The sequence below is a fragment of the Ranitomeya variabilis genome, chromosome 1, assembly GCF_051348905.1.
Source record: "Ranitomeya variabilis isolate aRanVar5 chromosome 1, aRanVar5.hap1, whole genome shotgun sequence".
Classification (NCBI taxonomy): domain Eukaryota; kingdom Metazoa; phylum Chordata; class Amphibia; order Anura; family Dendrobatidae; genus Ranitomeya; species Ranitomeya variabilis.
Window position 1 is genome coordinate 754,235,194 of NC_135232.1, and position 576,716 is coordinate 754,811,909.

At 44.3% G+C, this 576,716-nt stretch overlaps 1 protein-coding gene across 1 annotated transcript; it reads left to right on the forward strand.

Annotated features, from left to right (window-relative positions):
- The first annotated feature begins 86,831 nt into the window (after positions 1–86,831).
- On the forward strand, positions 86,832–445,681 carry EFNA2 (ephrin A2). Its single transcript, XM_077270964.1, has 4 exons — positions 86,832–87,551; positions 317,250–317,542; positions 424,875–424,940; positions 443,759–445,681. Exons 1-4 carry the CDS (start codon positions 87,433–87,435, stop codon positions 443,875–443,877), a joined length of 597 nt encoding a protein of 198 aa, XP_077127079.1. The 5' UTR covers positions 86,832–87,432; the 3' UTR covers positions 443,878–445,681.
- The last annotated feature ends 131,035 nt before the right edge of the window (positions 445,682–576,716 follow it).

Sequence of the window (576,716 nt, forward strand, 5' to 3'; positions counted from 1 at the left end):
TTAGGGTTGGGGCTAGGGTTAGGGCTACAGTTAGGGTTGGGGCTAAAGTTAGGGTTATGGTTGGGGCTAAAGTTAGGGTTGGGGCTGAAGTTAGGGTTAGGGTTTGGATTACATTTACGGTTGGGAATAGGGTTGGGATTAGGGTTAGGGGGGTGTCAGGGTTAGGGGTGTGGTTAGGGTTACCGTTGAGATTAGGGTTAGGGGTGTGTTTGGATTAGGGTTTCAATTATAATTGGGGGGTTTCCACTGTTTAGGCACATCAGGGGCTCTCCAAACGTGACATGATGTCCGATTTCAATTCCAGCCAATTCTGCGTTGAAAAAGTGAAACAGTGCTCCTTCCCTTCCGAGCTCTCCCGTGCGCCCACACAGGGGTTTACCCCAACATAAGGGGTATCAGCGTACTCAGGACACATTGGACAAAAACTTTTGGGGTCCAATTTCTCCTGTTACCCATGGGAAAAAGCAAAACTGGGGGCTAAAAAATTATTTTTGTGGAAAAAAAAAGGATTTTTTATTTTCACGGCTCTGCATTATAAACTGTAGTGAAACACTTCGGGGTTCAAAGTTCTCACAACACATCTAGATAAGTTCCTTGGGGGGTCTAGTTTCCAATATGGGGTCACTTATGGGGGGTTTCTACTGTTTAGTTACATCAGGGGCTCTGCAAATGCAACGTGACGCCTGCAGACCAATCCATCCAAGTCTGCATTCCAAATGGAGCTCCTTCCCTTCCGAGCTCTGCCATGCGCCCAAACGGTGGTTCCCCCCCACATATGGGGTATCAGCGTACTCAGGATAAATTGAAAACAACTTTTGGGGTCCAATTTCTCTTGTTACCCTTGGGAAAATACAAAACTGGGGGCTAAAAAATAATTTTTGTGGGAAAATTTTTATTTTTTATTTTTACGGTTCTGCGTTATAAACTGTAGTGAAACACTCAGGGGTTCAAAGCTCTCACAACACATCTAGATGAGTTCCTTAGGGGGTCTACTTTCCAAAATGGCACCACTTGTGGGGGGTTTCAATGTTTAGGCACATCAGGGGCTCTCCAAGCGCAACATGGCATCCCATCTCAATTCCAGTCAATTTTGCAATGAAAAGTCAAATGGCGCTCCTTCGCTTCCGAGCTCTGTCATGCGCCCAAACAGTGGTTTACCCCCACATATGGGGTATCGGCGTACTCAGGACAAATTGTACAACAACTTTTGGGGTCCATTTTATCCTGTTACCCTTGGTAAAATAAAACAAATTGGAGCTGAAGTAAAATTTTTTGTGTAAAAAAGTTAAATGTTCATTTTTATTTAAACATTCCAAAAATTCCTGTGAAACACCTGAAGGGTTAATAAACTTCTTTAATGTGGTTTTGTGCACCTTGAGGGGTGCAGGTTTTAGAATGGTGTCACACTTGGGTATTTTCTATCATATAGACCCCTCAAAATGACTTCAAATGAGATGTGGTCCCTAAAAAAAAATGGTGTTGTAAAAATGAGAAATTGGTGGTCAACTTTTAACCCTTATAACTCCCTAACAAAAAAAAAATTTGGTTCCAAAATTGTGCTGATGTAAAGTAGACATGTGGGAAATGTTACTTATTAAGTATTTTGTGTGACATATCTCTGTGATTTAATTGTATAAAAATTCAAAGTTGGAAAATTGCGAAATTTGCAAAATTTTCGCCAAATTTCCGTTTTTTTTTTTTAACAAATAAACGCAAGTAATATCAATGAAATTTTACCACAATCATGAAGTACAATATGTCACGAGAAAACAATGTCACAATCACCAGGATCCATTGAAGCGTTCCAGAGTTATAACCTCTTAAAGGGACAGTGGTCAGAATTGTAAAAATTGGCCCGGTCATTAACGTGCAAACCACCCTTGGGGGTAAAGGGGTTGAAAATATAAAAAAAATAAAAAATATATAAAAGTTCAAATCACCCCCCTTTCGCCCCAATCAAAATAAAACAATAAAAAAAAAATCAAACCTACACATATTTGGTTTGCCGCGTTCAGAATCGCCCGGTCTATCAATGAAAACAAAGGATTAACCTGATCGCTAAATGGCGTAGCGAGAAAAAAAATCAAAACGATAAAATTATGTTTTTTTGGTCGCCGCGACATTGCATTAAAATGCAATAACGGGCAATCAAAAGAACGTATCTGCACCAAAATGGTATAATTAAAAACGCCAACTCGGCACGCAGAAAATAAGCCCTCACCTGACCCCAGATCATGAAAAATGGAGACGCTACGGGTATCGGAAAATGGCGCAATTTTTTTTTTTTTTAAAGCAAACTTTGGAATTTTTTTTACCACACAGATAAAAGAGACCCTAGACATGTTTGGTGTCTATGAACTCGTAATGACCTGGAGAATCATAATGGCAGGTCAGTTTGAGCATTTGGTGAACCTAGCAAAAAAGCCAAACAAAAAACAAGTGTGAGATTGCACTTTTTTGGCAATTTCATCGCACTTGGAATTTTTTTCCTGGAGGGAAAGGAGGGGAGCGAAAAACGAAAACAAAAAAAGCTCCGGGAGTGAAGGGGTTAAGGTCTAAAAACGTATGAAAATGATGGAAACACTGCTCAAATCACACAGGGACCTCATGCGGATCTCCCCTGGAAGCATTCCTGACTCCTAGTTCACAGCCTTAATCATTTTTTTCCGAGATTCATGCCATTTTTGCCAATACTACAAAAAACACATGAAAACGAAACCAAACGGGTTTTGCTTGGAAATATGTCAAGGTACATCCTTTGCAGGTTAATGACTTGCCTGTAAGGCCAAATATTTAACCCCAGACCGAACATTTCCTCTCCCACTTAGGCTTAGTTCAGACACTGCGTTTTTGAAGCGTTTTTCAACTTTAACATTGCTTTCAACCACTACAAATGTATTCACTGGGAAATGTCATTGTAACATTTAACACCCCTAGCTGGCCATGTGGTGTGTGACACATAAGCAGACCCATTTGTTTCATTTATGAAGGAGGGACTCTTAAAGTCACAGAGCCTAATTTTACTGATGCATCAGGCGGCATTAATCTTCTTAAAGGGCCATTATGAAACAGTGGGTCTCCTAAGCTGTTGTAGCCTATACTGTGTGTGGATGGGCTGCCAAGAATTACGACGTACCACAGAATTACTTGTCATAAGATGTCCAGGGGGGACTCCTGAAAAACTGTTGCATTGAATTTAAAGCCTGCCCTGCCACCAATTCATATGCACCCCAATAAGCCTTTGAACCCACATACTGGATGTGCCCATGAAAATCCACTTCACAATATGCATTTTGTGCTCCATACTCCTTTTTTTTATACATTGGCAGGAAGGCCAGCCCTGCTGCATAGTCATATGCACCCCATTAGGCCTTGGAACCCACATACTGGATGTGCCCAGGAAAATCCACTTCACAATATGCATTTTGTACTCCACACTCCTTGGTTTTACACATTGGTGCAAGGCCAGCCCTGCTGTATAGTCAGTCATAGGCACCCCATTAGGCCTTGGAACCCACATACTGGATGGGCTCATGAAAATCCACTTCGCAATATACATTTTGTGCTCCATACTCCTTTGTTTTATACATTGGCAGGAAGGTGAGCCCTGCTGCATAGTCATATGCACCCCATTAGGCCTTGGAACCCACATTCTGGATATGCCCATGAAAATACACTTCACAATATGCATTTTGTACTCTCGTACTCCTTGGTTTTATACATTGGCGGCAAGGCCAGCCCTGCTGCATTGTCAGTCATTTGCATCTCAAAAACATTTCTAGAATTCGCCCTTTTCTTACTTTCGACTCTGCAAAAACTCTTACTGTTTCTCTTATTCATTCCCGTCTGGACTATTGTAACTCTCTACTAATCGGCCTCCCTCTTACCAAACTCTCCCCGCTCCAATCTGTCCTGAATGCTGCTGCCAGGATCATATTCCTCACCAACCGTTACACCGATGCCTCTACCTTGTGCCAGTCATTACACTGGCTACCCATCCACTCCAGAATCCAGTACAAAACTACTACCCTCATCCACAAAGCACTCCATGGCTCAGCACCACCCTACATCTCCTCTCTGGTCTCAGTCTACCACCCTACCCGTGCCCTCCGCTCCGCTAATGACCTCAGGTTAGCATCCTCAATAATCAGAACCTCCCACTCCCGTCTCCAAGACTTTACACGCGCTGCACCGATTCTTTGGAATGCACTACCTAGGTTAATACGATTAATCCCCAATCCCCACAGTTTTAAGCGTGCCCTAAAAACGCATTTGTTCAGACTGGCCTACCGCCTCAACGCATTAACCTAACTATCCCTGTGTGGCCTATTAAAAATAGAAAAAAAAACAAAACACATAATCAGGTTCCTTGCATCGTGTTCTCATACACTTTATGCAGTAAATAGCACTCTGTGTCTGTACTGCTACATACTTAGGCAGTTAACTGGTTCATGCAGCTTTACATGAACACCCGAGGCTTACACTATGGCTGGTCCAAATAACTAAAGCAATTGTTAGCATCCACCTCTCGTGTCTCCCCTTTTCCTCATAGTTTGTAAGCTTGCGAGCAGGGCCCTCATTCCTCCTGGTATCTATTTTGAACTGTGATTTCTGTTATGCTGTAATGTCTATTGTCTGTACAAGTCCCCTCTATAAGTTGTAAAGCGCTGCGGAATATGTTGGCGCTATATAAATAAAAATTATTATTATTATTATATATTATTATATGCACCCCATTAGGCCTTGGAACCCACATACTGGATGTGCCCAGGAAAATCCACTTCACAATATGCATTTTGTAATCCCGTAATCCTTGGTTTTACACATTGGCGGTAAGGCCAACCCTGCTGCATAGTCATATGAACCCCATTAGGCCTTGGAACCCACATACTGGATATGCCCAGGAAAATCCACTTCACAATATGCATTTTGTACTCCCGTACTCCTTGGTTTTACACATTGGCGGCAAGGCCAGCCCTGCTGCATAGTCAGTCATATGCACCCCATTAGGCCTTGGAACCCACATACTGGATGGGCCCATGAAAATCCTCTTCGCAATATACATTTTGTGCTCCATACTCCTTTGTTTTATACATTGGCAGGAAGGTGAGCCCTGCTGCATAGTCATATGCACCCCATTAGGCCTTGGAACCTACACACTGGATGTGCCCATGAAAATACACTTCACGATATGCATTTTGTGTTCTATACTCTTTGGTTTTACACATTGGCGGCAAGGCCAGCCCTGCTGCATTGTCAGTCATATGCACCCCATTAGGCCTTGGAACCCACATACTGGATGTGCCCAGGAAAATCCACTTCACAATATGCATTTTGTACTCCATACTCCTTTGTTTTATACATTGGTGGCAAGGCCAGCCCTGCTGCATAGTCAGTTATATGCACCTCATTAGGCCTTGGAACCCACATACTGGATGTGCCCAGGAAAATCCACTTCACAATATGCATTTTGTACTCCATACTCCTTTGTTTTATACATTGGTGGCAAGGCCAGCCCTGCTGCATAGTCAGTCATATGCACCTCATTAGGCCTTGGAACCCACATACTGGATGTGCCCAGGAAAATCCACTTCACAATATGCATTTTGTACTCCCGTACTCCTTTGTTTTATACATTGGCGGCAAGGCCAGCCCTGCTGCATAGTCATATGCACCCCATTAGGCCTTGGAACCCACATACTGGATATGCCCAGGAAAATCCACTTCATAATATGCATTTTGCACTCCCGTACTCCTTGGTTTTACACATTGGCGGCAAGACCAGCCCTGCTGCATAGTCAGTCATATGCACCCCATTAGGCCTTGGAACCCACATACTGGATGGGCCCATGAAAATCCTCTTCGCAATATACATTTTGTGCTCCATACTCCTTTGTTTTATACATTGGCAGGAAGGTGAGCCCTGCTGCATAGTCATATGCACCCCATTAGGCCTTGGAACCTACATACTGGATGTGCCCATGAAAATACACTTCACAATATGCATTTTGTACTCTCGTACTCCTTGGTTTTACACATTGGCGGCAAGGCCAGCCCTGCTGCATTGTCAGTCATATGCACCCCATTAGGCCTTGGAACCCACATACTGGCTGGGCCCATGAAAATCCACTTCACAATATGCATTTTGTGCTCCATACTCCTTTGTTTTACACATTGGCGGCAAGGCCAGCCCTGCTGCATAGTCAGTCATATGCACCCCATTACGCCTTGGAACCCACATACTGGATGGGCCCAGGAAAATTCACTTGTATTTTTTAATGGTATGATGGTTCCCTCTTTGCACAATTATTTACAGGAGAATTTAGCAATTTTATTTGACATGTTTTTAACACAAAGGTTCAGACACGGCTTTAAAAAAGGCAAGTACTTGCAATACAAGGCAATTTTATTGCAAACTACAAAATTCATGGAATAAGAAAACCACTAGATGGCAGCAGAATCACTGTCATCCAAAAAGAAGCTAACCAAAAAATTAAATAGATATAAAATCAATTTATTGAAAATAACATAACGAACAAAAAAATATTAAATAAATACATAAAAAAGCTACAACATATCCTCAGGATAGTACCTCATGGGGGGCAGTGGGAAGCACAATACAAACCGTGTCCAAAAAGACAAATGGATATATATATATATATATATATATATATATATATATATATATATATATATATATATATATATATATAAAGAGCACCTACCCACCTATGGTCTCAAATGGGCCTATAGACCCTTAGGTGCAGATAGCATCCATAATAGGAAAAATATTAACAGGTCCCAGATACATAGGCAGACTGAAGTCTCCGTTCCTACCCACTCCCCATATGCCTATAATAACACCAAGTAACACATGGCATGAGGAGAGGAAAAGAAAGGTATACAGAAGTGCTCACCGAATGAAGAGGTGGATGAAGTGCGTCCTCCCACGTCTCCTACCCAGCGCCCCGACGCGCGTTTCGCCCTGGCTTCTAGGTGGGTAGGTGCTCTTTATATATATATATATATATATATATATATATATATATATATCCATTTGTCTTTTTGGACACGGTTTGTATTGTGCTTCCCACTGCCCCCATGAGGTACTATCCTGAGGATATGTTGTAGCTTTTTTATGTATTTATTTAATATTTTTTTGTTCGTTATGTTATTTTCAATAAATTGATTTTATATCTATTTAATTTTTTGGTTAGCTTCTTTTTGGATGACAGTGATTCTGCTGCCATCTAGTGGTTTTCTTATGTATTTCGGAAGTGCCATATGGTTTCTATGGTTGGACTTGTTGGTAATAAAATTCATGGAATAGTATGATTGAATAGTGTGAGTGCGTACATTTTTGTATGTGGTAACATACACAGGTTAAAGATATACACATATAAGGATTAAATAAATATAGTGATTACGTACAGTATATATGAAGATTAACTACATACAGTATAGTTAGATCATCACCAAGAGGCTTTTAAACATCATCCGTCTGGAATATCAGAGAAGCAATACCAAGACAGAGAACCCCTGGGAGATTACCTACGCTGCATGGGTGTCCCCAATTATGGAGGTATCAGCACACTGTACATGTACAGGTACCCCAGTTTTGGCATCTGTCTTAATCATGTTTCTCTGGTCTTATATAGTGAATAACACTATGTAGTAACTCAAGTTTCACCCACACCTTCAAGTGGCCACTTTTCAAGGTTGGATGAAACTGAGATATCATGGAGTCATCAGACGAGGGGCCATAAAACCCTAGAAAATAAAAGCCACAAGGATTTAGATCAAACCACCACCGGCATAGTTTCAGTAAACCTTAATGTTTTACAATGACAAACAGCAAACATATAGAGGCTTAGAACTGTTTGTTAAGTGAATAAACAAACAATTATCAAGATTGTGTCACTATGAGCATTGTCTGTCACATCTCTAAATGTTTTACAAGAAATGCAGCTATGTGATTGTCTGAATGCATTCAGGATACAGTATTTCAATCTTGTTTACAAATCACCATTTGTATATTCTCCATTTGTACATTTGAGGCAGACAAAGTTAAGGCTCGCAAGGAGAGAAACCGATATAGTGGACAAAGCTATATTTTTAATGAACTACTGAGGCAAAGTAACAGCATTGCTTTATCAAATTTATATGAAGTATATTGTGTCCAATGTTAGCAATCAGGCAACACAAAAAGGAGCTTTTCAAGTGAGTTCTTTAAGGTACAGAAATGTTATGAAGTGTTTTCCAACAAGGATGTGGTTTCACCAATGGGGGGTACTAGTGCCATCGCAGCCCCCCTTGACCAAACTTCACTGGCCTATAACAGTACATAGCACGTTCCCCCTGGTGATCTAGTGGCAATTAAACAAAAGACATTGCAGGAGACAGAGTTAAGAAGTAGGCCCAATGGAATGCCATGCCAATTCCCCAATGTGTGGTCCTTTTTGGACTGATTAAAATAGTGCCATCACAGCCCCCTAGACCTAAATGCCCGGTACAGACCACGTTCACCCTGGTCATCTAGTGGCAGTTAAAGGACACATTGCAGTGAGACAGACTTAAGAAGTAGGCCCAATGTAATGTAATGCCCAATTCCCCAATGTGGGGTCCGGGTTTTTACAAAATGCAATAGTGCCTTCACAGCCCCGTGTCCAAAAATCACTGGCCTGTGACAGTACTGAGCACGTGCACCCAGGTCATCTAGTGGCAGTTAAAGGACACATTGCAGGAGACAGACTTAAGAAGTAGGCCCAAGGTAATGTAATGCCCAATTCCCCAATGTGGGGTCCTGTTTTTACAAAATGAAATAGTGCCTTCTTAGCCCCCGTGCCCAAAAATCACTGACCTATAACAGTACTGAGCACGTGCACCCTGGTCATATCGTCGGAAATAAGGAAGAGACAATGCAGGAGACAGAGTTAAGAATTAGGGCCAATGTAGTGGTGTGGGTCTCTGAGACTTTTAATGCAGTGCATGATCTGCCAAACAATTCCCCAATGGGGGTACCTTTTTTAAAAATACACTAGTGCCATCGCATGCCCCTAGCCCAAACGTCACCGGCCTATAACAGTACTGAGCTCGTTCACCCTGGTGATCTAGTGGCAGGTACAGGACAGATTGCAGGAGACAGAGTTAAGAAGTCGGCCCAATATAATGTCATGCCCAATTCCCCAATGTAAAATCCTTTTTTTTTTAAAGAAAAGAGTGCCATCACAAGCCCCTTGGCCAACATGCACCGTACAGAGTACGTTCTCCCTGGTGATCTACTGACAGGTACAGGACAGATTGCAGGTGACTGAGTTAAGAAGTAGGACCAAATAAATGTCATGCCCAATTCCCCAATGTGTTGTCCTTTTTTAAAAAAATAAAAGAGTGCCATCACAGCACCCTTGGCCAAAATGCACCACAGAGACCACGTTCACCCTGGTGATATAGTGGTTCTGGATGAGGAGGATGAGGATGAGGAGGATAAAAACAAACAGACCAAATCTGGAAGTGTATACCCATGTGTGGTTGTGAAGAGGTGCATGAGAATACACCTCCCCAAAAGAGAGAATGAATTTTTTTTTTTTAAATTCGTTTATTTTCAAACATAAATAAAGTATAGCATACATATTTGTCCTTGTCATTAGTCTGCATGGTTACATTTACAAAGGATAATAAGGACAGCACATACATATGCCAATTATTACACAGAGGAAAAACTTATGTGTACAATTATAAAACAATCAAACACATAGTTATAAACATAAAACTCTTAAACTATAACCAAACCAAGCCTCTGAAACTATTAAGCCACCATTTAACGATAGTAAATAATATTTCCCTCCCTCCGCTGCGCAGTGCTTGTAGAATAAGAGTCAAACAAACCATGTCCTTGTCTATTAGTCATGTCATAAGGTGAGATGAGAGGCGTTCCATCTATCCCAGATTTTATTGAACTTACCCGGGCAACCCCTGTTTTGATAAAGAGTGCGCTCATATGTGACAACTGTATTCACCAACTCGATCCAGGATCTAATGGAGGGGGGTGAACTCCCCATCCACCGCAGAGCCAACAATTTCCGTGCCAAAAACAAAGTTTCACGTAGAAAGATCCCCGCATAATGGTCCCAAGCCTCCTCGTCCCATACTCCAAACAGGCAGACCAAAGGCTCCATAGGAACCGGGATTGACAGTACAGAGGTTAATAGTGACGTCACCTCCCCCCAATATCGAAGAACAATGGGACACTGCCAAATCAGATGTATAAAGTCAGCGCCTGGTGAGTGGCAACGCAAACAGTCTGATGTCAAGTATCGACCCATCCGAAAGAGTCTCAGTGGGGTCAGATACGACTGATGGATTATATACAGCTGGGTCATCCTGTTATTAACTGACGGAGAGACTTTGAGGGGGGAGTCTAAAATATCCTCCCATTCCTCGTTCTGCATATTAGTGATGAGCCCTCCCCATTTGCTCCTCACCGAGTCCATAACAGAATTCGCTCCCACCGATAGCAAATATGTGTACAAAGAGGAAACAAGGCCCTGAGGTCCCTGTGACTTAAGAATACCTATCAGGGGCAAAGATGAAATGTTACGGTTTGTTCCCACATTCCTGACAAATGACTGGATGGCGGATCTGAGTTGTAGGTATCGGAAAAATTGAGATCTTGGAAGATCATATTTAACCTGTAGCTGTTCAAAGGATCTAAAGACCCCCTGATCATATAAATCACCTATCGACAGGACCCCGTGGGAAACCCAAAAGCCCGCAGACGGGTGACCCACCAACACAGGGAAATAATCATTATCCCATAGAGGCATCTCAGCCACAATGTCCCCAAATCCAATGACCTTTTTAATTTTCTTCCAAGTGGATCGCGCCAATCGTATCATGGGCAACAATCGGGGGGCATTTACTTTTCCTGATTCTAGAAGGCCCAGTGGACATTTAGTGCCAGCAGAACTAACCAGGTGACTTTCAGAATTAGGGAGATAATTATGAGGCATCCATTTACAAAGTGCTTTGGTCTGCCCCGCCAAGTAGTACAAAAAAAAATCTGGTAATGCCGCTCCTCCCCCTTGCTTAGGTCTTTGCAAAGTCGTCAATTTAAGTTTGGGCCTACTTTTCCCCCACACGAATGAAGTAACATAAGAATTTAAGTTAGTGAAAAAGAATTTTGGCACGGTTACTGCGCTATGCTGAAGACAATAGTTGAATTTAGGGAGCAAGATCATTTTTATGAGATTGATACGGCCTGTTACAGACAGTGGAAGTTTACCCCAGGACATGAATTTCGATTTGGCATATTCTAGCAGGGGGAGGACATTGAGTTGCAGATCTAATTCACTACACCGGGACATATAAATACCCAAATATTTAAATTCAGACACTACAGGTAACGGAGAAAGAGCATCAAGATTAGGTATTGGGGATTGGGACAGAGGCAGTAGAGTAGACTTATCCCAATTAATATATAGGCCTGAGAACCCACTAAATTTGTCTATGGTATCTATTACCTTTGGCAACGTTTTTTCTACCTCATCCATGAATACTATCATGTCATCAGCATATAGACCGATGATATCGGTACGGTCCGCTATTTTAATACCATCAATATCGGGGGCAGAACGTAGACGAATAGCTAATGCCTCTATCGCTAGAGCAAACAAGGCTGGGGATAGGGGACACCCCTGACGGGTTCCCCTATGCAGTGAAATTGACTCAGACATGGAGCCACTTACAATTATGCGGGCCTTAGGCTTCACGTATAATACACTAACCCAATGTAGAAATTTTTCCCCAAAGCCATACCTCTGCAGACAAGCAGACAAGAAGGGCCACTCGAGAGAGTCGAACGCCTTAGCCGCGTCCAGCGACGCCAGCGCCCAACTGTTATCTGGTAATAAAGAGCTATACTGGATCACTGATTGAACCCGTCTAATGTTTATAGATGTACTCTTACCAGGCATGAAGCCTGTTTGGTCTGGATGTATAATGTCTAATATGATGGAGTTCAGCCTGGTCGCCAGTATCTTAGTAAAGATCTTATAATCCACATTTACCAGCGATATGGGACGATAGGAACCGCACTCCAAAGGATCTTTCCCCTCCTTCTTGAGTACAATGATATGTGCCTCATAAAAAGTATCAGGTAGACATCCACCCTCCCATATCTCTTTAAATACCTTCAGTAAAAGCGGAGCCAGTATTTCCCGGTATCTCCTATATAGCTCTACCGGGAAGCCATCCGGTCCAGGGGCCTTCCCAGAAGCCATATCCGTTATAGCTTGCTCTACTTCCTCCAGAGTAAACTCAGCGTCCATAAAGGCCTGCTGGGTGGGGCTCAACGTGGGGAATGCTATATCAGATAAATAACTTAGACAATCAGAGACGTTAAAACTACTCTTAGACTCATACAATCCTTTATAGTAATTATAGAAACATTGAAGAATTCCCTCAGTAGTGGAATTTAATGAATCATCTGGTGAGCGAATTTGTATTATCATATTGGATGTGTTGTGTTGACGCACCAAATAGGCCAAAAATTTTCCCGCCTGATTCCCCATTTCAAAATACGATTGTCGCGTGAAAAAGAGTTTACGCTTAGATTTAGTGTCTAAGTGTTGGGTATATAGTCTTTGTAGAGTCAGCCACTCAATCCTATTATTATTAGTCTGATCGGCCGTATATGCGGCCTCAGCCGTTCTCAGTTGTTGTTCAACCTCATCGTCCTCCTTTGACGTTTTCTTTTTGATATAAGAAATTGTAGACGATAGACAGCCTCTTAAATATGCCTTAAGTGCATCCCAAAATAAATTAATATTTTGAAGGTCTGAATGGGATTGGATCTAACAGTTCAACTGATCAACCGTCCTATCATCTGAATCTAATAGTTTGAGCCAGAAGGGATTTAACTTCCATATTCTACCATTATTCATCTTTCCAAACACAAGTTTAAGTATAATTGGGCTGTGGTCCGAGATTCCCCTATTACCATGTTCCACATTATCCACCCACTGCACTAAGTTGCTGGATCCAAAGATATAGTCTATACGTGAGAGAGAGCGTTTAGTGGATGAGTGACAGGTATATCCCCTCTCCTCCTGATGACTTAACCTCCACAGGTCCACCCAGCCACTATTTTCTATGAACAGTGCCAGCTGAGTCGGGATTGAAGAAGGGGGGAAGGGCAAGGGACCCCCAGGAGATCCATCTCCCAATCTCACTCTATCGAGATCACTGTCCATAATTAGATTGAAGTCACCCATACAAATAACATGTGCGTCTGGGTAATTTAACACAAAGCTCATTGCCATCTTAAGTATAGAGGTACTGGCCGGAGGAGGGTTGTAAATACACAATATGACATATTCGCGGGAATCAATTAATGCATGGACAAAAACAAAACGTCCCTCCAGGTCTCGTCGAGTCGTCCAAGCCTCCCATCTGACATCTCTATGTACTAACAATGACACCCCTCTCGAATAGCTAGTGTGAAATGCGTGAGCATGCCATTGTACCCAGGGCTTCTGTACATATCTGGCCGTGTCTCTGGTCAAATGCGTCTCCACCAGGCCTACAATATGGGGATGGTACCGCCTTATCTGAGAAAACACCTTAATTTTCTTTCGGGGCGATTTAATACCCCGTATGTTCCATGTCATACATATTAGTTCAGACCCCATATTCACTCATTAAAGACATGATATGCATCGACAATAATAATAAGAGTCCACATACTGCGCATAGAAGGTTATAACAGTATCGAAGGCGGCTGTTACCTAGATCCCTACTGAGGCTAGTTAAATTTAACAAAAAAAAGAAGAAAAAAAAACAACTTAACAAAAACTGGATAATCCAGGAGCTTAATTCAACGCTCCCATCCTTAAGTAAACCTGGGGATACCCCCGCTGATTCCAGCGTCCGGTATTATTGGTGTACTAAACGCTCATTGGGAGAGCTCCAATTCAACAGTTGAAGAGTTGTAAATCAGCTTAGAATCTATCAGGGATCTGCTCCATTAGATTTCCCACGAGAACGCAGCCAGTCCGCCGCCTCTGACGGGTCAGTGAAGAATAGGGAGGAGCCATTGCTGACAACCCGCAAACGCGCCGGGTATATCATGGAATAAATAATGTTCTTATCCCTAAGTTGCCTCTTGACATCTACGAATCTTGCCCGCTGCTTCTGAAGCTCAGCAGAGAAGTCTGGAAATATTGAGATTGTAGCACCGTCGAGCTTGATGGGACTCTTTTGTCGTGCCAACCGCAGGATAGTATCTCTGTCTTTGCAATTGAGGATACGTGCCAGAAAAGGCCTGGGTGGAGCTCCAGGAGGATGAGGTTTGGTGGGAACTCTATGAGCTCTTTCCACTGAGAACATTGGGGAGAACATGTCTCCCAACGAGGACTTGAGCCAGTCCTCCAAGAATTTTTCAGGTTGCTGGCCTTCCACGTGTTCCGGCAGACCTATGATGCGGATGTTATTGCGGCGCATTCTGTTTTCTAAATCATCAGCCTTTTGCTTCCAGGCATTCGTGGAACCAGCAACTTTCGCCAATTTTGCCTCCATAGGTTTAATGGTGTCTTCTACCTGAGACACCCTTGTCTCCACTTCCGTCATACGTCCCTTCATAGCTTGCATGTCTTGTCTTAGACGTCCCACCTCAGTGTGCACATCCTCTATCTGCTCAGAAAGGGACGTTCTAGTCAGGGATATAGCCTGCATTAATTGTGCAGATGCCTGCGCAAGAGTCAGTTCATCTTGTTCAACCTCATCAGTACTATCAGAAGGACGGTTTTTCCCCCGCTGGGCTTGTGATGAGCTATTTCTAAGAGATCTTGTATTATCTTGGGCATCACTCCTAGCAAACTCTTTAAGTTTGTCAGCTGCAGATGTACTCTTTATGCGCTGCATGATTGACCAGTGAGTGACGCAGCAGGGCAGTCCAAATCAGAATCACAACAATGTCCAGAAGCCACACCAGAGTTATTGTATATAGTATGCAATGCTGCTGTGAGCCTCTATGACCAGGAGGCACGCTGATGTATTATCAGGGGATGTATGCTGGAAATGAGCGGCAGTCCCTGTAATAGGGAAAGTTCCAAGTAATGGCAAAGAACGGTTTAGGGGGGGCTGGGGGTCTCCAATTAAAAGTACAGCCGGCTGGATTATTATTTATGGGGAGAACGTGGGGCTCAATCTTTCAGAGCTCACACCACGCTGTCCCTGAGTCCATGTGAACTATATATGAGCTGCTCAGCCGCGCTGCTGTAATGGGAAGCTGCGCTGCCCCCTCTGCTGCAGAAGCACGTGCCTCAGTAATGGCCGCCGCACACAGCCTCCCCCGTCACCTGTACAGCTTCCTCTTCTCTCTCGTCGGATCGGGGTCCTGCAGCTCTCACCTGCAGGCGTCCGCTGCTCTCTGGAAGCCGAGGAGGATCTCCAGCTGCCGCTCTCTGCAGCGCCGTGCCCTGTGTCACAGGATCTCCCGCCGGGAAGATGGCCGCCACCACATGCAGGGCTCACCACGCCGCCGGTCTCTCCTCCTCACCAGCGCTCTCCAGCCGTCACTTCAGCCCTCATCAGGGGCCAGCAGCCTCCGTGCTTCTAGGGGTCTCAGAAACGGTGAGGTATATTTCAATTTATGGGGTCCAACGGACTAAATGGTAGCAGGATACTGAGGAGCTCTCCCAGAACACGTCTTCCTTCACTTACTCCATAACCACGCCCCCCGAGAGAATGTATTTGAGGTTATGTTTCGCTGTTTTCACTTGGTGGTGTACAGAAGTCTTTACCAATCCAGGCCTTGTTCATTTTGATAAGAGTCAGCCTGTCAGCATTTTCAGTTGACAGGCGGATGCGCTTATCTGTTATAATTCCACCAGCGGCACTAAAACCCTCTCTGACAGAACGCTAGCAGCAGGGCAGGCCAGGACCTCCAAGGTGTAGAGAGCCAGTTCATGCCACGTGTCCAGCTTGGATACCCAATAATTAAAATGCACAGAGGAATCAGAGAGCAAGTTTGTACGATATGCAAGGTACTCCCTCACCGTCTTCCCAAACATTGCACTTCTTGTGACAGCACCCCTTGCCTCTGTGCCGCCACGATGGGAGGGTCTGAGAAAACTGTCCCAGAACTTGGCCATTGTTCCCCTGCCTGAGCTGGATTGTACTTCTGTCTCTCTCACTTGGACTCCTTGGTTGTACAGCAAACTTTGACGTCTGCTGCCAGCATTCTCAAATGGGAATTTTCTAAGTAATTCCGCTGCAAGGGCCCTGTGGTACTGCAACATTTTAGTACACCTCTCTGCCTCATGCAGAAGAGATTGAAAGTTCTCCTTGTAGCGTGGGTCTAGAAGTGTCACCAACCAGTAATGAGTGTCACCCAAAATTTTGATAATCCGAGGATCACGTGAAATGCAGCGCAACATAAAGTTAGCCATGCATGCCAGACTGCTAACAGGTAAGACTTCCGTGTCCTCACCAACAGGATGACTGACCATGCTGTCCTCCTCATCCTCATCCTCCTCCTCCTCCTCCCTGTCCTCAGGCCATCCCCGCTGAACAGAAGCTAATACAGATGTGTTTGTAATACTGTCTATAGCGCATGAAAGTAGCTCCTGTTCTTCCTCCTCCTCCTTATTGCCTACCAATCCACGTTGATAAGACATGAGGCTGGGCTGAGCGCAATCCCCATGTATGTTTCCTTGCTCCATGTCCTCGTGCTCCGCCTGCAATGCTTCCTCTTTGATTGTGAGCAGAGAGTTTTTCACAATGCTGAGAAGCGGGATGGTGATGCTAATTATGACGTCATCGCCGCTCACCATCTTGGTGCAGTCCTCAAGGTTTTGGAGGATGTTACATATGTCTGACATCCATGTCCACTCATGAGGTCTTATGTGTGGAGTCTGACCTGAAATTCGATGGTCTTGTTGATGTTGGCAGTCAACAACGGCCCTCTTCTGCTCACACATCCTTTCCAACATATGCAGCGTAGAGTTCCAGCACGTGGGGACATCACACAACAGTTGGTGACCTGGAAGCTGAAAACGCTGCTGAAGCACGGCAAGGTTGGATGAAGCTGTAGCTGACTTTCTAAAGACAGACTGTGTACTTTCACTAGCAGATCTGGCAGCTCCGGGTAGCTTTTCAGAAAACGTTAAACCATGAGGATAAGCACATGGGCCAAGCAACGTACATGTGTGAGCTCACCTTGCCTCAGAGCCGCCACCAGGTTACGGCCATTGTCACACACGACCATGCCTGGCTGTAGGTTCAGCGGTGTCATCCAAACATCTGACTGCTCTTTCAGCGCTGTCCACAACTCTTCTGCATTGTGCGGTTTGTTACCTATGCAGATTAGCTTCAGCACAGCCTGTTGCCGCTTTGCCGAGGCAGTGCTGCAGTGCTTCCAGCTTCGACTGATGTGTTGACTTCAGACATGAGGATGAAGAGGAGGAGGAGGAGGTGCAGGAGCTGTAGACTGTGGGGGCAACCCTGATTAACGTAGGGCCAGCAGTCCTCGGCATGGGGAGGATGTGTTCCATCCCAAGGTCCGACTGAGTCCCTGCCTCCACTATGTTAACCCAGTGTGCCGTCATTGAGACGTACCATCCCTGCCCACAAGCACTTGTCCACGTGTCCGTGGTTAGGTGGACTTTCCCGGTAACAGCATTGTTGAGGGCACGGCTAATGTTGTGGGACACATGCTGGTGTAATGCTGGTACGGCACACCGAGAGAAATAGTGGCGACTGGGCACTGAGTACCTTGGGACGGCCACCGCCATCAGGTTGCGAAAGGCTTCCGTCTGAACCACCCTAAAAGGCAGCATTTCTAGCGCAAGCAGAAGAGAAATATGAGAATTGAGGACCGTGGCCTGTGGGGCGTTGGCTGGGGATTTCTCCTTGCGTTCCAAAGACTGGGTTATAGACAACTGAACGCCGTGCTGGGACAAGGACATGGACGCGCTTGTTGATGGTGCTGCTTGACTGTGGGCCACAACAGGTGCAGGGCTAGAGGCATCTTCACATGCACGGTGTACTGGGGATTGGCTTCTACGCAAAACAGTGGAAGAAGCAGTGGTGTGACCAGCAGGCAGTGGTCCTGGAGCCAGGGGTTTGGCCCACAAAGTCGGGTGCTTTGCTTGCATGTGCCTGATCATGCTGGTGGTGGTCAGGCTGGTTGTTTTGCTACCCCTGCTGATGCGGGCATGGCAGGTGCTGCAAATGGCCTGTTTGGGGTTATCGGCAGAGTCTTTAAAAAATAGCCAGACTCGGGAAGATCTGACAGGTGGAATGGCAACTTCACTCATGTTGATGTTATGGGGAACGGATGCACGCCTTTTGTCTGTGGCCACCACACTGCTTTTTCCTGCCTGTTGGGGGGATATGCCTCCTTCCCCATTTGTGCTGCTGTCCTCGCTATGCATGTCCTCCTGCCAGGTTGGGTCAGTCACTATGTCATCCACCACTTCGTCTTCCACATCCGCACCCTGCTCCTCCTGACTTTCTGGCAATTGTGTCTCATCATCGTCCACCTCTTGTGACACTTTCTTACCATCACCTTCGTGTGACCAGGGCTGGTCAAAACTTTGGGCAGCTCTACATGCGATCTCATCTATCCCCACTTCAAGTTGACCGGCAGAGATTTCTGAATTTTGAAATAGAAAACTGAACAGCTCTTCAGAGTGTCCAAGTGTGAGATCAGTTGTCTCCGGGCACTCGGCATGGTGGGAGGAAGGAGGATCAGGGTGAGGAATATCCTGGCCACTCTTATGGCTACTCAGACTTGACCGTGTGGAAGACAAGGTGGTGGCGGTGGCTAAGTGACTGGAAGCATTATCCGCTATCCAACCAACAAACGTTTCACGCTGCTCTGGCTTCAATAGTGGTGTGCTGCGGTCCCCTAGAAACTGGGACAGGAAGGTCGAGCGAGAAGATGTGGGTCTTTGTTGTTGCCCACTTTCACCTTGCCCACGGCCTCGTCCTCTGGATGCACCATCAGCATCACGTCCACTTCCCTGTCCCTTGCCCCTTGCCTTGCCCATTTTAAATGGACTACTGCACTATTTCAAATGCTCAACACAAATGTCTTTATTAGTAGTGAAATAATATGTGATCAGTATGCCTGCAAATCTATGATTTTTCAAACCCAAACACCAGGCAGGCCTCAGCCTGACCTAACAGACTATATTTAATTTTTTTTTTAAGTTAATTTATGTGAAAAAGCCCTGTATAGGATTTGAGTATCTCACAGCCAAAAAATAAGTATACCGGCCTCCAATGCCAAAACTTGGAGCAGAGATATATGACGACTGTAACAGAAATACCACACTGGCAAATCTGTGGCCTTTCAATTTTTTTTTAGGCTAAATAGTGCTGTATAGAATGTGAGTATCACACAGCCCAAAAATAAGTACACCGGCCTCCAACGACCTAATTTGGAGCACAGAGATATATGATGGCTGTAACGGAAATACCACACTGGCAAATCTATGGCCTTTGCATTTTTTGGGAGGCTAAATAGCGCTGTATTGAATTTGAGTATCACACAGCCACAAAATAAGTACAACGGCCTCCAATGCCAAAACTTGGAGCAGAGATATTTGACGGCTGTAATGGAAATACCACACTGGCAAATCTGTGACCTTTGAATTTTTGGGGAGGCTAAATAGCGCTGTATAGAATTTGAGTATCACACAGCCACAAAATAAGTACACCGGCCTCCAATGACCTGACTTTGACCACAGAGATATATGACGGCTGTAATGGAAATACCACACTGGCAAATATGTGGCCTTTCAAATTTTTTTTAGGCGAAATAGCGCTGTATAGAATGTGAGTATCACACAGCCAAAAAATAAATACGGTACACCGGCCTCCAATGCCAAAACTTGGAGCAGAGATATATGACAGCTGTAACAGAAATACCACACTGGCAAATCTGTGGCCTTTCAATTTTTTTTTTGGCGCAATAGTGCTGTATAGAATTTGACTATCAGACAGCCAGAAAAAAAAAAACGGCCTCCAATGCCCAAACTTGGAGCACGCAGATATATGAGGACTTTTTCGGTGAATTTAAAACAAACCCCCCAAAAAAAGGGGGCACAAGGGTAGCACACACAACTATGCTACGTATGCCTGACAAACTATAATTTTTACACAGGCCTCTGTCTGACAGAACTGACTGTATATCTTTTTTTTTGGGGGGGGGAATTTTTTGGGAAAAAAAAGGTATATAGACAGTAAATAAGCTGCAGCAGCAGGCAGTTATGGAGCTTTGGGAAGGATGCAGTGGGACCAATGGATGCACATACAGTGCCTGCAGGCCTTGCACTAATGTGGATATGCTGTGCCCTGCCTGCCTAGCGCTGCAATATCGGGACCCACGAATTAGCCCTAAAAAGGACTGTTGGTTTCTCAGGAGTTGTGGATGTAAGAGTTGCAAACCTACACTACCTCTAAAAACCACTATTCTGACCCTATTTCGGCACCAGCTCTTCCTGAAACAGGAACAGATTGTGGCGAGCAGGGAGGCGCCAGGTCTCTTATACTCGGGATGATGCTGTGCGGCTCAGCCAATCACTGCACGACCACAACAAAGATGGCTGCGGCGTTTCATGGCCTGGCAGACAATCCCTGCACTGTAACGAGTAGTGGCGAGCACGTTCGCTCATCACTAATACTAACCCTTTGCTCAGACACTCATATTTACGTCACATGTTGTCCATTTCCTTGTGATCCTCCTTGAGATGGTTCTACTCATTCATTAGAGTCCAACTGTTTTAAATTAAACTGATAGGACTTGATTTGTAAAGGCACACACCTGTCTATATAAGACCTCACAGCTCACAGTGCATGTCAGACCAAAATATAAATATAAATGTAGACATAGCTTGGGGATGCATTCATGCAGGGGTGCATTCGTGCACTATTATTCGTGTACTTTTATTCAAAGTACTTTTTTCTAAGTATTCGGCAGTTATAACATGGCAGTTAGACAGGGCAGGAGACAGGTAAGCAAAACTAAACCTATTCCCTATTCATTTGGAACAGAACAAATACTCACCATATGTATTTGTATAATCTATATCCTGGCTGCTGCATTCACTCACAGTCACCGCCCTTGCATAAACTCTTTACACTCCATCCATATCGGACCCTCTGTCCTTGCCTCTCCTATGTATAGCACTCATGCTCTGTTCACATTGCTTAACAGCGCAGATCCATTCAGTCCCACCATCCAACACAAGAGACGCTCTCACAAATCACTTAACCATCTGCTCACTCTTTCTATCCTCCTTCTCCTAGTCGCTGGAGACATCTCTCCAAACCCCGGCCCCCCATGTTATAGCCAGTCAAACCTCCCAATTGCTACACCCAGAATCCCCTCTAACCTTATTAATATTCCATGCATGCCTTCCGTCTCTTTCAATTGTGCCCTTTGGAATTCTCGCTCTGTGTGTAATAAACTCTCCTTCATTCATGACTTTTTCCTTTCTAACTCTCTTAATCTCCTGGCTCTTACTGAAACCTGGATCCAGCAGTCAGACACCACCGCTGCTGCTACTCTCTCATATGGTGGAGTACACTTTTCTCATACCCCAAGATCAGACAACAGAGCAGGTGGAGGCGTTGGTCTGCTCCTTTCACCCAAATGTACCTTCCAAGTTATCCCCCAAGTACCCTCACTTGTATTCCCTTCGTTTGGGGTCCATGCTGTCAGACTCTACGTCCCCTTCTCCATGCGAGTGGCGGTGGTGTATCATCCTCCTGGCCCCCCACATCAGTTCCTGGATCATTTTGCCACCTGGCTTCCACACTTTCTCTCCTGTGACACCCCCACCCTTATCATGGGTGATTTCAACATCCCCATTGCTTCTCCCCTCTCCCCATCTGCTTCTCACCTTTTATCTCTAACCTCCTCTTTCAGCCTCTCGCAGCATACTAACTCTCCAAAGCATGAAGATGGAAACTCCCTTGACTTGGTCTTCTCCCGGCTTTGCTCACTGGATGATTTCACAAACTCCCCTCTCCCGCTCTCTGACCACAACCTTCTTTCATTCTCTATCAAGAACTGCCATCCCGCTCAGGTCACCCCCACTTTCCACACTTATAGAAACATACAGGCCATTAACACCCAGAAACTTATGAAGAACTTGCAGTCCTCATTGGCCCCAATCTTCTCCATCTCATGTCCTGATTCTGCTCTGAAGCATTACAATGAAACCCTGCAAAGTGCCCTGGATGAAGCTGCACCTCCTATACATAGAACAACTCGACACAGATGGCGACAACCGTGGCACACGCTGCAAACACGTTTCCTGCAGCGGTGCTACAGGTGCGCCGAACGTCTGTGGGGAAAATCTAATCTACCCGAAGATTTCATCCATTATAAGTTCATGCTAAAAACATACAACTCTGCCCTTCACCTCTCCAAACAAACCTATTTCAACACCCTCATCACCTCGCTGTCCAATAACCCTAAACGTCTCTTCGACACTTTCCAGTCCCTACTCAACCCAAGAGAGCAGGCCCCAACCACAGATCTCTGCGCTGACAATCTGGCCAATTACTTCAAAGAAAAAATTGACCACATTCGACAGGAAATCATCTCCCAATCTCTTCATACCATGCACTGTCCTCCCTCCCCCACTGCATCTAGTTCACTCTCTGACTTTGAACCAGTTACAGAAGAAGTAAGCAGGCTCCTTGTATCTTCTCGCCCGACCACTTGCACCAGTGACCCCATTCCGTCACATCTCCTCCAGTCCCTTTCCCCGGCTGTCACCTCTCACCTAACAAAAATATTCAACCTTTCCCTAACTTCCGGTATTTTTCCCTCCTCATTTAAGCATGCCATCATACATCCATTACTTACAAAACCCTCCCTCGACCAAAATTGTGCCGCTAATTATAGACCTGTCTCTAATCTTCCCTTCATCGCTAAACTCCTCGAACGCCTGGTCCACTCCCGTCTTACCCGCTATCTCTCAGATAACTCTCTTCTCGACCCTCTTCAATCTGGCTTCCGCTCTTTACACTCTACTGAAACTGCCCTCACTAAAGTCTCTAATGACCTACTAACAGCTAAATCTAATGGTCACTACTCCATGCTAATTCTCTTGGATCTCTCTGCAGCATTGGATACTGTTGATCATCAGCTCCTCCTCACTATGCTCCGCTCCATCGGCATCAAGGACACCGTTCTCTCCTGGTTCTCCTCCTATCTCTCTGACCGATCCTTCACTGTATGTTTTGCTGGTTCCTCCTCCTCTCACCTTCCCCTTACTGTTGGGGTTCCTCGAGGATCAGTCCTAGGCCCCCTCCTCTTCTCTTTGTATACTGCCCCTATTGGACAAACAATCAGTAGATTTGGTTTCCAGTACCATCTCTATGCTGACGACACCCAATTATACACCTCTTCTCCTGCTTTCATGCCAACCTTCTTAGAAAACACCAGTGATTGTCTTACTGCTGTCTCTAACATCATGTCCTCCCTCTATCTGAAACTGAACCTGTCAAAAACTGAACTCCTCATGTTCTCTCCCTCTACTAACCTACCTTTGCCTGACATTGCCATCTCCGTGTGCGGTTCCATCATTACTCCAAAGCAACATGCCCGCTGCCTTGGGGTCATCCTTGATTCCGAGCTTTCATTCACCCCCCACATCCGATCATTGGCTCGCTCTTCTTATCTGCATCTCAAAAACATTTCTAGAATTTGCCCTTTTCTTACTTTCGACTCTGCAAAAACTCTTACTGTCTCACTTATTCATTCTCTTCTGGACTATTGTAACTCTCTACTAATCGGCCTCCCTCTTACCAAACTCTCCCCGCTCCAATCTGTCCTGAATGCTGCTGCCAGGATCATATTCCTCACCAACCGTTACACCGATGCCTCTACCTTGTGCCAGTGGCACACTGGCTACCCATCCACTCCAGAACCCAGTACAAAACTACTACCTTCATCCACAAAGCACTCCATGGCTCAGCACCACCCTACATTTCCTCTCTGGTCTCAGTCTACTACCCTACCCGTGCCCTCCGCTCCGCTAATGACCTCAGGTTAGCATCCTCAATAATCAGAACCTCCCATTCCCGTCTCCAAGACTTTACACGTGCTGCGCCAATTCTTTGGAATGCACTACCCAGGTTAATACGATTAATCCCCAATCCCCACAGTTTTAAGCGTGCCCTAAAAACGCATTTGTTCAGACTGGCCTACGGCCTCAACGCATTAACCTAACTATCCCTGTGTGGCCTATTAAAAAAAAAATAAAAAAAACATAATCTGGTTCCTCGCATCATGTTCTCATACACTTTATGCAGTTAATAGCACTCTGTGTCTGTACTGCTACATACTTAGGCTGTTAACTGGTTCATGCAGCTTTACATGAACACCCGAGCCTTATACTATGGCTGGTCCAAATAACTAAAGCAATTGTTTACCATCCACCTCTCGTGTCTCCCCTTTTCCTCATAGGTTGTAAGCTTGCGAGCAGGGCCCTCATTCCTACTGGTATCTGTTTTGAACTGTGATTTCTGTTATGCTGTAATGTGTATTGTCTGTACAAGTCCCCTCTATAAGTTGTAAAGCGCTGCGGAATATGTTGGCGCTATATAAATAAGAATTATTATTATTATTATAATAAATGAGAATCATGAGGTCAAAGGACCCGGAGCTCAGAGACAGAATTGTGGCAAGGCACACATCTGGCCTAGGTTACAAAAGAATTACTGCAGTACTCAAGGTTCTTAAGTGCACAGTGGCCTCCATAATCCTTAAATGGAAGAAGTTTGGGACCACCAGAAGTCTTCCTAGAAAACACAGGAGAACCAAAAGAGTACAAAAAGTCCTGAATAAAAACCAAATAATTAATTTAACAATACAGGTAAATCACATAAGGAAGCCAGCAAAGACAATTAAATATCGACAAAGTGGAATAGCTGATTTCACAGGTATAATACCCAGGAACAGCATAAATATATGGATGGGAGGACAAAAAAACAGCAAACCTTCAATTAATGAGTGTCACTGTCACATTTCATGGCACAGCCACTAATAGAAAAACGTAAAAATACTAGATACAATAAATAAATACAATCTTTAAAGTGCTCAATTGCTCTGGAGCCTGTGTTTCAGAAGTCTTCCTAGACCTGGTCGTCCAGCCAAACTGAGCAATCGTGGGAGAAGAGCCTTGGTGAGAGGTAAGGAAGAACCCCAAGATCACTGTGAATGAGCTCCACAGAAGCAGTAGGGAGATGGGAGAAAGTTCCACAAAGTCAACTATCACTGCAGCCCTCCACCAGTTGGGCCTTTATGGCAGAGTGGCACAACAGAAGCCTCTCCTCAGTGCAAGACATATGAAAGCCGCATAGAGTTTGCTAAAAAGCACATGAAAGACTCCCAGACTATAAAAAATAAGATTCTCTGGTCTGATGAGACAAAGATAGACCTTTTTGGTGATAATTCTAAGTGGTATGTGTGTAGAAAACCAGGCACTGCTCTTCACCTGCCCAATACAATCCCAACAGTGAAACGTGGTGGTGGCAGCAACATGCTATGGGGGCGTTTTTCAGCTCCAGGGACAGGACGACTGGTTGTCATTGAAATGTGGCCAAGTACAGAGATATACTGGATGAAAACCTCTTCCAGAGTGCTCTGGACCTTAGACTTGGCTGAAGGTTCACCTTACAACAAGACAATGATCCTAAGCACACAGCTAAAATAAAAAAGGAGTGGCTTCAGAACAATTCTGTGACCATTCTTGACTGGCCCAGCCAGAGACCTGACCTAAGCCCAATTGAGTATACCTGGAGAGACCTGAAAATGGCTGTCCACCAACGTTCACCAACGTTCACCAATCAACCTGACAGAACAGGAGAGGATCTGCAAGGAAGAATGGCAAAGAATCCCCAAATCCAGTTATAAAAAACTTGTTGCATCATTCCCAAGAAGACTCATGGCTGTACTAGCTCAAAAGGGTGCTTCTACTCAATACTGAGCAAAGAGTCTGAATGCTTATGACCATGTGATATTTCAGTCTTTCTTTTTTTTAAATTCACAAAAATTTCTACATTTCTGTTTTTATTCAGTCAAGATGGGGTGCAGAGTGTACATTAATGAGAAAAAAAATGAACTTTTTTGAATTTACTAAATGGCTGCAATGAAACAAAGAGTGAAAAATTTAAAGGGGTCTGAATTCTTTCTGTACCCACTGTATATTCAGTTAGAATAAATCCCCAGATCTACGTCCTTCTAAAGAAACTAATAACTGTAAGATACAATATTGTTACGCTCCAGGAAGACATCCAGGCCTCTATTGAACCCCTCGACTGAGTTTGCCATCTCCACCTGCTCAGGCAAGGAATTCCATATTCTCACTTCCCTAACAATAAAGAATCCTCCTCTATGTTGGTGGAAAAACCTTCTCTCCTCCAGACGCAGAGAATGTCTCCTTGTGATCGTCACATTCCTTGGTGTAAACAGATCCTCGAAGAGAGATTTGTATTGTCCCCTTATATATACTTATACATGGTTATTAGATCACCCCTCAGTCGTCTTTTTTCTAGACTAAATAATCCTAATTTTGCTAATCTCTTTGGGTATTGTAGTTCCCCCATCCCCATTATTAATTTTGTTGCCCTCCTTTGTACTCGCTCTAGTTCCATTATATCCTTCCTGAGCACCGGTGCCCCAAACTGTACACAGTACTCCATGTGCGATCTAACCAGTGATTTGTACAGAGGCAGTATAATGCTCTCATCATGTGTATCCAGACCTCTTTTAATGCAATCCATGATCCTGTTTGCCTGTTTGTCACGGACCGCTACCGGCACTTTAATCCCCGGAACGCTGCGATCAAACAAGATTGAGAAGCCTCCTACACTGCCTGTCAGATCGCTGATCAGACACAGTGTTGTGCAAAGTGTCAGATCAGCGATCTGACTATATACAGTGATGACCCATCCTGGGACAAAGTAAAAAAGTAAAAAAAAAAAAACATGAAAAAATTAACATGTGTAAAAATATTTTTAAAAAATCCTAAATAAAGAAAAAAAATAAATATTTTTCCAATAAATACATTTCTTTTTGTAAATAAAAAAGCAATAAAAGTACACATATTTAGTATCGCATCCTTAATTACCTGACCTATAAAAGTGTCTCACTAGTTAACTCCTTCAGTGAACACCATAAAAAAAAGCAAAAAAAGAGGCAAAAAACAATGCTTTATCATACCGCTGAACAAAAAGTGGAATAACACACAATCAAAACGACAGATATAAACAGAGGCGTAGCTAGGAGTTCAGCTCAGGGGGGGCGAGCCATCTGAGTGGGCCCCTAACCCTTGATTACAACTATGGTGGCACACTTTAAAGGGAACCTGTCACCTGAATTTGGCGGGACCAGTTTTAGGTCATATGGGCGGGGTTATTGGGTGTTTGATTCACTCTTTCCTTACCCGCTGGCTGCATGCTGGCCGCAATATTGGATTGAAGTTCATTCTCTGTCCTGAGGAGTACACGCCACCGCAAGCTTCAATCCAATATTGCGGCCAGCATGCAGCCAGCGGGTAAGGAAAGGGTGAATCAAACACCCGAAAACTCCGCCCATATGACCCAAAACTGGTCCCGCCAAATTCAGGTGACAGGTTTTCTTTAATCATGGGTATAGGGGAACCTCAGCAGATGATCCTGCTGTAATCAAAAATGTATAGCGGCCCCCACGTTGTATAATGGGCCCCAAATTAGCTCCCAAGTTGTGTAATGGTGCCCACTTTATCTCCCTTGGATTCTGGTCTCTGTCTGTCCCTTTCTGTGGGCTGCAAATTGCAGAAAATGAAAACAACCAGTAAGTGCATATAGAGTCCATCATATGGGTATAGGTCCCTGAATGTATCCAGGTTATCCCTAAGGCCGGCGTCACACTCAGCGTATGAAAATACGGTCCGTTTTTTATGGTTGTAATACGCAGTAATTGTCCCAAAACACTGTTCCGTATTCAATGCGAGGATGCGATTTTTACGCACAAATTTATCCATGTGTCATCCGTATGGCATCCGTATGGCTTCCGTACGGCGATTTTTTTGCGCAGGCTTGCAAAATGGACATATCATGGATCCATCGGCTCAAATATTCTTAAAAACATATATACAGTATATATATATATATATATATATATATATATATATATATCAGTATTTCATATAGCGCTAGATAGCATAAAAGCCGGTAATTCAATTGCCGGCTTTTACTATCTCCTTCACAAACCCGACAGGATATGAGACATGGTTTACATACAGTAAACCATGTCATAGCCCTTCTTTTATTACATATTCCTCTTTACTAATGTAACAAGTGTCTCTGTGTAAAATTTGGGGTCTCTACCTATTAAATGAAAGGGTTAAATCCCGGAAAAAATTGGCGTGCGCTCCCGCGCAATTTTCTCCGCCAGAGTGGGAAAGCCAGTGACTGAGGGCAGATATTAATAGCCTAGAGAGGGACCATGGTTATTGCCCCCCCCCCCCCCCCCGGCTAAAAACATCTGCCCCCAGCCACCCCAGAAAAGGCACATCTGTAAGATGCGCCTATTCTGGCACTTAGCCTCTCTCTTCCCACTCCCGTGTAGCAGTGGGATATGGGGTAATGAAGGGTTAATGTCACCTTGCTATTGTAAGGTGACATTAAGCCTGGTTAATAATGGAGAGGCGTCAATTATGACACCTATCCATTATTAATCCAATAGAATTAAATGGTTAATAAAACACACACACATTATTAAAAAGTATTTTAATGAAATAAAGACACATGTTGTTTTAATATTTTATTATACTCTTAATCCACCTGAAGACCCTTGTCACCTGAAATAAAGTTAAACAAAACAAACAACAATATTCCATACCTTCCGTCGTTCAGTCTTGTCCCACGCTGTAAATCCATCTGAAGGGGTTAAATCATTTTACACCCAGGAGCTCTCCTAATGTTGCTGTGTTCCTGTCTGTAAAACTTTGTGAATTAATGGAATGCAGGGGAATGTCCTGTAGTTACCTCGAGTCGCGGTGATGCGCCCTCTGCTGAATGAACTCATATGAACTCGAGCCTGGGAACTTTTCAGAATATTTTCCCAGGCTCCCAGGCCACCGCAACTCAAGGGCCACTGCCTTGTGATTGCCCCCCAGGCTGAAAAATGCCAGCCAGCCCCTGCTAATTACCCTTGAGACTCCGCCCAGTGTTATGATCCCAATGGCAGGGGATCTCTGATATTCCGGCAAGATAGCAAAAATAGAAATACTGCTCTAGGGAGGTGGACACTGGGCTAACCGCATACCTGATCCTGACACAAACAACTAAAAGTAGCCGGTGAACGTGCCTACGTTGGTTCTAGACGTCTCGAGCCAGCCGGAGAACTGACTACCCCTAAAGGGAAAAAATAAGACCTCGCTTGCCTCCAGAGAAATTGAACCCCAAAGATATAGAAAGCCCCCAACAAATAATAACGGTGAGGCAAGAGGAAAACACAAACGTAGAGATGAACTAGATTCAGCAAAGTGAGGCCCAATAGTCTAGATAACAGAAAATAGATAGTGGACTATCACCACCAGGGGAGCCCAAAAAGCGGATACACAACAGTACCCTCCCCTTAAGGAGGGGGCACCGAACCCTCACAAGAACCGCCAGGGCGATCTGGATGAGCCCTATGAAAGGCACGAACCAAATCCGAGGCATGAACATCAGAGGCAGTTACCCAAGAATTATCTTCCTGACCATAGCCTTTCCATTTAACCAGATATTGAAGTCTCCGTCTGGAAATACGGGAGTCCAAGATCTTCTCCACGACGTACTCCAATTCACCCTCCACCAGCACAGGAGCAGGAGGTTCAGTAGAAGGAACCACCGGTACCTCATATCTCCGCAACAACGACCGATGGAACACATCATGGATAGCGAAAGATGCCGGGAGGTCCAAACGAAAGGAAACAGGGTTAAGAATCTCCAAAATCCTATAAGGACCGATGAACCGAGGCTTAAATTTGGGAGAAGAAACTCTCATAGGGACAAAACGGGAAGACAACCACACCAAGTCCCCAACGCGAAGGTGGGGACCAACACGACGACGACGGTTAGCAAACTGCTGAGTCCTCTCCTGGGACAATTCCAAATTATCCACCACTTGTCCCCAAATCCGATGCAACCGATCCACCACCGCATCCACTCCAGGACAATCCGAAGATTCAACCTGACCAGATGAAAAACGCGGATGAAACCCTGAATTGCAAAAGAAAGGAGAAACCAAAGTGGCAGAACTAGCCCGATTATTAAGAGCAAACTCCGCCAACGGCAGAAAGGCAACCCAATCATCCTGATCCGCAGACACAAAACACCTCAAATAAGTCTCCAAAGTTTGATTAGTTCGCTCCGTCTGGCCATTGGTCTGAGGATGGAATGCAGACGAAAAGGACAAATCAATGCCCAACCTGGCACAGACTGCCCGCCAAAATCTAGACACGAACTGGGTACCCCTGTCAGAAACGATGTTTTCCAGAATACCATGCAAGCGAACCACATTTTGAAAAAACAGAGGGACCAACTCAGATGAGGAAGGCAACTTAGGCAATGGCACCAAATGAACCATTTTAGAAAAACGGTCACACACCACCCAGATGACAGACATCTTCTGAGAAACAGGGAGATCCGAGATAAAGTCCATAGAGATGTGCGTCCAAGGCCTCTTCGGAATAGGCAAGGGCAACAACAACCCACTAGCCCTAGAACAACTTAGCTTGGCCCGAGCACACACATCGCAAGACTGCACAAAAACACGCACATCTCGAGACAGGGAAGGCCACCAGAAGGATCTAGCCACCAAATCTCTGGTGCCAAAAATTCCCGGATGACCTGCCAGAGTAGAAGAATGAACTTCCGAGATGACTCTAGTGGTCCACTCGTCAGGAACAAACAGTCTACCAGACGGACAACGATCAGGTCTATCCGCCTGAAATTCTTGCAAAGCACGTCGCAAATCTGGAGAGACAGCAGACAAAACCACTCCATCCTTAAGGACACCAGCAGGTTCAGAATTCCCAGGAGAGTCAGGCTCAAAACTCCTAGAAAGAGCATCTGCTTTCACATTCCTAGAACCCGGTAAGTACGAGACCACAAAATTAAACCGGGAAAAGAACAACGACCAACGTGCCTGTCTAGGATTCAGGCGCCTGGCAGACTCCAAATAAATTAAATTCTTGTGATCAGTCAAAACTACCACCTGATGTCTGGCACCCTCAAGCCAATGACGCCACTCCTCAAATGCCCACTTCATGGCCAAAAGCTCCCGATTACCAACATCATAGTTTCGCTCAGCGGCCGAAAATTTTCGCGAAAAGAACGCACAAGGTCTCATCACTGAGCAGTCGGAACTTTTCTGCGACAAAACCGCCCCCGCTCCGATCTCGGAAGCATCGACCTCAACCTGAAAGGGAAGAGAAACATCAGGCTGGCGCAACACAGGGGCAGACAAAAAGCGGCGCTTAAGCTCCCGAAAGGCCTCCACGGCAGCAGGGGACCAATTGGCAACATCAGCACCCTTTTTAGTCAAATCCGTCAGAGGTTTAGCAACGCCAGAAAAACCAGCTATAAATCGACGATAAAAATTAGCAAAGCCCAAGAATTTCTGGAGACTCTTCAGAGAAGTAGGCTGCATCCAGTCGTAAATAGCCCGAACCTTGACAGGGTCCATCTCAATAGAAGAAGGGGAAAAAATATACCCCAAAAATGAAATTTTTTGAACCCCAAAAACACACTTTGAACCCTTTACACACAAAGAATTCTCCCGCAAAACCTGAAAAACCCTCCTGACCTGCTGAACATGAGACTCCCAGTCATCAGAAAAAATCAAAATATCATCCAAGTACACAATCATAAATTTATCCAAATATTCCCGGAAAATATCATGCATTAAGGACTGAAAGACAGAAGGTGCATTAGAAAGGCCGAAAGGCATTACCAAATACTCAAAATGGCCCTCAGGCGTATTAAATGCGGTCTTCCACTCATCCCCCTGCTTAATTCGCACCAAATTATACGCCCCACGAAGATCAATCTTAGAGAACCACTTAGCCCCCCTTATGCGAGCGAACAAATCAGTCAGCAAAGGAAACGGATACTGATATTTGACTGTAATTTTATTCAGGAGACGATAATCAATACAAGGCCTCAGAGAGCCATCCTTTTTAGAGACATAGAAAAAACCGGCTCCTAAAGGTGATGAAGAAGGATGAATATGTCCCTTTTCCAGGAACTCCTTAATATACTCGCGCATAGCAGCATGTTCAGGTACAGATAGGTTAAACAAACGACCCTTTGGAAATTTACTGCCAGGAATCAGATCTATGGCGCAATCACAATCCCTGTGAGGAGGGAGTGAACCAATCTTAGGCTCTTCAAAAATATCACGATAATCAGACAAAAATGCCGGAATCTCAGATGGAATAGATGACGAAATGGACACCATAGGAGTGTCCCCATGAGCCCCCCGACATCCCCAGCTTAACACAGACATAGCCTTCCAGTCAAGGACTGGGTTATGAGACTGTAACCATGGTAATCCAAGCACCAAAACATCATGTAAATTGTACAACACAAGGAAGCGAATCACCTCCTGATGGTCTGGAGTCATACGCATAGTCACTTGCGTCCAGAACTGTGGTTTATTACAAGCCAAAGGTGTAGAATCAATACCCTTCAGAGGTATAGGGACTTCCAGAGGCTCTAAATCAAACCCACAGCGCCTGGCAAAGGACCAGTCCATAAGACTCAGAGCGGCGCCCGAGTCCACATAGGCATCCACGGTAATAACTGATAATGAACAAATCAAGGTTACAGACAAAATAAATTTGGACTGTAAAGTGCCAATTGAAATGGACTTGTCAACCTTCCTAGTACGCTTAGAGCATGCCGATATAACATGAGCAGAATCACCACAATAGAAGCATAACCCATTTTTACGCCTATAATTCTGCCGCTCGCTTCTGGACATAACTCTGTCACATTGCATTTTCTCTGGCGTCTCTTCAGAAGATACCGCCAAATGGTGCACGGGTTTGCGCTCCCGCAAACGCCGATCAATCTGAATTGCCATTGTCATGGACTCATTCAGACCTGTAGGCGCAGGGAACCCGACCATAACATCTTTAACGGCATCAGAAAGGCCCTCTCTGAAATTTGCCGCTAAGGCGCACTCATTCCACTGAGTAAGCACAGACCACCTACGAAATTTTTGGCAGTATATCTCCGCTTCATCTTGCCCTTGAGATAGGGCTATCAAAGCTTTTTCAGCTTGAATCTCCAAATTAGGTTCCTCATAAAGCAACCCTAAAGCCAGGAAAAACGCATCCACATTGAGCAACGCAGGATCCCCTGGTGCCAATGAAAATGCCCAATTTTGAGGGTCACCTCGCAGCAAAGAGATTACAATCTTAACCTGCTGGACAGGATCTCCTGAGGAGTGAGGTCTGAGAGAAAGGAATAATTTACAATTATATTTGAAATTCAAAAACCGAGATCTATCTCCGGAAAACACCTCTGGTGTAGGGATTTTAGGTTCAGAAATAGGAGCATGTATAACAAAATCTTGTAAATTTTGAACCTTCATAGCAAGATTATTTAAACCTGCAGCCAAACTCTGGACATCCATGTTAAACAGCTAAGGTCAGAGCCATTCAAGGGTTAAGAGGAGGTAAGAAGCAGCTAGACAGCAATTAAGGGCTAGGCAGCAAAACTCTGAGGGAAAGAAAAAAAAAAAAAATTTCCCTTCAACACTTCTTTTTCTCCTGCTTCAGCCCAAACAATTAACACTTTGCGGGCCGGTCATACTGTCATGGTTCCCAATGGCAAGGGAACGTAAAAAACACATAAGTAACGAACGAGCTCTCGGGTGATGGAAACTCGAGTTGACCGTGAGCTAAATCTACCACACAACTAACAGTAGCCAGGGAGCATACCTACGGCTTCCTATATGCCACGCGCCAGCCGGAGGACTAACTACGCCTGGTAGAGGAAGAAACAGACCTGGCTTACCTCTAGGGAAATACCCCAAAAGATGATAGCAGCCCCCCACATGTAATAACGGTGAATTAAGAGGAAAAGACATACACAGTATGAAAGTAGATTTAGCAAAGAGAGGTCCACTTACTAGATAGCAGAAGGATACAAAAGAGGACTTCACGGTCAACTGAAAAACATTTCAAAAACCATCCTGAAATTACTTTAAGACTCCTGTGTCAACTCATGACACAGGAGTGGCAATTTCAGCCCGCAAGAGCTTCCAGCTACAGAGAATTACAAAAACTGCAAACTGGACAAAAGGTACAAAACAAAAGGACAAAGTCCACTTAGCTGATCAGCAGACTAGTAGCAGGAACATGCAACCGAAGGCTCTGGTTACAATGATGACCGGCAAGGAAATGACTGGAGAGCAAAGCTAAATAGGAAACTCCCAAACACTGATGTAAGCAGGTGAACAGAAGAAGCAAAGTGCAAACAAGTCACCAGTACCACCAGCAACCACCAGGGGAGCCCAAAAAGCGGATACACAACAGTAAAGCAAGCTGGACAAAAACACTGAATAATGCAAACGATCCAAATTGTACAAAACAGACTTAGCTTTTCTTGCATGAGGCAGACTGAAAGGAATCCGGAGGAGACCAAATAGGTCTGGATACAACGATGCCAGGCAAGAGACTGAGTCCAGAGGAGACTCAAATAGGAAACACCCGCTGCTTAACGACACAGCTGGAGCTCAGGCCTGCAACAAGACATACCTAACACAATACCGTTAGTGACCACCAGAGGGAGCCCAGAAACACAGTTCACAACAGTACCCCCCCTTGAGGAGGGGTCACCGAACCCTCACCAAGACCCCCAGGGCGATCAGGATGAGCAGCGTGAAAGGCATGAACCAAATCAGCCGCATGAACATCAGAGGCGACAACCCAGGAATTATCCTCCTGACCATAGCCTTTCCACTTAACTAAATACTGGAGTTTCCGTCTAGAGATACGAGAATCCAGAATCTTCTCCACCACGTACTCCAACTCGCCCTCAACCAAAACCGGGGCAGGAGGCTCAACAGCAGGAACCATAGGCACCACGTACCGCCGCAACAAGGACCTATGGAACACATTATGAATAGCAAAAGACGCTGGAAGGTCCAAGCGAAAAGACACCGGGTTAAGGATTTCCAAAATCTTATAAGGACCGATAAAGCAAGGCTTGAACTTAGGAGAGGAGACTTTCAAAGGAACATGCCGAGAAGACAACCAAACCAAATCCCCAACACGAAGTCGGGGACCCACACCGCGGCGGCGGTTGGCAAACCGCTGGGCCTTGTCTTGTGACAATTTCAAATTGTCCACCACATGGTTCCAAATCCGCTGCAACCTATCCACCACAGAATCAACCCCAGGACAGTCAGAAGGTTCAACCTGACCCGAGGAGAAACGAGGATGAAAACCAGAGTTGCAGAAAAAGGGTGAAACCAAGGTGGCAGAACTAGCCCGATTATTAAGGGCAAACTCGGCCAGTGGCAAAAAGGTAACCCAGTCGTCCTGATCAGCATAAACAAAACATCTCAAATAAGTCTCTAACGTCTGATTAGTTCGCTCGGTCTGGCCATTAGTCTGAGGATGAAAAGCCGACGAAAAAGACAAATCAATACCCATCTTAGCACAAAAGGATCACCAGAATCTGGACACAAACTGGGATCCTCTGTCAGATACAATATTCTCAGGGATGCCATGCAAACGAACCACATTCTGAAAGAACAAAGGAACCAAATCAGAGGAGGAAGGCAACTTAGGCAAGGGCACCAAATGGACCATTTTAGAAAAAGGATCGCACACCACCCAGATGACAGACATCTTCCGAGACACCGGAAGATCCGAAATGAAATCCATGGAAATGTGCGTCCAAGGCCTCTTCGGGATAGGCAAGGGCAAAAGCAACCCGCTGGCACGAGAACAGCAAGGCTTAGCCCGAGCACAAATCCCACAGGACTGCACAAAAGAACGCACATCCCGCGACAAGGAAGGCCACCAAAAGGACCTGGCCACCAAATCTCTGGTACCGAAAATCCCAGGATGTCCCGCCAACACCGAAGAATGAACCTTAGAAATAACTCTGTTGGTCCATCCATCAGGGACAAACAATCTCTCTGGTGGACAACGATCAGGCCTATCAGCCTGAAATTTTTGCAGCCCTCGTCGCAAATCTGGGGAAATGGCAGACAAAATTACTCCCTCTCTGAGAATACCAGCCGGCTCAGAGACTCCCGGAGAATCAGGCACAAAACTCCTAGAAAGAGCATCAGCCTTCACGTTCTTCGAACCAGGCAGGTACGAGACCACAAAGTCAAAACGGGAGAAAAACAACGACCAACGGGCCTGTCTAGGATTCAGGCGCTTGGCAGACTCGAGGTAAATCAGATTTTTATGATCAGTCAAGACCACCACACGATGTCTAGCTCCCTCGAGCCAATGTCGCCACTCCTCAAATGCCCACTTCATGGCCAACAACTCCCGATTACCAACATCGTAGTTCCGCTCAGCAGGCGAAAATTTCCTTGAAAAGAAGGCGCATGGCTTCATCACGGAGCCATCAGAACTTTTTTGCGACAAAACAGCCCCTGCACCAATTTCAGAAGCATCAACTTCAACCTGGAAGGGAAGAGAGACATCCGGCTGGCATAAGACTGGCGCTGAAGTAAACCGACGCTTCAGCTCCCGAAAGGCCTCCACGGCCGTAGGAGACCAATTTGCAACATCAGAACCCTTCTTGGTCATATCCGTCAAAGGTTTAACCACGCTGGAGAAATTAGCGATAAAACGACGGTAAAAATTAGCAAAGCCCAAGAACTTCTGCAGGCTCTTAACAGACGTGGGCTGAGTCCAGACATGAATGGCACAGACCTTAACTGGGTCCATCTCCACAGTAGAAGGGGAAAAAATAAAACCCAAAAAAGAAACCTTCTGTACCCCAAAGATACATTTTGAGCCCTTCACAAATAGAGCATTCTCCCGCAAAACCTGAAACACCATCCTGACCTGGTTCACATGGGACTCCCAATCATCAGAAAAAACCAAAATATCATCCAGATAAATAATCATAAATTTATCCAGATATTTCCGGAAGATGTCATGCATGAAGGACTGAAACACAGAAGGAGCATTAGATAATCCGAAAGGCATCACCAGGTACTCAAAATGACCCTCGGGCGTATTAAATGCCGTTTTCCATTCATCTCCCTGCTTTATGCGCACAAGGTTATACGCACCACGAAGATCTATCTTGGTGAACCAACTGGATCCCTTAAACCGAGCAAACAAATCAGACAACAATGGCAAAGGATACTGAAATTTAACAGTGATCTTATTCAGAAGACGATAATCAATACAAGGTCTCAGAGACCCGTCTTTCTTGCCCACAAAAAAGAATCCTACACCAAGAGGGGACGAGGATGGGCGAATATTTCCCTTCTCCAAAGACTCCTTTATATAACTCCGCATCGCGGCATGCTCTGGCACAGATAAATTAAAGAGTCGTCCCTTAGGAAACTTACTACCAGGAATCAAATCTATAGCACAATCACAGTCCCTATGAGGAGGAAGGGCACTGGACCTGGCCTCATTAAATACACTCACCGGCCACTTTATTAGGTACACCATGCTAGTAACGGGTTGGACCCCCTTTTGCCTTCAGAACTGCCTCAATTCTTCGTGGCATAGATTCAACAAGGTGCTGGAAGCATTCCTCAGAGATTTTGGTCCATATTGACATGATGGCATCACACAGTTGCCGCAGATTTGTCGGCTGCACATCCCAAAGATGCTCCATACAAGGCAGGATGGATCCATGCTTTCATGTTGTTTACGCCAAATTCTGACCCTACCATCCGAATGTCGCAGCAGAAATCGAGACTCATCAGACCAAGCAACGTTTTTCCAATCTTCTACTGTCCAATTTCGATGAGCTTGTACAAATTGTAGCCTCAGTTTCCTGTTCTTAGCTGAAAGGAGTGGTACCCGGTGTGGTCTTCTGCTTCTGTAGCCCATCTGCCTCAAAGTTCGACGCACTGTGCGTTCAGAGATGCTCTTAGGCCTACCTTGGTTGTAACGGGTGGCGATTTGAGTCACTGTTGCCTTTCTATCAGCTCGAACCAGTCTGCCCATTCTCCTCTGACCTCTGGCATCAACAAGTCATTTCCGCCCACAGAACTGCCGACTCACTGGATTTTTTTTCTTTTTCGGACCATTCTCTGTAAACCCTAGAGATGGTTGTGCGTGAAAATCCCAGCAGATCAGCAGTTTCTGAAATACTCAGACCAGCCCTTCTGGCACCAACAACCATGCCACGTTCAAAGGCACTCAAATCACCTTTCTTCCCCATACTGATGCTCGGTTTGAACTGCAGGAGATTGTCTTGACCATGTCTACATGCCTAAATGCACTGAGTTGCCGCCATGTGATTGGCTGATTAGAAATTAAGTGTTAACAAGAAGTTGGACAGGTGTACCTAATAAAGTGGCCGGTGAGTGTACATCCTGAAAGTCTGACAAAAACTCAGGGATCTCAGAAGGAGTAGAAGAAGCAATAGACACCAATGGAGAATCGCCATGAATCCCCTGACACCCCCAACTAGACACAGTCATAGCTTTCCAATCTAAAACTGGATTATGGGCCTGTAACCATGGCAGACCCAAAACGACAACATCATGCATTTTATGCAGTACCAAAAAACGAATCACCTCCTGATGTACAGGAGTCATGCACATGGTCACCTGCGTCCAATACTGAGGTTTATTCTCTGCCAATGGCGTAGAATCAATTCCTCTAAGAGGAATAGGATTTTCCAAAGGCTCCAGGACAAAACCGCAGCGCCTGGCAAACGACAAATCCATCAGACTTAAAGCAGCACCAGAATCCACAAAAGCCATAACTGAGTAAGAAGATAATGAACAAATTAAAGTCACAGACAAAATAAACTTAGGCTGAAAAGTACCAATGGCGACAGGATTTACTTTTTTCTTTAAACGTTTAGAGCATGCTGAGATAACATGTGTCGAATCACCACAGTAGAAACACAACCCATTTTGACGTCTATGATTTTGTCGCTCGGCTCTGGTCAGAATTCTGTCACATTGCATAGAATCAGGTGACCGTTCAGACAGCACCGCCAAAGGATTATCAGATTTGCGCTCCCGCAAATGTCGATCAATTTGAATGGCTAGAGCCATTGAATCATTTAGACCTGTAGGGATAGGAAACCCCACCATCACATCTTTAATGGTGTAACAACTCTGCTGGCATCATGGCATGGCCTCACATCTCTCACACTATCTTACCCACTGCTCCAGGTCATGTTGTGGTTTCTGTTTCTTGCCAGCACCATGTTCTATGTCTCTGCTCTCCTGCATGCTTCATGGCTGTGTGTGTTTAGGGGGCCGGCGCCTGAACTCTCTGGTTCTTATAGGAATCAGGTGCATCTGTCCAATCTGTTCCTGACCAATTGCCAGGAGACCTCCAGTATTTAGTTCAGCTCCACCCAGTGTTCTGGGCCTGTGCAATGTGTTAGCTCAGTTAGTGTCTTGCTTCTGAGTTTGCCTGGCCTTTCTCTTAGTTACTCCCTCTCTGGAGGATTCTCTGTGTTATTTCCTTGGTCTTGTTGTCCGCCCACCAGGAGGCAGTATATCCTGGTCCCTGTGTCTTTGTCCTTGTGTCTTGTTCCATTGCCTTGTCTGCACTTAGTCTTACCTCGGTCTCCTAGTCTTTGGCTTCCTTCCCTGTTGTCTTTCCTTGTATTCTCAGTCTGCTTACACTCCGCACTCTTGCAGCTCTGCCTGCTCTGAACCTTTGTGACTTTTCCTCTGCTCCTCACTTCTGCGTTTCTGCTCCTTTCTTCTCAGCTTATCTTCTGCTGTTGCAGTTATCCCTTGCTGCAGCTTCTCTCCACATTCTTTGTGGCTCTGCTCAGCTTTGCTGCAGAGACCCCTCCCGCAGCACCTCTCCGCTCCTTGCGGTTCTACCTGGCTCCGCTCCTTGCGGTTCTATCTGGCTCCGCTCCTTGCGGTTCTACCTGGCTCCGCTCCTTGCGGTTCTACCTGGCTCCGCTCCTTGCGGTTCTACCTGGCTCCGCTCCTTGCGGTTCTACCTGGCTCCGCTCCTTGCGGTTCTACCTGGCTCCGCTCCTTGCGGTTCTACTTCTCCTGCACTTGGTTCTGCCTCCAGCTCTTGGCTCCGCCTCCTGTCTGTCTGCACTTGGCTCCGCCTCCTGCTCTTGGCTCCGCCTCCTGCTCTTGGCTCCGCCTCCTGCATTTCTGTTCTTGGCTCTAGCTCCTGTGCTTTCGCTCTGCATCCGCTCTTGCGGTCTTTATCTACTTATTCCTAAGTCCTCGTGTCTGAACAGGTTCTTACCTGTTCTACATACCTGCCTGCAGACCGGTCCCTACCGGTTCTTCCTGTGTACCAGTCTTGTCCACCAGTCCGGCCAGTGAGCCAGCCGTGCCCGCCTGCCTACGAGAGAGCCAGCCGTGCCCGCCTGCCTGACAGTGTTCCTGTTGTACCCGTCTGCCTGCTTATGTGCCAGCCGTGCCTGCTTGCTTGTCTATGTTCCGTTCCCCGTTGGGATCAGCAGCCACAACCAGACTCCACCCTGGAGTGGTACCTGGTAGCTTCCTATTGCACAAGTCTGACCTCACCATCAGAGGCTCCAGCGAACACCTAGGAAGCTACTTAGTTACGCCCCTTCCAGGGAGGTCTGTGGTCCAGTGGGGCCACTCCCCCGCACGCCCGCGCCAACCAGTCTGGGCGCGAGCATGACAGTTTGCACAGGCCATGGTCCCCGCTGAGTCCCATGTGCCTTTGCTCTCGGAGCAAGATGAACTCTCTTCTTGCCAGTATTGGCCTCCGAGGAAAATATTTACCCAGTCTGAAAGCCAGTCCTTCACTGCTCCATCTCCAATTGTCATCTCCAATGAGCTGTTGGATCAACTTTAAGCCTGCGCTCCTAATGACGAATCCATGCCAGCAGATCCTCCATGCTACTATGGGGACCCAAAGCAATGTCGTGTGTTCTTGGAGCGGTGCTTGCGTTATTTCAAGGGGCATGCTCCCCAATTCCCCACTGACTGGTTGAAAGTAGGTTTCTTAATGGCCTACCTAAGAGGAGATGCTTTGATGTGGTGCGACCCCCTTTGGGAAGCAGGGGACCCCATTATCTTGAATCTGCCGGCCTTCCTGGTGGCCTTCTGTAAAGCCTTCGATGAGCCAAGTACTGCATCTCCTGAAAAGTCTTCCCCTCCAAGCTCACAGAGATGGTCCAGACGAAAGAAACCTGTAGGTACTCCGTCGCTTCCGTCCATGACCGTCCAAGACTCACCTGTTCCACAACCTGCCAAAGCGGCCACCCGAGCAAGATCCAAGAGGTCTAATAAGAGGGGGCTGGCAAATCTGCAGCCTGAATCTGGTGCTGAGATTGAAATATGGTATCCCTGTGGTTGTAAAGAACATTCAGGTGGTCTTTGCCCTGTGAAGCCTGTACTCCAAAACCCTGGGCCAGTAGGAGAGGCTGCCCCTGGCGAGAGTACTCCCTCTCCATCTAAGTTAATGACTGTTTCTCTGCCTTCTGGGAGCTTTGGTGTGTTTAAGCCGCCTATCATACGGAGTCGGTGTATGGTCTCCGTTCTTCAGCTCCAGAACCCGGTGTGGGCATTGCCTGATAATGGCCGAACCCTGCTAAAGAACAGTCTAGTCCTGCAAGGACAACTACAGCTCCAAGTTGGAGCCTTATACACGAAGAAGTTCGTCTTCCACATGCAGTCTGTTATGCCCATGGGTCATTCTGAGCCAAGGACTCTACCACCCGCTCTGGTCAAGGGTTCCAGTAAAGTGCTTCGTTTGAACTTACCCAGTCTTAAGAACTGTCTGGTTCCCATGCGTCAAAGACACTCAGCAGTGTCCTCTTCTTCAGCTGGTCTGCTAGTCGACGAGTCAAGGTGTGCTGACATCACCGAAGATGGGGAAACGGTGACGATGTCTCCACACATCTCCAGCGACTATACCAGTAAACACTTAGTCGTCGAGTCAAGGTGTGCTAATGTCACCGAAGATGGGGAAGCGGTGACTATCTCTCCCCACATCTCCAACGTCTATACCTGTAATCCGTTCCTAGGAACATCCCCGCCGCTTGGACGATTTCTTCTGGATAACGGGCAGAGGATGGTTCCTATGTTTATACCTTCTGCGTCCTTGTGGCCGGCTGGTGAAGACTTCGAAACAGAAGTTTGTTCACCTCAATTTTTCTCTGACCCGGTGGAGCTGTTGTTCTCCACACTCATCTCTAGTGACTTTTCCTGTGTTCAGTATCCAGGAACTTCTCTGCTACCTGTTGGGCAAAACTTGAATCCTATTAGGTTTCCAGTTTCCATGTGTCTGGCTGGTGAAGATATTAAGACGGCAGCATTCAAGTCCCTGTTACCTATGTACCTGGAGGAGGTGGTCCTGCTCTTTGTGGAAGCTAACCCTGTTGAGCACCAAGAGACTTTGTTTTCTGAGATACCTGGTGACCCTCCTGCCGCCTTCTACCCAGAAGATGTCATGTTGGCCTGGACTATGTGTGCTCCTATCCTTCTTCTACAAGTTATTCTGGCAGGCTTGAAGAGGAGAGGCCGTAAAGGGGGGGGTACTGTAACAACTCTGCTGGCATCACGGCATGGCCTCACATCTCTCACACTATCTTACCCACTGCTCCAGGTCATGTTGTGGTTTCTGTTTCTTGCCAGCACCATGTTCTATGTCTCTGCTCTCCTGCATGCTTCATGGCTGTGTGTGTTTAGGGGGCCGGCGCCTGAACTCTCTGGTTCTTATAGGAATCAGGTGCATCTGTCCAATCTGTTCCTGACCAATTGCCAGGAGACCTCCAGTATTTAGTTCAGCTCCACCCAGTGTTCTGGGCCTGTGCAATGTGTTAGCTCAGTTAGTGTCTTGCTTCTGAGTTTGCCTGGCCTTTCTCTTAGTTACTCCCTCTCTGGAGGATTCTCTGTGTTATTTCCTTGGTCTTGTTGTCCGCCCACCAGGAGGCAGTATATCCTGGTCCCTGTGTCTTTGTCCTTGTGTCTTGTTCCATTGCCTTGTCTGCACTTAGTCTTACCTCGGTCTCCTAGTCTTTGGCTTCCTTCCCTGTTGTCTTTCCTTGTATTCTCAGTCTGCTTACACTCCGCACTCTTGCAGCTCTGCCTGCTCTGAACCTTTGTGACTTTACCTCTGCTCCTCACTTCTGCGTTTCTGCTCCTTTCTTCTCAGCTTATCTTCTGCTGTTGCAGTTATCCCTTGCTGCAGCTTCTCTCCACATTCTTTGTGGCTCTGCTCAGCTTTGCTGCAGAGACCCCTCCCGCAGCACCTCTCCGCTCCTTGCGGTTCTACCTGGCTCCGCTCCTTGCGGTTCTACCTGGCTCCGCTCCTTGCGGTTCTACCTGGCTCCGCTCCTTGCGGTTCTACCTGGCTCCGCTCCTTGCGGTTCTACCTGGCTCCGCTCCTTGCGGTTCTACCTGGCTCCGCTCCTTGCGGTTCTACCTGGCTCCGCTCCTTGCGGTTCTACCTGGCTCCGCTCCTTGCGGTTCTACCTGGCTCCGCTCCTTGCGGTTCTACCTGGCTCCGCTCCTTGCGGTTCTACTTCTCCTGCACTTGGTTCTGCCTCCAGCTCTTGGCTCCGCCTCCTGTCTGTCTGCACTTGGCTCCGCCTCCAGCTCTTGGCTCCGCCTCCAGCTCTTGGCTCCGCCTCCAGCTCTTGGTTCCGCCTCCTGCATTTCTGTTCTTGGCTCTAGCTCCTGTGCTTTCGCTCTGCATCCGCTCTTGCGGTCTTTATCTACTTATTCCTAAGTCCTCGTGTCTGAACAGGTTCTTACCTGTTCTACATACCTGCCTGCAGACCGGTCCCTACCGGTTCTTCCTGTGTACCAGTCTTGTCCACCAGTCCGGCCAGTGAGCCAGCCGTGCCCGCCTGCCTACGAGAGAGCCAGCCGTGCCCGCCTGCCTGACAGTGTTCCTGTTGTACCCGTCTGCCTGCTTATGTGCCAGCCGTGCCCGCTTGCTTGTCTATGTTCCGTTCCCCGGTGGGATCAGCAGCCACAACCAGACTCCACCCTGGAGTGGTACCTGGTAGCTTCCTATTGCACAAGTCTGACCTCACCATCAGAGGCTCCAGCGAACACCTAGGAAGCTACTTAGTTACGCCCCTTCCAGGGAAGTTTGGTCTGTGGTCCAGTGGGGCCACTCCCCCGCACGCCCGCGCCAACCAGTCTGGGCGCGAGCATGACAAATGGCTTCAGAAAGACCATTTCTGAAATTTGCGGCCAGTGCACACTCATTCCATTGAGTAAGCACGGACCATTTCCGAAATTTTTGGCAATATACCTCAGCTTCGTCCTGACCCTGAGAGATAACCAGCAACATTTTTTTCAGCCTGATTTTCAAGATTAGGCTCCTCATAAAGCAAAGCAAGTGCCAGAAAAAACGCATCAACATTCACCAATGCAGGATCTCTTGGCGCCAGAGAGAAGGCCCAATCCTGAGGGTCGCCGCGCAAGAAGGAAATAACAATCTTAACTTGCTGAGCGGAATCACCAGAGGAACGAGGTTTCAAAGACAGAAACAATTTACAATTATTCCTAAAATTCAGGAATTTAGATCTATCTCCAAAAAACGGCTCAGGAATAGGTATTTTTGGTTCAGACATAGGGCTATGGATAACAAAATCCTGAATACTTTGCACCCTAGCAGCAAGCTGATCCACACTAGAAGTCAGAGTCTGGACATTCATATCTGCAGCAGAGTTTCAGCCACTCAGAGAAAAAGGGGATGGAAGAAGCTAGGCAAACTGCAGCAAAAAAAACCAAACTCAGAACTTCTTTTTAATCCCGCTTCTGCGATGCATTAAACATTTTCTTTTGGCCTGGCATTCTGTTATGATCCCAATGGCAGAGGATCTCTGATATTCCGGCAAGATAGCAAAAATAGAAATACTGCTCTAGGGAGGTGGAAACTGGGCTAACCGCATACCTGATCCTGACACAAACAACTAAAAGTAGCCGGTGAACGTGCCTACGTTGGTTCTAGACGTCTCGAGCCAGCCGGAGAACTGACTACCCCTAAAGGGAAAAAATAAGACCTCGCATGCCTCCAGAGAAATTGAACCCCAAAGATATAGAAAGCCCCCAACAAATAATAACGGTGAGGCAAGAGGAAAACACAAACGTAGAGATGAACTAGATTCAGCAAAGTGAGGCCCAATAGTCTAGATAGCAGAAAATAGATAGTGGACTATGCGGTTAGCAGAAAACCCTACAAAACATCCACGCTGAACATTCAAGAACCCCCACATCGACTGATGGTGTGGAGGGAGAATATCAGCCCCCTAGAGCTTCCAGCGAGTCAAAAATCAAATGTAAAGCAAGCTGGACAAAAACACTGAATAATGCAAACGATCCAAATTGTACAAAACAGACTTAGCTTTTCTTGCATGAGGCAGACTGAAAGGAATCCGGAGGAGACCAAATAGGTCTGGATACAACGATGCCAGGCAAGAGACTGAGTCCAGAGGAGACTCAAATAGGAAACACCCGCTGCTTAACGACACAGCTGGAGCTCAGGCCTGCAACAAGACATACCTAACACAATACCGTTAGTGACCACCAGAGGGAGCCCAGAAACACAGTTCACAACAGCCCAGGCTCTACACCAGCTCCACCTCCACCTCCACTGTCACACTGCTCATTCTTGGAAAAACTCAACTTCTCCACCACATCCTCATCGATCAAATATTAACAGTTCCCATCAAACACCAGATCACATTCATAACCAGCAGCTTTTGTTCTGGCCAAAATAATTTTTAAGTTGACACCACAACACGGTAGACTGTTTTGGCTGGGCCCTAATCTACTCTAAACTATTAAAAATAAAAATATATTTTTATGGATTTTTCTTTAAGGGAATGAGTGACATACATTTAAATTTTTTTAAACAACCATGAATACCACATACAGTACAAGGAACAAATATCATCACACCATGACGAGACCACATATTACCACCACATAGTGGCTGAGTAATACCACTTACAAGGAACAAATATAGTGATGAGCGAGTATACTCGTTACTCGAGATTTCCTGAGCACGCTCGGGTGTCCTCCGAGTATTTGTAAGTACTCGGAGATTTAGTTTTCAGTGCCGCAGTTGAATGATTTACAGCTGTTAGCCAGCATAAGTACATGTGGGGGTTGCCTGGTTGCTAGGGAACCCCCACATGTAATCAAGCTGGCTAACAGATGTAAATCATTCAGCTGCGGCGATGAAAACTAAATCTCTGAGCACTAAACAATACTCAGAGGACACCCGAGTGTGCTTGAGAAATCTCGAGTAACGAATATATTCACTCATCACTAAACAAATACCAACGCACCATGTCCAGACCACATACTACCACATGATGACCAATAATACCACATACAAGGAACAAATACCGCCACACCATGACCAGACCACATATTACCACCACATAGTGACTGATTGCTACAATACTGATCATTAATTTAAAAAAACCTACAATACTAAGCGCTATACAGGAACTCTGTATTTACTGTCAGTTTACAGGTAATACAGTGATCACTGGTGACATTATACACAGGAGCTCTGTATATAGTGTCAGTGTACAGGTAATACAGGGATCACCAGTGACATTATACACAGGAGCTCTGTATATAGTGTCAGTGTACAGGTAATACAGGGATCACCAGTGACATTATACACAGGAGCTCTGTATATAGTGTCAATGTACAGGTAATACAGGGATCACCAGTGACATTATACACAGGAGCTCTGTAAAAAGTGCCAGTGTACAGGTAATACAGTGATCATCACTGCCAGTGACATTATACACAGGAGCTCTGTATATAGTGTCAAATGTACAGGTAATACAGGGATCACCAGTGACATTATACACAGGAGCTCTGTAAAAAGTGCCAGTGTACAGGTAATACAGTGATCATCACTGCCAGTGACATTATACACAGGAGCTCTGTATATAGTATACAGTGTATAGTGTCAGTGTACAGGTAATACACTGACTCACCAGTGACGTCTCTAGCTGAAGTCCTTCATCTTTGCTTTTCTTATTCATGCAGCACAGACCACTGTCACTTCTTCCAGCCAGGACTCGTCTCTGCATAAAATAACACAGTTACCTAGAGCACCCCTTCCAGAGCACATTCCCCACTTTTTCCCTTTATTCTACACTACACATCTGAATACAGAGGTCCACCCACAATTAATATATAATTGGTTATTATGAAACCTCATAGATTGTAAGCTTACAAGTCCCCCATCATGTGCAGTCCCCCTTACCTCCCACTTCATGTGCAGTCCCCCTTACCCCCACTTCATTATGTGCAGCCCAACTCCCCCACTTCATCATGTGCAGCCCCACTCCTCCTTCATCATGTGCAGTCCTCCTTAACCCCCACTTCATGTGCAGCCTCACCTCCCCTTCATCGTGTGCAATCCTCTTACCCCCCACATCATCATGTGCGGCCCCACTCCATCAGGTACAGCCCCACTCCCCCCACTTCATCATGCGCAGTCTCCTTTAGCCCCCAAACTCCATCATGCGCAGCCACATTCCCCCTTCATCATGTGCAGCCCCACTCCATCATGTGCAGCCCCACTCTATCATGTGCAGTCTCCTTAACCCCCAAATTCCATCATGTGCAGCCCCACTCCCCTTTTATCATGTGCAGCCTCCTTTAACCCCCAATTTCCATCATATGCGGCCCCACTCCCCTTCATCATGTGCAGCCTCCTTTAACCCCCAAATTCTATCATTTAACCCCCAATTTCCATCATGTGCGGCCCCACTCTCCCTTTATCATATGCAGCCTCCTTTAACCCCAAATTCCATCATGTGCGGCCCCACTCCCCTCATCATGTGCAGTCTCCTTAACCCCCAAATTCCATCATGTGCGGCCCCACTCTCCTCATCATGTACAGTCTCCTTAACCCCCAAATTCCATCATGTTCAGCCTCCTTTAACCCCCAAAGTCCATCATGTGCGGCACCACTCTCCTTCATCATGTGCAGCCTCAACCCCCAAATTCCATCATGTGCGGCCCCACTTCCCTTCATCATGTGCAGCCTCCTTTAACCCTCCAAATTTCATCATGTGCAGCCTCCTTTAACCCCCCAAATTTTATCATGTGCAGCCCCACTCCCCTCATCATGTGCAGCCTCCTTTAACCCCCAAATTCCATCATGTGCAGCCCCACTCCATCATGTGCAGTCTCCTTAACCCCCAAATTCCATCACGTGCGGCCCCACTCCTCTCATCATGTGCAGTCTCCTTAACCCCCAAATTCCATCATGTGTGGCCCCACTCCCCTCATCATGTGCAGTCTCCTTAACTCCCAAATTCCATCATGTGCGGCCCCACTCCCCTCATCATGTGCAGTCTCCTTTAACCCCAAAATACCATCATGTGCGGCCCCACTCCCCCTTAATCATGTGCAGTCTCCTTTAACCCCCAAATTCCAGCATGTGTGGCCCCACTCCCCTCATCATGTGCAGTCTCCTTAACCCCCAAATTTCATCATGTGCAGCCCCACTCCCGTTAATCATGTGCAGTCTCCTTAACCCCCAAATTCCATCATGTACAGCCCCACTCCTGCTTCATCATGTGCAGCCTCCTTTAACCCCCAAATTCTATCATTTAACCCCCAAATTCCATCATGTGCGGCCCCACTCCCCTCATCATGTGCAGTCTCCTTAACCCCCAAATTCCATCACGTGCGGCCCCACTCCCCTCATCATGTACAGTCTCCTTAACCCCCAAATTCCATCATGTGCGGCCCCACTCCCCTCATCATGTGCAGTCTCCTTAACCCCCAAATTCCATCATGTGGGCCCCACTCCCCTCATCATGTGCAGTCTCCTTTAACTCCAAAATTCCATCATGTGCGGCCCCACTTCCCCTTCATCATGTGCAGTCTCCTTAACCCCCAAATTTCATCATGTGCAGCCCCACTCCCGTTAATCATGTGCAGTCTCCTTAACCCCCAAATTCCATCATGTACAGCCCCACTCCTCCTTCATCATGTGCAGCCTCCTTTAACTCCCAAATTCCATCATATGCGGTCCCACTCCCCTTCATCATGTGCAGTCTCCTTAACCCCCAAATTCCATCATGTGCGGCCTCACTCCCGTTATTCATGTGCAGTCTCCTTAACCCCCAAATTCCATCATGTGCAGCCTCCTTTAACCCCAAATTCCATCATATGCGGCCCCACTTCCCTTCATCATGTGCATTGTCCTTAATCCCCAAATGCCATCATGTTCGGCCCCAATTCCCTTAATCATGTGCAGTCTCCTTAACCCCCAAATTCCATCATGTGCAGCCCACTCCCCTCATCAAGTGCAGCCTCCTTTAACCCCCAAATTCCATCATGTGCGGCCCCACTCCCCTTCATCATGTGCAGTCTCCTTAAAGGGAACCTGTCACCCCGTTTTTTCAAGATGAGATAAAAATAGCGTTAAATAGGGGCAGAGCAGTGCTTTACATTAGTGTATTTTTTGTGCCTTTATTCCCCACCTCTGCTGCCGAAATACCTTTGTAAAGTCGCCGTTTTGGGCTGTCACTCACGCTGGTCTGGTCATATGGGCGTGGTGACATCGCTGTTTCTCCCCCAGATCTTGCTCATCTTTCCGTTGGTGGCGTAGTGGTGTGCGCATGCCCAACAGGCGAATCCACTGTGCAGCTGAAGGAAAAGAGCGCGATCTGCGCTATTCAGCGGTTTATCGGTGGGCGCGGCCATCTTCCTGAGGCCGCGCGTGCGCAGATGGTAGTGCTCAGCTTCCCGGGGCTTCAGGAAAATGGCAGCGGGATGCCGCGCGTGCGCAGATGGAGATCGCGGCGGCCATTTTCTTGAAGCAGAGATGCGAACTCGGCTTCAGGAAAATGGCCGCCGCGATCTCCATCTGCGCACGCGTGGCATCCCGCGGCCATTTTCCTGAAGCCCCGGGAAGCCGAGCACTACTATCTGCGCACGCGCGGCCTCAGGAAGATGGCCGCGCCCACCGATAAACCGCTGAATAGCGCAGATCGCGCTCTTTTCCTTCAGCTGCGCAGTGGATTCGCCTGTTGGGCATGCACACACCACTACGCCACCAACGGAAAGATGAGCAAGATCTGGGGGAGAAACAGCGATGTCACCACGCCCATATGACCAGACCAGCGTGAGTGACAGCCCAAAACGGCGACTTTACAAAGGTATTTCGGCAGCATAGGTGGGGAATAAAGGCACAAAAAATACACTAATGTAAAGCACAGCTCCGCCCCTATTTAACGCTATTTTTATCTCATCTTGAAAAAACGGGGTGACAGGTTCCCTTTAACCCTCAAATTCCATCATGTGTGGCCCCACTTGCCTCATCATGTGCAGTCTCCTCAACCCCCCAAATTTCATCATGTGCAGCATCCTTTAACCCCCCAAATTTCATCATGTGCAGCTTCCTTTAACCCCCAAATTCCATCATGTGCGGCCCCACTCCCCTTCATCATGTGCAGCCTCATTTAACCCCCCAAATTTCATCATGTGCAGCCTCCTTTAACCCCCAAATTCCATCATATGCGGCCCCTCTCCCCTTCATCATGTGCAGCCTCCATAACCCCCAAATTCCATCATGTGCGGCCCCACTCCCCTTCATCATGTGCAGCCTCCTTTAAGCCCCCAAATTCCATCATGTGCGGCCTTCTTCAACCCCCCAAATTTCATCATGTGCAGCATCCTTTAACCCCCCAAATTTCATCATGTGCAGCTTCCTTTAACCCCCAAATTCCATCATGTGCGGCCCCACTCCCCTTCATCATGTGCAGCCTCATTTAACCCCCCAAATTTCATCATGTGCAGCCTCCTTTAACCCCCAAATTCCATCATATGCGGCCCCTCTCCCCTTCATCATGTGCAGCCTCCATAACCCCCAAATTCCATCATGTGCGGCCCCACTCCCCTTCATCATGTGCAGCCTCCTTTAACCCCCAAATTCCATCATGTGCGGCCTCCTTTAACCCCCAAATTCTATCATGTGCAGCCTCCTTTAACCCCCCAAATTCCATCATGTGCAGCCTCCTTTAACCCCCCAAATTCCATCATGTTCAGCCTCCTTTAACCCCCAAAGTCCATCATGTGCGGCACCACTCTCCTTCATCATGTGCAGCCTCAACCCCCAAATTCCATCATGTGTGGCCCCACTTCCCTTCATCATGTGCAGCCTCCTTTAACCCCCCAAATTTCATCATGTGCAGCCTCCTTTAACCCCCCAAATTTTATCATGTGCGGCCCCACTCCCCTTCATCTTGTGCAGTCTCCTTAACCCCCAAATTCCTTCATGTGCGGCCCCACTCCCCCTTCATCATGTGCAGTCTCCTTTAGCCCTCAAATTCCATCATGTGTGGCCCCACTTGCCTCATCATGTGCAGTCTCCTCAACCCCCCAAATTTCATCATGTGCACCATCCTTTAACCCCCCAAATTTCATCATGTGCAGCTTCCTTTAACCCCCAAATTCCATCATGTGCGGCCCCACTCCCCTTCATCATGTGCAGCCTCATTTAACCCCCCAAATTTCATCATGTGCAGCCTCCTTTAACCCCCAAATTCCATCATATGCGGCCCCTCTCCCCTTCATCATGTGCAGCCTCCATGACCCCCAAATTCCATCAAGTGCGGCCCCACTCCCCTTCATCATGTGCAGCCTCCTTTAAGCCCCCAAATTCTATCATGTGCAGCCTCCTTTAACCCCCCAAATTCCATCATGTTCAGCCTCCTTTAACCCCTAAAGTCCATCATGTGCGGCCCCACTCTCCTTCATCATGTGCAGCCTCCTTTAACCCCCCAAATTTCATCATGTGCAGCCTCCTTTAACCCCCCAAATTTCATCATGTGCAGCCTCCTTTAACCCCCAAATTCCATCATGTGCAGCCTCCGTTAATAGACCAAATTCCATCATGTGCAGCTTCTTTTAACCCCCAAATTCCATCATGTGCGGCCCCACTCCCCTTCATCATGTGCAGCCTCATTTAACCCCCCAAATTCCATCATGTGCAGTCCTCCTTTCACCCCCCCAAATTCCATCATGTGCAGTCCTCCTTTCACCACCCCAAATTCCATCATGTGCAGTCCTCCTTTCACCACCCCAAATTCCATCATGTGCAGTCCTCCTTTCACCACCCCAAATTCCATCATGTGCAGTCCTCCTTTCACCCCTTCCCCTTCTTCATTTGCAGTTACCCACCATTTAATTCATTTTATTAAAAAAAAAAAAAGTTTTTTTTATACTTACATCACCACTCGCTCCCCTGCAGCACCTCTGTGCTTCTAGCGTCCTGGTCGGGACATGTCGGCGCGTGCGATGACGTCATCGCGCACGCCTGACACCTGACCCGGAAGCAATAAGCATAGAGAGATCATGGAGGGAGTGGGAGCTGCGCAGCAGTCAAGGTGACAGCCGCGCACAGCTCCCGGACCCGGCATGGACGTGTGCGCTGACTGTGACTGCTGCTGGACGCTTCACAGTACAGCGCACACGGCCTAGCACAATTTGATGCGCGTCTGTACAGCCACCCCATGCGGCCGGCCCTGAGCAGCTGCTGGGGGAGCGGCCCGGGGGGCATTTGCATCTTGGCCACCCGGCCCAGCCCGCACCTAGTAATTAGCCAGTGGTATATCCAACCAATATAGTATAATAGCGTTATGGATAAAATGTAACTTTTAATATTAATCTTAAAAAGCAATACTCGAGACAGCAGACAAAAAAGAAAAAATATGAAAGTGAAAAAAAACCCTCACTTTCTCAAAGTGCAAGGTGCATAGTTCAAACAATACTCAGAAATCGTGGCATGCATATGCAAAGTTATAGACATACCGTGTTATGGAAATTTGGTTTGGATAAATCTATCCCTGTGTGTGCTGCGGCCATTCCCAATAAGACTGAGTATTTTGAGCGCTCAAGAATGAGACTGCACAATATTGTGACAATAGCATTCCACCAATACTGATGATTTATTGTACATACATGGATTTATAATTGCATATAGAAAGGAGGTGGTTAGGGGTAGTTAGTTAATTACCATATTGTCTAGCTCCTCTGTTATTGGTTATCTAAATATACAGTATATGGAATATTGTGATTAATGCACATATAAATGCTGATTAAGCAACTAAAATGTAGCTGTCACATTTATCCTGCTATTCAGCAGCATACTTAGACATTAGTTCAAGACATCTGGCCTAAGTTCCGGTTTTTGGGTGTCTGGAAAGTACTGAGGAACCATCTGGCCTAGCTCATGTGGTCAAGTTGAGCAATTGATTATAAACTAGCTGAGTATATAGATATATTTGCGTTTATATGAGTATATATGATTAGAAAGGAGTATACATGCAAGTGAGATCTACATGATATATATATTTCCAGCACAACGGCTCCTATTTAGATATGTTAATCTGTCCTTGGTAATTATCAATGCATTACCGACATATTTAAAAAAGTGATATACAGAACTATGCTTGATTCAATAAAGCAATCGTCATAATGCCGTCTTGCCTATTTTATGCACTCTCCACATCGTACATATAGTCACAGATATACGTTAAAGCCACTTTTCTCATACGTGTATATATCATGCTGCTGGAAAAATTGTGTCCATACTACTAATTGTGACTATTGTTTTTTGCGGGACCTTGAAATACTATTCGGTCTGTCAACTTGCCACCCCATACAGTATGATAGGTCCCCCATATACTATGAAGATCCCTCATAGCCCCAATACTGTATGACAGTCCCTCCACAGCCTTGGATATAGTATGATGGTCCACATCACAGCCCCTATATAGTATCATGGTCCACCTCAGAACCCCCATATAGCATGATGGTCCCTTCAACAGCTCCCTATATAGTATGATGTTCCCCCCCAACACCCTCATATAGTATTATGGTCGACCCCACAGCTCCTTATGTTACGTTGGTACACCTCACAGCCCCTATATAGTATGATGGTACCCCCAACAGTCCCCCATATAGTATGATAGTTTACCTCATTGCCCCTTATACAGTATGACTGTCCTCCTCACAGTCCACCATATCGTATGATGATCTGTTGTGATTCGGTTCGTGGGCTCCCCCGGTGGTCTCTTGTGGTACTGGTGTCCTGCAAGCTTTGCCTTCTCAGTTCACCTGTTCCTATCAGGATGTGGGAGTATCCTATTTAACCTTGCTCCTCAGTCATTCTAATGCTGGCCATCAATGTATCCAGAGTGATTCTGTTGCATGTTCCTGCTCCCAGTTTTCTGCTCAGCTAAGTTGGACACTTTAGTCCTTAAGTCTATTTTTGTATGTTTTGTCCAGTTTGCACTTATGTGAATCTCTGCAGCTGGAAGCTCTTGTTGGGCTGAAATTACCACTCCAGTGGCATGAGTTGTCACATGAGTTAAGGTAATTTCAGGATGGTGTTTTGAAGGGTTTTGCAGCTGACCGCGAAGTCCTCTGTTGTTTCTTTCTGCTATTTAGTTAGCGGGCCTCTCTGTGCTAAATCTGCTTTCATACTACGTGTGTCTTTTCATCTGCTCTCACCGTTATTATATGTGGGGGGCTGCTATCTCCTGTGGGGACATTCTCTGGAGGCAAGCCAGGACTGTGTTTTCTTCTACCAGGGGTAGTTAGTTCTCCGGCTGGCGCGCGGCATCTAGAGACAACGCAGGAATGCCCCCTGGCTACTTCTAGTGTGGTGTGTAGGTTTAGCATCGCGGTCAGCTCTAGTTTCCATCACCCGAGAGCTTGTCCGTTTATTCTATGCTTCTGATGTTTCCTTGCCATTGGAAACCATAACAGTATGGCCAGCCAAAATGTTTAATCTATAGGCTGAAGCAGGAGAGAAAAGGAACTGTGTGAAACCTTTTTTTTTTTTTTTTTTTCCTTCCTCTGAAGTTGCACTCCAGCTCTAATTGCAGTCTCCTGTTTTCCTCTCCTCTTAACCCCTGAATGGCTCAGACTTTATCTGTTGAAATATGGATCCCCAGAGTCTGGCTACCAATTTGAATAATCTTGCCTCTAAAGTTCAGAATATACAAGATTTTTTGTTACATGCTCCTCGGTCTGAACCTAAAATTCCTATACCGGAGTTTTTTTCTGGAGATCGATCTTGTTTTCTAAATTTTAAATACAATTGTAAATTGTTTCTTTCGCTGAGATCTCATTCTGCTGGAGATCCTGCCCAGCAAGTAAAAATTGTTATTTCTTTACTGCGGGGTGACCCCCAAAATTGGGCATTTTCATTGGCACCAGGGGATCCTGCGTTGCTCAATGTGGATGCGTTTTTTCTGGCTTTGGGGTTGCTTTATGAGGAACCAAATTTGGAGATTCAGGCTGAGAAAGCCCTAATAGCCCTCTCTCAGGGGCAAGATGAAGCCGAAATATATTGCCAAAAATTTCGAAAATGGTCTGTGCTTACTCAGTGGAATGAGTGCGCTCTGGCGGCAATTTTCAGAGAAGGTCTCTCTGATGCTGTAAAAGACGTCATGGTGGGGTTTCCTGCGCCTACTGGTCTGAATGAGTCCATGACAATGGCAATTCAGATTGATCGGCGTTTACGGGAACGCAAACCTGTGCACCAGTTGGCGGTGTCTTCTGAAGAGGCACCACAGAGTATGCAATGTGATAGCTTTCTGTCCAGAAGCGAACGACAGATTTATAGGCGCAAAAATCATTTGTGCTTCTATTGTGGAAATTCTACTCATGTTATATCAGCATGCTCTAAACGAACAAAGAAAGTTGATAAATCCTCTGCTATTGGCACTTTGCAGTCCAAGTTTATTTTGTCTGTAACTCTAATTTGTTCGTTATCTTCTATTGTTGCGGATGCGTATGTGGATTCTGGCGCCGCTTTGAGTCTTATGGATTGGTCCTTTGCCAGGCGCTGTGGGTTTGATCTAGAGCCTCTGGAAGTTCCTATACCTTTAAAGGGTATTGATTCTACACCATTGGCTAGTAATAAACCACAATACTGGACACAAGTGACTATGCGTATGACTCCAGACCATCAAGAGGTGATTCGCTTCCTTGTACTGTATAATCTACATGATGTGTTGGTGCTGGGATTGCCATGGTTGCAAACTCATAACCCAGTCCTTGACTGGAAAACAATGTCTGTACTAAGCTGGGGATGTCAGGGAAATCATGGGGACACATCTTTGGTCTCCATTGCTTCATCTATTCCCTCTGAAATTCCTGAGTTTTTGTCTGATTATCGTGAGGTTTTTGAGGAATCTACTCTTAATTCTCTTCCTCCTCACAGAGATTGCGATTGCGCCATAGATTTGATCCCTGGCAGTAAATTTCCTAAGGGTCGTCTATTCAATCTGTCTGTACCTGAACATGCTGCCATGCGAGAGTATATTAGGGAGTCCTTGGAAAAGGGACATATTCGTCCTTCTTCGTCTCCTCTTGGAGCGGGGTTCTTTTTCGTAGCTAAAAGCGATGGTTCTTTGAGACCTTGTATTGATTATAGACTCTTGAATAAGATCACAGTCAAGTATCAGTATCCTTTGCCATTGCTGACAGATTTATTTGCTCGCATTGAGGGGGCGAAGTGGTTCTCTAAGATTGATCTTCGCGGTGCGTATAATTTGGTGCGAATTAAGCAGGGGGATGAGTGGAAAACCGCATTTAATACGCCCGAGGGCCATTTTGAGTATTTGGTGATGCCTTTTGGTCTGTCAAATGCCCCTTCGGTCTTTCAGTCTTTTATGCACAATATTTTCCGTGAATATCTGGATAAATTTATGATTGTGTATTTGGACGATATCTTGATTTTTTCGGATGACTGGGAATCTCATGTTCAACAAGTTAGGAGGGTTTTTCAGGTTTTGCGGACCAATTCTCTGTTTGTTAAAGGTTCAAAGTGTGTTTTTGGGGTTCAGAAGATTTCTTTTTTGGGGTACATTTTTTCCCCCTCTTCTATTGAGATGGATCCTGTGAAGGTTCGGGCTATTTGTGACTGGACGCAACCGACTTCTCTTAAGGGCCTTCAGAAATTTTTGGGCTTTGCTAACTTTTATCGTCGATTCATAACTGGTTTTTCTAGCGTTGTCAGGCCTTTGACTGATTTGACTAAAAAGGGTGCTGATGTTGCAGATTGGTCTCCTGCTGCTGTGGAGGCCTTTCGGGAGCTTAAGCGCCGTTTTTCTTCTGCTCCGGTGTTGTGCCAGCCTGATGTTTCTCTTCCTTTTCAGGTGGAAGTTGATGCTTCCGAGATCGGAGCGGGGGTGGTTTTGTCGCAGAAAAGTTCAGATTGTTCAGTGATGAGACCTTGTGCGTTCTTTTCTCGAAAATTTTCGCCCGCCGAGCGAAATTATGACGTCGGTAATCGGGAGCTTTTGGCGATGAAGTGGGCATTCGAGGAGTGGCGTCATTGGCTTGAGGGTGCTAAACATCAGGTGGTGGTCTTGACTGATCACAAAAATTTGATTTATCTTGAGTCGGCCAGACGTCTGAATCCTAGACAGGCGCGCTGGTCGTTGTTTTTCTCCCGGTTTAATTTTGTGGTTTCGTATCTGCCAGGTACTAAGAATGTGAAGGCGGATGCCCTTTCTAGGAGTTTTGAACCTGATTCCCCTGGTGATTCTAAACCTACGGGTATACTTAAGGATGGGGTGATATTGTCTGCTGTCTTCCCAGACCTGCGACGTGCTTTACAAGAGTTTCAGGCGGATCGGCCTGATCGTTGTCCGCCTGGTAGATTGTTTGTGCCGGATGAGTGGACCAATAGAGTCATCTCGGAGGTTCATTCTTCTGCGTTGGCAGGTCATCCGGGAATTTTTGGTACCAGAGATTTGGTGGCTAGGTCCTTCTGGTGGCCTTCCCTGTCTCGGGACGTGCGTACTTTTGTGCAGTCTTGCGATGTTTGTGCTCGGGCCAAGCCTTGTTGTTCTCGGGCTAGTGGGTTGTTGTTGCCCTTGCCTGTTCCTAAGAGGCCTTGGACACACATCTCTATGGATTTTATTTCTGATCTCCCTGTTTCTCAGAAGATGTCCGTCATTTGGGTGGTGTGTGACCGCTTTTCTAAGATGGTTCATTTGGTGCCCTTGCCCAAGCTGCCTTCCTCATCTGAGTTGGTGCCCCTGTTTTTTCAGAATGTGGTTCGGCTGCATGGTATTCCGGAGAATATCGTTTCCGACAGGGGATCCCAGTTTGTGTCCAGATTTTGGCGGGCGTTTTGTGCCAGGATAGGCATTGATTTGTCTTTTTCGTCTGCATTTCATCCCCAGACAAATGGCCAGACGGAACGTACTAATCAGACCTTGGAGACTTATTTGAGGTGTTTCGTGTCTGCTGATCAGGATGACTGGGTCTCCTTTTTGCCGTTGGCTGAGTTTGCCCTTAATAATCGGGCCAGTTCTGCCACTTTGGTCTCCCCTTTCTTTTGCAATTCAGGGTTCCATCCTCGTTTTTCATCTGGTCAGGTGGAGTCTTCGGATTGTCCTGGAGTGGATACCATGGTGGATAGGTTGCATCGTATTTGGGGGCAGGTGGTGGACAATTTGGAGTTGTCCCAGGAGAGGACTCAACGTTTTGCTAATCGCCATCGTCGTGTTGGTCCTCGTCTTCGTGTTGGGGACTTGGTATGGTTGTCCTCCCGTTTTGTCCCTATGAGGGTCTCTTCTCCTAAGTTTAAGCCTCGGTTCATCGGTCCTTATAAGATTTTGGAAATTCTTAACCCTGTGTCTTTTCGTTTGGACCTCCCAGCATCCTTTGCTATCCATAATGTCTTCCATCGGTCATTATTGCGGAGGTATGAGGTACCACTTGTGCCTTCTGTTGAGCCTCCTGCTCCTGTGCTGGTTGAGGGTGAATTGGAGTACGTGGTGGAGAAAATCTTGGACTCCCGTGTTTCCAGACGGAGACTTCAATATCTGGTGAAATGGAAGGGCTACGGTCAAGAGGATAATTCTTGGGTTACAGCTTCTGATGTTCATGCTTCTGATTTGGTCCGTGCCTTTCATAGGGCTCATCCAGATCGCCCTGGTGGTTCTTGTGAGGGTTCGGTGCCCCCTCCTTAAGGGGGGGTACTGTTGTGATTCGGTTCGTGGGCTCCCCCGGTGGTCTCTTGTGGTACTGGTGTCCTGCAAGCTTTGCCTTCTCAGTTCACCTGTTCCTATCAGGATGTGGGAGTATCCTATTTAACCTTGCTCCTCAGTCATTCTAATGCTGGCCATCAATGTATCCAGAGTGATTCTGTTGCATGTTCCTGCTCCCAGTTTTCTGCTCAGCTAAGTTGGACACTTTAGTCCTTAAGTCTATTTTTGTATGTTTTGTCCAGTTTGCACTTATGTGAATCTCTGCAGCTGGAAGCTCTTGTTGGGCTGAAATTACCACTCCAGTGGCATGAGTTGTCACATGAGTTAAGGTAATTTCAGGATGGTGTTTTGAAGGGTTTTGCAGCTGACCGCGAAGTCCTCTGTTGTATCTTTCTGCTATTTAGTTAGCGGGCCTCTCTGTGCTAAATCTGCTTTCATACTACGTGTGTCTTTTCATCTGCTCTCACCGTTATTATATGTGGGGGGCTGCTATCTCCTGTGGGGACATTCTCTGGAGGCAAGCCAGGACTGTGTTTTCTTCTACCAGGGGTAGTTAGTTCTCCGGCTGGCGCGCGGCATCTAGAGACAACGCAGGAATGCCCCCTGGCTACTTCTAGTGTGGTGTGTAGGTTTAGCATCGCGGTCAGCTCTAGTTTCCATCACCCGAGAGCTTGTCCGTTTATTCTATGCTTCTGATGTTTCCTTGCCATTGGAAACCATAACAATGATCCCCCCAACAGCCCCCTATGTAGTATGGTGGTCCCCCAACAGTACACTATATAGTACTAGATTGTGGCCCGATTCTAACGCATCGGGTATTCTAGAATATGCATGTCCCCGTAGTATATGGACAATGATGATTCCAGAATTCGCGACAGACTGTGCCCATCGCTGATTGGTCGAGGCAACCTTTATGACATCATCGTCGCCATGGCAACCATTATGACATCTACGTCGATACTGTGCCCGTCGCTGATTGGTCGAGGCGAATTCGCGGCAGACTGTGCCCGTCGCTGATTGGTCGATGCAAACTTTATGACTTAATCATCACCATGCTGTGCCCTCCGCTGATTGGTCGAGGCCTGGCGGCCTCAACCAATCAGAGACGCGGGATTTCCAGGACAGACAGAAAAACCCTTAGACAATTATATATATAAATGGTGGTCAACCACACAGCCCCTTATATACTACTAGACTGTGGCCCTATTCTAATGCATCGGGTATTCTAGAATATGCAAGTCCCCGTAGTATATGGACAATGATGATTCCAGAATTCGCGGCAGACTGTGCCCGTCGCTGATTGGTCGAGGCAACCTTTATGACATCATCGTCGCCATGGCAACCATTATGACATCTACGTCGATACTGTGCCCATCGCTGATTGGTCGAGGCGAATTCGCGGCAGACTGTGCCCGTCGCTAATTGGTCGAGGCAACCTTTATGACATCATCGTCGCCATGCTGTGCCCGTCGCTGATTGGTCGAGGCCTAGCGGCCTCGACCAATCAGAGACGCGGGATTTCCAGGACAGACAGACAGACAGACAGAAAAACCCTTAGACAATTATATATATAGACTAGACTGTGGCCCGATTCTAACGCATCGGGTATTCTAGAATATGCATGTCCCCGTAGTATATGGACAATGATGATTCCAGAATTCGCGGCAGACTGTGCCCGTCGCTGATTGGTCGAGGCAACCTTTATGACATCATCGTCGCCATGGCAACCATTATGACATCTACGTCGATACTGTGCCCGTCGCTGATTGGTCGAGGCCGCGCGGCCTCGACCAATCAGAGATGCGGGATTTCCATTATGACATCATCGTCGCCATGCTGTGCCCGTCGCTGATTGGTCGAGGCCTGGCGGCCTCGACCAATCAGAGACGCGGGATTTCCAGGACAGACAGACAGACAGACAGACAGACAGAAAAACCCTTAGACAATTATATATATAGATGATAATACAACTCACAACATCCTAAATAGTGTGATGGTACCCCACTTCCCCCCCAAAATAAAAACATTCCTATATTCACCTGATCCAGACTCCTCATCGTCAGCAGTGCCTGTCTCCGCTTTTATCCATTCTTGCAGTGGATGTTGGCGGCATGATGCAGTGACGTCATTGCACCGCTGAGATTCCCTGCTTGGTGCTGGCCTCCAGCAGGCCGCAGACAGAAAGGACGCCCATTGCCTGCTGGGGTAAGTGACGGAGCCAGTGACTTTGTGTTCCGTCACAACTGTTAACAGTATTGGCATCTTGAGGACACTGATTTTGTTAACAACGTAGCAGACAAGGTGGCCCACAACCAGATAGGCCCTTCTGGCATTTGCCAGAATTGCTAGATGGCCGGTCCAACCCTGACACAGAGGTAGTCACGGAAACACTGCAGCTTTAAGGGTGCGCTTGGTTTATTTGTTACAGTATAGACCAAGTTTTGAAACACAAAATAAACAGGGCCCTCTGGGCAAAACAGCAAAACAAAACAGTAGCACTATGTGCTGTCCTTGCACTAGTGGGACTCAAACCACTCAGGGTTAGCAATGTCCTTTAACCAACAGCATGTGCACAAAACACTTTCCGGGAGTCCTTCCTCTCCAGTCACTCTACACACGCTGCATCTGGAGCCCAGATACTTAAGCCCAGACCAGGTGACTCTTCACCCATGTGTCTGATCACATGATTGTGACATCACACAGGTCCTGTCAGCCCACGGCTGTGCCAGCTCTGCAGATGGAGATAAGGTGGACATACTCCCACTCATTCAATGAATGTTCACAGAAAACCAGCCCATTCATGCAAATTTTAGCTTAAGCCTCTCAACAGTTTAGCGTGCTGGAGGAAAATACTTTATATTACTGACGCCATTAAGCATAGTGACACATTTCCCCTCCAGTACTTTACCAGTGACTTCGTCACAGAAGGTAAAATGTAGAATTACCATAAATTAATGTCTTTTTCATGTTCTATTGATGTGTGACAATGTAAAGTATGGCCAAATTACTGCAGTACACTAGCGATCTTCTACATTATTGATTTCACTTTAAAAAACACAAGGGAATCTGTCAATATTTAGGCAGATTATTTTGTAATGACTTTATCTGATTCATAAAATAACTTTAGGTAATTATTGGTACATTATATACACACTTAAATAATTAGAACCCTCAAAAAAGGGGTATTCCATATTTACAAGATATGCCCCAGCATAAGTACATGTGGGGATTCCCTAGCAACCAGGCAACCCCACATGTACTTATGCTGGCTAACAGATGTAAATTATTCAGCTGCGGCAATGAAAACTAAATTTCCGAGCACTAAAAAATACTCGGAGGACACCCGAGCGTGCTCGGGAAATCTCGAGTAACGGGTATATTCGCTCATCACTACCTATGAACTCAGTTGAACTTTTGCCATTTTTCATAAAGCTGGACAACAACCTGAAGACTTTTTGTTTTGAGAACATGTAAAGAATCCTATAAAATAAGTGCTAATCGGCTTCATAACATTCCCAGAGAAAATATGCATTGTACTAATGTACAGGGTGGGCCATTTATATGGATACACCTAAATAAAATGGGAATGCTTGGTGATATCAAGTTCCTGTTTGTGGCACATTAGTATATGGGAGAGGGAAAACTTTTCTAGATGGGCGGTGACCATGGCGGCCATTTTGAAGTTTGCCATTTTGGATCCAACTTTATTTTTTCCAATGGGAAGAGGATCATGTGACACATCAAACTTATTGCATTGTGTTATGTATTATTGTGCTCTGTGTGCAATGTGTTAGAGGCAGGGCCAGCACAGGTTAACTGGGTGGGCTGAACTTGCAGCCTCTTGGGAGCAGGAAGCTCCTGCTTCCGGCTCAGAGCCTGGGCACATTTTCCCAGGGCAGAAGCTCAGCTGCAGCTGGGAGTCTTGCCAGACCCCAAGATGAGAAACGGTGCTGCCCCTGACCTTTGGGCAGTGAAATGGGCACCAGGACTACGAAGGTGCTCCGCCAAAGGGAATTTAAGCATCCTGATTCCGGCATAAGGACTACCTTCTCTTTTAGCCGTCGTGGCTATTGTGGGTACAGCCGTGGACGTCGTTAGAGAGAGAGCAGGGAGGTTGATTGATTTGCTGCAATTACATTTTTCTTCCTTTTTCTACTTATTGCCACCTCTTCTACCCATTCAATAAAAAGTTATCCCTATTGGATTTTAACCCCTTCACCCCAGAGCTTTTTTCAGTTTTGAGTTTATTTTTCTCTCCCCTCCTTCCCAGAGCCATAACTTTTTTATTTTTCCATCAATATGGCCATATGAGGGCTTATTTTTTGTGGGTTGAGTTGTACTTTTGAAATACACCATTGGTTTTACCATGTCATGTACTAGAAAGCAGGAAAAAAATCCAAGTGCGGTGAAATTGCAAGAAAGTGCAATCCCACATAGGTTTTTTGTTTGGCTTTTTTGTTAGGTTCACTAAGTGCTAAAACTGACCTGCCATTATGATTCTCCAGGTCATTATGAGTTCATAGACACCAAACATGTCTAGGTTCTTTTTTATCTACGTGGTGAAAAAAATTCTAAACTTTTCTAAAAAAACCAATTTGCTCCCGTTTTCCGATACCCGTAGCGTCTCCATTTTTCGTGATCTCGGGTTGGGTGAGAGCTTATTTTTTGCATGCCAAGCTGACATTTTTAATGATACCATTTCGGTGCAGATATGTTCTTTTGATCGCCCGTTATTGCATTTTAATGGAATGTCACGGCAACCAAAAAAAACGTAATTCTGGCGTTTTGACTTTTTTATCGCTATTTTTATTGAGAGATCGGGTGATTATGAACGTGGCGATACCAAATATGTGTAGGTTTGATTTTTTTTTTTATTGTTTTGTTTTGAATTGGACAAAAGGGAGATGATTTGAACTTTTATATTTTTATTTTTTTTTATATGTTTACAAACATTTTTCTTTAACTTTTGGCATCCTTCAATTGTCTCCATAGGAGACTAGCAGCTGCTATAGCCCGATTGGCTCAGCTATATAGAGGCGATGATCAGTTCGCCTCTATGTAGCTGAATTACTGACTTGCTATGAGCACCAACCACTGGGTGGTGCTCACAGCAATATGACACTGACAAGTACCATAGAGGTCTTCAAGACCTCTATGGTTGTCACCGATGTGCATATTTTCGGCATAATTGTCGGAAGCGCTATGTAAATGCCGCTGTCAGAAATTGACAGCGGTATTTAACTAGTTAATAGCCACGGGTGGATCGCGATTCCACCCGCAGCTATTGCAGGCACATGTTAGCTGTTCAAACAGCTGACATGTCCCCGGAAAGATGTGGGCTCACCGCAGGAGTCCACACAAAAGGGAGGAATGCCAACATCGGCGTACTATTACGCCAGATGTCTTTAAGGGATTAACTGAGTCCCTGGATCCTGTTTGCCTGTGCTGTAACGACTGCAGAAAAGAGATAATTCATCTGGATTATATCTGTCCTATTTCATGTGCAAAGGGCTGGGTAGCTTGCTGACTGTATGCTCAGTGGACCCTGTTTGTGGACTGTAGCTTTAAGTGACTCGGCTAGGACTACCACACCGTGCCACCTTGGTACATTTGGCGTTGTTGGCAGGATGGACCTCCGCAGCCTCGCCATTGCAGGACCACAGACAAGGACTTTTGGAACTTATGGATCAGTGACTATGGAAAAGGGAACAAAGATGGCACTGACCGCTGCTGAAAAGATGGCGGGCGTTGGCTCGAAAATCAAGGATGGGGCTCCCTGTAGTGGGCGTCAAAGAAGCATCTTGGCGTCAAAAACAAGAAAGCCACGTCCCTTTGTGAAGAATTCCCCCCCTAAATGGGTGCCGGTGAAGCAGGAGCTATTGCCATCTCAGTCTGACGAGGAGAAATGGGAGGGGCAGAAGGAACTGACTCCACCCACAAATGGGTTGAACCCAGAAACAGAATCTCTATTACCTGGTACCATGCAAAGAAGGAGTATGTCTTTCTGCGGCGGCGGCCAGGACTGGTAGCGATCCGCGGCCTGGGCGGAGACGGGCCCATGCTTTGTAGCCTGGTGGCTTGTGGAGCTGGAGGAGCAACCTTTGTTCCGCCGGTTGAACAAACAACCCGTGGAGACCCAGGAGCATGATGAATTGGTGATGCCCCGATGGCAACCCGAAGGAGTCCAGAAGAACCTGGAGGTGGCTTTGTGGGGGATCATGGTGGTTGTGGTCACCAGCATTGGCGGAAGCACTCGAGGACTATCACCGGGTGCGGCGGTGCGTAAAGAATCCCCGCCTGATCATCCTGTTACCTCATCCGCTGCCCCCTGCTACCTGTGGCGCCATCACCGGAGGCGTCTCGTCTTCCCACTCCGCCGTGGTCCCCGGCAGAGAGAGTACCTGCATTCTCACAGGCCACACCCAATCCGGCTGACCTCCGTGGCACGCATGCGGAGGAGCCCCACGGCTGCAGAGGCCCGATGGATCCAAGGAGTCATACGGGAGAAGAAGCGACAGGAGCACCGCATCATCGAGGCGTTACAGCGCCCCCAAAGGGAAGATACGGCAGGCCGGATGACCCGTGTAGTGGTCCGGTACCTTAGCAGAGACAGGGGCTACAGCTCCTTCAAGAGCTGAAGACCAGGGCGATAGTTTGTTAACGCTGGGTCCTTTACGTTCCGTGGTCCCCTACAGGAGGGGGACCAAGTGGTTTTCGTCAAGGTACAGGGGCACCGAGGGCCATATGTGGTGGCCGAAAGAATGGCCTCTGATTGGGAGGCCAGCTCACCGCAGGAAGCTCAGTGTATTGAATGGCTGGTTGCTATGGCTGCAGTTTCTGAAGATGTGCAGGAGAGAGTGGCGCCTAGACACAGTAAGGCGGCGGTAAATGTGACAGCAAAGCTGGAAGCTCTAGAAGCTGTGGGACCCCGCCAGAGGGGATGTGGAGCTGGAGTAGCAGTGGGGACTCCTCATCTAGCGGGTCCTCATCCCACACTTATATAGTGGTGCAGGGTCCGCATGCAAGTAGGCTATTTTGAGTTATGTTTGGTGCCGCTTGCACCCAGAAAAAATACCGGGAACTGTTCTGTGTCCCTGCGGCATCCGGCGTGGCAACAGAATAAGGACCATGTCTGTTCGTTTTCCCCTCCCAGTTTGTTTGCACCTGTTGGTGCACTCTTTGCTGGATCATGGGACTGAAACCCCACGGGGGTTAATTATGGTGGACTACTACAGAACTGAACTGTGTCGCCCCTGGACTTGCCCCTTTTTCTCCTTGAACTAGCCCCATGTTAAAAGCAGCCTACCACCATCTACAAGCCCGTGGTCCCCTAAAAAAATGGAGGAGAAGATTGCGATCTAGAGGACCAGAGGATCGAGCCTGGTCAAAAACTGCATAATAAGTTGGCCATCGGGCCTGGATATGGATTGCAATGGTCTCAGGAACAATAGGACTATGGTCATGTGGACCTGTACCGGGACTCTTACGCTGGTGTTATTTAAAAATTGCTGCACTGAAGTTTTTTATGCATGGGTTTGCTGCTAATTTTGCAGGGGTCGTCATGGCAGAGGGCAGCCATGTTTAGGGGGGGTGTAAGGAGGTGGCGGAGCACCTCGTTTCTTCTCTATCTCTCTTTCCTGTGTGATGACTGTCATCTAAATATGATTACGCGTATTTTCGATGAGGCTCTAACACTATGTCCATCAGCCTCTGGAATGTGGCCGGAGTCCCATGTAATCCAAAAGGCAAGACGACATAGTGATAGAGACCCTCTAGCATTATAAAAGCGGTCTTTTCTTTTGCTGATTCTGTCAATGGGACCTGCCTGTAAGCTTTGGTGAGATCGAAAGTGGTGAAGTACTGGGCCTCCCCCAGTCTCTCAATTAGATCTTCCACCTGAGGCATTGGATAGAGGTCAAATTTTGACACCTCATTTAATTTTCTGAAGTCATCACAGAATCGTAATGACCCATCTGGCTTTGGAATTAGCACAGTGGGGCTAGCCCACTCACTCCGGGACTCCTCGATGACTACCAACTGAAGTATTTGCTTCAATTCGGCCTCAATGGCTTGCCTCCATGCTTCTGGCACTTGGTACCTTTCATTCGGGCTTGGTGACAATGTCATGCTGGATCATCGAGGTCCACCCCGGCAGATCTGAGAATACATCTGTATTCTGTTCAACCAGAAGCCGAACCTCCAGTTACATTTATTTTAACCTGACCCCTGGCTGCATCTTTTGCTTGTGCCAGAGGGTTCCCTTTGGTATGACCGAAGTCGCCTCCATGAGCAAACATTCCCGGTCCTTTCAGGTTTTTTGCAGGTTTATATGGTACAGTTGCTCAGGTGTCCTCTTTCTGGGCTGGTACACTCTATAATTTACTTCTCCCACCTTCCCCCGTATCTCAAATGGCCCTTGCCACTTGGCCATAAGTTTGCTCTCCGTGGTGGGCACTAGTACTAACACCCGCTCCCCTTCTTTAAAATACCTGACCGTGGCTCTTTTATTGTACGTATGGCTCTGCCCGGCCTGGGCATCCGTCAGATGCTCTTTTACTATGGGCCTGATTGCCACAATCCGGTCCTGCATGCTTGCCACCTGCTCGATCACACACTCATTAGCTACATCGAGCAGTACCCTCGGATGCCTGTGATGAAATAGCTCAAACAGTGAGAAACCTGTGGATACAAGTGGCAATAACATGTGCCAGTCTCTCCCATCATTGGAGACTACCTTTTTAAGCATGGATTTAAGGGTCATATTAAATCTCTCTACTTACTCGTCGGTTTGTGGGTGGTACAGCGATGTGTGTAGCTGTTTGATTCAAAGCAGCTTAGGCTACGTTCACATTAGCATTCTGCGCCGCAGCATCGGGCGCTGCAGCGTCGCCGCATGCGTCATGCGCCCTTATATTTAACATGGGTGGCGCATGGACATGCGTTGCACTTGCGTTTTGTGACGCATGCGTCACTGTGGTGCATGCGTCAGGGCGCAGAGGACGCAGCAAGTTGCAGTTTTTTCTGCGCCCAAAACCATGCAAAAATGGACGCATGCGTCACAAAACGCTGCGTTGTGCATGCGTTTACATTTGCGTTGTGCGTTGCGTCGCCGACGCTGCGGCGCACAACGCAAATGTGAACTTAGCCTTACATGGCTCCTTGGTCACCTTGGACATAAAAGGAGCCCCCTGATCTGTGAGGATCTCCATTTGTAGCCCAAGGCGACACAACATGGCAAACAGCTTGCGGGCTCTTAGTTTTGCCGAGGGGTGGAGGAAAGATATCGCCTCTGGGTACCGCATGGCATAGTTCACTATGACCAAAATATGTTGATGGCCATGGGCAGATTTCACTATAGGCCCCACTAGATCTATTGCTATCTGCTCAAATGGTATCTCTATGATGGACAGGGGTGCAAAGTGACCCTAGTAGTTTGCGGTGGGTGAGGTTAGTTGGCACTCCAGACACATGTCACAGTACCTCTGGACCTCCGCATAGACCCTAGGCCAAAAAAACGCTGCAGTATGAGCTCCTGCATCTTTTTGTCCCCCAAGTGCCCTCCCAGCATGTGGATGTGAGCCATTTTGAGCACTGCCTGACGGTAGGATTGGGGCACTATCAGTTGTTCCACAAACTCATCCTGGATTTTATCCACCCTGTATAATAAAACCTGGTGGATAGCCATGCAGGGAAAAACTGCCTCGGCACCCGATTGCTGAACCACTCCATTTATCTCTATCACCATTTCTCGTGCCCGGGCCAGAGTGGGATCCTGGAGCTGTGCTGTCCCAAACTTAACAAGGGGCACTTCCAGGTCAGGGATCGGTGGGGACTCCTCTCCTGCCAATACCTCTAGGGGAAACCTATTGGGGTTACATTCTGTTTCTAGGTTGGCGACCCCTAACGCAGGATTCCCTGAATCAGGATCTTCGGGTTCCGTGCTAGGAATTATATTTGCCTTGGCAGGGTTAAACCTAGTCTACCATAGAATAGGGGCAAGTCTCTTCCCATCACAGTCCCATATGGATGGGTCTTCACTACTCCCACCATGTCTTATTTCTCCACACGGTGTGGAAAAAGTAACCTCCACAGTCGGGTACTCTCGGAGTTCCCCATGTATACACACCCATTTTACGTCCATTGGGGTTATCCCCGGCAACAAGTGACCCATGGACCAGGGTCACTAAGCTCCCCGAGTCCAAGAGAACCTCTGTTTGGTACCTGTTGATGAGTACCTGACACGGTTGGTGTTCGCAGCCAACAGTGCCCATAGTTGCGGTGCAGACTGGCTGGGTGTACATAGAGACTCTGTGCATAAAACCGCAGTCCATAGGTTCAGCTGTCAGGGGGAAGTTGGCAGCCACATTTCCGGGCCCTTGGCACTGCCAACACCTAATAACGGTGGCTAGTGTTGAGCATTCTGATACCGCAAGTATCGGGTATCGGCCGATACTTGCGGGTATCGGAATTCCGATACCGAGATCCGATACTTTTGTGGTATCGGGTATCAGTATCGAAACAACATTAATGTGTAAAATTAAGAATTAAAATAAAAAATATTGATATACTCACCTCTCCGACGCAGCCTGGACCTCACCGAGGGAACCGGCAGCGTTCTTTGCTTAAAATGCGCGCTTTTACTTCCTTCCGTGACGTCACGGCTTGTGATTGGTCGCGTGCCGCCCATGTGGCCGCGACGCGACCAATCACAGCAAGCCGTGACGTAATTTTCAGGTCCTCAATGCCTAATTCTAGGCATTCAGGAATTTAAAATTACGTTCCGGCTTGTGATTGGTCGCGTCGCGGTCACATGGGCGACGCGACCAATCACAAGCCGTGACGTCATGGGAGGCAGGAGACGCGCGCATTTTTAAAATTACGTCACGGCTTGTGATTGGTTGCGTGCCGCCCATGTGACCGCGACGCGACCAATCACAGCAAGCCGTGATGTAATTTCAGGTCCTCAATGCAGAAATAGGCATCAGGACCTGAAATTACGTCACGGCTTGCTGTGATTGGTCGCGTCGCGGTCACATGGGCGGCACGCAACCAATCACAAGCCGTGACGTAATTTTAAAAATGCGCGCGTCTCCTGCCTCCCGTGACGTCACGGCTTGTGATTGGTCGCGTCGCCCATGTGACCGCGACGCGACCAATCACAAGCCGGAACGTAATTTTAAATTCCTGAATGCCTAGAATTAGGCATTGAGGACCTGAAAATTACGTCACGGCTTGCTGTGATTGGTCGCGTCGTGGCCACATGGGCGGCACGTGACCAATCACAAGCCGTGACGTCACGGAAGGAAGTAAAAGCGCGCATTTTAAGCAAAGAACGCTGCCGGTTCCCTCGGTGAGGTCCAGGCTGCGTCGGAGAGGTGAGTATAGCAATATTTTTTATTTTAATTCTTTATTTTACACATTAATATGGATCCCAGGGCCTGAAGGAGAGTTTCCTCTCCTTCAGACCCTGGGAACCATCAGGAATACCGTCCAATACTTGAGTCCCATTGACTTGTATTGGTATCGGGTATCGGTATCGGATTAGATCCGATACTTTGCCGGTATCGGCCGATACTTTCCGATACCGATACTTTCAAGTATCGGACGGTATCGCTCAACACTAACGGTGGCACATCTGGAACTTGGGACCAGTTTAGGGGAAATGGGACTTTTGCCGTCCTCACTTCGGGGTACTCTTTTCATTATGGGTTTGGTCCTGGTTGGCCCCAGCAGAGGGTCAGGGACCTTTCTCAGGTTCCTGTGCTGGCGGTGACCAATGTGACAGCCGAAGTGGAGCAGTGTCCCGTATAAAGTCCTGAGTGGCCGTGTACCACTCAATCAGTCCAACCACATGGTCCAGAGTGCCCGGGTCCCCTTGCCCCATCAACGCAGTATGACTGCTGGCAGAGCCCTCACCAGCAGGTCGACTACCACCCTTTCTACCATCTGGAGAGGGGTTAAGGTCTCAGGCTGGAGCCATTATTTTACCAGCTGCAGTCATATGCCTGAGACCTGATGGGATGAGATTCCGCAAAGGACCACTGGAACACCCGTTGGGCCCGCACATATGTAGTAACCCCCAGTCGGGCAAGGATCTCACCTCTTAGTTTCTCATACTCCTGGTCATCTCGCCTGAGGTCCAAGTAGGCCTTCTGGGCTTCTCCTGTCAGGAAGGGGGCCACCACTTCAACCCACTGGGCCAAAGGCAAGCTCTCACGCTCTGCTGTGTGTTCAAACATGCTAAGTAGAGCCTCCAAATCGTCCTCAGGACTCATTTTCCTCAACGTTGACCAGACATTGTACTGGGCCTCTGATCTGAATGTGTTTGCTGCTGGAGCCACATCTTACATAGCCGCGATCTGCAGCATCAACAGGTTATTTGCCTGCTGCTGTTGCTGATTATATAGCTCCTGCTGCCATTGCTGCTGCTCCTGCTACTGCCGCTGATAATGCAGCTGCTGCTGGTGCTGCTGAGTGAGGGCCAACTGCTTCTAAAGCTCCTCCATCTTGTCGGCAGACTTGAGCTGCAGTGTTGCAGGCCTAATCACTGACATGCAGCACACTTTAGGGTATGCCTCCGTTCATAGTGCCCGCATTCTCCAACCATATGTAGTGCAGCGGGGTTGGTACAGTGTGACAGATAGGCAAGGGCCACAGGAAAGTTCACAGCAAATGTTTTTAATGTCCAAACAACTCACAAAATGAACGGCACACAGTATCCTCCGGATCGCAGCCGGGGTATCTCAACAGTCCATATACTAGACTAGTTGTCGAGGGCGACTGCACCCCTGTATCACACTGCGAGGTGCCAGGCCTTTTGGCTCTGCTTGGTTCCATGTTACTTCATAAAAGCTGAAGCTTTGCAGAGCCACAAGCTCTGCAGTTTGCAAACCAAGACTGACACACCTAACCCTCTGCTGCAGGATTTTTAAAATGGAATCTGTGGCCATGGGCCACTTGAAAGACCCAGCCTGGAGGGAGCGACCTGCTCCACTACCATCCTGTAGATCGCTCCAAAAATAAAAGCCCATGCCGGATTTTCTTAAATCTGCCTTGGGCAAATAGCTTGCCCAAGACCAAACTTACTTTTATTTTGCCCTGCTATCACAGCTGTATCTGTGACTGCAATGCACTACAGTGGTCTTAATACGCTTCTATGTGCATCCTGGGAGACACATAGCGACACTCCCATATAACACTTGTCACTGCATCACAGTATCAACATTTTTAGTTTTGTGATAATAATTATTAATTCATAATTTTTTTATGTGTCAGAGAATGATATTTACAACACTTACCACAAATACTAAATCCCCAGGCTATAAGAGATTCAGGCATCTATCTCTACCTCTATACTGATGACTACCTGTCATGTCGGACGCTATTCACACTAGGGCGTCCGACAGACAGCGGTAATTCCACATTCGTCCACTGTACGCTCAGTGGCGCCGGCTAGACTTTATCCAGGTTGTCCGGGGTTAATCTAGCTGGTAATCGGGTTGGAGGCTGGGTCACGCCCGTGGCCTTTAAATAGTCATTCTGGACTTTGGGCGTCGCCGATTATAGCTTGTGTCTTGTGCCTGGTGATCTCGGTCTGGAGTGGTGGTCTAGGAGAAGAAATATCGTATCTGGTGGTGTATTATCCTTTGTCATATTTCTCCTTCCTATATTTGTATTTGTTTTGCCCTGTGCACATTATAGTGTTTTCCTGTGTGTCTGCGGCGTGGTGCGTTTTTAGTTTTCCCTGTCTGTGCTTTCTGTAGGGGTTGGTGTGTGGTTTTATCACTGGGTGGCGGGTGGAGGTTTCAGCATAGGACTGAAACAGGAGTCAGGGTCAGGCCTGGCGGCCCAGACAAGCACACCATCAGTGTAAATTCTGGGAGAGGGACAGACAGGGTTTTCCCTAGTCTGAGGGATATCGCAGGGGCGATCAGCTGTAGTCTACCCAGTACCCGCATGACATTATAATTGGCCTAAATATATTTTGGATGCCATGGATCCCATGACTTCCATAACCCGCCAGTTGGAGGCGCTGTCCTTACAGGTCACTGAGTTGAAGGGGGCAGTTCAGCAACAGGGTCTTGTAGTATCTAATGTGCAAGCTGAGACTGCAGGTAGAGTTGCAGAGCCAAACATTCCTTTACCTGAGAGGTTTGCTGGGGAGCGCAGTAAATTTGTTGTTTTTCGTGAAGCTTGCAAATTATATTTTCGTATGCGCCCGGTTTCCTCAGGTGATGAGGCTCAGCGTGTGGGCCTGGTGTTGTCATTACTGAACGGAGATCCCCAAGCATGGGCATTTTCATTACCATCTGATTCAGCTGCATTTAACTCAGTGGAGATTTTTTTTTCTGCTCTTGGGCTCATATATGATGATCCTGACAGATTGGCTCTAGCAGAATCTAAAATACGCGCTCTCCACCAGGGGGAGCGAATGGCTGAGGATTACTGTTCTGAATTTCACCGCTGGGCGGTGGACACACAATGGAATGACCCGGCACTGCGGAGTCAGTTTGTGCATGGGGTTTCGAGAAGGGTTAAACAAGCCCTCCTGATGTATGAGACTCCTGCTTCTCTAGAGTCTGCCATGAGTCTTGTTGTCCGCATTGATCGCCATTTGCGTCAGGGGGTACAAGAGACGCCGCTTATGGGGGAGGGCGTAGGTGCACGTGAGGTTGCTGCAGGTGAGCCCACAGAGCCTATTTAAATCGCTGGGGTGTCACATCATCGAGCCCCTTCACTCAGGAAGCAGGGAGCCTGTTTTTGCTGTGGTAAAAAAGGGCATTATGTTAATGCTTGTCCTCTGTTTTCTAAGAAAAGCGCAACGGCGGAAAACTAAGCTCAGAGGGTGTGGAGGAGGCCAATCTGAGCTTATGCATATCCTCCATGTTGGTCTCTCAATGTATGCTTCCTGCCAGAGTTATGGTCGCTGGCAGAGAGCTGCCAATCACTGTTTTTGTGGATAGTGGGTCGGCCACTAATCTCATTGAAGAGGAGTTTGCATGCACGGCCGGGTTCACGGTCGAAAAACTGCCTCATCCTATCCGGGTGGTCACCATCAATGCTACTCCACTCCGACAGGGGGAGATTACTGAGTTTGTGGCTAAGTTTAAACTTCACATTGGGGTCCTACATTCTGAGCAAGTTACATGTAGGGTGCTCAGTAATCTTCCTGCACAAATGGTTCTGGGTTTTCCATGGTTGTCTATGCACAACCCGGTGATTGACTGGAAAACTCAGGACATAATTCAGTGGAGCGGATTCTGCCAGGAGAATTGCCTGGCCACATGTGTGTCCGGAATTGCCACCACATCGACCCTATGACTGTACTATTTGGTTTAAACCAGGGGCCAAATTGCCGAAAGCTAGGATGTTTAACATCTCTGGTCCTGAGAGGCAAGCTTTAAAAGACTACATTGCTGAGAGTTTGAGCAAAGGGCACATCAGGCCTTCATCCTCGCCGGTGACAGCGGGGTTCTTCTTCGTTAAGAAGAAAGATGGCGGACTACGCCCGTGTCTGGATTTCAGGGAGGTAAACCAGATTACGGTTCGTGATCCATACCCTATGCCACTGATACCTGATTTGTTCAACCAGGTGGCTGGTGCTAAGTGGTTTTCCAAGCTTGACCTCAGGGGGTCGTACAACCTCATAAGAGTCCGTCAAGGTGATGAGTGGAAGGCGGCTTTTAATACTCCTGAGGGTCATTTTGAAAATTTGGTGATGCCATTTGGGTTGACAAACGCGCCTGCTGTATTTCAACATTTCATAAATGATTACATAGACAAAAACACGGAGAAAAAAAGTCCACTTCAACATATTTAGAAAACAATATACAAAAGGTTTATTAAGTAATCAATCATATACGAATACAAATATATAAAATACAGAACATGGATGTATTGTCAATACCGCCATATAGCAGAAGACACATATAGGAGGAAATGTGGCAATGACCAAGTCAGGGGGGGAGTTCACATATTACACCTTTTGGGTGGCAGCGTCAGCTCAAAAAGTAAAGAAAACGTACGACCAAATATAATCACTATGTCTAACTCACATGGCAAAATAGCCCACAGTATAAGATCATATCATCATAAGTACATATAGTTGCTGCTTACCCATTATGGATCAGGTGTGTTCTCCCCACCTCACTCGGTCCCCCCGGACGCGCGTTTCGCGTGGCTTTTTCAACAGGCACCCTGTTGAAAAAGCCACGCGAAACGCGCGTCCGGGGGGACCGAGTGAGGTGGGGAGAACACACCTGATCCATAATGGGTAAGCAGCAACTATATGTACTTATGATGATATGATCTTATACTGTGGGCTATTTTGCCATGTGAGTTAGACATAGTGATTATATTTGGTCGTACGTTTTCTTTACTTTTTGAGCTGACGCTGCCACCCAAAAGGTGTAATATGTGAACTCCCCCCCTGACTTGGTCATTGCCACATTTCCTCCTATATGTGTCTTCTGCTATATGGCGGTATTGACAATACATCCATGTTCTGTATTTTATATATTTGTATTCGTATATGATTGATTACTTAATAAACCTTTTGTATATTGTTTTCTAAATATGTTGAAGTGGACTTTTTTTCTCCGTGTTTTTGTCTATGTATTGGTTTGGAGTAGTCCCAGAAGGGCACCTGAGGAGTGCCTAGAGAGAGTTGGTATTTACCACTCATCTATACAAAGTATATTGGTGCTTCATGACTGTAATATTAAATTTCATAAATGATGTATTCTTGCATGTACTGGGGAAATTCGTTATTGTGTACCTAGATGACATTCTCATTTATTCATGCGACCGTGATACTCATTTAGAGCATGTGAGGCAGGTGTTACAGCTACTCAGAGAAAATAAGCTCTATGCAGAACTGGAGAAATGTGTTTTTTCGGCTCAGGAGTTGCCTTTCTTGGGTTATATTGTGTCTGCTTCAGGGTTTAAAATGGACGCCGCTAAGGTGCAAGCGGTGCTGCATTGGGAACGGCCTGATAACCTAAAAGCACTCCAGCGGTTCCTTGGATTTTCTAATTATTATAGAAAATTTATCAAAGATTTTTCTACCATTGCTAAACCGCTTACTGACATGATGAAAAAGGGTACCAATTTCTCCGCCTGGCCTGAGGCCGCTGTGCGCGCATTCGAATTTCTTAAGAACAGTTTTGCTTCGGCCCCCATTCTGGTGCAACCGGACGTATCAAAACCGTTTACCGTGGAAGTCGATGCATCTGAGGTTGGAGTGGGGGCGGTGCTGTCACAAGGCTCATCCTTGGGCGAGTTGCGTCCATGCGCCTACTTTTCCAAGAAGCTGTCGCCCGCCGAACGTAACTACGATATCGGCAACAGGGAGTTGTTGGCTATCAAGTTGGCTTTTGAGAAATGGAAACACTTCTTGGAGGGGTCGGTCCACCAGGTTACAGTTATCACCGACCATAAAAATCTGCTTTATTTAGAGTCAGCCAAGCGTCTGTCCCCCAGGCAGGCTCGCTGGGCATTGTTTTTCACGCGATTCAACTTTTTTGTTACGTACTGACCGGGGTCTAAGATCACTAAGGCAGATGCTTTATCCAGGTGTTTTCCAGGGGGAGAACCTCGGGAAGATCCGGTACCCATCCTCCAAAAGGGTGTAGTGGTCTCGGCTCTCACGACAGAGGTTGAGGCTGAGATTGCCGAGGCTCAGGAGGAAGTACCACCAGAGCTTCCCATTAACAAATCATTTGTACCGCTCCATCTTCGCCTAAAGGTGTTGGGTGAACATCATGATGCTGTTCTGGCTGGCCATCCAGGGGTTAGGGGTACCTTGGACTTGGTGTCGTGTTGGTTTTGGTGGCCCAAAATCCAACAGGACGTGGTCTCGTACGTATCAGCATGTACCACGTGTGCTAGGGGCTAAGACGCCTCGCTCCCGTCCTGCTGGCTCATTACATCCTCTAGGGGTACCTAGTAGGCCATGGACGGAGATCTCCATGGATTTTATTACAGACCTACCCTCCTCAGCTGGGAACATGGTCATCTTGGTGGTTGTTGATCGGTTCTCAAAGATGTCGCACTTTGTGTCCTTGCCTTCATTGCCTAACGCGAAGACTCTGGCTCAGGTTTTTGTGCAGGAGGTGGTCAGACTTCACGGGGTCCCATCTGACATAGTGTCGGATAGGGGTACTCAGTTTGTGGCAAAGTTTTGGAAAGCATTTTGCTCACGGCTGGGGATCAAGTTGTCGCATTCTTCGGCATTTCATCCTCAGTCAAATGGTCAGACCGAGCGTATGAACCAGAATTTGGAGCAGTACTTACGCTGCTTTGTTTCTGACAACCAGGAGGAGTGGTCGACGTTCCTTCCTTTGGCTGAGTTTGCCATTAATAATCACCGCCAGGAATCGTCTGGGGAGTCCCCGTTCTTTTGTGTTTACGGGTACCATCCTCAATTTTGTACTCTGCGTCAGGGTGGCTCTGCTGGCGTTCCAGAGGAGGACCAGCTAGGAGCACAACTGTCATCCGTTTGGAGGAGAGTGAAACAGCGCTTGCTGAGCGTGGGTGCAAGGTACAATCGAGTGGCTGACAGTAGACGTGTGCCAGGTCCGGACCTGAATGTGGGTGATTGGGTGTGGTTGTCCACAAAAAAACATAAAACTCAAAGTACCATCCCTGAAATTGGGTCCAAGGTTTATTGGTCCATTTAGGGTCACCGCCATCATTAACCCGGTAGCCTACCGATTGGAGCTTCCTATGGTATATAAGATACACAACGTGTTTCACAGATCTCTTTTAAAAAAGGTGGTGGGTTCCGTGGACGCGGCGCCGTTGCCACCTCCAGTCTTGGTGGATGGCAATTTGGAGTTTGAAGTCTCCAAGGTGGTTGACTCTCGTATAGTGCGCCGCACATTACAGTACCTGGTACACTGGCATGGTTATGGGCCTGAGGAGAGGTCTTGGGTACCAGCCTCGGACATTCATGCGGATCGGCTGGTCAGTATGTTTCACCGCCGCCATCCGGACAAGCCGGGTCCTATAAGTCGTGAGGGCCCTGGGGTCCCTCGTAGAAGGCGGGGTACTGTCATGTCGGACGCTATTCACACTAGAGCGTCCGACAGACAGCGGTAATTCCACATTCGTCCACTGTACGCTCAGTGGCGCCGGCTAGACTTTATCCAGGTTGTCCGGGGTTAATCTAGCTGGTAATCGGGTTGGAGGCTGGGTCACGCCCGTGGCCTTTAAATAGTCATTCTGGACTTTGGGCATTGCCGATTATAGCTTGTGTCTTGTGCCTGGTGATCTCGGTCTGGAGTGGTGGTCTAGGAGAAGAAATATCGTATCTGGTGGTGTATTATCCTTTGTCATATTTCTCCTTCCTATATTTGTATTTGTTTTGCCCTGTGCACATTATAGTATTTTCCTGTGTGTCTGCGGCGTGGTGCGTTTTTAGTTTTCCCTGTCTGTGCTTTCTGTAGGGGTTGGTGTGTGGTCTTATCACTGGGTGGCGTGTGGAGGTTTCAGCATAGGACTGAAACAGGAGTCAGGGTCAGGCCTGGCGGCCCAGACAAGCACACCATTAGTGTAAATTCTGGGAGAGGGACAGACAGGGTTTTCCTTAGTCTCAGGGATATCGCAGGGGCCCAGGTAATCAGCTGTAGTCTACCCAGTACCCGCATGACACCCGTAATGGGTCTTTATCAAACCACATTTTCAAGAAGGTAGGTGTAGGAAAAGGGGAGCCGCAGTGGAATATAGGGACTCACATGTAGAACTATATGGCAGTATATATATATATACTATATGGCAATATACAGTATACTAGGTCCTAGTGGGAACTGCGGATCCCGTATGGCGGGTGTCTGTGGTGATGTGCACATCACCACAGACACCCGCCATACGGGATCCGCAGTTCCCACTAGGACCTATGTTCCCTTCCATGCCTTTCCGGATCTACCCAAATATTGCCATATAGTTCTACATGTGAGTCCCTATATTCCACTGTGACTCCCCTTTTCCTACCCCTATCTTCTTGAAAGTGTGGTTTGATAAAGACCCATTACGGGGTCGAAACGTTACCTTGGCACTTTTTTCTACCTCTGTGGTGACTTAAATTAATACCTGACCTTTGTTACGCATTTGAAAATCAATACTCTGAGTGCTGTTGTTTTCTCTACTCTACGACACCAAACTATGTAAGGTATTAAAAACTGATTTTACAGTACAATATTATAAAATGATCTTCTAGACACCAGGGCCCAGGTGCTCCTAAAATTCCTGCACTCACTGTAATTAGGCTGCAACTTGCATTGGATGCTATATGTTCTCAAATTATGACCATGTGCAACTGTTTTGGAGGAAAAAAAAAAACAGGAATTCATAACAGGAATTCAAAACAGGTTTCGTAGTATGAAAAGAACAGTTATCACTAAGTCCAGAGCAGACATTTCCTGTTGTTTTGTCCAGAATAGAAATTTCTTGCTGTTTTGCTCGTAGGCCTTCCTTGCTGTTTTGCCCAGAATAGACATTGCATGCTGTTTTGCATAGAGTGGACTTCTCTTGCTTTTTTTGTCCAGAGTAGATTTCTCTTGCTATTTTGCCTAGAGTAGACATTTCTTGCATTTTTTACTGTTTCTTGTCTCTTGCTGTTTTGTCCAGAATAGACGTTCCTTGCTGTTTTCTACAGGGTTGACTTCTCTTGCTGTTTTCTCCTGAGTAGACATTTCTTTCTGTTGAGTCCACAGTAAACATTTTTTGATGTTTTGTCCAGAGCAGACATTTTTGGTTGCTTTGCATTGATCTAATCAGAATTTTTTTAAACTATTTTACCTTCTGTATTATGCACAGATACTGAGCTACAGTTTTTATTAAAGTCCAGTTCTGTATGCACATTTTTGCAGTTTGCTAGAGAAACTGATATTAAGTGACACATTCCTAGCAGTTTAGCTATCTCCTTTGCCATGCCAGGGCAGGAAGATGTCCAGCGTGCAATGAAAAGGGAGGTGGGTGAGGGAGCTGGTAAAGGGGATCCCTAATGGTAGCGAGAGGGGGAAAATGGTGACCCCTCAACACTCACCTTATGCTGACACCTGTGCTCCCTTTCCCCATGCGCTGGGCCAAGATAGTGAGCTGGGCAGCAAGGGACTGGTCTTTCTTCTAAAATAAGACAACACAGGGAAAGATACAGAAAGGAGAAACTCACAAACAAATGGAAATCCACAGGAATCAAAAGGAATGAAACGACAAGTCAACAATCAACAATTCTTGCTGCTTTATATTCTCAATTACCGTCCACCATTACTGAAGGTGGTGACAAAAGGTAACGGATCAGATAACGCAACAAAATTTTTAAGCAATGATCTGTGAAAAACATTGTGAATCTTAAGTGCTTGTGGTAATTCAAGGCGAAAAGCCACAGGATTAATGACAGCAACCACCTTATATGGCTAAATGAACCTGGGGCCCAGTTTCCAGGAAGGAACTTGATGTTTTTGGTTGGCAACCACACATAGCCATTCACACAAAGGTCCGGACCTGACACACGCTTTTTGTCATCCATACGTTTATGTCATCTCTCATCACCTTCAAGTTGTTCTGTACACCTTGACATACAGAAGAGAGATGAAGAAAAATGTTCCTCCCCAGGAACCCCAGAAGATTCATCCCTACTGAAAGCCCAGAAATGAGAGTGAAAACCATATTCACCAAAGAATGATAACTTACCCGTAGACTCATGGCGACGATTATTTAGGGCAAATTCTGCCAAAGCTAAGTAACATGACCAATCTTCCTGGTTTTCAAAAACAAAACACATAATGTATGTCTCTATTCTTTGATTTATATGTTTGGTCTGCCCATTAGATTGCAGATGGAAAGCCGGGGAAAAAGATAACTGCACCCCTAGGTGAGAACAAAAAGCCCTCCAAAATTTAGACACAAACTGGGTCCCACGATCTGAGGCCACATTGGAGGGAACCACATGAAGCTTCACAATCTCACTGATAAATTCCTGAGCCAAGGTTGGGGCATTTAGGACAGTCAGTAGGGCAATGAAGTGTCCTATATTGCTAAACCTATCCACCACCACCAAAATCACTGTCTTTCCAGTGGATGAAGGAAGGTAGGTAATAAAATTTATAAATAAATGTGTCCATGGTGTATTCAGGAGTAGCCAATGGTAGGAGAGACCCAGATGGATGAGTATGCGGGGTCTTAGAACGCGCACAAATATTGCAGGTAGACACAAAATCAACACGTCCTGATGCAACCTATGCCACCAAAAAAGATGAGAGAGGAGGTCCAAAGTTGCTTTGCTACCAGGGTGACCTGCAAGAACCGAGTGATGGTGTTTTCCTAAGATTTTAGATGCAAATTGTAGTGGTACAATTAATTTCCCTGAAGGATAGGAAGCAGGAACATCCCCCTGAGCCTTCAATAGCTCACCTTCAAGATCTGAAGATATGTGTCACTGAGTGACTCACCCAGTGTGACACGACCCAAAGGTTGGTCGGTCACCAAACAGCACAACAACACAACGCTGATGGAATAGGGGAGAGGAAGGCCCTGAGAATAGGGAATAAGGGACGGTCACCACCTGAGCTCTGACCTGAGCCTGTCCCTGATCTCACCTAACACCCAATGCAGGTCCTTCCCTCTGCGGACCTCAGGATACCTCATCCCTAAATGTCACCTATAACTGCCCTAGCTAGTGCACTGGCGGATGACAGGCACTAGCTGCACCACTGCAGATAAGAAACACAGGGAAGGGACAGACACCGAAGGGACAAGGTAACAATAATACAACACTTAGCTTTTTGCTGCAAAGCACCACACAGCAGGATAAACACCAGATCAAGTATTCAGCTAAAGCACCACTGCACCCAGAGAGCTCCTTACTCCAGCTTGGTCAAATCGCTCTAACACCGACAGTCAGCTGATGCATCTGGTGACCTTTTAAAGGATGGTGGGAGTGGTCACCGCCCACATCAGCTGACCCAGCAGCAATGCAATTACACCAGCATGTCAGCTGGGAAAAACTGACATTAACCCCCAATAGGCCAAAAGGAAAATAGGTTTAACTCCATGCAACCAGATCTGCTACAAATCCAAAAAATGGATCGTGACAGTACCCCCCTTTCAATGAGGGGCCTCTGGACTCGCAACACCTGACCTCCCCAGAAAACAACATACGGTACATACGGTGAGGACTCCTCGATCCACCAGAGTTCACCTCGCCAGTCACCTGACCCTCAGGTTTATTCCAAATGCAGCCTGATGGAAGTGACAACAACGTAGGCTCTGGAGGCACCACAAATCTGCAGAGCGCTGACTTGGGGAATGTGTTGTGTATGTGCATTACTGGAGGTAACTCCAGCTGGAAAGTCCCCAGGCCGAGAATGGCACACACCCGATACGGCCCGATCACCCTAGAACTCCAGGTCCCAGTAGCACCTTTCCACCTGATGTTTTTGGTGGACACCATCACGTACTTGTTCACACACATGTCCAGACCTGAAAATTTATTTCCATGCATATGTTTGCCAGAAGATGGTGAACTCTTTACAGAACCAACAACAAAGGCATCCCCCTGTGTCACCACACTCACACCCCCACCATGCACAGAGGGAACCATCACCCTCCCCTGACCCCTCCTCCTAAGAGGACTCTGACACTCAGGGTTAACTAGTGATGAGGGTTGAGTCTTGCCCCTACTCCCTGGAAGCACCTCTGCTGCCCCCACCGGAGGAGAAAGAGTAGGTTGTAGAAAGGCGGCAGAGACAGTAGCTTCCGGGCAGCGGCCCTCGCATGACTGATCCCAGCTGACTGCTTCCCTGGACCACCAATCAATGACCGGGTTGTGTTTTTTCAACCAAGGGAGGCCTAAAACGATGGGAGTTGGCATACCCACCAAGACATAGCATGACAGGGACTCTTCATGACGAGTCCCTATATGCAGGTGTATATCTTCTACGATTTGGGTCAGCCCCTGGCTGAGTGGGACAGAGTCAATGGCCTGGACGCTTAGGGGTCTTGCTAGCTTCCTACTCCTAAGGCCATGGGTCTGGGCAAAGTGAGCATCCACCAGATTGAGTCCCACTCCAATGTCCACAAGCACCGGTATATTCGCAGTCACCCCACCAATCACCACTTCTGCTTGTAAGGTACACTGAGAAGACAGTATGGAGGAAATATACACACCCTGGTCACCTCCCTCCATGTGACCAGGGGGATTCGGCTTTTTAGATGGTGTAGCTACTTTGGCATGAGCTGGGCAGACCCCGATAAAATGTCCAGTCTTCCCACAGAAAAAACATGCCCCCACATCACGGTGAACCGCAGGCAACATAGTTTGGGAACCATTTCCTCCCACCTGCATGGTTTGCTCTGCCTGCTGAAGTGTGTCCAGGTCCCCCCTCAGGTCCAACTAAAGGTACCGTCACACTAAACGATATCGCTAGCGATCCGTCACGTTGCAGCGTCCTGGATAGCGATATCGTTGTGTTTGACACGCAGCAGCGATCAGGATCCTGCTGTGATATCGCTGGTCGTTCAACAAAGTTCAGAACTTTATTTGGTCGTCAGACCGGCGTGTATCGTCGTGTTTGACACCAAAAGCAACGATACCAGCGATGTTTTACACTGGTAACCAGGGTAAACATCGGGTTACTAAGCGCAGGGCCGCGCTTAGTAACCCGATGTTTACCCTGGTTACCAGTGTAAAATGTAAAAAAACCAAACTACATACTCACCTTCGCGTCCCCCGGCGTCCGCTTCCCACACTGACTGAGCGCCGTAAAGTGAAAGTGAAAGTACAGCACAGTGGTGACGTCACCGCTCTGCTGTTAGGGCCGGCGCTCAGTCAGTGCAGGAAGCGGACGCCGGGGGATGCGAATGTAAGTATGTACTGTTTGTTTTTTTTACATTTTACGCTGGTAACCAGGGTAAACATCGGGTTACTAAGCGCGGCCCTGCGCTTAGTAACCCGATGTTTACCCTGGTTACCCGGGGACCTCGGCATCGTTGGTCGCTGGAGAGCGGTCTGTGTGACAGCTCTCCAGCGACCAAACAGCGACGCTGCAGCGATCGGCATCGTTGTCTGTATCGCTGCAGCGTCGCTTAGTGTGACGGTACCTTTAGAGAACCATTTTACACAAACAATCTGATTAAAGAAATCAGTAATGAGCAGAAGGGGATAAGGGTCTCGGATGCTAATCTGATTTAACTTACAAAAGTCTAAACAAGGATGCAGACCCTCATCTTTTTTCTTGACAAAAAGCCCTGCTGCAACAGGAGAAGAGGAGAGTCCGATATGTTCCTTAGCACGACTTGCAGAAATATAATCTTTTATAGCTTGCCAGTATAACCTGGTTTTAGGTAGTTTTGCTCCAGGGAGCAAGTTAACAGGGCAATCAAAGGTACAATGCAGAGGCAGATACTGACACCCCTTTTCTGAAAATACATCCTCAAAACCGGACAGAAAAAGAGGTGGGGTTTCTGTGGAGACAGTAGAGAGATGGGTATTCATGTATTTGTTAAAAGAGAAATCACTCCACCTAACTATAAGATGCCCAAGTGAGGTAATCGTGGGAGAGCTTCTGTTCCCACTTGCTTTGGAATCCTACAGACAACATGTGTTCCAGTACTGCTGTGTGTGGGGTGCATCACACTTACTTTAGGGCCGCAGGCCTCTTCTGATTCCAAGAACCCCTCTTCTGGAACCAGGCAATCCAGGAGACACGAGGTTCATTAAAACAGCCACATTTTTATTTAATCATTGGCAGTATTTGCAGTATTTACAGGCAGGTGTAGACAATAAGGCCCAACAGGTGGTCATCTTTCCCTCAGATACTGGACACAACTTCGGCCCTAGTTTTCAGTACAGGTAGAACATCCCTTTTACTATCTTCTTTAGTCTTAGTCGATCCTCACCTTTTCTTCAGCAGTATATCTGGATTCCATCTCTCTCTGCCTCTTAGAGTTTGAGTCCAATTTCTCCTGCAGCTTCGCAGAAGGAGTGTGCCCCGGGATCCGATGTCTATCTAGAGGTTCCCAGGCCGGCAAGGGCACTCGTGCGGAGGGGTTCTCTGGCAATCCACTACCCTGAAGTGCTGAGGTCACGCTGTACCTAGCAGCCCCACTTGTCACTGCTCATCACTCACTGGCCCTATCACTTCCTGTCCTTGACACTAACTCTCACTTCCCCCTCCCAAAAAGGGACAACCGACTGGGAGTCGACTGTAAGGGAAAAGGCCCAGGATTGAGGATCCCCTTTAAGTAGGAAAATAACAATTCCTACCCGTTGTGTCTCACTCCCAGAGGAACTAGGGTGCAGCCTGAAATAAAGTTTGCGGGCTTCCCTGAACACCACAAACTTGCCTCATCCCCCAGGAAATCAGTCTGGGAGGGCCACACTTTTGGGTTCAGTCTGGCTGACAGCTGAGACCACCAGACCTTAGGTCTGTTGTTGCTGTTTCACCACCGCAGATCTGTCCCTTCTAGAGACAGAGTTTGCATTTGTTTTGCTAGAGCCAAAACCACATCCATATTGCAAAAAAAATGGGGGACAGCAAAAATGCCACGCCAGGGCAGGGAGATGCTCGGCATGCGATGCAAAAAGAGGGGGTGAGGGAGCTGATGGTAGGGAGAAGGGGAAGATGGTGACCCCTCAACACTCACCTTATGTTGACACCTGTATTGCACTAGACGGGTCCTTCCCCCGTGCGCCATCGTGTGCCTAAGACCTGGCTGCCCCTGGGTCTTAGCCCTTGATAGTGAGCTGGACAGCAAGACACTAGTCTTACTCCTATAATAAGACAACACAGGGAAAGGGACAGACAGGGTAACACATAGCAAAGGATATCCACAAGAAAAGGAACACAAACGACTTCTCCAAGAACTCTTCAACTTCTCCAGGTACACAGCAGCTACTCCAGGTAAGCAAGGCTCTGGATAGATAAACCTATGGCTGGCATGGGAGCAAGCCAGAATTGAGTTTAAATAGTGAAGGAGGAGTGTACAAATAAGCAGCAGCTGATGCCAAAAACTAGATGGACTCTCAGCAGACTTAAACCAAGGACTCTTAACCCCTTCCGTACCAATAGAAAGAATAAACCTGCACAAACATGTGAATGGTCGCGTAGGTTCTAAAGAGGACCTGTGATCAACTAATCTCTGTGATCCACAAGTCCCAGCAGGGTTCGGCACACTCGGCCTTGTAGTACAGTTGGCTAGTTAAGGGTTTCCTTCCTCAGATTACTGTTCAGCGCTTTGTGTAAAGACTACACTACCAAGGCCAGACACAGAGTTAGCAATTAGTGAGGAGAAAGTTCAGCTTTCAACCCTGCAGAGCAAAGAATGCAGAATTGACTATAATACTGGCTGCAACTTAAAGCAATATATAACTTTCATGTTCAGCAATTCTATATCTAAACTGTAGAATGGTGTCCAAAGGAAGACACACAGGCATAAATGAGTGTGACGGAGTGAAAATGAAATTATAACTTGTAAAGAAAAAGCAAGGCCATTTTTTGACATTACACAGATTGAGCAGAGCTCTACCTGTGAGTACATTTAGTAAAAGTGCCAGCAGAGGGCGCTCTTAGGACCTATCTCCCAGAATGGCTCTTGTTCTGCTTTTTACTCACACCCTGTGATGCAGCTTAAGGGAGGAGAGCAGAGGGCTGGCTGGGAGTAGGCACAGGGAGGGAGGAAGGGGAGATGTGTGCTGGATGGAGTGAGGAGACAGGGATTTGGCACTTGCAGTAGTGGGGCTTGGGATCTGCAGAGTCCTCTGTATAGCAGTGTGTGCTAGTTTGGGCTCAGCATTGTTCTTCATACCTGTTGTGTGGACTGTGCCTCAGGATCTGTTTCTTCTTTCCCCTCAGCCTGCAGGATGTCCTGACTGGTCCCTGATCCCGAGCTCAGGAGTTGTCATCTCCTGTGCTCTAGACCATGAAAGCGGAGAGTGACCCTGAGCTGAGCTGGAGCCTGCTCCTTGCCCCTGGCCTGAGTGAAAGCCACCGTCTCCCTGCGAGGAAGAGAGCCAGATCCACAATTGGGGTACCAGGCAGATCCCCCATGGCATGGAGCTGAGAGCTGGCAGAAAGTGACAAAGTGACGAGCTTCTTAGAACCGTGGTACTGAGCTCTATCCATATTCTAGAACCCTTCTCCTGGATAGTGTCCGGACATGGCAGCGCGGAGTCCGCTGTGAGTGCAGCAAGAAACTTGGACCCCGAGTATGGGGCCCCTGGTCCCACTGCTGCTGGGGGCCCTGATTTGGGTCTGTGTCTGGACAGATGACCCCAGCAAAGTGATATCAGACCGGTATGCAGTCTACTGGAACAAGAGTAACCCCAGGTAAGATGCAGCTGCCATTGTGGTGGGCTATGATAGCATGAGGTGAGGTGTAGAAACTTTCTCTCATGATATATTGTAGCAGGGCGGCCAATATGCAGAGATACATGGTGTCGTCGTAGATTGCGGTAATGCAGCTGGAGTTTTCTGGTAAGTACCTCACTATGAATGGAGTCTAGCTAGAGACTTCTGTGTGAGAAGCTATGGGGCGAGCACCTCATAGGCAACACCACAGAATGTCCCGTACAGGTCCTTATTACATCCCACCGTGAGGGAATAGCGCTACATTCGCTCTAGCCAGATCTAATCATGACTTCATTAAAACGGTTTACTTCATTTTATAGCTTGGCCCCAACTGGAGCGAAATCCAGCCAATCATACAAATCCCTGCCAATAATTGCCAGGACGTTATGATACATTTGTATTAATATTCCGACTTTCAGGCCACGCCCCCTTTCCGGAAACAAAGGAGACTATTGGAGCTGTGGGCGCTGGAGAAAACATTGCAAATGAGCCACAATTTTAGATTTGAGCCATCTTCTGCCATAGGCGCAGTGATACGTAAACTCTACGGCCGTGTGTGAATAATGGCATGTAGCGTTTAACAACAGGACCATGAACGTTGCATGAAAAGTGTAAGAGAAATCTGAAGAAGAAAGCGTCCCATCTCCCATGTGTGGACAGATGTTTCCCATCTTCTGGGACACTGGGAAACTTTCTGTTAGCCGCTCCATGTCACCCACAGCAAGGCTTAATAGGCAGAATCCTTCCCTCAGCACACACATAGCAACAGCAGGGCAGCCATGTAGGGTTTCCTTTGTGATGGGGTCTCCCTAATAACGTAACCTTCCTCTGGCTAGCTCGCGGTTACTATCGTCGCTCATAGGGGCACATGTTGCTAGGACGCAGTTCACACTATGGACCTTTGCTAAGCTTTCTGTTTTTATTTTAGTGCTGTCTATATCAATCTATGTACCCCAGTGTCTCAGCTACAAGCCGGCCCTGTGCATGTTCAGTATGTGCAGTACTTGGGCTTCTCCAGAAGGAAACTCCAGGGACCTGGCATCTTTCCCTAATGCCCAGAGTCATTATCTGCATCTCAGAATCACAAATGGGCTCCCAAGAAAGTATCCGCCACCAGACGTGGTTCTGTGTGTGGGAAGCTGGTATGCCAGTGCACAGTTTTTTGTTACTGGTTAGCATGCATAGTGCGTACTACGTTGTATTGGTTGGCAAGCACAATGCGTATTATGTTCAATTGGTTGGCATGCTGAGTACATATTATGTAGTATTGCTTGGCATGCCACATGCTTATTTTGTAGTATAGGCTGGCATACATATTGTATTCTATGTGTAATTGGATGGCATGATGGATACATATTATGGAGAACGGGCTGGCAAGTATAAAGTGTATTGTATTGCATGTGCCCAAATAGCAGGTACCAACTTGTGCAAGTTGCCAACAAGTCTATTTGGGCATGTATAATGGCATTAGCAACACGTGGCTTTAGTGTAACACAAACTTCCACATTAATGGGCTAATGGGTTACTGGAACATGAAAGATAAATTATACGCTACTAGAGAGTGTATTTTGTATTCATGGTCAGTATATATGTGTATCTATCCTAATGAAGCTAGCCATTGTGTGTTTGCGATAGGTCTTAGTGTGTGAATTGGGGCATGTTGTGAGTCTGTGTGTGTCTGTGTGTGTCCATTTGTGAGTGTCTGTGTGTGAGTTTGTGTGTGCGCGAGTTTGTGTGTGTTTGTGCGTGTCTGTGTGTGTGTGCATGTCTGTGTGTGTGTCTGTGTGCATCTGTGTGTGCGTGTATGTGTGTGTGCGTGTCTCTGTGTGTGTGTCTGTGCATGCGTGTCAGTGTGTGTGTGTCTGTGTGTTTTGTGTCTGCGAGTGTGTGTCTGTGTGTGTCCATGTGTGTGTCTTTGTGTGTATGTCTGTATGTGTGCATGTGTGCGTGTCTGTGTGTCTTTGTGTGTCTGCCTGTGTGTGCATGTGTGCATCTGTGTGTGCGTGTCAGTGTGTGCGTGTCTGTGTGCATGTTGCGTCTGTGTGTGTATGTTGTGTCTGTGTGTGCATCTGTGTGTGTGCATGTCTGTGTGTATGTTGTGTCTGTGTGTGTGTGTCAGTGTGTGCGTGTCTGTGTGTATGTTGTGTCTGTGTGTGTCTGTGTGTGTGTGGTAGCCTCTGAGTCACACTCATACTTTTTGTTACATACTTTTTACAAAGTTTAGTTTGTTTGCTATCATTTAAGGTGACTTACTTTCCATAGGTAAGTAAAATGTCTCAGTTATCACACTTTAAATATATATTTTATATCTGTACTTCGCATGTAACAAGGTTACCGGTTACCTCTATGATCAGCATGCATTGGATTTATTGTACTGGACTAATCTCCATTAGTTTGCACTTCAGCATAGTATATAGCATAACATTGCATGTTTGGTGTAATCCCAGTCTCGCTGTTCTGTATGTATTATTGATGTACCTCATATAACAGTGCCTCTGACATAGTAGTGCCTTGCTCTGATCATATACTATAGTAAGCTGCTATATGATCAGTGCAGAATTCCTGGCACCACCAGTAATATGGGTTGGCATGATCATTGTATGTACTATAGTGTGGATTGTGTATGTACAATATATACATGTATGGGTGTGTTCCTGGTTCTATGGCATGTTTGCGTGACACTTAATATGCACAGTTCAATGATTAGTGCCCTCATATGAATATTGACTCTCGGTGGCCTTATTAATAACATTTCCTCCAAATGTCCTCTTTTTGGGTCTTGAAGGAATCCATTCATTCTACATTGGAATGTAAGAATGCATTTGTTGTGTTCAGCATGAGCGAGCATGACAGTGATGTAAAATAATCCTAATCCTCAATGTTGGTCACTGATTATGTGTATTCACGTGGGCGCCTATTTGGGCTCATCGTCCACTTTCCTTTCTTATTACTGTAGAAACACAGTGGACACACCAGTAACATGTGTTTTTGCTGTTGGCATGGACACCAGAGATCCGGTCAATGAGTCAATAGTTGAGCACATTACAATCGGAGGCATGTGTATAGATCACAGTGGGCATGGTGCCTGTATGTCACATAGTAGCACGGTAAACCTTGGCCTATGATTAATTGTCACCCATCATAAGTAACCAGTGCCACGATTGTATAGATTTGGCACATTCTTGTTTGTATTTCCCACGTGGTAAGTTATGGTAATATTTCGTAATGCAACCTGTTACTCTCTTTTGATGCAAGCTATGATTAATATATGTAAAAAATCCATATATTTTCATTTCATATATTTGCATACACTCTGTTGGTGTCTAGGCCTATAGATTGATTTTCCAGCGTGTATTGTGTGTAGTAAGTTGGCATGTGCCCTGTATCCTCACCTAGGTGGAGCGTATGTTGCCTTTTGTACTTTAATCTGGGTTGATATCACATTTTGTGATCTTACTACTTCAAAATGATTCCATAATCTACCGTTATTTAATATTACATCTCGTATTATTAATAATGTTAGGAGTTAAATAACATATCCTTACACTGACTCATCAAACAGGAGCTGCCAGTTGTTTAGTAGGGTTCCTAAAAATGATGTCAAATGTCAATTTCAGAAACATGGAGTACTTCTAGGAATATGCCGTCTGCAGCATTCCCCCACTAAGTCTTTTGGGCAATATTTGCAGAGGTGTTATCGCTCTGTGCCCAGACCTGACATCAGTTAAATGTTGTGGCACCTAATCTAAAATAAATTTTTTCGGGAGGAAGAAGCAGTCCTGTCATCTATCCCACCACTGCCTTAAAAGCATAGGAATAGAGAGAGGAGCTCAATGCACACACAGAGACCACAAACCTAGTCTAAAATCTTTCCGAAAAATATGTGACAGACTCATCCGGTTGTGAAATTTCTTGTTTTGGACATGAAAAAGTCCGTTGAGGCTAGGCATCAGATCCTTGTGCTGGTCGGACGTAGCAGCCTTCTTATGTTTGGGGAATGTCTTCGTGCACTTCGATACGAAGACGAAAGAGTTAATGTCAAATGGTCATTGGCCATTTTTTTTTTTCAATTTTCACATTTTCATAATAGATGAGTTATAATAAAAAATAAGTAGGCTTCTAAAATATTATGTTGATTTTGTGCTATTTTTTTTGACACTCAGAATCTAAGAAGGAAATCTAGGTTCTAAAGCTCCTCATGACGGCAGAACTCCAGTTGTGAGATGAACTTTGTAAAACTTATTGCTGATGTGCGATTGTCTAGGCATGTTCTGGAAAGCCTGGTATACCATGGAAAGGCTAGACCAGATAGGTGGGCTCAGGTTGGGACACCTCGACGTTCCGGCTGACAGCCTGTGGGCTATGCTTCTTTGTCCTTGGCAGTTCCCTTGCTCCGCTGCTTTCTAACATATGGATTTTATTAGATGCATTACTCCAGATCTTAGTCCCATTTCCCCCGTTTGGGTTTTCTGTACGCTTGGCCTAAGATATTTTCTTTTGTTCAGTTAAATGCTCAACATATGTTAAAATTCTTAAAGGATCCCAAGTCTGGCGCGAATAAACATTTTTTTTTTTTTTTGTAGCTCAGCATTTCCAGACCTGGCCGGCTTCTCTCCAAGTGCTTGAGTTATTAAATGAAAAAGAACAGTCTGAGAGGATTAAGCACCTCACATAATTTAACACACTGATAGCGATCTGTAAAAATAGCACTGCTTACTTACTCAGAGTGTTCCGGACAAGTTTTCAGGAAAAAAATCCAATAAATCAAACAAAAAAGTGAACATTTCATCCTAAACTATGTTTTTTTTTTCTGTAGCCTTTCAGTACAATGATGATATTCACTGGAGAATATAGAAAATTGTTTAATAAACTACTATGAGATATAACGTAATATGATACAGTAGATTTTTGTAAAAATCTGATGTTTAAAAAAAAAAAAAAAAAGAAAAAGTTAATTCAGTAATTAGATCAGTATTCTGCGTCCATAGATCTCTTAATATTTTATTAAGAGATTATTTAGAAAATTTTACATAAATTAGATAACATCACACAGAGGCTGCCATATGCCCACACACACACGCACATACACACACACACACACACACATATATATATATATATATATATATATATATATATATATATATATATATATATATGTGTGTGTGTTTATGCATATATATATATATATATATATATATATATTACATATATATACAAATCTATACATATATTGATTTATACAACATTTCACTCTGTTTTTTTGCACATTTATTTGTACTTGCACTCTCCTTGTGCCCTTGTATCACGTATATGCACAATTTACCACAATTATACAGTATTTTGTCCTCTTGGTGATAACATTTAACTCCGTTTTCTTGATCATTAAATATTTTTTTTAAATTGTGCAATCTTAGAAAATATCCTTTTGAAAACAAGCTATATATTCTGCACTCCCTCTATATTATTTCCTGTATTCTCTTTTTTTGGCACTCTTAAATACATATAAGTTGATTAATCACCATCCAATCATTACAAAAATAATCCTAAAAATAATAAAAAAGAAATAAATTAAGACAGACGCTATAAATTGTATATGTCTACATATGTAAAAACTAAAGACAGATAAAAAATAAGAAAAGCACCTATATATTATTTTGTGTTTTTTATACTGTGCTTGTAGAACTAATAGGAAAGTGGTACATTACTATGAATGTGATTTACCATTATCATGTAACATGCAAGAGACAACCAACAGCTTTTAATAATTTCACATATTCATATTTAGGTTTTTTTTTGTAGTGACCTCATTATCCCGGGTACTTTTCATAAGAATTACCCTATAGGGTAGTCAAGCAATGTTATCAATGCTTAAAAAAAAGTATGGAGAAATTTGATTCTTGATGGGAGGTGACATTGTTTGACAGAGCCTTCCTGCAAACTTCGGATGTTTGGGGACAATCATTCCACCAGAATGGATTTTTGTTTGCTTTCGTAGACTTCTCCAAAGATCTTTTGCCCACGTGCTAACACATGTCTGTGGCTAGCTTGAAACAACCTTCATCTCACATGGAGCTCATTGATTACAGTTTATAAGGTGCTTATGCAGATCTCCACTTATATGTATCACAGAGAGAGAGTACCTTAGCTGGCTGGTCTCAGGTACAGTTATCCGGTGGCCTGTAAACGTTGCATCGTATGTGACTTGTGGAAATGACTTTATTCTTGGTTCATCAACACCATTACAGATATACTTTTATACGGCCTGCCCATAAATGCTGCTGTAGTTCATCATGAGATATTTTATCAGTGTTACCGTACATCTTGTTATATTACGCCCACAAAAAACACTTTTATCCATCATAGATTCAGATTGCTATCAGTTCTCGCCTAAATACTCCATCCATACATCTAAATGTAAAATTCACACCTCTGGAACATTCTTAGATGTTCGGTGTTTTGCCCAAGTTCATCAGGTTGTCTTGGGCCATGTTCTGTGTTTGTTCTCATCTGAACATCTTTGTAAATTGTGGTCATTGAAAATATCCGTAGACATTTTGGAAGCTGCACAGTTGTAGGTCTAAAAGCTTCATTCACTAGGTGTAGACTCTGTGGAGAGGTTTGCTATTTTCAGCCTGATTGGAGAACCTATTCAAATGACCTAATATCTTACAAAAAATGCCAGGGTCCTGATGCACATACATAGCTGGGACATTTGAAGAACACTTGCTGGGCCCTGCGAAGTCCTCTGCAGTGGAAGGCAGGCGTTGATAGGAAACGTTAGGATAGTGGTAGATAATGATAGTTTGGTTAATTTTACGTGGGGGTTTCTTCCTCTTCGCATGTGGAGCCATGTCTATGGTCAAAGTGATTTAACTCATTAGATCTTGTAGAAAACAGGGTGGGATGTGCATCCATGATCTGTTACATATATGGTTCTTCTACTATTAAGCCCTTCAGGCGTGACCATGTGTGGATATATGGTTATGATTAGTATATTTTGCAGCTTTAGTCCAGTTTTATAATTGTGAAAACCGCAAGTAATAAAATGATGTATAACTCAGCACTCAGAAGGACTTTGTAGAAAAGAAGAATTTTATTCACCATCCAGTAATTCAGAATAATTGCTACTAGCAATTTCTTATCGCCATTATTTACAGAATCCGCTACTTTCTGATGAAAGTCCGGGTGTTTGACCGAAATGTTAAAAAAATATAATTCTTCTTTTCTGCAAAGTCCTTATGAGAGCCGAGTTTTACATGATTTTATTAGAACCCTACTCGGACACCTCCTCGGATCTTTGGAGGGCCATACATTACTATTTACTAGTGTTAAAATCACTTTTTAGCTCTGTCACATGCAAAGCACAAATTACTTTCCTAGTAGGATCTGTCGTACTTGGTCCAATGGTATTTTGATGGCCTTCAACCATAGTCTGTTGTAGGTACAAATATCTCCATGCTTTCCCTGACACTACCTGAAGGATTTCACCTTTGAAATGATCCTGTATATAAAGCTGGTGTAATAATTTGCCTTGTACATGACATATAACCCAAGAAACGTCTGTTGCCTTTTATCTTATTTATCATTTATTGTAGAACTTAGAGAAGACATGGCTATCAAGGTTTTTTGGACTTATAAGTCATGGATATATTGTTAACATTTTTCTTGAGGCCCCACCGTTTCTATGCATTCTCCCTATATATTTAGATTTACCATTTTATTATTTCGCACCAGTATTGTATTTACTGCATGCAACGTATGTATATAATAGTATATAATGCAAAGCAAAAGTGGATAGTGGTTTGGAAGATAGGAATGATGATTGTTGTCTTCGTATATATCTGTAAATGTTGTCTGTTGAAAGGGTTTTTCTGAGAGCTTGTAAATTTGGCCTAAGGGAGGAAGTGGTCTTGGATGTGGACAAACGGGATGAGCGATGTGGAGCACTGGAGCAGTGGCGCTGGTGTGGCGGATTACTTATCGAGTGAGTATAGGTTATTTGGTCATTTTATTCCATTCTTTCCCTGTGGCTACATTTTACAGGCTCTCATAAAGCCCTTTACGCTGCTAAAGGTGCACAGCGACTTTTCTATCCTCAGTGTTGGGCAAGGCTTCGGGTAAGTTTACCATTAGGTTGAAAGTGGACGTTACTCAGAATTTTTTGTATAATAAAACTTTTCAGTTCCTTTTTATTCTTAATCCATGACTTATAGACCACTGACTCAGGGGTAAGCTATATTATCAGCAGATAGCAGTAATTATAGTATGTACATTCTGCTCCTAAACATGTGCATTGGGCACCAGGTGAGTGGTCTTACCCACAGTGCAATCCAGTGTAATGTGCTTGCTTCATGTTTATTTTAGCACAATAATAATTGAAATTTTGCTCATCAACAACGATACTTTCATTTCCATTGACCATGCTATCATGGTCTCCGACATTATCTGATTTCTAGATAGTTTAATCTGATATGTATTCTTGAATTTCTCGTTACTGAACATTTTTGATCATTGGATTCATCTTATTGTCAACCATTTTGCATTCATTTTTGTGCTCACAGTCACATTGATTTCTCTTCTAATATTTGGGCTGTACTTGGGCTTTTTGATCTAGTAATAGGACTCACTAGTGATTCCTTTTTTCAAATGCTAGTAGTTAGTTTCTCGTTCTACAAAATGATACGAAAATCGCTTGGAAATCTTTTGTTAGTCGCTTAAAAATCGCTTGTTTCTGTTACTCTGTGTAAAAATGACTTTCCACATATGTAGGCCCCATCCCCACATGTATTGTGAAGAACAAGGCTAGAGTTTATTGCACAGCTTTAACACTACTAATATTGGAATACACACCTAATACAGGCAACAACTAAAACGCAAACATTCATGTTGTGGCACTATATTCAGAAAATGATATATCGGGTTAAAGAGAGATACATTGCAAACATTGTATGACTTATTAAGATATTTGGGAAATAAATACTTTGAAGGCGAATTATCATGAAAATATGTTATTTTCTTCATCCATATGGCAAAGTAGATCATCATCATTATCATTAACATATTCCTTAACAGTGTGCTACCCCATGCCTATGGTAAATCATAATCGACTTTGCCTATCTTAGTCCATGAGCCGGGCCAGATATCGGTACCACCCGGAGTGACTAATTTTCTTTGGTATTTTTAGGTAGATGCATGTCTGTAGTTTATTTTTTGATATGATAGCCCTTACATATACGTAGCTTATTAACCCCTTCAGCCCTAGGCCTATTTGTACCCAAGTGCCTAAGCCAATCTGACCTGTGCCACTTCATGGGCTAATAACTTTGGAACGCTTTCACCTATCCAAGCCATTCTGAGATTGTTTTCTCGTGACATATTGTACTTCACGTCAGTGCTAAATGGGAGTCAATATATTTTACCTTTCTATATAAAAAAATGCTAAATATTCGGAAATTTTGGAAAAATCGGCAATTTTTTAACTTTGAAATTCTCTGCTTTTTACAAAAATACTGATACCCCCCATAATAGTTATTAATTTACACTCCCCACATGTTTACTTCATATTGGCATCATTTTGAAAATGAAACCTTATTGTTTTACGACGTAATAGGGCTTATAGTTTTATGCGCAATTTTTCACATTTACAGCAAAACCCACTTTTCAAAGGACCAAGTCACTTCTGAAGTCACTTTAAGGGGCTTACATAACAGAAACCACCCATAAATTACCCCATTTTGCAAACTACACCCCTCAAGCTGTTCAAAACTCATTTTTAAAAACTGTTAACCCTTTAGGTGTTCCACAGGAATTTTAGCAGAATGAAGGCGAAATTTCAAAATTTCATTTTTTTTCCAGATATTACATTGTAATCCAATTTTACCTGCAACCTAGCAAGGGTTAACGGCAAACCCAAACTTGGTTACCCTAATTCTGCAGTTTATAGAAACACCCCACATGTACTCGTAAACTAAAGTATGGGCACACAGCACAGCTCAACACGGAAGGAGCGCTATGTGGTTTTTGGGTGGCGGATTCACTGGAAGAAATCTAGGGGGCCATGTCACATTTGAAGGCTGCCTGAGGTACCCCCACAGTGGAAACCCCAAAAAGTGACCCTATTTTGGAAACTACACCCCCAAGGAATCTTTTAGGGGGTATAGTGACCACTTTGACCCAACCAGTGTTTCACAGTAGTTGGAAACACTTGGTTGAGAAAATGGAAAAAGTGCATTTTTTACATGAAGGTGTCATTTTAGGCTCATTTTTTTATTTTTAAGAGGTGTACCAGCAAAAAATGCACCCCACTATTTGTTCACCAATCTCTCCCGAACACAACAACACCCGATATGTTGTCGTACACTGCAGTATTGGGGAACGGCAGGCCTCGGAAGGGAAGGAGCGCCAAATGACTTTTGGAGTGCAAATTTTACTGGAAGAAATCTAGGGGGCTATGTCACATTTGAAGACACCCTGAGGTGCCCCAACACACGCACACACACTGACACATACACGTTCTGTGCTGAACAGGACTCTCCGGTCTTCTCTGCAGAGCTCCTATCTCCCTCTGTAGAGGCTGACACCTATTTCAGGATGCAGGCCTTAGAGATCTGTGTGTTGAATCCGGTGTAATCGCTGAAGGATCAGTGTCTGGAGTGATGGACGGCCGGAGGTACAACAGAGCAGTGAGACTACACAAGCTGGTCTATGAAGCACTTATGAGGCTTGCATGGAAAAACTTCCTTCCATGGCTAGAAGAAAACCATGCAAGGGACCTTCACCATCTGGATGAAACACTGAAGAACATCACAAACTTTCGCATCAGTGTGTCGCAGGGATCCTTCGAAAAGCTCTTGGATAATGAATCTTGCACACTTACCCTGAAGCTCTTTCAAGTTTATCTTGAGACCCTCAGAAATGAACAACTCTCAGCATTCTGGATGTCATACTTGGACATGGTCGAGACCATGCTGGCCCTGGTTCGAGCTTCAAGAGAAGGCAACTGGATGCTTCACCTAGGAGCAATCCGACAGATGATACCATGGTGTTTTGCCTATGACAAGGTCAACTATGCCCGATACCTAACCTATTACTATGCCACAATGTCTCGGCTGCCCATAGAACACCCAGAGGTCCATGAATACTTCATGCAAGGTGGCTTTTCGGTCCAGATCGGTAGCAAGAATCCTTTTGGACGAATTCCTGTGGACCAGACCATTGAAGAGACAATCAACAAAGACACCCAGACACCAGGGGGCACAAAAGGCTTCAGCCTCAAAGTTGGAGCTGTTTCCAGGTTCTACCTGACATCAGAGTACCGCAGTATGTACTTGAGGCAGCTGAGGGCCCTGGTAGGCCAACAATATACTGACTTCAGCCATTCAGACCTACAGGTGTCTAGGATTAGAAGAGATGAAGCCGATGTCCAATCTTTCGTTCAACTGCTGGAGACAGGTTGGGTGAACCCCTTCAACAAAGAGCATAATGGTGAACTTATCAGTTTGTCAACAGCGACTGTAGCACCACCAGATGTAGCCAAAGACCTTCAAGGGGCATACAGTATAGGAGAGGATGCATATCAAACATTCAAGGATGAGCGTTTGGGTACCGATAAGCCAACTACATTGTTTCATGACAAGATGACGAAGAACAAACTTAAAACGTTCTCTAACATCCAAATGAAGACACGCAGACAAGGTCTTGGCAAGGAGGTAATTTTGAAGGCTGACAGAAACCTATTTGGCCAGATGATACTTGTAGCTGAGAACAGAAAGCTACAAATGAGTGATGTCTTGACTCATCCCCTGGGTCCATTGCCATGGGCACTTGCCAATGGTGATGGGTCTATCCGCAAGACCAACAAGGCTGCCCTCGCAAGGGAGTTGGAGAGGAATGCTCGTCCTGCAGAAGTGATCCCCGAGCCCTCTGCAACCATCATTGATGGGATGAGCCTGGTTCAGAAACTGAAGGGAAACAATGCAACATTTGGCCAGCTAGCAGGCACAGCAATGAGTCGCGCTATCCATGAGGGTGCTAAGAGCAAGCGCATTGATATTGTCTTTGACGTCTACAAGGAGACATCCATCAAAGATACAGAAAGAGTCAACAGATATGAAGGCACAGGGATCCATTTCAAGAACATTCAACATGGGCACAACATCCAGCAGTGGAAAAAGCTTCTAAGTAGTTCCTCCAACAAGGCAAGTCTCATAAAGTTTCTGGTAGAAGAATGGAAGGCGAAACACCACAGGGAGAAGCTTGAGGAGAAGGAGCTGTATGTCACATGTGAGCAGCTCTGCTTTAAGATCACCAAAGAACAGTGGGAAGAGGCTGCTGACCTTAAGTCAAATCAAGAAGAAGCAGACACACGCCTCCTTCTCCATGCTCTTCATGCAGCAGAATCTGGTTACAAGTCGGTCATCATCACTTCGGAGGATACTGATGTCATGGTCCTGTGTCTGGGCATGTGCCACAAAATCCCATCCCACCTGTTCCAGAAATGCGGTACACAGAACCGGACAAGATTCCTGGATATCACCACTCTGAGCCGAACATTGGGAGGCAGCGTATGTGATTCATTGATTGGTATGCATGCATTTACAGGCTGTGACACCGTCAGTGCATTCGCTGGCCGTGGGAAGATGACGACACTCAAGCAGTTGAAGATGAACAAGACATACCAGGATGCCTTTCAGGAAGTTGGTCGTTCATGGGAAGTGTCTACCGAACTTTTTGAGAAGTTACAGGAAATCACCTGCCACATGTACCTGCCAACTACCCAAACAACTGAGGTAAACAGGCTCCGTTATCAGCTGTTCTGTGCCAGACGTGGAGTGGTAGAGTCAAGTCAACTCCCTCCTTGCCAGGACTGCCTTTTCATGCATGCACTGCGTGCAAACTACCAGGCTGCGATCTGGAGGAGAAGTCTGCAGAGCCAGCCATGGGTTGCAAACCCAACAGACTGCGGTTGGATGATAGATAACGACGGAAAGCTTGTTGTCAAGTGGATGCAAGGGGCACCAGCACCAGAAGCTATTATACAGCTACTGTCCTGCAAGTGTGTGCGGTCATGTGAACTTCCTCAGTGTACTTGCCTCAGCAATGGCCTGAAGTGCACAGACATGTGCAGATTACAGACATGCCAGAACAAGGGTACTGAAGACGAGCCAGTAGAACAACAGTCAGATTCAGAGTCCGATGTTGAAGATATTATGGAGTAACATATATATATATATATATATATATATATATATATATATATATATATTATATATATATATATATATATATATATATATATATATATATATATATATATATATATGCACATGACATGTTCAGTGTGTATTTACATAACTTGGATTAAATTTTGTTACAAATACTACATCTAGTCACTCCGGGTGGTACCGATATCGTCATATTTGGTTCTTGGCTCATGCTAAAATTCCTGTGGAACACCTAAAGGGTTAACAGTTTTTAAAAATGAGTTTTGAACAGCTTGAGGGGTGTAGTTTGCAAAATGGGGTAATTTATGGGTGGTTTCTGTTATGTAAGCCCCTTAAAGTGACTTCAGAAGTGACTTGGTCCTTTGAAAAGTGGGTTTTGCTGTAAATGTGAAAAATTGCGCATAAAACTATAAGCCCTATTACGTCGTAAAACAATAAGGTTTCATTTTCAAAATGATGCCAATATGAAGTAAACATGTGGGGAGTGTAAATTAATAACTATTATGGGGGGTATCAGTATTTTTGTAAAAAGCAGAGAATTTCAAAGTTAAAAAATTGCCGATTTTTCCAAAATTTCCGAATATTTAGCATTTTTTTATATAGAAAGGTAAAATATATTGACTCCCATTTAGCACTGACGTGAAGTACAATATGTCACGAGAAAACAATCTCAGAATGGCTTGGATAGGTGAAAGCGTTCCAAAGTTATTAGCCCATGAAGTGGCACAGGTCAGATTGGCTTAGGCACTTGGGTACAAATAGGCCTAGGGCTGAAGGGGTTAATAAGCTACGTATATGTAAGGGCTATCATATCAAAAAATAAACTACAGACATGCATCTACCTAAAAATACCAAAGAGAATTAGTCACTCCGCTTGGTACCGATATCGTCAAATTTGGTTCTTGGCTCATGGACTAATCTTAAGCACTAAGGAGCACTGTTCTCTCTGTGACTAGAAACTTGGGTTTATGCTTTTATTTCAGGTACATGCATTATTTTTTAAAGAAAATACTACATACAGTATATGCTATAAATGTGTAGCATTAAATCACCAAGGATGTTCCACAGATATTATGAAGCGATTTTCGCTAAATTCTACTGGCCAACCATAGGACAGATATATAGCTAGATGTTTGATAGTGCTCTAAGGGCTGGGGGTCAATGATTGTTTGCTCTGCACTAAAGGGAAGTTCTCATTGGTTAAGTCTATATGCAGCGGGGACATAACTACAGTATATATACACCTATGACTGGTATGCACACCGACAAACCTACATGATAACTCAGGGCTGAGAGCCAAAGTTATCATGGATGATTGATATTCAGATAGACAGGGATAGATATAGATATGAGATAGATAGGTAGATAGATAGATAGAATAGATAGAAAGATATGGGCAGCACGGTGGCGCAGTGGATAGCACTGCAGCCCTGCAGCGCTGGAGTCCTGGGTTCTAATCCCACCCAGGACAACATCTGCAAAGAGTTTGTATGTTCTCTCCGTGTTTGCGTGGGTTTCCTCTGGGTACTTTGGTTTCCTCCCACATTCCAAAGACATACTGATAGGGAATTTAGATTGTGAGCCCCATCGGGGATAATATGTGCAAACTGTAAAGCGCTGCGGAATATGTTAGCGCTATATAAAAATAAAGATTATTATTATTAAAAGATAGAAAATGTATAGTTGGATAGATAAATAGATGATAGAAAGATAGATAGATAATAGATATATAGATGGTAGATAAATAATCGATAGATAATAGATAGATGATCAATGGATAATAGACAGAAAAATAATAGATATATAGATGATAAATAATAGATAGAAAGATAGATAGAAAAAATAGAAAAAAACAACACATTTAAGAGGTAGGGTGCAGACGCCTCACAGGTACATACCAGTCCTAGTAAATACTTATCCAAAAAAGTTGAGACAGCACACCAAATCTAAAGTTCTAAAACTTTTTGGAAAAGTAGATAATAGATAAAAAAATGGAACAGCACGTACAATTAAATGGGTACACAGGCCTCCAAGCAACTAATCCATATACTTGCCAAATATACAGGGACCCAAAAAAATGGAAGGCAGCACTCCAGGTTTTAGCAAAAAATATAAGTGGGTGTGTGGCCATTCCATTTTTTTGGTCCCTAGATAGATAGATAGACAGACAGAGAGACAGACAGACAGACAGACAGATAGATAGATAGATAGATAGATAGATAGATAGATAGATAGATAGATAGATAAATAGATAGATATGGAGATAGATAGATGATAGATAGATAGATACGGTAATTCATAGATAAATAGATGGATAATAGATAGATGATAGATAATAGATACATAATAGATAGATAGATAATTGATATATAGATACTAAATAGATGGATAATAGAGAGATGGTAGATAATAGATAAATAATAGATAGATAAATAATTGATATATAGATACTAAATAGATAGATAATAGACAGATAATAGATAGATATATAGATTGATAGATGATAGATAAATAGATAGATAGATAATATATATAGATAATAGATATATAGATGCTAGATAGATAATAGATATATAGATACTAGATAGATAGAGAGATAGAGATAGATAGATAGATAGATAGATAGATAGATAGATAGATAGATAGATAGATAGATGGATAGATAGATCATACAGATAGAGAAATCTTACAATACAATATTAAACATTGTTTTTGTGTTGATAGTATTACCGATCTGGTAAAATGGCTATGATTTCATTTCCTGCAGAAGGTTCAGCTTGTTTCTATGACAAAGCTGTGTAGTAAGCATGTTTCAGCTAGGTACAGTATGTGAATATGAGCACTGAAAAGCATAAACAATAGTGCCATTTTATTCTTGAGATGCATTTTAGGGGTTTCTTTCTATGTTTTATGACATTTCAGCTTATCTTGTAATGCATCAGTCGTATTAGATAGCACACTCACCAGACAATTAGTTGCTAGATTGCCCTGTAACCTCACAATAGTCACACTCTCTAATTTGCTCTTTCGTTTCCTCTGTAGATCTGTTGTCTTTGTAGCCGCACACACTTTCCTTTGATCCGCTGCCAGCGTTATTTGCTCTCAGCTTCAGTATAGGAAGTTGTCAATCATGTCTCTCCAGCAGGAAGATTCATTCCCATCACACCTGGGGACATTTCCACATTAGGAAAATGGAAAAAATAATAATAATAAAAGTGCAAGAATTGAGAATCTGCTAGATGTTCTTATGCAGTGCGCATCGCTTACGCCCCCTGCTGATACCGGCTGAAGTGTAAGGTAATCTGGGGAAGGGAAATTTGCAGTCTACAGAAAGATTTTTTTACTAAAATGTGCATATTGTTTTCAAACTTCATGTCCGCTTCTAGATGAATATGTTCTCAAAACGGTAAAATTGCGCAAAACCGTATGCAATAATATTCTCTTGATCCAAGAGGTCAAGTTGAAATTAAAACTCCAAATGTTATGTTGAGGCTTGTTGTCTTAGGAACCTTTCTTCTGAATCACTAATTATAGCAGTTAGATTTCCAGCCTTCCCAATTCTTATATTAAGCCCGCGTAGAGTATCTTTGTGAGTAAAAGCCCTTGTAGGCACCTGGGCAGTGGAACAACTACACAACACCCCTGGAAATCAATTTTAGGCTAAAATGGTCTTAGAAATAGCATTTGGCTTGGATAATGTTATTGGTCACAACAGTGATAACATTTTAATCAGGCCAACATAACACGCAATTGTGGACATTCCGAAATAATCAATTTACCATTAGGCTTGTTATACGTAGCTGTACTTGAAAATGTTACCTGTAAAAAGTCAATTTGTCTTTTGTATTCCTGCCTAAAGGATTAAATAAAATATAGCTCCAGCAAAATGAGCAAAGTGCTGCGCTATAAAATCATTATTCTTATTTTTAGTAAATCACACTGTCCCCCTGATGCCTAATATACTGACAGTTTGGCCAGTTCTGTACACTATAGAATCGCCAGTTTGCCCCTTCTCTTCTCTACACTAAAGTCACTCCAAATTTAGAGCTTTTTTTTTTCACATTTCATTTTTGTGAGAAATAGAGTTTTTTTGTGCTTGGTGTGTGTGATGAAAGTTTAATAAAATGTTCAGACAGCTCTTAGGGGTTCCGAGTTGCCTTTATCCAGTAGGCTTTCAAACATATCAGTTTCCATGTATTTGTAGTATTACATGAATTCATAAAATATACCTAGCACTTTTCTCCATTTTGCCAATCACCTCGGATGTTTGCCTACAGAGGGCTGACTGGCAGGTAAGAACAGTCTGCTACTGACGAAAACCGATGATTTGTTTGGAGGAGGAAGATATTCCATGGAAGCTAGCTACAATCCTGAGGACACCGCACCTCCAGTGAAACATGTTGGGGGTACTTGTTCTTTCAAACAATTTGTCTTGGCCTGCCATTAGAGTTGACACCTTGAGGAGTCACCAAAAGTTAATTATGGCTATGCCATGTACAGAATGATGATCATGTAGGCAGTGTGGTGACAAAATGGATCATTTCTAATTCACCCCTTTATTTTAAATGTAATTAATTAAAAGCTACACTTTAGGGTTAGTGAGGGTTTTTTTTTGTTTCCTCAATTTATTTGAATATTTTATATATCCCTCCCAAATCATTAATGTGGTGCCGTTGTATGTCATTTCAATGGTGTCACAGTATTCAGAAATGGGAAATATGCATTTCTTTCTATTAATATCCTATATTCTTTGTATAGACATTTTTTATTCTTCATGGTTTTACAGTCTGAAATCTTTTTTAAAAACATAGCCATTGATTTATTAATGTGGTTTAAGTCGGTTATGGCGATACAATTTATTGTGCAGGTTTCCCTCGGCATATTAAATTATTATAATTTTATTATAAATATATATCTTTATGTATACCGCCTGTTTTTGGCTTTTCATTCTCATAATGCTATTGATCAAACACTTAATTGAATACAGCATAAACTCTAACTGAGGAGCCATATACTGTGACACAGTACAAGAAAAAGGAGCGCCAGCCGACTGAACGAATAGCGAGTTTAAAGCATAGCACATAATACTATAACATTTACATATGGCACGGGGAACGGATCCTCAGTCCCCCCTTATGCAGGTGTGCCTTCTCTTTACAAATTATCGAGCCTCTTTGGTGGGAAATTTCAAAAGCCTGGGACTAGTGTTATTCTCACCAAAACAGGTTTTATTCAAAAGCATACAAAAGGTTTAACAAGGGAACGATCCACACATTTTGGCTTTCCCCTTCATTAGGATATGACAAATACATGTTTCAAAAACCATGGAGCATGTGTTTGCTATTTCCTGATGAACTGTAAACCTGAAACGCCTGGATTATTTCCCCTACAGTAAGTATTATACTATTCTATGCTTTGTTTTTATCACTATTCATTTAGTTGGCCGGCGCTTTCTGTTTCTACTGTGATGTCTCATAGTGTTATGCCATCAAGTCCTGCTTATGGTGTCTAGCAGTGGAAGCTTCTGGCCAACGCAAGAGCGTGGAGCTTTGTGCCTTGCCTGAGTGACCGTCCCATCACAGAGTGTAAGTTCACTTGTTCATTTTCCTCTTGTTTTTTTGTTCTGGTCCTTTTCTGTCATCAGAAGCACCCAATTAGAGCCATTTTTTTAAACATGGGGAGCTACGTAGGGATGAGAGGAAAGAACAGGAATCATGCATTTCGATGGAGCTTGAGTGACACTGTGACAACATAATTACCCCAAAGTGGTTCCAATTAGCAAGTATAAGCTAGCTCTTTCCTTTCACTTCTATCGCACTTCTTAAGATGAAGTTGACCAGAACTGATTGACATAGGATGAGTTCACACCACAGCAAAAGTTTTCATGTTTCAGCAGATATGTGCTTTTAGTTAAAAGGGTTGTCTGTGCAAAAGGTGCTTAATACTTGGTGGTTGAATCATGTAAAAATAACAAAATAAGTCATACTCACCTGCTGTCACCCACTTGGATCCATCACAGGCCGCTTTGTGGTCTTCGTCAGCCCTGGAATTACTGTACTGTTCATCCGATGACAGGACAGCTGCAGCTCGTGATAGGCTGCAATGGTTAGGAGACTTGGACAGCACATCATCAGGAAAACATTCATTAAGGCACGGTTCAAGTCACCTGACTGCTGCAACCTATCCCAACCTGTTACTGTCCTGTGGCTGGTTGAATGGTGACTTGTTTGCAGCGGTGTTGAAGCAGACAGGGAAGGCCGGCACTGGATCTAGGAGGATGCCAGCTGAAAAGTTAGGCCGGGGTCACACTTGCGAGTGCAATTCGAGAAACTCGCACGAGTCTCTCACATCAATACCCGGCACTGCCGCCGGCACTCGGGATCGGAGTGGCTGCATGTATTTCTATGCATCTGAACGCTCCGTTCCCAAGAGCCGGCGGTATTGATGCAAGAGACTCGTGTGAGATCCTCGCATTGCACTCGCAAGTTTGACCACGGCCTTAGATTTATTTTCGTATTTTTACATAACACAAACACTTTTTGCCAAGTCAACCTCTTGAACTTACCATCAAAGGAGTTTGGCCTCTTAGGTGAATAATGAGTTGTAGGGGAAGGGCTTATACTTATTGTTCATCTGTACGTAAAGAAATCTAACTTTACAAATATGTATATTAGAATGAATCATCCTTAGTCATATTCATGACAGTCTGAAAATAGGTCACTGTGCCAAATATTGTGTTTATAATCTTTTAAAAATGGAATGGAGGGTAGAAAAGGAAGGTTCTTGTCATTTGCAATACAGTGTTCCAGGTAGTAAAGTTACTGCCTCAGTCAAGCAGATGTTCACTTTCATCAGTGACTTTCACCAAGATGATTAAAGTTCATTCCTGACAGAAGGATACGAGGGAGAGCACAGGGCGCTGCTGGAAATGTCTACAACATGAATCTGGTAGTTTTGTTAATCTGTACTAATAAAACGTTCCTAAATATCATCCTTTGTGCCACCATACTGATGCCACGCTTAGAACAAACAGTATGTGACAATTGTCATGTAATCATCTTCGCAGTACTATGGGCGGCACACATGGCAGTGACTGTAATAAAGCGTTCTTTCTGGATAATGAATATTAGTTGAGACAAAGTGGCACTGTTACTAATTGCCCTGACTGACTTTTCATTGGTCCTCCTACAGTAACCAATTATATACCCATATTCTTTCGGTACCTAGGTTGCACTTTGTTTTGAGGGAATAAAGACAAATAGCATACATAGATGGCTGCAGAGCATTAATGTCTTGTTCTCCAGCAGACCTTTCTCAGGCCTCTTGAGTTTCTCGTTGAATAAAAAGTTTCCAACGTCCATACAAATCCACATTCCCTGTCTGTGAAGTATTTTATTTGATAACATTTGAGAGACATTGAAGTTCTCCCCTTCCAGTGTCTGGTCGTGGAAGGAATACTGAAGGAAACAATGGCGAGCCTTCTAAATGCGTCTTTTACTTGTTTTCGGCCTGACCTGCATCATTCCGTATAAAAAGCCTGTCGTCCCTTGTGCTTTCAATGGTCATTATTTATCGTTAAGTGTTGGGAATGTCCATTTACGCTGCGCTGTGGAAAGCCTGTTCATAATTGCTAATTATCTGTTAATGAGGTTTCCCACTAAGCTGAAGCTGAAGTGATATACATAACTGGGTCCTGCCGTAAGATGCAGTGCCCTGCCCGGACAGCTCAATCACTTGGAAGCAGAATGAATGGACACTACCTTTTTGTCAGACCACAGCACTTCTACAAACAATAGGCCACAAGATGTTTGTACAGAATATACACAGATAACTACTCATAGTATCATTAGGAAAGTGTAGAAGAAACAGTCACCAATTTTGCAAGGGAATTTGGATTATTTCATTATTCCTATATAATAGCATATGTGGGTGTACCAACATGATCAATAGTGATATACAGAGAGCATATTCATCTATAGAACTCCCAGATGGAGCTAACACTCTTATTTCCTGGGAACCAGACATGGGAACATTTTACAAGAAACCAGTCAACCCATGAGGGTATGTTTAGACTGACAAATTGGTAGTGATGCTGAATAAATCAACGCAGCAGGAAAAAAGCATGACAGCGCAGCATGTGTAAAACCGCAGTATGTACTGTCCCATATCTTAAAGCTTTTAAAAAATGCAGACTACTATAAAAATGTATATTTGTGGTCTGCATTGATAAAATATGATTTTTAAAAAAAAATTCTATTCAGTACAATAAACTATTACTACATTGACCACAGCTCCAAAATATGGATATATTAAAAACATTAAACACATACAAACTTTATAAAAGAGGTTCCATGTGTGTATTAAACCTTTAGTTCACGTGTTGTAATGCTGCGCACTATCCCAGTCCTGTGTGTTTCCCATGTTAATGTATACTAGAAAGGAACCATAAGTTAACACTCTAACTTGCTATCGTCCGATGGATTAATAGATATTTCCATTTGAAATGTATGTGTAAAGGATTGCACACTGATATATATTACATCCAGCCTTATCTGTCACATCAATAAGAAATTGCATCCTGATATGGCAACATAATTTAGTGCAACAAAGGTCTAAATCTTAACTTTTAGACCGAAATGGTCCCCAGCTTAACTAGCAGTAATTTCTTACCATATCTCCTTCCTGAGGAAGGAATATGACAGTCTGGTACTGACATTATTATACTGACATTATTACTGCCTGTCCCATTCCTCAGTCACCTGACCGCTGAGGCCAGTGATTGGCTACAGTGGTCTGGTAACTGGAACAAGATATTAACCCCTTAGTGACGGAGCCAAATTTTTAAAATCTGACCAGTATCCCTTTATGTGGTAATAACTCTTGAACGCTTCAACAAATCCCAGTGATTTTGAGAATGTTTTTTTGTGGCACATTATGCTTTATGATAATGGTAAATTTAGGTTGATATGTTTTTTGTTTATTTATAAAAAATATCAGAAATTTGAGAAAAATGTTAAAAAATTAGCAATTTTTAAAGTTTGAATGATTATCCCTTTAATCCAGATAGTCATACCAAAGCAAAACATTAATAAATAACATTTCCCACATGTCTGCTTTAGATCAGCACCATTTGTAACATTTTATTTTATTTTGTTAGCATTTTAGGAGGTTTAAAAACATAGCAGTAATTTTTCATTTTTTTCAAGGAAATTTACAAAACTTATTTTTTTAGGGATTTATCCATGTTTGAAGTGACTTTAGGGGTCCCATATATTGGGAAACCCCCAAAAGTGATACCATTTTAAAAACGGCACCCCCTAACATATTGAAAACTGCTGTCAGGTAGTTTATTAACCCTTCAGGTGCTTTTCAGGAATTAATGCAAAGTGGTATGACAGAAATGAAAATGTGTATTTTTACCACCTAAATGTCTCTAACTTCTGAACAGGTTACAATAGCCATCAGACTCTTAAGGCCGCTATTTGGTCATGAATTGCCATGACAAACATTTGGACCACAAAATTATTATCTGAGGGCACCAATTGGGATAAAGAGGTAGCCCCTACACGCTGTTAACCATTTATATTGATGTAGTCACTATTGACAGCAGCATCTAAAGGGTTAAAAAGATATGGAAGGTGCAAACACTGATCGTGGCTGATGCAGCAAGTTGTCAGCTATAGTGTACAGCCGACAGCTGCTGGATTGTCACCTGTATGGGGATGCTATGCTCTTATATCTCAGGTCAGTTAAAAGACGTATTGGCTGTCATTAAGGGGTTAATGAAGGGATGTGCATCTGATGATGGGTTGTTCCACTACCCTGATTGCTCTACCCAATCTTGGGCCTGACCAGCCAGGTGATCAAAGAACATCACGGCTCCCTGTCTCACCACAGACTATCAGAGCAGCCTGTGCTGGTGTTATTAAGGGATAAAGAATGTGAGTATACATTGGTTTAAAAACTTTTTTACCCATTTCTGGTTTAAGTAATCATTTTTTTAAGTCGGACAACTCCTTTAAGTCTTCTTCCCAGCACTATAATTGGTTTAGTAGTGAGAACGTCAGACTCCCATTGAGAGGTACATAGTGAGGGGTGCATGGAGGGACTAATTATTACTAACAGGGTGCTAAAATTGCTATTTCAAATAGTGTTGTGAGATGACGCATAGTTGCAGAGCACTTGTTTTGCAGCATGTAACAAATGACAGCATGGTTTGATTTTTTTGGAATGTGACATATGCGCACCACATACTACATTCGTAAAGCAGGAGCTGTGACTATAACTGACCTGCTAGCAGGATTGGCACCTTTTATTCCGTACCAGGGGCTGTTGTGTTCCCGTGTTTGTTGTTGTTATTGAATATTTTTTAACGGTATGCCAAGCACACAATGTCCTGGATGGATTCCATCCTTTTCTACATTTTCAGTGACATCTGTAAATTGTTCTCTACTATTTTCCGCTCATTGTAATTAATGTTTTATCACTTGCCAGATTTCTTTTATTTCTTTATTTGTGGGGGATTTTGGAGCCTGCTCTTAACCAGTTCCTAGTTCTGCTTTATTATCATGAAAACTAGGATTTGTTCACACATAGATTGCAATGCTTCACAAACGTGGATACTAAAGATCAGGTAGCAGCCATGCATATGTGTTTCCAATGGCATTTGCAGAATCTCAGCCCAGGATGTGGAGGTTGCCTAAGTGGAATGAGCTCTAACAGGAAGCGGTGGATCTTGCTGATTCAGCAGGTTAAGTATCACAGATTAAACTCCCGATCCACCCGGATAAAGCGCTTTTGTTAGCCATCCATCCCTGGTTAGTACCTCCATATTGAAGAAACAAATTTTCATCTTTCCTAAATGGATGAGTTTTCTGAAGATAAGAAGAATTCTTTTGACATCAAGGAAGTGAAGATTATGCTCCTCATCATTCTTTGGATTAGAACATAAGACCGGTAGGAGGAGATCATGATTGATATTGAAGGAAGAGACTACTTTAAGTACAAGGCCTGGCATGAGCCTTAAAGGGAGTCTGTCACCCCAAAGATCGTATATGAGATAAGGCCACTGGCATCAGGAGCTTATCTACAGCATTCTGTAATGCTGTAGATAAGCCCCCAATGTATCCTTAAAAGGTAAGAAAAACAGGTTATATTATACTCACCCAGGGGCATCCCGCTGCGGTCCGGTCCGATGGGCATCGCGGTGCGGGTCCGGCGCCTCCTATCTTCATACAATCACGTCCTCTTCTTGTCTCTCTGCCGCGGCTCCGGCGCAGGCATACTTTGTCTGCCCTGTTAAGGGCAGAGCAAAGTACTGCAGTGCGCAGGCATCGGGAAAGGTCAGAGAGGCCAGGCACCTGCGCACTGCAGTACTTTGCTCTGCCCTCAACAAGGCAGACAAAGTACGCCTGCGCCGGAGCCGCGGCAGGAAGACTAGAAGAGGACGTGATCGTATGAAGATAGGCGCCGAACCCGCACCGCGACGCCCATCGGACCGGACCGCAGCGGGACCGCCCCTGGGTGAGTATAATATAACCTGTTTTTCTTACCTTTCAGGATATCGGGGGCTTATCTACAGTATTACAGAATACTCTAGATAAGCCCCTGATGCTGGTGGGTTTATCTCATATACGATTTTTGGGGTGACAGACTCCCTTTCAGGCCACGTGATCTGGAAATATACATAGGCATGGTTCCCTGGATGACATTGCTTGAAATTTTCCCACCCGTTTGGCTTCTGTGATTGCCATTAGAAACAGGGCCTTCAAACACAGATATTTAAGGGATGCCTCATCTGCTGGCTAAAAGGGAGTGCCTTGTAGAGCTTTAAGAGCTAAAGTTAAATCCCAAGAGGGCACTGGAGCTACAAAGGCAGGTCTCAGGTTTTATAAAACTTCTTTATAAGATGGTGGCTTGAGAAAGAACAATCCAGGTGAGCATTGATGGCAGAAAAAATAGTTTTGAGAGTGTTGAGCATCAACCCCTTCTCAAACCCCGCTTGAAGGAACTGCATTACTGAGGCAATGGATTTTATATTCTGTTCGCCCAACATCAGACCTTATAGATTCTCCATATTCTAGCACAGATTTGGAGTGTCATTGGTTTTCTAGCTGCGGACAAAGTTAAAATGACCTGTTCTGTTATACCGGGAGCAGATAAGTTCTCCCGGACAATCTCCATGCCGTCAGGTGTAGCCTGGCTGGGTCTGGATGGAAGTTTGTTTCTTTGACTCATGAGATTCTGCAACAGAAGTAGCTTCCAATATCTGCTTTTTGATAGATTCCACGTGAAAGGAAACCAACTTTTTCGAGGCCAGAAGGGAATTATCTCTATTACTTCTGCCTCCTCATACTTGATGTTGATCAAAACCCTCAGAATCAATGGCAGCGGTGTGAATACATACCCAGCATACTTGCCTAGGGAAGAGAAAGACCGTCCAGAGCCCACGGATGGTCGCACGCTCAGAGAGAGCAAACACTGAGGATCTTTGTGTTCTGACGCGTAGCCATGGCATCCACATCGGTAGGCACCCATCTTGCTTACGATTTGAAAACATATTTTGTCATTGAGGCTTCATTTCCCTGGAAGAATTACTGTATGTAGCAGCTCAGCCAATACTATCTGAAATTGCAGATCCCCAGAATATGGACTCCTGTGATGCTGTGGAGATTTGCTTCTGCCTAGATGAACATTCTGACTTGCCTTCCCCTAGACGGGTTGGCGGCAACCACTAATGGTTATAAAGCTACATCACGGAGGAAACTTTCATTAACCAGTCATCGAGATAAGCCCCCCACGGGCCACCTCGAAGCACGAGAATTTCATTAACTCAAAACTGAAAGTAAAGATTAAACAACAACCACAAGATGGATTTCATCAACCAAGGTATCACTTTAATCAGTATAAAAGCGCCGACCTGACATTGTAGGTTACGGTGTACAATTCTGCTGACAGGTTCCCTTTAAGTATATCCTTTAATTGGGAACAAACCAAACTAGATGGCTGAAAGGGTAAAGTACAAATATTCTTTGAAGGGACATTCCCTTTACCATTGCTTGATCCACAGTGTCCTTCTTGCCAACTTGGCGGTGGCTAAAGACTTGGGGAGCATTTTAGGACATCAAACAAAGCATCACATAAGTAGTCTGCAGCTGTTTTCAGAAGCGGAAACTTATCCAAATTTTCCTCTCGAGAAAACTCGGTTCAAAGACGTTAGACAACTGATTCAGCCATATTCTTACTGTTTTAACAACTGGCACTGATGCCAAAGCGATCTTAGAGGTGGCAGCAGTGGCTACATAATTCTTCTTTAACAGAGAATCCACTATCCTTTCCATGGGATCTTTAAGGATGGAAGATTCCTCTGTAGGAAAAATAGACCTTCATGCTAATCTGGCTATTGTGAGATCCACTTTAGAAGGATTTTGCCAGATCAGAGATTGTGTTGGATCTACTCTGTAGATGATTTGGAACCCAGCCTCAAGGTCTAAACTCTTCTCAGGCTTTGCCCACTTTGGAGTCATTTGTTTAAAACTGGATATACTGTTAAAAATCTCTCTTTCAGTGAAGGAAAATAGAAAGTCTCAGTTTTTTTGTTTTATCGTCTGTGACTTTGTCTGCCTCAACAGCTTTTTTAATAGCCTTTATAAGAGAGGGGTTGACGTACTATTAGATAAATATAGGAGGAAAATCATCCATAGGAAAATCATATGCAGTGTCTGGAGAGCTTCCATTTTCAGACTGTGAAGATGGCAAAGAACACAATACTTGGGGAGTGCGCTCCCCGTGATGTTTCTTTGACCCTTTGAACTCCTGAAAGGTCTTTGACAGTTGACCTTTAAACCAGCTGAGGAATCAAGCTGCTTCTGACCTAAGGGAGGCCAAACAGGAGGAACATAAATCCTGAGTACAGTCCTCAGGTAAAGGTTGGTGGCAGATAAAGAAAAGTCTTGTTTACCTTTTCCTTTTTTGTGGAGCTGACATCTGAAAAGGAAAATGAATAAGAATACACACAGAATGGCTGCCTGGCAGGAGTGCTACTAAGAAAAAGTCAGCGTCAGCTTAAAGAGCGAGGGCAAGTGACGTCACCTGTAGTGACGCTGCACCAAAAAAACACTTCCTGTGTTTGAGGGAAGTGCGCGCATGCCAGGTGACGCGATGCGCGTGCTGAGATAGTGTGCACCGAAGTACCTGCCCTCCTGTGTGATGTTAGTAATCAGCCTCGCCTGGACTGCAGACATCCTGATCTGGTAAACGTGATCGCAAGGGATACATGCAAAAAAAGGAGAGCGAGCTTTCACTGTTTGTATGCAGCCATAGCTCGCTAGGCACCAAGAATATAGGCTTATATTGTATAGCAGGCAGCTATCTCTTGGGTTTATACAGCTCACAATGACTGAGGAACAAATTTTTATGCAGTTGTCCAGGACTTCAACCCTGAGGGAAAAGAGAACACTTCTTATATACAGGGAGGCACAAACAGCAGGAGCTGTGGGACAAAAAGATGTATACAGGAACTGCACCTAAAAAGGTTGCATCGTCCGCTCCTGGAAGAAGAAAGGAAAATACATGGTATAGGGTCTCCTTACTCTCTTTATGGGAGGGGTCGTGGGAGTGTCTACTTAATTAATATGTTTCTTGCTCATTTACCTATCTGCTGTTCCAGCTAGGGATAGAGTATAAACCCATTGTGTGCTGCTGTAGAATGACAAGGAAACAGTCTTTTATATTAACAGCAAAAACAATCAGATGTCTATATCTTATTCATCCATTTGATTTCATTACATTTTTTTGATCTGTGGTGCATTTAAGAAAATAAAAAACACCATGTCAATTTTTTTGCATTTTAAAACAGTTTTTTCCATGGAGATCAAAATGGCTTAGCACCAAAAAATGTCTTAAAGACTGTATTAAAAACTACACAAAAATGTGTGTAATTTCTGCTGCTTTTTCTGCTGTAGCCTGTGGTTTTAATGCAGAAAAAAAGAAGGAAAATGAACAGAACTACAGCAAGCTGTAACTTTCAGGACTTACAAATGACCGAAACCCAAACTCTGATTTTTATTAGATGAAGGTTACTCCCCCTTGGTGAGCTCATGTGGGGGATGGTCATGGAATGTGCTGTGGGCAGCATGGTGGCTCAGTGGGTAGCACTGTGGCTCAGTGGTTAGCACTGCAGCCTTGCAATGCTGGAGTCCTGGGTTCAAATCCCACCAAGGACAACATCTGCAAGGAGTTTGTATGTTCTCCCCATGTTTGCGTGGGTTTCCTCCCACATTCCAAAGACATAATGATAGGGAATTTAGATTGTGAGCCCCATTGGGAACAGCGATGATAATGTGTCTAAAGTGCTGCGGAATATGTTAGTGTTATATAAAAATAAAGATTATTATTATTAAATTTTCACAATTTTATTAGATCCCCAACTTTCAGGATATCTTCGCCCCTGGAGGTCCCAGGTGGCAGACATCGTTGTCATGTTTCCTATCACCATTTTACCTTTCTATAGTGATGAAACTTGGCATGGATAGCATCTTCCATCTGGATGTGTTCGGCCTGCTTTACGGTGATATGAGTGAATGCATTATGTTTGTCCCTTTGCTACGACGCAGAAAATATATCTCCATTAGTATCAGATGATGCAAACCCCAATAATCATCACTGACCATTGGCTCCAGAGAATCTGAGAAAAGCCCTTTGAACAGAGGAAGCTCTTGCCTCTGTAGTGTACTTCTCTGCCTCTGAGTATATGAATCCTGGGCTTGTTGGCTGGTTCTCAGTGATCCCTTATTGTAATTTTCTGTGCATGGCATGAGGTCCAACGTCAATAGAGGTTGAAGTATCAGCCCTTTCTTACTTCCCCATTTTATAAATAATCCCATATGTTCAAGGTGATATGTCCCCTCTCTGGAGAAGTCTTTACGGATTTTACAATTTTTCTTTACGACAGTCAGAGACTTGAGTGTATGCAGCAGTGATAAGTTCAGTGGGTGCTGTATGGAGTGACATGAGGCATTTAGTCAACATTTTATTGAAAATTCTTTTTATTCTGGATATCCAAGAATACTCCTCAAAAGGATCCATCTTCCAACCAACAAAATACATTTCGATAATTTATTGAAGATTGTTTATTTCACATATATATGTCACACCTTTTTGAATAAATTATTGAAGGTACTTCATGAACATCAAAGGGGTGACTTGGTGATATTTGGCAACTTTAATATTGTGTCCAGTGGTATATTTGATTCTTCGACTAAATCAAGACAACTTCACCAGACTCTTGATCCAAGGCTAGCTAAGGAAGACATTTTCGATGTATTCAGGTGTTTGAACTCATCCTCAGTGGAATACAAACATTTTTCTGATAGACATAAATCCTTTGCCCAAATTGACTTAGTATTGACAAATTTACTCACTCTGCTTAAATTTAGTTTTGTCAATATTGAGCCAAGATCTTGATCGGACCACTCCCCAGTCACCTTTGGTATCAGATGAGGTCCTCCTTTTAAAATCGAGAAACCCTGAAGGTGTAACACATATACCATGCACCACCCTAAATATAAAAAGGAGATAGTAAATACCTTATTGAACTAATATAAGGAAAATGATACAGAAGAGATTTCCATAAATATGTTATAATTAGCTCATAAAGAGGTTATGAGGGGATTATTTATTCAGTTAAACAGCAGACATAAAAAATGTAATAGGAAAAAATAGATTCTATTTCGAACAAAATGAAAGAATTGGAAACTGCTCTAATTGACAATTCTCTTTCTAATTTGCATGAAGAAATTCTTACACTTGGAATTTAACTTAAAACCATTTTATCGGAAGAATATGATAAAATTGTTTAGTCAGCTAAAACATATTTCTATCACTCAAATAACAAACCTTCTAAATTATTTATGACTAGAATACGACAGTTGAGAAATAAAACTAGAATTAACACAATTAGGAACGTCAAGGGTCAATTATGTAAACATCCAAGGGACATTTCAGAAGCCTTTGCTTTATTTTATAAAAACCTTTATAATCTGAAAGCTGATACAGATACTCAACAACCTTCCAAAACATTATTTAACAACTTTTTGGCCAATATCCAATTACCATAATTAAAACAAGATAAATTACTTAATTTAAATGCCCCTCATTGAGAATTAGAGATTTTACATACAATTAATTTTCTTAAAAAAAGGGAAATCTACTGTACATGATAGACTTCATAATGAGTATTATAGACTACATGCACAATGATTGGTCCCCTATTTGACAAAGGTAGTTAATCAAATATCTAAGGATGGGGTTCTTCCAAAAGAAATGTTAGAAGCTATCATTACTATGATACCGAAGGGCAAAGGTGATCCTCAAGATGTAGCAAACTATCGTCCAATTTCACTACTAAATTCAGACACAAAAATCTTGGTGAAAACAATAGCTACTAGAATTCAAAGGATAAATGAAAAAATAAAGGTGTGTGTTTAAACTCAAAATTCTTTTTGCCGATGACATCTTACTCTCTTTAACAGACCCTCTTAACTCTGTTAGTTATCTATTAGAAACTTTGGATTCCTTTTCAAAGATCTCCCACTATAAGATTAACGAAACTAAGTCTCAAATACTTACAGTCAAAATAGATGAAGACTTTCAAAATATCATGAAGAAAAGTGTTTCCTTTAATTGGGAACAAGGAAAAATTTCTTATCTTGGAATCCAACTGACTTCCCCTTTTCAAATTTGAGTTGAACTTTCCTGGATAGGTAAAATAATGTCCTACAAAACAATAGTACTACCTAAACTATTGTATATACTGAGAGCAATTCCAATATTTATTCCTAAAATTTGGTTTCAGAGATTGCAAACTGAATTAGAAAGATTCACCTGGAACAATAACAAACCTAGAGTAGCTAGGTCTATATTGGTTAAGGGGATAAAGAGGTGGTTTTACGCGACTATTACTTAGCAAGTGTTGTTAAACTGAGTCAAAAATGGACAGATGAGAATGAAAAGTCTGCTTGGGTCTCAATTGAAAAGTACCTTAATGAACAGAAACCTCTTAAAGCATTAATTATAGCCCAATTGATTGATCCATCTCCCCCTTCCTATAGACCCACTTCTGAAATGAACCATAATAGAGTGGAAACAACTTCAAGAAATGTCCAAAAAAGAACACGTTTTCCCAATTACATACCATACCTTTAGAGGTATTAGAAATATTGATCTCTAAATTAAATCTTTCATCATGGAAAAAACAAGTTATCGATAATTTAAAGGACATTGTCATGGGTGACTCACTAATTTATTTCCAAAATTTACAACAGGAATTTGAGATCTCGGATAAGGAACTTGGAAACTGGCAAGTCATTAACTCCTTTCTTAAAAAAAGAAAGGTATCTCATTTAAATGCCCTCTAATAATAATTAATAATCTACTAAATAATCTTTTAACTGAACTTTTCTGGGAAACAAACAAAATGTAACAATTCAATGACTGCCTTTGACACAGTGGACCATTCCCTATTATTACAGACCCTCTCATCCCTTGGCATCACAGACTTGGCCCTATCCTGGATCTCATCATACCTAACAGACCGGACATTCAGCGTCTCCCACTCACACACCACCTCCTCACCTCGCCCCCTATCTGTCGGAGTCCCACAAGGTTCAGTCCTTGGGCCCCTGCTCTTCTCCATTTACACCTTTGGCCTGGGACAGCTCATAGAATCTCACGGCTTTCAGTATCACCTCTATGCTGATGACACACAGATCTACATGTCTGGACCAGATATCACCTCCCTACTAACCAGAATCCCTCAATGTCTGTCCACTATTTCATCCTTCTTCTCCGCTAGATTTCTGAAACTTAACATGGACAAAACAGAATTCATCATCTTTCCCCCATCTCACGTGACCCCCCCAACGAACCTATCCATTACAGTAAATGGCTGCCCACTCTCCCCAGTCCCACAAGCTCGCTGCCTCGGGGTTATCCTTGACGCTGATCTCTCCTTCAAACCACATATCCAAGCCCTTTCCACTTCCTGCCGACTTCAACTCAAAAATATTGCACGAATCCGTTCATTCCTCAACCAAGAATCTGCAAAAACCCTAGTCCATGCCCTCATCATCTCTCGCCTTGACTACTGCAACCTCCTGCTCTGTGGCCTCCCCTCAAACACTCTCGCACCCCTCCAATCTATTCTAAACTCTGCTGCCCGACTAATCCACCTGTCCCCCCGCTATTCTCCGGCCTCTCCCCTCTGTCAATCCCTTCACTGGCTCCCCATTGCCCAGAGACTCCAGTACAAAACCTTAACCATGACGTACAAAGCCATCCACAACCTGTCTCCTCCTTACATCTGTGACCTCATCTCCCGGTACTTTCCTACACGCAACCTCCGATCCTCACAAGATCTCCTTCTCTACTCCCCTCTTATCTCCTCTTCCCACAATCGTATACAAGATTTCTCTCGCGTATCACCCCTACTCTGGAACCCTCTACCACAACATATCAGACTCTCGCCCACCATCGAAACCTTCAAAAAGAATCTGAAGACCCACCTCTTCCGACAAGCCTACAACCTGCAGTAACCACCGATCGACCAAACCGCTGCATGACCAGCTCTACCCTCACCTACTGTATTCTCACCCATCCCTTGTAGATTGTGAGCCTTCGCGGGCAGGGTCCTCTCTCCTACTGTACCAGTTATGACTTGTATTGTTCAAGATTATTGTACTTGTTTTTATTATGTATACCCCTCCTCACTTGTAAAGCGCCATGGAATAAATGGCGCTATAACAATAAATAATAATAATAATAATAATAATAATGAAGATTCCTCTTTAGCTAAAGGCTCAAACCTACTAGCTTGGGAGAAGGAGTTAGACTTTAAGTTTGATAATGACCATCTGTTGAAAGCTCTTGATATCACATATGCCAACACATCTTGTACAACATTACAAGAAACGCATTATAAAGTATTTTCAAGGTGGTATTATACTCTGTAAAAACTCAGTTTAATATATCCTGCTCATTTTCCCCTCTGCTGGAGGAACTGTGGAGAGATTGGAAACATATCACATATTTTTTGGAATTGTTCTGGGCATGGCGTGTGCGCAGTACTGCCTACTTTCATACTTCTGTTTTATACGCTTCATGGAAAGGGCTCTGCCATGTGTATGAGCGATTTAGTAATTGTCTCTGCAGGGTCAGGGTAGTGCAAAATATCTACAAAACATATCAGCTTTCCAGGCATATGGTAAAAGTACATGTCATTTCATAATATACATTGACAGGGCAATATTAGTAGCTCTTCGTTAAATATTTTCATGGTTAGTGCTGTGTAATCTAGTGTTGACAAAATCAACAACACTGATTTATTGGGCTATCCACCTTTTGTAGAATCTATCAATAAGCTAGTAATAAGCTAGTACTAAGCTAGTAATAAGCTAGTAATTAAAATGACGCGCAAATACATATTGACCTATATGCACATAGTTTCTGTAGTTCCTTGCCATGGATAAGCCAAACTGCAACCGATATCGATCCTTAGTAATGTTTTATTCCATAAGTCATTTATACCTAAAGGGTGACACTGCTCAAGTCAGAATAATCATCCGCTCACTGTTTTATTAATTTTAATTAAATTATTTACAATTAACTTATAATTTAATATGCATATTGCCTCTTTAGAGAAAAAGAGGACTTGAACTCTATAGCGCCACCTATTGCACCACCTATTCATCTATAATGCCAAGTCCTCTTTTTCTCTAAAGAGGCAATTTGCATATTACATTTCCCAGAGGAGCATTGCACGGCGAATAAGCCTCCTTACCTTGACAAGCCAGAGTTGGTATGTCTGTCTCCACAAGGAGAAACCTTACCTCTTAGACCTTATACAGGTCCTTCTCAAAAAATTAGCATATAGTGTTAAATTTCATTATTTACCATAATGTAATGATTACAATTAAACTTTCATATATTATAGATTCATTATCCACCAACTGAAATTTGTCAGGTCTTTTATTGTTTTAATACTGATGATTTTGGCATACAACTCCTGATAACCCAAAAAACCTGTCTCAATAAATTAGCATATTTCACCCGTCCAATCAAATAAAAGTGTTTTTTAATAACAAACAAAAAAAACATCAAATAATAATGTTCAGTTATGCACTCAATACTTGGTCGGGAATCCTTTGGCAGAAATGACTGCTTCAATGCGGCGTGGCATGGAGGCAATCAGCCTGTGACACTGCTGAGATGTTATGGAGGCCCAGGATGCTTCAATAGCGGCCTTAAGCTCATCCAGAGTGTTGGGTCTTGCGTCTCTCAACTTTCTCTTCACAATATCCCACAGATTCTCTATGGGGTTCAGGTCAGGAGAGTTGGCAGGCCAATTGAGCACAGTAATACCATGGTCAGTAAACCATTTACCAGTGGTTTTGGCACTGTGAGCAGGTGCCAGGTCGTGCTGAAAAATTAAATCTTCATCTCCATAAAGCATTTCAGCCGATGGAAGCATGAAGTGCTCCAAAATCTCCTGATAGCTAGCTGCATTGACCCTGCCCTTGATGAAACACAGTGGACCAACACCAGCAGCTGACATGGCACCCCACACCATCACTGACTGTGGGTACTTGACACTGGACTTCAGGCATTTTGGCATTTCCTTCTCCCCAGTCTTCCTCCAGACTCTGGCACCTTGATTTCCGAATGACATGCAAAATTTGCTTTCATCAGAAAAAAGTACTTGGGACCACTTAGCAACAGTCCAGTGCTGCTTCTCTGTAGCCCAGGTCAGGCGCTTCTGCCGCTGTTTATGGTTCAAAAGTGGCTTTACCTGGGGAATGCGGCACCTGTAGCCCATTTCCTGCACACGCCTGTGCACAGTGGCTCTGGATGTTTCCACACCAGACTCAGTCCACTGCTTCCTCAGGTTCCCCAAGGTCTGGAATCGGTCCTTCTCCACAATCTTCCTCAGGGTCCGGTCACCTCTTCTCGTTGTACAGCGTTTTCTGCCACATTGTTTCCTTCCAACAGACTTACCATTGAGGTGCCTTGATACAGCACTCTGAGAACAGCCTATTTGTTGAGAAATTTCTTTCTGGGTCTTACCCTCTTGCTTGAGGGTGTCAATGATGGCCTTCTTGACATCTGTCAGGTCGCTAGTCTTACCCATGATGGGGGTTTTGAGTAATGAACCAGGCAGGGAGTTTTTAAAAGCCTCAGGTATCTTTTGCATGTGTTTAGAGTTAATTAGTTGATTCAGAAGATTAGGGTAATAGGTCGTTTAGATAACCTTTTCTTGATATGCTAATTTATTGAGACAGGTTTTTTGGGTTATCAGGAGTTGTATGCCAAAATCATCAGTATTAAAACAATAAAAGACCTGACAAATTTCAGTTGGTGGATAATGAATCTATAATATATGAACGTTTAATTGTAATCATTACATTATGGTAAATAATGAAATTTAACACTATATGCTAATTTTTTGAGAAGGACCTGTAATTTAATGTAACTCATGTAATATTTTCTTACACTGTCATGTCCTGTGATTTGGCAATCATACAGACTGTATTGCATTATCAGTGTGTTATTATATATTGCTGTTTTGTTGCTATGCAATAAGGTTTGCCCTCTTTAAAAGTTTGTCCTTCCTCTCTCCCTGTCTCTGTTGGCGCTCTGATGTCAGTAACTCCTCCCTTCTTCTGCATTCTTCTTCCTCATTTAACATCAATCAGCCATCTTAGAAGCTCATGTGTATGCAGTCCTGTTTCTGAAAATCTATTTTACCTGCTGTATGTGTGCATATCTTCAAGAATTTCATTGAAAATAAACTTTCTTCTGGAATCTTCATATGTGGCTACTACAGTCGAGTTAAAACTATCTGAGGACATCACTATGTGTGAGTACGGTTTAAAAGAGATAGCCTAGAAATGGTGACTCACAGCACCCTACACTTGCAGCTAGTGTTGAGCATTCCGATACCGCAAGTATCAGGTATCGGCCGATATTTGCGGTATCGGAATTCCGATACCGAGTTCCGATATTTTTGTGATATCGGAAATCGGAATCGGAAGTTCCCAGTGTATGGTTCCCAGGGTCTGGAGGAGAGGAGACTCTCCTTCAGGCCCTGGGATCCATATTCATGTAAAAAATAAAGAATAAAAATAAAAAATATGGATATACTCACCCCTCCGGCGGAGCCTGGACCTTAGCGGTGTAACCGGCAGCCTCCGTTCCTAAGAATGCAGTGAGTTTAGGACCTGCAATGACGTCGCGGCTTGTGATTGGTCACGTGAGCGGTCACATGAGCGGTCACGCGACCAATCACAAGCCGCGACGTCATTGAAGGTCCTTTACTCAGCATTCTTAGGAACGGAGGCAGACGCTTGGACCGGTGAGAGCCAGGGGCCGTCCGAGGGGTGAGTATATCAATATTTTTTATTTTTATTCTTTATTTTATACATGAATATGGATCCCAGGGCCTGAAGGAGAGTTTCCTCTCCTTCAGACCCTGGGAACCATTCCGATATTTTGTGTCCCATTGATATGCATTGGTATCGGGTATCAGTATCGGCGATATCCGATACTTTTTGGGTATCGGCCGATCCAATCCGATACCGATACCTTTGCATATTGGAAGGTATCGCTCAACACTACTTGCAGCTTATTCTTGGAGTCAGAATATACACTATTCCAATTTATGCAGACTTTCTTTTTTACATATTATTAGAAACCCAAGCTATTTTCAAAAATGGTCCACATTGGAAAATTATATATAATTTTGGAAATGTTTTACAAAAAGCATCTTTCCACTGTTAGAATCAAACTGTATTTCTTGTATTCATTTATTCATTGCATGTGACTAGATTTTGTTTTGGACTTTAATTTGGAATAGACTTATACATCTTAGAGGATGCACCTTTCATGCAGATTTTCTTCCATTACTATTACTACCATTTCTTCTTGCTATTATTTTGGCCTGCCTATGACATCTCTCAGTGCTTCAATGTCCTCTTGTTAATTAGTCCCCAAATCCATACTCCATATTAAAGTTGAAGTCCTGACAGAGGTAGAGAAAATTATACTTTCCTCTTGTAAATGTATCATTTTTAGTACTGGAAACCATTTTGCTGGCTTTGGCTGATTGAGATTTTGTGCTGTTGCAAACTCTATTATCCACAATTACTTCCAAATCCTATTCCATCAACAATTCACTTAATATAGTCTAATTTAATGTGGATGATACATGAATATTCTTCACTTCCCAAATGCATTACCCTGCATTTATCCAAACTGAATCTCATCTCCACTTATCCACTCAGTCCTCAATTCATCCACATCCCTTTCCTGCAGAAAGAAAAATAATTTTTGAGTATGCACCCTTCATATTTTTTCATTCTGTCATATTCCTTGCCCGACGTAACAAATGGCAATATAAAATGCAGCACAGTAAGTCTACATAAGGTCTGGCTTACTAATAGTAATAACATTGGCAGAAGACTATCTTTGCTATAGGTGTAAATAATTTATGAATCTATAGTGTCAAGGGCAACGTTGATCAACAGCTTAATCTTTCCACCTTAACATCATAGCTTTGATTGTAGGACATGATCTGGGTCATGTATCAGTGAAGTTACCTTATTTAGTTGATGTAATAACTGTCAAAAAAATAATACATTCAGAACTTTTGTGTTATAGACACAGACGAGTGTTTTGTGTGAAAACAGGGAGTGGTGTCCTAGGTGTAATTGTATCATAGGGTTGCCACAGGTATTTGATGTTAAAGTATCAGAAGTAGTTTGAAAAGCTCCTGATGTCTAAGCTAAGTGTAATTATAGGGCTCCAGTTATCGAACAGAGGCAGAAAGAATATCCTTTTGGCCTCAGTAGTACCTGTATACATCAGTATACTTTTTTCAGTCCGGAATAACATTTTAGAATACACTGTTCCTTCTGACCTATTCCTTGGGGGAGTTTTCTCAATTTAAATCACTGAGGTAGGCTTCCAGCATGATAGGAACTTATCGGAATGTATTATACCTTTTATATTCATGCATTGGCTTAGCTATATCATGGTCATGGAGAACTAGCTAGCCTGGCAGACAAGGGGCAGTAGGTAACTTGACATCTAATAGGGTCTGATAGCAACTCTTTTATGCATTAGTCCCCACTCCACCAACATACTGTTTTATATTTTATTTTTAGACTACAATGATGTTACTAGTCCCAAACATGAGCCTTTTAGTGTCTGATGGTGTAGAACTCCTGTCGTAAGCGGATACAGTCACACATTACTACGGATGAGCGGACCCGTGGAAGTTTGTATCCTGGTTCCCGACTTGAACTTTATTTCAATGTTTGGTTTGGGTACCGGAACTCTACCCAAACTTAAACCAAAACCCGAACCCCATTCAAAACAATGGGGACCCGAACTTTGTTGCTGGAAAAATCACTCTCTGCAGCGGACTTCCCCCAAAACTCCGAACATTGCAGAGGACTGCCGCGAGAAGTCCGTGTTTGGTGTGTAGCACCGGACACTAATTGTCAGGTACGAACCTCAAACTTTGAAGTTCGGGTTCACTCATTTCTACTCATTATACTTCATAGATATCAGAAGCTCTATAGACAAACATATCAGTAAGGGTTTGAGTCTAGAGCAAATTGTAGAAATTCATTTCAAGAAATCAGATACAATTTGTGTCCTGTAAAATATGTCTGTTAGTTGTTTTGCTGAATTCTCTGTTAATTAGTATCAGAATACAGCAACCTGCACAGAAAAAGTCGACTCAATTAAGCATTATTACAAGTGAATGAAAATGAACTGGTCGTGAATTACAACCTTATTATTACACATCACAAGGCACATGATTTCACGCTGGCAGTGGGAGCAGCTGAATAGCACACGTTTCACACTGTAGTCTCGGATTGACAGGTCACATTATGCTCTGCAGTGACAGCGTAATATTGTTACAAAGGACTAGCTGACATTAGACAGGTATCTGACATTGCACGAGCCCTGCACTTTGTTTAGCAGTCATTAGAGAGAGCACCGAAGACGTAGGAAACATTGCCATGGATTCGTCATTTCTATTTTTCCAGTTGATATTTTTTCGGTATAAATGATACACTCCTGATCAGTTCTTATTACTTTATCATTGTTACAAGCAGTCAGAATGATCAGCAGCATCATAGATGGAGATAACTCTACTACCTGGAAAGCATAGATTAGGGTTGCTGTTCCTTTATGTAACCACAAAGCAGTTCTAGAATATCTCTGATGCTGATTTTGAGGATTTGTTACAGGATCAGTCACAGTAAAGTACGTACTTTAAGGTGAGATAACCCCTACCGATGATTAGGCCCCTTTTTTCGTGACACGGGCTGAACGTGAAGTGCTAAACGTTAGGACGTCATATGAAATTAGTGCACATGTATGACAGGAAAGAGTTCATCAAAAAGCTTGTGCATGTTACCATAATCTGTGGTATTAAGACGAGTCCTCAGTATGAGAAACAAAGATGCCATAGACTTCGCAGATTCTGGCTTTAAAATATGTATTTATACTCTACAACTTTTTACAACATTTTGTCACATGTATCAGCTAATTACACCCAATAATATTTAGCGTACTACTACATATAGCACATTGTCTTAATTTTTTTCCCCATTGGTTCTGTGGCAGCATGTTTTTTAAGACTTCATATAACTAGTTCTCAATTAAAAACAGGTCTTATACAGTACAGACCAATAGTTTGGACACACCTTCTCATTTAAAGATTTTTTTGCATTTTCATAACTATGAAATTTGTACATTCACACTGAAGGCATCAAAACTATGAATTAACACATGTGGAATTATATACTTAACAAAAAAAGTGTGAAACAACTGAAATTATGTCTTATATTCTAGGTTCTTCAAAGTAGCCACCTTTTGCTTTGATGACTGCTTTGCACACTCTTGGCATTCTCTTGATGAGCTTCAAGAGGTAGTCACCGGGAATGGTCTTCCAACAATCTTGAAGGAGTTCCCAGAGATGCTTAGCACTTGTTGGCCCTTTTGCCTTCACTCTGTGGTCCAGCTCACCCCAAACCATCTTGATTGGGTTCAGGTCTGGTGACTGTGGAGGCCAGGTCATCTGGCGTAGCACCTTATCACTCTCCTTCTTGGTCAAATAGCCCTTACACAGCCTGGAGGTGTGTTTGGGGTCATTGTCCTGTTGAAAAATAACTGATGGTCCAACTAAACGTAAACCGGATGGAATAGCATGCCGCTGCAAGATGCTGTGGTAGCCATGCTGGTTCAGTATGCCTTCAATTTTGAATAAATCCCCAACAGTGTCACCAGCAAAGCACCCCCACACCATCACACCTTCTCCTTCATGCTTCACGGTGGAAACCAGGCATGTAGAGTCCATCCGTTCACCTTTTCTGCTTCGCACAAAGACACGGTGGTTGGAACCAAAGATCTCAAATTTGGACTCATCAGACCAAAGCACAGATTTCCACTGGTCTAATGTCCATTCCTTGTGTTCTTTAACCCAAGCAAGTCTCTTCTGCTTGTTGCCTGTCCTTAGCAGTGGTTTCCTAGCAGCTATTTTACCATGAAGGCCTGCTGCACAAAGTCTCCTCTTAACAGTTGTTGTAGAGATGTGTCTGCTGCTAGAACTCTGTGTGGCATTGACCTGGTCTCTAATCTGAGCTGCTGTTAACCTGCGATTTCTGAGGCTGGTGACTCAGATAAACTTATCCTCAGAAGCAGAGGTGACTGTTGGTCTTCCTTTCCTGTGGCGTCCTCATATGTGAGCCAGTTTCTTTGTAGCGCTTGATGGTTTTTGCCACTGCACTTGGGGACACTTTCAAAGTTTTCCCAATTTTTCGGACTGACTGGCCTTCATTTCTTAAAGTAATGAGGGCCATTCGTTTTTCTTTACTTAGCTGCTTTTTTTCTTGCCATAATATAAATTCTAACAGTCTATTCAGTAGGACTATGAGCTGTGTATCCACCAGACTACTGCACAACACAACTGATGGTCCCAACCCCATTTATAAGGCAAGAAATCCCACTTATTAAACCTGACAGGGCACACCTGTGAAGTGAAAACCATTCCCGGTGACTACCTCTTGAAGCTCATCAAGAGAATGCCAAGAGTGTGCAAAGCAGTCATCAAAGCAAAAGGTGGCTACTTTGAAGAACCTAGAATATAAGACATAATTTCAGTTGTTTCACACTTTTTTGTTAAGTATATAATTCCACATGTGTTAATTCATAGTTTTGATGCCTTCAGTGTGAATGTACAATTTTCATAGTCGTGAAAATACAGAAAAATCTTTAAATGAGAAGGTGTGTCCAAACTTTTGGTCTGAACTTTATAATTTGGGTAAATGTTTCAACAAGACATTACTAGTTACATTCAGCCTTGCTACTTCCTAAATGTGTTTGCTATATTACGGGAGATAGCCAAAGGACCGCAGCATCTGTGTAAAAATGTTCCTTTTCCTATTCGCCCATGTGCAGTGATTTTGGCCGAGTACCAGCCTTTCTCTGATAAATGACATGCATGAGAAAGGTTGTTACTCAGCTTTTCTTATGACAATTTTAATAATAAAGGACTGTGTCTTCCTAAGATAGTTTGGATAATGGGGATCTTGGTGCAATACATCTAGAGACAGTTATGTGTTCTATACAGGTTAACTGTGGAGAGATGGATGCAATTGGATGCAGTGGTACATCATAGTATAAGGGTGATTCACTCGCTAGTTTACCCAGAAAACTTGCTGTAACTTCTAAAAGAGACTGTCAATCATTTTAAAATTTGGGCTGTCCAACCTTCCGTTCATGAGAAACTGATGTTTTAAAGCAAGTGTTTAAAATGTCCCCATTTGCATCCGAGAACACCTGCATGCACAATTGCATATTGTTAAATGTATTCCACGACGAGACATCTGGGGTCATAGCCTAAATTTATCTCCTGTTTTCTTGGAGTGGTGTAATGTTCGTGGCTTTTACTGTACCCCTAACCTTTCAAATGGCCCTAATGAAAAATATCTGTTGGTGTTAATTCAGGCGATTTTGGTGGCCACAGTCCCCTGGAGATTACTCTGTAATCAAAGAAAGCTTCAACACACAGTTTAGATGCGGATGTCAGCTTCCAAACTTCTTTAGAAACTCACTTTGGCTCTTCTCTAACTTCTTCATGACATGGTGTTTTCTTGCTTTTTGTCTTTCAAGAACCATAACTATTTTGTATTTTCGTCAATATGGCCATATGAGGGCTTGTTTTTTTGCGGGACGAGTTGTACTTTTGAATGGCACTATTCCCTTTACAATATAGTGTACTGGGAAGCAGGAAAAAATTCCAAGTGCGGTGAAATTGCAAAAAATTGCAATTCCATAATAGTTTTTGGGGTTTTTATTCACCATGTTGACAATATGATAAATCTGACCTGGCAATATGATTTCCCAGGTCAGTATGAGTACGCAGACAACAAACATATTAGTTTTTTTTTAATTTTATATAATAGTCTCCTCAGGAGACTTTAAGCTGTGATCGTCCACTCACCTGTGCTATACATACCAATGCTTCACCTCCAGCCGGTGTTCACAGGAGTATCAAATGACAGGCATTAGGATCTGCTGCAGATCCACAGCTGTCATGACAACCCATTGGTGCCCCGCACACACTTGATAGGGGCACAGAAGGATGGCCAAAATGATTCACTTCTAGAGTTTGACAGTGGGATTTAACTGGATCACAGCCACGGGTGGAGCTCCTATCCACCCGTGGCTGTTAAAGCCACATGATGACTGATTAAATCTGCTGTAATGTTTGGGGAAAGATGAGGGCTCAGCGTCGGTGCCCACATCAAAATCAGGGACATATGATATGAAATATACGCCATATGTTGTGAAGGGGTTGAGGACTCAGTTTTCCAATAAGTTTTCACAATGAAAACACGCTCCTCCAAATTGTATCTGCACATTGCTAACAAATGAAGAAGAAATTCTGCAGGAGTGAAATGCACACAAACTATGAATCACCCTGTATAATATAACAAAATAAAATATGTATTACATGCCATCACATTATAGGTGTATTACACATCAGCTCAATAATCTTGATTTACTGACTTAGGCATTTTGCTGCAAATTGAGAGTGCAATAGCCAGCAGGGCTTTAATTTTTCAGTATCATCAGAAACAATGATGTGTGCTGTATCAAAGGTTAAATTAGTGTATTTTTCAGCTCTGGCCACTAAGTAATCATTATCTATTACTAACCTGATATTAATAGTTGATGCAGCTGTGGGTATTGTCAGCATAGCATTAATATTACATGTAACACTATGTACTGTCAGCACAACATTAATATTAGATTAAACATGGAGTTCTGTCAGTGACATTAATATTACATGTATCATTGTGTACTTGCCTGTGTGACATTAATATTGCATCTAAGTTGTGTAATATCAGCGGAAAATTATCACACTTGTAATTTAGTCAGATGCATTGAAGCGAAAAAACGGTGTTCTACAAAGAAACAGATGTTGGAATATAGCAAATATGTCATCTAGTCTGGAATATATAAGACTTCAACATACATGTGTCATTAATATTCATTGTAGTTCACGTAATGACGGTAATAATGCACGTTACGTCTTACGAGGCAGCAGATTCAATTCATTTTAAGAGTTTTGTCAACCTATTGAATGATGATTACGACAATTGTAGGGATCTGTGTTCTGATTTCCAAGACAAGGGGATGCTACTGTCAATAACGTGTCTTATGACTGCCGGTATCTCTGACCCAGTGTGTCCTTGGAATTGCAATTTATTTCGTGTGCTCCTGTTATGGTGTCCATCATTTTAACAGGTAAAAATAACCTATGGTATTTCCCTAGTTGTTCCAGCCTTTCCTTTATGAAGAGCTCCTGATGGAGCCTCCAGTGCTTATGTGGGATTTGTGTATCCTGCAGAATTGAATTATATAGTATAACATATCCTATAAATAATTGGAAACTTTTAATTAATCATTCAGATTTCTACAAGACGATATTGGGCACATGGTGCGATTATACATTTAGTTCATAATATATTCCTAAATATGACGGTACAAAGTTACTATAATCATTTTTAGGGGGTTGCCAACTCCTGGACACCCCCCGTTTAATCAATTCAGGATCCTAATTAAAATAAAAATGGTGGATACTACCCTCCAGCAGCAGCGTTCCAGCGACGTCAACACCACTGCTCCCCGAGAGTGGCGTCACTTGTGACACATGCAGACTGCAGCCATCGAGTGGCGCTCTTTGGCGTCAGCTGATCAGTACTACATCAGGGCTGACGTCTGCGCTGATGAAATAGTAAAGGCTGCAGCTGGTGAGCGGCTGCTCATTGACTACTACCTACATGTGACACAAGTCACGTCACTGAGCGGGAATAGCGGTGCACACTTGCTTCATTGCAGAAAGTGAGTATATATAGTTTTATTTTAATTAGCATCCTGAATTGATTAAGCTGATATCTTGTAATGAACAACCCCTTTAATATCTGTTGTATAAATATAGAACACATCACAGGTTTATCATGTACTGAATGCATATCAGATAGACTCTTTAATACTAGGGCATCTATACCCACTCTAGCTATGCTTAGCTGCATAATCACCGAGATTCTTCCCTGCAATGCCACAACATGTGCCAAATTAGCACTAAATCTTCCCTTTGTGTTGTTTGGTGGTTTGCACATGGATGCTGCCATTATTTATTATCTGACATCAGGACGGATTCCACCCTAAGGGCTCATACCCATTTGCGAGAAAAAAAACGGTCCGTAATCTGGACTGAAAAAATTGGATGCAAACTATGCGCTTGTCATGCGAGTTCAATGCGCACCATCCATTTTACATCCGTATGACATCCGTATGCAGTGCGTTTTTTCCTCAGCAACTATTTTTATACAATAATTTACAGGACCTTTTACAGTGTTCTATGCCACAGAATGGTAAGGTATCTGTAATAAACGGACGGAAAACAGATGGTCCGTATTCCGTGTGTTTTTTTTCTCGCACCCATTGACTTGCATTGGCGAGTCTCGTCCGAGAATCGCAGCAATACGCAGCTTGCTGCGATTTGTTTCTCTGTCCGATTTCGGCTGAGAAAAAAATCGCAAATGAGATGTCACCTATTGAATAACATTGGTCCAAGTGCAATCCGATTTTTTATTGGATTGCACTAGTCCGTTTTGCTCGCAAGTGAGTATGAGCCCTAAGGGTTGACTTCACACCAAAAAATGCATCAAAAATGGTATCAAAGTGCATAAAAAATGCACCAAAAAATGTGTAATTTGTGATTTTTTTTTCATGTTTCATGTAGAAAAAAGTGCATAAAAAAAACAATGTGTAAGCATGCACTAAAGCATAAACATAACCTTAAAGGTAAAACACTATTTATGTGTGGCTCAATGTTGTACGGCTTTTGCTGGCGCCCCTGCATGTCGTGGGAGTCCGTGATGAAGTGTCAACCTCCAACTTCTCAGAAAGACCTCGCGGGCTTGAAGAAGTGCTGGGTAAGGAAGGGGGTACTGCAGAGCTTTGCTGGTGCCCCTGCATGCTCCCTTCTTCCTTCATGCAGGGGCGCCGGCTTACACCCTGCCCTGGTGAGGTCTCCAGCTCCTGTTTCCTGGACTGCGTGCGCGCTGTAGTTCTAGTGTGCGCACGCATACACTCCCATGGTCTGAAAGGGGCAGAGGGCACATATAGTAAATGCCCTCAGCTTGTTGCTGAGAGGCATTTAGTATAATGTGAGCACCTGCAAGATGGCTGCAGCCAAGTACTGGGAGTCATTCTGAATAAAAAAACTCCCTCTCCTGCCAAGCAACAAGCTGAATCATTAGTGAGTAAAGTGTTCTACTAGTGAGCTGCCAGGTTCCCGGGTCCCGGTACGGCCAATGCCCTGAACCTGAAGCCCTGGTCCTGATGCAGCCAGGGTCCTGAACCCAAATTCATGGTCCCGATCCATCCAGTGTCCTGAAGCCAAATCCCTGGTTTCCTAAACCTCATCCCCATGGTCCATGAGTGCCCAGTGACTTAATATTGTCCCACGGTCCGTGTCCATGTTCCAGTATACTAGACTGTTGTGTATGAACATTGCCCTAGCCCTAATCAGTGTGAGTGTACCTGACCCCTGGGGTCAGCAGCTGGGGTACCGGGATCTGTCTAGGAGTGGTACCTGCCGGCGCCCTGAGGCCCAGTCAGTCTGTACCATCAGGAGCTCTAGTGAACACCTGGTAGCCGCTTAGCTACGGCCATTCATAGGCAGGCCTGGTCCTGTGGCACACTGGGCCTACAAACCCACGTGTGCCACCGTTGGGCGTAACAAATGTGTTGCAAAATGGAAACTTTGAAAGAGACAAACACTGGACAGAAGAGGAGTTATATTTTAAAATATCTGAGACATAGTAACCATATTTCTTTCCACCTACTGTTTATAACGTAAACCTTAGCCAAAGCCATTTGATTATTGTCAACTGAAAAAACTGGCTTTAGTGGGACTAGTCGACCATTTAAAGCAAATGTGTCAGCAGGTTTTTTGCTATGTAATCTGAGGACAGCATGAGGTAGGGGTTAAAACACAGATTTCAATGATGTGTTACTTGTCAGGCTGTGTGCTGTTGCTTACTTTAAACTAAAGGTTTTACTACCTGGTGATTATCATTGCCGGACTACATCAGCTACAGTAGTGCATGCATGGTAGTCCGACTCCACCTCCTGTGATAAGCAGCTCAAGAAAAAGAAGGGTTGGGTACGTTGGATTTCATTATGAGCCATTTATTTGTTCTTAAGAAGATAGCTTCCCTGTTAACAGCTCTTTAAAGAGTATGTCCAGCCCATGTACATTATATGGACCCCTTGCTGTAAAATAGCTCATCATAGAGCACCCGCTTATGATACTCTAATACATTTTACAGAGTATGAGTTATAAAGTTGTAATATCAGACCCTTAAGTGTCATCTAATATGCTGCATCCTGCTTTTGATGTGACAGCGGGCCCTCTTAGCTATTGTGCCCCTGTGTAGCTTCACTAAAGATACGTCCCCCCTGGGCCAGCCTATGTCTGCTCCATTACAGTAAGACCAATGGGATTATTTTATTATAGGACAGACTTGTGTACACTAACATACAATTCAGCCTGATATAAGAAAACTACCTTTTCTCAATAGCAGTCAGTCAGCGTTCATGTCAGAGTGCTGTACTCAGCTGTCTGTGACGGTGTTATAGACTTTATAGACACGAGGGACCACTGATCCATCCAACCCTCTCCTCGGGAGCCTATGAGTGGGTCCCCCACAAGTCCGACCCTTACTACCTATTCCTTCAATAATTGTAAAATTGTCAATATTATGTCAATTATAATAGGAAACATAGATACGTTTTCATCAAGAAAGTTTTGTTACATTAAGTAGAAGTTTCCTGTAAACAAAGCTATTTTCCTTTGTTTCCCTATTCAAATATTTTGATTTTGTATTAAATAGATTTTATTCAAACAACATTGTCAAATTATAGACTCTGGACCCATTATTGTTCAGACCATGAATATACTGTATATCTGCAGTACATCACGAGGCAGAATATGCCCATGGTCCTTCCTACAAGCAACAGAAACTGCAACTAAAGATATATTACATTTCCACTGGGAAGTGAAAAACAAAAGAATGTATTTATGATTTATCCTATTTTCTGAAAAGCTGTTTCACATCCAAAATACATGTACAAAACCCCAAAACCATGGCGGAAGCAGAATTGCAGTATTTTCACCACTTCATCGCTTTTTGATTTTTTTCCTGTTTTTCAGTACACTGTATGGGAAAATTGATGATGTCATACAAAACTACAACTCGCCCCACAAAAATCAATCCCTCATACAGCTATGTCAACGGATAAATAAAAAGGTTATGGCTTCTGAAAAAAAATTGTGGTAAATGCAAACATAAAAGCGAGAATTGACTGCGGAAGCTAGGGGTTAATATGTAATAAAATGGATTTCTAAGAAAAAATTTTAATTATTTCAACTTTTTTTTAAGTTTTTACTTCAGTACTTCATAATCGTTTTTCATTTCTATGGAATATTATGAGTATATATATATATATATATATATATATATATATATATATATATATATATATATATTATATACTAGATGGCGGCCCGATTCTAACGTATCGGGTATTTTAGAATATGCATGTCCACATAATATATTGCACAGCCCACGTAGTATATTGCCCAGCCAACGTAGTATATTGCCCAGCCCACGTAGTATATTGCCCAGCCCACGTAGTATATTGCCCAGTGACGTAGTATATTGCCCAGTGACATAGTATATTGCCCAGCCACATAGTATATTGCCCAGTAACGTACTATATTGCCCAGTGACGTAGTATACAGCACAGAGCCATGTAGTATATTGCCCAGCCACTTAGCATATTGGCCAGTCACGTAGTATATTGCCCAGTTACGTAGTATATTGCCCAGCCACGTAGTATATTGCCCAACCACGTATTATATTGCACAGCAACGTAGTATACAGCACAGAGCCACGTAGTATAGTGCCCAGTTACGTAGTGTATTGCCCAGTGACGTAGTATATTGCACAGCCACGTAGAATATTGCCCAGTTACATAGTATATTGCCCAGTGACATAGTATACAGCACAGAGCCACGTAGTATATTGCCCAGCCACGTAGCATATTGGCCAGTCACGTAGTATATTGCCCAGCTACGTAGTATATTGCCCAGCCACGTAGTATATTGCCCAACCACGTAGTATATTGCACAGCGACATAGTATACAGCACAGAGCCACGTAGTATATTGTCCAGTTACGTAGTATATTGCACAGCGACGTAGTATACAGCACTGAGACACGTAGTATATTGGCCAGTCACGTAGTATATTGCCCAGCCACGTAGTATATTGCCCAGCCACGTATGTCACAGGTTAAAAAATAAAAAATAAACATGTACTCACCTTCCAGGGCCCCTTGTAGTCCTGTCGCCTCCTTCTCGCGCAGGACCTGTGATGACGTCGCGGTCACATGACCGTGACGTCACGTCAGGTCCTTCTTGCAGACCATCCTTGCCACCGGAACCTGCCGCTTGCATGGAGCGGTCACCGGAGCGTCGCGAGGAGCGGGAAAGGTGAGTATATAATGATTTTTTATTTTTTTTATTATTTTTAAACATTAGATGTTTTTACTATTGACGCTGCATTGGCGGCATCAATAGTAAAAACTTGGTCACACAGGGTTAATAGCGGCGGTAACGGAGTGAGTTACCCGCGGCATAACGCGGTCCGTTACCGCCGGCATTAACCCTGTGTGAGCGGTGACTGGAGGGGAGTATGGAGCGGGCGCTGACTGCAGGGGAGTAGGGAGAGACTATTCGGACTGTGGCCATGACAGGCAGCTGGCGAGACCAATCAGCGACTTGGATTCCATGACAGACAGAGGCCGCAACCAATGAATATGCGTGACAGAAAGAAAGACAGAAGGACAGAAAGACGGAAGTGACCCTTAGACAATTATATAGTAGATATATATATAAATAAATAATAATCTTTATATAGCGCTAACATATTCCGCAGTGCTTTACAGTTTGCACACATTATAATCGCTGTCCCTGATGGGGCTCACAATCTAAATTCCCTATCAGTATGTCTTTGGAATGTGGGAGGAAACCAGAGTACCCGGAGGAAACCCACACAAACACAGAGAGAACATACAAACTCTTTGCAGATGCTGTCCTTGGTGGGGTTTGAACCCAGGACTCCAGCGCTGCAAGGCTGCAGTGCTAACCACTGCGCCACCGTGAAATATATATATATATATATATATATATATATATATATATATATATATATATTAAAGATGCACTGGTATAGTGCCGTCAAAAAGTATTCATACCCTCTGAAGTTTTCTACATTTTTTTTCATGTTGCACGCACAAATTAAAATTTTCACACTCAAGCCTCTTTTCACCATCATGAACAGGCCATATTTTACAATTTTGAACAGTGTCAGCATAGTTTTTGAAACATAATATTTTTTGTTAGAAAGTTTAAAGGGTTAAAAGTTTATCAGCAATTTTTCATTTTTCCAACAAAATTTGCAAAACCAATTTTGTCTAGGCACCGCATCACATTTTAAATAACTGAGGGACCTCTCTTAAAAACCACACCTGTCAAAGTTCTCAAAACCACATTTAAGAAGTGTAGTAACTAATGATGAGCGAGTGTGCTCCTTACTCGAGTTTTCCGAGCATGCTCGAGTGTTCGCTGAGTATCTTGGACGTGCTCGAAGATTATGTTTGTGTCCCCGCAGCTGCATGATTTGCGGCTGTTAGACAACCTGAACACATGCAAGGATTGCCTGTTTATTAGGGAATCCCCACATGTATTCAGGCTGTCTAGCAGCCGCAAATCATGCATCTGCAGGGGCACAAACATAATCTCTGAGCACGTCCAAGATACTCAGCGAACACTCGAGCATGCTCGGAAAACTCGAGTAATAACACTCGCTCATCACTAGTAGTAACGCTTTTTCATTTTCAATTTCTCAAGTTCTTACATCAAATGTGGTACAAAGCTACTGTTTGGGCTCAGAAAGGAAAGAGCACCATTTGATTTTTGGAGTGCAAAATTGACTGGAATAGATAGAGGATGCCGTGTCGCATTTGGAGAGCCCCTGATGTGCCTAAACAGTGGAAATCGCCCACAAATGATCCCATTTTGGAAACTACGCCCCCCAAGGAACTTATGTACTGGTGTGGTGAGCACCTTAAACCCACAGGTACTTCACAGAAATTTATAATGTTGAGCCCCTTGTTGCTTGAGCCCCAAATTTTTCATTTTCATAAGATTAACAGAAGAAAATGGTCTACGCAATTTGGTGGGCAATTTCTCCTGAGTACATCGATAGCCCATATGAGGAAGAAAACTACTGTTTGGGTGAACAGCTGGGCTTGGAAGGGAAGGAGCATCAATGGAAGTTTGGATCTCAAATTTTGGTTGGAATAGATTGCGGACACAAAATCATATTTGAAGAGCCCCTGACATGCCAAAACAGAAGAAACCCCCACAAGTGACCCCATTTTGGAAACTACATCTCTTGAGGAATTCATCTAGGGGCGAAGGAAGCATTTTCAACCCCAATGCGATTCAAAAATGTGTATAACATTGGGCTGAGTAAATGGAAAATTACAATTTTTTCACTAGAATGTTACTTTGGCCACAAGATTTTCATTTTCAAAAGGGATAATAGGAGAAAATAAAAAGTACAATTTGTTACACCATTTCTACTGAGTACGCCAATACCCCATATGTGGTCAAATACTACTTTTGAGGCACAGTGCAAACTCAGAAGGGAAGAAGCGCTCTATTAGAGCTCAGTTTTTGCTGGAATGTATGAAGGCGCCATGTCACGTTGGCAGAGCCCCTGAGGTGCCAAAACAGCAGAACCTTTAAAGTGACTCCACTTTACAAACTCCACACCTATTTAATTAATCTAAGGAGTGCATTGAGCATGTTGACACCACAGATATTTACAGTGCCTTGTGAAAGTATTCTGCTTCCTGGAATTTTTTTTTAACCTTTTCCCACATATCATGCTTCAAACATAGAGAAACCAAATGTAAATTTTTGGTGAAGAATCAACAACAAGTGGAACACAATTGTGAAGTTGAACGAAATGTATTGCTTATTTTAAATTTTTGTGGAAATTCAAAAACTGAAGAGTGGGGCGTGCAATATTATTCGGCCCCTTTACTTTCAGTGCAGCAAACTCACTCCAGAAGTTCATTGTGGATCTCTGAATGATCCAATGTTGTCCTAAATGCCTAATGATGATAAATATAATCCACCTGTGTGTAATCAAGTCTCCATATAAATGCACCTGCTCTGTGATAGTCTCAGGGTTCTGTTTGAAGCACAGAGAGCATCATGAAGACCAAGAAACACAATAGGCAGGTCCGTGATACTGTTGCAGAGAAGTTTAAAGCCAGATTTGGATACAAAATGATTTCCAAAACAAACATCCCAAGGAGCACTGTGCAAGCGATCATATTGAAATGGAAGGAGTATCATACCACTGCAAATCTACCAAGACCCGACCGTCCCTCTAAACTTTCATCTCAAACAAGGAGAAGACTGATCAGAGATGCAACCAAAAGGCCCATGATCACTCTAGATGAACTGCAGAGATCTACAGCTGAGGTGGGACAGTCTTTCCATAGGACAACAATCAGTCGTACACTGCACAAATCTGGCCTTTATGGAAGAGTGGCAAGAAGAAAGCCATTTCTCATAGATATCCATAAAAATTATTGTTTAAAGTTTGCAAAAAGCCACCTGGGAGACACACCAAACATGTGGAAGAAGGTGCTCTGGTCAAATGAAACCAAATGCAACAATGCCAAACGATATGTTTGGCGTAAAGGCAACACAGCTCATCACCCTGAACACACCATCCCCACTGTCAAACATGGTGGTGGCAGCATCATGATGGGAAGATGGATGGAGCCAAATACAGGACGATTTTTGAAGAAAACCTGTTTGAGTCTGCAAAAGACCTGAGACTGGGACGGAGATTTGTCTTCCAATGAGACAATGATCCCAAACATAAAGTATAATCTACAATGGAATGGTTCACAAATAAATGTATCAAGGTGTTAGAATGGCCAAGTCAAAGTCCAGACCTCAATTCAATCGAGAATCTGTGGAAAGAGCTGAAAACTGCTGTTCACAAACGATCTCCATCAAACCTCACTGAGCTCGAGCTGTTTGCCAAGGAAGAATGGGCAAGAATTTCAGTCTCTCGATGTACAAAACTGATAGAGACAAACCCCAAGTGACTTGCAGCTGTAATTGCAGCAAAAGGTGGCGCAACAAAGTATTAAATTAAAGGGGCAGAATAATATTGCACGCCCCACTCTTCAATTTTTGAATTTCCACAAAAATTTAAAATAAGCAATAAATTTCGTTCAACTTCACAATTGTGTTCTACTTGTTGTTGATTCTTCACCCAAAATTTACATTTGGTATCTTTATGTTTCAGGCATGATATGTGGGAAAAGGTTGAAAAATTCCAGGGTGTCGAATACTTTCACAAGACACTGTATACCATTGGGCAGTGAAGAAAGAATAATTACTTTTTTACCATTAAAATGTTGTTTTATCTCTGAGTTTTTAATTTTTATAAGGGCTATTAGGAAAAAATGGACCTCACAGTTTGTTGTCAAATTTCTCCTTATTGCACTAACACTCTACATGTAATTGGGAAAGGAAAGAGCCCATATCACAGTTCAGAGTTTTCTGTTATGATTTGTAGGTGTCATGACGCACTGGAAGAGCCCCTAAAGTGACAGAACAGCAGAACCCCCTCATAAGTGACCTCATTTTACAAAATACACTCTTCAATTAATTTATCTAAGGGTGCAGTGATCATATTGACACCATGGGTGTTTCACAGAATTTTATACCTTTGGGCTGTGAAGAAAAAATAATTATAATTGCATTTTTGCTACAAAAATTTAGTTTTAGCCTCAGATTTTACATTTTCACTTGAGGAAATGGGTAAAAATGGCACTTTTGCTGAACGTCGCAATACCCACCCCGTTGCTGTACAGTACAGGGACTCGGCAGGGAAGGAGTGTTATTTGAATCTTTGAGAACAAATTTTCATAGAATAGTTTGTGATACAGACCCTCTAAGAGCAGAATCCCCAAGTGACCCCATTTTGGAAATTACAATTTATATATATAGGTGTAGTGATGATTTTGACTCCATTTGTGTTTTCTAAATGCAAGCAGCAGCGGATGTTAAAGGGAACCTATCACCCCGTTTTTTTCGGTATGAGATAAAAATACTGTTAAATATGGCCTGAGCTGTGCATTACAATAGTGTAGTTTGTGGACCCCGATTCCCCACCTATGCTGCCGAAATACGTTACCAAAGTAGTCATTTTCGCCTGTCAATCAGGCTGGTCAGGTCGGATGGGCGTGGCTTCTTCCCCCAGATATTGCGTAGTTTTCCGTTGGTGGCGTAGTGGTGTGCGCATGTCCAAGGTCCCCAATCCTGCACGGGGGGGTGAAAATAGCAGCGATGTCCGTTATTCCATTGGTGGTCGGTGGGCGCGGCCATCTTCCTTTGGCCGCGCGTGCGCAGAAGCGGCGCTCTGCTGGCCGCGGCTTCAGGAAAATGGCCGCCGCGATCTCCATCTGCGCACGCGCGGCATCCCGCGGCCATTTTCCTGAAGCCGCGGCCAGCAGAGCGCCGCTTCTGCGCACGCGCGGCCAAAGGAAGATGGCCGCGCCCACCGACCACCAATGGAATAACGGACATCGCTGCTATTTTCACCCCCCCGTGCAGGATTGGGGACCTTGGACATGCGCACACCACTACGCCACCAACGGAAAACTACGCAATATCTGGGGGAAGAAGCCACGCCCATCCGACCTGACCAGCCTGATTGACAGGCGAAAATGACTACTTTGGTAACGTATTTCGGCAGCATAGGTGGGGAATCGGGGTCCACAAACTACACTATTGTAATGCACAGCTCAGGCCCTATTTAACAGTATTTTTATCTCATACCGAAAAAAACGGGGTGATAGGTTCCCTTTAATGAATGAATATTTCAAACTGCCATTTAAAGCCCAGTACACTGTAGTGGTGAGAACATTGTAGTTCCCATACACTATGACCAGCACTTGCTTCTGGAGACACGCAGCCGAAAATTAAATAGGCTCTCATCACTACAGAAATGCCAAACATGTAGGCTCTAAATGTGATTTAGACACACTGGGGCTCAGAAGAGAGACGGGTATTTGTATTTGGGAGCATAGAATTAGCTTAATTTCTTTTAGAGATTGAGGAGCCATTTCGCTTTTCCAGAGCCTTTGTGCTACCAGTAATGTGGAAGCCCCCTACATTTCCATTCACAGATGACGAACCTGAGTGGGGACTGCTTTTTTTGTGGATTGAGTTGAAGCTTTTACTAGGAACATTTTACAGAACATTTTGGATCACATTTATCCTGCTCTCCACGCTGAGCACTTTACATCAGAATTTCTATCAAAATCTCAGAATGACATGATTCTGATGGCACCCCCAATGGATACATTGACTGTAAGTCAGATAGAGTTACTCTGGACTCCGTCTGTTCTCTGTTCAGCAGTATCTTTCTTTTCAGAGGTGTACAAAAGTGACGGACAACATTGGATCACAGGCCAGACGGTGTCCACAGAGTCTCCATATGCCTCACTATAGGGAATAGTCCTCCAGAGGTTCCGTCTGAATCACGTATTTCAGAGATTTACACCTATTCCCTGGTGTATGTGCTCAAAGAGCACAGGATACATGTGAGCGTAACATTACTGTGATCTTTAGGAGGCAGGTCAAGAATTGGTTTTATTTATTTTTTTATGCTATTTTTGTGCTGTAAAAGTGATATGATGGCTTTATTCTTCGAGTCAGCTCAATGAAAGTGATACCAGATTTTTTAATTTTTGGCTACTATTACACACTAAGAAATGTTTGTTTCTTTTTAAAAAAAAAAACTTTTGTATCACCATACTATAAAAGCTATAATTTTTCTATATTTCTACCGACAGTCATGTGACTTGTGGCTTGTTTGCAGGACGTTTTTATTTGTACCATTTTTGTCAGGTAACATTTTTTGATTGCTTTCTATTCCGATTTTTGAGATGCAGAATGAACATAATTTTTTTTTTTTAATGACGTTCACCTTAAGATCAAAGTGGTAAGACAGCGCTATTCTTTGGGTCAGTATGATTACACCAATACCACATTTACATCTTTTTTTTAATGTTTTGCCGCTTTGCCCAATAAAACCTATATTATAGAAAAAAAAAATTGTTTTTGCATCTCTGTATTCTGACAGCTATATCTTTTTTATTCCTCCGCTGATTCAGCTATATTGCAACTTGTTCTTTTGCGGGACAAGATTATATTTTCAGCGATAGCGTTTTTACTTACATAAGACATTTTGATCTCGTTTTAGTCCACTTTTTTGGCGGTATCATGAAAAAGCATACTTTTTTATGATGTTCACCAAAGGGGTTACATATTGTGAGATTTTTATAGATTGGGTCGTTCCAGATGCAGCGATACTAAATATGTATACTTGTTTTGTTTATTTAGATATTTTTTTTATATAAATATACCTATTTATTGGTTTACATTTTTTTCTTTATTTTTATTTATATCTTTTTTACATTGGCCTAAATGTTTGGTGTTTGTGCTCTTGATGCTTATTAGTTGGGCCATGATTCTAAATACATGTCAAGGCCCCTACCCTGTAATAATGTCCCCCATTGTGTAATAATGTCCATAATCCTATAACAATGTCCATCATCCTGACCTCCAGCCTTTAATAATGGCCCATCTTGTAATAATGTCCCCCATCCTAGCCGTTTACTGTAATAATGTACAATCTGCAATAATCTCCGCCATCTTGTAATAATGGCCCTCGTCATAGCACTTTAATTTAATAATGTCCCCTATTCTGACCCCTTGCTGTAATAATGTCTTCCCCAGTATTAATGTCTTCCATCCTGGGCCCCATCCTGCAATAACATCCTCCATTCTGACCCCATCTTGTAAGAACACCCCCATCCTGTCCCCATCTGTTAATAATGGCCCCCATCCTGTAATAATGACAACCATCTTGGGCCCTGTTGTGAATTCTGCTCTTGGGCTCCCTCCGGTGGTTGTTGGTGGTAGTGCAGTTGTCTTGGGGTTGTAATCCAGGGCAGGTGTTTCTGCTGATTGCAGCTTTACTAGGTATTTAGGTTTGCAGGATCCATGAGTCCTTGCCAGTTGTCCATTGTTTTTGGAGGGATTGCATCTCTCTCTGGTTCCTCATGCCCTGCTGCCAATTCAGCTAAAGATAAGTGTCTGGTTTTTTGTCTCTGTGCACACTTGCAGTGTGCTTTGCAATTCAGTGCAATTCATTGTGTTTTTGTCCAGCTTAGACTTTGTTTGGATTTTTCAGTCATGCTGGATTCTCAGGAGATGCAGATATACTTTCTATGTCTTTAGTTAGATGTAGAATATTTGTATTATCTGCTGTGGATATTTTTAGGATTTTAATACTGACCGCTTAGTATTCCGTCCTATCCTTTTCTATTTAGCTAGAAGTGCCTCTTTTGCTAAATCCTGTTTTTCTGCCTGCGTGTGTCTTTCCTCTTATACTCACAGTCAATATTTGTGGGGGGCTGCCTATCCTTCGGGGTTCTGCTCTGAGGCAAGATAGAATTCCCATTTCCATCTATAGGGGTATTTAGTCCTCCGGCTGTGTCGAGGTGTCTAGGACGTGTTAGGTACATCCCACGGCTACTTCTAGTTGCGGTGTTAGTTTAGGGTTTGCGGTCAGTACAGGTACCACCTACTCCTGAGAAAGTCTCTCATGCGGCTCCAAGGTCACCGGATCATAACAGGGCCCTTTTTGTAATAATGCTCAAGCTCCTGATGCTTGTCTCAAGCACATTTAAAGGGAATTTATCACCCCCCAGGGCGTTTTTAAGTAAAAGAGCCACCTGCCAGTGAACTGCATGTGGGGAGCTCAGCTCATCAGACGCTGCCGAGGGAGGAAAGAGAAAGAGGAGGACGAAGATGGGGGTAGGCACCGGGCATGTAACAGCAACACAGGAGGCGGCGCACAGAGACTGGGATGATGGACGGCTAGGAGGCAGCTGAAGCAGGGGGAGACACCATACCTCTGGGACTCAATACAGGTATGGGGCACAATTTCTAAAAGTCAATATTTCAGTGTTACTAGGGATCAGAAACATAAGAGCTACCTTCACAGAATGCAGCCTTAGTGCTGCTGAAGGTGGCTCTTTTACTTAAAAATGCCCTGGGGGGTGACAAGTTCCCTTTAAGAATATAAAAGAAAAAATTCTTCTTACCTTTCCTCTCTCCTTCGGCGAGTACTGCCCCTTTCCTCCTTCATAGCGAATGGCGCATAGAAGTGGCTCATGCGACCACTATAGCTATTGCGGTGCAGGGAGCTGTTGGATCTATGTGCTGCAATACATTTCAAAGAGGCACATTCAGCTGAAAACAGGATTGGCATCAGTGGACCCCCTTCCTGCACTGGCCCTTATGCCCCTGGCTCAAAATCCATTTTGTACAATAAATAATGGACTGCCAGTAGAATGAAGTGTTACATTACACTGATTGAAATCTGTGGAGAGAGGAGCTGTTGAGGACTAGAGAGGAGTAGAGAAAGGAAGAGAAGCAGATTCTGTTGATTTTATATAGCTTATCCCAGAACTAGAGTCACAGCTACACTGCTCAGTACTGTTGTATATTGTTCTTCATGTCTCTGCCAATTCGATGTTATGTGCTACTAAAGGAACAAAAGAACAGGAATCCCTCTTCAATGTTTTTAGTGCATGGAAGACATCATAGCAACTAGATCAGAATACATCACAATTTATAGACAGAGCCTGAAGGGTTTGGTGAAAATGCAGTTTACAAGACATTTTATAGCCAGAACTAGTGTACACTCAGTCATCAGCTTAATCAGAAACCTTACTTGAAATTATAGTTCCCCTTTAAGTAGAACTATTCGTGGGTTCATCCTGCTGGGTCATAAATTAGATCCTAAGTTGTTCCTTACATGTCCATCTATAAGATTACGTGGCACAGTCTCGACAATTAGAAAAAACCCTGATTTTGAATTTATATATGTGTGCTTTTGTATAATTCTTGGATATGATGCTGAATCTACAAGTATTACAAGTGTATGCCCATAATATCCTATAATAAATATGCTGACGATGACATCCCTTAGACGCCACCTTATCTGCCCTAGTTGACGACAGAGCTACTGCCTCTGGGTACCGGGTAGCGTAGTCTACCACAGTAAGAATATATTGCTTTCCAGAGCTGCTGGGGACGGCGAGCGGGCCCACAATGTCCACCGCAATCCTCTGGAAAGGCTCCTCTATCACTGGCAAAGGGATCAGGGGAGCCTTAAGAGCAGGCCCCGCCTTCCCCACTCTTTGACAGGTGACACAGGAGCGGCAGTAGTTTGACACATCTGTCCCCATCTTAGGCCAATAGAAGTGTTGAGACAGCCGGGCCTTAGTTTTGCTGATACCCAAGTGTCCAGCTAGCGGGATCTCATGGGCAATCCGCAACAACTCACCCCGGAATTGCTGAGGGCTTAGAGCATACATGAGAAAGGTGCCGTTCCATCCACTGTGATGACAAATAACTGTTCTCAACGCTGCAGTTACATAGACATACTTCCAGTCTTTGTTCCCTGTGTACTCTGCACTCTTCAGACCTAAATGACATATTTTTTTTCATATGGCCCCCTTTTTGTGTATCCATCTGTTCTGTTTGGAGCCTGTCTGTCTACTCTTTTGTATTGTCTGTCTAACCAATTTTCTGTCTTTTCCCAGTATATGTATGTCTCACTTCTCTTTTTGCTATGCTGTCAAAAGAAGCAGGCATGGGATTCAGTCAGGTCAATATTAGCATAGAAAGCTTAGATTTCAGAATGTTAGACTAATATTGGAAATTTGCTAACATTTGTATGACTGCTCAAATGAAAGAATGCGTGTAGAAGAAGCTAAGCTAGCAAATACATAGGGGAAAAGTTTTCTTGGTCTCTTACAGATAGATAATACTCAGCAAATTCTATTTACTTTTTATTATGATATAGTAACTACAGCGACTGACAGGGAAAAACTCTAATTAACCAAATAGAAATATAGACATTTGTCCCTTAAAGAGGACCTTTCACCAAATTGTTCCTGTGGAACTGGATACACAATGTAATAACGGCCACAGAGTGGAATATAACTTTTTTTGTCATTTTTTTTTATGTGTTCCTCTCTGTTGCGAAGAAATTAGCAATCAAAGTATTTGGCACCTAATGAGTTAACTCTTGTTAAGTACAAGTGGGTGATCACAATTAGTTTTTGCTGAGGGATTGTACTTCTCCCTGTGTGATGCTGACCAATCACAACTAGGCAGCAACACTCAGGAGAAAGATGAATACGCCACTATCAGAACTTAGAGCGAGCTTCTCAGTGCGTGAGATGTAGTAACAGAAAGCCCTGACCTCCTGGTCTAACCTCCTGCATGATTAGAAAGTGCTGTATGTAGAACATATGACTAACACCTTTCACATAAGGTCATTACATTAGCAGAGTAGGCTGTCATTACATGTCCCACATAGGCATAGCCTGCTCTGCCCTCACTGCGGAGCACTTAGAAGTTGCTGTGAGCACAACAGACATAAATATGATTATTGACACCTTTGTCTCCTCTCATGGTAGTCCGTGTAGGGGTAGAGCACAGGGAATAGTATGAGAGTATGAAAGCTGATAGAAGGGTTTGTAATATGACACAACTAAATTCAGATGTGCTGCCACTTACCTTTTTGGAAAGGTGTTAGTCATCGGTGCTCTATTCCCAGCACTTTCTAATCATGCAGGAGGTCAGACCAGGATATCAGGGCTGTCTATCATTACATCTCACATACTCAGAAACCCACTCTAAGCTACGGTGGGGTCATGTTCTTTTTTTCTCATATATGTTGGTACCTGCTTATGATTGGATGATTGGAAGAAGTACATGCCCCCCCAGTGAAAGCTTTTTCATAACAACCACTTAATGTCTAAAAACAATGACCTGATGTACGTTAACTCATTAGGTGCCAGATACTTTCCATTACTAATAACTCCTCAATTAAGAGGCAAAAATAATAAATAAGCTCCATTTTATTCCACTCTGCAACCATTATTACACGTGTGTCCAATTCAACGTGCGCTGTGCCCTGTATTGTCAGTAATGGACTTTGGAACCATGGACTTACCTAGGGAAAGTATCATGAGGACATATGCCCTGGCTATATTGAATATGCACTTGTAATCGGATCATAAACTCTGCTGTTTTTATTGTGCATACAATAAATATTTTCAGAAAGGTTAGAAGCTTATTAATAAAACAAAGCCAAAAAAATGATTCCTAGCAACACAAGTGCCATTGTAAATGTTGAACCTCTTTTGTACCTAGGTCTTGTTACTGTGTTAGCCCCTTTATAGAAGCCTGCTACTCTCTATACAGTGTCAGACCCCTAGTACAAGAGATTGTATACAAAGTGGTTTATTTGGAAAACTCCTTATCCCCACCTGGTGGTAGTAACAGGTTCTGCTGCATTTTTATTTTACTGTCTGCATCTTTTAAACATATTTATATTGAACCCTGTAATTCTCTTTTAAAATGTATACGTTTGTGGCTCGTTTGTTCTGTCTGATATCTTTAGTCTTGTTCCTAAAAGTAAGCACCCATATTTGTAGACCTGCATAATTGTATAAAAATGATATGTTAAAAAAGTTCAGAACTTACCTCTCTTAAAAGCAATGTTGCTTTGTTTGAGCAATTTAACGATATACTGTATACAGGTGCTTCTCACAAAATTAGAATATCATCAAAACGTTAATTTATTTCAGTTCTTCAATACAAAAAGTGAAACTCATATTATACAGAGTCATTACAAACAGAGTGATCTACTTCAAGTGTTTATTTCTGTTAATGTTGATAATTATGGCTTACAGCCAATGAAAACCCAAAAGTCATTATCTCAGTAAATGAGAATAATTAACAAAAACACCTGCAAAGGCTTCCTAAGCGTTTACAAAGGTCCCTTAGTCTGTTTCAGTAGGCTCCACAGTCATGGGGAAGACTGCTGACTTGACAGATGTCCAGAAGGTAGTTATTGACATACTCCACAAGGAGAGTAAGCCGCAAAAGGCCATCATTTTGATGATATTCTAATTTTGCGAGAAGCACCTGTATATAGCCTTGGTCACACTTGCGAGTGTGATGTGAGAAACTCGCACAAGTCTTGTGCAGTCACACGCTCCGGACCCGAGTGCCGTCGGCAGTGCCAGGTATTGATGCGAGAGACTCGTGCGAGTTTCTCGCATCACACTCGCAAGTGTGACCCCGGCCTATAGCTGGCATCTGCTTCTAAACGCAGCAATCGGCATGCCTGCCTGTCGCTGCTGTTATCCTCCTAAATACTGCTGTCAATCAGTTGATTGGTTGCTATGACAGGGGAGGGAGTTCAGCTGCAAGCCTCCTGAGCATCATACAGAGTGTGACTTTCACTGTAATGAAAAAAAATAAATAAAACAACACAATGGACTTTGCAATTATTCTAGAAAATGCAATAAGAAATAAAAAAAGGCATAATATTAAATGCAATTAAAAATAATAATAAATAGTATAAATGGCGGAATTGCATTTTTTTCTCTATTTCACTGCACTTGGAGTTTCTTTTGCCATTTTTCCCCTTATTCTATATAGTAAAATGAATGGTGTCATTCAAATCTACAACCCGTCCCGCAGTTCAAAAATAGAAATGTTATGCCCATGTCAGACTACCCTTGTTTGGTGCATGCTCCGGCTCTGAGTCCGCACCTTTCCAGGCACATGTCAGCTGATCTATACAGCTGACATGTGCCTGCAACAGCTGCGGCTGATAACTAGAGAAATGCCGTTGTCAGTTTCTGACATCGGCATTTAACTCGCACTTACTGGAAGCGCGTCCTTTATCCCACCCATCGGTGACCCTGATGGGTCAACAAGACAACCAGAGGTCTCCAGCTAACCTCTATGGTTGTCATTGCCGGATTGCTATGAGTGCCGCCTGGTGGTCGGCTGCTCATAGCAGATGGTTATCCAAGAAGTATTGTTTCTCCTTGCGGAGATTGACATGCTAAGCATGCCGAAATGAGGAGACTTAAAGCCGCAATGCTCCTCGGGGTAATATGCTAATTATGCAAATTGTCTCTTCAGAAAGGAAGAGAGCTAGAACTCTAGTGCCACCTTGCTACCTTCCAATAGGAGGCACTAGAGTTCTAGCTCTCTTCCTCTCTGAAGAGACAATTTGCATAATTAACATATTACCCAGAGGAGCATTGCAGCTTTAAATATCCTCATCTCGGCATGCTTAGCATGTCAATCTCCGCAAGGAGAAGCGATACTTCTTGGATAACGGTCTGACACCTCTCACACAGCCAAACCAGATCTCCACTTTGCACTGATGAGGGGCAGTACCCTGAAACAGTCTGCAAATTGAGATTCTGGTTTGTTTATTATCCTAAGTCATGTGATAAGGCTCGTTGAAGGGTCAACATTGACTTGTAGGATTGCTACCTTCCAATAGGTGTCACTAGAGTTCTAGCTCTCTTCCTCTCTGAAGCATCATAGCAGATGAGCATTTCTGCTACACACAGGCGATCTGATCATCACCTATGTCTCCCATGGAGACTATTGAAGTATGCAAAAAGTAAAACAAAAAATGTTTTTAAAAATATTTAAAAAATATAAAAGTTCAAATCACCCCCCTTTCGCCCCATTCAAAATATTAAAAAAAAAAAAATCAAATATACACATATTTTGTATGGCCGCATTCAGAATCACCCGATCTATCAATATAAAAAAGAATTAACCGGATTGCTAAACGGCGTAACGAGAATAAAAGTCTTCTTTTTTAACAAACTATTTTTTTAGATAAAAAAGAACCTAGACATGTTTAGTGTCTATGAACTCGTAATGACCTGGAGAATCATAATGACAGGTCAGTTTTAGCATTTAGTGAACATGGTAAAAAAAAAAATAACTGTGGAATTGCACTTTTTTTTGCAATTTCACCACACTTGAAATTTTTTCCTGTTTTCCAGTACTTAATATGTAAAAACCAATGGTGTCGTTCAAAGTTCCAACTGGTCCTCTGGGAAGAAGGGGAGCAAATAACAAAAACGCAAAAACTGGAATACCCCTGGTCGTTAAGAGGTTAAGAAGAAAGGTAAAAATGAAAACGCAAAAACAAACATTGTCTGCTGAGGGAAGGGGTTATCAAAGGAAACTGGTTTTGGTCCTGTAAATTTTATTCACTGCTGATGTATAAAAACAGGTGCCACATGGGTGGCATACAGGTGACAAATGCAGATGACTTTTACACGCTGTGAACTTGGCCTAAATGATGTCTTTTATCAGATTACTAGCCCTTAATCTGGCCTTGTATGTCACAGTTATCAGATAGGTAGATCAAGTTTGCCCAAAGATCCTCCTGGAAAACTATTTCTTTTTAAGAGATATTAAAATTATTGTATTATTTAGTTAATAGCATTTTTTTAGTTCACTCTGAAAAGTAAACTGACAACATATAGAGGCATTTCTGTCTTTGGCATTGGATACATTTCTAATGTATAAGTTGCTAGTCCATCAATTTACAGTTTAATAACATATACATGTCAGGATTAAATGATATCCTACCAAACATGATATCAATGGGTTTGACTTGAAATGTGAAGTCTGACGTCTTCTTTATAGTGGACAGCGTGATATTACATGCCATGTTGTATGCTGTCACCGTTCCAATAATACAACGCTCCCTGCTACATGTAATTACTGTCATTGTGACAACACTTACATTTAACACTGTGATGTCTATGGAACCATAAAGCACATTGAGCTGTCAAAAAACCTACTTCCACAGACTGCTTAGATGACAATATAATACCGTCCTCTGTTATAGCAGGCTTGAGAATTCCATTCACCTCCTTATGACTCGCTAATTCATGATACCCCTGTAAGAAAAAAATAGGTATGTGTCAATTCTGCATGACCATAAGGGTAAATTCACACAATGCTTTTTTGCTATTTTTTTTTTCCTTACGAAAAACGCAAAGTGTTGGCGGGATCAGCAGCGGATACATTACAATGCTTTTTTTTTTTTTAAATGCAATCAATTTAATGGGTAAAAAATACAGCGAAAACACTGAAATAATTGACATTCTGCAGTTTAAAAAAACACATGCAGCCAAAAAAAAAAGCGCAGGAAAAATACACAATATTTAAACACCAGAATTGCTATTTTTTGGCCACCATACTTCCCAAGAAAATGCAATAAAAAACAATCAAAATGTCAAATATAAACCAAAATGATATCAATAGAAACATTAATTCAGGGTGCAGAAAACAAGACTTTATTGATGGGGAAAAAAAGTTATAGGTTTCAGAAGATGGCAAACAAACATTTTTATTTTTTTTTTTACAAATTTCAAATTTTTTTTACCCTCAAAATAATAAAAACCATGACAAGTTTATTATCACCGTAATTGTCTTGACCTGGAGAATCGTTGGCAGATCATTTTTCCCACAAAAATGAAAATTAAACGCAAAAACCAATGGTGGAATGCCAGTTTTTTTTTTTGCAATTTCACCTCACCATCTTTTATTTTACCTATGTATGGTGTCATTTAAAACTACAACTCGTCCTCCCCAAAAACAGGCTGTCATACAGCTAAAAAGATAATAAATATATAGCTCTTAGATGAAGGAGAGGAAAACAATAGGGACAAAAGTGAACCCTTTCCTCGATGCTAAATGGTTTGCCCAATGGAGGCCAGAAAATGAAAAAAATATATTTTTTTTCATATATATATATATATATATATATATATATATATATATATATATACATACCTCCCAACCGTCCCGATTTCAGCGTGACAGTCCCGCTTTGGCACCGGGGTCCCGCTGTCCCGCTTCGGGCAACCCCTTCACCCCCGGAGCTTTTTCCGTTTTTCCGTTTTCGTTTTTCGCTCCCCTCCTTCCCAGAGCCATAACTTTTTTATTTTTCTGTCAATTTGGCCATGTGAGGGCTTATTTTTTGCGGGACGAGTTGTACTTTTGAACGACATCATTGGTTTTACCATGTCGTGTACTAGAAAACGGGAAAAAAATTCCAAGTGCAGTGAAATTGCAAAAAAAGTGCAATCCCACACTTGTTTTTTGCTTGCCTATTTTGCTAGGTTCACTAAATGCTAAAACTGACCTGCCATTATGATTCTCCAGGTCAGTACGAGTTCATAGACACCTAACATGACTAGGTTCTTTTTTACCTAAGTGGTGAAAAAAAATTCCAAACTTTGCAAAAAAATAAATAAATAAAATTGCGCCATTTTCCGATACCCGTAGCGTCTCCATTTTTCGTGATCTGGGGTCGGGTGAGGGCTTATTTTTTGCGTGCCGAGCTGGCATTTTTAATGATAGCATTTCGGTGCAGATACGTTCTTTTGATCGCCCGTTATTGCATTTTAATGCAATGTCGTGGCGACCAAAAAAACGTAAATCTGGCGTTTCGATTTTTTTTTTCATTACGCCGTTTAGCGATCAGGTTAATGCTTTTTTTTTATTGATAGATCGGGCGATTCTGAACACGGCGATACCAAATATGTGTAGGTTGGGCTTTTTTTTTATTGATTTATTTTGATTGGGGCGAAAGGGGGGTGATTTAAACTTTTATATTTTTTTTATTTTTTTCACATTTTTTTTTACTTTTTTTTTTTACTTTTACCATGCTTCTATAGCCTCCATGGGAGGCTAGAAGCAGGCACAGCCCGATCGGCTCTGCTACATAACAGCGATCATCAGATCGCTGTTATGTAGCTAAAATGCAGGTGTGCTGTGAGCGCCGACCACAGGGGGGCGCTCACAGCCACCGGCGATCAGTAACCATAGAGGTCTCCAGGACCTCTATGGTTACAATGGAGGAGCATCGCCGACCCCCGATCATGTGACAGGGGTCGGCGATGCGCTCATATCCGGCCGCACGGCCGGATGCGGTAGTTAAATGCCGCTGTCTGAGTTTGACAGCGGCATTTAACTAGTTAATAGCGGCGGGTGATCGCGATTTCACCCGCCGCTATTGCGCGCACATGTCAGCTGTAAAAAACAGCTGACATGTCGCGACTTTGATGTGCGCTCACCGCCGGAGCGCACATCAAAGCGGGGGTCCCGACATGTGACGTACTATTACGTCACATGTCGGGAAGGGGTTAAAATCCCGAATTTGCGGCCGCCGGTGAAGCCCCGCCCACTTCCGGGACGTAGAGAGAGCCCGATTAGGTTTGTGGCTGTTTTTTTTTTCTTATACATGCTGGGTCTCCTCCCGACCGATCCCTCCCCCGCCCCCGCCCCCGCCCCCTGTGTGTGCGGCGCTGCCACGCTGAGGAAGAGAGCCAGCAGCGATCAAGATGAGAGGTCAGCGACTCACTACCTGAGGTGTGTGCACAGAGCTCTGGCGTCTCCTGCTCTTAGCTGCTATCCCGGCAGAGAAGGAGAGACGGGGGAGGTGCCGGGACAGTGCAGAGCTGTGAGCAGCCGGAGAAACTGAGGAGCTGCACATGGACAGATCAGCCGCCCCTGCACCACAGAGGAGATTGTGTGTGTGTGTGATGTGTGTGTGTGTGTGAGATGTGTGATGCTGCATTTGTGTGTGTGTCATGTGTGTATGAGGTATCTGGTGTGTGTGATGGCTGGGTGTGTGTGATGGCTGGGTGTGTGTGTGTGATGGCTGGGTGTGTGTGTGTGATGGCTGGGTGTGTGTGTGTGATGGCTGAGTGTGTGTGTGTGATGGCTGGGTGTGTGTGTGTGTGTGTGTGTGATGGCTGGGTGTGTGTGTGTGTGATGGCTGGGTGTGTGTGATGGCTGGGTGTGTGTGATGGCTGCATGTGTGTGATGGCTGCGTGTGTGTGTGTGTGATGGCTGCGTGTGTGTGTGATGGCTGCGTGTGTGTGTGATGGCTGCGTGTGTGTGTGATGGCTGCATGTGTGTGATGGCTGCGTGTGTGTGTGTGTGATGGCTGCGTGTGTGTGTGTGTGTGATGGCTGCGTGTGTGTGTGATGGCTGCGTGTGTGTGTGTGTGTGATGGCTGCATGTGTGTGTGATGGCTGCGTGTGTGTGTGATGGCTGCGTGTGTGTGTGTGATGGCTGCGTGTGTGTGATGACTGCGTGTGTGTGTGATGACTGCGTGTGTGTGATGACTGCGTGTGTGTGTGATGGCTGTGTGTGTGTGTGTGATGGCTGCGTGTGTGTGTGTGATGACTGCGTGTGTGTGTGATGGCTGTGTGTGTGTGTGATGGCTGCATGTGTGATGCATTTGTGTCAAAGCTGCATGTATTTGTGAGCTGCGTTTGTGATGCTGCGTGTGTATGTGTGATACTGTGTGTGTGATGCTGCATGTGTGTGAGCTGCGTGCCTGTATGTCATTATACAGTATGGAGAACTGTGGCCATAATACAGTATGGAGCATCATGTGGGGTCATTATACAGTATGGAGCATCATGTGCAGTCATTATACAGTATGGAGCATCATGTGCGGTCATTATACAATATGGAGCATCATGTGCAGCCAGTATACAGTATGGAGCATCATGTGTGGTCATTATACAATATGGAGCATCATGTGCAGTCATTATACAGTATGGAGCATCATGTGCGGTCATTATACAATATGGAGCATCATGTGCGGTCATTATACAGTATGGAGCATCATGTGCGGTCATTATACAATATGGAGCATCATGTGCGGTCATTATACAGTATGGAGCATCATGTGCGGTCATTATACAGTATGGAGCATCATGTGCGGTCATTATACAGTATGGAGCATCATGTGCGGTCATTATACAATATGGAGCATCATGTGTGGCCATTATACAGTATGGAGCATCATGTGTGTTCATTATACAGTATGGAGCATCATGTGCAGCCAGTATACAGTATGGAGCATCATGTGCGGTCATTATACAATATGGAGCATCATGTGCGGTCATTATACAGTATGGAGCATCATGTGCAGCCAGTATACAGTATGGAGCATCATGTGCGGTCATTATACAATATGGAGCATCATGTGCGGTCATTATACAGTATGGAGCATCATGTGCGTTCATTATACAGTATGGAGCATCATGTGCGGCCATTATACAGTATGCATGCGGTCATTATACAGTATGGAGCATCATGTGCGGTCATTATACAGTATGGAGCATCATGTGCGGCCATTATACAGTATGGAGCATCATGTGCGGTCATTATACAGTATGGAGCATCATGTGCGGTCATTATACAGTATGGAGCATCATGTGCGGCCATTATACAGTATGCATGCGGTCATTATACAGTATGGAGCGTCATGTGTGTTCATTATACAGTATGGAGCATCATGTGCGGCCATTATACAGTATGCATGCGGTCATTATACAGTATGGAGCATCATGTGCGGTCATTATACAGTATGGAGCATCATGTGCGGCCATTATACAGTATGGAGCATCATGTGCGGTCATTATACAGTATGGAGCATCATGTGCGGTCATTATACAGTATGGAGCATCATGTGCGGCCATTATACAGTATGCATGCGGTCATTATACAGTATGGAGCGTCATGTGTGTTCATTATACAGTATGGAGCCTCATGTGTGGCCATTATACAGTATGGAGCACTGTGTGGCCATATTTTTTTGTTTATAACTATTGTATATGAAACAGTGTGATCAGCAGTGCTAAATGGGTGTGCTTGGGACGTGGATATGGGTGTGACTAATTATGAATGGGTGTGGTCAGAGGCGTGGCCTAAAATTTGCGCGCCGCAAACTTTGTCCCTCTTTCCCATCTTCAAAAGTTGGGAGGTATGCAATTACCTCTATCCCCCAACCTAATATCCCTCTCCTGTCCCCATGAACTCAGATGAATGGTTTGTCCTCAACTATATCAAAAATACCATAAAAGCTAATGAACTGTGATGGCTATTTATACAAAGTATATTGAAGTTGAACCACTGTCACGTACTATTATGTTCCACAGAAACTCTCCTGAAACCAAAAGAAGTTCAAGTTTGGTCTTAAGTCTGTTGTATGCCGTGTCGGCACCTAGATGTGGATTAGGATTCTTAATTCTGGAACAAACATGAAACATGGCAGCAAATCTGGAAGTTCTGAACTCTAATTTTGGCAATAAATGTGAACAGAAACAGTCAATATGCCTATCTAACTATAGGCTCTACAATTGGTGCTGTTGGATTCCCCTCCAGCACATCCTCTCCCTGTTGTGAATAACTTCAGACTGCCCTTAAGATGGCCGCACTTCATCTTCCTGTAGTTCACATCATTCAGATTGGGGCTCCACCTCTGATATTTTACAACCATATCACAGTCTTTCAGCAATACTTAGGCGACAGCGACATCTTGTGACCAAATAACAACATTACTGCAAATAATCTAATCCATTTCCAACAGGTACGGTATTATACTGATGCGGTCACAGGTATACACATTTATACCACATTGGTGAGCCGGCACACATCTCACACGGTCATGGTCTGGCAGTATTTATCACTTGTTCCTGCTATTGTTCGTATATTGGTCTTGATATAGTGGGTTTTGTTTATTAAAAGGATTATGGTTATAATCAGACACTATGTGGTGACAGTATATGGTGTATCCGTAATCATCCCCTTTATGTGGTTTATTATTGGTATATTAGTTTAGGTCTATTAAGTATAGAGTGTTATTTAGAAAATAATCTTGCTTTTTTTGTTTTCTATGAGTTTAATATATTATATCTGTATAGTACCTGTGGATTCACTATTTTTCCCATCTTCTCCCCTCTGCCCTCAAAAATATCAATATGTATTCCAAAAATGGTGTTAAACTATTACATCAAGGCGATTGTGCAGACACCACCACTATGGTCACAGAATCCACAGTAGGAGAGGTTGGTTGTAATAAATCGCTGCAGCTGTCCAGATCAGGGAAAATTCTGATCCTTCAGACCCTCTTGTGATCACCAGCCTTACTAATGTCATGGGTACTGGTGGCACTATGCGGAGAGCATAAGACCAAATAAAGGGCTCTATTATGTCCCCTAAAAAATGTTCTAAGGGCATACCAGTAGTATGGTATAGCAGGTGCTTCTGCATGCTAATGCAAACGGGCACAGTATACTGACATACATAGAGAAGTTTCTTTATAGAATAACAAAACAAAAAAAAGTTAAAGGGAATCTGTTAGGTGACTCATGCTGCCTGGCTTAGAAAACAAGTATCTGACAATGGTAAAAGTTGTATGATTGCTTGTTGAAGTTAAATTCACTGTATGGTAGAATTACCCACGAACTTATATTTTAGCATACTTCTTTAATGTTATCTTTTCCTATTAGGAGGTTAAGTAATTTTTGGATTAATGATTATTATCCAGCTTCCCTAAATAAAGTCAAACTCCTCCCGGCCTTGCTGCTTCCTGATGGCTTGGAGGGGCAAGTGATTGAGAGGATAGGACAGCAGCAGTGCCACCCTGCTAGCACAACCTGTCCGCTCTGGATGCCGCTATATGATTCAGCTTTGCCTCTACAGCATCAGAAGTACAGCAGGACTGAAGGTGGCTGAGATTGCGAGATAACATAATGCAATAGTCTTGCAACGTTCATCTTTGAAAGTGTGATGGATTCCAATCTCTTGGCTTTTTTAATAGAAATTTCGGTGGAATTTATAATGTAAAAGGGAAAAAAATTGTTCAACGGCAATTTGCACTAAAATTTGCAGAATTTCAATATGGCGGCAAAACTGATAAATAAGGGCCATAAATGTATTCTGAAACAGGCTCCGTGGCTAGGAGAGGTTTTAACATTTGGTATTCAGCATTTTACCGTTTTACGTCCATCATGATAAGTGCCATAATTTCAAAATTAAATGATCCAAGAAGTATCGTTTCTCTTTGCGGAGAGTGAGTCTCCTCATCTCATCATGCTTAATATGTCACTCTACGCAAGGAGAAACGATACTTCTTGGATCCCGGTCAGATGCCTCTCAATCAGCCAAACCAGATCTCCACTTTGCACTGACGAGGGGCAGTACCCCGAAACACAGTGTCTGCAAATTGAGATTCTGGTTTGGCTCTTATCCTAAGTCATGTGACAAGGCTCGTTAAAGGGTTGACATTGACTGTTAAGATTGCTACTTCCAATAGGTGGCACTAGAGTTCTAGTCCTCTTCCTCTCTGAAGAGACAATATGAAAATTAAATGATAAAACTAAAACAAACCCACAGCAGAAATAAACTACAATGTGTACATTTCACACCTATCGTCACATATCATGGAAATTCCTTACTCATTCTTAGAATTACAGTAGAATTCTTTTAATCTAACATACAGCTAATCAGAAACTCTCATCTGGCATCTTGTTTATTTGCAAGATAATGTAAAGTTTCAAAAAACAAGGAAACTGAACTGAGATAACAACACTTACTGTATATACCTTGGCTTATCATATATTTATTTCTCATACATATATATTTATTTTGTCCGGTATTTCTGAAAGTTAGTTTTATATACTTTTTATTGTGAACAATTAAGCTAATTGAAGAAATAATGCATTACATTAAATAATACATCCAAATATACAATTGTGTGAAAAAGTGTCTGCCCCTTCCTGATTTCTTATTCTTTTGCATGTTTGACACACTTAAATGTTTCAGATCACAAAACAAATTTAAATATTAGATAACACAAATAAACACAAAATGCAGTTTTTAAATGAAGTTCTTTATTAATAAGGCAAAGGAAATCCAAACCTACAGGACCCTGTGTAAAAAGGTGATTGCCCCCTAAACCAAATAACAATAACTACAGTAAAGTGTTTGCAATAACTGGCAATTAGTCTTTTACGACGCTCTGGAGGAATTTTGACCCACTCATCTTTGCATAATTACATAATTCAGCCACATTGAAGGGTTTCCGAATGTGAACCGCCTTTTTAAGGTCATGCCACAGCATCTCAATCGAATTAAGGTCAGGACTAGGCCACTGCAAAGTCTTAATTTTGTTTTTCTTAAGCCAGTCAGAGGTGGACTTGCTGCTGTTTTTTGGATCACTGTCATGCTGCATAACGTAAGTGCTCTTCAACTTGAGATCACGAACAAATGGTTGGACATTCTCCTTCAGGATTTTTTGGTAGACAGCAAAATTCAGAAGTTCCATTTACCACAGCAAGTCTTCTAGGTCCTGAAGCAGTAAAACAGCCTGAGACCATCACACTACCACCACCATATTTTCCTGTTTGTATGATCTTCTTTTCTGAACTTCTGTGTTACTTCTACACCAGATGTAATGTGACATGCACCTACCAAAAAGTTAAACTTTTTTCTCGTCAGTCCGCAGAGTATGCTCCCAAAAGTCTTGGGGATCATCAAGATATTTTCTGGCAAAACTGAAACAAACTTTTATGTTCTTATAGCTGAGCAGTGGTTTTATTCTTGGAACTCTGCCATGCAGGCCATTTTTGCCCAGTCTCTATCTCATAGTGGAGTCATGAACAGTGACCTTGACTGAGGCAAGTGAGGCCTGCAGTTCTTTGGATGTTGTTGTGGAGTCTTTTGTGATGTCTTGGATGAGTGGTCGCTGCGCTCTTGGGGTAATTTTGGTTGGCTGGCCACACCTAGGAAGGATCACCACTGTTCCATGTTTTCGCCATTTGTGGAAAATGGCTCTCATTGTGGTTCGCTTGTGTTCAAATTCTTTAGAAATGGCTTTATAACCTTTTTCCAAACTGATACGTCTCAATTAGTTTGTTTCTCATTTGTTCTGGAAGTTCTTTGGATTGTGGCATGATGTCTAGCTTTTGAGGGCCTTTTGTTCTACTTCACTTTGTCAGACAGGTCCTTTTTAATTGATTTCTTGATTGAGAACAGGTGTGGCAGTAATCAGGCCTGGGTATGGCTATGGAATTTGAACGCCTAAGGGTACTGTCACACAGTACCATTTTAATCGCTACGACGGCACGATCCGTGACGTCGCAGCGATCGTATGATTATCGCTCCAGCGTCGTAGACTGCGGTCACACGTTGCAATCACGGCGCTGGAGCGATGCCGAAGTCCCCGGTAACCAGGGTAAACATCGGGTAACTAAGCGCAGGGCCGCGCTTAGTAACCCGATGTTTACTCTGGTTACCAGCGTAAACGTAAAAAAAACAAACACTACATACTCACATTCCGGTGTCTGTCCCCGGCGTTCTGCTTCTCTCCACTGTGTAAGCGCCATAGCCGGAAAGCACAGCGGTGACGTCAGACGTCACCGCTGTGCTTGCTTTCCGGCTGGCAGACGCTCACACAGTGGAGAGAAGCTGAGACGCCGGGGACAGACACCGGAATGTGAGTATGTACTGTTTGTTTTTTTTACGTTTACGCTGGTAACCAGGGTAAACATCGGGTTACTAAGCGCGGCCCTGCGCTTAGTTACCCGATGTTTACCCTGGTTACAAGCGAACACATCGCTGGATCGCTGTCACACACAACGATCCAGCGATGTCAGCGGGTGATCAAGCGACGAAAGAAAGTTCCATACGATCTGCTACGACGTACGATTCTCAGCAGGATCCCTGATCGCTGCTGCGTGTCAGACACGGCAATATCGTAACGATATCGCTAGAACGTCACGAATCGTACCGTCGTAGCGATCAAAATGGTACTGTGTGACAGTACCCTAATTCCCACTTCCCAAAGATGTTATCAACCAGTTAATGTTTTAATGGGGCAATAACTTTTTCACACAGGGCTCTGTAGGTTTAGATTTATTTTTCCCTTAATAATAAAGACCTTGATTTAAAAAATACATTTTGTGTTTACTTGTGTTTTCTTTGTCTAATAATTACATTTGTTTAGTGATCTGAAACATTCAAGTGTAACAAACACTTTTTCACACAACTGTTTAAAGTTCTGACACAGATGATATTTTTAAAGCTGATGTGTATTGATATACATGTTGAATCCATGCCGGTTCCCACTACCTGAAAGAACACAGCATGTTAATGTGTTATTGAAGTCTCAGTTTGATAAAAACCATTTCTGTGTGTGTAATTAATGGCTCCCGTCTCTGCAGACCCCTATGTGCCGTTCTACATGATCAAGCTTATTGATTATTTTACCAATTTAAAGTAGAGTTATTGACATCCTGAAGAGTTTAGCACGATCACTGGTGTGAGACGACCAAAAGCGCTGGGTTTCCTGGAATCATGTGCAGCACCCCAGAGTCCTGGTTGTTGCAGTACTGTGGCTCCGCCACTATGGGGAGCTATGGTACGTCTGATTGCACTAAGGAGTTTCTCTGACCAGGTACATTCTCACCACACTTCACACTCCGGCCACCAGGGGGGGTGGTCCTATCTAGTAGGCCACTCCTCACAACTCTGGTAAAACTGGGGGTTGGACAGGAAGACAGAGAGAAGTAGCTGGGAAGAGCGAGTGAGAGGACCTGTCAGGGATGGGGATCCTGGCAGACTCCTCAGAGCAGAACTAACCAGCAAACAACGGGAATACAGAAAAGGAGGATACCAGCAGGGGTTTTGTTGAAAGAGGCAGCACCTTGCTGAGGCGCAAACAATCGGTGGCCGGAACGCCGAGCAAGTAAGAGACTTTAAGTACATTGCAAACCACGGCAGGACAGCTAATTACAGGTTGGCTGTCTCACTTAACACCTAAGCAGACAACGGAGGCAGCTGTGGGAGAGGGGCGACTCTAGAGTCCCGGAAGAACTCCAGGCCTACCCCGTCATACGGGTGCGTCCTACCATATCACCTGGAGGACGGAGAACGAACAGTAGAGACAGAAAGAAACAGTTGTGAGGACTATCCCGGGAGCTCAGCAGGGAAGAACTACAACACACAGCGCTAGAAGGTAGATACTGATTCCCACCTGTGAGGAGAACTCCTGATGTGTCGTTGGACTGGCCGGTCTCTGAAAACCCAGTTAACAGCGCTCTGGACTGAGGTCTCCAACATCTTCAGTAAAGAGGTAAAGAGACTGCAAACTGGTGTCCTCGTTATTTACCGCGACCTGCACCGTTACCACACCACTTATTGCACCGGACGTCCCCCATTGACAGACAGGGCCACGGACCGGGTCTAGCCACCGTGACAACCCCAGGACTGAGACCTAGAGGCCCGGCTCCGGGTACCCCTCGGCCCTGCGGCGGTGTGGGGGCGCTCCAATTTGGCGTCACGAACAGGATTTACTTAAGCCTGAAGAATCAGGTCATGTGTGCCTTGGAACTGTGAGTTATTGTGCTTGGACCGTACTTTATTGAAAAGACTGTGCTGTGCCATTTGCCGCCAAAATTCGCCATTGCCGCGCGCGGAGGGAGGAGCCTTAGCTACGTGGGCGGGATCAGCCAAAAGAAGCGCGGAACGGAAAGCGCGGTGAGGCGCCAATCCCGGAAGAGGAACTCCAACCTCCAGCAGGTTAGTGGGAGGAAGGGACGGCCATGTCCGAGTCGGGAGGAGAGGAGGTGGCGGTCGCAGCCGCGGACGCAGGGGCAGCTCCGGTCCCCGCAGCGGGCGAAGCCGCGGCCCTAATACCACCACTGACTGCCGCAGAACCCGCTGCCCCCATCAGCCAGTCGGACACTGCCGCTAATGCAAAAGCCATAATGCCCTTCTCCATGCCCTACCTGCCCGGAGCGGCCTGGCTCCCACGATACTCTGGGGAGGCGCATACGTTCACTGACTTTAAAGAAGGGCTCTGCAGCCTGCTCGAGTTCTATCCCCTAACCGAGCCCCAGAAGGTCCATATGATAACCGGCCAACTCTTTGGGGTGGCTCTGAGAGAATTGAAATCCTGGCCCGCTGAGGATAAAGGAACTGCACAACAGATTTTTGCCAAGCTTAAAGCCACCTTTGATACTCGCACTGCTACAGAGATTAAACTGACTTTTTATGGATGCAAACAAAAGTCACAGGATAGCTTGCGGGACTATGCCCTTAATCTCCAGGAAGCGATGCGGGCCATTAAGCAGAGTGACCCCGGCAGCATGCAGGATGAAGATAAAATCCTGAAGGAGCGGTTCATTGAGGGGCTCCTGTGCAGTCACCAGCGGGGCCAATTGCACTTTCTGGCCATGCAAAATCCAGACTTGACTTTTGCGCAGTTTAAAGATAAAGCTATCCAGGCATTGCAGGAGCGACAGCCCAGCCGCGCAGTACCACCCAGGCGCCCCGCTCTCACATACCACCAGGAGGTGGCATCGGATACCCCAGTTGCCGCGGAGGCCGACGCCCAGAGCTTCGAGGACGACTCCCCTGCAGGACTTCGTCTCCAGATGCAAGAGCTAACCAAGAGCGTTGCTGCCCTGGCCCGGACGGTGCAGTCCCTACAGGAGGCCCCCAAAGAGAAGATCCAGTTGGCTTCCAGCCCGGAGGATGTCCCTTGGATGCGACAGAGGAGGACTCCGCCGACCAGGAGCCGGCCCGACGATCGCTTCCACCAGGATGGACGACCCATCTGCCGCCGCTGTCACCAGGTGGGCCATCTTGCAAGGTACTGTCCTTTAAACGAGCAACCCCTGGGGCAAAGGGCCAACCCCCAGGAGTAGGACGGTCAGGCCCGCAGCATTGGAGAACCAAGTATATCGGAGGACGACCAGTTCTCCCTGTAGTGATTGATGGAATCCAATTGAATGCTTTGCTGGACACCGGTTCTCAGGTGACGACTATACCTTACGTGCTCTACAAACGGTATTGGGAGGACGCTGATATTACTCGTGGCCCTGATGATGATTTCACCATAATCGCCAGTAATGGTCAGCCATTGCCACAAGTGGGGTATAAGGAGGTCACCATCAAAGTGGGGCGGGTGGAATTGAAAGCCCAAGGGATTGTGATTGTAGATATTGATCGTCGAGAATGTAATCCCATGATGACTCTTGGTACTAATGTTATAGAAAATTGTCTTGCAGAAGTGATTGTTTTGTTGCAACAGGTGGCAGAAAACGCTGGCCACAGTGAGCAACGTGCCCTGCAGAAGGAAATCAGAGCTCTGATGCAGAGACAGCAGGTAGAGCTGACTGGTGGTGAGATTGGTCGTGTCACTGTAAGTGATTCAAACCCCATCGCGATACCTCCCAAGAGTGAAATGTTAATATGGTGTCGAGCAGCCATAGGCCTCAGGGGTAAGGACTACCAGGCCTTGGTAGAACCTGTATATTCAGACAATAGGCCTACTGTTCTGACAGCCCGGGGGGTGGTAGACGTCCGACAGGGGAGAGTGCCTGTACGTGTCCTCAATTGTGGGGAGGAAGAGGTCCACCTAACCAAGTATACTACGCTCGCCAAACTGTTCACTGTCAATAATAGTGTAATACAGACACCTGAACCCTTGGGCCCGTCAAACGTGGCGGAGAACAAAGGTTCTGCAGAGCACTCGAAAGATTGGTGTCGGGAATTGCATGTGGGCACTGACTCTACCCTGTTGTGAATTTGGATTCTGGGCTCCCCCGGTGGCTACTGGTGGAATTGAACTGGTGTTTTCATCTTCTCTGTTCACCTGTTCCCATCAAGATGTGGGAGTCGCTATATAACCTTGCTGCTCTGTTAGTTGCTTGCCGGTCAACAATGTTATCAGAAGCCTCTCTGTGCTTGTTCCTGCTCCTAGACAACTACTAGATAAGTTGGACTCTTGTCCATGTTTGTTTTTGCATTTTTGTTCCAGTTCACAGCTGTAGTTTCGTTACTGTGTCTGGAAAGCTCTTGTGAACAGGAATTGCCACTCTGGTGTTATGAGTTAATGCCAGAGTTTTAAAGTAATTTCTGGATGGTGTTTTGATAGGGTTTTCAGCTGACCATGAAAGTGTCCTTTCTGTCTTCTGCTATGTATTAAGTGGACCTCAAATTTGCTAAACCTATTTTCATACTACGTTTGTTATTTCATCTTAATTCACCGCCAATACATGTGGGGGGCCTCTGTCTCCTTTCGGGGTATTTCTCTAGAGGTGAGCTAGGACTGATATTTTCCTCTGCTAGCATTATTTAGTCCTCCGGCTGGTGCTGGGCATCTAGAATCAACGTAGGCATGCTACCCGGCCACTGCTAGTTGTGCGTTAGGTTTAGTTCATGGTCAGCTCAGTTCCCATCTTCCAAGAGCTAGTTCCTATATATGCTTATGCTATGTTCTCTTGCCATTGAGATCATGACACTACCCCATCTCATCAAATACAGGGGGCTTACAGGGTGGTACACGAGTACGAACAGGTATTCAGCAAACACCCCTCAGATTTTGGGCAGGTGAAAGGGATCCAACATCACATCCCCACGGGAGATCATCGACCCATAAAAGAGAGATATCGCCCTGTACCCCCAGCTCATTACCAGTGTGCCAAGGACATGTTGCGGGAAATGAAGGAGGCTGGGGTGGTGAGAGACAGCTGTAGCCCCTGGGCGGCTCCGTTAGTCCTTGTTAAAAAGAAAGATGGTACAATGAGGATGTGTGTTGATTACAGACAGTTGAATCGCATTACACATAAGGACGCATACCCACTGCCCAGGATAGAGGAGTCTCTGGCTGCTTTAAAATCTGCTAACTATTTCTCTACCTTAGATCTCACCAGTGGGTACTGGCAGGTTCCTGTGGCGGAGGCGGACAAGGAAAAGACGGCCTTCACGACGCCAATGGGCCTCTGTGAGTTCAACTACATGCCCTTCGGATTGTGCAATGCTCCCGGAACGTTCCAGAGGATGATGGAGAGCTGCCTGGGACACCTGAACTTTGAAACCGTGCTGCTATATCTGGATGACGTCATAGTCTTCTCTAAAACCTACGAAGACCATCTGAAGCTCCTGGCCGAGGTGTTTGAAGCCTTGTCCAAATTCGGCCTAAAAGTGAAACCGTCCAAGTGTCATCTGCTGAAACCAAAAGTGCAGTACCTGGGCCATGTGGTGAGCGCTGAAGGAGTGGCCCCAGACCCCGACAAGGTCACAGTGATCCAGGACTGGCCAAAGCCTAGTGACCTCCACGAAGTCTGGCAGTTCCTCGGGTTGGTAGGTTACTACCGGAGATTCATTAAGGATTTCACCAAGAAGGCCGCACCCTTGCAAAATCTGCTGGTGGGCCAACCAAAGAAGACCAAGGGGAGGAAAACCCCCTTTGATTGGAACGAAGAGCTGGAGGAATCCTTCACCTGCTTGAAGTCGGCGCTGACGGGGGAAGAGGTACTGGCTTACCCCGAATACGACCAACCGTTTGTGCTGTACACAGATGCCAGTAATGTGGGACTAGGAGCCGTGCTGTCTCAGGTCCAGAACGGCAAGGAAAGAGTGATCGCTTACGCCAGCAGGAAACTCCGTCCCACGGAAAGGAACCCTGACAACTACAGTTCCTTCAAACTGGAATTCCTTGCCCTTGTCTGGGCAGTGACGGAGAGGTTTAAGCACTACCTGGCTTCCGCGAAATTCACCGTCTTCACGGACAACAATCCGCTAACGCATCTGGATACCGCCAAACTCGGGGCCTTGGAACAGCGGTGGATGGCCCGGCTGTCCAACTATGATTTCACCATCAAATATCGGGCAGGGCACCAGAATGCCAATGCCGATGCTTTGTCCCGAATGCCCAATTTACCAGAAGTGGGAGAAGACCCGGAGGCACTTGAAGAGGTGGAGCTGCCTGCCTTCCATCGCCCCAAAGCCACTCAGAGCTCTCACCACGTGAAGAACAGGCACAAGAACCAACCGGATGCCACGCTGAATCCCCTGCCCCACCACGGATGGGCAGAAACCCAGGATAGTGACCCCGCGGTCCGTCAGGTGAAGGAGCTCTTGACGCAGGCTGGGTTGCACCCTGGCCCAGATGATCCACAAGAAACCCAACAGCTGTGGAAGGGAAGAAGCAAGCTGTTTATCCATGATGGCAAGCTGTGCAGGAGGAGCATCGACCCACGTACTCATGAATTGGTGTGGCAGATAGTGGTGCCAAGGCGAGATGCGCCCATGGTTCTGGGAGCCTACCATGATGGAGCCGGACACTTCGGATGGAAGAAGCTGGAGAAGCTACTCCGAGGGAGGTTCTATTGGATTGGCATGAAGAGAACCATTGAGAAGTGGTGTCGGGAGTGTGGTCCATGTAGTCTGCGCAGAAAGGACCGTGACAGCCAACGGGCCCCCCTGCGGCCTATCATCACCAAACGGCCGCTTGAACTGGTCGCGCTGGATCATGTGAAGCTGACACCTAGCCGGTCGGGCTATATCTACGCCCTTACCATCGTGGACCACTACTCCAGGTTTCTGGTGGTTGTGCCTGTTAAAGATCTAACGGCCAGGACTGCCGCCAGGGCCTTCCAGCAGCACTTTTGTAGGCCCCATGGCTACCCAGAGAAGGTACTGACCGACCAGGGACCTGCCTTTGAAGCAGAAGTATTCCAAGAATTCTGCCAGTTGTACGGGTGTAAGAAGATCAGAACTACACCGTACCACCCTCAAACCAACGGGATGTGCGAGAAGATGAACCAGGTAGTAATCGATTTATTGAAGACCTTGCCTGTGGAGGAACGGAATCTGTGGCCGACAAAGTTGCCTGACTTGGTGGATATGTACAACCACATCCCAGTAAGTTCCACCAACTGTACTCCAGCGTACCTGATGCGAGGAAGGTCTAGTCGGTTACCCGTTGATCTGGACATGGGGGTCCTAGTACCCGAAGATACCTCGCCGGATGCGGATTGGGATGCAGAAAGGCAGCGAAGGTACTGCGAAGTGCAAGAGTGTGTGGAGAGAAGTCTCGCCCAGGCTAGGCAGAGGCAAGAAAGGGACTACAACCAACACGCTCCTGCGATTCCCCTGTCACCTGGTGAGCAAGTGCTTAAACGAAAGAGGAGGTTACACAAGCTCGATGACCAATGGGAAGCGGAACCGTATACCATCTTGCCATCCGACTTCGACAACACTAAGGTCTGTCTCATTAGCAAGGACAAAGGGGAGACCTCGACAGCGGTATCCAGGGATCACCTTAAGGTCTGCCCCGATAAATTGAAAGAGAGGGGCACGGCCCCAGAAATCTCCCCGCCGGTGGAAAAGGAGAAAATGTTCCATACTGTCCTTGGTGACTTTCCCCAGTCCTGGACTCTGATAAACCAAGCCGTTGCGGTACCTGTTGTAATGTTTGAACAGCCGGACCCGCCAGAAACAATGGTGGAACCAGATCATCTGGCCCCGCAACCTCAACAAGCCTTGCCTGAAGAAGCCATGCCAACCGTTGAACCGGCAAATCCTCCCTCTGCTATCAGTGAGCCTGCCGTACCCACTGTTGATAGCAGCAGCTCTGAGAGCCCCAACCTGCCAGTGCTACCCAGACTCACTAGAAGTGTAGTTAGAAGACAGCGCACTACACCAGCGGTAGCAAGCATAGCGGGCCCTGTTAGGCCAATAGCAACCCCTGCGCTGCGAAGGTCCACACGCAGCACACAGAACCAAACTCCCCTCCGCTACAAAATGTGGAGGTATTGATAAGGGCTGCTATTTCATTAAAAATGTTTGTATGCATATCTTTTTGTTACAGGTTGTTAAAATGGACAATAGAGTAATGGACAGTGAATTGCTCAAAAACTTTCATAAGGGGGACCCCTTTGTTTACCCAGGGTCCCCGCTGTTTCAACCACTGAACTGAGAGTCATAAACTGTGCATGACCTAACTTTTGCAACGTTCAAGAATCCTCACCTCCCGTAAAGGGAAGCATTGTTATGTTCAATTGTTATGCTATTTCAAAAGTTTGTGTGTTTCCTGTTAACATGTATTATTGTTCTTGTTTTCCCAGTCCCGGAGTACTGGATTTAACCGGGGGGGAGTGCAGCACCCCAGAGTCCTGGTTGTTGCAGTACTGTGGCTCCGCCACTATGGGGAGCTATGGTACGTCTGATTGCACTAAGGAGTTTCTCTGACCAGGTACATTCTCACCACACTTCACACTCCGGCCACCAGGGGGGGTGGTCCTATCTAGTAGGCCACTCCTCACAACTCTGGTAAAACTGGGGGTTGGACAGGAAGACAGAGAGAAGTAGCTGGGAAGAGCGAGTGAGAGGACCTGTCAGGGATGGGGATCCTGGCAGACTCCTCAGAGCAGAACTAACCAGCAAACAACGGGAATACAGAAAAGGAGGATACCAGCAGGGGTTTTGTTGAAAGAGGCAGCACCTTGCTGAGGCGCAAACAATCGGTGGCCGGAACGCCGAGCAAGTAAGAGACTTTAAGTACATTGCAAACCACGGCAGGACAGCTAATTACAGGTTGGCTGTCTCACTTAACACCTAAGCAGACAACGGAGGCAGCTGTGGGAGAGGGGCGACTCTAGAGTCCCGGAAGAACTCCAGGCCTACCCCGTCATACGGGTGCGTCCTACCATATCACCTGGAGGACGGAGAACGAACAGTAGAGACAGAAAGAAACAGTTGTGAGGACTATCCCGGGAGCTCAGCAGGGAAGAACTACAACACACAGCGCTAGAAGGTAGATACTGATTCCCACCTGTGAGGAGAACTCCTGATGTGTCGTTGGACCGGCCGGTCTCTGAAAACCCAGTTAACAGCGCTCTGGACTGAGGTCTCCAACATCTTCAGTAAAGAGGTAAAGAGACTGCAAACTGGTGTCCTCGTTATTTACCGCGACCTGCACCGTTACCACACCACTTATTGCACCGGACGTCCCCCATTGACAGACAGGGCCACGGACCGGGTCTAGCCACCGTGACAACCCCAGGACTGAGACCTAGAGGCCCGGCTCCGGGTACCCCTCGGCCCTGCGGCGGTGTGGGGGCGCTCCACATGCATAGTTCAATGCATTTGTTATGTATCACAAGCAGGTCTGAGGTTCAGGTTTGATCTTGACTGTATTTGTGATATAAGAAGCAGATCCATTACTTCACCTTCCATATTTTTTATATTTTTTCCAGAAGATTATAATTCAAAATATTTTAAATTTTTTTTAATGAATTCAGAAAATACATGCCCAGCCAGTGAATACCTTCCACTTAGAAGAGTACTGCATCTGAAGTGTATAGTTTATACAAGAGAATCTTTTGATCAGCCCCAAAGTACGTTTCCCTATTTGACCTCCCCTCTGCCACTTATGAAAACAATTATTACAAATTTAATCATCATATATCACTGATGCCAAGAATAAATATTACCTACGTACTAAAACACAATTTACAAAGATCAGTTATTTATTATAAGTTTACAGAAGAAAACACACTATACAAAGACCAATATTACCAATAAAACCACTGTACACATACCACTACATAATGACTGAATTACACCACCAAAGTATTAAAAAACAAAAATAGAAACCAAAACACTCACATTACTAAAAAGACTGATTGTGCTTCCATACAGTGATCATATAGTGATAGTTAGTAGCCCTGCCATCTGTCACGTAGTGACTAGGGCCTGTGGGCACCTACACAATCCCTCAAACTAGTCAATCCCTGTCCCCTGGATTACCCCTGAAAGAGGAGATGTAGGGTTCTCATACCTATTAATTCTCTTAACTGAACCCTCCAGGCTGTGTAAGGGCTATTTGACCAAGAAGAAGAGTGATGGGGTGGTACGCCAGATGACCTGGCCTCCACAGTCACCAGACCTGAACCCAATGGAGATGGTTTGGGGTGAGCTGGACCGCAGAGTGAAGGCAAAAGGGCCAACAAGTGCTAAGCATCTCTGGGAACTCCTTCAAGATTGTTGGAAGACCATTCCCAGTGACTACCTCTTGAAGCTCATCAAGAGAATGCCAAGAGTGTGCAAAGCAGTCATCAAAGCAAAAGGTGGCTACTTTGAAGAACCTAGAATATAAGACATATTTTCAGTTGTTTCACAATTTTTTGTTAAGTATATAATTCCACATGTGTTAATTCATAGTTTTGATGCCTTCAGTGTGAATTTACAATTTTCATAGTCATGAAAATATAGAAGAATCTATAAATGAGAAGGTGTGTCCAAACTTTTGGTCTGTACCGTACATATTTTTATTGGCATCACATAGAAAGCTAGAGAAAAAAATCATCAAAACCACGCAGTTCAGCAGTGGGCAGAATTTCTATGAAATTACATCCTATTTGCATTTTTCATGCCATTTGTCGAACACCGTAAATAATCTGATCACTATGTTATGCAAGTTGTTAGGATTATAGGGATACCAAGCATTTCTATGCTATTTGCTGATTTGTAATTTTTAGTTAAAAAAAGTAAAAATGACAATTTTGTAATTGTTTTTCATGATTTTTTTCATGATTTTTTTTACAGTTTCATAGGAAGAATAAAAATCTATTCTTTTCTCCCTAGAATACAGATATATAGAATTACATTCCAGATGTTGTGACTTTACAGCCTACAATGCACATTCAACTGAAAATCCTCTCATAGCTGTCAGTGTAGGCTGAGGCTCGTAGTTGTAGCTGCTGCCTGTAATGACACAGGTTGTGGGTTTGATTCCTATGGAGGCCAGATCTCAAGAAAAAAAACCCATAATGTAATTTTTTTCCTGTAGGAAGAAAAAAATATGACTTCTATTTTCCCTTGAGACATAGTCATAGAAAAGCTCTGCTAACACAGATGTATCTCTATGTATCAGTATAATCTGCCCGAGGTTTCGGAGCCTGCAATGCAGCTTCAAGTCAAGAAAATCACCCATTTTTGCTAGTATAGGCAATAGCACATCGCGTTATCTGCTGCAATAATACAAGTTTTGGGTTAGATAACCAGGGAGACCAGATAAAAAGAAGAGAATTGTTCATTTAATTAATTTAAGTGCAAGTAAAGATATGCTAGCCCCACCCCTGAGGAAGAGAAGCTAAGGATCAATGAAGACATCACAGTGAGAGAGTGAATGTAAGTTGGGAAAAAGCGTTTGGAACCTATGTGACTGACATGACGACTTCTTCCAGCTACGATTCCTCTGCAGCGTTTATAAGAAACACACATTTGACTTCTGACATTTCCATCACCATCCCTACCTATTTGTTTACATACTCAGTACATGTCTCAAAGATACAGAAAATCACTGTTTTGTGTTGACACAAGATCTTTTTCCGGGGCATGATCTTGTAGGCCATTGGGTTAATCTTCTGGATACAATGCATACTAGTAGATAAGGGACAAAAAAAAAAAAGGTTCGTAGAGATAAGTAATTACACATTACAGTGACACTAGAAGAATGCCTTTTAAAATATGCTGTTTCATCTATATAGCTAAAACCCACAACAAGGCTGATGATACTAGCATGGACAATTAGAGATGTCAGAAGAAATAAAAGTAGCTTTGCGGTGACTTGTAATTCATGCAGATGGGTACAGATGTCATATTTCGACGCCATATTGCTTGCGTGACTTATTGCAGTCCTATCAATGGCACTAATTCTGAATGGATCATGGCGACTTCAAGTCCACAGAAATCAACATCCAAATACTACTTTCAAATAACTAGTGATTATGAAAAAATGTCCCTTACATGGTATTTGCCCCAGAGAGGGCAACCTTATAGAACTAGGCCCCCAAAAAATTTGTAGTGTACCTTCAACATCTCCCAAATGGTTTTCAACTGGTAAATTCACAAGTATCATCAGAAAAATTCCCCAACTTAAAAGACTCAGGCAACAATACAATATACAGTGTAGTGCAAATGAAAAACTACGAATATCGACACCTGCTCTTGTCATGTCTTGACACCAATACCTTTCTTTTTTCATTCTGTACTTGGGTACATAAAGCAGTATTTAGTATGACCCTTGAGCTCTTCAGCGCTACTATAATGTTACTTTTATTTTTCTGCTTGCACCCCAGTCTACTGCGAGTATCACCTGGAACTTTTAGTAATTATTAGTTTTATCAGTGTCTTGTGGGTTTTTAAATGTCTAAAGCCCTGTTCACATTGGGTTATGCAGTGCTTCCTGGAGATTCTGTTGAATCTCTGAAAAATGGTATTGAGAAGGGACTGCTAACAGAGCCATATACTGCAATGACACAAACACAATTCAAATGGACTCCTTTTGTGCTTTCTTTTTGTTTACTTTATTGTTCCTATCTGAAAATGGACAGTATTGGAAGAGAGCACAAAGGGAGTCCATTTACTTTCTGTGCCATAATCACAGTTGAAGTGACGCATGAAGTTATCGTCAATAACTTTACATTGGGCCCAATTCATAAAGGTTTTTTCTGGCATTAAACATTTTTAAATGCCACAACATCTTTTGCGCAGCTCAAAGTTGCACTAAATGTTGGCATCTTTTGCTATTTTTCCTACAGTCTTGGCCAGCTCCGCTAAATTTTTGGAACTAGGACGAAGTCTGCCCAGCATGTTCATCTACATTTTTCGCTACTTTGACGGTGTAAATTGTCCCAGAAATATACTGCAGTCCCTGACTTGAGTAACTCTGCAGGTGGTCGTACACTGCTGTTTCTTAATTCATTAAGAGATGTGCGCCTCCTAATGAATTAGGTGCATCTGTATCTTACCCCACTGATGTCTTCATTAAGACTGTTGTGCACAATGCCTGTCTTACTGATTCAGGCCCATCATCTTTAAATATACCATGTGGGCATATAAAAAACCCCATAAAGAACGATTTTATTTTCATTTGTCATCCATTTTAATGCCTACTCCAGTTTGCTATATTGAAGAATTACAATGTATACTGTACATAAAAATCGGATGGTATATGATGGCTTCGTATTGCATCCAATCTTTTTCCATACCTATTGGCTTAAACAGGCCAGTCTCAGCCGACATACAGTGGGTATGGAAAATATTCAGACCCTGTTAGGGCTAGCGGAACGCACCGAGTAAATATAGAGGTTTTATTATAATTGATGCGTTTGCAGCCCGGGGTCCACTGTGCAGGAGAACCTGCTGCTAGCAAACGGCGGAACTATATGGCGGTATGAGCTAACCCTGTTACTTCACAGAGTAGCCGAAACTCAAAGCACTGCGCCCTGTTTGACTTCACAGTGGCACAGGCTAACTACCCAACTGAGAGCAGTCAGTGGTCATGCATGCACACAAACTCCTCGCCGGAGGTGCCAGCATTCTAGGGGCTTATTTCAGCCAGGTCCCTGAATACATTCACACAAAATCTCCTCGACGGAGGTGCCAGCATTCTAGGGGCTTATGTCAGCCGGGTCCCTGAACACAAACTCACATGACCACACTGGCGCAAAGCACATAACATAGAACAATACTAGCGCATGGTCATGCGGCCATGCGAGCCTTAAATAGTTGCAGCACCTACAGGACCTTCCTGAAGGACCAATGGCCTTAGCTGCAGTATCTGATCATGTGACCCTCGATCTCCACTGAGAGATCTTACTCTGGGCATGCTCAGAATGAGAAAAGCAGGACTTAGTCCCAGAAGCGTCTGCTCACCGCTGCCCAGCACTGACTTCAATGGCAGAAGCAGGAAAAGCAGCAGTAGCTCTTTGTACAGAGTCAGACTAAGCGAGACGCTGGGACCGATGTCTCCGCTGAGCAGGCTCCACTGCGGCAGGAGAAGAATGGGAGACCGCAGCGGAGATGGCCCGAGATTCCTTCCTTTTGATTCTCCTTGAGATGGTTCTACGCCTTCATTGGAATCCAGCTGTGTTTAATTAAACTGATAGGGCTTGATTTGGAAAGGCACACACCTGTCTATGTAAGACCTCACAGCTCACAGTGCATGTCAGACCAGATGAGAATCATGAGGTCAAAGGAACTGGCCAAGGAGCTCAGAGACAGAATTGTGGCAAGGCACAGATCTGGCCAAGGTTACAACATAATTTCTGCAGCACAAAAGGTTCCTAAGAGCACAGTGGCCTCCATAATCCTTAAATGGAAGTTTGGGACCACCAGAAGTCTTCCTAGACCTGGCCATCCAGCCAAACTGAGCAATCGTGGGAGAAGAGCCTTGGTGAGAAAGGTAAAGAAGAACCTCAAGCTCACTGTTGCTGAGCTCCAGTAATGCAGTAGGGAGATGGGGGAAAGTTCCACAAAGTCTACTATCACTGCAGCCCTCCACCAGTTGGGTCTTTATGGCAGAGTGGCCCGACGGAAGCTTCTCCTCAGTGCAAGACATGTGAAATCCCGCATAGAGTTTGCTAAAAAAAAACACATGAAGAACTCCCAGACTATGAGAAATAAGTTCGCTGGTCTGATGAGATGAAGATAGACCTTTTTGGTGATAATTCTAAGCAGTATGTGTGTAGAAAACCAGGCACTGCTCATCACCTGCCCAATACAATCCCAACAGTAAAACATGGTACTGGCAGCATCGTGCTATGGCAGTGTTTTTCAGCTGCAGGGACAGGACGACTGGTTGTCATTGAAGGAACCATGAAAGCGGTAAAGTACAGAGATATCCTGGATGAAAGCCTCTTTCAGAGTGCTCTGGACCTCAGACTTGGCTGAAAGTTCACCTTCCAACAAGACAATAACCCTAAGCACATAGCTAAAATAACAAAGGAGTGGCTTCAGAACAACTCTGTGACCATTCTTGACTAGCCCAGCCAGAGCCCTGACCTAAACTCAATTGAGCATCTCTGGAGAGACCTGAAAATGGATGTCCACCAACATTCACCATCCAACCTGACGGAACTGAAGAGGATCTACAAGGAAGAATGGCAGAGGATCCCCAAATCCAGGTGCGAAAACCTTGTTACATCATTCCCAAGAAGACTTATGGCTGTACTAGCTCCAAAGGGTGCTTCTACTCAATACTGAGCAAAGGATTTGAATACTTATGACCATGTGATATTTCAGTTTTTTTTTTTTTTATAAATTTACAAAAATTTCTACATTTGTGGGTTTTTTTAAGTTAAGATGGGGTGCAGAGTTTACATTAATGAGAAAAAAATGAACTTTTTTAATTTACCAAATGGCTAAATGGAAAATGGCGCAAAGAGTGAAAAATTTAAAGTATAAATACTTTCTGTACCCACTGTATGGAAGAAATTAGTGCATGATGAAATTTTTTTCAGGTGCTGATTTGGTCAGTGAACAAATCGCGGACAGCACTCAGACCAAAAATATGGTCGTGTGAACTTGGCCTTACATAAAGACAATCCTAGACCGTCACAATAGTCACCACATGTAGAATTTTTTTTTTCTTTTCCATGCTTATCATATGGCTTCTATGATTTTATATGTCGATAGATTGAACTTTTTTAAAAACTTTCTGTAATTTCTTTATTCCTAATGGAGGGAAAATGGGCGTGATTAGAATTTTTAGATTTTTTTTCTTTTAGAACATTTTTTAATTTTAACTTTATTTTTTACTCCCTTTATTGAAACTGCAGTTCTCAACTGGAGCTTAGCCTATGCCTAATCTTCACAGGAAGACCCCTATTTGTACATTCGCAGCGTCCGACCCGCAGTGGCCAGATGTTACAGCATAGTGGATGGGATTTCAAGAAAACTCATTTCCACTATTCATGTACCGGTGCCCGTGGCATGCGATTAGGGATCAGCTGACGCCGCACAGTCTGAAGAAGGCGGAGGGAGATGAGTGAGAGGCTTAGATATGCACTGTGCATGCCCAGGAATCCCAGCCCCGCAGTGAGAATAAATCAGAAGACACTGAGGGGCGGGATCTCGGGCAGGGCAGCCGCACAGACGCAGTCAGCTAGACTGCAAATGAGGACAGAGGACGGGCAGCGCTCACTGCGCATGCCCAAGGCATGAGAAAAGAGCACAGGCGCCGGCTTATTTGAAAACAGAGCTGAGGAGGCGGCGCCAAGAGGACATGAATGACGGTGGTGCTGCGTTTGCAGCAGGGGGGAAAAGACCTGCCTCCAGGACTAATTCAAGTTATTTGGGACAAATTATAAAATGGATTATTTCTGAAGTTACAGCACCAATAACTAAAAGAGCCACCTTGTCAGAATGCAGCATTAGTGCTGCGCAAGGGAGCTCTTTTAGTTACAAACGCCTGGGGGGGTGACAGGTTCCCTTTAATGACCGGGCCAATTTTTACAGTTCTGACCACTGTCCATTTATGAGGTTATAACTCTGGAGCGCTTCAATAGATCCTGATCATTCTGACACTGTTTTCTCGTGATATATTGTACTTCATGTTGTTGGTAAAATTTATTTGATATTGCCTGCATTTATTTGTGAAAAAAACTGAAATTTGGCGAAAATTTTGAAAATTTCACAATTTTCCAACTTTGAATTTTTATGCCCTTAAATTACAGAGATGTCACACAAAATACTTAATAAGTAACATTTCCCACATGTTTACTTTACGTCAGCACAATTTTGGAACCAAAATTTTTTTTTGTTAGGGAGTTATAAGGGTTAAAAGTTGACCAGCAATTTCTCATTTTTACAACACCATTTTTTTAGGGACCACGTCACATTTGAAGTCATTTTGAGGGTCCATATGATAGAAAATAACCAAGTGTGACACCATTCTAAAAACTGCACCTGTCAAGGTGCTCAAAACCACATTCAAGAAGTTTATTAACCCTTCAGGTGTTTCACAGGAATTTTTGGAATGTTTAAAAGAATGGACATTTAACTTTTTTTCACAAAAAATTTACTTCAGCTCCAATTTGTTTTATTTTACCAAGGGTAACTGGAGAAAATGGATCCCAGAAGTTGTTGCACAATTTGTCCTGAGTACGCCGATACCCCATATGTGGGTGTAAACCACTGTTTGGGTGCATGGCAGAGCTCGGAAGGGAAGGAGCGCCGTTTGACTTTTCAGTGCAGAATTGACTGGAATTGAGATGGGACGCCATGTTGCGTTTGGAGAGCCCCTGATGTACCTAAACATTGAAACCCCCCACAAGTGACACCATTTTGGAAAGTAGACCCCCTAAGGAACTTATCTAGATGTGTGGTGAGCACTTTGACCCACCAAGTGCTTCACAGAAGTTTATAATGCAGAGCCGTAAATATAAAAAATAATATTTTTTCACAAAAATGATCTTTTCGCCCCCTTTTTTTTATTTTCCAAAGGGTTAGAGAAGAAATTAGACCCCAAAAGTTGTTGTGCAATTTGTCCTGAGTATGCCGATACCCCATATGTGGGGGTTAACCACTGTTTGGGCGCATGGCAGAGGTCGGAAGGGAAGGAGCGCTGTTTAACTTTTCAATGCAAAATTGACTGGAATTGAGATGGGACGCCATGTTGCGTTTGGAGAGCCCCTGATGTGCCTAAACATTGAAACCTCCTACAAGTGACACCATTTTGGAAAGTAGACCCCTAAGGAACTTATCTAGATGTGTGGTGAGCACCAAGTGCTTCACAGAAGTTTATAATGCAGAGCCGTAAAAATAAAAAAATCATATTTTTTCACAAAAATGATGTTTTCACCCCCAATTTGTTATTTTCCCAAGGGTAACAGAAGAAATTGGACCCCAATGCAAAATTGACTGGAATTGCTATGGAACGCCATCTTGGAAAGTAGACCCCCTAAGGAACTTATCTAGATGTGATGTGAGAGCTTTGAACCCCCAAGTGTTTCACTACAGTTTATAACACAGAGGTGTGAAAATAAAAATTCTTTTTTTTTTCGACAAAAATTATTTTTTAGCCCCCAGTTTGGTATTTTCCCAAGGGTAACAGGAGAAATTGAACCCCAAAAGCTGTTGTCCAATTTGTCCTGAGTACGCTGATGCCCCATATGTGGGGGGGAACAACCGTTTGGGCGCATGGCAGAGCTCGGAAGGGAAGGAGTGTCGTTTCGAATGCAGACTTAGATGGATTGGTCTGCAGGCATCACATTGCATTTGCAGAGCCCCTGACCTAAACAGTAGAAACCCCCCACAAGTAACCCCATATTAGAAACTAGACCCCCCAAGGAACTTATCTAGATGTGTTGTGAGAACTTTGAACCCCCAAGTGTTTCACTACAGTTTATAACGCAGAGCCATGAAAATAAAAAAATCATTTTTTCCCACAAAAAGGGTTTTTTAGCCCCCCAAATTTTTATTTTCCCAAGGGTAACAAGAGAAATTCGACACCAAAAGTTGTTGTCCAATTTGTCCTGAGTACGCTGATACCCCATATGTTGGGGTAAACCCTTGTTTGGGTGCACAGGAGAGCTCGTAAGGGAAGGAGCACTGTTTTACTTTTTCAACCCAGAATTGGCTTGAATTGAGATCGGACGCCATGTCACGTTTGGAGAGCCCTTGATGTGCCTAAACAGTGGAAACCCTGTATTCTAACTGAAACCCTAACCCAAACACACCCCTAACACCAACACACCCCTATCCCTAATCCCAGCCCTAACCACACCCCTAAATCCAACACACCCCTAACACTAATCTCAACCATAACCCTAACCACACCCCTAACCCTGACACACCCCTAACCCTAATCCCAACCATAAATGTAATCCAAACCCTAACTTTAGCCCCAACCCTAACCCTAACTTTAGCCCCAAACCTAACTGTAGCCCTATTCCCAACCCTAGCCCCAACCCTAGCCCTAACCCTAGCCCCAACCCTAACCCTAGCCCCAACCCTAGCTCCAATCCTAACCCTAGCCCCAACCCTAACCCCAGCCCTAACCCTAGCCCCCACCTTAACCCTAACCCTAGCCCCAACCCTAGCACTAACCCTAGCCCTATCCCTAATGGGAAAATGGAAATAAATACATTTTTGTATTTTATTATTTTTCCCTAACTAAGGGGGTGATGAAGGGGAGTTTGATTCACTTTTATAGCGGGTTTTTTAGCGGATTTTTGTGATTGGCAGCTGTCACACACTAGAAGACGCTTTTGATTGGAAAAAATAGTTTTTGCGTCTCCACATTTTGAGAGCTATAATTTTTCCATATTTTGGTCCACAGAGTCATGTGAGGTATTGTTTTTTGCGGGACGAATTGACATTTTTATTGGTACCACTTTCGAGCACGTGAAATTTTTTGATCGCTTTTTATTCCGATTTTTGTGAGGCACAATTACCAAAAACCAGCTATTCATGAATTTCTTTTTGGTGGGGCGTTTATACCGTTCGACGTTTGGTAAAATTGATAAAGCAGTTTTATTCTTCGGGTCAGTACGATTACAGCAATTCCACATTTATATAATTTTTTTATGTTTTGGTGCTTTTTAACGATAAAACTATTTTATAGAAAAAATAATTATTTTTGCATCGCTTTATTCTGAGGACTATAACTTTTTAATTTTTTTGCTGATGAGGCTGTATGGCAGGTTGTTTTTTGTGGGACAAGATGACGTTTTCAGCGGTACCATGGTTTTTTACATCCGTATTTTTGATCGCGTGTTATTCCACTTTTTGTTCGGCGGTATGATAATAAAGCGTTGTTTTTTGCCTCGTTTTTTTTTTTACGGTGTTCACTGAAGGGGTTAAATAGTGGGACAGTTTTATAGGTCGGGTCGTTATGGACGCGGCAATAATAAATATGTGTACTTTTATTGTTTTTTTTTATTTAGATAAAGAAATGTATTTATGGGAACAATATTTTTTTTTTCTTTATTTAGGTTTTTTTCTTCTTTTTTTACACATGTGAATATTTTTTTTTACTTTATAACATTGCCCTATTGCAGAGCACTGTGTCAAATCAGTGAACTGACAGGCAGGGCTGCAGGCTTACCAGCGCTTGCTCTGAGCAGGCACTGGTAAGCAACCTCCCTGCAGGACCCGGAAGCAGCCCTGTGGCCATTTTGGATCCGGGGCCTGCAGGGAGAAGGAGGTAGGAGACCCTCGGAGCAACGCGATCACATCGCGTTGCTCTGAGGCTCTCAGGGAAGCACGCAGGGAGCCCCCTCCCTGCTCAATGCTTCCCTATGCCGCCAGAACGCTGCGATCATGTTTGATCGCAGTGTGCCGGGGGTTAATGTGCCAGGAGCGGTCTGTTTGAGACAATGGGAAATCATAGCAATGGCATACATTATGGTAGCTTTCTTTTTAACAGAATTCAATGACCGGTGTGTAAATGTATTGGCTAGCTGTTGCATGTGTTTGCATCCTTTTATGTATCTGTAAACTGTCCTAAGCAGTGTGAATAAAACTTTAGCTTAATTATTAGCAATGTTAATTGTATATGGATTTTATACTGATTTTTCATTTTGAGTTATATGTCTGTGTTTTTCCTTTTTTGTGTTAGTATATACTATATAAATGACAGGTTTTCTTGTGATGTGAGTGTTGTCGCGGGAAGGGCGTGCTTTTTATATCCTATTGTTCCTATTATTCTTCTTCTTATAAATTACAGACCGGCTTAAAGCTTTATACATTGTTTAAATGCTTAAAACCTGTTTGCCACAAAGTGTTTTGGTGGGAAATGTTTTATGTCTCTGCCCTTTAGAGGTCAATGGTTGTGTTCATTGGCCCCAATATGGTTTCCAGTTGTTTGTCAAGTCTTGCTTTTGCTTGTAGTAATACAACTACATCATTTTTGTTCCGTAAATGTAAAGAATTTTTATAGAAAATGGTACAGAAAGATATTTCATGGACCATGTCTGACACTGTCAAGACAATGTTCTAACAGACCATGCCTCTACGATTTATTTTAGGTCTTTCTTTTCATCATTAGGGTGTTCTTTTCTCAGAAACCTTACTAGGTTAATTCTATAAATTGTAATTATTTCTGCTTTAGCTTTTCTATCTTGCTGTGAAATGCAGTTTTGTCCAGTAAATCTTGCCCCATTTGGCATATCTTGTTAGACTGAATTCCCTTGTACCTTGCTGTAGTCATTATAACATAATTTTCAGCAATTTACCAAAACCACTTGAGAATTTTCATCCCTATTTGTTGGGTCAGTATGCTTTCCATGTTTAATTTACTTGTTGTCTTCTATATTCTAGATAATTAGGTCTTTATAATTTATCTGCTGAAATTTATTTTTGCCGCTATTGCATTCTAAAAGATATTCATTATCTTATTACATATTCTACTTCTGTCTTGTGTTCATCAAAATCTACACTAAAATTGAAACCTTTCAATAACAAAAACAATACTCATATATTACTTTGGTTACTATTTAGCTGCTCTTGGTTGACAACCTGTTTGTTCAATTTATTTGGCCAAATATCGGAGAAACACTGCGATATCTATATATATGCACATCTGTAGCATTCACACAGCACAGTCAGGAGTTCCAAAAGCTGGTGTTACCCTGTAATGCCCTTTGTCATCCTTACCTTGAATTTGCCCAGTAGCCCGCGGGGACGTATAAAAGGTAGGGATTAAAAATAGTGATATATGCACAATCCTAGGTTGTATGGGATTATATGTATCTTTCTATACTTTATGTGCTGTTTATTTTAACAATGTTTAATGTTAATTACATTGCAAATTGTTTTCCATGCGGATGGTAATGGTTCTTTAAGGTAGAAAGAAAGCAAACTCTTCAAATTAGTGCTTTTTACCAAATTGCAAAATGGTTCCATAGTGAGTTTGACTTAATCGAGTAGTCCTATCCATTGGAGTTATTTTTTAAATGCTCCTGAGTTTAGTTATTGCTGTTACATACTTTTTATGGAACTCCTAATTTTCCTTTCATATCCACCTTATATGTCAAGCAGACCGTAAAGCCAAGCTCACACGTTCAGTATTTGGTCAGTATGTTACATCAGTATTTCTAAGGTCACACTCACATATTCACTATTTGGTCAGTATGTTATATCAGTATTTCTAAGGTCACGCTCACACGATCAGTATTTGGTCAGTATGTTACATCAGTATTTCTAAGGCCACGCTCACACATTCACTATTTGGTCAGTATATTATATCAGTATTTCTAAGGCCACGCTCACACGTTCAGTATTTGGCCAGTATGTTACATCAGTATTTCTAAGGCCACGTACACGTTCTCTATTTGGTCAGTATGTTATATCAGTATTTCTAAGGCCATGTAAACACATTCAAACACGTGCTTCTTGTGGATGACGCGTGTCCTCGGCACCACTCTCCTGTGCAGGCGTACTTCTCTGCCCTTTTGAAGGCAGAGCACAGTACTGCAGTGCGCAGGTGCTAGGAAAGGTCAAAGAGCACTGGCGCATGCACACTGCAGTACTTTGCTCTGCTCTCAACAAGGCAGAAAAGTACGCCTGTGCAGGAGCGCTGTGCCAAGAAGACTGTGTGGATGATAAAGGGACGCGTCATCCACACGAAGCAAGCAGGAGGACGGGGATCGTAAGAATGTAAGGAGGTGGCGGGGACCCTCAGTTGCCTCCTCTCTCCTATATGCCGGGCATGTGTGCCTCATGCAGTGCCCTGACAGTTTGGCTATAAGTCAGTATGTAAACTTTGTGTATTGCTGTTTTATTAATGTGTCTGAGATTGTACTACAGTTTACTAATGCGAGTGTACTGTATTGTATAACATGTATGTAATTACTTCAGGGTTAGAACAGGTTAACAAAAGGGGGTTGGGTTAGCAGTCTCAAGGAAGCCGGAAGTGTCGGCTTCTGGAGCAGAGCCCAGGCAGGCTTGCAGGTGGCAGGACGTGTTCCACTACTGGGAGCGGAATATATCCCTAGAGGCAAAAAGGTGCTGCTGCAGGACTGCCAGGCAGTGGGAACGGGCACTAGGACTGAGCAAGTGCCCAATAAAGGACTGTTTGCTCCCCGGAACTGGACAGGAGCTGTTGAGACAGAATATTTAGATAAGGACCGTGCAGGAACTATTATCTCCTCTCTTTTCATCATTATTAAAGTTCAACTGTTGGTAAAGAACTGTGACTCCGTGGTGCTTCATGGGACAAGAATTCCAGCAGACACAGTGAGTACCCATCTCTTCATGTGCGAGGTGCCAGGGTGTTCACTGACTGTTGCTTAACAGATTCTCCCACGATTACCACCCCATGCCACCTTGTTACAAGAAGATGGGAGGCGTCGGGCCAAGACCAGCGACGCTCATCGGACAAGACCACCCCACAGGTGAGTATAGTAAAAGTTATTTTTCTTCTCTTGCAGGTCGGGTTGGGGTCAGATATACAGCATTATAGAATTCTCTATATCAGCCCTGAAAGGTGAACGCCATATCTTATATCGGCCAAAACTGCTGACAGGTTCACTTTGAGGATACAACTAGAGATGAGTGGACCTATGGTATTCGGGTCCTGGTACCCGATCCAAACTTTATTCCAAAGGTTCTGATCGGGGACCAGAACTATACCCGAATTTGAACCAGAATCTGAACCCCATTGAAACCTGGACTTTTGACATAGAAAATCTCCCTCTCTGTCTCTGCAGCGGACTTTCCCTGGAACTCTGAAAATTGCAATGGATTTCCAGGGAAAGTCCGCTTTCAATGTTTAGCACCTGACACTAACTGTCCTGTACGAACGCCGAACATTTAACTTCCAATTCAATCATCTCTAGATATAAACTCTTTTTTTGTATGCGACTCAAGAGATTTTGCTGAAATGACAGCAATATTCTTGTTACACTTGTCCTGGATCTCTGCTTCTTGTTTTTACTATAGTGGTTACCTGCTTTAGGCAATGTTCACATTGTCTTTCAGTCATTGGCTCTGTTGGGGCTTCTGTGTGAAGCCCTGTAAAATGGGAATTGGACGTTTGCGGTGACGGGTCCATTAACTATAATGATGCAGAGTCAAATTGAGCTCTGTCGAGCAGCTTTACCATCATTTGAAGTGGGCACCATGCCGCAATTGAAAACAGTTTGTTGCCCGATTAGAAATCAACTTTTCTGATCTTATAAAGATTTTTTTATGCGTTTTCTTTTCTGAAGAGATCTTGAAAAATGCGTGAAGTAGATTCTGCTTGAAAAACTTGTCATTTATGAATACCTCAAAAAACCCAGTGTGAAAAAATATTCTAAGGTCTCAATTCAGCTTGATGTTTGCATTTTTTTCATCATATGTGTCACTACTGTCACCTTTTCAGCGATTTTCAGCTATGTTACTATACCTGTTTGCAATCATAGTCCCACAAGAGAATGTTAAAAATTCCTTCTCTTTTACTTTTGATATATGTTGTACACTGCCATGTTTATACATTAAAAACTGATTTACCTTAAATGCAGTGAGCGGAATCAGTCACTATACTTTATACAAGTATAAATTCTCTATACCAATATGAATAGTTTTTCCCCATAAAAAAAACTTTTTATATAACAGGATTGTAGTGAGTTTGTGCTTTAATTCCATATGCTCTTGGTACTACCAACACACAAGCAAATCTGTCTTCTTCTGGAACACATGACTTTGTGAAATGCAGTTGAGTAACCACTAGTGATGAGTGAACCTGTGGAAAAAGGTTCAGTTTGAGTACTAGAACAGTATCTGAACACAGACCCCATTCAGAAGAATGGGGAGCCCGAACATCCATTGTTTGCCACACTGTCATCTATATGACAGCACGGTAAACACTGGCTCTGATAGGAGGTGAGATCATTACTGTCGGTCAAAGTGCTGCAGCTCCCATTCTGTCAGATGACAGCGTGAGCCAGCAGCTAAAAAAGTTTACCTCCTGTCACAGAGGCATCGGCTGATGAGATTACTATTCCCATCAGCCTATGCCTGCTGCCGCTAATAACAGTTGATTAATACTCCCACCAGCCAGCGCCTGCTGTAAACAAATAGATTAAAATTAAAAATGGTGTGGGTTCCCCTATATTTTTAATAACCAGCATGACAAAACTGACAGCTGCAGGCTGCAACCCTCAGCTGTCAGCTTTATCATGGCTGGTTATCGAGAATTAAGGAGTCCCCACACCATTTTTTTTTAATTATTTAAATAGATTATTTAAAAAAAACCAGCATGGGGTACTCCCCATTTTTTACAACCGGCCAAGCTAAAGCAGACAGCTGGGGTTGGGTATTCTCAGGTTGGTATGGGACCATGGATAGTGCCCCCCATCCTAAAATTAGCATCCTTCAGCCGTCTCAGAAAAGACACATCTATTAGATGAGACAATTCTGATGATTTGCCAGGCTCTTCCCACTTGCCCTGTGGCGGTAGCGAGTCATGTTAATATTTGCGGGGGTTTATGTCCGCTGTTTTATGGCCACTGACATCAAGCCCACAAGTTAGTAATTGATGGGTGTCAATAAGACACCTATTCATTACTAACCACATAGTCAGATTGTAAATAAACATACAGCCAGAATAAAGTCCTTTATTTGAAATAAAAATACACACTGTTTTACTTTTTTATTTAAAAATTAAAAACAAAGTTATACTCAATTACACCCATTCCATTGAAGCCCTCGTCCCATGTAAAAAAACAGAAAATAATAAACAACAATATTTACCTAACGCCTATTCCATTGAAGCCCTGTTCTCCTGTAAAAAAATAAAAAAATTGTCCTGAAAAAGAAGTTTATATACTTTGAAACGCATTGACAAATAAACCACTTATACTCGGATTGGCATCCTTCATCCTTCTTAAACGGCAGGCCAGAATGAACCTATTTGTTTCTCCATTATCTATATTTTACTCTTTCACCGCTATTAATTTACACTTTTACACTTACTATTTACCTTGCATGGGAAATATGCTTTTGATACCACACCTTGTTGATGAAGTGTTGCTGTCTTTTTATGTCTTGTCGACATGATTTCTTTGAAGCTAGCAGTTAAGCCTTAACATAAATTTATGTTTATTTCAGCTCTACACATGTGATTGCTAGTGCTACCCGTGAAAAACTGTCTTTTATGTCGGATCATATGTTGCTTAAAGGTGTTGTAATTACTGCATCAAACATTTCATATTTGTCTGTCTATAACATATGCATACTAGTTCAGGCGTCTATGACCCTCAATTACAAAACCATATGCAGACAGTACCATGTCTTTGATGTAACTGAACTCTTGAATCTTGGCATTTTTCAGTACAAAGGATGATTGGCATAAAAGGTTAGAGTTTTTTCAGCTTGAAGACAGTTGGAAACGCTATAAAATTTTGCATAAAATTTTGGTGCAAGTTAGGCCAACTAGTAGGGAGTGTAAACCAAATTTATCATTCCGCATAACCACAGTGATACATTTTGGAAATTTAAATATTCTATAATTTAAGATTATATTTCCTAAAAATTAGACAGCTTTACTAAACCGACACTAATGTGTGGAATAGAGAATTCTATAATATAACCCTTTTGTCTGTCCTGAATATGTTGATTTAAGACTCTGTTCCCATGTTGAGTATTTGGGGCGTTTCTGATGCTGCATATTTTTGCTACTGGAAAAAAAAATGCATCAACTTACAGTTTCAGCAAAGTGTATGGGATCTATAGAAATCGCTTCGCCGTTATGCTTTTTTTTTGCGCAGTGTAGACTGATCTTTGGTGCGTTTTTTTAATTCACGGCATGTCAATTTCTCTTGCTTAATTTCAATATGCTTTTTATTTGCAAATTTTCTGTGTAGATTTGAATGAGATGAGGAAAGTCCACATGTAAAAAAGAAATATGTGCATTTTTAGTGAGTTTCCACAGTGGAAATGCACAAAAAATACATGTATTCCAGACCACAAATTTATCAATACAACTTTATTAGTGCCAAATACCAGGAAGTATCAAATAAAGAAGCTTTATTTAAAATATGACAGGAAACTAAAACTGCAGCTGACAAAATGCGATAAAAACACATGTAAAAGACGTAACTTTATTTATGTAATTGGTGCACCAAATACAACGGGAACATAGTCTAAGGGTTTTTACCCATATGCAAAAAACTGTCCTAGTTTCATCAGTCTTTCTTATCAGAAAAGTGTTTAGTCGAACGTCATTTCTCAGATGAAGAAAATGAAATGGTGGGGCTTCTCAAACTTCTATCAAATAGCATGTGAAAAACGGACATCATCATGGAGGTCATCTGAATGCTGTGTGTTTTTTTTTCATGGACCCATAGACTTGCATTGTCAAGTTTCATCCAATACTTGGATCCTAACATGTCTTCATGCTTCCAAGGAAAAAAATGGGCATGTGAACAGCTGTGCTATTCGTGAAAAACACAGATAGTACGTGAACAAGAAAAACTGCGCTTGAATGAACAATATTAAGAAATGAATTTTTTGAATATTATGATACTACGCTTATTTGCTCTGTGTGTCATCAGTGTGACACGTACCGGCGCCTGGGAATCAGCAGTACTGTTCATGCTGATCCTCGGAGCCAGGTTCTAAAAACAGCTCACATCATTGTCCCCTGCTCTCCCTGCTATCAGCAAGAGCAAGGAACAATGTTGAGAGTTGTAGTCAGCACCCACTGTCTATATCCAGAGTGTCCCACGCTGTAATCCATGAGCCCGTTCTCGCTGTGACTCTTCATTCTCCCCTGCCCTTCAGCGTGAGTGGTTGCCTCAGGCCACCACTCATGCTGATGAGCAAATGTCGCGCACACTGATTACAGCGTGGGACATTATGGATTCTTTCAACTTCAGATATTGTTGTTTTTTATATTTGTTTTATTACAGGAGACAATGGCTTTAGAGGATTAGGTGTTAAGGTGTGTATAATATGATTTTTTATTTTATTCTTAATATTACACTCGATCTAGACAGCCGGGGTTGACTACAACTGACAACATTGTCCCTGATCGCAGGGAGAGCAGGGGGCAATGATGTGAACGGTCTTCAGCACCTGGTGTCTGAGAACAGCGTGAACTGTGCCAGCTCTTCTCAGGCATCGGTATTTGTGATACTGATGGGGCACACGGGCGGCACACAGTTGCCACACATATGAAACATATGGACACAGATATTTTCGGTACTAGTTTTTCCTGTACAGGAAATATCAGGATGTGTGAAGGAGGCCTTAGTGTTATTAACTGACCGCTTTCAGCTCTACCATCTCTGCTAGTCAGTGTGGGGGAGGGGCAGTGGTGCAGAATGGAGGCTCATTACAAACACCTCTAGTACCTCTCCTCTCAAATTCAAATGAGCTTTATTGGTAGGATAAAATACAGATTAGCATTGCCAAAGCAAGTGCAGTGCTGACAACTCTGCCTGCCCCCCCCCCCATACTAACTACTAGAGATGAAAGACAGATAGTCACACTCAGGTCTGCTGTGCTTAGCACATTTAATCACTCTGCAGAGAGGAGAGCAGACCTTGTCATTATGTGTCACACAGAGCCTGTCCTATTGTGTTATTTTGGGGACATGTTATGTTTTTCCCAGTGGATTGCTGCCTACATAGTCAGCTTCAGAAAGAGGAAGAAATCCACTCTTCCAGTGAAATCTCTCTGGTAATGCCCACTTGGACTTAAAAAGTTAACTATTTAGGTGCCACATACTTTGATAGCTAATATCTCTGCAACTGAAATGTGAAATAAAAACTAAAAAAACAAACATTTTATTCTATTAATTAGACATGAATAAATCTTTTATTCTGCTCTGCAGCTACTATTACTTGTGTGTCCAAGTCAACATGAGAAAGGTCCTTCTTGTTTCATGAATTTTTAGCGGAAAAATTGCATGTTTTGCTAAAATGACACCAAATTTATGCATCATTTCGGATGTGTATAAAATTGTTGGGCGAATGGGGTGACTGGAGTATACACAATTTATGACTTTTAAAAAATGTGTAGTTAAGGAGAAAACCTTTGGAAGCTCCAAACCCTACAATACCGATCATAAAAACAATGGGAGAATGCATATAAAATATACTTTAAAGGAGTTTGTCCAATACTCGGACATCTCAATCTAAATGTTAGCCACCTTTTAAAATGTGGCTGCTCTTTGACTTCCTGTTGATATTCAAAGGCGGGGCAGTGAAGATGGCAATTGGGTGCCGGGCTCGTGTGACATTGCACCCTCATGTGAACCCCTGGGAACATGAGTGCTGACACCACTGGAATTCCGTCTGCAAGGGAGGTGAGGATAGATGTTTCTATTTTAATGGGGACAAAAACTCAGATTGAGAAGGATTCTCCGAGTAGTGGACAACCTCTTTAAAAAGGCTCAAATTAAAAGATGATGAAGGCATAAATGAAAACCAGCTGAATAACACCAAAGACCAGACAAGAAATAGGCAAAACTGCAATAAATAATCCAGCCCACAGAAATGTGCATGTCTGAGCTATTAAAGCTGCCTGGGAACATATGTACGGGAATACCAATGAAGCAGTTCTGGAGCCAGGCGATGGTAAAGACATGATTTTTTGTGTAGCCTGTCTATTTTACCTGATGTGTACCAAATAGCAGCTGTTTTCCAATTGCTGCGGAGCAGTAGGTCTCGGCTGTGTGGAAATGCATACAATAGGGCTGTGAACATCTGAGCCCGCATTACAAGTCAGCCTGTTCAAAATGAAGGTAAATCCGCACAGGGACGTGTACAGGATGAAGGTCAGATTCAAATGTGCGGCTTTATCCTCAGCCTTTTACCCTAAAGTGTCATTGTTAGAGGCCTAACAGCTGAATTAGCTGTAATTTCAAGTTATAGATGAAATGTGGAGCTTATTAACAGAAGTGAAATCCCTTCTCTTGATTATATCTTTAGAATGAAGAGCGAATACAGAGAACGAAGAAAGAATACAGCTTTATAGTGTATAATTATGTTATATATCAAGTAGTGGAAACCAGAGAGATAATATGAAGTTCTTAGCAGAAATGACAAATCATTAGATGATTACATGACTCCGCCGTATGCTTATCTGGAGATTTCCTTGTATATATTCCCTGTGATTAGTGGGAAATGAATTCTGATAGGTATTGTCTCCTTCCCTGTGTTCCGGTAGCCCACCCTTAGAGGGATTCCATTCTAAGGGGCTCTGTTAAGTACTCAGGCCTTTCAACCTTCTGCCATCAGCCAATTAGAAAGGTCCCGATGCTAAGCAAAGCTCACTCAGTGCCAACAGGGAGGGAATGACTGAGCTGCCTTTGAAGTTTGAAAGTCGCCCAATGGGATTTCCACTGGCTTTTCAAAGCCTCTTTTACTTTTATTATTAAATAGCAATTGAGATGGATGCACTGACAATGAAAATACACACAGATATACGCACCGTGATGAACATATTAGCCCTAATTTATATATATATATGTGTTCAGGCAGAAATGTGTCTTTTACAGCCTGAAGACAGTTCTACAACGACACAGGGTAGACGACATTATGGTCCTCAGTATTCAGAATGCAAAAAATGAAAATATTGGAGACTGGGACTGAGTCTACAAACATCAATCTTCCACATTGACTTTTACTGCTGTGCCCTTTCTTCTCTAGTGTAACCTATGTGAGCGCTTAGAAGCTGCACTACAATGTTTGATGCAGAATATATCATTCATTGGTTCCAAAATTATTATTTTTTTATTATTATTATAATCCAGTCTACAGAGTCACATCCAATGTTGTGTCCACCCCATAGATTTTGAAGTGCAAGTTATCCGAAATTGCCTCATTGCATTTACCATTATGTATGCTTATATATCCCCAACATATTCAGCAGTGAGTTTATACATCATCACCACAGGCGGACACAGACAGAAAAGGGCCCTGTGCAAGAACAATATCTGGGCCCTTATCACAATGCACAATGCTACCTGCAGTATGAGAGTACACCTTTTGGAGGTACGTACAGTACTGATCAGGTGTGTTCAGAGAATAAACGTAACAGAAATCCAATAACCCATAGCTGACATCTTTTCAGTTGTCGTTCTCCTCTCTGGTCTTTCCTTTCCTGCCTAAATTGGCTTGAGGCTTCTTCCCGCTAAGATGCACCAATGTTTAATTTGCAGGCATGTTTGGCTCGTTGCTTTTATCTGCCATGACAGTTGCAGATTGTCGTCATGCCAGCCAATATTGCCTTTACCCTTGTGCCAGCTAGAGAGCTTCCAACAACAGCAACAATGTAAGACAAGCCCATACCCAATGACAGCTATAATATGCTCTATGCTAGGCACCATGTTCATATGTGAGCGCCTGTTCGTGCTTTTTGCCCAGAGCCATTGCCGTTATACAGTAAATCAGTTGTTATTGGAAACTCATGTGTCGCGTGACACTGGAATCGCAATGACACATTGCAACATTGGATAGAACGATTATCAAAAATAATCATTCCATCCAAGACGGAGGATGCTTGGGCTCATATGAACCGCTGTTGCTCGTTGCTCATTTGTCCATGTCTCTGCTCCTTACATGGTGACCAAATAAAGTTGCTGTTATCATATGCCAGTGGTGAGTGCTGCTTTTTCAAGTTTTTCTACCTGCATATTGGGTGTAATGATTTCTTATGGTGTCACGATACGACCTGCTACACAATGCGACTGATATCGATCATGTCTCCACATGTGTTTTGGAGTTTCTGTCGCTGGTCACAGGTCGCACGTGACATGCTTGTCATAGACTTCAATCTTAGTTGCACTCAACATTTGACTTGTGTACGATTTATCTCCGAATTTTCAGAGACTTCACTGGTTAATATATAGCAAATTTGGAGCTCTAAAATAGTTGCATAGGAGGAAGCTGCGGAGAAGTTGCCCAAATGTTGTGCAATTTTTCAGAGAATTGCTGTGACGTGACACATGTTGCAATTTATCCCCAACCTTAAAGTAGTATTGCCATCTCCAAGATCCTATCCCACTGTGTAGTAGGTGTAATAATAATATTAGCAAATACCTCCAATTAGAAATGTACTGTAGTTCTGCTTCACTATGTTGCCTACCCCATGTGCAGGACGTTGCAGTAGCTTAGGTATCCATGGTTATGACCGCTCCTATATTGACAGTTAGCTGTTCATGGTCGTAACCATGTATACATAACCTACTGTAATGCCCTGCACATGTGGTAAGGGACATATTGAATCCAGAAAACTATAACACATTTCAAATTGGAGGTATTTGTTAATATTACTATTTGTACACCTACTACATATTGGAATAGGATCTTGGAGATGGGAATACCCTTTTAATCTAGGAACTGGGAATACCCTTTTAATCTAGCAGTTTATGTGTCATCATCACAAAAGAAATGACTGTACACCTGAATCCCTTCTGAGTATACTTGAGTGACTATAAATGCCTAATCCAGCAGTACTACCATAAACTCTTTACTGTGAGCGTTAATGTTGATACAGAAGTTTGCTGCCCTGTTGTCTTACAGTCTCCACTGAAAGGCAAAATGTACCTATTATTCACTCACCCATTCAAATGGCCACACTACGTGATAAACATTTGTCATTAAGAATGGAATTAAACTTCTAGTGGGATTTCTTTTTTTAAGTGAAATATGGAACAGATGAGTAGGGACAGATTAAACATAGTGAAGACGGGAAGCCATTATTGTGCAGTATTGGCATCCAGATGCATACATTCATAGACACCTGGACAGATGTAAGTGATCATACACACATCTCACTGTAAAGGCCAAAACCTGCCAAGCTTGTAACAATATATGCAGTAGACTTTTAGGGGAGTAATTGGAGGAGTTGATCATACAGATCTTTACAGCAGAAGAAGAAAATAGATAATTTGAAGGCAAAGAAGAATGGGGGGTTTGAGTAAAAAAAAAATGAGAATAAGAGGTTGTGTAATACTGCAATGCAAAATAATACTGTGTCTTCATTGTGTTGGCAGGATCGCCATAAGAACTTGTCAGGTTCATCGAAATTGATATTGTCCATGTGGAACAGTAAATCTACTGAGTGACATTCCTGCTTATCTTGTCTTTCTCCAATCTTTTCTCAGCTGCAATTGGAACCAGATTCATTCTTTCTACATTCATATGTTTAGTTATCTCCTCAGTTCCTATGTAGCTTTTTTACTGATACTCTTAAAACTCTGCCTTCTACTCTATATTTTTCAATTCCCAGCACTATCTAAAGTGACTTTTCTTAGTTGAACCATTACACATGATGATAGAGTCGTAAAAACAGTAGTGGGAATAGAAGAACAGACAGATGTACATGTGGCATGGACTTAACAAAGATTCTACTACAGTACAAATGGACTGGATAGCGTGATATGAACCCACATTGGCAAGGTATATGAACTTGGATGTGTACGGTTTATAGGTTTAAAAAAATGACTGTATATCTAATGCCTGTTAACCCTAAAATGCAAGCTGGTTTATGATGCGACTAAGGTTTTTTTAACATGGATTAATTTGTGCTTGTTTAGTAACGTTTGCTTGCCATCGTTTGTATGAAACCATCCACAATAATGTCAGCAGCATATTTCCTGTTTATGTAAGGAGATGGGTAAATTGGCCACATTCCCCTTGAACAATAATTTATTGTAATGTATAATGTGAATTTTGACTTGTGTTGATGATGGTGATAATGTGTGTAGTTGACAATAGGGATAGTGAGATTTAATGTTTGGGACTAGCCCAAAGTGGAGTGAGGAGCTTCAAAGAAAGAGATAGCGAGATCCGAAGCAAAATTGACTCAGAGACAGTTAATTTTTGGAGTCAGGTTCTGGAAGAGGATGCCTAGGAGTAAGGGCCAGAGTTTATAACTCCAAGAGGTAACAGGTCTAGATAGGACTGAGTATATGAGATGAATAGAGGGTACTGGTTGGGAGTTCCAGGGTGTCAGCATTAGAGAAGATAAGTACCTGCCATACTGGCATAATAGCTCCCTAAAGGGGAAAGAAGATGCAGAATCGTGGGTCGAGTAATGGACTCTTGCTAAACTGAGTGTCGAGCCGGGTTGTGGTGATGTAGGGAGGAACAATGGAGACAGAGGACAAGTAAAGAGGTAAGAATGGAAACTGTATGCAAAATGCTCTGGGGTGTGAAGGAAACATTCATAACCTTGTGTCTTGTATATATTCCCTACGGATTTTAGTAAAAAGTTTAGTTTTAAAAGATGGTCCCCCTCATTTAACTGTAAAACATCTGATTCTGGCAAATCAGCAACATCGGTTACATGCGACCTGCATGGGTGTAGCGCCTTCACAGCACAATTCCATATACCCAGCGAGGACCCCCACCTTCATGTAACGTGCTGGGGCACAAGAGACGAGTACCTCACCCACAGCTAGCACCACAGGCCACGTTACATTTACATAAGAGGATGTGATGCAAGCAAACAATAATTATTATGTGCAGTATGCACAGAAGATGCGATCAATGACAAATGAACATTTTATTGTTTGTTGCTTAATCATTAGGCCAGTGTACACTGTTACCCTGATACAGGAAAGATATATATCTTGGTACCGTGTTAGCCAGTAGATAGAAAAATATTTAGAATTGAGAATCCTCAGTGGTTGATACCTTTCGCTGTTACCCTGGGCAGTCATCAGAAATTAACATTTGTAAGAATGATCATTATGCAATCATTAGCTTATGTTATTGATTTTAGCCCCAAAAATGGTTATAACCGATTTCGATTTCATTTCGCATATACTGCGTCTTCTATCATTTGAAAAATATCTCCAGATAGACTTATCTGAATGTATAATTGGTGATAGACTGTACACTATTTAAACCATGCAAGACTGCCCTACTAGCATCATCACATGCCACCATTTCTGCCTTATTAACACTTTGAAGTTGGGTTACTCACAAATAATTCTGTAAATGTTGCTATTCTCCTGAATCTGGTATTGTTTCTCTTTTCTTCCTGCTCCTTCGCATTCATGAGATGTGGATCTCATTTCCTTGCATGTAAATCTAGTCTTTTTAGCCAAGTGATGTAGTCCTCAGCTTTCTCTATATGAATTTTCTTTAGTGCTACACTCAATTCGATAAAAAGTCTACATTCATGGATAGACAAGAGATGCCATATCTCAGGAATAGAGAGGTGCACGAACAAAAATAAAGAATTCCAGAGTCAGGAGAAGAGAGGCATATACTGTACACCAGGTTAAAAAAAAAAATCACATTTTTATGGCAAGTGACAGGTCCTCTTACAGTATCTCCTTCATCCTAGCACGGTGAAGATTCCATCTTTGGACCCCACCAATCATCAAGTAATGTGTTATCAATAGTTAAGATCATAAAACCCCTTTGACCTTTCCTAAATAGTTCTTGAAGTACCAGACTCATCAAGCTATTTAATTTATCAGAGGAGGACAAGATGTGAGTAGGATGAAAGGTTGTATATAAGTATTTATACACGTATCTGATGTAACGTGGAAGAAGAATCTGTTATTCTTCAAAGGCAACAGAAATATTAAGCCTTTCTTTAAAAAAAAACAACACAACATATAAATTATACTGGCCTAACTTCTCTTAATTTCTTTTCCAATAACACACTGAAATGTTGACAGCCTTAAACATTTGGGAGTTTGCTAAAATATATTATCGTCACTTATAATAAAATATTTTTACTCTTCATTTAGGACAGATATAGACCAAAGAATACATCAAGACAGATCTTATTTTATTGTCAGTCCCTTCTTAGAAATGTCACAGCAGCTGCCTATCTTTGACATGATGCAACAAAATATTGCCCCTCAAGACTCTGCGAGAAAACTGCTTAGCAAAGTCTCCATGTCCCTTTTCAGTGTTGATTGCATTATTATGGCGTCATGGTTCAGTTGGGAGGAAGAAGCCTTTGCTGAATGCTAAATGAAAAAACTAACAAAGCAGCATTTGGCGGATAGCATGTCTGTGACAGTGCGGGGTATTTCACGCCAGGTACAATGTAAGCTCTAGAGATCCGTTCCCTGGTCTTATGGTTGGGATATTTTTATAAATGCAGATGTCCTTTCCATTAACCTTATTATGTCTTATAATTTTCTAGAAAGCATATAATTTCCTGTTTATTATAGTAAAAGAAGCCCAAAGTTACTTTATATCTTCCCAAAGGCTTAATTGTAACTCTACAGAAAGTCTAGATCTCGAACACTGTTTCAAGGATCAAACCTAATTTTTTACTATGAAACATAACAATTTGATTTTATTATGTTATTAATTTCATATGAAACACTACGTACAGAGATAGCAGATTTTACAGAGGCTTCATTATTTGCATATCTGATGAATATTCAAACGGTCATTATTTATAACAATGGAATCAACATTAGGTCATACAACCCTCACTGCAAGAGTCTAGATTGACAGTAAAGCACGGCCTACTTCATACATAGGACAAAGTAATAAGTCTGGCATTTGCTATGACTTTAAAGAGGACCTGTCACCCGGTCAAAAGTGGCCAGGATTTGCATATATTTTACGGAAACTTCAAGAGAGCAGAAGGAATAAAATATGAGCAAAATCAGTCCACTTTTGATCTAGCTACAGGTCCTATTAAACTAGCATCAATGGAATTTTGCATCAGAAATGATATTCCATCATCTAAACCATGATAAATTGGAGCAATTATCAGTGCCACGGTACCTTCACATTTATTGTTCTCCTGGCCAGAACTTGGAGTTAATGTAGCAGCAGAACAACAATGTCAAGAACAGATAACATTTAAGATTCAGATCCACAAAATAATGAATTACTGAGAAAAGCATAGATGATGGTGTGCTAGTAAAGGCCATTAATGCCAGTCAATACGTCTGCTGTGATAATGTCTTCTGGTAAGAATCCCAACCAAACTGTCAAGTCATGTAAATTTACAATGTAGTCTGGTACATCAACATTGTCAAGTTAATATCGTAAAAAGTTAACCTAGCTCCAGTTTTTCCACAACATTGATAATTGATTTTAGTGGCAATGTTTGAATGGTCTGCTTTGTCCCTAGTAATGGCCCACTGTTGTCCATTGTCTGTTTCTGGTATTGCAGCTCAGCCTCAGTCACTAAAATGAGGATAAGCTGCAACACCAGACTCTGCCATGGACAATGGCTCTGTTTCCAGAAAAAAAAGCAGATTCTTTTTTCTATTCCTGGACAACTGGTGATTGATGGACATTTATAAGAGGGACTAATAATAATAATCTCTTATAATAAGTGGGTAGGAAGGATATTAGCTGCTTAAAAGAATAAAAGGTAAAAAGCCACAGCTCATCAGAGAAGCTATACGGTATCGTTTCATTCACCAGGTCACACCGATAGTTTGTTGGTAGCTGCTTTTTCAGACTTGAGATATTTTATAAAAGTAAGCCCCTTTCGGGAGAGCTTATAAGGTTGTGTTATTAGGACCCTGGGCTATATAATGCATTTAGGGGATACCGGTAAGAGATGCGAGAAGAGAAGCCCAATATTTGCCATGTAAAAGTCGAGATGAAGACTACCATCTTACAGCTCTCTATCATACTACATTCCTTATACATCACATTTTCCCTTCTATCCATAAATATACATGCCAATAAAATGTACATGTATGTATATACATGTAAAATCTCTCATTTATTTTCTTCACAGTATAATTCCGATAGACAGGGGCTTATGAATAATTTATTACCCCCTCAATGCTTCTGCATACAATCCTGGTTTATAGTGAGGGCCGTGTCCAATGCATTTGTGAGTAGATCTCGACCCAATTGAATTTCAATCATTTTTTTAAGTTAGGTTTAAGAAGGCTGGGTTTGGCAGTGGGGAGGGAGGGCTGGTGTGTGTCGGGGGTGAAAGGGCTGATTATGCAGCAGATTTCCCTTTACTGGCTTTGTGAATATGTTTTTTTTTGCCTTCCTCTTTGAAGAGGCCAGAATGGACATTATTATGATACAGCGACACCATTCAGCAATGCTTTGGGAAAAACGTGATTCTCTGGTAACGTCATGCAGACCAGCACACAGTTCACTCATTAGGCCACGTTCACACGGTCAGTATTTGGTCAGTAGTTTACCTCAGTTTGTGTAAGCCAACACCAGGAGTGGGTGATAAATACAGAAGTGGTGACGTGTTTCTATTATACTTTCCTCTGATTCTTTCTCTCCTGGTTTTAGCTTACAAATACTGAGGTAAAATACTGATCAAATAGTGATAGTGTGACTGTAGCCTTAAACAGGTATACGAGATATAAGTTAAAAAGTTAAATGGTCAGTATTTGTAGGCTGGTAGCCTATGGATATTTAGTAATCCTATCTATTGTTAAATCATTCAATGATCTGAAGAAGTAAAATGCAAAAAATCAATACATCTCTTGCATAAAGTATCAGCATGGAGGTGACAATGTATCATAACTTGCATCAAGACCACCTTTAGGTCCATTGATGCTGCACTGTCTCAGGTATGGTCAGCAGAATAGAGGTGTTTTTTCATGGACTATCCTATATGAATGGGCTGCAACCATAATGTCCCGCAACCCCTGGGGGATATATATATATATATATATATATATATATACATATATATACGGTATATATATATATTTCTGGACACACCTTTTGGCATATTATCAGCATTGGTCCTGGAAAAGTGGTTCTGTTCACTGTTCACCAAGTAGGATGTTGCTTGTAATTACATTTTTTAATGTAATCATTAAAGTAGTTTCTAGCTGAAACTTTAAGTCAGATACAAGAAATGTAAAAGGAATAGAAGAAAGGAGCTGTACAGCAAGGTTTGTCCTGTGATATTTACTAGGTTTAGTTCATGCCATACAAGAGATGTACTAGTGACAGCAGAGCCCGGACTCAGGTGATGTCTAGCATAGAAGTGGGATGGGAGGAGAAGGCGTCTATGGCTAGCTACAATGGCTTTGAGGAGGTGAATAACAACAGGCAGGATGAGGTAATAGGACTCAAAGACATAAAACAGTCTAACGATCTGGCTGCCAAAATCAGTTTTCTTGAGTTGGCACTAGAGGAGGGGGCAGAGGAAGAGCGGGATGAGACTCAGTGAGAGAGAGACAGAGAGCACCTTTTGGAAAAAGATTTAATCTGATTAGTCCGTAAGTGAATGAAGAAAGCGAAAGGAATTAAATAGCGATGAAAGGGCCTGGAGGGAGAGCCCAGGCTGCTATTGTGCCTTGTGAAGTGGAGACCCTGATATCTCACGCCAAATTAGGTCACATTAATCTGCACAACATTAAGACTCATCTAAGGAAATCAGTGTGTTTTTGTTGGCCCTACTGACCTACTAGTCTCAGCAGGCTTTTACAAGACAGTGTAAACACAAGGCCGGGTATTGGCCTCCAAGGAGTAGGTTCTTGTGTCTTGGTGCAGACCAGTGGTCAAAGTTAGTGTCCTATAGTCTTACATCACAGGACTCGTGGACTCTAAGAAAATGTAATCGTTGATTAAACGTGCAGCCTGAATCAGTAGATCTCTTCATGTGACTTTACAATGTATACAGTATTCCCAGTTAATTAATAGACTGCATTGTCATTGTTAAACAGATTTTAATGTGACATAGTATGTGGGAAGCAGCTGATTCATTTTCAGTTCTTGATTAGAGCAATAAATAGCCTAGAACGGTGCATCTCAGAAAGGTCTTGAAATGATTCCAGTATCGATCTTGGCATAGACAAGAGGACCCTTACATTAATTAACTTGACCAACACAAGCGTCAGAGTATAGGATTGGCATCACGCATGGCCATGGAGACATTCAACATGTGGGTGTATACAAATTCATGAGCAAATCGCAGAAGTGCACAGTTAGAAATGTGCTAGATCAGCACACAACTGGTGACTCACTGGGCTTCATGGAAATGAGGTAGATACATCTCAAGTGCTCATATTAATAGGTCTGAGGATAAGTGCGAGAATGTAATGTGCAGTAATTCCAAATTATATCAATTGCCTACATACAAAGAAAAACAGATTCGCTCTAGAATGATAGAAATGTATGCACTTATGTTTTTTAATTCTTATAATTTAATAGCTAAAAAGACTCAAGGTGACTTTGCACAGCCTCCTGCGTGAGGCACTGCTTAGTACATGGTGTAGCTTTGGTGAACCTCAATATAGCAATTACATAGAGATCACCTACCTAATATATAGCACATAACAACATTATATCTTCAACAGAGGAAATAATAATAACAATAGAGCAGCAGCAGGGAAATGGAATTACATGTTGTTACTCCTTGGGTTGTTCACCTTTGAGGACTTTTTTTTTTTTACTTAAATTCATGCAATTGTAGCTAAAGATGTCTATTTCTGGCTGCAGAATGAGTTATCTGAGAATCCTTGAATAGGAAAATGAGTTTGTAGCTCCTTTATCTGTCTATTTTTGAGCTCCTCTCAGCTGCTTTATGGCCACAGACCATGTGAAAGTTGAGTGTACAGGGGACAAAGAGCCTGTTGAAGCCAAATGGTGCGAAATTTGCAATGCAACTCAATTGTAAAAATGATTTTAACCCCAAATACATGCACCAACAATATGTAAAAAAAAAATGTGTGCAAAGAAAAGCAACTCCTTTAAATGTGTTATCTTATTTTCCTGAGCCATTTTTTCCAGAATAGTCCCACAGGCCACATAAATTACCCATCATAGAACCGTTCTATTTAAGTACCAATATTTGTTCTGATACAAAAGAATACCACTTTAAAACAGATTTTATGATGTTAAATAACATGCCGTTTACTTGTCAATTGAATGACCATCAAGTGTAATGCCTCCTCATATCTGGTGGGAAGCACCTCCTATGACATGTACAACAAGTTCTTAACTCTCATTTGGCTTTTACAGTACCTTATTCTTCCGGTTTGAGACAATTGCCTGATGCCGACTGCCTCCTGAGCAGGCATGCAGGGCCGCCATCAGGGCTTTACTGCCCTCTACTGCTCTACAAAAGGGGGCCCGCAGGTCTGGGGCCCCGCTCCTATGCTACTACTCATCGGGCCCCAAGAGCTGTGCGTCATCGGGCCCCAAGTGCTGTGTGCTGCGGCGCACACATCGGCGAACACGTCTGCGCCAGGGCCAGGAGTTGTGCACTGCTGTCTAACCTTGACGGCTGTGCAGCTCGCGCTCCCTCCATGTTTCCTGTACTTCTGGGTCAGGTGTCAGCACATGCGCAATGACGTCATAGCGCATACGCCATCATGTACCGGATGCTGGAAGCAGAGCTGCGCTGCTGGGGAGCGACTGTGAGGTAAGTATGAAAAACTTTTTTGTTTTCTTTATAAATTCATTCAATGGGTGAGAGTAACTGCAAGTGATGAAGTGGGAAGTGTACGGGGGACTGCACATGATGGAGTTTGGGGGTTAAAGGAGACTGCACATGATGGAGTGGGGTTGCACATGATGAAGTGGGGCTGCACATGGTGAAGTGGGGGGTAAGGGGGACTGCACATAATGAAGAGGGAGTGGGGCTGCACATGAAGTGGAAGTAAAGAGGGGCTGCACATGATGAAGTGGGGGAAGGGGACTGCATATGATGAAGTGGGGGTAAGGGAGACTGCACATGATGAAGTGGGGGTAAAGGGGACTTCTCATGATCAACTTGTGGAAGGGGACTGCACATGAAGTTGGGGGAAGGGGACTGCACATGAAGTTTGGGGGTAAGGGGGATTGCACATGAAGTGCGGGGACTGGGGCTGCACATGATGAAATGGGGGGTAAGGGGGACTGCACATGATGAAATGGGGCTAAGGGGGACTGCACATGATAAAGTGGGGGGTAAGGGGGACAGCACATGATGAAGTTGGGGAAGGGGATTGCACATGATGAAGTGTGTCTGAGGGGAGACTGCACATGATGAAATGAAAGGGGGATAGGGGGCTGCAAATGATGAAGGGGCACTGCAGATGAAGTGAGGTGGTGATAGGGGACTGCAATGGATGAAGTACGGGGACTTCAAATTAAAGTGGGGATCTGCAAATGATGAAGTGGGGGGAGGGGACGGGGGACTGCAAATGATGAATTGAGTGTGAGGGACGGGGACAGCAATTTAATTGAAGGTGGGGGGTGGAGAGAGCAAATGATGAATTGAAGGTGGGGAGACCAAATGATCTAGAGGGAGAACAATTAATTAATTTTGAGGGTGGGGGAGTAAATTATGTATTGAATGTGGGGTAGAGCAGTTGATAATGAATAGAGGGTGGGAGAGAAAGACATGACAATGAATTGGGGGGGAGGGGCATGTAAATATAATGAATTGGGGTTAGGGTTAGATCGGGAGGTACATAGTGGGGGTGAAATGACTTTCAATATATTGAGGGAAAGAGTACAGTTGCTAATTAATTGATATATTAAATGGGGAAAGTGGCTATTTATAGTTAGTGGGTGCACAGTGGCGGATTAGAATTTATATTAGGAATGGTGGGTTGCATAATAACCAATTATATATTGATTGTGGATGCACCTCTGTATTCAGATGTGTAGTGTAGAAGAAAGGGAAAAAGTGGGGAATGTGCTCTGGAAGCAGTGCTCCAGGTAACTGTGTTATTTTATGCAGAGACAAATCCTCACTGGAAGAAGTGATGGCGGTCTGTGCTGGATGAAAAAAGAAAAGCAAAGATGAAGGGCTTCAGCTAGATATGTCACTGGTGAGTCAGTGTGTTAACTGTACACTGACACTATACACTGTATACTGTATACAGAGCTCCTGTGTATAATGTCAGTGTTGATCACTGTATTATCTGTACTCTGACACTTTATACAGAGCTCCTGTGCATGTCACTGGTGATCACTGTATTACCTGTACACTGACACTATGCACTGTATACTATATACAGAGTGTTAGGGCTAGCGGAACGCACCAAATAATAAGAAAGAGAGAGTAAGGTGCATTCGCAGCCCGGGGTCCACCGTGCAGAGATGGAACCTGCTGCCAAGTAATGACGGACTATATGGCGGTACAATGTGGATACACACATGGGTTAACTTCACCCTGTGTGAAGGAAGCGAACTCTGTTGCGTCACAGGGCCGCGGTACCGCACCAAGAGCGCAAGCAAGGAGTCTCAGAACTCAATCCCTAGACACAGGATTTGACTTCATATAGACCTCTTGCGCTCGACACCGCAACTGGAGTGTCAGAGTGAAAGAAATAATAATAAAGATGCACGAGAGTGCGTGCGGTGCCGCACTGACGGACGCCACTAACCACCCAGGCTTGGGTCAGGAAAGCGCTGTGAAAGCCCACGGCGCCGCACTGGCGGTCACAGCAGTTAGACATTGTTTTGTGTGTTACGTGCTGATGGCTAAGTCGGGCACTAGATAGCAATCATCCACCTTACGCGAGCAGTCATACACAAGGGAGGGGATAATAAATGAACGACTGTCACTCATCAACACACACACGTTTACAAGTTTACACTAGCGCATGGCCGTGTGGTCATGCGAACATTTTATAGCTGCACCATGTACAGGACCTTCCCAGAAGGACCAATGGGAGGCTGCCACAGAAGTTGAGCACCTTCAGGACCTTCCTGGAGGACCAATGGGATCTGCTGCAGTATCTGAGCATGTGACCCTCGATCTCCAATGGGAGATCTTGCCCTGGGTATGCTCAGAAGGGGAAAAGCAGGACTTAGTCCCAAAAGCATCTGCTCGCCACTGCCCAGCACTGGCTTCAATGGCAGAAGCTGGAAAAACAGCAGTAACCCTATGCACAGAGTGAGACTGAGCAAGACGCTGGGACCGACATCTCCCTGAGCAGACTCCACTGCGGCTGGAGAAGAATGGGAGACCGCAGCTGACATGGTTCAAGATTCCCCCTGTGCAGCGGCAGGAACTCAACTCCTAACACAGAGGTCCTGTGTATAATGTCACTAATGATCACTGTATTATCTGTACACTGACACTATACACTGTATTCTATATACAGTGATCACTATACACTGACAGTAAATACAAAGTTCATGTGTACAATGGCACTTAGTATTGTGTTTTTTTTTATTAATGATAAGTATTGTAGTATTCAGTCACTATGTGGTGATAATATGTGAACACCGTCGAACCCCATTGAAACCAATGGCAGGCAAGCACAAACACATACAAACACATGGAAAACACCGTAAAAGGTGTCCAAAAGCTGACAAACTGCTCAGAAGAAACAACAAACATATGGAAAAGTCACAACTACATATAGTCATGTGAAAAGAAAAGAGGTGGAGGAGTAAAAGGAGGAGGAGACACAGATATAGGCATGTCATGCCCTTCTAAAATCAAGAAAGGCTGGAGTAAAAATCTAAACTCACTCTACCAACACCCAGACGTCTTGACAAAAAAAAAAAGAAATATCTTTAGGTAGAATGGCGGCGGGTCAATTCAGAACACTTTCCTTAGAAGACGTAGTGGTACCCCCGTTGGGTGTTGTGCCACAAAATGAACCCAATACATTCAGACTAATCCACCATTTGTCATATCCAAGGGGCAGGTCAGTAAACGACAACATCGACGCGGAACCAAGTATAGTACTATGTACTGTACCTCCTTTGACGAGGCAATCAGGCGGGTCAAGAAGTTGGTAAGTGGCACCCTAATGGCCATAACAGACATTGAGGGGGCGTTCCGGTTACTACCTGTGCCTCCAAATAGTGTCCTCCCATTGGGCTGCTTCTGTGAAGGAGCATACTGCATAGATTGCTGTTTGCCCATGGGGTGCTCCATATCCTGCTCACTATTTGAGGCGTTTAGTTGCTTCCTCGAATGTGTCGTCATGGACGTTTGTAAGGCGGCACATATCCATTACCTCGACGACTTCTTATGCCTGGGCCCAAAAGATTCGCCACAGTGTGAAAACATGCGATAGTTCACCTGTGAGAAGGAGAGAGCTGGAGGGAGAGTGGACACCCCAGAGCCGAGGGGTTAGATTGAGAAAGAAAGAAGGTGGTGTAGCTTGCTTCATGGGTGGGGTACTCTGCTGAGTAGCAGAAATTGCTACTAGGCCCAAAAGGATTTCCTGGGCCAGATGCCATTACAAAATAGTAGTTAGGTAAACAGGCGGTGTAGCTTGCTTCATGGGTGGGGTACGCTGCTGAGTAGCACTAAATTCTACTAGGCCCAAAAGGATTTCCTGGGCTAGATGCCGTTACAAAATAGTACTTAGGTAAACAGGCGGTGTAGCTTGCTTCATGGGTGGGGTACGCTGCTGAGTAGCACTAAATTCTACTAGGCCCAAAAGGATTTCCAGGGCCAGATGTCGTTACAAAATAGTAGTTAGGTAAACAGGCGGTGTAGCTTGCTTCATGGGTGGGGTACGCTGCTGAGTAGCACCAAATTCTACTAGGCCCAAAAGGATTTCCTGGGCCAGATGCCGTTAAAAATAGTACTTAGGTAAACAGGCGGTGTAGCTTGCTTCATGGGTGGGGTACGCTGCTGAGTAGCACTAAATTCTACTAGGCCCAAAAGGATTTCCCGGGCTAGATGCCGTTACAAAATAGTAGTTAGGTAAACAGGCAGTGTAGCTTGCTTTATGGGCGGGGTACGCTGCTGAGTAGCACCAAATTCTACTAGGCCCAAAAGGATTTCCTGGGCTAGATGCAGTTACAAAATAGTAGTTAGGTAAACAGGCGGTGTAGCTTGCTTCATGGGTGGGGTACGCTGCTGAGTAGCACTAAATTCTACTAGGCCCAAAAGGATTTCCTGGGCCAGATGCCGTTAAAAATAGTACTTAGGTAAACAGGCGGTGGGTGGCTGGGCTACTCTGATGACGTGCAGATACTTCTCCTAGGCCCTAAACTATTAACTGGATTAGATGCAGTGAAAATAGAGATACACAGGCGGTGTAGTTAGTTTCACAGGTGGGCTACTCTGCTGACGTGCAGACACTGCTCCTAGGCCCTAAACTATTAACTGGATTAGATGCAGTAAAAATTGAGATACACAGGCGGTATAGTTTGTTTCACAGGCTGGCTACTCTGCTGACGTGCAGACACTGCTCCTAGGCCCAAAACTATTAACTGGATTAGATGCAGTAAAAATTGAGATACACAGGCGGTATAGTTTGTTTCACAGGCTGGCTACTCTGCTGACGTGCAGACACTGCTCCCAGGCCCAAAACTATTAACTGGATTAGATGCAGTGAAAATAGAGATACACAGGCGGTGTAGTTAGTTTCACAGGCGGGCTACTCTGCTGACGTGCAGACACTGCTCCTAGGCCCAAAACTATTAACTGGATTAGATGCAGTGAAAATAGAGATACACAGGCTGTGTAGTTAGTTTCACAGGCGGGCTACTCTGCTGACGTGCAAACACTGCTACTAAGCCCAAAACCCCAAAACGATTTACTGGGTTAGATGCAGTAAAAATTGAGATACACAGGCGGTGTAGCTAGCTTCACAGGTGGGCTACTCTGCTGACGTGCAGACACTGCTACTAAGCCCAAAACCCCAAAACGATTTACTGGGTTAGATGCAGTAAAAATTGAGATACACAGGTGGTGTAGCTAGCTTCACAGGCGGGCTACTCAGATGACTATCAGACAATGCTACTAGCCCAAAAGGACTGGCTGAGCTAGATTACACCAAATGCTGTGACAAACACTTGCACAGCACTGGCTTAGACCTGCCTGGCAAACAGTGCTATGAACTGCTGTAACCTACCCTGAAAATGGCTGATATTACAACTAGTCCCGACTCCTCCCAACTCCCTAAACCTATCTCTCTGACAATTCGCTCCAAAAAAACACTCTTAAGGTACCTTCACACGAAGCGACGCTGCAGCGATAGCGACAACGATGCCGATCGCTGCAGCGTCGCTGTTTGATCGCTGGGGAGCTGTCACACAGACCGCTCTCCAGCGACCAACGATGCCGAGGCCCCCGGGTAACCAGGGTAAACATCGGGTTGCTAAGCGCAGGGCCGCGCTTAGTAACCCGATGTTTACCCTGGTTACCAGCGTAAAAGTAAAAAAAACAAACAGTACATGCTCACCTGCGCACCTGCGCGTCCCCCAGCCTCCGCTTCCTGACACTGACTGAGCTCCGGCCCTAATAGCACAGCGGTGACGTCACCGCTGTGCTTTCACTTTCAGTTTAGGACCGGCGCTCAGTCAGTGTCAGGAAGCAGAGGCTGGGGGACGCGCAGGTGAGTATGTACTGTTTGTTTTTTTTACTTTTACGCTGGTAACCAGGGTAAACATCGGGTTACTAAGCGCGGCCCTGCGCTTGGTAACCCGATGTTTACCCTGGTTACCAGTGTAAAACATCGCTGGTATCGTTGCTTTTGCTTTCAAACACAACGATACACAGCGATCGGACGACCAAATAAAGTTCTGGACTTTATTCAGCGACCAGCGACATCACAGCAGGATCCTGATCGCTGCTGCGTGTCAAACGAAACGATATCGCTAGCGAGGACGCTGCAACGTCACGGATCGCTAGCGATATCGTTTCGTGTGAAGGTACCTTTAGTCTGTACAGCGCCCACAGCAGCAGCGGTGCCGTCTAACACTAAGCTGCAGCAGTGAGGAAATGGTGGCGACGGGGCAAATGGCTGGTTCTTATAGGGCAAGGACATGTGACATACACAGCCAATGACACATGCCCTTGCTTGTGTGCATCACATGCACATTGCTGTGTGTGTGTACACTGCTGAGAGACTGCACCGCCCCTCTGTAAATGCGGGAAAGAAAAAAAAAATGGAGATTGGCGCTATTTCAGCACAGATCTATCCCCCTCCCCGCCCACTATAGACTGAAACAGGCCATTAACAATGATAAACAGTTTTAATGTGCAAATCAAGCTAGGCTTTTGGTGAATGAACAGTTATCGAACATAAACTCGAACAGCGGAATTTTAAGCAAATTGTTCGGGTTCGTCAAACGACTCAAACACCGCCCAAAACAGCTCGAATTTGAAATTGGCGAACAGTTCGACTCGAACACCGCTCATCTCTAGTGGTAATATGTTGTCTGGTCATGGTGTGAGGATATTTGTCCCTTGTATGTGGTATTAATGGTCATTTAAAAAAAATGTATGTGACTCATTCCCTTAAAGAAAAATAGACAAAAATATATGTATTGTTAATAGTTTAGAGTAGAGTAGAGCCCAGCTAAAAGAGTCTACCATGTCATGGTGGCAGCTTAAAATTCTTTTGGCCAGAACAAAAGCTGCTGGTTATTAATGTGATCTGGTGTTTGATGGGAACTGTTAATACGTGGTGGAGAAGTTGAGTTTTTCCAAGAGTGGGTGGTGGGACGGTGGAGGCAGAGCTGGGGTGGAGCCTGGGTGGAGTCTCAAGGGGGCCTGAAAATTTTGCCAGTATTGGACCCCGAAATTCATAGTGGCAGCCCTGCTGGCACGGCAATAAAAGGGAAGTGACTGACCGGGATTGAGCTGAACCACAATAGCCTCTTACAATTAAACCACAATGTTCTTTCTGATCTTTGGTTGAGACCTTCCTTATGCTATACCTAGAATTTTCTGTTTCCAGTAATCTGCATATAAACGTGTACACACTGTGTCTCACTCTGCAGGATTTTTAGCATGGTTTCATTGCTTTCATTTTTGGCTGGTGAATGGCTAAGGGGTAGGGCTTATCACTCCTTTGTAGTAAAGGGGGGAGGCTCCTGCTGCAGCTATTTATCTTATAGTCAGACAGAAGACAGTGAGACAGAGGATGGTAACATGGGTATGCATCTGAGACACATTGAGAAAACTATTTCTTTTTTTTTTTGTTTAACTTATGGAGGGGGAAACAAACACCATGCCATCCTGGCATTAGTGGCAAAATCCAACACCGTAATAGGAGACTTACTTTGATCTTTGTAATAGTACCCATACTCTTCTGTATACACCTCTGGCAAGCTTGTATGTGTCTGCAGAAAAGGTGACTGAGAAGATTAGTGAGCAATCAATATGGAATCCCTGATGTGTTTGCATTGCCTACAGGTTACAATATATACTGTGCTTGGATATAATATTTCCATTATTTTTGTTAAGTTGTTTTTAAAAGATTAAAAAAAAACTAAAATAAAGTGCACTGCATGACAATATGCATGACATACCTGTCAGAACGTGTGTATATGGGTGACACAGACAATAAAGCGGCTCCTCAGAGATCCACAAGCGCATCTTGAACTGACTACGGTTGGCGACTGGCGAGTCTACGAGAACAGTCACCGAAAGCCATCTGATCCGGTGCAGAGATTCACCGCTAGTATTGTAGGAGGCATGAATCCAGCTCAGCAGTAATGCCAGAGTTGGCATAGCTTGGCAATCGTGTATGCCTGTATTATGCTCCAAAATGGCATACACTTTCAATCACTCATCTTTTCTAGGCAGGATAAATTTGGTGATCACGATATACTTCATTTTTCGCTCAGTAGTTTCAGTTCTACTGAAGCTTCACTTTCACGTATTTACATATATAGCTTATCCTTGACATTCAGCATCATATTTGCATTGACTTATGTAAAGTGTATCTGATTGTAATATACAGGCCCCTTACATCTTTTATACTGTTGCCATAAAAGACAAAGTAACATTCAGTTTTGGCTTATCGTTGGAGAATTTATATTCATTATTGAAATTTACTAAAGGTTTAAATGTATATAAAGCTTCTTAGAAAGTAATCTTCTCCACGCGTTGTGTTAAAGACTTGAGCAGCATTCATTATTCTGCAGGTTAACAGTGGAATCGTGCTGTGTTCCTAACTGAGCCCCTGTATCCAATGCCCTCTGCTGCACTGCATCATGGGAGGTTTAATGCCAGGGGTACTTATGCATCAAATTACTGTATAGTGCCCCCCAACGTTTAAATAGGCAGCACATTAGATTTGCTGGCAGATGTGAGCCCAGAGAAAAGGCAAGCAGAATTCTGAATGGAGCTCTTGAGGACTATGAGTCGCCCGCCAGGGCCGTGGGGTACTCGGTACCGGGTCCGGCACTGAAAGGGGGTGTCACGGTGGTTGCGACCTGATCCATGGCCCTGGGCGACCCCAAAAATGGAAAGGTCTTTAAGGGGTTTTGTGAATAAAGTTTGTGTTCCAGGGCTCCCAGTGTATAGATGAGTATGGTGCGTGGTGCAATAAAGAACGGAGGATACAAGTTTGCAGTCTCTTTACCTGGTTTACTGTAGCTTCAGGCAACCGCAGTCCGGGGCACCAGATCACAGGTACAGGCAGGGTCTGGCTAGCTTATAAGCGAATCCAGAGTCCCCTTTGCCAGGTGGAGATGAAAGCCTTCCTCAAAGCGCAGTGGTGTTGCAGTCCCTTACTGTCTATGGCTTCTGATAAGGTTCTCACAGTTCCTCTCTGTCCCCCTTATAGGTTAAGACACAATCCCATATGACAGGTGACTCGAGCCTTTTTATAGGGTCTCTATCACGACCCGGGCTCTATGTGTCACTGTGCCTCCTGGGTGTAAAGGCGGACAGGTAACTTAAAGTCCAGCTGTCCTGCCGGTTTTTGCTATGCCTCTTAGATTCTGACACGGCCTCGGTCATCTGGCTACCGAATCTGCGCTCAGCCAGGGAGGTAGCCCAATCGCTGTTAAGCTCCCCTGGTATCACTCTCCTGTGCTCTGCTCTCCTGCACACTTTCCACAAACTGTCCTTTCCTTCTCAGTTCTTTTTCTCCAGGAGCTGTAGCGACTCTGGCTACACAGCCCCTTCAGTCTTTTTGACACTCACTGTCCGACTGCTCTCATCTCTGTCCTCTGACAGACTGCCTACTAACTTCACCTCCAGCCAGGATATATTAGGGAAGTTTCCCTTAATCCGGGCACAGAGCTCCCCCTTCTGGCCTGGCGTATGAACATGTTGTGCGTATGTGATTACCTGATAAAAGAGGTCTTTCATCGCTTCCAAAAATGACATCACTCTCTCCGTGAGGAAAGCAATGCCACTGTGACAACCAGGACCCTGGGGTGTCACACTCCCCCCCGTTAAATCCAGTACTCCCGGACTGGAGAAAGAAAACAACAATAACAGGTTATTATGAGACATACAAAAACATTTTGATATGCATGTAAACAAGTAAAACAGGATAATTAATGTAAACTTGAGCTTCCCTTTATGGGAGGTAATTGATGCTTGAACGTTGCAAAAACATATTTACAATAATATATATAACTTTCAATATTGGAAATCTTCACTATTAAACGGCAACTACCCTTACGGGTATACTACTTTAGATTTTCTTTTTTCAAAGTGCAAAGTTTCATCTTTATTCTCATTGTCCTACTCTCACCAATATTCTCTGCGTATACTATACTATACTATCACCTACTAGCTCACTTCTAACAACATTAACCACTTTTCCTCAAGTGCAACAATCTGAACATTCTCTTCACACATTTTTAAAATCATAGGACTTTTCCTATCTATTCTGACTATAGTAAACACTATCACTTTATTAAACAAAGTGCAACCAATTCATCGTTTTCTATTCAAAAAGTGCAATCAATATTCAAGTCAGTCATTTTAACAGCAACGATGTGAGGGACCCGTTTTGTGAACCCCCCACGTAGGTCTTGGGTGGGCTACAAGGTGTGTATCCAGAATCGGGGTTCTGCAACCCAAAAGGGTTTTTCTTCAGGTCTCTGTAAACAATTGTAAACTTTAAGGCAATGCTAGGACACAGTCCCTTTAAGAGTTTTATGTAAAACCAGTAGAAAGCACCTTAAGAGGTGCCAACTATGTACAATAAAGTTTGTGAATCATTCACTGTCCATGATCCAGATGTTCTTTTAAATAAATGTTTCAGGTTTAATAAAACGTTCCAACTTGAACAACAAAGGTATAACCCAACAGGGTTAATTTAACTTTCAGAAGTCATATTCAAATTTCTGCAATCAGGAAACACTGTTTATCTCCTTTGCCAGGGTAGCTTTTAACTTTTAACTATTCACAGTCACATTACTTTCTCTTATGCTTGCCGGGCCAGGAATTGCTGTCTCTCCTGTTCCTCCCGACATCTGCAATGCTCCTGCCAGGGGATCATGGGGATCTCCCCGTGGAGTACAATCATGTCCCCCTCCGCGGGTCCCTCTGCAAATACCATGGGTTCCGGGGAGCTGATCTGGGGCCCACAGGTTGGGATAAACGGGGCTGCCATCTGACCCAGGCCGCTGTCCCCCGGTCCCAATATATCCGATGTCATACTTCTCCAGGCCTTGGAGTCGGCGGGGTCAGTAGGGAGCCCACCAGGGTGTCATCTAGCTCAGAGGTTGCCACGGGACTGGCGGTCTGGATACCCTCAAGGTGCGGTGGTGTGTCACTGAGGGCCTCGAAACCCTGGTCAGATGTATATAGCGGTGGAGGTGAGTCGGGAATGTCTGTCAGGCTTTCCACTGCCAGGGTCGTCAGGGTCATGCCCCTTACCTCTGCTTTCGGAGCGCCAAAACTTATTTTGTGCTTCGGGCCGGTCGGGGCAGCTAGCGGTCGTCCAGCAAGACTTCCAACGAAGGCCTCTCTCCACCCAGTCACGGTCTCCTGCTGCATCTGCATGATCTGCCGGGTGAGTTCCTCTACCTCTCTCCTCATGAGTTCTGGATCCATCATTGGTGATGGTTACAGCTCTTGCAGGTCTTGGTTGGGGGAGTCCTCCTGCTCCACCCAACGCTCTGGTGTCCGCTCACCTCCCTCCGCCATGTTACTTTCCGGCTCTGCCTCCTCTGTCTCGTTTCCCATGGTTTCTCTGTACCACGCCCATCTTCGTGGGCGGTTCTTTCTTTTCTCCCCACCATCCCAGACTAGGAGTCGGACCTCTCGTGTTGATGGGCATATTTCCCAGACATAGTAGTATTGATGAGGGGCGGCCATGGATTTCACGCTGTTCCTCCAGGTGCCACCCACGACAATGCACCCTTTTCCTCCTGCACGCCACATGGTGTTATAATGGTGGTGGTTTTGGAACAATTTGCAGTTCACAGTCTCACAATAAATCACAGTCTCTTAGGCGCACATGACCCACTTCAATGAGTAGGTCCATCCTGTTTGTGACACCAAAGTTGGGTCGTCCGCCAGAGCAGTGGGGTACCCGGTACTGGGTACGGTACTGAAAGGGGGTGTCACGGTGGCTGCGACCTGGTCCGTAGCCCTGGGCGCCCAAATAAATGGAAAGGTCTTTAAGGGGTTAGGGGTTTTGTGAATAAAGTTTGTGTTCGTGATGCCACCTGTGGTATTCGGTCAGAGGGGACCGACGCTGCTTAAAGGGGTCCTCTGGGGTGATGTTATGGCAGCTAGATGGTATAACTTCCCACAGGTAAAGTAGGTCCCCAGGGCTCCCGGTGTATAGATGAGGATGGTGCGTGGTGCAATAAAGAATGGAGGTGTAATAACAGGCAGGTACTGAGTATGTCACCACGGAACAGACAGACCAACAGTTGAGGGGTTTAATAACAGGAATAGGGTTCTCCTCGCAGGGAGGAAGCAATGGAAAATAACTAACAATGCAACAGTGCCAAAAATATGGGAGTTAAACGATGTAAAAGAATTAAGCAGGACTTCTTGAGAAAAGAGCACTTATCAGTCTGATGAGGACTTGCTTGGAGGGTCGTCTTCTCCAACGGAGGCGCCGAGAAACAGCGGCACTTGTCTTTCCCCTGTTGTCCGTGGGCAGAGTAGTCTCTGGGAGCCTGCTGCCTGGGGTTTAGGGAGTCAATGTGATATACACAGGCTCTGAGTCTTTAACTTTTACAGCACAGCAGGAAATCAGGGCTCTGCACTGTTGTCTCAGTGCCGGGAAAACAGGGACTCTGCGCTGTTAAGTCTCTGTACTGTTAGTCTCTGTGCTGTTAAGTCTCTGTACCGATACCGCGGGGATTAGGGTGTAGTAGTCTCTAAACGGGTCTCAAAGCGCCCCTCTCCAATCACAGCCGAGTCCGCTTTTATGTACTCACAAGAGGCAGTCTCTCTGGGCAGTCTCTCTGGGCAGTCTCTCTCTCTCTTCTGGAGCGCAGCTGCACCCTGCTCTGCAAACTGTTCTGCACGCGGCTCTGCACACTGTTCTGCACACTGTTCTGCACACGGCTCTGCACGCTGCTCTGCAAACTGTTCTGTCCCCTGCGTGCGTCCCTTTCCCGCCCTCTGGCTGCTTCCCTTCTGTCCCAGTCTACCAGTCTCCCCCTAGGGAACCTGCAGCTCAGCTCAATAGTTCCGGGCACAGAGCCGAGAAGGTAACCACCCCCAGACTCTTCTAGTGCTTTTAACTCCTTACATTCCCCCCCTCTTTCTGCTCGCCATTCCACGGGCGAGATCTTCAGGAGTTCCTGTTGGCAATCTTCCAGTCCTTGCACAATCTGCTGCCAGATGAACTCGTCCTGATTGTAGCGAACAGGGGGTACACCAGCCGTTGAACGTTCAGAGCGTCTCAAACCAGCAGGGGCGGAGGTGTCAGCTGCTGCGGGAGGAGTCGAGGCTTCCTCCGATTCGTTGGTAGATTCTGGCACCAGCCCGGTTTCTGGGTTCACTGGGGGAGATTCGGAGTCTTCCTCGTCTTCCACATCTACATTGACCACTGGCGCAGCCGGTGGGGGTGCTGGAGCCAATTGGACTGATTCAGGATCTCGAGACAAACATGGATGCAACATATTCCGGTGCAGCGTGCGGGTGGGAGTCCCTCCCTCCGTTTCGGGCTGGACCTCATAAACGGGACCCCCGTTGCCGAGCCGCCGCTTCACTCGGTACGGCCTTTTCTCCCACCGGTACTCTAGTTTGTTGTGTGGGCGCTTTTCCCTCACTAAGACTCGGTCTCCAGGCCGCAGGGCTGTCCCCTTTTGAGGAGCTACCTGGGGATGCTCCAATTCTTGCAGCCGGTTCTGCACTAGACGTTGAACTGTCCGCAGCCGACGACGATGTTCTTGAACCCAGGAGTACACCCCCGTCCGTGGGTAGTCCTCCTCGGGTTCCAGCGCCAGCTCTGCCAGTCCCTTCCCGGGTCAGCCAAAGAACAGAGAGTAGGGGGTGAATCCGGTGGTGCTGTGTTTACGATTGTTATACGCCCACACCAATTCAGGGACGGACTCAGTCCACTTCGCCTTCTGGTCCTCCTCCAGGGTCCTCAGCATTTGAATCAGAGTGCGGTTAAATCTTTCACAAGCCCCATTCCCCTGTGGATGATAAGGGGTGGTCCGGGACTTATCTATTTTGTACAGCTGGTGCAGCTCTTCCATCACTCTTCCGAGGAAGCAGGCCCCTTGATCAGAATGGATGCGCTTGGGACACCCGTACACCTGAATGAAATGTTTGCAGATTGCGTGAGCAGCAGACTCGGCAGTCTGGTCCCGCGTGGGCGTCACTACGGCAAATTTAGTAAAGTGGTCTATCATCACTAAACAATGCTCGTAGCCTTGGTGTGCTGGTCCAATTGTCAAGTAATCTATTGCCAGTAGGTCCATGGGGCCAGAAGACCTCACCGTCTCTGTGGGAGCTCGTTGTTCTGGTGGTTTGACCAGCTCACAACTTCTGCATTGCTGACATACTTTATCCACAATGTTCCTTAAGTGGGGGTGATAAAATAGGCGCTGTAACCACTGGAAAGTCTTTTCTGGCCCAAAGTGTGCTCCTTTCTCATGTGCTTCCGTAGCCACCTGGTCTATCAAGGACGAGGGAATCACCGTCTGCCATACAAGACTGAGTTATGTTTGCAGGAATACTTTCCGTTACAGGATACCATCCCGCAACTCGAGCCTCTCCCACTGGCGTAGCATCTTCAGTACTTCAGGTGACATGGACCTCCTCTCATGTCGATTGGGCATTTGTTCAGACACGACCCACCTTCTCAACTGAGCTAGCTCCGGATCCTCCTGCTGCACTCGGACCCACTCATCGCGGGGCTGCTCCAGCAAATTCACACAGGCCTCTTCCTGTTCAATTTCCCGCGCCGCTGCCACCGTCCTGGCAGTCTCTCCAAAACCTGGAACCTCTACATCTTCCAGTTCTTCATCCTGGCTGGGTGCTGGTTTGCGATAGTTTACTCGGGAGAGGGCATCCGCATGTACATTCTCAGCTCCTCTTTTATACGAAATTCTGTATCGGAACTTGGCCATTCGGGCTACCCAACGTTGTTCTAGGGCGCCTAACTTGGCATTCTCGAGGTGGGCCAACGGATTGTTATCAGTGCGTACATGAACTTCTGAGCCAGCCAGATATTCCGCGAACTTCTCAGTCATTGCCCACACCAACGCCAACAACTCCAGCTTGAATGAACTGTAGTTTTCTGGATTTCTTTCTGAGTCATGCAGAGACCGACTGGCGTATGCGATGACGCGCTCTTTCCCATCCTGCATCTGCGACAGTACGGCCCCGAGGCCCTGCAGGCTCCCATCAGTGTGCAAGATGAACGGTTGTGTGAAGTCAGCATAGGCCAGCACGGGGGCCTCCGTCAAAGCCTTCTTCAAAGCCAAGAATGCCTCCTCCTGATGCTTCCCCCACTGTATGTTCCGGTTTTTGGCGCAAGAGGGCACTCCCCTCAACAACTCCAGGAGTGGATTAGCAAGGCGGGTAAAGTCTTTTACAAAGCGTCTGAAGTATCCCGTGAGTCCCAGGAACGCACGCACATCTTTCACCGTTTTTGGAGTTGGCCACTCTTGTACCGCAGCGATCTTCTCCTGGGAAGGCCTCACCCCCTCAGCGGAGACAACGTGTCCCAAGTATTCAATCTCGGTGCGGAAGAGGTGACATTTCTGGGGTTTCACTTTCAAGCCATACTTCTGTAGCCGACTCAGAACTTGCTCTAGTCTCTGCAGATGCTCCTCAAAGGTGTGGGCAAAGACGATGATATCATCCAAGTAGATCAAAGTGGCTTCAAAGTTCAGGTCTCCCAGACATCTCTCCATGAGTCGCTGAAATGTTCCTGGGGCGCTGTTAAGTCTCTGTACTGTTAGTCTCTGTGCTGTTAAGTCTCTGTACCGATACCGCGGGGACTAGGGTGTAGTAGTCTCTAAACGGGTCTCAAAGCGCCCCTCTCCAATCACAGCCGAGTCCGCTTTTATGTACTCACAAGAGGCAGTCTCTCTGGGCAGTCTCTCTGGGCAGTCTCTCTGGGCAGTCTCTCTCTCTCTTCTGGAGCGCAGCTGCACCCTGCTCTGCAAACTGTTCTGCACGCGGCTCTGCACACTGTTCTGCACACTGTTCTGCACACGGCTCTGCACGCTGCTCTGCAAACTGTTCTGTCCCCTGCGTGCGTCCCTTTCCCGCCCTCTGGCTGCTTCCCTTCTGTCCCAGTCTACCAGTCTCCCCCTAGGGAACCTGCAGCTCAGCTCAATAGTTCCGGGCACAGAGCCGAGAAGGTAACCGCCCCCAGACTCTTCTAGTGCTTTTAACTCCTTACAGAGGACACAGGTTTGCAGTCTCTTTACCTGGTATACTGTAGCTTCAGGCAACTGCAGTCCAGGGCACCAGATCACAGGTACAGGCAGAGTCTGGCCGGCTTGGAAGGGAATCCATAGTCCCCTTTACCAGGTGGAGATGAAAGCCTTCCTCAAAGCGCGGTGGTGTTGTAGTCCCTTACTGCCTATGGCTTCTGATAAGGTTCTCACAGTTCCTCTCTGTCCCCCACATAGGTTAGGACACCCTTTTTATAGGGTCTCTATGAGGACTCGGTATCACTCTCCTGTGCTCTGCTCTCCTGCACACTTTCCACAAACTGTCCTTTCCTTCTCAATTCTCTTTCTCCAGGAGCTGTAGTGACTCTGGCTACATGGCCCCTTCAGTCTTTCTGACATTCACTGTCCGACTGCTCTTGTCTCTGTCCTCTGACAGACTGCCTACTAACTTCCCCTCCAGCCAGAATATATTAGAGAAGTTCCCCTTAATCCAGGCTCAGAGCTCTCCCTTCTGGGCTGGAGTATGAACATTTTGTGCGTATGGGATTACCTGATAAAAGAGGTCTTTCTTCGCTTCCAAGAGTGATATCACTCTCCCCGTGAGGAAAGCAATGCCACTGTTACAACCAGGACCTTGGAGCGTCACAATTACCCTGCACAAGGGCAGCAAGGAGTCAATATTAGACTGGTAATGATCATACCTGTTGATCCTCTTACATCCTCTTTTTATACCCTGTGGATAGTGACTTGAATGTTTAGCAATGTAAAAAGACAAGAATTTCCAGCTTCGCGCAAGGCTTGGTGGTACTGTTCAGGGCACGTACATGGGCTCCTGGGAGGCACATAGAATTAACAGAAGTTTTGATCTAAGCAAGTTTATGACACGTGTATGATAGAACTGAAATGGGACGTAATTGAATGACGGATGAGCTTGCAGCAGCCACATTTCCAGGGAGTAATGAAAACTAGAACAGCTATTGACTAAAGGAGCTTAACAGGCTGCTTGGAACAGGGAGAGGATGAGCCAGCAATCAACTGGGGAATATATCAATACGCAAAGTAATAGCTCAGTTATTATTATAACTCCTCACTGTGCACAGCAAATACTAGGTATGGACACAAAGGAATCATGCGGTCCTGAGGAGGGACTGCCAGGTTAACAAATACTTGGCAAATTATATTTGAAAATGCAAAGTGCTGCAGATTTGCAAATATAAATATCTTGCCTTAAAAATACATAATGAATGACAAAAAGGCTTTTTTTCCCTTTAGCTCATAATTATTGAGCAGCTGACTTTATATTACAAGATTCAGTTTTATAAAGCTCAACCCTTTAAATGGATAACAAGAGAAAAATGTTACTCCTATTGAATGAAAGAGGCTCTACCTAATAATACTTATCAAAAAGGGGGTAAATATTATTAAATACTATTACTATTTGGTGTAAGTGCAACTGAATTCGCGCTAAAGGGGTGGAAGAATAATGTAGAGTACACTAGTGTGACAGCATTACACACACAATTCTAATCAAATCCTGGCACAATAAGAATATGATGAAACCACAAAGGGTGAATATACGTCCTGTGCTCACCTACAAGACACGAGACCAAAGCAGGTCAACTGCAGCTAACCCCATGCCAGACCTGAAAACAGGGATGATAACCACACTGGGGATACCGGTGGTAGCGCACCAGGAGAAGACTCACCGAGATGGAAGTGCAGCGCCGTGTAGCGTGGTAGATGCAGTCTAGTCTGGGTAGGAAGATCCGGCGTGTAGGAGTGCAGACAGGAGGACGGGCAGGCAGGAGTAATCAACCGCAGCACAGCGTTGCAGTGCGGAACCTGCGTAGAGCCAGGGAAAGCCCTGGCCGGTGGCGTCCCTGGATACGAGCGGGAGAGAAACAAGGGGAGGGAATAGCTGGCACGAGGCTCAGTGTGTGACATCACGAAAATCCACAATTTCACTTGTGGCACCTGGGACGAACTCAATAGTGCAGTTGCAATCTATGGGGTAGTAGAGCTTGCGACTCAACCTCCGAAAATACCCTCCAGAAATCCTGAATGGCTTCAGGTAGCTCCTTCACAACAACAGCAAGGTGAACATTACAACAATTACCATAACACCCCTGACCCCAGGACCTTATAGTACTAGACAACCAGTCCAGCAAAGGATTGTGCATTTTTAACCAGGGTAAACCCAGGATGACTGGGCAAGGAAATTTAGCAAGGACAAACAAGTCTATACACTTCTGATGTTCCATATTCACAATAAGTGGGAACCTGGTAACCTTTCGAGAAATACAACCATGTCCAGAGGAATGTTATCAATAGCCACAACAGGAATATGAGATGACAATGGTTCAGAATCAAACTTATATTTGTCTAGGAATTGTTGATCAATCCAATTAAGTGCAGAACCACAATCCACCATTACCTGAAAATCAATGGAATGACCATGATATGTGGTATTACCAGAAAAAAAATCTCATGTGGACCGTAAAAACGCAATACGAACTGGAGTGTTACTCCTACTGACCTTTTTTTTACTTTCTTTGTGCGAACCTCACATTGCTTAATAAAATGGTCAGCCTTACCACAATATAAGCATAGCCCTTCAGAAAACCTCTTCTCCCTCTCCTGGGAACGAGAGGACATCGCCCCAAGTTGCATCGGTTCCCCGATGTCGACAGGGCTATCCTGAGAGACTGGGTTCAGCATTATAAGAGCCTTCTCTTCATTCTGTCTGCCTCTTAATCTTCTATACACACGGATAGCTAACTGCATAGCAGTTTCCAAAGTATCAGGTGCAGGATATGCAATGAGCAAATCTTTAACTCTTTCACTCAAACCTGCTAAAAACTGACTCTTGAGTGCTGGGTCATTCCACCTGACCTCTGCGGACCATCATCTGAACTGGGTGCAATAACTCTCAGCATCAACCGAACCCTGTTTAAGCCATCTGAGCTCTGCCTCAGCTGATGTGACCCGATCAGGATCATCATATAACAACCCCATAGCAGAAAAAAATGCTTCTACTGATGTCAAACAAGGATCATCAGGATGTAATGAAAATGCCCAGATTTTGGGTTCACTTCGCAATAAAGACATAATAATACCCACACGCTGTAATTCACTCCCTGAGGATCTGGGTCTAAGCCAAAAATATAGTAAACATGCACTTTTAAACGTAAAAAATTCCTGCCGTTTACCAGTAAAAAACTCAGGTAATCCTACCTTAGGGTCTTCAGAGCGTGCTCCAGAGTAATTACTCACGTGCTGTTGCAAGTCGGCTACTTCCAAAGTTAACCCTTGCAAGCATTGAGCAAGTTCTTGGATGCTGCACATATTGAAGGGATCCGGGAAAAGTTTTTTTTTTTTTAATATACGTGTGGCTGGACAAACTGTTACGTAACTGCAACACAGAACTAGGATAGAAGGGGGAAAACTGACCCTGCACTGAGACTAGGCTGTTACCCTACGATGGAGTGGGCGACCCATACCTTGCGAATAGACCCACCGATGATCCTAGGTTAATCTCAAGCAAAGACCATGTTTCCCTCTGCCATTGAGCTTTTTGGAGATGGAAATTTTGTTCTCCAGCAGGACTTGGCACCTGCCCACACTGCCGAAAGTACCAATACCTGGTTTAAAAACAACTGTATCACTGTGTTTGATTGGCCAGCAAACTCACCTGACCTTGTCCCCATAGAGAATCTATGGGGCATTGTGAAGAAGATGTGAGACACCAGATCCCATAATGCAAACGTGCTGATGGTTGCTATCAAATCAACCTGGGCTTCCATAACACCTCAGCAGTGCCACAGACTGATCACCTCCATGCCACGCCATATTGATGCAGTAATTGATGCCAAAGGAGCCCCGACCAAGTATTGAGTGTATTTACTTAACATACATTTCAATAGGCCAACATTTCGGATTTTAAAGTCATTTTTTCAAGTTGGTGTTATAAAGTATTCTAATTTACTGAGATAATGACTTTTGGGTTTTCATTGGCTGTAAGCCATAATCATCAACAATAACAGAAATAAACACTTGAAATAGATCACTCTGTTTGTAATGACTCTATCTAATATGTAAGTTTCACTTTTTGTATTGAAAAACTGAAATCAACTAACTTTTTGATGATATTATAATTTTGTGAGAAGCACCTGTATGTGCTGCAATATTGTGCTTGAGGTTGGGAAGTTGACTGGTTCTCACAGGGTTCATATTCCAATGTCGGGATAGTCAGTGCGGTGCCATAAGCCAATTGCAATAAATCCCTTAAAGGGAATCTGTCACCCCAAAAATGGCCTATAAACTAAGGCCAACGGCATCAGGGGCTTATCTACAGCATTACAGAATGCTAAAGTTAAGACCCTGATGTATCCTGAAAGATAAGAAAAACAGGTTATATTATACTCACCTAGGGGCGGTCCCACTGCGGTCCGGTCCGATGGGCATCGCGGTCCGGGTCCGGCGCCTCCCATCTTCATACGATGTCGTCCTCTTCTTGTCTTCTTGTTGAGGCAGGCAAAGTACGCCTGCGCAGGAGCCGCAGCAAGAAGACAAGAAGAGGACGTGATCATATGAAGATGGGAGGCGCCGGACCCGGAGAGTGATGCCCATGGGACCGCACCGCACCGAGGATGCTGTAGATAAACCCCTGATGCCGGTGGCCTTAGTTTATAGGACATTTTGGGGGTGACAGATTCCCTTTAAGAATTGGAATGATTAGCCCAAGGTATGTAAAGTTGTAATTTGTCCAATAGTTCAATCAGATGTTCCTTGACCATTGGCTGTGTCAGTGTATAAGCCGCTGGACAGACTGATACTTCTTAGTGCATTTAGGAATTATTTTATTCATGCCAATACTCTAAACCGTAGTGACTTTTATTGGAGTTTATCGGCAGAATGTTTGCTAAAATATAAGCTCTGTCTTAGTTATATTCATCCAGAAGACCAGCACCTCTGATATAGCATATAAGTTTGTATTTCAGATTGATTGATATTATTCTTTAATATGTATTTCTTTATATTTGTGTTTTATATTTTAATAATAATAATAATAATAATTTTTATTTATATAGCGCCAACATATTCCGCAGCACTTTACAATTAAGCGGGGACATGTACAAACAATAAATTCGGTACGAGTTAAGGCAATATAAACAGTGACATTAGGAGTGAGGTCCCTGCTCGCAAGCTTACAATCTGCAAGGAAATGGGGGGACACAATCGGTGAAAAGTGCTTGTTATTTCAGGTCTTGCAATTATAATACATAGGGATTTTCATACAAAGCTGCATGATCCGGTCATCAGCCCGTGTGTTTAAGTGCAATAGTCAAGTATCAAGTGCAGTTAATCGTGTGCATGGAGGGTATGGAGACAGATGAATAGTAGGGTGCAGATTCAGAGTAATATTTGGAAGGAGGGAACAGAGCAAAGTTAGTTTACTGAGTAGTTGATGTGGTAGGCTTGTTTGAAGAGATGGGTTTTCAAAGCGCGCTTGAATAGGTCGGGGCTAGGTATCAGTCTAATCGTCTGGGGAAGTGCATTCCAGAGAGCTGGCGCAGCATGAGAGAAGTCTTGGAGACGGAGGTGTGAGGTTCGTAATACGGGGGATGTTAATCTTAGGTCATTTGTAGAACGGAGGGCACGTGAAGGGCAATAGACGGAGATGAGAGAGGAGATATAAGGCGGTGCAGAACTGTGGAGGGCTTTGTAGGTGAGAGAGATGAGTTTATAATGGACCCTGTAGTGAATGGGTAGCCAGTGTAATGACTGGCACAAGATGGAGGCATCGGTGAAGCGGCTGGACAGAAATATGACTCTGGCTGCAGCATTCAAGATGGATTGGAGAGGAGAAAGTTTGGTAAGAGGGAGACCGATTAGAAGAGAGTTGCAGTAGTCCAGATGGGAATGAATAAGAGCAACAGTAAGAGTCTTAGCAGTTTCAACGGTGAGAAAAGGTCGGATTCTGGAGATGTTTTTAAGATGCAGGTGACAAGAGCGAGTGAGCGATATTTTATAAATAAATATAAATAACAAGCATTAAATGACTTAAATTTAGGTTGATTTTGTGTTTTTGCATGTTATACTTTCTATTTTACTGCTTTGGTGTCTGGTGGTTCCATGAGCTTACATGTATAATGGTTTCAGTAGAATCAAACTACAGTTTGCTATGGTAAGTGTTGTTTTTCAGACTTTTAAAGGAGCAAATCACTAAGCATGACTGCGTATCGCCAAGATTGGTCCTTCTCTCTCATGACATCATAATCCCACCATACCAAATTCCCCATAAAACCAAAACTTATTACTGAACAAATTAACACTTGACCATTTTTTCCTTTGGATAAATTGGCCACAGCGGCCGTTTATTAACAAAACAAACATAATAACACTATTTATACAATTGTGTAAAAACTTGAAGGGGAGGGTTCTTGGAGCTAACAAAACTGGCACACCATGGGCAAAAGCCCCCCCACAAACTTTTTTAACCTAACCTTCTTTACCCTCAGCCGTAACCACCAGCTCGAGGGCACCATGTAACCCGTTTCCGGGCAAACAAACTCCAAAAGCTCCCGAGGTAAACACCCCGTCCAGAGCCCATAAACCGAAGCCAGTTCAACCCCATAAAACATCAACTCCAAGAACCCAACCCCCCCGCCAACCACGAGCAGCCCTGACAACCTCAGGCTCGCGAGTGCCCCACCACCGCCACTGCTCGCTCAACTCCTTCCTGAATGGCTAGCGCCCACAAGTCCAAACCTATATCGTTTAAGTGAACACCGTCATTCCTCCAAAAGTTCCCCACCCCATCTTCCAATTCCAAATGCCGAACCTCTACGCCCCCAATCCGAGAAACAAAACTTCCCACCGCCCTGTTCAGCTTGACCCGAGCCCTATTAATACCCTTATAAGAACGTGCTGCCCTCCACGTCTTTCTCGGCACAATATCTGACCAAACCGTCACCATCCCAGGAAAAGATACCCACAATCTCAGAAAGTCAAACCGGATATCCCGAATCAACTCCCTCACTGGCTTAGACCCCAAGTCGTTCCCTCCCAAATGCACCACAACTATATCCGGCGCGCGGTCCAACCGAGCAGCGTGGGCAAATTCACCCAACAACCTGCGCCACAACATGCCCCGAAATCCCAACCAACGAACAACCACAGTATCTCTGCAAAAACCCAGTTGCCTCCCATTTTGCCTAACGTCAGCCCGAATGAACCCCAATGAACGAAGGAATGTCCAAATATCCAAGCCAACAGAGGAGTCCGACCTGCAAAATACAACCACAATTAATACCAAAATCACAAATATCCCACCCCGCATCGTGATACTCCCATCAATGCCGAATGTATGACAAATATCGGTTAGACTTCCATCTTCCTAAACGCCTTATCACATCCGCACCCAAACCCAAACCATCCGCCTCCGACGCTGCACCGATTCTAAATGAGTGTGACCTGAAGAAAAAGGGGTCAAAGCCTAACAACACTAAGACTTTTTTCAACACCGCCGTAAACTGAAACCGCGACAAAAACTCCCCTTGACGGTGCCTCAACAGTGGACCGGACCTACCATACCACAATCCCCAATAATCCTCCAAACAACGATGTGGACACATCAAACCACCCACCACCTTCCCTAACACCACCCGTTTTCCCCTGCCCAGCTGATCAGTCTTTGAACGTCTAATCCAAAAGGAAATACCCCCTGACCAAAATTCTACATCCTCAGCTAACAAGCCCCCGGCAAAATCCTTTTTAGGGGACACCAGCTCCCCTAATCTCAATGCTCCAAAAAAGGCCAAAGAAAAAGCCAGGCGAAACAGAGCGACCTCAAAATGAGAACTACAAATCTCCCCCAAAGCCCCCCCCAAACATTCCAACATCCCAAAAGTTATGGGCCTGCGCTTATCGCAAGTCGAGGATCCTTTACGAAAACCCCTTAATGCCTGTCGTATCAAAAAATCCTTTGTAACATCCAGAGAACCTTGAAGCTTAAAACCAAAAGCCACACCAGCTATAAATTTTGTCAACTTTGACACTGACCAACCCCATTCCTCCGCTGACCCTATCAATAACAAAAGCGCCATTATCTTATCACAATCAGACACTACCGTACCCAACTGATCCAACCACTGCTCCCACATATGCCACGACGATTCGTAACCTGACCATGTCCTTCCCGACACCGAGGCCTGTATCAACCGACCGCCTCGTCCGCAACAATCTGCCACAAATGTGAAGGGCATCCTGTTCCTGCCTCCTCTGCGTCTGGTGCCAACTCCCGGAAACGGTCCCACTGCAAACGAGACAAAGCATCCGCAATAGAATTTTGAACGCCGGGTACATGGACAGCTGAAATCCATGTATTCAACTCCAGGCACCGCAACACCAGCTCCCGAACCAATCTAATCACCGGGGAAGAGGAAAGGCTATTAATCACCGCCACCACGCTGGCATTATCGCAATGGAAACGCACCCGCCTACGTTAAACATGTTGCCCCAGATAAAAACAGCAACGACAATTGGAAACAATTCCAGCAACGCAAAATTTTTTGTAAATCCATTTTTACACCACCAATCGGGCCAAACGCCAACGCTCCATTTTCCTCCACAATAGGCGCCGTAACCAACACTGCCCGCCGCATCCGTAAAAATCTCACAATCAAAATCATTAAGTTCTTCCTGTAGAATCAAAGACCTTCCATTATAATTTTCTAAAAAACGCCTCCACACCAATAAATCCTCTCTATGCTCTTTATTCAATCGAATGAAATGATGCGCCGACCGCACTCCAGCAGTTGCTCTGGATAACCTCCTGGAAAAAATTCTACCCATAGGCATAATTCGACATGCAAAATTCAAATGACTTAACAATGACTGTAACTCCTTCAATGAAACCTTGCGCAGTTTTTCAACTCTCAGCACCTCCTGCTGGAGAGACAACAACTTATCTTCGGGCAACCTGCACTCCATCCTCTCCGAATCAATAAGAATTCCCAAAAAGCTCAACACCGTGCAAGGGCCCTCCGTCTTTTCCTGCGCTAATGGAACACCAAAGTGTCCCAACACCCATTCCATGGTAGCCAACAAATTCCTACACACTAATGAATCTGGCGGCCCGACAAACAAAAAATCATCCAGGTAGTGGATGACTGAAGGAACCTGCGAAACATCCTGCACAACCCACTCCATAAAAGTACTAAAAGACTCGAACAGTGAGCAAGAAATCGAGCAGCCCATGGGTAAACACCTATCCAAATAAAAACCACCATTCCAAAAGCAACCCAAAAGAGGAATGCTATCGGGGTGAACCGGAAGCAAACGGAAAGCCGATTCAACATCTGTCTTAGCCATTAACGCACCAGCGCCATACCTACGTACCTATTGCACGGCCACATCAAAAGATGTGTATACCACGGAGCACAGCTCCTCTGAAATGCCATCATTAACCGATAGCCCTTTAGGGTATGACAAATGTTGAATCAAACAAAACTTGTTAGGTTCTTTCTTTGGAACAACCCCCAAAGGCGAAACAATCACTCCCTCCCCCGGCAAACAACTAAACGGCCCTGCCATTCGCCCTAACTCCACCTCTTTCGCCAATTTTGCCGTAACTACGTCTGCATGTAAATCAGCTGACCTTAGATTCTTTTTTGAAAAAGGGACTTCATGCGTAGGATGAGGAATCCGAAAACCCTCCGAAAAACCCTCCAAAAGTAACTTCGCCTTTAACCGATCCGGATACCTATTTAGATAGGGGGCCATCTTTTGAACCTTCACTGGTGTCACCCCCTTGACCCCAACCCACGGCAGGTCTCCTGTCATGAATCCCCAATGGCTAGGGATAGCACAGGACAAGCAAAGTATAACAAATATCGGACGAGCTCTAGGGTGATGGAACCTGGGCTGACCGCTGCCCTACGCCTGACAAACGCAACTAGAGATAGCCAGGGAGCGTTCCTACGTTGGTTCTAGACGCCACGCACCAGCCTAAGAGCTAACTAGTACTGCAGAGAAAACAAGACCTCACTTGCCTCCAGAGGAATTAACCCCAAAGGTATAGTTGCCCCCCACATATATTGACGGTGAAATGAGAGGAAGGCACACACATAGAGATGATGTATATAGCTTTAGCAAATAGAGGCCCGCTGAAAACTAGAAAGCAGAATGATACAAAAGGGGACTGGGCGGTCAGCAAAAAACCCTAATCAAAAAAACCATCCTGAGATTACAAGAACCCATGTGCCAACTCATGGCACATGGGGAGAACCTCAGTCCACTAGAGCAACCAGCTAGCATAGAGACATTCTAAGCAAGCTGGACCAAAAACCAAACAACTGAAAATCAGCACTTAGCTTATCCTGAAAGATCTGGGAGCAGGTAGGCAGGAACCAAACAGAGCACATCTGAACACATTGATAGCCGGCAAGGGAAATGACAGAAAGGCCAGGTAAAATAGGAAACACCCAGCCTCTGATGGACAGGTGGAAACCAAAGGCCGCAACCCACCAAAGTCACCCAGTACCAGCAGTAACCACCAGAGGGAGCCCACCAACAGAATCCACAACAGTACCCCCCCCCTGAGGAGGGGTCACCGAACCCTCACGAGAACCCCCAGGGCGATCAGGGTGAGCTCTATGGAAGGCGCGGACCAAATCAGTCGCGTGAACATCGGAGGCGACCACCCAGGAATTATCCTCCTGACCATAACCCTTCCACTTAACCAAATACTGGAGTTTGCGTCTGGAAACACGAGAATCCAAGATCTTTTCAACAACATACTCCAATTCTCCCTCCACCAGCACCGGAGCAGGAGGCTCGACCGAAGGAACAACGGGCACCTCATACCTCCGCAACAACGACCGATGGAACACATTATGAATAGCAAACAATGCTGGGAGATCCAAACGAAAAGATACAGGGTTAAGAATCTCCGAGATCCTATAAGGACCGATGAACCGAGGCTTGAACTTAGGAGAAGAGACATTCATAGGGACAAAACGAGAAGACCACCACACCAAGTCCCCAACAAGAAGTCGGGGACCCACGCGGCGACGGCGATTAGCAAACTGCTGAGTCTTCTCCTGAGATAACTTCAAATTGTCCACCACCTGATTCCAAATCTGATGTAGCCTGTCCACCACCACGTCCACTCCAGGACAATCCGAAGATTCCCCCTGGCCAGAGGAAAAACGAGGATGAAACCCCGAATTACAAAAAAAAGGAGAGACCAACGTGGCAGAACTAGCCCGATTATTAAGAGCAAATTCGGCCAGTGGCAAAAAAGCAACCCAGTCATCCTGATCCGCAGAAACAAAACACCTCAAATAAGTCTCCAAGGTCTGATTAGTTCGCTCCGTCTGGCCATTCGTCTGAGGATGGAATGCAGACGAGAAAGACAAATCAATGCCCATCTTGGCACAAAACGTCCGCCAAAATCTAGACACAAACTGGGATCCCCTGTCAGAAACGATATTCTCCGGAATCCCATGCAAACGAACCACGTTCTGAAAAAACAAAGGAACCAACTCAGAGGAGGAGGGTAACTTAGGCAAGGGCACCAAATGAACCATCTTAGAAAAGCGGTCACACACAACCCAGATAACGGACATTTTCTGTGAAACCGGGAGATCAGAAATAAAATCCATGGAAATGTGCGTCCAAGGCCTCTTCGGGATGGGCAAAGATAACAACAACCCACTAGCCCGTGAACAGCAAGGCTTAGTTCGAGCACACACTTCACAAGACTGTACAAAGGTACGCACATCCCTAGACAAGGAAGGCCACCAAAAAGACCTGGCCACCAAATCTCTTGTACCAAATATTCCAGGATGACCAGCCAACACAGAAGAATGGACCTCGGAGATGACTCTACTGGTCCAATCATCCGGAACAAACAGTCTTTCTGGTGGACATCGATCCGGTTTATCCACCTGAAACTCCTGCAATGCGCGTCGCAAGTCTGGGGATACGGCAGACAATATTACCCCATCCCTAAGGATACCAGCAGGCCCAGTGTCTCCAGGAGAATCAGGCACAAAACTCCTGGAAAGAGCATCTGCCTTCACATTCTTTGAACCTGGCAGGTATGAAACCACGAAATTGAAACGAGAAAAAAATAATGACCAACGAGCCTGTCTAGGATTCAAACGCCTGGCAGACTCAAGGTAAATGAGATTCTTGTGATCAGTCAAGACCACCACGCGATGTTTAGCACCCTCAAGCCAATGACGCCACTCCTCAAATGCCCACTTCATGGCCAAAAGCTCCCGATTACCCACATCATAATTGCGCTCGGCGGGCGAGAATTTTCTAGAGAAGAAAGCACATGGCTTCGTCACCGAGCCATTAGAACTTATCTGTGACAAAACCGCCCCCGCTCCAATCTCGGAAGCATCAACCTCCACCTGAAAAGGAAGTGAAACATCTGGTTGACCCAACACAGGAGCAGAAGAAAACCGGCGCTTAAGTTCCCGAAAGGCCTCCACGGCCGCAGGAGACCAATCAGCAACATCAGCACCCTTTTTAGTCAAATCAGTCAAAGGTTTAACAATACTGGAAAAATTAGCAATGAACCGACGATAAAAATTAGCAAACCCCAAGAACTTCTGAAGGCTCTTAACAGATGTAGGTTGTGTCCAGTCACAAATAGCCTGAACCTTAACGGGATCCATCTCAATAGTAGAAGGAGAAAAAATGTACCCCAAAAAAGAAATCTTCTGGACTCCGAAGAGATACTTTGAGCCCTTCACAAACAGAGAATTGGCCCGCAAAACCTGAAACACCTTCCTGACCTCTAGAACATGAGACTCCCAGTCATCAGAAAACACCAAAATATCATCCAAATACACAATCATAAACTTATCCAGATATTCACGGAAAATATTGTGCATAAAGGACTGAAAGACTGACGGAGCATTGGAGAGTCCAAAAGGCATTACCAAATACTCAAAATGGCCCTCAGGCGTATTAAATGCGGTTTTCCACTCATCACCCTGTTTTATCCGCACCAGATTATACGCACCACGAAGATCTATTTTAGTGAACCCCCTAGCCCCCTTAATGCGAGCAAACAAATCAGTAAATAATGGCAATGGATACTGGTATTTGACTGTAATCTTATTCAGAAGGCGATAATCTATACAAGGCCTCAGGGAACCATCTTTTTTTGCCACGAAAAAAAAATCTGCTCCCAGAGGGGACGAAGATGGACGAATATGTCCCTTTTCCAAGGACTCCTTAATATAATTCCGCATAGCAGTATGCTCTGGCAGTGACAGATTAAATAAACGACCCTTAGGGAACTTACTGCCAGGAATCAATTCTATAGCACAGTCACACTCTCTATGAGGAGGGAGCGAATTGAGCTTAGGCTCCTCAAAAACATCCTTATAATCTGACAAAAACGCAGGGATCTCCGAAGGAGTCGATGAATCGATAGAAATCGGAGGTGCATCATCATGAACCCCCTGACATCCCCAGCTTAGCACAGACATTGTTTTCCAGTCCAGGACAGGATTATGAGTTTGTAACCATGGCAGACCAAGCACTAGTACATCATGTAAATTATACAGTACAAGGAAGCGAATCACCTCCTGATGAACGGGAGTCATGCGCATGGTCACTTGTGTCCAATACTGCGGTTTATTCATAGCCAATGGTGTAGAATCAATTCCCTTCAGAGGAATAGGAACTTCCAGAGGCTCTAGACTAAAACCGCAGCGTTTAGCAAATGACCAATCCATAAGACTCAGGGCAGCGCCTGAATCCACATAGGCATCGACGGAAATGGAAGACAGTGAAAAAATCAGAGTCACAGACAAAATGAACTTAGACTGCAGAGTATCAATGGCAAAAGATTTATCAACCCTTTTTGTGCGTTTAGAGCATGCTGATATAACATGAGCTGAATCACCACAATAAAAACACAAACCATTTTTCCGCCTATAATTTTGCCGTTCACTTCTGGACTGAATTCTATCACATTGCATAGTCTCAGGTGCCTGTTCAGAAGACACCGCCAACTGGTGCACGGGTTTGCGCTCCCGTAAACGCCGATCAATCTGAATGGCCATAGCCATAGACTCATTCAGACCTGTAGGCGCAGGGAACCCCACCATAACATCCTTAATGGCCTCAGAAAGACCATTTCTGAAGTTTGCAGCCAGGGCGCACTCATTCCACTGAGTAAGCACCGACCATTTCCGAAATTTCTGACAATATATTTCCGCTTCATCATGCCCCTGAGAGAGGGCTAATAAAGCCTTTTCAGCCTGAATCTCTAGGTTAGGTTCCTCATAGAGCAATCCCAATGCCAGAAAAAACGCATCCACACTGAGCAACGCAGGATCCCCTGGTGCCAATGCAAATGCCCAATTCTGAGGGTCGCCCCGTAGGAACGATATAACAATCTTGACCTGTTGAGCAGGGTCTCCAGAGGAGCGAGATTTCAAAGAGAGAAACAATTGTTCCTGAAATTCAGGAAGGTAGATCTATCTCCAGAAAAAAACTCTGGAATAGGAATTCTAGGTTCAGACATGGGAGTGTGAACAACGAAATCCTGTATGTTTTGAACCTTTGCCGCGAGATTACTCAGGCTGGAAGCCAAGCTCTGGACATCCATGATAAACAGCTAAGATCAGAGCCATTCAAGGGTTAAGAGGAGGTAAGAAGCAGCTAGACAGCAATTAAGGGCTAGGCAGCAAAACTATGAAGGAAAAAAAAAAAAAAAAATTTTTCCTTGAACACTTCTTTTCCTCCTGCTTCAGCCCAAACAATTAACACTTTGTGGGCCGGCTATACTGTCATGAATCCCCAATGGCTAGGGATAGCACAGGACAAGCAAAGTATAACAAATATCGGATGAGCTCTAGGGTGATGGAACCTGGGCTGACCGCTGCCCTACGCCTGACAAATGCAACTAGAGATAGCCAGGGAGCGTTCCTACGTTGGTTCTAGACGCCACGCACCAGCCTAAGAGCTAACTAGTACTGCAGAGAAAACAAGACCTCACTTGCCTCCAGAGGAATTAACCCCAAAGGTATAGTTGCCCCCCACATATATTGACGGTGAAATGAGAGGAAGGCACACACATAGAGATGATGTATATAGCTTTAGCAAATAGAGGCCCGCTGAAAACTAGAAAGCAGAATGATACAAAAGGGGACTGAGCGGTCAGCAAAAAACCCTAATCAAAAAAACCATCCTGAGATTACAAGAACCCATGTGCCAACTCATGGCACATGGGGAGAACCTCAGTCCACTAGAGCAACCAGCTAGCATAGAGACATTCTAAGCAAGCTGGACCAAAAACCAACCAACTGAAAATCAGCACTTAGCTTATCCTGAAAGATCTGGGAGCAGGTAGGCAGGAACCAAACAGAGCACATCTGAACACATTGATAGCCGGCAAGGGAAATGACAGAAAGGCCAGGTAAAATAGGAAACACCCAGCCTCTGATGGACAGGTGGAAACCAAAGGCCGCAACCCACCAAAGTCACCCAGTACCAGCAGTAACCACCAGAGGGAGCCCACCAACAGAATCCACAACAGTCTCCCCCTTGCTTTTTTAAAACATTTGGCCGCTCCATGTGAGGCCCCATTACAGTGGGAACAGACATGCTTGAATTTACAAGTGCTACCGTACTTGCATTGGCCGTCATTAAACTGCCAACACGTCCCCGTTTTGTCTTTCATCCCCTGAGTCCCTTGACCCCCACTTCCCTGTCTCGGATGTTGCTCGAAACTCCCTCCGCCCCCGTGAAAGGACTGACCAAACCGCGATGGTGCCATAACTTTCAACCACAACCCTATGTCCTTCTGTTCCCATTTTATCTCAGGCCTAACCGCCTTCCTTTGCCTAAATTGCTCATCGTACCGCAGCCACGCCAGTCCACCGTGCGCCCTATATGCTTCACCAATAGCATCAAAGAACATTTCCCGGAAACTTTTCACCAATAACGCTTGCCAAAATAGCAAACGCCTGCTGCCAGTTTACGAATGTCTGCGGAATCAAACGCCACCTACGCTTTTCCTCCTCCTCTTTTCTGCTATCATCCTTTTTTCCCTTTTCTAGATTAAATTTCTCCAACGGAAGGAGAACATCTCCACATATTCATCCTTCCAAATTTTTTCTCTTTACTTCTTGTTTTAAATGAGCGCCTAAATGCCCTTCAAAACAAACGTAAACCTCCCCTCTTGCCCTATCATCCAATTTAACCGTATCAGCCTTATCCTTTCCAGTTTGTATAGCCACTGACACCCCACCCGACGCTGACTGCTCCCCCCACTCAACATGTCCGAACCCAAAGGCCCTACTGAACCCTGACCCAAAGCGGGTAACCACGCTTCCACAGGGGATGCCCGTAAACTATCTGCGCCCCCCCCCCATCCAACCTCCTCAAAATCTGTGACATACTTGACAAAAGCTCTCTCACCCCGGGAATCCCAAAATTACCAGCCGCACCACAGTTATCCCCTAAGTCCCCTGACCAAACCCCACTAATTGGCGTACGAGGACTATACTCACACACACGAGGCTGCGTAGGTGCTGTGTTCCCACCAGCTGTGCTTCCAGAATCCAGCGGTTCCCGATAGTCGCGCAGGTCACTGCAGGATCCGGAATCCTCCGCGCCGCTTTGTTGCTCCTGGCCCGTGCCCCCGGCCTCCTCGTCACCGGGGGGACCGAAGCAGGAGAAGATGATCTATTCCTTGATCTCCTTGCCGACCTCAACCTGCCAGCCGCCTGTCTGTCCCCATGCCTGCCCTCCTGCTGAGCCTCCTGCTGACTTCGTCTGCGCGCCGCCACCGTCACAGGGCCAGGCTGAGTGCCAGGAATCCGCCTGCCCGCCGATCTGCTGCTTAGTGCACCGGACCTGCCAGGTACCCCAGCAGCATCTGGTCCAGGGTCACCCGCTGCCGTGCACACATCTCCGTGCCGCTGCTGAGCCGACGCTCCATTCCTGCTCCTCCTCTTCGGCGCCGGAGCCACCGTCAGTGCCGCACCCCGCCTCTGATTGCCGCCTCTCCTCACCGCTGCCACGCGTCCCACATCCATGGCACACCAGGTGCGCCTGCACCGCCGCAGCCCTAGTCCGTCCACCCACGCCAGCAGCGCCGGCCAATGGATTCATGCCAGAGGGCGGGTCAGGCCGGATACCATCACTGCGGCCTGTACGCTCTGCAGGGTCCCCGAAGGTGCTCCGTGGCCGGCATCTACAGCGCGTACCTGCCTCAGGCGATAGACGTTCTGGTGGCCGGGTCCTCCGTGTCCTGGTGCCCTGGGTTCCTTGTGCTCCAAGAAGTGTCGCCAGCTGGTCCTCCAGCCATCCACCCCTTCTTGACCGGGTAATGTCCCGCAGCTGTGACAGCATGGAATCTACAGTGGCCATGGTAAGCACGTGTTCTTTCTTTCTTCTTTCCCTGCTAATGCCACATGTACTGTCCCTAACCACACACTTTTCTTTATATCGTCACCCTCCTCAGCCTAAACACCCACCCCCTCCTTTGTCCCCTTTCAACCAATCCCACTGCACTGCCTTTAAATGTTCCCACTCCCCTTGCCACCACAGTCATGGGGGGCTTTCATTTAGCTGTGCATATTGCAGCCCGCCCGCTGGACTTTGACATTGTAGGGAGTAAAAGCTTTATTGAAGCTTAAAGCCTCCAACCAGGGTCACTAGTTGACAAAATGTTTATAGTTAAATTTCCCCTTAGTGAACATTTATTTGATTCATATATATTTAATAGAAGGTACTTCTTAAATGTAGACTTATTATGGCATCATGTTTACAACTGTAAACACTTTTATTAACAGGAAATAACAGACATTGGGAAATTGGATTTCTTGTACCTTTGAAGCATGCTGCTCCAATGGGGGCTGTCATTGGACCACCCCTTCCTACAAATGCATCCATGAAATGTGGAGCACCTATAGCAGCTCTAGTCATGTTGTACCATGATATTCTATGCCATGTTTAGCATGTCATGCGCTGACTAAAATACCGTTGTTAAATACTGACCCTATAAGAAGCCAGCCAGCAAGTGTATTATAAGTCAGTCCTCCGAATATATGTTTTAGTAATAATTCTAACTCATCATTTCCTCTGTTATTCCTCCTGTAACTTCATTAAGAAATTTTTAACTGAGTTCACCATTTGGGGTTGTGTCATGGCACAGTCTCATACTATCCAAGCAGTGATGATTGTGCAGGGATACAGGGAAACAGTAACGCCAAGTTGTCAAATTAATCCAGCATTTCCAGGAGAAATGACAGATGATGACATCTTTAAGGAAAAATAGTGGGTCCAGGCTGGCTACTAATATTAGTTATATTGAGTTTGGTATGTATCCATGGTTTATTGTATGTTCTCTGCCTTTAATCCTGAAAACGAAGTAGAGCAAATGCAAGGTGACTAGTCAACGGTCATGTATGTGGACCCTACAGTGTTGCTCTTCTCAGGCTCCATGCAAGGTGACATGCTAAAGAGGTGGCATGTTGCACTATGTAGTTCGAGGGAGATATGATGGGATATGTAGCAAAGTCGCACCTGCCCTAGCCCCTAGTAATGATCCTAAGATCCGACAGGACAGTTCAGGGGCAGACATATCATTGGTGCAATGTGTGCAGTCGCACAGGGACACAAGAGTTAAGGGGCCCATAATTGTGTATAATGAGGAGCTATTGGATGGGCTGAGAATGGCCCATGTACTGTTCTTGCACAGGGGCCATTTTCTGTTTGTGTCCACCAATGGGACGGTTACTGCTGCCATGAGCACTCCAGGGGTACATGTAGCCATTCATAATACACATGGTTGTAACTGAGCCAGCCCACTTGCCCTACAGCTGCCACTGTTGGCACAGTAGTCACTGTAAGTTACATTAATCTATAATCACCAGTATGAAGTTTCCTCTTGTTGTTATTAGCCCCAAATTCTGTGCCTCAATTGTAAAATATAGCCAACAAGCGCTGCGCCTCCACTCTGCTGTGTAACTGCCAATTTCTGTGACTATAATGCATTGCAAGGTCATTGTCAGTCATTGTGCCATCCTCAGTTGGGGTACCATGCCAAGGATCCTCCAACTCTTCACATCTCAACAGTTATTTCCTTTCAACAGTTATTTCCTTTTCATTGACAGATACAGTTACCACAAATTGCATTAATATCCAGTTAATAGCACCAGGTTGATCAGCTAGAGAGATTGATTATCCACGTCTTCAATCACCTATCCATCGCTTTGTTCCTATCGGTAAAGGCGGCCATTTTGCTAAAAAGTATATATTGAAGAATTACTGTCACTATGACATTTTAGCAAATGTTCACTCAGTGAGGGGAAGTATGGACCACAACCATTAATTTTAGTCTGTTCGCAAGTGGGAGAACATATGCTCCTGTGTAGGAAGCTGTACGTTACGCTGGGACATTTGATGGATGGATTCTCGAGTTATCACTCGTCTACTATTTCATAGCATTCATTCACCTTGCGTGAACTGCCTGGTTACACAATGAAGTAGCCTCCATAGATGGCTCCTTCTTCACTATATTCCGAGTGAGAGGAAACATTTTTTAATATGCAGAAGATTTCAAGTAGTGCAGACGTTTTCTTTATAGAGCAAAACATATGATGCCATTCAGCCAAATCTTGTAGCTGCTTTTCTTTTTGCTCTTTCCTTTGATCTTATTGACACTTCTTGAAATGAAACATTTAATGGCTTTGCACAATGTCTCTCCGATTAAAATAACAGCCATGTGATTTAAGAAGCTAAAGGAGATAGGATTTTGTGAGTTTCCCAATGTTTTGTGCGTCAGCTTCTCAGACTAGTCCGTATGTGTGCAGAAAATGTATCATTATTTTTATTAATAATAATTGCCCAAATAAATTGCCTGATCCTCTTCACACAGAAGACCAGTAATTCCTGACAGTTCAGGCGCACATATACCTTACGTACCAAAACGAGCGGACTGGGCATATTTTAACCAATCAGCAACCAGTTTTGTAGATTTTCATTTAGAAGTTGTTGCACATCTGGCATCTGCCTGTAACAACACCGACTAATAATAATAATCTTGATTTATATAGCGCCAACATATTCCGCCAACATAACGCTAGCTCCGATCACTGCTGTCTAACACTTAAAGGCTGAGCGATTTTTTTTGTCTTTTGTGCTTTCCTTTTTTCCCTCCCTTTCTTCTAAGAGGGCTATCTTTTTATATTTTTATCGAGTTATGAAGGTTTTTTGCAGGACAAGATGTGATTTTGCAATACAACATTTAGTTTTCGATATAATATACTGAAAAATGGGGAAAAAAATTCCAAGACAAATGAATTGGTGAGAAAATTGTAATTCTGACATTGGTTTTTGGGTTTTGTTTTTATGGTATTCAGTGTTTGGAAAAAAATGACCTGTCAATATAATTTTTGAGGTCAGTATGATTACTATACTGTGTATATAGTTTTTTATTATTATTATTTTATCGGTTTAAGAAAAATTCAGAACTTTGTAAAACAAAACTATATTTTACACCATTTTTTGAGACCCTCAACTTTTTTTCATTTTTCTGGCAATGGAGCTGTTACTCAAACTTTATGTTTAACACCTAAAAGAAAAAAATTGAAACTCCAGAATTTTGTTCAGTTGCTGCACTTCCCAAAAATATTAAATGAAAAGCAAACAAATTGTAGTATTTATTCCAAAATGGTATCAATAAAAACTACACAAAAATAAGCCCATTTACAGTTAAAATAAAGTTACACATTTTAAAAACTGCCAATTTTGTTTTAGAAGAATCCGAGGTTTTTTTAATCACTAAAATATGAAAAAAGTATGATTTAGTTAAAACGTACCTGAATAATCACAGTTCTATTTCATTTTTATTGCATAATAATGAATGCAAAACCAAAAGAAGAACAACAGCGAAGTTGAATTTTTTAACATTTCATCTAAATTGGAATTATACATTATCTGGTTGGCGCTCATTTCAAGTTAGCATTTCTGCTACACACAGGCGATTGGATCATCGCCTGTGTGTAGCAGAGGCGATTGAAGTATTGCAGCTTCTACTCTCCCATGGAGACTATTAAGCATGTGTAACACCCCAGGTTCCTGGTTGATACAGTGGCATTGCATTCCTAATGGGGAGAGTGATGTCATGCTTGGAAGCGAGGAAGGATTCCTTTTGTCAGGTATTCACATACATGCAACACAGTTCTGACTCCAGGCCAGAAGGGGGAGCTCTGAACCCAGTTTTAGGGGAGCTTCCTTGTATATAAATCTATATTCTGGTCTGGGGGAGGAGTTAGGCAGTCTGTCAGAGGAACAGAACGGAAAGGAAGCAGATGGTGAGAGTCGGAGAGAAAGAGAGGGCTGTGCAGCCACAAGAGGTGCTGCAGCTCCTAGAAGGAATGAGAACAGAACAGTTTGTAGAGACAGTGAAGAAGGGAAAGGAGCAAAGGAGAGATAAGAGCTGGAGAGAGAAGCTGCGACTGGGCTTCCTCTACACTGAGCGCAGATACCGATGGCTGGAAGACCGAGGTTGTGGGGGTCACTCTAAACCCCATGGCAGAAACCGGCAGAATGCAGATTGCAAGTTACCTGTCCACCATTTTCACCTAAGGACACAGTAGCAGATAGAGCTAGATAGATAGAGCGGGTTGTGATAGAGATTCTGTAAAAAGGCTCAAGCTACCTGTCATACGGGTAGTGTCCTACTTATAGAGGGATAGAGAAGAAACGTGAGGACCTTGTGAGAGGCCTAAGGCAGCAAGGGACTACAACGTAGCACTAGTAGGAATGCTTTCAACCCCACCTGATAAAGGGGATTCCAGATTCGCTTCCAAGCCTGTTGGACCTTACCTGTGCCTGAGATCCGGTACCCTGGACCATGGCTGCCTGAATTCATCAGTAAAGAGGTAAAGAGACTGCAACCCTGTGTCCTCTGTTTCTTTCTACACCACCAATCACTTGTCCCTACTACACCGGGAGCCCTGGGGACCCAGCTTCACCTGTGGGAAGCCATACCATCCCAGCTGCCATAGCATAACACCAGCAGACCCCTTTAAGTAGCGTCGGTCACCCCTGGCCGAATACCACAGGTGGCGTCACAAACTTTTATTATTTCACAAACCCCTTTAAAGACTGTCTCTTTTACTTGGGCGCCCAGGGCCACGGACCGGGTCACCGGCGCCGTGACACATTCCTTTATGTTCCGGACTCGGTACCAAATACCCCACAGCCATGGCGGGAGTTCCACATGCAAAAAGTAAAAAAAAATGTTTTTAAAAGTATTAAAAAAATTAAAAATATATTAAAGTTCAAATCACCCCCCTTTCGCCTCATTCAAAATAAAACAATAAATAAACAAACATACACATATTTGGTATCACTGCATTCAGAATCACCCGATCTATCAATATAAAAAAGAATTAACCCAATCGCTAAATGATGTAACGAGAAAAAAATTTAAAAACACCTGAATTATGTTTTTTGGTGGCCGCTACATTGCAGTAAGATGCAGTAACGCCATATCTACACCAAAATGGTATCAATAAAAATGTCAGTTCAGTGCGCAAGAAATAAGCCCTAACCCAGCCCCAGATATCGAAAAATGGAGATGCTACGGGTCTCAGAAAGTGGCGCCATTTTTTTATTTTTTTTTTACAAATTTTGGATTTTTTTCTCCACTTAAATAAAAAAGAACCTATACATGTTTGGTGTCTGTGAACTGGAAATGACGTGGAGAATCAAGAAAAAAAAACTGTGTAATTGCACTTTTTTTCAATTTCACCTCACTTTGAATTATTTTCCCGTTTTCCTGAATACAATATGTTAAAACCAATGATGTCGTTCAAAAGTACAACTTGTCCCACAAAAAACAAGTCCTCACATGGCCATATTGACCAAAAATAAAAAAGTCATGGCTCTGGGAGGAAGAAGGGAAGCAAAAAACAGAAATTCAAAAACTAAAATACATCTGGTCGTTAAGGGGTTAAAAGCTGTTATAGTGTCTCTTGTGGTAGAGCATTCCATATTCTGACCGATCTAACGATCTAACTTTCCTATTTAGCTGTCGGAATTGCCTTTCTTCCATCTGTAATGAGTAGAGATGAGCGAACTTAGTCGGATCCCTCCTTATTCGGCAAGCTATAGCGCTTACCGAAGAAGCTGCATCAGGAACCCGGATACCTGGAGTGCTCCCGATGATCAGCTGTTTGGTGCCGCAGCTTATCTAACCTTTCTTCATATGAGAGGCCTTCAATCCCTTGTAATAATCTAGTTGCCCCTCTTTGAACTGACCCTAATTTCTGAATGTCCTTTTTTAAAAGTAGAGCCCAAAACTAGATCCCATAATCTAGATGTGGCCTCACCATTGATTTATAAACGGGTAATAATATATTGGGATCGCGGGATTTTATCTCTCTATATACAACCTAAAATCATGGTTGCTTTTGCGACTGCTGCTTGACATTGAGAACTACTGCTCAGCTTACTTGTAACCAGAATACCCAATTCCTACTCCTGTTCTGTAGTCCAAAGTATGGTCTCATTTAATGTATATGCAGCAATGTCAAATCTGCAGTCAGTAAACGGAGTCCAAAACGGTGGCAGAGAGCCAGGACTGAACCCGAGGAGTTTGACTAATATCTGTATTTGTTGTTGTAGTCATATGCCACCATTTGGGGAGATGAAAGAGAATCTTGGGAAACTCATTGAATTACAGAGCCATTTTCACTTTGGAGATTAGAATTTATAAAGGTCTGCTCACCAGATGGTACAAATGTTGCACCAGGTTTCTTATTAGTAACGAGTGTTTTCCATATTGGACAACCAGTTTAGAACAGAATGTTAAAAGATTCTTTCTTCTCTACAAGGCCCTCAAATTTTATTTTATTGTTTCTATCTTTCTATATACAGTAAAACCTCTTTGAAATAACCGCTCAAAACTGCATTGAAAAGTGATCTTTTAGACAAATGGCCAGTTTTCATAATGTATGGTGGAACTGAAATTCTCTCACAAGAAATATGGTCTGGATAAGGAAGGATATAGATTTCTCGAAGAGAGTGTCTTAGGCCGGGATCACACATAAGCGAGATATGGCCGAGTCTCGCAGGTGAAAACCCAGCTCTGGCGCCGGCACTCCGGAGTGGAGCGCGCAGCCACACAGCAATACATGGAGCTGCATGCTCTGCTCCGGAGTGCCGGCGCCAGAGCTGGGTTTTCACTTGCGAGACTCGGCCGTATCTCGCGTATGTGTGTGATCCAGGCCTTAGAGACGATTCACTTTGTATCAGGGTTGCCAAACATTTAGAAGTTCTTGGACAGTCTGTAAAAATGGTGGATGTTTTACAGAGTAAATTAGATGTGGTCATGATTTTTTTTCAGGCTGGCGGAGTTTGGACAGGTCATTGTGACTGAAATGTTCATGATTTTCCAGCTCACAGTAAATACCATCAAGGAGTAGATATCAGGATATTGACCTATAGACATGAACCATTTATAATATTTATTATTCTTCATTTTTGCAATTTGTGCATAAAAAATTTTGTTTGCCCTAGTTTGTGGTCATGATTTTTTTTCAGACTGGTGGAGTTTGGACAGGTCATTGTGACTGAAATGTTCATGATTTTCCAGCACACAGTAAATGCCGTTAAGGAGCAGATATCAGGATATTGACCTATAGACATGAACTATTTATAATATTTATTATTCTTCATTTTTGTAATTTGTGCACAAAAAAATGTTGATTGTCCCTAGTTTTGGTTGGTTGAACAGAAAATAATTACATTTTGGTTGATGTCCCTACTGCATATCAACAGTTTCTCATAGTTGATCATTTGCCTCTCTTCTTAATCGATATACCTATTATAGTAAATGGCCATTTATTCAGACTGACAATTACAATCAGTGGTCCACAAACAACCTACTGCTAGTAATAGGAAATATGGGGCTGTACTTGCTGCCAGTTTTATGAAAGATTAGAAGTCAGACCTTCTCCCAATACTATCAATGAATATATCAATAGACTTACATCTTACATCTGGTGAATATATTTATTCCATTTTAAAACATAGTATCCCAGACTTGAGTTAGATCATCATCTTAGATGCTTTCGATGCCGACACACGTAAGAAAATGCCTGTCATCCATTTCTTATATCATCAGTGCCCACTCTCTCTATATGAACTTGTCAGAGTTTGGTACATTAACATGAAGGAATGCCATGACAGCCCAATGAATGTCTTATACAGCTATAAATGGTGTGTTTCCAGCAGGGACGAGTCTCAGAGACTCATAGAGGAGATTTTACAAACTGATATCATGACTAGTGAAAAGTGACAGTGTAGTGAAGAATGAGGCTGCAGTTTTGCACACCACAATGTGCCCCACAATGGCGAGTATTACGTCATCCGTCATCCCTGCAATTTCAGGATCCGAACAATTAGTGTATGAAAATAATTATTCCTGTCATTTCAAAAACAAAAATATTACAGTATGAGAAAGTCTTCTCATATCTTCTGATAGATTTATAATGTATGCACAATGCTCAGAAATATGATAGCGCTATATAATCAATACATAACAAATAAATATGGATGACGGATTTCCTGATAGTTGGTCAATTGTCTGTTGAAGTGGTTTTGCAGACCCATCAAGACATGTCAAATCAGAAAAAACTTGAACAAACTCTCAAATATCTATCTCTCCTGTACTGACGGCATCTTTGTTCCCCAACGTTACCTGGTTTATGTGACACAGCGACCGGTCACAGTAGAGACATCAGTTAGGTCAAGAAGGCACCGATTTCTGTCCAGAAAGGGCTTCATTTTTAAGATGACTTGTGACACCAGAAGTATCACCGTTTTACTGATACTTGGAACTATGGTAAAAACCATGTCATTGGCAGTTAATACATATTACTGCTATTCTTTTCTAGAATTTAAGTAGACGAAGTGCGATACTTTCCATAGACCGTACAGGGACATGTGCATGTAATAAAGAAAGGAATACCCAGACTGTGATTCACCTCTATAAATCAGAGTAGAGAATGTCTGTTCATTACATAGATAGCTTATTGAATTCAGTATGTGCTTAAAGTACGGTAATATAGAACCAACAGAATTCCTCATAATAATGATATGATATTCTCTTCTTAGAACTAAAAGAACCAATAGCGATTATGAATGAGAAAACGATCAATGATAAAAAAATATCAATTTTTATTTAGATATTATAAAACATAGCAGACAAGTTGTATAATTAATGACACAGAAGTTTAACATTATGATGGGACATCATAACAGGAACTATGAATCGGAAACATTACACATAATTTAGCTAATCTGGAATCATATAATGGGTATCTATTGGATAGATATGTCAAACCTGTGTTATGAAATAGATACCTTTGTAAGCATGTTGAAATACAGCACAGATAAAGGACAGATCTACTGTACATAATGTGAAAGGCCAAATATACATGTAGTAGAAGTAACACCATAATAAGAATAACACAGTGAACGCACATATAGTCATATATCCGTCAGAATGTCTAATCAATTACCTGTAGCCATAATGCAAAGGATGTGTGTACTACTGACTCGCACCTCGACGTGCGTTTCACCGCCTCTGCAGCTTCCTCAGGAGGTGCTCAATTACTTTCTCCGTGTGCGCTGAGCATTTAGCCGGAGCATTCTGATTACTATAGTTGCAGATCAGAGTCTGCACTAAGAGACTTTTTCTTTTTTTAGCTAGAGTAGCAGACGTCGCAGTGTTAGTGACGTCCAATTTTCTTTTAGGAAAAAAAATAATAGTAATTAGTACAGTGTAGCTTTATAAGTAGGTAGGTAGCTTATTACAGTAGCGGACGTTGCGGTGTTAGTGACGTCTGATTTTTCTCTTTAAAAAAAGGGAGGTACCTTTTTATTTTTGCAAAAAAAAGAGTTATTATCGGGGGTGATTTCTTAGCTGGTGCACAGGGGAGCGTACGTCGAAGTGTTAGTGGTGTCCGTTTTCCTTTTAGAAAAAAAAATAGCACTGAGTATATCTTTAGCTAGTACATTAGAGCAGCGTACGTCGCAGTCTTAGTGACATCTGGTTTTCTTTTGCAAAAAAATAGCGCTGAGTAAACTTGTAGCTAGTGCATTAGGTGAACGTACATCGCAGTGGTAGTGACATCCGTATTTCTTTTGCAAAAAAGAATAGCTAGCTCCGAGTAAATTTATAGGAAGTGCATTACTGGAGTGTACGTCGCCGTGTTAGCCATGTCCGTTATTCTTTTGCAAAAAAAAAAGATAGTTAGAACCGAGTAACTTTATAGGTAGGGCAATAGTTTAATGGAATTAAATGTAATTTTTTTATACAAACTTTTTTTTACATCTAAGGGTAAGTTCACACAGGGTTGTTTTTGTTGCTTTTTTTGCTGCTTTTTTATGCTAATTTTCAGCTGCTTTTACAATACCAGCAAAGCCTATGAGATTTCAGAAATCTCATTCACACACATTTGGTTTTTTGTGTGATCAGTATTTTGTGCTTTGCTGTGTTTTTTGGACATAGAGCATGTCACTTCTTTCAGCGTTTTTGCTACGTTTTTTCACCTATTGACTTGAATGGGTGTTGAAAAAAACGCAGCAAAAATGCAGGTATCATTATTTGCTGTGTTTTTGCTCCTGAAAATCCAAGGACATTAGCATGGACAAAGAGAAAAAAACCACAAAAAAACGCACCAAAAAAACGCACCAAATACGCAACAAAAAACGCACCACAAACGCACCTAAACCTGCGTTTTTGATGCAGCTTATTTCCTGCCAAGATGGTCAGGTTTTGCTGCAGAAAAAAAGCCGCAAAAACACCCTGTGTGAACTTACCCTAATGGTTTTTCTTTTCATATTTTTCTTCTAAATGTTTCTTTAACATTTTTCCTGTTTAATTTTTTTCTCTATAGTTTTTATAACAAATGATACCCCTTACACAAGCCCCACACAGTACATGTGTAAAAGCACCATTTACACATATCTCCAGTGTTTTGAAGAATTAAATTAAAATGGCCCATTCGTCAAGAAGTACCATATCGTACCAGGACAACATTTTCCAGGAGAGGTTCCCCAATCAGCGAAGCAAGGAAGATCACAAAAAAGGTGCAGAGTATGCTCCAAGAGGGAAATCCGAAAAGACACAATTTGCCATTGTAAAACCATCCCTGAGAAACCTGTTTTTTTCACTAAGGATTGTTTCAAAGTGTACCACAAGTCCACAAATTAATACAATTTGTTTTATCCCTGTTGAAACAAAACACTTTTATAATCTGATGTACTCTTCACAGCTTACACATACCACCTAATTATAAATTCATACACCAGTAAAACCAAAAGCATTATAATCATTACTACATATTTCCCTCTAGATAAATTCCTTGAGGGATGTAGTTTCCAAAATGGGGTTACTTGGGGGTTTCCACTGTTTAGGCACATCAGGGGCTCTCCAAACTTGACATTGCGCACAGACCATTCCATCAAAGTTTGCTCTCCAAACCATCACTCCTGCCCTTCTGAGCCCTACCGTGTGCTCAAACACTAGTTTTCCAGCACATATGGGATATCAGCGTACTCATAAGAAATTGCACAACAATAATTGTGGTCCATTTTTTTTCCTGTTACCCTTGGAAAATTAAAAAATTGGGGCTAAAAGATAATTTTTGTGGAAAAAATTTGATTTTTTTATTTTCATGGCTCAACTTTATAAATTTCTGTAAATCACCTAGCAGTTCAAAGTGTCCACCACACATCTAGATAAGTTCCTTGACGGGTCTAGTTTTCCAAAATGTGGTCACTTGTGGGAGATTTCCACTGTTCAGGCACATCAGGGCTCTCCAAATGCGTCCGCTCTCGATTCCAACCAATTTTGCATTCAAAAAGTTAAACATTGCTCCTTCCTTTCCGAGCACTGTCGTGCACCCAAACAGTGGTTTTCCCCCCACCTATGAGCTATCGGCACACTCAGGAGAAATCACACAATAATTTTTGGGGTCCATTTTTTTCTGTTACCCTTGTAAAAATAAAAAAAATTGGATCTAAAGTTAAATTTTTGTGAAAAAAGTTAAATGTTCATTTTCTCCTTCCATATTGCTTCAGTTCCTGTGAACTACCTGAAGAGTTAATACATTTATTTAATGTGGTTTTGCACATATTGAGGGGTGCAATTTTTAGAATGGTGTCACTTTTGAGTATTTTCTGTCACATAGGCCCCTCAAAGTCACTTCAAATGTGATGTGGTCCCTAAAGAAATTTGTTTTGTAAATTTTGCTGGAAAAATGAGAAATCGCTGTTCAACTTTTCACCCTTGTAAATTCCTAACAAAAAAAAAATATGTTTCATAAATTGATGTAAAGTAGACATGTAGGAAATGTTATTTATTAACTATTTTGTTTGACACATCTCTCTGGTTTAAGGGCATAACTATTACCTAATAAAGTGACACTGGTCAGAATAGAAAAAATTGGCCTGGTCAGAAAGGTGAAAAAAAGGCTTAAAGGTGAAGGGGTTAATGTATTTTTTTTCTAAATGACAATTCTTTCGTCTTTCACTTTGCAATTACTAGGTCTATTTTAGATTCATATTTCTTGTTGAGTACAGAACACTTTTCAGAAGACTCGTTGCCATCACAGGCAGGATTGCAATGACAGGTAACATCTCCATACACAGCTGATAACACAGGATCCACAATTCACTGTAGGTAATATACAGCTCCCCATGTTTAATTTTCAAACTCTCGTTCTATGGTGCAATACAAAAGATTTAGTTTAGATTTCATTTAGATGTGAATTTCCTGAAAGCACATGGGGCACATGTCTAGGATAGCCACAGTTCGAAAATTGCAAGATTTCTAAAAAGAAAAAAAAAAAAAAAAATACAGATTGTGATATGAAAAAAAATGCCAAAAATTAAAAAGATACATGTAATCTAGAAATTTGATTTAGACACTAGGTCATTTTCTGATTATATTTTACACTCTCTTTATGTAAAGGTGTGTTTAAATTTCATGCCTCCAGTTAAGTGAGAATTCTGTTCTAATCTGAAAAATAAGTAATTTCTGGGGCGTTCCGCATGCCAACCTTAGAAAGTTGGTGGTTGTTAGGTGGTTTGTCCACAGCATAGACTGCTATACATGACTCACAGTGCTGTTATGGCACTAGTAAAAAGCAGCTTGGCAGCAGTGAAGTCATGACCATCAGCGCCACATGCGGTAGGTAGAAGACTTAAAATAAAGTTATATTAAATTAGAGAACTTGGCTATTAGCATGATGGCAACTTGGTGGAAAATGTGAGAGAATCACATATAGAAATGTTATTCTCTTAAATATATTTATAGTAGCGTAAGTCCCCAGGGAGTGATGATATGTCATGTAGTTCACACATTTCTATGGTGATATCATATAGTGCCTTGTATTCAAAGACGTCAGATAGTCTCCATGATCGGTTCCTAAGACGTAGCTACAGCATAATTATTTCACATTACATCCTTTTTTTCAACATTTTTTATGATCGTGGAAAGCCCTATTAAAGGGGTTGTTTGGGGACACAAAATCCATGACCACAGCGCTTATAATTTCTAAGTAAAACACTTAGTAATTAGATTCCATTAGCAAAGATTCCCTGATCCCAGAAACACAAGAGCAGTCATGGAAGTTTAGCCGTTTTTTTAGAAAGCTGTGACATATGATCACAGTAAGGGGAGGTCGATTCTTGGGATAATGATTACAACTGTTATGCCGGGGTCACACTTGCGAGTGCAATGCGAGAAACTTGTGCGAGTCTTTCGCATCAATACCCGGCACTGCCACCGGCACTCAGGACCGGAGTGTTCGGCTGCATAGAAATACAAGCAGCCGCACGCTCCAGCGGCAGTGCCAGTTATTGATGCGAGAGACGTGTGCAAGTTTCTCTCATCACACTCGCAAGTGTGACCCCGGCATTGGACAAACTACTAAATGTCTGGAATCATGGGTCCTCTCAGACATTGGGGCAATTAGGGTATGTTTGCTAATTATTAGTGATGAGTGAGTGTACTCATTGCTTGGGTTTTCCTGAGCACGCTCGGGTGGTCTCCGAGTATTTGTGAGTGCTCGGAGATTTAGTTTTCATCACCTCAGCTACATAATGTACAGCTGATAGACAGCTTGAATACATGTGGGGATTCCCTGGCATCCAGGCAACCCCCACATGTACTCAGGCTGGCTAGCGGCTGTAAATCATGCAGCTGAGCCAACAAAAACTAAATCTCCGAGCACTAACAAATACTCGGAGACCACCCGAGCGTGCTCAGGAAAACTCAAGCAATGAGTATACTCGCTCATCACTACTAATTATATGTAATATAATTATGCATCTGGAAAATCCCTCATAGGGCCTGTGCAGATTTGTCGCTTGTTTGTTGCAGGTTTTTTTGTTTTGCGCAGATTTGTCCCAAGACCTGATTCCAGTAAAGCGAATGAGAAACCTGAAGAGTCAGACATTGCTTATTTGTGACTGCCAGATTTGTCACGGATATAAATCTGCAGCATGCCAATTCTTTCATCAGTTTTGCCCCAGATTTCACCCGTACTAATGAATGAGGAAAAATCTGCAACAAAGCCCATAGAAAGCATGCATCAAAAATGGCAATAAGACATGCAGAAATGGTGCAGAAATTTCTACACCAAACACTTGTGCAGGCAGACTGAAACTCCTTCCCAACGGGACACTACTGTAGACACATTGTCTTTTTTGAGCTTTAATTTTTTTCCTGTCCATTTTCCAAGAGCCATATCATTTTTATTTTTGTGTCTCCATACCCATATGATTTTTTGCAAGTGAAAAAAAACCCCCTCAATTCTTCCTTTGTTTCTTGGGTTTAATTTTTACAGCATTCATTGAGAAATAAAGATGACCAAGTATCATGATTCTTCATGAATGTGCAATTATCACAGTTACCAAACTTGTATATATATATATATATATATATATATATATATATATATATATATATATATATATATATATATTTTTAATCAATGATGAACTTTGTAAAAAAAAAAAATTACCCATTTTATTTTTACAATTGGGAAACATTGAGTGATTAAAACTTTAAGCCCATAGTCACATGTTGAGTATTTGGTCAGTATTTCACATATGTTTTTCTCAGCCAAAACCATCAGAGGGTGATAAATACAGAAGTGTTTTTTGTTTTCAGGCTAAATCCGGCTAATGTTTAAAAAAACGGATCCGGTGCAAATTGTGAAAAACTGATGCGCCGGATCCGTTTTTTAGCTGTATCCAGCCTTCTTTAATGCGCATGGATTTTTGATGAGAGAGAGAGAGAGAGACCTCAGAACGGAAAATGTGCATGATTTCAAATGAAAATGCTTGTAAAACCGGATTCGGAGGACGGATTCATCATTTCACATGTCTGTTTCATACGTTTTTGGCCGGATCCCTCACTGTGCGGTTTTTTCGCCGGACAAAAAAACGTTGATGTGGACGTTTTCTCCATCCGCCGGAAACGACTATTTGGACAGATATGGAAAAAAACGGATGAAACGTCTGGCCACGAGGCACAATCCGGCGCTAATACAACGCTATGGGAAAAAAACAGATCCAGCGTTTAAAAAAAAAACGGATCCGTTTTTTTCAAAAGTTGCCGGATTGTGCATGAAACAAAAAGCCTGATGTGTGAAAGTAGCCTTACAAATAGAGATGAGTGAACATCTTCGGCTCCCTCCTTATTCGGCAAGCTATAGCGCCTACCGAATAATCTGGGGAATCTGGCTTCCTGGATCGCTTCGGCTGATCAGCTATTCGGCTCCACTGCTGCATGTGTTGTGGCTGTGTGACAGGCACAACCTGCATGGAGAACCTGTGTGTTGTCATTGTCACACAGCCATGATACATTCAGCTGCGGCGCCGAACAGCTGATTATCGGGAGCTATCCAGGTATCCGGGTTCCCGATACAGCTTCTTTGGTAAGTGCTGTAGCTTGCTGAATAAGGAGGGAGCCGACGTTGTTCGCTCATCTCTACTTATAAATACTGAGATAAAATACTGACCAAATACTCAACATGTGCATGTGGACTTATATTTTTTAATAATCAGAAGAATTTTTTAAAAATTACCTTTAACTTTGATAACTTGCACTATATACTGCAATGTAGTAAAAATTGAAATCCCCAAAGAGTCCGAAGATGTCGGTGTTGCTTGGCCTTCAGTTGGTCCCCGACAGTTATACTTTACAACCAGAATCAAAAGATCTGATTCATCATTTGTCACTACTTTTTGTCTTATGGTAGTGTTGCAGTTCTTAGCACCAAATCAAAATGGTGCACATGCAGGTCAACAATTTTGTGCAAAATCAAATTGCCCCATATTTTTGTCTTTTACCTTTTTTAGGCGTTTTCGAACCAAAAACTTGCCTGTTCCGTTAAAATGTCACACACAGCTCAACGTAAATATGTATAAAAATCACTTCAGTGGCGGAGTGAAATATATTTGTGCACAAATGTTCTGACTTTTTAAAAAACAGCAACATGGAATCAACCACAAAGGATTACAAAAACATTGAAAGTCAAAAATTGACTTAAAATAGGTGCAACGTAATAACAAAAACTGGAAAACCTAGACAACAAATAATAATAATTTCGGCCAAAAATGCTCCAATGTAATATCTACCAAAGTCAAAGTTAGAATAAATTGACCTCCATATTGTTGTAGTAAGCAGAATTTGTTAGCTTTTCCTTTTCATACATAAAGTTCAATGACACAAATCGGTGTTCATTATTTCATTTTCTATTGATGTTTTGAGGGAAAATTGGTTTTATAAGTATGAATGTGATATATTAAGTTAATGTTACATTTTGTTAGTTAAATTGTTTGGAGCATGAGAGTCTACACAAGTATTGTCACTGCTCTGTTCTACTGGATGATATGTGTAATTATTAATCACAAAGAACTGAGATACATCATGCTACAAGCCCATAACCATAGCTTGTAGTAAGACAACTACAAAATGTTACATGAACATTACTACCTATGATGCCGTGATTCCCATAATTAGATGAGTGATTGTTTAATTATGATCTCAACAACCAATTGCTGCTTGAATTCCCCAGTGCAGTCATTATTTGAGGCTCAGAAATCATGAAATAAGGCCAAATGTTTGCACAGCATGTGGCAGTTTTTTATGCTAAAAGTGATGCCTTAATGATTTTCAAGTTTTCCCGAGTAGAATGCCATATCTGTACACATTTGATTTTACATTTTCCAATGCTGATACAGAACGATTGTGCAATTATTTAGGCGTCACATAATTATAGGTGCTCAGGACACACGTCAGTGACTATTACTATCTTGGGCCAAAAATTCAGCATTGCTATACAGTTATATTTTTTTATATTTTTATGAGGTTTTGAAATATGTAAACCATAAGGCTAAGGCTGCGCTCATATTTTTTTTTAGCCAAATTTTCATGTTTTAAAGGGAATCTGTCATTAGATTCATGCTGCCAGAACAATAGGTAGCATGAGTCAGAGCCTCCAGTGTTTCTGAGAAAACACAGTGCACATAGTCTATCACTTGGAGTAAGGTGGGGAGAAGCTGGCCTGGGGACATCATCGGGCTAAGCAAACAAAGTTATCCAGCCGTTTGGGTATAAAACTGCAAAAGCCATCTCACCTCTTCACGGTGACCCTAATTGGGACGGTCCTAACGCCCCATGTCTGTGTGTCTACTAGCTGGGCTCAGGCCTTCTCAGCCCTTATCTACATGCATGTCACTTGACAAACACTAAGGTTTTAATATTAGAGTTAGGACTGTCCCAGTTAGGGTCACCGTGAAGTGGTGGGAAGGCTTTTGTATTTTTTAATCAAAATTATGTTAACTAATATAGGGTACTATATTATTTTCATTCACTTTTGCGGTTTATTTATTTACTGCAGGGTATTTACTTATTATGTTTCTGTCTTTGTTTTTTTTTCTGTACAGTGGCCAGTGTGAACGTGCGCTTACACGCTGCATGCACACCAGTTTATATCCCAGTTCATTTCTTTAGTTTTTTTTCAATGCTTTCGTGCTATCACAATATGCAGGTTAGACCGGTACGTCGTACCTTCAGTTCCAGAAGGTAGTGATCAATGCCCTAATCTATGAGCATCAGGAACGTTTGTATCCAGTACTTCCGGAACTGAACATGCTCATGTCTAACCATGCCAATATTTTGTCGGTGAGGTACCTCAAACCTCAAAGAAAGGAAGGTCACATAAAAAGGTGCTGAGTGTGTTACAAAAGGAGGATACACAAGTACACCACTTGGCAATGTGACACCTGCCCCGACAAACCTAAGTTATCTGCGTACTCAGGAGAAGTTGCACAACAGTTTCTGAGGTCTATTTTCTCCTGTTACCTTTGTGAAAAAAAAAAATAAAATAAAATAAAAAATTGGGGTAAAAGATTATTTTTGTGGAAAAAGTGTGTTGTTTTTTTATTTTCATGGCTCTACATTATAAACTTCTGTGAAACATATGGGGGTTCAAGGAGTTATTCGCACATTTAGATATGTTTCTTGCAGGGTATAGTTTCCAAAATGGGGCCACTTGGGATTTTCCACTGTTTAGACACATCAGGGGATCACATACTTGTGCAGCTTTAATTCCTGGATTATCTATTTACCGTATTTTTCAGACTATAAGATGCACCAGATCATATGACGCACCTAGGTCTTAGAGGAGTAAATTAGAAAAAAATTTGAAGCATAAAATGTGGTCAATTCTGTACTTGTATACCCTATCCTAGTATATATGGTCCCCTCATTCCCATCCTGATATTCATGGTCCTTTCATTCCTATCCTGGTATGAATGCCCCCCTCATCCCTATCCTGTATGTATGATCCCCTCCTCCCTATCCTGGTATGAATGGCCCCCTCATCCCTACCCTGGTATGCATGCCCCCTCATCTTTATCCTGGTATACATGGCCCCCTCATCCCTTCCCTGGTATGCATGCCTCCCTGATACCTATCCTGGTATGCATGCCCCCTCATCCCTTTCCTGGTATGCATAGCCCCCATCCCCATCCTGGTATGCATGGCCCCCTTATCCCTATCCTGGTATGCAGGACCCCCATCTCCATCCTGGTATGCATGGCCCCATCCTTATCCTGGTATGATTGGCCCCATCTCCATCCTGGTGTGCATGGCCCCATCAGAAAAACATGAAAAGAACATAAGCGATTATACTTACCTTCCTGTGCTCCTTCACAGTTTCCTGTTCCTATGCCAGCAGCTGATTTATGCTTGACGTCATGCGCTGCTTACAAGCCAAAGACAGCTGCCGGAATACCCAGTGCATCCCATGCTGGGTCTATGTTTGTGGAGAGCAGTGAATATTCATTGCTAGCCGCAGATGCCGGCTTCCTGCAGCTGCAAGGCGTTCATGTGTGCTCGCTACTAAAGGGAATGAATATTCACTGTATTCCACACCTATGGGAGTGGAGAGGAGTGAATATACATTCCCTTAAGTAGCGGGCACACGCAAACGCCTGGCAGCTGCAGGAAGCCGACTGCTGAGGCTAACAGCGTGTCTGCTATTAAAGAGAAATTAATATTCACTGCACTCCACTTACATGGGCATGGAATGCAGTGAATATTCATTTCTCTATAGCAGCTGGCACAAGAGTTAGCCGCAGCTGACGGTTCTTGCCTCCTGTGATCCGCAGCTTCTCCGCTGCTACTCCCCCACATCCCCATGCACAGCCACAGCAAGTTCATCCAGACTATAAGGCGCACCCCCCATTTTCCTCCACATTTGTGAAGGGAAAAAGTGCGTCTTATAATCCGAAAATTACAGATTGTACCTATTGACAGGTTTGTGGATGAGAAAGTTCTAAAGAAATGGACAATAACCGATTTATAGCAGTCACAATGGTTAGCTTCATTTAAGGCCCAGATTGCAGACGTTTCCTTCAATTATAGCAATATTTTGTAGCACTATATAGTGTCATTTCAAATAAGAGTAATTTGGAATGCACTCTGTCAATTGGATGGAGGTACAAGTAGACCAGGGTGGGCCCAACAATATATAGTCTTATTCACTGCACACTCCGGAAAAGATTCACATATAAGAATCTTCCGCAAGATTCACAGAAGGTTATAAAGCAATTTAGGCAGCTATAAAATAGGATGTGTTGACTTCAAGCTTTTTTCATGAAGGTCGCTATAAGTGAAATAAAGATTGTAAATATATATATAAATATATATAAAGAGAGAGAGAGAGTTCCTTGAAAAAGTATTCCTACTCCATGAACTTTTCCACTTTTTTTTAGGTTACACCCACAAAGAAATGAATTTTATTGGGATTTTCTGTGATATACCATCACAAAGCAGAAAGTATTTTTGAAGTGTATAGGAAATAATACATGGTTTTCTACATTTTTAAAAAAATATATAATCTGAAAATTGTGATGTGCATTTGTGTGCAGCCTCCTGTAGTCTGATACCCCTAAATAAAACCCTGAGTGAACAACTGCCTACAGAAGTCACATAATTAGTAAATTGAGTCCAACTGTGTATAATCTATTTTTTGTATATAAGAAGAAAAAATATCTTTATTCAGAAAAACATATTTAAAACCGACTGCAGAAAGGGAAGGAGCCTTTATTCAGAAAAACATGTTTAAAACCGACTGCAGAAAGGGAAGGAGCACATGTGCGGGACGACAATTGGTTTGTGCTCTCCTGCGCTTCTATTGGTCCTGGAAAGAGGAGCAAGAGAGCGCGAAACCATCATCGTCCCACACATGTGCTCCTTCCCTGTCTGCAGCCAGTTTGAAACATGTTTTTCTGAATGAAAACATTGGATTTTACAGGATTGGTGAGTGCCACTATTTTTTTTTCTTTTCATATTCATATTTGTATCTCATTTTCTGAACACCCGGTCCCTGCAGGCTTGATTGCTCATTCCACAGTTTGGTTTAAAGACAAGTTAAAACACACAGGTTGAATGGTGCCGGCTTTTCTTTTTGTGCCTGCAACATAACTTATTTTCTGTATAACTACAGCTGTTCTATGAAGGCCTCAGAGGTGTGTTTGAGGATGTTAGGGCACAAACAGCATCATGAAAACCAAGAAACACTTCAGGCAGGTCAGGGATACAGCTTTGGAAAAGAGTAAAGCAAGGTTAGGTTATTAACAAAATAGAACAAGCTCTGAACATCTTATGTAGCACAGTTCAATTCATTATCTAAAAATGTTAAACCTACCAAAACAGCGCAGTCCACCTACACTGACATCCCAAGCAAGTAGAGCATTACTTAAAGAAGCAGCCAAGATGACCATAGTCACTCTAGAGGATCTGCAGAGAGTCACAGCTCAGGTGGGAGAATCTGTCGAAAGGACAACTAGTAGTCGCATACTCCACAAATCTGATGTTTATTGAAGAGTGGCAAGCCATCTTTGAAAGCAAGCCATAAGAAGTCCTGTTTGCAGTTTGCAAAAAGACATATAAAGGATACATCTAGCATGTGAAAGAAGGTGAGATGATGTGACAAGTAGAAGCTGCATTGATGATTTAGAATCATCCAGCAACTAGAGGGGATAAAGTAGTCACAGGAGACAGGGAGGGGTTAGCACAGCCCCAGGGGATTCTGAGAAAGTTGGTGTGTTTGGGGATCTGCAGGAGGAAGCAGTGTGAGAGTGTAAGGCTATGTGCACACGTTGCGGATTCATGTGCGGATTTCACACCGTTTTTGCAAAATCCGCAGGTAAAACGCACTGCAGATTATCTGCGGATTTACCACAGATTTCCTGCGGTTTTTGTACGGATTCCACCTGCGGTTTTACACCTGCGGATTCTTTTTGAGGAGCGGAATCTGCACAAAGAATTGACATGCTGCGGAAAATACAACGCAGCGTTTCCACGTGGTATTTTCCGCACCATGGGCACTGCGAATTTCATTTTCCATACGTTTTCATGGTACTGTACAACGCATGGAAAACTGCTGTGGATCCGCAGCAAAATCCGCAATATGAGCACATAGCCTAAGGGGTCTGCCAAAACTATGTGATGTGCCCCACTCCCCTTGCCCATGTTGGTGTTATGTCATGTATGTTTTGTAATGCTGCTACTGTATAGTGTAATGTGTAAATATGTTTGCTGTAGGGAAAGTGCAGTACTTAAGTTAGCCCACTAGATGCACACATAGATTAGGGTAAGGAACTAGTTAACATAGGAGGGGTCTGCTGTGGGTAAGACAGGAACTTTTCCTGTATTTAGACAGTGCCAGGGAGCGCAGACAGCTCAGTAGGGCCAGGGAGCCCAGACAGCCCAGTAGGATCAGGGAGCCCAGCCAGTCCAGTAGGGCCTTAGAGCCCAGGCAACACAGTGGGCCCAGTAATGTTTGAAGCTGGGAGCCCAGATGACCAGGGCTTGGGAAGTGAAGAAAACAGCAGCAAACGAATGCAGGGCAGCACCAAGATGTGCAGCGAACTACATGGGCTGATGCCCTTATGTCTGGAGTGAAACCGACAGAGGAACCCCTAAAGGTAGTAAAGCTGGACAGAAGGAGCTCTGTGGTACTGGACGAAATGGTACGACTCGGAAGCATTCTAGAAGAAATAGAGAAAGCACAGGAATAGACAAGGATGTGTACTGTGATGTTCCCTGTGAATTTGCTGTAACTGGACGTACTGAGAAAGAATCCAAGTAAAGTTGTCTGTTATAAGTTAAAACTGGACTGTGTCTCTCTTTGTGTGGAACCAGCAGGAGTGAACCCACAGCAGACCAGATTGGACCCTGATGGTGCTGAAGATGTTACCGAAGGTACGCTACAAATGGGACAGTGTATGTATGTGTCGGATGGCCAGGGTGCGCTCCAGCAGCTATCATTGAGGGCAATGTCTACGGCCCTGGCCCCTCTCACACTGTCTCCTGTCAGACTGAACTGCAAAGACCAGTTCTTTCAGGGAAGTGACTTCTGGAAGCATAGCGGCAGTCAGGACAGCCAGGAGCGATCATTGTTGCCTCAAGATAAGAGTGTGAGAGAGCCGACACCTAACTCCGCCACTGCATTATGAAGGTATAGTTCTACTCTGTGAAGACAATGTATGTGAAAAGAAATTGCCAGTGAATAAACTTTCATATAAGTTTCCTGGAAGCATTGTATAAAGAGAAGTGATTCTGTGTTATGGAAAGAAGCTTGAATAAAATCTTATAATTAACCTCTGCCTGAAAGATGTTACCTCACATGACTGTGAAAGATTCTGGTTAATGGTTGCTCTGAGTAAAATCCTTTTGAAATTCAGAGAACTCATGTTCCTTTGTCACGCTTCCATATACTGAGTGGCAGACATACAACAATTGGACTAAAGTAGAACTTTCTGGCTAAACACTGCAGATCTCCCTGAAAGTGCCATCTTCTCTGGAAAACATGGTGATGGAAAGCATCATGTTGTGGGGATGCTTTTCTTCAGCAGTAAGGCTGGTCAGAGTCGATGGGAAGATGGATGGATCTAAATACAGAATAAAAAAACAATCGGCACGCCACAATAGCGGTGGTGCACAAGGAGGGTGAATAATGTAAAAAATTTTTTTTTAAAAGTCACTCATTAAGGTGTAACATTTTATCTGAATGCTTCAGCCCATCCCGAGCTTTCCTCAGCAGTAGAAAGCTTGGATCAGTGTGATGTAATAAAGATAAAAGGTTACACCTTCCATAAGTGTCAGGATTTCTCTGATTTTGGAGCTAAATGCAGGGCAATCCTGGAGAAAAACTTGATAAAGGCTGCAAAAGACTTGAGACTGAGGTGTAAATTCACCTTCCAGCAGGGCAACAACCCTAAACATACTGCCAGAACTACAATGGAATGGTTTAGATCAAAGTGTATTTACCATATATACTCGAGTAAAAGCTGAGATTTTCAGCCCATTTTTTTAGGCTAAAAGTGCCCCTCTCAGCTTATACTCAAGTCATTGTCCCACCAGCGGGTCACGGGGGAGGGGGAGTGGCAGCTGTCACATCATACTCACCTGCTCCTGGCACGGTCTCTGCACTTCCCTGCTTCTCCGATGGTCTCCGGCGCCCACAGCTCTTCCTGTGTTCAACGGTCACGTGGTACCGCTCATTAAAGTAATGAATATGGACGCGACTCCACTCCCATAGGTGTGGAGCGCATATTCATTACTTTAATGAGCAGTACCATGTGACCGCTGAACACAGGGACAAGCTGCTGGCACAAGAGACCATCGGAGAGGCAGAGACCATGCCAGGAGGGGTGAGTATGATGGGGAGGGTGAGGCATGCGATATTCACCTGTCTCCGTTCCACCGCCAGGCTCTGTCTTCCGCATCCTCTGGCTGTGACGTTCACGTCAGAGGGCACGATGACATGCTAAGTGCGTGCCCTCTGCCTGAACAGTCACAACCAGAGGACGCGGAAGACACAGCGGCGCATGGCGGTGGTACGGGGACAGGTGAATATCGCAAGTGCCGGAGTCCTGAAGATAAAGTGGGCGGTTATACCAGAGGCTCGTGGTCTGACAGGCAGTGATAGTGCGTTCCAATCTTGGAACGCAAGGATGATGAAGTGGACGGTCTGACCGGAATCATTTGATCAGGCCGGCAGTGATGTATGCGCTCCACTGTTGGAACGCAGGAAGTATTGGGTAGGCGGACTAATCAGAAGTCCGTGGTTTGGCTGGAAAGCATGTAGGTGCTTAAATACTGTATCTTGTGACCAATATGTGAAGGGCGATAGATGGAACGGAAATGAGGTAAGCGTTCCACCTGTGTAACGCAAGGGCATAAGGAGTATCAAGTCCTATATAATTGACTGACCTGAGGGACACGTGTGAAGCAATGGCTACCTCCCATAATACGGAAATGAGGTCAGAAGCTATAATGATCAGTAGGCTATTTAAATGACAGCAAAGTGAATGAATGCATTAGAACCATTCCTTTTTTTTCCCCCCGGATTGGGGTGCTGACACAATCAGCCATTTACCAGGTTCCACTTGCCACTGCAGGGAACCTGTTACACACAATATTATGAGTTTTTTTTAAGTAGTTTTTTCTACCCCCTGATGAACCCCCCGAACAGAGGGAGAAACGCGTAGGGGAGGCTACATGTCCCTATGGGTAAGTTACAATAGGTTCACACTAGGGTACTGCCCTTGTCAGGGCAGGAGTAATACAGGGGCACGAAAGGAAGTGGTAAAATACTAAAAAATACTCCCAAAAATCCCCCCTGTTTATTGGTTCTTTTTGTCTGGATTGAGGAAACTTCTGAAAATGGAGTAATAGAAATATACAAGATGAAGGAGGTTCTATATTGGTGAGACTGTTACAGTTTTTTATCTAGAGCATGGTTATTTGGAGCACTTGCACTTTATGAATGTTTTGTTGTCTAATATGCTTTGGGGCTTAGGGTATTTTTAGAGTATTATTAAAGATTATGTTTTAGTTAGTTTTTTGACTACTCTGGTTGTAAAACTGCCGATGTCCTGAGCCAGCGACGACTCCTGCACCTGGCCCTCATAGCGCGCAGGTGTACTCGCCTGCTCAGGACACCGGCACCAGACTCCCAGCGACGAGAGGTGAGTATGTCATTTTTTTTTTTATCACAGCAGCAGCATATGGGGCATATTATTCTTTGGAGCATCTTATGGGGCCATCAACCTTTGTGCAGCATTATAGGTGGCATAATATTCTTTGGAGCATCTTATGTGGCCATCAACCTTTATGGAGCAGCATATGGGGCATATTATTCTGTTGCGCATCTTATGGAGCCATCAACCTTTGTGCAGCATTATATGAGGCATAATATTCTATAGAGCATCTTATGGGGCCATGATTAACCTTTTATGCAGCATTATATTGGGCACATTTTAATATGAAGCATCTTATGGGCCCATCATGAACTTTATAAAGCATTATATGGGGTGTATTTTGTATGGAGCATCTTATGGGGCCCATTATGAACTGTATGGAGCATTATATGTGGCTCGTGATTCAATATAGATATTAAAAAACACTTAACCTACTGATGTCTCAATTAATTTTACTTTTATTGGTACCTATTTTTATTTTTGAAATTTACCAGTAGCTGCTGTATTTCCCACCCTAAGCTTATACTCAAGTCAATAAGTTTTCCCAGTTTTTTGTGGCAAAATTAGGGGTCTCGGCTTATACTCGGGTCGGCTTATACTCGAGTATATACAGTATGTGTGTGAATGTCACAGTCCAAACCTAAATCCTATTGAAAATCTGGGACAAGACTTGAAAATTGTTGTTCACAGATGCGCCATCATTGAGCGAGAGCTAGTTTGCATAGAAGAATGTTCAAAAATGTCATCGTCTATAAGTGCAAAACTTTATTTACATTGACAATGGATGAATCAGTCACCCCCCTTGTGAGCATCTTTTGGCATCCATGTTTGAATCTTCATACTATTTAAGACTTATTTGCTGCTGTATACAATCTCTGTAGTTTTCCTGAAGAAGAAGTTGGAATAAACCAGACTATCAATACTTTTGCCTGATTCTGACTCCTTGATTGGATACCAGCAGCGCAGTTAACCAGCTATCTCCAAACTACTCAGATTTGCAAAGATGGTAGAGGCATACCCCAGAAGACTTGCAGCAATAATTGCAGTGAATGGTGGTCCTAGAAATTATTGAACAAAGGGGGCTGACTACAAATGCACGTCCCAATTTTCAGATTTATATTTTTAAAATATTTAGAAAACCATGTTTCATTTACTTTACACTTCATAAACACTTGCTACTTTGTTGTGGCAGACAATAAAGACATTACAGAATAACACAAAAGTTTCTGGGTGTAACGTGGAAAAATGTAGAAAAGTTCACAAGGTATGAATATTGTACTTTTTCAAGGCACTGTGTATATGTGCATGAATGTGTGTAAATATATACCGTGGGGGAAATGAGTATTTGATCCCTTGCTGATTTTGTAAGTGTGCCCACTGACAAAGACATGAACAGTCTATAATTTTAAGGGTAACATTGAGAGATAGAATATCAAATATAAAATCCAGAAAATCACATTGTATAAATTATATACATTTATTTGCATTTTGCAGTGAGAAATAAGTATTTTATCCCTCTGGCAAACAAGACTTAATACTTGGTGGCAAAACCCTTGCTGGCAAGCCCAGCAGCCAGATGTTTTTTATAGTTGATGATGAGGTTTGCGCACATGTCAGGAGGAATTTTGGTCCACTTCTCTTTGCAGATCATCTCTAAATCATTAAGATTTTGAGGCTGTCGCTTGGCGACTCGGAGCTTCTATTCTCTACATAAGTTTTCAATGAGATTAAGGTCTGGAGACTGTCAAGGCCACTCTATGACCTTAATGTGTTTCTTTTTGAGCCACTCATTTGTTGCCTTGGCTGTATGTTTTGGGTCATTGTCTCGCTGGAAGACCCAGCCATGGCCCATTTTTAATGTCCTGGCAGAAGGAAGGATGTTGTCTGTTATGACCCCAATGGCAGAGGGTCTCAGAAATAATTACTAAGTCTGCAAACACAAAAAAACAGCTCATAGGGCAGTGGTAACTGAGCTGACCATATATCTAATCCTAGCACCACAAATAGCAGCAGCCGGGGAACGTGCCTATGTTCGTTCTAGACGTCTCGCGCCAGCCGGAGAACTAACTAACCCTAGAAGGGAAATGAAAGACCTTTCTTGCCTCCAGAGAAAAGACCCCAAAAGTTGGATACAAGCCCCCAACAAATAATAACGGTGAGGTAAGAGGAAAAGACAGACGTAAGAATGAGCTAGGTATTTAGCAAAGAGAGGCCCACTAGCTAATAGCAGAATATAGTAAGATGACTTATATGGTCAGCAAAAACCCTATCAAAACCCACGCTGGATATTCAAGAACCCCCGAACCGTCTAACGGCCCGGGGGGAGAACACCAGCCCCCTAGAGCTTCCAGCAAAGTCAGGAATCACATTTAGTACAAGCTGGACAAAAATAAGAGCAAAGCAATAACCAAAAAACAAAGAAGCAAGACTTAGCTTAATTTTGCACGAACCAGGACCAGCAGACAGGAGCAAACAGAAAGGATCTGATTACAACGATGCCAGGCACTGGACTAAGGATCCAGAAAGTTTATATAGCAACACCCCTGGACTAACGACCCAGGTGGGTGCCAAACTGAGGAAAGACAATCCCAGAGTCATATCACTAGTAACCACAAGAGGGAGCCAAAAAGTCTAATTCACAACAGTACCCCCCCTTAAGGAGTGGTCACCGAACCCTCACCAAGACCACCAGGGCGATCAGGATGAGCAGCGTGAAAGGCACGAACTAAATCGGCCGCATGCACATCAGAAGCAACCACCCAGGAATTATCCTCCTGACCATAGCCCTTCCACTTGACCAGATACTGAAGCCTCCGTCTGGAGAGACGAGAATCCAAGATCTTCTCCACCACGTACTCCAAATCACCCTCAACCAACACCGGAGCAGGAGGCTCAACAGAAGGAACCACAGGTACAACGTACCGCCGCAACAAAGACCTATGGAACACGTTGTGAATGGCAAACGATACCGGAAGATCCAAGCGAAAGGACACAGGATTAAGGATTTCCAATATCTTGTAAGGACCGATGAAGCGAGGCTTAAATTTAGGAGAGGAGACCTTCATAGGAACAAATCGAGAAGACAGCCATACCAAATCCCCAACACGAAGTCGGGGACCCACACCGCGGCGGCGGTTGGCAAAACGCTGAGCCTTCTCCTGTGACAACTTTAAGTTGTCCACCACATGATTCCAGATCTGCTGCAACCTATCCACCACAGAATCTACCCCAGGACAGTCAGAAGGCTCCACATGTCCCGAGGAAAAACGAGGATGGAAACCAGAGTTGCAGAAAAATGGCGAAACCAAAGTAGCGGAACTAGCCCGATTATTAAGGGCAAACTCAGCCAACGGCAAGAAGGTCACCCAATCATCCTGATCTGCCGAAACAAAACACCTCAAATAAGCCTCCAGAGTCTGATTAGTTCGCTCCGTTTGTCCATTAGTCTGAGGATGAAAGGCAGACGAAAACGACAAATCAATGCCCATCCTAGCACAAAAGGATCGCCAGAACCTGGAAACAAACTGGGATCCTCTGTCAGACACAATATTCTCAGGAATGCCGTGTAAACAAACCACATTCTGAAAGAACACAGGAACCAGATCGGAAGAGGAAGGCAGCTTAGGCAAAGGCACCAAATGGACCATTTTAGAAAAGCGATCACATACCACCCAGATGACAGACATGCCCTGAGACACCGGGAGATCTGAAATGAAATCCATGGAAATGTGTGTCCAAGGCCTCTTCGGGACAGGCAAGGGCAAGAGCAACCCGCTGGCACGAGAACAGCAAGGCTTAGCTCGAGCACAAGTCCCACAGGACTGCACAAATGACCGCACATCCCGTGACAAGGAAGGCCACCAAAAGGACCTAGCCACCAGATCTCTGGTACCAAAAATTCCCGGATGCCCTGCCAACACCGAGGAATGAACCTCGGAAATGACTCTGCTGGTCCACTTATCAGGAACAAACAGTCTGTCAGGTGGACAAGAGTCAGGTCTACCAGCCTGAAATCTCTGCAACACACGTCGCAAATCAGGAGAAATGGCCGACAAGATAACTCCCTCTTTAAGAATACCAACTGGTTCTGCGACTCCAGGAGAGTCAGGCACAAAGCTCCTTGAAAGAGCATCAGCCTTCACATTCTTTGAACCTGGTAAATACGAGACCACAAAGTCAAAACGGGAGAAAAACAATGACCAGCGGGCCTGTCTAGGATTCAGGCGTTTAGCAGACTCGAGATACATCAAATTTTTGTGATCAGTCAAGACCACCACACGATGCTTAGCACCCTCGAGCCAATGACGCCACTCCTCAAATGCCCACTTCATGGCCAGCAACTCCCGATTGCCAACATCATAATTCCGCTCAGCAGGCGAAAACTTCCTAGAGAAGAAAGCACATGGTCTCATTACCGAGCAACCAGGGCCTCTCTGCGACAAAACGGCCCCTGCCCCAATCTCAGAAGCATCCACTTCGACCTGAAAGGGAAGTGAGACATCAGGCTGGCACAAAACAGGCGCCGAAGTAAACCGGCGCTTCAACTCTTGGAACGCCTCCACGGCTGCAGGAGCCCAGTTAGCAACATCAGAACCTTTCTTGGTCATATCCGTCAAAGGTTTAACAACGCTAGAAAAATTAGCGATAAAACGACGGTAGAAGTTAGCAAAACCCAAGAACTTCTGAAGACTCTTAACTGACGTGGGTTGAGTCCAATCATGAATAGCTCGGACCTTGACTGGGTCCATCTCCACAGCAGAAGGGGAAAAAATAAACCCCAAAAAGGGAACCTTCTGTACTCCAAAGAGACACTTTGAGCCCTTAACAAACAAAGCATTCTCACGCAAAACCTGAAACACCATCCTGACCTGCTCCACATGTGAGTCCCAATCTTCAGAGAAAACCAGAATATCATCCAGATAAACAATCATAAATTTATCCAGATACTTCCAGAAAATATCATGCATAAAGGACTGAAACACTGAGGGAGCATTAGAGAGCCCAAAAGGCATCACCAAGTACTCAAAATGACCTTCGGGCGTATTAAACGCAGTTTTCCATTCATCTCCCTGCTTAATGCGCACAAGGTTGTACGCACCACGAAGATCTATCTTGGTGAACCACTTGGCACCCTTAATCCGAGCAAACAAGTCCGACAATAGTGGCAAAGGATACTGAAATTTGACTGTGATTTTATTCAGAAGCCGATAGTCTATACAAGGTCTCAAAGACCCGTCTTTCTTGGCTACAAAAAAGAATCCCGCACCAAGAGGGGAAGAGGATGGACGAATATGCCCCTTCTCCAGAGACTCCTTGATATACGAACGCATTGCGGCATGCTCAGGTACAGACAGATTAAATAGTCTTCCCTTAGGAAATTTACTACCTGGAATCAAATCTATGGCGCAGTCACAGTCCCTATGAGGAGGCAGAGCACTGGACCTGGACTCGCTGAATACATCCTGATAATCAGACAAATACTCAGGAACTTCTGAAGGAGAAGAGGAAGCAATAGACACCGGCGGGGAATCAGCATGAATTCCCTGACAGCCCCAACTTGACACAGACATTGCCTTCCAATCCAAGACTGGATTGTGGGTCTGTAACCATGGCAGACCCAAAACGACCAAATCATGCATTTTATGCAGAACAAGAAAACGAATCACCTCCCGATGTTCAGGAGTCATGCACATGGTTACCTGCGTCCAAAACTGCGGTTTATTTTCCGCCAATGGCGTAGCATCAATACCTCTAAGAGGAATAGGATTTACCAACGGTTCAAGAACAAAACCACAGCGCTTGGCAAATGACAGATCCATAAGACTCAGGGCAGCACCTGAATCCACAAACGCCATAACAGGGTAAGAGGACAATGAGCAAATTAAAGTCACAGACAAAATAAATTTAGGTTGCAAATTACCAATGGCGACAGGACTAACAACCCTTGTTAGGCATTTAGAGCATGCTGATATAACATGTGTAGAATCACCACAGTAAAAACACAACCCATTCTGACGTCTATGATTTTTCCGCTCATTTCTAGTCTGAATTCTATCACATTGCATTAAATCAGGTGTTTGTTCAGACAACACCACCAGAGGATTAGCGGTTTTGCGCTCCCGCAAACGCCGGTCAATTTGAATAGCCAGCGCCATGGAATCATTCAGACTTGTAGGAATGGGGAAACCCACCATCACATTCTTAATGGCTTCAGAAAGGCCATTTCTGAAATTTGCGGCCAGAGCACACTCATTCCACTGAGTAAGCACGGACCATTTCCGAAATTTTTGGCAATACACTTCAGCTTCATCCTGGCCCTGAGAAATAGCCAGCAAGGCTTTTTCTGCCTGAACTTCAAGATTGGGTTCCTCGTAAAGCAATCCGAGCGCCAGAAAAAACGCATCAATATTTACCAATGCCGGATCTCCTGGCGCTAGCGAGAAAGCCCAATCCTGAGGGTCGCCCCGTAAAAAAGAGATAACAATTTTAACTTGCTGAGCTGAATCTCCAGATGAACGGGGTCTCAGAGATAGAAACAATTTACAATTATTCCTGAAATTCCTAAACTTAAATCGGTCTCCAGAAAACAGTTCAGGAATAGGTATTTTAGGTTCAGACATTGAACTACTGGTAACAAAATCTTGTATGCCCTGCACACGAGCAGCAAGCTGGTCTACACTTGTAATCAAGGTCTGGACATTCATGTCTGCAGCAAACACAAGCCACTCAGAGGTAAAGGGGAGGAAGAGAGGAAAAAAAAAAAAACAAAACTCAGAATTTCCTTTCTTATAATCCCACTTCTGCAATGCATTAAACATTCAATGTTGGCCTGGCATACTGTTATGACCCCAATGGCAGAGGGTCTCAGAAATAATTACTAAGTCTGCAAACACAAAAAACCAGCTCATAGGGCAGTGGTAACTGAGCTGACCATATATCTAATCCTAGCACCACAAACGTGCCTACGTTGGTTCTAGACGTCTCGCGCCAGCCGGAGAACTAACTAACCCTAGAAGGGAAATGAAAGACCTTTCTTGCCTCCAGAGAAAAGACCCCAAAAGTTGGATACAAGCCCCCAACAAATAATAACGGTGAGGTAAGAGGAAAAGACAGATGTAAGAATGAGCTAGGTATTTAGCAAAGAGAGGCCCACTAGCTAATAGCAGAATATAGTAAGATGACTTATATGGTCAGCAAAAACCCTATCAAAACCCACGCTGGATATTCAAGAACCCCCGAACCGTCTAACGGCCCGGGGGGAGAACACCAGCCCCCTAGAGCTTCCAGCAAAGTCAGGAATCACATTTAGTACAAGCTGGACAAAAATAAGAGCAAAGCAATAACCAAAAAACAAAGAAGCAAGACTTAGCTTAATTTTGCACGAACCAGGACCAGCAGACAGGAGCAAACAGAAAGGATCTGATTACAACGATGCCAGGCACTGGACTAAGGATCCAGAAAGTTTATATAGCAACACCCCTGGACTAACGACCCAGGTGGGTGCCAAACTGAGGAAAGACAATCCCAGAGTCATATCACTAGTAACCACAAGAGGGAGCCAAAAAGTCTAATTCACAACAGTTGTCACTCAGGATTTTATGGTACATGGCTCCATCCATTCTCCTATTGATGCAGTGAAACAGTCCTGTTCCCTTAACAGAGAAACACCCCCAAAAATAATGTTTCCACATCCATGCTTGACAGTGGGGACAGTTTTCTTTGGGTCATAGGTAGCATTTCTCTTTCTCCAAACACGGCGAGTTGAGTTAATGCCAAATACCTCAATTTTTTACTCATCTGACCACAGCACCTTCTCCCAATCACTCACAGAATCATCCAGGTGTTCATTGGCAAACTTAAGACGGGCCTGCATATGTGCCTTGAGCAGGGGGACCTTGTGGGCACTGCAGGATTTTAAACCTTTATGGCATAATGAGTTACCAATGGTTTTCTTGACTGTGGTCCCAGCAACCTTGAGATCATTAACTAGTTCCCCCATGTAGTTTTAGGCTGATCTCTCATCTTCCTCATGATCAAGGATACCCCACGAGGTGAGATTTTGCATCGTGCCCCAGATCGATGTCAATTGACAGTCATTTTGTATTTCTTCCATTTTCTTACAGTTGCACCAACAGTTGTCTCCTTCTCATCCAGCGTCTTACTTATGGTTTTGTAGCCCATTCCAGCTTTGTGCAGGTCTATGATCTTGTCCCTGACATCCTTATAAAGCTCTTTGGTCTTGCCTATGTTGTAGAGGTTAGAGTCTGACTTATTAATTGAGTCTGTGGACAGGAGTCTTTTATAAAGGTGACAGCTGTCTTTAATGCAGGTAACAAGATGTTTAGGAGCGTCTAACTGGTCTGTAGGAGCAGCATCGGACTGGAGTACCTTGGGCCCACCAGAGAAAATCATTTTTGGGGCCCACTATGTAGCTACATAGAGATAGATACAAAGCCACCAATTATGCGGTAAAAAGCGCTAATATCAGGGTATAATATAAGGTAGTTCACGTCTTAATTATGTAGCAAGGGTTGGGGTAGCCCCCTCACAGAATATAATGTAGCCCCCTCATAAAATATAATGCAGTCCCCTCTCATAGAATATAATGCAGCACCCCACAAAATATAATGCAACGCCCTCAGGTATAACGCAGTCCCCAACATAGAATATAATGTAGCACCCTCATAGGGTATAATGCAGCCCCCCTCATATAGTATAATGCAGCCCACCACAGAATATAATGTAGTCCCCTGAGAGAATGCAGCCCCACCACAGAATATAATGCAGTCCCCCCATAGAGTATACTGTAGCCCCCTCTTATACTATGATGTAGCCCCCATAATATAATGTAGTCCCCTGAGAGAATAATGCAGCCCCACCACAGAATATAATGTAGCCCCCCATAGAGTATACTGTAACCCCTCATATAGTATGATGTAGCCCCCATAATATAATGTAGTCCCCTGAGAATAATGCAGTCCCCCCACAGAATATAATGTAGCCCCCTCATAAAGTATAATGCAGCCCCTCTCCACCCCATCACTGTCCTAATCACCACCTCCATCATTGCCTTCTCCCCCTCCACCCCTATCATTCTCCCCCACCACCTCCATCACTGCCCATTCCACCACCTGCATCATTGCCTCCTCCCCACCATCAATGTCCTTTTCAGCACCTCCTTCATCACCTCCATCATTGCCTCCCCCCACCACCATCATTGCCCATTTCATCACCTCCATTGCCCATCACCTCCATCATTGCCCATCACCTCCATCATTGCCTCCCCCACCACCATCATTGCCCATCACCTCCATCATTGCCTCCCCACCATCATTGCCCATCACCTCCATCATTGCCTCCCCGCCATCATTGCCTATCACCTCCATCATTGCCTCCCCCACCATCATTGCCTATCACCTCCATCATTGCTCATCACCTCCATCATTGCCTCCCCCACCACCATCATTGCCCATCACCTCCATCATTGCCTCCCGACCATCATTGCCTATCACCTCCATTGCCTATCACCTCCATCATTGCCCATCACCTCCATCATTGTCTCCCCACCACCACCATCACTGCCCATCACCTCCATCATTGTCTCCCCCACCACCATCATTGCCCATCACCTCCACCATCGTCTCCCCCACCACCATCATTGCCCATCACCTCCATCATTGTCTCCCCCCACCAATATCATTGTCCTTCACCACCACACACACACACACACCTCACCACAGCAGCAGCTCATCACACACACACGCAGGCACACACGCAGACGCAGGCACACACACACACACACACATGCAGGCACACACACAGGCACACACACAGGCACACACACCCAGGCAGGCACACAGCACAGCTCACCTCCCCGCAGCAGCAGCTCATCCCAGCAGCCTCTTCCTTCCTCTTCCTGGAAGCTTTCTGACGGAGACAGCACGCTGGATGATGACTTCATCCAGCTGGGCTGTCTCAGACAGGAAGCAGGACACCGGGAGGTGAGCTGCTCTGTGTGAGTCTGTGTGCATGTGTGTATGTGGTGTGGTGGTGGGGCTTTACATGCGGGCAGTGTTAGCTGCAGCCTGCAGCTAACACTGCCCGCTATTAAAGAGAAATGGTATTCATGCCTCTCCACGCCCATAGGGGCATGGGGAAGCGTGAATATTCATTTTGCTTTAGCAGCGGGGACAGGATCCTGTCTCCAGCTGCTGCTACTGGCACAGGGTGGGCCCCCTTGACTCAGGGGCCCCATAGCCACTGGCTGGGGGCCCCTAGAGCAGTGGGGGGGCCTAGGCAGCTGCTGGCCAGTATGCCAGCAGGTGTCAGTGCCTAGGCCCACCAGAGAATCCTCCGGTTCTCCAGTGGGCCAGTCCGAGCCTGTGTAGGAACCAGAACTCTTAATGGCTGGTAGGGGATCAAATACTTGATCTTCTGGATTTTATTTTTGATATTCTATCTCTGAATGTTAAAATTAACCTACCCTTAAAATTATAGACAATTCATGTCTTTGTCAGTGGGAAAACTAACAAAATCAGCAAGGGATCAAATACTTATTTTATACTTAAGTCACTGGTAAAGTGCTAGAGAGGAGATAAGTTTCACCGAGGCTAAAAGCTTCAGTGATTTGAAACCCAGAAGTTACCTCCTGCACATTATGTGTTGAGAGGGGTTAATCGGCCATTTTAAGAGCTGGGTTTTTGTGGACAACCATAGAGCAGATAGGAGGTTGTCCACCTTATCTCCACCCCAGGGAGTGCTCTGGATTTTAAATAGTCGGCCTTCTGAGGTATTCAGTGTGTCTGGAGTCGGCAGCTCCAGAGAAGTGTTTTTTATTGTGTTAAAATGTACTGAACCTTGCTGTTACATTCTGAGCAGGCAGATCCCCGCAGCTGCAGAGACTGTATACCATTTTGTTTTGTCTCCCTAGTTTGCCTGAAGGGTTGTGTTTATTTTCACTTTGCGTTGGTTTATGCCACATGTATAATATACAAGTGGAAGAGTCTTAAAGACACAGTGTACTTGTGTCTACCTCCATGTGCAGCTGAGTGAGTAAGAGACAGTGTACTTGTGTCTACCTCCATGTGCAGCTGATAGTATAATATATAATAGTCATATAATCATATATAATATATATAGTCATACAGACAAATAAATAAATATTAGGGTAATGCTCAACTAAAATTTGGTCAGGAAATGTATCATAATCAATTTGACTTTTACAAAAAATAATTAATGTAATAGAGTAAATTCAACACAGTTATAAAATAAATTGAAAGAAAAAGTGATTTTAGATTCAGAACATAAAATACTCACTAATAGAAGGCACTATACATTAATGGGATTTTGAAGCTCAAATTTACACTTTGGATTTTTCACTGATAATTTATATTAATACAGCATTTGATACTAAAGAGAGTATATTATGGTTCTGTGTTTTCTACATATTTCAAAAACTCTAACCCCTTAAAAGATGAGACAGTTTTGGCCTTAAGGACGGCTGGAGTGTTTTCCTCCGTGCCTCACGGCATTCTCTCAGTTGTAACTTCATTTTTTTTTTACTTTTATGTCTACATAGCTGTTTGTGTCCTGCTCTGTTTTTAATTGAAATGATAATACCCATTGTACTTGTCATAGACGTGTCCAGGCGTTTCATGTTCCATGCCTTCCATTCTTCACTAGAGATGTATGACACTACTAGTTCCTCTTTTGAAGACACCAACGAGGAAGATCTAAGAATGTAAAGTACATGGAGTTATCTGTAAGCACAGTTTCTAATACCCAGTCCAGATGTTAAGTGCCCATATGTCTTTATTCTTTACAATTTAGGTTCCCCAGCAGTTTACTGAGATGCAGTAGATGTTCCTCTGAGGATGGAGACTTGTTTCTCACCAACATTTCACATCCTCTATCTCACGTTACAAAGTAGATAACTACGGCAATGCGACATGAGATTGTGAAGATGATTTGACATGCCCATCTTGGCCTTGGCCTCTGCTCTTGCTTAACGACTATAGTTGTTATACCAAGTGGATATAATGAACAGTAATAAGGAGACTTCAGTGCTCAAGACGTTAATTGCTGGAAATCTGAACATTGAACTGATAAAACAGACCCCACCTTCTCTCGTGCTGCTTCTCTTACCAAGTTTAACCTCTAGACTTTCTAACATGCCACTAAGCCCGCGACTGGCACATTCAAAGCTTTTATGTGGAAATGAGTTTCTTTTTTAATCTTTGACAGAGTATGTGCTGTGTTTACATAACAGAGAGTGCGGGTCCTCTGGAGGCAGGCGCTGACAGCGCTGGCAGGAGATGCTAAGAAAGATCTAACATTTCTGATCTTTGTTTAGCCAGAGGCATTGAGAGGCAGTGAGAGGCAGCAGGGGAATGGAAAATCAGGCGAGGGCGGCAAGGAAGAGGATGATTGTCGGTAGCTGGAATCCTTGATAGACCGAGGCACAGGCTAAGGAACCATTGCTCTCTGGCTTATGGTGCCACGGGCCTAATGTGCCCTCTCTAAACTGTGAACCTGAGCAAGAACGTTTCATTTATGGTGCTTCTTCTCTTTGTCATCCTGACCTTACAGAGCTAACACCTTGGTGGAACTTCTGCATATTAAAGAACATGCAAAGTATATCCACATGAGAAACAAAATCTTGTTTCATAAATGGAATAGTTTAGAATTATGTTAAAAAACACAAAAATATATGATGATGCCATCTTCTCTGACACTTTTCTAACTATTAAATCCTGTTACGTGGCCTCTCTCAATGACTCCGTATATGCTTACAGCTACAGTAATCCACATATGCATATAATCCAAGAATAATGAAGTCCATGAGATATCTCATCAATCCAGGTGAATAAAAAGCACCACCACTCCAACATAAAATGATAAGGTCTGTGTAAAATTACACAAAGGGCATATTTTATGCTCATCAACCTAATCCTTATCTATTATGAATAAATATATTCTGTAATCCCCCAGGTGAAGCGCTAAAATGTAGAAGACTGCAGGGCCTGGCAGGTTAAAATGCATGAATTGAAGATAGTTCATTAATGGCAATTCTGATTAGTTTCACGGCTTAGCTAACAAGTATCCATGCTAATAGGTGAGGCCCGAGTGGATGGCAGACCTGGGAGCTCGTGTGACGGACATACTGTGTGGGTGTAGGATTCGTGGGGCGCATTACTGCAGACTTATGAGCAGAACTATTTGTTTTGTGCTCTCTACAAATGCATTCGTGTCTATGCTGAGAGGAAACAGCAAATACTTCAGATCCATTCACTAAGGGCAAATAAATGAGACTGCGCTGTCAGCTCGCCACAAGTGCAGTGGATTACAAGGGAAAGGTTGTGGAAATCCACAGTTACATCATATTTCACTCCAACATATTTCCTCATAGGATAATACGGTGAGAAATCATTCTTATAGGAACGGTAATAAAAAATATTCATTTGACATTGATAAGAAAATAATTGTGCAGTATTTTCTAAAAGAATTCCCATCCTTGAAAAACCCTTTGAGCCATTGTATGGAAATGTATCATGTACTTTACTACAGAACATTGCCTGGCGTTACATTACCCATCAGGAAATGACTACTGAATTTTATATATAAAAAAAACATAGTAAAACGGCAGTGTGTTTTTGCTTTTTTTGTATTTGTAAGTGCCTAATTTTGGATAATCTCTGGAGCTTTCTGGATTTAAACGTGCAGTTTTAAAATCCAGTTAAGGTAAACTCGTTCCAGGGTATATCATATTACCTCATTTATTGGTATTGTATCTATGTGGAGCGGATACGTTGAATTCAGACATTCAGCATTTAGGTGTGTTTTCTGCATCAAAGTTAAAAATGTTTCATCTAGTTGGGTGCTGTTAGGCTATAGGGACATCAACATTTCTCTACGCACAGTCATTTAGTTTGTGTTTTTTTTGTGTGTTATTGTAGTCATTTCTTTCCTAAATGCAGCAATCTCTGCCTACATATTACACACATACTGTACAGCACACACACCGCTCACGAATTAGACATATACAGCAAATACTGCTCACATATTGGCCACATACAGCACAAACAAGTCACATAATGGATGCATACAGCACATACCTCTCACATATCAGCCATATACAACACTAACAGAGCTCACATATTAAATGCAGAAAACACACACACTGCTGACATATCAGACACATACAGTACACACAGCATATACGCATTGCACACATACTGCACACAATCACATCAGACAAATGTGGCACACAAAGCTCACAGCCTATATGCATATGTAGCGCCCCCACTGCCGCAGGGCCGAGGGGTACCCGGTACCGGGCCTCTGAGTCTCTGCTTCTGGGGTTGTCACGGCGGCTAGGCCCCGGTCCGTGACCCTGCCGTGGGGCGCTCAGTGAATGATCGGTGTGGATGTCGGTGCAGTTGTGGGGTGCAGGTCGCGGTAAATAACGAGGACACCAGGTTGCAGTCTCTTTACCTCTTTACTGGAGATCTCTGAGTCCTCAGTCCAGAATACGGTTCACCAGGCTGCGCAAGTCCGGCCGGTCCAATGGCACTTCCAGAGTTCTCTTCACAGGTGGAAATCGGTGCCTTCCTTCTTAGCGCTATGTGTTGTAGTCCTCCCCTGCTGCGCTTACGGAAAGTACCCCACAACTGTTGTGTCTGTTTCTTAAGTTCCCTCACAACTCGATTAAATGATGTTCTTCTAATCGTCCGTCCCTCCCTGATGTTACGGTTAGAACGGCACCCGTTTGTCGGGTAGGCCTGGAGTTCTTCCGGGACCCTAGAGACGCCCCTCTCCCGCAATTGCCTCCCAAGACTTCATAGGTGATATGTGTTAGACAGCCCGCCTTAAACTGACTGTCCTGCCGCTGTTTGGAGTATTGCTTGAAGCTGAATGTTATTCTACTCCCTCGGCGTTCCGGCCACCGGTAGTGCGCCTCAGTAGGGTGTTGCTTCGGTCTTACAGCACGACCCCTACTGGAATTCTCCTATTGCTTGATCTCGTTTCTCACTCAGCACAATCTATCTCGCTTCTAGTCCTTTCTTAGGGCACCGCCGCTATTCTGAGCAGGCACGGTCCCGTTACGTTCTTTCCAATGCCAAGCCTCTGCCAGGATCCCACCCCTGGCAGAGACCCTACTGTCTCTTCCTCCACAACACCCTCTGCCACAAGGTGTTGCTTCGTTCAATCCAGTCAGCTTTCTGATCTAACTTCCTGCCTGACCCCCGGTTTACCCACTATGGTGGGGAGTGGCCTAATGAATAGAACCCTTAGCTCCCCCCGGAGGCCCTGCGGTGAAATGTATTGGTGTCTGTGATACCTGATCAGATGAACTCCTTCAGTGCCATCGAACGCACCATGGCTCCCCATAGTGGCGGAGCCACAGTACTGCAACGACCAGGACTCTGGGGCGCTGCACTCCCCCCTGGTTAAACACAGTACTCCGGGACTGGGAAGAAAACAACAATACAAGTTAGCAAAAAGACATACAATTTTGTTGAGTGCAAAACAATAAGTATACTTGAACAGGCTTCCCTTTATGGGAGGTGAGGACACTTTAACGTTACAAACATAATTAAATATCATAGCAACATGCTATAATTAGCTTTTCTTACCCAACCGGGTATTCTACTAAGTGCAAACATTATTGACCAATAATTTAACTTTGCCTTTAAGGATATACACTCTTAATCCGCTAAAGACCTTCCTATAATCACATTATAAGGTATTTTAACTTTTACATTCTCCTACTTTGAATCTGCAGGACCGCCTGTCCCTATGGCACCAGACCTACTGCCTCTCCTTTCTTTTACAGGACCGCCCCGTTCAGCCAGGGCCTACTGCCTTTCTCTACTATACATGGTATAGACATAACATTCCTTTCAATTAGAGAACATGGAGCCGGCTCTACTTGGCTCCTATTAGGACTCACTCACTAACCCCTACGGGTCCACTTTCTGTCCTTAGTAACACATTTCTAACTTTCTATGGGGACTCAGGGTTTACCTTCTATCCTCACCTTCATTATTACTTTCTTACTTTTACTTAAGCAGAACTCTAAATCTACCCCTACGGGCTTTCTGCATCTTTCCTTTTAAAGAACATTATCTAGGTTTCACATCTTAAACAAATTGAACACACATAACTTTCCTATATGCAAAGCAGTTACATTTCTTCCAGAGCATCATCATCAGCATTTCTTCACATTTAACTAGTTAAAACACATACAACTTTTCTCATTCCAACATTACCATGGCATTACTGTTCTTAAAACAGTATCTCTCGTAAGTACACTGTTGGACATCCCCTTTAAAAGAGGATCAAGTCTTTCTGAGGTAGCTCGTCTTCTCAGCCTACCAGTCTTTGTTCAGCAAAGGTTCCAGAACGGTATCTTCGCAAAGAGTCTTTAAATGAAACCAGTAGGAAGCGCCTTTAGTAAGGTGCAAACTATTTACAAGAAAGTTTGGATCATGCACTGTTCATGATTTCTCAGTTTGTAAAACTTGTAGAAAAACAAACAATAAGGATCCCGGGTCAACTAAGGGATCCATAAAAAGTTAACCCTGGACGGGTTTAGCAGCAAACAGTAAACAAACAGTTAAAAGGAGAACTATTTACATTTTCAGATTTCCGAGGTTTATTCTTCCAAGTCTGGGGCGGTCTCCCCCCCGGTGGAGGCAGCTCCTGAGCTGGTAGTTGGTCTCTCAGGCGCCCTCAGATCAGCCGGTGCCTGAATTTGAAGGCTAATCCTGCTTGCAAGTTCTGGAGCCGCTACGAGGCGTACGGTGGTGATAGGAATAAGATCTGGCAAATCGGGATCATTCATGATCGGAGCAACAGGGGGCGCTCTTTCAGGCCCACACCGTCGAACGTTCCGGGCACACCATCCTTGTGCACTCCGATGGCGGGTGTAGGTCACCTGATCTCCCCTCTGTAGCGGATCACCATTTCGGCTGCAGCAGGGGGTCTTCACGTTATAGCTAGTAACAAAAACATCAGTTGGTAGCCCCGGTTCTTGTATGGAACCCCATCCCCTCTTCGGGTGGTAGGCCAGCACGGTTCCCCGCTTTACCACGTCTTTCCTACCGGGACCAGACTTCTTACGTTGTGTGTCAGGCGATTCGGTCTCGTCTCGATCTTTCCAGTGTTGAATCAAACATTGCTTATACTGTTCCCAGGTAAGTACCGCAAGGGTGAGGCCCTCTTCCCGGGTCCCATCCGGCCCGGTCCAGGGGGTGTCCCACCGAAGGATCACCCCGTCTAGGCCCACATCGAGGGGTTCTCCCATCTTGGTTGGTAGTGGGGGCACTAGCTTCCCCATCGCGTTAGAGGTGAGGATCACCCGCTCCACCAAGAAGGAACGATCATTGCTAGGGTGAGGAGCGGTCACAGGAGCGGGATAGATCGGAGGAACCGGATCGGTCGGGGGAGCAGAATCGACCGGGGGAGTAGGGGCGCTTTCCATACCTGCGCCTGATGTGATTCCACCGGTGTCGATCCGTTCCACCGACAAGGACACTGGAGTCAGCTGCTGCTCGGACCGCGACTCCTCCAATGCGGTCCTCGGACGCGGCTCCGCTCGCTGTGGTTCCTCCTCCGCTGACTCCGAGGCCAGGATTGGGTGGCTCGGCTCCGCTATCTGTTCCAAAGGCTTCGGATCCGCCGGCTGTAGAGGACACGGGTCCACCTCTAATGAACGAGGGTAAGCCGGGACTGCTCCTTCCCCGTTCCGGCACTCGCTGTTCTTCATCATGACCTGGTGATCGGTGGCAATGCATGCATCCGACTCCGCCATTTCTTCGAGGTCGGGCTTCTCCATCACCCGCTCCCCGCCGTTGCAAATCAGGGGGTTGTCCTCTGCTTTGGGGCAGGTCATCTCTTTGCAGCCAGAAGCGCAGGGGGCGGTATCCATTTCTCGCGCCATTCTGGTAGTCTCCTCCCATAGCACGCCCTCCTTCTTCTCCGAAGTAGCAATGGCGGCAGCTTTTGGCGGGAACTTCTCTTGGTCAATGGTAGCACACAGTCTTTGCAATAAAGTACAGTTCAAGCACAACAAATCACAGTCTCCAGGCACACATGACCTGATTCTTCAGGCTTAAGTAGATCCTGTTCGTGACGCCAAGTTTTGTAGCGCCCCCACTGCCGCAGGGCCGAGGGGTACCCGGTACCGGGCCTCTGAGTCTCTGCTTCTGGGGTTGTCACGGCGGCTAGGCCCCGGTCCGTGACCCTGCCGTGGGGCGCACAGTGAATGATCGGTGTGGATGTCGGTGCAGTTGTGGGGTGCAGGTCGCGGTAAATAACGAGGACACCAGGTTGCAGTCTCTTTACCTCTTTACTGGAGATCTCTGAGTCCTCAGTCCAGAATACGGTTCACCAGGCTGCGCAAGTCCGGCCGGTCCAATGGCACTTCCAGAGTTCTCTTCACAGGTGGAAATCGGTGCCTTCCTTCTTAGCGCTATGTGTTGTAGTCCTCCCCTGCTGCGCTTACGGAAAGTACCCCACAACTGTTGTGTCTGTTTCTTAAGTTCCCTCACAACTCGATTAAATGATGTTCTTCTAATCGTCCGTCCCTCCCTGATGTTACGGTTAGAACGGCACCCGTTTGTCGGGTAGGCCTGGAGTTCTTCCGGGACCCTAGAGACGCCCCTCTCCCGCAATTGCCTCCCAAGACTTCATAGGTGATATGTGTTAGACAGCCCGCCTTAAACTGACTGTCCTGCCGCTGTTTGGAGTATTGCTTGAAGCTGAATGTTATTCTACTCCCTCGGCGTTCCGGCCACCGGTAGTGCGCCTCAGTAGGGTGTTGCTTCGGTCTTACAGCACGACCCCTACTGGAATTCTCCTATTGCTTGATCTCGTTTCTCACTCAGCACAATCTATCTCGCTTCTAGTCCTTTCTTAGGGCACCGCCGCTATTCTGAGCAGGCACGGTCCCGTTACGTTCTTTCCAATGCCAAGCCTCTGCCAGGATCCCACCCCTGGCAGAGACCCTACTGTCTCTTCCTCCACAACACCCTCTGCCACAAGGTGTTGCTTCGTTCAATCCAGTCAGCTTTCTGATCTAACTTCCTGCCTGACCCCCGGTTTACCCACTATGGTGGGGAGTGGCCTAATGAATAGCACCCTTAGCTCCCCCCGGAGGCCCTGCGGTGAAATGTATTGGTGTCTGTGATACCTGATCAGATGAACTCCTTCAGTGCCATCGAACGCACCATGGCTCCCCATAGTGGCGGAGCCACAGTACTGCAACGACCAGGACTCTGGGGCGCTGCACATACAGTACACACACCGCTCACATATCAGACACATGCAGTACACACAGCGCTCACATATCAGTACTATATGCATACAGTACACACAGCGCTCACATATCAGATACTGTATACATACAGTACACACAGCACTCACATATCAGATACTATATGCATACAGTACACACAGCGCTCACATATCAGACACTGTATGCACACAGTACACACACTGCTCACATATCAGATACTATATGCATACAGTACACACAGTGCTCACATATCAGATACTATATGCATACAGTACACACAGCGCTCACATATCAGACACTGTATGCACACAGTACACACACTGCTCACATATCAAATACTATATGCATACAGTACACACAGTGCTCACATATCAGATACTATATGCATACAGTACACACAGCGCTCACATATCAGATACTATATGCATACAGTACACACAGCGCTCACATATCAGATACTATATGCATACAGTACACACAGCGCTCACATATCAGATACTATATGCATACAGTACACACAGCGCTCACATATCAGATACTATATGCATACAGTACACACAGCGCTCACATATCAGATACTATATGCATACAGTACACACAGCGCTCACATATCAGATACTATATGCATACAGTACACACAGCGCTCACATATCAGACACTGTATGCACACAGTACACACACTGCTCACATATCAAATACTATATGCATACAGTACACACAGTGCTCACATATCAGATACTATATGCATACAGTACACACAGCGCTCACATATCAGATACTATATGCATACAGTACACACACCGCTCACATATCAGATACTATATGCATACAGTACACATAGTGCTCACATATCAGATACTATATGCATAAAGTACACACAGCGCTCACATATCAGATACTATATGCATACAGTACACACAGCGCTCACATATCAGATACTATATGCATACAGTACACACAGCGCCCACATATCAGATACTGTATACATACAGTACACACAGCGCTCACATATCAGATACTATATGCATACAGTACACACAGCGCTGACATATCAGATACTATATGCATACAGTACACACAGCGCTGACATATCAGATACTATATGCATACAGTACACACAGCACTCACATATCAGATACTATATGCGTACAGTACACACAGCGCTCACATATCAGATACTATATGCATAGAGTACACACAGCGCTCACATATCAGATACTATATGCGTACAGTACACACACTGCTCACATTTCAGATACTATATGCATACAGTACACACACTGCTCACATATCAGATACTGTATGCATACAGTACACATAGCGCTCACATATCAGATACTATATGCATACAGTACACACAGCGCTCACATTTCAGATACTATATGCATACAGTACACACACTGCTCACATATCAGATACTGTATGCATACAGTACACATAGCGCTCACATATCAGATACTATATGCATACAGTACACACAGTGCTCACATATCAGATACTGTATGCATACAGTACACACACTGCTCACATATCAGATACTGTATGCATACAGTACACAGTGCTCACATATCAGATACTATATGCATACAGTACACACACTGCTCACATATCAGATACTATATGCATACAGTACACACAGCGCTCACATATCAGATACTATATGCATACAGTACACACAGCGCTCACATATCAGATACTATATGCATACAGTACACACAGCGTTCACATATCAGATACTATATGCATACAGTACACACAGCACTCACATATCAGATACTATATGCATACAGTACACACAGCGCTCACATATCAGATACTATATGCATACAGTACACACAGTGCTCACATATCAGATACTATATGCATACAGTACACACAGCGCTCACATATCAGATACTATATGCATACAGTACACACAGCGCTCACATATCAGATACTATATGCGTACAGTACACACAGCGCTCACATATCAGATACTATATGCGTACAGTACACACAGTGCTCACATATCAGATACTATATGCGTACAGTACACACAGTGCTCACATATCAGATACTATATGCATACAGTACACAGCGCTCACATATCAGATACTATATGCATACAGTACACACAGCGCTCATATATCAGATACTATATGCATACAGTACACACACTGCTCACATTTCAGATACTATATGCATACAGTACACACACTGCTCACATATCAGATACTGTATGCATACAGTACACACAGTGCTCACATATCAGATACTATATGCATACAGTACACACAGTGCTCACATATCAGATACTATATGCATAAAGTACACACAGCGCTCACATATCAGATACTATATGCATACAGTACACACACTGCTCACATATCAGATACTGTATGCATACAGTACACACAGTGCTCACATATCAGATACTATATGCATACAGTACACACAGCGCTCACATATCAGATACTGTATGCATACAGTACACACAGTGCTCACATATCAGATACTATATGCATACAGTACACACAGCGCTCACATATCAGATACTGTATACATACAGTACACACAGCGCTCACATATCAGATACTATATGCATACAGTACACACACTGCTCACATTTCAGATACTATAAGCATACAGTACACACACTGCTCACATATCAGATACTGTATGCATACAGTACACACAGTGCTCACATATCAGATACTATATGCATACAGTACACACACTGCTCACATATCAGATACTATATGCATACAGTACACACAGCGCTCACATATCAGATACTATATGCATACAGTACACACAGTGCTCACATATCAGATACTATATGCATACAGTACACACAGCGCTCACATATCAGATACTATATGCATACAGTACACACACTGCTCACATATCAGATACTATATGCATACAGTACACACACTGCTCACATATCAGATACTATATGCATACAGTACACACAGCGCTCACATATCAGATACTATATGCATACAGTACACACAGCGCTCACATATCAGATACTATATGCATACAGTACACACAGCGCTCACATATCAGATACTATATGCATACAGTACACACACTGCTCACATATCAGATACTATATGCATACAGTACACACACTGCTCACATATCAGATACTATATGCATACAGTACACACAGCGCTCACATATCAGATACTATATGCATACAGTACACACAGCGCTCACATATTAGATACTGTATACATACAGTACACACAGCGCTCACATATCAGATACTATATGCATACAGTACACACAGCGCTGACATATCAGATACTATATGCATACAGTACACACAGCGCTCACATATCAGATACTATATGCATACAGTACACACAGCGTTCACATATCAGATACTATATGCATACAGTACACACAGCGCTCACATATCAGATACTATATGCATACAGTACACACAGCGCTCACATATCAGATACTATATGCATACAGTACACACAGTGCTCACATATCAGATACTATATGCATACAGTACACACAGCGCTCACATATCAGATACTATATGCGTACAGTACACACAGCGCTCACATATCAGATACTATATGCGTACAGTACACACAGCGCTCACATATCAGATACTATATGCGTACAGTACACACAGCGCTCAGATATCAGATACTATATGCATACAGTACACACAGCGCTCATATATCAGATACTATATGCATACAGTACACACACTGCTCACATTTCAGATACTATATGCATACAGTACACACTGCTCACATATCAGATACTGTATGCATACAGTACACACAGTGCTCACATATCAGATACTATATGCATACAGTACACACACTGCTCACATATCAGATACTATATGCATACAGTACACACAGCGCTCACATATCAGATACTATATGCATACAGTACACACAGCGCTCACATATCAGATACTATATGCATACAGTACACACAGCGTTCACATATCAGATACTATGTGCATACAGTACACACAGCGCTCACATATTAGATACTATATGCATACAGTACACATAGCGCTCACATATCAGATACCATATGCATACAGTACACACAGTGCTCACATATCAGATACTATATGCATACAGTACACACAGCGCTCACATATCAGATACTGTATGCATACAGTACACATAGCGCTCACATATCAGATACTATATGCATACAGTACACACAGTGCTCACATATCAGATACTGTATACATACAGTACACACAGTGCTCACATATCAGATACTATATGCATACAGTACACACAGCGCTCACATATCAGATACTATATGCATACAGTACACACAGCGCTCACATATCAGATACTGTATGCATACAGTACACATAGCGCTCACATATCAGATACTATATGCATACAGTACACACAGTGCTCACATATCAGATACTATATGCATACAGTACACACAGTGCTCACATATCAGATACTATATGCATACAGTACACATAGCGCTCACATATCAGATACTATATGCATACAGTACACAGCGCTCACATATCAGATACTATATGCATACAGTACACACAGCGCTCACATATCAGATACTATATGCGTACAGTACACACAGCGCTCACATATCAGATACTATATGCATAGAGTACACACAGCGCTCACATATCAGATACTATATGCATACAGTACACACAGCGCTCACATATCAGATACTATATGCATACAGTACACACAGTGCTCACATATCAGATACTATATGCATACAGTACACACAGTGCTCACATATCAGATACTATATGCATACAGTACACACATCGCTCACATATCAGATACTATATGCATACAGTACACACAGCGCTCACATATCAGATACTATATGCATACAGTACACACAGCGCTCACATATCAGATACTATATGCATACAGTACACTGCTCACATATCAGATACTGTATGCATACAGTACGCACAGCGCTCACATATCAGATAGTATATGCATGCAGTAGACACACTGCTCACATATCAGATACTATATGCATACAGTACACATAGCGCTCACATATCAGATACTATATGCATTCTGTACACACAGCGCTCACATATTATTATTATTATTATTATTTATTTATTTATATAGCACTATTAATTCCATGGTGCTGTACATGAGAAAGGGGTTACATACAGAGTTATAGATATCATTTACAGTAAACAGGTTTACAGTGACACACTGGTACAGAGGGGAGAAGACCCTGTCCTTGCGGACTTACATTCTATTGGATAGTGGGGAAGAGACAGAAGGTAGAGGTGAGGCGGCGGCGGCTCTGTCGGTGGTGAGGCGGTGCCGGTGGCTCGGTTATTGTAGGCTGTAGGCTTTCCTGAAGAGATGGGTTTTCAGGTTCTGTCTGAAGGATCCGAGGGTGGTGGATAATCGGACGTGTTGAGGCATGGAATTCCAGAGGATGGGGGATATTCGGGAGAAATCTTGGAGGCGATTGTGTGAGGAACGAATAAGTGTGGAGGAGAGTAGGAGGTCTTGGGAGGATCGAAGATTACGTGAGGGAAGATAGTGGGAGATTAGTTCAGAGATATAGGGAGGGGACAGGTTGTGGATGGCTTTGTAGATCAGTGTTATTAGTTTGAACTGGATTCGTTGGGGGATTGGGAGCCAGTGGAGGGATTTGCAGAGGGGAGAAGCAGGGGAGTAGCGAGGAGAGAGGTGGATTAGGCGGGCAGCAGAGTTGAGGACAGACTGGAGTGGTGCAAGAGAGTTAGCGGGGAGGCCACAGAGGAGGGTGTTGCAGTAATCGAGGCGGGAGATGATGAGAGCATGCACAAGAGTTTTGGTAGATTGTGGACTGAGGAAGGAACGGATTCTGGCAATATTTTTGAGTTGGAGGCGACAGGAGGTGGCAAGAGCTTGGACGTGAGGTTTGAAGGACAGGGCAGAGTCAAGAGTTACCCCGAGGCAGCGGATTTCAGGAGCGGGAGAGAGCGTGATGCCGTTCACCATAATAGATAGATTGGGTAGGGGGGATACGTGAGGTGGGGGAAAGATGATGAATTCGGTTTTGTCTACATTGAGTTTTAGGAAGCGAGAGGTGAAGAAGGAGGATATGGCTGACAGACACTTTGGGATTCTGGACAGCAGGGAGGTGACATCTGGGCCAGAGAGGTAGATCTGAGTGTCGTCTGCATACAGGTGGTACTGGAAGCCATGGGACTTTATGAATTGTCCTAGGCCAAGGGTATAGATGGAAAAAAGTAGGGGTCCTAGGACAGAGCCTTGAGGGACTCCGACAGAGAGAGGGCGGGATGAGGAGGTAGTGTGGGAGTGGGAAACGCTAAATGTGCGGTTGGATAGGTATGAGGCAATCCAGGACAGGGCGTGGTCTTTGATGCCAAGGGAAGAAAGAATCTGTAGCAGTAGGCAGTGATCGACTGTGTCGAAAGCAGAAGACAGGTCAAGAAGGAGGAGGATGGAGAACTGTCTGTTAGCTTTGGCTGTGACTAGGTCATTAGTAATTTTTGTCAGGGCAGTTTCAGTGGAGTGGTGGGGCGGAAGCCAGATTGGAGGTTGTCAAGGAGAGAGTTAGATGAGAGGTGGGAGGAAAGTTGACCATGGACATGCTGCTCAAGGAGTTTTGAAGCAAACGGGAGCAGTGATATGGGGCGATAGCTGGGCATAGCAGTTGGGTCAAGGTTAGTTTTTTTGAGGATGGGTGTGATGGTGGCATGTTTGAAGGCAGAGGGGAAGGTACCAGAAGAGAACGATAGGTTGAAGAGATGGGTTAGGGCTGGAATAAGTGTGTTAGTGAGGTTGGGGAGCAGGTGGGAAGGCATGGGGTCAAGTCCACAGGTGGTGAGGTGTGCTTTGGAAAAGAGGCGAGTAAGCTCTCCTTCAGTGATGTTGGAGAGGGAGGTTATTAGGGAAGGGCAGAGGTCTGGTATATGGAGTGGTTGGGGTGGTGGACAAGTAAAGGTTTGCCTTGTTTGGTCGATCTTGTTTTTGAAGTAGGTGGCAAAGTCCTCAGAAGAGATGAAGGAAGTTGGAGGTGGCAGTGGTGGGCGGAGGAGGGAGTTAAATGTGCTGAACAGTTGTTTTGGGTTGTAGGATAGTGAAGATACAAGGTTAGTGAAATAGGTCTGTTTAGCAGAGGTGAGGGCTGATTTGAAGTCAAATGTAGCTTGTTTGAAGGCAGTGAAGTCGTCTGGCAGGCGTGTTTTCTTCCAACGCCGCTCCGCAACCCTGGATGCTTGTCGAAGTTTTTTGTGACATTGTTATGCCAAGGTTGCCTATTGGTTTGTCGCACTGTGCCAGCGTGAGAGGGGCGACTGAGTCTATGGCTGATGTGAGGGTCGAGTTATAGAAAGCGGTGGCGCTGTCCGTGTCATGCAGTGAAGATATGGAGGACAGGGGTAGGAGAGAGTCTGAGAGTCTGTGAGTGTCTAGATGTGCGAGGTTTCTGCGAGGATGTGGTAATGGCTGGACACGGGGGCAGGTGAGGAGGACAAGGATGAGAAGGTGAGTAGATGGTGGTCAGATAGGGGGAAGGGAGAGTTTGTGAGATTAGATAAGGAACAAAGGCGGGTGAAGATGAGGTCTAGTGTATGTCCGTCTGTGTGGGTGGCTGTGGTGGACCAATGGGTGAGCCCAAAGGATGAAGTAAGGGCCAGTAGTTTGGAGGCTGCTGGCTGGTGGGTGTCAATAGGGATATTAAAGTCGCCCATGATGATGGTGGGGATGTCGGCAGAGAGAAAGTGAAAGAGCCAGGTGGAGAATTGGTCGATGAAGGCAGTGGCTGAGCCAGGTAGTCGGTATATGACAGCCATTTGGAGATTGGTGGGAGCGTAAATACGGACAGAGTGAACCTCGAAAGAAGGGAGGATAAGGGAGGGTGGGGGTTGGATAGGGTTGAAGGAGCAGTTTTTAGAAAGAAGGATACCCACTCCTCCACCATGTCTGTTGCCAGAGCGAGGAGTGTGGGTAAATTGGAGGCCACCGTAACTCAGTGCTGCAGGCGAGGCCGTGTCAGGGGGCGTCAGCCAGGTCTCGGTGAGGGCCAGGAAGAAAAGGTTGGGAGAAGTGAAGAGATCATGGACCATGTGGAGCTTGTTGCAGACAGAGCGGGCATTCCAAAGTGCCCCAGAGAGGGGAAGCAGTGTGGTGGGGGTCAGTTGCACATGTTTTAAGTGTGAGGGGTTGCGGTGGTTTCTCATAGTGTGAGAAGGATAGGGTAAGGGGTAGTAATGTATGAGGCGGGGGGCAAGATTGGGGGATGTGTCACCAGCAGTGAGAATAAGTGGAGAGAAGGGAAACAGGTGGGTGAAGGAAAATGAGGATTAGTGGAGCAAAAACGGTGGGGATAATGTGAGCATGGTTAAAGAGCAGGGGAGGAAAAGAAAGGCAAGTAAATTTAGAAGAAAGTGATTGGTCTTACCGTCTGGCCGATTTCTGCAATATTTCTGATGACACTTTAAAGATGTCTGATGGCACATCAGACCTAGGCCATATCTGACCAGTACCATGCAACTTATACCATTTGAAGAGTCCATGAAATGAAGCCAGGTAAGAGAGGAAGAGGGAGGAGAAAGGAGGTGGGGGAGAGTTCACAGCAGGGAGCAATTCACAGATTGCAGTTAATAGTACATTTGATTAGCATCAAGGTTGGTGAAGGATAGGATAAGATGGGTGGATAGAGCTAGGTGTGAGGAACGTGCATATCAATATGCATTCAGCAAGCTTGAAGTATGAAACATGGAATTAAAGTCAGGGAAAAAGCAGCAACATACCAGCAGTTAGAAGAGGGATAGATGCACAAGGGATTCAGAGGGTGCAGTGGCTACTTCAGATTAGGAGACAGTTCCCACATACCAGCAGTTAGAAGAGGGATAGAAGCACAAGGGATTCAGAGGGTGCAGTGGCTAGTTCAGATTAGGAGACCGTTCCCATACCAGATACTATATGCATACAGTACACACATCGCTCACATATCAGATACTATATGCATACAGTACACACAGCGCTCACATATCAGATACTATATGCATACAGTACACACACCGCTCACATATCAGATACTATATGCATACAGTACACACAGTGCTCACATATCAGATACTATATGCATACAGTACACACACTGCTCACATATCAGATACTATATGCATACAGTACACACACTGCTCACATATCAGATACTATATGCATACAGTACACACAGCGCTCACATATCAGATACTATATGCATACAGTACACACAGCGCTCACATATCAGATACTGTATGCATACAGTACACACAGCGCTCACATATCAGATACTATATGCATACAGTACACACAGCGCTCACATATCAGATACTATATGCATACCGTACACACACTGCTCACATATCAGATACTAAATGCATACAGTACACACACTGCTCACATATCAGATACTATATGCATACAGTACACACAGCGCTCACATATCAGATACTGTATGCATACAGTACACACAGCACTCACATATCAGATACTATATGCATACAGTACACACAGCGCTCACATATCAGATACTATATGCATACCGTACACACAGCGCTCACATATCAGATACTAAATGCATACAGTACACACACCGCTCACATATCAGATACTATATGCATACAGTTCACACAGCGCTCACATATCAGATACTGTATGCATACAGTACACACAGCGCTCACATATCAGATACTATATGCATACAGTACACACAGCGCTCACATATCAGATACTATATGCATACAGTACACACAGTGCTCACATATCAGTACTATATGCGTACAGTACACACAGCGCTCACATATCAGATACTATATGCATACAGTACACACAGCGCTCACATATCAGATACTATATGCATACAGTACACACAGCGCTCACATATCAGATACTATATGCATACAGTACACACAGCGCTCACATATCAGATACTATATGCATACAGTACACACACTGCTCACATATCAGATACTATATGAATAAAGTACACACAGTGCTCACATATCAGATACTATATGCATACAGTACACACAGCGCTCACATATCAGATACTATATGCATACAGTACACACAGTGCTCACATATCAGATACTATATGCATACAGTACACACAGCGGTCACATATCAGATACTATATGCATACAGTACACACAGTGCTCACATGTCAGATACTATATGCATACAGTACACACAGCGGTCACATATCAGATACTATATGCATACAGTACACATAGCGCTCACATATCAGATACTATATGCATACAGTACACACAGCGCTCACATATCAGATACTATATGCATACATTACACACAGCGCTCACATATCAGATACTATATGCATACAGTACACACAGCGCTCACATATCAGATACTATATGCATACAGTACACACAGCGCTCACATATCAGATACTATATGCATACAGTACACACAGCGCTCACATATCAGATACTATATGCATACAGTACACACAGCGCTCACATATCAGATACTATATGCATACAGTACACACAGCGCTCACATATCAGATACTATATGCATACAGTACACACAGCGCTCACATATCAGATACTATATGCATACAGTACACACAGCGCTCACATATCAGATACTATATGCATACAGTACACACAGCGCTCACATATCAGATACTATATGCAAATAGATCAACTGACCGAACAATATATATATGTATATAAATAATTTGTAGCCAAAAAAATTCAAATACAAAAATAGATCAATGGCTACATTAGTCTGTGCTAAAAACTAAGGAAAATGTGAAATATGTGAAATAGGAAATAGCATACTGGCTTATGAACTTTATGAACAAACACATGAGATTTTTAGCACAAGATTTGCAAACGTTGTGAGCCCATTCACCAAAACGTCAAGGTAATCTCAGATCGAATGGGTAACTACACTGACTGGTGTGAACACTTACTTGTGGTATCTGAGCTGACTGCCTAATGTGAACACTTACCTATGGCTAATAACAGGATAAAGCCTATTTATATAGGAGGCTCAGAACCACTGTGTTGAGATGTGATTAAAACCTGGAGAAGGGCGGGACGTTCAAGTCAGAAAATAGTATATAGTAAATAGATCAACTGACCGAACAATATATATATGTATATAAATAATTTGTAGCCAAAAAAATTCAAATACAAAAATAGATCAATGGCTACATTAGTCTGTGCTAAAAACTAGCTAGATACTATATGCATACAGTACACACAGCGCTCACATATCAGATACTATATGTATACAGTACCCACAGCGCTCACATATCAGATACTATATGTATACAGTACCCACAGCGCTCACATATCAGATACTATATGCATACAGTACACACAGTGCTCACATATCAGATACTATATGCATACAGTACACACAGCGCTCACATATCAGATACTATATGCATACAGTACACACAGCGCTCACATATCAGATACTATATGCGTACAGTACACACAGCGCTCACATATCAGATACTATATGCATACAGTACACACAGTGCTCACATATCAGATACTATATGCATACAGTACACACAGCGCTCACATATCAGATACTATATGCATACAGTACATACACTGCTCACATATCAGATACTATATGCATACAGTACACACAGCGCTCACATATCAGATACTATATGCATACAGTACACACACTGCTCACATATCAGATACTATATGCATACAGTACACACAGCGCTCACATTTCAGATACTATATGCATACAGTACACACACTGCTCACATATCAGATACTATATGCATACAGTACACACAGTGCTCACATATCAGATACTATATGCATACAGTACACACAGCGCTCACATATCAGATACTATATGCATACAGTACACACAGCGCTCACATATCAGATACTATATGCATACAGTACACACACTGCTCACATATCAGATACTGTATGCATACAGTACACACAGTGCTCACATATCAGATACTATATGCATACAGTACACACAGCGCTCACATATCAGATACTATATGCATACAGTACACACAGCGCTCACATGTCAGATACTATATGCATACAGTACACACAGCGCTCACATATCAGATACTATATGCATACAGTACACACACCGCTCACATATCAGATACTATATGCATACAGTACACACAGCGCTCACATGTCAGATACTATATACATACAGTACACACAGCGCTCACATATCAGATACTATATGCATACAGTACACACAGTGCTCACATATCAGATACTGTATACATACAGTACACACAGCGCTCACATATCAGATACTATATGCATACAGTACACACAGCGCTCACATATCAGATACTATATGCATACAGTACACACACTGCTCACATATCAGATACTATATGCATACAGTACACACACTGCTCACATATCAGATACTATATGCATACAGTACACACAGCGCTCACATATCAGATACTATATGCATACAGTACACACACCGCTCACATATCAGATACTATATGCATACAGTACACACAGCGCTCACATATCAGATACTATATGCATACAGTACACACAGTGCTCACATATCAGATACTATATGCATACAGTACACACAGCGCTCACATGTCAGATACTATATACATACAGTACACACAGCGCTCACATATCAGATACTATATGCATACAGTACACACACTGCTCACATATCAGATACTATATGCATACAGTACACACACTGCTCACATATCAGATACTATATGCATACAGTACACACACTGCTCACATATCAGATACTATATGCATACAGTACACACAGCGCTCACATATCAGATACTATATGCATACAGTACACATACTGCTCACATATCAGATACTATATGCATACAGTACACACACTGCTCACATATCAGATACTATATGCATACAGTACACACAGCGCTCACATATCAGATACTATATGCATTCAGTACATACACTGCTCACATATCAGATACTATATGCATACAGTACACACAGCGCTCACATATCAGATACTATATGCATACAGTACACACACTGCTCACATATCAGATACTATATGCATACAGTACACACACTGCTCACATATCAGATACTATATGCATACAGTACACACAGCGCTCACATATCAGATACTATATGCATACAGTACACACAGCGCTCACATATCAGATACTATATGCATTCAGTACATACACTGCTCACATATCAGATACTATATGCATACAGTACACACAGCGCTCAAATATCAGATACTATATGCATACAGTACACACAGTGCTCACATATCAGATACTATGTGCATACAGTACACACAGCGTTCACATGTCAGATACTATATACATACAGTACACACAGCGCTCACATATCAGATACTATATGCATACAGTACACACAGCGCTCACATATCAGATACTATATGCATACAGTACACACACTGCTCACATATCAGATACTATATGCATACAGTACACACACTGCTCACATATCAGATACTATATGCATACAGTACACACACTGCTCACATATCAGATACTATATGCATACAGTACACACAGTGCTCACATATCAGATACTATATGCATACAGTACACACACTGCTCACATATCAGATACTATATGCATACAGTACACACACTGCTCACATATCAGATACTATATGCATACAGTACACACAGCGCTCACATATCAGTACTATATGCATACAGTAAACACAGCGCTCACATATCAGATACTATATGCATACAGTACATACACTGCTCACATATCAGATACTATATGCATACAGTACACACAGCGCTCACATATCAGATACTATATGCATACAGTACACACAGCGCTCACATATCAGATACTATATGCATACAGTACACACACTGCTCACATATCAGATACTATATGCATACAGTACACACAGCGCTCACATATCAGATACTATATGCATACAGTACACACAGCGCTCACATATCAGATACTATATGCATACAGTACACACACTGCTCACATATCAGATACTATATGCATACAGTACACACAGCGCTCACATATCAGATACTATATGCATACAGTACACATAGTGCTCACATATCAGATACTATAAGCATACAGTACACACACTGCTCACATATCAGATACTATATGCATACAGTACACACAGCGCTCACATATCAGATACTATATGCATACAGTACACACAGCGCTCACATATCAGATACTATATGCATACAGTACACACACTGCTCACATATCAGATACTATATGCATACAGTACACACACTGCTCACATATCAGATACTATATGCATACAGTACACACACTGCTCACATATCAGATACTATATGCATACAGTACACACAGCGCTCACATATCAGATACTATATGCATACAGTACACACAGCGCTCACATATCAGATACTATATGCATTCAGTACATACACTGCTCACATATCAGATACTATATGCATACAGTACACACAGCGCTCACATATCAGATACTATATGCATACAGTACACACAGTGCTCACATATCAGATACTATGTGCATACAGTACACACAGCGCTCACATGTCAGATACTATATACATACAGTACACACAGCGCTCACATATCAGATACTATATGCATACAGTACACACAGCGCTCACATATCAGATACTATATGCATACAGTACACACACTGCTCACATATCAGATACTATATGCATACAGTACACACACTGCTCACATATCAGATACTATATGCATACAGTACACACACTGCTCACATATCAGATACTATATGCATACAGTACACACACTGCTCACATATCAGATACTATATGCATACAGTACACACAGCGCTCACATATCAGTACTATATGCATACAGTAAACACAGCGCTCACATATCAGATACTATATGCATACAGTACATACACTGCTCACATATCAGATACTATATGCATACAGTACACACAGCGCTCACATATCAGATACTATATGCATACAGTACACACACCGCTCACATATCAGATACTATATGCATACAGTACACACAGTGCTCACATATCAGATACTATATGCATACAGTACACACACCGCTCACATATCAGATACTATATGCATACAGTACACACACCGCTCACATATCAGATACTATATGCATACAGTACACACACTGCTCACATATCAGATACATGCAGTACACATAGCGCTCACATATCAGATACTGGGAAAATGTCCCCCCACTTTTTTTAGCGTAACTTTAGATGAAGCACTAAAGCAGCCAGAGCATGTCCTCTATATATTTAGACAAAACGTGAGCATCAAGGGCTCTTCCGAAATGATCACTGTGTGCTAGGTGAGATTTCTAAGTGATCAAGGCTCAGGGAGCATTATGCATGCTTTCTAGGATAGACAGGCCTTTTATGCCTACAAGAGAGAATTATTCAGTAGTAGGAAGACGTTTGACATCTGGTCATTCTTGCTTATGCAGAGAATGATACACTTTTTCAACCAATCAAATAGAAAGCTTCAATCATACATAGCGGATATAATGCAGACAGCCTGCAAGGAGTAACACATGAAACAACTGGCATTATAATATAAAAATGTGCTTTGAAAAACATTCCCACAACATAAGGCTGCCACCACCATGTTTTTACTGTGGGTATAGTGTTCTTGGGGTGATGAGCTGTGTTGGTTTGGCGCCAGACATAGCGTTTAACTTGGTGGCAAAAAAGTTCAATTTTGGTCTCATCTGACCATACTACCATCCTGCATACATTTGGGGAGTCTCCCACGTGTCTTTTGGCAAACTCAAGACAAGCCTTACAATTTTTTTGTGTGTAAGTAAAGGCTTTTTTCTTCCCATTCATCAATATAGCGTGTACGGCATATTGTTGTCAAATGGACAGAGACTCCAGTCTCTGTTTGTAAACGCTGCAGCTCCTTCAGGGTTACCTTTGGTTTCTGTGATTTTTGGTTTCCCGGATTGAGAGTTTTGGTGGGTGGTATTTTCTTGGCATGTTTTTGTTGTAGTGCCATATTCTCTCCATTTGATGATAATGATTTGATAGTGCTCTGGGGGTCATCAGAGATTGGGATTTTTTTTTATAACCCAACCGGGACTTGTATTTTTCAACAACTTTGTCCCTGACTTGTTTGGAGATCTCCTTGGTCCTCATAGTGTTTGGTTAGTGGTGCCCCCTCTGTGGCCTTTCAGAAAAGGGGTGTATACACTGATAGACTATGTGACACTATGATGGCACACAGGGGGACTTCCTGTCACTAAGCCTATGACTTATGAAGGTAATTGCTTGCACCAGAAATTTTAGGGGCTTCATAGCAAAAGGGTCGAATACATATGTACATGCCAATTTTTAGCTATTTGATGCCATAAATTTAATTTATGCCTATATTTTTCTCTCTTCACTTCGCCAACTTACACTATTTAGTGCTGATGCATCACACACAAATCAGATTACAAAAATATTTATATACCAATTGTAATGTAACAAGATAGATATAAAGCCAAGGGGGGTGAATACTTATGCAAGCCAATATAAGTATTAGGCTGGAGTCACATGAGCGTATAGCATCCGATACGAGAGTGTCAGATGTGATATGCTAATGATACTCCTGCTCTGCTGCAAGCGGGAGCCAAGTGTCAGTTCCCTGTGCTTCAATTGTCTCGCATGAGAGGATCGCAGCACAGCTGTGGAGAAGATGGAGATAGTAATTTCTCTTTCTCCTCCATTGCCTGTCTCGGCATATATCAAACTGTACTCAGATGACATCCGAGTGCAGTCTGATGTTTCATACGCACCCATAGACTTGTATGGGTACATGTGAGCCGAGCGGCAGTATGTGCTATTGTTTTCTTATGCCGATTTGGCTTGAGAAAACAATTGCTGATCTGCACTGCCCTATAGTATAAAATGTGGCTGAGTGCTATTCGATAAAACACTGGATAGCACTCGGCCACGTTATACACTCGTGGCGTGGCTAATAGTCATTCCCTCCTCCCCGTACACCAGCACTGCTTTACCTGAGAGCGTGGAGCAAAGATATGACTTTATTGTGATGTCTTGTTGTTTGGAAAATGTTTGCAGCCTATTTTTTTCTCATTATAATAAAAAAAAAGTATTTACATGTGAGTTAACATGGCACTGGCTGGGTGGTACCAGTCTATAAATATTGTGCGTTAGATATCAAGATAGTATTCTGCCAACATTATGTAAAATTGTACTGTAAATTATGCCTAATGCTTTTTAATTATCATTTGCATCCCTAATGTAAGTTTTTATTATTTTAGAAGTTGTGTTATATGTTGTCCAAATCCCAGGAAAACAAAATGTCATCATCATCATCTATCAATATCATCATCATCATCATCCATCAATATCATCATCATCATCATGAGATGCAACTTACATAAGAGGGTGATATATGCTTTTTACCACATAATCATCTTGTATAATATTATAATAAACTTTAGAAAACTTTTGAAAACAGGCAATAGCTATGCCAATGCTGATTCATCTTATAGGTATTGGGTCAACTACTTGTAATTTTGAAGAATTCATTTTCCCCCCATCTTTACTGGTTGGTATTATTTGATAATACTTGTACATCCAAGCATTTTTGTCATATACAACATATTAAAATTCCAGCATAAACCTAACTCCACCCTGCCCCTTCCGACCCTGTTCATGTAATACTGCTGTTATTTCTATAGGACCTTATCTGCAGTGTCTGTTTTGTACACCGTGTACTTAAGACTAAGCCACAAACACAGCCTTAGTAATGTCACAGTTACCTCATCATGGAAATGGATGGTCACCCAAGAGAAACCAACAGCCAAAGTAATAATCCAATGGTCTGTCATGTTTCATGCCTTTTTTTAATTTGAAAACAGTAAAAAAATTATCTATTTTAGTCGTTTTTGATCAGACAGACAGCTCTGTGCTATTCACTGGCTCAAACTGACAGTGTTGTTATCAGAGGTAAAATCATACTGCTGTGACAGAGACGAGTGATGTGCTATATATTACATATGAGGATGTAAAATTTGACTGGTGAAAGATGTGAAAAAAAAATTGCTTGCAACATGCACACTTTGTGAGGGAGACAGTAGCAAGTTAAATTTTGGAGAATTTTCTAGCGACTTTTTTCTTCCGTAAAAAATATTGTGCTGCCTTACTGCTGCTTTTTACTGCATTAAGAATGAAGAAAAAATGTAGTGTGCAACAGGACAGATGTCAACTACACCATATCACACTGCGTATGATACAGCTGCTGGCTCATATCTCTCTCCTGCTATGAAACAAATCTCTGTATTAATTGCAGAAAACTACACTTTTTCAGTGTTTAAGTTGTGCACCACAATACGCTTTGGATTTTTTCAATGTTTTAGGGTTTTCTTTTCTTATCTCTGTTCCTGAGCTCTGAAATCCTAAATCACCCTAAAATAGCTGCTGTATTCATTCCCTTAGCTCTTAAAGGAGTTATCCAGGACTTGTTATTTTTTTTTACTATGAGCCGAAGAACTATCCGGCAAGTAATTGATAACTACCAGCCTGCCATAGGCTGTCATCGACCGCTCCTGCTGGACATTTCTCCATTGACGTAATGTAGACATAGCAGTTGCTTCTCTTCCTCTCTGCCCTGTTGATGGGGCGTGACTGCCGATGTCATGCTGATTGAAGACAGCCGATTCCCCGATGCCTAACTGTAAGAATCTAACTGTCAATCAGCATGACTCCAGCAGTAACACTCCATTGACAGACCAGTCCGAAGGAAGAAGAGCTGCTCTTTTGAAGGAAAGTGGCAGAATCGCTGGCAGGAGTGGCACATGGTAGCTAGCCTTTACCTGCCTATTAGTTCTTAGGCCCATAGTAAAAGTAAAAAAAATATATAGTCTTGGAAATCCCCTTTAAACAGACTATGATAGTCCCTCCTAATTGGCAGTGCTTTACCAAATGATGTGATAACTGCAAAGCATAAATAAAGGAGAAGCTTGTGAGTTCATGATTGAGGTCAGGTAAGCTTTCTGTAGCTGATGCAAATTTTCTACAATGTTTAAATTAAAAGCAGGCTTTTTTTGGCAGTTCGTATCAATCAAATTGCAAATTGTTCTAATTCGATGGGTCATTTAAATTTCATAAAATTCAGCTCAAATTCGATTTGCATCAAATCGATTTGCTAATCCCCAGGATCAAATATAGATTTTTTTTTTAATTTTTAACCACTCTGAACTTTGAAAAGATTAATTGATGTCTGCTAACTCTACTAGATTTCACACGTTGCACTATTAAACATTTCATGCATATTGCATACTTCTACCATTTACCCTCTTAGACATTTATGTTTACAACCCAGATCAGTTTTTAAGCAAAGCAACAAATATGTATTGTTCATATAAATCCCCAAAAATATATAAACTATAATATATACTGTAGGAAAATGTATTTGATCAAGACAGTGGTCAATAAAAACATTTGTATTTTGATTATAGTCATCTTAAATTTTACAGTTTTAATTTGTCATAGTTACATAGTTATATAGGTTAAAAAAAGACAAAAGTCCATCAAGTTTATCCTTTCTTTAACATTTATACGTTTTCAGATTTATAACCCACAAGCCATTTATTGTCGGGAAAGCATCCAGCCCTTTTTATGACTCGCCTACATATTCCCCACCTTTGTCCTAAACTGTTCCCAAAATGTTAAATACATACGGTACATGATACGAGAAGCATAATCCCACTCTGGGTACCTGATATAGTAAATGTGTCCTGAGAAAGCCCTATTTGCGGGACAATAACTGATCTCCAGGTAAAAATACTGATGTATTCTGTTTGCCTTTAATTATTATAGTAATAACAATAATATTATTAATATAGTTTAGTAATGTATTATAAATCGTGCATCCTACACTGCGCTTAGGTTACCTTCTAATGGTTTATAGACACTTGTTGTGTAATTAGACATTATACATGGGTGACCAGAAAAGTGTCTAAAGCATAAACTTTATATTGTATAGTACATGGTGCAAGGTTTATTGAAAAAAAATCACACAAATTGTGGTCATTTTGGAATTTCGCCTTTTCCAAATTGCCTGTGTTTTATATGATACGAATCGATATACCGTCTGGACAAGAGGTGGACAAGAAGTGAGAGGCAGTGAAGAGCATGTGACTTTAGAAGCTTGGCGTGATTGATGGAAGTTGGAACTTGGAAGTTCGGCACTGTTTTCGTATAGATCAGGAGCAGACTAGGCCAGGAGAGTTAGTGGATTTCTCAAGGTTGGGATAACATCAATGCACAATGATATTTAGCTGCAATATAGCCCTAGATGTTCCAAAGTTACTTCACAGCCTCGGATCGCTCACAATCTTTCCACATCGCTGGACGTTGTTGTCTGAGAGATAGAAATTGAGTTCACAGGTGAAATAAATAGATATTAAAGTTGTTGTTTTGATCTGACACAAATACATTTAATGGGTCCCTCAAACCTGACCTTGCCGTCAACCTCGGCACAGCTCACCCATCCTATCAACAACATATATTCCTTTCCCAGGTGTGAAATATCTCATTTTAAGACGGGAGTCACTAATAGTAGCCTGAGTTTTTTTATTGCTTTATATATTTTTGTTTTGTTTCAGCGTGTTTTTTTCTAACACTAGAATTTTCTGGTTGTCTTCTTTTAAATCTCCCATTTTTTTTAATTAGCTGATTCACTAGCGCCGAGCTAAATTCAAATTCAGCACTCGGGGAACATCATTACCACAGATCAAAAGGAGGCATTAATGATGCAGAAAGGTGCAGCAGTTTGGCAAAATTAAATAATTTACATGGCTGTGTGTGGAGGGTCCCCAAAGGGGTTTACTCTAGGCTTTCTTTAGGATTTCTACCAACCCCCTCCCCCTTCCCGGTTACACATCTTCGTGTAAGCCCATTTCTCTCCGAATATTTATCTGCTACTTATGAAACCCAGCACCCTGCTGCTTACACTCTGATTCCCGTTCCTCTGGGTAAGCGTCTCCCTGCAGTATTACTTCTCTGTGCTCGATAGTTTAGCATTTTCTGGGCTAGAATCTTCATTCAAAGGTTAATCATCTTAACTAAATATTCTGTACAGATTAATCCTTGGCCCAAGGTGGTCTCTAGACATTGGTTGCCATACATAGTACCCCGGTGTCTCCAGAGCTTTCACATAGTAGTTTAGACTTAAACAGATGATTCACGTACATAAAGTAGGAAGATCAGTATAGAAACACAGGCAAAATATTTAGTCAGAATTTGCAAAATTGAATTTCAGCTGAGGGATGGAGGGTTGTTTGCTTCCAAGAAAACAAAGCAGAATAAGAGGATAAGAAGAATGGAGGTTAGAAGATTAGTTTTCTTCCTTTGCAATTTCCCTACGATTGCAAATACAAAAACTGCAAAAGTAAGAAACAAAGGAAGGAGAAACCCCCTGATGGTTAAACGGCTTCATTCCTGGATCAAATCCAAAAACAAGTATACTCGCCAGGCAAAAGTGCCCTGTGGGAGGCTTTGCAGGACTTAGTCCAGCAGGTGACACAGTGTACAGTGGCAGATGACGGTATACGGTGGGGCGCACAGGAGGGGTTAATTTCTGGAAAATGAGTGATACCAGGAGCCTTCTCCTTACCCAACAGGGAATGTTCATTTGTCAGGCTCAAGTGTAGGAAACAGAATCAGCAGTTCTATGAGGAACTAGACTTGCAGGGGAGCATAGGGGAGAGGGTGAAGAAGAAATTGGAGGAATCAGGTGCTTCTCTGTGTCCTCTTTACATGAGAGCTGAGAAAGAGATGCTCAGGTTGTCAGATGGAGCTTGCAGTAACGAATGCCCCTAATGAAGCACCCAATTAACTAGGATCGGAGCCTTAATAGTAGCTGACGGAGCTGAAAGCTCTGAGTAGTCAATTGTCAAGTTCAACATCCCTTTGGAGTGAAATGTGGTGAAGCTCCATTCATCTCTGTCAAGAAAGTAAAGGCCAAAATATTAACCCTTACTGTGCCTTCATAGTGCTATATCTAATACTTTTATACAAGTGACACAATTTGGAATGAAAACAAATGCAATAACCATGGAACTATTGCACCAAAGAGATACAAATAGAAATGAGGATTTTGGGTAACACTCGTACCTGCAAAATACAGCACTGGTGCTTTAAAGACTACAATCAGCCAGTTATTTTTATGGCAGTACGTGTTACCTTTTTAGAAGTGCTATGAAAGATTATCGAACACTTTCTAGAAAAATATTTATCCCAATTATCCTGTCTGGGTGCATTGGTAGGGAAAGAAGGCTGGTGTGACATTAGCCATAGGTGTCCATGGTTCAAGTCATTTAGTCTTGGCGCATCCTAGCTATTACTCTACTGGGTGTACAGAACTGGCCAGCCTACATGGACTTATAAAAGTCCTTAAAGGTAAAATCTGAAGCTTACATATTACCTGAACTTCAAATGTCAACTTTGTTGATCTTAGACTAGTATAGTTCTATGCATTCAGTTATCATTAGATAGATAGATAGATAGATAGATAGATGGATGAGATAGATAGATAGATAGATAGATAGATAGATAGATAGATAGATAGATAGATAGATAGTAGAAAAAACGGAGGCAGAACCTCTCAAGCTTGAGAAAGAGAAAGATTCTCATTCAAAACCGAAACGTCACCATTATGGGCTATTAAATAGGACTCTTTTCACCTTCTACAAGCTGGTGTGCTGCCTCCAAATTTTACTATATTGAAGGTTTGGTATTTGCACCTGGATCCATTGCTGGTGCTGCTTTTATCTTTCTTTTTTTAGATAGATTGATTGACTTTTGGAAACACCATATATTCACAGTCAAGAGCTAGTAATTTTGCATTAATTTACAAGACTTCCATTATAGGAACTGTACTTGGAGAAAGAAAATGGCATCAGTCTTAATGGTTTAAAGAACCTTGTACTTCTTCCAAGAGCCACCATCAGCACAGAGAAATGTTATTCAAGTTGTTTAATTGCAATGTATGAGTACGGATAATTTGGCATTATAAAGTTGCAGAGAGAGGGCCCTTAGAGCAATATTGTTTGCTTTTACAAGTGTCCATTTCATGATTTTATTTGATACTCGAAAAATATATCTATACATGCCAACTTTGTAAATATTGTTTTGAACATATATATATATATATATATATATATATATATATATATATATATATATATTTTACTTCTAATTCTATATTTAATAACTTGTCTTTAAAAGTGACAGCCTTTATTAAATTGATCTCAATTTTTTTTTAAGTTTTTAGTCACATTTTACAGTACAGGTACAAATTGTACATACCTGGCTCCAAAAGCAATTAGCAAAAATTGAATGTAAATTTATCCGATAGTGCGACTTTATAAAACTACCCTAATATGCCTGATTATTGCCACTGTAGAGATTTTGGAATATTGTAAAGATGTCACTATTCCATTTTTCCTATAATATCTGGCTCATGAGTTCTGTGCAGTAATTATCTGCATTTCCAACATAGGAAGCAAAATGTAATTTTGCTATTGATGACAGTTTTTTGATGTGAGCCATTCTTTAGTAAAGACTAGCCTTTCTGTCGCCGCTGATAGTTCAGGTATTGTTTGCGAGTGGCAGTATTTTGGCACTCATACAAGTCGCCAATGCTCTGAGAAGTGTGAGAGCTGAATAGTTTTGGGTGCGTCCTGTCCATGGCCATTGTTCTGAACGTCCTTCTATCTCACAAAACAGTGACCAGTCCTTCCATGGCTGAGCACATTGTGGTTATAATCTTGCTTCCAGTTCCCGCTGTGTGCGCAGCTGCCAAACTGGGGTCTTTTCAAAATCCACCTGTTTAATCTGGTGCTGCAGAACATGCTGCTTTCTGTGCGCAGTATTTTATACATCGGACTAAAAGCAGCTATAAAGTCTGGCTGCCGTAATATGTTTAACATGTTTAAGGCCATCCGCACTGGAAACGAAGGACCAAACTTGATGCCACTGACCTGTATTGCTTGACATCTATTTAGCGATTTACAACTATATTTAATGCATACTTTTTTTTTAATTGCCCACCATACATCGATGTGTATGGTGACAAAATCTGTCATTTTTTATTACAAAGTAGTAAATACAGTTAATATTTTCAGCGAAGTAGCGCAAATCTGATATATCGCACGACTCTTTAGAGGGTAAGTTCACAAACGTCAGGCTGTCTTATGCTGTATACGTGCTTTCTAGGACAATTATGTTTTTTGCACTGTCACTGAAAAAATATATATTTATATCATTCTGGTAATTTCAATTTTATTGAATGTCAATATAAAATTATTTATTTCTGCTTCTTCATAGTTTTACACTTTATTTTGTTAAATCAGTTTTAGAAATATCAATTTGAATTTTAGTCGTTATAGATTAATGAAGAGTTTTGAAGATGCAGTGTATTGTAATTCAGACCCTCTTTTTATTGTATATAAGATTTTTTTTTTCAAAGATTTGAAAAAAATATTTGTCAAGTCTTGAGATTCAGCGCTAAAACAATGATTCAGCTATTCAACCCCCTGCTCAGTCATCTTTTCTCTCTGTTTCAGTTTGTTCATTATGCTTCCAAATCAAATGTGTTACTGTTACAAAAACTGTAGTGTAATGTGGAAAATGTTTTCTTTACCTCTATGGGACAGGAAGTTCATACTTGCGCCATGTCCTATCATGGCGAACGGGAGAAATGATCTCCAATGTGATACTACTATTTACATATATATATCTATATCTATATCTATATATATATATATATATCTATATATATATATATATATATATATATATATATATATATATATATACAGCTCTGGCAAAAATTAAGAGACCACTGCAAAATGTTCATTTTGTCTGGTTTTTATCTTTATAGGTCTATTTTTTAGTAAAATGTAAATTTATTCTATAAACTACTGACAACATGTCTCCGAATTTCCAAGCAATAAATTTTGTATTTTTTTTTTTCTGAAAAGGAGAAATAGTCAAAATTGCAAAAAAAAAAAACCCTCAGTGCTTTTAGACCACAAATAATGCAAAGAAAACAAGTTCATAATCATTTAGAAACAACAATACTAATGCTTTAATTCAGGAAGAGTTCAGAAATCAATATTTTGTGGAATAACCATGATGTTTAGTCACAGCTTTCATGCGTCTTGGCATGCTTTCCACCAGACTTTCACACTGCTTCTGGCGCAAAAATGTAAGCAGTTCTTCATTGTTTGATGGCTTGTGACTATCCATCATCCTCTTGATTACATTCCAGTGGTTTTCACTTGGGTCCAGGTCTGGAGATTGGGTTGCCCATGACAGGGTTTTGATGTGATGGTATCTTAATTTTTGCCAGAGCTGTATACACACAGACACACACATATACAGTATATGTGCATATATGTATCATTAGCTATGTCTTCCTACTTGCGCCATGTCCTATCATGGCAAATGGGAGTGATGATTTCCAATGTGATACTACTATTTACATGTATATATAGTATATGCTTGCACACACACTCATATATACGGTACATATATGTATCATTAGCTATGTCTTCCTGTGTTCTCAGCATGTGTTTAAACACTGTGTTTCAAAAATGTAAGTTTATGAATTTAAAAGGTGGTCAGCAAAGATTTAGTTCATGTTTGTCCTGACACAAATGAGTTTTTGTACTTCTTGAATCGATAAACAGTAAGTCGATTATAAAGTAAAACAATTTGTTAGAGCAGAAAAGAACTCAGTCATAAGTGGGCCGTAAATGGAATAAATTGAAGACAAAGAGGTGGAGAAAAAGCAAATAATATTTAAATTGCTACACAAGTGAAATTATGGCTATGTTGGTTTTGGAGGGGGCGGTGGGTGTAAAATTGCTAAATGGCGTGGTATTTCTGAACCTGTGACAGAGATGTTCTCCAAAGTGCTCTGTAATTACACCTTGTCTTGTGGACAATGGTACTGGCTGATTAGATCCAGCTCTGGGAGTGCTACCTTCAGCAGGGCCTCACTGAGATAAATAGTATGTTACCAAAAGCAACTAAGCATGTTCTTGATGAATATTTGTGTTTGAGTGTGAAGGACGCCACTTCGAGTCCTCAAAAATACAAACTAGAACCTTAAATGTACAATTATGCACATACTTTGTGAGAGAGGAAAGGAAATAAATAGGTTGTAGAACATGTGCAATGTGCGCTGCAGCTTGAAATGAAAATTGGGAGCAAAATAAGAGGTACAGCGAGTCTGTTCTCTAGGAGCATCAGAAATGAGTTCTTCTAGTCACCTCAGTAGCTAATTTGTCTCTGTTCACTCACCATTCCCAACTGATCACAAAACCTCTGACTGCAGTTTGGACTCAAGTCATAAAAAGATATTTTGCTTCGTGTAAGCTTAATCTGGGCACGGGGCCATATTCCTGTTTTAAGGTAGACTTGGCATCCACAATGTGCTCATGACTGCTCTATCTGCTCACTCATACTCTGCAAGCACCTGTAATCCTCTCTTTTGCAATGATCTAGGTCTTCGCAATTACAAATGGCCCTTTTCCCGCTTCACATTTGGAAAAGGTCTTATTAAGCAGACACTGCAGTCTAACAACGATGTCTCAGCATAAGAGAGCGGGCAGCAATGAAAGAATGACAACGTATCAATATTGTTAGAAGGGACTGTACAGAAAGGGGACTCATTTTTTAGGAAAATGTGCCCAATTTGTTCTGTTACACAGGCTGCTGTCATCCCAAATCCACCATTTCCTTGCAGTGTTTCAAGTGTAGGATCCCTAACGCAGCATATCTTGTACTAGTCACATTCCATTTCCCCTGGTCTCATGAGACCATTTACGATACTGATCATTTATTTCTAAGGGTAGATCCTGTGGGGTTAGAAAATACCCCTTGACGTGCTCCATCTTGTCATCCAGAGGCACAGTTTGTGTTGCACTTGGTCCTAAACAAATTACAAGGTGTCTGCTATCACAGTTATATATCTTCACACCAAGAGCTGACAGCTTTAATGAAGCGAGGGACACACATCAAATCCCACACAAAATATTTCTTTAGCATGTATAAAAGAGGCAGATGCTGGTTCTTTCAGTAAGGTCATGTGTGGAGGAGCTGAGGGGCTCCGGTGCTGTAATTTGTGATGACGTTTAATCAATAGTTCATACTGTACTTTATTGCACAGTCCTGGGGGCTCCATTTATTTTGTGAACCATCCAAAACCAATACTGCTCAATTAAACTTATGTAGTGCTGCTACCTCACACTCTGATTGTTTTTAGCTGAAGCTTTTCCTGTGCTGGGGTACAAGAAATGCACACAGCTTTGAAAACTACTCTGTTAACCCCTTTCATGCAGAAGAAGCATGCTGAGCTTTCCCGACAAGAAAAGAGCCCAAAGTAGACGGGTATCGGTTAAAAGAAAGAATAGAGAATCCTCCTATTCTGTAGCATTATGTGAAGCTTAAGATTTCTTGGGTGATATCATGCTGATGTACACCACCTTCTGTTTTTGCAAAGGAAACATTCTTTGTTGGTTTGCCCTAGTCCTCCTGTTTAACAAGAGCTTGCCTGTGCATTGCATCTGTGTGATGAAAACAATACACGCACAAGGAGAATCGTATCAGTAAATCCATCCAAGGGACATCCGTATCACATTCCTCTGGAGATGAATGGACAAGCAGAAAGAACAAGAGATCTCACAGATAGAGCCCTATCTGAGCTGAAAGCACTCTACATGTGCATTAGCCATTTACCGGTTAAAAAAAAAAACTTAGGCAGGCAGCTAAATGGTCCTCAACAAAAGACCATGGAAATGTCAGCTCTGCTCTTTCTTCTGTTCATCTCCTGATTTATTTGAAGGCAAACTAAAAGGCTTGGGGGCAAAAGGAAAATACTCTGGATGCACATTATTAAAAATAACCCTTGTGTCCAGATGAACCGAAATTTGTGATCACCAGGAAACAGTAATGGGCCTGCCTGGTTTGTGCACCTCCGCGCCTACTGTGAGGGAACAGCGCAGCGTGACTGTGGCTTTATTACGGTCATCAGTGTGATTTGTCTTTGAGCAGGAACACGCACTTGTACAAAATCTCTGTCAGGAGACCACGTTTTTCCAACCACCACCCTGTCTCAGATTGTGGAGACTCACATTATCAATATATTTGTTAGATTTTCATGCTTTAGCAGTAAAGTGTCAGCTTATGTTTTCCAATATTTGATATACCAACCCGAGACAAAATAAGGCAATTGCGGCATAAATATGTCCGGGCAAATATACTGCTCAACCACCCGTTTTATCTGCTTTCATCTGTTTTCCAATGTGTACAATTTATAATATCTAATAAAGGGTAATTTAACAAATTTGTCAGTCTGCAAGGAGCTCTGAGTTTTTGATTTAAATGCAAATTATTTCTAATCCTTGCTCCTTGCAAATTGTTCTCTTGTATTAATTTTACATTTTAAAAGTTACCTTGCCAGGGGCAGGGTTGGCACTACTGGATTGTGAGGATAAAAAAGAACTGCCCTTAATTAGTGTTTTTCCCCATGTGATCAGAGAGCTGATGAGGGTAATAATGAGATGGGAGGTTCATTTTAGATTTTGCCAGACTGTTTCCAACTCCCTTACTGCAAGTGAACTGGTCTAAGTAGCTTTGCCCCTGCGACCGAGCACTCTTTCCTTGCCATGCCCCAGATGGCCAGCAATGACTACCGACATGGAAGGCAGGCACTGATTGCTGAGAGCACGCTGGTGCCAACGTATTGCTGATGCCGGCAGCACGAGGACTGGAGAGCTACGAGAGCTTGCTGAGAGAATTTGCTGAACTGTTACATAGGCATACTGTGATTGCTGTGTCATAACTTACAGTCCATGGCATGAGTATTCGAAGACATGTGGATCATAGTAGCAATTTAATTATTGTTTTCCATTTAGTAGACATCACAAAAGTCAAGCAACAATCTGTGCGACATTCTTTACTGTATCCACAACAAGTGAATTTTTTTTTTCATTTTGTCAATCATTATTTTTGTCATTGAATAAAGATTATCACTACGGTAATTAAAAATCACTTGAAATATCAAAGCATACTATTCAGAACTGGCAGTATAGTGTCTATGCAAAGTCATAGGCATTAATAGAAAGGGATCATGCCAAAAAATATGATCAAATATGATTTACCGTGAATTTCTTACTTTGAAACTCCTATGAAAGACTCCTAAGGGAACAGAAATTTTGCAGTAAACGGACACTTCATTGAAATGCATTTATTCCAGCTCAGAGGCAGGTTAGCATTTTGCATTTTCTTCTTACAGTCATATGTCTGGAACATTGTGCCTTTAAATGTTGCATCTGCTTTCATTCACCCTGTGTCTCCCCATCTCTATTAAATGCTGCAGTATCTGCTCACACTATCAGGCTGCATTTCCAGGGGCCATCAATATGATCCTACCCATCGTGCAGAATTGCCACTTACAGGCCCAGTGGGACTCTCTTTGTTAGCTGGAGCAATCTCCATTTAAATAGAGATCAGACGGATGAATTCTTCACACAGAAGAGAGAAACAAGTAACTTTTTGGCATAAATGTTTCTTTAGAGAGGTGATAATCTGCAGCTTCATACTGTCCTTAGGTACAAGCCTCACCAAAATACAGAAGGATGTCTGCACACAGTGAAGGTATACATGAAGGCCTTCCTTGGCCCTTTCATCAAATAAGAGTCAAGTATACCTCTTTGGCAAAAATGACCACTGCAAAATGTTCAGTTTGTCTGATTTTTCTCTTTATAGGTATATTTTTGAGTAAAATATAAATTGTTCTTTTACTCTATAAACTTCTGACATGTCTCCGAATTTCCAAGCAATACATTTTGTATTTTTTTTCTGAAAATGAGAAATGGTCAAAATTTAAAACAGTGCTTTCAGACCTCAAATAATGCAAAGAAAGCAAGTTCATAATCATTTAGAAACAACAATACTAATGTTTTAACTCAGGAAGAGTTCAGAAATCAATATTTTTGTGGAATAACCATGATTTTTAATCACAGCTTTCATGCGTCTTGGCATGCTTTCCACCAGTTTTTCACACTGCTTCTGGCACAAAAATGTAAACAGTTCTTCTTTGTTTGATGGCTTGTGACTATCCATCATCCTCTTTATTACATTCCAGAGGTTTTCAATGGGGTTCAGGTCTGGAGATTGGGCTGCCCATGACAGGGTTTTGCTGTGGTGGTCTCTTAATTTTTGCCAGAGCTGTATATGTAGAGGTTACTTTAAGAAGCTCATATAACTGGAATTAATATCATATTTTCGGTTTGAAAAGTGGTCAATGGCATTAGACTGTTCAGCTCTTTGTGGTCCCTCAGTGTGAACTCTTGTGTCATAGGGTGGTGAAACCTGGAGATTGTGTGATGCAGTATGGTGAGAATCCGACTACCCCACTAGGGTTGGTGCTATGAAGTTCCCCATGAAGATCTAGCCTTTGTGAAGGACTTTCTAGTGTTCTACAGGTTCATGAATTATTCCCCAGCTTCACAGCTGAAGTGTCAGTGACCCGGCCACTGACTTCACAGAGGGGGTTCTGTCAGGGTTTTGTCTTGAGTTGTTTAAAAGGAGACTGACAGCTGACAAGCATTCCTGTAGCGCTTCCCGCTCTTGTCTCCTCTTGCAAACATATTACAACAGGCGTACCATTTACGCCTGTCAATCTAGTCAGAATATATGAGGGGGACGAAGCGCACAGATTTGGAAGACTGAATGCAGTTAATTCCTTTCCTGTTTATATTTGCGTATCAATTAGACCAGCCCAGCAGTCAGGGAGATATTACCCACTGATTTTAGTATGAGAAATCCTGCTTATCCCAATCCGTAGGTTCAGTAATCCGTGACTACCCAGCAGAGGGGCATTTATGACAGCGGGAATGTGAGAAATCTGCGCCGCACAGCTTGCACTTCGGTAACAATGCTTTGCGAGTATTGTTGCCCAAATGGTCTTGCTTCATTGCAAAATATTGTTGCTTGAGAATGAAGATAGATATTTCCCATTAGTCATAGTTCCCTGGCATGTTGCCTTATAGTTTCTCTCTGAACACTAACATAAAATTCACAGACCAAAAATAGGGTTGACTGCATATAAAGAAAAAATAGGATATTGATTGCAAAAATGACAGTGTAGCTGATCAAATCAGCAGGATTCATTCCTTTTTTGATATTTATCTTAGGATTGATATATGTTTATCACAAACATGTTTGAATTCCCTTTTCAAACCACATTTGTAGGACGTTTGTTCCAAAAATCTGTTACTCATTGAGCAAAATAATATTTTTTGGCATTTTTTTTATTTAATCCTCAATACTAAATTCAGATTATGCTTCCTTGACATAGAAACATAACAAAATTAGACTACAGCTCTCAAAAACTTTCAATAGGAGGGTTTTGACTGCTCTTTTTAAGCTTCTGATACTTAGCCAATGTTTTATATCACCGTAGTCAAATCTTTAAAAGTCTATTATTAAAGGGATTTTCCCACAATTAAAGTTCATTATAATCAATAGATCTTGGAATAATAACTTCCACAATTGGATGTGTTTAAAAAAAATGTTCCTGTGCTGAGATAATCTTATAAATGTACCTTTGCTGTGTACTGTGTAATGGCCATGTCTGATCGTACAGGAACATGGTCTGATCATACCACAGCTCCTGGGCAGGTAAGGGGGAGGAAGAAAAAAAGAGTACACAGACTGCTTAAAAACAAGCAGTATAAGCTTTACCTTACAGAAAGCATCAGCTGCAATCCTGTGTGTAATGTCTGTATACGCTCTTTTGCTTCCTCATCTGCCCAGGAGCTGTGGTGTGATCAGACCATGTTCCTGTACGGTCAGACACAGCCATGACACAGTACGTATCAGGGGCACATTTATAACATTATATCAGCACAGGAACATTGAGCATGTGACTAGAACTGTCCATCAGCCTCCTCCAATTGAAAAACAGTTTACTAGTGATGAGCGAAAGTGTTTGGATAAGGTGTTGTAACTTGGGTATTGGCAAAATCTTGCCTTATGACTGAATTGAGAATTGAATATGGTGTATTAGAAGGTTTTAGCAATTCACATGTTGAAAAGAAGGGAATTTTTGTTTGATGGCTCTCTGTTTTCCCTCTTATGATGAAACAAGAGTTTTAGATGTACCTTTGTTACGTTGAAATAACATTTCTGCCTTTTGGGGTTTAAGGAACCCCAGGTAATTTTATGTATTTCTTATTTTCAGTCTTTCCTCTTATTACAGTACTGATCATCCTAGATACAGTGCACTGAAGGCCCTGAAAAAACACCTCTGAGAAGACCTAGATCGAGGTATTTTTTCAAAAGGCCAGTTTTTCTTAAATGCCTCACTTATCAGATTGTCTGTTAAGGCTTTTTGATTATCTAAAATTGTCCTTTCTTGAACGAACCAATCCCACAGATGACCACTGCTCACAAAAAATCGTATGTCCTGGTCTCAAGAAGGTTCCCATGAATTTGGAGTATACTTTATAGCATGGGGCCAGATTGAGTCATGAAGGTATTTTTTTAACGGAAATTGAAGCGATATATCCTTACACAGTTACTGAATGTGAGAAGCAAAATCCCTCAAGGGCTCCTCTGGGGTTTGACAAGTTAATTTAAGCAGTTTCTTCCAATAACATGCAAACACACCCACACTACCTGTCCCAAAGGCAGCACACATGTCCAGAACTCTAAGCAATATATATATATACTTCCGTCTCCCACCAGGGACATCTGTATTAACTTCTCTATTCTTTCATTGTCTCAAGCTGGCATCCATTCAGAAGAGCCCTGAGCAAAACATTTTATCCTAAGAGTACCAGCCGCTGCAATGTGTAGTCAACAATTGTTTTTGCAGGTAATTAGGGCGGATTTCTTTTCTACCTGTCAGAGACTCAAAACAGAATTGTAGCGACAGGCCTGACACATCTCTGCTAGCGAGGCAGATTTATCCAACTGGAAGTGCAATGGGTAGGAGCCTCAAATTAATTGGTGAGGAAGCCCTGCTGTGAAAAAAACGTCAACATCCCGCTCTGGGATTTAACAGGGGGGACACAGAAATTTTTGTCAAATTCATGCATGGAAAATCTTACAAGATATTTCAATTAATTTCTGTAAGAATAGATAGGTGTTCACATGGGAGACAGATGTACTTGTGAAGAGATTGAGATTGTTCTCTTCTCACGTTCATTGGGCAGTGAGAAAAACCAAACAATTAACCCCTCTGTTTGTAAGGGTAAAATATATGAAATATTCATAGACAGGCATGAGTGCTTCTAATATTCATGTGAAATTAATTCCTGAGGGCCGCCTGTATGCCGAAATGAGCATTTTTAGGAACGCTGCTTTATGGCAGTACACTGCTGAGTTCGCACTCGAGCCCATGAGTACTAGTGAGCCAAATCATCTGCTATTGTTTTCTTTGTCTTGTGTGGTTTGCATTTATTATATGATGGAAATATTATACCTGACTATAGAACAAAAGCTGCTTTGTTATTCACTGAAATAAAGAAGGCCAGATGAGAAAAAGAAGACAATATCTCTTATGCCTTTCTTAGGCAATGTGTATATGTGAAACCAAAGAGGCGGCACATAGGCTAGTATACGTGCAATCTGTATATGTGGTAGATTTATTGTGGATTCTGTAATGAAAACTGCAATAAAATTAAACACTACACAAAAACACCTAATAAAAAAGGTTTATTTGTATTGTTTAAATGTGTGATTGAAATTTAAGTATTGGCAAAAACATTAAGGTTTTGGTCACACCACAACCGAGGCTTCTGTGCAGGGTATACATTCATCAGAACACTCTGATGAAAAGACACACAGGGGCATAAGTCACCTATAGACATCCATGATAAAATACATCAGATATTGTGTGATATACAATTTTTGTGGGATGCCTCTGTATAGAGAAACAAAATGGACTACACTTTACCATACCTGTTAAAGAAAGAAATATCTAGGCGTAGCTGTTGGCTAAATCGGGCCCTATGGTATGTGAACAAAAATGGGGAAAGTTCAGCCAGCATCTCTTTGGTCATGTGAAATATTGCATGGTATTTGACAACAGTTCGGTAACAAGGCTGTTATGGCAAAAACGGTCAGATAAGTGACAAGTTGCCGTAATGTATTGTGTTCCATAGATATTCATACTTTAAATTCATTTTCAGTTCCAGCTCTGAAGGCTTTATCTACGAGGTTAGGCTCATAAAAGTACAGTATATATCATGAATTCTTTTTGGCATGTGTAATGACAGGTTTGTGAGTATCTTTTTTTGTACTGTATGCTAAAGTATAGTGAGATGAGTGTTTCAATACAGCGGAATTCTACAAAAGCTATACTTCACGACAACTATGTAACTATACTTGCCGTATCCTCTTTTGCTGCAAGTCATCTAATAGTTTTCACCAGAATTGTGGCATAAAACTGTTTTAAATGATATCAAAATTGATAAAAAATGTAGTAATTTGGGGCAATATTACACCAGTCTCGGAATCAGAGATTGCAGCTACAAGAAAAAGGAGCGTTTTGTAGAGAAAGCAACAGATGACCACTCGTAGCGTAAGCTGATAGTGGATGCAGAGATCAGCTGTTGGTAGCTATAATATGTATGGCGTACGTTTCACGCACTCTCCGATTTTCCGTTACTATTGATTTGTGACTGCAGTCGGTGTAATGTGTTTAATGGATGGAATCATTTTTCTTAATCTATCATCTCAGACTAAAGATGAAAATCAGTTGAAGCTGTACTAATATTTTGTTTTGTTTTGAAAATCAAATATTGCATGGTATTTCGCATTGCTTTGATTAATCTGGTGCTATACGTACCCAGTGGTTTTACACCTGTTTTGCACCTGACTGTAAATGTACAGACACAGCAGTGAGTGACATAATATAGTCACACATGGCAAATCTACCCAAAGGGCGCTTGTGAAAACCAACTTGGAAACAGTGAAGACAAACTGTCGTATTACATGGAGTAATTATTTATTGACATTTCCCTCCGTGAGCGAAGAAATGAACAATGGCTGCTTATACTTGTAGCTATGTGCTATAGCATTGAAGAACATCTTAGAAGATGAGGGTTAAAGGAACACTCCATCAAATATTTTTAGAAGTCAGTCTCTTTATGCATTCCCATAAGAGTCCCACTAAGTCTCAAGGCGCTATAGGATACATGTAGTCAAAGTCTGGGTCACAGAAAGAGAGCTGATAATTCAGCAATAATACAAGAAAATGACATACCCTACTATTTAGCTGAGACAAAGATAAAACAAAAAATGGAATTCTTTTTAAATACAGTGCCATGCTAGCCTAGATGCTAAAGGTGGCTACAATCATGAGATTTTTTTAGTCATTGTTCAAACATCACAGCTATGTCCCAAAGAGGGGAGTTGTAGCCATCACAACACGACTATGGGCCTATACTCTTGGTCTCGAACAGAATTTAGGGATTTCAATGTTTCTAACTTTATACATATACACATACATACATACGTACATATACTGCACATTATAATCATAAGATATAATCATATATCAAATGGCAATTTTATGGGCACAGAGAGAGGTGAGGCATATGCCCCATGGTCTGGGTACATTTGGGAAACCCAGAAGCCACTCTGTGTTTGACAGGATATTTTGATACAGGGCTAGAGCAATACACTGATTTTTTCACCCATTTGAAGAGAACCCTAGCTAGGACTTAGAAAACCTAAAAAAATCTAATATAAAGCAATTCTATTTTTCTAGATTTATTCTCATGTTTTTTGTTTTGCTGTATTTGGTTGCTTCTGAAAATCTTTGAATTCGCTTTATCTGAATGAATTAGCCTGATGCTATTACATAGTATCTAATATTGCTGTTATGTCCCATAGGTTTCATCATGGTGACTACACGGTGGATGTGAGTATCAATGACTACTTGGATATTTACTGCCCCCATTACGAGATTCCACTCCCAGCAGATAGAATGGAGCGCTATATACTCTATATGGTCAATTATGATGGCCATGCCTCCTGTGACCATCGTCAGAAGGGGTTCAAAAGATGGGAATGCAACCGACCAGATTCTCCTAATGGACCATTGAAGTTTTCAGAGAAATTCCAGCTGTTTACGCCTTTTTCTCTGGGGTTCGAGTTTCGTCCTGGACATGAGTATTATTATATTTGTAAGTATCAGAGGGGCATGGGGACATAAAAAAGGCCTTACATGTTGAACTATTTTATTTATAGATGGACCAAAAGTAAGCACAAAATGATATATTCTTTAAGTGTTAACCATCATATCATACATCATACACATTGCCAATAAAGCAATATAAAATAGTAATGTAAAACAGGAAATGTCAAATCTACGAGACTACACAAGGGCTTCCTGCCATATGGATTATAGAATTATTTTAATTTACTTTAAAGTGTATTACAATATGTCCAATAAAGGTAATGCTTAGGAAAAATAGAATTTCACTTATTTTATAATACATAAAAATGTAGCACATGTTCAGTCTTACAACTTGTGATGTCAGAGAGAGTAATGTAACCTCTTCATATGGATTTATAAAGCTGATCTAAAATTCCTTCAGGTTAATAATATTCCTGTCAATCAGGCAACCCAAGGGAATCTTTACCAGATATACTACAGATGACTAGAGATGGGCGAACCTGAACAGTAAAGTTTGGCGTCTGCACCAAACACCTACTGTTCGGGCACTTCATCAGGAAGTCCATGTTACTGTTCGGGTTCAGCTGCCTGAACACCGGGTGTTTGTCACACTGTCATGTTCATGACAGCACGGCAAACACCGCTTCGGATCAGCTGTGAAATCATCCCCACTGGTCAGAAAGCCACCATTCCCACTCTGACAGCGTGAGCTCTCAGCTGTGATCAGAGGTATGAAGTTTACCTCCGGTCACTGGTATCAGCTGTTGGGACTACTGCTCCCATCATCTGACACTTGCTCCTGCTAATAACAGCGAGAGTAGGTGTGGCTGATGGGAGTATTCATCAGCCATTCCTGTGCTGTAAATAAATAATGAAAAAAAAACATTGTGGGTTCCCCTGTATTTCTGATAACCAGCCAGACAAAACTCACAGCTGGGGGCTGCAAACCTCAGCTGTCAGCTTCAACAAGGCTGGATATCAAGAATAGAGGAGTCCCCACACCATGTGTTTTAATTATTTAAATAAATAATTTAAAAAACTGCGTAGGATCCCCCCATTTTTGACAACCAGCCTTGCTAAAGCAGACAGCTGGGGGCTGGTATTCTCAGGCTGGTAAGGGGCTATGGATTTTGCCCCCCCACCTAAAAATAGCAGCCCGAAGCTGCCCATTTATTAGATGCGCCAATTCTGGCACTTTGCCCGGCTCTTCCACTTGCCCTGTAGCGGTGGCAAGTGGGGTTAATATTTGTGGGGTTGATGTCACCTTTGTATTGTCAGGTGACATCAAGCCCTAAGGTTAGTAATAGAGAGGCGCCTATAGGGCACCTATCCATTACTAATCCTATAGTTATATAGTAAATAAAGACACAGCCAGAATAAAGTCATTTATTAGAAATAAAAAAAACACAGTTTTACTTTTATTTAAAAATACCAAACACAGTTATACTTACCAAACGCCTAATTCCACCGAAGCCCTCATCTTCTGTAAGAAAACTAAACTAAAAAAACAACAATATCCCTCACCTCTCCGTCATTCTGTCCCACGCTGTAATCCATATCTGGGGGGAAATCAGTTTTCAACCTCTCCGGTACCAAAATGCGACCATCCAGGCTGAGAACACTGGTGACTGAACTGCTGCGAGCGCAGCCTCAGTGACGTTATCAAGGTTACCTCCTGTCACTGAGGTTGCATTCCCAGCCAGACTGAACTGCCTGACCTCGGTGAGATCCCCATTAGCACCGCTGAGTTCTCATGGTGACCCGTGACATGACATGGTTCCTCATGGAAGGACTTACATGACACTTAACATGGTACTTCATGGGAGGACTTACATAGCCTAAACATGGTTTAAACATGGGTCCAGCTCACCGTTATAGACATCCTTAGGTGTTCAGAGCAAAGGAAACACTGTGTCAAGGCATAGAGCAGTCACAAAACAGGAGAAAATCCAGCTTAACGAACTTGTGAACATTTGATGTTGCATACCATGTAACTTATATCGCTGATTATGTTTTATCCTCCACTGAGCACTTAGAGTGAATAAAGAAAGCAATTTGTTCACAAGTTTGTTGAGCTCGGTTTCTCCTGTTTTGTGCTAAATATGGTTAGAATGGATGTTTACTTGCACTATACAATTAGTACTGTATAGCACTTTCAGTTTATTAATGAGAGCACAATCATAATAGTTACACCGTAACTGAGCAACTGGAACAGTTTATTGGCACAACTCACAAGGTAAATCAAAAGAGGTTGCAGGGTATTGCACGCTGTAAGTCACACAGGTGCTGCATGACTTGGCTTGCTGTAACTTCCACAGTGGGTTGCAGAACTCACCCGGCAGTAATTTACATAGGTGGTGGCAAGGTTTATCAGGCTGTAAGACACACAGGTGATTACAAGGCTTGTGAGGCTGCAAGACACACAGGTGATAGCAAGGCTTGTCGAGCTGCCAGACACACAGTTGGTTGCAAGGCTTGTCAGACTGTAAGACACACAGGTGGATGAAAGGCTTGTCAGACTGTAAGACGCCCAGGTGGTTGCAATGCTTTGCAGGCTGTAAGACACATAGGTGATTGCAAGAGTTCACAGTGTAACTCATTTGAACAAGAGTATTTCCAGTTGTGCTCCCTCCCAAACAGATTGTAGGCTTTATGTGGTCCACAACAACTGGCAACATCCAATGCCACATCAATTCCCATGGCACTCACTCCAGCACAGCCAATTGCAACCATCACTAATGTCATAGGTGGTCCTACACCGACTAGTAGAATTTTAGGGCTGATATTTTTCTCACATGCCGTCTATTGCTCTGTGCAGCCAGTTTGACAACACCACTGTATTACCTCACTGTTGGGATTCTCCGGCTTCGGGAAGGGGGGTAATGTGACCACAAGTAGGCGACTTGCATATTTCTGGCCACATCCCAACTAGACATGTCTAGTTTTGCTCAATTCACTTGTATAGAGCGAGACCGCACACTTCTCTTCAGCATTTGACTGTATGTATGCAAATCGCCTACTTGTGGTCACACAACTGCCCGTTTCCAGGGAGCCGGCACTGGAGAATCCTGACAGCACACAGTGAGGATTCACAAGGCTGTGGTTACAAAGAGTGACTGCAAACTTTAACCCCAAGCTTGGACAACCCCTTAAAACAAAGTATGCCATTTAAAATCCATTTATATTGATGCTTCATGAAAGAGGTCATGATTTTTAGCAAGAACTTTTCATAAATATGAATATTAAATGAATAACCTATTTTAATGCTAAAATGTTCGTCCATTACTTCTTCTATAACATAACGTGGCATTATATGGCCACCAATGACTTCGCAGACATTGCAGACTACATATCCTATAAACAGTTCAAAGAATTAGAATGAGAAACCTGCTTACAGGATACTACAAATTTGAAGGAAATAAAAGTGTGCTACAAGAATTAAAAGAGCTTGTTCTATACTAGATAGGGTAGTACATATAGTTGCATGATACAGCCACCAGCCAGTATGCAAAGAGTGTAGTAATATATTTGTAAATGCTTGAAGGAGGTTCTGCTGATGCTAAGGTGGCATGACCGTCGTGGTGAGGCGCTCTCACTAATGCGGTCATGCTGTCTTACCGCTAGCACTTCTCTATCGAACTCGCTGCTCCTATATGCAGTCTGCATATCTGAAGAAGGTCTAAGTTATTGACCAAACATTATACATTGGATTACAAATACATATCACCTATACTTCACTGCCAATTCATCACAGCTGCCGTAAGGGGTTGGATCCTACTAGTACACCGCTGAGGAGTTCTGTGAGCTGCTCGCAGTTGAACAACCTTGTGCTATGATAGTGTATGAAATATAATTATCTAGTCTGTAAAACTTATGGAAAGAGTAATAAAACAAAAATGTTGGATGTGTCCTTTTAGCACTATATAAACACCATACGTAGGATTCCACTATTTGAAAAGTTTTTCTGGTTATCATTATGTAAAACACACTTAGTCAATGAAGTGGTTGAATTTAAAGCACATGCGCAACCAATACAATGACTAGATCAAGGAAGAGGAATCGGTCCAGCTGTCAGACAGAGATGAGCCTGGCCGATGCATTCAGGAACTCTTAGAGACGGGATAGTATGGAGATTGGAAGATCAATTAATAGTGCGTTACAGTAATCAAGGCAAAAATGAATCAGAGCAAAATAAGAGTTTTTGCTGTTTCCACATTAACCCCTAGATTAACTGACCTAAAAGGGCATCAATGACCAGACATTTTTTTCAATTTTACCTCTTTGCTTTTCAGCAACCATAACTTTTTTATTTTGTCACTGACATGGCTGCATCAGGTTTTATTTTGTGCTCAACAAATTGTATCAGCTATATCACTTCTATAGGGTTACAAATAAATGACTTCACATTTTATTTTTTGAACAATTTTTATGTCTATATTATTCTTACATAATTTGTTTCCCAAAAGATCATCAAAGCAGAGTAACTTTTTTTTACTTTTATTATTTTTTTCGCTGTAACTGAGGCTCCGGTTACAGGGGAAAACGACCGACTACAAAAGTCATTAGGATTGATCTGAGTCTGCTAGAACCGCTCTGTTATGCCAGCAGATATCTGGTGATCACGTGGTCGCAATGTACTACAGATGCATCTTCAGCGGCAATATAGTGCTCATTGTACACTATGTAGCTTTTTTAAATAGAAGATATAAGCAGTGATAAACCACTCCTGTCTTCTCCCCAGGGTACCCGATAGTGTCTGACAGCCGGAGACCTGACCTGCTCCTGCTAGAACGCAAAAGCAGGGGCCTTCACCCCACCCTTTAAATTTACATTAGAGTAAGACCAAGCCCCATAAATTTACAGCCCTTGATCTTTATGAGGGCAAGTAAGGGCATATTCTGGATGACGTGTGTGATATGATATGAGCTATAAGGGATAAATGACTGGTATAAATTCCCAATTAAAAGAACAAGTAATGGTTGTATAAGGGTGTGTTCACACGCTGCAGTTTTTGCCACAATCACGGTTGAACTGTAATTTTTACCAAGTGTGCACACAGCCTAATACAGCTAGCACCTGCAAGTGATGACACTGCCCACCTCATATTGCGACTTAATAGTAAGGCGTCAAGGGTGAATTTCATTGTTCCAGTGAATGTGATGTACTGTTATGCTGCAGGGAATTAACCCCTTTACGACCTTGGACGTATCTGTTTATCCAGGTCTTTAGGTACTTACTAACCTTAAACGTATGGATATGTCATGGTGATTTTGCGTGCAGAGGGGCTGTGCACGCTCGATCACCGTCGGATGTCAGATAATTCTGACAGCCTACACCTGGCACTCAGTGCCAGGAGCGATGCCAGCACTGGTCCCAACATTTTAACACCAATCTACCATCCAATCGGCGCTCCCGTGATGATTTCAATGGTGACTTGATGTTGTCATGATGACATCTGGGTCACCAGGCATTAGCAAGATAGTTTAATCATACGCAGTGCATTTATAGGTATATTTTTGAGTAAAATGTAAATTGCTCTTTTATTCTAGAAACTACTGACAACATGTCTCCGAAGTTCCAAGCAATAAGTTTTGTATTTATTTTCTGACAATGAGAAATGGTCAAAATAACAAAAAAATGCATTGCTTGCCGACCTCAAATAATGCAAAAAAAAAAACAAAAAACAAGTTTATAATAATTTAGAAACAACAATACTAATGTTTTAACTCAGGAAGAGTTCAGAAATCAATATTTTGTGGAATAACCATGATTTTTAATCACAGCCTTCGTGTGTCTTGGCATGCTTTCTACCTGTCTTTCACACTGCTTTTGGGTGACCTTATGCCACTTCTGGTGCAAAAATGTAAGCAGTTCATTTTTGTTAGGCTACTTTCACACTAGCGTTTTTTGCAATCCGTCGCAATGCGTCGTTTGGCCGAAAAAACGCATCCTGCAAAAGTGCTTGCAGGATGTTTTTTTTTCCCCATAGACTAACATTAAGCGACGTATTGCGACGGATTGACACACGTCGCAACCGTCGTGCGATGGTTGCGCCATGTTGTGGCGGACCGTCGGCACAAAAAAACGCTACATGTAACGTTTTTTGCTGCCAACGGTCCGCTTTTTCCGACCGCGCATGCGTGGCTGGAACTCCACCCCCACCTCCCTGCACTTCCCCGCACCTCACAATGGGGCAGCGGATGCGCTGGAAAAATGCATCCGCTGCCCCTGTTGTGCGGCGCAGAGAATGCTAGCGTCGGTAACCTCGGCCCGACGCACTGCGACGGGCCGAGCCCGACGCTAGTGTGAAAGTAGCCTTTGATGGCTTGTGACTATCCGTCTTCCTCTTGATTACATTCCAGAGGTTTTCAATGGGGTTCAGGTCTGGAGATTGGGCTGGCCATGACAGGGATTTGATGTGGTGGTCCTTCATCCACACCTTGATTGACCAAGTTGTGTGGCATGGTGCATAGTCCTGCTGGAAAAAACAGTCCTCAGAGTTGGGGAACATTGCCTGTTTTTCCAGGATAACCTTGTTTGCGGCTTGATTCATACATCCTTTGCAAAGAACAATCTGCCCAAATCCAGCTTTGCTGAATCATCCATTCTTGTTTCTGGAGAACACCCATGGAGTCAAAATCATCACTACACCTGTAGATAAATTGAAAAAAAAGGTGTAATTTCCAAAATGGGGTCACTTAAAGGGAGATTCTGCATTTCTTACACTTTGTGCCTCTGTATATGGAGTCCACAAACTATTCTAGGAAATTCAGCACTCCAGGAGGGATATAGTGCACCATCCCTCTCGAGTCTCGCCATGTGGCTAAGTAGTACTGTACAGCCTCATATGGGGTATTTCTACTTTCAGGAGAAATTGTGGGACAATTCATTTTGGCCATTTTCCTTTGTGAAAATGTAAAATAATATTTCTTTACTGCCCAATGGTATAACATTCTGTGACAAACCTGTTGTGTGTCAATATGATCACTGCACCCCTAGATTAATTCATTGAGAAGTGCAGTTTGTACAATGGGTAACTTATGAGGGGTTCTAGTGGTCTGGCACCTCAGGGGCTCTGGCAATGTGACATGGCACCATCAAACTAGTGCACCCAAATCTGATCTTCAATAAGGCGCTTTTTCCCTTCTGACCTTTGCACTGTATCTTAAAAGTAGCTTTTGACCACATACGGGGTATCTTTGTACTTAGGAGAAATTGCACAGCAATTTTTGCGGTCCATTTTGTCCTGTTATCCTTGTGAAAATTGTGAAAATAATAACATTTTTATGGGAAAAATTGTATTTATTTATTTTCATGGCTCTACATTATAAACCTTTGTGAAGCACTTAGGGTTTCAGGGTGCTAATAACACATCTAGACACTTTTCTTGAAGGGTCTAAGTTCCAAAATGGGGTCAACTGTGGGGGGTTTCTACAGTTTAGGCACATCAGGTGCTCTCCAAATGTGACATGACACCCGCAGATGATTCCATCAAAGTCTGCTTCACGTCACTCCATCCTTTCTGAGGCCTGTCGCGCGCCCAAACAGTAGTTTTCCCTCACATATGGGGTATCTCAGTACTCAAGAGAAATTTTGCAACAAATTTTGGGTTCCATTTTCATCTGATAATGTTGTGAAAATTAAAAAATTGGGGCTAAAATAACATTTTGGTGAGACAAATGTGATTTTCTTTTAGTTCCATGACTCTAAGTTATAAATTTCTGTGAAGAAACTGGGAGTTCAAGGTGCCCACTGCACATCAGTTCCCTGTGAGGCCTACTTACCAAAATGGTGTCACTTGTGGGGGATTTCCACTGTTTAAGCACATCAGGGGCTCTGCAAACGCAACATACCGTCCACTAATTATTCCAGCAAATTTTACATTTAAAAATTCAAATGGCGCTCCTTCCCTTCCAAGCTCTGCCAGGTGCCCAAACAGTGTTGTCCCCCCACATATTGGGTATTGGCATGCTCAGTAGAAAATACATAACATATTTAGGGGTCTATTTTTACCCGTTACCCTTGCAAAAATGAAAAAAATATGGGTGTCTAAACTAACATTTTTGTGAAAAAAGTAAAATATTAATTTTGTCATTTCACATTCCATTAATTCCTGTGTAGCACCTAAAGGCTTAATAAAGTTCTTTAATGTGATTTTGAGCACCGTGAGGGGTGCAGTTTTTTTGAATTGTGTCACTTTTTTGTATTTTAGAGAAAAACAAGAAAAGAAGTGTGTATATACTGGTCAAGATCACCCACAATAATAAAAAAATTATCTTTATTTTACAACACAAGTGAACAACATACGATTAAAAACAATTAAAAAGCCAGAAACATGGATGAACAAATGACCACTAGATAGTCCAAATGAGAACCATAAAGAAACCTCCTCCAAAGTGCTTGCTGCAGGCAAGAAATTTTGCCACAACCATGAAGTACAATATATCATGAAAACACAATCTCAGAATCAGTGGGATCCATTGAAGTATTCCATAGTTATTACCTCCAAGTGACACTGGACAGAATTGTAAAATTTGGCCTGCTCATGAATGTGAAAACAGGGGTTAAAGTGTTAGGGCCAATATAGTGGAGCATTCTGAAAAATAGCTGACAAAAAAAAAGTAGAACAAGCATTCATGGAGCTTAGATTTGAAGGGGAGATTACAGACAGGTCAGTAGTTAATAGTGCAAAACATTTTAATTTTTAAGTAATGGGCTAATAGCATATTTAATAGATAATGGAAAGATATAAAAATTATGATGGGGGTTAAATAATTTAGTGAGATGTACTGACACCTAGAATAGAGACTAGACAAAGTATTAAGTAATAGGATCACTGAAGCAGGTAGAGGAGTGAGAAGAAGAGAGGAGTCTGTGAGACTGTTATAGGGTCAAATCCTGAAGAAGATCAAAAAGAAGAGCTGGAAGGAAGAGGATCAATGCCACTTGTGAGTTAATTTGTACTGGATGTTGTCAATCTTAACTTTGAATAAGTGGCCAGCTTTTCAGTAATTCAACCTTGAATCTAAATGTTATAGCGTATATCACAGACAGCTTCTCTTCTACAGGGTTTGTCAAAACTCATGAATATGCTTGATATACAGCTCTGGCAAAAATTAAGAGACCACCACATAAAAACCCTGTCATGGGCAGCCCAATCTCCAGACCTGAACCCCATTGAAAACCTCTGGAATGTAATCAAGAGGATGATGGATAGTCACAAGCCATCAAAAAAGAAGAACTGCTTACATTTTTGCCCCAGGATCAGTGTGAAAGACTGGTGGAAAGCATGCCAAGACGCATGAAAGCTGTGATTAAAAATCATGGTTATTCCACAAAATATTGATTTCTGAACTCTTCCTGAGTTAAAACATTAGTATTGTGGTTTCTAAATGATTATGAACTTGTTTTCTTTGCATTATTTGAGGTCTGAAAGCCCTGTTTTGGTTTTTTCATTTTGACCATTTCTCCTTTTCGGGAAAAAAAATACAAAATTTATTGCTTGGAATTTCGGAGACATGTTGTCAGAAGTTTATAGAATAAATGAACAATTTACATTTTACTCAAAAATATACCTATAAAGAGAAAAATCAGACAAACTGAACATTTTGCAGTGGTCTCTTAATTTTTGCCAGAGCTGTAAATGTGGATGCCAAATATTTAGTCTAATGCTTAATGTTCTTTACTGTCAAATTATTTCTCTCTGCCAATCACCTAGAACCACATAGATTGCGTGCAAAGTCATAATGATGATTTGTATTAGTGTCTACAGTGGATTGCCATTAACTACCCATTAATCCCAACTATCTGATACAGGAATCTTACTGTGCTAAGGGTATAATATAGTAATATAGTGCATTCACCCTGATGGGCTCGCTTTAATTGCTTTAATGACTTCTATAAAAATTATTGATTTTAAATTGGGCCAGTGAAAGATTGTCACAATATATTCTGGAAATGCTAATGTGCAGTTTTTTTCATGGAAACTTTACATTTTTCCTATGGTATTATATTTAATATACGGTCTTAACTTGCATAAATTTTCTGTGATATACAAATAATTGGGTACTGGAGTGAATTTGACAGTTATGCCACGATCGACTGCCATTTTTTTCCTTTGTGACTTGTTTCCACATATTGCCATAATAGTGCAAGAGCAGGAATATGGCTGCCAATCATAGATCTCTGATCTCCAGCGTTTGAGTTAGTTCAAAGACCCAAGGGTTGTCCTTTAGTCTTTCCAGTTGTTAGGGCATACTTCTATATATTACAATTACAAAAAAAAAAATACAGTATATATCTATATATTAAATGAGTACTAAAACGAAAGAAAGAGAAAAAAGAAAGAGAAAGAAAGAATATAGATTGTAGCTTTTTCAGAACATGGAGAGAAGCTGTAGTAGCTTGGAGGACAGTGTTGAGATGTGCGGAATCGAGCTCTAGGGTGAGGTAGAAGACTATAGAAAGCGCTACACAATCTTTTTGTGTCTCCTGCCTGGTTTTTCTCCTCCCTCCTTCTCCTTCTCCCCCTCTCCATAGAATATTATAAACTCTGTAACCTGACACTTTTATGTTCTGTAAGTCTGCCTTGTGTGGAGCAATACGGAGCTGAGCTGTTATTTTAGTGTGAATTTTAACTTCAGGAAGTGCAGTAAGGGAATAAATGGCTTATAAGTTTGGAAAGAAGCAGATTTCCTTGATAAAATGCATTGCAAAGTTCCTTATATGGTCTGTACTATTGATTTAAGCAACATTTTTTTTTTTAATGTTCAGTTTCCATTTAACCCCTTCACCCCCAGGCCTTTTTCCGTTTTTGAGTTTTCGTTTTTCGCTACCCTTCTTCCCAGAACAACAACTTTTTTTTATTTTTACATCAATATGGCCATGTGAGGGTTTGTTTTTTTACAGGACGAGTTGCACTTCTGAACAACACCATTGATTTTACCATATAATGTACTGGAAAATGGGAAAAAATTCCAAGTGCGGTGAAATTGCAAAAAAAGTGCAATTACATAATTCACTAAATACTAAAACTAGCCTGCCGTTATGATTCTCCAGGTCTTTAACAGTTTGTAGATACCAAACACTTATAGATTCTTTTTTATTTAAGTAGTGAAAAAAAATTCACAAATTTGTAAAAAAAAATTGCATCATTTTCTGAGACCCGTAGCTTCTCTATTTTTTAAGATAAGGGTCTGGGTGAGGACTTATTTTTTGCGCGCTGAGCTGATGTTTTTATTGATTCCATTTTGGTGTAGATACAATGTTTTGATCACCTGTTATTGCATTCTAATGCAATGTTGTGGCAACCAAAAAAACGTAATTCTGGCATTTTGTTATTTTTTTCTCGTTACACCGTTTACCAATCAGATTATGTTCAATTTGTTTTTATTAATCAATAGTAAAAACGCAAAAAAACACAACATTTGACCAAATATATTATGATCAAATAAGTCAAGCAGGACTTAACAAAGCTTTTAAAGATAACAGCATTCATGCGGAAATATAATAATGTGTGCAAACTGTAAAGCGCTGCAGAATATGTTAAAGCTATATAAAAATAAAGATTATTATTATATTTTTATTAAATATAAACAGGTCGCTCAACACTGCAGCTGCATAAAAAAATGAACACAATTTTCATATCATCAAATGAAGAATTATTCTGAAAATTCCAACATTCCAACATAGAGGTTAGAAAGAGAAAGAGGGAAAAACATATGTGGGAATCCATATGAGTATGGAACTATAAGTAGAAAGAAGAAAGGGAAAAAAAATTGAGGGGTGGAGAGGTAGAAGGGAGAAAGGGTATGGAAAAAGGGAGGAAGGGGAAGATGAAGGAAATGAGGCGACAATCTTGAGGTAAGCACACAACATTTACCATTTATATGAATTATTTTGTTGATAGAGCAGCCAATTCTGAACGTGGCGATACCAAATATGTGTTTTTTTTATTGTTTTATTATGAATGGAGAGCGGTGATTTAAACTTTTATATATAATTTTTTTTATATATATTTATTTTTTTACTTTTGCTTGCGTCAATACTCTCCATGGGAGACTATAAGCTGAGATCATCCGATCGCTTGTGCTACATAAAGCAGGGCTTCAGCGCTGCTCTGTGTAGCAGAAATGCTCACTTGCTATTACACAGTATATGTAATTATGGGAATGGCCAACTATTCTGATGTAATGGTGGAAACCAGTATAATCTGAGATTAGTCTTAAACAGGTTTTTAAAAATACTTAAAAATTTGTCCAGAGGGTATTGGTAGTAGAAAATAAAACGAACATATACTCATCTGTGAAGTCATCCACCATACCAGCAGTTATTGTTTATTTGGTTGGAGCAATGATGTACCCATCTATCCTTGTGATTACTGCAGCCAATCACACAGCTCGGTGCTATATTGCATGAGACTGCTGAGGATTGTGATTGGCTGCAGAGTTCACCAAGCACATGGGTATATGGGGATGTCATCAATGCAACTATGTAAATAAGACTGATGGGGACCATTGGACCAGTGGGCAATTTAACAGGTAAGTATAGGTTGCTATTTTATACAATTCCTTCCCTTTGGCTATTTTTTTAAGGATCGTGGAAAACCTCTTGGAGAAATTCTATTCATCATTGCTTCAGATATATTTCTTTTCATTTATCCTTTAAAGGGTTATTCCCAAGTTGTGTTTTGAGTTGCACACAGCTTTCCAGCCTCCTTATTTTTTTGTTGCTGGGGAAAGTAGGCCTCCTTCTTGAGTGACAATTCTGTTCGGTTTGTTTCTAATGTGACACAATGTTTTATCAATACGTTTGTTCTGGAGTCTACACTGTTATTGGTATATATTAATATAGAGATAACATGGCCTTTGAATAAGTGAACAGTGATTAGGAGAACTGCTCTGGAAATTGCCAATGTTGGAAGTTGGAGGCTAGGGATTTTGCAGAACTGATAACAGGGCAAGAGCTGAGAGGGAAGGGAAGGGATGAGATAAAAGCTGTATAGAAATCAGTGGAGATAGAAAGATGGCTGGTATCTCAAGAGTTAACACATCTCTTGGAGCGTAGCTACTGTGCATACTTTGCCAGGCTCTGCTGGACAATCTTGTTGCCACCGAGTTATACTCTATGTAAGATTAAGGGTATGTTTCCACAGTCAGGATTGACTCAGTATTTGCTCAGGATTTGACGCAGGTGAAATCTGCACCAAATCTGCATCTGAGGTCACTGGCAGGTCACCTGCGTTTTTGATGCGTTTTTTACATTTGTTTTTTCCGCATGCCTTTTTTATGCTTTTTTTCATTGCATAAGTTTTTTTGTCACTTGAAATAAAGCTAATTGAAAGTTGGCTTCTGGGAAGGAAAAAAAAGTGATTTCCTGTTTGCAGATATATTAGGATATGTGCATACAGTCAGTAAAAGCTGCGGGTTGGACTCGTACATCTGCAGCGTCAAACCCGCAGCATTCAGATGTTACAGCATAGTGGATGGGATTTCAAGAAATCCCATGCCCACTATGCATTCAAAGGCGCAGGTGGCAGACCTGCGTAAACGGACATGCGGCGCCTCTTTCAAGACCACAGCATGTCTATTTACGATGCGGAGACGCTCATTCCCCGCAGTGTAAATTTCCCATAGACTATCACTGGATGCAGTAAAACCGCATCTAATTATTAGTCTAATTATTAGTCACATGCATATTAACTGCAGAAACGCAGCTTACTACGCATGTGTACTAATTTGCATATGTTGAATCTTGTGTCCTTTTTTTTGCTAAATAAAATTTTTTTTAAAAATGACATGGGGTCCCCCTTTATTTGTTAACCAGCCAGAGTGAAGCAGACTACTGGGGCTGATATTTCAGGCTGGTAGGGAACCTTACCGGTCTGATAAGCAGTCTACTTACTTTGGATGGTTAGCAAAAATAGTGGGATCCCCTCCAACAAAAATAGTTTTGTTAACCAGCCAAGTTAAAAGCAGACAGCTGTGGCCTGGTATTCTTAGGCTAACGAGGCCCATGGATTTTGGCCCTCATCAGCCTAAAAATAACAGCCCACAGCAGCCCCACAATTGGTGCATCCAGAGATGCGCCAATTGTGTCACTTTACCCGGCTCTTCCCACTTGCCCTGTAGCAGTGGCAAGTGGGGTTATATTGGTGGGGTTGATGTCACAGTCTGTGCATTGTCCAGTGACATCAAATAAAGACACCTATCCATTACTAATCCTATAGTTGTTACATGTTAAATAAAGACACAGCCAGAATAAAGTATTTTATTGAAATAAAATACAACAGTTTTCCCCTTTTATTATACACCTAATCCATGCGACGCCCTCGATGTCCTGAAAAAAATAAATAAACCAACACAAATACTCCCTGGTGCGACGTAGTCCTAAATAACGAGTGTCCCACGCCAACTCCAGCTCTGCTACATCTGGATGCCTGGCTCAGCCTGACATCCAGACACAACAGAGCTTGTGGATGACCACCAGAGGTAACTCAGTATCCAACGATCACCTGCTTCTGCAGTCCTCACCATCAGCTGACCGTGAGAACTTGCCTAGTGACTGGAGATAACCCCGGCGGTCACGTGAACGGCATTTCTCGTGGTCAGCTCAGTCAACATGAGAACTGCAGTGGACGTGAACTTCCGGCGGTGTCACAAGGTAAGACATTATTTAAATTAGTACACATGCGCAGTAAGCTGCGTTTCCGCAGTTATTATGCATGTGACTAATAATTAGATGCGGTTTTACCGCATCTAATGATAGTCTATGTCAAATTTACACTGCAGGGACTGAGCGTCTCCGCATTGTAAATAGACATGCTGCGGTCTATAAAGGCGCACCGCATGTCCGTTTACGCAGGTCTGCCACCTGCATCTCTGAACGCATCGTGGAGATTGAATTTCATGAAATCCCAACCACTATGCTGTAACATAAGGATGATGCGGGTTTTGACGCTTCGGATGTACGCAGCGTCAAACCCACAGCGTTTACTGACCATGGAAACATACCCTAAAGCTCTCACAAATTGAGAATAAAAGCAGATAGAACATGCAAGTTGATTGTAAACTTGCTTATCATCATAATATATACACTTTCCAAGCCATTGTTAGCTACATATGTTGCGATGCATTTACTTACATCTATATGCAAATCGTATATTGTGAAGTTAGCGACTCAAAATTACATTGTATAAAGAGAAAAACGACTGAGTCAATGCTAGTTTATCTATAGAATAATTGATGTTTCCCTCTGCCTCCTTGTGCCCTTGCTGCCTTCCTGTCACTTGTATGATTTTAATGGCTAATTTTATTTTGTATTTTTACTTGTTGTATCTCTTTTTTAATTTTAAAGTGACTAACTCCATCTAGCTATGATATCAACGTGACTCCAAGTGGTATCCCCCAGATGGATGAAAACCTTTCTTACCCCTGTTTTTCTATGGACATTACAAAATTTGTTGCAACGTCAAAGAATTGGTGCACTGTGGTCCTTGTCTGGACAGAACAAATGGACTGTATTATATTTTAAAGCGCCTGCGGCCTTTGTGGTTTTTTTCTCTGCACATTTATGCTTCAGTGCATAGAATCATGCAATTGGACTTATAGGCTATAGTATTTACTTAGTATTAAATGCGCAATGTATTTTTCTTGTGATCCATATGAATGTATATACGGTAGCCAATCTGCATTAGTAATGTACCATTATGTACGGAACTGGGGTTTGTCCTTATGTGTGTGTGCTGCGGTCTCTTTGTCCGCCCTTTCGGGGCGTGTCGGCGCCGCCTCCTGTGTGCTTTGTTGCGTGGTGACGGCTAGGCTCCTGCCGCCCCACGTGACCGGGCCCGGGTCGGTGACGTCGATGTGCAGCGGTGGGCAGCTTTGAGACCGCGCGCTTGCACAGTGGGCACATCCTAACTGGTGCCTCCTGATCATCTGATCAGGAGGACGGATATAAATACGGGGATTCTTACCCTCCTAAGCCACGCCCCCTGAGGAAGGAGATCTGTACCGAAACGTACGTCGGGGAGTGAGTCCCGGATCACTTGCTCTTTACCATGACGGGTAATAGTACTTAATTATTCTTTGGCTACTTACTGCTTATACTTTTTTGGCATTGGAAAAAGGTGGTAGCTGGATGTGACGCTAAGGGGTCCTTTTCATGACACTTGTCGGTAGCTAGTGGTACTCTTGAGACATTCACTGTGATCCCTGGTTTCCCCTCAGCAGAACCACCAACCTATTGCCTCTTACTGACACTATGTCTATAGCAGTAATTTTACCTATCGTCTACCCGGGGTGCCAGTGCATTGTGATCGGCACTCATTAATTGGATTTTTGTTACTGACCCATAATTTACATCTTTCTATAAATATTGCTCTATACGTCGCATTTTTTACTTTTTTATTTACATTTTTGTGTGATTTATTGGTTGAAATAAAATATTGTTCACCTTGTTTGATAAATTAGCATTGACTCAGTCTTTTTTTTGCTTATCATCATGCTGTCTAGCAAAGTAATGCAATTTAATAAGATGAAAATATGTCTTTAGCTCAAGGTTTACTTAGGAACTTTTATTTCCGTATTGTACTCTGTTGGATGCTGATGTGCTATGTAGTGGGTTACCATGTCATATTGGCAAGTATATTCTGCATTCCTTTAATGCCACATTCACACATTCAGTATTTGGTCAGTGTTTTACCTCAGAATTTGGAAGATAAAATCAGCAATGGGTGATAAATCCAGAAATGGTGACGTGTTTCTATTATACCTTTCTCTGATTGTTCCTCTTCAGCGTGGGAGAATGCCAGCTGATTTTCCCACGCCGAAGAGCTCATTTTAGTTCAGGCCACCAGGGAGCGCAGCTTCGGTGACGCCACCGCTATTCACCAAAGCTTCGCTCCCAGCGTTTCATTCATTCTCCAGTCGTTTACAGCCGGGAGCGGTCGCATTAGCATTGCTCCCAGTTGTAAACTGTAAATTCCCCTAGATATGGATTATGATGTGGGACTTGGTTTTACAGCGGACAGGTATGGTATATTGTTGTTTTTTTTATTTTAGAACTTATTATAGGAGATCGATGGCTTCGCTTGGAATGGCAGAAGAATAAAGATGGAAAAACTGTGTATATTGTCTTATTTCATTAAAATACTTTTTTCTTACTGTGTGTGTGTTTTATTAACCCTTTAACAACTGTAGGATTAGTAATGGATAGGTGTCTTATTGACACCTCTCCATTACTAAGCCGGCTTTATGTCTCCTTACAATAGGAAGGTGACATTAACCCCTCAGTACCCCATATGCCACTGCCACAGGGCAGTGGAAAGAACTGGGCAAAGCTCCAGAATTGGCACAACTAATAGATGCGCCTTTTCTGGGCAGCTGCGGGCTGCTTTTTTTAGGCTGAGGGGGCCCCATATACATGGCCCTTTACCAGCCTGAGAATAGCAGCCTGCACCTGTGAGTTTTGCCAGGTTGGTTGTAAAATATAGGGGGGACCCCACGTCGTTTTTTTCTTTCATTCATTGTCCCCTGCTCACGCTGCTGCCGCCAGAGCAGGGGACAATGGATGAAAGCCGGCTTCAGCACCACAAGCAGAGGAACAGCTGCTTACAGTAGCGCTGCTTCCCCCGCGGCCGTCCACTGTTCTCCATGTGCACATGTGCGGGACAGAGTCCGGACATGTCTGCGTGTTTTGCACACGGACACACAGTCCATCAAAACACGCTGACATCTGCATAGACCCATTCATTTGAATGGGTCTACGTGTGTCGGTGTCTCCGGTCAGTGTCTCTGAGAAAACTGTCACTACACATACCAGAGGCACTGACATGTGAAACCGGCCTAACAGAAGTTATTTAGTGTTGGGCTGTGAGAAACATTCGTCATTTCATTAACCCCTTTATCCCCAAGCAATTTTCATTTATAATTTTTTTATTTTTCTGTCCACATAGCCGTATGACAGCCTGTTTTTAAGCTGGACGAGTTTTACTTTTGAATTACATCATTAATTTTATCATGTGATACACTGAAAAGTGGTAAAAAAAAATTCCAAGTGCGTAGAAATATCCCATTTTTGGGGCTTTTTTTTATTTACCATGTTCACTATGTGGTAAAACTGACATGGCAATATAATTCTCCAAATTAGTACAATTACGCAGATACCAAACATCTTTATTTTTTTTAATTTACGGTGAGTGGTGAAAAAAAATTGGAAATTTGTAAAAAAAACAAACAAAATAACGTTCTGTGTGTCACCATTTTCTGAGACCCTTAACGCTTTAAATTTTCAGGATATAGTGCCGAGTAATGGCTTATTTTTTGTGTCCTGAGCAGATGAACTTATACTTTTTTGGGGGTAGATATGATGTATTGATCACCGATTATTGTACTTTATTGCAATCTTGCAGCTGCCAAAAAAAATAATTATGGCAGTTTTATTTTTTTTCTCCTTATGCTGTTTACCAATTGGATTAATTTACTTCACATTTTGATAGATCAGACTTTTATCACTGCAGCAACACTATATGTGTATTTTTTAAATTATTTTATTTTTAATGAAGTAAAAGGAAACTGATTTGAACTTTTGTGGGGTTTTTTAAACTTTTTTTTATAACTTTGTACTGTATTTAATAGTCCCCTTAGGGAACTTGAAGCTGCGATCATCTGATTGCTTGTGCTTTACATAGCCCTGCATAGTGAAAATCAGGATCTTCTATGAACGACAGCTACAGGCTGGCTTTCACAGGAGAATTATTATCGCCAGCACGAATGTCTTAAGCAGACATCTGGCTGTGATGGGCACGCCGATGGGCAGGTCAAATTTGGCAGTCTGCAGTCACATAGAGTAAATTATAGACTTTTCATCTCAGTCTGGAAAACCCCATTTGTACAGCTGGCCTCATGACGGTAAATAACGCCATCTGACCATTTGTAGATTTCTGCAGATTTCGCTTCACAGCCTCCTGGTTAATAGTTATAACTGCGTTCAGTCAGACTTTTTCCCTCTAGTGAACACTACAGAAAAAATGTTGTATTACACTCTCTCATGGAAGCTCCCCACACAGACTCTGTGCCAAGGAGATATGTTCTTTATGCATTGTGAACAGATTAATAAAGCATACCCCAATATATATATATATATATATATATATATATATATATATATATATATATATGTTTATATATATTTATATATATATATATATATATATATATATATATATATATATATACACTGCTCAGAAAAATAAAGGGAACACTCAAATAACACATCTTAGATCTGAATGAATGAAATATTCTCATTGAATACTTTGTTCTGAACAAAGTTGAATGTGCTGACAACAAAATCACACAAAAATCCTCAATGGAAATCAAATTTATTAACCAATGGAGGCCTGGATTTGGAACGATACTCAACATCAAAGTGGAAAGTAAAATTACAGGCTGATCCAACTTCAGTGGAAATGCCTCAAAACAAGGAAATGATGCTCAGTAGTGTGTGTGTGGTCTCCGTGTGCCTGTATGACCTCCCTACAATGCCTGGGCATGCTTTTGATGAGGCGGCGGATGGTCTCCTGAGGGATCTCCTCCTAGACTTGGACTAAAGCATCCACCAACTCTTTGTCAGGACTCTGAACATTTTTTACCTTTTGTGCATTACTGTACTTTTCCAAGATGGCGTCTTTGGTCTCATGTGCACTGTCTTCCTGCTATAAAACTCCACCCCAGCCTTCAGTCTGTGCTAGAGTATTCTGCCTTGCATCCAGCTCCTGACCTCTGATTATTCCCTGGCTATACACCTGCTCCTGTGAACCTGTGTGGTGATCCTGCTACTCAGCTCTGAGTTCCTGCTGCATACACAAGTTTCCAGTAAACCTCCTTCATCTGCTGTTCGTGTTTACTTCCATCTGCATTTGCTGGACATGTAAGCTGTTTCTGCTTTGCAATAACCTGAGACTATTAACCAGGCCTCCCTGGTTGAGCTAAGATATGATTTGAACTGCCTAATAAGCATATCTATCTGTGCCTGGACTAAGACAAGGATTTATTCGTGTCAAGTATCCTCAAGAATAACTGTGCTTCATAGACTTTCTGCTTGATTTCATTTTCCTCTGAAGTTTCCTACAGACTGCTAAGCTGCGTTTATTATTTGCACCAAGTGTTGTGGACTTGAGTTTCTCTCTGCTCCTGTTTGAATCACCGTGTGATAATACAGACTTTACCACTTATAAAACTGTGTCCTGTAGTTGTCTTGTTCCACGCAAAGAGTCTCCTGAGTTATCCCCTATAATTATTACACTCCTGGACAGTCTGTGGTGCAACGTGACGTTGGTGGATGGTACGGGACATGATGTCCCAAATGTGTTCAATCGGATTCAGGTCTGGGGAGCGGGTGGGCCAGTCCATAGCTTCAATGCCTTCATCTTGCAGGAACTACTGACACACTCCAGCCACATGAGGTCTGGCATTGTCCTGCATTAGGAGGAACCCAGGGCCACCCGCACCAGCATATGGTCTCACAAGGGATCTGAGGATCTTATCTCAGTACCTAATAGCAGTCAGGCTACATCTGGCGAGCACATGAACGGCTGTGCGGCCCTCCAAAGAAATGCCACCCCACACCATTACTGACCCACTGCCAAAGCGGTCATGCTGAAGGATGTTGCAGGCAGCAGATCCCTATCTATGGTGTCTCCAGACTCTGTCATGTCTGTCACATGTGCTCAGAGTGAACCTTCTTTCATCTCTGAAGGGCACAGGGCGCCAGTGGCAAATTTGCCAATCCTGGTGTTCTGTGGCAAATGCCAAGCGTCCTGAACGGTGTTGGGCTGTGAGCACAACCCCCATCTGTGGATGTCGGGCACTCAGACCATTTTCATGGAGTCGGTTTCTAACTGTTTGTGCAGACACATGCACATTTCTGGCCTGCTGGAGGTCATTTTGCAGGGCTCTGGCAGTGCTCCTCCTTTTCCTCATTGCACAAAGGCTGAGGTAGCGGTCCTGCTGCTGGGTTGTTGCCCTCCTACGGCCCCCTCCACGTCTCCTGGTGTACTGGCCTGTCTCTTGGTAGCGCCTCCAGCCTCTGGACGCTACGCTGACAGACACAGCAAACCTTCTTGCCACAGCTCCCATTGATGTGCTATCCTGGATGAGTTGCACTACCTGAGCCACTTGTTTGGGTTGTAGAGTCCGTCTTAGCGACCACAAGTGTGAAAGCACAACTAACATTAAAAAGTGACCAAAACATCGGCCAGAAAGCATTGGTACTGAGATGTGGTCTGTGGTCCCCACCTGTAGAACCACTCCTTTATTGAGTGTGTCTTGATGATTGCCAATAATTTCCATCTGTTATCTATTCCATTTGCACAACAGCATGTGAAATTGATTGTCAAACAGTGTTGCTTCCTAAGTGGAGAGTTAGATTTCACAGAAGTTTGATTTACTTGGAGTTACATTCTGTTGTTTAAGTGTTCCCTTTATTTTTTTGAGCAGTGAAAATATATATATATATATAAATATATATATCATTGTCTAAGGGGTACTTCCGTCTTTCTGTCCTCAACTTCCGTCACAGAAATCCCACGTCGCTGATTGGTCCCGGCAGCTGCCTGTCATGGCTGCCGTGACCAATCAGTGACGGGCAGTCCCTACTCCCTTGCAGTCAGTGCCCGGCGCCCACTCCATAATCCCCTCCAGTCACCGCTCACACAGGGTTAATGGCAGCGGTAACAGGCCGCGGTGTAACGCACTGTTACCGCTGCTATTAACCCTGTGTGTCCCCAACTACCGTATATACTTGAGTATAAGCCGAGATTTTCAACCCAAATTTTTGGGCTGAAAGTGCCCCTCTCGGCTTATACTCGAGTCATGGTCGGCGGGTGAGGGGGAGAGAGGACTGTCGCATACTCACCTGCTCCCGGCGCTCCTAATGCTGTCCCAGCCTGTCCCGTGGTCTCCCGCGCTGCAGCTCTTCCTCTATTCAGCGGTCACATGGTACCGCTCATTATAGTAATGAATATGGACTCCACTCCCATAAGGGCGGAGCCGCATATTCATTACTGTAATGAGCGGTACCAGTGACCGCTCATTACAGGAAGAAGCTGCGGTACCATGGGACAGGCTGGGACAGCGTTAGGAGCGCCAGGAGCAGGTGAGTATTTCATATTCACCTGTCCGCGTTCCATCCGCCGGGCGCCGTTCCATCCGCCGGGCGCCGCTCCGTCTTCCCGTCCTCTTGCAGTGACTGTCCAGGTCAGAGGGCGCGATGACGTATTAGTGTGCACACCGCCCTCTGCCTGAACAGTCAGTGCGGAGAGACGGGACGCTGAGGAGCAGCGACGAGAGGTGAGTATGTCATTTTTTTTTTTTATTGCCGCAGCAGCAGCATTATATGTGGCACAATGCTGTATGGTTAGATTACCGTGTGCACAACCGAATCTGGTGCACGGGTAGGTTCCCAAACCGTAATCAATCAAACATACAAAACCCGGCACTCAACTTATTGGTGTGAAGAAACAACAGATTTATTGTATCCCAAATCCAACAAAAACGTTTCGGTCTCACAACGGGACCTTCATCAGTAACTGAAATAAGTGTATATATACAATCAAAAAATGGGAAAATACAAAACATATAAATAACAACAAAACCAAGGTATATACAACATATGCAATGCACATGACTATGGCAGTTTGCAGTGGTAAGTGAAGGCTATTCGTGTAGAAGAGCGACCTATATCGTGGCACAGTGGTAGTACAGTGATGGAAAAATACATACCGTAATTAGGGATGATGTTGGGAGTTAGTGACTATATGACCTGTCTGGGAGTAGACATGGATCAGGGTGAGCGGATATAACAGAAAGTACCCCACTCAGGGATAAGAACATGATTTAGTACCTACCAGAAGAATAAGTCAATGTAGTATAGAATACCCAATGAAAGCAGAGGGGTTTTAGCCTAAAAAGGGGAAAGGGGAAAAGGGAAACTTATTGCACTGACCCTGGAAAGCTGTTAAGAAATAAAGGAAGGCTTGAGTAATTACCTATGTGCAGGCTTGTCATAGCGGCGTCCACCGCTGTATGCTCAGTATAAGGGGAGGGGATCGGGGCTCTATTTATAGTACATACGCCAGGGGGGCGAAAATAATTGAGGCTAATGCAGCGCAATCCCGCCCTGTGTGCGAGCGAGGATGGGCGGAAGTGACGCACCGGAAATGGTAGGTCACATGAGTGGTGACCTGTAAACGCCATCTTGGAGGTGGAAGAGCGTTGTACTGCGCATGTCAGTAGGCGCAAGTATGTGAGATACTTGTATGGACTAAGTGCGCATGACGGTTGTAGTAAATACGTCAGGGGGGCGAGAATAATTGGGGCTAGTGTAGCGCAATCCTGCCCTGTGTGCAAGCGAGGGTGGGCGGAAGTGACGCACCGGAAATAGTAGGTCACATGAGTGGTGGCCTGAAATCGCCATCTTGAAGGTGGAAGAGCGTTGTACTGCGCATGTCAGTAGGCGCAAGTATGTGAGCTACATGTATAGACTAAGTGCGCATGACGGTTGTCATGGATTTTGTATCCACTATTGAAAACGGCTCAGGTGCACGTAACCATGGCAATGCTGTAATGTGAGCAGATATAATGTGCACACAAGAGAGGCCCTATATAATATTGTGAGTTATGTGTGCGCTAGCCACAGAGAGACATCTGCCCTACGTAGAGGGAGGAAAGTTAGAAAAGTGCCCTATGGGAGTAGATGAGGTGCGCGTAATCACCTAAAGAAGCCCCAGACAGGTCAGTGACAATTAGTCTGATAGGTGTGGATAATTTTATTATCATATTAACTGGGTATAACAGATAGTACTGTGATGCAATACACCAGAATAAAACAGAGGGAGTTAAATATGACAAAAAACATGACAAAAAACATGACAAAAAACAGGGGGATGTGACAATCCTGAGCAAGGTGGTGGTAAGTGAGTGGAACGGTGCCCGTGATCCATAGTGATGGCATAATTCAATAAAGACGACTCTGAAGGAACAAAAAAGAGCGAATTAATAACAATGCATGACAATCAAGGTATCACTTATACAAATGCCATAAGTTCATAATCACGGTTCAGTCCTCTGGGAGAGAGGGTTTCCAGAGTATGTATCCAGAAGGCATCTTTCTTTTTGAGTAAAGTGACCCTGTCTCCTCCTCGTCTGGGAGGTGGTACGTGATCTATGACCTGGTATTTTAATTGTGAGACAGTATGTCCCTGTGTGTGGAAATGGTATGGAATAGGAAGGAGTAGGTTACTGCAACGGATGGTACTCTTGTGCTTCGAGATCCTATCCCTAACTGATTGTGTAGTTTCGCCAATATAGAGTAGTCCACACGGACATTTTATGAGATATACGACATAAGAAGAGTCGCAGGTAAAAAAATTCTTAATGTGGAACATTTTACCAGATCTGGGGTGTTGAAAACTGTTCCCCTTTTGGATATTGTTGCATTGTGCACAATGTAGGCACGGATAGGTGCCGGTTTTGGGTCGTGAGAGGAAGGTCTGTCTATGAGGGTGTTTAGACCCAATATCTGCTCTGACCAGGTTGTCTCTCAGATTCGGGGGTCTCCTAAAGCATGGTAAGAAAGGCTCTCTGAATTCTGGTATGTCAGGATGGGCCGTGGACAGAAGATGCCAGTGTCTCCTGATAGTTTTGTGGAGAATAAAAGAGAAGGGGTGGTATGAGTGGACAAAGGGAATGCGTTTATCTGAGGTCCTCCTAGTCGGTCGGGGAGGGGGGTCCTTAGATTCTGTCAAGAGGGTGGGGGGATAACCCCTCCTCAAAAATTTAGTGGTCATGTCTTGGAGGCGTTCCTCACAAAGTGTTGCGTCTGGGACTATGCGTTTGACTCTTTGATACTGTGACATGGGAATGGAACGTTTGGTAGAGGGTGGGTGGAAGCTCTGGTAGTGTAGCAGGCTGTTCCGATCAGTTGGCTTTGTATAAAGATCGGTGGTTAGTAAGCCTGCTGGATCTTTCAGCACCATAGTGTCCAGAAAATTAATGGCGTTATAATCATGGCTGATAGTGAACTTAATGCCTGGCCAGGCGTCGTTGAGGAACAAGAAGAATTCCTGCAAGGACTCCAATGAGCCCCCCCACATGCAAAAAATATCATCTATATAACGTTTCCATAGTGTGACGTTATTGATGAACAATGGATGCTTGTAGATGATAGATGTTTCGAAAAGTGCCATATATGTATTAGCGTAAGGGGGCGCTACATTGGAGCCCATTGCTGTGCCCCGTGTCTGTAAATAGAAGGAGTCCTGGAAAAGAAAGCAATTATTATACAGTACTGTGGATAATAAGTCGATACAAAGATTAATTTGTTCGGTATCAAGTCCTGCGGTAGTGAGAGACTGATGTACTGCATTAATCCCATTCAGATGTGGGATGGATGTGTATAGGTCTTTAACATCCAGGGTAACCAGTAGCGTGTTGGGGGATACCCTGTGTAAATTCCTGATACAATGTAAAAAGTCCCCCGTGTCCAAAATGAAAGATGCTGATTTTTGAGTAATTGGTGTAAGTATCTTCTCTAGGTACCATGATAGTGGTGAGAGAATAGAATCTGTGGAAGCTACTATTGGCCTACCAGGGGGATTAGCTAGATCTTTGTGAATTTTCGGTAAGGTATAGAATACTGGTGTTATGGGGTTCTTTTTTTCTTAGGAAATCACTCGTTTTAGAATCTAGAATACCCATATGTGAGTATTTGGTGATGATTTTCTCAATTTTGCCCCTAATTTCTATAGCGGGGTCCCTTGAAAGTGGATCATATATGGAGGTATTATTCAGCTGGCGGTGGATCTCCGCAACATACTGTGCTTTGTCCATTACGACTAGGGCACCCCCCTTGTCTGCTGGCTTAATGACAAGGTTGGGGTCCTTCTGCAATGTCGCAAGTGCCTGGTGTTCCACCGCCGAGAGGTTAGAGGGATAATGCAATCTACCTTTCTCGATGTCGTCACGGATAGTGTGAAATGCGTCCCGAACGAAGCCAATGAAGGCCTCTACCGCGTGGGAGCCCTGGGGTGGACGGAAAGAGCTCTTTTCGCGGAGACCCAATGTCCTTATGGACATGGGGTTAGTACAAGGGGGTAAGGTGGTAATTGGGGAGGAAGCAAAATGGGTTTTGAGTCTTAATAACCGAAAAAAACGTTGTAAATCCATCTCTAAATCAAACGTTTTACATTGAGATGACGGACAAAATGACAAACCCTTTTGTAATACCCCAAGTTCTGAGACCCCTAATGATCGGGAAGAAATGTTAACCACTAACGATTCAGTACCTTGGATCTCGTGATCCGCATCTGGTCTGGAATGTCCCGCCTTGGAGGAGCTCCGTCTTGTTTTCTTTTTGAAAAAACGTCGTCGCTGTCCTAAAAAAGGAACTGAAGTAGAAGGGAGGATGTTCCTCTCTTGATCCGAACCAGAGGTGGAATAGTCTGTAGTGGATCTCTGGTTGCGTGAGGATTGTCGTCTGGATGCCGAGTTGTCGTGCCATCGATATACTTGATTCGTCTCGTAGTCGATGGTATCACGGGAGAATTTGCTGCGTTTCCGATTTTCCGTGTCTCTTTTATGAAGGTCCACGCGCTCCTGGATCTGGGTCCTCAAGGTGTTCAATTCCTCTGTAGTACCAGTGGCAGTTAACTGGGTTTCGATGCTCCTGATGTTTGCCGCGTTCTTTTCAATGGCTTTGTGGAGGTGTTCTAGGGTGAGTGTTATCAAATCAAACGAACACTTATTAAGTATTTGTTCAAACTTTAAACAGTAATCAGAGCAATCACTAAACAGAGTGGGACGCAGAGGGACCCGAAGTCCTCTAGGGATCCTTTTAACACGGAGATATTCAGAGAGGGTGGCGCAGTGCAGTTCTGTGTTAACCTGTTGTCTAAGTGCTCTCTCAAGGTCACGTCCCCGTGTTTCACGTGGAGGTATTTTCAGAAAGTCACTGGAGAAGGTGGACTGTGCCAGTATAGAAGAACTCTCTTCATTATTGTACGAAAAAGTGTTAGAAGTCATAGCCATAAAGGTGTGCCACACGTAAAGGGAGACGATATGGTTAGATTACCGTGTGCACAACCGAATCTGGTGCACGGGTAGGTTCCCAAACCGTAATCAATCAAACTTATTGGTGTGAAGAAACAACAGATTTATTGTATCCCAAATCCAACAAAAACGTTTCGGTCTCACAACGGGACCTTCATCAGTAACTGAAATAAGTGTATATATACAATCAAAAATTGGGAAAATACAAAACATATAAATAACAACAAAACCAAGGTATATACAACATATGCAATGCACATGACTATGGCAGTTTGCAGTGGTAAGTGAAGGCTATTCGTGTAGAAGAGTGACCTATATCGTGGCACAGTGGTAGTACAGTGATGGAAAAATACATACCGTAATTAGGGATGATGTTACAATGCTGTATGGAGCATCTATGGGGCCATAAAGAACTGCATGAAGCTGCAGCGCCCCAGAGTCCTGGTCGTTGCAGTACTGTGGCTCCGCCACTATGGGGAGCCATGGTGCGTCCGATGGCACTGAAGGAGTTCATCTGATCAGGTATCACAGACACCAATAGATTTCACAGCCGGGCCTCCGGGGGGAGCTAAGGGTTCTATTCATTAGGCTACTCCCCACCATAGTGGGTAAACTGGGGGTCAGGCAGGAAGTTAGAGGAGAAAGCTGACTGGATTGGACGAAGCAACACCTAGTGGCAGAGGGTGTTGTGGAGGAAGAGACAGTAGGGTCTCTGTCAGGGGTGGGATCCTGACAGAGGCTTGGCATTGAAAAGAACGTAACGGGTCCGCGCCAGCTCCGGGAAGCGGCGGGACCCAAGAAAGGACTAGAAGCGAGATAGATTGTGCTGAGTGAGAAACGAGATCAAGCAATAGGAGAATACCAGTAGGGGTCGTGCTGTAAGACCGGAGCAACATCCTACTGAGGCGCACTACCCGCGGCCGGAACGCCGAGGGAGTATTTCATTAGACAGCTTCAAGCAATACTCTAAACAGCGGCAGGACAGTCAGTCTCAGGCGGGCTGTCTCACCTAAATCACCTATGAAGTCTTGGGAGGCAATTGCGGGAGAGGGGCGTCTCTAGGGTCCCGGAAGAACTCCAGGCCTACCCGACAAACGGGTGCCGTTCTAACTGTAACATCAGGAAGGGACGGAAGATTAGCAGAAGATCAGTTAATCGAGTTGTGAGGGAACACGAGAAACAGACACAACGGTTGTGGGGTACTTTCCGTAAGCATAGCAGGGAAGGACTACAACACATAGCGCTAAGAAGGAAGGCACCGATTTCCACCTGTGAAGTGAACTCTGGAGGTGCCATTGGACCGGCCGGACTTGCGCAGCCTGGTGAACCGTATTCTGGACTGAGGACTCAGAGATCTCCAGTAAAGAGGTAAAGAGACTGCAACCTGGTGTCCTCGTTATTTACCGCGACCTGCACCCCACAACTGCACCACCAACATCCACACCTATCATTCACTGTGCGCCCCACGGCAGGGTCACGGGCCGGGGCCTAGCCGCCGTGACAACCCCAGAAGCAGAGACTCAGAGGCCCGGTACCGGGTACCCCTCGGCCCTGCGGCAGTGGGGGCGCTACAACTTGGCGTCACGAACAGGATCTACTTAAGCCTGAAGAATCAGGTCATGTGTGCCTTGGAACTGTGATTTACTGTGCTTGGACTGTACTTTATTGTAAAGACTGTGGATTGTCACTTGCCGCCAAAAGTTCGCGCCAAAACCGTCGCCATTACAGCACTAAGGAGAGCGCAGGAGAAGAAGAAGGGCGTGGAAGTGGGCGTGAACAAGCTGGAGCGCGAAAGACAATGGCCGCCCAGTCTAAATATCTCGGCCCCTTGAGGACGTGTCCGCCAGCAGCCGAGATCCGCCTCCTGATCCTCAATGGTGGGCAGAGACAGAGAAAACGAAACCGCCCACGAAGGAGAGAGCGGGAAAAGGACCAGGAAGAAGGAGCGAGCGACATGGAGGACGCCATGGCGAGCCGCCCGGAGCCGGAGCGTGGGGTCGGAGCAGAGGACTCCCCCAGCCACCCGGAGGGGCACCGCAACCAGGCCTCCACCGCTGATGCTGAATTCCTGCAGGCCGGAGTGGACGAGCTCAGCGACCGACCCCGGCGGACGCAGCTGAGCACTGAGGCCGGGTGGAAGAAGGCCATCATCAGGAGCCTCACCGGACATCTGTCGGCAGCCTCATCTGGTCCGGAGCAGGGAAGAAGTCCCAGCGCTCCGAAGCTGGAAAGCAAGGCCCTGCCGGAAAGGGGTATGCTGCAAGCAGAGATGACAATGTCGCAGCACAAGGCCCTGCAACCAGCGTTCCAGACCCCAGCGGAGGCAGAGCAGACCGGCACCGGAGGGACCGCATCTGAAGCAGGTATGAAAGACGACCCTGCCCTGACGACCGACACCCCTCCAGTGACTGCTAGTGCCACAGCTGCTGACTCCGTTCCAGTGACTGATCTTGCAGCGGCCGCTACCTCTGCTGCAGCAAATGCCCATACTCAAGCTGCGCAGACCTCCATCGCTGCGCATGATTTAACCATACATGAAGGACGGATTAACGGCGTTTGTCCAGCACTGGGTGTAACCCTGGACCTCACTTTGCCCAGGCCAAGAAGGGTTAAGTGCCAGGTGCAGCCCTGGAAGCCGTCCAACTAAACCTCGGAAACCTGAAACTGTAAATAGTTAACTGTTTATTTCCTTGCTGTTTTGCTGCTAAAACCCGTCCTGGGTTAACTCTAAAAGGGATCTCTTTGTTGACCCGGGATCCCTATTGTTTTTGGTTATTTTCTATTTTTTTCTACGTTACTTCAAAAACTGTGAAATCATGAACAGTGCATGATACGAACTTCTTGTACATAGTTTGCACCTTATTAAAGGCGCTCCCTACTGGTTTTACTTAAAGAAGGACTCTTTGCGAAGATACCGCACTGGAACCTTTGCTGAGTATGGACTGGTAGCTTGAGAAGATACGCTACCTCATAGAGACTTGGTCCCCTCTTAAAGGGGATGTTCATTTGTTACGCTTAAACTGTGATATTGCTTTAAGACAGGAAGCAATAATGTCTTGACCAGAGAAAAGTGATGATAATGTTGTACGAGAAAGTTATATGTGTTTAATTAGTTAAATGTGAAGAAATACTACTGACGATGTGCTCTGAGAAGTAAAAGGTGAAAGAAAGAAGAAGGATGCAGTGGACCCGTAGGGATAGACGTGGTGTCCAGCATGCATGATAGAAAGAAAGATAATGAGAAGGCTTAATGTTCGATAGAAGATGTTTAGATAATGTTGATAGATAGTTAGGATAGAAGGTAAACCCTGAGTCCTCATAGGAGTCATGTAGAGATGACTTAGTGCTCTTAAACTGAAAGTAATGTTATGTTCTATACTGTGTATAGTAGTTGAAAAGGCAGTAGGCCCTGGCTGAACAGGGCGGTCCTGTAACAGAAAGGAGAGGCAGTAGGTCTGGTGCCGATAGGACAGGCGGTCCTGCAGATTTAAAGAAGGCGAATGGGAAAGTTAAAATACCTTATAATGTGATTATAGGAAGGTCTTTAGTGGATTTAGAGTGTGAATCCTTAAAGGCAATGTTAAATTATTGTTCAACAATTTTGTACTTAGTAGAATACCCGGTTGGGTAACAGGAGTTATTTATACCCTGTAATTTATAATGTTAACCATGTTTGTAACGTTCAAGTGTCCTCACCTCCCATAAAGGGAAGCTCTGTTCAAGTATACTTATTATTATTTGCACTCAACAAAAATTGTATGTCTTTTTGCTAACCTGTATTGTTGTTTTCTTCCCAGTCCCGGAGTACTGTGTTTAACCAGGGGGGAGTGCAGCGCCCCAGAGTCCTGGTCGTTGCAGTACTGTGGCTCCGCCACTATGGGGAGCCATGGTGCGTCCGATGGCACTGAAGGAGTTCATCTGATCAGGTATCACAGACACCAATAGATTTCACAGCCGGGCCTCCGGGGGGAGCTAAGGGTTCTATTCATTAGGCCACTCCCCACCATAGTGGGTAAACTGGGGGTCAGGCAGGAAGTTAGAGGAGAAAGCTGACTGGATTGGATGAAGCAACACCTAGTGGCAGAGGGTGTTGTGGAGGAAGAGACAGTAGGGTCTCTGTCAGGGGTGGGATCCTGACAGAGGCTTGGCATTGAAAAGAACGTAACGGGTCCGCGCCAGCTCCGGGAAGCGGCGGGACCCAAGAAAGGACTAGAAGCGAGATAGATTGTGCTGAGTGAGAAACGAGATCAAGCAATAGGAGAATCCCAGTAGGGGTCGTGCTGTAAGACCGGAGCAACATCCTACTGAGGCGCACTACCGGCGGCCGGAACGCCGAGGGAGTATTTCATTAGACAGCTTCAAGCAATACTCTAAACAGCGGCAGGACAGTCAGTCTCAGGCGGGCTGGTACACCTAAATCACCTATGAAGTCTTGGGAGGCAATTGCGGGAGAGGGGCGTCTCTAGGGTCCCGGAAGAACTCCAGGCCTACCCGACAAACGGGTGCCGTTCTAACTGTAACATCAGGAAGGGACGGAAGATTAGCAGAAGATCAGTTAATCGAGTTGTGAGGGAACATGAGAAACAGACACAACGGTTGTGGGGTACTTTCCGTAAGCATAGCAGGGAAGGACTACAACACATAGCGCTAAGAAGGAAGGCACCGATTTCCACCTGTGAAGTGAACTCTGGAGGTGCCATTGGACCGACCGGACTTGCGCAGCCTGGTGAACCGTATTCTGGACTGAGGACTCAGAGATCTCCAGTAAAGAGGTAAAGAGACTGCAACCTGGTGTCCTCGTTATTTACCGCGACCTGCACCCCACAACTGCACCACCAACATCCACACCTATCATTCACTGTGCGCCCCACGGCAGGGTCACGGGCCGGGGCCTAGCCGCCGTGACAACCCCAGAAGCAGAGACTCAGAGGCCCGGTACCGGGTACCCCTCGGCCCTGCGGCAGTGGGGGCGCTACAAAGCATTATAAGGGGCATCTATGGGGTCATAAAGAACTGCATGGAGCATTATATGGGACATCTATGGGGCCATAAACAACTGCATGGAGCATTATATGGGACATCTATGGGGCCATAACTGCATGGAGCATTATATGGGACATCTATGGGGCCATAACTGCATGGAGCATTATATGGAGCATCTATGGGGCCATAACTGCATGGAGCATTATATGGGGCATCTATGGGGCCATAACTGCATGGAGCATTATATGGGGCATCTATGGGGCCATAACTGCATGGAGCATTATATGGGGCATCTATGGGGCCATAACTGCATGGAGCATTATATGGAGCATCTATGGGGCCATAACTGCATGGAGCATTATATGGGGCATCTATGGGGCCATAACTGCATGGAGCATTATATGGGACATCTATGGGGCCATAACTGCATGGAGCATTATATGGGGCATCTATGGGGCCATAACTGAATGGAGCATTATATGGGGCATCTATGGGGCCATAACTGCATGGAGCATTATATGGGACATCAATGGGGCCATAACTGCATGGAGCATTATATGGGGCATCTATGGGGCCATAACTGCATGGAGCATTATACTATGTGGCTGGGCAATATACTACGTGGCTGGGCAATATATTACGTGACTGGGCAATATACTACGTGACTGGGCAATATACTACGTGGCTGGGCAATATACTACGTGGCTGGGCAATATACTACGTGACTGGGCAATATACTACGTGGCTGGGCAATATACTACGTGACTGGGCAATATACTACGTGGCTGGCCAATATACTATGTGACTGGGCAATATACTACGTGGACATGCATATACTAGAATACCCGATCCGTTAGAATCGGGCCACCATCTGGTATATATATATATATATATATATATATATATATATATATATATATATATATATAAAGAAAACAAAAAGCAGCGCCAAAGGAAAACAAAGGGTGCAAAAAATCCTTATCAGTAAATCATTATCAGCAACAGTAACCTGTTTCAGCAAGTGATTGACTAAGTGGAATTTCTGGACATTTTTGGTATGCCAAAGACAGGACCAGAAAGTAGAGACAAGCAGGACTCAGTTACGTGTAGGAATGGGAGGTGCAATCAGTAAGGGTGCTTATTGGTTCTTTATTTTTAAAATAAACAGCCAGTACTAAACAGCGCAGGTGCCGGATTTCATGCGAAAACAGCGTGGAGGGGGCGGCGCCCGGCACCCCTGAAGATTTGAGTGACGACAGTGTGGCGTTTCAAGCAAGGGGGTGAGGACCTGCCTCTCTGGCGAAAGACAGGTATTTTGGAGAAGTTATAAAATGCTTTATTTTGGGAATACATGCCCCAAAAACTAAAAGAGCCACCTTGTTAGAATGCAGCATTACTGCTGCACAAGATGGCTCTTTTAGTTTATAACGGCTGGAGAGGGTGACAGTGGCCCTTTAAGCAGTTGAGTCTTTTAAAGAGGAATTCTACTACTGTTCCTTAATACTTGGAGAAGCAGACTGTTTCTCCCTTTACAGATGCAAACTGTAACTGGTCACTTGATCGATGGTACCAGTGACCTCTGCCTAGAGAGGAAAGGAAAATTCACTGCCTACGTCTCCTAAGACACTACTCATGAAATGCCATGAAATCTAAACATGCATATTGCCTGAAACACCATTCTTTTACCACAGCTAGGCACAATGGGCATGATTCACAGTATGAAAAGTTACAAAATTTTTGCACAATGCAAGGTTGTACAAACATTTGTGACTTTTGCTAGTTTCAGTTTCAGCCAGGTCTGGAGACCGAGCAGGACAGAGAGATGGCCTCTTGTCTAATTCATAACCAGTTGTGGCGTTACGTAGGCCACAAATCATACTCCAGTCCCCAGGCCACAGAGGTGCCTCTACCACATACCTTTATCAAGATTGGCGTGAACAATGCCAGTCTTGATGAATCCAGGCCAAAATGTGACTATCATAAATACTGACCTAAGCATGTTTCTGTGACATGCTATTCAAGCCACAAAAATGCTGGATACTCAAAGAAAAAAATCTAATCCATTAATCCTGGATTCAACGTTATTGAATCAAGAAGCCAATAAGAAATGATATAGGTCCCCTCAGGCCAAAGCAGAATGTGCAGGCAAATAGAAGGCATTTAGCTATTTTGACAAATGCCGTTAACTAGAACATTGTAGCAGTAGGCTTTTTACTGAATCAAAACCGACTCCATATGTACAAGTTTTAGCATGTGACAATGAATTCTCGTTACACTGGTAATTCAATATGTAGCAATGCTCCCTTTGCATATTTATTTTGGTTCCTTTTGGGTTTAGTTTGTAAGATGTTATTACTTTTCCACTAATTCACTTTATTTTGCAGCGTATGCTGCTTGTATATATTTTGCTAGATGGCATTTACAAATACACCATTCCCTAGATTAATGTTCCACTTTTAATGATATTAAAATGATATGGTGAGCACAGCAGAGATCCATTCTGCTCCTGCTGCTGGACCAGTTAAGATTCACGTGAGGCGAAACATCAGAAATTAGGCACACTGGGCAGAATTGCATTCAGCGGACATGAAAGGGACTGAGTAACACCTCTTTAAGTCACTGCCTAAACCTCATAGGCATAAGGTGCTTGGCTGAAATTATAGGCCAAGGTTGTCATTTTGGGGTGCAGTTTTCATGTGGCGTATCGCTAACAGTATAAATCAGTCTATTGAAGAATATTAAAGATAGTATGATAATGAGAGCACTTTAAGCTTCAAATAACCAATGACAGGATGACTATTTTTTTTTTTATAATAGTAGCCATTGATTAATTAAAATGATCTCTTAACTCTTCATGGCTTGTCTATTTTTTGTTCTTTCTTCCCCCTCTTCCAAGAGCCACAGCCTTTTTATATTTCTGTCCACATAGCTGTATGAGGGCCTGTTTTTTGTGGGACGAGTTGTACTTTTGAATTACATCATTCATTTTATCACTTGATGCATGGAAAAGTGGGTACAAAATCTAAGTGAGTTGAAATTGCAAAAAACACAATGTTTGGGGCTTTTTTTTATTTACCATGTTCACTATACGTTAAAACTGACCTTCAATATGATTCTCCAGGTCAGTAAAATTATGCCGAAACCAAACAAGTAGTTTTTTTTTTTATTTAAGTGGTAAAAAAAATGTGAACATTTGTAATAAAAAAAAATTGCTTTTGTCCCCATTTTACGAGATCCATATGTTTTCATTTTTCAGGATATGGGGCTGTGTGAGGGATTATTTTTTGAACACTGAGCTGACGTTTTTACCAATATCATTTTGGGGTAGATGTGATGTTTCAATTTCTTCTTATTGCATTTTATTGCAATGTTGTGGCGGCCCAATAAAATCGTAATTCTAGTATTTCTATTTTTTATCAATACTACATTTACTGAACAGATTAATTGATTTTATATTTCGATAGATCAGACTTTTCTGAATGTGGTGATACCAAATACAGTGAGGAAAATAAGTATTTGAAACACTGCCAATTTTGCAAAGAATGGAGAGATCTGTAATTTTTATCTTATGTACACTTCACCTGTGAGAGACAGAATCTAAAAAAAATCCAGAAAATCACCTTGTATGATTTTTACATAATTAATTTGCACTTTATTGCATGAAATAAGTATTTGATACAATAGAAAAACAGAACTTAATATTTGGTACAGAAACCTTTGTTTGCAATTACAGAGGTCAGAAATTTCCTGTAGTTTTTGACCAAGTTTGCACACACTTCAGCAGGGATTTTGGCCCACTCCTCCATACAGATCTTCTCCAGATCTTTCAGGTTTCGGAAATGTTGCTGGGCAACATTGAGTTTCAGCTCCCTCCAAAGCTTTTCTTTTGAATTCAGGTCTGCAGACCGGGTAGGCCACTCCAGAACCTTGAAATGCTTCTTACAGAGCCACTTCTTAGTTGCCCTGGTTATGTGTTTGGGGTCATTGTCATGCTGGAAGACCCAACCATGACCCATCTTCAATGCTCTTACTGAGAGGAGGTCATTGGCCAAAATCTTACATTATATGACCCCATCCATCCTCCCTTTTATACGGTGGGGTCATCCTGTCCACTTTGCTTAAAAGCACCCCCAATGGAATGGTGTTCTTGGGGTTGTACGCATCCTTCTTCCTCCAAATACGTTGAGTGGAGTTGATACCACAAAGTTCTATTTTGGTCTTATCTGACATGACTTTCTTCTATGCCTCCTCTTGATCATCCAGATGGTCATTGGCTAACTGCAAATGGGCCTGGACATGTGTTGGCTTGAGCATGGGGACCCTGCGTGCCTTGCAGGATTTTAATCCATGACAGTGTAGTGTGTTACAAACTGTAATATTTGAGACTGTGGTCCCAGCTCTCTTCAGGTCATTGACCAGGTCCTCCCATGTTATTTTGGGCTGATTCCTGACCTTTCTCAGAATCATCCTTACCCCACAAGGCATGGAGCCCCAGACTGAGGAAGATTGACAGTTTTGTGTTTCTTCCATTTTCTAAAAATTGTGCCATCAGTTGTTGTCTTCTCACCAAGCTGCTTGCCTTTTGTCCTGTACCCCATCCCAGCCTTGGGCAGGTCTACAATGTTGTCCTTGGTGTTCTTAGACAGCTCTTTGGTCTTGGCCATGGTTGAGAGGCTGGAGTGTGATTTATTGAGTGTATGGACAGGAGTCTTTTGTACTGGTATTGAGTTCAAACAGCTACAATTAATACAGGCAGGTAATGAGTGCAGACTAGGAGGGGTTCTTAACCCCTTCCTGACATCCGACGTACTATCCCGTCGAGGTGGGGTGGGCCTCCATGACCGCCGACGGGATAGTACGTCATAGCCGATCGGCCGCGCTCACGGGGGGAGCGCGGCCGATCGCGGCCGGGTGTCGGCTGCATATCGCAGCTGACATCCGGCACTATGTGCCAGGAGCGGTCACGGACCGCTCCCGGCACATTAACCCCCGGCACACCGCGATCAAACATGATCGCGATGTGCCGGCGGTGCAGGGAAGCATCGCGCAGGGAGGGGGCTCCCTGCGGGCTTCCCTGAGCCCCCCGCAGCAACGCGATGTGATCGCGTTGCTGCGAGGGTCTTACCTCCCTCCCTGCCTGCTCCAGACCCGGATCCAAGATGGCCGCGGATCCGGGTCCTGCAGGGAGGGAGGTGGCTTCACAGACGCCTGCTCAGAGCAGGCACTGTGAAGCAGCCTGCACCTCTCGCAGATCGGTGATCTGTCAGAGTGCTATGCAAACTGACAGATCACCGATCTGTATTGTCCCCCCCTGGGGCAAAGTAAAAAAGTAAAAAAAAAAATTTCCAAATGTGTAAAAAAAAATAAAAAAAAATATTCCAAAATAATGAAAAAAAAAATATATATATTATTCCCATAAATACATTTCTTTATCTAAATAAAAAAAACAAACAATAAAAGTACACATGTTTAGTATCGCCGCGTCCGTAACGACCCCACCTATAAAACTGCCCCACTAGTTAACCCCTTCAGTAAACACCGTAAGAAAAAAAAAAAAAAACGAGGCAAAAAACAACGCTTTATTACCATACCGCCGAACAAAAAGTGGAATAACACGCGATCAAAAAGACATATATAAATAACCATGGTACCACTGAAAACGTCATCTTGTCCTGCAAAAAACAAGCCGCCATACAGCATCATCAGCAAAAAAATAAAAAAGTTATAGTCCTGAGAATAAAGCGATACCAAAATAATTATTTTTTCTATAAAATAGTTTTTATCGTATAAAAGCGCCAAAACATAAAAAAATGATATAAATGAGATATCGCTGTAATCGTACTGACCCGAAGAATAAAACTGCTTTATCAATTTTACCAAACGCGGAACGGTATAAACGCCTCTCCCAAAAGAAATTCAGGAATTGCTGGTTTTTGGTCATTCTGCCTCACAAAAATCGGAATAAAAAGCGATCAAAAACGGTCACGTGTCCGAAAATGTTACCAATAAAAACGTCAACTCGTCCCGCAAAAAACAAGACCTCACATGACTCTGTGGAGCAAAATGTGGAAAAATTATAGCTCTCAAAATGTGGAGACGCAAAAACTTTTTTGCTATAAAAAGCGTCGCTGGTTTCACACTTGCGTTTTTGTCTGCAGCGTTTTTTGCACAAAAAAACGCATGCGTTTTTTCCCTATATTTAACATTGAAAACGCATGCGTTTTTTTTGTACACGTTTGGTCGCGTTTTCAAACGCATGCGGTTTTTTTCTGCATGCGTTAATTTTCAGAAATACAACCTGCAGTATTTTCTTGCGTTTTTAAGCACATGCGTTTGTTTGCGTTAAAAACGCATGCATTTTTATCGAAAAAAAAACAGAAAACACACTGAAAAGCCACCCACCACCATCATTGTGATAAAGGGATCCAAACCCTAACCCTAACTCTACCCCTAACCTCACCCCTAACCGTTTAATGAACATTTTCTGACAGTCATAGTGCCACGTATTTCAGTGCCACGTATTTCAGTGCCACGTATTTCAGTGCCACATATTTCAGTGCCACGTATTTCAGTGTCATGTATTTCAGTGCCATGTATTTCAGTGCCATGTATTTCAGGGCAACGTATCACATATTTCAGTGCCACGTGATTCAGTGCCACGTATTTCAGTGCCACGTATCACGTATTTCAGTGCCACATATTTTAGTACCACGTATTTCAGTTGCACGTGTTTCAGTGCCACGTATTTCAGTGCCACGTATTTCAGTGCCACGTATTTCAGTGCCACGTATCACGTATTTCAGTGCCACGTGTTTCAGTGCCACATATTTAAGTGCCACGTATTTCAGTGCCACGTATCACGTATTTCAGTGCCACATATTTTAGTACCACGTATTTCAGTTGCACGTGTTTCAGTGCCACGTATTTCAGTGCCACGTATTTCAGTGCCACGTATTTCAGTGCCACGTATTTCAGTGCCATGTATCACGTATTTCAGTGCCACGTGTTTCAGTGCCACGTATTTAAGTGCCACGTATCACATATTTCAGTGCCACGTATTTCAGTGCCACGTATTTCAGTGCCACGTATTTCAGTGCCACGTATTTCAGTGCCACGTATTTAAGTGCCACGTATCACATATTTCAGTGCCACGTATTTCAGTGCCACGTATTTCAGTGCCACGTATTTCAGTGCCACGTATTTCAGTGCCACGTATCACGTATTTCAGTGCCACGTGTTTCAGTGCCACGTATTTAAGTGCCACGTATTTCAGTGCCACGTATCACGTATTTCAGTGCCACATATTTTAGTACCACGTATTTCAGTTGCACGTGTTTCAGTGCCACGTATTTCAGTGCCACGTATTTCAGTGCCACGTATTTCAGTGCCATGTATCACGTATTTCAGTGCCACGTGTTTCAGTGCCACGTATTTAAGTGCCACGTATCACATATTTCAGTGCCACGTATTTCAGTGCAACGTATTTCAGTGCCACGTATTTCAGTGCCACGTATTTCAGTGCCACGTATTTAAGTGCCACGTATCACATATTTCAGTGCCACGTATTTCAGTGCCACGTATTTCAGTGCCACGTATTTCAGTGCCACGTATTTCAGTGCCACGTATCACGTATTTCAGTGCCACGTGTTTCAGTGCCACGTGTTTCAGTGCCACGTATTTAAGTGCCACGTATCACATATTTCAGTGCCACGTATTTAAGTGCCATGTATTTCAGTGCCACATATTTAAGTGCCACGTATTTCAGTGCCACGTATTTCAGTGCCACGTATTTCAGTGCCACGTATTTCAGTGCCACGTATTTCAGTGCCACGTATTTCAGTGCCACGTATTTCAGTCACGTTTAGGGTTAGGGGTAGGGGTAGGGTTAGGGTTAGGGCTAGGGTTGGAGGTAAAGTTAGGGTTGGGGCTAAAGTTAGGGTTGGGGCTAAAGTTAAGGTTGGGGCTAAAGTTAGGGTTAGGGTTTGGATTACATTTACGTTTGGATTAGGGTTGGGATTAGAATTATGGGTGTGTCAGGGCTAGGGGTGTGGTTAGGGTTACCGTTGGGATTAGGGTTAGGGGTGTGTTTGGGTTAGGGTTTCAGGTAGAATTGGGGAGTTTCCACTGTCCAGGCACATCAGGGGCTCTCCAAGCGCGACATGGCGTCCAATCTCAATTCCAGCCAATTCTGCGTTGAAAAAGTAAAACAGTGCTCCTTCCCTTCCGAGCTCTCCCGTGCGCCCAAAAAGGGGTTTACCCCAACATATGTGTTATCAGCGTACTCGGGACAAATTGAACAACAACTTCTGGGGTCCAAGCTCTCTTGTTATCCTTAGGAAAATAAAAATTTGGGGGGCTAAAAATCATTTTTGTGGGAAAAAAAAGATGTTTTATTTTCACGGCTCTGCGTTATAAACTGTAGTGAAACACTTGGGGGTTCAAAGTTCTCACAACACATCTAGATAAGTTCCTTGGGAGGTCTAGTTTCCAATATGGGGTCACTTGTGGGGGGTTTGTACTGTTTGGGTACATCAGGGGCTCTGCAAATGCAACGTGACCCCTGCAGACCAATCCATTTAAGGCTGCATTCCAAATGGTGCTCCTTCCCTTCCGAGCTCTGTCATGCACCCAAACAGTGGTTCCCCCCCACATATGGGGTATCAGCGTACTCAGGACAAATTGGACAACAACTTTTGGGGTCCAATTTATCCTGTTACCCTTGTGAAAATACAAAACTGGGGGCTAAAAAATCATTTTTGTGAAAAAAAAAAGAATTTTTATTTTCACGGATTTGCGCTATAAACTTTAGTGAAACACTTGGGGGTTCAAAGTTCTCAAAACACATCTAGATAAGTTCCTTGGGAGGTCTAGTTTCCAATATGGGGTCACTTGTGGGGGGTTTGTACTGTTTGGGTACATCAGGGGCTCTGCAAATGCAACGTGACGGCTGCTGACCAATCCATTTAAGTCTGCATTCCAAATGGCGCTCCTTCCCTTCCGAGCTCTGTCATGCGCCCAAACAGTGGTTCCCACCCACATATGGGGTATCAGCGTACTCAGGACAAATTGGAAAACAAATTTTGGGGTCCAATTTATTCTGTTACCCTTGTAAAAATACAAAGCTGGGGGCTAAAAAATCATTTTTGAGAAAAAAAAAAAAAATTATTTTCACGGCTCTGCGTTATAATCTGTAGTGAAACACTTGGGGGTTCAAAGCTCTCAAAACACATCTAGATAAGTTCCTTAGGGGGTCTACTTTCCAAAATGGTGTCACTTGTAGGGAGTTTCAATGTTTAGGCACATCAGGGGCTCTCCAAACGCAACATGGTGTCCCATCTCAATTCCAGTCAATTTTGCATTGAAAAGTCAAATGGCGCTCCTTCCCTTCCAAGCTCTGCCATGCGCCCAAACAATGGTTTACACCCACATATGGGGTATCAGCGTACTCAGGACAAATTGCACAACATTTTTTGGGGTCCAATTTCTTCTCTTACCCTTGGGAAAATAAAAAATTGGGGGCGAAAAGATCATTTGTGTGAAAAAATATGATTTTTTATTTTTACGGCTCTGCATTATAAACTTCTGTGAAGCACTTGGTGGGTCAAAGTGCTCACCACACATCTAGATAAGTTCCTTAGGGGGTCTACTTTCCAAAATGGTGTCACTTGTAGGGAGTTTCAATGTTTAGGCACATCAGGGGCTCTCCAAACGCAACATGGCGTCCCATCTCAATTCCAGTCAATTTTGCATTGAAAAGTCAAATGGCGCTCCTTCCCTTCCAAGCTCTGCCATGCGCCCAAACAATGGTTTACACCCACATATGGGGTATCAGCGTACTCAGGACAAATTGCACAACATTTTTTGCGGTCCAATTTCTTCTCTTACCCTTGGGAAAATAAAAAATTGGGGGCGAAAAGATCATTTTTGTGAAAAAATATGATTTTTTATTTTTACGGCTCTGCATTATAAACTTCTGTGAAGCACTTGGTGGGTCAAAGTGCTCACCACACATCTAGATAAGTTCCTTAGGGGGTCTACTTTCCAAAATGGTGTCACTTGTAGGGAGTTTCAATGTTTAGGCACATCAGGGGCTCTCCAAACGCAACATGGCGTCCCATCTCAATTCCAGTCAATTTTGCATTGAAAAGTCAAATGGCGCTCCTTCCCTTCCAAGCTCTGCCATGCGCCCAAACAATGGTTTACACCCACATATGGGGTATCAGCGTACTCAGGACAAATTGCACAACATTTTTTGGGGTCCAATTTCTTCTCTTACCCTTGGGAAAATAAAAAATTGGGGGCGAAAAGATCATTTTTGTGAAAAAATATGATTTTTTATTTTTACAGCTCTGCATTATAAACTTCTGTGAAGCACTTGGTGGGTCAAAGTGCTCACCACACATCTAGATAAGTTCCTTAGGGGGTCTACTTTCCAAAATGGTGTCACTTGTAGGGAGTTTCAATGTTTAGGCACATCAGGGGCTCTCCAAACGCAACATGGCGTCCCATCTCAATTCCAGTCAATTTTGCATTGAAAAGTCAAATGGCGCTCCTTCCCTTCCAAGCTCTGCCATGCGCCCAAACAATGGTTTACCCCCACATATGGGGTATCAGCGTACTCAGGACAAATTATACAACAACTTTGGGGGTCCATTTTCTCCTGTTACCCTTGGTAAAATAAAACAAATTGGAGCTGAAATAAATGTTGTGTGAAAAAAAGTTAAATGTTCATTTTTATTTAAACATTCCAAAAATTCCTGTGAAACACCTGAAGGGTTAATAAACTTCTTGAATGTGGTTTTGAGCACCTTGAGGGGTGCAGTTTTTAGAATGGTGTCACACTTGAGTATTTTCTATCATATAGACCCCTCAAAATGACTTCAAATGAGATGTGGTCCCTAAAAAAAAATGGTGTTGTAAAAATGAGAAATTGCTGGTCAACTTTTAACCCTTATAACTCCGTCACAAAAAAAAATTTTGGTTCCAAAATTGTACTGATGTAAAGTAGACATGTGGGAAATGTTACTTATTAAGTATTTTGCGTGACATATGTCTGTGATTTAAGGGCATAAAAATTCAAAGTTGGAAAATTGCAAAATTTTCATAATTTTCGCCAAATTTCCATTTTTTTCACAAATAAACGCAAGTTATATCGAATAAATTTTACCACTAACATGAAGTACAATATGTCACGAGAAAACAATGTCAGAATCGCCAAGATCCGTCAAAGCGTTCCAGAGTTATAGCCTCATAAAGGGACAGTGGTCAGAATTGTAAAAATTGGCCCGGTCATTAACGTGCAAACCACCCTTGGGGGTGAAGGGGTTAAAGCAAAACTAACAGGTCTGTGAGAGCCAGAATTCTTGCTAATTTGTAGGTTATCAATAAAATACAATTTAATTGTTTAAAAATCATATAATGTGATTTCTGTTTTTTTTCTTTTAAGATTCTGTCTCTCAAAGTTGAAGTGTACCTATGATAAAAATTATAGACCTCTCCATTCTTTGTAGGTGGGAAAACTTGCAAAATTGGCAGTGTATGAAATACTTATTTTCCCCACTGTGTGTGTTTGTTTGTTGTTGTTTTTTGTTTTATTTTTACTGTGGTGAAAGGGGGGGCGATTTGAAGTTTTGTATTTTTTTCAGCTTTTTAAAAACATTTTTTTTTCACTTTTTACTGTACTTGTCAGTCTCCTTATGGGACTTGAATCCGCGATCATCCGTTCTTTTGTACTATACATAGATTTGAAAATGCAAAAACATTTTTTTTTTACAAGCATTTTTTTTTTCTGGCACCACATAGAAGCCTATAAAGAAAAAAAGCACCAAAACCGCACAGATCATCAGTGTCTTTAGATGCACCAAGAGAGAGATTTCATGAAATCACATTCACATTGCTTGCATATTTAGGCCGTATTCACATATAGTGTAAATGCAGCGTAATTTCTGTTGCTTTTTTTTTTTGTTTACCTGCCCAAGCAAAGTGGATTGGATTTCATGAAAACTGCACCCTTTATGCTTCGTAAAACGCTGCTGAACCGGTGCTTTTTTATTCTAATGGCTTCTATATGGAGCCTAAAAAAAGTATATCAAGAGCAGAATAGCATTTTTACATGCAGAAGTAGCTTTTCTGTACTTTGTAAAACACATCACAGACTCTGCTTCATTGCTGCACCAAAAACACATCAAATAAATGGAGATGGGATTAAAAAATACATCAAAAATGCAATAATCACTGCCCTCCTACCAGGGAATAAAGAAATGGTAAATGGGTGTGACTTAGGGTGTGACCAGGAGCACGGCCAAAATGTGCTTCAGCACGCGTCGCGCGGTGCATGGTTTGTCCCTCTTTCTGTTCTGCGAAAGTTGGGAGGTATGGATATGTGATTTTGTAAGTAAATATTCACTTTAACAGGTGTTTTCATCATTTAAACCTCAGCTCTTTCTGGGATTTTTGGTCCAATGAGTGGTCCTATCAGTGACAGCTTTCTTTGTATAAGTGTGGCTGTAAGTCACTGACAGGACCGAAAATCCTGGATAGAGCTCAGGTTTAACCCCTTCCCGATATGCGCCGTACTAGTACTGCTCTGTGGGAACTGCATTCCCACAAACTTCAGTATAGGTACGGTTGCGTGACCTCACACTGAGCGCTGCGGCGATCGGGTTCGGGTCTCAGCTCTGTGTGAGAGCTGACATCGCGCAGCATTAGGCCCAACTTGATATGCAGAATTGTTACGAGGGTCAACAAGTGCTGGATGAAGGACATTTTTACTCCCTGACTCTGAAGTGAATGCCAGAGTGGCCAGTCTCTTTCATTGTAGATATATTCTCTTGCACGACTATCCCACTCACAGAGAAAGCAGCAGTACTGCTTTTAAGTCACCACAGAGGGGCCACAAATGTTGGTCATAGTTCAGTCACTTGTACAGCAGCTTCATGTTGTCATAGGTTTCTTTCATGTGGACTGCATAACCAACTATAATTTAAGGTAGTTCATTGCCATTATGCAGCAAGACGGTTTTTAGGCTCGCTTTGGAGGAATCGATGAAGGGCCTCCATTCCTCTGGATTATGACGTATCTTCAGAGCTTCCATTAAACTATTGATGTCATTGCATGCCACAATATTGCCCTCCTTGAAAAAGTATTGGACAAGATTGATCTTTATTACGGTTGCAGAACAGAGGAGATTCCACTGCTGTAGCCTGGAACTTAAGAGCTCAGTCTTACTCTTGGACAGATCCAAATCTCAAACAAGATTCCTCAGTTCGCTTTGTATTATAAGGTGTAGTTTAGTTGAGGTTGATGACTGAAAGTCTGGGTCGTGAGAGGAAGATGCTTTATGACACCAAAGGTGCCAAACAGAAATAGCAATTGGTTGTGTGATCGGTTGGCTCTCTCCAGATCATTCAGACTGCAAAAGGCAACCATGCCATTCCCATGCAACCATTTGGTAAGATGTGATGCACATCTATTGCAGCATATGTGTGGAGCACAACTCTTGTGCTGATCTCCTATTCTACAGCCAAAATACAAGTTGTAGGCTGTCCTTATCATGTTAGTCAAATTTCGCCTTTGTGACGCAAAAGTGACTTCTCTGCATAAAACATATAGAACATATATAAGGAGCGCCGTTTGACTTTTCAATGAAAAATTGGCTGAAATTGAGATCGGACGCCATGTTGCATTTGGAGAGCCCCTGATGTGCCGAAACAGTGGAAACCCTCCACAAGTGACACCATTTTGGAAAGTAGACACCCTAAGGAACTTATCTAGATGTGTGGTGAGCACTTTGAACCACCAAGTGCTTCACAGAAGTTTTATAATGTAGAGCCGTAAAAATAAAAAATCATATTTTGTTTCCAAAAAAATGATCTTTAAGCCCCCAATTTTTTGTTTTCCCAAGGATGGCAGGAGAAATTGGACCCCAAAACTTGTTGTGCAATTTGTCCTGAGTATGCTGATACCCCAATTGTGGGGGTAAACCACTGTTTGGGCACATGGCAGAGCTCAGAAGGGAAGCAGCGCCGTTTGACTTTTCAATGCAAAATTGGCTGGAATTGAGATCAGATGCTATGTCGTATTTGGAGAGCCCCTGATGTGCCTGAACAGTGGAAACCCCCCAGTTCTAACTCCAACTCTAACCCCAACACACCCCTAACCCTAATCCCAGCCCTAACCATAACCATAACCACAAACCTAATCCTAACACACCCCAACCCTAATTCCAACCCTAGCCCTAATTCAAACCTTAATCCTAATTCCAACCCTAACCCTAATCCCAACACTAACCCTAATCCCAACCCTAACCCTAACTTTAGCCCCAACCCTAACCCTAACTTTAGCCCCAACCCTAACCCCAGCCTCAACCCTAACCCTAACGGGAAAATGGAAATAAATACTTTTCTTTATTTTTTTTTTCCCTAACTAAGGGGGTGATAAAGGGGGGTTTGATTTACTATTTATAGCAGGGTTTTATAGCGGGTTTTTATGTTTGACAGCTGTCACACACTAAAAGATGCTTTTTATTGCAAAAAATAGTTTTTGCATCACCACATTTTGAGAGCTATAATTTATCCATATTTTGGCCCACAGAGTCATGTGAGGTCTTGTTATTTGTGGGACGAGTTGACGTTTTTATTTTTTACCATTTTCAGGCACATAACATTTTTTTATCGCTTTTTTCCGATTTCTGGGAGGCAGAATGAACAAAAACCAGCAATTCATGAATTGCTTTTTTTTGTTTGTTTTGTTGTTTAAACCATTCTGCGTGTGGTAAAATTGATAAGGCAGCTTTATTCTTCGGGTCAGTACGATTACAGCGATACCTCACTTATATATTTTTTTTTCATGTTTTGGCGCTTTTACACAATAAAAACTATTTTATAGAAAAAATAATTATTTTTGCATCGCTTTATTCTGAGAGCTATAACTATTTTATTTTTCTGCTGATGGAGCTGTATCGTGGCTTGTTTTCTTGTGGGACAAGATGACGTTTTCAGCAGTACCATTTTTATTTACATCTGTCTTTTTGATCGCGTTTTATTGCACTTTTTATTCGGCAGTATGATGATAAAGTATTGTTTTTTGCCTTGTTTTTTAGTTATTTTTTATGGTGTTCACTGTAGGGGTTAACTAGTGGGACAGTTTTATCGAGAGGGTCGTTACGGACACGGCGATACCAAATATGTGCACTTTCATTGTTTTTTTTTTCATTTACATAAATAAATGGATTTATTGGAAACATATATATATATTTTTTCTTTATTTGGGGATTTAAAAAAAAATATATTTTTACATATTCTAATTTTTTTTAAACTTTATAACATTGTCCCAGGTTGGGACATCACTATATCATGTCAGATCGCTGATCTGACACTTTGCATAGCAGTGTCAGATCAGCGATCTGACAGGCAGTGTAGGAGGCTTGCCGGCGTCTGCTCTCAACAGGCACTGACAAGCCACCTCACTGAAGGACCTGGAAGGACCCCCAGGCCATATTGGAGCCGGGGATCTTTATGGAGACCACCGCAACAACGCGATCGCATTGCGTTGTTCCGGTAGGAGCGCGCAGGGAGCTCCCTCCCTGCACGATTGTTCTCTATGCCGCTGTCACAACTGACTGCAGCATCAGAGGGGTTAAAGGACCATGATCGGTGCTACAATTGATCGGGGGCATTGCTGCGGGGTGTCAGCTGTCACATACAGCTGACACCCGCACCCGATCACCGCGGCGCTCAGCGTGAGGCCAAGGTGATCGTGCCGCCATACTAGTACTGCTCTGGGAGGAAATGGAGTTCCCGCAGCGCAGTACTAGTACGGCATATGTCCGGAAGGGGTTAAATCATGTTTCATAAAGATGGGGAGCATCCTAGGGTTGAGCTGTCTGGCCACCACGGGAATTCCTTACAAGATAGCTTATGTCATGGCACCATCAGAATCAGTATCCTTTCTTACTAGTGGTGATCGCACACTAAAATACTTGGACGGGCTTGACTCAAGTAATGAGTATAATGGACGTCAATGGGAAGCTCAATCATTTTTCTGGAAATCCCTAACAGGAGGGCTGGAAGGAGCATAGGGAAGATGCCTGGAAGCATCGCTGACTCCCAGATCGCTGCTGAGAACAATTTTGTCACAGTATTACTCCACTTTTACAGACTGACAATAAAACATACAAAACTGAAGATAAAATGGATTTTACATGAAAAAATGTTAGGAATCCTTCTTTCCTGTATAGTGAATTGTATATAAGGCAAATTAAAAAGAGAAAAAAAATGCCTCCTTCACCCCTTAACAGCCAGGCTAGCTCTCACCATATTTCCTCTCTCCTATGTCTACAATAGATGACATAGTAGAGGGGGAATAAAACTACACCCAGTGGTAGTCACCGGTAAAAGTAATTTTAACATTTTACTACACATCTTGTTTAATTTATGAAGGAGGGACTCTGAAACTCACAAAGCATATGAGGACAATGCAAGAACTGCCAAAAATTAGAAGGAAGAGGGACTCTGATACACCCTGTATTAGACATAAAGGAGGGCCTCATACACATTCTGTTAAAATTGTTAGGTAGTGTAATTCCTAGACTCATAAAGCCTATGCACAAAGTGCAAGGGCTACAAAAAATAGAAGGAGGGACTGCAATACACCCTGCAAGACATGTAGAGGAGGGCCTCAAAAAACTTTTTTTCCCCATTTTTAAGGATTGATGCTCCTAGAATGGTAAAGTCTATGCACTAAGTGCAAGGGCTGAAAATTATTTGCCCCTGGATATATGTAAGATAATTATAGAGGTAGGCCTTATAACATCCTATAAAAATTATGAAGAAAGGCACCATATAGGTCTGATGACCTTATAAAGATTTTGAGTGAGGGCCACCTGATGACCCTCTAAAGATTTTGAGTGAGGGTCGCCTGATGACCCTATAAAGATTTGAAGTGAGGACCGCCTGAGGACCCTATAAAGATTTTGAGTGAGGGCCACCTGATGACTCGCTAAACATTTTGAGTGAGCGCCTCCTGCTGGCTCTATAAAAAAATTAATTAAGGGTTGCCTGATGACCCTATAATGATTTTCAGTGAGGGCCACCTGATGACCCGCTAAAGATTTTGAGTGAGGGCCTCCTGCTGGCTCTATAAAAATTTTAATTGAGGGTTGCCTGATGACCCTATAAAGATTTTGAGTGAGGGCCGCCTGATGACCTGCTAAATATTTTGAGCGATGGCTGCAGGATGACCTGGTTGATATGGTGGAGGAGGACAAGAAAAAGAAGAAACCATGAACTGTTTACCCTTTTTAGGGTGGGAAGGGATGCATGAAAATACACCAGAAAAAAAAGGAAAATTTGAATTGACTTCATATTCTGCTGCTCTCATCCGGTGGGGTTAAGAAGTCTGGGCCAATCCAAGCCAGCGGCAGGCCAGCACAGCATCTCCAAGGTGTAGAGGGGCAGTTCATGCCACATGTCCAGCTTGGATACCCAATAGTTGTATGACACAGAGGACCCTTGACCAGTCAGTTAGGTACTCCATCACCATCTTCAACAAGTTTTGGCTCTTTGTCAGACTACCCCGCACATCAGGGCCTGGGCGCTGTGAGGGTCTAGTGAAACTGTCCAAAACCTAGTGTTCATCTGTTTGACCTGGTGTGTGTCTCCCTTGTCTCTCATCCCTCGTTGCCCAAGGATCTATGACCTCTGCCACCAACATTGTCAGATGGGAATTATTTTTACTAATTGTTCAACTATTGCCTTATGGTATTGCACTATTTTACTAGCCCTCTCTGCCGCAGGAAAGAGAGATGGAAAGTTCTCCTTATCGTGCTTCGAGAAGGGTGAACAAACAGTAATCAGTGTTGACCAGATTGCGCATAATGCAAGGGTCATGGAACAGTCAGCGGGATATAAAGCCAGCCAGACTCCCTACAGGCAAGACATCCCTGTCCCCACCAGGAGGATGACTCTCCATTTCCTCCTCCTCCTGCAGCCTCTCCTCCTCCTCTTCTTCAGCCCATACCTGCTGAACATACTGGATGAAGCTGCAGTGGGTAGTACCCTCAGTAGCGTAGTAGGTAACCATCTCCTGTTCCTCCTCCTCCTTAGCCTCCTCCTACTCATTAGTACCCAATCAGCACTGAGAAGATGACTTGAGGTTGGGCTAGATAGTATTACTGTGTACTTTATTCCTCCATCTCTACCTGCTCCACATGCAAAGCTTTCTCTTTAATTGTGAGCAGCAAGCATGTGAGTAGAAACAGAAGCGGGGTGATTTCACTGATTATGGCATCATCGCCGTTCACTGTCTTGATTGATTCCTCAAAGTTTTCTAGAACCTCACAGATGTCAGACATCCATGCCCATTCGTCAGTTTTTATTTGCGGTGGCTGACCAGAATTCAAACGGGCATGTTGTAGCTGGTATTTAACTACTGCCCTCTGCTGCTCACAAAGCCTTGCCAACATATGTAATGTTGAAATCCAGAGGACCGTGTACTGAGGGATGTGCACTGCCATGAGGTTGCGGAAAACCTCAGTGTCCACAAGCCCAAATGGAAACATTTCCGAGGCAGGCAGTCTGGAAATGTGCCTGTTCAGTGTTTGTGCCTATGGTGGGTGGCTGGTTATTTTCTTTTGCTTTCCAAGGCTGGTGTAGGGACAGCTGAGTGCTGCTCTGGGACATGGAATTGGACGTGGTTGCTGATGGTGCTTGCGAATGTGCAGTGACAGGTGCAGGGCTTCAGGCATCCTCACCTGCATCCTGGACTGGGGATTGGCAAGCATGTAGCACAGGGGAAGAGCAGTGATATCTCACGCAGACACTGATTGTGGACCCAAGTATTCAGCCTGCCTAGTGTGTTGCTTTTATGATATGTTGCTGAGCATGCTGGTGGTGGTCAGGCTGGTAGTGGTCAGGCCCCAGCACATCTTGGTACAGCACAGATTGCAAATTATCATTCTTTTATCATCTGCACTTTCTTTAAAAAAAGCGGCAGACCGGAGAACATCTAAAGCTTGGCCTGGGAACTTGACAAATGTGGGTGCTCTTAGGAACAGTTGGCCACCCTCTCCCTCTGGCCACTCCACCACCTCTTTCTGCCTGTTGTGGTGCTGTGTATTCCTCCCCCTCTGTGCTGCTGGCTTCACTCTGCATAGCACTTTCCCTGGTTGGGTCAGTAACTTCATCATCCACCACCTCGTCTTCCACTTCCGAATTTTGGGCCTCCTGACTTGTTGACTTAACAACATCACTTGTGTCTCATCCTCATCATTTACTTCTTGAGACACTTAGTGTCATTCCCCACCTTTGTAGTATTTTGGCATCACTACACATGAGCTTCTCATGTCTCTCTTGAAACAGACAGGGTGAGAGGCCAGAATCAATAAATTAAAATGTAAAGAGCTCCTTGGAGTGTCTCCTGGGACTCACCATGGTGGTTGGAAGGAGCATAAGGGTGAGGATTATGTGGTTTAGACTCTAGGTTAGTGAGACTGGACCATGTGGAAGAAAGGGTGGTGCCGGGAAACATACTGGAAGCATTATCTGCCATCCAACCGACCACTTGTTCAGACTGTTCTGGATACAAGAGTGGTATCCCGCATGCTCCTGCAAAGTGGGAAAGGTCTCGTGGATGAGTGTGTTTGTTGTGTTCCAGCAGCAGGCAAAGTTTCACCTGGCCCACAGTCTCAGCTTCTCTGAGCACCATCAGCAGCACATTCACTTCCTCATCCCTTACCGCAAACCTTTCACATTTTAAATTAGGTATATATGCCTGTGAATTTTCCGATAAGAAAATATTTAGTTCTGACAAGGACTGTTGTTTTAAAGGGACTCTGTCACCTGAATTTGGAGGGAACAATTTTCAGTCATAGGGGCGGGGTTTTCAGGTGTTTGATTCACCCTTTCCTTACCCGCTGGCTGCATGCTGGCTGCAATATTAGATTGAAGTTCATTCTCTGTCCTCCATAGTGCACGCCTGCGTAAGGCAAGATTGCCTTGTGCTGGCGTGTACTCCGGAGGACAGAGAATGAACTTCAATCCAATATTGCAGCCAGCATGCAGCCAGAGGGTAAGGAAAGGGTGAATCAAACACCCGAAAACCCCGCCCATATGACTGAAAATTGTTCCCTCCAAATTCAGGTGACAGTCCCTTCAATGGTGCAGCAGCATTATATAAGTACTGCAATAGCAATATTAAACGCTGTCTAGATGCCTCTAATCCTAAGCTTTCCCTCCACTGAATGCAGGTAACAGCGGTTTTACTGCAGAAAGGAAAATATTTAGCCCTGACATGGACTGTTGTTTTAACGGTGTACCAGCTGTATACAAGTACTACCATAGCAATATTAAACCCTTCCTAGATGCTTTTAATCCTAAACTTTCCCTGCACTGAATGCAAGTAACAGTGGTTTTACAACAGAAAATATTTAGCCCTGACAAGGACTGTTGTTTTAATGGTGCAGCAGCGTTATATAAGTACTGCAATAGCAATATTAAACCTTTCCTAGATGCTTTTAATCCTAAACTTTCCCTCCACTGAGTGCAGGTAGTGGTGTTAATACAGAAAAGACTATATGTAGCCCTGACAAGGACTGTTGTTTTAACAGTGCAGCAGCAGTATATACAGCTCTGGTAAAAATTAAGAGACCACTGCAAAATGTTCAGTTTGTCTGATTTTTTCTCTTTATTGGAATATTTTTGAGTAAAATGTAAATTGTTCTTTTATTCTATAAACGTCTGACAGCATGTCTCCGAATTTCCAAGCAATACATTTTGTATTTTTTTTCTGAAAAAGAAAAATAGTCAAAATAAAAAAAAAGAAAACAGTGCTTTCAGACCTCAAGTAATGCAAAGAACACAAGTTCATAATCATTTAGAAACAACAATACTAATGTTTTAACTCAGGAAGAGTTCAGAAATCAATATTTTGTGGAATAACCATGATTTTTAATCACAGCTTTCCACCAGTCTTTCACGCTGCTTCTGGCGCAAACATTTTAGCAGTTCTTCTTTGTTTGATGGCTTGTCACTATCCATCATCCTCTTGATTATATTCCAGAGGTTTTCAATGGGGTTCAGGTCTGGAAATTGGGCTGCCCATGACAGGGTTTTGATGTGGTGGTCTCTTAATTTTTTTTCCAGAGCTGTAAGTACTGCATTAGCAATATTAAACCCAGACTCGATGCTTAATCGAGTATCGAGCAGTGGCGCGCATGCTTGCTCATCACTATTTCTTACCATACTACAGTGCAGGGACGGACACAGACTGCAGAGGGCCCCTGTGCAAGAAATCTTCCTGCCTCCCCCCCCCATACCGCAACAAAGTTATGTAAACATATAGGTTGTAATATTTATTATCAGTTTAGAACACAACTATCAACTCTAAATAATAAATTTAAGTTCCAGATTTAACAACTGAATATAACACAAAGCAGTCATGCAATTGATGTCATATCTGGCAAATCTGGATGTGCTTATTGTGGCCTATGACTTATCAAGCTGGAGGAAATAATACTGTAGTGAGGAGGATTTGATTTTTTTAAAACCGTAAACGGGTTGTCCAGGACTGTTTTATTATTTAACTATGAACCTATGAACTGATAGGTAGGTAGTTGCCAACTACCCACCTTATCCAAACATGCTCGCTCATGACCATTATTGTAACCACTACTCCCAACATGGTGGTTCATATATAAATTGTTGTTTCTTTATTTTTCAAAACAATACTGTATTGTATGCTTACAAAATGTCCTCAAGACAGCAAAGATCCTGTCAGGCTGGTCCACACTCGTCCTCTGCGGCAGCTTCTGGCTCCAAGCTGCGACTCCAGTGCACAGAAGACACTTGCAGATCATCCCCTGTCAGCCAATCACAGATATGCTTGTAAGGCAAAGTCTGTGATTGGCTGAGAGGTAACCTTGCACAAATGTCACTGTATCACATATCACATGTCACATATTACCTTACATGTACCAGGGGGCGCTCTGTAGATTTATATCCCAGGGCGGCATCCCTTGATATAGTGCATGCTCAATCATTTTAACACATTTATTCCAGGCGGTCCGGCCCTTCCGCTACCTAGACCATTAATTCATTTCATTCATACCTCCCCTCACCCCCCTATTTTCATGTGTAATGTAAGGACCCAGTCCCGTGGATCACTGAGGCTCTGGGAAGAGTGCGCACGCGCACAGCAAAGCAGCGAGTCACAAGCAGAGCCTGCGTCAGTGACTCACTGAGAGGCCCTCCCCCTCCCTCACTCCGTCCTCTCTTCCTGTTTCAGCGTCTGCCACCCGTCACCTCACCGCAGACCGCACAAGTGACAGCCGGCCGGACAGCAGCATAATGAATGCTAACAGGAGAGGAAGGGGGGCCCATTTGACTGTCATATCACATGCGTGCAGCAGAGCGAGCCCCCTGCTTCTCCTGTTAGCAATAATACTGCCGCCGGCTGTCATTCACAACAATGCCTTGTATGTCTGTCGGGGGCCCCCTCCCACTCTGGGCCCCGGTGCGGTTGCATCAGTTGAACCGGCGGAATGTCCTCCTATGCTACAGTGAATTTCTGAGGGGCTACCCTCTAGCATAGCTGACAGGGTTCAATGCAAGTACTGCCAGGGAGCATTAGACACATTGAACTGCTTTGTGCCTCAATGGTTCTTGGTGGACACGAGATACAGTACAGTATATCTGTTGCATGCCTTGTTGAAGCTAAAGGCCCCGTCTCACTAAGCGATTTACCAACGATCACGACCAGCGATACGACCTGGCCGTGATCGTTGGTAAGTCGCTGTGTGGTCGCTGGGGAGCTGTCACACAGACAGCTCTCTCCAGAGACCAACGATCAGGGGAACGACTTCGGCATCGTTGAAACTGTCTTCAACGATGCCGAAGTCCCCCTGCAGCACCCGGGTAACCAGGGTAAACATCGGGTTACTAAGCGCAGGGCCGCGCTTAGTAACCCGATGTTTACCCTGGTTACCAAAAAAAACAAACAGTACATACTCGCCTTTCGGTGTCCAGGTCCCTTGCCGTCTGCTTCCTGCTCTCACTGACTGCCGGCCGTACAGTGAGAAGTGAGAGCACAGCAGTGACGTCACCGCTGCGCTCTGCTCTCAGTGTACGGCGAGACTCAGTCAGAGCAGGAAGCAGACGGCAAGGGACCTGGACACCGAAAGGCGAGTATGTACTGTTTGTTTTTTTTGGTAACCAGGGTAAACATCGGGTTACTAAGCGCGGCCCTGCGCTTAGTAACCCGATGTTTACCCTGGTTACCAGTGAAGACATCGCTGGATCGGTGTCACACACACCGATTCAGCGATGTCAGCGGGGCCTCAACGACCAAAAAAAGGTCCAGGCCATTCCGACACGACCAGCGATCTCGCAGCAGGGGCCTGATCGCTGGTACGTGTCACACATAGCGAGATCGCTATGGAGGTCGCTGTTGCGTCACAAAACTTGTGACTCAGCAGCGATCTCGCTAGCGATCTCGCTATGTGAGACGGGGCCTTAACAGTGTTTGATCTAAGGCCCCAAAATAGCAAATCCAGACCCTTATCAGCTTTATAAACAATAAGATGGCCAATGGAAGAATGCAACATTCTATTTGCCCATGCATTCACTATGTACAAAGCTGTTTAGAAAGAGGGTTCCCTATTTAAATTAAGATTTCTTTTGCTCAGATTACCTGTTTATGTGACTGAAGAGCGCTGTTCATTATATACAGCATTATTTCTCTGTTTATGAAAAAAATCGTATCTCACATTACTCAAAATGCTATCTTGTAGCTGCTCTGATTATTGAGTTCTATGATACCGTATAACAGCCCACTCAAACTATAGGTCATCATTAATTTATGCACACTAGATAAAATACAAGTAAAGGTTGGCCCTTCTTTTACGCTACCTGAAAAGATTTATTATCCCTTTCTAAGCCTAGAACTTTTGTTGAAACACATCCATAGGGGAAGCTTTTATCGAGAACTAGCCCCACTTGCTTATGCTTTACCATAATTGTCACTAATTACAAAGCAATGACAAGGTGAAATTTGTGTAAATTAGACACTTGAATACTAATTTGTTATTAGCGCAGCAGCTACTTAAGTACTTTGATTGCTGCAGAATCACAAGGGACAAACGAGTTTGCTAATTACACTGGCCTGTATGGAACACACACAGGGAGAAATGTACTAAGCAGTGATAAGTTAGACCTCTTGCTGAAGGAAAACAGGAGTACTTTAACCCTTTAACGACTGCCACCTTAAAACAGCAGCCACTAAGGGGCCTTATTCCCTCATCGCCATTTTAAAATGGGAATAATGGGGAATAGGGAATAAGGGTATAGCGCCCCACAGAGTCTGAAAATCTCTGGGGTTTCAGCTACCAGGTGTACCTGAGACCCTGGAGAATACAGAATTTTCCTATTGGTTCCTGTCTTGATCACTGTGATCAAAAGTCAATAATTAGTCAATCATCCCCCCTATGTCACCCCCTTGGTTTGATTATATTTTTTCTATTTTATAATTTGTATTTCTTTAATTTTTTGTCATTAGAGTTAAGCTCAGGATTATAGGGTTAGTGTTGGGCTTAGGGTTAGTGTTGGGCTAGGACTTAGGGTTGGGATTTGGGTTAGGGTTGGGCTTAGCGATAGTGTTGGGCTTAGGGTTAAGGTTGGGCTTTAGGTTAGGGCTGAGCTTAGGGTTGGGTTTTTTTTAAACTTAAAAAAATTACAGTATGATGATTAATGTTGAGTGCAAGTCCTTGCTTCTCAAGTTTTCATCAGGTGCTTGGTTACATAACGAATATCACGGGTCCACGAGTGACATGCTCGAGTCCCCGGTCTGCATTTTTTCCGGCAGTTATACAACAAAAAAATCATGCAGGGATTGCTTGCTATACACTGGCAATCCCCACAGGGGTGGGGACATGAGGGGCGAGGACTCAAGGATGTCACTGGATCACCCGTGATACTCGGCGCATATCCGAGCACCCGATGCAAAGTCGAGCAGAGAGCAGTTGCACTCAATACTAATGATAGCATAAGTTTATGATATTCTTTATCTTTATCTTTTTTTTTTTTATATAGCGCTAGCATATTCCGCAGCGCTTTACAGTTTTGCACACATTATCGAATATGTCATCAAATTCTTTGTAGTACACTTGGGTTAAAAATCCTCACTATACCCCAGGATAAAATCCTTGAGGAGTGTAGTTTCCAAAATGGGATCATATGTGGGGTTCGTTGCTTTTTAGGCACCTTAGTGGCTCTGCAAATGCTGCGCTCGAAAGAAAGTGAGTAACAAAATGTGGGGTCCACTTTTTGGTGTTACATCTAGCAACTTGGGGCCAAAGCAACATTTTAGAGGTAAAATTTAAATGGTTTTTTTTTTCATTCCACTTTGCATTAATTCCTGTGTGGCACATGAAGGGTTAATTTTTTTTCCTGTCAACAGTTTTGAAGTTTCTGAGGGTTTCAGTTTTTAAAATGGTATCTGTCATGGGTTTACCGCGACAGACAAGAGCCAAAACACTGCGGCATCTGACTTCTGCACTGATTAGAAGTAGAGATGAGCGAATATGTTCTGAAAACAATTGCCAAACATTAATTCAGCAAGAATATTGTACATTCGGATTCGTGATCGGTAACATGAGCATTTTTCTTAAAATCATCAAATGTCGGTAACATTCGATAAAAGTGCGGAAAAGTAACTATAATCCTATAGTTACATGTTAAATAAAGACACAGCCAGAATAAAGTCCTTTATTAGAAATAAGATTAAACAGTTTTCCTTTTTTATTTAAAAATAAAAAACACAGCTATACTCACGTAACGCCTATTTCCACCGAAGCCCTCGTTCTCCTGTAATAAAACTAAAATAAAAAAGCAACAATATCCCTCACCTGTCCATCGTTCTGTCCCACACCATAATCCATGTCTGGGGGATTAATAGTTTTCAACCTGTATGGTTCCAAATTGAAACCATCCTGGCTGAGAACCACTGGTGACTGAGCTGCTGCGAGCGCAGCACCAGTATCAGCGGTGACATAATCGAGGTTACCTCTGGTCATTGAGGCTGCGTTCCCAGCAGGGCTGAACTGCCATTACCTCGGCATCTTGGGAAAAAGTCAGTGATGAGTAGTGTTGAGCATTCCGATACCGCAAGTATCGGGTATCGGCCGATACTTGCCGGTATCGGAATTCCGATACCGAGATCCGATACTTTTGTTATATCGGGAATCGGTATCGGGATTAATATCAATGTGTAAAAGAAAGAATTAAAATAAAAAATAGGGATATACTCACCTCTCCGGCGGCCCCTGGACTTTACCACCATAACCGGGAGCCGTTGTACCTAAGAATGCGCGCTTGAAGGGCCTTAGATGAGGTCACTGCCCTCTAATTGGTCCGTAGCGGTCGCGTGACCGCTACGTGACCAATCACAAAGCAGTGACGTCTTCTAAGGTATTTCAAGCGCTTGAAATACCTTAGAAGATGTCCGCAGCTTCTGATTGGTCGCGTAGCGGTCGCGTGACCGCTACGCGACCAATCACAAAGCAGTGACGTCTTCTAAGGTATTTCAAGCGCTTGAAAGACCTTAGGTGACGTCACTGCTTTGTGATTGGTCGCGTAGCGGTCACGCGACCGCTACGGACCAATCAGAGCGCAGTGACCTCATCTAAGGCCCTTCAAGCACGCATTCTTAGGTACAACGGCTCCCGGTTACGGCGGTAAAGTCCAGGCTGCGTCGGAGGGTGAGTATATCCCTATTTTTTATTTTAATTCTTTCTTTTACACATTGATATGGATCCCAGGGCCTGAAGGAGAGTTTCCTCTCCTTCAGACCCTGGGAACCATACAGGATACCGTCCGATACTTGGTGTCCCATTGACTTGTATTGGTATCGGGTATCGGTATCGGATTAGATCCGATACTTTGCCGGTATCGGCCGATACTTTCCGATACCGATACTTTCAAGTATCGGACGGTATCGCTCAACACTAGTGATGAGGTCACCGTCAAGGTCAGTGACTTCACTGCAGATCATGGTGAGAAATTCTTACAGTGATCTGCTGTGAAGTCACTGAGCTTGAACTGCGTTAAACAGTGCCTTTTTACCATGGTGCTAGCGGGGATCTCACTGAGGTCAAAGCAGTTCAGCCCAGCTGGGAACGCAGCCTCAGTGACCGGATGTAACCTCGATTATGTCACCGCCGGTCACTGACACTGTGCTCGCAGCAGCTCATTCATCAGTTTTTCTCAGCCTGCATGGTCACATCTTGGCACCGTCCAGGTTGAAAACTATTAATCCCCCAGACATAGATTATGGTGTGGGACAGGACGACGGACAGGTGAGGGATACTGTTGTTTTTTAGTTTAGTTTTATTACCGGAGAATGAGAGCTTAGGTGGAATAGGTGTTAGGTGAATATAACTGTGTTTGTTATTTTTAAATAAAATGGAAAACTGTGTTTAGTCTTATTTTTAATAAAAGACTTCATTCTGGCTGTGTCTTTATTTACCATATAATTAAAGGATTAGTAATAGATAAGTGTCTTATAGATGCCTCTCCATTAGTAATCTGTGGGCTTGATGTCACCTGACAATACAAAGGTGACATCAAGCCCACAAATATGAACCCCACTTTCCGCCACTATGGGGCAAGTGGGAAGAGCTGGGCAAAGCGCCAGAATTAGCGCATCTAATAGATACACCTTTTCTGGGCAGCTGCGGGCTGCTATTTTTAGGCTGGGGACCTATATCCATGGCCCCTTACCAGCCTGAGAATACCAGCCCCCAGCTGTCTTCTTTAGCAAGGCTGGTTGTCAAAAATGGGGAGGACCGCATGCGGTTTTTAAAATTATTTATTTAAATAATTAAAAATAAGGCATAGTGACCCCTCTATTCTTAATACCTAGCCTGAAGCTGACAACTGAGAGTTGCAACCCCTAGTTGTGAGTATGGCCTGGCTGGTTATCAAAAATACAGGGAAATCCATTGCAAATTCAGTGATCATGAGCCGAATCGAATATTGAAATATTCGCTCATCTCAAATTAGAAGCACTTCACTTTCATACTAAATGGTGTAAATTTATTTTAGCAGTGCAGGTTTTAATCTGCTCAGTTGAGAGCTCCTGGAAGCTTTCCTGCATTTAGGCTCAGCTGTGCACTGTTAGCCACTCCCATCTCCTATATAAACCAGGCCCTGGCTAGCACTCATTATCAGAGCTAGCTTATCGCATGGCTGGAGGTTATTGGTGGTTGTTATTGGAGAAGGCGTTTGTTGGATTTATCTGTGACTGCTGCTAGGTTTTGAGTGTGTGATAATTCCCTATCCTCCATTCTCCGGTGTTTACCTCTGTTTATGTGTGTATATTTGGTGTTTTCCTTTATCCCTGTTTATATTACATTGTTAGTCTGGTTGGTGTATTATAGTACACTACTACTCCCCTCTTGCCTGGGTGCGGGAAGGACACAGACTGAGGGTGGATTCAGGAGCTAAGGAAAAGGTACGTGGCCCTGGCATCTTCACCATCAGAAGTAAGCTGGAGAACAGGGTGAGCTAGGGTGCCCCTAGCGTTAGGGACAGGGAGGAGCCCCTGGTGCTGGGACACCTGACAACACAGTTGTGATATTATCTCTGACCAAAACTGTTTTACAGATACTCAGAGACAGTAAACTATTTGTCAACTAGAGAAATGTCTGTTCTCGGTTGAGGACATCTCTTTTCTAGGATATGTTTTACCATCCACCGGTTTTCACATGGATCCTGCAAAAGTTCAGGCGGTACTGGCTTGGGATCGTCCTGAGGATTTGAAGGCGTTACAAAGGTTTTTGGGTTTCTCCAACTACTACCATAAGATCATCAAAAACTTTTCAGTATTGGCCAAACCATCCTGTAGCTTACCGCATTGCCTTTCGGCCCACTTTTAGGATCCACAATGTGTTCCATCGATCGCTACTCATAAAAATACCTTGCATCCTCTGTACCATAACCACTACTACCATTTCCAGTCACTGTGGATAGAAATTTGGAATTTGAAATAGCCAAGATCTTTGATTCTCACTTAGTTCCTTGGTCACTTCAGTATCTGGTACACTGGAAGGGATACGGTCCAGAAGAGAGGATGTGGGTACCAGGCGTTTGGTGGATTAATCTGTGACTGTTGCTATGTTTCGAATGTATGATAATTCCCTTTCTTCTACTTTGGTTTAACCACATCATCCACTCCCCAGTGTTTACCTCTGTTGTTTATGTGTGTATATTTGTATGATTGGTAGTTTCCTTTATCCTTTTTCATATTACCTTGTTAGTATGGTTGGTGTATTACACTACTACTCTCCTCTTCCCTGGGTGGGGGAAGCGTACAGACTGAAGCCGAATTCTGGAGCTGTGGCAAGTTATGTGGCCCCAGCATCTTCAACATCAGAAGTAATCCAGGGAACAGGGCGAGCTAGGACCCCCTTTCGTTAGGGACAGGGAAGGAGCCCCTGGTTCTGGGACACCCGACAACATAGTCATGACAGTATTGCTTTTTGGGCATTTCTAAGTCCATTGAAACCGGAATAGGTAACCAAAGAAACAGGTTTTGTAAGGCTGGTTTCACACTTGCGTTTTGATCTGCAGCGTTTTTTAAAAAAAACGCATGTGGTGAAAAAACGCATGTAAACGCGGCAAAACGCCGCGTTTTTTAGACGCATGCGTTTTTGCATGCAGAAAAAAAAATGCGTCGTTTTGCGGCGTTTACATGCGTTTTTTCCTGCGTTTGCGTTTTTTAAACGCATGCCGAGAAGTGTGTGACAGCTGCCAATCATCAAAATCAACTAGAAACCCCACTAAAAACAGAAATAGCTAGGGCTAGGGTTAGGGTTAGGGTTAGGATCCCTAGTAACCCTAGGGATCCAAACCCTAACCCTAACCCTAACCCTATGGATCCTAACCCTAACCCTAACCCTAGGGATCCTAACCCTAACCCTAACCTAACCCTAGGGATCCTAACCCTAACCCTAGGGATCCTAACCCTAACCCTAAGGGTTAGGATCCTAACCCTAACCCTAAGGGTTAGGGTTAGGATCCCTAGGGTTAGGGTTAGGATCCCTAGGGTTACTAGGGATCCTAACCTTAGGGTAAGGGTTAGGATCCCTAGTAACCCTAGGATTAGGGTTAGGGTTTTCTTGTTTTTTCTTGTGTTTAGGGTTAGGGTTAGGGTTTTCTTGTTTTTTCTTGTGTTTTCTTGTGTTTTTCTATAAAAACGCATGAGTTTTTAACGCAAGCAAACGCATGTGCTTAAAAACGCATGCGTTTACATAGACAGCAATGCATTTTTTTGCCGCGAATAAACGCATGCGTTTTTTGCGGCAAAAAAACGCCGTTAGAAATTACTACAAGTTGCATTTCTGCAACTAAACGCACGCATCAAAAAACGCATGCGTTGCCGAAAACACGTCAAAACGCATGCTAAAAAAAGCATGTGTTTTTAATGTTAAGTATAGGAAACAAAAACGCATGCGTTTTTTAGCGCTAAAACGCTGCAGCTCAAAACGCAAGTGTGAAACCAGCCTAAATTTGTTGAAAAAATGAGAAATTGCTACTTAACTTTTAACCCCTCTAACTTCCTAACAAAATAAAATTAAGTTTGACAAATTATGTAAATGTAAAGTAGACATGGGAAATGTTGGACAACATGACTAACTGGTGTACTAAGGATATAAAGATTGAAAATTTGAAAGCTGTGATTTAATCATTGGGATCCTTTGAAGAGTTCGCGAGTTATTACCACACAAGGTGACACTGCTCAGATTTCTAAAATTTATCCTGGTCATTAGGGTCAAAATTAGCTTGGCTACTACAGGATTAAATCATAAGAAACCTGTTCACTGATTGACCGAAGGTCACTGCACATAAGAAGAAAGTTGCAGCAGAGCTGTACATCACATCTTTCATATATTTCTTTACTATAGTCAGGAACATAACTAGATGTCAGGCTCAAAAAACACCATAAGGGTATGTCTCCACGTTCAGGATTGCATCAGGCTTTGGTCAGGATTTTATGCAAGTAAAATCCTGACCAAAACTGCACCTGAGGTCACTGGCAGGTCACCTGCGGTGTACCTGCGTGTTTTGCTCATAGTAGCAACATGCAGCGTTTTGAAAAAACGCACAACGCATGCGTTTTCGCGGCAAAAACGCATGCGTTTTTAAACGCATAGTGGAGTCTGGATTTCATAAAATCCCATCCACTATGCTGTAACATCTGGACGCTGCGTTTTTGACGCAGCAGAAAAACGCAGCGTCAAAAACGCAGCGTTTCCTGAACGTGGAAACATACCCTAAGGGTATGTTTCCACGTTCAGGAAACGCTGCGTTTTTGACGCTGCGTTTTTCCGCAGCGTCAAAAATGCAGCGTCCAGATGTTACAGCATAGTGGAGGGGATTTCATGAAATCCCGACTGCACTATGCGTTAAAAAACGCATGCGTTTTTGCCGCGAAAACGCACATGCGGTGCGTTTTTTCAAAACGCAGCATGTTGCTACAATGAGCAAAACACGCAGGTACACCGCAGGTGACCTGCCAGTGACCTCAGGTGCAGTTTTGGTCAGGATTTTACTTGCATAAAATCCTGACCAAAGCCTGATGCAATCCTGAACGTGGACACATACCCTTAGGGTATGGCTCCACGGTACGGAGGGGCGGCGGTATCGCCGCAGCGGCGAAGCCGCTCGGCGCTAAGCCCCGCCCCCTTCCTGGGACGCGATCATGCCGGATGTGTTAACTCTTCACATCCGGGATGATCGCTCGCTCCCATAGGGCCCTGTGATATGCCTTGCGGGGACGCTGCGTCCCCGCAAGGTGTACGGACATGCTGCGATCTGAAAAGACGCGCAGCATGTCCGGAGTCGCAGGGCCGCCACGTGCGGGTTTCCACGCATAGTGGAGACGGGATTTCATAAAATCCCCTCCACTATGCTGGAACATCTGGACGCTGCTTTTTTGACGCTGCAGCTCTGCGCAGCGTCAAAAAAGCAGCGTTTCCTGACCGTGGAAACATACCCTAAGAGGAAAAACCTTCACTAACTTCCAGAAAAAAAAACACCCAGTACCTGTGTACTAGATGTCAGGCTCCCATAGTAAAGTCTTAATAGGTCCATCTGGTCTCCAGGCTCCTTTATAAACCAGTTTCTCCCAGTAGGTCTGCATTACTTTTACTATAAGAGCACTAATTGCATTACTAGGTTGTCTGCCTGTTCTACATGAAACCTAGGAGGTACACACCATATATCTAGGGGGCATTTGCATTGTGCTCATTTGTTTGAGTACAGTCTTAAGTTACCGTCACACTTAGCGACGCTGCAGCGATATAGACAACGAGCCGATCGCTGCAGCGTTGCTGTTTAGGTCGCTGTAGAGACGTCAAACACAGCAGCTCCAGAACGATGCAGGAGCGATCCTGTGAGGTAACGGTGACTCACTTATCGTTGTCACAGGTCGTCAGCTCCATGTAAAACATTGCTGGCATCGTTGCTTTTGCTGACAAACACGACGATACACGGCGACCTGACGACCAAATAAAGTTCTGGACTTCTATCTCCGACCAGCGATATCACAGCGGGATCCAGATCGCTGCTGCGTGTCAAACACAACGAGATCGCTAACGAGGACGCTGCAACGTCACGGATCGTTGTCGTTCTCGTTGTAAAGTTGCTGAGTGTGAAGGTACCTCAAGGAATACTTTTTAATGTATTTTTTTTCAGCAGGACAAAATAAGTACTTGGTAAATCATACAACTGACATCAGCCATTATACAGTCACATTTAACTAATAATTTTATCACATACATATATTGTAACCCAAAATCCATTCTGGATTGGCCATCTCTTCAAAAAAATGTTTGTTGCTGCAACTGCAACTTTAGGTTTTCTTGCATTTTTCATGCTAATAGTCTTCATTTTTTTCAATTTTACGCAACGCATTTTTTGCAGTGCTCTATAACACATTTTCTTAAAGGGAACCTGTCACCCCGTTTTTTCCGTATGAGATAAAAATACCGTTAAATAGGGCCTGAGCTGTGCATTACAATAGTGTATTTTGTGGACCCTGATTCCCCACCTATGCTGCCGAAATACGTTACCAAAGTCGCCGTTTTCGCCTGTCAATCAGGCTGGTCTGGTCGGATGGGCGTGGTGACATCGCTGTTTCTTCCCCCAGATCTTGCTTATTTTTCCGTTGGTGGCGTAGTGGTTTGTGCATGCCCAAGTGCCAAATCCACTGCACAGGTGAGGAAAAAGAGCGTGATCTGCGCTATTCCCCTGGTGATCGGTGGGGGCGGCCATCTTCCTGTGGCCGCGCTTGAGCAGATGGAGCGCTCTGCTGCCCGGGGCTTCAGGAAAATGGCCGCGGGATGCCGCGCGTGCGCAGATGGAGATCGTGGCAGGCATTTTCCTGAAGCCGAGATGCGAACACGGCTTCAGGAAAATGGCCGCCGCGATCTCCATCTGCGCACGCGCGGCATCCCGCGGCCATTTTCCTGAAGCCCCGGGCAGCAGAGCGCTCCATCTGCGCACGCGCGGCCACAGGAAGATGGCTGCCCCCACCGATCCCCAGGGGAATAGCGCAGATCGCGCTCTTTTCCTTCAGCTGCGCAGTGGATTCGCCTGTTGGGCATGCGTAGACCACTACGCCACCAACGGAAAGATGAGCAGGATCTGGGGGACAAACAGCGATGTCACCACGCCCATATGACCAGACCAGCGTGAGTGACAGCCCAAAACGGTGACTTTACAAAGGTATTTCGGCAGCATAGGTGGGGAATAAGGGCACAAAAAATACACTAATATAAAGCACAGCTCTGCCCCTATTTAACGCTATTTTTATCTCATCTTGAAAAAACGGGGTGACAGGTTCCCTTTAAGGTATTACCCATTGTGTAATAATGCATCAAGGTTCTAGCTTGGGCATTCTGACTTTCTGTTACATCAAGATGATCGTAAAGGTACTGCCACTACATATATGTAATTATTATTACACAGATTGGCTCTTTTGTTTAACCCCTTCATGACCTTGGGATTTTCCGTTTTTCCGTGTTCGTTTTTTGCTCCCCTCCTTCCCAGAGCCATAACTTTTTTATTTTTCTGTCAATTTGGCCATGTGATGGCTTATTTTTTGTGGGACGAGATGTACTTTTGAACGACATCATTGGTTTTACCATGTTGTGTACTAGAAAATGGGAAAAAAAATTCCAAGTGAGGCGAAATTGCAAAAAAAGTGCAGTCCCACACTTGTTTTTTGCTTGGCTTCTTTGCTAGGTTCACTAAATGCTAAAACTGACCTGCCATTATGATTCTCCAGGTCAGTACGAGTTCATAGACACCTAACATGACTAGGTTATTTTTTATCTAAGTGGTGAAAAAAAATTCCAAACTTTGCTAAAAAAAAACCAAAAATTGCGCCATTTTCCGATACTCATAGCGTCTCCATTTTTCATGATCTGGGGTCGCTTGAGGGCTTACTTTTTGCGTGCCGAGCTGGCATTTTTAATGATACCATTTCAGTGCAGATACGTTCTTTTGATCGCCCGTTATTGCATTTTAATGCAATGTCGCGGCGACCAAAAAAACGTAATTCTGGCGTTTCGAATTTTTTTCTCATTACACCGTTTAGCGATCAGGTTAATGCTTTTTTTATTGATAGATCGGGCGATTCTGAACGCGGCGATACCAAATATGTGTAGGTTTGATTTTTTTTTAATTGATTTTCTTTTGATTGGGGCGAAAGGGGGGTGATTTAAACTTATATATATTTTTTTTTCACATTTTTTTTACTTTTTTTTTTTTTAACTCTTGCCATGCTTCTATAGCCTCCATGGGAGGCTAGAAGCTGGCACAACGTGATCACCTCTGCTACATAGCAGCGATCTGATGTTCGCTGCTATGTAGCAGAAATACAGGTGTGCTATGAGCGCCGACCACAGGGTGGCGCTCACAGCAGGCTGGCATCAGTAACCATAGAGGTCTCAAGGACCTCTATGGTTATAATGTACAAGCATCGCCAACCTCCGATAATGTGACGGGGGTCGGCGATGCGCTCATTTCCGGCCACCCGGCTGGAAGCGCCGGTTAAATTGCGCTGTCTGCGTTTGACAGCGGCATTTAACTAGTTAATAGGCGCGGGCAGATCGCGATTCTGCTCACGCCTATTACGGGCACATGTCAGCTGTTCAAAACAGCTGACATGTCCCGGCTTTGATGCGGGCTCACCGCCGGAGCCCCCATCAAAGCGGGGCTTCTGACCTCGGACGTACTATCCCGTCCATGTTAGAGCATCCAAGTAGAATTCCTTAAAGGGGTGGTCCGAAACTAACAGTGATTGAATCCTTAATCTCTATTTAATGTAATATCCTAATCTCATTTCTAATATATCTTCATTAAAAACTCCCTATTGTTTCCTCTCTACTCCTTCGAACTGATTTATTTGTTTTCTTGTTACCAACTTCCTGTTTGATGACGCTTTGTTTCAGAATCCCCAATGGATGGTAGGGTAACTCTAACAAGATGTCATCGAGGGCAGATACAGTGGTCACTGACGCAGCATCTGTCCCCACCCTGAAATGAAGTGTCAGCAGTGATGTCTCTTTCAGGGGCTTAGCCAGTCTCTGATTTGCTGACCATACATCAGCTGTCAATTTCAGCTTATGCTCAGTAGGAACTTGTCACTATGCAATATTTTTTTTAATGCACAGTGACAGTGCGCACCCTTGTTGGCTCCGATGAAAAGTGATGAGCCGACAAGAGAGCACTCTTGTAAGGAGATTACTAGTCGATCAGGAAATGCAGACACCAGCCTTGACCCCAAAGTAACTTGTGGTTGGGGCTTGTCTTTGCTTTTTCTTCTTGCCGAGTAATCTCCTTACAATGCGTACAGACAACATGCTCTCTTGTCAGCTAGTGATTTCTCATCTGAGTCAGCAAGGGAGCTCACTGTCACTGTGCATTAAAAAGAATATTGCACAGTGACAAGATCATGTCAGAATTGACAACTGACTCATGGTCAGTAGAGTAGGGATTAGCACAGCCCCTTATTTCAGGGTTGAAACAGATGCTGTGGCAGGAAGTGGAGCCTCTGCCCCTGAAGACATATTGTTTGAGTATCCCAGCATGCATTATTAAACAGGAAGTTGGTGAAACAAAGCAGCTAGAGTAGAGAGGAAATAGTAGAGATTAGATTATTACATTAGATAGAGATTAAGGATTAAATCATTGTTAGTTTTGGACCACCCCTTTAATAAGTGTCTCTGGATATTTTTATGCACAGGCAAAATAGACTAAAGTAAAGGTGAAAAATTAAAAAAAGGAAAAACTTAGAAACAAAATGACAAACACATTTATAAAAATTAAACACAAGAATAATTTTTATTTTACAAAATATAGTTGGATGTTTAGTGTAGTTGGTCTGTCCAAGTGATAGGTAAAGACCTTGGTTATCAGAATAACAACTTGTGATTTTTTTTGTGAGTCACAGAATTACTAATAGGTTACATAGTTACATAGGTTGAAAAAAGACCTAGGTCCATCAAGATCAACCTTTCTCCACCAACTGTACATTTTGTCACTGAATTAACAATGACCCCCAATGTTATGTATATTGAGGGAATTATCCAGCCCTTTTTTAAAAGCAGTTATAGTGTCTGCCATTACTACCTCATGTGGTCGGGCATTCTACAGTCTGACTGCTCTAACTGTAAAGAACCCTTTCCCTGTTTAGCTACTGGTATCATATTTCTTCCACCCATAATGAATGCACCCTGGTCCTTAGTATGATCCTTGGAAGGAATAAGTCATGTGCCAGTGTTTTGTACTGACCACACACACACACACATATATATATATATATATATATATATATATATATATATATATATATATATATATATATATATATATATATATGAAATCCCCTCTGAGTAGTGTTGAGCGATACCGTCCGATACTTGAAAGTATCGGTATCGGAAAGTATCGGCCGATACCGGCAAAGTATCGGATCTAATCCGATACCGATACCCGATACCAATACAAGTCAATGGGACTCAAGTATCGGACGGTATCCCTGATGGTTCCCAGGGTCTGAAGGAGAGGAAACTCTCCTTCAGGCCCTGGGATCCATATCAATGTGTAAAAGAAAGAATTAAAATAAAAAATAGGGATATACTCACCCTCCGACGCAGCCTGGACTTTACCGCCGTAACCGGGAGCCGTTGTACCTAAGAATGCGCGCTTGAAGGGCAGCTTCTGATTGGTCGCGTAGCGGTCGCGTGACCGCTACGCGACCAATCACAAAGCAGTGACGTCTTCTAAGGTATTTCAAGCGCTTGAAAGACCTTAGGTGATGTCACTGCTTTGTGATTGGTCACGTAGCGGTCACGCGACCGCTACGGACCAATCAGAGCGCAGTGGCCTCATCTAAGGCCCTGCAAGCGCGCATTCTTAGGTACAACGGCTCCCGGTTACGGCGGTAAAGTCCAGGAGCCACCGGAGAGGTGAGTATATCCCTATTTTTTATTTTAATTCTTTATTTTACACATTGATATTAATCCCGATACCGATTCCCGATACCACAAAAGTATCGGATCTCGGTATCGGAATTCCGATACCCGCAAGTATCGGCCGATACCCGATACTTGCGGTATCGGAATGCTCAACACTACCTCTGAGGCATCTTTTTTCTAAACTGAACAAGTCCAACTTTTCCAACCTTCCATCATATGAGAGACCTTCCATCCCTTGTAATAATCTAGTTACCCGTCTTTGAACTGATTCTAACTTCTGAATATCCTTTTTAAAATGTGGAGCCCAATACTGGATCCCATATTCTAATGTCGCCTTACAAGTAGTGTTGAGCGATACCGTCCGATACTTGAAAGTATCGGTATCGGAAAGTATCGGCCGATACCGGCAAAGTATCGGATCCAATCCGATACCGATACCCGATACCAATACAAGTCAATGGGACTCAAGTATCGGACGGTATTCCTGATGGTTCCCAGGGTCTGAAGGAGAGGAAACTCTCCTTCAGGCCCTGGGATCCATATAAATGTGTAAAAGAAAGAATTAAAATAAAAAATATCGCTATACTCACCCTCCGACGCAGCCTGGACCTCAGCGAGGGAACCGGCAGCGTTGTTTGTTTAAAATTCGCGCTTTTACTTGGTTACGTGAAGTCCCGGCTTGTGATTGGTCAGGGCGGCCATGTTGCCGGGACGCGGACCAATCACAGCAAGCCGTGACGAAATTACGTCACGGCTTGCTGTGATTGGTCCGCGTCCCGGCAACATGGCCGCCATTAACCAATCACAAGCCGTGACGTCACGGGAGGCTGGACACGCGCGCTTTTTAAAATGGGCGCGTGTCCAGCCTCCAGTGACGTCCCGGCTTATGATTGGTCACGGCGCCATGTTGCCGGGACGCGGACCAATCACAGCAAGCCGTGACAAAATTACGTCACGGCTTGCTGTGATTGGTCCGCGTCCCGGCAACATGGCCGCCATTAACCAATCACAAGCTGTGACGTCACGGGAGGCTGGACACGCGCGCTTTTTAAAATGGGCGCGTGTCCAGCCTCCCGTGACGTCCCGGCTTGTGATTGGTTGCGCCGCGGTCAACCAATCACAAGCCGGGAGGCTGGACACGCGCGCATTTTAAAATGGGCGCGTGTCCAGCCTCCCGGCTTGTGATTGGTTGACCGCGGCGCAACCAATCACAAGCCGGGATGTCACGGGAGGCTGGACACGCGCCCATTTTAAAAAGCGCGCGTGTCCAGCCTCCCGTGACGTCACGGCTTGTGATTGGTTAATGGCGGCCATGTTGCCGGGACGCGGACCAATCACAAAGCCGGGACGTAATTTTAAAATCCTTAAGGACCTGAAATTACGTCACAGCTTGCTGTGATTGGTTGCGTCTCCCATGTGACTGCGACGCAACCAATCACAACGCCGGAACGTAATTTTAAAATCCTGAAGGACCTGAAATTACGTCACGGCTTGCTGTGATTGGTTGCGTCCCGGTCACATGGGCGGCACGCAACCAATCACAAGCCGGGACTCACGTAAAGGAAAGAAAAGCGCGAATTTTAAACAAAGAACCCTGCCGCTTCCCTCGGTAAGGTGCAGGCTGCATCGGAGAGGTGAGTATAGCAATATTTTTTATTTTAATTCTCTCTTTTACACATTTTTACATTAATGTTGTTTCGATACCGATACCCGATATCACAAAAATATCAGATCTCGGTATCGGAATTCCGATACAGCAAGTATCGGCCGATACCCGATACTTGCAGTATCGGAATGCTCAACACTACTTACAAGTGATTTATAGAAGGGTAGCAATACATCGGGATCCCGGGATTTTATCTTTCTTTTTATACATCCTAAAATCTTGTTTGCTTTTGTGGCTGCTTTCTGACAGTGAGTACTGCTGCTCAGATTTCTTGTAACCTGAATACTCAAGTCCTTCTCCTGTCCTGTAGTCCTGAGTATTCTCCCATTTAATGTATATGCAGCAATAGGATTACTCCGTCCTAGGTGCATTTCTCTCCATTTCTCTACCTTAAACCTCATTTGCCAAGTGTTCTTATCCAGATAGTTTTGCCATATTGTTGAGTTAAGGTCAGATTTTAGTATCCTACATAGTTTGGTGTTGTCAGCAAAGACTGACACTTTAATCTTAATCCCATCCACAAAACCATTAATAAGGAGGATAACAAGAATCAGTTCTAGCACAGATCCCTGCGGTACCCCACTGCTGAATATATCCCACTAGATGGTGGCCCGATTGTAACGCATCGGGTATTCTAGAATATGTATAGTAGTATATAGCACAGCCCACGCAGTATATAACACAGCCCACTTAGTATATAACACAGCCCACGTAGTATATAACACAGCCCACGCAGTATCTAACACAGCCCACATAGCATATAGCACACCACGTAGTATATTGCCCAGCCACGTAGTATATTGCACAGCCACGTAGTATATAGCACACACACGTAGTATATTGCCCAGCCATAGTATATTGCACAGCCATGTAGTATATAGCACAGCCCACATAATATATATCACAGAGACGTAGTATATAACAGAGGCCATGCAGTATATAACACAGCCCACGCAGTATATAACACACCCCATGCAGTATATAACACAGCCCACGTAGTATATAGCAGAGATGTAGTGTATAACACAGTCCACGCAGTATATAACACAGCCCACGTAGTATATAGCACAGCTCACATAGTATATTGCACAGCCACGTAGTATATAACACAGCCCATGTAGTATATAGCACAGCCCACGTAGTATATAGCACAGCCACGTAGTATATAGCACAGCCACGTAGTATATAACACAGCCCACGCAGTATAAAACACAGGCATGTAGTATATAGCACAGCACACGTAGTATATAGCACAGCCCACATAGTATATAGCACAGCCCATGCAGTATATAACACAGGCCACGTAGTATATAGCACAGCCAAAGTAGTATATAGCACAGCCACGTAGTATATAACACAGCTCATGTAGTATATAGCACAGCCCATGTAGTATATTGCACAGCACACGCAGTATATAACACAAGCCACATAGAATATAGCACAGCCCACGTAGTATATAACATAGCCCATACAGTATATAACACAGCCCACGTAGTATATAGCACAGCCCACGTAGTATATAGCACAGCCCACACAGTATATAACAAAGGCCACATAGTATATAACACAGCCACGTAGTATATAGCACAGCCCACGCAGTATATAACACAGCCCACGCAGTATATAACACAGCCCATGTAGTATATAGCACAGAACATGTAGTATATAGCACAGACCACGTAGTATATAACACAGCCCATGCAGTATATAACACAGCCCACGTAATATATAACACAGCCTATTGCATTGCGGCAATAAGACGTGATGATGTAGCAGTCTCGCGAGACCGCTATGTCATCTCCGGTCATTGCCACAATGCATTCTTGGGACTGGAACATCGTGAGGAGCGGGAAAGGTGCCAGAAGTAGTATATAACACAGCCACGTAGTATATAACACAGCCCACGCAGTATATAACACAGCCCACGCAGTATATAACACAGGCCACCTAGTGTATAACACAGCCACATAGTATATAACACAGCCCATGCAGTATATAACACAGCCCACGCAGTATACAACACAGCCGATGTAGTATATAGCACAGCACATGTAGTATATAGCACAGCCCACGTAGTATATAACACAGCCCATGCAGTATATAACACAGCCCATGCAGTATATAACACAGCCCACGTAGTATATTGCACAGCCCATGTAGTATATAGCACAGCCCACACAGTATATAACAAAGGCCACATAGTATATAACACAGCCACATAGTATATAACACAGCCCACGCAGTATATAACACAGCCCACGCAGTATATAAAACAGGCCACCTAGTATATAACACAGCCACATAGTATATAACACAGCCCATGCAGTATATAAAACAGCCCACGCAGTATATAACACAGCCCATGTAGTATATAGCACAGCACATGTAGTATATAGCACAGCCCACATAGTATATAACACAGCCCATGCAGTATATAACACAGCCCACGCAGTATATAACACAGCCCACATAGTATATAACACAGCCCATTGCATTGCGGCAATAACACGTGATGATGTAGCAGTCTCGCAAGACCGCTACGTCATCTCCGGTCATTGCCGCAATGCATTCTTGGGACTGGAGCATCGTGAGGAGCGGGAAAGGCGCCAGAAGGTGAGAATATAATGATTTTTTATTTTTTTATTATTTTTAACATTAGATCTTTTTACTATTGATGCTGCATAGGCAGCATCAATAGTAAAAAGTTGGTCACACAGGGTTAATAGCAGCGTTAACGGACTTAGTCACACCGCGTTATGCCACGGTGTAACACAGTCCATTTAACGGACTGCCAAACCACTATGGGGGCACTGACTGGAGGGGAGTATGGAGGGGGCACTGACTGGAGGGGAGAAGGGAAGGGTGAATTCGCAGCCGGACTGTGCCCGTCGCTGATTGGTCGCGGCCGGCCGGCCGCGACCAATCAGCGACGTGGGATTTCCGTGACAGACAGACGGAAGTGACCCTTAGATGATTATATAGATAGATTTAGAGGACGTACCATTTATGATGACTCTTTGTTTCCTGTCATTTAGCCAATTCCTTATCCATCTCCATATAGTTTCCTTCAGTCCCTGCTTCTGTAGCCTCAGTATGAGGCCAGAGTCACATTACCGTATAATACGGACGAATGCTATGCTATAAAGAAATCGCATAGCACTTGGACCAATGTTAATCTATGGGGCAGCTCCCATCATTTTTTTTTTTCATTGCGCGGGACAACCTGACAGGTTCTGTAATGATTTCACAGAACCCGACAATTGAATTATCGGCTATTCGGCTATCAAGCTCTGTATGGAATATAAAGATATATATATATATATATATATATATATATATATATATATATATACATATATATATATATATATATATATATATATATATATATATACAGTACAGACCAAAAGTTTGGACACACCTTCTCATTTAAAGATTTTTCTGTATTTTCATGACTATGAAAATTGTACATTCACACTGAAGGAATCAAAACTATGAATTAACACATGTGGAATTATATACTTAACAAAAAAGTGTGAAACAACTGAAAATATGTCTTATATTCTAGGTTCTTCAAAGTAGCCACCTTTTGGTTTGATGACTGCTTTGCACACTCTTGGCATTCTCTTGATGAGCTTCAAGAGGTAGTCACCGGAAATGGTTTTCACTTCACAGGTGTGCCCTGTCAGGTTTAATAAGTGGGATTTCTTGCCTTATAAATGGGGTTGGGACCATCAGTTGTGTTGAGCAGAAGTCTGGTGGATACACAGCTGATAGTCCTACTGAATAGACTGTTAGAATTTGTATTATGGCAAGAGAAAAGCCGCTAAGTAAAGAAAAACGAGTGGCAATCATTACTTTAAGAAATGAAGGTCAGTCAGCCTGAAAAATTGGTAAAACTTTGTAAGTGTCCCCAAGTGCAGTTGCAAAAACCAAGTGCTACAAAGAAACTGGCTCACATGAGGACCGCCCCAGGAAAGGAAGACTTAGGGTATGTTTCCACGTTCAGGAAACGCTGCGTTTTTGACGCTGCGTTTTTCCGCAGCGTCAAAAACGCAGCGTCCAGATGTTACAGCATAGTGGAGGGGATTTCATGAAATCCAGACTCCACTATGCGTTAAAAAACGCATGCGTTTTTGCCGTGAAAACGCACGCGTGGTGCGTTTTTTCAAAACGCAGCATGTTGCTACTATGAGCAAAACACGCAGGTACACCGCAGGTGACCTGCCAGTGACCTCAGGTGCAGTTTTGGTCAGGATTTTACCTGCATAAAATCCTGACCAAAGCCTGATGCAATCCTGAACGTGGAAACATACCCTAAGGCCATGTGCACACGTTGCGGATTTCTTGCAGAAATTTCCTGAAGAAAACCGGAAATTTTCTGCAAGAAATCCGCATTTTTTGTTTTGCGGTTTTTTTCCGTTTTTTTCGCGTTTTTTTAGCATTCTGCAAGCGTAATTAGCTTGCAGAATGCTAAAGTTTTCCAAGCGATCTGTAGCATCGCTTGGAAAACTGATTGACAAGTTGGTCACACTTGTCAAACATACTGTTTGACAAGTGTGACCAACTTTTTACTATAGATGCAGCTTATGCAGCATCTATAGTAAAAGATAGAATGTTTAAAAATAATTAAAAAAATAAAAAAATGCTTATACTCACCCAGACATCTCATCAGCGGCGTCCGTTCGTCTTCCTATAGCTGGTCTGTGCGCACAGGGCCTTCCGTGACGTCACGGTCACGTGAGCGGTCACATGACCGCTCACGACCAATCACAGGACAGTGACGTCATCGGCAAGGTCCTTCGCCGCACATCAGCTACAGGAACCGAACGGCAGCGTGCAGCGGTGAGGCGGGAACACTGCGCGGGACATCGAGGGTGAGTATAGGACTATTTTTTATTTTATTTCTTATTTTTTGACCACTTATATGGTGCCCAGTGCGTGGAGGAGAGTCTCCTCTCCTCCACCCTGGGTACCAACCGCACATAATCTGCTTACTTCCCGCATGGTGTGCACAGCCCCGTGCGGGAAGTAAGCAGATCAATGGACCCCTAGGTGTGCGGAATCCCTGCAATTCCGCATTTTTAATGAACATGTTGCTTTTTTTTCCGCTATGCGATTTTTTCGCGGAAAAAATCGCAACATTTGCACAAAAAATGCGGAATACCTTGTAAATAATAGGAGGCATATGTTAGCGTTTTTTTCGCGTTTTTATCACGTTTTTATAGCGAAAAAACGCGAAAAAAACGCTAAAAATCCTGAACGTGTGCACATGGCCTAAGAGTCACCTCTGCTTCTGAAGATAAGTTTATCTGAGTCACCAGCCTCAGAAATCACAGGTTAACATCAGCTCAGATTAGAGACCAGGTCAATGCCACACAGAGTTCTAGCAGCAGACACATCTCTACAACAACTGTTAAGAGGAGACTTTGTGCAGCAGGCCTTCATGGTAAAATAGCTGCTAGGAAACCACTGCTAAGGACAGGCAACAAGCAGAAGAGACTTGTTTGGGCTAAAGAACACAAGGAATGGAAATCAGACCAGTGGAAATCTGTGCTTTGGTCTGATGAGTCCAAATTTGAGATCTCTGGTTCCAACCACTGTGTCTTTGTGCGATGCAGAAAAGGTGAACGGATGGACTCTACATGCCTGGTTCCCACCGTGAAGCATGGAGGAGGAGGTCTGATGGTGTGGGGGTGCTTTGCTGGTGACACTGCTGGGGATTTATTCAAAATTGAAGGCATACTGAACCAGCATGGCTACCACAGCATCTTGCAGCGGCATGCTATTCCATCCGGTTTGCGTGTAGTTGGACCATCATTTATTTTTAAACAGGACAATGACCCCAAGCACACCTCCAGGCTGTGTAAGGGCTATTTGACAAAGAAGGAGAGTGATGAGGTGCTACGCCAGATGACCTGGCCTCGACAGTCACCAGACCTGAACCCAATCGAGATGGTTTGGGGTGAGCTGGACCGCAGAGTGAAGGCAAAAGGGCCAACAAGTGCTAAGCATCTCTAGGAACTCCTTCAAGATTGTTGGAAGACGATTCCCAGTGACTACCTCTTGAAGCTCATCAAGAGAATGCCAAGAGTGTGCTAAGCAGTCATCAAAGCAAAAGGTAGCTAGTTTGAAGAGCCTAGAATATAACAATATAGTACTGTGTGTATATATATATATATATATATATATATATATATATATATATATATATATATATATATATATGTGTGTGTGTGTGTCACTGACATTTACATATATATATATATATATATACATATATATATATATATATATATATATATATATATATATATATATATATACTGTATATATGTTTTCATGAATATTTGAAGCCATGGATCCATTATATGTCCATATTGCAAGCCGGCGAGAAAATCTCGCCATATACGGTTGTCACACGGATACTTTGATGAGAAAAAAATCGCATCCTCACATTGCACACAGATGACATACGGATCACTGTTTGGGAACATTTCTGCGAATCTCGGCCGTGAAAAGCGGACCGATTTTTTATACGTTATGTGTGATGCCGGCCTAAGGCTGTTATGTGGTACAGTATCAAATGCCTTTTGCAAAGTCCAGATAATTCACATCAGCCGCATTACCAAAATCAAGATTTTCACTTACCTCCTCATAGAAACCCAACATGTTAGTTAGACACGACTTATTCTTCATGAATCCGTGCTGGTTGTCAGTTATTATATAATTCTCGGCAAGTCATCTCTTATAAGGCCGTCAAAAACTTTGCACACTACTGATAGCAGACTTACTGGATGGTAGTTGCCTGGATCCACCTTCTTACCTTAAATATCGGTACCACATCAGCCATGCACCAATCCCGTGGCACCACCCCTGTTATAAGAGAAATAACCAAAATAGAGACCATAAAAATACTTTGGTACGCTTCCAAAATAAATATACTGAAAGAAAGGGGAAGTACAAGACCCAAGATAAAATTGAATATTTTATTAACAAGTAGATAAAATCTAGAATCATAAATATAAATAAGGGAAAGTCAAACAAGGCAGAGTGAGCTCCAAACAACCCACACCATAATTGATAATATTGACAGCCAAAGTACAGATCAAAGTACTGTATATATATTGTGGCGTTACCATATATTGAACACAGGTGCAACAGCAAGTTCTGGATTATTTACACTAAGAAATTTCAAAGATAACAATGTGGTGAATACAGAGTCTAAAGGAATATATCCTATAAGGGCTACAGATTTTCACTTCCCTCCTCATAGAAACCCAACATGTTAGTTAGACACGACTTATTCTTCATGAATCCATGTTGGTTGTCAGTTATAATATAATTCTCTGCAGGTCATTTCTTATAAGGCCCTCAAAAACTTTGCACACTACTGATATCAGTCTTACTGGATGGTAGTTGCCTGGATCCACCTTCTTACCTTAAATATTGGTACCACATCGGCCATCTTCCAATCCCGTGGCACCATCCCTGCTATAAGAGAGTCTAAGAATATGAAATACAGGGGTCTGTCAATTACTGAGCTCAATTCCCTCAATATCCATGGATGAATGCCATGTGGGCTGAAGGATTTCTCAGTGTTTAATTTGCGTAGACGCAGGCATACTTCTTGTGTTATACTAGTTATGTCAGGTGCTGAACTTTGATTTTTGCCTTATTGAAAGATTCCTGGAGCAGACTGTTCATTGGTGAACACAGATGAAAAGTGGCTGTTTAATATCTCAGCCTTTTCTTTGTCCTCTAAAATTATCTTATTACTAGATGGTGGCCCGATTCATTTCTAATGCATAGGGTATTCTAGAATATGTATGTATGTACGTCACGCTTAGCACAGCCACGTAGTGCAAAGCACAGCCACGTAGTATATAACACAGCCACATAGTATATAACACAGCCACGTAGTACGTAACACAGCCATGTAGTATATAGCACAGCCACATAGTATATAGCACAACCACGTAGTATATAGCACAGCCGCATAGTATATAGGAGCCACATAGTATATAGCAGCAACATTGTATATAGCACAGGCCACGTAACACAGACAGCCACGTAGTATATAGCAGCCACGTAGTATATAACACAGCCCACGTAATATATAGCACAGCCCACGTAATATATAACACAGATCACGCAATATATAACACAGGCCACATAGTATATAACACTGCCCACGCAGTATATAACACAGCCCATGTAGTATATAACACAGCCCACACAGTATATAACACTGCCCACGCAGTATATAACACTGCCCACGCAGTATACAATGCCTACAAGTAGTATTCAACCCCCTGCAGATTTAGCAGGTTTACACATTTGGAATTAACTTGGCATTGTGACATTTGGACTGTAGATCAGCCTGGAAGTGTGAAATGCACTGCAGCAAAAAAGAATGTTATTTATTTATTTTTTTTTTAAATTGTGAAAAGTTTTTTCAGAGGGTCATTTATTATTCAACCCCTCAACCCCCCAGAATTCTGTTTGGTTCCCCTAAAGTATTAAGAAGTAGTTCAGGCACAAAGAACAATGAGCTTCACATGTTTGGATTAATTATCTCTTTTTCCAGCCTTTTCTGACTATTTAAGACCCTCCCCAAACTTGTGAACAGCACTCAAACATGGTCAACATGGGAAAGACAAAGGAGCATTCCAAGGCCATCAGAGACAAGATCGTGGAGGGTCACAAGGCTGGCAAGGGGTACAAAACCCTTTCCAAGGAGTTGGGCCTACCTGTCTCCACTGTTGGGAGCATCATCCGGAAGTGGAAGGTTTATGGAACTACTGTTAGCCTTCCACGGCCTGGACAGCCTTTGAAAGTTTCCTCCCGTGCCAAGGCCAGGCTTGTCCGAAGAGTCAAGGCTAACCCAAGGACAACAAGGAAGGAGCTCCGGGAAGATCTCATGGCAGTGGGGACATTGGTTTCAGTCAATACCATAAGTAACGTACTCCACCGCAATGGTCTCCGTTCCAGACGAGCCCGTAAGGTACCTTTACTTTCAAAGCGTCATGTCAAGGCTCGTCTACAGTTTGCTCATGATCACTTGGAGGACTCTGAGACTGACTGGTTCAAGGTTCTCTGGTCTGATGAGACCAAGATCGAGATCTTTGGTGCCAACCACACACGTGACATTTGGAGACTGGATGACACTGCATACGACCCCAAGAATACCATCCCTACAGTCAAGCATGGGGGTGGCAGCATCATGCTGTGGGGCTGTTTCTCAGCCAAGGGGCCTGGCCATCTGGTCCGCATCCATGGGAAGATGGATAGCACGGCCTACCTGGAGATTTTGGCCAACAACCTCCGCTCCTCCATCAAGGATCTTAAGATGGGTCGTCATTTCATCTTCCAACAAGACAACGACCCAAAGCACACAGCCAAGAAAACCAAGGCCTGGTTCAAGAGGCAAAAAATCAAGGTGTTGCAGTCAGTCTCCTGACCTTAACCCAATTGAAAACTTGTGGAAGGAGCTCAAGATTAAAGTCCACATGAGACACCCAAAGAACCTAGATAACTTGGAGAAGATCTGCATGGAAGAGTGGGCCAAAATAACTCCAGAGACCTGTGCCGGCCTGATCAAGTCTTATAAAAGACGATTATTAGCTGTAATTGCAAACAAAGGTTATTCCACAAAATATTAAACCTAGGGGTTGAATAATAATTGACCCACACTTTTATGTTTAAAATTTATAAAAATTTAACTGAGCAACAAAACTTTTTGGTTTGTAAGATTTATGCATCTGTTAATAAATCCTGCTCTTGTTTGAAGTTTGAAGGCTCTAACTTATTTGCATCTTATTAAACCTGCTAAATCTGCAGGGGGTTGAATACTACTTTTAGGCACTGTATAACACAGCCCACGTAGTATATAGCACAGCCCACGTAACAAAGACAGCCACGTAGTATATAGCACAGCCATGTAGTATATAGCAGCCACGTAGTATATAGCAGCCACGTAGTATATAGCACAGCCCACGCAGTATATAACACAGGCCACACAGTATATAACACAGCCCATGTAGTATATAGCAGCCACGTAGTATATAACACAGCCCAAGTAATATATAGCACAACTCACGTAATATATAGCACAGCCCACGCAGTATATAACACAGGCCATGTAGTATATAACACAGGCCATGCAGTATATAACACAGCCCACGTAGTATATAGCGAGACTGCTAAGTCATCTGGGTAATTTCGCAATGCATCACTGGGAATGGAAGCTGGCGGCAGCATCGTGCACATCGGTGGACAGCGGAAGGTGAGAATAGCACAATTTTTTATTTTTTTATTATTTTTAACATTATATCTTTTTACTATTGATGCTGCATAGGCAGCATCAATAGTAAAAAGTTGGTTCCGGGATGGGACGACACACTGGTGCTGACTGGAGGGGAGTAGGGAGGGGGCACTGACTGGATGAGAGTAGGGAGGGGCCAATTTGCGGCCGGACTAAGCCTGTCACTGATTGGTCGCGGCCTGTCTTCCGCGACTAATCAGCAACGTGGGATTTCTGTTACAGAAGTTGCAGACAGACAGACAAACAGACGGAAGTACCCCTTAGACAATCATATATATAGATTATTGTCTTTTAAGGGGCCGATATGGTCTGTTTGTTTTTTTACATTTATGTATTTATAACATTTTTGGTGATTTGTTTTAATGGCCCTTGCAATTTGTTTCTCTGTAGATAACTTTGCTAGCGTAATTTCTTTTTACATTTCTTATTGAGATCTTTATACTCCTGAAATGCCATTTCTGTATTCTCAGCCTTTGAGATTTTGAATGCCCTTTGGTTTTTGTCTTACTAAACTTTGTGCTGCCTTACTTATCAATAATGGTTTATTTTTATTCCTGGACATTTTATTTCCAGATGGTATAAGTTTTCTACAGGTTTCTAGTACAAAATCCTTAAATATGCCCCATTTAGGTTCAGTATCCCCAGTTACCATGACATGGTTTCATTTGTTGAAATCAGCTTTCCTAAAGTCCCAGATTTTTGCATTTCCCCTTTTGAATGTTTGATTGAAAATTACATTAAAATTTACCATGTTATGGTCACTGCATCCCAAATGCTCCCTGACCTGTAGCTCAGAAATTGTATCTGGTCTATTTAACAGAACCAGATCCAGCAGAATGCCTCCCCTGGTCAGTTCACCTACCAGCTGAGAAAGGTAATTGTCCTTAACCCCTTCCTGACCTGTGACGCCACGTAGGCGTCATGAAAGTCGGTGCCAATCCGACCTGTGTCGCCTATGTGGCATCATGGAGGGATCGCATCCCTGCAGATCGGGTGAAAGGGTTAACTATACTTCATCCGATCTGCAGGGACAGGGGGAGGGGTACTTCAGCCCAGGGGGGTGGCTTTGCCCCCACGTGGCTACGATCGCTCTGATTGGCTGTTGAAAGTGAAACAGCCAATCAGAGCAATTTGTAATATTTCACCTATGAAAATTGGTGAAATATTACAATCCAGCCATGGCCGATGCTGTAATATCATCGGCCATGGCTGGAAACCGCGATCTGCCCCCTCCACAGACTGACAGCGGCGATCTGCCGCCGCTGTCAGTCTTTCCTCCCCTCCGTTCTGTGCTCCGCTGCCCTCCACTGCCTTCCTCTCCCCTCCATCCTGTCCGGCGCCCCCCCGCTGTTCGATCCCACCCCCGTACCTCTGGAGTCCCGGGGACCCTCCCACTGTCCGTCCGGCATCTAAGATGGGTGCCACCATCTTCCAAAATGGTGGGCGCATGCGCAGTGCGCCTGCCGATTCTGCCGGCTGGCAGATTCGTTACAGGTACATTTTGATCACTGTGATAGGTTATATCACAGTGATCAAAGTAAAAAAAAATAGTAAATAAAGCCCTCCTTATCACCCCCATAGGTAGGGAAAAAAAATAATGAAATAAATAAAATATATTTATTTTTATTTTTCCACTAGGGTTATGGTTAGAACTAGGGTTAGAACTAGGGTTAGGATTAGGGCTAGGGTTAGGGAAAGGGTTAGGGCTAGGGTTAGGGAAAGGGTTAGGGCTAGGGTTAGGGTTGCAATTAGGGTTAGAATTAGGCTATGTGTACACGGTGCGGATTTGGCTGTGGATCCGCAGCGGATTGGCCGCTGCGGATTCGTGGCAGTTTTCCATCACGTTTACAGTACCATGTAAACCTATGGAAAACCAAATCCGCTGTGCCCGTGGTGCAGAAAATTCTGTGCGGAAATGCTGCATTGTATTTTCTGCAACATGTCAATTCTTTGTGCGGATTAAGCAGCATTTTACACCTGTTCCTCAATAGGAATCCGCAGGTGAAATCCGCACAAAAAACACTGGAAATCCGCGGTAAATCCTGCGGATTTTTCAAAAACAGTGGGGAAAAATCTGAACACGAATCCACAACATGGGCACATAGCCTTAGGGTTAGGGCTGGAACTAGAGTTAGGGTTGGAATTAGGGTTAAGGTTGGAATTAGGATTAAGATTAGGGTTAGGGGTCTGTTGAGGTTAGGGTTAGGCTTGTGGTTAGGGTTATGGTTAGGGTTGGGATTAGGGTTGGTTGTGTGTTGGGGTTAGCATTGGGATTAGGTTTGGGATTAGGGTTAGGGTTGTGTTGGGGTTAGGGTTGTGGTTAGGGGTGAGTTGGGGTTAGGGTTACGATTACGGTTATGGTTAGAGTTGGGATTAGGGTTAGGGGTGTGTTGGGGTTAGTGTTGGGGTTAGTGTTGGAGTTAGAATTGAGGGATTTCAACTGTTTAGACACATCAGGGGGTCTCCAATCACGACATGGCGCCACATTGATTCCAGCCAATCTTGCATTCAAAAAGTCAAAAGGTGCTCCCATTCCTTCCGAGCCCCGACGTGTGCCCAAACAGTGGTTTACCCAAACATATGGGGCATAAGCGTACTCAGGAAAAATTGTACAACAATATTGGGGGTCTAATTTCTCCTGTTAGCCTTGGAAAAATAAAAAAAGGGGGCTAAAAAATTAGTTTTGTGGGGGAAAAAAAGATTTTTTATGTTCACGGCTCTGCGTTATAAAATTTTGAGAAGCACTTGGGGGTTCAAAGTGCTCACCACACATCTAGATAAGTTCCTTGGGGGTCTAGTTTGCAAAATCGGGTCACTTGTGGTGGGTTTCTACTGTTTAGGTACATCAGGGGCTCTGCAAACGCAACGTGATGCCTGCAGACATTCCATCAAAGTCTGCATTTCAAAACATCACTACTTCCTTTCCGAGCTCTGCCATGCACCCAAACAGTGGTTTACCCCCACATATGTGGTATCAACGTACTCAGGACAAACTGGACAACAACTTTTGGGGTCCAATTTCTCCTGTTACCCTTGTAAAAATAAAAAAATGCGGGCTAAAAAATAATTTTTGAGGAAAGAAAAATGATTTTTTATTTTCACGGCTCTGCGTTATAAACTTCTGTAAAGCACTTGGGGGTTCAAAGTGCTCACCACACATCTAGATAAGTTCCTTGGCGTCTCTTTTTCCAAAATGGGGTCAATTGTGGGGGGTTTCTACTGTTTAGGCAATCAGGGGCTCTGCAAACTTAACATGACGCCGCAGACCATTCCATCAAAGTCTGCATTCCAAAACATCACTACTTCCCTTCCGAGCTCTGCCATGCACCCAAATAGTGGTTTACCCCCACATATGGGGTATGATCATACTCAGGACAAACTGGACAACAACTTTTGAGGGCCAATTTCTCCTGTTACCCCTTGTGAAAATAAAAAATTATGGGCTAAAAAATAATTTTTGAGGAAGGAAAAATTATTTTTTATTTTCATGGCTCTGTGTTATAAACTTCTGTGAAGCACTTGGGGGTTCAAAGTGACCATCACACATCTAGATGAGTTCCTTGAGGGGTCTAGTTTCCAAAATGGTATCACTTGTGCGGGAGTTCAAATGTTTAGGCACAAAGGGGCTCTCCAAATGCGACATGGTGACCGCTAATGATTGGAGCTAATTTTTCATTCAAAAAGTCAAATGGCGCTTTTTCCCTTCCGAGCCTTGCCGTTTGCCCAAACAGTGGTTTACCCCCACATGTGAGGTATCGGTGTACTCAGGAGAAATTGCCCAACACATTTTAAGATCCATTTTATCTTGTAGCCCATGAGAAAATTAAAAAATTGAGGCTAAAGGAATTTTTTTGTGAAAAAATAGTACTTTTTCATTTTTACGGATCAATTAGTGAAGCACCTGGGAGTTGAAAGTGCTAACTATGCATCTAGATAAGTTCCTTGGGGGTCTAGTTTCCAAAATGGGGTCCCTTGTGGGGAGCTCCAATGTTTAGGCACACAAGGGCTCTCCAAACACGACATGGTGTCCGCTAACGATTGGAGCTAATTTTTCATTCAAAAAGTCAAATGGCGCTCCTTCCCTTCTGAGCCTTGCTGTGTGCCCAAACAGTGGTTTACCCCCACATATGAGGTATCGTTGTACTCAGGAGAAATTGCCCAACAAATTTTAGGATCCATTTTATTCTGTTACCCATGTGAAAAAAAAAATTGAGATCAAAAATAGGCTGGGTTATGAAGGGGTTAATTGCGGGTAAAAACTTGCAGCTTTTAAACACAACCACACGATTCTATGTTCAACTGAATGTCTGGATAGTTAAAATCCCCCATAATAAGGACCTACCTGTTCAGCTATATTAGGCCAGCGTCACACTACCGTAGAATACGGACGAGTGCTATGCAAGAAAACATCGCATAGCACTCAGACCACTGTTAATCTATGGGGCAGCTCCCATCACAATTTTTTTCCTCTGGTGTATTCAGTGTGCGAGTGAAATCGCAGCATGCTTCGATTTTATGCTTATATCACCTGAGTCTCGCCAATGCAAGTCTATGGGTGTGAGAAAAAAATCAGACACCACAGGGACCATCAGTGTGACTTGCGAGAAATACGCACACATTTTCCTAATTTCATCCCATTGAGCCATTAAATTCAATGGGGAAAAGCAGTGAAAATGTAAAGCCATACGCATGTCATACGGATACATAGGTGCGAGAAAATCGCATCATCGCATTGCAAACGGATTATATATGGATGACCATATGTAGAACACTTGTGCGATTCTCAGCAGGCAGAATCGGATCGATTTTCCATACGTTTAGTGTGTCCCCAGCCTTAGGAGGCTTGTAGCAAACTCCCATTAGCAGCTTTCCATTATTGCAATCCCCATGAACATTTACCCACACTTACTGTACATGTAACCCTGCAGTGAGCATCAGGGTCAGTATGGTTTACAGTCCTCTCCCCCTTCCATTACTTCTTTTATGCATCAATAATATAAACCTCCCTTTACTTGTACTATTGGTTATTTGCATTCGGTAGTCACTTTTCACTTTAAGTATAATTTTTATTAATCAAATATTTTTTGTTATCAAGTTTACCTTGCCATGCATTGGTTAGTTAATATTCATTTATTTGATATGACTTTTCAAGCACTAAGCACTTTATAATTATTATCACAATTTTAAGTCAAATCTGTATTTGAGGTTTTTTTTTATTTTCATATAGCAATTCTTTTTGGATAAGCTGACTTATTTTTGAGTGTTATTACAGATAAGCTTAAGTGAGTTTAGACTTAAGTGATATATACATTTTCCTTTTATTTTTACCTACCTATTGTTTGATTATACCACATTTTGAGTTTTTCTTCACATTTTCAGTTTTTTTACCCACCTCCTGTGAATTTTTACCTAAATTTTATGTTTTTGAATTTTTGTTGGGTTGCTATTCCCTTTACTGTTTTTTTTATTTATCATGCATTTTTTTAATATAATTTATTACTGAAATTTGAATGGTTTATATTATACAGTTGTGTGTCATATTATAGGTTCAATTCCATTGAGGTTACACAAGGACTCTAATATTGTTTTGGTCTTTTTGCATCCTCTCCAGGTTTGCAATGCTCCTGAGTGTTGCAAACTGCACATTTAGATCGATTATGTGGGCTTCCAGACAGGTGCCGTAACTCGCTGGCATCGTGGGCCAACATATTAACCCTCAAACAGCTGCTCAAGGCATGCACACATCTCACAAGATGCACACCAGGTAGCATTGTCCATGGAGCACATATTCAATAGGAATAAACAGTACAGATAAAAGCAGAAAAACAATAGAAAACTATTAAGAAAAACACCAAACTATTTTCTTATGTTAATCTATGATGTTGTGTTTAACTGTGTACTAATCTGAAGACCCCCCCCCCCCCCCAGCAGTATAGCAAATGTGGTGCCAATATTTAAAAAGGGGACAAAAACTGAACTCAGAAATTATAGGCCAGTAAGCTTAACCTCTACTGTGGGTAAAATCCTGGAGGGTTCTAAGAGATGCTATGCTGGAGTATCTGAAGAGGAATAACCTCATGACGTAATATCAGCATGTGTTTACTATGGACCGTTACTGTCAGACTAATTTGATCAATTTCTATGTAGAGGTAAGTTCTGGACTGGACCAAGGGAACCCAGTGGACGTAGTGTATATGGACTTTTCAAAAGCTTTTGATACGGTGCCACACAAAAGGTTGATACATAAAATGAGAATAATGGGGATAGGGGAAAATATGTGCAAGTGGGTTAAGAGCTGGCTCAGGGATAAGAAACAAAGGGTGGTTATTAATGGAGCACACTCGGACTGGGTCGCGGTTAGCAGTGGGGTACCACAGGGTCAGTATTGGGTCCTCTTCTTTTTAACATATTTATTAATGACCTTGTAGGGGGCATACAGAGCAGAATTTCAATATTTGCAGATGACACTAAACTCTGCAGGGTAATCAATACAGTGGAGGACAATTTTATATTACAGGATGATTTATGTAAACTAGAAGCTTGGGCTGATAAATGGCAAATGAGCTTTAATGGGGATAAATGTAAGGTCATGCACTTGGGTAGAAGTAATAAGATGTATAACTATGTGCTTAATTGTAAAACACTGGGCAAAACCGTCAATGAAAATCACCTGGGTGTATGGGTGGATGACAAACTGACATTTAGTGGCCAGTGTCAGGCAGCTGCTACAGAGACAAATAAAATAATGGGATGCATTAAAAGAGGCATAGATGCTCATGAGGAGAACATAATTTTACCTCTGTACAAGTCACTAGTTCGACCACACTTAGAATGCTTTGTACAGTTCTGGTCTCTGGTGTATAAGAAAGACATAGCTGAACTGGAGCAGGTGCAGAGAAGAGCGACCAAGGTTATTAGAGAACAGGGGGGTCTGCAATACCAAGATAGGTTATTAGACTTGGGGCTATTTAGTTTGGAAAAACGAAGGCTAAGGGGTGATCTTATTTTAATGTATAAATATATGAGGGGACAGTACAAAGAACTTTCTGATGATCTTTTTAATCATAGACCTGAGACAGGGACAAGGGGGCATCCTCTACGTCTGGAGGAAAGAAGGTTTAAGCATAATCACAGATGCAGATTCTTTACTGTAAGAGCATTGAGACTATGGAACTCTCTGCCGTATGATGTTGTAATGAGTGATTCATTACTAAAATTTAAGAGGGGACTGGATGCCTTTCTTGAAAAGTATAATATTACAGGTTATATATACTAGATTCCTTGATAGGGCGTTGATCCAGGGAACTAGTCTGATTGCCGTATGTGGAGTCGGGAAATAATTTTTTTCCCCAATGTGGAGCTTACTCTTTGCCACATGGGTTTTTTTTGCCTTCCTCTGGATCAACATGTTAGGGCATGTTAGGTTAGGCTACGGGTTGAACTAGATGGACTTAAAGTCTTCTTTCAACCTTAATAACTATGTTACTATGGCTATTTATCTTGTGGAGATGTGAGTCTCCACAAGATAAATTTCACCCGTACAATTTATTGGATGCGGTGATTCCGCACAGTTCAGTGAACACATGCAGAATCACCTGCGTTCAAAAGCCAGCAGTTCTTTGGATGTAGCGGACATGTGCTGCGTCGAAAGCACTGCCTAATACTGAACGTGTAGGCATACTATTAGAAAACTGCTGTCAGATACCCATGGCAGCTGATTATCTCCTCTGAAAACCAAAGGATCAGCTGCCAGGGAGACTCATGAGGCCATATTTTGCATCGAAATGTAAGCTGGTTCTGCCGAAATTGGCTGACTTTCATGTAATGTGTATGCAGGTGTTAACATTTGACAAGTGTGAGGTGTGACAATGCATAATGATGAAACATGAGTGTGAACTGTGTGATTGCAACAGAGATTTGAGCTAGAGGATTGTATTTAAAGAACCGCTCTCCCCCATAGTAAATATGACTCTACATTTCTAATCTATACTTAACCCTTTCACTCCAGAGCCTGTTTTCGCCTTCATGCCCAGGCCAATTTTTTCAATTCTGACCAGTGTCACTTTAAATAACTCTGGAATGCTTCAACGTATCCCAGTGATTCTGAGATTGTTTTTTCGAAACATATATTTCATGACAGTGGTAAAATTAGTTTGATATAACTTGCATTTGTTTCTGAAAATATTGGAAATTTGGTGAAAATTTTGAAAACGTCACAATTTTCAAACTTTTAATTTTTATACCCTTAAACCAAAGATTCATGTCACACAAAATTGTTAATAAGTAACATTTACCACATGTATATGTTACATCAGCATTTTTTAAACATACATTTTTTTTGTTACAAATTTTTCCATAAAATTAAGAAAAACATTTTTTCTTATGGACCACATTATATTTGAAGTGACTTTGCCAGGTCGATATGACAGAAAATACCCAAAAGTGACACCTTTCTAAAAACTGCACCCCTGAAGAAGGTGCTCAAAAACACATTAAAGAAGTTTATTACCCCTTCAGGTGCTTCACATGAATTAACGGAATGTGGAAGGAAAAAAGTAACATTTAACTTTATCCCACAAAAATGTTACTTTAGCCTCAAATTTTTCATTTTCACAAGGGTAAAAGGAGGAAATGTACCATAAAATTTGTTGTGTGATTTCTCCTGAGTACTCCGATACCTCATATGTAGTGGAAAACTTGTTTGGGCGCATGGCAGGACTCGGAAGAGAAGGAGCGACATTTGACTTTTTGGAATACAAAATCTGCTGGAATCGATATCTGACCCCATGTCGCGTATGGAGAGCCCCTGAGGCACCTAAACAGTGGAAACTTCCCACAAATTATCCTATTTTGGAAACTACAATTTATCTAGATGTGTGGTGAGCACCTTGAACCTTCAGGAGCTTCACAGAATTTTATAATGTTGAGCCGTGAAAAAAAAAGTAAATTATTTTCCACAAAAAATTTTTTCTTCAATGTTTTCTAAGTACGCGGATACCCCATATTTATTGGAAAATGGCTGCTTGGGTGCATGGCAGGACTAGAAAAAGAGTGAGCACTATTTTGGCTGGAGTGGGTTGTGGATACCATGTTACATTTAAAGAGCCCCTGACATGCCAAAACATCATAAACTCCCACAAGTGATATCCAATTTTGTAAACTACACCTCTCAAGGAATTCATCTAGGGGAGTAGTGAGTTTCTTTTAACCATCAGGCGATTCACAAACTTGTATAACAATGGGCTAAGTAAATGAAATATTACTATTTTTTCAACTAAAATGTTGCGTTGACCGCAAGTTTGTAATTTGCAAAAGGGGTAATAGGAGGAAACTAACAGTAAAATTTGTTGCGCAATTTCTCCTGAGTACATCAATACCCATAAGTCAAGGGTGGGGAACCTTAGGCCCCTGGGTCATTTACGGCCCTTGATGACCTTTTATCAGGTCCCTGAGCAGATTGTCAGGGACCGCATTCTTGAGCAGGTACGTGTATTTTGATTACAACCAGCTCATTAATTTCTTCTTGCTCTGTTAGCACAGACAAGCAGTGCTTACTACTGAACACTGAAGGGCATGCAATGAAAGATTACGTCCTAAAACCAGTGCCAGAGTCAGGATGTACTTTGTGGGCCGAGTTTGTATGGCCACCGAAGGATGGTATAAATATCCAAATGGCCCTTGTCAGAAAAAAGATTCCCCATCCCTGCCATAAGTGGTCAAAAACTACTTGAGACACAGTGCAAAGCTCAGAAGGGAAGAAGCACCATTAGTGTTGAGCATTCCGATACCGCAAGTATCGGGTATCGGCCGATACTTGCGGTATCAGAATTCCGATACCGAGATCCGATACTTTTGTGGTATCGGGAATCGGTATCGGGATTAATATCAATGTGTAAAAGAAAGAATTAAAATTAAAAATAGGGATATACTCACCTCTCCGGCGGCCCCTGGACTTTACCGCCGTAACCGGGAGCCGTTGTACCTAAGAATGCGCGCTTGAAGGGCCTTAGATGACGTCACGGCGCTCTGATTGATCTGCGACCAATCACAAAGCCGTGACGTCACCTAAGGTCTTTCAAGCGCTTGAAATACCTTAGAAGACGTCCGCAGCTTCTGATTGGTCGCGTAGCGGTCGCGTGACCACTACGCGACCAATCACAAAGCCGTGACGTCACCTAAGGTATTTCAAGCGCTTGAAAGACCTTAGGTGACGTCACGGCTTTGTGATTGGTCGCGTAGCGGTCATGCGACCGCTACGGACCAATCAGAGCGCCGTGACGTCATCTAAGGCCCTTCAAGCGCGCATTCTTAGGTACAACGGCTCCCGGTTACGGCGGTAAAGTCCAGGGCGCGTCAGAGGGTGAGTATATCCCTATTTTTTTATTTTAATTCTTTCTTTTACACATTGATATGGATCCCAGGGCCTGAAGGAGAGTTTCCTCTCCTTCAGACCCTGGGAACCATACAGGATACCGTCCGATACTTGGTGTCCCATTGACTTGTATTGGTATCGGGTATCGGTATCGGACTAGATCCGATACTTTGCCGGTATCGGCCGATACTTTCCGATACCGATACTTTCAAGTATCGGACGGTATCGCTCAACACTAAGCACCATATTAAAATGCAAATTTGCTGCACTGGTTTGAGGATGCCATGTCACACTGGCAGAGTCCCTGGGGTCCCAGCAGAAACCCCCATAAGTGACCCAATTTTACAAACTAAACCTCTCAATGAATTAATCTAGGGGTGCAGTAATCATATTGACACCACAGGTGTGTCACATCATTTTATAGCATTGGGCAGTGATGAAAAAATAATTACATTTTTGCCACAAAATAATTGTTTTTTTCACACAGGGAAATGGGTAAAAATGGTGCCAAAATGTGTTCCACAATTTCTCCTGAACGTTTCAATACCCCATATGTGGCTGTATAGTACTGCTTAGCCACACAGCGAGACTCAGGAGTGAAGGAGTGCTATTTGACTCTTGGAGAGCAAATTATTCTAGAATAGTTTGCGGACTCCATATACAGAGCCCCTAATTGCTAGAAGAGCATATTTCCCCCTCAAGACCCCATTTTGGAAATTATACCCCTCTGGGACTTTATCTACCGCTGCAGTGAAGATTGTGACTCCATAAGTGTCTTCCAGAAACAAGCAGCAGTGGATGTTGGTGAGTGAAAATTGCAAACTGCTGTTGTAGAGACCAGTACATTGCAGTGACCAGTACATTGGGTAACAAAAACGCCCCTAGATTTTAGACAATGCAAGTATGCACAACTCGATATAACAATATCTGGATTACCTTACAAAGACAATGAGTATAAGTGCCATAAAACATGATTTAAATTAAAAATATATCTTAAAATTGAGTGAAATACAAATGAAATGCTTGAGGCTGCAAAGTTTAAAAAAACAGGAACTCCTACTCAGTATTAACCCACAGTAAAACTGTGTATGTGTCCATGCATGTGCATATATAGTTTAAAGGTAGCCTTGCTAAAGTGCATTAGATGTAAAGTGCTGCTATGTTGCATACATGCTGGGCATAAGGTAAAGTGTTAGGTAAAGACTTTCATGTGTAGACTGTTGTGAATTCTGCTCTTGGGCTCCCTCTGGTGGTTGTTGGTGGTAGTGCAGTTGTCTTGGGGTTGTAATCCAGGGCAGGTGTTTCTGCTGATTGCAGCTCTACTAGGTATTTAGGTGTGCAGGATCCATGAGTCCTTGCCAGTTGCCCATTGTTTCTTGGAGGGATTGCATCTCTCTCTGGTTCCTCATGCCCTGCTGCCAATTCAGCTAAGATAAGTGTCTGTTTTTTTGTCTCTGTGCACACATGCAGTGTGCTTTGCTATTCAGTGCAATTCATTGTGTTTTTGTCCAGCTTAGACTTTGTTTGGATTTTTCAGTCATGCTGAATTCTCAGGAGAAGCAGATATACTTTCTATGTCTTTAGTTAGATGTAGAATATTTGTATTATCTGCTGTGGATATTTTTAGGATTTTAATACTGACCGCTTAGAATTCTGTCCTATCCTTTTCTATTTAGCTAGAAGTGCCTCTTTTGCTAAATCCTGTTTTTCTGCCTGCGTGTGTCTTTCCTCTTATACTCACAGTCAATATTTGTGGGGGGCTGCCTATCCTTTGGGGTTCTGCTCTGAGGCAAGATAGAATTCCCATTTCCATCTATAGGGGTATTTAGTCCTCCGGCTGTGTCGAGGTGTCTAGGAAGTGTTAGGTACACCCCACGGCTACTTCTAGTTGCAGTGTCAGTTTAGGGTTTGCGGTCAGTATAGGTACCACCTACTCCTGAGAAAACCTCTCATGCGGCTTCAAGGTCACCGGATCATAACAGTACAACTGGCCAACAATGAGTTAAATGCATCTCAGAAGAAGGGAAGAAAGAGCCATTTTTTTTTCTGTAGCCTGCTTTGTCTTTTCTTCCCTCTTTTCCTCTGAGTGACTGAGGAGTCTTGTGCTAGCATGGATGTTCAGGGATTAGTTTCTCGTGTAGACCAGCTTGCTGCTAGGGTACAGGGTCTTTCTGATTATATTGTTCAGACTCCAGTTTTAGAGCCTAAGATTCCTACTCCTGATTTGTTTTTTGGGGACAGGTCCAAATTTTTGAGTTTTAAAAACAACTGTAAACTGTTTTTTGCTCTGAAACCTCGTTCCTCTGGTGATCCCATTCAGCAGGTTAAAATTGTCATCTCCCTGTTACGTGGCGACCCTCAGGATTGGGCATTTTCCCTGGAATCTGGGAATCCGGCCTTGTTTAATGTAGACGCCTTTTTTCAGGCTCTAGGATTATTATATGATGAACCAAATTCTGTGGATGAAGCGGAGAAGACCTTGTTGGCCCTGTCTCAGGGTCAAGAAGCGGCAGAATTGTATTGTCAGAAATTTAGAAAATGGTCTGTGCTGACTAAATGGAATGAGGATGCTTTGGCGGCAATTTTCAGAAAGGGTCTTTCTGAATCTGTTAAAGATGTTATGGTGGGGTTTCCCACGCCTGTTGGTCTGAGTGATTCTATGTCTCTGGCCATTCAGATTGATCGGCGCTTGCGGGAGCGCAGAATTGTGCGTGCTGTGGCGTTGTCCTCAGAGCAGATGCCTGAGCCTATGCAGTGTGATAGGATTCTGTCTAGAACGGAACAACAAGGATTCAGACGTCAGAATAGGTTGTGTTTTTATTGTGGCGATGCTTCTCATGTCATTTCAGTCTGCCCAAAGCGTACAAAGAGAATCGGAACTGTACAACCTAAATTTCTGTTATCTGACCTTGATCTGCTCATTGTCGTCATTTTCTGTCATGGCGTTTGTGGATTCAGGCGCCGCTTTGAACTTAATGGACTTTGAATTTGCCAGGCGTTGTGGTTTCCCCTTGCAGTCTTTACAGAACCCTATTCCTTTAAGGGGCATTGATGCTACACCTTTGGCTAAAAATAAACCCCAGTTTTGGACACAGGTGACCATGTGTATGGCGCCAGCCCATCAGGAAGATTGTCGTTTTCTGGTGTTGCATAATTTGTATGATGCTATTGTGCTGGGTTTTCCATGGTTGCAGATACATAATCCTGTGTTGGATTGGAAGTCTATGTCTGTGACTAGTTGGGGTTGTCAGGGGGTTCATAATGATGTTCCTGTGATGTCAATCTCCTCTTCCTCATCTTCTGAAGTTCCAGAGTTTTTGTCTGATTTTCAGGATGTATTCGATGAGCCCAAGTCCAGTTCCCTTCCACCGCATAGGGACTGTGATTGTGCTATTGACTTGATTCCAGGCTGTAAGTTTCCTAAGGGCCGACTTTTCAACCTGTCTGTGCCTGAACATACCGCCATGCGGAGTTATGTTAAGGAGTCTTTGGAGAAAGGGCATATTCGGCCATCTTCTTCACCGTTGGGATCGGGATTTTTTTTTGTTGCTAAGAAGGATGGCTCCTTGAGACCCTGTATTGATTATCGCCTCTTGAATAAGATCACGGTAAAGTTTCAATACCCTTTACCTTTGCTTTCCGATTTGTTTGCCAGGATTAAGGGGGCTAGTTGGTTTACTAAGATTGACCTTCGAGGGGCATATAATCTTGTTTGTATTAAGCAGGATGACGAATGGAAAACTGCGTTTAATACACCCGAAGGCCATTTTGAATACCTTGTGATGCCATTCGGGCTCTCTAATGCTCCATCTATTTTTCAGTCCTTCATGCATGATATCTTCCGGAATTATCTTGATAAATTCATGATTGTATATTTGGATGACATCTTAATTTTTTCCGATGATTGGGAGTCTCATGTGAAACAGGTCAGGATGGTATTTCAGATCCTTCGTGATAATGCTTTGTTTGTGAAGGGGTCTAAGTGTTTCTTTGGAGTGCAGAAGGTTTCTTTTTTGGGCTTCATTTTTTCTCCCTCATCTATAGAGATGGATCCGGTTAAGGTTCAGGCCATTCATGATTGGATTCAGCCCACATCCGTGAAGAGCCTTCAGAAATTTTTGGGCTTTGCTAATTTTTATCGCCGTTTCATTGCTAACTTCTCCAGTGTGGTTAAACCCCTGACCGATCTGACGAAGAAAGGCGCTGATGTTACGAATTGGTCCTCTGCGGCGGTTTCTGCCTTTCAGGAGCTTAAACGCCGATTTACTTCTGCCCCGGTGTTGCGTCAGCCAGATGTTTTTCTTCCGTTTCAGGTTGAGGTTGACGCTTCTGAGATTGGGGCAGGGGCCATTTTGTCTCAGAGGAATTCTGATGGTTCCTTGATGAAACCGTGTGCCTTCTTTTCCCGTAAGTTTTCGCCTGCTAAACACAACTATGATGTCGGCAATCGGGAGTTGTTGGCTATGAAGTGGGCGTTTGAGGAATGGAGACATTCGCTTGAGGGAGCCAAGCACCGTATTGTGGTCTTGACCGATCATAAAAATCTGATTTACCTCGAATCTGCCAAACGGCTGAATCCTAGACAGGCTCGATGGTCCCTGTTTTTCTCCTGTTTTGATTTCGTGGGCTCGTATCTTCCGGGTTCTAAGAATATTAAGGCTGATGCCCTCTCTAGGAGTTTTTTGCCTGATTCTCCTGGGGTACTTGAGCCGGTCGGCATTCTGAAGGAAGGGGTGGTCCTTTCTGCCATTTCCCCTGATTTGCGACGGGTTCTGCAGGAATTTCAGGCTGACAAACCTGACCGCTGTCCAGTGGGGAAACTGTTTGTTCCTGATACATGGACTAGTAGAGTGATTTTTGAGGTTCATTGTTCTGTGTTGGGTGGCCGTCCTGGTATTTTTGGTACCAGAGATTTGGTTGGTAGGTCCTATTGGTGGCCTTCTTTGTCGCGTGATGTGCGTTCTTTTGTGCAGTCCTGTGGGACTTGTGCGCGGGCCAAGCCTTGTTGTTCCCGTGCTAGTGGGATGCTTTTGCCTTTGCCGGTCCCTGAGAGGCCCTGGACGCATATTTCTATGGATTTTATTTCAGATCTTCCGGTTTCCCAGAGGATGTCGGTTATCTGGGTGGTTTGTGACCGGTTTTCTAAGATGGTTCATTTGGTGCCTTTGCCTAAATTGCCTTCCTCTTCTGATTTGGTTCCGTTGTTTTTTCAGCATGTGGTTCGTTTGCATGGTATTCCGGAGAATATTGTGTCCGACAGAGGTTCCCAGTTTGTTTCTAGGTTTTGGCGGGCCTTTTGTGCTAGGCTGGGCATTGATTTGTCTTTTTCTTCCGCATTTCATCCTCAGACAAATGGCCAGACCGAGCAAACTAATCAGACTTTGGAAACTTATTTGAGATGCTTTGTGTCTGCTGATCAGGATGATTGGGTGGCTTTCTTGCCATTGGCCGAGTTTGCCCTTAATAATCGGGCTAGTTCGGCTACCTTGGTTTCGCCCTTCTTTTGTAATTTTGGTTTTCATCCTCGTTTTTCTTTGGGGCAAGTTGAACCTTCTGATTGTCCTGGTGTGGATTCTGTGGTCGACAGGTTGCAGCAGATTTGGGCTCATGTGGTGGACAATTTGGTGTTGTCTCAGGAGGAAGCTCAGCGTTTTGCTAACCGTCGTCGGTGTGTTGGCTCCCGGCTTCGGGTTGGGGATTTGGTCTGGTTGTCTTCCCGTCATGTTCCTATGAAGGTTTCTGCCCCTAAGTTTAAGCCTCGGTTTATTGGTCCTTATAGGATTTCTGAGATTATCAATCCGGTGTCTTTTCGTTTGGCCCTTCCGGCCTCTTTTGCCATCCATAATGTTTTCCATAGATCTTTATTGCGGAAATATGTGGTGCCCATTGTTCCCTCTGTTGATCCTCCTGCTCCTGTGTTGGTTGATGGGGAGTTGGAGTATGTGGTTGAGAAAATTTTGGATTCTCGCTTTTCGAGGCGGAGGCTTCAGTACCTTGTCAAATGGAAGGGTTATGGCCAGGAGGATAATTCTTGGGTTTTTGCCTCTGATGTCCATGCTGCTGATTTGATCCGTGCCTTTTATCTGGCTCGTCCTGATCAGCCTGGGGGCTCTGGTGAGGGTTCGGTGACCCCTCTTCAAGGGGGGGTACTGTTGTGAATTCTGCTCTTGGGCTCCCTCCGGTGGTTGTTGGTGGTAGTGCAGTTGTCTTGGGGTTGTAATCCAGGGCAGGTGTTTCTGCTGATTGCAGCTCTACTAGGTATTTAGGTGTGCAGGATCCATGAGTCCTTGCCAGTTGCCCATTGTTTCTTGGAGGGATTGCATCTCTCTCTGGTTCCTCATGCCTTGCTGCCAATTCAGCTAAGATAAGTGTCTGGTTTTTTGTCTCTGTGCACACATGCAGTGTGCTTTGCTATTCAGTGCAATTCATTGTGTTTTTGTCCAGCTTAGACTTTGTTTGGATTTTTCAGTCATGCTGGATTCTCAGGAGAAGCAGATATACTTTCTATGTCTTTAGTTAGATGTAGAATATTTGTATTATCTGCTGTGGATATTTTTAGGATTTTAATACTGACCGCTTAGAATTCTGTCCTATCCTTTTCTATTTAGCTAGAAGTGCCTCTTTTGCTAAATCCTGTTTTTCTGCCTGCGTGTCTTTCCTCTTATACTCACAGTCAATATTTGTGGGGGGCTGCCTATCCTTTGGGGTTCTGCTCTGAGGCAAGATAGAATTCCCATTTCCATCTATAGGGGTATTTAGTCCTCCGGCTGTGTCGAGGTGTCTAGGAAGTGTTAGGTACACCCCACGGCTACTTCTAGTTGTGGTGTCAGTTTAGGGTTTGCCGTCAGTATAGGTACCACCTACTCCTGAGAAAATCTCTCATGCGGCTTCAAGGTCACCGGATCATAACAGTAGACCATGTATAATGGAGGTTGTCCTGCCGCCCAACGCTAAGTTTCGTGGTGTAACTTCCTCCTGAAGCTATAAAAAATGTGGCTTTTTTTTGCAGTGTGAGGGAGGGAAAGGGTGGTAGTTGTGGCTGAGGTAAAAGTCTCTTGCACACCCTGACCTCCCATCACATACAAATCACAGGTCTCCGTTCCATTACCTGTAATGTTCTCCAGCTCCCTCTCAGGACTTTCTTCACTGCACTACACATACTCCTTAGATGATGAAGAATAAACAGAGTCACAATCCAGTTCAATGCTTGAACTATTAACTTTACTGCTTCTGGTACACAGCGCATACATATTCTTTCCATCATCATCATCAGGGTGGAAATTAGGCAATTTCTCCTCTGTCTTTCCTTCTCTGTCACTAAGGCTACGTTCACATTTGCATTGTGCGCCGCAGAGTCGGCGATGCAACGCACAACGCAAACAAAAACGCAGCAAAACGCATGCACAACGCTGCATTTTGCGCCGCATGCGTCCTTTTTTTCATTGATTTTGGACGCAGCAAAAATGCAACTTGCTGCGTCCTCTGCGCCCGGACGCGGGCGCCGCAGGGACGCATGCGGTGCACAACGCAAGTGCGACGCATGTCCATGCGCCCCCATGTTAAATATAGGGGCGCATGACGCATGCGGCGACGCTGCGGCGCCCGACGCTGCGGCGCCGACCGCAAATGTGAACGTAGCCTTAGCACGCTTCCGGGATGGACCCGCATCTCCGGTCTCTCAGCGTCATCTCTGCTCAGTCCTGCTTCTGTAGGGGTACCTCTAAACCGTTTCGCCTCGGGGTCGAGTACATCCACCCATGTAACAAGCCGCCACATTCTGAGTGACCTGCCCATACTGTTTAATCTTCCTCTGGCAACTGCAGGCCAACTTATTTTGCACTGTCAGCACTTCTCCTAGTGTTACTCCCCGATGAGTCCCTGTCCCAGAATACTGTATGACTGGGCTCTTATCTTCAAAGTTATGGAGCTAACACGTGCACACGGTGTCCTCCAGTGGAGATCATGGGTAAGAGTAGTAGTTAGCCTCTATTAGCACGCACTCGTTCCCTTAAAGCGGTACACACATGTGTTTCACTTGAACTAAATACTATGCTTAGGTGATTTTCTTTGCCCCTTTTCACTTTTTTCCCATCTCTTGGCAGCACCTTATATGATTGAATATTTTTCAAGTAATTCAGCAAAGATTTTTTGGCGAATAGCTTGAGGTGGTATATTTTTATATTTTTGGGGCATACTGAATTTTTATAGACTTTCTGGGTGAACTACAGTAAATATTCACCATTAGCACTCGCTTTGTTCTCCTATTGCTATCTTCTGCTTCTTCCCACCACCTAATGTAGGTGGACACCGTGTTTTACACCTGAAATGTCATTCATTTCACCTTTTCTTTGACTTGTTTATAAATGTTTTCTTGTTATGTTTTACATGTTTTTTTGAATAAAATTTGATACTTTTTATATTATGGGATGTTTTTGTGCTCCTTTTTTCCTTTTAGTTGAGTTTTGACACTGTGTAGTTATGCATCATCAAACCTGCAGCGGTCAGCTGTGACAGCATAGTGAGTGGGACTTCTAGAAATCCCATGTCCATTATGTGACTATTTGCCCCTTCAGATCACCCACAGAGACTGACATGCAGCGTGTCATTCAGGACTGCAGCATGTAAATTTCTCTTGCGTAGACGATCAAACTGGACAGTTCAGTGAACACATTCAGATTTACCTGCATTCAATAGATGGCAGCACTTTGGATGCAGCGAACATACGCTGCATCCAAAGCACTGCTCATTCCAGATTGTGAGAACATAGCCTTAGACACAGCTGTTGGCTAAGTATAACGGGCCACCGTAGCTGGCAGACCCGGAGGTCACCATGTTACTTTGGCTGACATGACAATGCTCGGCGTCGGAGAGGTGAGTAAAGCAGCTAGAGAAGGGAGGAGATAAATTGAAAACAAGCAGATGGGAAGCTGTATATAAATGTTTAGCCATGCCACGATGCACCAAGCGCCTGAGCTTAGTTTGAACAGTCATTCTGTGCTGACAGATGTCAGAATGGTCTTTGTTATGCTGATGTTGCTTCAAATCTGAGATGGATGCCCTGTTCCCTTCATGTCAAAAATGGACACCGCAGAGGCATGGGGAGAGCCGTGGTTACGTTTGATCCATGCATTCAATAGTATAGTATTGTCACTGGGTCAAGGAAAGGATTATTATTAGATATGGTTTAATCAGGGCTGTATTTGCCACTAGACACATGAGGGCCAGTGCCTGGGGCGGCAGGTAGGGGCCCGTGTGTGTTTTTTAGTTTCCACCCCTCTCCCCTGCGCCCCATCGTACTTCTTGGCAAAACCAGTGTTTTTCATGAAGTGAGAGGGAATGTGATTAGAATGAAAGCTGGACAGCAGCTACAAGGCAGAAAATGATAAGTAGAGGAATATTGTTGCTCCCTCACCTCTTCAGTACAAATGCTGTTTGGTGGAACAGCTGCCTGTAGCAAGATTTTCTCTGCTGCTTCACCCATCAGACTGAAAGAGATCTCTATGGAGGAAGCGCAGTCCAAATCTCTGTTAAATCAAATGCCCATCCATACCACAGCAACAGTTTAACAGCACTTACACTACTAAACCATGTTCTTCTAAGTAATGCTGTTCAAGTAACCATGTTGCTCCTCTGAAACTGCTTAATACCTTAGTACAAAGTATTGACTGCTTCAGAAAATGCACAATTTGGAACTTTTTATTAACTGCACAATTCCATGGAGAGGAGAGCATTGACTGCTTCAGTAACTGCACATTTCTGGGGTAGAGGAAGATTGAATGGTCTAAGTAACTGCTGAAGCCTGGGGTGGGGTGGGGTTGTGCGGTGGGGTGGACTGGGAATTTCCTCCATAGCTGCACAGTCCTGTGGTGGGCTGGAATGTGAGTTGCCTCAGTAACTGCACAGCCCTGTGGTTGGATGGAGTGTGAATTGCTTCAGTAACTGCGCAGTCCTGCGGTGGGGTGGAGTGTGAATTGCCTCATTAACTGCATAGTCCTGCGGTAGGGTGGAGTGTGAATTGCTTCAGTAACTGCGCAGTCCTGCGGTGGGGTGGAGTGTGAATTGCCTCAGTAACTGCACAGTCCTGCGGTGGGGTGGAGTGTGAATTGTCTCAGTAACTACACAGTTCTGCAGTAGGGTGGAGTGTGAATTTCCTCAGTAACTGCATAGTCCTGTGGTGGGGTGGAGTGTGAATTGCTTCAGTACCCGCACAGTCCTGCGGTGGGGTGGAGTGTGAATTGTCTCAGTAACTACACAGTTCTGCAGTAGGGTGGAGTGTGAATTGCCTCAGTAACTGCACAGTCCTGTGGTGGGGTGGAGTGTGAATTGCCTCAGTAACTGCATAGTCCTGTGGTGGGGTGGAGTGTGAATTGCCTCAGTAACTGCATAGTCCTGTGGTGGGGTGGAGTGTCAATTGCTTCAGTACCTGCACAGTTCTGCAGTGGGGTGGGGTGTGAATTGTCTCAGTAGCTTCACAGTCCTGTGGTGGGCTGGAATGTGAGTTGCCTCAGTAACTGCACAGCACTGTGGTTGGATGGAGTGTGAATTGCTTCAGTAACTGTACAGTCCTGCGGTGGGGTGGAGTGGGAATTCCTTCAGTAACTGCACAGTCCTGCAGTTGGGTAGAGTGTGAATTGTCTCAGTAACTGCACAGCCCTGTGGTTTGGTGAAGTGTAAATTGCTTCAGTAACTGCAGAATCCTGCGGAGGGGTGGACTGAGAATTACCTCAGTAGCTGCACAGCCCTGCGGTTAGGTGGAGTGTGAATTGCCTCAGTAACTGCACAGCCCTGCAGTGGGGTGGAGTGTGAATTGCCTCAGTAGCTGCACAGCCCTGCAGTGGGGTGGAGTGTGAATTGCCTCAGTAGCTTCACAGCCCTGCGGTTAGGTGGAGTGTGAATTGCCTCAGTAACTGCACAGCCCTGAGGTTAGGTGGAGTGTGAATTGCTTCAGTAACTACACAGTCCTGCAGTGAGGTGGAGTGTGAATTGCCTCAGTAACTGCACAGCACTGTGGTTGGATGGAGTGTGAATTGCTTCAGTAACTGTACAGTCCTGCGGTGGGGTGGAGTGTGAATTGTCTCAGTAAGTGCACAGCCCTGTGGTTTGGTGAAGTGTAAATTGCTTCAGTAACTGCAGAGTCTTGTGGAGGGGTGGACTGAGAATTACCTCAGTAGCTGCACAGCCCTGAGGTTGGGTGGAGTGTGAATTGCCTCAGTAACTGCACAGCCCTCCCTGAGGTTGGGTGGAGTGTGAATTGCCTCAGTAACTACACAGTCCTGCAGTGGGGTGGAGTGTGAATTGCCTCAGTAGTTGCACAGCCCTGTGGAGGAGTGGACTGAGAATTACCTCAGTAACTACACAGCCCTGCAGTGGGGTGAAGTGTGAATTGCCTCAGTAACTACACAGCCCTGCAGTGGGGTGGAGGTTGAATTGCCTCAGTAGCTGCACAGCCCTGCAGTGGGGTGGAGGTTGAATTGCCTCAGTAACTACACAGCCCTGCAGTGGGGTGGAGGTTGAATTGCCTCAGTAACTACACAGCCCTGCAGTGGGGTGGAGGTTGAATTGCCTCAGTAGCTGCACAGCCCTGCAGTGGGGTGGAGTGTGAATTGCCTCAGTAACAGCACATTCCTGAGGAGGGCTGGAGTGTGAATTGCTTCAGTAGCTGCATAGTTCTTGAGGAAATTTGAACTGCCTCAGTTCTTGCACTTTTCTTGGGTGTGGGGGTTTGTGTACTACTGCAGTAGTTTCACAGTCCTGGTGGTACAAATTGTCGTAGTATTTGCACAGAATGTCACTTCCTGCACACCCCCAATGAGTGTGGGGTTTGTAAATTTCCTCAGAAACTGAATGTTCCAGGGGGTGAACTGCGGTGGCAATTGCACAGTCCTGGTGAGGTATGATTTTCCTCCACGATTGCACAGTCCAGGCAAAGAGGTTATGAACTGCCTCAGTCCTCTCTCTCTCCAGAATATATACATTTTCTTTCTGCCACAGTTTTGCAAGTTACATTTTGGTGGTTTGCTTTTTATAGATAAAACACAGTTTTAAAATGCATTTATTCAGGTACAGAATAAAACTGATCAAAAACTTCTATGAACCTAAAAACTTATAGAACTCAAATTATGGTTACACAAAAACAATTGTTGCTGTTTTTGGTTTGCAGAAGTAGTGACACATAAAAAATAAGCTGTATAAGCCAATACTAGACTTTTCTGTCAGTTGCGTATTCCATTTTGAAATTTAATGTGCTTCTGGCCAAGTGTGTATGTGTATAGGAGAGTCAGGAGAGATAGCAGTCTGCTGAACAAGTGTTTGACTAGCTGCTCAACATTTAAGTGCCTAGGGCATCGTGAACTCTAAATATGGCCCTAGGTTTAATATATCACATTTTAGTGGAATCTGACTGCTTTCTGTATCAATCTAGTTTTGTTTGCTATACAAATAGTGCCTGCAATAATCCATTAAGAAGGAAGCATAAAGAAAGGAAACATTTTAATAGACATATAGAGTCATAAAGAAGACATATATGGTAGATAAAAATGCATACACTTAGGTGCTTTGGCATGCTATCAATTAGGTTAAAGGGAATCTGTCAGCAAGTTTTTGCTATCTCGAAGGCAAAGAGAAGCTGAATCCAACGATGTATCACATAGCTTGCTGGGTGCAACCATTCTCCCAGAATCAGAGCTTTTAAATTTAGAATGAAGCAGAGCTCAGAAAGCTGACCCCGCACACACCAGGCTCTCCATATATAAAGTCCATAGACAGTGAGGGGGCAGAGTCGGACTAGTCCGGCAATGTTAATCTCTTAGTAATAAATCCTTCACAGTTAGTAAACAACCGGGCACACTTTGATAAGTGACACTTCCCTGAATTCTGTGTTTCAGCCTCTATCTCCTTCTGTCTTCAGATTACATAGACAAAATCTGCTGACAGATTCCGTTTAATTGTTATTTGAGGAATGTTTTGCCATAATGAATATAGGTGTACATGCAAGTCATCAAAATTCATTGCTGGCAGCTTCCTTTGCAATTGCCGACAAATGACGTCCCAGATGTATACGATGGGAGACAAGTCCAGAGACGCTGCTGCTAGTCATGACACTGTCAACATGACAATGCCAGATAGCACGTTGCTTCAGGCTACTGTGAACACCCAAAAAGATAAAAGGAACACTAAAATACCACTTGCTACATATCACTGAATGAAATATTACAGTTGCACATCTTTATTCATTACATAGTGAAATGCGTTGAAAATAATAAAACATAAAAATGATCAATGTAAATCAAAATAAATATCCTATGGAGGTTTGGATTTGGAATGATACACAAAATCAAAGTGGAAAATCAAATTACAGGTTGATCCAACTTCAGTCGAAATGCCTCACAAGAAAATGATGCTCAGTAGTGTGTGGCCTCTACGTGCCTGTATAACCTCCCTACAATGCTTGGGCATGTTCCTGAGGAGGCGGCAGATGTTCTCCTGAAGGATCTCCTCCCCGACCTGGATTAAAGCATCAGTCAACTCTTCGACTGTCTGTGGTGCAACGTGGCGATGGTGGATGGAACAAGACATATTGTCCCAGATTTGCTTGATTGGATTAAGTTCTGGGGAATGGGCAGGCCAATCCATAGCATCACTGAATTCATTATGCAGGAACTGCTGACACACTTCAGCCGCATGAGGCATAGCATTGTCATGCATCAGAAAGAACCAAGGGCCTACTGCACATGCATATGATCTCACAAAGGGTCTGAGGATTTCATACCGGTAACTAATGTCAGTCAGGGTACCTCTGGCTAGCACTTGGAGGACTGTGCGGCCCTCCAAAGAAATGCCTCCCCCAACACAGCTTACCTTCTTGCCACAGCTCACATTGATGTGCCATCCTGGATGAGCTGCACTGAGCAACTTCTGAGGGTTTTAGATACCGCCTTAAGCTACTGTACAGTACCTCTAGGAGTGAGAGCAATGACAAAATGCAGTGACCAAAACAATGGACAAAAAGAATGAGAACAGAGAAATGGTCTGTGGTCACTCCCTTCGGAACCACTCGTTTATAGGGCTTGTCTTGTTAATTGTTCATAATTTCTACCTGTAGTCTGTTCCATTTGCACAACAGGAGGACAAATTGATTCGCAATCAGTGTTGCTTCATAACTGGACTGGTTGATTTCACAGACGTGTGATTGACTTGGAGTTACATTGTGTTGTTTAAGTGTTCCCTTAATTTTGTTGCGCAGTGCATATATAAATAAATTTTATATATATATATATATATATATATATATATATATATATATATACACTGTATATTAAAGAAAGAGAAGACACTAAATTAACCTGTTTCATATATTACATGTAGCAAATAAAATAGTATTGTCACTATGACCGAGACTGGTAACCTCTGCTTAAAAACCTAAAACTTTCAGGGTGGCAGCTATCTGATCATTACATTATCATTAGTGAGAAATTTCCATAAATAAAATCCATGGGGGCAAGTATAAGATTATTGAATTTGATCCTGATCTCCTGGATTGATAAATTTGTTTAATTTTTTACTCAAACAAAACTGAGAAGATAATTTTAGACATGGACGATGATTTTTTGTGAATTTCCAACTTTTAGAAATAGAAAAGCTGTAATAATAATGTGACTGATAACCACAGAGGTACAGTTTTGTCTCAATGTTGGCAATCCGTGCTGCTTTTTAAGTCATACTTCTGTCTCCTATGTTATGTTATGCAAGTTATAGTGCCAGCTTTTTCCACAAATTTTGCCAAATTTCTGGCTAATTTAATTTGTGTACTTCATTTGATCTTGTTCAAAACATTTGGCTTAATTATATAGAAAATAAGATGTATCTAAAGGATCCCCCAAAAGAGTACAAAGCTGGGATGAGGAAAAAAAATACATTGTTAAACTATGCTAAATGCCCCAGAATTCTAGAGGAGTTTGTGGCAACAGACTGGTGCCTTACACCACTTTTGTGGTTCATCCTGCAAGGGGGTGTGACTTTGTGGTATTGGGGCATGGTTTAATTTGCACAACATGTACAAATTAATGACCCAAATTAAGCCAACTTATTTGGGGTATAAATTTATACTATATAGTCTAAAGGTGAACTAAATTTATAAAACAATTTATAATATAATATAAGCTGCCGTGATGAATTTGCAGCGTTTCCGAACTGTCTAAATTAGCCCTAGCCCATTTTAGTACGTCTTGACTTGTATGGCAGCTTACTGTGGGACATATAGAAAGGTTACTAGAGACATTATAATTATATTTATCATATCATGTGTAAAATTTAATGTTTTACATCAATAAATGTATATATTTTTTGTCTTTCAGCCTCCACCCCTCCAAACTTGGTGGATAAACCTTGCCTCAGGCTGAAAGTTTACGTACGTCCAACAAGTATGTTAATTTTCAACTTTTGTACTCGTGTGTCTGTGTGTACCAGATATATTTGGTCTGATATATAGTATCATATAGTATATACAGTTGTGCTCAAAAGTTTACATACCCTGACAGAATTTTTGCTTTCTTGGCCTTTTTTCAGAGAATATGAATGATAACACCAAAACTTTTTCTCCACTCATTTTTAGTGGTTGGGTGAAGCCATTTATTGTCAAACTACTGTGTTTTCACTTTTAAAATCATAATGACAGCCCAAAACATCCATATGACCCTGATCAAAAGTTCACTGGTGATTTTGGCCTGATACTCTGCACAGAAGTTGACTCAAATGGGTTTGTATGGCTACTAAAGAAAACATCCTCACCTGTGACCTGTTTGCTTGTAATCAGTGTGTGTGCATAAAAGCCGAGTGAGTTTTTGTGATCCAGACAGACTCTTGCATCTTTCATCCAGCCACTGACATTTCTTGATTGTGAGTCATGGGGAAAGTAAAAGAATTATCAACTGATCTACAGGAAAAGGTAGTTGAACGGTATAAAATGTGAGATCTTTTGGAACACCTGGAGTGGACACACAGATCCACGACAACGAACCTCCCAAGGGTGAGCTGACCAGGTAGACCACCCCCTATACAGGGAGCGTTAGAGGCAGACCCAAGGGAGACTATTGCCGCAGAAGCTGGATCCCGGAGACAGGTAGTAGGAGGTACAAAATAGAGAAGCTGGGCGTAGGACGGACAGAGCAGGGTAAGATTAAGTACAGTTTTTAAGAGCTGAGTACAGGCAAGATTAAGGGAGCACTGGGAGGGGGAAAACACAAAGGAAGCAGGACAGGACAGAGACACCAGACTAACAGAGTACGGAGCGGAAACTTGGAAGGCTGGATAGGCTGGATAGAGCGGAGACTCAGAACAGGCAGTGCAAAGACAAAGGTGGACCTGAGTCACAGAAGCACAAATGACAGACAGGCAAGGAGCAGCGGAAGGAATTGCCTTAAACACATGGAGTGCTGAAGGACTTCCGGGTCACAGTCCTCCAGGATCACAGAGAGGAGATGCAGAGTGCCTGTAAATCAGAAAGAGGAAGTGCTGAAGTGAGCGGTGCGCACCCGACGAGAACCAGGAAGCAGAGAAGAATAAAGGAGAGGACGCGCGCATGCAGGAGCGCGCCGCAGCGGGTAAGTATGAGCGAGAGGAGCGGCGGTGGTCCCGGCAGCAGGCCCGGCCACAGAAGGAGTGGCCGTGACATAAAACAGGAAAGGGATACAAAAAGATATCCAAGGTATTGATAATGCCAGTCAGCAGCGTTCAAAATGTGATTAACAAATGGAAAATCAGGGGCTCTGTAAAAACAAAACCACGGTCAGGTTGACCAACAAACATTTCGTCCACAACCGCTAAGAAAATTGTTTGGGAAACAAAGAAAAACCCACAAATAAAATCAGCTGAAATACTGGACTCTCTGAAAACTAGCGGTGTGGCTGTTTCAAGATGCACAATAAGGAGGCACTTGAAGAAAAATGGGCTGCATGGTTGAGAGAAGAAAGCCATTACTGAGCAGATGCCACAAAGTATCTTGCCTACAATACGCAAAACAGCACAGAGACAAGCCTCAAAACTTCTGGAACAAGGTAATTTGGAGTGATGAGACCAAAATTTAACTTTTTGGCCACAACCATAAATGTTACATTTGGAGAGCGGTCAACAAGGCCAATGATGAAAGGAACACCATTCCTACTGTAAAGCACGGAGGTGGATTGCTGATGTTTTGGGGATATGTGAGCTACATAGGCACGGGAAACTTGGTCAAAGTTGAAGGAAAGATGAATGCAGCACTCATCAGCCCGGAAGCTGCACATGGGACGTATTTGGATGTTCCAACATGACAACAATCCAAAACACAAGACCTGTCATTGGCTACATCAGAACAAAGTGAAGGTTCTGGAGTGGCCATCTCAGACTCCTGACCTCAATATCATTGAGCCAATCTGGGGAGATCCCAAGCACACAGTTCATGCTAGACAGCCCAGGAATTTACAGAAACTGGAGGCTTTCTGCCAAGAAGAATTTGCAGCTTTACCATCTGAGAAAATAAAGAACCTCATCCACAACTACCACAAAAGACTTCAAGCTGTCATTGCTGTCATTGATGTTAGAGGGGGCAATGCACGGTATTAAGAAATAGGGTGTGTAAACATTTGATCAGGGTCATTTGGATTTTTTGGGTAGTCATTATGATTTAGAAAAAAAACACAGTAGTTTGACAATAAATGGCATCACCCAACGACTAACCATGAGTGGAGAAAAAGTTTTGGTGTTATCATTCATATTCTCTGATAAAAGGTCAAGAAAGCAAAAATTCTGCTGGGGTACGTAAACTTTTGAGCACAGCTGTATATAGCCATATATGTATATGTGGCGCCCTGTGTCGCCACAAAATGTTCAAATATGTACTATTTTATATGTGTATTGTAAATGATGGGAGTTATGCTTTCTCTGCTGGGGACAACTGCACACACAATTTACCCCACTCCATTACTCTGTCTAAAGCTTAGAGATTCAGAGAGATACCCTAACTGGGAAGGGAAGGGCATAGTTAGTCTGTGAGGAGACAGTGTGTGAAAAGAAAATGGAGAATGTTCATGGAGGAGAGATATGTGCTCTCTCCAGGGACAGTGCTGAGAAGGATCAGGACATCAGCCCCTAGACCATCCAGGCTTCCAGAGTCGGGTGGTAAGCTGAGATGCTGTGTGGTTATCATAACCAGCAGTAAAGTGTTTTTCCCAGGAGCTCCATAGCAAAAGAGAATCAGTGAGGGATTGTGCAAGTACAAACACGTGCTTCACATAGGATTCACGCTGCGGGCTGCCGGGGGGAGAAAACACAGTGAGTACATGGCTGTACTGGAAGTTTCAGACTTCAGGAAACCTTTGTCCCAGAAAGGACTAGAGCAGCAGGGAATTCATACAGCAGAGAGAGATAATTCCCATCGTGCAGAGCAGACTGTATACCTGACCTGGTGAGAGTTGTATTCCATCCTCTGAAACTGCATCTGGACTTCAGTAAATGGTAAAGTGACTTTCCCTGTCTCCTGCCTTATTACTTTGTACCATCTACTTCCATAACTATCCCTGGGGGCCAGCCCTAGTTGGAGGGGGTTAAACACCTGCGCGGCCATCGTATAGCCAAAAACTCGAACTGGCGTCACAAACTCTTCTTTTTAATTTTTGTTTTCCTTTTTATCTTTTTATTTTTAATCCCTATTTCACTGTCCCCGGAGCACAGGCAGCGGGCACGGCTGCCATCCCCGTGACCCCCTGAATCCAACGCTGCCCAGCAACCTGAGTACCCCGCTCTGGGCGATACATATAGTCATAATCATATAGTATAAATAGTGTGCATAACATATTTTGTACATAATAAAGTTTGCACTTTCTAGCCACTGCATCCATGGATCCAAAGTGTATTCTAAAATATTGGCTGTGAAGTAAAATAACTATTTGAAGTTCTGTGAGGAAGGCACAAGACCACTAGAAATTAAAAGGTATCAGGTAGGTGCATACCATAAATTGGACCAATGCGGAAAACTACCCGCATCCTGGCCCTTTGAAGTTTTAGAAACTGCAGTTCAAAAGGCAAAATAAATCTTAAAGGGGTGGTCCACTACTAGGACAACCCCTTCTTGATCATAATGTTTGGCCCCCATAATTTTAGAAAGTCTATATTCTCCTCCCATGCTGGCGCCATTCCTTTGGTGTCAGCAGTCGCTCTCCCTGGTGCTTTCACATGGTTGTTGTGACACGTGACGCTGGCGCCCAATCAGCACTGGTGTCACTGTCCCCGTCTTAGGACAAATAGATCATGAAGAGGAGCCAGGGCTGCTGGTGATCCAGGACTTGCACTTCATGTTCAATTTGTCATAAGGCGGGGACAGTGACGCCAGTGCTGACTGGGCGCCAGCTAAACGTGTCACAACACCGCACGAGGGCCCCAGGGAGAGCGACTGCCGTCACTTATTTCAATACATTTATCATTTCTTATTTTCAACTACTAGTAATAATGATATTGCAGTGGTGATAATGACAGAACTCTTTATAGCAGCTATAAACAAAAATGATCCCTGTTTACCAGTAAATGAGAAAGTCACAAATATAAAGATAGCAAGAAGAAAGAAGCTAGATTAGGAGAATAAAGAGTTTTTCCGAATTTGCAATATATTGAAGACCATCAATATTAGATCGGGAGGAAAGTCCCTATAATGAGGCAGATGGAGGCACTGTGGTCGCCATCTGGCCGCTTATGATCTGGCATTGTTCGTCATTTTAAGCGAACATAAAAGCACAGTCCGCCATAGTGTTGTGCACTTCTGAAAAAAAGGATACCCCTGAACAGAGGCCAGATGGAGTCCAGAGTAACTCTGCTGCCTCACTCTAGTGAATGGCTCCCTCGGGGGTTTCATCTCAATCATGTCACTCTGAGATTTAGATGGAAACCCCATCAAAAGTAAGTTGTCAGCTTAGAACGCTGGATAACTGTGATCCAAAACGTTATGTAAAATGTTCCCAATAAAAGCTTCAAATCAATCCACAAAAAAAGCAAGTCCCCACTCAGGTCTGTCATCTGCTAACGGAAATATAGAGGGCTTCCACGTTACTGGTAGCACAAAGGCTCCATAGTTCCTCCAAAAGAAATTCAGCAAATTCTGCACTCCCAAATCCAAATCCCCCCTTCTGAGCCCCAGTGTGCCTAAACCACATTTAGCATAAACATGTTTGGCATTTGTGTAGTGATGAGAGCCCACCTAATTTACAGATGCATGTCTCCAGAAGCGGTAGCTGGGCACCCCAACGTACTTGTGACTGCAAATTACTGGGCACTACAATGGCAGTTTGCAGTTTTCGCTCAGCAACATCCATGGCTGCTTGTTTCTGGAAAACACCGGTGGAGTCAAAATCGTCACTACCTCTGTAGATAAATTCCCAAAGGGTTATAATTTCCAAAATGGGTTCACTTGAGGAAGGATTCTGCTTGTCACTTAGGGGTTCTGTACATGAAGTCCACAAACTATTCTAGGAAAATCTGCGCTCCAGGAGCAAATAGCGCTCGAAGAGGCAAATAGTGTTCCTTCCCTCCCTAGTCTTGCCGTGTGGTTAAACAGTACTGTATGAGGTATTTCTACATTCTGGAGAAATTGTGGGACAAATTTTTGTGCCATTTTTACCCATTTCCCTGTGTGAAAATGTTAAATCTTGGGCTAAAACAAAATATTGTTGGTAAAAATGTTATGGTATACCCATGGTGTCAATATGATCTCTATACCTGTTGATGAATTCATTGAGAAGTTTTGTTTGTAAAATGGGGTCACTTACAGGGGGTTCTGCTGTTCTGGCACCTCAGGGGCTCTGCCAGCGTAACATTGCACCCTCAAACCAGTCCAGCAAAATCTGAACTCCAATATGGCGCTTCTTCCCTTCTGAGCTTTGCACTGTGCCTCAAAGTAGCTTTTGACCACATATGGGGTATTGGAGTACTCAGGAGAAATTGCGTAACAAATTGTACAGTCTATTTTCTCCTGTTATCCCTTTTGAAAATTAAAAATTTGGTCCCAAAATAACAATTATCGAATAAAATTGGTAATTTTCCATTGACTCAGCCCAATGTTATTCAATTCTATGAATCCCCTGAGGCTTAAAAATTCTCACTACACCCATAGATGTATTCCACAAGAATTGTAGTTTGCAAAATGAGGTCATTTGTGAGGTTTCCTTTCTTTTGGCATGTCAAGGGCTTTTCAAATGTGACATGGTATCCACAATCTATTCAAGGCAAAATTGCACTGCAGAATTCAGTTGCCCTTACATTACATGCCCCGCCGTGTGTCCAAACAGTAGCTTTCCACCACATATGGTGTATTTTGTATTTTGCTAGAATGGTTTGAGGGTACCATGTCCCATTGGCAGAGCCCCTGAGGAGCCAGAACAGCAGAAACCTTCATAACTAACCCCATTTTACAAACTACATTTCTCAATGAATTCATCTAGGGGTGCAATGAGCATATTGACACCACATGTGCCTCTCAGAATTTTATACCATTGAGAATTGAAGAAAAAATGATTACATTTTTACCACTAAAATGTTGTTTTAGCTCCAAGTTTTTAATTTTTATAGGGGCTAAAAGGAAAAAATGGACCTCACAGTTTGTTGTACAATTTCTCCTGAGTGTGCCAATAGCTGATATATAATCGGGAAATGCCTTTCAGGCACAGTGAAAAGCTCAGAAGGGAAGGAGTGCCATACTATAGTGCAGAGTTTACTGTTACGGTTTGCGGGTGCCATGACCCACTGGAAGAGCCCCTGAGGTGCTAGAACAGCTGAATCCTCATAAGTGACCGCATTTTACAAACAACACCTCTCAAGGAATTCATTTAAGGGCTCTTTCAGATGTCAGTGCGTCCGGTACGTGTGGTGACAGTTTTCACACGTACAAGAGACAGTTAGGCCATGTTCACACGCTGCGGGTTCCTCTGCGGGTTAATCCCGCAGCGGAATTGAAAATCTGCAGGGCAAAACCGCTGTGGTTATCCCTGCAGATTTATCGCGGTTTGTTCCGCGGTTTCCGCTGCGGGATTACTGCTGTACTATTGATGCTGCATATGCAGCAATATGCAGCATCAATAGTAATGTAAAAAATAATAAAAATTGGCTATACTCACCCTCTGACGTCGCGATCTCCCCGGCGCTGCAAGCGGCTGTGCCGACAAGGACCTTCGTGACGTCACGGTCATGTGACCGCGGCGTCATCACGGTCATGTGACCGCGACGTCACCACAGGTCCTGTTCGGCACAGCAACTGAGACCGGACGGCCGCGGGCAGCGCTGAGAGGTGAGTATAGCTTCATTTTTTATTTTAATTCTTTTTTTTACACTATTTTATGGTTCCCAGGGCCTGGAGGAGAGTCTCCTCTCCTCCACCCCGGGTACCACCCGCACATTATCCGCTTACTTCCCGCAACGTGGGCACAGCCCCATGCGGGAAGTAAGCGGTTCAATGCATTCCTATGGGTGCAGAATCGCAGCGATTCTGCACAAAGAAGTGACATGCTGCGGGTTGTAAACCGCTGCGTTTCTGCGCGGTTTTTCCCGCAGCATGTGCACTGCGGTTTGCGGTTTCCATAGGGTTTACATGTTAATGTAAACGCTATGGAAACTGCTGCGGACCCGCAGCATCAAAATCGCGGCGGTTCCGCGGTAAAAACCGCAGCGTGTGAACATGGCCTTACACACATAGACTCATTAAAGTGAATGGACACTGTGCATATCATTGTGTTTCTACTTGTGTCCATGGGCAAAATTTGCTGACATGTTCGTTTTTAATAGCAGTCTGGGCTGCAAAACGTCCCGCATATGTGCACACTGATGACATCTGTGTGTCATCAGTACCACATGTACCGGCGCCTGGGAAGCAGGGGCACAGTTAGCGCTGTTCCCTGACGCTAGGTGCTGAAGACAGCTCTCATCATTTTCCCCTGCTCGCATTGTGATCAGCGCGAGCAGGGGAGAATGTTGAGAGTTACATTCAACTGACACTCTCGAGATAACCTACTCCCATCAGCTTACACTTGCTACCACTAATAACAGTGAGAGCAGGTGGAGGCTGATGGGAGTATTCAGCAGCCACTATAAATAATTTAAAAAAAACAACATGAGTTGCCCTGTAATTTTGTTAACCAGCCAGCAAAACTGACATCTGCGGGCTGCAACCCTCAGCTGTCAGCTTAAGCAAGGCTGATTATCAAGAATAGAGTGGTCCCCTTGCTGTTTTTTCAAGTATTAAAATGAATAATTTCAAAAAATGTTGTGAGGTCCCCCCAATTTTTCACAACCAGCCTTGCTAAAGCAAACAGCTTGGGGCTGGTATTCTTAGGATGGTAAGGGGCCATGGATATTGACCCCCAGCCTAAAAATAGCAGCCCGCAGGCACCCAGAAAAAGGCACATCTATTAGATGCACCAATTCTGATGCATTGCCCGCTCTTCCCACTTGCCCTGTGGCGATAGAAGTAAGACGCCTCGCCTCTCCATGAATAATCCTTTAGTTGTATGCTAAATAAACACACAGCAAGTATAAAGTATTTTATCTAATATATAAAGCTGAATGTGTGTGTATGTATGTGTGTGTGAGTGTATGTCCGGGATTGGCATCTGCACCGTCGCAGCTACAGCCACAAAATTTTGCACAGTCACACGTCTGGACCCCGAGAGCGTCATAGGCTATGTTGTGAGGCGAAATTTTAACCCCGCGCATTCCAATTCACCAAACAATTTTGCCCCTATCTACATAATGGGGAAAAAGTGAAAGGAAAAGTGTTGCTACATGCATGTCGCCACACAAAACTCATCTCACAAAAGTCGCTAGATGCATGTCGCCACACGCAACTCAACACACACAACTTGACACATGAAACTCGCCCTAAAACACACACAAGTCTGGTATTATCCTTCAAAAATAAAAATCTGATTAATAAGCAGACAAACTACAAGAGCAACAACTGTACCATATAGGAAATACGGCAGCTGTCAGTCACATGATCTGTCTATTATATGTATGTGTGAGCTAATATATACAGCCAGGGGGGAGGGCTTCCTGTTGGCTGGGGATTTATCAGGCTGCCAATTTAGCTTACAAATACTGAGGTAAAAATACTGAGCAAATAATGTGTGAACGCAGTCTAATACAGGAGATGACATACAGATATATACTATACTAGATTGTGGCCCGATTCTAACGTATCGGGTATTCTAGAATTTGCATGTCCCCGTAGTATATGGACAATGATGATTCCAGAATTCGCGGCAGACTGTGCCCGTTGCTGATTGGTCAAGGCAAACCTTTATGACATCATCGTCGCCATGGCAACCATTATGACATCTACGTCGATACTGTGCCCGTCGCTGATTGGGCGAGGCCCAGGCGGCCTCGACCAATCAGAGACACGATATTTCCAGGACAGACAGAAAAACCCTTAGACAATTATATATATAGATACAGAAGGAGATGACACACAGGTATATACTATATACAGGGGAGATGACACACAGGTATATACTATATACAGGAGATGACATACAGGTATATACTATATACAGGAGGAGATGACACACAGGTATATACTATATACAGGAGGATATGACACACTGGTATATACTATATACAGGAGGAGATGACACACACATATATACTATATACAGGGGAGATGACACACAGGCATATACTATATACAGGAGGAGATGACACACTGGTATATACTATATACAGGGGAGATGACATACAGGTACATACCATATACAGGGGAGATGACACACAGGTATATACTATATACAGGAGGAGATGAGATGACATACAGGTACATACTATATACAGGAGAAGATGACATACAGGTACACATACTATATACAGGGGAGATGACATACAGGTACATACCATATACAGGGGAGATGACACACAGGTATATACTATATACAGGAGGAGATGACATACAGGTATATAGTATATACAGAAGAGATGACATACAGGTATATACTATATACAGGAGGAGATGACACATAGGTATATACAATATACAGGAGGAGATGGCATACAGCAGGTATATACTATTTACAGGGGAGATGACATACAGCTATATACTATATACAGGAGATGACATACAGGTGTATACTATATATAAGGGAGATGACAAATATGTATATACTGAGGGGAAAATGAGAGGTGTGAGGTGAAAATGAGGGGTGTGAGGTGAAAATGAAAAGGCGTGAGTGCAAATTGAGAGGAGTGAGGGAAAATAGTGGAGTGATCGGAAAATGACAGATGTGAGGTCAAAATGACAAGAGTTAGGGGGGAATGAGAGGAGTGAGGGGGAAAATAAGAGGAGTGAGGGGGAAAATGAGAGGTGTAAGGGAGAAAATGAGAGATGTGAGAGGGAAAAGGAGAGGCGTGATGGGAAAATAAGAGAAGTGAGGTGCTATAACTAACCACAGATATTTACTATGCCCAGGCAATGCCGGGCTCTTCAGCTAGTTTGAAATAAAAATAGAATTCACTTTTCCATTTTTTTAAAATAACATACACAGTTATATTCACCTAACGCCTAATTCCTCTGAATCCCTCATCTCCTGTAATAAAACAAAAATAAAAAAACAACAGTATCCCTCACCTGTCCAACATTCTGTCCCACGCTGTAATCCATGTACTGGGATACATAGTTTGCAACCTGGACGGTGCCAAGATGCGACGGTTCAGGCTGAGAACCACTGATGAATGAGCTGCTGTGAGCGCAGCATCAGTCAGCAGCGATGACCTCATCTAGGTTACCGCGGGTCACGGAGGCTGCTTTCTATGCCGGACTGAACTGCAGTGACCTCAGCACCATGAGAAAAAATCAGTGACTTCACTGCAGTTCAGCTCAGTGAGTTCTCTGCAGATTAAATATCAAAGATCTGCAGTGAACTCACTGAGCTGAACTGCGGAGAACTCAGTGACTTTTTGCTCTCACTGTTATTAGTGGCAGCAGGTGTAGGCTGATGGGAGTAGTAGTCCCATCAGCCGCCGCCTGCTCTCGCTGTTATCAGTTCAATATAACTCTCAACATTCTCCCCTGCTTGTGCTGATCGCTGGCAGAGCAGGGGAGAATGATGAGAGCGATCTTCAGCACCTAGCGCCAGGGAACAAGACTAACTGTACCGCTGCTTAACATGTCCCAGTACGTGTGGTACTGATGTAGCTCACGGGCTGCACACGGTTGCCATAAGTATTACACACGCAGACACTGATATCTCCGGTACTGTTTTTTCCGGTACCGGAAATATCAGGACGTGTGAAACAGGCCTAAGGGTGCAGTGATCATATTGACACCACAGGTGTCACAGAATTATATACTGTTGATCAATGAAAAAAAAATAATTACATTTTTACCACAAAAATTTAGTTTTCGGCCCAAAGGTTACATTTAAACACAGGGAAATTGGTGAAAATGGCACAAATATTTGTCACACAATTCTGCTGAACATGGCAATACTCCATATATGGCTGTACAGTACTGTTTAGCTACATGGAGAGACTCGGGAGGGAAAGGGACCAAAATTATAGATTATTATTGTAGAATAGTTTGTGGACTGCATATACAGATAGCCTAAGTGCCAGAAGAGCAAAATCATCCCTCAAGTGATCCCAGTTTAGAAATTATGCCCATTGTGCCCTGCTCGTGCTTCTAGAGACATCCACCCTGTAAATTAGTGGGCTGTCATCACTACAGAAATGCCAAACGTGAATGCTAAATGTGGTTTAGGCACACTGTGGGTGCTCAGAAAGGAGGGGGGCATTTGGATTTGGGAGCCAGAATTAGCTGGATTTCTTTGGGGGGGTGAGGAGCGTTTTTCCAGAGACTTTGTGCTACCGGTAACATAGCAGCCCCCTATATTTCTGGTAAGAGATGACGGACCTGACTGGGGACTTTCTTTTTTGTGTGGATAGAGTTGAAACATTTATTGGGAACATTTTATACAACATTTGGGATCACATTTTTCCGGCACTTTACGCTGAACACTTGTATCGGTGTTTCCATCCAAGTTTCCAAATGATGTGATTGAGATGAAACCTCCAACGGATCCAATCAGTATAATGAGGCAGCAGAGTTACTATGGACTCCGTCTGGCCTTTGTTCAGCAGTATCGTTTCATAGGTGCACAAAACTGTTGTCGATCTCACTTTTATGCACGCTTAAAAAAAATGGACACTGCCGGTTCACAGACGGCGTCCACTGTGCCTCCATCTGCCTCATTATAGGGAATCTTCTGCTGGGGGTTCCATTTGAATCACGTGTGAATTGTGAGCCGAGCCTTACTGCGATCTTTGAAAGGCAGAATGAACAAATCAATAGTAGATGAAGAATTGGTTTTATTTATTTTTATGCCGTTTATCATGTGGCATAAATGATTAGGCAACTTTATTCTTTGGGTCGGTGCAATTACAGTGTTACCAGATTTACATGCGATTTTATGTTTGGCTACTGTCATACACTAAAAGACGCTTTTTTTTGCAAAAAAACATTTTTTGCATTGCTATATTTTTTAAGAGCGCTTATTTTTCTATATTTCTGCCAACAGAGTCATGTGAGCGCTTGTATTTTCCTGGATGAATTGGTGATTTTATTGGTACTATTTTCGGTCACATGATCTTTTTGATCGCTTTCTTTTTCAATTTTTGGGAGGCACAATGAACAAAAATCAGCAATTCAATAATTACTTTTTTATGCCAGCCATGGTGTGGTAAAAGTGAAAAGTTAGTACGATTACAGCGATAACAACGTGTATATAATTTTTTTTATGTTTTGCCGCTTTTACACAATAAAAACTATTTTATAGAAAAAATATATTGTGAGAGCTATAGCTTTTTATTCTCCGCTGAGTGAGCTGTATAGCGGCTTGTTTTTTACTGGACAAGATTACGTTTTCAGCTATACCATTTTTATTTCTATTGGACTGTTTAATCTTGTTTTATTCCACTTTTTGCTCAGAAGAATGTCAAAAAACATTTTTTTGCCACTTTTTTATGGCATTCAACTGAAGGGGTTAACTAGTTTGACAGTTTTATAGGTTGGATAGTTCCAGGCATGGCGATGCCACATATGTGTACTTTATTACTTTATTATTTTTTTAAAACTTTTTTTTAACTTTTTTTGCCAGTATAATGCATTATACCTGTCAGTACTGAATTGACAAAATACCTTTTAAACCATTCCCCTCGCATGGTCTAAACAGGCTCCTGTAGCTGTGTGCCTCAGTATGCCAACATTTCGGATTTTAAAATAATTTTTCAAGCTGGTGTTATAAAGTATTCTAAGCTTCAAGCTTGAGAAAGGCTCAGTGTGAGCCAAAACGTCGCCACTCCATGAGGGTCTGAATAAAATCCACCTTTTTCACCTAAAGTATATGGAGTGCTGCCTTCTTTTTTCTTTTATTTTGATAGATATGGGATAGAAAGATAGATAGATAGATAGATAGATAGATAGATATGAGATATCCTACAGATATATTATTTCACAACCCCCCTACAAATTATAAACTTGCACCCTTTAGTGCCTTTCATGTGGAGTCTATTGTTGAGCTTGTTAAACTTGTTTAACCTAAAAAATAATGTAAAACACACACTCAAAAATAATTTAAAATAAAACACTCCCCAATACGTTCCATGGTTCAACAATTTATAAAAAAAAATAAACATCCAGGTGTAAAGTGCTGTAGAGTGGTAGTCATGACTGAGCTGGTATTTCGCTCTGGCACATTACATTCAAAAGGTGTTACAGTATGCTGTAGGGCAGTGTTCCCCAACTCCGATCCTCAAAAGCCACCAGCAGGTCATGTTTTCCGGATTTCCTTAGTATTGCACAGGTGATTGAATGCTGATGCAATTATCACCTGTGCGATACTAAGGAAATCTTGAAAACGTGACCTGTTGGTGGCTCTTGAGGACCGGAATTGTGGAACACTGCTGTAGGGTGTGGGGCACATCACACTCACTTGCAGGCCACAGGCTTCTGTACTTAGGCGACATCACACACAATTCAGGGGACGCCAAGTTCTTTACAACAGCCAAACGTTTACTGACCAGTTCAAGTTCTTCAAATGGTGACAGGTGGGATAAGGCACAGCAATTCATATATTCCTCCTTTTTAGTACAATCCTCTTCAGTCCTGTCGCTAGTTTGTCTTGGACTACCCCCAAACCCACTGGCTCTATCAGCCTCAGAGATTTCCTGTCCACGTCGGCAGTGCACCCAGGACCGGCCATTGTCTTCCGTCTATGCAGGTCCCTGTCCATCTTCCACTGTAACAAAGAAGATACTATGGGTCACTATTGATGTTAGTTTTCCTTGCTGGAAGCCTGCTGCACTGATCACTCCCACCATCCTTTAAATGGTCACCTGATGCATCAGCTGACTGTTGGTGATAGAGTTTCTCTATGGAGACTAGCCGTGTAGTTGCAGCTCTCTGGTTTCAGCTACTTCTGGAGTTTGGAGTCCTGTTTCTGTGTCGACTGCAGTGTGGGGAGCTTGGCAGCGGACTCTGAAAGCTAAGTATTGTGTTTATTCCTTGTTCCTCTGGTGTTTGTCACTGTCCCCTGTTTTTGTACCATCTGCAGTGGTGAGGCTAGTGCCCTTGCTGGCCAGTGCACTAGCCAGGGCAGTGTGAGGTGATAGCAAGGGACGAGGTTCCTGATGGCGGTGGGGGTAAGGACCCACTTAGGGCATTAGGGGAGTGCAGGAACAGGCTTAGGTTTGAGCTCAGGGGGTGTCCATCCCTCATTTCCCTATTGATAGGGCCTTCCTCTCCCCTTTTCCATCCCGTTGTGCATTTGTTGTGCCATCCGCTGACCGACCCCCCATTGGGTCATTGTATTTCGTGACATTATCACCAACCCATACTTTTTCCCAGTGAACAGATGAGGTTAAGGAGCTGTGGTGTCAGGTGGTGCAGCAGCTTCAGCAGGTGTTGGGGTTCTGGGTCGCGGCTCATGTGCAGGCTCAACCGGAACCCAAGATATCTCTCCCTGACAAGTTCTCTGGAGGGAAAGATACATTTTTGATTTTTAAGGAGGCCTGTAAGCTATATTTCAGGCTCAGCCCTCGTTCTTCAGGAACTGAGGAACAGCGTGTGGGTATTATAGTCTCCCTTTTCAAGGGTGATCCCCAATCCTGGGCCTTCTCCCTGCCAACAGATTCACCACCTTTGCGGGCAGTGGATGAGTTTTTTGCAGCATTGGTGCTGGTGTATGGGGATTCTGATGGTGTCTCCCTGAGTCTAGACTCTGTAAGATCAAGCAAGGGGACCGGCCAGCTCAGAGATTAGGAGAAGGGCTACTGACATGCAGTGGAATGACCCTGCCCTTATAAGCCATTTTTGTCAGGGTCTGTCAGCTAGGCTTCAGGATACTCTGGTGCAGTATGCTAATCCTGGGTCATTGGAGGCTCTTGCTATCCAGGTGGAGAGATGCCTCAAGGAGAGACATACACCAAATCTACCCCCTGTGGTTCTTTCTAGGGAGGACACACTGGTGCAGACAGACAAATCCATGCAGGTGGGAGGAGTCTCTTCTCAGACTAGGTTGCATGCGGTTCACCATGGGATCGGGACATGTTTTTTCTGTGGTCTGACTGATCATTTCATCAATGTCTGCCCAGCTCGCACCAAAGTATGTTCACCATCTCAAAATCCGCTTCCCTCCTGGTCATGTGGAGGGAGGCGAACAGGGTGTTTATATTTTCTCCATCCTTTCATCTCAGTGTACCATTCCTGCTGAAGTGGTGGCTGGTGGGGTTACTGAGACTATACTGGTGCTTGTGGATAGTGGAGCCGGAGTCAATTCGGTAGATTCTCACTTTGTCGAGACCCATAGCGTTCAAGCAATTGACTCTGTCCCACTCAGCCAGGAGAGGGTGACCCAAGTTGTAGATAATATAAATCTGCGTTTAGGAACTCTTCATGAAGGGTCCCTGTCGTGCCACGTCATGGAGGGTACGGCAACTCCCATCGTCTTAGGCCTTCCTTGATTGAAGAAACACAACCCGGTCTTAAATTGGCGGTCCAGGGACGTAGTCAGCTGAGACCAGTCATGTAAGGACTACTGCCTGGGAGCTACGATCTCTGCCATCCTTCTCTAACCTACCCCTTCATCTCTGGTGGGGGCAGCTGAGGTTCTGTCAGGGAGTAGGGGCAAGACTCAACCCTCACCACAAGTAAACCCTGAGTCTCTGAGTCCTCTTAGGAGGAGGGGTCAGGGGAGAGTGGTGGTTCCCTCTGTATGTAGTGAGGGTAAGAGTTTGGCGACACAGGCCTCTTGTGTTGATTCCTCAAATAGTTAACCATCCTGTGGCAAACGCATGCATGGAAATAAGCATTCAGGTCTGGACCTGTATGTGAATGAGTACATGTGGGTGTCCACCAAAAACATCAGGTAGAAGAACGTAACTGGGACCTGGAGTTCTAGGGTGATTGGATCATATCGGGTGTCAGCCATTCTCAGTCTGGGGACTTTCCAGCTGGAGTTACCCCCAGTAATGCACGTCCCCACATATTCCACAGGTCGGCACTCTGGAGATTTGTTGCACCTCCGGAGCATACGTTATTGCCATCTACATTGGACTGCATTTGCTGTAAATCTGGGGATCAGGTGACTGCAGAGGTGAATCTTTGTGGATCGAGGCGTCCTCACTGTACATCGCTTCCAGTGTTGTCCGGTGTTGAGGGTCCAGAGGCCCCTCATTGAGGGGGGGGTACTGTCACGATCCTATTTTGTATGCATGGCAGCTCTGGTTCCACTATGTTTTAAATCTAGCTTTTTACCTTTCAGGACCAGAGGGGGTTAATGTTAGTTTCCATTTCTGGAAGCCTGCTGCACTACAGAGTGGCTAGGTCAGCTGATGTGTGTGGTGACCACTCCCACCATCCTTTAAATGGTCACCTGATGAATCAGCTGACTGTTGGTGATAGAGTTTATCGAGACCAGCCATGCAGTTGCAGCTCTCTGGTGTCAGCTACTTCTGGAGTTTGGAGTCCTGTTTCTGTGTCGACTGCGTTGTGGAGCTTGGCAGCGGACTCTGGAAGCTAAGTGTTGTGTTTATTCCTTGTCCCTCTTATGTTTGTCTCTGTCCCCTGTGTTTGTACCATCTGCAGTGGTGAGGCTAGCTCCCTTGCCAGCCAGTGCACTAGCCAGGGCAGTGTGAGGTGATAGCGAGGGATGAGGTTCCTGATGGTGATGGGGGGAAGGCCTTATTTAGGGCATTAGGGGAGTGCAGAGACAGGCTCTGGTTTCAGCTCAGGGGGTGTCCATCCTTCATTTCCCTATCGGTAGGGCCTTTCTCTCCCCTTTTCCATCCCGTTGTGCGTTTGTTGTGCCGTCCACTGACTGGGTCGTAGTATTTCATGACACTGTGTCCAGCAGCCTTATGCCAGACTTTGCGCTCCAGACGTGACAGGAGCAACAAATCAGGATCCCAGTAATGCCTCGCACTGCCTGGAACAAGCAACACATGCTGCCCCTAGCAACCCCGCAACTTGACCTTCACCATGCACTTTGCTAACTCTCTCTAACCACCCTCTGTCAGGAAGTGCCCTCCTCTTTTTATTAACACTAGTGCCCACCCACTGGGCTAGTTCCTGTCATTAACTATTTCCTATCTCATATTCTAAATCTATTATCCTTTTCATATGTCTTTTGCTGTTGGTAAACCACTTACTGTATAAGCCGCACTTATGCTATCCTAAGCTAATCCTATGCTTATCCTGTACTATACCCTACTCACATTATGCACTAACATTTCACATTCTGCACATTAATGTAATACATATGACCCACATCGCTTTTACATACAGAACCACATGACAGTATTCACATAACGTGCTTGTTGTCTTCAGGGGCAAGAGAATGGTAAGACAGTCCACAAACCTACACAAGTCTGACATAGTCCAGGGAATCAGACGTAGTCCACTAATGGATATCTGAAAAAACATAAAAAGAAAGAAAGAAAAGCATGACGCTGTCCCTCATTCACCGATTATAAAAAAAAGTTCTAACTCTTGTCCGACATAGTCCAGCACTTCCCATGACTTTCCCTGAGTTTGTCGTATAAAACGCCTCATTCTGAGGCTCCATAGGTTTTAACACGAGCCTCTCACAAATCATGCTGCACTTTTTGAGACCCGGCGACTCTGATGGGCGGTGATGTTACTGATGTCACCACGCTTCAGAGCTGCCGGGCCTCTCAGAGCACAGCGCGAGCTGTGAGTGGCTGCTGCTAAAGCTTTTGGAGCCTCAGAATGCAAAGGCTAAGCTCCAGAATTGGCACATCAAATTGGATGGGCCCAATAACCATGGACCTTCCCAGGCTGATAATATAAGATCACAGCTGTCTGTTTTACCTTTGCTGGTTTCATAAAATAGCGGGACCCCACATCATTTTTTTTAAATTATGTATTAGGTTAAACAAGCTAAAATATATGTACATTAAACTCCATGAAAGGCACTAAAGAGTGCAAGTTTATAATATGTAGGGGTGAGCAAAAAACACACGCACACTCGCATTGTACTCGCATAACATATGGATTGACATATGCAGGAGATGCGCATGACACTCGTCCCCCTAGTGGGAGCCAGGCCTTAGGATGAACTTTTAGTGAGTTTTTGAAGCTGCAGAATTTCTGCTTTATTTTTGCACTGATTATTTAAATTAGGTTACTTTTGGTTTTTCATTGCGTTTTTTGTCTTCATTTTTTTAAATATGCGTTTTTATTGCAGCATTTTTGATGCAGCAAAAATGCGCAGCGTCCAAAACGCACCAAAAGCTCATTGTGGGAACAACGCCTATTAATGCTGCAGTACGCCTTCTCTTCCTCTACTAATGTAATCAAAATGACTCATTGTGTGATTTATTCAATCTACATTACTAAAGTAAAAGGACTGCTAGGCAAAGTCAAAGTTTTTTCCTTGTGAACCAACATTAGTCCTAAACTGTATACCCAAGATTTACTGCAGCATTGGTTGAAGGTTTTTAGGAAAAAGGACTGCACCAGCAAATTCAGTAGTTGACAAATATCGTATGTATTTTCCATGCATGGAGACATTGGGGATTTCCATATTTGGTGTCCATTACATAATTTATATGGTGCTTTATCTCAGTAAAGGTACCATTCAATTGTCTATGTTTCTGATTTTAATGTAAGCCATGATACCATAATGATCTCTGTTCTTTGTGTTTTTTTTAACCTCAGACGATTCTCTTTATGAGTCTCCGGAGCCTATCTTCACCAGCAATAATTCGGGCCTAAGTCTCAGGGTCCCTCACTCCAGCCTTGGTTTTCTTCTGTTTTGGACTATCATTGTCTTGTAGCTATTTGATGGCGATTAGCATAACATCAGCATAGAGAAGAGGGAGAATAACGGAACAAAGAAGAGGCCGACACCTGGAAATCTGGAACATTTGTATGAGACATAAAATGAAGAGAAGTGAGTTCCCCTCATGAGAACAGTATGAACAACCGTGACTTCTGCCGACATTGAAATGAGGGCAAAGCTTTGCTTATAAAATTGAGGCCCACACGTGCAGGTTTGCTGGAGTTTGGAGCTTTCCAGTAACTTGCTTTTTACATTTTCAGACCAAATGTATAGTCTTTTTATTTTGTATTCTTAGTATGTTTCCTGCATTTGCACCAGTAGAACAACATAATTGTGGAGATTCTTTTCCAATATGTTCGTAATGGGTTTCGACTCACTCTGACTATTCTGTCATCTGACACTTCCTTCCATTCTCCTGTCATATTCCATTCCAATTTCTCTACTAAGAGTTTGGAGTCATATCGTGAAATATTTTGTGGATGTGTAAGGTGCAAATATGGAGGGACCAAGATTGGTTATCATGCCCTTGTCTCAATGACTACACAAGGCAGCCCAAAACAAAAAAAAAGATTGTTTGTCTTCTGTAATAGCTCTTTAGTGCTTTTTTGGACAGAAAATCACACTTTAGACCCTTATAATGTCAATTTCCTTGTAACAATTTAGTTTTCTATCATTCTGTCCTTCATGGTAACATCACTGAACAGCTAGTGCTAAATAATTAACCTTCCTCTGTGAATGAGTTTATTAAGCTCTTAATCGATGAAATGTGCCATGTGAAATCTATTGATCCAGACATCAGAGTATTGCCTTCTCGCTGTTGAGTATTTGTTCCCAAGAATCTATATACATTATCAAGGATATTGACATCAGTATTGTAACTGAGGATTCCCACATCATTCTGTAATTCTACTTTTTACACACAGATTGCAGTACATTTTGGGAACACAGTAATTGCCTATTATAGCGGGAGGGGGATCCTATAAATTATCCCGAATTCATTGCCATCAGATATGAGTCGAAATGAATGAGCAATAGTGATGACTGTGATGTATACAGACATTACCCTTGGACTTACATATATAAATATATATATATACATATATAAATATTTTTTAAGTTAAAAAATTAGATGAAAAAAAAATAACATAAAAGTTTATATAAAAAAAGTCAGAAATGCTGAATAACTCTATTTGTTTTAAAGGAATAGAGAATTTTTGTGCCAATATTATACAGATTTCCAAAAAGAAACCTAATAGAAAACCTTTAATGGTGCTGTAAAATAAATAAAAAAAATAAATATGGCTGCCTTTCAGCATAGGTAAGCAGGACATTGAGGAAATCAAAGTGAAGTGTCTGCATTCAGCAGTGACTAGTACCTTTATGGCTGTAATGTACATGTATCCATCATGCCTCCGCTTCTAGGTGGTGGCATGCTAACAATTTCTAACTTGCACTTGCGCTCTATGTGCCGGTCTGTCTTCTCCAGTCTTCTCTACTCCGTCACCTTTTTAATACAGCAAAAAATAAAACTCGGTGTTGTTTCTCAAGCTCCTATGCTCCAGTGGCAAATAAAAACCTATACTATGTCTGTTTTATTATCCATATGTGATTCTCCCATCTCATCACTCGGTATCTGTCTGCCTGCTATAGGTGCAAGTCTCAGACACTTCATCCATGTGTGTAAATAGAGCCAGCAGGTATACTGTGATTTTCTATGTATTGCTGACAATGAATTTTATGGAAGTTGTATGATTTATAGACTAGGAAGCAAAAACTTGCAATAAAATACATTTTATCCACTCTCGTTTTTCTGTGCTGCTGCCTAAGGTCATATATTTTTATAAAAGAACTATAAAAATTAAATAGAATATTTTTTCTCTTTACTTCCAGGGCTTTCTCTTTCCCACGTAGTGGGCAGTCATATACTTATTGATATACAAGCAAGGATGACAAGATTTAAACAGCATCATCTGGTTGTGCTTTCCATATACTCCTAGGAAGGAATGTTTAGGACTCATTCAGATGTTTTATTTTTTTTTTTCACGTACAAAAAAATTGGACGATTATTTGGATTAGAATTTGATCACAGTGTGGTACGAGTGTTGTCTGATTTTCTCGTACATGGAAAAATAAAAAAAACTATTTTTCCACCTTCTTCATTCTGACAGTCCCTGAAAATCAGACCACACTTGGATGTAATCTGAGAGCAGTCCAATTTTTTTTCACGGACCCATTGACTTGCATTGTTGATTTTGATTAAAATCAGACATGCTTCCAATATTTTCTGTGGACCGCTCGGTTTGGGGAAAAAAGACTATCATAGGTACGAGTGCCTTCTGTGAAAATCACGGATAACAGTCGTACACAAAAAATGGACTTTTGAACGAGACCTTAGGCTGGTTTGACATGTTAGAAGTCAATGTAGTAAAGTAATTTTGCATAGTGCAAAGTGAGGGAGCTCTGTATTACTGTCCTGGGAATGAATAACCATACTTGGATATTATGTTCTGATGTCCAGATACTTTGGGCAGTACATTATATAATTTGGGCGTGATTCATGTGCACCTTTGCCAAAAATGTTACTGTAGTCAGGGACTGGATTTTTGCTGCATCAAAAAATCACCAAAAGCTCATTGTGGCAACATAGCCTTACTCTCATGTGCAGATCTGGAGCATCTGGTCCAGCATCTGTACCTGCCCGGCACAGCAACTGATCCACTGAACAGGTAGGAACGATCCCATTGTAAACAATCAGTTCTGCCATCTGTTTCCATCCAGCATTTTTGTTAAGTACTAGATAGAAACTTCAATCCAGTGCCAGACCCAGCCTAACTTCAGGAACATTCTTGGTAAAATGTGTTTTACACATGCATTACACAAAATTCAAACAATATTAAAGCAAGTACTGGACTGAATAGGTAATATGTGCCAACTATAAAGTAAAATTATATATAACAAGTAAAGTGAAAATAAATATGTTAACATATTTGCTGAAAAATTAATGATAGACCATTCGGAAGAAATACGTGCCCAAAGGAGAAAAACTGAACCTGAGGTCATAAGAGTCTGAAAAAAAAGATCTCAAAGATAAAAAAAAAACTTTTTTTAGCAGACAATGGTTAGATGGTGGCACTGTAGAAGATGGGTGCCCACATAACAATAAAAACAGCAATGGTTATTATAAATGAGTATATACAAAAGTGTATAGATGAATGAAAAAACATCTCAAACCACACAGGGAACAGGTTCATGGCAATAACAAAGGGGGGGGGGGGATGGAATTGCACAGATGGTGCAAGATAAATAATTGTCCAAGAAAGATCAATATACTTCTCTCCCAAATATATATGTGCAATGACCAACAGATAAGAACAGGGTCACATAAAATTGTGTGAAAAGTTAACACAGTAGCAATGTGGCACAGCATAGTAGACAAGGAAGAGGGCAATTCAAAGCACCAATGGACAACATGGTGAAAGGCGCATGGAGTATTACCTGGTGATCTGGGGTTCGCGTGTTTTGGTGCAAGACCTTTGTCAAGGGGTGGCATCATACTGGCACCGGAGACTTAAAAAGATTTGTGCATCAAATGGGAGGAGACTGGAGGAAAAGAGACAAATCCATCAACAGGAGGACCTGGAAAACACATTTCCCATATTTATTTTTACCATTAACATTATTTATGATTGATTTTGTTATTTCATCTGTTTCATACTTACTTCATCTGTCCATAGAACTTGATTGATTGAATATGCATGCTCCACTAGTGTCCCATTTGTCGAGTCACTCCCTGTATCTATATGGGTCTGGAGACGTCGGGTCACATGAATTGTGTGGCCTGATCTCACCGGTCACATGATGTAGGGGCCGGCTGACTTACGGGTCCTCCTGGTCAGAGGGACTTCTCCTTCAGTAGGGTATGTAGGTGGAGGAAACAACCAACCACGGGTTCAAATAGAGATCGTACACCATCTATATCTTCTAAAGCACCAGTGAATGATATTTCTGACTCCTCTTCCTCTGTTTCTACACTGGTACAACTCTGAAATGTAAACGGGATCTATGGCTCCTTCCCAATAAACGAAACTACGGCTACTCACCAGAGATTATTATTATTATTATTATTATTATATACAAAAAAGTAGCCTTAAGGTAATTATCCCTTTATCAATTCAGCCTAAGTCCTCCCAATTCTTCATTTCGTAACATTGATGTGTTTGTGAAATTGATGAGTCAGGATTTTGTACAAATTCCCCTCTACCTGACATCTGACAATCTTAGAAGGGAGGAAACACAATGTCTGAAAAGATTAGAGAACTTGAAGGATGTTGTGTTTAAACTGACGGATAAGGTGAAAATGTGGTTGTTTGGCCTAAAGTTATGTATGAGGCTGAAGCATTTTGCCAATTGACAGGGACCGGAATTGCTACCAAAAACTGATTTACAATCCCCTTCTCAAATTTCAAGTGGAAATGTCTGCTATATTACAAGAAGCAAATGAAAGGGAAATGATCACCAACGATTTATATGTGGCATTGCAGGTCAGTGAACCATCCATTCCCACCCTATATCTATTATCAAAATCAACAAAAATCAGAATACATCAGAATACACCACCAGGTAGGTAATTAGATTAATTGATTCTTCACTACAGCCACTTTCAGAATCTTTCGTTCACTAAAGATACTGGTGACTTCCTTAAAAAAGTGGATGGACTACACATTAATGTTGATACTCTTTTGGTGATGTGTACTGTTGAGTCCCTGTACACCAACATCCATCATACGGATGGGATCCAGGCCACCCAATTTTTTATCCAGACTTCGTCCACTTCATCCATCATGGCAAAATTAATTATTCAATTATTGTAATTTACCCCATGTCCCAATTTTTTCTTGTTCACGGGGTCCTTCTACGTACAGGATGAGGAGACTGACATGGAGGCATCATTTGTGCTAGCATATGCCAACCTGTTCCTGGGGATGTGGGAGAGGAACCTTCTTCCTATCTTTTGGATGCAGTACTTTGATGACATCTTCCGGATCTGACAGGATTCCTGTCGAGTTCCTTCATACCTTTATGTCATCTCTCAATCGCTACAAGTACAACATCAACCTCATTTACCATTAAGTTACCGAGATTGATATGATTTTAACAAGCATCAGAGGTGGTAATGTTAGAGAACAATTGGATTAGATTAGAGACCAAATGGATCTGGACCCTTAATACTGTTTATCTCCTGGGCCTCAATGAGATCTTTAGCTTTGTTTCATATTTCTAAACTATACTTTGCCATTTAGATTTCTTTGGACATCTTTTAATTGTTTTTATTTGATTTTAGTCAACCTTATGGTTCCTGGCAGCCATATGAGTTGAGGTCCAATTGATTTTTGATTCATCTGGTCTTCCATCGTGAAGTGATTCAGTCCTACCTTTACCATCTGAAAGATCAAGATGGCATAACCTTTATACAATTGTTCTTCTTTCCATCCCATCTCCCTCCGCCCTTTTTTACCCTTTTTTCCTCACCTCTTTTTCCTCCCTCCCCTTTCCTTTTGCCTTCCACCCCCCTCATTTTCCACATCCAATACGTTTTTTACTTTACATGACCAATCAACTCACAATATGTATTCCGTTTTAAGGTTACTTTTTGTTTTTTGTATTTGACCATGAGTCTTTGTGCCCTTTTTCCACACCGTCACATTCTTCTTGCCTCATTGTCTCCCCCCCCTGCTGTTGGTACTCACTTTTTACCCCTACATGTTACACATTGATGATCACCTATTTTGTATCTACATTTTCTCACTCTTGCACATGTCTCATTCTTGCTTTTCCATTTACACTGGTATTGTGTTTGTTTTTTGACACTGGACGACTTTCTTTGACACTTGATGTGTTTTTTGTTCAACTCCCTATACAAATACACTCATATTCATGTATATAGACTGCTTTATATTGGTTTATTATGTACCCACCCCTTATGCCCTCTATACATGTAGTGTTCACTCAGGGGTATTTACACATATGCTTTATGTCACTTTATCCTATACACATTAGTGAATTGGTCTGTCATGTATAACTACTGTATATATATAGATATACATATATGGATATATACACGGTACTTTATATACGGAGATAGTACCATTCTATCTGCAGGTGTGTAGCGCTCAGGAATTGGGACTCTGTGTCCTGTATTTGCTCAGGGGTATTTGCATACTGATTTTTCTTGGACAAGTATTTATCTTGTACCATCTGTGCAATTGCCCTTTCCCCACTCTTTGTTTTTTTCTCATGTACCTGCTCCCGGTGTATTTTTTTTAATTTTTTAATTTATACACTTTTGTATATACGCATTTATAATAACCATTGCTGTTTTTATTGTTATGTGAAAACCTGTCTTGTCTCTTAATAAATGTTTTTTTTTATCTTTGAGATATTATTTTTCTGACTCTTCGTATGACCTCAGGTTCAGTTTTTCTTCTTTTGGACAAAATTTATACAATACCTATAAGAGAATCCATGTATCACGCATCACCTATTCTGGCCATGCACTAGACATAACAAACACAGTGTATATTTTCATTTGCAACAGTTTTCCTTAAAGTGAATGAAAAGGTTTAAAATATCATGCAAAAAAACCCTGAAAATAGGTTTGTATGAAATAATGGTGAACTACAAAATACAAAACAAATGTCATATTAATGTCTGCAGTATCAAAATAGACTCAAGAAAGAGATAGAGAGAAATGTCAATTAATGACGGTAATTCCTTAAAGGGAATCTGCCTGTCATGTCCAAAAATGATATTTACTTGCAGATATGGGGTTAATCTGCAGGTAAATTGCATTAAAATTCTGCCTTGCCGCTTTACTGGAAGAATGGCTACAGGGAGGAAATGAATTTATATCCTCTTGGGAGCCACTCGCTTCCAGTCATAGGGGCGGTGCAGAGGCGGTAATTACTCCTTGGCTCCTTGATTGGCTCTGCACACACTGCACTCATACGCTGCAGAGCGGCCTGCCAATCAGTGTGCTGGGGAGTAATTACAACGCACACACTATAGTGAACAGTGATTATAACCACTCCCTGTACTGCCCCTATGACTGGAAGCACGTGGCTACAGAAATGCTGTACGGTACGTTCATTTTTCCCCTCTAGCCACTCTTCCAGTAAGGTAGCCAGGCAGAATATTATTTCCATTTAACTGAAAATTAACTCTATATCTGCAGGTAAAAGGCATTTTTGGACAAGACAGGTTAACTCTGAATGTTATCTTATTGAAATTCACAAAAGACCTAGAGATCTCCACATACACATACTGTACATTTACTAGGTCTTTGTCTCAAAAGAAAGGGTTTAGGCTAATGGTATTTGTCTATAGTGCCAAAACCAGCACTTTATAGCATAAATTCCTAGCAATCAAAGTAAGCCAGGAGAAAATGGTAGCTTTGCATTAAACGAGCTCAGGGCCAATGTCAAGCACTTGGCAGCAACAAAGATCCACAGGAGAACATTTAGATGTTTTCCCTCTGCAATTTATCTGTTGATATTCTGAAGGTAAAAACACACACCCAAGAAAGCAGTTCTCCACGGAGCACATTATATGATTGCTGGTTACAAAAATATATAAATAAGTGTAAAAAAATTCACTGTCTTCATGAAAGAAGCGCAATATTGCAACTGTCTATGTATCTGTTCAGAAATATATACATAGACTTGAAGGTCAAAGCGTATTTGAAAGCATTTCAAAGTCGTTTTCAGGAACACTACGCTCCAAGCCTCAGGGTAAGTTAAAGCTCGTTGACCTTTTTGTACTACAACTCCTACTATAGCATGTTTGTTGAGTTTGCTGCATATGACTACAATACAATGTTATCAATAAGAATGTTTAGGAATTAAGTTCTAAATCAGTAGAGATATTCTCAGGGCAAGGCCGGCGTCACACTAAGCGTATTAAAAATGGGTCCGAGTCTCCCTGCCGAGAGTCGCACAAGTATAATGCGAGTGTCATGGGAGTGTCATGCGAGTACAATCTGATTTTTCACAACTAGAGTCTGATTTTTATCCGAGTGCAGTGCGATTGCTATCCGATTGCAATGTGATTTTAACATGAGCTTTTACATACTGTACAGCAATTCTGTATGTCATTTACACATCATTTTCAAAGGAAATATTTGTCAAAACACACACACACACATACACACACATATATATAATAAATAATAATAATAATATGATAGATAGGTTAAAAGCTGGCAATTTATGTGCCGCATACAGTATAATCACAGCGTGACAGGTTAGAATAGATAGAATAGATATATACACATAGAATACATATATACAGTGGGGGAAAATAAGTATTTGATCCCTTGCTGATTTTGTAAGTTTGCCCACTGACAAAGACATGAACAGTCTATAATTTTAAGGGTAATTTAATTTCAACATTGACAGATAGAATATCAAAAATAAAATCCAGAAAATCGCCTGGTATAAATTATATAAATGTATTTGCATTTTGCAGGGAGAAATAAGTGTTTGATCCCTCTAGCAAACAAGACTTAATACTTGGTGGCAAAACCCTTGTTGGCAAGTACAGCAGTCATACTTTTTTTGTAGTTGATTTTGAGGTTTCCGCATATGTCAGGAGGAATTTTGGTCCACTCCTCTTTGCAGATCATCTCTAAATCAAGATTTTGAGGTTGTCGCTTGGCAACTCTGGGTTTCAACACCCTCCATAAGTTTTCCATGGGATTAAGATCTGGAGACTGGCTAGGCCACTCCATGACATTGATGTTCTTCTTTTTGAGCCACTCTGTTGCCTTTGCTGTATGTTTTGGGTCATTGTCTTGCTGGAAGGCCCAGCCATGACCCATTTTTAATGTCCTGGCGGAAGGAAAGAGGTCACTCAGGATTTTACAGTACATGGCTCCATCCATTCTCCCATTAATGCGGTGAAGTAGTCCTGTGCCCTTAGCAGAGAAACACCCCCAAAACATGTTTCCACCTCCATGCTTGACAGTGGGGATGGTGTTCTTTGGGCCATAGGCAGCATTTCTCTTCCTCCAAACACAGTGAGTTGAGATAATGCCAAAGAGCTCAATTTTTGTCTCATTCGACCACAGTACCTTCTCCCAATCACTCACAGAATCATCCAGGTGTTCATTGCCAAACTTAAGACGGGCCTACACATGTGCCTTCTTGAGCAGGGGGACCCTATGGGCACTACAGGATTTTAAACTTATATGGCATGATGTGTTACCAATGGTTTTCTTGGTGACTGTGGTCCCAGCTGCCTTGAGATCATTAACAAGTTCCCCCCGTGTAGTTTTAGGCTGATCTCTCACCTTCCTCATGATCCTGGATACCCCACAAGGTGAGATTTTGCATAGTGCCCGAGATCGAGATCGATTGACAGTCATTTTGTGTTTCTTCCATTTTCTTACTATTGCACCAACAGTTGTCTCCATCTTACCCAGTGTCTCCATCTCTCCCAGCTGTGTGCAGGTCAATCTTGTCACTGACATACTTAAAAAGCTCTTTGGTCTTGTCCATGTTGTATAGGTTAGAGTCTGACTGATTAATTGAGTCTGTGGGCAGGAGTCTTTTATAAAGGTGACTATGTAAGACAGTTGTCTTTAGTGCAGGTAACGAGTAGATTAGGAGCGTCTAACTGGTCTGTAGGAGACATAACTCTTAATGGTTGGTATGGGATCATATATCGTATATACTCGAGTATAAGCCGACCCGAGTATAAGCCGACCCCCCTTATTTTGCCACAAAAAACTGGGAAAACTTAATGACTCGAGAATAAGTCTAGGGTGGAAAAAGCAGCAGCTACCGGTAAATGTCAAAAATAAAAATAGGTACCAATAAAAGTAAAATTAATTGAGACATCAGTAGGTTAAGTGTTTTTGAATATCCATATTGAATCAGGAGCCCCATATAATGCTCCATACAAAATACGCCTCATATAATGCTCCATACAGTTTATGATGGGCCCCATAAGATGCTCCATATTAAAATATGCCCCATATAATGCTGCACAAATGTTGATTATGACCCCACAAGATGCTCCATGGAGACATTTGCCCCACACAATGCTGCCCAAATGCTGATTATGGCCCCATAAAATGCTCCGTACAGATATTTGCCCCATATAATGCTGCACAAATGCTGATTATGACCCCATAAGATGCTCCATAGAGACATTTGCCCCATAGAATGCTGCTCAAATTCTGATTATGGCCCCATAAGATGCTCCATAGACACATTTGCCCCATACAATGCTGCACAAATGCGGATTATGGCCCCATAACATGCTCCATACCGACATTTGCCCCATACAATGCTGCACAAATGCGGATTATGGCCCCATAACATCCTCCATAGAGACATTTGCCCCATACAATGCTGCACAAATGCGGATTATGGCCCCATAACATGCTCCATACAGACATTTGCCCCATACAATGCTGCACAAATGCTGATTATGGCCCCATAAGATGCTCCATAGAGATATTTGCCCCCATATAATGCTGCACATGGCCCCATAAGATGCTCCATAGAAATATTTGCCCCATATAACGCTGCACATGGCCCCATAAGATGCTCCATAGAAGTATTTGCCCCATATAACGCTGCACATGGCCCCATAAGATGCTCCATAGAAATATTTGCCCCATGTAACGCTGCACATGGCCCCATAAGATGCTCCATAGAGATATTTACCCCATATGCTGTTGCTGCAATAAAAAAAATCATATACTCACCTCTCGTCGCTCAGGCCCCCGGCACTTGCTATACTCACCTTTTCCATTCCACCGCTGAGCGCCGCTGTGTCTTCCACATCCTCTGCACTGACATTCAGGCAGAGGGCAGCGCGCACACTAGTCGCGTCATCGCGCCCTCTGACCTGAGCGTCACTGCAGAGGACGTGGAAGACAGAGCGGCGTCAACGGTGGAACATTGGACAGGTGAATATGCCCCCGTTATACTCACCTGTTCCTGGCATGGTCCCTGGTTCTGCAGGTGCTGACAGCTTCTTCCTGTATTGAGCGGTTCCCATGGTACCGCTCATTACAGTAATGAATATGCGGCTCCACCCCTATGGGAGTGGAGTCAGGTCCATATTTATTACTGTAATGAGTGGTACCATGTGACTGCTCAATACAGGAAGAAGCTGTCAGTGTCCGGAGAACCGGGGACCTGCCGCTCCCCCTCCCCTGCCAACCCCTGGGAATGACTCGAGTATAAGCCGAGAGGGGCAATTTCAGCCAAAAAAATGGGCTAAAATTCTCGGCTTATACTGGAGTATATACAGTACTTATTTGTCACTGCAAAATGCTAATAAATGTATATAATTTATACAATGCGATTTTCTGGATTTTATTTTTGACATTCTATCTTTCAATGTTAAAATTAACCTACCCTTAAAATTATAGGCTGTTCATATGTTTGTCAGTGGGCAAACTTACAAAAACAGCAAGGGATCAAATACTTATTTCCTCCACTGTATATAGATGTCAGTGACACACACATATATGTATAAATATTACATAAATAGATAGATGGAAGAAAAGCTGGCAATTCATGTGCCGTGTACTGTAAAATCACTTCAGGAGCTGACAGGATAGAAGAGATGGATTACATACAGTAAATACATATACAGTAACTAGATATATTGATGTCAATGACAAATACAATTAGGGCACTGTGTGTGCAAATTACTGTACATGTATTTAATAAATAAAAGTTTAATTTTCGGAAAAAAAATGGCATGGGGACCCGGGCAATTTTCGTAACCAGCAGAGGGAAAGCCGTTGGCGGGGGGCAGATGTTTATAGCCTGGGAAGAAGGTAATATCCATGGAGCTTCCCAGGCTATTATTATGAACTCACAGCTGTATACATAGTCTTTATTGGCTATTAAAATGAGGGAAACTAAAAAAAATGACATAGGGTCCCCCTAAAATTAATAATCAGCAAAGGCTATGCAGACAGCTGCGGGCTGATATTAATAGCCTAGGAAGGGCAAATGAATACTGGCCCCCCCAGGCTAAAAACATCAATTCTCAGCCACCTCAGAAAAGGTGCATCTCTAAGATACGCCAATTCTGGCACTTAGCTTCACTCTTTCCAAGTGGGGTGATAGTTGGAGGTGGGATGACACCATTCTAATAACTGCACCCCTTAAAGTGCTCAAAACCACATTCAAGAAGTTTATTAACCCTTCAGATGCTTCACAAGAATTTTTGCAATGTGGAAGGAAAAAATGAACATTTTACTGTTTTTTCATAAAAACTTTACTTTAGACCCAAATTTAACAGGATAAAAATTTGTTGTGCAATTTCTCATGAGCACGGCGATTCCCCATATGTGTGGGAAAAGCACACGCAGGGCTCACAAGGGAAGGGGCACTGTTTGACTTTTTTAACTAAAAATTGGCTGGAATCGAGAGTGGATGCCATGTCGCCTTGACCCCTGTTGTGAATTTGGATTCTGGGCTCCCCCGGTGGCTACTGGTGGAATTGAACTGGTGTTTTCATCTTCTCTGTTCACCTGTTCCCATCAAGATGTGGGAGTCGCTATATAACCTTGCTGCTCTGTTAGTTGCTTGCAGGTCAACAATGTTATCAGAAGCCTCTCTGTGCTTGTTCCTGCTCCTAGACAACTACTAGATAAGTTGGACTCTTGTCCATGTTTGTTTTTGCATTTTTGTTCCAGTTCACAGCTGTAGTTTCGTTACTGTGTCTGGAAAGCTCTTGTGAACAGGAATTGCCACTCTGGTGTTATGAGTTAATGCCAGAGTTTTAAAGTAATTTCTGGATGGTGTTTTGATAGGGTTTTCAGCTGACCATGAAAGTGTCCTTTCTGTCTTCTGCTATGTAGTAAGTGGACCTCAAATTTGCTAAACCTATTTTCATACTACGTTTGTTATTTCATCTTAATTCACCGCCAATACATGTGGGGGGCCTCTGTCTCCTTTCGGGGTATTTCTCTAGAGGTGAGCTAGGACTGATATTTTCCTCTGCTAGCATTATTTAGTCCTCCGGCTGGTGCTGGGCATCTAGAATCAACGTAGGCATGCTACCCGGCCACTGCTAGTTGTGCGTTAGGTTTAGTTCATGGTCAGCTCAGTTCCCATCTTCCAAGAGCTAGTTCCTATATATGCTTATGCTATGTTCTCTTGCCATTGAGATCATGACAGTTTGACCGGCCCACTAAAGGGTTAAAATCCTTGGCTGAGAAAGGAGAGAAATAAGTAGTCTGCTGAAATTTTTTTTTTTTTTTCTCTCCTTCTAATCTTTGAATGGCTCTGTGTCCACCTGTTGGTAATGGATCTTCAGAGTGTAACTGCAGGTTTGAATAATCTCGCCACGAAGGTACAAAATTTGCAAGATTTTGTTTGTCATGCACCTGTATCTGAGCCGAGAATTCCTTTGCCGGAATTTTTCTCGGGGAATAGATCTGGGTTTCAGAATTTTCGAAATAATTGCAAATTATTTTTGTCCCTGAAATCTCGCTCTGCCGGAGACCCTGCACAGCAGGTCAGGATTGTGATTTCCTTGCTCCGGGGCGACCCTCAAGACTAGGCTTTTTCATTGACACCAGGGGATCCTGCGTTGCTCAATGTGGATGCGTTTTTTCTGGCCTTGGGGTTGCTTTATGACGAACCTCATTTGGAGCTTCAGGCAGAAAAAACTTTGATGTCCCTATCTCAGGGGCAAGATGAAGCGGAAATTTACTGCCAAAGATTCCGTAAGTGGTCTGTGCTTACTCAGTGGAATGAGTGCGCCCTGGCGGCGACTTTCAGAGAGGGTCTCTCTGATGCCATTAAGGATGTTATGGTGGGGTTCCCAGTGCCTGCGGGTCTGAATGAGTCCATGACAATGGCTATTCAGATCGATAGGCGTTTGCGGGAGCGCAAACCAGTGCACCATCTGGCGGTGTCCACTGAGAAGTCGCCAGAGAGTATGCAGTGTGATAGAATTCTGTCCCGAAGCGAGCGGCAGAATTTTAGACGGAAAAATGGGTTGTGTTTCTATTGTGGTGATTCTACTCATGTTATATCAGCATGCTCTAAGCGCACTAAAAAGCTTGATAAATCTGTTTCCATTTGCACCTTACCATCTAAGTTTATTCTATCTGTGACCCTGATTTGCTCTTTGTCATCTATTACCACGGACGCCTATGTCGACTCTGGCGCCGCTTTGAGTCTTATGGATTGGTCCTTTGCCAAACGCTGTGGGTATGATTTAGAGCCTTTGGAGACTCTTATTCCTCTGAAGGGGATTGACTCCACCCCATTGGCTAATAATAAACCACAATACTGGACACAAGTAACTATGCGTATTAATCCGGATCACCAGGAGATTATTCGCTTTCTGGTGCTGTATAATCTACATGATGATTTGGTGCTAGGATTGCCTTGGCTGCAATCTCACAACCCAGTCCTCGACTGGAGAGCTATGTCTGTGTTGAGCTGGGGATGTAAGGGGGCTCATGGGGATGTACCTGTGGTTTCCATTTCATCATCTATTCCCTCTGAAATTCCTGAGTTCCTGTCTGACTATCGTGACGTCTTTGAAGAATCCAAGCTTGGTTCATTACCTCCGCACCGAGAGTGCGATTGTGCCATAGATTTAATCCCGGGTAGTAAATACCCAAAGGGTCGTTTATTTAATCTGTCTGTGCCTGAACATGCTGCTATGCGAGAATATATAAAGGAGTCCTTGGAAAAGGGACATATTCGTCCATCGTCATCTCCCTTAGGAGCCGGTTTTTTCTTGGTGTCAAAAAAAGACGGCTCTTTGAGACCATGTATCGATTATCGGCTTTTGAATAAAATCACTGTAAAATATCAATACCCATTGCCGTTGCTGACTGATTTGTTTGCTCGCATAAAGGGGGCCAAGTGGTTCTCTAAGATTGACCTTCGTGGGGCGTATAATTTGGTGCGAATCAGGCAGGGGGATGAGTGGAAAACCGCATTTAATACGCCCGAGGGCCACTTTGAGTATTTAGTGATGCCTTTTGGTCTTTCAAATGCTCCGTCAGTTTTCCAGTCCTTTATGCATGATATTTTTCGCGATTATTTGGATAAATTTATGATTGTGTATCTGGATGATATTCTGATTTTTTCGGATGACTGGGACTCTCATGTCCAGCAAGTCAGGAGGGTTTTCCAGGTTTTGCGGTCTAATTCTTTGTGTGTGAAGGGTTCTAAGTGTGTTTTTGGGGTACAGAGGATTTCCTTTTTGGGATATATTTTTTCTCCCTCTTCCATTGAAATGGATCCTGTCAAGGTTCAAGCTATTTGTGATTGGACGCAGCCCTCTTCTCTTAAGAGTCTTCAGAAATTTTTGGGCTTTGCTAACTTTTATCGTCGATTTATTGCTGGTTTTTCGGATATTGCTAAGCCATTGACCGATTTGACTAAGAAGGGTGCTGATGTTGCTAATTGGTCCCCTGACGCTGTGGAGGCCTTTCGGGAGCTTAAGCGCCGTTTTTCCTCTGCCCCTGTGTTGCGTCAGCCTGATGTTGCTCTACCTTTTCAGGTTGAGGTCGACGCTTCTGAGATCGGAGCTGGGGCAGTGTTGTCGCAGAAAAGTTCTGACTGCTCCGTGATGAGGCCTTGTGCCTTCTTTTCCCGTAAATTTTCGCCCGCTGAGCGGAATTATGATGTTGGGAATCGGGAGCTTTTGGCCATGAAGTGGGCTTTTGAGGAGTGGCGCCATTGGCTTGAGGGGGCCAGACATCAGGTGGTGGTATTGACTGACCACAAAAACTTGATTTATCTTGAGACCGCCAGGCGCCTGAATCCTAGACAGGCGCGCTGGTCATTATTTTTCTCTCGGTTTAATTTTGTGGTGTCATACCTACCGGGTTCTAAGAATGTTAAGGCGGATGCCCTTTCTAGGAGTTTTGAGCCGGACTCGCCTGGTAACTCTGAGCCCACAGGTATCCTTAAGGATGGAGTGGTATTGTCAGCCGTTTCTCCAGACCTGCGGCGGGCCTTGCAGGAGTTTCAGGCAGATAGACCGGATCGTTGCCCACCTGATAAACTGTTTGTTCCTGATGATTGGACCAGTAGAGTCATCTCTGAGGTTCATTCTTCTGCGTTGGCAGGTCATCCTGGCATTTTTGGTACCAGGGATTTGGTGGCAAGGTCCTTCTGGTGGCCTTCCCTGTCACGAGATGTGCGAGGCTTTGTGCAGTCTTGTGACGTTTGTGCTCGGGCCAAGCCTTGTTGCTCTCGGGCTAGTGGATTATTGTTGCCCTTGCCTATTCCTAAGAGGCCTTGGACGCACATCTCGATGGATTTTATTTCAGATCTGCCTGTTTCTCAGAAGATGTCTGTCATCTGGGTGGTGTGTGACCGTTTCTCTAAGATGGTCCATTTGGTTCCTCTGCCCAAGTTGCCTTCTTCTTCCGAGTTGGTTCCTCTGTTTTTTCAAAATGTTGTTCGTTTGCATGGTATTCCTGAGAATATCATTTCTGACAGAGGGACCCAATTCGTGTCTAGATTTTGGCGGGCATTCTGTGCTAGGATGGGCATAGATTTATCTTTTTCGTCCGCTTTCCATCCTCAGACGAATGGCCAGACCGAGCGGACTAATCAGACCCTGGAGACATATCTGAGGTGTTTTGTGTCTGCTGACCAGGATGATTGGGTTGCTTTTTTGCCATTGGCAGAGTTCGCTCTCAATAATCGGGCCAGCTCTGCCACTTTGGTGTCCCCGTTTTTCTGTAATTCGGGGTTTCATCCTCGATTTTCCTCTGGTCAGGTGGAATCTTCGGATTGTCCTGGAGTGGATGCTGTGGTGGAGAGGTTGCATCAGATTTGGGGGCAGGTAGTGGACAATTTGAAGTTGTCCCAGGAGAAGACTCAGCTTTTTGCCAACCGCCGTCGTCGTGTTGGTCCTCGGCTTTGTGTTGGGGATTTGGTGTGGTTGTCTTCTCGTTTTGTCCCTATGAGGGTCTCTTCTCCTAAGTTTAAGCCTCGGTTCATCGGCCCGTATAAGATATTGGAGATTCTTAACCCTGTTTCCTTCCGTTTGGACCTCCCTGCATCCTTTTCTATTCATAACGTTTTTCATCGGTCATTATTGCGCAGGTATGAGGTACCGGTTGTGCCTTCCGTTGAGCCTCCTGCTCCGGTGTTGGTTGAGGGTGAGTTGGAGTACGTTGTGGAGAAAATCTTAGACTCTCGTGTTTCCAGACGGAGACTCCAGTATCTGGTCAAGTGGAAGGGATACGGCCAGGAGGATAATTCTTGGGTGAATGCATCTGATGTTCATGCCTCTGATCTGGTTCGTGCCTTTCATAGGGCCCATCCTGATCGCCCTGGTGGTTCTGGTGAGGGTTCGGTGCCCCCTCCTTGAGGGGGGGGTACTGTTGTGAATTTGGATTCTGGGCTCCCCCGGTGGCTACTGGTGGAATTGAACTGGTGTTTTCATCTTCTCTGTTCACCTGTTCCCATCAAGATGTGGGAGTCGCTATATAACCTTGCTGCTCTGTTAGTTGCTTGCCGGTCAACAATGTTATCAGAAGCCTCTCTGTGCTTGTTCCTGCTCCTAGACAACTACTAGATAAGTTGGACTCTTGTCCATGTTTGTTTTTGCATTTTTGTTCCAGTTCACAGCTGTAGTTTCGTTACTGTGTCTGGAAAGCTCTTGTGAACAGGAATTGCCACTCTGGTGTTATGAGTTAATGCCAGAGTTTTAAAGTAATTTCTGGATGGTGTTTTGATAGGGTTTTCAGCTGACCATGAAAGTGTCCTTTCTGTCTTCTGCTATGTAGTAAGTGGACCTCAAATTTGCTAAACCTATTTTCATACTACGTTTGTTATTTCATCTTAATTCACCGCCAATACATGTGGGGGGCCTCTGTCTCCTTTCGGGGTATTTCTCTAGAGGTGAGCTAGGACTGATATTTTCCTCTGCTAGCATTATTTAGTCCTCCGGCTGGTGCTGGGCATCTAGAATCAACGTAGGCATGCTACCCGGCCACTGCTAGTTGTGCGTTAGGTTTAGTTCATGGTCAGCTCAGTTCCCATCTTCCAAGAGCTAGTTCCTATATATGCTTATGCTATGTTCTCTTGCCATTGAGATCATGACAGACCCCTGAAGGAACTTATTTAACACCTTGCTTCACGGAAATTTATAGCGTAGAGTCGTGAAATAAAACAGCACAATTTTTCAACAAAAATGTTCACAAGGCTAACAGGAGAAATGGCATCATATAATTTGTAGTACAGTTTCTCCTGAGTTCATCGATACCCCATATGTGGTGGAAAACTACTGTTTGGGTGCACGGAAGGGCTTGCAGGGGAAGGAGTGCCATTTGACTTTTTAAACGCAAAATTTGCTGGAATTATTAGTGGATGCCAAGTCCAGTTTCGAGAGCCCCTGATGTGAATAAATAGTGGAAACCCCACACAAGTGACCGCATTTTGGAAACTAGAACCCTCAAGGAACTTATCTAGATGTGTTGTGAACATTTTGAACCTCCAGGTACTTCACAGAAATTTACAACGTTGAGCTGCGAAAACAAAAAATCTAATTTTTTCCACAAAAATGTTCTTTTAGCTCCCAATTTTTTATTTTCACAAAGGTAAGAAGAGAAACTGGACCCTAAACATTGTTGCGCAATTTCTCCTGAGTGCATTGATACCCCATATGTGGGTTAATATTACAGTTTGGGTGCATGGCAGGGCTCAGAAGGGAAACAACAACATTTGACTCTTTGAACTCAAAATTAGATGGGATCATTAGCGAACGTCATGTTGTGTTTGCAGAGCAAACTTGATGTGCGTACACAGTGGATACTCCCCCACAAATGACTCAGTTTGGGAAACAAGACACCACAAGGAATGTATCTGGCAGATTGCACTAAATAAAATATAAAATAAAGTGCAATCGCAACCCGGGGTCCACCGTGCAGAGATGAACCTGCTGCTAGTGTGAACAATGAAGGAACAAAATAGCGTGCGTTACCTTAAACACACTGTGCTATTGCCACACAGAGTGATTGGAACACTGAGTACCAAGCTCAGTTACTTCAGTGAGAGGTACTGCACTAAGAATGCTAAGTACTATACCCTGTTAATGTCACAGGGTTGTTAGCACGTAGCTTGAGCTTGCTCTGTAACTGAACTGTGCTAATCGCACACATGAATGAAACAGATGCTAAGCGAAGCGGCCAATTACCCCAGTCCTAATGCTACCGAACTTGTGCCTGACTGGCACCCTAAGCATGTAGCAAACTAGAGACTCAGGCGTTGAACCAAGGGTACGAAACTGCATAAGTGTGCTACCTGCCTGCCAACGTGTACAGTCTTTGAGCATAGATAGACTCACACAGACATGCAGACAGAGTGGTAGAGTAACCACCCACTCACACCAAAACATACTGTAAATGACACTAGCGTGCCCACGTGCTGCTGAGAGCCTTTTATATGCTAGGCTCCACCTACAAACACTCATGCCCATTTGGTCTAGCCATCACCCGCGGTCCAATCCAGAGCTGCCACATCACCAGAGCAGCTAACGTCCGACCACCAATAAGAAGACGCTACATCAGAGACATGCTCAGTAAGGCGATCTCTGGATTTAGACTCCAGAGTGCCAGGCTGCACCTGCATATCACTGATTACCATAGACTTGGCTGAAAAGCCAGCAGTAACCAAATGTATACCACAAGCCTGAGTAAGACGCTGGGACTGACTTTTGTGCTGAGCAGCAATCGCAGCGGCCAGACCTGAATGGGAGCCCACAGTACCAAATAATGCTTGGGATCTATCCCACGCAGCGGGAGAATCCTGACACCTAACAGTTTTTAACCTTGAGCCGTGAAAATAAAAAAATCTAATTTTTCCCAGAAAAATGTTGTTTTATCAATTTTTTTTTTATTTTTACAAGGGTAACAGGAGAAATTTCACTACACATTTTGGATTTCATTTTCTACTAAGTACACAGATACCTCATATGTGGGGAAAAACTACTGTTTGGGCGCACATCAGGGCTCAGAAAGGACGGAGTGACATTTAGGAAAGTAGACTTTGATGGAATGGTCGCAGGTGTCATGTCGCATTTGGAGAGACCCTGATGTGTCTAAACAGTGAAAATCCCTCACAAGTGACCCCATTTTGAGAACTAGACCCCTCAAGAAATTTAGCTAGACATGTGGTTAGCACTTTGAACCACATGTGCTTCACAAAATTTTGCAACGTTGATCTGTGAAAATGAAAAAAAAATATTTTTCCCACAAAAATATTGTTTTAGCCCCTTATTTTTTTATTTTCACAAGGATAAAATGGATCCCAAAATTTGCTTTGCAATTTATCTGGAGTACATCAATACGCAATATGTTGTTGAAAACTACTTTTGAGGCACAGTGCAAATCTCAGAAGGGAAGAAGTGCCATAATGGAGTTCAGATTTTGCGTGAATGGTTTGAGGGTACCATGTCACATTGACAGAGCCCCTAAGGTGCCAAAACAGCAGAAACATCCCATATTCGACCTTATTTTACAAACTGCACCTGTAGGGGTGCAGTAATTATATTGACACTACATGTACCTCACAGAATTTTATATCATTGGGCGGCGAAGAAAGAATAATTCCATTTTTGCTACTAGAATGTTGTTTTAGCCCCAAATTTTTATTTTTATAAGGGCTAGTAGGAAAACATGGACATCAGTTTGTTGTAAAAATTTCTCCTGAGAGCACTAGTACCATACATGTAATCGAGAAATACTTTTCAGGTAAGGTGCAAAGCTCAAAAGGGAAGGAGCTCCATATTATAGTGTAGATTTTACAGCAGAACCCCCCATTAGTAACCCTATTTTAAAAACTACACTTCTCAATTAATTCATCTAGAGGTCCAGTGATCATATTGACACCACAGGTGTGTCACATAATTGGGCAGTGAAGAAAAAATGATAAAATTTTTACCACCAAAGTTTTGTTTTAGCTCAGGATTTTACATTTTCACATGGTGACGTGGTTAAAAATGGCCCCAATATTTGTACCACAATTTCTGTTGAATCTGGAAATAACCCCATATGTGGCTGTACAGAGCAGATTAGCCACACAGTGTGACTCAGGATGAAGGGAGCACTACTTGCCTTCTGGAGCACACATTTTCCTAGAATCGTTTGAGGAGTCCATAGACAGAGCCTGTCACAACCCAACAGGGGTCAGTCCAGCGGGTGGCACAACACACAATGGGATGGAAAAAGGGAGAGGAAGTATTGAGTGAATTTACCGAACATACATTTCAGTAGGCCAACATTTCGGATTTTAAAATGATTTTTCAATCTGGTGTTATAAAGTATTCTAATTTACTGAGATAATGACTTTTGGGTTTTCATTGGCTACAGAAATAAACACTTGAAATAAATCACTCTGTTTGTATGAGTTTCACTTTTTGTATTGAAGAACTCAAATAAATTAACTTTTTATGATATTCTAATTTTTTGAGAAGCACTTGTATCTGCTGCTGCCCTATCTGCTGCTGCCCTATATATCTATCTGCTGCTGCCATATGTATCTGCTGCTGCCATATGTATCTGCTGCCCTATCTGTTGCGCTATTTCTCTGCTGCGCTATTTGCTGCGCTATCTATCTACTGCCCTGTCTCTCTGCTATGCTTTCTATCTGCTATGCTTTCTGCTGCGCTGTTTCTCTGCTGCGCTATCTATTACTTCAAGTTATCTACCTGTGTCCATACCTTCAACCCTTCCGAGAACCATTTGATAATTCAGAATGCTCCTGTGTTTGAGTAACTGTGTGTATGTGTAGACCTGTTGGATAACACATGCTTTTCCAATATGACCGTTAGATCATTGGGGATAATTTGCAGCAATTACTCACAGTGTAAAGAATGTGTTTCTCATTATGCTGTTTGTCCGCCACATGCTGCCCTCTGACTTACATTTGCCAGGTGCGGTGCCTAAGTACAGCATGTCATTGTTTGCTTCCAGCGCCTAATAAGCAACTTCCCCAAATGACTTGTTTATTCCCCCTTGTATTACTAAACAAGATATAGAATGTGCCCAAGATGCTTCATGTCAGCTTAATCATCGTGTTACATTTTTCCCATCTGGACAGTTGCAGGCGCCTATATACATTTCTATTATAATTCTAACTATCGCTCAAAGCCTTGTAAAAATTATAGCTCCTGTTGTAATCAGCCAAAGTCATCTGATCAGATCTTCTTGGCTTCCATTTTATGAGAACTGCACAGGAAATAGAAACTTTGACAGAAATGACAAATAGTAACATTGACTGAAATGACGGCTTGGTATAGTTTGATCTTATATTATTTTCATTTCCTTTTCATTCTAGGACAGATATATGTTTATCACAGGCATGTTAACCCCTGTCCCTGCCTTTGGTGTGGGCTCACACGCCAAGGCCGCATATTCACCTGCACTTGATGACTGATTTAATCAGCCATCAAGTGCCTCTAACGGCCACAGGTGTAAGCGGTGCTCTGCCCGCTGCTGTTAAACAGTTAAATTCTGCTGTCAATCACTGACATTTGGATTTAACAGGCGCCGGAAGCATGTTATTCAGCCAGCCCATCGGTGCCCCTGTAACATAATCTTGGGGCACTAAAAGGTTGTTATGACAGCTGGTGGTCTGCTAATGACCCTTGTGCCTGTCATTACTATCCTCCTATGATCGCCAGCCTGTGATTTCTGCTGTAGATAACAGTGATGATCAGAGGATCGCAGCTTCAGGACTCCTAAGAGAACTAGTAAATACAGTAAAAAAAATAGTTTTTAAAAACATTAAAAAAATCCCACAAATTCACACGACGTCCCTTAAACATAAAACAATGAAGAAAAATTAAGATCTATGAAAATATAAAGTAAATGAATCTGATTGGTGAATGAGAAAACAAATAAAAACGTCCAAATTACGTTTTTTTGGCAGCTGAAACATTGCAATAACACGCAATTAAAACATTGTATCTCCCCTAAAATTACATAATTAAAAACATCAGCTCAGGGAGCAAAAAATAAGCCCTCACCCAGAATCATATCTCAAAAAATAAAACATTACGGGTCTCAGAAAATGGTGAGAAAAATAAAAATATTTTTTTGTCAAATGTCCACATTTTTTTTCACCACCTAAATAAAAAAACCTATATATGTTTGATATCTGCGATGGTAAGTAAAATACCCAAAAAACAATTGTAGAATTGCACTTTTTTTGCAATTTCAATGAACTTGGAATTTTTTTTTCCCCTTTTCCGGTACACTGTATGGTAGAATGAATAGTGTCATTTAAAAGTAATAATAAATAATAATCTTTATTTTTATATTGCGCTAACATATTCTGCAGCGCTTTACAGTTTTGCACACATTATCATCACTGTCCCCGATGGGGTTCATGAAAAAGGACAGGGTTCCGCCGCAAATAATACTGAAACTTATGGTATCAAAAGGGGGAACTCTCCCTGCATCTCTAGTGAGGTCCAACATCAACTATTAACGCCGAACTTGGCTATTAATAATTAATATCCACTAAATATGGCTCAACGTTATCTTTACCTTATACTATACACTAAATGTTATCTATTCCTTATACTATATACTAACTGAGACAAAACCGTGTATCAATACAGGGTATTTATTACACACACACACAAGTCTGCAGTCTATAACATACATATATATTTATACCCAAGCTGGCGACTATATATATATATATATATATATATATATACAGTATACGGATATTACATTTCTAATACAGTAATACCACTACAGTATAAAGTGATATCCCTACAGTATCACACAGCAATAACCCACAATGACCAGTAATATCACAACAATCAATTAACTGCCCGATTACCCAAAGCACACATACAATATCATCCCTCCCACCTATATTTCAGCTATCCCTGAGGCCTAGTATACTTAGCCATGTGTCTAAGTCCATCCTTGTCCCAGGAATCCAGCAAGGCAAGAGAGAGAGAACCACCTGGTCTTGTCCCTTATATGTGACCAACTAAAAGAGGTGTGACCAGCCCCAGGTGTGGGGGATGAGGTCACGGTCTATTGTCCACTAAGATACATCCCCTCAGTCCTAAGGGCCCCTTCACACTGTGCAATCAAAGTCTGAACGAGCGTTCGATTTGTGACGTTTATCCGTCCTCGTTCCGAGGTTGCAAAGTGTGACATGGCGTTACGATCTGCGACGCAGCCCAGCATCGTACGATGTGAAAGAAAGAGCAGAACTTTCTTTCGTCGTAAATGTCTCGCTGTGGCGGTCGAAATCGTAGTATGTGACGGCGGTCATACGAGCTCGTAATGCGACTACGTGGGTTGGGCTTCCGCATACCTGTCTCCTGATTGGGCGTGACGTTTTAGCACGCCCATGCTGGTAATACGTCACGCTCGGAGTCGTAGGACTATGGCGGTGTGAAGGGTAGCGTACGATTGCGACGCGTGACGTTCACATCGCAACTACGTCAGAAAAAGCGTTAACATCGTAGAGTGTGACCGCTGGCTACGAGCTCGTACTGCGATGTCGAATATGACGCAAATGCGTCGTAATCGTAGCAGAATCGACCAGTGTGAAGGGGCCCTTCATAAAACTTGTTTTTCCAGCTCATGGCAGCTTTGTTTTACAGCAGGCTGGAAGGGGGGCTTTGCTCCATGTGGCATTGTAGCATAAATGTATATATAAATGTGTTTATACATAAAACATGCACTAAACACATCTCTATATAGAGATATACATTTTGGGGCATTTCCCTTCTTCTACATTCCCCCTGTTGTCGTGAACATGACAATGACATTTGAGGGAAGTGTTGTGCTGGGATTTAGTTGCCTATTTAACCCCAAATATAAATTGTGATAATTCAGGATGGAATGAAGTATAATACTGCACTTAGGTACCTAGACATCATCCACATGGCCATCAGCTCTTCCCTGCAGTTCACTGTAACCCACATCTCTATCCACAGAGTACACCTTCTTCTTTCTTGAGTCTTTTGTTATCAAAGTCTTTTTGCTATGTCTTTTCTCTGTGGTCGTTACCGGTCTTCAGGTGTTGGCCTATCCCAATGTCATCTTTCTCCAGTTGTGACCGCTGAGACTCTGTTCACCCTCACAGTCCATAGGTCAGTCAACATCATCCTGTGTGCACCCGTCACCCTGCCAGACTTCATGTTACTCTCCTATAGCTTGATTCAGCAGGATTTTGAGTATGTCTGGCAAGATGAGACTGCTGGATGTCACAGGTTTTTTTTTCTTTTTTCACGGACTCAGGCACTGGAAACGACTGGACTCAGGCACTTGAAACGACTTTTATCAGACATGCATCAGACACGACTTCCATCAGGCTCTTTTGTAATCTTGATTGAAGATTGTTGATGTGGTTCCTCCATGGACAGATACGCAGATCTTTACTAGGCAGGTCAGAATTTCTTAAGTAGGGAGTGATGTCACAATACCTAAGTGGACTGCGGGAAAATTACACCGTCTAATTCTAACCGACATTCAATCCATCCCTTACGAACTTTACCATTGCTAGGGTTAAAGTGGCAAATACCTTAGATGAGGGGACCTGTCCCTAGGGAACCTTACTCTTATCCCCATTCACACCCCATTCACACAAAATACATATTACAATTCCATAATGCAAATAGAGACTTAAGCTCTACTGGCTGTAAATGCATGGACACCTTCACATGAACACACTTACTGAGTATGTCCATGTACAGGTAGTCCTGCACTTCCACCTAAAGTGTCTATATGCACGCATATGGAATTTACTACACAGTAACACGACAATGAATAAAACATCATTATTATATACAATATATATTGGATTCGGGGTAAAGGACTGGATTTTTCTTATGTCCTTAACCCCCTTCACCGGCTGAGTTAATGGTGCTCAGCCTGACTTCCGTGCAGTTGGGTGTCTAGTCTTTTGGTCCTTCTGCAGACCATAAACAGTCCAATATATATAAAATAATGACCGGGAGGAAAATGACAGGATGAAGTGGCGTTGAGTTTTGTTACAGTCTCCTACTAATGACTGAAATCTGAGAGGAGGTGTTTCAGCTCGGCACTAGAGTTGAGCGAAACGGGTCGGCAATTTTCAGAAGTCGCCGACTTTTGGCAAAGTCGGGTTTCATGAAACCCGACCCGACCCCTGTGTGGGGTCGGCCATGAAGTCGGCAATCTTCTGAATCTGGAATCGGAATTCCGATACCGATTCCCGATATGTTTAAGATATCGGGAATTGGTATCGGAATTCAGATTTAAGTGTAAAATAAAGAATTAAAATAAAAAATATTGCTATACTTACCCTCTGACGGGCCCTGGTACTAACCAGGAACCTTCCTTCCTTAGAATCAGCCTTCCAGGACCTTGCGGTGATGTCGCGGTGACGTCGCGGCTTGTGATTGGTCGCGCGGCCGCCCATGTGACCGCTCACGCGACCAATCACAAGCCACGACGTCACCGTGACGTCACCGAAGGTCCTGGAAGGGCTGATTCTTAGGAAGGAAGGCTGCCGGAACGAAGCCGAGGGTGAGTATATTCCTATTAGGTATATACTCACCCTCGGACACGCCCTGCTTCTTTCCGGCAGCCTTCCTTCCTAAGAATCAGCCCTTCCAGGACCTTCAGTGACGTCACGGTGACGTCGCGGCTTCTGATTGGTCGCGCGAGCGGTCACATGGGCGGCCGCGCGACCAATCACAAGCCGCGACGTCACCGCGACGTCACCTCAAGGTCCTGGAAGGCTGATTCTAAGGAAGGAAGGTTCCCGGTTAGTACCAGGGCCCGTCAGAGGGTAAGTATAGCGATATTTTTTATTTTAATTCTTTATTTTACACTTAAATATGGATCCCAGGGCCTGAAGGAGAGTTTCCGCTCCTTCAGACCCTGGGAACCATTGGAAACCCAATGCACTGCATTGGGTTTCGAGTTTCGGCCGACCCCGACCCCGACTTTTTTATAGGATCGGCCGATTTCACTCGACCCGACTTTTGAAAAAGTCGGGTTTCGTGAAACCCGACCCGATCCTATAAAAGTAAAGGTCGCTCAACCCTACTCGGCACCAAACGTAAGACGGGTGTTCTGGAGTCTCTCAGGGGCATCTGGGCAAAGGTCAAGACTTCTTCTCTGGAGTGATAGGTGCTCTTCTACATAGATACCTAAAATGGACAAAGGGAACAATACGCTCTGGGAAATCTCCCAGTGCAGTTAATATACATCCTTATTTGCTGCTTCCCTGTCCCCCCAAACTCACTCATTCTTTATACTTTTACTTCAGGGTGACCTCCCCCTGTTAACCTTTCTTGAGCTGCCCAGTAAATAGCTAATGCCTCAACTCTCCTGAACCCCACAAAATGAATGCAATTTTCTTATAGTTTGATCCTAGTCAATTGCCTCTGTTTCCTATACAGACACCCCTACCAGTTTTCCACAATTCAAACATACAACCCTCGCAGCTACTTAACACCCTAGGAAAACTAAACATTAAACTAAGGTAGCTGAACTTCAAAGCCTAAGTGAACACACCTCCCTACCTATCTTAGATCAAGCAACAAATCAGAGCATCCATGGATGTGACTCTATTATTAAAGGAACCATAAAAACATTAACACCCTTAGGAAAACTAAAAGTAAAACTAAGGTACACCGACTTTAGTTGTATCCTGCATCAGGTCTTAAACAAAACCATGTTATCCGTCCAAACTTCAAGGTCTTAGCAGCACACAGTATAATACGACACTCCCTCGTGTACATCCGTTATCTGTCCATGCTTCTCCACCTGTCTTAGTTCACGTAACAACAACCTTTATCCAATCTAAGATGCACAAGAAAACAAACAAAGTCAATTTTACAGCTGAACTTCAAAGCCTAGGTGAACACACACCTCCCTACCTATATTAGTTCAAGCAACAAATCAGAGCATCCATGGATGTGACTCTATTATCCTGTGATCTGTGTTACTCTTATCATTATGAATTCTATGGAAAACTGGAGTTAAAAAAAACAAGTACCAGTAAATAAACCTCATTTACTTCACAGGGGGTCTGATAGAAAACAGCAAACAACCAACAACTAACAAATCCTAGTCATCATTGCAATCACAATGAACCTCAGATAAGACCCTTCTGCCTCCTGTCTGGTCCTCACTGGTCTAACAATACATTTCACATACAAAAGAGCAAACTTAGCAAATACAAGAAGTATAAAAGAATCTAAAACAAAACAGACAATCAGAAAGGCCAGAGGCCAGACTGAAACTCTGAAAACTGAGTTTACATCAATGCCTCACTAGCCTCCCTGGTTGTAATCGGCCATTTTGAGGAGTCTGCCCATGGCTGGGCACAGTCAAATAAATAAGGCAGCACACTGGCTGGGCACAGACTGAGAGAAAATGCCATTATGTCTGTGAAAATGCCTGTGCTCCTTGACAATATTGCTGGGCCCCTCACAATTACTTGTGCAGTAACAGTTCCTTACAATATGTCCAAAGTGACCACATTTAAAACATTTCACAGAATGATATTTCCTGTACCTGGCCATTTGCAGTACCTGCCAATATGGCCAGAGCCAGCACAGGCATAACATCTAACACATGCCATGACTGATTTAGGGGCCCTGACAAAACATACTTCCATCTGTCTGGAACTTATAAACTCTTCCATTACTAAGGATGCACTCTTAACAATGTTGCGTTTGCACTTTCTTTGTAATTTAGACAGCACACATCTGTCATTACTTTTTGTTATTGGATCAAAATTTGATAAAATATTTGATCCCTCACCTGTTCCATCACTCCCCCCTTTTTGCCCTGCACAGGGCACAATTGGTCGGGGATCGGACCTTGTTTTCAGAGACAAAGCGAAGGCCGGCACCACATTTGAAAAATTATTGATGATATTTTTCAGACTAGTAATCAGTTGGGAACTAGTATCCAGCTCCACACTGCACTGATTAACAATGGAATCACTAGCTGCTGCCATTTTCTTCACAGCTTTGATCTCAGCCCCAGACTGAATCAGCTGGGCTTCCACATCAACACAATGATTTTTCATTTTCAGCAGTTGTGATTCAAGACTGGCAATCTGCTTTTCTCTGTCCACATTATGCTGATTGTTCTCTGTTGTGTCTGTAAGGCACACACTCTCTGCACATTAGTCACACAACACTGGCAGTGGAAATTTGGGGAATCTGCATTACACAGCCATTCCTCATACACACAGATCAGTTTAGCTAACATTTGTAGTCATTTACTTGATTTATGCAAGACCGACGGTCTCTCTATGCACATGCTGTCATTATTATTATTATTTATTTATATAGCACCATTAATTCCATGGTGCTGTACATGAGAAGGGGTTACATCAAAATACAAATATCACTTACAGTAAACAAAACTAACAATGACAGACTGGTACAGAGGGAAGAGGACCCTGCCCTTGCGGGCTTACATTCTACAGGATCATGGGGAAGGATACAGTAGGTCAAGGGTTGCGGTAGCTCCAATGGTGTTGAGGTGGCCGTGTGGTCTTTACAGGCTGTAAGCTTCTTTGAAGAGGTGGGTTTTCATGTTTCTTTTGAAGGATCCAAAAGTAGTGGATAACCCGGATGTGTTGGGGCACTGAGTTCCAGAGGATGGGTGATATTCGGGAGAAGTCTTGGAGGCGATTGGGTGAGGAGCGAATAAGCATGGAGGAGAGGAGGAGGTCTTGGGAGGACCGGAGATTACGTGAGGGAAGATATTGAGAGATTAGTGTGGAAATATACGGAGGAGAAAGATTATGGATGGCTTTGTAGGTCAGTGTTAGTAGTTTAAACTGGATACGCTGGGAAATTGGGAGCCAGTGAAGGGATTTGCAAAGAGGGGAAGCAGGAGTGTAGCGAGGAGAGAGATTAATTAGTCGGGCAGCAGAGTTAAGGATGGACTGGAGGGGTGCGAGAGTGTTAGAAGGTAGGCCACAGAGGAGTATGTTGCAGTAGTTGAAGCGGGAAATGATTAGGGCATGCACGAGTATTTTGGTAGAGTGTGGGTTGAGGAAAGGATGGATTCTGGAAATATTTTTGAGCTGGAGGCGACAGGAGGTGGCGAGAGCTTTGATGTGCGGTTTGTAGGACAGGGCAGAGTCAAGGGTTATTCCGAGGCAGCGGATTTTGGGGACAGGGGAAAGTGTTATTTCATTTATATTGATAGATAGATCAGGTAGGGAAGATATGCGTGATGGAGGAAAGATAATGAGTTCAGATTTGTCCACATTGAGCTTGAGGAAGTGAGAGGAGAAGAAGGAGGATATGGCTGATAGACACTCTGGGATACTGGAGAGCAGATAGGTGATATCTGGGCCAGAGAGGTAGATCTGAGTGTCATCGCATATAGATGGTACTGGATGCCATAGAACCTTATGAGTTCTCCCAGGCCGAGTGTATAGAGTGAAAAGAGTAAGGGTCCTAGGACAGAGCCTTGGGGGACTCCAACAGAGAGGGGGCGAGATGAAGAGGTAGTATGGGAGTAGGAAACGCTAAATGTGCAGTTGGCAAGGTATGAGGAGATCCAAGATAGGGCAAGGTCTTTGACCCCAAAGGAAGAGAGGATCTGTAGTAGGAGGCAGTGGTCAACTGTGTCGAAGGCAGAGGACAGGTCTAGGAGGAGGAGTATAGAGAATTGTCTGTTAGCTTTGGCTGTAAGTCATTAGTAATTTTGGTCAGGGCAGTCTCAGTGGAATGGTGGGGACGGTAGCCAGATTGTAGGTTGTCGATGAGAAAGTTAGATGCAAAGTGAGAGGAAAGTTCAGCATGGACGTGCTGCTCAAGGAGTTTGGAAGCAAGTGGAAGCAAAGATATGGGGCGATAGCTGGACATAGCGCTTGGGTCAAGGGATGGCTTTTTGAGGATAGGTGTGATTGTGGAATGTTTGAAGGCAGAGGGGAAGGTACCAGAAGTTAGTGAAAGGTTGAAGAGATGTGTTAGGGATGGGATTAGTGTGGTGGTGAGGTTGGGGAGGAGGTGGGATGGGATGGGGTCAAGTGCACAAGTGGTGAGGTGTGATTTGGAGAGAAGAGTAGCAAACTCCCCTTCAGAGATCTTGGAGAGTGAAGTTATGGGGTTTGGGCATTGGTCTCTCATACAAAGGGGTTGTGGTGGTTGGACAACAAAGACTTGCCTTGTTTGGTCTATCCTATTTTTGAAGTGCGTGGCAAAGTCCTCGGCAACGATTAGGGAACTCGGAGGGGGCAGTGGTGGGCGGAGGAGGGAGTTAAAAGTGTTCAACAACTGTTTGGGGTTGTGGGATAAGGAAGATACGAGGGTTGTGAAGTAGGCCTGTTTAGCAGAGGTGAGAGCTGATTTGAATGCCAGTGTTGCTTGTTTGAGTGCAGTGAAATCATCTTGTGAATGTGTTTTCTTCCAACGCCGTTCTGCACATCTCGATACTTGCCGAAGCTTTTTAGTGATGTTATTGTGCCAGGGTTGTCTATTGGTTCGTCGCACTCTGCTATGCATGACAGGGGCGACAGTGTCAATAGCTGATGCAAGAGTGGCATTGTAGAAAGCAGTGGCAGTGTCTGTGTCGTGGAGTGAGGATATAGAGGACAGTGGTAGGATAGAGTCAGAGAGTGTGTGGGTGTCTAGGTGTGCGAGGTTCCTGCGTGGGTGCGCATGGTGCTGGACATGGGTGACAGGTGAGGAGGACAGGGATGAGAAAGTGAGTAGATGGTGGTCAGATAAAGGGAGAGGGGAGGTTGTGAAGTTAGATAGGGAGCATAAACGGGTGAAGACCAGGTCTAATGTGTGTCCATCTGTGTGGGTGGCTGAGGAGGACCACTGAGTAAGTCCAAAGGATGAAGTAAGGGACAGGAGTTTGGAGGCTGCTGACTGGTGGGTGTCAATGGGGATGTTGAAGTCACCCATGATGATGGTGGGAATGTCAACAGACAGAAAGTGAAGGAGCCAGGTGGAGAATTGGTCAATAAAGGCAGTGGTCGGGCCCGGAGGTCGGTATATGACAGCCATTTGTAGGTTGTAGGGGGAGTAGATGCAGACAGAGTGGACTTCAAAAGAGGGGAGGATAAGGGAGGGTAGAGGTGGGATTGGGTTAAAAGTACAGTTGGAAGAAAGGAGAAGGCCCACTCCTCCACCATGTTTGTTACCAGGGCGAGGAGTGTGGGTGAAGTGGAGGCCACCGTAACATAGTGCAGCAGGGGAGGCTGTGTCAGAGGGTGTCAGCCATGTTTCGGTGATGCCCAAAAAGAAAAGATTACGAGAGGTAAAGAGGTCATGAATCACATGGAGTTTATTGCAGATGGAGCAGGCATTCCATAGTGATCCAGAGAGAGGGTGCAGGGGGGTGGGCGTCATTGGCACGGATTTGAGGTGGGCAAGATTTCGGGTGTTTATATTGGGTTGGGAGTAGTGTTGAGCATTCCGATACCGCAAGTATCGGGTATCGGCCGATACTAGCGGTATCGGAATTCCGATACCGGGATTCCGATACTTGGCGCGTATCGGATACCGGAATCGGAAGTTCCATGATTCAAAATTCAGAAATTCAGCCAATGAGAAAGATTCCAAGTGTGGGCACATCCTGTTTAGCATGGAGGGCATGAAAGTACTGGCAAGGCTGTGATTGGCTGCTGAAATGATGTCATGATGCAGTTTAAAAGTCGCTGGCGCCATTTTGCGATCACTCTGCTGTGAATTCAGTTAGTGACAGGACGCTGTTTGCTGACTGAGGGACAGTTTAGAGATAGCGATTTGCTTCTTTGTGCTTTCCAAAGGCTAATTTAGCAACCGCTGTGTTCACCTACTATTCACCTTGCTTTTGCCTTGTAGCGCTGTTTTCACAGCGATCTGCAAGGTCTCTCTGTGTGTGTGTGTGTGAGTGCAGCCCACTCTCTAGTCTGAGTGCAGCCACATAGGCCATCCATAGCTGGTTGTATTCAGTTCAGGGAGGGTGGTTCATTGCCTCATACTGTCCTTTTTTTTTTTTTTTTTTGAAGTAGTGCAGGCTGCTGCACATTTTTTCAAATAATTCCTATTAGTGTCTTTCCACCCGTCTCCATCTAATTTGTGGAAAAACACTACATAGGATAAAGTAGAGGAGGGTTTTTGGGCCTTGCAGCGCCGTTTACGGCTGTCTGCACGGTCTCCGTGTGACTGCAGCTCGCCCTGTAGTCTGTGAGCAGCCGTAGCTTGGTTGTCTCCAGCTCAGGGTTGTTCACTGCGTCATACCGCCAAATCAATTTTAATTTTTTTTCAAGTACTGTAGTCTGCTGTTAATTAATTTAAAAAAATCCTATTAGTGTCTTTCCACCCGTCTCCAGCTAATTTGTGGAAAAACACTACATAGGATAAAGTAGAGGAGGGTTTTTGGGCCTTGCAGCGCCGTTTACGGCTGTCTGCACGGTCTCCGTGTGACTGCAGCTCGCCCTGTAGTCTGTGAGCAGCTATAGCCTGGTTGTCTCCAGCTCAGGGTTGTTCACTGCGTCATACCGCCAAATCAATTTTAATTTTTTTTCAAGTACTGTAGTCTGCTGCTAATTAATTTAAAAAAATCCTATTAGTGTCTTTCCACCCGTCTCCAGCTAATTTGTGGAAAAACACTACATAGGATAAAGTAGAGGAGGGTTTTTGGGCCTTGCAGCGCCGTTTACGGCTGTCTGCACGGTCTCCGTGTGACTGCAGCTCGCCCTGTAGTCTGTGAGCAGCCGTAGCTTGGTTGTCTCCAGCTCAGGGTTGTTAACTGCGTCATACCGCCAAATCAATTTTAATTTTTTTTCAAGTACTGTAGTCTGCTGCTAATTAATTTAAAAAAATCCTATTAGTGTCTTTCCACCCGTCTCCAGCTAATTTGTGGAAAAACACTACATAGGATAAAGTAGAGGAGGGTTTTTGGGCCTTACAGCGCCGTTAACGTCTGTCTGCACGGTCTCCGTGTGACTGCAGCTCTATCCGTTGTCAGTTCAGCCCCCAAAAAAGAAATAAATAATAAAGTTCACCAAACACACCAGTTACACCACTTTACATTTGTGTAGGCCACATTAACTCATATTAAAGTCTAGTCCACACTTTAGCTAATTAGTGTTTCTTATACCTGTTAGGAGGAGTTTTTCAGGAATAAGCACACAAAGCCGTTAGTACTTTTCTGCTTTTCTTTATCAGTCAACCACGATGAAGAAGGCAGTGAGTAAGGCACGTGGGCGTGGGCGCGGAGCAGGGAGGGGACGTGGGGATTCTGTGCCCGCTGCGGGCACCGGTGACTCATCAGCACCCACTTTCACGAGGGAACAGTCGTTCATGCGCAGCTTTGTCGCCGAGCGCCGTACACCGCTGCTGCGTGAAGACCAAATTGAAGCCGTTGTGGGATGGATGGCAGCTAATGCATCAACTTCCATTAGTGCCACATCCTCTCAGACACAGAGCACTGGAGAGCAGCCATCTGTCTCTTCACCACCTGCCAAATTGCCCAGGCAGACAGAGAGCCCAGGACAGGAGCCGTCTCTACTTCTGTTCTCTGAATCTCTTGGCTTGGAAACAGGGGGCCAGCCAAGCAGCATTGGAGAAATGGAAGAAGAGGCAGGGTGCAGTGATGCCCAACAGCTTTTTCTCTCTGAGTCTGAAGAGGCGGGTGGGCCAGTGGCTCCGTTCACCACATCGCAGGCCGCATCAGCTGATGATGACACTCAGGTGCCACTTACTGGTGCGTGCTCTGCTGCTGAGACTACCCGGGAGGAGCAGTTGGGGGCAGAGGGTAGTGTGGATGACGAGGTCCTTGACCCATCTTGGCGTCAGGGACAGGAAGGTGGTGGGAGCAGCTCTGAGGAAGAGATTCCCCGTACGGTCCAAAGAGGGAGAGGGAGGGGGAAGACTGCGGATCCTGCAGCCTCCGCTTTGGCACCCGTAAGGAGCATGTCTCTTCCAAAAGTCAAAAGGGGGGCTCCCAAGACTTGCAGTGCCTGGTCCTTTTTTGACACAGTTGCAGATGACATTTGCTATGTCAGATGCAAGGTGTGTCATCAAAAAATCAAAAGAGGTCAAAAAGTCGCCAACCTCAATACCTCCAACATGTGGAAACATGTGCGCAACAGGCACCCGGCGGAGTTAGACAAACACACTGAAGAGCTAGGCCAACCAACAGCGGCAGCTACCACCTCTTCAGCTCGTGTTGCCTCTTCCTCTAGCTCACACGCAGCTGGTTCGGCTTCCTCCCAGGATCGCCGTGGAAGAACCTCTGGCCCTGTTGTCCAGAGACCCGCTGTAATTCCACCCGCAGCACCACTTTCCCAGTCAACCACACACTCCCAGCCCAGTCTACAGCCATCGGTAGTACAGGCATGGGAGAAAAGGCGGCCTTTCTCGTCAAACCACCCACGAGCACAGGCTCTGACTGCAGGCATTGCCAAACTTCTGTCACTGGAAATGCTGTCATTCAGGCTGGTGGAGACTGACAGCTTCCGTGACTTGATGTCATTGGCAGTCCCACAGTACAGTGTGCCCAGCCGCTTTTACTTCAGCAGGCAAGCCGTCCCTGCCCTGCACAAGCATGTGGAGGGACACATAAAACACGCGCTACTGAACGCCGTCAGTAGCAAGGTCCACCTCACCACCGATGCGTGGACCAGTCAACATGGACAGGGGCGATACCTTTCCCTCACTGCCCATTGGGTTAATGTAGTTGAGCCGGGTACAGACCGTGCGAGTGGCGCAGGACGTGTCCTGCCCACTCCAAGGATTGCAGGAATCCATTCTGTACGCATTGACTCCTCCTCTTACACCAGTTCCTCAGAATCATCGCTGCAGGAGCCGTCACAGTCCACCTCCACATGGACCCGTGATGAACGTGTACCTGTTACGACCGACATGAGCACAGCCGTGGCCAAACGTCAACAGGCCGTCTTGAAATTAATTTTTTTGGGGAATCGTAGCCACACAGCGCAGGAGCTCTGGAATGCCATCAAGCAGGAGAGCGATGTGTGGTTTGAGCCAGCGAATCTCCAGCCAGGCATGGTAGTGTGTGATAATGGCCGAAATCTGGTGGCAGCCCTGGGCCTCGGCAACCTCACTCACATCCCATGTCTGGCACATGTGCTCAATTTGGTCGTGCAGAGTTTTTTGAGGGACTATCCGGATCTTGATGCACTGCTGCACAAGGTCCGCCTAGAGTGTGCTCACTTGCGGCGTTCCAGCACGGCAAAAGCGCGCATTGCGGCTCTGCAGCGCCGACACCGCCTGCCGGAACATCGCATCATATGTGACCTACCTACCAGGTGGAATTCCACGTTACATATGTTGGAGCGGTTGTGTGAGCAGCAGCAAGCTGTAATGGAGTACCAGCTGTATCAGGCGCACAAAAGTCGCAGTCAGCGCCGTACAGACTTCACAACCACAGAGTGGGCCACTATGAAGGATGTCTGCCAGGTTTTGCGTCCCTTCGATTATTCCACGCGGATGGCGAGTGCAGATGATGCACTAGTCAGCATGACTGTCCCCCTTATCTGCCTGCTTGAAAAATCACTGCAAGCGCTAAGGGATGATGTTGTGGAAGAGGTGGAGGATGAGGATTCACCACTTCCATCATCTTCTGGACAGTCAGCGCCACGTGGTTCCTCACAAACGCGTAGGCAGGGGACAGTTTGTGAGGAGGATGAGGAGGAGTCAATGGAGGAGGAAGACATCCGTCCAGAGGAGGGAGTTACACAATTGTCCAGTACTCAGTGTGTACAGCGAGGGTGGGGTGATGACGAGCGGGCAGAGATCACGCCTCCAGCTGGGGACAGCGTTTCTTGGGCAGTTGGCAGTCTGCAGCACATGGTGGATTACATGCTGCAGTGCCTGAGAAACGACCGCCGCATCGACCACATTCTCAACATGTCTGATTACTGGGTGTTCACCCTCCTCGATCCTCGCTACCGGGACAACGTAGAAAGCCTCATCACACCGTTGAACCGGGAGCGAAAAATGCGGGAGTACCAAGACACACTGGTCAGTTCCATCATCTTCTCCATTCCAACTGAGAGAAGTGCTGCTAGTGCATTCCAAAGCAGCTCAGTGCGTCCAGGCAGTGGTGGAGGCTCTGCACAAAGAGGGAGCAGAAGCAGTGCCTCTGCCCAAGGCAAGACCAGTATGGCCCAACTGTGGCACAGTTTTGTGTGCCCCCCACAAAAGTCTACACCATCACAGACGGCTCCAGTCAGCAGGAGGCAACGGTTCCGTCAGATGGTGACAGACTACATGTCTTGCCCTCTTGCTGTACTCCCAGACGGCTCTTCCCCTTTCAAGTTTTGGGTCTCAAAGCTGGATACATGGCCAGAGCTAAGCCAGTATGCATTGGAGGTGCTGTCTTGCCCTGCGGCCAGTGTATTATCGGAACGTGTCTTTAGTGCTGCAGGTGGTGTACTAACTGACCGTCGCATGCGACTATCCTCCGATAACGTTGACCGGCTTACTTTCCTGAAAATGAACAAGGCCTGGATCTCGCAGGAATTTGCCACTCCTCCTCCTGATTAAATAATTAGGTCACTGTATACGTTATCCAGGTCTCCTGTTGTGTTCATCTTTCAACCACCTGAACTTACATTCCTGGGCTCCAACAACGCCAGTTGAGGCTCAGAAGTGCCATCTGCACAGTCAAAACATACGACCCAGTGTTATTGGGTTTCAGTAACGTCAGCTGATCCCCAGCTGTGTAGCCGGCAATGTGTCCTGCGACCGCCACGCTGACACAACTGAAATGTAAGGGAACCTGTCCCCCCCCCCCCCCAAGGCGTTTGTTACTGAAAGAGCCACCTTGTGCAGCAGTAATGCTGCACAAGGAAAAGGTAGCTATTTTCATTATGCTCCTTGCACACGCAGAACTTAACACTTATAAAATGTGTCCACTGATACCGTAAAACCGTCCCGGAGGTGGGACTTTCCTTCGTAATATGACGCAGCACAGCTGTCATTCCTACCCCCTCGGCGCCGTGCCCCGGCTCCTCATCGTTGTTTGATTCCGTCCCGGAGCCTGCGCTGTTATGTTATCCCTTGGCCAGGCACACTTAGCGCTGCCCATCTTCTGACATCATTTGGTGTCAGGCTGGCTGCGCCTGTGCGGCCGCGCTGTCCGAGAGCCCGCCTCGCAGTGTGGTCTAATGTAATCCCACCGCGGGCCTGGGATCAGTGGCCATGCGCAGTGCATATCCTCGCCTCTCGCTCCACTCCCTACGGCTTCTTCAGACTGTGCGGTGCCAGCTGATCCGTAATAGCATGCCACGGCCGTGGCAGCGCACAGTCTGAAAAAGCCGTAGGGAGGGGAGCGAGAGGCGAGGATATGCACTGCGCATGGCCACTGATCCCAGGCCCGCGGTGGGATTACATTAGACCACACTGCGAGGCGGGCTCTCGGACAGCGCGGCCGCACAAGCGCAGCCAGCCTGACACCAAATGATGTCAGAAGATGGGCAGCGCTAAGTGTGCCTGGCCAAGGGATAACCTAACAGCGCAGGCTCCGGGACGGAATCAAACAACGATGAGGAGCCGGGGCACGGCGCCGAGGGGGTAGGAATGACAGCTGTGCTGCGTCATATTACGAAGGAAAGTCCCACCTCCGGGACAGTTTCACGGTTTCAGGGGACACATTTTATAAGTGTTTAGTTCTGTGCTTGCAAGGAGCATAATTAAAAGAGCCACCTTTTCCTTTTGCATCTTTTGAGCTGCACAAGCTGGCTCTTTCAGCTACAAATGCCTTGGGGGGGGGGGTTAAAGGTTCCCTTTCTCCAATCAGGCTTCGGCCTACATTGTGTTCCTCTGCTTCTACTGCTGTCCCTGGGCTCCAACACCGCTAGTTGTTGCCTGGTAGTGCTGTACGCACAGTCAACAGTCGCTCCTCTGTTATTGGGGTTCAGTAACGTCAGCTGTTCCCCTGCTGTGTGTGTGGCAATCCCTCCAACCTCCTCCAACCTCATCCAAACTCCTCCTCCTCCACCTGTCCCTGGGCTCCAACACCGCTAGTTGCCGTCCAGAAGTGCTGTACGCACAGTCAACAGTCGCTCCTCTGTTATTGGGGTTCAGTAACGTCAGCTGTTCCCCTGCTGTGTGTGTGGCAATCCCTCCTACCTCCTCCAACCTCCTCCTACCTCCTCCTCCTCCACCTGTCCCTGGGCTCCAACACCGCCAGTTGCCGTCCAGAAGTGCTGTACGCACAGTCAACAGTCCCTCCTCTGTTATTGGGGTTCAGTAACGTCAGCTGTTCCCCTGCTGTGTGTGTGGCAATCCCTCCTACCTCCTCCTACCTCCTCCTCCTCCACCTGTCCCTGGGCTCCAACACCGCCAGTTGCCGTCCAGAAGTGCTGTACGCACAGTCAACAGTCCCTCCTCTGTTATTGGGGTTCAGTAACGTCAGCTGTTCCCCTGCTGTGTGTGTGGCAATCCCTCCTACCTCCTCCAACCTCCTCCAACCTCCTCCTCCTCCACCTGTCCCTGGGCTCCAACACCGCTAGTTGCCGTCCAGAAGTGCTGTACGCACAGTCAACAGTCGCTCCTCTGTTATTGGGGTTCAGTAACGTCAGCTGTTCCCCTGCTGTGTGTGTGGCAATCCCTCCTACCTCCTCCAACCTCCTCCTACCTCCTCCTCCTCCACCTGTCCCTGGGCTCCAACACCGCCAGTTGCCGTCCAGAAGTGCTGTACGCACAGTCAACAGTCCCTCCTCTGTTATTGGGGTTCAGTAACGTCAGCTGTTCCCCTGCTGTGTGTGTGGCAATCCCTCCTACCTCCTCCTACCTCCTCCACCTGTCCCTGGGCTCCAACACCGCCAGTTGCCGTCCAGAAGTGCTGTACGCACAGTCAACAGTCCCTCCTCTGTTATTGGGGTTCAGTAACGTCAGCTGTTCCCCTGCTGTGTGTGTGGCAATCCCTCCAACCTCCTCCAACCTCATCCAAACTCCTCCTCCTCCACCTGTCCCTGGGCTCCAACACCGCTAGTTGCCGTCCAGAAGTGCTGTACGCACAGTCAACAGTCGCTCCTCTGTTATTGGGGTTCAGTAACGTCAGCTGTTCCCCTGCTGTGTGTGTGGCAATCCCTCCTACCTCCTCCAACCTCCTCCTACCTCCTCCTCCTCCACCTGTCCCTGGGCTCCAACACCGCCAGTTGCCGTCCAGAAGTGCTGTACGCACAGTCAACAGTCCCTCCTCTGTTATTGGGGTTCAGTAACGTCAGCTGTTCCCCTGCTGTGTGTGTGGCAATCCCTCCTACCTCCTCCTACCTCCTCCACCTGTCCCTGGGCTCCAACACCGCCAGTTGCCGTCCAGAAGTGCTGTACGCACAGTCAACAGTCCCTCCTCTGTTATTGGGGTTCAGTAACGTCAGCTGTTCCCCTGCTGTGTGTGTGGCAATCCCTCCAACCTCCTCCAACCTCATCCAAACTCCTCCTCCTCCACCTGTCCCTGGGCTCCAACACCGCTAGTTGCCGTCCAGAAGTGCTGTACGCACAGTCAACAGTCGCTCCTCTGTTATTGGGGTTCAGTAACGTCAGCTGTTCCCCTGCTGTGTGTGTGGCAATCCCTCCTACCTCCTCCAACCTCCTCCTACCTCCTCCTCCTCCACCTGTCCCTGGGCTCCAACACCGCCAGTTGCCGTCCAGAAGTGCTGTACGCACAGTCAACAGTCCCTCCTCTGTTATTGGGGTTCAGTAACGTCAGCTGTTCCCCTGCTGTGTGTGTGGCAATCCCTCCTACCTCCTCCTACCTCCTCCACCTGTCCCTGGGCTCCAACACCGCCAGTTGCCGTCCAGAAGTGCTGTACGCACAGTCAACAGTCCCTCCTCTGTTATTGGGGTTCAGTAACGTCAGCTGTTCCCCTGCTGTGTGTGTGGCAATCCCTCCAACCTCCTCCAACCTCATCCAAACTCCTCCTCCTCCACCTGTCCCTGGGCTCCAACACCGCTAGTTGCCGTCCAGAAGTGCTGTACGCACAGTCAACAGTCGCTCCTCTGTTATTGGGGTTCAGTAACGTCAGCTGTTCCCCTGCTGTGTGTGTGGCAATCCCTCCTACCTCCTCCAACCTCCTCCTACCTCCTCCTCCTCCACCTGTCCCTGGGCTCCAACACCGCCAGTTGCCGTCCAGAAGTGCTGTACGCACAGTCAACAGTCCCTCCTCTGTTATTGGGGTTCAGTAACGTCAGCTGTTCCCCTGCTGTGTGTGTGGCAATCCCTCCTACCTCCTCCTACCTCCTCCTCCTCCACCTGTCCCTGGGCTCCAACACCGCCAGTTGCCGTCCAGAAGTGCTGTACGCACAGTCAACAGTCCCTCCTCTGTTATTGGGGTTCAGTAACGTCAGCTGTTCCCCTGCTGTGTGTGTGGCAATCCCTCCTACCTCCTCCTACCTCCTCCTCCTCCACCTGTCCCTGGGCTCCAACACCGCCAGTTGCCGTCCAGAAGTGCTGTACGCACAGTCAACAGTCCCTCCTCTGTTATTGGGGTTCAGTAACGTCAGCTGTTCCCCTGCTGTGTGTGTGGCAATCCCTCCTACCTCCTCCAACCTCCTCCAACCTCCTCCTCCTCCACCTGTCCCTGGGCTCCAACACCGCTAGTTGCCGTCCAGAAGTGCTGTACGCACAGAGCCAAACACCTCGCCAATGTGTTAGTGGGGTTCAGCACCGCCAGCTGTTCCCCTGCTGTGTATACGGCAACGTGTACTGCGACCGCCACGCAGACACAACAAGTTAAATGTAAGGGAACCTGACCCCCCCCCCCCCCAGGCGTTTGTTACTGAAGGAGCCACCTTGTGCAGCAGTAATAATGCAAAGGGAAAAAGTGCCTCTTTTCGTGATGCTCCTTGCACATGCTGAACCTAACACTTATGAAATGTGTCCCCACACAGCGTTAAACCGTCCGGTAGGTGGAACTTTCCTTTGTCGTGTGACGCAGCACAGCCATCATTTTTACCCCCTTGGCGCCGTGCGCCCACTCCTCAGCGTTGTTTGAATCTGTCCCGGAGCCTGCGCTGTTAGGTTAGCCCTTGGCCATGCACACATGTTGCGCTGCCCGTCTTCTGACCTCATTTGGTGTCAGGCTGGCTGCGCCTGTGCGGGTGCGCTGGTCGAGATCCCGCCTCGCAGTGTCGTCTAATGTAATCCCACCGCGGGCCTGTGATCCGTGCCCGTGCGCAGTGCATATCCTCTCCTCTCACTCCCCTCCCTACGGCTTCTTCAGACTGTGCGATGTCAGCTGGTCCCTAATAGCATGCCACGGCCGTGACAACGCACAGTCTGAAAAAGCCGTAGGGAGGGGAGTGAGAGGACAGGATATGCACTGCGCACGGGCACGGATCACAGGCCCGCGGTGGGATTACATTAGACGACACTGCGAGGCGGGATCTCGGCCAGCGCACCCGCACAGGCGCAGCCAGCCTGACACCAAATGAGGTCAGAAGACGGGCAGCGCAACATGTGTGCATGGCCAAGGGCTAACCTAACAGCGCAGGCTCCGGGACAGATTCAAACAACGCTGAGGAGTGGGCGCACGGCGCCAAGGGGGTAAAAATGATGGCTGTGCTGCGTCACACGACAAAGGAAAGTTCCACCTACCGGACGGTTTAACGCTGTGAGGAGACACATTTCATAAATGTTTGGTTCCGCATGTACAAGGACCATAATTAAAAGAGCTAAGTTTACCTTTTCCAGCATTAGTGCTGTACACAATGGCTCTTTCAGCTACAAACGCCTGGGGGGGGGGGTGTTAAAGGTTTCCTTTCAACTTGCTCGAGTGCAGGCTTCGGCCTACACTCCGCTCCCCCTGCTCCTCCTGCTGACCCTGGGCTCTAACACCGCCAGTTTTTGCCCAGATGTGCTAGCTGCACAGAGAAAAACACCAGCCAATGTGTCAGTGGGGTTCAGCACCGCCAGCTGTTCCCCTGCTGTGTAGCCGGCAACGTGTCCTGCGACCGCCACGCAGACACAAGAACTGAAATTGAAGGGAACCTGTCCCCCCTCCCCCAGGTGTTTCTATGTTTTACAGCTACCTTGAACAGCAGTAATGCTGCATGTGTTCAAGGTGGCTCAGAAACTTATTCTCCTTGCCCATGTTGAAGTGAACACGTCTAAAATGTGTCCTCTGTGACCATTAAAACGTCCCTCAGGTGTGATTTGACTTTGTATTGACACACGCAACAAGCTCCTTGGTAGCGCTGCCCGTCTTCTGGCATCATTGTTTGGCTGGCTGCGCCTCTGCGGCCGCCCTGACCCACACAACGCCCCTCGGTGTCTTATTTATTGGGACTGCGAGGGTGTGATTGATGGGCAGGATCAGTGCATCAGTTCGCCTGTCCCTCCTCTCCTTCCGCCTTCTTCGGACTGTGCGGCTTCATGGCCGTGGCATGCGATAAGGGATCAGATGACGCCGCACAGTCTGAAGCGGGTGTAAGGACCCGAGTGTGAGAGGCCAACATATGTGCTGCGCCAGGCCCTGAATCCCAGCCCCGCAGTGTTTTAACAATGTTAAGACACTGCGGGGCTGGGATTCATGGGCATCGCGAACCGCACCGGCCGACATTACATGATGCCAGAAGATGGGCAGCGCTAACGGCGCTAGGCCAGGGGATAACACGACAGCGCAGACTCCTGTACAGCAAATAACAACGCTCAGGAGGCTGCACCCAGCACCAAGGTGGGATTCTTGACATCTGTGCTGCGTCTCATTACAAAGGGAACTCTCGCCTCCATTACACAGTTTGACTGTATAAAGGGCTAAATGTTATACGTGTTCCATTCAGCGTGTGCAAGGAGAAAAATTACAAGAGCAACCTTTGACTTGCGCAGCACTACTGCTGCATAAGCTGTGGCTCTTCTACTTTGTAACCCCTGAGGGGGGGTTAAAGGTGACTTTTGAAATCGGTTCAATTAGGCTTCGGCCTACACTCTGCTCCACCTGCAGAGCCCGGGCTCCAACAACGCTAGTTGCTGTCCGGAAGTGCTGGCTGCACAGAGCCAAACACCTCGCCAATGTGTCAGTGGGGTCCAGCACCGCCAGCTGTTCCCCTGCTGTGTAGCCGGCAACGTGTCCTGCAAAAGCCACGCAGACACAACACACCCAAAGCTGCCGCCTGTGCAGGCTTCGGCCTACACTCCCCTCCCCCTGCTCCTCCTCCTCCTGCTCCTCCTCCTGCTGTCCCTGGGCTCTAACACACCGCCAGTTTTTGCCCAGATGTGCTAGCTGCACAGAGAAAAACACCAGCCAATGTGTCAGTGGGGTCCAGCACCGCCAGCTGTTCCCCTGCTGTGCAGCCGGCAACGTGTCCTGCAAAAGCCACGCAGACACAAGAACTGAAATTGAAGGGAACCTGTCCCCCCTCCCCCAGGCGTTTTTACGTTATCCAGCCACCTTGTACAGCGGTAATGCTGCATGTGTGCAAGGTGGCTCATAAACGTATTCTCCTCGCACATGTGGAACTGAAAACACGTCTGAAATGTGTCCTCTGTGTGACCATTTAACCGTCCCGGGGGTGTGACTTTCCTTTGTAATGACACGCTGCAACCCCCTTGGTAGCGCTGCCCGTCTTCTGGCATCATTGTTTGGCTGGCTGCGCCTCTGCGGCCGCCCTGACCCACACAACGCCCCTCGGTGTCTTATTTATTGGGACTGCGAGGGTGTGATTGATGGGCAGGATCAGTGCATCAGTTCGCCTGTCCCTCCTCTCCTTCCGCCTTCTTCGGACTGTGCGGCTTCATGGCCGTGGCATGCGATAAGGGATCAGATGACGCCGCACAGTCTGAAGCGGGTGTAAGGACCCGCGTGTGAGAGGCGAACATATGTGCTGCGCCAGGCCCTGAATCCCAGCCCCGCAGTGTTTTAACAATGTTAAGACACTGCGGGGCTGGGATTCATGGTCATCGCGAACCGCAACGGCCGACATTAAATGATGTCAGAAGATGGGCAGCGCTAACGGCGCTAGGCCAGGGGATAACACGACAGCGCAGACTCCTGTACAGCAAATAACAACGCTCAGGAGGCTGCACCCAGCACCAAGGTGGGATTCTTGACATCTGTGCTGCGTCTCATTACAAAGGGAACTCTCGCCTCCATTACACAGTTTGACTGTATAAAGGGCTAAATGTTATACGTGTTCCATTCAGCGTGTGCAAGGAGAAAAATTACAAGAGCAACCTTTGACTTGCGCAGCACTACTGCTGCATAAGCTGTGGCTCTTCTACTTTGTAACCCCTGAGGGGGGGTTAAAGGTGACTTTTGAAATCGGTTCAATTAGGCTTCGGCCTACACTCTGCTCCACCTGCAGAGCCCGGGCTCCAACAACGCTAGTTGCTGTCCGGAAGTGCTGGCTGCACAGAGCCAAACACCTCGCCAATGTGTCAGTGGGGTCCAGCACCGCCAGCTGTTCCCCTGCTGTGTAGCCGGCAACGTGTCCTGCAAAAGCCACGCAGACACAACACACCCAAAGCTGCCGCCTGTGCAGGCTTCGGCCTACACTCCCCTCCCCCTGCTCCTCCTCCTCCTGCTCCTCCTCCTGCTGTCCCTGGGCTCTAACACACCGCCAGTTTTTGCCCAGATGTGCTAGCTGCACAGAGAAAAACACCAGCCAATGTGTCAGTGGGGTCCAGCACCGCCAGCTGTTCCCCTGCTGTGCAGCCGGCAACGTGTCCTGCAAAAGCCACGCAGACACAAGAACTGAAATTGAAGGGAACCTGTCCCCCCTCCCCCAGGCGTTTTTACGTTATCCAGCCACCTTGTACAGCGGTAATGCTGCATGTGTGCAAGGTGGCTCATAAACGTATTCTCCTCGCACATGTGGAACTGAAAACACGTCTGAAATGTGTCCTCTGTGTGACCATTTAACCGTCCCGGGGGTGTGACTTTCCTTTGTAATGACACGCTGCAACCCCCTTGGTAGCGCTGCCCGTCTTCTGGCATCATTGTTTGGCTGGCTGCGCCTCTGCGGCCGCCCTGACCCACACAACGCCCCTCGGTGTCTTATTTATTGGGACTGCGAGGGTGTGATTGATGGGCAGGATCAGTGCATCAGTTCGCCTGTCCCTCCTCTCCTTCCGCCTTCTTCGGACTGTGCGGCTTCATGGCCGTGGCATGCGATAAGGGATCAGATGACGCCGCACAGTCTGAAGCGGGTGTAAGGACCCGCGTGTGAGAGGCGAACATATGTGCTGCGCCAGGCCCTGAATCCCAGCCCCGCAGTGTTTTAACAATGTTAAGACACTGCGGGGCTGGGATTCATGGTCATCGCGAACCGCAACGGCCGACATTAAATGATGTCAGAAGATGGGCAGCGCTAACGGCGCTAGGCCAGGGGATAACACGACAGCGCAGACTCCTGTACAGCAAATAACAACGCTCAGGAGGCTGCACCCAGCACCAAGGTGGGATTCTTGACATCTGTGCTGCGTCTCATTACAAAGGGAACTCTCGCCTCCATTACACAGTTTGACTGTATAAAGGGCTAAATGTTATACGTGTTCCATTCAGCGTGTGCAAGGAGAAAAATTACAAGAGCAACCTTTGACTTGCGCAGCACTACTGCTGCATAAGCTGTGGCTCTTCTACTTTGTAACCCCTGAGGGGGGGTTAAAGGTGACTTTTGAAATCGGTTCAATTAGGCTTCGGCCTACACTCTGCTCCACCTGCAGAGCCCGGGCTCCAACAACGCTAGTTGCTGTCCGGAAGTGCTGGCTGCACAGAGCCAAACACCTCGCCAATGTGTCAGTGGGGTCCAGCACCGCCAGCTGTTCCCCTGCTGTGTAGCCGGCAACGTGTCCTGCAAAAGCCACGCAGACACAACACACCCAAAGCTGCCGCCTGTGCAGGCTTCGGCCTACACTCCCCTCCCCCTGCTCCTCCTCCTCCTGCTCCTCCTCCTGCTGTCCCTGGGCTCTAACACACCGCCAGTTTTTGCCCAGATGTGCTAGCTGCACAGAGAAAAACACCAGCCAATGTGTCAGTGGGGTCCAGCACCGCCAGCTGTTCCCCTGCTGTGCAGCCGGCAACGTGTCCTGCAAAAGCCACGCAGACACAAGAACTGAAATTGAAGGGAACCTGTCCCCCCTCCCCCAGGCGTTTTTACGTTATCCAGCCACCTTGTACAGCGGTAATGCTGCATGTGTGCAAGGTGGCTCATAAACGTATTCTCCTCGCACATGTGGAACTGAAAACACGTCTGAAATGTGTCCTCTGTGTGACCATTTAACCGTCCCGGGGGTGTGACTTTCCTTTGTAATGACACGCTGCAACCCCCTTGGTAGCGCTGCCCGTCTTCTGGCATCATTGTTTGGCTGGCTGCGCCTCTGCGGCCGCCCTGACCCACACAACGCCCCTCGGTGTCTTATTTATTGGGACTGCGAGGGTGTGATTGATGGGCAGGATCAGTGCATCAGTTCGCCTGTCCCTCCTCTCCTTCCGCCTTCTTCGGACTGTGCGGCTTCATGGCCGTGGCATGCGATAAGGGATCAGATGACGCCGCACAGTCTGAAGCGGGTGTAAGGACCCGCGTGTGAGAGGCGAACATATGTGCTGCGCCAGGCCCTGAATCCCAGCCCCGCAGTGTTTTAACAATGTTAAGACACTGCGGGGCTGGGATTCATGGTCATCGCGAACCGCAACGGCCGACATTAAATGATGTCAGAAGATGGGCAGCGCTAACGGCGCTAGGCCAGGGGATAACACGACAGCGCAGACTCCTGTACAGCAAATAACAACGCTCAGGAGGCTGCACCCAGCACCAAGGTGGGATTCTTGACATCTGTGCTGCGTCTCATTACAAAGGGAACTCTCGCCTCCATTACACAGTTTGACTGTATAAAGGGCTAAATGTTATACGTGTTCCATTCAGCGTGTGCAAGGAGAAAAATTACAAGAGCAACCTTTGACTTGCGCAGCACTACTGCTGCATAAGCTGTGGCTCTTCTACTTTGTAACCCCTGAGGGGGGGTTAAAGGTGACTTTTGAAATCGGTTCAATTAGGCTTCGGCCTACACTCTGCTCCACCTGCAGAGCCCGGGCTCCAACAACGCTAGTTGCTGTCCGGAAGTGCTGGCTGCACAGAGCCAAACACCTCGCCAATGTGTCAGTGGGGTCCAGCACCGCCAGCTGTTCCCCTGCTGTGTAGCCGGCAACGTGTCCTGCAAAAGCCACGCAGACACAACACACCCAAAGCTGCCGCCTGTGCAGGCTTCGGCCTACACTCCCCTCCCCCTGCTCCTCCTCCTCCTGCTCCTCCTCCTGCTGTCCCTGGGCTCTAACACACCGCCAGTTTTTGCCCAGATGTGCTAGCTGCACAGAGAAAAACACCAGCCAATGTGTCAGTGGGGTCCAGCACCGCCAGCTGTTCCCCTGCTGTGCAGCCGGCAACGTGTCCTGCAAAAGCCACGCAGACACAAGAACTGAAATTGAAGGGAACCTGTCCCCCCTCCCCCAGGCGTTTTTACGTTATCCAGCCACCTTGTACAGCGGTAATGCTGCATGTGTGCAAGGTGGCTCATAAACGTATTCTCCTCGCACATGTGGAACTGAAAACACGTCTGAAATGTGTCCTCTGTGTGACCATTTAACCGTCCCGGGGGTGTGACTTTCCTTTGTAATGACACGCTGCAACCCCCTTGGTAGCGCTGCCCGTCTTCTGGCATCATTGTTTGGCTGGCTGCGCCTCTGCGGCCGCCCTGACCCACACAACGCCCCTCGGTGTCTTATTTATTGGGACTGCGAGGGTGTGATTGATGGGCAGGATCAGTGCATCAGTTCGCCTGTCCCTCCTCTCCTTCCGCCTTCTTCGGACTGTGCGGCTTCATGGCCGTGGCATGCGATAAGGGATCAGATGACGCCGCACAGTCTGAAGCGGGTGTAAGGACCCGCGTGTGAGAGGCGAACATATGTGCTGCGCCAGGCCCTGAATCCCAGCCCCGCAGTGTTTTAACAATGTTAAGACACTGCGGGGCTGGGATTCATGGTCATCGCGAACCGCAACGGCCGACATTAAATGATGTCAGAAGATGGGCAGCGCTAACGGCGCTAGGCCAGGGGATAACACGACAGCGCAGACTCCTGTACAGCAAATAACAACGCTCAGGAGGCTGCACCCAGCACCAAGGTGGGATTCTTGACATCTGTGCTGCGTCTCATTACAAAGGGAACTCTCGCCTCCATTACACAGTTTGACTGTATAAAGGGCTAAATGTTATACGTGTTCCATTCAGCGTGTGCAAGGAGAAAAATTACAAGAGCAACCTTTGACTTGCGCAGCACTACTGCTGCATAAGCTGTGGCTCTTCTACTTTGTAACCCCTGAGGGGGGGTTAAAGGTGACTTTTGAAATCGGTTCAATTAGGCTTCGGCCTACACTCTGCTCCACCTGCAGAGCCCGGGCTCCAACAACGCTAGTTGCTGTCCGGAAGTGCTGGCTGCACAGAGCCAAACACCTCGCCAATGTGTCAGTGGGGTCCAGCACCGCCAGCTGTTCCCCTGCTGTGTAGCCGGCAACGTGTCCTGCAAAAGCCACGCAGACACAACACACCCAAAGCTGCCGCCTGTGCAGGCTTCGGCCTACACTCCCCTCCCCCTGCTCCTCCTCCTCCTGCTCCTCCTCCTGCTGTCCCTGGGCTCTAACACACCGCCAGTTTTTGCCCAGATGTGCTAGCTGCACAGAGAAAAACACCAGCCAATGTGTCAGTGGGGTCCAGCACCGCCAGCTGTTCCCCTGCTGTGCAGCCGGCAACGTGTCCTGCAAAAGCCACGCAGACACAAGAACTGAAATTGAAGGGAACCTGTCCCCCCTCCCCCAGGCGTTTTTACGTTATCCAGCCACCTTGTACAGCGGTAATGCTGCATGTGTGCAAGGTGGCTCATAAACGTATTCTCCTCGCACATGTGGAACTGAAAACACGTCTGAAATGTGTCCTCTGTGTGACCATTTAACCGTCCCGGGGGTGTGACTTTCCTTTGTAATGACACGCTGCAACCCCCTTGGTAGCGCTGCCCGTCTTCTGGCATCATTGTTTGGCTGGCTGCGCCTCTGCGGCCGCCCTGACCCACACAACGCCCCTCGGTGTCTTATTTATTGGGACTGCGAGGGTGTGATTGATGGGCAGGATCAGTGCATCAGTTCGCCTGTCCCTCCTCTCCTTCCGCCTTCTTCGGACTGTGCGGCTTCATGGCCGTGGCATGCGATAAGGGATCAGATGACGCCGCACAGTCTGAAGCGGGTGTAAGGACCCGCGTGTGAGAGGCGAACATATGTGCTGCGCCAGGCCCTGAATCCCAGCCCCGCAGTGTTTTAACAATGTTAAGACACTGCGGGGCTGGGATTCATGGTCATCGCGAACCACAACGGCCGACATTAAATGATGTCAGAAGATGGGCAGCGCTAACGGCGCTAGGCCAGGGGATAACACGACAGCGCAGACTCCTGTACAGCAAATAACAACGCTCAGGAGGCTGCACCCAGCACCAAGGTGGGATTCTTGACATCTGTGCTGCGTCTCATTACAAAGGGAACTCTCGCCTCCATTACACAGTTTGACTGTATAAAGGGCTAAATGTTATACGTGTTCCATTCAGCGTGTGCAAGGAGAAAAATTACAAGAGCAACCTTTGACTTGCGCAGCACTACTGCTGCATAAGCTGTGGCTCTTCTACTTTCTAACCCCTGAGGGGGGGTTAAAGGTTACCTTTGAAATTGGTTCAAGTAGGCTTCGGCCTACACTCTGCTCCCCCTGCAGAGCCCGGGCTACAACACCGCTCGTTGCTGTCCGGAAGTGCTGGCTGCACAGAGCCAAACACCTCGCCAATGTGTCAGTGGGGTCCAGCACCGCCAGCTGTTCCCCTGCTGTGTAGCCGGCAACGTGTCCTGCGACCGCCACGCAGACACAACACACCCAAAGCTGCCGCCAGTGCAGGCTTCGGCCTACACTCCCCTCCCCCTGCTCCTGCTCCTCCTCCTTCTCCTGCTGTCCCTGGGCTCTAACACACCGCCAGTTGGGGCCCAGATGTGCTAGCTGCACAGAGAAAAACACCAGCCAATGTGTCAGTGGGGTTCAGCACCGCCAGCTGTTCCCCTGCTGTGCAGCCGGCATCGTGTCCTGCAAAAGCCACGCAGACACTTGCTCTTGTACCTTCTGCTCCCCATCCTGGTTCCAGTACCGTCAGCTGGTTCCGGGCAGAGCCTTTGGCTTAGGTGCCTCCCTTTGGTATCCGAGTTCCACCAACGTCAGGTGGTCCTTGGTAGTGCTTTCAGGCACGGGTACCTCCTGCTTAGTAACCGGGTTCCAGTAACGTCAGCTGGTCCTCGGTAGTTCCATTGGCTCTTGGACCTTCGGCTACCCATCCGGGTTCCAGCACCGTCAGCTGGTTCTCGGCAGTGTCTTTTGCTCTTGTACCTTCTGCTCCCCATCCTGGTTCCAGTACCGTCAGCTGGTTCCGGGCAGAGCCTTTGGCTTAGGTGCCTCCCTCTGGGTATCTGAGTTCCACCAACGTCAGGTGGTCCTTGGTAGTGCTTTCAGCACGGGTACCTCCTGCTTAGTAACCGGGTTCCAGTAACGTCAGCTGGTCCTCGGTCGTTCCATTGGCTCTTGGACCTTCGGGTAGCCATCTGAGCTCCAGTTCCATCAGCTGGTTCTCGGCATTCTCTCAGCCTTCTTGTACCTTCTGCTGCATTTCCAAGTTCAAGAGACTAAACACGATGACCCGGAAGACCACCCCTAAGATGACGACGACACCAGAGACGACAACCACCGTGATGACGACGACCCTGGAGACGATGACCCTGAAGACCACCCCGATGACGACGACCCCGGAGACGACCCCGATGACGACGACCCCGGAGACGACGACCCTGGAGACGACGACGACCTGGAAGACCGAGAAGCAGAAGAACAAGAGGCTGCAGAACAAAGAGCAGAAGGACATTAAGCATAACACAAAATATCAGAGCAAAAAATATTATGTAAATTATAAGCAGAAGAAGACTAAGCAGTGTATGGGGGTGAGTCCGTTCCTCCTCGTGGTGCCCCTGGATAAAGCCTGATGCTGCAGGCCAAACTGAACGCGGACAAATGTAACTGTTTTGTGACAGGCAGAACGGAAGGTGTAATCTTCAAACTTTTATAGATAACAACTACGGGAATGCCTGTCACAAATAAGAATATGATGAAGAAGTAGAATATGATGAAGATAATAGTAAAATAAAAAGAATATGAACAATGTAACCCAAAAAATAATAGGTAGAAGATGAAGAAGAAGATGAAGAAGGTGAAGAAGTTGATGTCAAAGAAGCTGATGATGAGGATAATGAAGAAGAAAGCGTGGGAGAAGTAAAAAAGAAGGTGAAGGGCGTGGAAGTAGTGAAACATCAATATCTGACATAAAAAAAAAAAATAACATAGTCAAATTCTTTCTAACGCCGAACGTCATAAAAAAAAAAAAAAAATCCTGCTATTCTATTAGATTGGGCTAAACCTCTGTGCCTTTAATGTCTCCGCCACGTCCCCCAATACATCCTACATTATTCTTAGTTGTTTTCCTTCATGTAGAATGAACCTACAAGTGTATAAAGGGTTTATTTTAATTCCGATATTTTCGTCCCATTGACTTGCATTGGGATCGGGTATCGGTATCGGATTGGATTCCGATACTGTGACGGTATCGGCCGATACTTTCCGATTCCGATACTTTCCGATATCGGAAAGTATCGCTCAACACTAGTTGGGAGCGATAGGAGGGTGTAGTAATGGGAGGTATGAGCTGTGGGGGTCCAGTATTGGGAGATATGTCGCCAGCAGTGAGGAGAAGCAGTGAGAGAAAGAGCAAGTGGGAGAAGGAGAGTGGGCGGCTTGTTTTGTGTGTTATTAGGAGAGATCTGAGGTTGAGGAGGAGGTCAGCAGAGGAGGTCAGGTGGGGAGGCAGGAGGGAAGGAGAGATTATTACTTGGTTAGGGGGTGCTGGGGTTTCAGGATAGCGAAGGAGAGTGAGAAGTAAGGGAGCCAAAACTGTTAGAGCGTATGTCAGCATGATGAGAATAAGTGTGGCAGAAAGGGAATGAAATTTAGAACAGTTATTAACAGTGGTTAGTCTTACCTTCTGTTCACTTCTGGCTCATTTCTGGCATATTTCTGCTATAATATTTGCTGTTCACCTTTTAGAGACATCCTTCTAGAGACAGACCAAGGTCCAGACAGACCTGTGTCTCTGAATTTATAACAGGCTAAGGGCTCATGAAATAGGCCAGGTCTGATCAGGAGGGAGGGGCAGCAGGAAGACTGGTAACAGACACAGGAGGGGATTAATTAGGATTCAGAAGGGAGAATGCAAGGGGAAATAGATCCAAATGGAAAGATAAAGCCAAACTGTGTATTGGCATCAAGGAATTAAAATGAGAAAACATGCAGGGGAAGGGAAAAAAAATCAGAAGACTAGTTCTCTGTTATTGATTTTATTCCATGTATAGCTCGTATTGAAAATCTGCGTCTGAACTATCAGCGCTCTGAACGCACAGAATTACACAACAGTTCACCCTGTATCAATGTAATCTGTCCACGTCCCTCCGGCCTGATCAGTTCACAGACGATGACCAGAAATTCAAACAGCAAAACATGGAAAACAAAATCTAAACAGCGGGCATGTAGCTCGCCATTGTAAGGAGAGGGGGTTTTCCTTCACCAATTACTAAACCAATCTAAATTCCCTATCAGTATGTCTTTGGAACCTAGGAGGAAACCCACGCAAACACAGGAAGAACATACAAACTCATTGTAGATGTTTTCCTTGGTGGGATTTGAACCCAGGACTCCAGTGCTGCAAGGCTGAAGTGCTAACCACTGAGCCATACTCGGACATCATCGCTCAGCCCTTTCCTCCAGAATCATAAAGCATGAATGAAAGAGAGGTGCACGTCCAGCCACCGCAGCATTCAGGCAAGTCTTAGATTAGTTGAAGCCTCCCATCAGTTGGACCCCCACTGATCAGCACATTATTACCTATATAGCGGATAGGCGATCTATTTCTAAGATGCAAATAACTCTTTAATTATATATTACTTTATTTTACACTCAGGATGTTACACTGATTTCACATAGTTAGAGATGCAGTACAACTTTTCTCATAGATTTTGATTAATTACCAGTCTGTGTGTAAGGATGTTGGACCACTGCGGTCATGTTCCTAACTGTGAAGACACCAATCTCATTATGTAAAGTGCTATGTGAATTGTTATTTGTGTAAATATTGTGTAATATGTAGGGTAATATGTAGGGATGGGTGAGAACTAAAATGCTTTGCTGCTTGTTACTCTTAACAGGTTATGGGTTATGGTTAGGGTTTTGGTTATGGTTGGGATTACGGTTAGGGTTGGGATTAGGGTTAGGGGTGTGTTGGGGTTAAGCTTGGGGTTAGGGTTATGGTTAGAGTTGGGACTAGGGTTAGGGGTGTGTTGGGGGTTAGGGTTGTGGTTTGGGTTATGGTTAGGGTTAGGATTATGGTTAGGGGTGTGTTGAGGTTAGGGTTGTGGTTAGAGTTATGTTTAGTGTTAGGGCTAGGGTTAGGGTTGTGGTTGGGATTACGGTTAGGGTTGGGATTAGTATTAGGGTTGGGATTAGGGTAAGGGGTGTGTTGGGGTTAGGTTTGTGGTTAGGGTTATGGTTGGAGTTGAGACAAGGGTTAGGAGTGTGTTGGGGTTAGGGTTGTGGTTTGGGTTAGGGTTAGGGTTGAGATTAGGGTTAGGGGTGTGTTGGGGTTAGGGTTGTGGTTAAGGTTATGGTTAGGGTTGGGATTAGGATTAGGGGTGTGTTGGGGTTAGGGTTGGAGTTAGAATGGGGGGTTTCCACTGTTTGCCGTATGATGTAATGAGTGATTAATTACTAAAATTTAAGATGAGACTGGATGCCTTTCTTGAAAAGCATAATGTTACAGGTTATATACACTAGTTTCCTTGATAGGGCGTTGATCTAGGGAACCAGTCTGATTGCTTTATGTGGAGTCGGGAAGGAATTTTTTTCCCCAAAGTGGAGCTTACTGTTTGCCACATGTTTTTTTTTGCCTTCCTCTGGATGAACATGTTAGGGCATGTTAGGTTAGGCTATGGGTTGAACTAGATGGACTTAAAGTCTTCCATCAACCTTAATAACTATGTTACTATGTTTACGTATATCAGGGGGTCTCCAAACGTGACATGGCGCCACCATTGATTCCAGCCAGTTTTGCGTTCAAAAAGTCAAACGGTGCTCCCTCCCTTCTGAGCCCTGCCATGCACCCAGTGACTTTTCCCCACATATGGGGTATCGGCATACTCTGGAGAAATTGCACAACTAATTTTGTGGTCCATTTTCTCCTGATACCCTTGTGAAAATAAAAAAAAATGGTTCCAAAGTAATTTTTTTGTGAAAAAAGTAAAATGTTCATTTTTTCTTTTTCCTTCCACATTGCTTTGAAGCCCCTGAAGGGTTAATAAACTTCTTGAATGTGGTTTTGCGCACATTGAGGAGTGCAGTTTTTAGAATGGTGCCACTTTTGGGTATTTTCTGTTATATTGATCCCCCAAACTCACTTCAAATGTGAGGTGGTCCCTAAAAAATGGTTTTGTAAATTGTGTTGGAAAAATTAGAAATCGCTGCTCAACTTTTAACCCTTATAACTTCCTAACAAAAAAAAATTGCTTCCAAAATTGTGCTGATGTAAAGTAGACATGTGGGAAATGTTATTTATTAAGTATTTTGTGTGACATATCTCTCTGATTTAAGGGCATAAAAGTTAAAAGTTTGAAAATTGCAACATTTAGTTATAAGAGTTACAAGAGTTATAACCACATAAAGTGACAGTGGTCAGAATTGTAAAAATTGGCTTGGTCATTAAGTACCAAATTGGCTCTGACACTAAAAGGTTAAGGCAAATAAAAATGAGAGAAATAAAAAAACGCCTCCTCCAGCCTTAGGCATTTTTAACACATAGCATTTTTGCTGCATTTTTCCACTTTCTCATGGCTTTCCATTGTGAATAAAACTGCAAAAACGCTGCAATAATTGATATGCTCCTTTAAAAAAAATGCAGCAGTTTTCCATTTCAGTAAGGAAAAGAAAGGAATCGCGTGCATGAGATTTCTGAATACTTCCCATTTGTAAGGAGTGGGAATCCTAGACTGTTGAAGCCTACACAGTAAGTGCAAGGACCATCAAATATTGAAAGGAGGGATTGCCATAAACTCTGGAATACAAGTAGAGGATGGCCCAAGAAAACATTTTTTCCCCATTTGGAAGCAGTGGGACTCCCAGACTGGTAAAGCGTATGCACTATATGAAAGGGCTTCTAAAAATTAGAAGGAGGCACTCCAATACACCCTGAAACACACGTAGAGTAGGGCCTCAGAAAACATTTACGGTACATTTAGAAGGAATGGAACTTCTGTGGCCAACAACAAGGGGTCCCATATTTGAGGCCACTACTTGAGGTACAACTGGCACAAGAACCTTCAGACATCTGACTCCGATTTTGATACAGCTAAGCTGTGTGGAAGTTCCTCTACTCCGATTTAGGGCATAAGGAGGCTTCAAATAGATTGAAGCAGGGGTTTAAAAACTTTTTTTTATCTCTTTGGAGACCTTTGTCAATGAAAATTTACGAACCATTTCGGGTTAACTTCTCCATCCCATCCTGGGGAAAGAACACCACAAGTCCTTTGTCCATATATTCACAAAATAGGTGCATTTGGGCCTTTCTTCCATTATATGAATATATCTTTACTAGATGGCAGCCCGATTCTAAAGAATCGGGAGTCTAGAATCCATATATACTTTATTTATTCAAATGTAAGAATAATACAATTAATAAATAATAGTAAGAAAGAACAAAAAATGGCTGCACTCACCAGCTCTTGACAATTCTTGACAGAACGGCACATTTCTGATTGGTCGCTCGCGGCAGGCGGCAACCAATCAGAAAAGTGCCGCGCACCACGAAGGCATATATCTTTGTCCACCCTGAGCGGGTGTAGGACGCTGGTGACGTCACTTATCTCCGGACATTATCTCCGGACAAAGCCACGGAAGTTGGCACAAATTGCCGGAAGTAGTATTCTAGGCAATTATATATTAGATTTTAATGTTATCAGTGTTTACCTTTGAACGTTTATATTGTATTGTCCTGTCACCAGCCATGTGTACGATTATCGGCCGAAAGCCTCTCTGGAACCAATAATCACCCCATGTAAAGGTATCTTTATAAGTTAAAGATTCAGAATACTATGACTTTTATCATATCCTGAACAGTCAAGTTTTTTATGAACCGTTAAGGTTTTCTGGTTGAAGTAAAAAAAACTCTGAGTGTTTACAGTTTGAAACCATAAAATGTTGAAAAATTATGTCATTCTTGAGTATATCACTCAATGGTGCTCATAAACGTGTCAAATTTGATCTATAATATACTTTAATATACGTTACTTTAATCTTTAATATACTTAAGAACATGGCCCCAGACATCACACAGGGGGTCTGAAACACCGCACAGTGGTCCAAAATATCGCTGTGCTCTGCCTGGGGCCCCATATGCTGCCTGGGGCCCCTGTGCTCTGCCTGGGGCCCCATATGCTGCCTGGGGCCCCTGTGCTCTGCCTGGGGCCCCTGTGCTCTGCCTGGGGCCCCATGTTCTGCCTGGGGCCCCTGTGCTCTGCCTGGGGCCACTGTGCTCTGCCTGGGGCCCCATGTTCTGCCTGGGGCCACTGTGCTCTGCCTGGGGCCCCATAAGCTGCCTGGGGCCCCTGTGCTCTGCCTGGGACCACTGTGCTCTGCCTGGGGCCCCATGTTCTGCCTGGGGCCACTGTGCTCTGCCTGGGGCCCCATAAGCTGCCTGGGGCCCCTGTGCTCTGCCTGGGGCCCCATATGCTGCCTGGGGCCACTGTGCTCTGCCTGGGGCCCCATATGCTGCCTGGGGCCCCTGTGCTCTGCCTGGGGCCCCATATGCTGCCTGGGGCCCCTGTGCTCTGCCTGGGGCCCCTGTGCTCTGCCTGGGGCCCCATGTTCTGCCTGGGGCCCCTGTGCTCTGCCTGGGGCCCCTGTGCTCTGCCTGGGGCCACTGTGCTCTGCCTGGGGCCCCATATGCTGCCTGGGGCCCCTGTGCTCTGCCTGGGGCCCCATATGCTGCCTGGGGCCCCTGTGCTCTGCCTGGGGCCCCATAGGCTGCCTGGGGCCCCTGTGCTCTACCTGGGACCACTGTGCTCTGCCTGGGGCCCCATATGCTGCCTGGGGCCCCTGTGCTCTGCCTGGGGCCCCTGTGCTCTGCCTGGGGCCCCATGTTCTGCCTGGGGCCACTGTGCTCTGCCTGGGGCCCCAAAGGCTGCCTGGGGCCCCTGTGCCCTGCCTGGGACCACTGTGCTCTGCCTGGGGCCCCATATGCTGCCTGGGGCCCCTGTGCTCTGCCTGGGGCCACTGTGCTCTGCCTGGGGCCCCATATGCTGCCTGGGGCCCCTGTGCTCTGCCTGGGGCCCCATATGCTGCCTGGGGCCCCTGTGCTCTGCCTGGGGCCCCTGTGCTCTGCCTGGGGCCCCATGTTCTGCCTGGGGCCCCTGTGCTCTGCCTGGGGCCACTGTGCTCTGCCTGGGGCCCCATGTTCTGCCTGGGGCCACTGTGCTCTGCCTGGGGCCCCATAAGCTGCCTGGGGCCCCTGTGCTCTGCCTGGGACCACTGTGCTCTGCCTGGGGCCCCATGTTCTGCCTGGGGCCACTGTGCTCTGCCTGGGGCCCCATAAGCTGCCTGGGGCCCCTGTGCTCTGCCTGGGGCCACTGTGCTCTGCCTGGGGCCCCATATGCTGCCTGGGGCCACTGTGCTCTGCCTGGGGCCCCATATGCTGCCTGGGGCCCCTGTGCTCTGCCTGGGGCCCCATATGCTGCCTGGGGCCCCTGTGCTCTGCCTGGGGCCCCTGTGCTCTGCCTGGGGCCCCATGTTCTGCCTGGGGCCCCTGTGCTCTACCTGGGGCCACTGTGCTCTGCCTGGGGCCCCATATGCTGCCTGGGGCCCCTGTGCTCTGCCTGGGGCCCCATATGCTGCCTGGGGCCCCTGTGCTCTGCCTGGGGCCCCTGTGCTCTGCCTGGGGCCCCATATGCTGCCTGGGGCCCCTGTGCTCTGCCTGGGGCCCCTGTGCTCTGCCTGGGGCCCCATGTTCTGCCTGGGGCCCCTGTGCTCTGCCTGGGGCCACTGTGCTCTGCCTGGGGCCCCATATGCTGCCTGGGGCCCCTGTGCTCTGCCTGGGGCCCCATATGCTGCCTGGGGCCCCTGTGCTCTGCCTGGGGCCACTGTGCTCTGCCTGGGGCCCCATAGGCTGCCTGGGGCCCCTGTGCTCTGCCTGGGACCACTGTGCTCTGCCTGGGGCCCCATATGCTGCCTGGGGCCCCTGTGCTCTGCCTGGGGCCCCATATGCTGCCTGGGGCCCCTGTGCTCTGCCTGGGGCCCCATATGCTGCCTGGGGCCCCTGTGCTCTGCCTGGGGCCCCTGTGCTCTGCCTGGGGCCCCATGTTCTGCCTGGGGCCCCTGTGCTCTACCTGGGGCCACTGTGCTCTGCCTGGGGCCCCATATGCTGCCTGGGGCCCCTGTGCTCTGCCTGGGGCCCCATATGCTGCCTGGGGCCCCTGTGCTCTGCCTGGGGCCCCTGTGCTCTGCCTGGGGCCCCATATGCTGCCTGGGGCCCCTGTGCTCTGCCTGGGGCCCCTGTGCTCTGCCTGGGGCCCCATGTTCTGCCTGGGGCCCCTGTGCTCTGCCTGGGGCCACTGTGCTCTGCCTGGGGCCCCATATGCTGCCTGGGGCCCCTGTGCTCTGCCTGGGGCCCCATATGCTGCCTGGGGCCCCTGTGCTCTGCCTGGGGCCACTGTGCTCTGCCTGGGGCCCCATATGCTGCCTGGGGCCCCTGTGCTCTACCTGGGTGTAGGACAGTGGTGACATCACTTATCTCCGGACATTAGCTCCGGACATTAGCTCTGGACATTATCTCCGGACATTAGCTCCGGACATTATCTCCGGACATTAGCTCCGGACAAAGCCACGGAAGTTGGCACAAATTGCAGGAAGTAGTATTCTAGGCAATTATATATTAGATGGGCATTTCCTGAAGGAAATACATGGTGCTTGAACAGCGCTACCAGCTTTACAGCAGCACTTTTCACACACGGGACTGGGGGGCGCGCTTACTTTTGCACCCGGGGCCGGGGGCGCGCTTACTTTTGCACCCGGGGGCGCACTTACTTTTGCACCCGGAGGCGCACTTACTTTTGCACCCGGGGGCGCACTTACTTTTGCACCCGGGGGCGCACTTACTTTTGCACCCGGGGGCGCACTTACTTTTGCACCCGGGGGCGCACTTACTTTTGCACCCGGGGGTGCACTTACTTTTGCACCCGGGGGCGCACTTACTTTTGCACCCGGGGGCGCACTTACTTTTGGGGCCGCACTTACTTTTGGTGGGCGGGGCTCCTCGGCCTCCGATTTGGTTGATGGGGCCCCTCGTCCTCCGATTTGGTGGGTGGGGACCCTCGGCCTCCGATTTGGTGGGCGGGGACCCTCGGCCTCCGATTTGGTGGGCGGGGACCCTCGACCTCCGATTTGGTGGGCGGGGACCCTCGGCCTCCGCTTTGGTGGGCGGGGCCCCTCAGCCTCTGATTTGGTGGGCGGGGTCCCTCTGCCTCCGATTTGGTGGGCGGGGACCCTCGGCCTCCGCTTTGGTTGGCGGGGCCCAACGGCCTCCGATTTGGTGGGCGGGGTCCCTCTGCCTCCGCTTTGGTGGGCGGGGCCACTCGGCCTTCGATTTGGTGGGCGGGGACCCTCGGCCTCCAATTTGGTGGGCGGGGACCCTCGGCCTCCAATTTGGTGGGCGGGGACCCTCGGCCTCCGATTTGGTGGGCGGGGACCCTCGGCCTCCGATTTGGTGGGTGGGGACCCTCGGCCTCCGCTTTGGTGGGCGGGGCCCCTTGGCCTCCGCTTTGGTGGGCGGGGCCGGGCCCCTCGGCCTCTGCTTTGGTGGGCGGGGCCGCTCGGCCTTCGATTTGGTGGGCGGGGCTCCTCGGCCTCCGATTTGGTTGGCGGGGCCCCTTGCCCTCCGATTTGGTGGGCGGGGCCCCTCGGCCTCCGATTTGGTGGGTGGGGACTCTCGGCCTCCGATTTGGTGGGCGGGGACCCTCGGCCTCCGATTTGGTGGGCGGGGACCCTCGGCCTCCGATTTGGTGGGCAGGGACCCTCGGCCTCCAATTTGTTGGTCGGGGACCCTCGGCCTCCGCTTTGGTGGGCGGGGCCCCTCGGCCTCCGATTTGGTGGGCGGGGTCCCTCTGCCTCCGATTTGGTGTGCGGGGACCCTCGGCCTCCGCTTTGGTGGGCGGGGCCCCTCGGCCTTCGATTTGGTGGGCGGGGCCCCTCGACCTCCGATTTGGTTGGTGTGGACCCTCGGCCTCCGATTTGGTGGGCGGGGACCCTCGGCCTCCGATTTGGTGGGCGGGGACCCTCGGCCTCCGATTTGGTGGGCGGGGACCCTCGGCCTCCGATTTGGTGGGCGGGGCCCATCGGCCTCCGATGTGGTGGGCGGGGCCCCTCAGCCTCCGATTTGGTGGACGGGGACCCCTGGCCTCCGATTTGGTGGGCGGGGCCCCTCGGCCTCCGATTTGGTGGGCGGGGACCCTCGGCCTCCGATTTGGTGGGCGGGGACCCTCGGCCTCCGATTTGGTGGGCGGGGACCCTCGGCCTCCGATTTGGTGGGCGGGGCCCCTCGGCCTCCGATTTGGTGGGCGGGGCCGCTCGGCCTTCGATTTGTTGGGCGGGGCTCCTTGGCCTTCGATTTGGTTGGCGGGGCCCCTTATCCTCCGATTTGGTGGGCGGGGACTCTCAGCCTCCGATTTGGTGGGCGGGGACCCTCGGCCTCCGATTTGGTGGGTGGGGCCCCTCGGCCTCCGATTTGGTTGGCGGGGCCCCTCGGCCTCCGATTTGGTGGGCGGGGACCCTCGGCCTCCGATTTGGTGGGCGGGGCCCCTCGGCCTCCGATTTGGTGGGCGGGGCCCCTCGGCCTCCGATTTGGTTGGCGGGGCCCCTCGGCCTCCGATTTGGTGGGCAGGGACCCTCGGCCTCCGATTTGGTGGGCGGGGCCCCTCGGCCTCCAATTTGGTTGGCGAGGCCCCTCGGCCTCCGATTTGGTGGGCGGGGAACCTCGGCCTCCGATTTGGTGGGCGAGGACCCTCGGCCTCCAATTTGGTGGGCGGGGAACCTCGGCCTCCGATTTGGTGGGCGAGGACCCTCGGCCTCCGATTTGGTGGGTGGGGACCCTCGGCCTCCGATTTGGTGGGCGGGGCCCCTCGGCCTCCGATGTGGTGGGCGGGGCCCCTCGGCCTCCGCTTTGGTGGGTGGGGCCGGGCCCCTCGGCCTCCGCTTTGGTGGGCGGGGCCGCTCGGCCTTCGATTTGGTGGGCGGGGCTCCTCGGCCTCCGATTTGGTTGGCGGGGCCCCTCGGCCTCCGATTTGGTTGGCGGGGCCCCTCGGCCTCCGATTTGGTGGGAGGGGACTCTCGGCCTCCGATTTGGTGGGCGGGGACCCTCGGCCTCCGATTTGGTGGGCGGGGACCCTCGGCCTCCGATTTGGTGGGCAGGGACCTTCGGCCTCCGATTTGGTGGTCGGGGACCCTCGGCCTCCGCTTTGGTGGGCGGGGCCCCTCGGCCTCCGATTTGGTGGGTGGGGTCCCTCTGCCTCCGATTTGGTGTGCGGGGACACTCGGCCTCCGCTTTGGTGGGCGGGGCCCCTCGGCCTTCGATTTGGTGGGCGGGGCCACTCGGCCTTCGATTTGTTGGGTGGGGCTCCTCGGCCTTCGATTTGGTTGGCGGGGCCCCTTATCCTCCGATTTGGTGGGCGGGGACTCTCAGCTTCCGATTTGGTGGGCGGGGACCCTCGGCCTCCGATTTGGTGGGCGGGGCCCCTCGGCCTCCGATTTGGTTGGCGGGGCCCCTCGGCCTCCGATTTGGTGGGCGGGGACCCTCGGCCTCCGATTTGGTGGGCGGGGCCCCTCGGCCTCCGATTTGGTGGGCGGGGCCGCTCGGCCTTCGATTTGTTGGGCGGGGCTCCTCGGCCTTCGATTTGGTTGGCGGGGCCCCTTATCCTCCGATTTGGTGGGCGGGGACTCTCAGCCTCCAATTTGGTGGGCGGGGACCCTCGGCCTCCGATTTGGTGGGCGGGGCCCCTCGGCCTCCGATTTGGTTGGCGGGGCCCCTCAGCCTCCGATTTGGTGGGCGGGGACCCTCGGCCTCCGATTTGGTGGGCGGGGCCCCTCGGCCTCCGATTTGGTGGGCGGGGCCCCTCGGCCTCCGATTTGGTTGGCGGGGCCCCTCGGCCTCCGATTTGGTGGGCAGGGACCCTCGGCCTCCGATTTGGTGGGCGGGGCCCCTCGGCCTCCAATTTGGTTGGCGTGGCCCCTCGGCCTCCGATTTGGTGGGTGGGGAACCTCGGCCTCCGATTTGGTGGGCGAGGACCCTCGGCCTCCAATTTGGTGGGCGGGGACCCTCGGCCTCCGATTTGGTGGGCGGAGACCCTCGGCCTCCGATTTGGTGGGTGGGGACCCTCGGCCTCCAATTTGGTGGGCGGGGCCCCTCGGCCTCCGATGTGGTGGGCGGGGCCCCTCGGCCTCCGCTTTGGTGGGTGGGGCCGGGCCCCTCGGCCTCCGCTTTGGTGGGCGGGGCCGCTCGGCCTTCGATTTGGTGGGCGGGGCTCCTCGGCCTCCGATTTGGTTGGCGGGGCCCCTCGGCCTCCGATTTGGTTGGCGGGGCCCCTCGGCCTCCGATTTGGTGGGAGGGGACTCTCGGCCTCTGATTTGGTGGGCGGGGACCCTCGGCCTCCGATTTGGTGGGCGGGGACCCTCGGCCTCCGATTTGGTGGGCAGGGACCTTCGGCCTCCGATTTGGTGGTCGGGGACCCTCGGCCTCCGCTTTGGTGGGCGGGGCCCCTCGGCCTCCGATTTGGTGGGTGGGGTCCCTCTGCCTCCGATTTGGTGTGCGGGGACACTCGGCCTCCGCTTTGGTGGGCGGGGCCCCTCGGCCTTCGATTTGGTGGGCGGGGCCCCTCGGCCTCCGATTTGGTTGGTGTGGACCCTCGGCCTCCGATTTGGTGGGCGGGGACCCTCGGCCTCCGATTTGGTGGGCGGGGACCCTCGGCCTCCGATTTGGTGGGCGGGGACTCTCGGCCTCCGTTTTGGTGGGCGGGGCCCATCGGCCTCCGATGTGGTGGGCGGGGCCCCTCGGCCTCCGATTTGGTGGGCGGGGACCCCCGGCCTCCGATTTGGTGGGCGGGGCCCCTCGGCCTTCGATTTGTTGGGCGGGGCTCCTCGGCCTTCGATTTGGTTGGCGGGGCCCCTCGGCCTCCGATTTGGTTGGCGGGGCCCCTTATCCTCCGATTTGGTGGGCGGGGACTCTCGGCCTCCGATTTGGTGGGCGGGGACCCTCGGCCTCCGATTTGGTGGGCGGGGACCCTCGGCCTTCAATTTGGTGGGCGGGGCCCCTCGGCCTCCGATTTGGTGGGCGGGGCCCCTCGGCCTCCGATTTGGTGGGCGGGGCCCCTCGGCCTCCGATTTGGTGGGCGGGGCCCCTCGGCCTCCGATTTAGTGGGCGGGGCCCCTCGGCCTCCGATTTGGTGGGCGGGGCCCCTCGGCCTCCGATTTGGTGGGCGGGGACCCTCGGCCTCCGATTTGGTTGGTGGGGCCCCTCGGCCTCCGATTTGGTGGGCGGGGACCCTCGGCCTCCGATTTGGTGGGCGGGGCTTCTCGGCCTCCGATTTGGTGGGCGGGGACTCTCGGCCTCCGATTTGGTGGGCGGGGACCCTCGGCCTCCGATTTGGTGGGCGGGGACCCTCGGCCTCCGATTTGGTGGGCAGGGACCCTCGGCCTCCGATTTGGTGGTCGGGGCCCCTCGGCCTCCGCTTTGGTGGGCGGGGCCCCTCGGCCTCCGATTTGGTGGGCGGGGTCCCTCTGCCTCTGATTTGGTGTGCGGGGACCCTCGGCCTCCGCTTTCGTGGGCGGGGCCCCTCGACCTTCGATTTGGTGGGCGGGGCTCCTCGTCCTCCGATTTGGTTGGGGGGGCCCCTCGGCCTCCAATTTGGTGGGCGGGGACCCTCGGCCTCCGATTTGGTGGGCGGGGACCCTCGGCCTCCGATTTGGTGGGCGGGGACCCTCGGCCTCCGCTTTGGTGGGTGGGGCCCGTCGGCCTCCGATTTGGTGGACGGGGCCCCTCGGCCTCCGATTTGGATGGTGTGGACCCTCGGCCTCCGATTTGGTGGGCGGGGACCCTCGGCCTCCGATTTGGTGGGCGGGGACCCTCGGCCTCCGATTTGGTGGGCGGGGCCCCTCGGCCTCCGATGTGGTGGGCGGGGCCCCTCGGCCTCCGATTTGGAGGGCGGGGACCCCCGGCCTCCGATTTGGTGGGCTGGGACCCTCGGCCTCCGATTTGGTGGGCGGGACCCTCGGCCTCCGATTTGGTGGGCGGGGACCCTCGGCCTCCGATTTGGTGGGCGGGGCCCCTCGGCCTCCGATTTGGTGGGCGGGGACCCTCGGCCTCCGATTTGGTGGGCGGGGACCCTCGGCCTCCGATTTGGTGGGCGGGGCCCCTCGGCCTCCGATTTGGTGGGCGGGGCTCCTCGGCCTCCGATTTGGTGGGCGGGGCCCCTCGGCATCCGATGTGGTGGTCGGGGCCCCTCGGCCTCCGCTTTGGTGGGCGGGGCCGGGCCCGTCGGCCTCCGCTTTGGTGGGCGGGGCCGCCTGGTCTTCGATTTGGTGGGCGGGGCTCCTCGGCCTCCGATTTGGTTGGCGGGGCCCCTCGGCCTCCGATTTGGTGTGTGCTCTGCCTGGGGCCACTGTGCTCTGCCTGGGGCCCCATATGCTGCCTGGGGACCCTGTGCTCTGCCTGGGGCCCCATATGCTGCCTGGGGCCCCTGTGCTCTGCCTGGGGCCCCTGTGCTCTGCCTGGGGCCACTGTGCTCTGCCTGGGTGTAGGACACTGGTGACGTCACTTATCTCCGGACATTAGCTCCGGACATTAGCTCCGGACATTAGCTCCGGACATTAGCTCCGGACAATAGCTCCGGACAAAGCCACGGAAGTTGGCACAAATTGCAGGAAGTAGTATTCTAGGCAATTATATATTAGATTTTTATTTCACACGGAATTGAGGCAAATGTGAGTCTCACATGCTGCATTTACTGCTCCCTCCCTTGTTAAGTTGATTCCGTGACTTTTAAATGCTGCCGGGGGGGGGCATAATAACTGATAGGCGCATTTGCCTGTCAACTGAAAATGCTGACAGGCTGACTGTTCTCAAAATTACCAAGGCTTGGATTGGCCAATACTTCTCAACCGCAGCGGATGACAGCAGCGGATCTTAAAGCCAAATCAAATGTTCCTTTTTTTTATACCTCCAAAATTGTATACATTCATGGATTAGTATTTTTCTTGTCCACCTCTTCCACCATATCAACAGGGTTATCAAGCATCCCTTGCTTCAAATGTTTGGAGGGCCATCAGGTGACCATTGCTCATACATTTTGGATGGTCAGCAACCGGCCCTCACACTAAATTTATTATCATTGCTACATTTTTTTTCCAAAAATAACACCATACAATTTGCAGGTGGAAGCACAACAAACACAGTCATCCACAAATAGTGTTGAGCATTCCGATACCGCAAGTATCGGGTATCGGCCGATACTTGCGGGTATCAGAATTCCGATACCGAGAGCCGATACTTTTGTGGTATCGGGTATCGGTATCGAAACAACATTAATGTGTAAAAGAAAGAATTAAAATAAAAAATATTGCTATACTCACCTCTCCGACGCAGCCTGCACCTTACCGAGGGAACCGGCAGCGTTCTTTGCTTAAAATGCGCGCTTTTCCTTCCTTCCGTGACGTCACGGCTTCTGATTGGTCGCGTGCCGCCCATGTGGCCGCGACGCAACCAATCACAGCAAGCCGTGACGTAATTTTAGGTCCTTCAGTATTTTAAAATTACGTTCCGGCGTTGTGATTGGTCGAGTCGCGGTCACATGGGCGACGCGACCAATCACAAGCCGTGACGTCACGGGAGGCAGGAGACGCGCGCATTTTAAAATGCGTGCGTGTCCAGCCTCCCGTGACGTCACAGCTTGTGATTGGTCGCGTCGCCCATGTGACCGCGACGCGACCAATCACAACGCCGGAACGTAATTTTAAAATCCTGAAGGACCTGAAATTACGTCACGGCTTGCTGTGATTGGTTGCGTCGCGGCCACATGGGCGACGCGACCAATCACAAGCCGTGACGTCATGGGAGGCTGGACACGCGCGCATTTTAAAATGCGCGCGTCTCCTGCCTCCCGTGACGTCACGGCTTGTGATTGGTCGCGTCGCCCATGTGACCGCGACGCGACCAATCACAACGCCGGAATGTAATTTTTAAATACTGAAGGACCTAAAATTACGTCACGGCTTGCTGTGATTGGTCGCGTCGCGGCCACATGGGCGGCGCGCGACCAATCACAAGCCGGGACTTCACGTAAGGAAGTTAAAGCGCGAATTTTAAGCAAACAACGCTGCCGGTTCCCTCGGTAAGGTGCAGGCTGCGTCGGGGAGGTGAGTATAGCAATATTTTTTATTTTAATTCTTTATTTTACACATTAATATGGTTCCCAGGGCCTGAAGGAGAGTTTCCTCTCCTTCAGACCCTGGGAACCATCAGGAATACCGTCCGATACATGAGTCCCATTGACTTGTATTGGTATTGGGTATCGGTATCGGATTAGATCCGATACTTTGCCGGTATCGGCCGATACTTTCCGATACCGATACTTTCAAGTATCGGACGGTATCGCTCAACACTATCCACAAAACTTAGCTTCCTTTCTCACTTTGCATATGGGCATGGGATACCACTCTTGAAGTCAGAACAGTACAAACAGGTGGACAGTTGAATGGTACCATATCCCTAGGACGAAACAGAGGCGAATCCAGACGTTTCTTGTCGCCGCGTGTCTTTTCATCCACTTGGAAGAATTTAATAAGGAACACTTGGTGTCCTCCCAGATTTCCGAATCAGCAGCAGGAATATCGGACGTGGTAGCACAGGGAACAGGATTTTGGAATGTTGACCGTGGACCACAAAAAACAGAGATTTGGGAGAAGATTCACTTACATGGTTATTATATGAGAATTCGGCTCAAGGCAGGAGTTCGGCCCTGTCTCTGTGGTGGGCATTGACAAAGTGCTGGAGGAAATTAGTCAGGATCTGATTGACCTGCTCCACCTGGCCATTGGAATGAGGATAGTAGAACAATGAGAAATCCAAAGTAACATTCAGAGCATTACAGGTAGACCTCCAGAAACTAGAGGAAAATTGGACACCTCTGTCTGAGACAATGTGGAGCTGTAGACCATGGAGGCGAAAAATATGTAGAATACATTATTTTTCCAGCACTGGAGCAGATGGAAGACAAGGTAGCAGAGTGAAGTGGGCCATCTTGGAAAAACAATCCACAACCACCCAGATGACAGTACACACAGCCGATACTAGCAGAACAGTGATGAAATCCATAGCAATATATTATGCCAGGGAGCAGATGGTATGGGCAAGGGAAGTAACCATCCGGTAGGAAGCTATTTGGGAGTTTTGTTTTTGGCACAGGAAGGACAGGAAGAGACGAAATCCATAATATCTTTGCGCAGAGTTGGCCACCAATAGTGTCGGAAAATGAGGAGAGCCGTCTTCTGTCCAAAATGGCCCACCAGCTTAGATGAGTGACCCCAGACAAGAACATGCTTCCTATCTGGTTCAACAACATAAGTCTTACTGGTGGCAAGACAAGTCAAATCTAATGGAGTGACTGTAATTTTTTTGGAGGGCTCAGTAATGTGTTAAGGCTCTTACTTTTGATCGGAAGACAGAAACGATCTGGAGAGTGCATCTGCTTTGACGTTCTTCTCCACCATCCAGAAATGGAGAGTAAAGTTTGAGCATGAAGAAAGATCACCTGGCCTGTTGAGGATTAAGCCATTGGTCAGACTGTAGATAGGCTAGGTTCTTTTGGTCCACATAGATAACGAACGGATGTAAAGCCCCCTCCAGAAAGAATCGCTACTCCTTCAGCGCCAGTTTAAATCACAAGCAGTTTGCCAATTGAATAATTGAGTCCTAGAGCAGAAAGGATTTTGGAAAAGAAACCGCAAATCACCATGTGACAGGAAGAGGACTTCTGGGTAATAATGGTTGTGGCCATTGAGGAAGAAGCATCCACCTCAACAAAGAACTGTTTATTATTGTCCAGACAATGCAGCACAGGAGCAGAGGAAAAGGCCGTAGTGTCCTCTGGAGGCCATTCACCTTACCTCCCAGAGCAATGGGTGTTTTCTGTACGCCTGCTGCTTTGAGAACTGCCCACACAGAGAGTCGCTCTCCCTTCTGACCCCCATTCCACATGGTTAAGTAACTAAGGAACTGAGAGTAGGAGTTTGATTCTGAAGAGGGAGCCTGATAAATGGGTACCACATCCAAGGAAAGCAGCAGTCACTTCTTAGCAGTTAATGTCGCAAATCTGGTGCCAGCAGAGGTAATTCCAGCTCCAGTAGCATACATTAAAATCTTCTACCAATACCGCACACACAGATGGTACAGTGAAACTGCGAATGGTCATTAATTAGGAAATATTGCCTGCTTTGATGAATTTCTGACTACTGATCAGTATAAAAAACATGAATCTCTCAATGAATGTATGAAAAAAAGCTATCAAGTTATGGACTGTGGAAGAGATGTATGTGACCAGAATCACCGCTCATTTCCAGCACATAATATTGATATGAGACAACAAGAAACACAAGACAGCAAAAAGCAAGTATTTGATTTGGCCTCTGAAAAGTTTTGGGACAAATTTAAAAAGATTGTAGAGTGGATTGTATTTAAAAAAAAATTTGGAAGATGAGGCCCTGGTCCATGACTACGACGCATACCTGAATGGAATATTGAAAATGCGAATTGTCATTAAAGAGTTAATTTTGCCTGAGTTGATGAATTTCTGATGACAGATCAACGTAAAAAACATGCATCTGTCAATGAATGTATGGAAATAGGCTATCAAGGGCATCAAGTGGCCTCTCTTACTCTTCCTCCACCTTAATATCACACACAGCAGAGTCCTCAGAGCAGGTTTGGACTGGGGCTGAAATTCAGCCCTGGCATTTGAAATCACACAGGCCCATGCTGTCCCCGTCCCCAAACACCAGATGGGATATATTACTAATATTACCCTGGATGGAGGAAAGGAAGATTTTCTACAAGACCAATATTTCTAACGATACCAGTGGCCTGCTGGGGTAAGTGACAGAGTCAGCAACTTTGTGCTCCGTCACAACTCTTAACAGTATGGGTATCATGAGAACACCGATTCTGTTAACAACGAACGTAGCAGACAAGGCAGTCCACAACCAGATAGGCCCTTCTGGCATTTGCCAGAATTGCCAAATGTCCAGTCCGGCCCTCCCTCAGAGATGGCATCACAATTACCATTATGTGTCAAAGAAAGGGAGTCGAGTAGCCCGGCCAGTAAGGCAAGTTGTCAGTTGTCTTCAGGTAGGATGAGCCAGTGTTTGTTCAGTAGAGCTTTCAGTAACATTACCATCTACCTTATGTACACCTTGAATATCAAGCCAATTCCCCCTTCCACCACAAGCTTGCTTTTTCCCACTCATATTAGATGTACCCTTCCCCTCTTTTAACCAGCTGTTTCACAACCCTAGGCCTAGACCTATAAGTCAACTGTCACTAAATGAATAATAAGTATTTTTTGGCTGATATAGTGTGGCTAGACCACAGAATTATTACAAACGATTTATGTTAAAATGTGGACTGGTGGCGGGACCACACAATTAGCACAAAGGATTTAATTGCTGAAATGTGGACTGGTGGCGCGACCACAGAATTAGTACAAACAATTTATATTATGAAATGAGGTCTACACCGTGTTCCAACTTATGCAAATTGGATTTAAGTGTCATAAAGATTTAATTGTTTTGTTTTTCAAATAAACTCATGGATGGTATTGTGTCTCAGTGTTCAATGGATCACTGAAATCAATCTTAAACACATGTGATAATTAGTTTTCCAGGTGATTCTAATTAAAGGAAAACTACTTAAAATTGATGTTCCACATTATTAAGCAGGCCACAGTTTTCAAGTAACATGGGAAAGAAAAAGTATCTCCCCACTGCCGAAAAGAATCAAATAGTGCAATGCCTTGGTCAAGGGATGAAAACATTAGATATTTAGTGAAAACTTAAGAGTGATCATCATACTGTCAAGAGATTTGTGACTGAAACAGAGCACAGACAGAGTTTATGCAGATAAAGACATAATGAGGAAGGTTTCTGCCAGACAAATTCATTGGATTAAGAGAGCAGCTGCCAAAATACCATTACAAAGCAGCAAACAGATATTTGAAGCTGCTGGTGCCTCTGGAGTCTCTCGAACCTCAAGGTGTGGGATACTTCAAAGGCTTGCTGTGGTGCATAAACCGACTATTCGGCCACCCTAAACAGTGTTCACAAGCAGAAACGGTAGCAGTGGGCCCAGACATACATGAAGACTCATTTTCAAACAGTCTTGTTTACTGATGAATGTCGAGCAACCCTGGATGGTCCAGATGGATGGAGTAGTGGATGGTTAGTGGATAGCCACCATGTCCCAACAAGGCTGCGACGTCAGCAAGGAGGTGGTAGAGTCATGTTTTGGGCCGGAATCATGGGGAAACAGCTGGTAGGGCCCTTTAAGGTTCCTGAAGGTGTGAAAATGACCTCTGCAAAGTATATAGAGTTTCTGACTGACAACTTTCTTCCATGGTATAAAAAGCAGAAACGTGCCTTAAGGAGCAAAATCATCTTCATGCATGACAATGCACCATCTCATGCTGTAAAGAATACCTCTGAGTCATTGGCTGCTATGGGCATAAAAGGAGATAAACTCATGGTGTGGCCACTATCATCCCCTGACCTCAACCCTATAGAGAACCTTTGGAGTATCATCAAGCAAAAGATCTATGAGGGTGGGAGGCAGTTCACATCAAAACAGCAGCTCTGGGAGGGAAGAAATACAAGCAGAAACTCTCCAAAAACTCACAAGTTCAATGGATGCAAGAATTGTGAAGGTGATATCAAAGAAGGGGTCCTATGTGAACATGTAACTTGGCCTGTTAGGATGTTATGGAGTTAAATAGCTTTTTTGTTCAGTGAATGTGACCTCTTAATGCTGCAAATTCCACAAATGAGCATTTTCAGTTCTTTAAAACATATCAAATGTCTAGAAATTTTACTGTGCCTAATAATTTGGAACAGTGCATTTTGAGTTTTTATTCATTTTGGAGATTATACTGTTATCATTGGGAGGTTTCTTCAATAAAATTTGATGTATACTCTAATGGGTGATGACTTTTATTAGACTGACTGTCATTTGCACTGACCATTTAGGATAATAATTAGGAACATGGTGTAGTGCTTTCAACAGAGTATTAGCTCAAACAATTTGGATTATGAAATGAGGTCTGGTGCCTGCACCAGAGTATTATCCCAAACTATTTGGATTATGAAATGAGGTCTGGTGCCTGCACCAGACTATTATCCCAAAACTATTTTGATTAAAAAAATTGGCTTGGTACCAATATTAGCACAAACAATTTTCATTAGGCAATGTGAACTCCTGCTTGCATCCCAATATTAAATATCCCTAACAATTTTGATTAGCAAATGTGACCTCCTGAGTCCTGGCTGCAACACAGTGCAAGACCAAACATTTTGGATTAGGAAATGGGGCCTGGTGCCTGCTCCCCAATATTAGCCAAAACGATTTTGATTAGTAAATGTGACTTCCTGAGTCCTGACTGCAACACAGTGTTAGTCCAAACTATTTGGATTAAGAAATGGGGGCTGGTGCCTGCACCTCAATATTAGCCCAAATGATTTTGATTAGTAAATGTGACTTGATATGTCCCGACTGCAACACAGTGTTAGCCCAAATGATTTGGATTAGGAAATGTGGTCTGGTGCCTGCACCCCAATATTACCCAAAATGATGTTGAACAGTCCTGACTGCAACAGAGTGTTGCCCCAAACAATTTGAATTGGGAAATTGGGCCTGGTGCCTACATCCCAATATTAGCCAAAATGATTTTGATTTGTAAATGTGACCTCCTGAGTCCTGACTGCAACACAGTATTAGCCCAAACGATTTGGATTAGAAAATGGGACCCGGTGCCTACACCCCAATATTAGCCAAAGCAATTTTGTTAGTTAAAATGAGTCCTGACTGCAACACAGTGTTAATCCACACTATTTGGATTAGGAAATGGGGCCTGGTTCCTGCACCCCAATATTAGCCCAAACTATTTGGATTAGGAAATTGGGCCTAATATCAGCCCAATCAATTTTGAATAGTAAATGTGACCTACTGATCCTGACTGCAACACAGTATGTTAGGAGTCGAGTTTCCTCTGCTGCACAGGGGGAATCTCGATCCGTCTCTGCTGCGGTCTCCCATTCTCCTTCGGCCGCAGTGGAGCCTGCTCAGCGGAGATGTCGGTCCCAGCGTCTCACTGAGTCTGATTCAGTGCAAAGGGTTTTTGCTGCCTCTCCAGGCTCTGCTATTGTACCCTGCACTGATCTACGGCGAACAGGCTTTTCTGGTACTTAGTCCTGCTTTGCACACACTGAGCATGCCCAGGGTAAGATCTCTCAGTGGAGATCAGGCGTCACATGTTCAGGTACTGCAGCCAAGTCTATTGGTCTTTCTAGGAAGGTCCTGTAGGTACGCAGACTCAGTAGCAATCTCTCATTGGTCCTCTTTAAGGTCCTGTACGTGCTGCAGCTATTTAAGGCTCGCATGGCCGCACGGCCATGCGCTAGTATCTTCTAAAGTTACATGCTTTGCGCCACTGTGGTCATATGCGTGAATGTGTTCAGGGACCCGGCTGAAATAAGCCCCTAGAATGCTGGCACCTCCGGCGAGGAGATTGTGTATGAGAGTATTCAGGGACCCGGCTGAAATAAGCCCCTAGAATGCTGGCACCTCCGGCGAGGAGTGTTGTGTGCATGCATTACCACTGACTGCTCTCTTCTGGGTAGTTAGCCTGTGTCTCTGTGAGAGTTAACAGGGCACAGAGCTTTGCTTTCTCGGCCGCTCTGTGAAGTTAACAGAGCTGGTTAATACCGCCATATAGTGCCGCCATTTACTTAGCGGCAGTATATTTCCTGCACGGTGGATCCTGGGTTGCGAACGCACCAATCACATCAATAAATATATTCAGTGCGTTCCGCAAACCCTAACACAGTATTAGCCCAAATGATTTGAATTAGGAAATGGGGCCTGGTGCCTGCACTCCAATATTAGCCCAAACAATTTTGATTAGTAAATGGGACCTACTAAGTCCAGACTACAAAACAGTATTATCCCAAATGATTTGGATTATGAAATGTGGACTCTTGCCTGCACAATACTCTTAACACAAACTAGTTACATGCTGGAAATTCAATTTCACACAGGACAGGATTATATGTAACTATATGACAACTTGCAGCAGGAGCCGCCTCTCTGCGCTGTTACACTGAGAAAATGGTGCCAGCAAAGCAACATATTCGCTTTTTAAATGGAGAAGGACAAGTAAATTCGGCAACCAGTGACAGACGCCCTTGTGTCTGGATGTTGTGGATGGTTTCTGCACCTGATTGGCTGCCGGAATCTACACACATTAAGTAGCTTAAAAAAAAACAAAAAAACACTCCACTGCTCCTCTGACCTATAACCACCCCTCCCCTCATTAAATACGTCCCTTAGCCAAAGTCCTAGCAAAAGCAATAGTGAACACGATCATTTAGTGAATTGTGACCAAATTTTTGAGAAAAAATGATCGGGAATCCAAACACGAATCCGAATGTGCTATGTTCAAGCCTAATTTGAGATTGGTAAACGTTTTCCTAACATGTTTGCTCATCTCTAGCCTCTTCCAATTCTGGGGCAGGGCCAGGTGTATGGGTTATGGAAACCCACCCAGCGGACTTATCAAAAAGCAAAAGAGACTGCTGCATGACTTGGAGCTCACCCTGCTTTACTGATTTAAAAGAGGGTAAGGTGGAAGCCAGATGACCATGGTCCTCAGGTGCCAACTCTGTACTGTCATGCTGCTGCAATGCAGGTAAATGCAAGCTCCACTAGGGTGCAATAGAATGGAGGAAGGACTGCACACAAAAAGACCAGACCTTCAATGCAGCGGCGAGGCCACCCCGAGGTGGCAGCAGAATAGTCAATACAAGCCTGGTCAATATAAGATTGTAGCGCAGTACAAAAGGAATAAGTAAACACAGAGTCAATAACAAGCCAAATGGGTCAGTACCAGTCAGGCGTAGATATGCCAAAGACAAGAGCCAAAACCACATGTCAGGGTCCAAGCCATGTCAAAACCAGAGAATCAATACACGAAAGGGGAACACTGAGTCGGGAAGGGAAGAGAGGAAAAACACACAGGTTCAGTAAGCAAGCAGCAGGACAAATCAGGGCAAACGGAGTCAGCTACACACGCTGTAGGCAGAAACTATAACTGACATGGTCTGCAGGCACAGCGGAGATAAATAGCAAACCTGAGACCAGACTCAGGCTGAGAAAGTTTATCCCTGGCATGACCAGACCATAAAAAGGGGAAGACAGGACTCAAAACCCGGTCTGGATCATGACATGTGCATTCTGCAGTGGACTGGGAGGAAGATAATGCAAAGCAACTTGAGGAATTCTCAGCCATCCAATCTAACACCTTTTCAACATCTTATGGCCTCATGATTCGTGCAGCGGTACTCAACCCTTTGAAATGACGCACAACGTCCTGTTACCTGCGTGCACCAGAGGAAGGTGTTTCTCAGTGGAAGCTACACGAGCACCATCACGGTCACGTCCCCTATTTGTTGCTCTCCTCATTATAATAATTTAATGATTATTATATAGTATATATTTTTTAAACCAGACTACTCATATAGACACAGCAGTATAGTAAAATTATTTGTTATGCCCACAAATGGTGAAGAGTAGAATTATTTTTAGGCACACTACTCAGACACGGCTGCAGATTACACATAGGCTTTTTGGAACAGCACTCCCACAGGCAGAGATGCAGAGTACACACAGAGGTACTTCTACAGATATGGGTGCAGAATACACACAACTGCCTTTTGGCACAGTACTCCCACTGATATGGGTGAATAGTACACACAGCGGCTTTTTGACATCGTACTTGCCCAGAGACGTGTTCAGAGTACACACACACAGAGGTTTTTGGCACAGTGTGCACATATTCTAATGCTGTCCCTCACTTTAGCTGCATCCTGTCCCTATCAAACACAGCAAATTAAATCCTATCAATCAAATATATAGTAGCAGCAAGGATGGATATTTATTAAAACATAACTTTTAAAACCCCTTCACGACATGTGCCGTACTAGTACGGCGCATGTCGTGTCTCCCCCTTTGATGTGGGCTCTGGCGCTGAGCCCACATCAAAGTCACGACATGTCAGCTGTTTTGTACAGCTGACATGTGCACGCAATAGCGGCGGGTTAAATCACAATTCACCTGCCGCTATTAACCTGTTAAATGCCGCTGTCAAACGCTGACAGCGTTATTTAACTACCGCTTCCAGCTGCACGGCCGGAAATGAGAGCATCGTCGACCCCCGTCACATGATCGGGGGTCGGCGATGCACCAGGATGGTAACCATAGAGGTCCTTGAGACCTCTATGGTTACTGATGCCGGCCTGCTGTGAGCGCCACCCTGTGGTCGGCGCTCATAGCAAGCCTGCAATTCAGCTACATAGCAGCGATCTGATGATCGCTGCTATGTAGCTGAGCCGATCGAGTGATGCCAGCTTCTAGCCTCCCATGGAGGGTAATGGAGCATGGCAAAAGTAAAAGAAAAATGTTTTAAAAAATATGAAAAAAATAAAAAAATATATAAAAGTTTAAATCACCCCCCCTTTCGCCCCATCCAAAATAAAACAATAAAAAAAAATCAAACCTACACATATTTGGTTTCGCCGCATTCAGAATCGCCCGATCTATCAATAAAAAAAGCATTAACCTGATCGCTAAACAGCGTAGCGAGAAAAAAATTAGAAACGTCAGAATTACATTTTTTTGGTTGCCACGATATTGCATTAAAATGCAATAATAGGGGATTAAAAGAACATGTCTGCACAAAAGTAGTATCATTAAAAACATCAGCTCAGCATACAAAAAATAAGCCCTCACCCGACCCCAGATCACGAAAAATGGAGACGCTACAGGTATCGAAAAATGGCACATTTTTTATTTTTTTTTAGCAAAGTTTTGAATTTTTTTTCACCACTTAGATAAAATATAACCTAGACATGTTAGGTGTCTATGAACTCGTAATGACCTGGAGAATCATAATATCAGGTCAGTTTCAGCATTTAGCATTTAGTGAACCGTTTTCACAAGGTAAAACCAATGGTGTTGTTCAAAACTGCAACTTGTCCCGCAAAAAATAAGCCCTTACATGGCCATATTGACGGAAAATTAAAAAAGTTATGGCTCTGGGAAGGAAGGGAGCGAAAAACAAAAACGCAAAAACGAAAAAGGGCCGTGGTGTGAAGGGGTTAATGTATATCTATTAAAATTAGAGTATGCCCACAAAACACATGTGCTGAACAACATATAATAATAAAAGTGCTAAATAAACCAGTGCACAGTAAAAAAAAATGGAACGGTCTCACCCTTCAGATGTCTTGGCTGAGCCGCTAAATTCCAAGAGTGAAATATGAGGGGTTCTTTTATCTTAGAAATAAACCTGTCATACTCCATGCAAGTCTCCCGAGTGTGGTCCTGCCCTCACTAGCATTGTTTTGTTCCCTCCCAATGCTTTTCATCAAACTAAGGCTGCTTTCACACTAGCGTCGGTACGGGCCCGTCGCAGCGCGTCGGGCTGACGTACCGACGCATGCTGTGAAATAAATGCCCGACGTGGGCAGCGGAAGCAGTCTATGACGCTTCCGCTGCCCCATTGCAAGGTCCGGGGAGGAGGGGGTGGAGTTTCGTCCGCGCATGCGCGGTTGAAAATGGCGGGCACAACGCACAAAAAAAGTTACATGTAACTTTTTTTGTGCCGACGGTCCACCAAAACACGACGCAACCGTCACACGACGGTTGCGACGTGTGGCGATACGTCACAATGAGTCGGTAATGTAAGTCTATGGGGAAAAAATGCATCCTGCAGACAACTTTGCAGGATGCGTTTTTTCTCCTGAACGACGCATTGCGACTAGTGTTGAGCATTCCGATACCGCAAGTATCGGGTATCGGCCGATATTTGCGGTATCGGAATTCCGATACCGAGTTCCGATATTTTTGTGATATCGGAAATCGAATCGGAAGTTCCCAGTGTATGGTTCCCAGGGTCTGGAGGAGAGGAGACTCTCCTTCAGGCCCTGGGATCCATATTCATGTAAAAAATAAAGAATTAAAATAAAAAATATGGATATACTCACCCCTCCGGCGGCCACTGGACCTTACCGATGTAACCAGGAGCCTCCATTCCTAAGAATGAGGAGTTTAGGACCTGCGATGACGTCGCGGTTGTGATTGGTCGCGTGAGCGGTCACGCGACCAATCACAAGCCGTGACGTCATCGAAGGTCCTAAACTCCTCATTCTTAGGAAAGGAGGCTGCCGGTTACATCGGTAAGGTCCAGGGCTCGTCCGAGGGGGAGTATATCCATATTTTTTATTTTAATTCTTTATTTTTTACATGAATATGGATCCCAGGGCCTGAAGGAGAGTTTCCTCTCCTTCAGACCCTGGGAACCATCCAGGATAGCTTCCGATACTTGTGTCCCATTGACTTGTATTGGTATCGGGTATCGGTATCGGCGATATCCGATATTTTTCGGATATCGGCCGATACTATCCGATACCGATACTTTCAAGTATCGGAAGGTATCGCTCAACACTAATTGCGACGTATTGCAAACGACGCTAGTGTGAAAGTAGCCTAACCAGGTGGACTCATCAGGGAAGTATCAAAAGTATTTTTGGGAGTTAATATAACATTCCAAACTTTGGAACCTAAAGAAAGGGGGTTATTAGACTTAGCGTAATGAGGAGTAGCCCTGATCAAGGGATATCCTCCCATGTGGGCAGAGTGTTGCCTACTTCACAAGGTAAATATTAACCCCTTCACGACCTTGCCCTTTTCCATTTTTGCGTTCTCGTTTTTCGCTCCCCTCCTTCCCAGAGCCATAACTTTTTTATTTTTTCCATCAATATGGCCATGTGAAGGTTTGTTTTTTGAGGGACAAGTTGCACTTTTCAACGACATCATTGGTTTTAGCTTGTCGGGTACTAGAAAACGGGAAAAAAATTCCAAGTGCGGTGAAATCGCAAAAAAAGTGCAATCCCACACTTGTTTTTTGTTTGGCTTTTTTACTAGGTTCACTAAATGCTAAAACTAACCTGCCATTTTGTTTCTCCCTGTCATTACGAGTTCATAGACACCAAACATGTCTAGGTTACGTTTTATATAAGTGGTTAAAAAAAAATTCCAAACTTCACTTAAAAAAAAAAAAAAAAAAAAAAAAAAATCCGCAATTTTCCAATACCCGTAGCGTCTTCATTATTCGTGATCTGGGGTCAGGTGAGGGCTTATTTTTTGCATGCTGAGCTGGCATTTTTAATGATACCATTTTGGTGCAGATATGCTTTTTTGATCGCCCGTTATGTCACAGCGACCAAAAAAACGTAAGCGCAGGAGCCCACATCAAAGCAGGAGACCTGACCTCCGCTGTAAGGCCAGTCTCACACGTCCAGATAATTCCGGTACCGAAAAAATCGGTACCGGAGTTACCCGTGTCCGTGTGTCCGTGTGCTCACGTGGCACATCAGTGTGGCACACGTGCGGCACACGTGCGGCAGCCGTGTGCCGCCCGTGTGCCCACTGATGACCACACGGACCATGCAGGAGACAGCGCTAGAGATAAGCGCTGTCCCCTGCATCTGGTGCTGAAGACGGAATTCATTCCTTCTTCCCAGCAGCGTTCGCTGGAGAGAAGGAATGAAAAATCATTGTTTTTTTATTTTTTTGTGGTTAAAATCAAGTTCTCGGCAACCTCCCCCTCCCACCCCCTGTACGCCCACCCGCTGGAAATAAAATACTCACCCAGCTCCCTCGGTGCTTCCTCTCAGCGCTGCAGCTTCTTCCTGTATGAGCGGTCACGTGGTACCGCTCATTACAGTGATGAATATGCGGCTCCACCCCTATGGGAGGTGGAGCCGCATATTCATCACTGTAATGAGCGGCATCATGTGACCGCTCATACAGGACAAGCTGCGGCGCTGAGAGGAAGTATCGAGGGAGCTGGGTGAGTATTTTATTTCCAGTGGGTGGGCGCACAGGGGGTGGGAGGGGGGAGGTTGCCGGGAACTTGATTTTAACCACAAAAAAAACAAAAAAAACAATGATTTTTAATTCCTTCTCTCCAGCGAACGCTGCTGGAGAGAAGAAATGAATGGCGGCTTCAGCACCACAAGCAGGGGGGACAGCGCTTACTGTAGCGCTGTCTCCTGCACGGCACACGGATGGCACACGGACAGCATCCGTGTGCGGTACGTGTTTTACTCGGACCCATTGACTTTAATGGGTCCATGTGATACGTGCGCTCCCACGAACACTGACATGTCTCCGTGTTTTTCAAACAGACACACGGTCCGTGAAAACACGCTGACATGTGCAGAGACACATTGATTTTAATGTGCCTACGTGAGTCAGTGTCTCCGGTACGTGAGGAAACTGTCACCACACGTACCGGAGCCACTGACGTGTGAATCAGGCCTAATAGTACGGCGGAGGTCGGGAAGTACTGACCCTATGCCATGTGGGTTTAAATACCCTATTTACCACACCTGAAAGGTTAAACGGCATCTGACATAACTTCTCCCGGACTCACCGATGCCTGCCAAACACCCACAAACATTTAATAGCATATGGCCATCAACACCACTCTTTAATTAGCATGATGTAGAAGGGAGGACCAGGCTGCCTGGGCTGCTGAGGTCCTGGGTCCGGAACTGCTTGGGCCGAACCCCCTGTTCCTGGGGTGAATGAGATTGAAGCCAGAGCGAGCCAGTAAAGGGGGCGTGGCCAGTCAGTGTGAGGTAAAATGGGATTCATGGCAACGGAAGCTCTGTTCCTGCCAGAATCCTGAGGAGGTGCAGACCGCGGTTGCTGTGAGGGTAGTGACAGGCTGCAGCGCGCAGAAACAGGGCTGCATTGTGAGAGACTTACCGGTATCGGTGGGTGCGCAGGTGAACGTGCGTCAGACAGAGTATCGCACTACGAACTACCAGGTGTCGGCTAACACACTGGGAGGTGCACGCTGGGCAAGGCATTGCAGTGCAGCTGCTCAGGGAACATAGGCTACCCAGAGGGACATGTGACGAGCTGAACTTTGCGGAAGCTTTATTTATTCGCTCCACTGTTATATGGACTAGGGGCTCAGCTGGTAAAACCAGAGACCGATCGCTGCTGCCAGAAGCAGGACCGTGAATAGCACCTGGAGACTCCATGTCGTATGCTGATGGCATTCCATTACCCAAGAGACCAGCTGAGAAGACACGATAAGTGAAACTGTTAACTAAAGACTGTCTACTTAACCACCTGTTATACTATTTAAATTGTTGTGTTTCTTGTTGCCTTTTTATCTCCCTGAGACGAGCTCTTTATTGTTGAGTGATAAAATACAGTTAAACTCTGCTCTGCAGCATTTGTGTTACTGCATCCCAGTATCTGGTTATTACATTTGGCGTAGTTGGCAGGATGCAGTCCGTGGACACAGTTGTTGCAGACCAGTCCACTATGGGTACCCCCAGGTCCAGTTTGCTGTTAGGGGCAATGCTCAGTAACCTCTCAAAGTTCACGGGGAACAACATGATGCTGTGTTATTGGACTGAACATGCCAAGAGCATGCTGCAGATGCATCCCATGGCCCCTCATTATAGGCAGAGATAGCGTTAATGGCCCTGGATGGTGAGGCTCAGTGTTCCGTGATGTTCTGCCCTCCACATGAGTGGGATACATTGAAGAAGGTGGTGCAGGATTTGGAGGAGATGCACAGGGACCCCACTAACGTTGGAGAGTTGTGCTTGTCTTTATTTGGTCACGTTCAACGAAAGGGAGAGACAGTGAGACTCAATATATCAATGCGTTGCAAGAGGTGCATGCGCATATCACCAAAAGGGAAATGTGGGAATGGGGCCTTCTGAAAGAATTTTGAGGGATCAATTTGTGTCGGGTCTTAGGGATGCACCGCTGAAACAGGCATTGTGAGAAAGCTTGTGCGCTATGACCTTCTTAGAGGTGGGGGCGGGGGCAGAGGCGCACATAAGAGAGCAGGAACAGGGGTAAGAGCCCCAGCGGGGATGGTCCGTAGCAATGGAGTATCTACCCCACCTGTAGCGGAGCTGTAGCAGGCTCGAGAGATCCGGAAAGAGATACAAGAAATGTGGAGAGAATGATCCAGTTTCAGGAGAGACACTGTTCTGGCTCAAGAGCTACAGAGAGAAGTCCCCTCAATCAGAGACTAGAGTGATACGGGACCCCCATCGTACTACCGGGCCCCAACAGGGAGTGAGACCCCATGATGCCAAAGGAGGACTGATGTGTTTCAATTGAGGAAAGACAGGATATAACGTTCGAGGCTGTGTGAGAGTGAGTCGGAGACGGCCCCCACCAAGGAAGCCATTAAACTAGTGGCCTCCGTGGCTGGGGAACACAGCCTGGTGTTATGATCCGGTGACCTTGGAGCCGCATGAGAGACTTTCTCAGGAGTACGTGGTATCTGTACTGACCGCAATCCCTAAACTGACACCGCAACTAGAAGTAGCTGTGGGGTGTGCCTAACACGTCCTAGACACCTCGACACAGCCGGAGGACTAAATACCCCTATAGATGGAAATGGGAATTCTATCTTGCCTCAGAGCAGAACCCCAAAGGATAGGCAGCCCCCCACAAATATTGACTGTGAGTATAAGAAGAAAGACACACGCAGGCAGAAAAGCAGAATTTAGCAAAGAGGCACTTCTAGCTAAATAGAAAAGGATAGGACAGAATTCTAAGCGGTCAGTATTAAAATCCTAAAAATATCCACAGCAGAAAATACAAATATTCTACATCTAACTAAAGACATAGCAAGTATATCTGCAACTCCTGAGAATCCAGCATGACTGAAAAATCCAAACAAAGTCTAAGCTGGACAAAAAAACACAATGAATTGCACTGAATTGCAAAGCACACTGCATGTGTGCAAAGAGACAAAAAAACAGACACTTATCTTAGCTGAATTGGTAGCAGAGCATGAGGAACCAGAGAGAGATGCAATCCCTCCAAGAACAATGGACAACTGGCCAGGAGTAATGGATCCTGCACACCTAAATACCTGGTAGAGCTGCAATCAGCAAAAACACCTGCCCTGGATTACAACCCCAAGACAACTGCACTACCATTAACAACCACCGGAGGGAGCGCAAGAGCAGAATTCACAACAGCCTGGTGCCAGAGAGACGGAAGAAGGAGGATGGAAGTCCCAAAAATATAGTCTCTGCGAGCCCTACAGTCTGGGCCACTGCGAGCATGTACTCCTCTGGAGGGAGTGGAAGTGCAAATTGAGCCAACAGTAATGGATCAAATACCTTCTGGATTGCTCGTCACTCAGACCCTAGCTACAGTTCGAGACTGTAACATTGTAGTGCAATGCAGTGTGTCAATCTGGGGATTGAAAGTCTCACTCTTCTACCTAAGAGTGAAGTGGCCCAAATCCTGGGTATGCCGGAGAAGCTGATACCATCTGAAGTAGTTCAACTGGCTTTTGTGCAAGGGGATCCCTGGACTCTAGCAGTTACAACCACACCGGAGTCTCCATCTGGTAGCAAAAGAGAGGGTCATAGAATCTTAGAACGGCTGCTGACGGAACAGGACTATCACCTCAACAAGTATAGCAAGTAGAGGAGGTACTGGAGCGCTATCAGGAGGTCTTTGCCCACCATGAAGATGACTTTGGTTGCACTCAGACCGACGCTCATGAAATTTCCACCGGGAATGCTGCACCAGTCTGAGAGAGATATTGTCAAATACCTCTCCAGATGTATAAGGAGGTGTAGGAAATGCTGGCTCATATGCTGCAAAGTGGAGTGATACGAGAGAGTCAGAGCCCATGGGCGGCCCCATTGTGCTGGTCCGAAGAAGATGGGATTCTGCGGTTCAGTGACAATTATAGGCGGCTGAACTTTAGCACAGTGTGAGACTCTTATCCGTTGCTCCGAATTGAGGAATCCCTCTCTCCTCTTGGACAGGAGAAGTATTTTTCCACCCTGGATCTGGCTAGCGGGCATTGGCAGGTGCCAATGGCAGAACATGACTGGCCAAAAACAGCATTCGTACTGCCCATGTGACTGTTCGAGTTCAATCGCATACCCTTTGATCTGACTAATGCTCCAGGGATGTTCCAGCGCTTAATGGAGTGATGTTCCTCCCACCTTTGAGGAACACCTACAGCGGCTAGAACAAGTGTTGGGCCGTTTACAGAATCATGGCCTGAAGGTGAAGCCACAGAAATGTCATCTTTTCTGTAAGCAAATTGAGTATTTGGGGCATATTGTGTCAAGTGAAGGAGTAAGACCGGCACGAGAGAAAGTGGCGGTGGTGCAAGTATGGCCCACTCCTAAGACAGTGAAAGATGTATGGCCTTTCCTAAGGCTTACTGCTATTACCGGCGATTTGTGAAAAACTTCACCCGTATAGTGAACCCCTTGTTGGAATTGTTGAAGGGAGTGTCGTCGGCTCGAAGAACTGGACCATCTAGTGGGGAAACCGGCAAGTGGAAGCCTTTCAAGCCCTAAAAAAGGCCCTCACCGAAGCACCCATACTTGTTTATGCTAATTTTTCACAGCCATTCATCCTTCACACTGACAAGAGTCTATATGGCCTGGGAGCAGTCCTGTCACAGGTACAAGGAGAAAAAGAACGGGTGATAGCCTATGCAAGCCGGTCCTTACATGATTCAGAGCGAAATCCGGACAAATATAGCTCTTTCAAGTTGGAGCTGCTGGCCCTGGTATGGACCATGACTGAGAGTGTTCCATCTGTATTCTTTGTGATGGAGACATCTACGAATGGGAGGCTTTGGTGGTGGAACTCAGAAGTGAACCATAACCCTATAGGATTGTTATTTAGAGTATGAACAAATTGTTCAAAAGCCTCTTTTAAGCCTTTCCATATCACGAAGACATTGTCAATGTAACTGGCCCACATCTCTATGGACCCTGTATAAGATTTGTTATCTACTGTGAATACACATGTATGTACACCAGCCCAGGAGCAAATTAGCATACAGTGGAGCACATGGGCTCCCCATGGCTATGTCCCTGAGCTGGTGGTAAATTTTGCCATTCTAGTCCTCTCCCCCTCTGAAGAGACAATTTGCTTATTTCCAAGAGGAACATTGCGGCTTTAAGTCTCCCCACCTCGACATGCTTAACATGTCACTCTCCGCGAGGAGAAACAATACTTCTTGGATCCCGGTTAGACACCTCTTCGGGTATGTGCACACGTTGCGGATTTCTTGCAGAAATTTCCTGAAGAAAACCGGAAATTTTCTGCAAGAAATCCGCATTTTTTTTTTTGCGTTTCTTTTCAGTTTTTTTCGCGTTTTTTTAGCATTCTGCAAGCGTAATTAGCTTGCAGAATGCTAAAGTTTTCCAAGCGATCTGTAGCATCGCTTGGAAAACTGACTGACAGGTTGGTCACACTTGTCAAACATAGCGTTTGACAAGTGTGACCAACTTTTTACTATAGATGCAGCTTATGCAGCATCTATAGTAAAAGATAGAATGTTTAAAAATAATAAAAAAAATAAAAAAATGCTTATACTCACCCAGACATCTCCTCACCGGCGTCCGTTCCTCTTCCTATAGCTAGTGTGTGCGCACAGGACCTTCCGTGACGTCACGGTCACGTGAGCGGTCACATGACCGGTCACGACCAATCACAGGACAGTGACGTCATCGGCAGGGTCCTTCACCGCACATCAGCTACAGGAACCGAAGCGACAGCGTGCAGTGGAGGCGGGAAGACATCGAGGGTGAGTATAGGACTATTTTTTATTTTAATTCTTATTTTTTGACCACTTATATGGTGCCCAGTGCGTGGAGGAGAGTCTCCTCTCCTCCACCCTGGGTACCAACCGCACATAATCTGCTTACTTCCCGCATCGTGGGCACAGCCCCGTGCGGGAAGTAAGCAGATCAATGGACCCCTAGGTGTGCGGAATCCCCTGCAATTCCGCATTTTAATGAACATGTTGCTTTTTTTTCCGCGATGCGATTTTTTCGCGGAAAAAAAGGCTACATATGCACAAAAAATGCGGAATACACTTAAAATAATAGGAGGCATATGTAAGCGTTTTTTTCGCGTTTTTATCACGTTTTTATAGCGAAAAAACGCGAAAAAAACGCGAAAAATACTTAACGTGTGCACATGGCCTTACTCAGCCAAATCAGATATCCACTTTGCACTGACGAGGGGCAGTACCCCGAAACACAGTGCCTGCACATTGAGATTCTGGTTTGGCTTTTATCCTGTCATGTGACAAGATTTGTTAAAGGGTCAACATTAACTGTTAGGATTGCTACTTCCAATAGGTGGCACTAGACTTCTAGTCCTCTTCCTCTCTGAAGAGTCAATTTGCCATTAAAAGGGACATAGTTACTGTTGAGTGCAAAGGTCAAGAATTCAACATCAAATTCACTATGGGGTTGGAACTGAATACCCCTAGTGGATAGGTAATATCTAATTGCCTCTATCACCTTTTAGTCGGGTTATGGAAGAGTAGAGCGCCTACACATCAATGCTTGCTAAGTACACCTCTTGATCAACATGTATACCTTCTAGATGGTTCAGAAGGTCCACGATGTCCCTGGTATATGAGGGTAAAGTCAAAACAAAGGCTAATAAGATCTTATCCAGGTATGTTCCCATTTTATGACATTTGCTGTCAATCCCTGATACTATCGGTCTGCCTTTAATTGGTGATAGCCCCTTATGTATCTTAGGGAGGATGTAACAGGTCACCATTACTGGATGTTTAGGCAGTATATATTCTAATTCATCTCCTCCAATAAGACTCTCACCTTTGGCTTTCTGTAGGATGACAGAGAGTTCTCCCAAGAGGGATTGAGCTAGATTTTCTGATAGAATGGCATAAGTATTACAGACATTCAATAAGATCAGACACATATCCCGATACTGGTCTGTCTCCAGAATGACTACATTTCGTTCCTTGTCAGATGGTTTTATAATTGTGGAAGGGTACTTTTACAATGCGTCCAGAGCTGTCATCTGTTGTTTAGATAGGTTGTAGATGCTAAAGGTACTATCTAGTTCAAAGATCTCTTTAGTAACAAGATCAAGAAAAAAGTCAATTGATAGCAGATCTGCAGTAGGGTGAGGCATCTAAGGCTGCTTTCACACTAGCGTCGGTACGGGCCCGTCGCAGTGCATCGGGCCGACGTACCGATGCATACTGTGAAATAAATGCCCGACGTGGGCAGCGGAAGCAGTCTTACGACGCTTCCGCTGCCCCATTGCAAGGTCCGGGGAGGAGGGGGCAGAGTTTCGGCCGCACATGCGCCGTTGAAAATGGCGGACTCGACGCACAAAAAAGTTACATGTAACTTTTTTTGTGCCGACGGTCCGCCGAAACACGACGCAACCGTCACACGACGGTTGCGACGTGTGGCAATACGTCGCAATGCATCGGTAATGTAAGTCTATGGGGAAAAAACGCATACTGCAGACAACTTTGTAGGATGCGTTTTTTTCTCCTGAACGACGCATTGCGACGTATTGCAAATGACGCTAGTGTGAAAGTAGCCTTAGTGCTTGGATTTTTAAGATAGGTGTACAGTGCCATCCTTCTATCTTGTGACCAGGGTTTATCTAGATCAGCCAGAAGTCTAACGTCGGGGAGAAGTTCTATCGGTATATTAAGTTAACACCCGAGGGGCAAACCCGGAAGAAGCGAGCAGCGAAACGTTGCCCGTCGGATGTGAGGAGAACACCACTCTCTCTTGTGACCATCCCTGGGCAGGTAAATGATAGACACTTTGTCTAAGTAGGACTTTAAGTTAAGGATAGAATTTATAAGCCACTTTTCCATGCTGAATTCTCTGGTATGAAGCACTCTGGCACATGTATACTGCAGAACCCATGAGTGGACTGCATTGAAAAGTTTTGTTACCTTCTAACCTCCTTTGAACCAACATGGTATGAATATTAAGACCCCAATTCTTTCCTCCATGTGCCTCCCCACCAATACTTACATCTGTTAACAACAGTCTGCAGATGTATCCCCTCCTTATTGAAGTTTTTTTCTCCCTATCTTTTTAAAATAGTTTTATATTTTTGGTAAATTAACAAAAATATATTGTTTTATCTTAACTCCTTTTGGATTCGCTTCTTATCAGTAGGGACCCCCCACTTGACTTTGTTATTTGATGAACTTTGAAGTGCGTAACAATATTTTTTTGGACCTTTGAGTTTGTTTGCATTTCCCACCACTCCTTGGAGTCTAAGTATGCCATAGACCATACTGATAGTTATCCTTGCCCACCATTTCGTGGCGCAGGAAGTTCCCATAGCCTAAAATCTTGTTGATTGGCTGTGCTGCAGCCTTTCAACAAACTGAATTCGGGATCCGAACCCGAACCGTAAACCAGACAAAAAATCCATGTTCATGGTTCGGTAATGAACACTAGGTGTTCGGTATGAGCACTGAACTTTACAGTTAGCGTTTGCTCATCACTAATCCTGTGTCACAAAAAGGCAACCTGCTGTACTGAATGGTAGGTATTTTTATCACAAAATTATTTTTTGTATAATTTTTTTTCGTTATTAAATGAGCAAAATAGCTTATGTAAAACTTAATTAAAATATAAAGCAAAGCTATTTGAAAAACTGAAGACAATGTGACAAATTATCTTTTTATGATACAAACTGCAGTTTTGCTGCACAGGCAGCAATTGTAAGACATACATAATTTAGAGACATTGCATCTAGTTTCCCATGGAGCCTGTTCCATGCTTCTGCTTATAAACTGCAGCCAATCTGAGACCATGGAATAGTGCTTTGAATAATGGGTGATGGTTTCAGGACCTGTACCCTAACCAACCTCCAGGATGTTTAAGGGCATACACTACATAATAAAAAGTTTCAAAGGTACTCTTTAGGTATGCTGCTTTCATGTCATCAGTGGGGTTGGATGATTAGTGCTGCAACATTGAAGACCTGGACCAGAATCTGTGATGGAAACCAGAGTACAGTGTAGCAGGTTGGCAATGTGATGCTAATGAAAAGGCATCTACAAGAGGAAGATACAGGGAGTGTAGTGGAAGCTGGGACTGATGAGTAACAATGACAATAGCCCAAGACATAACCCTGCAGCTTATCGCTTCTGTAAAATATGTCTTCCAGCTGTGACTTACCAACACTTGTTATACCTATCTCAGACTTTGAGAGGCACTGCAGCATTTACTGTTCCATTAATAATTTACATTTATTTAGGAAACTATTAAAAGCATCAAAATCACCTGCAGATGGAAAATTGTAGAGGCAGTAATCTGCAAGCAGACATTCATCCTCTTACTAAGCTACACTGATATGGTGTGTTGCATAGCATTGTTTAACAATGTTACTATGTCTTTAATGTGATAAGTTGTCATATTTTGACATAGAAAATTACGTCACGGCTTGTGATTGGTCACGTGCCGCCCATGTGACCGCGACGCGACCAATCACAAGCCGTGACGTAATTTTCAAATCCTGAATGCCTAGAAATAGGCATTCAGGACCTGAAATTATGTCACGGCTTCTTGTGATTGGTCGCGTCGCCGTCACATGGGCGGCACGCGACCAATCAGAAGCCGTGACGTCACGGAAGGCAGTAAACGCGCGCATTTTAAGCAAAGAAGGCTGCCGGTTCCCTCGGTAAGGTGCAGGCTGCGTCGGAGAGGTGAGTATAGCAATATTTTTTATTTTAATTCTTTATTTTACACATTGCTATTAATCCCGATACCGATTCCCAATATCACAAAAGTATCGGATCTCGGTATCGGAATTCCGATACCCGCAAGTATCGGCCGATACCCGATACTTGCGGTATCGGAATGCTCAACACTACTCAGCAGCGATACGCGTGGGGCCTCCCCACACCTTCTGGATCCCGGGATCATCTTCCTTTACTCCTGACTTCTGACAGCTGACAGCCCAGACCGCAGACTGGATGACCTGATCGGGTGATTTATACTTATACTCATACCTTGTGCTCTTTCTACCATTGTGCCACATACCCTGACCTTTGTGGGCACTTTTCTATAGCCTGGGGAATATTCTTGTTCCACCTGATCACCCTGCTTTATATTTATATATTTTTCCTTTGATTTAATTTACCTTTTGCTGGTATTACCTCCTTTTTTTTTTTTTTTTCCTATTATGGCCCCTTGATAGTCACAGGCTCGTCTTCTATAGCAAGGCTACTCATTCATAGTGGGGGTATCTGGGGATGCCCAGACCCTCTGTGCTCTTTTATTTGTTTGTACTATTACATCTGTATTATTGAATACATTATTTTAAAATGCGCGCGTCTCCTGCCTCCCGTGACGTCACGGCTTGTGATTGGTCGCGTCGCCCGTGTGACCGCGACGCAACCAATCACAACGCCGGAACGTAATTTTAAAATCCTGAAGGACCTAAAATTACGTCACGGCTTGCTGTGATTGGTCGCGTCGCGGTCACATGGGCGGCGCGCGACCAATCACAAGCCGGGACTTCAAGTAAGGAAGTTAAAGCGCGAATTTTAAGCAAACAACGCTGCCGGTTCCCTCGCTGAAGTCCAGGCTGCGTCGGAGAGGTGAGTATAGGAATATTTTTTATTTTAATTCTTTCTTTTACACATTAATATGGTTCCCAGGGCCTGAAGGAGAGTTTCCTCTCCTTCAGACCCTGGGAACCATCAGGAATACCGTCTGATACATGAGTCCCATTGACTTGTATTGGTATCGGGTATCGGTATCGGATTAGATCCGATACTTAGCCAGTATCGGCCGATACTTTCCGATACCGATACTCAACACAACTCAGTATCGCTCAACACTAGTCACATTACATTTTTATAGGGCTTAGGGGGTTTTATTCCCCACTTTACAGGTCTTCCTTATATGCTGTCTAATTATTGATTTTCATATATAGGTATTTTTTCGTTGCCATTATTGTTGTGGTGTATAGCATATATATTACTATTTGTATTTTTGGCTGTCTTTCATGAGTATTCACCATGGGACTAGTGGTGTGGTTGTTATATTTTAATATGCTTTTATTCTAGTGTATGTGTCTCTGTTTTCAATAAACATTTTGTATTTGTTGCTACTCAGCTTGTATTTTTCTGGGTGTGCGCTCCATTTGCGTGTCTTCTTTTCTTGGTTGCTCCAGGGGGGGAGTAAATGACATAGGGGAAGTGAGATAGGCAGAGTAGGGGTCGGGGCAACAAAAAGGTGAGGTGAGGGGCCAGAGCCCTCTTTGACCAAGGACGTCCAGACAGCTAGTGACTCCTCATGCCCCCCCACCACACAGGCCCCCTCTCCTTACTGGCATGGATGTGGTCTCCAGGCTTCAGGCAGCTGCCAGCAATCACCCCCCAGGATGGCTGGAGAGCATAGCAGAAGGTATCATGGGGTGGCGGTGATGGTTTCAGCCTGGGCCTGTGGGTGGAGGCAGGGGGATCAGGACCTGGGTCCCGGAGCGGGGAGGTGGCAGGTCCCCAAAAGAGGAAGGCTGGTAGGTATGCTAGAAGGAGCAAAAAAAGCTGGGGTTTGTGAGGCAGGTGCCAGATGCTGCATGCTCCACTGAGCAGCCGGCGGAGTCGTCCCCAGCAGAGTGCGCACCACAGGGCCGGGGGCCAATGGGCAGGCACGGGCGGGAGGGTGCCGCAGGCTCCACAGTGCTGCTACAGGGCTGGGGGTCTCCGAGTGGGTGACCGGCGTCAGGCGCTGCAGGTCCCGCTGCACATACAGCCGGTGAGCAGAGCGATGGCCCCCCGGCTGAGCAGGAGTGCCGCATAGGTGCCATCTTGTTTCCGGGGTCCTTCACAAAGGACCCCGGGAAACTGGCTGTCTAACCAGACACCTGTTAAAAAAGTTAAAAATCCGGGGCTGCCCAGGGACTTGACTCAGGGGGAGGAAAGGGCAAGGAGACCCGCCTGCAGAACAAGACCCCCTTAAAGGCTGTCCCTGGACATGCTTGTGAGGGCACAGCAGCGCAGGGGTAGGAGCCCCTCAAAAGACCCCAGGCCTGGGCATAACAGGAAGCACTGGCCCCGGGCGGGTAGCGACCCCATACAGCCAGCAGGCCCCTTGGTGTGGCAGGGTGATAGTTATCACCAGGGAGGCGGAGCGGCGGTCGTGTCATCAAGAAACGGGGCAGCGAGTTGGCAGTGGGGTGCTGCCATAGGAACCACGGACCACTGAGTGACGGTTGCACAGAGGGAGTGTGCCTATTACAAGAACCAACAAGGCTCCTAACCCTGGATGAGGATGACGACGACATGGAGGATTCCAGGACCACAGCGGCCAGAGGGTGGATGACTCCCATGCGGCCTGGTAATTATGATTCCATGTTTTGTTTGTCCTCTTATGCAGGCCCACTACAAGGGGGAGCCAGGGATCACCGGGGGATAGCCTAGTTCCCAACAAAGGGTCCCATGAGTCCACCACCAGGAAAATGAAGGCATTGTTAACAAGTTCAAAAGACAATGGACCATTTAGAGGGGCACAGGCCAGCACACCTATCAGCTTGGACGAGTCCCTATGCTCCTCCAGGTGCCATGGGGGGTAGGGAAGGGATTATAAGTGGTTCCGAAGCAATGTCAATGGGGGAAGGAGATAATGGTCAGTTAGATGACAGGGGGCGGGGGAAGGTGTATATTTGTTTCTCGGGTCCCCTAGGTGTCCACCTTAAAAAAAGAGGTTAAGGAAAACATCTGGAAAGACGAGTATGTGGATATTTTTTTGTTGCTGCCACTAGATAGGTTGAGTTCTGGAAAGTCAGGTAAGGAAGGGGAGAAAAAGGAGAAAGAGCGACAGAATCAAGTGATACCGCAAACGTTTTCAAATTGGTTACACGCCTTTGCGATCCTAGCTAGTGTCATAGGGGAGAAAGCGCCAGAAAACTGCTAGCAATTGTTTTGCTACATGGACTCCATTGGGGAGGCTTACAAGGCAAGCGTGGTTGCGTTTTGATGAACAATTTCGTCTATGTGAGGCCTTTTGCCCATCCATTAGATGGGACCAAAAAGACATTGGCCTCTGGCTTAAGATTATGGCCCTGAACAACAGATATGGGAATTCCTTTCATGGGGGGCCGGTAATGCTGGCCAAGCAGGGTACAGCGCAGGAGGTCAGGCATCAGGAAGTTCTCAGAGCCAGGGCGGGACACAGAAACACGGACTGTGTTGGCAATTCAATGAGGAACAATGTAGATTTGGCACAGGGTGTAAATTCAGACAACTGTAGTGAAGCGTCACATGGGGCCAATAGGTGTCCCAGAAAATATGGTGGTAGGGTGGGAGGAGGGTCAAACACCAGTCAAACTACAGGCGATGCTCCCCTACCTAAATAGGTACCCAGATAGACAAAAAGCGAACTTATTATCCAGGGCATACAGAGACGGGTTTATTATCCCCTCCCCGGTGTTCCAAACGCCGCTGAAATTAAATAATCTGAGTTCGGCCTATCAGCACCCCTTTGTGGTAAAAGAAAAACTAAGAAAAGAGGTGCTGATGGGTCGAATGGCGGGTCCTTTTGAGTTCCCACCCGTCCCGGGCTTGGTGGTTTCTCCTTTGGGCACTGTTCTGAAGAAGGAACCGAACAAGTACTGGATGATCCATCACCTGTCCTACCCACGTGGTAAGTCCATCAGTGACGGCATTGATCCTGAGCTATGTTGGGTCCTGTCTGGGCACCCTGATACTAGAACCTACCTCAGCCCTCACCAACTTATCCTTGATGTTGGTGGGGCGCCGATAACAGGACAGGAAGGGTTGCTGAAACTCCGGGACTTTGGGGTAACTTTTGCTTAAGATGTTCCAATGTCGGTGGATTGAGGCCTGAACTTGCCTTGAGAATGGGTGATAGGTATTAACGAATGGAATACGCGGTACCAGGTTTTTGGGCTTGGGGACTGAGTGCCTAGCTTGTGTTAAAAGATTCTTTGGGTATCCCCCAATGGAGAATTTCTCCTCCATTTCATTTAGTCTCTGGTTTCTAACATCATCATCAGAAACTATCCTTTTGACCCTCTGAAATTGAGATGTTGGAATAGATTTTTTTTTATTGCCATGGGGTGGAAACTAGTATACTGGAGAAGGCTGTTTCTGTTGGTTGGTATGGTATGTAGGTCAATGGAAAGTATACCATCCGTATTTTTATAAATTCTAGTGTCAAGGAAACTGATGTTGTCAATACTATACTGTAACGTAAATTTGAGTTCCAGCCAAATGTTATTGATGTGGGTGTCAAAAAGGAGAAGTGTTTCTAGTGGACCATCCCATAAACAAAAAATATCGTCTATGAACCTACGCCATAGTTTAGAGTGTTTCTGGAAAAGGAGATGGTTAAATACGAAATCCTCCTCAAATGCTGCCATGTAGGCCACCGCATAGGGTGGCGCTACGTTAGAGCCCATCGCGGTCCCTTGTCGCTGGACGTAAAACGTATCTTGAAAAAGGAAGTCATTCTCTTTGAGGACTAGACCCAATATGTCAGAGCAAAACTGTCTAACTTTGGGATCAACATTAGCTTTTATCAGTAGTCTGTCCGTAGCTTCCATCCCCTTGATGTGTGTGATTAACGTGTACAGACTACTTACGTCCCAGGTGACAAGTATTGTAGATGTGGATAATGGGCCCAACGATTTAATTAGTTCCAAAAATTCATTTGTATCAAGCAGGAAAGATCTCGTTTGTTGAGTAAGTGGTGTGAAGATTTTCTCTAATGTGATGGCTAGAGGTGAGAGAATAGAGTCAGTTGACGAACGAAACTATGGGACGACCCGGTGGTTTGTGCAAATTCTTATGTATTTTTGGGAGTACATAAAAGACTGGTATTATAGGATCAGCTTTGATGAGATAATTTTTCAGTTTTTGTCTATAGTGCCTATTTTGCATATTTATTGTGTAACTTATATATATTTTGTTTCATTTTTTCTATTCAGACACCTTATTTCTCCTTTCCGTCAATGTAATAATCGTTGTACCTGTTTTGTGACAATGTGACACCAGGCAGAGACTAAAATACATGTTCTGTATTCTCTTTTGATATCCTTGTATCAGATAATGTGAAATTGTTCTGAAGAAGGTCCATTTGGGACCGAAAACGTTTAACAACATCAGTTGAATCTGTGTCTGGACGTGCAATAATAATCAACAAATCATCACTTTACGACTAATTTGAGTGCCAAGTTTTTTGTTACAAACAGAGGGCTGGGGCAGACATTTTGGAAAGTCACTACGACCTGAAGAAAAGTGGAGCTCTTTTGGCTGAAGCGAGAGTAGGAGAGGCAGCAATAGTTAAAGTTGATGGATAATGTTGAGGGAAACCCTTTAGTAGTGTCACTTGAAAAAGATAAAGAGACACCATAAACTAGTGAAAGACAGTTGTAAATGAATCAGGGCTGTGTAGTATTAAGAATATCATTTACATTTAAAGAATATAGATAAAGAACTGGCCAGATGAGTTGAAATACTAAGGGGTCACATGTACAATAAATAGTTGTCAGCCAAACAATGGTTTAGATCAGAGGTCTCAAACTGCATTCCTCAAGGGCTGCAAACAGGTCATGTTTACAGGAAGCCTTGTACAGCACAGGTGATAATTTAATCAACTACTCACATAATGATTACAGCACCTTGTGCAATGCTAAGGAAATCTTGAAAACATGCATGGTTTGCGGCCCTCGAGGAATGCAGTTTGAGACCCCTGGTTTAGATGATTGTTTGATTAGCAGCTATCCATACACACTCTGGTGTGCACTCTATATAGAGGAGTGTTTGCTCTCCTGAGAGAGAAGTGCTGCCAAACTCCTCTTGTGGCAGCTCACCTCACCAAGAAAACAAAAGAAATAGTGGATCATTATCTCCCCTGACATCACCTATTGGCGAGAGTTGGGGGGCCCCACAGACATTAAACTGTTTGCCGATCTTGCCAATATTGGTGTCATGATCCGACCGGTTTTAAGTCCTGTCTTCCCCTTTTTCCAGTCTGGTCATGCCAGGGGTTACATTTCTCAGCCTCAGTCTGGTCCCAGGTTTGCTATTTATCTCCGCTGTGTCCTGCAGACCATGTCAGTTATAGTTTCTGCTTACGGCGTGTGTAGCTGACTCCGTTTGCACTGATTTGTCCTGCTGCTTACTTACTGAACCCATGTCTGTTTATCCCCTCTTCCCTTTTCGACTCTGTGTTCCCTTTTGTGTATTGACTCTCTGGTTTTGACTTTGTGGTTTTGACTTTGCTTGGACCCTGACCTGTTGTTTTGTCTCTTGTCTTTGGCATGTCTGCTCATGACTGGTACTGACCCATCATTTGGCTTGTTATTGTCTCTGTGTTTGCTTATTCCTTGTGTACTGCACTACAGTCTTATATCGACCCGGCTTGTTTTGACTATTCTGCTGCCCCCTGGTGGTGGCCTCACCGCTGCATTGCAGGTCTGGTCTTGCCGTGTGCAATCCTCCCTCCACTCTATTGCCACCTAGTGGAGCTTGCAATTACCTTCATTGCAGCGGCCTGATATTTGGTAAGTTTATCTAACTTTATACTAATTTGTATGGGGGACTTAAACGGGTTATCCCACAAGCAAAAGTTCATTTTAACCCCTTCATGACCTTGGGATTTTCCATTTTTCTGTGTTCGTTTTTCACTCCCCTCCTTCCCAGAGCCATAACTTTTTTATTTTTCCGTCAATATGGCCATGTGAGGGCTTATTTTTTGCAAAACAAGTTGTACTTTTGAACGACATCATTGGTTTTAGCATGTCGTGTACTAGAAAATGGGAAAAAAATTCCAAGTGCGGTGAAATTGCTAAAAAAGTGCAATCACACACTTGTTTTTTGTTTGACTTTTTTACTAGGTTCACTAAATGCTAAAACGGACCTGCTATTATGATTCTCCAGGTAGTTTCGAGTTCATAGACACCAAACATGTCTAGGTTCTCTTTTATCTAAGTTGTGAAAAAAAATTCCAAACTTCCAAAGAAAAAAAATTGTGTGATTTTCCGATACCCGTAGCGTCTCCACTTTTCATGATCTGGGGTTGGTTGAGGGCTTATTCTTTGCGTGTCGAGCAAAATGATACAATTTTGGTGCAGATACGTTCTTTTGATTGCCCGTTATTGCATTTTAATGCAATGTCGCTGTGACCAAAAAAATGTAATTCTGGCATTTCAAATTTTTTTTCTCGCTACGCCGTTTAGCAATCAGGTTAATCCTTTTTTTTTATTGATAGATCAGGCGATTCTGAAAGCGGCAATACCAAATATGTGTAGGTTTGATTTTTTTTTATTGATTTATTTTGAATGGGGTGAAAGGGGGTAATTTAAATTTTTATTTTTTTTTTTTTTTTTCACATTTTTGTTTACTTTTTTTTTTTTTTTACTTTTGCCATGCTTCAATAGCCTAGAAGCTGGCACAACTTGATCGGCTCTGCTACATAGCAGCGATCATCAGATCGCTCCTATGTAGCTTAATAACAGGCTTGCTATGAGCGCCGACCACAGCGGTTAAATGCCGCTGTCAACGTTTGACAGCGGCATTTAACTAGTTAATAGCGGCAGGTGAATTGCGATTTCACCCGCCGCTATTGCGGGCACCTGAGCTGTTCAAAACAGCTGACATGTCCCGGCTTTGAGGCGGGCTTACCGCCGGAGCCCGCATCAAAGCGGGGGATCTGACCTCAGACGTACTATCCTGTTATGGACCTGGTGGTTAGCAGCACCCGAAATAACCTGATGGTTAAAACAGAAAACCTTGGACAAGCTCTGAGGAGGTGGTAACTCTACTGACCGCAATACCTATTCCTATCACACACACTAGAAATAGCCGTGGAGCGTGCTAAACTCTCCCTAGACGCCTCTTCACAGCCTAAGAGCTAACTATCCCTAAAGATAGAAATAGCAGCCTACCTTGCCTCAGAGAAATTCCCCAAAGTAAAGGTAGCCCCCCACAAATATTGACTGTGAGTTAAGAGGGAAGTGACAAACACAGGAAAGAAACAGATTTTAGCAAAGGAGGCCGAATCTTCTCTAGATAGACAGAGGATAGGAAAGGGAACTATGCGGTCAGTATTAAAAACTACAAAAACCACGCAGAGTGTGCAAAAAGACCTCCACACCGACTCACGGTGTGGAGGTGCAGCTCTGCACCCTCAGAGCTTCCAGCTAGCAAGGAAATATCATAATTGCAAGCTGGACTAGAAACATAGAATGTACTGAGAAATATATTCAAAAACCAATGAACAGCAAATGAACTAGCAGGGACTTAGCTTCTGCTGGAGTAGACAGGTCATCTGAGAAATCCAAGAGAGATCTGAACCAGTACTGAGACATTGACAGCTGGCATGAACTAACGACCTGGGCAGAGTTAAATAGGGAAGCCAGCAGAAGCAATAAGCGAGGGCAGCTGAGAAAGCCAACCTCAAAGATCAGCAGTTCCACTCAAAGCCACCAGAGGGTGTCCAAGGACAGAACTCACCAAAGTACCATTCACGACCAAAAGAGGGAGCCCAAGAACAGAATTCACAACACTATCCCATCCGAGGTCAGAAAGGGGTTAATCAATATATCTTGGAATAATAATAATTTCCACAATTTGATGTGTTTAAAAATAATGTCCCTGTGCTGAGATAATCTTATAAATGTGCCCCTGCTGTGTACTGTGTAATGGCCGTGTCTCACCGTACAGGAACATGGTCTGATCATACCACAGCTCCTGGATGGGGGGAAAGGGGAAAGACTATAAGGACATTACAGTCGGGGCTGACAAATTCTTTTTTCTTTGAAGTAAAACATTGTTTAAAAACAAAAGGGCAAATGTTTTACGTCACAGAAAGGATCATCTGTGAAAACTAAGCTGAATGTCTCCGGGCTGTTCAACAGCTACAACACATGCAGGGATTGCCTAACAAACATGCTCGGAAAACATCTTATTTCATCTTTTCCGAGCACGTTCGCTCAGCACTAGATGGGAGCAGTATTTGCGTTGGTAGGGAGCCCCATACTTTTAGCCAACACTTGCCTATGGGTTTCATCAACAGCAGGCAACCATCATGTGGTGCATGAAAGAAAGTCAAATCACTGCACTCATCCTTTTAAATTTTGCTGAAGTGAATATTTTATTAAAGATGCGAAAATGGAGACGAAACAACAGGGCAATAATTTTAACGTTTCGGCCACACTGTGGCCTTGATCATAATACAGTGCTGTAACAAAATAGAGAAAAAAATAGTGTATGAACATACAATACATACAGTGCTCCAATATACAATATATACAAAATTCGCTGCAAGAACTATATACATACTCATGAAAACTATAGGGAATATATAGAAAACATGTCAGGTATCTATGAGCAATAGACGAGCAGGTAGAGATTATCACATTCCTGCGACCTATGTTACGGTACGTTCACATTTGCGTTGTGCGCTGCAGCGTCGGCGCCGCAGCGCACAACGCAAACAAAAAACGCAGCAAAACGCATGCACAACGCTGCGTTTTGCGCCGCATGCGTCCTTTTTTTAATTGTTTTTGGACGCAGCAAAAATGCAACTTGCTGCGTCCTCTGCGCCCGGACGCGGGCGCCGCAGCGACGCATGCAGCGCAAAACGCAAGTGCGACGCATGTCCATGCGCCCCCATGTTAAATATAGGGGCGCATGACGCATGCGGCGCCGCTGAGGCGCCCGCTGCTAATGTGAACGTAGCATTAGATAGTGGGACATAAAACAAAGTATGGTTCACCGAGGGTTGAGTATAAATTTAAGGAGAGACTATAAATCATATGGAACAGGAGGTAGAGACGAATTCACGTACCCTTTCTGGTTGTTTGTATTCCATCATGTGATATTAAAGTATTCTACTATATTCACAAGTGGAGACGGCCCCGTTTTCCCCTGTTCAGAGGTGATAGGAGAACATGAGAAACAATATATATATATGTCGTTATGCTACAGTATGTATTAATAAATTTAATAAATTTAATAACCCAGGTACTCCAACTATCTTTCCGTAATGTATATAGATTCATAAAGTCTGTGGGAGTAACGCAGTCAGTAGTATATAGGGGTCAGACATATATATAAAAAAGTATTTACCCAAGCTGTGAATGCAAGGCCTTTAATCCAATATACGGTTATCCTGGACGGTGTATATCTGGTTCTTAGACATCTACCATATATTAGGTTGGCCGTAACACAGATACACGTATTGGGTATACATAGCCCCTGGGTACTTAGTAAAATACCAGGGTTTACATGCAGAGAGTGATTCTACCTTAGTTTGTCCGTACATCGTTTTGCCCGTAGAAGCCGGGACAAATGAAGGGGGAGGTTTGGTCTTAGGAGCAGGGAACTCCGCGTTGTGTAAATCCACTAGTGTGGAGTGGATGTGACTGCTTAGACCTGTAAACGAGTACATAGTATATATAACAAACGGTGTGTCTGCATGTTGGACTTATCTGTCATCTATCTGTTGTCTCACATCCATTGGTAGCGTAGTGTGGAGCGCGATCCGTGAACCTGGAGCCCGCGTTGGTGGTTAGGTGGGAGGCGCCGACACGGACTGTGTCTTGGCGGTGAAAGCGGCAGTGCCATAGCTGTGTAGCGCAGCTCTATATGCTGCTCTAATCGGTCATGTGACCGGAAGTCCGGGAGAACGCCGGCGCCTGCGCAATACCAAGTGTGGTAATATCGCTGTGTGCATCTAGCGCTTGCGCACCGTGGGTGCTGCCGGCGCATGCGCTGTGCCTAGTGAAGGGACCGGCGCCTGCATAGTATGTCATGCGGCGGTATCCATGTACGTACCCGGCGTTTGCGTACTGGAAGCGATACTGGTGCGTGCGCTGTGCATAGTGGAAGAACCACAATGATTGGAGCTGTGTACTGTTGTAGAGACCAATGGGGTTTGTTTGTGGGAGAAGTATAGATGGAAGTAGGCCCTCAAGTATACGTGTGGTGTAACAAGGTATGGTAAGAGCTCTCACCCAGATAAGTGGAAAACAGGCGGATGGGCCCTCATAGTTTAGTTGAAAGACAAATACATGTATCATAGTGTCCCTAGCGCATGAAACAAGTAGAATAATATCAATAGCATAGCATAAACAGAAAGTAGGAGTCCAAACTAAAAATGATTATTCACAATAAAAAGGAAACCTTGAGTTGAATAGGTAAAAAGAAATGGGAAAACAAAGGAAAAAGATAATAAATGAAAAAAATAAGCTTCGAATAAACTGAAAAATAAAAATTAAAAATTAACATGAAAAAATGAATAAATGAAAAAAATGAAAAACAAATTGAAAAAAGTGAAACAATTTTTTTTAAAACGAAATGAAAAATAATGAACCAAAAAAATTTAAACAAAGGGGTAAATGAAACTTGTAAAACACCTAAGGGGTACAAGTCTTACCATCCTGCGTAAATAGGGTATGAATTCTACAAGTGCGGTGGGTCAATTCGCCTAAGAAAAACAAAAGCCTGGTTAGATTAGCCAAACAAGTTCCCTATTTAGACCTCTAGGGTGAAGTGTGTATAACGTATAAATCCAAAATGTTAGGGGTCTTAGGGTGGATCACGCTCTCCAGCCAGACTTACTATGGGTAAGCAGTGATGTCGGTATTCCGTATATAATGCTGTTAACTATATGGTGCTAATTGCCCTTTGATATAAGCATGATTTTTTACTTCTGAACACCAATATGAGTAGCACTTTTCTACTTGAATACATGGACACATGCTACATCAGGTTATACTAATGGAGGAGTGTTCCCCCCTTTTGAGTGCTCAGTTATTGTTCTCCCTCATTGTATTATTTGTGTTGTATTATTCTATTTTCTATTGAATATTTAAATAAAAATTGATCTTTTTAAAAAAATCATGTGGTGGTGATTTATAAATACTCTGATTTTCTTGGTGTTTGATCTGCTGTCTGAGTATTTTCACCTGGCGATATGCCGCTTTGATATATGGGAAAGGTTCTAAATTATATACCTTTGACCCTTATGAATATGCAGTGCTGGATTGTTTTTGTTTGTACACCGTTTGTTATATATACTATGTACTCGTTTACAGGTCTAAGCAGTCACATCCACTCCACACTAGTGGATTTACAGAACGCGGAGTTCCCTGCTCCTAAAACCAAACCTCCCCCTTCATTTGTCCCGGCTTCTACGGGCAAAACGATGTACGGACAAACTAAGGTAGAATCACTCTCTGCATGTAAACCCTGGTATTTTACTAAGTACCCAGGGGCCATGTATACCCAATACGTGTATCTGTGTTACAGCCAACCTAGTATACGGTAGATGTCTAAGAACCAGATATACACCGTCCAGGATAACCGTATATTGGATTAAAGGCCTTGCATTCACAGCTTGGGTAAATACTTTTTTATATATATGTCTAACCCCTATATACTACTGACTGCGTTACTCCCACAGACTTTATGAGTCTATATACATTACAGAAAGATAATTGGAGTACCTGGGTTATTAAATTTATTAATACATACTGTAGCATAACGACATATATATATTGTTTCTCATGTTCTCCTATCACCTCTGAACAGGGGAAAACGGGGCCGTCTCCACTTGTGAATATAGTAGAATACTTTAATATCACATGACGGAATACAAACAACCAGAAAGGGTACGTGAATCTGTTTCTACCTCCTGTACCATATGATTTATAGTCTCTCCTTAAATTTATACTCAACCCTCGGTGAACCATACTTTGTTTTATGTCCCACTATCTAACATAGGTCGCAGGAATGTGATAATCTCTACCTGCTCGTCTATTGCTCATAGATACCTGACATGTTTTCTATATATTCTCTATAGTTTTCATGAGTATGTATATAGTTCTTGCAGCGAATTTTGTATATATTGTATATTGGAGCACTGTATATATTGTATGTTCATACACTGTTTTCTTCTCTATTTTGTTACAGCACTGTATTGTGATCAAGGCCACAGTGTGGCCGAAACGTTAAAATTATTGCCCTGTTGTTTCGTCTCCATTTTCGCATCTTTAATAAAATATTCACTTCAGCAAAATTTAAAAGGATGAGTGCAGTGATTTGACTTTCCTTCAAGTGCTTAGGGGTCCTCTGGCTCCGTCCACTTGCACCATCGAACTCTTCCTACAGTCGAGTGCTAGCTCTTCGCCCTTTTCATCATGTGGTGCAGTCATGCCCACATGAGAAACGTTTGTAGTTCTTCAGAGACTAAATCCACTGACCTTGTACCAATACGTTTTGAGAAAAAAAAAATGTATTTGCTCAAAAACATTTTGTGATAATCCGGCAGGGCATACCACTTTTTTCAAAATCCCTCCCATCAGACTGTGAAGCATCTTTTCTGAGCAACCAAAAAAGTACTAATTTACTATATTTTGCCCTGTCTGATGACTCCCTGCAAAATTGATAGATGTTTAGGTGACATACAGTCAACTAGTTACAGAATGGATATTTACAAATTTTCTTTTTGGGTTCATTCAAATTCAGGCTTTTTCCTCTTCATTTGTCTGCCATATACTGTAGTATTGCATTTTATTCTACAGCTCAGAAGTTGATTAATAATGCGTGCAACTAGCAGTATCAAAGATAAGGTATACTATTATACTATTTGCTATGTGCTGGTAAATGTTATCTGTAACTGCTGAACCCTACGTTGGATGTACAATGCTTCCTGTGGGAATTTTCTCAAAAGAAAACACCAGTTAAACTACGTATTCAGTAACCTTACATATTTTATTGATATATGTGCATTTCTTTGTAGTTTAACTGCACAGTTAGTACCCCTAAAGAAAGATTATACAGTTCCCTAATTAGGGTGAAACCTGCCTTAAGGGCAAATTCTCTGTAATCCAGCTGCTGTGAGACTGGGATTCACATGTTTTTTTCGTCCGCGCTAGAGTTGCTGTGAACAAATTAATGCACTATCAATAATAATTATTACAGCTGAAGTCCCAATGAAGTAATATCGTCTGGACAGACAGTATGGTTCTGTCTTCATTTCAAAATAAAGCAATTATTTTTAAAATAAAAAATGAGTGCCCACTTAGACCCTGAGACAAAGGCTAGGGTTGCACGGTAAGGGGTTGTACGACACTCGAATCTCAGCAACACATTGCTACATTGGATGTAATGACTTACTCTGGTATCACAGTGTGACCTGTGACCTACTGCATATTCGACACAGAGTTGCATATGTTTCCAGATGTGTTCGATTTGTTGCTGGTCACAAGTCACACACTTGCCATAGACTTCAATGCAAATTGCACACGACATGCGACTTATCTGCACTTGACTGTTTTATTTACAGCCCAATAAGAGCACTACATAGTCACATGACAGCAAGTCACACAAATATTTTTGTCATCTGACTGTTCTGAGAGTTGATGTCATGCGATACAGGTTGCCATATAGTCCTATAGGGCTATAATTTTTGGTTACCACTAGAGATGGGCGAACCTGAACAGTAAAGTTTGGCATCGTTACCAAACACCTACTTTTCGGGCACAGACCCCGAACATGGACATCACCAGGAATTCCGCGTAACTGTTCGAGTTCGGCTGCCTGAATACCGGGTGTTTGTCACGCTGCGACAAACACTGCTTCTGATTGGTGGTGAAATCATCCCTGCCAGAGAGCCGCAGTTCTCACACTGTCAAAAGACAGCGTGAGCGCTCAGCTGTGATTGGAGGTATAAAGTTTACCTCCAGTCACTGATGTCAGCTGATGGGAATACTGCTCCCTTTATCCAATGCCTGCTGCTGCTAATACCAGCGAGAGCAGGAGCCGCTGATGGAGGTATTCATTAGCCGTCTCAGGCGCTGTAAATAAATAATTAAAAAAAAAAAAACAGCTTGGGTTCCTCTGTATTTTTGATAATAAGCCAGGCAAAACTCACAACTGGGGGCTGCAACCCTCAGCTGTCAGTTTCAGCGAGGCTGGTTATCAAGAATAGAGGGGTCCCCACACTGTATTTTTAAATTATTTAAATAAATAATTTAAAAAAAACGACATGGGGTCCCACTCATTTTGGACAACCAGCCTTGCTAAAGCAGACAGCTGGGGCTGGTATTCTCAGGCTGGTAAGGGGCCATGGATATTGGCCCCCCCAGCCTAAAAATAACAACCTGCAGCCACCAAGAAAAGACACACCTATTAGATGCCCCAATTCTGGCGCTTTGCCCGGTTCTTCCCAACTAGCCCTGTACCGGTGGCAAATGGGGTTCATATTTGTGGGGTTGATGTCACCTTTGTATTGTCCAATGACATCAAGCCCACAGCTTAGTAATGGAGAGGTATCTATAAGACACCAATCCATTACTAATCCTATAGTTATATGGTAAATAAACACACAGCCAGAATAAAGTCTTTATTTGAAATAAAATAAAATACACTTTAACTTTTTTATTTAAAAATAACAAACACAGTTATACTCACCTAACGCCTAAGTCCACCGAAGCCTTCGTCTCCTGTAATAAACCAAAATTAAAAAACAGCAATATCCCTCACCTGTCTGTCATTCTGTCCCATGCCGTAATCCATGTCTGGGGATTAATAGTTTTCAACCTGGACGGTGCCAAGATACGACTGAGAACCACTGGTGACTGAGTTGCAGCCTCAGTGACTAGCGGTGACGTCATTGAGGTTACAGAAGGATAGACAGGTGAGGGATATTATTTTTTTTATTTTTGTTTTATTACAGAAGACGAGGGATTCATTGGAACTAGGCATTAGGTGAGTATAGCTGTGTTTGTTATTTTTAAATGAAAAAGTAAAAGTGTGTTTTGTTTTATTTCAAATAAAATACTTTATTCTGGCTGTATGTTTATTTACTATACATCTAAAGGATTAGTAATGAATGCATTACTATGCCGTGGTCTTGATGTCTCCGGACAATACAAAGGTGACATCAACCCCACAAATATGAACCCCACTTGCCACCGCTACTTGACGTTTGGTAGCGCAGCTTAGTATACATTTTTTGCAAAAAACGTATCAACCAAATACCCTTTTTTCCATCTTTTTATTAGCACTTGCTGTTCACTGTGATTTTTTTGCAACAGAGTGTCTTTGGTTTTACTGTGCTTTTTTGTGTTTTCAAGTCTCTTGGTGGTGTGAACATGTCTCTACAGGCTTGTTCACTGTGCGCATGGCTCATGTGTTCCTGTTTTATATAATTGTTCTCTTGTGTCCACAAGACTGGGGAGGCCTCCACCCCTCTTTTTTTGAGCCGTGCGCACAAGAGCTGTTCTATCCAGCGTGTTCACATTGGAGATTTCCTCTCTGAACCCTGCTCATACAGGTATTGTACAGATGACCAGGTTTTTAAATACATCAATTAGGGATTACATACATCAGTTAGGACTGCTCTGATATGGGTATATCTTGACGTTTGGTACAGTGGCTTAGTATACATTTTTTGCAAATAACGTATCGACCAAATACCCTGTTTTTTCCATCTTTTTACTAGCACTTGCTATTCACTGTGATTTTTTTGCAACAGAGTGTCTTTGGTTTTACTGTGCTTTTTTGTGTTTTCAAGTCTCTTGGTGGTGTGTGAACATGTCTCTACAGGCTTGTTCACTGTTCGCACGGCTCATGTGTTCCTGTTTTATAATTGTTCTCTTGTGTCCACAAGACTGGGGAGGCCTCCACCCCTCTTTTTTTGAGCCGTACGCACAAGAGCTGTTCTATCCAGCGTGTCCACATTGGACATTTCCTCTCTGAACCCTGCTCATACAGGTAGTGTACAGATGACCAGGTTTTTAAATACATCAGACAGGGATTACATACATCAGTTAGGACTGCTCTGATATGGGTATACCTTGACGCTTGGTACAGAGGCTCAGTATACATTTTTTGCAAAAAAACATGTCAACCAAATACCCTGTTTTTTTCATCTTTTTACTAGCACTTTCTGTTCACTGTGATTTTTTTGCAACAGAGTGTTTTTGGTTTTACTGTGCTTTTTTGTGTTTATTTGACAAGTGGGAAAAGCTGGGCAAAGCACCAGAATTGGGGTGCCTTTTTTGGGCGACAGCAGGTTTGCTATTTTTAGGCTGGGGGCAATATCCATGGTCCCTTACCAGCCTGAGAATACCAGCCCCAGCTGTCTGCTTTAGCAAGGTTGGTTGTCAAAAATGAGGGAGACCCCACGCCATTTCTTTTAATTATTTATTTAAATAATTAAAAAATATTGCGTGGGGACCCCTCTATTCTTGAAAACGAGCCTTGCTGAAGCTGACACATGAGGGTTGTAGCCTCAAGCTGTGATTTGACTGGCTGGTTATCAAAAGTAATCTAACAGCAGCTTTGAGATATTCTAATAAAACTTAACTTTTATTTACAAAGCTGTTCTTATTAACCCCTTTCTGCCATTGGACGTACTATTCCGTCCATGTGGGGTGGGCCCTAATTCCCAAGGACGGAATAGTACGTCCAGCACGATCGGCCGCGCTCACGGGGGGAGCGCGGCCGATCGCGGCCGGGTGTCAGCTGCCTATTGCAGCTGACATCCGGCACTATGTGCCAGGAGCGGTCACGGACCGCCCCCGGCACATTAACCCCCGGCACACCGCGATCAAACATGATCACGGTGTGCCGGCGGTACAGGGAAGCATCGCGCAGGGAGGGGGCTCCCTGCGGGCTTCCCTGAGACCCCCGGAGCAACGCGATGTGATCGCGTTGCTGCGAGGGTCTCCTACCTCCTATCCCTGCAGGCCCCGGATCCAAAATGGCCGCGGGGCTGCATCCGGGTCCTGCAGGGATTACTTCCGGGTGCCGTGCAGGTGCTTGTAAGCCTGCACGGCTGTAAGTGAGATCGGTGATCTGACAGAGTGCTGTGCACACTGTCAGATCACCGATCTGTAATGTCCTCCCTGGGACAAAGTAAAAAAGTAAAAAAAAAAATTCCCACATGTGTAAAAAAAAAAGAAAAAAACATTCCTAAATAAAGAAAAAATATATATATTATTCCTATAAATACATTCCTTTATCTAAATAAAAAAAAATCAAACAATAAAAGTACACATATTTAGTATCGCCGAGTCCGTAACGACCCCACCTATAAAACTATATCACTAGTTAACCCCTTCAGTGAACACCATAAAAAAAAAAACAAAAAAAAAACGAGGCTAAAAACAACGCTTTATTCTCATACCGCCAAACAAAAAGTAGAATAACACGCGATCAAAAACACAGATATAAATAACCATGGTACCGCTGCAAACGTCATCTTGTCGCCATAAAGCATCATCAGCGAAAAATAAAAAAGTTATAGTCCTCAGAATAAAGCGATGCCAAAATAATTATTTTTTCTATAAAATAGTTTTTATCGTATAAAAGCACCAAAACATAAAAAAAGATAGAAATGAGGTATCGCTGTAATCGTACTGACCCGAAGAATAAAACTGCTTCATCAATTTTACCAAACATGGAACGGTATAAACGCCTCCCCCAAAAGAAATTCATGAATAGCTGGTTTTTGGTCATTCTGCCTCACAAAAATCGGAATAAAAAGCGATCAAAAAATCTCCCGTGCCCGAGCATGTTACCAATAAAAACGTCAACTCGTTCCGCAAAAAGCAAGACCTCACATGACTCTGTGGACTCAAATATGGAAAAATTATAGCTCTCAAAATGTGGTAACGCAAAAAATATTTTTTGCAATAAAAAGCTTCTTTCAGTGTGTGATAGCTGCCAATCATAAAAATCCGCTAAAAAACCCACTATAAAAGTAAATCAAACCCCCCTTCATCACCCCCTTAGTTAGGGAAAAAAATAAATTAAAAAATGTATTTATTTCCATTTTACCATTAGGGTTAGGGCTAGGGTTAGGGCTAGGGTTAGGGCTAGAGCTAGGGTTAGGGCTAGGGTTAGGGCTAGGGTTAGGGTTGGGGCTAGGGTTAGGGCTAGGGTTAGGGCTAGGGTTGGGGCTAGGGTTAGGGTTGGGGCTAGGGTTGGGGCTAGGGTTAGGGTTGGGGCTAGGGTTAGGGCTAGGGTTAGGGTTAAGGCTACAGTTAGGGTTGGGGCTAAAGTTAGGGTTAGGGTTGGGGCTAAAGTTAGGGTTTGGATTACATCTATGGTTGGGAATAGGGTTGGGATTAGGGTTAGGGGAGTGTCTGGGTTAGAGGTGTGGTTAGGGTTACCTTTGGGATTAGGGTTAGGGGGGTGTTTGGATTAGGGTTTCAGTTATAATTGGGGGGTTTCCACTGTTTAGGCACATCAGGGGCTCTCCAAACGCGACATGGCATCCGATCTCAATTTCAGCCAATTCTGCGTTGAAAAAGTAAAACAGTGCTCCTTCCCTTCCGAGCTCTCCCGTGCGCCCAAACAGGGGTTTACCCCAACATATGGGGTATCAGCGTACTCGGAAAAGATTGGAGAACAACTTTTGGGGTCCAATTTCTCCTGTTACCCTTGGGAAAATACAAAACTGGGGGCTAAAAAATAATTTTTGTGGAAAAAAAAATATTTTTTATTTGCATGGCTCTGCGTTATAAACTGTAGTGAAACAATTGGGGGTTCAAAGCTCTCACAACACATCTAGATGAGTTCCTTAGGGGGTCTACTTTCCAAAATGGTGTCACTTGTGGGGGGTTTCTACTGTTTAGGTACATTAGGGCCTCTGCAAACGCAATGTGACGCCTGCAGACCATTCCATCTAAGTCTGCATTCAAAATGACTCTCCTTCCCTTCCGAGCCCTCCCATGCGCCCAAACGGTGGTTCCCCTCCACATATGGGGTATCAGCGTACTCAAGACAAATTGGACAACAACTTTTGGGGTCCAATTTCTCCTGTTACCCTTGGGAAAATACAAAACTGGGGGCTAAAAAATAATTTTTTGGGGAAAATTTTTATTTTTTATTTTCACGGTTATGCGTTATAAACTGTAGTGAAACACTTGAGGGATCAAAACTCTCTAAACACATCTAGATGAGTTGCTTAGGGGGTCTACTTTCCAAAATGGTGTCACTTGTGGTTTTTTTTTACTGTTTAGGTACATTAGGGCTCTGCAAACGCAATGTGACGCCTGCAGACCATTCCATCTAAGTCTGCATTCAAAATGGCACTCCTTCCCTTCCGAGCCCTCCCATGCGCCCAAACGGTGGTTCCCCTCCACATATGGGGTATCAGCGTACTCAAGACAAATTGGACAACAACTTTTGGGGTCCAATTTCTCCTGTTACCCTTGGGAAAATACAAAACTGGGGGCTAAAAAATAATTTTGGGGGGAATTTTTATTTTTTTATTTTCACGGCTATGCGTTATAAACTGTAGTGAAACACTTGAGGGTTCAAAACTCTCACAACACATCTAGATGAGTTGCTTAGGGGGTCTACTTTCCAAAATGGTGTCACTTGTGTTTTTTTTTTACTGTTTAGGTACATTAGGGCTCTGCAAACGCAATGTGACGCCTGCAGACAATTCCATCTAAGTCTGCATTCAAAATTGCGCTCCATCCCTTCCGAGCCCTCCCATGCGCCCAAACAGTGGTTCCCCCCCACATATGGGGTATCAGCGTACTCAGGACAAATTGGACAACAATTTTTGGGGTCCAATTTCTCCTGTTACCCTCGGAAAAATACAAAACTGGGGGCTAAAAAATAACTTTTGTGGGAAAAAAATGTTTGTTTTATTTTTACGGCTCTGCATTATAAACTTCTGTGAAGCAGTTGGTGGGTCAAAGTGCTCACTACACCTCTAGATAAGTTCCTTAGGGGGTCTACTTTCCAAAATGGTGTCACTTGTTGGGGGTTTCAATGTTTAGACACATTAGTGGCTCTCCAAACGCAACATGGCGTCCCACCTCAATTCCTGTCAATTTTGCATTGAAAAGTCAAACGGCGCTCCTTCCCTTCCGAGCTCTCCCATGCGCCCAAACAGTGGTTTACCCCCACATATGGGGTATCAGCGTACTCAGGACAAATTGTACAACAACTTTTGGGGTCCAATTTCTTCTCTTACCCTTGGGAAAATAAAAAATTGGGGGCGAAAAAATCATTTTTGTGAAAAAATATGATTTTTTATTTTTACGGTTCTGCATTATAAACTTCTGTGAAGCACTTGGTGAGTCAAAGTGCTCACCACACCTCTAGATAATCTCCTTAGGGGGTCTACTTTCCAAAATGGTGTCACTTGTGGGGGTTTCAATGTTTAGGCATATCAGGGGCTCTCCAAACGCAACATGGCGTCCCATCTCAATTCCAGTCAATTTTGCATTGAAAAGTCAAATGGCGCTCCTTCGCTTCCGAGCTCTGTCATGCGCCCAAACAGTGGTTTACCCCCACATATGGGGTATCCGCGTACTCAGGACAAATTGTACAACATCTTTTGGGGTCCATTTTCTCCTGTTACCCTTGGTAAAATAAAACAAATTGGAGCTGAAGTAAATTTTGTGTGAAAAAAAAGTTAAATGCTCATTTTTATTTAAACATTCCAAAAATTCCTGTGAAACACCTTAAGGGTTAATAAACTTCTTGAATGTGGTTTTGAGCACCTTGAGGGGTGCAGTTTTTAGAATGGTGTCACACTTGGGTATTTTCTATCATATAGACCCCTCAAAATGACTTCAAATGAGATGTGGTCCCTAAAAAAAAATGGTGTTGTGAAAATGAGAAATTGCTGGTCAAATTTTAACCCTTATAACTCCCTAACAAAAAAAAATTTTGGTTCCAAAATTGTGCTGATGTAAAGTAGACATGTGGGAAATGTTACTTATTAAGTATTTTGTGTGACATATCACTGTGATTTAATTGCATAAAAATTCAAAGTTGGAAAATTGCAAAATTTTCAAAATTTTCGCCAAATTTCCATTTTTTTCACAAATAAACGCAGGTAATATCACAGAAATTTTACCACTATCATGAAGTACAATATGTCATGAGAAAACAGTGTCAGAATCACCAGGATCCGTTGAAGCGTTCCAGAGTTATAACCTCATAAATGGACAGTGGGCAGAATTGTAAAAATTGGCTCGGTCCATAACGTGCAAACCACCCTTGGGGGTGAAGGGGTTAAAATACATACATGTGTGCAAAAAGACATAGGTGCATCTAAAGTGATTGTGCCAACGATAGTGTTGAACGATACCATCCGATACTTGAAAGTATCGGTATCAGATAGTATCGGCCGATACCCGAAAAATATCGGATATCGCCGATACCAATACCCGATACCAATGCATTTCAATGGGACAAAAAGTATCGGAATGGTTTCCAGGGTCTGAAGGAGAGGAAACTCTCCTTCAGGCCCTGGGATCCATATTCATGTGTAAAATAAAGAATTAAAATAAAAAATATGGATATACTCACCTCTCCGGTGGCCCCTGGATCTTACCGCTGTAACCGGGAGCCTCCGTTCCTAAGAATGAGTGCGTGAAGGGCCTTCGATGACGTCGCGGCTTCTGATTGGTCGCGTGACCGCTCATGTGACCGCTCACGCGACCAATCAGAAGCCGCGACGTCAGCCGCGACGTCATCGAAGGTCCTTCACGGGCTCATTCTTAGGAACGAAGGCTCCCGGTTACAGCGGTAAGATCCAGGGGCCACCGGAGAGGTGAGTATATGGATATATATGGATATACTCACCTCTCCGGCGGCCCCACAAACAGGGTCCATAGGGACATTTAGTTTGGTGTGAAAGAACTTGTGGAGTACCCACCAGGGCCATGGGAATACTTGGTACCGGGCCGGTTCTTAAAGGGGTTGTGTCACGGCAGCAGTGACCCCGTCCGTGGCCTTGGTTGTCGAATAAAAGGGGAATAAAGTTTATGGGATAAATGTTTGTGACGCCTCCTCTGGTTTTCTGTGAGATGTTAGCCAAAGCTAATGACTGATGGTGATGCAGCAGAGTTGATACAGCTCTTCACAGGCAGAGCTTTAGACCCAGGGCACTTTGGTTGTAAATGATGGTGATGCTAATAGTGGATGTGGTGCAGGGTGGATGGCGCAGTAAATAAATGTGAGGACACAGTGTGGTGCAGTTTCCAATGCTTTATTCACAGTTCTTAGTTGCCCCAGCCGGGGTGCTGTGTGCTCCAGGTTTGTGGTCCAGCCAGCTCTCAAGCAATTTGGATGCACTTTCCAGAACCCTCGTTCATATGTCCTTTCCTGGCAGTCTCTCTGTGCTGGCTTCGCCTCTCCTGCCCTGCGCCTGCCACACAGTGTCCCAAGCCAGCAGCCGTGGATCTTGTCGGGCGGTGTGCGCTGAATGCCCCTGGATCCTATATGGCTGCCTTTTCATCGAATGTGTGCCGCTGTGGCTGTGGCACCTACAGCTACCACAGCCTCCAGTTAGCTTGCTGAGTCCTTAGTTTCTCCACTAGAATGGGGCCGGTCCCCTGACTGCAACCTGGTCCCTCCACAAACCACGCCAGCAGATACAGGCCTCACAGATGGATCTCTCACTATCCGTGCCCCTATGACCCCTTATGTCCTTCTGGGAGCTTCCTTCTGCTTTTCGCTCTTTAGCTTAACTTTCCTTCAGCTCCCTCTCTCTGGGAACTCTTTTCTGTCTGTTTCAGTCTCTCTGTCTGACAGAAGTTGCAGACCCTCACGTCTGCTCAGCTCCACTCCTCTCACCAACTACTAACTTTCTAGATCTTTCCTGACTCTTGCTTACTAAGCTCCTCCTCTAGTCTAGCTACCCCACCCATTCTTCCAACACCCTTTCCTATCCCACCTGACATGAGACCTTCCTCCCTTAGGATACGTCCAGGTGCCCTGACTGAATTGTCTAATGTTGGATGCAGGTGTAGGGTTCTGTGCCATGTCCCCTCCTTACCTAAGAGCAGAATACCACACCTCTGGGTGAGGTGCAGTACTCTGTGGCAACTGGACCCTCAGGGGCGCCATACTTGATTAGCCGTAAAGGACCCCTGACCTCATTCATCAAACACCTTCGAGATGAACTAGAACAGAGATTGTGAGCCGGGGACTTTGGTCCAAAATCAGTGTCTGACGTCACAAAAGAGCTCTCCTGAATGAATCAGCAAAAATTCCCACAGACACATTCTGAAATATCGTAGGAAGACTTCTCAGAAGATTGGAAGTTGATATATGCAAAGCGGGCATAAATTCCATAATAATGTCCATGGACTAATAATGGAAGTCACAGAAGCTTCTGAAGGTGAACTGTATATGTGTCCCAGACATCTGTGTGGGATGATTTTGGACCAGATGACCCGGGATGTGCCTTCCGACTCTACCATTCTATGATTGTATGATTCTTTGATTCTATTTAATAATGTGTGAAATAAAATCATAAACTCTATTATCAATTAATAATTAATCGTAAAAAAAGGTAAAGAAACCCAGTTTTAGAAAAATGTAATTGCGGAAAGAAATTTTATTAAATCGATTCATGTGGAAAGCAGATTACATCCAACATTTTGGACAGAATTTAGACACATTATCAAACATTCATGTCTGAAATCTAAATTGAAAATCCATTGTCAAATATATTTTCATATTCAATATGTAGAAAAAGGGCCAAAAGTCCAAAAAGGCAGAGGAATTCTTAAAAAAATAAAAAAGAGGAAAAATAACTATGAGAACTGTTATAATGGGAAAAAATAAAATAAATCCAGAAAAAAAGAGAAAGTAAAAGTGAAGAAAATAGAGTAAATAATAAAGGTAAAAAGTTCCTATATTATATTTCCCATTATAACAGTTTTCATAGTTATTTTTCCTCTTTTTAGGGATTCATCTGCCTTTTTGGACCTTTTTATATGTATTGAGTATTATTGCCAGGTGTCCAGCTTGGATACCCAATAGTTGTATGGCACAGAGGAATCACGAAGGATGCTGGTATGCTCAGCTAGATACTATTTTAACATTTTCCAAAATGTTTCCCTCCTTATCAGAGTACCCTGCCTATAAGAGCCTGGGCGCTGTGAAGGTCTAATGAGACTGTCCCAGATTTTTGATAGTCTTCCCCTGCCTCTGTTAGACCTGGTGTGTGTCTCCTTCGTCACTAGTCTTTGGTTGTTCAAGGAACTATGCCTCTGCCATCGGTGTTATGAGCTGGGAATTTTTTCACTAATTGTTCAATTGGGGTTGTCTGGTATTGCACCATTTTACTAGCCCTCTCCGCTGCAGGAAGGAGAGATGGAAAGTTCTCCTTGTAGAAAGGTGAACTACCAGTAATCAATGTTGTCCAACATGCTTATAACGCGAGAGTCACGGGAAAGGCAGTGGGACGTTGTTAGGTGTCGAGTTCCTGCTGCTGCACAGGGGGAATCTCGAACCATGTCCGCGGCGGTCTCCCATTCTTCTCCAGCCTCCCACCTTTGCCAAACCTTTGGAATCTCCGGTCCAGGCGCCCGAGTCACATGAGGCCATGGAGGTGTCACGAGCGGGATCTAAGTCCCGGACCGAAAAACGTCAGCATCTAGTGGTTGTAGGAGGAGGTACACTAGACACGGCGACGTTTTCCTCCAAACTGTCCTTTAAGGGGACAATTACCATAGGCTCATCCACTCATTCGGTAGAGCTTTGCGTGGATTCCGGGGCGGAGGGCAATTTTATGTCATCTGCCTTCACCCAACGACACGCAATACTTCTGGTGATGCTCGCCAAACCAGTGACTGTACGAGTGGTGAGGTCGACACTGCCCTCACAGATAACATACCAGACCATCCCATTTACTCTATCTATGTCGCCATCTCATCAGGAGATTATTTCTTTACTCGTCATTCCTGAGGGAATTGATGAGGTCCTGTTAGGGATACCTTGGCTACGGTACCACTCCCCTCATATAGAGTGGTCCACAGGCAGAATTTTGGGATGGAGTGAATCTTGTGAGGGTAGATGTCAGAGGGAGTGCATTCAGGTTGCTACTACTGAGGTACCCGCAGATCTTTCCTCTCTCCCCAAGCAATATTAGCTCTATGTGGATGTGTTCTCCAAAAGGGCTGTGGAGACCCTTCCACCTCACCGCCCCTATGACTGTCCTATTGACCTCTTGCCTGGTGCTGAGCCTCCCCCGGGTCGAGTCTATCCATTATCTTTCCCGGAGACAGAAGCAATGTCTCAGTACATCCAGGAGAATCTGGCAAGAGGATTCATTAGGAAGTCAGTGTCACCTGCAGGGGCTGGGTTCTTCGTGCAGAAGAAGAACGGAGAATTACGTCCATGCATAGATTACAGGGGTCTTAATGCCATCACCGTTAAGAACAAGTACCCACTGCCCCTGATATCTGAGCTCTTTGATAGGCTTCGGGGAGCAAGGGTATTTACTAAACTAGATCTGGGGGGTGCTTACAACCTGATTCGCATCCGTGAGAGGGATGAATGGAAGATGGCTTTTAACACCAGGGATGGGCACTATGAATACCAGGTGATGCACTTCGGGCTCTGTAATGCCCCAGCCATTTTCCAAGACTTTGTGAACGATATCTTCTGGGATATGCTCTCCACCTCGGTTGTAGTCTATCTGGATGATATTCTCATTTACTCTCCTGATATACAGGTCCTTCTCAAAAAATTAGCATATAGTGTTAAATTTCATTATTTACCATAATGTAATGATTACAATTAAACTTTCATATATTATAGATTCATTATCCACCAACTGAAATTTGTCAGGTCTTTTATTGTTTTAATACTGATGATTTTGGCCTACAACTCCTGATAACCCAAAAAACCTGTCTCAATAAATTAGCATATCAAGAAAAGGTTCTCTAAATGACCTATTACCCTAATCTTCTGAATCAACTAATTAACTCTAAACACATGCAAAAGATACCTGAGGCTTTTAAAAACTCCCTGCCTGGTTCATTACTCAAAACCCCCATCATGGGTAAGACTAGCGACCTGACAGATGTCAAGAAGGCCATCATTGACACCCTCAAGCAAGAGGGTAAGACCCAGAAAGAAATTTCTCAACAAATAGGCTGTTCCCAGAGTGCTGTATCAAGGCACCTCAATGGTAAGTCTGTTGGAAGGAAACAATGTGGCAGAAAACGCTGTACAACGAGAAGAGGTGACCGGACCCTGAGGAAGATTGTGGAGAAGGACCGATTCCAGACCTTGGGGAACCTGAGGAAGCAGTGGACTGAGTCTGGTGTGGAAAGGCGTGTGCAGGAAATGGGCTACAGGTGCCGCATTCCCCAGGTAAAGCCACTTTTGAACCATAAACAGCGGCAGAAGCGCCTGACCTGGGCTACAGAGAAGCAGCACTGGACTGTTGCTAAGTGGTCCCAAGTACTTTTTTCTTATGAAAGCAAATTTTGCATGTCATTCGGAAATCAAGGTGCCAGAGTCTGGAGTAAGACTGGGGAGAAGGAAATGCCAAAATGCCTGAAGTCCAGTGTCAAGTACCCACAGTCAGTGATGGTGTGGGGTGCCATGTCAGCTGCTGGTGTTGGTCCACTGTGTTTCATCAAGGGCAGGGTCAATGCAGCTAGCTATCAGGAGATTTTGGAGCACTTCATGCTTCCATCGGCTGAAATGCTTTATGGAGATGAAGATTTCATTTTTCAGCACGACCTGGCACCTGCTCACAGTGCCAAAACCACTGGTAAATGGTTTACTGACCATGGTATTACTGTGCTCAAATGGCCAGCCAACTCTCCTGACCTGAACCCCATAGAGAATCTGTGGGATATTGTGAAGAGAAAGTTGAGAGACGCAAGACCCAACACTCTGGATGAGCTTAAGGCCGCTATTGAAGCATCCTGGGCCTCCATAACATCTCAGCAGTGTCACAGGCTGATTGCCTCCATGCCACGCCGCATTGAAGCAGTCATTTCTGCCAAAGGATTCCCGACAAAGTATTGAGTGCATAACTGAACATTATTATTTGATGGTTTTTTTGTTTGTTATTAAAAAACACTTTTATTTGATTGGACGGGTGAAATATGCTAATTTATTGAGACAGGTTTTTTGGGTTATCAGGAGTTGTAGGCCAAAATCATCAGTATTAAAACAATAAAAGACCTGACAAATTTCAGTTGGTGGATAATGAATCTATAATATATGAAAGTTTAATTGTAATCATTACATTATGGTAAATAATGAAATTTAACACTATATGCTAATTTTTTGAGAAGGACCTGTAGACTCCCACCGGAGAGATGTTTGCAAAGTCTTCGACCTCCTACGGGCAAACTCCCTCTATGCCAAGTTGGAGAAATGTGTATTTGAGCAGGAGTCCTTGCCTTTCCTTGGAGATATCCTCTCCGCCCAGGGATTGGCTATGGATCCTGCAAAGCTACAGGCTGTGATGGACTGGCAGGAACCCCATTCTCTCAAAGCAGTGCAGCGCTTTATGGGGTTCATTAATTACTATTGCCAGTTCATTCCCCACTTCCCAACTTTGGTAGCTCCCTTGGTTGCCCTCACCAAAAAGGGAGCAAATCCCAAATTGTGGTCGGAGGAGGTCTCCAAGGCCTTCCTCTATATTAAGTCCCACTTTGCTAGCGCTCCCATTCTACATCACCCTGATGTAGATAAACCTTTCATAATGGAGGTGGATGCCTCATCTGTCGGTGCTGGAGCAGTCCTATTCCAAAAGCTTGCTCAAGGTTGGAAGCATCCTTGCTTCTTTTTCTCTAAGACCTTCACACCGGCGGAGAGGAATTATTCCATCGGGGACAGGGAGTTGCTAGCTATGGAGTTGGCTTTCTCGGAGTGGAGACACCTTCTGGAGGGGGCTCACTTTCCCTTCCAAGTTCACACCGACCACAAGAATTTGGTCTATATACAGACTGCCCAGCGGCTAAATTCTCACCAGGCCAGATGGTCCCTCTTCTTCTCCTGGTTCCATTTCACCCTCCATTTTCTCTCTGGGGAGAAGAACATTCGTGCCGATGCTCTCTCCTGTTCCGTAGAGTCATCAACGGAGGAGGAGGAACCTCAGCTTATTGTCCCTTCTGAGAGCCTGTGGACCATGGCTCCGGTTTTGCTAGAGTCTGTGCCCCCAGGCAAGACTTTTGTGCCATCACATTTGCGACCGGAGGTCCTCTCTTGGGCTCACTCGTCCAGGGTGGGTGGACACTTTGGGACCAAAAGGACATCTGAGCTTCTGGTGAGGATGTACTGGTGGCCGCATATGGCCCGTGACGTTGGAGACTATATTCAGGCGTGTTTCTCCTGCGCCAAGAATAAGTCTCCTCAACAATGGCCAGCTGGGTTACTTTATCCCATACTGGTGGCAGACAGGCCCTGGGAGAAGGTCGGAATGGACTTTATGGTGGGCATACCGAAGTCCCGAGTCATTTGGGTAATCACAGACCATTTTTCTAAAATGGTGCACTTGGTGCTTCTTCCACGGCTACCTTCTGCATGAGCCTTGGCAGCGTTGTTTATAAAACACATTTTCCACCTACGCGGTATGCCAGACAAATGTCAGTGACCGGGGTCCCCAGTTTGCGTCTCGGTTCTGGAGAGAGCTCTGTCGTCTACTCAGCATCGAGCTGAATCTCTCTTCAGCATACCATCCTGAAATGAATGGGTTGGTAGAGAGGGCCAACCAGACCATGGTCACATATCTGCAACATTTTGTTTCTGCTAGGCAGGATGACTGGGCATCCTTGCTACCTTGGGCGGAGTTTGCGCAAAATAACGACTCCACTGGTCAGACCCCATTCATCCTTAATTACGGCCAGCATCCGCGGGTTTCTATGCCTATGCCCGTGTCTTCTGCCGACTCCAGGGTGGCAGACTGGGCTGTGGAGGCACGGGACATTTGGGACCGCACTCAGGATGCCATCCGGGCCTCCAAGGAGAGAATGAGGTCCTCTGCTGATGCACATCGGCGCCCCGCTCCGACCTTTGCTCCTGGTGACTTAGTGTGGCTCTCTGCCCGTAACATCAGGCTGCGAGTTGAGTCCACTAAGTTTGCACCTCACTACTTGGGTCCCTTCAAGGTCCTGGAACAGGTTAAGCCTGTGATCTACCGTCTGGCCCTTCCTCCACGCCTAGGTATCACCAACATCTTTCATGTGTCTCTTCTAAAGCCCGTTCACATGTCCCGGTTTTCTGAGTCATCTGCCGGGACATCGGGTTCATCTACGGATGATTAAGAAGTGAACGCTATCTTGAGGTGTAAGGTGGTACATGGCAGAAAATTTTATTTGGTGGATTGAAAAGACTATGGCCCAGAGGACAGGTCCTGGGAGCCTGCTGAACACATTCGGACTCCGCAACTCATTGCTGCCTTTGAGAGTAGCGAGGCCCAAGGAGGGAGGCCCTGGGAGGGGGTTAATGTTAGGTATTGAGTTCCTGCTGCTGCACAGGGGGAATCTCGAACCATGTCCGCTGCGGTCTCCCATTCTTCTCCAGCCGCAGTGGAGCCTGCTCAGCGGAGACGTCGGTCCCAGCACCTGGCTCAGATAGATACTGCAAGTTTGGTTAATGCTGCCCTTCCAGGTTCAGCTATTATAACCAGTACTGTTCGGCGGTGAGCAGGCGCTCCTGGGACTAAGTCCTGCTTTTCTCCTTCTGAGCATGCCCAAGAGAAGACCTCTCATTGGAGGTCAGGGGTCACATGCTCAGGTCCTGTAGCAGCTCCTATTGGTCCACTAGGAGGGTCCTGGAGAGCTATAACTGTAAAAGGTTTGGATGGCCGCCTCCTCGTCCTCATTATCACCCAAACTGTGCAGAGAAAGTGAGATGAGGCTGGGCTGTGTAGTGTTACCCTGTCTACTTTCTTCCTCCATCTCCCCCTGGTCTGTATGCAAAGCTTCCTTTTTCATTGTGAGCAATGACTATTTAAGCAGACTCAGAAGAAATTGTTACTCTGATTACAGCATCATCGCTGCTCACCATCTTTGTTGATTCCTCAATGTTTTGTACAACCTCACAGATGTCAGACATCCACACCCACTCATCGGTTCTTATATGGGGAGGTTGACCAGAATAACAACAGGCATGTTGTAGCTAGTATTCGACTACTGCCCTCTACTTCTCACAAAGCCTTGCCAACATACAGTTTGTGTGAAAAAGTGTTTGCCCCCTTCCCGAGTTCCTATTGTTTTGCATGTTTGTCACACTTACAGTAAATGTTTCAGATCACCAAGCAAATTTAAAAATTAGACAAAAATAACACAAGTAAACACAAAATGCAGCTTTCAAATTAAGGTCTTTATTATTAAAAGAAAAAGAAATCCAAACCTAGAGGGCCTTGTGTAAAAAAGTGATTGCCCCCTCCCTCCCTTAAAACATAAGTTAACTGTGGTTTATCACATCTTTGGGAAGCTGAGTTCAAATCCCCTAGCCACACCCATGCCTGATTACTGCCACACCTGTACTCAATCAAGAAATCACTTAAATAGGATGTGCCTGACAAAGTGAAGTAGACCAAAAGGTCCTCAAAAGCAAGACATCCTGCCATGATCCAAAGAAATTCTGTAACAAATGAGAAACAAAGTAATTGAGATCCATCAGTCTGGAAAAGGTTATAAAGCTCTTGCTAAAGCTTTGGGACTCCAGCGAAACAAAATGACAATCATTATCCACAGATGGTGAAAAAATGAACCTTCCCAGTGGTGAACCTTCCCAGGAGTGGCCGGCTGACAAAAATTACCCCATGAGCACAGTAACGACTCACCCAAGAGGCCACAAAAGACCCCACCACACCATCCAAAGAACTGCAGGCCTCACTTGCCTCAGTTAAGGTCAGTGTTCATGACTCCACCATAAGCGAGATACTGGGCAAAAATGGCCCTCATGGCAGAGTACTAAGAGGAAAATCACTGCTGAGCAATAAGAAAATAAAGGCTCATCTCAGTTTTGTCAGAATAGATCTTGATGATCCTCAAGACTTTTGGGCGAATACTCTGTGGACTGACAAAACAAAAGTTGAACTTTTGGAAGGTGTATGTCCCATTACATCTTGCTTAGAAGCAACACAGCATTTCAGAAAAGGAACATTATACTAACAGTAAAATATGGTGGTGGTAGTGTGATGATGTTCTGGGGCTGTTTTGCTGCTTTAGGACCTGGAAGACTTGCTGTGGTAAATGGAACCATGAATTCTGGTGTCTACCAAAAAATCCAGAAGGAAAATGTCCAGCCATCTCTGATTAGAGATAAGTGAACCTTTCAAGGTTTGGTTTGGTTCAGATTTGGCGAACGGACCAATGTTCGACGAACTGTTCGCCGAACGTATCCAAACCTCATTGAATTCAATAAGAGGCAAAATCAAACTCATAGACAACACCTTCGGGAGGGGGCAAAAAGCTGCCCAAAAAGCTCAAATTAGGGGAAGACATCCGGAAAAGAGGCATAAATTGGCCCACAGTACAAATTTGATAATGGCATAGCAGCAGTCAGCCATGGGCCATGAATGAGGTATCAGGGTCTGGACCAGCATTTACAGCTTTGAATTTAAGTTTAAATTAAGATGAGTTTGGTGAGGGGCCAGTGTAAACCTGCTGAGCTGCGAGCCCTGATACCTCATGCAAAAGCTCAAACTGCTTTTTTGCACAGTCACACACAGATGGCACAAATATCAGCTTGGTATACCACAAATATAAAAATTAAGGATAGTAACACAGGTAGTTGACTGAAAGTAATTGTAGGCTTGCCGGTCTGGGAGCCCAACTGCTACAGGCAACACACATGAAGGAGACTGAGTACAAATATTTCCCAAAATTATTGACACACCATTGAAGTGTCATCAATTTGCTAGAGTAGAAATATTACAATTGCACAGTTTAAAAAAAAACAAAAAAACTTCTGTTACTGTACGGTCTACTCGACTCCCATTCTTTGGCAGCCACACAGCGGTATTCTTATTATTTATTGTTATAGTGCCATTTATTGTGAAAAGGGTATACATAATAAAACCAAGTACAATAATTTTAAACAATACAAGTCACCAACTGCTACTGGAGGAGAGAGGACCCTGACCGTGAAGGATCACAGTCTACAAAAGATGGGTGAGAATACAATAGGTGAGAGTATAATATGTTTGGTAACATAGTTCCAGAGAAGAGGGGATCTGTGGGAGAAATCTAGTATGCGATTGTGGGAAGAGGAGAGAAAAGGGGAGTAGAGAAGGAGATCTTATGACGATGGGAGATTGGTGCAGATAGGTACAAAAGTACCAGGAGACTAGGTCACAGATGTTTGTAGAAGACAGGTTTTGGATTGCATTGCTTGTCTAACTTAGAGTTTTGAACAGGAGTCTCTAGGCAAAGGAGAGCCAGTGCAGGGATTGGCAGGAAAGATTGGATGGGTGCGATAGTGTTAAAAGGGAGGCCACAAAGCCAGAGGTTGCAGTACTCTAGGCGGGAAATGATGAGGGCATGCACTATTGTTTTAGTAGATCTATGGTTGAAGAAATTGCGGATTCGGGAGATATTTTTTAATTGGAGTCAGCAGGAAGGGGAAAGGGCTTCAATTGAAGGAGAGATCAGAGTCAAGCCATTGATTTTGATGGATAAGTCAGTTGGGGTGGTTGAATTAGATGGTGGAAAGATGATGAATTCAGTTTTATCCATGTTAAGTATAAGAAATCTTGCAGAAAGGAAAGATGAAATACAGGACTGACATTGTGGGATTCTGCTAAATAAGGAGGTGATATCAGGTCCAGAGAGGGAGATCTTTTTGTCATCAGCATAGAGGTGATACTGAAAGCTGTGAGACTCCATGAGCTGTCTCAGGCTAAAGGTGTAGATGGAGAAGAGCAAAGGTCCTAAAACTGAACCTTGGGATACACTAACAAATAGGGGGCTAGATGAGGAAGTTGTGTATGAGTGGGAGACACTAAATGTCCTGTCTGTTAGGTATGAATATATCCAAGATAGGGCCAAGTCTGTGATGCCAATTGATGAGAGAGTCTGTAGTAAGAGGGAATGGTCCACTGTGTCGAAGGCAGATGGCAGGTTCAAGAGGAGGACAAAGTAGTGTAGCTTGGACTTTTAGCATGTCATTGTTGACTTTAGTATGTCTGAAGCCAGATTGTAAGTTTTTAAAGAGGGAGCAGGAGGATAGAGTTGAGGACAGTTCAAAATGGACGTGTTGTTTCACTAGGAAAAGAATATCCAGCTCCACTTGTCCCATAAAAATGTATTTTTTTGAAGACCCTTAAAATGGTAGCAGTCAATCAAGTAGTGTTGCTTGGATTTGAAGGTTAGTAGGCCATTGTTGACTTTAGTCAGGGCAGTTGAAGTGGAATGGTGCAGTCGGAAGCTAGATTGTAAGTGGTCAAAAAGGGAGCAGGAGGAGAGCTTTAAGGACAGTTCAAAATGGACTTGTCATTTCAATAGTTTTGAGGCATAGGGGAGAAGTAATATGGGGTTATAGCTATACACAAACAATGGGTCAAGGGAGGACTTTTTGAGGATGGGTGTAATCAATGCATGTTTGAAGCATAAAGGGAAGAAAACAGTGGTTAGTGACAGATTGAAGTGGTGGATTAGTTTCAGAATTAAGACTATTGTAAGGTTTGGAGTGAGGTGGGATGGAATTAGGTTTAGTTCACAGGTGGTGAGACATGATTTGGAACGTAAACAGGAAAGTTGATCTTCCGTGATGGTTGAGAAGTTGGTTTTGGAGGAGAGTTGAGTAGTTATGAGAAGGGGCTGTGGGTACTTTTGGCAAAAGCTTTGCCTTATGTTGTCAATCTTCTGCTTGAAGAATGAGGCGAAGTCTTCAGCTGAGATGAGTGAATAGGGAGGAAGAGCTGGGGGATTAGGAGATAATTGAAAGTACTGAATTGCTGTTTAGCGTTGTGAGCCAGGGATGATTTGAGAGATGAGAAGTAGGTTTGTTTTGCTGCAGTAATTTCCCAGCATTTTGACAACTTCTGTTATTAGACAGGCTACTTGACTCTCTTTCTTTGGCAGCTGCACAGGGGTATGCCTTGTAGATGAGGGAAAAAATGTGCTCCAGTGGATGGCAAGCTCCGCATCAAGTGACCTCTCTTCTTCCTCCACTTTAACATCACATAGAGTAAAGTTTTCATAACTTTCACCCCAATTACCCTTGTTTCCCCACGCATCACAACTCTCACCCAATTGACTGTGGGGAACCACAGAAGGCTATTCTGCAGAAATGTTCATACATTCTATTCCATGGGCATCAGAGGTCTGCTCAGAAGAATCACAGAATCCAGAAGAGGAAAGCATCTGCACCAATGCCCCAAATTTTTTCATGTTGATTCTGGGCTTGGACAAAGCAGAATCCAGACCCTCGTCATCAGACGTGGAGGTGATGCTGAAACTCAGACACCTGAGGCGCACTCTGATTATACTATGCTGTCAGGGATGATGAAGAGGAGGAGGAGGGTGACCCTTAGGGTGAGGAATGGGAGAACAGAGAGGATGATGATTAGGCTTTACTGTATTTTTCGAACTATAAGATGCACAGGACCATAAGACGCACCTAGTTTTTAGAGGAGGAAATTAGGAAAAAAAATTTAAGCAAAAAATGTGGTCAATTCTGTACTTAATATCCCCTATCCTGCTGTCACAGTTCCACCCCTCAGTGTGTCTGGGATGCAGTTACTGACAGCTCGGCCATCCAATCTGGCACAGGGTGTGCTGAGCTGTCAGTGTGTTGATTGACAGCTCGACTATCTAATCTGTGACTGGGAGGCGTTGACTGTCACCAAGTGTTCACTATCAAGGGTGATTGCCATACCTACTTAACTGAGCAACTTCTCCCAGACCACTGCCAGAAGTACATTCAGCATGTGAGGTTTGTGCTTTCCTGTGCCTTGAGTTCTGTATGCTTGATTTGTTGCCTGGCCTTGGACTTCATTCTGACTATTCGCCTGTTTAACCCCATCAGCTCTGATCCGTTACCCTCCCGATACTCTGACCTCTGAACATTACCTGACTACACTTTTTTCTCTTCCTTCTGTTTATGCCGTACCCTTCTGGCTTCTGACCTTGGACTCCTTGACCACTCTGACTCACGGCTTGGCCGTGAGAAGTGATTAGCTTCACACCTGGTATATATGGTCTCCTCATCCCCATACTGATACACATGACCCCCTTATCCCTATCTTGGTATGCATGGATCTCTCATCCCTATCTTGGTATGCATGGATCCCTCATCCCGATCCTGTTATGCATGCCTCCTGATCCCTATCCTGGTGTGCATGGCTTCCTCATCCCTATCCTGATAGGAATGGTCCCCTTATCCCTCTTCTGGCAGGAATGATCGCCCTCATCCCTATCCTAGTATTCGGGGCCCCCTTATCCCTATCTTGGTATGCATGGATCCCTCATCCCTATCCTGTTATGCATGCCCCCTCATCCCTATCCTGGTGTGCATGGCTTCCTCATCCCTATCCTGATAGGAATGTCCCCCTTATCCCTCTCCTGGCAGGAATGATCGCCCTCATCCCTATCCTAGCATGCGGGGCCCCCTTATCCCCATCTTGGTATGCATGGATCCCTCTTCCCTATCCTGTTATGCATGCCCCCTCATCCCTATCCTGGTGTGCATGGCTTCCTCATCCCTATCCTGATAGGAATGTCCCCCTTATCCCTCTCCTGGCAGGAATGATCGCCCTCATCCCTATCCTAGCATGCGGGGCCCCCTTATCCCTATCTTGGTATGCATGGATCCCTCATCCCTATCCTGTTATGTATGCCCCCTCATCCCTATCCTGGTGTGCATGACACCCTCATCCCTATCCTGATAGGAATGGTCCCCCTTATCCCTCTCCTGGCAGGAATGATCGCCCTCATCCCTATCCTAGCATGCATTTCCCCCCATCTCGTCCTAGTATGCATGGCCTCATCCCTATCCTGGTATGCAGGGCCCCCATCTCATCCTAGTATTCATGGTCCCATCCCTATCCTAGTATGCAGGGTCCCATCTCATCCTAGTATGCATGGCCCCATCAATATCCTAGTATGCAGGGCCCTTAACTTGTCCCAGTATGCAGGGCCCCTATCCTTATCCTGGTATGCAGGGCCCCCATCTCGTCCTAGTATGCATGGGCCCATCCCTATCCTGGTAGGAATGGTCCACCTTATCCCTATCCTGGCAGGAATGATCGCCCTCATCCCTATCCAAGTATACAGGGCCCCATCTCATCCTAGTATGCATGACCCCATCCTTATCCTGGTATGAAGGGACCCTATCTCGTCCTAGTATGCATGATCCCATCCCTATTCTGGTATGCAGGGCCCCCATCTCATCCTAGTATGCATGGCCCCATCCAGTACTAGTATTCATGGCCCCATCAATATCTGAGTATGCATGGACCCTATCCTTGTTATGGTATGCAGGGCCCCATCCTTATCGTGGTATGCAGGGCCCCATCCTTATACTGGTATGATTGGCCCCCATCCTTATGGTATGCAGGGCCCCATCTCATCCTAGTATGCATGGCCCCATCCCTATCTCGGTATGCAGGGCCCCATCCTTATTCTGGTATGATTTGCCCCGATCCCTATCTTGGTCTACAGGGCCCCATCCGTATTCTGGTATGATTGGCCACCATCCTTATTGTGGTATGCAGGGCCCCCATATCGTCCTAGTATGCATAGCCCCATCCCTATCCTGGTATGCATGGCCCCATCCCTATTCTGGTAGGATTGGCCTCCATCCCGATCCTGGTATGCATGGCCCCATCCTTATAATTGGCCCCCACTCCCATGCTGGTATGTATGGTCCCATCAGAAAACATAAAAAAAAAAACAACCATTACACTTACCTTCCCGGCGCTCTCTCACAGCGTCATGCTCTGGTACCAGCAGCTGCTTTATGCTTGTATGCAGCGCATGGCAGGGACGTCATGCGTTGCTCACAAGCAGATCACAGCTGCCGGAATACTCACTGCTCTGCATGCCAGGACTGTGTGCGCAGAGAGAAGTTAGTATTTATTGCTCTTCAGTAGCGTGCACAGTGTCAGCCGCTGGCTTCCTGCTGCTGGCGGTCTGCTTAAGAGAAATGAATATTCACCTCTCTCCGAGCCCAGAGATGTGAATATTCATTTCTCTTAAGTAGCAGCACATGTGACCGCCGGCAGCTGCAGGAAGGCTCCGGCTGACACTGTGCGCCCTACTGAAGAGCAATGAGTATTCACTGCTCTCTGAGCACACAGTCCCAGCGTGCACACCAGTGAGTATTCCGGCAGCTTTCCTTCAGTTTGCGAGCAGCGCATGATGTCCCTGCCATGTGCTGCTTAAAAGCATAAAGCAGCTGCTGGCAACAGAGCAGGACGCTGAGAGGGAGTGACGGGAAAATAAGTGTAATGTTTTTTTCTTTAATGTTTTCTGATGGGGCCATGCATACCAGAAAGGGGGTGGGTGGGGGCCAATCATAATGATGTTGCCATGAATACCAGGAGCGGGGTTGGGGTGCAACCATACCAGAATAAGGATGGGAAAATGCATACCAAGACTGGGATGGGGGCCAATCAGACCAGGATGCTAAAGAGAGATGAATATTCATTGCCCTCCACGCCCATGGGCATGGAATGCAGTGAATATTCATTTCTCTTTAGCAGTGGACACAGAAGTTAGCCACAGCCAGCGGCCCCAGCCTCCTGTGACCTGCAGATGCCACTCCCCCACCTCCCCACCACAGCCAGAGCCGGTTCATCCGGACTATAAGATGCACCCCCCATTTTCCTCTACATTTTTGGAGGAAAAAAGTGCGTCTTATAGTCTGAAAAATTTGGTAGATCCCATTTGGTGTGATCTCAGAGGCGCGCAGTTGAGTAGCTCATGATAGGAGGTGGAGGAAGACGAGTAAGTCATGTTGTGGCTTCCCACACAGACAGTGATTGATGCAACCACGACAAGCACTGTATCCTCAGTATGCAGCGGTCGTGGGTCTGAAGTTTGCAGGAGCAGCAAGCTTTGGCTAGGCCTGGCCCTTTTTTGAGACCACAAAGGATGACCCTATTCAAGTTGTCTGCCAACTTTTCAAAAAAAAGACTGAGTAGAGGCAAAAAATTTAATAATTTGCCTATTACATGCATGAACCGGAGTATGCACAATCAACATGCATTAGTCTGGGAATCTTACTGCTCTAAAATGCGGACTAGTGAGCCTTGCCAAACCCTTTCTGCCCCATTGACCACATCTGCTGCTTCTTTCTCCTCCGTCAACATGGCAAGTGTTCTCAAACAGTTCTCCGTCTGCAGAACATACACTTGTTTACCCGCTACAGTTGTGGTGAGTGAGAACCCGTCAGCTGTTATGGAAGTGGACATACCTGCTGTTTTCGGACACCAAGCACATCACATCTTTCTCAATCCACCATAACATCCCCACCTGCAGCTCACTAACAATCTAGCAGTTTGTTGTGTTGACCCTACTCTGTTGTGAATTTGGATTCTGGGCTCCCCCGGTGGCTACTGGTGGAATTGAACTGGTGTTGTCATCTTCTCTGTTCACCTGTTCCCATCAAGATGTGGGAGTCGCTATATAACCTTGCTGCTCTGTTAGTTGCTTGCCGGTCAACAATGTTATCAGAAGCCTCTCTGTGCTTGTTCCTGCTCCTAGACAACTACTAGATAAGTTGGACTCTTGTCCATGTTTGTTTTTGCATTTTTGTTCCAGTTCACAGCTGAAGTTTCGTTACTGTGTCTGGAAAGCTCTTGTGAACAGGAATTGCCACTCTGGTGTTATGAGTTAATGCCAGAGTTTTAAAGTAATTTCTGGATGGTGTTTTGATAGGGTTTTCAGCTGACCATGAAAGTGTCCTTTCTGTCTTCTGCTATGTAGTAAGTGGACCTCAAATTTGCTAAACCTATTTTCATACTACGTTTGTTATTTCATCTTAATTCACCGCCAATACATGTGGGGGGCCTCTGTCTCCTTTCGGGGTATTTCTCTAGAGGTGAGCTAGGACTAATATTTTCCTCTGCTAGCATTATTTAGTCCTCCGGCTGGTGCTGGGCATCTAGAATCAACGTAGGCATGCTACCCGGCCACTGCTAGTTGTGCGTTAGGTTTAGTTCATGGTCAGCTCAGTTCCCATCTTCCAAGAGCTAGTTCCTAAATATGCTGATGCTATGTTCTCTTGCCATTGAGAACATGACAGTTTGACCGGCCCACTAAAGGGTTAAAATCCTTGGCTGAGAAAGGAGAGAAATAAGAAGTCTGCTGAGAATTTTTTTTTTTTTTTTTCTCCTTCTAATCTTTGAATGGCTCTGTGTCCACCTGTTTGTAATGGATCTTCAGAGTGTAACTGCAGGTTTGAATAATCTCGCCACGAAGGTACAAAATTTGCAAGACTTTGTTTGTCATGCACCTGTATCTGAGCCGAGAATTCCTTTGCCGGAATTTTTCTCGGGGAATAGATCTGGGTTTCAGAATTTTCGAAATAATTGCAAATTATTTTTGTCCATGAAATTTCGCTCTGCCGGAGACCCTGCACAGCAGGTCAGGATTGTGATTTCCTTGCTCCGGGGCGACCCTCAAGACTGGGCTTTTTCATTGACACCAGGGGATCCTGCGTTGCTCAATGTGGATGCGTTTTTTCTGGCCTTGGGGTTGCTTTATGACGAACCTCATTTGGAGCTTCAGGCAGAAAAAACTTTGATGTCCCTATCTCAGGGGCAAGATGAAGCGGAAATTTACTGTCAAAGATTCCGTAAATGGTCTGTGCTTACTCAGTGGAATGAGTGCGCCCTGGCGGCGACTTTCAGAGAGGGTCTCTCTGATGCCATTAAGGATGTTATGGTGGGGTTCCCTGTGCCTGCGGGTCTGAATGAGTCCATGACAATGGCTATTCAGATCGATAGGCGTTTGCGGGAGCGCAAACCAGTGCACCATCTGGCGGTGTCCACTGAGAAGTCGCCAGAGAGTATGCAGTGTGATAGAATTCTGTCCCGAAGCGAGCGGCAGAATTTTAGACGGAAAAATGGGTTGTGTTTCTATTGTGGTGATTCTACTCATGTTATATCAGCATGCTCTAAGCGCACTAAAAAGCTTGATAAATCTGTTTCCATTTGCACCTTACCGTCTAAGTTTATTCTATCTGTGACCCTGATTTGCTCTTTGTCATCTATTACCACGGACGCCTATGTCGACTCTGGCGCCGCTTTGAGTCTTATGGATTGGTCCTTTGCCAAACGCTGTGGGTATGATTTAGAGCCTTTGGAGACTCTTATTCCTCTGAAGGGGATTGACTCCACCCCATTGGCTAATAATAAACCACAATACTGGACACAAGTAACTATGCGTATTAATCCGGATCACCAGGAGATTATTCGCTTTCTGGTGCTGCATAATCTACATGATGATTTGGTGCTAGGATTGCCTTGGCTGCAATCTCACAACCCAGTCCTCGACTGGAAAGCTATGTCTGTGTTGAGCTGGGGATGTAAGGGGGCTCATGGGGATGTACCTGTGGTTTCCATTTCATCATCTATTCCCTCTGAAATTCCTGAGTTCCTGTCTGACTATCGTGACGTCTTTGAAGAATCCAAGCTTGGTTCATTACCTCCGCACCGAGAGTGCGATTGTGCCATAGATTTAATCCCGGGTAGTAAATACCCAAAGGGTCGTTTATTTAATCTGTCTGTGCCTGAACATGCTGCTATGCGAGAATATATAAAGGAGTCCTTGGAAAAGGGACATATTCGTCCATCGTCATCTCCCTTAGGAGCCGGTTTTTTCTTTGTGTCAAAAAAAGACGGCTCTTTGAGACCATGTATCGATTATCGGCTTTTGAATAAAATCACTGTAAAATATCAATACCCATTGCCGTTGCTGACTGATTTGTTTGCTCGCATAAAGGGGGCCAAGTGGTTCTCTAAGATTGACCTTCGTGGGGCGTATAATTTGGTGCGTATCAGGCAGGGGGATGAGTGGAAAACCGCATTTAATACGCCCGAGGGCCACTTTGAGTATTTAGTGATGCCTTTTGGTCTTTCAAATGCTCCGTCAGTTTTCCAGTCCTTTATGCATGATATTTTTCGCGATTATTTGGATAAATTTATGATAGTGTATCTGGATGATATTCTGATTTTTTCGGATGACTGGGACTCTCATGTCCAGCAAGTCAGGAGGGTTTTCCAGGTTTTGCGGTCTAATTCTTTGTGTGTGAAGGGTTCTAAGTGTGTTTTTGGGGTACAGAGGATTTCCTTTTTGGGATATATTTTTTCTCCCTCTTCCATTGAAATGGATCCTGTCAAGGTTCAAGCTATTTGTGATTGGACGCAGCCCTCTTCTCTTAAGAGTCTTCAGAAATGTTTGGGCTTTGCTAACTTTTATCGTCGATTTATTGCTGGTTTTTTCGGATATTGCTAAACCATTGACCGATTTGACTAAGAAGGGTGCTGATGTTGCTGATTGGTCCCCTGACGCTGTGGAGGCCTTTCGGGAGCTTAAGCGCCGTTTTTCCTCTGCCCCTGTGTTGCGTCAGCCTGATGTTGCTCTACCTTTTCAGGTTGAGGTCGACGCTTCTGAGATCGGAGCTGGGGCAGTGTTGTCGCAGAAAAGTTCTGACTGCTCCGTGATGAGGCCTTGTGCCTTCTTTTCCCGTAAATTT

Excerpts from the sequence above, each read along its gene's own strand:
- EFNA2 (XM_077270964.1), top strand. The coding sequence starts at position 87,433 with ATGGGGCCCCTGGTCCCACTGCTGCTGGGGGCCCTGATTTGGGTCTGT. Across the intron at positions 87,552-317,249 it reads TGGAACAAGAGTAACCCCAG|GTTTCATCATGGTGACTACA; the intron begins GTAAGATGCAGC and ends TATGTCCCATAG. Across the intron at positions 317,543-424,874 it reads ACATGAGTATTATTATATTT|CCTCCACCCCTCCAAACTTG; the intron begins GTAAGTATCAGA and ends TTTGTCTTTCAG.